The sequence below is a fragment of the Macaca nemestrina genome, chromosome 7 (assembly GCF_043159975.1).
Source record: "Macaca nemestrina isolate mMacNem1 chromosome 7, mMacNem.hap1, whole genome shotgun sequence".
Taxonomy (NCBI): Eukaryota; Metazoa; Chordata; class Mammalia; order Primates; family Cercopithecidae; genus Macaca; species Macaca nemestrina.
In genome coordinates, this window is record NC_092131.1 from 88,299,727 (window position 1) to 88,876,442 (window position 576,716).

A 576,716-nucleotide genomic window follows, 5' to 3' on the forward strand; every position below is an offset into this window, starting at 1 on the left:
CATCGCACCAGGCCTGGGTTATTTATTTATTTATTTAGTTTTTGAGACAGGGCCTCACTCTGTCACTCAGGCTGGAGTGCCGTGGCACAGTCTTGGTTCACTACAACCTCCGCTTCCCAGGTTCAAGTGATCGACCCTCCCACCTCAGCTTCCCGAGTAACTGGGACTACAAGCCCATACCACCATACCCAGCTAATTTTTGTATTTTTAGTAGAGACGGGGTTTTGCCATGCTGGTTAGGCTGTGGGTAATTTATTTTAAAAAAGAAATTTATTTTTTGCAGTTATGGATGCTGTGAAGTCCAAGGTTAAGGGACTGCCTCTGGGTTGCATCTGAACTTCTTGCTGGAGGGGACTCCCTGTGATGTTCCAAGGCATGGCAGGAAATCACATGGCCAGGAGGCTGAGACTGCTAACATGCTATCCTTAAGTCTCTTTTCCTTTTCTTTAAAGCCACTAGTTCCCCTCCCATGATAACCTATTAATCCATGAATAGATTAATTTATTCATGAGGGCAGAGCCCTCATAATCCAGTCACCTCTTGAAGGCCCCGCTTCTAATGAGGATTAAGTTTCAGCCACTTTAGGGATTAAATTTCAACGTGAACTTTGAAGGGGACATTCAAACCATAATAACTGAGATCTGAATCCTGACTTTACCACTTGCTAAACAGACAAACTTCTTAATCTCTATAACTCTGTTTCCTTTTTTTTTTTTTTTTGGTAAAATAGTTATAATGAAAGTGCTTACATTCTTGGGTTAATATGAAGATTAAACAACGTAATGAATATAAAGTGCTTAGCATCATTCCTGGTTTATAGTAAACATTCAAGAAACGTTTTGACTCTAGAGGTTACAATAAATCAATTATGAAACAACAAAGTAGCATTTGATGCTAAATGTTGGGAAATTTGGGGCAGGTAAACTCTAAAGTGGATAGGAATAGGTAATTTCTAGTAAGGTGGAAGCAGGGTGGATAGGATGAAATGATTAAAAAATGAGAACTACTATGAGATAGAGTTGTATCATTTCTTCATATACCTTTAATTTTTATACTTCAAATATTTGCACATTACATGTATATTTGTATATATAACATATATTTGTATATGTATTCCCTATTATATATTATATTAGTATTTATTAAGAATAATGATGAATATTGTGCCAGGGAGTCCTCTAATTATGGCTTAAAAAGACATCTTTCAGCTTGGGGCAACGTGGCGAAACCCCGTCTCTACAAAAAATACAAAAATTAGCTGGGTGTGGTGGTGCATGCCTGTAGTCCCAGCTACTTAGTGGGGTACTGAGGCAGGAGGATCACTTGAACCCGAGAGGTCAAGGCTGCAGTGAGTCGAGATTGCACCACTGCACTCCAGCCTGGGACACAAAGGGAGACCCTGTTTAAAAAAAAAAAAATTTTTTTTTAACAGACTAAGAACCTATACTTTAACTGGAGGGCAATGTGAGGAGTCAAAATAATTGATTAATCAATTATTTTGTCTTTTTATGTCTTCAGCACTGAAAGTCATTGTTTCGGTCTGGAGATGTGTAAAACGTACACTTTGCTCTCTAGTTGTTTATAGCCTACTTGGGAAGATAAACCTAACAAGAAATATGTAATAACAATAATAACAGCTAACATTGTTGAGTACTGTGTACCGGGCATTGTACTGAGTCCATTATATAAATTATTTTACTTAATCCTCACAACAATCAGAGTAGGAAGATTTCATCTTTTTTCCCTCTTTTTATAGTTGAGGGAACTGAGGCTTAGATGTGTGCAAATAAGTGGCAAGTTCAGATTCAAAATCAGCTAAATTTTATTTGAAACCTAAAACACTTAACCATCTACTGTTTTTCTACTAAGCCTGTTAGTTCGAAGATTACCTGAAGGTAAATTTTATCAGGCCAGCTTTGGATCTGGGGGGAAAAATGAAGGTAAATTTTAACTTGAATCATCTAGACTGTTTATAATGGAATCTGTTGCCTAGCATAAATTAACCATGTTGAGGTCACAAAGGATACGAAATTACTCTTAAGGGATGAAAATTCTTTGGAATAGAATACAGTAGGCCCACGCAAACAAGAATGTGTATAAAATTAGCCTGTTTTTGCCTAAGTACATTAACTCAAAAGGAAACTTGGTTTAAGAAGTTCACTCTAAAAATAGTGCAAGAAGCATCACTGGTCCATAGAGAGGGGTGGAGTGGGTTACGTCATTTCAGCACCTTTTAAGGTAAAGGAGGAGGGAATCCTCTTGAACTCATTAGCCAATCAGGTTCTGAAGACATTTCCCAAGGCGACTTCCTGTCTCTTCACTTTCTTTCCCTCTCCGTTTTGGTGGGCTGGTGAGTGTGCACTTAATTTTGCTCTCTAATTGTTTTGAATTTCTCTTCCCTTTGAGTTATATACCCAGGTGGCAGGCCTTTATTTCAAGTCGGCATTGCAGTGTGTGTGAGTCGCAAGGAGGTTAATGTCGGCTGTGTGGAGGTTGGGAGAAGGCAGTGAAATGCTCTGCCTGGCTTGTTTCCACGTGGGCCTCTGCAGTACCGGGTTTGCCTTCCATCTCCGTGTCCTGGTGACCCAGGAACAATAGACTGTGCTTCATGTGCATAGTGCGTCTGTTCTTGGAAAACGCCGACTTCATTTTGCTTTGAGGGAAAGATATTATCATCCCAATGCTGTTTTGATTTATATCTCTCTGGGTGAGGTCAGATCTCGGGAGAAGGCGTTCAGCTCAGTAGATTTTAATTCTCCGGTGAGTGTCTAGAGGGTCCAGGTCCTTACTGGGTTTGTGGAAACTGTAGCGGACCTTGCCTTTACCCTGGCTTTTGCTCAGATCATTTCGGCTTTCTTGGTGAACCTGGACAGCAAACTCTGAAGACAGATAAGCCCTAAGAGGAGCTGCTAATTTTTAATGTTGCCACTGTGGTGAGTGTGTCCTTAAAAGCTATGGAACAAGATCAGGGACCTTAGTTTAGGGCAAGCCTCTAGATTCAAATTCCAGCGCCACAGTTTACAGCTCTGGTGACCTTGGGAGAAGCAGTGAGCCATTCCAAGGCTTAGCTTTCCAAGATCAGATAAAATATATAAAAACTAGGCTCTAGTTGGTATGTAATAAATGTTAGGTACCTTTAGAAGTAAGCAGTACTTATTTATTTACAGTAAGTATTTTGGATATCTGTTTTCTCATAAAAAGTTTTGCCTAGTGACCTTGAATGTAATTTCACTGAATTCCTTTCTTTTGATACATGTTAATTTTTATATGATGTATGTGTGGGAAATCCATACAGGCAGAATGTGTGAGAAAGACAAATAATAAACCAGTTAATCGAATGTAGTAATAGGTATTTCTAGGCCTCCCATAATCTTCATAATTCTCAAGCATTGTTAAAATTTATTTTTTGGGGCGTGGTGGTGCAAGCCTGTAATCCCAGCTACTTGGGAGGCTGAGGCAGGAGAGTCGCTTGAACCCGGGAGGTGGAGGTTGCGGTGAGCCGAGATGGCGCCATTGCACTCCAGCATGGGCAATAATAGCGAAACTCTGTCTCAAAAAAAAAAAAATACTATATATATATATTTTATATATATATAAAATATATATATATATAAAATATCGAATACTATATATATTTTTTGAATACATATATACATATATATATTTTTTGAATAGGTAATACATTCATATGATTCAAAATTCAAAAGATATCAAAGTTTCTTATCCCCTTCCCTAAGCCATCCAATTCCTCTCCCTCATAACAGTGTTACTAAGATATTTTATGCATATAAGCAGATATGTGTGGGTATCCTTCCCTTTTACTGTACCTACTCTACTATGTGTCTTACTTTTTCCACTTAAGTTCCATGAGTAGAGTGTCCACATTCCTTATAATGGTCACATAGTATTCTTTAAAAATTATTTTTTTTAAAAGATATATTTTTTGTTTCAGTAGATTTTCTGAGTAAACTAACTCCATCTCAAAAAAAAAATAAATAAATAAAAAATAAAAGACCCATTATCTTGGAGTTGGAAGGGCCCTTATGAGTACTATATGAGTGATCTTTCTGGCTTCTGGGTTATTGTGAGAAGTGTGACTTCTTGTTGTTAAATTTGTTTTTATTGTAGATTCATGGGGTACATGTGCAGGTTTGTTACAGGGTATATATTGCATGATGCTGAGGTTTGGGCTTCTATTGATTCTGCCATCTAGGTAGTAAACATTGTACCCAATAGGAAGTTTTTCAGTTCTTGCCCCTCTCTCTCCTTTCCTCCTTTTGGAGTACCTAGTGTCTATTGTTCCCAACCTTATGTCCCTGTGAACCCAGTATTTAGCTCCCTACCCAAGATTTAACTCCCACTTATAAGTGAGAACATGCGATACTTGGTTTTCTGTTTCTGCATAAATTTGTTTAGGATAATGGCCTCCAGCAGCATCCAACAGCTCCAGTTGCTGCAAAGGACATGATTTTTTTTTTTTTTTTTATGGCTGTGGAAAAGTGTGAAATTTTTAGGCAGAATATTTGCCTTTCTACTCACTAGCTGGTTGAGCTTGGGCAAGACATAAAAATAACATATTAAACATTTAACACCATGCCAGCTACAGTGCAAAGTGTATTTATTACCTCGGTCTTCACAGAAGTTTTAAGAGGTATGTAGTATTTGTTCTCATTTTAAAGAGGGGACAGTTGAGGTTTAGAGAAGTTCCATAACTTACCCATGGACACAGCAAATACATGAGAGAGCCAGGATTAAAATCTAGTTTTGTATGATTTCAAAATCTATTATTTTAGGGAATATTAATTATTGCAACTATTATGGAAAATAGTATGGAAATTTCTCAAAAAAATTAAAAATAGAGCTACCATATAATCCAGAAATCCCATTTCTGGGTATATTCAAAGGAAATAAAATTAGTGTGTCAGAGATATCTATACTCCCATGTTCATTGCATCATTATTCACAAAAGCCAAGATGTGGAATTGACCTAAGGGTCCATCAACAGATGAATGGACAAAGCAAATATGATACATATGTACAGTGGAATACTATTCTGCCTTAAAAAGGAAGGAAACTCTGATAGTGAGTGGGAATTAAAACTTGGAGTCTGTTCTGATAGCAGTACCTTATATAACTATCTCTAAAGGAAAACTATGCCAAGCTATCAGTTTAGTATTTACTTCGTATGAACAAAATTTTGTGTTTTCATTTTGTTTCAGGTTGAAGATGAAATCCACTGAGGAGGGAAGTCCAGCACCCTGTGTGCCAGTCCAGGACTGGCCCATCTGTAGACCCCCTGAAAATCATGGGCTTGAATTTGGATATTCTCAACAGAAAGGGTTAAAGACTGATGGGACCTAAAGCCTGGTACTTGAATTTTGATCACATAAGCTGCCTTAAGTTCTCTTTATTACACGTATGTGTGCCTTTTCTATCTAAAACGCCTAGCCTAGAGATTCTTTGAGTTACCATTGTATCCTGTAATGCTAGGTGGCACTGAATAAATTGGAATAGAGTCAAATGGAATGGTAATGAAATCTTAACACAAGTATCTGCTGATTTAGTATCAATTTGTAGTTTGTATTAGGCCTTCATGAAGCATCTGTTCACACATATAAAATGTACTTTTTGGCTATGAACACTAGTACTTTGAAGTGATTACTGCCCACAGTCAACAAAATGCTGGGATCATTGATTGTTTATGGAGCATTTCCAAAATACTTAGTAAATACGAAATGTCCTTTGTGTGTTGGAATGACACTTGTTGAAGCATGCATGACTAGAATCCTGCAGGGGGCATCACCCATTGCGAAAGGTATCCCATATTTAACATCAGGATTTATGTGCCAGGCTTTGTGCTATGTGTCAGAACAAAAAGATCAGGCCTCTTGCAATCTGGGTTTTGTTTGTGAGTTGAGATTAATAGAGAAGTTGTTCCTTTCAACCTATAAGTATTATCCTGTAAGAATACTTAGATCAAGTAGTTTTTTTTTTTTTAATTTCCTTTTTAAAAAAACTGATTTTGGGTTTGGAGAGATCAAGGAGTTTTAAGGTAGACATTGTTAAAACTGTAGAAACCTTTCACACCATGTCTTGCTGCTTGTCTTCATTCTCTTAGTTAACCTTGAATCCTGCTGATCTGAAAACATTTTACATAGTTAAAACATTATAGAAATGTAGGGCAAGGAAGGAGTAAAATAACATTTTGATCATATCTGTCTGAGATATTTAAAATGCTTCAGTTTCTTTCCAACCTTCTGAGCTAGCTAGCATATCACTGCTTTACATTTTAAAGCAAACCATCTTTAGCTCTGCTTATTTTCTGTAGGAAGTATCATGGTGAAGTGAAAAGAGTATGGAGTTTTGATGGAATTGAATTTAAATCCTAGCCCTTACTAGTTAGGTGATCTTAGGACATTTAGGTAATTTTTCTGAGCCTCAATTTTCCTTGTAAATAGGGGGTTATAAAATTTAAATGATACAAATTCTATACAGCTTGACAGATAGGATTTCCAAAGAATGATAGCCACTGCTTTCTTTCTGTCAGCTTATTTTAGACCCATTCTTTTTTTTTTTTTTTTTTTTTTTTTTGAGACGGAGTCTCGCTCTGTGGCCCAGGCTGGAGTGCAGTGGCGCGATCTCGGCTCACTGCAAGCTCCGCCTCCCGGGTTCACGCCATTCTCCTTCCTCAGCCTCCCGAGTAGCTGGGACTACAGGCGCCCACAACCGCGCCCGGCTAATTTTTTTGTATTTTTAGTAGAGACGGGGTTTCACCGTGGTCTCGATCTCCTGACCTTGTGATCCGCCCGCCTCGGCCTCCCAAAGCGCTGGGATTACAGGCGTGAGCCACCGCGCCCGGCAGACCCATTCTTAAAGGCATTGATGTCCAGCCTTCTGTTATGATGGGAATGTTCTATGTTTATACTGCCAATATAGCTATTGAGTAAGAAAATGTGAGTAGTGTAATGGAGAAATTTAATTTTTAACTCTAAGTGGTTGCTTATTGGACATGCAACTTCAAGGTCCACTTATGACCCACTGTTTTTGCTTCATGAAGCCTTCCTTGACCAATCCTACTTTTTTTCTTAACCTTACTTGCCTTCTACCACTTATTTGGTGGTATGTTAATTTCTATGAGTCTTGTCTTTCTGGCTAGATTGTGTCTGAGATTATGGATTTTTAAATCTCCACATTGCTGCATGAAAAAGAACACAATGACAAAAGTATAACTAGTTTTTTTAGCTAACAAGTTTTAGATGATCATTACAAGTAAATAAAAAAATTTTCTAGCTAGTAATTAGGTGAAGAGTAGGGAATAGTGTGAAGGTTGCCTGCAAAGACGAACTGCGCATCTAGTATGTATTTGACCCTAAAGTTCAGATTACACTCAAATGCTGGAAGAGGAAATTAAAGCAAGCCTCTTTCTTACGTTGCCATCTTGTGGCAGACTTTGGTTCCAAATGTTACTAATTCAATTTTCCTATGTAAAGGGAAGAGTTTCTTCAGATTATTTTGACAAAGGATTATGAAGAGTAAAGGTTAAATACAATCCTGCATTGGCTCAAATGAAATTGAAACATGCTTTGAAAAAACTGACTATTTTGGATTATTTTCTCAGTTAGCTGAATCTTACAAGTTCTTGACTCCTTTCTCTTGTGTAACTGTTTTCTTACTGTGAGACTGTTGACCTTTATAGCCTTTCAGAAGTTGGTTAGACTATTGTGCAGTTTTATCCAACTTGTAAATTTATACAAAATTAAGCTTGTGTACAAAAAAAGAGAGGTCCTGCTCTTTTTTTTTTTTTTTTTCTTCTTGAGACAGGTCTTACTCTGTTGTCTAGGGCGGAGTACGGTGGCATGATCACAGCTCACTGTAACCTTGAACTCCTGATGCTGCCCTATTTGATAGTGAGCTTGGGCATTTGGTGACATTCTCTGAAAGATGAGTCAATAGTTTATATTAATGAATGGAGAGTTAAATAAAGGATGAACAGTTACTCTAAATTTTCTTGTGACTTGGTGTAGAACATGCTGGTGTGAGTTGTCATGTAATCATAACCTTTGTGAATTAATTTTTTTAAAATTTTCCAGAAATGATCCTAGGTAATTGATAGATCCTGTGGTTCAACTGGATTTCTAGATAGAAGCTGGATTCATGTGATGCCAGAGGTAAGAGTAAGAGCAAAATCTTCATTTTTACCTCATTTGGATTTCTAATCACCTAGCAAGACTTGGGACTCAGTGTTATTAGTGGATGGAATTTGGTAATTGAAAAAAATCCCTAGTTCTAACCTTAAGAGAATTTTCCTGTTTAGGGATAAGGAGCCAGTGCTGGTTTGCCCTTCCCCAGTCATTTACAGTTTGCCATGATGAAATGCATGTTAAGTCCGTGTTTCAGCTGATCAGCCTGATTAAACACATGCTCTGAGCAGACTAAAGCTAGGGGCAAACACCTGCAATTGAATTCTGCTTGTTGGAATTAATACTGGGATTTAGTCTGTAATCCTAAGTGATTCTTAAACCTTAATAAATTATGAATTTATATATAATAAATTTATATAAATAATAAGTTAGGAATTTGAGACTAATTTATTGTGCTTTGATATTTTGTGATATCTCTATAATCCCAAAAAATCACTTTTGTGAGTTAGAACTAGGGTCAGGAATCCTTAATCTAAAAGTTCAAACACTACAGAAAAAGCACTGGCAACTGGTATAATTCTATAGGCAATTTAGCCTGGCAGTTTTAAACCAATCACTATTTTATCAATCTATACATATAGATTAAGGGAAACACGGAGTTGGTTAAATCAATTTTGCGAAGACTATACAATACAACACTATATAGTCACTTAAAAGTTATGATACAGGTTTATGTTTATTGAAATAGAATGATATTCATGACACATGAAAAACATTAGAGAGCAATGTGTTTCTGCTTAAATATTTTTATATGCATATGTTTGCTTAAGAAATCGGAAAGGATATATATACTAAAATACTAGCGGTTATTTTCTCTAGAATTGAGTTCTACAAGTTATCTTGTATTATTATAAACCTATTTTCTAATTTTATTGTATTCATGTATTGTAATATTTTAAAAGTTATTTTAAGTAACTTAGGACAAGCTTATATTCTTTACCCATGCCTGCATTTTCAGCAGAGAATTAGGTAGAAAGAAGGGTGAAATACGGGAAATACAAACAACTCAAAGTAATATCAGGAGTTGAAATAATTTTTTAGCTTTTGTTGTCTTTTGCAGAAGTAAAATTTCGAGAGACTGAAACCAGATCTGAGTCTCACTGTTCCAGTCTGGACCTCTTTGGTGCTGTAAATCCTGGATATACAGTAGATGATTACTACATTTTTCTTTTATGGTAAGGCTTACATTGATATTGAGAAGCTTTGACATATATATGAGTCTTTGAAAATTCAGGTTTGTGACTTCATGGCCAGCTGCTAAGGTGCTATAAGTTTCATTTTTTAAAAGTCAGTTGAGGCCAGGTGTGGTGGCTCATGCCCGTAATCCTAGCACTTTGGGTGGCCAAGGTGGATGGATTGTCTGAGCACAGGAGTTTGAGACCAGACTGGCCAACATGGCAAACCCCATCTCTACTAAAAAAATACAAAAAATTAGCTGGGCGTGGTGGTGGGCGCCTGTAGTCCCAGCTACTCAGGAGGCTGAGGCAGGATAATTGCTTGCACCCAGGAGGCAGAAGTTGCAGTGAGCAGAGATAGTGCAACTGTACTCCAGCCTGGGTGACAGCGAGATTCCATCTCCAAAAAACAAAAACAAAAACAAAAAAGTCAATTAAAGATGTTGAGAAGTAGCATAGTATAGTATATATATGGGTTCTGGAGTCAGACTGGGTTCAAACCCATGCTCTCTATCACTTCACCAGTTATGCAGTATTGGCAAGTTTCCTAATTATCTGTGTCTTAGTTTTATATTTTATATTTATATTTTAGAGAATGGTAATAGTATTTGACTCAGGGTGGTTATTTTGAAGATTAAATTAGTAAGGGTGTGGGTAAAGCATATGATAAATGCTCAGTTTGATGTTAACTATTTTGTCTTCAGAATCCATGTTTATATTTCTCTTAGATTCTGTACTACCTGGCAATTTTTGACATCTGCATAATAGATTGACGAAAATTCTTTGTTTTGGCCTGACGTGATGGCTCACGCCTGTAATCCTAGCACTTTGGGAGGCGAAGTGGGCATATCACCTGAGGTCAGGAGTTCAAGACCAGCCTGGCTAACATGGTGAAACCTTGTTTCTAACTAAAATTCAAAAATTAGCTGGGTGTGGTGGTGTGCACCTGTAATCCCAGCTACTCGGGAGGCTGAGGCAGGAGAATCGCTTGAACTTGGGAGGCAGAGGTTGCAGTGAGCTGAGATCGTACCACTGCACCCTAGCCTAGGTGACAGAGCTAGACTTCATCTCCAAAAAAAAAAAAAAAGACAAGGAAATTCTTTGTTTTTATTGCTTATATATCTTTCTGTTAATTAGACTACCCCTCATTACCTTCACCCTGCCCCTCAAAACTTAATTAAGTTCTAGAATTAGTCACAGGCACTATAGTGTGTATCTTTATATAATTGTTGGAATAACATTTTCTTTAGTTGATTAATCTTGATTTTGGTACTAACTTTTTATCTAGTTTCTCATTTTGCCTTGCCGAATCAATTGATCCTTAATGATCTCTTCTAGTTCTTACTTAGATGTAATGATTCCTATCTTATAAGAGTCTCTTGATGTCTTATTTTTTTTTGAGACAGGGACTCACTTCATTGCCCAGGCTGGACTGCAGTGGCACAATCAGGGCTCACTGAAGCCCCAGCTTCCCAGCCTCAGGTGATTCTCTCACGTCAGGCTCCCAAGTAGCTGGGACCACAGGCCACCATGCCTGGCTAATTTTTTGTATTTTTTGTAGAGATGGGGTTTCGCCATGTTGCCCAGGTTGGGATGTCTTTATTTTTTACAAACGTTTCTTAAATTAATGTGGTTGGAGGTAAACTTTGATGGCTGTTCCTCTCACTGCTTGGAGCCTTAGGCAGTGGGATTTTGATCCATCATATATCAAAAATGGCTTATCTTCACTCAGGGCACCATGAGGATGGGCTGGCTGTCCGTTAGTGCCTTCTGATTTTTGCGGAGTCAAACAATTACTAAACGGGTGGTGATTCTAGATTAAGAAAATATACCTGTGATTAAAAAAATAAAAGCAGCAGCCTAGTTTCAAAACATGAGCATATAGTAATTAGATAGCTCTCATCTAGCGCTATGAAAGAAAGCCAGTTGGTTCTGGGAGTTACTGAAACATTATACTATAAAGTCATTCATGTTCAAATTTTAAATGGTTTACTTGGTTTTCTAGAGTGGTTGCTCACACAAGTCAGGGCAGTTTTAAAAATACACTTTTTGGTTGGGTGCGGTGGGTCACACCTGTAATACCAGCACTTTAGGAAGCTGACGTGGGCGGATCACCTGAGGTCAGGAGTTCAAGACCAGCCTGGCCAACATGGTGAAACCCTGTCTCTACTAAAAATACAAAAATTAGCCGGGCATAGTGGTGCGCACCTGTAGTCCCAGCTACTTGGGAAGCTGAGGCAAGAGAATCGCTTGAACCTGGGAGGTGGAGATTGCAGTAAGCCAAGATTGTGCCACTGCACTCCAACCTGGGTGATAGAGTGAGATACTCCATCTCAAAAAAAAAAAAAAATTATACATACAACTTTTCTTTGCAGTATGAAGATAGATAATTCTTCAAGTTAAAGATGGACTTTTCTCACCAGAAATGGCTTTATGGAATCAATTTGCAAAAATGTAAGAGGTGGCAAAGGAAAGAATAAAATAATATTTTCATTTTCTTCTGTCATTCTTAGATCGTTTGGTAGATTGTAAACTCCATGAAAGCAGGATACCTTCTTTTCCCCTAAGACCTGGCCCAGAAGAGATACCAAAAAAATATTTGCTTATATACTAACCTAGTCTCTGGGTGTGGGAGCCATAGAGGGTTCAGGGTGGGGCGGGGGGAAAGGTGGGGGAAGCCCTGATTGACAAAACACGGCGGTTTCCAAAAGGAATTCTTGGCATGTGTACTCAAGGAGACATGTATAGAACGTTCACTGTGGTATTGTTTTTAATTGTAAAACCTGGAATCAATGCCTATTATAAGAATGACTGCCAAAACCAATCTATTTATGTGAGGAATAGATATATAAAAGCTTACTGGTATTTAAAAATCTTTTATTGTTAATATTTTGTTTACAATCTTACTTGATATTTATCGTTGACTTAAATTGCACATACCACTCAGGTATGGTTAAAAACTCATTTCTGCTTCATGTTGAAATATTCTCAATTGTTTTGGCTAAAGTATACTGTCCTATATGCTGTGTTTACATCCATAATGGTATATTTAAATACAAGTGGTACAAAATAAAAATCCAAATATTGAAAGTCTGTTATACTTCACTGTTTTTGTAATGAGATTTAATACTCATGCTTATACCAGATCTCACAAATGGTATGCAACTGTAATAACTTGTGTTGGCCAGAATATGAAACCTATTTAGATTAAGATTCTTGAAATTGCTTTATCAATAATATACAGTTCATGAATATTCAGTAGTTTGTCTAAAAATAGTAAACAAATGAGTTAAACCATTTCATAAATTACAAGAAATAGGTCTTCAGGTTGTCAGACTTTTCTGTCTGTTGCAAATCTCAACTTTTGGCTATAAAAACAAGGTATCAAAACAAACAGGAAGTTACTTCTATATGTTTAAATATAGCACAACTACTGCTTGAAACTCAATGCCTTTTCTCCTTCATTATAATATCTTCAGATGGCTTTTCTTTATATAGATTCTCATGGAAAGTATTTCTTTTCTTTTTTTTTGAGACGGAGTTTTGCTCTTGTTGCCCAGGCTGGAGTGCAATGGCGTGATCTCGGCTCACCGCAACCTCCACCTTCCAGGTTCAAGCTATTCTCCTGCCTTAGCCTCCTGAGTAGTTGGGACAGGCATGCACCACCACGCCCAGCTAATTTTTGTATTTTTAGTAGAGACGGGGTTTCTCCACGTTGGTCAGGCTGGTCTCGAACTCCCAACCTCAGGTGATCTGCCCATCTTGGCCTCCCAAAGTGCTGGGATTATAGGTGTGAGCCATTGCGCCTGGCCTGATTCTCATGGAAAGTATTTCATATCTATAATTTTTTTTTTGTTTGAGATGGAGTCTGACTTTGTTGCCTAGACTGGAGTGCAGTGGTGCAATCTCGGCTCACCGCAACCTCCGCCTCCCGGGTTCAGGCTATTCTCCTGCCTCAACTTCCCGAGTAGCTGGGATTACAGGTGCCCACCACCACACCCAGCTAATTTTTGTGTTTTTCGTAGAGATGGGGTTTGATCATATTAGCCAGGCTGGACTCAAACTCCTGACCTCAGATGAGCCACCTGCCTTGGCCTCCCAAAGAGCTGGAATATGATTTTGTTATTCTTAGTAGTTTTGTCTTTGTGGTTGGTTGCCTTGTTTTGTATAGTCAATAAATATGATTAAATATCATTCTAAAAGCAGTGAAATACAACATTCCTAATATTTTGATGCATATTGTATCCCTTGCATGGTAAAGATAACCTAGGAATGTTATAGACTAGACTACCACTCCATCAAATAGTGAAGTTGTTGGAATGTTTGCTTTCTTGAATGTTGTGGTCACTCTGGCCTTCACAACTCTTATTGTGAGTTATTCAGACTCTTTATATTGGGAAGAATGAATTAAGTTGTATATATGAAAAGCAAAACTTTAAAACTATTGAAAAGCAAGAGGATGATATTGGAGTAGACATAAGTACAAAAAGGGAAAGTTGATACATTTGTGTACACTAAAATTCAAACTTATGTTTGCATGGCATATTACTGTTAAATGACTCCATATAAATCAAGAAAATCATCAAAGGATGTGAACAGGCAAATCACAGATGAGGATCCCTGAGTAGTCATTCAGATGAAAAAATGCTCACTCTTACGAGTAATGAAAGAGTTGTACAGTAATGAAAGAGTTGTACATTAAAACAACACTGAGATACCATTTCACTGTCATCAGATAGACAACAATGAAATAAAATAAAACAACTTGACATGTCTGCATGTTGCTGAATTTATAGCATTGGGCTCTTGTATACTTTGCTGGTGGCAGTGAAATTTATGCCTTTACTTTGGAGAGTGGTTTGGCAACATTTAGTTGATTTGAAGTTGCTTATATACTAACCCAGCCTCTGGGTGTTATATTCTAGAGGAATTTTTGGCATGTGTACTCAAGGAGACATGTACAGAATGTTCATTGCAGTATTGTTTTTAATTGTAAAAACCCGCAATCAATGTCTATTAGAAGAATGGATAAATTGTAGCATATTTGCAGTACATGGTGTTAAAATGAATTAACGTTAAGTATGTATTAACTTAGATACATCTCCAGGAAGTGATCATGGTGCAGTACAAAGGCTAGGATCACAAAGTTAGGTACTAGTCAAATTAGAATATTTTGCATTTTTCAACTTTAAATGAGTTGTACTTTTTTTTGTATTAATATTTCTACATTTGGCATAGTTAAAACCAGAATTCACACAAAAGCCTCGAACAGCCAAAAACAGATGTTAGGGAGTACATGGTTCACACATGAAGATTTCATTTTTTTGAAACTGGTTTATACTAGAATTAAGTTACCACTTTAAAGTTATCAGAATATATTTTAGGAAATGTACAAAGGCTTAATTACTCTGAACCAGTTGACAAACCAGTTGACAAACAGTTTTTGACAGTTTTTTGTTTGAAGGAAAAAGATTTGATATTATGGTTTTGGCATTACTCAGAAAGGGGTTTGCAGGGTTTGATGTCCACTGTGTGGCTAATTGCATCTGTTACTAATTCATAATAGGGTCACAACATCTGGAAGGATGGCTACAAAAGACGGTATAAGGCTGGGCATGGTGGTGCACGCCTGTAATCCCAGCACGTTGGGAGGCCGAGGTGGGTGGATCACTTGAGGTCAAGAGTTTGAAGCCAGCTTGGCCAACATGGCAAGACCCTGTGTCTACTAAAAATACAAAAATTTGCTGGGTGTGGTGGCAGGCGCCTGTAATCCCAGCTACTCGGGAGGCTGAGGCAGGAGAATCGCTTGAACCTGGAAGGCGGAGGTTGAAGTAAGCCGAGATCATATCACAGCACTCCAGCCTGGGCGACAGAGTGAGACCCTATCTGGAAAAGAAAAAAAAGCTTCATTAAGGTTTATATTCTGAGGACCCTTCTAGCTTTCCTCTTCAGGTTAATTTTTAATCTGAATTCTAACATCCATATAGATTAAGCAGAAAATAATTACCTACAGCAGCTGCTATAGGTAATGCCTATAGGTAATGCCTGGAACTGCCAGCAGTTCCAGGAGAACGCGCAGGTAGGTCACCTCAAAGTTGTGACCCTCAATACTACCGCTTAATTTTTTTTTTTTTTTTTAATGGAGTGTGGCTCTTGTTGCCCTGGCTGGAGTGCAATGGTGCGATCTCGGCTTACTGCAACCTTTGCCTCCCGGGTTCAAGTGATTCTCCTGCCTCAGCCTCCGGAGTAGCTGGGATTACAGGTGTCCGCCACGACGCCCAGCTAATTTTTGTATTTTAGTAGAGACGGGCTTTCATCATGTTGGCCACACTGGTCTTGAACTCCAGACCTCAGGTGATCCGCTCACCTCAGCCTGCCAAAGTGTTGGGATTACAGGCGTGAGCCACCGCGCCCAGCCCACTATCGCTTAATGTAAAGCCCTGTAATGCATGTTTGCAATGCAGACTCAAAGAAAATTATAACTTCCTTAAATGTGTATAGAAGATGTGTGAGAGCTGGAAAGATGTCTAGTCCAAGGTGGATAAAAAATAAAATGGTGGATTACCCCAACTTGGAGGTGCCAGCTGTCCAATTACAGCTGTCACACCGTTTCTGGGAATTTCTCCTGATTCTTAGAAAGCCGGAGCTGCCCGCCGCACCTCCACAGGGCCTGGCAGGTCCCAGGATGCTTCGGGGCAACCCTACGCACGCGCGCTCTGGTGTAGTTCCCTGGAGCACTCGCGCAGAGAATCCTGGAATCTTCGCTTGTGGAGCTGTGGAGGCAACGGAGTTTTTCCGCGCTTTTTCTTTCAGCCTCAGATTAAGTATCATTTGTTATTATTATTTTCTCTACTGAGCGCGGAAAGCTGACTGAAAATTCCAGACTGTAATTTCTGTGGGGCTGTTTCTCTAAAACTTGGCCCTCACGCAGCTTGTACAGCCATTAGATAGGCGCTTACTCCCAACTGGTGGAAGATTCGAATTAGCTGCGCCTCTCTTGCCTGAGCGAGGGCTCAGCTTTAAAGCTTCCCAGCTCCTCTGCTTCGCCTCTGCCCCTAGTCTGCCGGACGTAAAATAGGCCTCTTAACGTGGCTGCCAGGTGACATACCTGAGGAAACTCACTGAGCGGGGCTACTGGGATAAAGGTGTCCAAGTGTTCCTTTCTGTCGACCCGGAGGGCCAAGGCACCTTTTTTTTTTTTTTTTTTTTTTTTTTTTCCTGAGGTGGAGTCTCGCTCTGTCGCCGGCTGGAGTGCAATGGCGCGATCTCGGCTCACTGCAACCTCCGCCTCCCGGGTTCAAACGATTCTCCTGCCTTAGCCTCCTAAATAGTTGGGACTATAGGCGCACGCCACCACGCCAGGCTAATTTTTTGTATTTTTGGTAGAGACGGGGTTTCACCATGTTAGTCAGGCTGGTGTTGAACTCTTGACCTCGTGATCCGTCTGCCTCGGCCTCCCACAGTGCTGGGATTATACAGGGGTGAGCCACTGCGCCCGGCCTATATATTGGTTTTGAGACAGATTCTTGCTCTGTCGCCCAGGCTGGAGTGCAGTGGCGCGATCTCTGTTCACTGCGACCTCTGCCTCCCGGATTCAAGTGATTCTCCTGCCTCAGCCTCCCTAGTAGCTGTGACTACAGGCTTGAGCCACCACGCCTGGCTAATTTTTGTATTTTTAATAGAGACTGGGTTTCCCCATGTTGGTCAGGCTGGTCTCGAACTCCTGACCTGCCTGCCTTGGCCTCCCGAAGTGCTGGGATTACAGGCGTGAGCCACTGCCCATGGCCCACATATATATTATTTTTGACTTGAGCAAGATCTGTAACCACCTTTGTCTTTACCTTTATCCTTAAAGTGTTTTTAGAAAACCGGACAAACAAGGAGCACAATTAATATTATTGAGTAACTGAAATCAATATATCAATTATACTAAATACAAGGAATATAATAAAATGTGCAGTATTTTATAATAAAAACATGCATGTTATATTTATTTTTTACTTATTTATTTTATTTTTATTGCAATTTAACTTACTTGGCCTTTTTATTTACCCCTTATTAGGACTCTCTTCAGCTTCTGGAGACCTCACTATCCTATTATGTCTTTGTGTGAAGACATGCTGCTTTGTAATTATCGAAAGTGTCGCATCAAACTCTCTGGCTATGCATGGGTCACTGCCTGCTCTCACATCTTCTGTGATCAGCATGGCAGTGGTGAGTTTAGTCGCTCACCAGCTATCTGTCCTGCCTGCAACAGTACCCTTTCTGGAAAGCTAGATATTGTCCGCACAGAACTCAGTCCATCAGAGGAATATAAAGCTATGGTATTGGCAGGACTGCGACCAGAGATCGTGTTGGACATTAGCTCCCGAGCACTGGCCTTCTGGACATATCAGGTTAGTGCTTAGTCTAGTTTCTCTTGAACATATAATTTCAGGCATTTGTGGGAGCTTCTAGTGTCTTTTCTTCATTATTTTATATTTATTTTTTATGAGTATATGAGAAACTGTCTTATTAGCTTGTTTTGTTTTCAATAATGTTTATTGTTGAAAATCAAAAGGAAGAAAATTAAAGCACTCATAATTCCATCACTCAGATATAACCATTGTTGATATTTTGGGTACACACACATGCGCGCACACACACACACACACACTCTGTCTTCTGTATAAAAGTAAGATAATAACACACTGTTTTATTGTCAGAGTTGACAACATATATCTGGTATGTATTTTTCTTTCTTTTGAGATGGGGTTTTCTTGTGTTGCCCAGGCTAGTCTCTAACTCCTGGGTTCAAGCCATTCTTCTGCCTCAGCCTCCTGAGTAGCCTATGCTCCACTGGGTGTGAATATCTTGTTAAATATTTTTTAGTTAACTATTCTATAATCATATTTTAATGGTTATATTGTTTTTAGCATAATTTATTTCCAAGTTATTAAAATACTATGATAAGCATTCTTATCAAATAACACATCCTTAACTTCTTCCCTTTATGATTTCTACTTTTAGTATTTCCTTTGAAAGACCTCCCTGTGGATAACTTTAAGCATGTCCTTGAATGTATTGTTGTATCTTACATATACTCTTATACTTATTAAGGATGTTTGTCATCTGTTAAGTAACTTTTTGTTATATTTTTCTGGGTAAGTTGTTTCTCTTACATGCTCCTGTATTTTTCAACTCCTTTGGTTAAATACCAAATAGTGTTTTTGCTGGCTTATGTGGTAAGAGTATGTTTATTTTTGTAAGCAACTGCCAAATTGTCTTCCAAAGTGGCTCTACCGTTTTATATTGCCAGCAGCAATGAGTGAGAACCTGTTGCTCCACATCTTTGCCAGAAGTTGGTATTGTCCATGTTCTGGATCTTGGCCATTTTAATAGGTGTATAGTGGTATCTCATTTTAATTTCCATGTCTCTGATGACATACGATGTGGAGCATCTTTTCATATGCTTTTTTGCCTTTTTTTTTTGGTGAGGTGTATATGAAGTTTTTGGTCTATTTTTAAATTTTTTTAATTGTTGAGTTTTAAGTGTTCTTTGTATCCTTACTGCGTTTGAAGTATTCTTTGATCCTTTCTCAGAGCTATCTTTTGCAAATATACTCTCCTGATCCGTGGCTTGTCATTTCATTTTCTTACAGGGTCTTTCACAGAGCAGAGATTTTTAACTTGAATGAAGTCCTGCTTATCAATTTTCTCTTTCATGGATTATACCTTTGGTATATTTTAAAAGTCACTGCCAAATCCAAGATCATCTAGATTTTATCCTATGTTATCTTCTGGGAGTTTTATAGTTTTGCATTTTACATTTAAGTCTGTAAACCATTTTGAGTTTATTTTTGCAAAAAGCGTAAGATCTGTCTAGATTCATTGGGTCCTCAATTTTTTTCTGGCTATTCACCAGAGACTCTTAGTTACTTGCCTCTTGGGCCTTCCTGACATGGCTGCTTGCCTCCTCAAAGCCAGCAAGGGAGTGTGTCTCGTAGTAAGACAGACCTTATAGTCTTAGGTAATATACTTACGAAGTGACAACCTGTCACATTTTATGTAGTATTGTAGTCACAGGTCCTGCCCACATGCAAGGGGATAGGGAGTTACACAAGGGTGTATGTACCAGGAGACAATGATAATTTGGGGTTGTCTTAAGAGTCTATTCTTCATGCTCTGGATGACTTGAAAAATGGGATTATATTTCTTAAAAACCTTTGGAAAACATGTCACTTGTTAAAGTAAGACAAATACTCAGTTCTTTTGGTGGTATAAAGTTAGTGGTTTGAGAGTATTCTTCCAGACTTTTTTTCTATGCATTTAATAACATAACTTATTGTTTTCTGTGCCTCATTGTGTATCCTGATTGCTTCTTAAACTGGGTTCTAAATGTTAAAATAACATCCCTATATAAGCATCTTTCTTTTCCTTTTGTGTTTGTATAATATTTTACAATGTATAACTTTGTACCCCATACCTTAAAAATCTTTTTTCTTCTGGAACCAGGTACATCAGGAACGTCTTTATCAAGAATACAATTTCAGCAAGGCTGAGGGCCATCTGAAACAGATGGAGAAGATATATACTCAGCAAATACAAAGCAAGGATGTAGAATTGACCTCTATGAAAGGGGAGGTCACCTCCATGAAGAAAGTACTAGAAGAATACAAGAAAAAGTTCAGTGACATCTCTGAGAAACTTATGGAGCGCAATCGTCAGTATCAAAAGCTCCAAGGCCTCTATGATAGCCTTAGGTTACGAAACATCACTATTGCTAACCATGAAGGCACCCTTGAACCATCCATGATTGCACAGTCTGGTGTTCTTGGCTTCCCCTTAGGTAAGAAAGGACATGTGATATCCAGTGTCTATTCTTTAAATCAATGATTTTTTATACTGCTCTGCCCACTTCCAAGCATTCAGTGGAGATGATAAGGGTCTTGAGTTGTGGTAGGCTATGAATTCTTCACCCATGTTTCAACCTGTACATCATTGCTTTTATCTATTGTATTTACTTACATTTAAATTAAATCTTTAATTTGAGCAGAGTTAATCTCTGCAAAATGAAAGTTTGCAAATTGCTGCATTAAATTAAAAGATACGTAGTTGTAGTAATAATAATATTAACTGTCATTTATTGATTCCTAAGTGCTAGGCACTGTTTTAAGTGTTTTACATAAATTCATATAATTTACAAAACTTTATGAAGTATTATTATCCTTTTATACAGATGAGAAAGCTGAGGCACAGAAAGTTAAGTAATTTGGTCAATATCACTAACCTGTTTTCAGAGCCTATACTTTTAACCATTTGTTATCCTCCAAGAAGGCCATGTTTCTATTTTTTTCACCTGCCAATACTGATTGTACAATTCTTAAGTTGTCAGTTTGGTTGTTTTGTTCTTTTGTTTAATCATTTTTCCATTTATCAAATATTTATCTAGTATGTTTTATATACCAGGTTGTTAGGTATGATCCTAACTAATGAAGATATAAAGATTATCCAAATAGGATTCTTTCTTTCTAGAAATCACAATCTAGCATGATTCCATCTCTTGTCTGCTTGTTAGGTGCCTTGCAGATGAAATTAATCTCATATCTTCCTGCGCTCTCTCCTTTATACTACTCTTTATGCAACAAAATCCAATAGGTTTTTGCTATGCTATTAATGGAAATTGTTTTTGGCATACAAAAAAGTGAAGCTTCTTGTGCTGGACTTTCCTAATACTCATTTTTGGATATTTACTATAGGCTGAGGAAGAAGATTTAATAGGGGAGGAGATGATGTCTTAGAAAAATTGTGAGGTGGTCAGGTGCGGCCCAGCACTTTGGGAGGTTGAGGTGGGAGAATCACTTGAGCCCAGGAGTTTGAGACCAGCCTGGGCAATATAGTGAGACCCTGTCTCTACAAAAAAATGGTGGGGAGCAGGTATGAGATGATGAGATGAGGAATATCAGATATAAGAATAAAAACCTAAATATCTGCTTAACTTTCAGTTTTACTTACATAATGTAATTTAGTCAGAGTTACTGTAAATGGCATTATAGATATTTTTTTCTTGTCACTGTCCACTTGTCTTATTTTTTTCATATTCACCAGTTCTTTCCCATTCCTTTTTTTGTACACAGTTAACCTCTTTATCTCCTGCTACCACTGTTAGCTTGAAGGATATATAGTCAGCATTTTCCTTTAGTTATTTGATCCTTTAAAACCTGTAAAAGCCAAGGAAGGGTTCAGTGGAAGTAGTTAAATGTTCATTTAATCAGATCTATTATCTGCTTTGTCTTAATCCCATGCTAATTGATATTGGGTCATGGTATATGCCAATATTTCATCGTTATATTTTTTCTAGAACGTTTATTGCAATGTTTTTTAAAAAGATTATTCTTAACCTGGGGCAAAAGATTTTATATGTCTGTTTTTTTCTAAAACAAATACTGGAGGAAAAAAATATATTCATATATATATATATTTGATGATTCCTCTGAAGTAGATTATGTAGATAACAAATGAATAAAATTATGTTTTTCCCTTTTTTTCCCCACTAGGTAACAACTCCAGGTTTCCTTTGGATAATACACCTGTTCGAAATCGGGGCGATGGAGATGGAGATTTTCAGTTCAAACCATTTTTTGTGGGTTCTCCCACAGCACCTGAACCCAGCAACAGCTTTTTTAGTTTTGCCTCTCCAAGTCGTGAATTAGAGCAGCAGCAAGTTTCTAGCAGGGCCTTCAAAGTAAAAAGAATTTGAGCCACGCATGGTGTCACACACCTGTGATCCCAGCTACTTAGGAGGTTGAGGCTGGAAGGATCCCTTGAGCCCAGGAGTCTGAGGCTATAGTGATCTAAGATCATGCCACTGCACTCCAGCTTGGGCAACAAAGTGAGAGCTTGTTTCTAAAAAAATAAAGATAATTTAGCTAACTTTGCAGAATGTTTCTATGTTCCTCTTTAGTGATTTCATTTAGCAAATCTTTTTCCTAGTTAGGACTCCTCAGCTTCCCTGTGCTTTTAAATCTCTGAAGTTGTCTTCACATTATCGACATAACAAACTCATTGGCAGTGGGGAGTGGTTTAGAGTCTGGTTTCTTTGTTTCTATTATTTAAAGCATAAGCATTTTATTAATCTAAATTCCATTGTGAACTGCTGAATTTTCATCCCTGGTGGGAAGGTCACAATAGTATTTGTTTCAATAGATAACTGTTTCTCCCTGGGCTGTTTCTGACTGAGCTGTGTTGTTTATGCCTTAAGTACCTGTGTTATATGCTACATGTCGCTTTGAATTCTGGTATTTATGCATATCTGTATATGTAAGTATGTTAATGTACACTGATATTTTGCTGTATTTGTATGTTTTATGTGAAAATTTTGGTCTTGGAAAATGGTGGGTGATGTGTGGCTTGTTATTTGGGTATGTGTATTTATTTGTATATATTTATGTATTTACCTTCATATTAACTTGTTTGGAGGTGTGCTTATGTCAGTGAACGAGAGTACAATTTGATGCATGTATGTTCAGTCCCTATTTGTATTTAAAATAACTCACATTGATAGTTATTTTTTAAAGTTAATTTTTTTGGTGTTTACAGTTGGCCCTCTGTATCCACAGGTTCTGCTTCTGCAGATTCAGCAAACCATATATCAAAAATATTTGGGAAAAAATTAATGATATAACAATAAAAAATACAAATTAAAAATACTGTATAATAACTATTTGGATAGCATTTACATTGTAGGTATTATAAATCATTTAGAGGTGATTTGAAGTATTTGGGAGAATCTGTAGGTTATATGCAAATACCATGCCATTTTATAAAAGTGACATGAGCATCCAAGGATTTTGGTATCCATGAGGGTTCCTGGAACCAATCCCCCAAAGATACCAAAGGAAGACTGTATTTTAAAATAAAGCTACTACTTTACCTTTTTGTTAGCTGTTGCCTTGGGTTTATTTATTTAGGAATGCACTTCTGCAGAAAGTTTACCAATGTGTTATTGATCTCAAGAGACTGTATTAAAATAATTTACAAGATTTATTCATTGTTTTCCTTTATTTAGTGAGCATTTCTGACTATTATTATGGAAATTAAATTCTGTTTAATTACGCATATATTTATTTAAAATGTATAGCCATGATAGAAATTTGAAGGACTTCTCAGTAACTTTATGTCTTACTAGAGGAAAGACTTGAAAGCATACTGGCTGGGGAGGCAGAAGATCTGGATTCTGGTTTCTACTTAGTTTAAACTTTCTTGGACTTTGTATCTGTAGAATGAAGGATTGAATTAAGTTATCCTTACAGCCTTTTCTAACTCTTAAATTTTAGGATTGATTCTTAATGGTTTAGGATTTGTTAACAGTGGAATTACCCTAAATGCCAAATCCCATTGTTTTTTAGGTAATAAAAATTATACTGAAATCATTTGAAGATAGTTTATGTTTAGTCATTGTAGAAAGGCAATTAAATACCCCTGCTTTACATAATTGAAGAGCAAGTAGTGTTTCCCTCACTAGGAATGTAGAGTATAAAATCTCTTAAAAATTATTCTTAGTGTGCACCAAAGTTATTTATTACTGTTTTTTTGAGATGGAGTCTTGCTGTGTCGCCCAGGCTGGAGTGCAGTGGCAGCATCTTGGCCCACTGCAACCTCCACCTCCTGGGTTCAAGTGGCTCTGCCTTGGCCTTCCAAATAGCTGGAATTGCAGGTGCACGCCACCACACCTGGCTAATTTTTGTATCTTTAGTAGAGACAGGGTTTCACCACATTGGCCAGCCTGGTCTTGAACTCCTGACCTCAAGTGATCCGCCCGCCTTGGCCTCCCAAAGTGCTGGGATTACAGGTGTGAGCCACTGAGCCCAGCCCCATGTGCACCAAAGTTAAAATGTCTGAGAAAGAGGATGAAAAATTTTACAGTTTTAGGGCTGGGTGTGGTGGCTCACGCCTGTAATCCTAGCACTTCGGGAGGCCGAGGCTGGTGGATCACTTGATCAGGAGATCGAGACCATCCTGGCTAACACGGTGAAACCCCATCTCTACTAAAAATACACACAAAAAATTAGCCAGGCGTGGTGGCATGTGCCTGTAGTCCCACTGTAGTCCCAGCTACTCTGGAGGCTGAGGCAGGAGAATCGCTTGAACTCGGAGGCAGAGGTTGCAGTGAACCGAGATCGTGCCATTGCCCTCCAGCCTGGGCTACACAGTGAGACTTTTTTCTCACTGTGTCTCAAAAAAAAAGTTTTAAAACATCCCTCCCTATTTTATAGCTAATGACATAGATTTTATAGGTTACAATACAAACTATTTCCTTTATGTTGGAAAATGATTTGAGGAAATGATTTTATGTATATTCATGATTTCTGCCTTGAACGTTTTGCTTCTTTGTTAGGTTCACAGAATCAACTTGAAGCTGTAATTAAAACTAAAAAAGTAAAGCAAAACTGTCAGGAATATTACATGACACTTTAAAAGATTTATTCACAAGTTTAATATATTCACAAGGTACAAACTTGAAAGTTACAAAAAAGGTATAGAGTGAAAAGTCTATCCCTAGTCACTCATTTTTGCTCCAGCCGCTCACTTCTGCTCTTTGTAAGCAATAGTGTTGCCAGTGTCTTGTGTCTTTCCAGAGACTATGTAGAAGCAAATAATTTTTTATTTAAAAATTATGTTTATATTTGAATAGGTGATACATATAGATGGCAAGAAAATTCAAAAGCGCAGGCAGTGAAAATTTTCTTCGCTTACCCACAGCTCCCCAGTTTCTGTTTCCCTCTGCAGACATTGTTTCTTATATATCCTTCTGGATGTTGTCTATAAATATGGAGGCATTATTAGTGTACAGCATGGTGGTTTTTATGAGCCATCCCAAGTGTAGTATTTATTAGGATAGTGCATTAAAATGATAAAATTAATCATACATAGAAAGTTATTGCAAAGTTTGGAAAAGATTGAGTAAAGTAGCCATTGTACTACATGCCTTTAAAAATTTCAAACAACACAGGTGTGCACTTCTTAAACTCTCTTCTTCATGGAGTATTATAATCTTAGTATAAATAAGTAGGAAGATATGAAACAAGAATATAGAAATTAAGCTGAGGACATTTTGTTTCCAGGATCTGGGAAAGAAACAAGTTTATGAACTCAAAAGTGATTGCAGAGCATCTATGTGCTGTAGGAAATAGTTAAGTTGGTTTGAAGCAAAGCCCTTCGTGGGCAGAAAAGCCTCCAGAGCGCCAGGTGTCGCTGTGGTTCCGCGATGAGAGAGGGCGTGCGTCTCTGTGGTTATAAAGTTGGGGGTGGAGTGGCCGGGAGATGATGGCTGATGAAGAGGAAGAAGTCAAGCCGATCTTGCAGAAATTGCAGGTGGGGCCTTAGATTAAAATCTGTATGTGTTTTTGTTACTCCGAATGAAGCAGGGAGTCCAGTTTATGTAGTGCCCGCGAATTCCCCGGCACACACGCGAAGCTGCTTGCGTCTGTGCGGTTACTATAACAACCCTCGAGGGTGCAGCCGCAGGCAGCGAGGGAGCCTCCCAGTGTGTTGGAACCTCCTGCTGTCTACCTGACTGCGGTTAATTTCAGTCCTGTATGGAAGAGGATTTGTTGCTCCTAACTATTCATGTACATTTTTAGAGAGGACGTTGTTTTCTCGATTCATCCATAACGAATAGCATATACATGTGTATGGCAGATCTGCATAAACTATTATCACATGTTGTTTTGATCCCTACAAAAGCCATTTAACATCTTTCTGCTTTGAATTTGGCAACAATCACACTGATGACCTGCACTGCAAGTGTCCTGGTTACTCCCCTTAGGATTTCAGTTTTGATTTCTTTCAACATGTGTAGTTCCACTTTGGGGTCTGATGCAGAGGGGTCCAGACTCCACGTAGTCGACAGATGACTGTGCTTCTGAGTAAGACTAGGCTTTTGGGCTTGGTAGGGAGGCGTTAACTAATTGCTTGGCTCTTTGCCTTTAAGGACCCACGATTTTCCTTAAACCTCAGGAACTCAGTTCTTCGTTCTAAGACAGCCTGTAACTTAAATATTAGAACTATGACAGGCTTGTAACTCGCCTAAAGGTGTTTAACGCACAAATTTAAATATTGGTGAAATTTCTTTGTTCTTGAGTAGATTAAAATAGTAACTAACACTTTTTAGTGTTCCAACTGATTTGGATTAACTTCATTTTATTCCCTAATTGTGACTGACTGAAATCAGAGAATCAATTCTGGTTCTATATTAGAAACATTAGTGGTGTATATACGTTTGTATAGGTACAGAAAAGAATCTGAAAAGGTATGCAAATCAGTGGTTATCACTGAGGTTGTTTGGGGGAATTTTTTACTTTCTGTTTTTTACATGTATCTATTTGAATTTTAACAACTTACATGTATTGATTTTGCCATGAGAAAATAAGTTTCTAAAAACGTTCAGTCCAGAGGAAAACAAAACCAAACAATAAAACCAAACAAGTTCTTGAATGTTTGCTTTAACAACTAAAACCAATCATTAAGCCCCCCTCTAAAACTCTTAATTTGCAGCCATGTTGATTTCAGGACAAAAGGAAATTGGTTGTAATTTTTTATGAGAATTGTCTTTTCCTAGGTTCATTTGTGGTAAATGTCCTAAACAGCTTGGGAGAGGATACTTCAGTTATGTTGGGGTGGGGTCGGTGCAGGAATGGAATAAAGGAGTGAAGTAGAGAAGAGGAAAAGGATTAGATAATGGTGTTGCTGTTCATGGAGATGGTGGTAAACTTTGATTTCATTGTTATAGACATTTTAGTGTAAAAGGAATGTATAAAAGGATATTTCTCAAAGTGTGTTTTACAGTTTCATTACAATCATCTGGGGTGCCTGTTAAAAATGTAGAATTTTGAGTTCTGCTAAACTGTTAAAATCAGAGTCTCTGCAGGCTGGGTCTTGGATATAATACAATAAAATTTGAAAAGCATTACTGCAGAGGGTGCTAGTCTGTTCTCTTCATTCTGGATAGGATTTTAAATTAAGTATAGCACATATGTATTTGTTAGAACAGGGGTAGTTAGTTAGTTAATTCAATCAAGTATAGTGAATGAGAGCCTATTATATCCCAAGTCCTGTTCTGGTGCTCAGGTGTAGCTCGAAACAAAACAGAATAAAGTCCTTTCCATCCTGGAGGTTACATTTCAGTGATGGAGGCAGACAATAGACAATTAATGATAGGCCACATGATTTTAAATAAGTATGAAGAAAATAAGAGTATGATTTAACAGTAGACGAGAGAAGGAAGATATTCATTTGGTTTGAGTAATTAGGGAAAACCTCTCTGGAATTGATATTTGATCTAAGATCTAAATGATGATGAGGAATAAGTTATGCAGAGATCTGGAGAAAGTGTCCAGGCATAAGGAAAAGCATGTGTAAGGGCTTCCGGGTGGGCTGAGCTTGATGGGTTTGAGAAACTGCATGAAGGCCACTCTGGCTTGAGTATCGTAGGAGAGAGAGTGCTGAGAAGTGAAGTTTGTGTCAGGATGGGTGGTGGTAGTTCAGCTCATACAGTCTTCTAGGCCATGATAAGGACTTGGATTTTATTCTGTCTGCAATGGGAAACTATTTGAAGGTTTGTGATATGATGTACATTTTTTATAAGATTACTCCCACTACAGTGAGGAGAATGAGAACAGAAACAAGATGACTGGTTAAGAAGCTCTTGCATTCTGGGCAAGTAATGAAGCTGATGTAATCCAGGAGTGGTCATAGTGGGACGGAGTCAGGTGGGTGAATTCAGGATATGTTGTGAAGACCGTTGATTAGACTCGATGGGAAGTGATTATATATTTCTGCTGCTATCTGTTCAGTTTCAGGAAAGAATAGGGTATCTCTTGTCCAAAATACTTAGGACTAGAAGTTTTTTGGATTTCAGATCTTTTTGCATTTTGGAATATCTGCATATACATAATGAGATAACTTGGGGATGGGACCCAAATCTAAATATGAAACTTGGTGACTTATGCCTGTAGTTCTAGCATTTTGGAAGGCTGAGGTGGGGGGATTGCTTGAAATCAGGAGTTTGAGACCAGCCTGGGTAGCCTACGAGGCTGTCTTTCCTTTTTTTTTTTTTTTTTTTTTTTTTTGAGACTCTGTTGCCAGGCTGGAGTGCAGTGGCGCGATCTCGGCTCACTGCAGCCTCTGTCTCCCAGATTCAAGCAATTCTCCTGCCTTAGCCTCCCAAGTAGGTGGGACTACAGGTGTGCACCACCATGCCTGGCTAATTTTTGCATTTTTAGTAGAGACTGGGTTTCACCATGTTGACCAGGATGGTTTCGATCTCTTCGTGATCCGTCCGCCTGGGCCTACCAAAGTGCTGGGATTACAGGCGTGAACCACCGTGCCTGGTGACCCTGTCTTTTAAAAAAGAAAAAAAAAATTGTTTCATTTACACTTTATACACATAGGCTGAAAGTAGTTTGATACAATATTTTTAGTAATTTTGTGCCTGAAACAATGCTTTGACTGCATTTTGACTGTGTGTCAGGTGTGGAATATTCTACTTGTGGTGTCAGCATTTCAAAAGTTTCGGATTTTGGAGGATTTCAGATTTTTGGATTAGGGATGCTTGACCTGTAGTGGAAAAGCTTTGCCTTATCTGACAGGAAGACTCAGAGGCATTTAAGAGGAAAGAGAATATTTACTTGTAAAAAATCCAAGACACCTAGAAGATGACTTGACAAAAAATTGAACTAAACAAAACCACAATAAGCATTTAAAAATAACAAAATGCTGCAAAAATACCAAAGTTACCAAGTTCAAATTGGTATGTTTGTGGTAGAAAACAATGACTCTCTAACATGTTTATTATATTCACAAAGGTTGTATTGTATTTTCAGATATCAGCATATGAAAAATCAGCAATAAAATGGTTTTAGTTGAGAAGTCCAACTTTAAGGGTAAATTTCAAAGTGTTATTCTTTGAGGACCAGGACCATATAGAATGATCTTACTAACTTTTGGTTTATCTTAAGTTGCAGTGTTTCCCTCCTCATGACTGTGGTATGTGAAGTGTTTAGTCATATTAGAAGCCCTGCTGGGGCAGGGAGAGAAAACGGTCATCACAGTACAGACACTGGCATGGGACAACATGGGACCATGAGAGCTGGCCTGGGGTACTGGCTGCTTTTCCTCATGATTTGTGGCATTTTAGTAAACCTGTCCTCTTGCCTATTGTGCCATTCCTAGGTGAGATAAGAGAATTGGTCTTTCTAGAGCAAGAGACGGTATGGCTAGCCAATTTCAAGTTTCCCTGTCCAGTGCTCTCTCCACTTAATGGTTCCATTGTCATACTTTTTAGGAACTAGTGGATCAGCTCTATTCATTTCGAGACTGCTATTTTGAGACACATAGTGTTGAGGATGCTGGGAGGAAGCAACAGGATGTGCGGAAGGAGATGGAGAAGACCCTACAGCAGATGGAAGAAGTAGTGGGTATGAGCCCTAGAGACTGTGCAACCCCCCATCCTTCAGTGAAATGTGATCGACCTTTACTCCTTCCTCGTAGACTCTTTGGTATCCTATCTGTTACTGCTATAGGGTAGTACAATGTAATATTACTTCTCAGGGCCCCTGTGCAACCTTTCATTCCCTAAGCTACTTTTTCTAAAATTTGATTATAGCAAATGGCATGAAATGAAAGAGCATACTTACTGGAACTATTGCAGTAATTTGACTTTCTGCCTCTAATTTCTTTTACTTTCAAATCCACTTATATAACACGATGGCCATGGTCATCTTCCTAAATCATTACTTCATGCATTTAACCTGATCCTCTTGTCTGCCTTTTGACTCGCTGAAGTCTAAACCCCTTAACCTGGTATTTAAGTGTCCATTGTTTTACTCTGTTTTCTAACCTGATCGCTGACTAATTACTTGTAGAGGAACTTTCTGTTTCATCCAGGTTGAACCATTTATTCTCCCTTGAACATGGCCACATGTACTTTTGATTCTGTGTCTTTGTTTATGTCATTTTCTAATCTGGAGGGTCTTTTCTTTCTCTCTGTCTTTTGTTTTAATGATAGCTATTTGTCCTGACTCCTCTTGACTTGTTAAAGCCCATTCACTGGGCTAATGCTGTATGCTCTTTTTCGTGGTTTTAATTTTCCATGTTTATGCTTTGTCTTCACCTAGATTGTAAATCGCTCTAGGAAAATTAGCAACCGAGCTGATCCTTGTAGATAGGGGCCCAAAAAACAGATGGCAGAAGCTCTAGAAATAGTGCTTTCTTTGTTGCCCAATTAGCTAATATAGCACTCTGCTTATGGTGAGCTTTCAATAAATGGTTTGTTGATAAATATTTTCCTCAACTATTTTTATTCCTAAAACTGACATGGAGTTATTTTTTGAGAGAAAGTGCCCTGGTCTTTAACTGTAAGATTGCTTGTTTTTTTCCCACTTTATCTTTTTTTCTTCCTCTTAGGTTCTGTCCAGGGCAAGGCGCAAGTTCTGATGCTAACCGGGAAAGCACTAAATGTGACTCCTGACTATAGCCCTAAGGCTGAGGAGCTTCTGTCAAAGGCTGTGAAGCTGGAGCCCAAGCTGGTGGAAGCCTGGAACCAGCTGGGTGAGGTGTACTGGAAAAAAGGGGATGTTGCAGCTGCCCACACCTGCTTCTCAGGAGCCCTTACCCATGTGAGCTGCCCCCTATCCTTTTGGAAAGCACAGATGGGAAGGATGAATTTCTTTGGTTCTATGAGTTTTCCTAGGACATTAATACCAGAGTAGAACTGAAATTGAACTAGGACGGAATCTGGAGGGAGGAAAGGTCGGAGAGCAGACCTGAATGAGGAAAATAGAGGCAGGGTCCTGGGAAAGGAAGATGATGATGGGATCAGGTTCAGGGGGAGAAAGGAAGTGAAGAAAAGTTAGCAACTAAGCTGATCCTTGTAGATGGGGGTTGAAGATACAGATGGCAGCAAGAATTTAGATGAAAAAATTAAGCCTGGGTGTGGTAGCTTATACTTGTAATCCTAGCACTTTGAGAGGCTGAGGCAGGAGGATCACTGGAGCTCAGGATTTTGAGACCAGCCTAGGCAACATGGTGAGACCTTGTCTCTAAAAAAAAAAAAAAAATAATAATAATAGTAATAATAAAATATATATATACATATATATATATATGCCAGATGTGGTGACCATCATGCCTGTAATCCCAGCACTTTGGGAGGCCGAGGTGGGCAGATCGTTTGAGGTCACGAGTTTGAGACTAGCCTGGCCAACATGATGAAACGCCACCTCTACCAAATACACAAAAATTACCTGGGCATGGTTGCACGTGCCTATAATCCCAGTTACTCAGGAGGCTGAGGCACAGGAATCACTTGAACCCAGGAGGTGGAGGTTGCTGTGAGCCAAGATCGTGCCACTGCACTCCATCCTGGGTGACAGAGTGAGACCCTATCTCAAAAAGAAAAATATGGCCAGGTGCGGTGGCTCACCCGCTTCCGTAATCTTAGCACTTTGGGAGGCTGAGGTGGGCAGATCACTTGGGGTCAGGAGTTCGAGACCAGCCTGGCCAACATGGTGAAACCCTGTCTCTACTAAAAATACCAAAATTAGCCGGGCATGGTGGTAAATACCTGTAGTCCCAGCTACTTGGGAAGCTGAGGCAGGAGAATAACTTGAACTCGGGAGGCAAAGGTTGCAGTGAGCTGAGATTGCGCCATTGCACTTCAGCCTGGGCGACAGAGCAAGACTCTACCTCAAACCAAACCAAACCAAAACAAAACAAAAAATTTGAAAAAGTAAAAAATTAGATTTAGAAGATTGAATTCAGAATACATCTGGGAAGGGGAGGTAGAATCGGGAAGATTGAGTATGTGCCTTTTCTATTTGCAGTGCAGGAACAAAGTCTCCTTGCAAAACCTGTCAATGGTGCTTCGCCAGCTGCGGACTGGCACTGAAGATGAACATTCTCACCATGTCATGGACAGTGTCCGACAGGCTAAGCTGGCTGTTCAGATGGATGTCCATGATGGCCGCTCCTGGTGTGAGTGCTCTCAAAAGATATCCAACAGGGTTCTAGAGCAGATGTTTTCAATCAGAACAACATTTGCAGTCCATCTTTTGAGTCTGCCTCTGAGGTTTAAGCCAGGGCATCTTTGTTTTGAAGACACACGAAAGACATTTTGGTGAACTGCTTTTCTAGGAACTCTTCGACCTTTTGATCCTAGTTTTCACATAAGCAAGGCAGGGCTTTTGTACGGTCTGTTCAAATTTCAGTTTGGGGACCTTGTTGCTCTATTGTAGGGGAATTTTGGGTATACTAAGTATCGTGTCGTTCTTGATTTGGGTTTCATGTGGGACCTCTCAAATATACTTTCAAGAATGATCAAAATAAGTCATATCTTGAACTTGGACTCTGAGATGATTCGTCACTGTGTTTCTCTTTCAGATATCCTTGGGAATTCATATCTTTCCCTTTACTTCTCTACTGGCCAGAACCCAAAGATCTCCCAGCAAGCCCTCAGTGCCTATGCCCAAGCAGTAAGTACTTATGGTCACCAGGCCAGATGAATAGGCAACAACAGAAGCAAAAGCGTTGTTCAGTCTTCTCTGTGGCCCTTTTAGCAAGCATCACAGGCAGTGGCAGTGTTTGCTGGCATCTCATTTGTGTGATTTTGCAAAGATGTGTCTGCAGAGATGACTGACTTCTTATAACGTGAGTGTGAGGAACCACTTGCATTGTGGTGCGTTGATGCTGGATAGCTCCTTAACCTGTCTGGGTTTCTTACACACATACATAACCAAATCACAGAGCTGCCTCAACGTGTTCATCTTTCTTAATGAGAAGAAAGTTATTAAAATAATGCTTATTAATATTTTTGTACATTCTTTTTTTTTTTTTTCTTTTTTGAAACGGAGTCTCACTCTGTCGCCCAGGCTGGAGTGCAGTGGCTGGATCTCAGCTCACTGCAAGCTCCGCTTCCCAGGTTCACGCCATTCTCCTGCCTTAGCCTCCCGAGTAGCTGGGACTACAGGCGCCCGCCACCTCACCCGGCTAGTTTTTTTGTATTTTTTAGTAGAGACGGGGTTTCACCGTGTTAGCCAGGATGGTCTCGATCTCCTGACCGCGTGATCCGCCCGTCTCGGCCTCCCAAAGTGCTGGGATTACAGGCTTGAGCCACCGCGCCTGGTCACATTCATTTTAAAGAACAATGAAAAACTTATACTTCAGTGTAAATTAAGTGCTATTCCCAAATTAACCGTTAGATAATATGGCTCTGGATTTCCCATGGGCTGAAAGAGAAAACAATGTGTAGCTTGTTCTGTGTCATTTCCTAGGAATTAAGTGAATTAGATTATTTAGGTTTTCAAGAAATTTGTTTAGGTTTTCAAGCATTTTTGTATTGATAGGCATTTGCATAGGGCTTTCCCTCAGACTTTGAGTGCCTTTTTTCTCATTATTAGAATTGGCTTCTGACTTCACATTGGTCCTCTGAGCACTTTTTTTTTTTTTTTTTTTTTTTTTTTTTTTTGAGACGGAGTCTCGCTCTGTCGCCCAGGCTGGAGTGCAGTGGCCGGATCTCAGCTCACTGCAAGCTCCGCCTCCCGGGTTCACGCCATTCTCCTGCCTCAGCCTCCCGAGTAGCTGGGACTACAGGTGCCCACAACCGCGCCCGGCTAATTTTTTGTATTTTTAGTAGAGACGGGGTTTCACCGTGGTCTCGATCTCCTGACCTTGTGATCCGCCCGCCTCGGCCTCCCAAAGTGCTGGGATTACAGGCGTGAGCCACCGCGCCCGGCTGAGCACTTTTTATTTAGCTCTCATATTTACCTTTCTTCTTTTGCTTCTCTTGATACAGAGAATTGCTTTTTAACTTATCATTACTTACTCTGCTCCATGTGGTAGAATAAAGAACACAGCTACTGTATGTTCATGTTTGCAATTCAGGGACTGCCCTTTTAAATTTGTTTTTCTCCCACTCCTGCCACTCTCCCCGCAACTCTAACTTTAAACTGCCTTTTTTCAATCATGGAACTTTTAGAGCAATTATATTTTACTCTGATTTCTTAATTCGGTGAATGTTTACATTTTAAAGAGTAGTATGGTGTATTCCTTCAACATTTTATATTTGGCTTCTGCTAAATAGTCGCTTTTTAATCTTTTTTTGTTGTTGTTGAGAAGGAGTCTCACTCTGCCACCCAGGCTGGAGTGCAGTGGCACGATCTTGGCTCACTGCAACCTCTGTCTCCCAGGTTCAAGTGATTCTCCTGCCTCAGCCTCTTGAGTAGCTGGTATTACATGCGTGCGCCACCATGCCCAGCTAATTTTTGTATTTTTAGTAGAGACAGGGTTTCACCATGTTGGCCAGGATGGTCTCAATCTCTTGACCTCGTGATCTACCCACCTCGGCTTTCCAAAGTGCTGGGATTACAGGCGTGAGCCACTGTGCCCGGGCCACATGTTTCATTTATATAAAGATTTATTCTATCTTTGCAATGCTACATGGATAAATTACAATAATATTTTAAAGTCTTACACATACAAAAACACTTATATCCCTAAGGTTTTAGGGACTAAGATACCCACACTTGTTATACAGTAACTGCTTCTGTGGTATAGATTACATTTTGGCAAGGAAGAAACTTCCATTTCTCTAGGAAGAGGAGGTGTAGGACATGTTGGGCATGTTAGTCCTTAACATTGAGACAGGATCCCCTGATAATCTTTTTATCCCATTATAGGAGAAGGTTGACAGAAAAGCTTCTAGCAATCCTGACCTTCATTTGAACAGGGCGACGGTAAGACCTTTGGGGTATAGTCATCTGAGGGTCAAATAAATAAGACACCTAGGTCTTAGCTTGTGAGGATAACGGAGTGTGCATAGGGACACAGACTGGGTACAGACTGCGAGAGGAAAGCCGTGCTGTTCTATAAACAGCTAGCTCGGTTTGGCTTCAGTATCTGGTGTAGTCACTGGAGGGAAAGGAGAAGGGGCTGAGGAGGTAGAAGAATATGTAGACAATGGGGGCATCTTTCAGAAGACTTCTGAAATGTTAAGTAAATATAAAGGTCAAGTGACCCAAGGTATACAACTTAACTATTTTAGAGTTTGGAAATTAGCTTCTTTAAAATGATTCCATCTTTGGGATTGTGATCATCTTGGCTAGGAAGAAGGATATAAGGTGTTACCAGCTCTTGAGGCTGTTTATTATAGTACAGGAAAATAACCAGGAAGGAAAACAGTTTATTTCTCTAGATTCCTAGTCCATGGTGCCATTATTCCCTCGGGATAGTTTGTTTGGATATACTTCTAATTGGGATATACTTCTTGTACAGTTGCATAAATACGAAGAGAGCTATGGGGAGGCCCTGGAGGGCTTCTCTCGGGCTGCTGCCCTGGACCCTGCCTGGCCAGAGCCCCGGCAACGAGAGCAACAACTTCTGGAATTCCTGGATAGATTAACCAGCCTCCTTGAGAGTAAGGTAAACATGTCTAAAGGGCTGAATTCTACTTTTTTTTTTTTTTTTGCTGTGGGTCAATAAAATAAGAATAAATAGGTTTAGGAGGTCGTGACCCTATAGAAGTGGGTGGGAGGGAAGGATTAGAGTCTCAAGGAAGGCGACTAGTTTCCAGCTTCTTACCTATTTCCTCTTCTTTGTAGGGAAAGGTGAAGACCAAAAAGCTGCAGAGCATGCTGGGAAGCTTGCGCCCAGCCCATCTAGGCCCTTGCGGTGATGGGCACTACCAGTCAGCCTCTGGGCAGAAAGTGACCCTGGAGCTCAAGCCACTGAGTACGCTTCAGCCTGGGGTGAACAGTGGTGCCGTCATCCTGGGAAAGGTGGTGTTTAGCCTTACCACAGAAGAGAAAGTCCCCTTGTGAGTTTCTCTTGGATTTCCCCCGTTTTACCCTTTTGAACTAATTGCTGTCACTTCCTGTTCTTTCCCTGGCCGTTGAGGAGATTGTCAGTGGTCACAGATTTGTGACTTCTAATTTCCTTCTGTGACTGTCCCATGGGCAGATATTGCCTAGGTGATGTTTAACAATCTTTTGATCAGAGGCTTTTGTAGATTCTGTCACTGCCCGTTTTTTATCCTTGAGTTTGGTGCTATGTGGGTTCCTATATCCATAGTTGAAATTTGGCAGGACTTTTTTTTTATAAGACAGAAACCTCAAAATTCTTCTGTCCCTTTGCATTTTCATGATCATAGAAGTTGAAGGAGGACAAATTCTTAGTCCTGTTTGTACTTAGGTATACTTAGGCAGTTCTGAAAAGTGAGCTTTGAGTTATAATTTAAAGTCTGGTTGGGAGATTGTCTTAGATGTCATTCAACAAATACTTGTTGAGTGTGTAGTAAATGTGTAATAGGGAGTGAGAAAAAAGAAATGTCAGGCCGGGCGCGGTGGCTCAAGCCTGTAATCCCAGCACTTTGGGAGGCCGAGACAGGCGGATCACGAGGTCAGGAGATCAAGACCATCCTGGCTAACACGGTGAAACCCAGTCTCTACTAAAAAAGACAACTAGCCGGGCGAGGTGGCGGGCGCCTATAGTCCCAGCTACTCGGGAGGCTGAGGCCGGAGAATGGCGTGAACCCGGGAGGCGGAGCTTGCAGTGAGCTGAGATCTGGCCACTGCACTCCAGCCTGGGCGACTGAGCGAGACTCCGTCTCAAAAAAAAAAAAAAAAAAAAAAAAAAAAAAAAGAAATGTCAAGGACCCAGGTGCTGCTAGCAGCGGAGGAAATGAATTAAGAATATTTATTTAGAAAATTTTTGGATCTTGAAAAGTTAGGGTTTAGTGAGTGCCACCACTCCTTGGTCCTTCACTCACTTCCTAATCCCTGGTTGACTGGTTTCCCCTTTCTCTTTTCTACTGAAATTATTATTTTCCTAGGATCACCATTGTCTTTCTAGGCACTGGATTCAGCAACTTCTATTGCGTGGTTCCAAAACATTCTGACTTATCTGTAACTATTGCCTTTCACAGTTGCCTTCTGTTCCATCTAAACGGAAATATTCACAATTCCCATTATATGGCCCAGCTTTCTCCATGGCGTTTTCTAGGGGTTTGTGTGTTTGATGAGTTGAAGGGCAAAAAGGTAGCTGAGAACAGTTTAGTTAACTAGAGCAAATCCTAGAGCTGAGAAGAATTCGAAAGGGATATAGACAAAGGTAGGTTTTAGAAGACCTTGAGAACAAATAGATATTTTGCCACTCCTTGGTTTCTCTTTTTCTGCCCAGCTTTTAAATCTTAGATTCTCAGGACTCTATTTTTGTTTTTTTCCTTTTTTTCTCTTTATACCAGGATGGCCTATAGTTGCCAACTTTGATCACTTGTCAGTGGTTGCCTGACATACTATGTAGAAGGATTCCGAGGCTTTGACTGGATTCATCAGGAGAGTGCTTTGCTTGATTGCAATGTTTCCTGTGAATTCAGGTGTGTCACGTGATGGCATGAGTGTGATTCTTCTCCATCCTGTCTATAGATCATCTTGCCTTGTGATGTCGTATAAACCCAAGGCTTTGGCAGCCTCCTATATGTCACAGATGTATCTCCAGCCCAAGCTTCATTTCCAAGTGTTGGATACCTATAACCAACTGCCTCTGGGTTCCAATAAGAAATCTCTAACTCAGTATTTCAGTATTACTCACCTAAATCTTTCTCTGTAAATCTGTTTCTCCTCCCTGGATTCCTTGTGAATGAATGGTATTACCTCTCAGTCACTTGATTAAGACTTTTGGAAGAATAGGCTTCTCCATTCTCCAAAAAGATTTGCCTTTTTTGTCCTATAGACTTGACTTCTCTGTGTTTACCACCTTAATTCACCCCTTTATCACTTCTCCAAATAGATCTCCCTAATTGTCTGGTTTCCTTCAGTGTTCCACAGTGCTGCCAGAGAAATGTTTCTTAGATGTAAATCTGACCATTGCTACTTCTTATTTAAGATTCCTTGCTGGTACTATATGTAGCTTTTGGGATAAAGTGTGAACTACTTAGCTTAGCATACAAAGTCCTTCATGATTTGCTTCCTACTTCTCTTTCCATTATCTTCTGTCTCTTTCCCACCTGTGCCTTTTGTTTCAACCACGGAACAATTTTGTTGGTTTTAGAACAGCTGTTTTCATGCCTCTGTGTGTTACATACAGTTACTCTGCCTGGATAATCTCTAGCTTCTTCTTGACATGGCTAACATCCTCTTCTGCCTCTAACATTTTGTTTCAAAAATTTTCAAACATACAGCTAAGTTGAAAGAATTTTACATTGAACATTTGTGTTCTCAATCACTTATATTCTTCCATTAACATTTTATTTTACTTAGCTTATTACGTATCGGTCTGTTTATCCTGCTGTCAGAGTAAATTGCAGAGATCAATATACTTTACATACTTTAGCATGCAGTCATTAAGTGAGTTCAGTATTTCAGTTTTTTCTTTTTATGTAAAATTTACATACAATGAAATGTGCAATTTTAAGTGTACATTTCATAGCTTTTAACAAATGGAAAATATCTGTATAACCCAAACAGAGATCATTACCACCATTCTGGGAAGTTCCCTCATGTTCCCTCCAAGGCAATCTCTGTTCCTGTCCCCTCAGAGGTTTTTAAAATTTTTACTGAGGATTAATTTTTCTATTTTAACCCAGCTGGTTTTTTACCCTTTAAGATTCACTTCGAGCATCACCTCTTCCAGGAAATCTTTCCTGCTTTCCAATTTTGATTTAGATAGTTCTCCTCTGGGCTCCCACAGTCCAATCTGTGGCTTCACTGAATTCAGCACAAGGGAAAAGCTATTCTAGCACTCATCACACTTTACTGTAAGTGATGACTTCATTGTTTGACTCCTGCTAGACTATAGGTCATTCATAGCTGGATTGGTATCTTACTGCTAAACACAATGCTTGGCACATATGTAATGTGTGGTGAAAGTTTGTGGAATTAAACTACACAGACAGTGATGGTTAGAGGCTTTGGTTAAGAGCATGATAGTTGGCTGGGCGCGGTGGCTCACGCCTGTAATCCCAGCACTTTGGCAGGCCGAGATGGGCGGATCATGAGGTCAGGAGATTGAGACCATCCTGGCTAACACAGTGAAACCCCGTCTCTACTAAAAATACAAAAAAAAAAAAACCAAAAAACAAAACAAAACTAGCTGGGCGTAGTGGCGGGCGCCTATAGTCCCAGCTACTGGGGAGGCTGAGGCAGGAGAATGGCATGAACCCGGGAGGCGGAGCTTGCAGTGAGCCGAGATCGCGCCACTGCACTCCAGCCTGGGCGACTGAGCAAGACTCCATCTCAAAACAAACAAACAAACAAAAAACCAAAAAAGAGTATGATAGTTAAATTGATAGATCAGGAATAATGTTACAATTGTAACATTTTGGTCTAGTTCTTCATTAATATTTGTTGAATGGCTTCAGTGTGCTTTGTCCTAAGTTCTTAGCAAAGTGACAGATTGATGAGTTTCAGAAAAATGAAGACTCAGATGTACAAAGTGGAGGATGGTACCTCTCATAGGTTTTCTGAGTAACTGAGAAAAAGCATTTGTTTATTTTGTTAGTATTTTATTTTTAAACTTTAATTAAATTAAATTTTATATTTTATTTTAATTACCTGTCACTGACTTTAAGTCCAGTATTTTGCTAGTATTTTTAAACCACTCTTTCTGCTCTTCTTTCCTACCTGCATACCTTTTTGTTGTCCTCTCTCCTAATCTATCTTTACCTGGCAGTACATTTGGCCTGGTAGATTCAGATGGACCTTGCTATGCAGTGATGGTGTACAATATAGTGCAGAGCTGGGGAGTGCTCATTGGAGACTCTGTAGCCATCCCTGAGCCTAACCTGCGTCTTCACCGAATTCAGCACAAGGGAAAGGTGAGTGATGGCGAGGATTCTCTTCCAACTCATAGGCTCTAAAAGTAGAACCAATTATTTCTATATCTTTTATAAAAGATATAGAAATAATTATATGTGAGTATGTGTGTAGGTTATGTGTATATATATTTGTGTGTATATGTTTTATATATAGTTTTTTACTAAAAAGGTAAGCTGGTAAGCAAAAAAATAAAAAAATGGAGTGAAATATTATCACTCAGGTGTTATCACTCAGATGTTACTACTTTTTAACTGTTACTGTTAACAGTTTGGTGTATATACCTGAAGTCTTTTTTCTTTTGATAAATATATACACGTATATTTATATCTATATTTTAAATCATGAGTGGGATATTATATGCAAATGTTTGTGAATGTTTCCTATGTTTTTACATATTTCACACATTGAGTAGACAGGGGATGATGAAGATGGTAATGATAGTTAACATTTATTTAACACTTAATTGAGTGCCAGACACTGTGCTAAGAGTTTTTATTGCCTGCCTTGTCCCATTCAATTCTTACAAAAACCTTATGAATGTAGATATTTAACCACTGTTTAACCATTTAGATCAGGGGTTGGCAAAGCCCATGGACCAAATCTGGCTCACTGCTTGTTTTTATTAAGAATGGTTTTTAGGCTGGGCATGGTGGCTCATGCCTAAAATCCCAGCACTTTTGGAAGGCCAAGGTGGGAGGATCACTTGAGCCCAGGAGTTTAAGACCAACCTGGGCAACACATAGTGAGACCCTGTGTCTACAAAAAGATGTTTAAAAACTTAGCCAGGTATTGCAGCACATGCCTGTAGTCCCAGCTACTGAGGAGGTTGAAGTGAGAGAACCACTTTATCCCAGGAGTTTGAGGCTACAGTAAGCCATCATTGTCTCATTGCATGCCAGCCTGGGTGATAGAGAAAGTCTTTGCCTCAAAAAAAAAAAAAAAAAAAAGAAAAAGAAAAAGAGAATGGTTTCTGTGTTCTTAAATGAAAAAATTGACAGAAGCATAATATTTTGTGATGTGTGAAAATTACAGGAAATTCAGATTTCAGTGTCCACAAATAAAGCTTTATTGGAACACAGCCACAGTCATTTGCTTACTATTGTCTGTGGCTGTTTTTGCACTGTGGTGTCAGAGGTGACTTGTTCCGTAACAGAGACCATTTGACCTACAAAGCCTAAAATATTTACTATCTGGCCCTTTACAGAAAGACTTTGATGACCTCAGATCTAGATTAGTACTTTTATAATAGAAAAAAAATTAGAAACACAGTGAAGATTTTTATATCTTTGCTTGTATCTGTGATTATTTCCTTAAATGAATTTCTAATGCAGAGTCCTGGGTCCAAAGGGTATGCAGAATTCAGATGCTTTTGATACATATTGCCAAATATTTCTTTGGAAAATTGTACTAGTTAGTTGTCACTACCAACAGGGATGTAAATAAGTGTTTCTCTAGTTTTTTTCTCAACTCTGGTTGGAAACCTTTGAAAAGTTGTTTCCTAATTTTACATGAAAAATATAGCATGAATATTATTTTAATTTGTATTTCTTGTTTAAATTGCCATTTTTTGGTGTCACTTATCGATATTTCTGTGAAGACTTAAAAAAATTGGTTTATGAGAACTTTTAAATTTACTTGGACTTAAAAGAGCCTGCCTCTCATTGCCATATTTTTTGGAGGAAGATTATTTAACATGTTTTACAACTTAAAATACACTTGAACTGATAAAGTGAGCTGATATCCTTTTTGTGATTAGGAAAACGGCTACATTCTGTTACATATTCTATTTCCTCCTCTTGATATAAAAAAGAGAAGTAACTTTAATTTGTATTTTGTGGATTAAATTAGGACCTTATAAACAATTTGGACTGAGATTTTCTCAGGATTCCCACTGGCTCTGGCTGGCTGCTGTGTGTATCTAGTTAATTATCAGGAAACACCGTGGGAAAAGGCAGATTCTGTGCGAGCTGGTTGCATTCTTTGTTAGGCAATGCCAGGAACTTGCCTTTTTTGAATCAAAGAGCTGTCTTATTCTTGTAGTGGCACTGCATGACCTTACATGCTCCATGTTTTCCTTCTGAAGACTGAAAACTTTGGGAAAATTTCGTCCCCTTTGTTAGCTCAGTTTTGTCTGATGTGAGATGAAAGTAGAGGGGGTATGCAATGGGGGAGGTGGTGCAGAAAATTGCAAGTGGTGTATCCCCATGCTAGAGCTTTTTCCATCTTGGAATCTGTAATGAACCTTTGTCTGTCTTTTCTAGGACTATTCCTTTTCCAGTGTTCGAGTGGAGACGCCCCTCCTGCTGGTGGTGAATGGGAAGCCTCAGGGATCCAGCAGCCAGGCTGTTGCTACAGTGGCATCGCGACCACAGTGTGAATGACCTTCTTTGACTTGTGTGCTCAACAGGGACTGGAGGAGAGGGGACAAGGCCCTGTGCAGTTGGTCTAGCCACATCCAGTGATTCAGCAGGAATGGGAGGAATGTTTTAAATGAACTTTCCTTTTCCCTGCCTGTATTACACTTCGTATCTCTTCTCTCTCCTCTGTCCTCATCATGTTCCAGCTCTCTCCAGGGCCACATACTCTTCTGGCATATCTCTGCTGTCTCTTCCACTGCTCTCTATGTTTTAAGCAAAGAGCATGGAATTGGTAGAAGTCTTGGGATCTTGCCATGGGACACAGTCCCCAAGGTTCCTGTTGTTGCCTCCTTCCTAAGCCTCATATGTATATATCAGTTCAGTATTTATTGCTAAAGGAGGGGGCTTAATTTTATAATGGCTTTGTTTTTAGCAATTTTTATTGTTATTTTTAAAATTTAGGTCCTTCCTCTTCTTTGGGGCTGGAACAGAATAAATTTGTTTGGAAGAAAAAAATACCATGTAGTTTGGCCTGCTTTATTCTCCCTAGGCTTGTATTCTTGGTTTTAGGATCACTTCAATTTATGGGAGTAATAATCCCGTTTTTTTCTTTATACAAAGTAGTTTATTTCTCTCCCAGTTAAAAGAATTCTGACAATAGACAGCCCAGGGCAGGAATGGCAACTCCACAAAGTTGCTAGAGACCAGCTTTCTTCCATTTTCCCATTCTGTCATTCCCTAGGGATGGTCTTCACTGTGGTCCAAGATGACAGAACAATACTGTTCTAATAGTGTTACTAGGCTGAAGGATCAGAGAGAGTTAGATGGATATTCAGTTTCTTTAGAGTCTAGTGACATGTTTTATAACAGTTTATCGTAATATCCTTGTGGTAAAATGGAGAAATGTGAGTGAGGATTAATAACCAATTGAATTAGCCGGGTACGGTGGCTCACGCCTGTAATCCCAGCACTTTGGGAGTCCGAGGTGGGTGGATCACGAGGTCAGGAGTTCAAGACCAGCCTGGCCAAGATGGTGAAACTCTGTCTCTACTAAAAATACAAAAATTAGCCGGCGTGGTGGCAGGCATCTGTAATCACAGCTACTGGGGAGGCTGGGGCAGAGAATTGCTTGAACCTGGGAGGTGGAGGTTGCAGTGAGCCAAGATCACGCCACTGCACCCCAGCCTGGGCGACAGAGCAAGACTCCGTCTCAAACAACAACAATAAATAACTGAATGGCTATAATACATAAATGTATACAGATGAATTCAGAAGACTTCTAGTGAAATGACTCAGATCTTTGTTCTTGGTCCAGTACTGTTCAGTTCTTTATCAGTACCTTGAATATCATTGATGACTCATTAAATTTATAAAGAATGCAGAGGCCTCCTCAGAGAATGGATGATAGTAACCCATTGATGAGAAAAGTTTATCTATCTATCTATCTATCTATCTATCTATCTATCTATCTAAGAAGTCATAAAGGCTGAGTCTAATGAGATAAAATTTTCAGTCCATTCTTTTGGTTCAAAAAGGCTAACTTTCTCAGGTATAGCTTCAACATCATGTATGAAAATAGTATACTAAGAATTTTAGTAGATAAGCTAAAGTCGGTATGAGTAACCAGTCTGATATAGTTTGTAAAAACACTGAACTGCACCAAAAAAACTTGTAGCAAGAGACAGTTTTTATTACAAGTACTGTCTGTTATACCACATATGGAGTGTTAATTTAGTTTTGGGTGTCATTTTGAGGCCTACAGTCATAGAAGAGTGATTAGGAGCTTGTGGGGCATAAAAATATCTTGAGAAATGACTGAAAGCAACTAGGGAAGATGGGGATAGTAGTGTGTGTAAGCATTTGAGGCAGTAGAGATGTGGGACCCAAGTACTGTTCCCGTTTTACTCAAGTTCTGAGATGAGTTGACATGTTCTGTGTAGGGCTAGAGAGTAGAAAAATGGCCAGTAAGTGGTAGCCAGAGAGAATCAGTGCATACAAACAAGTAAGTATGCAAAATTTGTACATATGGTTTCAGGAATAATTAGAATACCCATAAAATATCCACCTGCCTTAAAAACTAGAACATCATCGATAACTTAGAAGCCCTTGTGTACCTCTCCGTGATCTCATTTGTCTTCACAGCTATATAATATCTCATTGTATGATTATACCATAATTTGTTCATCCTATTGTTAAAGGATATTTGGGTTTCCAGTTTTTCGTTTTTTACTATCAAAGCACTACATTATTAATATTCTTGTAGATGTCTTGATATGTAAGTGCAACAGTTTCTTCTACAGCAATGGTTCTTGAAGAGTGGTTCCCAGAACAGCAGCGTCAGCATCCCTTGGGACTTCTTTGAAATGCAAATTCTCAAGCCCCCTACCCAGACTTACTGAATTCAAAACTCTGGGGGAAGAGCCCAGCAATCTGTATTTAGCGAACCCTCCAGGTGATTCTGATGCACACGAAAATTTGAGAACCACTGTTTAAGAGTATTGACATAGAATGGAATTGCTGGATCATAGAGTATATACATGTTCAGCTTTTTTGAGAAGCACTAAGCAATTCCAAAGTGTTTATATTAGTTTATGTCTCTACTATCAATAGATGAGTCACCCCAATGCTCCCCATCCTCTTCTGTGCTTGGTATTATCTTATGTTTTAGGTATTGCAAATACAGGAGATTTGAGTATTATTTCCTTGTGGCCTTCATTTGCATTTCTCTGATTATTAATGAGCTTGAGCATCTTTTCGTATATTTACAAGCCACTAATATTTTCTCTCGGTATAATGCCTATTTGTGTCTTTGCACACTTCTGTATTGGATGTCAAATTGATTTATATATTCCCTGTACTAATCTTTTGTCATTTTATGTGCTGTATACAGTTTTATCTTGTTTTTTATTCTATTGGGTATTTTGCTGAACAGAAGTTCTTAATTTCAATGTCATTGAATTTATTCATCTTTTATGGTAATACGTTTTATGTTTTAAGAGGTTCTTAGCTCTCCTAAAGTCATAAGGACATTTTCCCTCTATTGTTTTATGAAGTTATATCATTTTGTCCTTTTCTTACAGTATGACTTTATGTTATGATGTACGGATATAATTTTTTTCATAATGAGTAATTAAATAGCCCAGCACTTTTTATTAGAGAATCAATCCTTTCCCTAATGATCTTTAAGGCCCAGTCTGTCTTAAACCAACTTTCTATCTCTCTCTCTCCCTACCTTTCTTTCTGTCCATCCATCCATCCATCCATCCATCCATCCATCCATCCATCCATCCATCCATCCTTCCACCTACCCACAAACACTGATCTTTAAAGCCCAACCTGTCTTAACCAACTTTCTTGAGTTCTCTATTCTTTTTTTTTTTTTTTTTTTTGAGACAGAGTCTCACTGTCACCCAGGCTGGAGTGCAGTGGCGCAATCATAGCTCACTGCGCCTCGACCTCCCAGGCTCAAGCAATCCTCTCACCTCAGCCTCCCAAGTTGTTGGGACTACAGGCATGTGCCACTATCCCTGGCTAATTTTTTTAAAAGATATTTTTTGTAGAGATAGGATCTCACCATGTTGCTCAGGCTAGTCTGGAACTCCTGAACTCAGCTGATCTTCCAGCCTCAGCCTCCCACAGTGTTGGGATTACAGGCATGAACCACCATGCCTGGGCCTCTATTCTGATCTGTTCTGCTCTGTTTATTTTTATGCAAGTACTATATTGCCTTATCGTTTTATAAGAAGTCAGTATCTTTGGGAGGCCGAGGTAGGTGGATCACCTGAGGTCGGAAGTTTGAGAGCAGCCTGACCAACATGGAGAAACCCCGTCTCTACTAAAAACACAAAATTAGCCTGGTGTGGCGGTGCATGCCTGTAATCCCAGCTACTCAGGAGGCTGAGGTAGGAGAATTGCTTGAACCCAGGAGGCGGAGGTTGCAGTGAGCCGAGATCACACCATTGCACTCCAGCGTGGGCAACAAAGAGTGAAACTCTGTCTCAAAAAAAGAAAAAAAAAAGTTAGTATCTAATCAGACAAGTTTTTTTATGTTCTTCACAAGTGTCCCATTTACACTTTAAAATCAGCTTGTAACTTTTCGTGAAAAATTCCTGGGGACTTTAGTTGGGATTGCATTGAATTTATAGATCGGTTTAGGAAGAATAGGCATCCTTCATAATATTGAGTCTTCTTACCATTTTCTTTATGTAAGTAAGTCTTCATTGTCTCTTTTTTTTGTGACTACGTGATTTTACTATTTCTGTAGTAGTTGCCAAATAGTGGTATTCTAATTTCGTTCTAATTTCTACATTTACTAACTGCAATCAGACCCATCAATTTTTTAAATCCCGGTTCTTCCCCTTGAGTTGTACAATCTTAGGGTACAACAGGAAAGAAAAAATGGTCATCCCAGAATTTTGTTTGCAGTGAAAATGTGTATCTTTCCCTTGCTCTTTCTTTTCTCTCTTCCTATGATTTCCTTCCATCTGCTTTTGGCCACAGAAGTTGGCCTTGGTTGCTGGGTTACCTTAGTAGTAGGGTTAGAACAGCCTAGAAGGCAGTGCAGTGAGGGAAAAGGTGAACAGAGAAGATGTGTGTTAGTGGTGTATTAGCCAGCACCTAAGGATTCAAATAGCAAGTGGGGAAGTAGTCACATGGAGGCACGTTGGCAGCTAGCCAGCCAGCTAGCATCTGAGGACATGGAGGCATTAGGAGAATGTGAGATAGAGGCAGGGAACATTGGCGGTGTGGTTATGAGGTTGGATTTTGAAACACATAAGGTATAAAGTATGAACACTCTTGGTGTCTGCATAACATGTTCCATGAGAGGGAATCATATTCCTTGATGAAATTGCCAATATCAGCATGGCATCTGGAGTTGTCTAAGCTGAGCCTAGGACTTCTTGTGTAAAAATACGAGCTTTAGAGGTCTCCCACTGGCCAAATCTGGCACATAAGCATGAAAATAAGTGATTGTAACAAAATGGAGCCCACTGGATAATGTACTAAATGAGGAGTATTTTTGATACGAAGATAAATTTAAAAATGGATAAATGGAGGAGAAGGGAATCCTCCTTCTTAGAGTAGATGTCAACTATAGGATGTCTAGAGCTGCCATTAGGCAATTATCATAGTGTTAGATGGTTCAGATAGGAGTTATATAAAAAAGCTGGTTAGTGGAAATGTGATGAGGAACAGCTTACTGACATTTCCTTAGAATATCTCTTCACAAAATACTATTCAATATAAAGTAAAAAGTGTAAATTAAAGCTGCATAGGGATGGCAGATGCCAACCAGACCAGGTCATTAATGGTTACATCACTGGGGTGGGAGGGATAGCAACTGTGATCCCTGGTGGGAGGCACTAAGGGCACAGCACCATTTCTGTATTCTTCCTGCTAAGGGAACATTGCTGAATCTGGTCATGAGGAATCATCAGAAAGACCCAGTAGAGGATCATTCAATTTCATTTATAGGATATTGAGAGTGAGAAGTGCAAGGAATGATGAAGAACAGTTTGAGATTGGAGAAGAAGAAAATGGTATGACCTCCGAATGCAACACATGTTCCAGGGTGGGGATCCTGTAGCAGAAAGGAAAACAAGACACTATCACATATGAGGGAACCTTTGAAGGGCATTTGTGGCTCGGGCAGCCATGTTTTGACATTGGTTTTTGACTTAAATGGTAGCATGATTGTGTAGAGAAAATTTTGCCTTGGGGAAAACCACAATGGCAAATTTAGGAGTGGACACCATGCCTGCCCCTTTCATATTTCAGAAAAAAATGAATAAAATGCCATAATATATAAAGCAAAAAGTTATAAAGCAAATGAGGTAAAGAGTTTAACAGTTGAGGAATCTGGGTAAAGGATAAATATCCATACATTTGAAATTATTTCAAATTATTTTAAAAATTAAAAATGATTAGTTGGCATTTGCTGTGGTCCAAATGTGTCCACCAAATTTCATATGTTAAAATTTAATTACCCATGTGATAAGAGGTGGGACCTTCAGGAGGTGATTAAGTTATGAAGACAGAGCTGTCAGGGATGAGAGTAGTGTCCTTTTAAAATTCATACCTTTTTTTGCCCTTCTGCCTTCTGCCAAGTGAGGATGCAGCAAGACACCAGACACTGAATCTACCACCTTCATCTTGGACTTCTCAGCCTGCAGAACTGTCAGAAATAAGTTCTTTTTTTTTTTCTTTTTTAATAAATTATCCACTGTCAGGTATTTTGTTAGCAGAACAAACTATGAAAACATTGCATATTTTTGTTTGTCAAAATGAATTTGGATATTGTTAAATATATTTGAATTCCTTGATTTTCCTAAATACAATGGAATGATCTGCATTTTTTTCTCCACCCAGTTTGCTTTTGTTTCCTATTTTTAACATTTGTATAAATGTGAGGAGTACAAGTGCAGTTTTGTTATATGGATGTATTGCTTAGCAATGAAGCCTGGGCTTTCAGTGTAAACATCACACAATTGGGAACATTGTACCCATTAAGTAATTTCTCATTCTTCACCCCCCTCCTACCTTCCCACCCTTCCAAGTCTCCAGTGACTATTATTCCACACTCTGTATCCTTGTGGGTACACATTATTTAACTCCCACATATAAATGAGAACATGCTGTTTTTTACTTTCTGAGTTGTTTCATTTAGGATAATGGTCTCCAGTACCATCTGTGTTGCTGCAAAAGATATGATTTCATTCTTTTTTATGGCCAAACAGTATTCCATTATCTTTCTATCTATCTATCTGGATACATATATACATATGTACATAAACACACATCCCACATTTTCTTTATCTGGTCATCCATTGATAGATATTTAGGTTGATTACATGTCTTTGCTATTGTAAATAGTGCTATGAGAGACATGAGTGCAGGTGTCTTTTTGATATCATGATTTCTGTTCCTTTGGGTAGTTACCCAGTAGTGGGATTGTTGCGTTGAATGGTAGGTCTATTTTTAGTTCTTTGAGAAATCTCCATACTGTTTTCCATAGAGGTTGTACTAATTTCCATTCCCACCAACAGTATGTAGGAGTTGCCTTTTCTCTGTATCTTCTCCAACATGTTATTTATTTATTTTTTAATAATAGCCATTCTGACTGGTATAAGATGATATCCCATTATGGTTTTAATTTGCATTTCTCTGATAATTTGTGAAGTTGGGCATTTTTTCATGTGCTCGTTGGCCATTTGTATGTCTTTTCTGAAAAATGTCCACTCACTTCCCTTGCCCAGTTTTTAATTATATTTTTGATTTCTGTTATTGAATTGTTTGAGTTTCTTGTAAATTCTGGATATTGGTCCCCTGTTGGATCATAGTTTACAAATATTTTCCCCCATTCTGCAGATTGTCTGTTCACTCTGTTGATTATTTCTTTTGTTGTTTAGGAGCTTTTTAGTTTAATTAAGTCCCATTTGTCTATTTTTATTTTTGTTGCTCGTGCTTTTGAGGTCTTGGTTATGAATTCTTGAGACCAATGTCCAGAATAGTTTTCCCTGGATTTTCTTCTAGCATTTTTAGATTTTCAGATCTTACATTTAAGTCTTCAATTCATCCTGAGTTGATTTTTGTGTTTAGTGAGAGATAGAGATCCAGTTTCATTCTTCTGCGTACAGCAATCCAATTTTGCCAGTACTATTTATTAAAATGGGTGTCCTTTTTTTTTCCATGTATATTTTTGTCAACTTTGTCAAAGATCAGTTGGCTGTAGATATGTGGCTTTATTTCTGGGTTCTCTTTTCTATGTCATTGATCTATGTGTCTATTTTCATACTAGTACCATGCTGTTTTGGTTACTATAGCTTTATAATATGATTTGAGGTCAGGTAATGCAATGCCTCCTGCTTTGTTCTCTTTGCTTAGGGTTGCTTTGGCTATTCAAGCTCTTTTTTTTTGGTTCTATATGAATTTTAGGATTGTTTTTTCTGGTTCTGTGAAAATGACATTGGTAATTTGATAGGAATTGCATTGAATCTGTACATTGCTTTGGGCAATGTGCTCATTCTGATGTTATTTATTCTTCTGCTCCCTGAGCATGGGATATTTTCCCATTTGTTTGTGTCATCTACAGTTTTTTCATCAGTGTTTTGTAGTAAAGATCTTTCGCCTCCTTGGTTAAATATATCCCCAGATATTTTATTTCTTTTTTTTTTTTGAGATGGAGTCTTGCTCATCACCCAGGCTGGAGAACAGTGGTGCGATCTCGGCTCACTGCAAGTTCCACCTCCCGGGTTCACGCCATTCTCCTGTCTCAGCCTCCCGAGTAGCTGGGGCTACAGGCGCCCGCCACCACGCCCGACTAATTTTTTGTATTTTTAGCAGAGATGGGGTTTCACTGTGTTAGCCAGGATGCAGATATTTTATTTCTTTGTAGCTATTGTAAATGGGATTGCTTTTTTAGTTTGATTCTCAGCTTGATTGTTATTGGTGTATACAAATGGTACTGATTTTTGTATATTGATTTTGTATCCTGAAACTTTGCTGTATTAGTTTATCAAATCTAAGAGTTTTAAAATAAAAGTATTTAGAGTTTTGTAGGTATAAGATTATATCATCAGTGGACAGAGATATTGGGTTGGTGCAAAAGTAATTGTGGCAAATGGCAAAAACCACAATTACTTTTGCACCAACCCAATAGTTTGACTTCTTGTTTTCCAGTTTGGATGCTGATATAGTTTGAATGTTTGTTCCTTCCAAGTCTCATATTGAAATGTCATCCTCAATGTTAGAGGTGGGGCCTGGTGGGAGGTGCTTTTGTGATGGGGGTGGATCCCTTCTGAATGGCTTGGTGCTGTCCTTGAAATAGTGAGATTTTGTGAAATCTGACTTTTTGAAAGTGTGTGGCACACCTCCCCACCATTCTCTGTTCCTGCTCTTGCCATGTGATGTGACTGCTCCCGCTTCACTTTCTGCCATGATTCTAAGGTTTCTGAAGTCTTCACCAGAAGTAGATGCTGGAGTCATGCTGGTACAGCCTTCAGAACTCTGAGTCAATTATACCTCTTTTCTTTATAAATTACCCAGTTTCAGGTATTTCTTTATAGCAATGCAAGAATGGCCTAACATAAAACTGGTATCAGGAGTGGGACATTGCTATAAAGATACCTGAAAATGTGGTAGCAACTTTCAACTGGATAATGGGCAGAGGTTGGAAGAGTTTAGAGGGCTCAGAAGACAGGAAGATAAGGGAAAGTTTGGAACTTCTCAGAGACTAGTTCAATGGTTGTGACCAAAATACTGGTAATCAAGACTGGGTAATTTGTTAAAAAAAAAAAAAAAAAAAAAGGTTTAATTGACTCAGAGTTCAGCATGGCTGGGGAGGCCTCAGAAACTTACAATCATGGTGGAAGGGGAAACACATCCTTCTTCACATGGTGGCAGGAAGGAGAATGAGAATTCAGCAAAGGGGGAAGCTCCTTATATAACCATGAGACCTTGTGAGAACTCACTCACTATTATGAGAACAGGATGGGAGAAACTGCCCCCATGATTCATTTATCTCCAGGTTCCTCCCATGACACATGGGAACAAAACTTCAAGATGAGAGTTGGGTGAGGACATAGTCAAACCATATTGTTCCACCCCTGGCCCCTCCTAAATCTCATGTCTTCACATTTCAAAACACAATCATGCCCTTCCAATAGTCCCCCAAAGTCTTAACCCATTCCAGATTTAGCTCAAAAGTCTGAGTCCAAAGTCTCATCTGAGACAAGGCAAGTCCCTTTTGCCTATGAGCCTGTAAAATCAAAAGCAAGTTAGTTACTTTCTAGATACAATGTGGGTACAGGTATTGAGTAAATACACCCACTCCAAGTGGGAGAAATTGGCCAAAAGAAAGGGGTTACAGGCCCCATGCAAGTCTGAAATCCAACAGGGCAGTTGTTAAAACTTAAAGTTCCAAAATAATCTCCTTTAACTTCATGTCTCACATTCAGGTCATGGTGATGCAAGAAGTGGGCTCTCACAACCTGAGGAAGGTCTGCCCCTGTGGTTTTGCAGGGTAAATACCCCCTTCTGGCTGCTTTCATGGGCTGACATTGAGTGTGCAAGCTGTTGGTGTATCTACCATTCTGGGTCTGGAGGTCTGTGGCCCTCTTCACACAGCTTCATTAGGCAGTGCCCCAGGGGGGACTCTGTGTGGGGTCTCTGGCCCCACATTTCCCTTCTGCACTGCCCTAGCAGAGGTTGTCCCTGAGGACTCCACCCCTGCAGCAAACTTCTGCCTGGATGTCCAGACATTTCCACACATCTTCTGAAATCTAGGTGGAGGTTCCAAAACTTCTATTCTTGACTTCTGTATACCCACAGGCCCAACACCACATGTATGCCACCAAGGTGTGGGGCTTGCACCCTCTGAAGCACTCACTTGAGCTCCATATTCGCCCCTTGTAGCCATGGCCAAGAAGCAGGGCACCAAGTCCCTAGACTTGCACATAGTGTCAAGGTCCTGGGCCTGGCCCACAAAACCATTTTTTTCTTCTAGTCCTCTGAGCCTGTGATGGCAGGGCCTGCAATGAAGACCTCTTACATGCCCTGGAGACATTTTCCCCATTGCCTTGGTGATTAACATTTGGCTCCTCATTACTTATGCAAATTTCTGTAGCCAGCTTGAATTTCTCCTCAGAAATTGGATTTTTCTTTTCTATGCATTATCAGGCTGCAAATTTTCTGAACTTTTATGCTCTGCTTCCCTTTTAAACATAAGTTCCAATTCCAAACCATATCTTTGTGAATAAATAAAACTGAATGCTTTTAATAGCACCCAAGTTACCTTTTGAATGCTTTGGTTCTTGGAAATTTCTTCCATCAGATACCCTAAATCATCTCTCTTAAGTTCAAAGTTCCACAGATCTCTAGGGCAGGGGCAAAATGCTGCCAGTCTCTTTGCTAAAACATAGCAAGAGTCACTTTTGCTCCAGTTTCCAACAAGTTCCTCATCTCCATCTGAGACCACTTCAGCCTGGACTTCATTGTCCATATCACTATAGCATTTTGATCAAAGCCATTCAACAAGCCTCTGGGCAGATCCAAACTTCCCACATCTTCCTGTCTTCTTCTGAACCCTCCAAACTGTCCCAACTTCTGCCTGTTACCCAGTTCCAAAGTTGCGTCCACACTTTTGGGTATCTTTACAGCAATGTTGCACTCTCTCAGGTACCAATTTACTGTATTAGTCTGTTCTCATGCTGCTAATAAAGACATATCTGAGATTAGATAATTTATAAAGGAAGGGGGTTTAATTGACTCACAGTTCTGTATGGTGAGGGAGGCCTCAGGAAACTTATAATTATGGCAGAAGGGGAAGCAAACATGTCTTTCTTCACATGGCAGCAGGAAGGAGAATGAGAATCCAGCAAAGGGGGAAGCCCCTATTAAAACCATCAGATCTTGTAAAACTTACTATCATGAGAACAGAATGGGGAAAACCATCTCCGTGATTTAATTATCTCCACATGGTCCCTCCCACAATATGTAGGGATTATGGGAACTACAATTCAAGATGAGATTTGGGTGAAGACAGCCAAACCATATCAATCTCAGATGGAAATAAAGAATTTATTGGGAGCTGGAGTAAAGGTCACCCATGTTACACCCTAGCAAAGAACTTGGCTGTATTATGTTCATGTCACAGGGATCTGTGGAAGTTTGAAATTAAGAGTGATAACTTAGGGTATGCAGTGAATGGAATTTCTAAGCAACAATTGTTCGATATATGGCCTGGCTGCTTTTAACAGCCTATGATCAGATGTGGGAGCAAAATTACTTAAAGTTGGAACTTATATTTAAAGGGGAAGCAGAGTGTAAAAGTTTGAAAAATTTGCAGCCTGGCCATATGGCAGAGAAAGAATCCAAGCAGGTTGTGGAGCAAGCCCTTGCTAGAGAGATCAGCATGAATAAAAGGGAGTCAAGTGCTAATATCCAAAACAATGGGAGAAAAAAGGCCTTGAAGGCGTTTCAGAAATCTCTGAGGCAGCCTCTCCTACACAGGTCCAGAGGCCTAGGAAGAAAGAATGGTTTTGTGGGCCAGTCCCAGAGTACTGCTGCCCTGTGCAGCTTTGTGACACTGCTCCCTGCTTCCTGGCCGCTCCGGCTCCAGCTTTGGCTCAAAGGACCTTAAATATTGCTCATGCTGCTGCTCTGGAGAGAGCAAGCTGCCATAAGCCTTGGTGGCTTCCATGTGGTGTTAAGTCTGTGGGCATATGGATTGCAAGAGTGAAGGAGACTTGGCAGCTTCCCCCTAGATTTCAGAGGATATATGAGAGAGTCTGGGTGCCTAGGCAGAAGCCTGCTGCAGAGGTGGAGCCCTCATGGAGAACCTCTACTAGGGTAGTGAGGAGGGTAAATGTAGGGTTGGAACCCCTACACAGAGTCGCCACCAGGGCACTGCCCTCCAGATACCAAAATGATAGATCCATCAGCAGCTTGCACCCTGCTTCTGGAAAAGCCACAAACCCTCAATGGCAACCTGTGGGAGCAGCCGTGAGGGCTGTACCTTGCAAAGCCACAGGGGCAGAGCTACCCAAGACCTTGGGAGCCAACCTTTTGCATATATATGCCCTGGATATGGGACTTGGTATCAAAGGAGATTATTTTGGAGCTTTAAGATTTGATGACTCCTCTGCTGGGTTTCAGACTTGTGTGGGACCTATTACCCCTTTCTTTTGGCCAATTTCTCCCTTTTGGAATGGTAATGTTTACCCAATGCCTGTACTACCATTGTATCTTGGGATTAAATAACCTGCTTTGATTTTATAGGGTCATAGGTGGAAGGAGATGAGTCTCAGGTGAGATTTAGAACTTTGGGTTTGATACTGGAGTGAGTTAAGACTTTTGGGCACTATTGGGAGCAGATGATTATATTTTGAATGTGAGAAGGATATTAGATTTAAGGGGCCAGGGGTGGAAAGATACAGCTTTGATATTTGTCCCACTCACATCTCATGTTGAAATTTCATTGCCAGTGTTGTAGGTAGGGCCTGGTGGGATGTGTTTGGGTCATGAGGGCAGATCTTTCATGAATAACTTGGTGCTTTCATTGAGATAATGAGTTCTCATGAAATCCAGTTGTTTAAAAGAGTGTGACACTTCTCTTTCTTTCTTACTCTCACTCTCACCAATGACATGTCTGCTTCTGCTTTACATTCTGCCATGATTGTAAAGTTTCTGAGGCTTTCACCAGAAGCAGATGCTGGAGCCATGCTGGGGCACTCTGCAGACCTCTGAGCCAAGTAAACCTCTTTTGTTTATAAATTACCTAGTCTCAGGTATTTATTTATAGCAATGTAAGAACAACCTAACACAGATGCCTTTTATTTCATTCTTTTGCCTGGTTGCTCTGGCTATGATGTCTAATACTGTGTTAAATAAAAGTGGTGGAAGTTGGCATCCTTGTCTTATTTAAGTTCTTGGGTGAATTGCTTTCAGCTTTTCCCCATTCAGTATGATGTTGGCTGTGGTTTGGTAAAAATGTCCTTTATTATTTTGAGGTATGTTTCTTCTATGTCTAGTGTGTTGAGGGTTTTTATCATGAAGGGAGGCTGAATTTTATCAAATTATTTTCCGCATTTGTTGAGATGATCATAGGGTTTTTGTTTTTAAATTCTGTCTATGTGATGAATCACATTTATTGATTTACATATGCTGAACCATCCTTGCATTTCTGCAGTAGAACTCACTTGATCATGATGTATCATCTTTTTGATGTACTGTTGGATTTGGTTTGCTAGTATTTTGCTGAGGATTTTTGCATCTATGTTCATCAGAGATATTGGTCTGTAGTTTTCTTTTTTATTTGTGTCCTTACCTGGCTTTAGTATCAAGGAGATACTGACTCCATAGAAAGAATTAGGGAAGATTTTCTCCTTGATATTTTGGAGCAGTTTCAGTAGGAGTGGTACCAGTCATTCTTTGTACATTACATAGAATTCAGCTGTGAATTCATCTAGTCCTGGGATTTTTAGTTGTGCTTGGGAGGCTTTTTATTACTGATTCAATTTTACTACTTTTTATTGATATGTTCAGGATTTCTATTTCTTTCTGGTTCAGTCTTTTGATATAATTGTATACTTTCTCCAGAAAGTTTGTTTTGGCTTTTATTAGATTTATTCCTAGCCACTTTATAGTTTTTGCTACTACTGTAAGTAGTATCATTTTAAAAAATTATTATTATACTTTAAGTTCTAGGGTACATGTGCATAACGTGCAGGTTTGTTACATATGTATACTTGTGCCATGTTGGTGTGCTGCACCCATCAACTTCTCAGCACCCATCAACTCATCATTTACATCAGGTATAACTCCCAATGCAATCCCTCTGCCCCCCCTCCCCATAATAGGCCCCGGTGTGTGATGTTCCCCTTCCCGAGTCCAAGTGATCTCATTGTTCGGTTCCCACCTATGAGTGAGAACATGCGGTGTTTGGTTTTCTGTTCTTGTGATAGTTTGCTGAGAATGATGGTTTCCAGCAGGAAACAACAGGTGCTGGAGAGGATGTGGAGAAATAGGAACACTTTTACACTGTTGGTGGGATTGTAAACTAGTTCAACCATTATGGAAAACATTATGGTGATTCCTCAAGGATCTAGAACTAGAAGTACCATATGACCCAGCCATCCCATTACTGGGTATATACCCAAAGGATTGTAAATCATGCTGCTATAAAGACACATGCACACGTATGTTCATTGTGGCACTATTCACAATAGCAAAGACTTGGAATCAACCCAAATGTCCATCAGTGACAGACTGCATTAAGAAAATGTGGCACATATACACCATGGAATACTATGCAGCCATACAAAAGGATGAGTTTGTGTCCTTTGTAGTAGTATCATTTTTAAGAATTAAATTTTCTAACTGTGCTTCAGAATAGAAACATAGTTAGTATTTTATTTTTTTTGTAGCTACAGCCTTTTTAGAACTCTTTAATTCTAATAATTTGATGATTCATTTGGATTTTCTGTATATAAATAATGACCACTTGGGGTCTTCTGCAATCCTTTTAGCTTTTGTTTAGTTTTTTTTTCCCTGTACTAATTAGGACCTCTAGTATGCTGAATAGAAATGGTGATAGCAAGCATCTTTGTCTTGTTTCTGTACTTAAAGAAAATACTTTCAACATTTTCTTGTCAAATAAGATGTTTGTTATGTGGCTTTACATACAATTGCTCTTAGACACTAAGTTTGTTATGAGCTTTTATCAAAAATTTTAAATTTTTTCTAATTTATCTTTTTTTACTAATGCTTTTTCGTATTTATTGAAATGGCAAATAATTGTTTTCTGTTCTTTAACCTGTCGATGCAGTGAATTAGAGTACTCAACTTTCAATCAATAAATCAAATTTGTGTTCTTGTTATCAACCTTACTTGGTCAAGATATATTTATTCTTTTTTTTTTTTTTTTCTGAGACAGGATCTCTCTCTGTTGCAGGCTGGAATGCAGTGGCACAATTTTGTCTCTCTGCAACCTCCACCTCCCAGGTTCAAGTGATTTATTTTCTTGCCTCAGTCTCTCAAGTAGCTGGGATTACAGGCATGCACCACCATGCCTGGCTAATTTTTTTATTTCATTAGAGATAGGGTTTCACACCATGTTGCCCAGGCTGGTCTTGAACTCTTGACCACAAGTGATTCACCCACCTCAGCTGCCCAAAGTGCTGGAATTACAGGTGTGAGCCACTGCACTCGGCCTAGGACATATATATTCTTATACATTGCTGTATTCATTTAATCAGGTTTATGTGTCTGTGGGTGACAAGTGACTTTAGTTTAGTTTTTATTGTTTAGTGTATTCTACTTTGGTTTTGGTATCAAATTTAAGCTCACCTCATACAATGAGTAAAGAGTGTTTCCTCTGTGTGATTATTTGAAGAGTTTATATAAAATTGGTTTCTTTTTTTTTGGTAGAATTTACCTGTAAAGTCATCAGTATTGCACATTTTTTAAATAGAAAGGTTAACTACTGATTTAAATTCTTTGATGTTTATTGATTTGAATTATTCAATTTTTTCTCGAGTCAATTTTAATATTTTGTATTTTTTTTTTTTTTGAGACGGAATCTCACTCTGTCACCCAGGCTGGAGTGCACTGGCCGGATCTCAGCTCACTGCAAGCTCCACCTCCCGGGTTTATGCCATTCTCCTGCCTCAGCCTCCCGAGTAGCTGGGATTACAGGCACCCGCCACCTCGCCCGGCTAGCTTTTTGTATTTTTTTTTTAGTAGAGACGGGGTTTCACCGTGTTAGCCAGGATGGTCTCAATCTCCTGAGCTCATGATCCACCTGTCTCGACCTCCCAAAGTGCTGGGATTACAGGCTTGAGCCACCGCGCCTGGCCAATATTTTGTATTTTTATAGTAATTTATCCATTTCATTTACATTTTCAAATTTGCTCCTCTAAACTGTTTGTAATATATTCCCATGACATCCTCTCATTTTTCTTTTTGTGGGAGCCTGTCTCTCCATCAAGCCAATAATCTCCTTTAACGATATCTAGGACAGGTCATCTGTCAGCGACCTGTCAGCCTGTTGAGTACTGGGGAACCACAGTGCCTCGTACTGGCAGGTTTGTTGACTTCATTCTTTCTAATCTTGATCTTTTATGCTGAAGTGTTAGTTTATTTATCTATTCTCAGAAGATATTTGGACGAAGATGCTATTTTTAATTTCAAAATGAAAATTGTGTTGTTAGATTAGTCTCTGTAGAAGTCAGAGTCACCTTCTAAATTTTCCTAGGACTTGGTTGATTTTCTCAGCACACTCTCAGCTCCTGGCAGGTTTGCATAGAGCGGGCAACAATGGGAAAGTTCTCATAGAAAATTTTACACGTCTGTGTGGATAGGGAGGTGATGGAATGGGGCATATGTGGGAAGATACGGGAAAAAGCAAACCGTTCTTACTCCTTACCCCCCATAGGAGATGGTGCTGTACAGTGGGAAAGAGAACTGGATTACAGTTTTCTGCTCCCTAATTGTAACTTTCTTTTTCGGTTATTTCAGGAAGTTACATGTACAATGGTGTAAAATCGAAAAGTTATTAAAAACTATACAGAGAAAAAGCTTCCTTTTCACCCCTGACCTCTACTTCCCTTACTGGAGTAACTACTCCATTTTATTGTTTTCTTCCAGAGATATTCTATCTAGATAAGCATAGTGGTATATTGCTTAAAAATATACAAATAGGCCGGGCGCGGTGGCTCAAGCCTGTAATCCCAGCACTTTGGGAGGCCGAGTCGGGCGGATCACAAGGTCAGGAGATCGAGACAATCCTGGCTAACACAGTGAAACCCCGTCTCTACTAAAAAATGCAAAAAAAACTAGCCGGGCGAGTTGGCGGGCGCCTGTAATCCCAGCTACTCGGGAGGCTGAGGTAGGAGAATGGCGTAAACCCGGGAGGCAGAGCTTGCAGTGAGCTGAGATCTGGCCACTGCACTCCAGCCTGGGTGACAGAGCCAGACTCCGTCTCAAAAAAAAAAAAAAAAAAAAAAAAAAAAATGCAAATAACACTGCCTGTGTGATTTTAGGAAAATCTCTTGAACTTCATTATTAACTTCTTTAAATTGCTAGATAAAAATACTTATACAAACCTGGAAAAACTCAGTGATTTTGTAGAAATCGATGAAGTAGTGTTTGTGAACGTGTTTTGAAAATCATCAGTTATTTTATAAGTGTGAGATGGAGGGGAGGGTAGTCATGGAAGTTTTATTGTTCTACACAAAAGACAATGAGTCACATGGGATCTGACTTGACAAGAGTGATTCTGAATTGGTAGTCCGGCTGTGTGCCAGCAGCCCCCTGGCTAATTCCTCTCATAGTGTGTTGGGGTTTTCTTCACGGCTAATGAAGAGATCTATTCACTTGAGATAGGAAGTGGAAGCTTGCCAGAGTGTGAGACACCTCACCTTCCTCCTTCACTCCTTCCCTTTGCCCTTCCTCGCGTTCAGGGAGTTAGTATTGGAACTTTGGCTGATGAAACAGTTTGAGTCACTGTCCCTCTGTGCTGTGGGATCCACTCACTTTTAATTGGGAGTTGACAGAATCACTTCTCCCTCCCTCACCCTGTCTTCCTCCTCTAATTGGCTCTCAGGGGACTCCAACTCCTGCTAATCAACCAAGGCAGAGCTGCTGCAGAGAGCCCTAAACTGGCTCTCAGGGACCCTAGGTTCTATTGTGACTCTGCTTCTTCAACTTTCTTTTCTAATCTGTTAAAAAAACTTTGCCTTTGGATTAGGCCTGGGAGAATGGGGTTCCTTTGGGCATTGCCTTTGCAGAGACAGCTTTAATAATGCCAACATCTTCTAGACTTTGCCAACTATTGTGTTCAGCTTGAAACTTTTTGTTCATGCTGGCAGAGAGGGGAGAAGATTAGGTATCTGGTTCATGTGTCCACAGCGGGGGAGGCGAATGATAGGAGAAAAGAGTAGATGAAAAAGCTTATCATTTGAGGAAGGTGAGCCTCAACGTATTGGTCTACATACTGCTTCTCTATTAGCAAAAGGCCTTGTGGAAAACTTACCTTGTCTGCTTCTGTTTGTCACTGCCCAAAGGAAAGTAAATCTAGTTGTGCAGCTTTGGCCAATATTATTATTCGGTTACGTTTTTAAAAATTATTTTAAAAATAGACTTTGTATTTTAAAGCAGTTTCAGGTTCACAGCAATATTGAATGGAAAGTACAGAGGGTTTCTATATACCTCTTCACCCACCTTAGGCCCAACCTTCCCCATTATCAATGTCCCATCCCAGAGTGGCACACTTCCTATAATAATTCATGAGCCTACATTGACACATCATTATCACTCCAAGTCCATGGTTTATATTGGAGTTCACTCTTGGTGGTGTACATTTTATACGTTTTGACAAATGTATCCTGACATGTGTTTATTAAACTATCATATAGAATAGTTTCATTGCTGTAAAATCCTGTGTGTTCTACCTGTCTGTCCTTATCTCCTCTCCTCCGTCACCCCTGGAAACCACTATCTTTTTTCATTTTTTAATTAAAATTTTTTTTTTCTTATGCCTCCCAGGGCTTCCTTGCCAGAAACCTCTATCTTTTTACTGTTTCTATACTTTTGCCTTTTTCAGAATGTCATAAAGTTGGAATCAGAGTATGTAGCCTTTTCAGGTTGACTCCTTACTCCATGGACTACCTTTCAAAATGGATATTTAAAAATAATTTTAGAATGATACTAAAAATAATTTTAGAATGAAATAGAGGGTAAATATATCTATGGCATACCAAAGCATATTCGTGTAACCTCTTTTTGGGTGGTTGGGGGAACAGGGTCTTGCTCTGTTACTCAGGTTAGAGTTCAGTGGAATGATCATAGTTCGCTGCACCCATAAGCTCCTGGTCTCAAGCAATCCTCCTACCTCAGCCTCCCACATAGCTGGGACTACAGTCATGTGCCACCATGCCTAGCTAATTTTTAAAACATTCTTAGTAGAGATGAGGTCTCACTATGTTAACCAGGCTGGCCTCAAACTCTTGGGCTCAAGTGATCCTCCTGCCTCGATCTCCCAAAGTGCTGTGATTATAAGTGTGAGCCACTGTCCTTGGCCTGTAACCTTTGTTTTGACAAATGGATAGTATTAAAGGAATATTCTTGGTACCCAGTTTAGTCTGTTCTTGGACAAGCAATGCAGTAGGTTTGACTTTGAGTGCTTTATTACCAACACTTTCTGGCCATGCCACAGTTAAGGTCTGGTTGGAAAACACTTGTTGAGAGTTGAATGGTAATCTTTTTACTGGATGATAGGGTAGTTTTTAGCCCATAGATAAACTTGCTTAAAAAAACCAAGAAAGACACGGAAATCTCAGTCTATACATAGTTTCATCAGTATTTATTGGGAACTGTGTTCTGGATAAAGCAATCATATGTATACATTTTTATTATGTAATGTATAAGTAATTTGTAAACTATAAAGATCTCCTATGATACTGCGGTGTCTTCTAGATAGAAAATATATCTTTCTAAAATGTGTGTCTAATTCTAGAGTAATGTCAATTTATAGTACACAATAAATGTTTAATGAATAAACATTATTCTGTTGTTGATTGCAATTCTCTGAATGCATATTTTTCTATACCTGCTTACTTTAGATTTATGAGATTAGATTCTCACATTTTTTCATGCATTTACATATTTATATTGATAGAGAGGATAAACAAACAAACAAACAAACAAACAGAAAAGGCTTCATGGCCCTGTTTATCTTTGCTCAGGGCAGGATGGCTGTAGAGGAGTTACACCAGAATCTCAGCAGATAAATGTAGAAATAGATCCAGGGTGTTAAGATTTTAGAGTATGGTCCCACTGAATGGGAGAGTACATAGTTGATGACCAGTGTGGATAAGGACAAAGCAATGCTTCCCAGGATATATGGAATCCCAGTGAGGGGGTAAACCCACTATCCTTTTCACTTTCTCTAGTTTTGCTTCTTTTTGTACTCCTTTTCTGATGTGGTCATTTTCTGTTTCTGGTCAACCATCTGCCCTGCCAGATGGTTGAACTATTGGGAGGGAGAACTATACCCTTCCTTTTCCTTATTTGCCTGTTGCTGTAGCACCACTCATAAGTTGGTGAGCAAAGAGGAGAACTTTACTTCCTAGGTAAAGTCATAAGTGTTTATGGAATACCTTCTCTAGTATTTGATATAGCCGTACAACGGTTTGAAGAGAAATAAGGTCATAGAGCTGGTAAATGGTAAGCCCAGGCTTAAGTCTGGGTCTCTTGCCATCAAGTCAGTACTCTTGCCACCAAGTCAGTACTTTTATGCCAGGCTGTTTTGTGGGGTTATTATGTCAAAGTAAGAAAGTGAAAATAATTGCTTTCTTATTTAAACCCATGAAAATATAATGCAAGAAAGATTAAATTCTATTTAGATTAGTGAATACAGTGCCTAATTCTCCTTAAGTGTTTATATTTAATTTTTAAATGCAGTTTTTCACATATTTGATGTTTATACTTTCCTGTTTTATAGAAAAATATATAATTGAGGATAAAACTGTGTTAATTCAGCCTTTTAGTAAACCACTTATTTATTTGGATTTCTAGTTATTCATACTGTTAGAACATAACCAGTGTGGTAGTTTCCTTAATAGTATCTTTCAAGACCCTAGGAAAAAGTAAGCAGCCAAAGTCAAACCTCAAAATGATGGCAAATTTTATTCTAAAAAATATGAGAAAATCTTATTAAACCAAGGGGTGCATTGAGTTGGTGGTTGTAGTAAATACTGTTATGAGAAAATAGAAGACTGGACATGGTGGCTCACACCTGTGATCCCAGCACTTTGGGAGGCTGAGGTGGGAGGATTACTTGAGCTCAGGAGTTTAAGACAAGCCTGGGCAACATAAGGAGACCCTGTCCCTATGAAAAAATAGAAAAAAAAATTAGCTGGGCATTGCGGTGTGTGCTTGAAATCCCAGTAACTTGGGAAGCTAAAGTGGAAGGATTGCATGAGCCTAAGAGTTGGAGGCTGTAGTGAGCAATGATCACACCACTGCACTCCAGCCTGGGTGACAGAAGGAAACCCTGTCTAAAAAAGAAAAAAAAGGAAAAAAAAAAAAGCTTGCCCAGGGATAGTATGTTTAGAGAACTGAGGAGAGCACAGAATCAGAATAATACAGTCAAATTGTATTGGATAGGATCAACCTTCCAAGAGTGTTCATAAAGTTTTCTTTTATTTATTTATTTTTTTAAGACAGAGTCTCACTGTGTCACCCAGACTGGAGTGCAGTGGCACAATCTTGGCTCCCTGCAACCTCCACCTCCTGGGTTCAAGTTATTCTCCTACCTCAGCCTCCTGAATAGCTGGGATTACAGGCATGCACCACCATGCCTTGCTAACTTTTGCATTTTTAGTAGAGGTGGGGGTCTCACCATGTTGGCCAAGCTGGTCTTGAACTCCTGACCTCAAATCATCCACCTACCTTGGCCTCCCAAAGTACTGGGATTACAGGCATGAGCCACTGTGCCCAGCCGAGTTCATAAAGTTTTAAAGCTATAAATATATTCATCTTTAAGAACAATTCTTGGAGGAGAAACTGAATTAGAGTAACTTAATTTCACCAGGATATTATAGAGACTCATTAACTGAACGGACTTGCTGTTCCTTAAGGCAGTGCTTAGAAAATAGTGCATTAAGAAAATGATGTTTGACATGGTGGAGTAAACTAGAAGGGGTTTGGAGGCATCTCTATAGAGATGTTGAAAAATGTCTTCTTTTTATATTAGAAGAAAAATATAACAATATGATTAAATTCATAACAAAAATTAAGATGTATTAAATTTTAAATTTCTATAAAATTTGTAAATAAAATAATTTCCATTTTTTTTCTTTTCACTGACCACATCTACTTGGACCACATTTTCAATAAAAACTGAGCTTGTTTATATGTATGTAAGTTTATTTATTTATTTATTTATTTAGATGGAGTCTTGCTCTGTGGCCCAGGCTGGACTACAGTGATGTGATCTTGGCTCACTGCAACCTCTGCCTCCCGGGTTCAAGCGATTCTCCTGCCTCAGCCTCCCGAGTACCTGGGACTATAGGTGCACGCCACTATGCCTGGCTAATGTTTGTATTATTAGTAGAGACGGGGTTTCACTATATTGCCAGGCTGCTCTTGAACTTGCTATCTCAAGTGATTTGCCCACCTTGCCCTCCAAAACTACTGGGATTACAGGCATGAGCCACCGTGCCTGGGCATAAGTTTTAAATATGTGACTTTTAATATTAGTTTTTATGCTTGGTTTGGTTCATATAATTCCTGATAGAAACTTCAAGTAATGATCTCTTCAACTTCTAGATAATCACCAGTGATTAGAAGTTTTCTTAAAGTACACGGTAGCAAGTGGTAGAAGGTATATATTGCCTTCTCTAGATTTTTATATTTTACTATAATAATAGTTGGACATCTTTCTGTTAATGAGAACTTGGATAAATCAGTTTTTATGGATTGTGCTTAGGGTGTGATTATGCCTTATGTCTCATAGCTCTTCTTTTCCTGTCATTGACAAATGTAATGTTAAAGACTCTTGTGAGGAAACTTTTAACATTACATTAATAGTGAATCAGACTTTCTTATATCAAGTATAAAAAAAAAGGCTAAGATTTCCCTCAAGCATACATCAGTATTGCTCTACTAGTCTTAATAAATCTTCAGGATTCAAATAATAAAAGTGACTAAACATTACTAGTGAACCACTGTTTTTTTTTTTTTTGTTTGTTTTTTTGAAACAGAGTCTCGGTCTATCGCCCAGGTTGGAGTGCAGTGGCATGATCTCTACTCACTGTGACCTCTGGCTCCTGGGTTCAAGCCACTTTTGTGCCTCTCGAGTAGCTGGGACTGCAGATGTGTGCCACCATGCCCAGGTAATTTTTTTTTTTTTTGTAGAGATGGGTTTTTTTTTGTAGAGATGGCCACCCATCTGACCAGGGTGGTTTTGAACTCTTGAGCTCAAATGATCCGTATACCTTGGCCTCCCAAAGTGTCGGGATTACAGGTGTGAGCTACCACACCCGGCCTAGTAAACCACTTTAAGCTTACTTTTTAAAAGTTGTCTTTTGTTTTGAATTTATATACATTTTCAGTACATTAATATAATTAATGTTGGCCTTGGTATTTTTGAATGAGATCATTCACGTGATCAGAAATATCAGGTAAGTCATTTTTTTTAAAAAATAAACTTTTTATTTTGGAATAATTTTGTATTTACAGAAAAATTTCAAAGATAATATAGAGAATCCCCACATATTCCTTACCAGTTTCCCCCACTGTTAATAACTTCCATTTCCATCTCTATGGTGCATTAAGAAGTTAACTACTTAACTGGCATGTTGATAGTAACTAAATTCCAGAATTTTATTTGGACTTCACCAATTTTCCATTAATGCCCTTTCTTTCTTTCAGGCTCTGATCCAGTGTACAACATTTCATTTAGATGTCATGTCTCTCCACCTGAGTCTGTGAAAGTTTCTGTGTTTTCTTGTTTTTTTATGACCTTGACAGTCCAGAGAAGTATTGTGTAGAATGATCCCCATTCAGGGTTTGATGGTTTTCTCCATGATTAGACTGTAGTTATGGATTCTGGGGAAAGAGACCCTGCAGACGAAGTGCCTTTCTCAATACATCTGTATTAGTTTTCACACTGCTATAAAGAAATACCTGAGACTGCATAATTTATGAATAAAAGAGGTTTAATTGGCTCATGGTCTTGCAGGCTTCACAGGAAGCACAGTGGCTTCTGGGGAGGCTTCAGGAAACTTTCAATCATGGCGGAAAGCGAAGGAGAAGCAGACATGTTTTAGATGGTTGGAACAGAAGGAAGAAAGAGAGAGAGGGCGGAGGTGCTACACACTTCAACAACCAGATCTCATAAAAACTCTGTCATGAGAACAGCAACAAAGGGGTAATTCTGCCTGCATGATCTTATCAACTCCCACCAGGCTCCACCTCCAACATTGGGGATTACAATATGACATGAGATTTGGGTGGGGACACAAATCCAAACCATATCAGCACCATGTCAGAGGTAAACACTATCACATGACATCACTGGTGATGTTAGTGTTCATCACTTGGTCAATGTAGTGTTTGCCATGTGTCTTCACTGTAAAGTTACTATTTCCCCTTTTCCCTAATATTCTTAGGAAGTAAGTCGCTAAGTCTAGGCCACCTTTGAGGAAAGGGGATTAAGCTCCATCTCCTGGGGGAGAATATACATACATTATTTGGAAGTCATCTGTAAGGAAAACTTGTCTCCCTTTTTCTGTTTATTTATTCAGTCATTTATTAACACCAGTGTATACTTACATATATTTATTTCATACTTTGGGTTATAATCCAATACTACATTATTATTTTCTTGCTCAAATTGTTCCAGCTTTGATCTTGAGAGCTCTTTTAGATTGGCTCTTGTATCACCTTCATGTGTTTCTATCCTTTTGAGTTTTGAGTGCTTTTTGGTACTACAAAATTCTCTGGGTTCATTCTGTATTTCCCTTGTCCCAGCCCTAGAAACAGTCATTTCTTGAAGGAGCCCTGCTACCTTTTATTGAAGAATGGTATTTAAAAACCAAGATCAGGGTGCTGAGTGTGCTTATTGCTTCTAGGCACTTTCGGCAGACAGAACTACATGATATATGTCTTTATACATATATTATGCATGTATATACACATGTCTATAGTTATTTCTATATTTATCTGTATATATATTACACTAAATATGAATTTATAAGGGTGTCTCTGACTCTAACTGGTAGCACAGAGTTTATTCTTGCTTTGTTTTCTTGCTTTACTGTAATGTCTCTCTTTGGTGGGCTGGTAGGCTGCTGAAAGATGGCCATCCCAAGATGTCTGCATTATAATTTCTGTAACTTTTAGATGTGTTACTTCATATGGCAAAAGAGACTTCATGTATATTATTAGGCTAAAGATATTGTAATGTGGGAGTTTATCCTGAATTATCTGGGTGGGTCAGTGTATTTACAGGAGTCCTTATTAGAGGGAGGCAGGGGGGTTGAAGACAAAGAAGGCAATGTGATAACTAAAGGGGGGAGAGGGGAGGGATGGAAGGAGGGAGAGAGAGAAAGAGAGAGAGAGAGAGAGAGAGAAGAGAGATACTAAGATTAAAAGATCCTATGTTGCTAGATTTGAAGATGGAGGAACAGGCCATTAGCTAAAGAATGTAGGTAGGCTCTAGAAGCTGGCAAAGTCAAAGAAAACAGATTCTCCAGAGCCTCAAGTGGCAACCTGGACATTCTTACTTTAGTGAGGCTGATTCTGGACTTCTGACTTCCAGAACAACAGGATAATAAATAAGTGTTTGTTGTTTTAAGCCACTAAATTGGCGGTAATTTGTTGCAGCATGTATTAGTTCATTCTCACACTGCTATAAAGAACTACCTGGACAGGTACAGTGGCTCATGCCTGTAATCCCAGGACTTTGGGAGGCCGAGGTGGGCAGATCATGAGGTCAGGAGATCGTGTCCATTCTGGTTAACATGGTGAAACCCCGTCTTTACTAAAAATACAAAAAATTATCTGGGCATGGTGGCACGTGCCTGTAGTCCCAGCTATTTGGGAGGTTGAGGCAGGAGAATGGTGTGAACTCAGGAGGTGGAGCTTGCAGTGCGCCGAGATCGCACCACTGCACTCCAGTCTGGGCAACAGAGCAAGACTCCAAAAAAAAAAAAAAAAAAAAAAAGAACTACCTGAGACTGGGTAACTTATAAAGAAAAGAGATTTAACTGACTCACAGTTCCACAGGCTGTATAGGAGGTATGGCTGGGAAGGCCTTAGGAAACTTACAATCATGATGAAAGGGTGAAGGGTAAGCAAGCACATCTTCACGTGGCAGAAGAGAGAGACAGCAAAGGGGGAAGTGCTACACACTTTCAAACAATCAGATCTAGTGAGAACTCACTATTACGAGAACAGTAAGGGGGAATATACCGCCCCCCCCCCCCGTGATCCAATCACCTCCTACCAGGTCCCTCCCCCAACACTAGGAATTACAATTCGACATGTGAGATTTGGGTGGGGACACAGCCAAATGGTATCACAGCAGCAATCAGAAACTGAGGAACCTGGATTCTACCATCTACCAATCATTTACTTACTTGTTTAACCATAGTATACTTTTGAAGCTGTTTCAGATGCAGTTTCAGATGCAGTTTCAGAATTGCTAACCACACCACTATAAAGAAATCAACCAAAGCACAGTATTTATGTACAATTGCTTTTATCTTTAACCTTACAATTTCCAATCAAAGCACCCTTTTTTGAAGTTACTTAGCTTAGTGCCTCTTTTCCCTACCCCGTCAGTGTAGATATGTCACTTATTTGTGATATGATTAGATTCATTTGTCACAGTCTTTATCCCATCTTTGGATTCCCCTACATCCTGCTTTATTCTTTTCTAGAAGCAAAAATTAAAGTTCACTTTTTGTGATATACAGTTCCACAGGTTTTGACACATGCATGGAGTTATGTATCTACTACCCACCCCAGTACCATAAAAAATAATTCCTTCACTCTAAAAGTTTTCCTGTGCATTTTCTTTGTCATCAACCACTCCCTTCTTTTTTTTCCTTTTTTTTTTCTTTTTTGTGGAGATAGAGTCTCAGTCTGTCATCAAGCTGAAGTGCAGTGGCATGATCTTGGCTCACTGCAACCTCCGCCTCCTGGGTTCAAGTGATTCTTCTGCCTCAGCCTCCTGAGTAGCTGGGACTACAGGCATGTGCCACCACGCCCAGCTAATTTTTGTATTTTTAGTAGAGACGAGGTTTCACCACGTTGGCCAGTATGGTCTCGATCTCTTGACCTCATGATCCACCCACCTCAGCTTCCCAAAGTGCTGGGATTACAGGCGTGAGCCACTGCACCCGGCCTCCTTTCTTATCCCTTGGCAACTACTATTATGTTTTCCATCCCTGTATCTTTGCTATTTCCAGAATATTATTGTATGAATGGACTCATACAATATGTAGTCTTTTGCATTATTCTTTCACTTTCTAAAATGCATTTAAGGTCATCTATGGCTGTATTGTTACATGATTCAGTGACTCATTCCTTTTTGTTGCTGAGTAATATTCCATTGTATGGATATACTACAGCTTATCCATTTCCTTGTTGAAGACATTTTAGTTCCTTCCAGTTTTCAGTAACTATGAATAAAAATGGTATAGATGTTTGTATATAGATTTTTCTGTGGACATGTTTTAAAATCACTTGGGTAAATACTTAGAAATATGATTGCTGGCCATATGGTTAGGTGTATACTTAGTTTTGTAAGAAACTGCCACACCGTCTTCCAGAGTGGCTGTATCATTTTGCATTCCCACCAACAATGATTGAGAATTTGCTAATTTACATCCTTGTCAGCATTTATTATTGTCAGGCTTTTGGATTTTAGCCATTGTAATGGGTGTGTAGTGGCAATTCATTGTAGTTTTAATTTGCATTTCTTTAATGACATGATGTTGAGCATCTTTTCATATTTTTTTTTGCCATTTGTATATTACAGTATATACACCAAACTCCCATGACATGCAATTTACCTATATAACAAACCTGTACATGTACCCCTGAACCTAAAATAAAATTAAAAAATAAAATAAAGCAGGTTGCATATATACAAAAATAATTGCTATTTTAGCAGTAGTTGTGTATTCGTCAAGTTGATGGAATATAATTTGCTAATTTTATTCTGTGGTCTAGTTTTTTTTTCATTTGTTAAGTTGTAAAATACATATAGCAGAAAATTTACCAACTTAACCACCTTTAAGTGTACAATTCAGTGGTGTTAAGCAAATTCATACTGTTGTACAAGCATCATATGGTCTAGTTATTTAACACATTGAGCTATGGAGTCATTAAAAAGTAGTAGTTGAGCTATCTTCATTGCCACTGATTCATCCAAGATTTGCTGGGAGTCATCTTTGATAGAGTCTTTAATGACTAAGAATTGTATATGCATTCTTAGGTTTAGCAACTCGAATGCCTTTATATAAGACCTCAAAGCATTAAGAGATAATGCTCTTATGGAGCATATTTGAGCATTATTAAGAGATATTGCTCAAATATGTTCCATAAGAACATATTCCATATGAACAATGAGCCTTTACTTTAAAATTTTTTTTAATTCAGTAATGTTTGCTTAAAAAATTCTTTGGTTTTGAACTTAGTTCTATGTTTTATATGCAAAAGATGCTTAATTTTTGATGGTTTCTTGCATCATTAGCCAATATATCTCTGCCAAGTAACACACTGTGGTTTTAGTACTTCACACTCAACTATAGCTATGTAATTAAAAATACATGATGGTTCACACTTTTGAGTAAAACTAGTATGGACTAGTCTTCATTTCTTGGGAACCATTTCATTGTTATCATTTGGTTTTTTACAATGACTACATTCAGAAAGGATGTATCTTTTCTAGAAAAAGAGTCCAGTAAAGTTTATTTTGTCATAAATAAATTAGGATTAAGAATAAATAACATAAATTTTATTTCCAAAATTTATACTACTAATTAAAACTTTAAAAGGATTATGAAAATAAACTATAAAAATAAAATATATGTTTTCTCAATTTTTATTTATGTTTGGATTATAATTTACAAGCCAACTTTAAAATATTATGTTTTAATGCAGTTCAACTGTGCATGACTAGTATAAATGGATAGTACTACAATACCCAAACTTATTTATGTCTTGTTCAAGGAGAAGAGACCACTGATCGTATGCTTAGATGTTACCATAATGTTGAATTGCTATGAAAGTTTCTAAAGCTTTCTCTCAATTTCTGTTCTTTTCTCATTGCAGACCATACTTTGAGAAACACTGTCTGAGATTAGGTCACCGTCCTATCCTCTTTTGTCTGCTGCAATACTCTTATAACCTGTCCCCTCCATTTACTCTTGACCTTTCTTCTCCAGTGTGTTCTTTGGCCAGTCATGGTGGCTCATGCCTATAATCCCAGCACTTTGGTAGGCCGAGGCAGGAGGATTGCTCGAGCCCAAAAGTTCAAGACCAGCCTCGGCAACAAAGTGAGACTTCATCTCTACAAAAAATACAAAAGATTAGCTGGATGTGGTGGTGTGTGCCTGTAGCACTGTCTACTCGGGAGGCTGAGGTGGGAGGATCACTTGAGCGAGCCCTGGAGGTCAAGGCTGCAGTGAGCTATGATGATTCCACTGTCCTCCAGCCTGGGCTACAAAATGAGACCCTGTCTGAAAAAACAACAACAAAAGAAACCTTGACCTTTATTCTCCAGTGTGTTCTTTATCCTGTAGTCATATTAATCTTTCAAAAATGTAAATGATTGTATAATTCCTGAGTCAAACCTTTCAAACATTTCTCGTCGGTCTTAGGATAAAGTCCAAAGTTCTCATTTTGATGTATATTACCTTCAGTGAGCTGGCCCATGCTTACCCCTGTTTTCTTATGTTTTGACATTTCTTCCTTACACTGCATATTCCAGCCAAAACGAACTAATTTTAGTTTCCTGAATGCTTACTCACTTTCATTTCTGATCTTTTGTAAATATTGTTCCTTCTCTTCCATCTCAGTTCATCAGATAATTCCTTTTCACCCAGTAGGTGTCAGCAGCTTAGAAGTTACTTCTCCTTAACAATTTCCCCATCACCTCCCCATACACTCTTAGATCTTGACTGCGTTATGTGCTCCTCTCATGTGCTCTGACAGCATTCTATATTTACTCTGTTATAGCATTTCCCACACTAAATTAATATTGGTTTTTCACTTATCTGTTTTCCCTCCCTTACACTGTATGTACCATAAGACATACTGCATTTTTGAGGAAACATGAGTGTAGGCAACCATGGAAAATTCACTTTGTTCAACTTTCTTATCTTACAGATAAGGGAGCTGAGACCAGAGAGGTCAGGCGTCCTGTGTAAGGACACATAGCTAGTTGGTGTTGAGCTGGGATTGGACACCCCCATCATTTGATTGCCTGTTCACTGCTTGTCCGGATATGTTGCACTTCCTGAGTTCTTGTGGGGTAAAAGATTAAATTATTTTCAACATAATAAGGTATAAAGGTGGGAAAATAGACTTTAGATTTTTTTTTTGAGACAAGGTCTCCTTGGCTAGAGTACGGTGGTATAAACACAACTCACTGAAGCCTCAATCTCCCAGGGTTAAGCGATCCTCCCACCTCAGCCTCCCAAGTTGCTGGAACGATAGCACACGCCACCATGCCTGGCTAATTTTTTTTTTAAAGATGGGGGTCTCGCTATGTTGCCCAGGCTGGTCTCCAATTCCTAGTCTCAAGTGATTTTCCCTTTTCAGATTACAGGGAAAAGCCACTGCACCTAGCCTGGAATGCTTTAACACTTAGTATCAAAGTTGTTTTGTTGTTGCTTTTTTTTTTTCTGGCCAGCAATTAACTAGAAAATTCTATTAACCAATATACCCCTTTCCTTTCTTTCTTTTCTTTCTCTCTCTTTTTTTTCTTGAGACAGGGTCTTGCTCTGTTGCCCAGATTGAAGTGCAGTGGTGCGACCACAGCTTACTGCAAGCCTCAAACTTGTGGGCTGAAGAGATCCTCCCACTTCAGCCTCTTAAATAGCTGGGACTACAGGTGTGTGTATCATGCCCAGTTAATTTTTATTTTTATTTTTTTTCAGAGATAGGGTCTCACTATATTGCTTAGGCTGGTCTCAACTCCTGGGCTCAAGTAATCTTCCTGCCTCAGCTTCCCAAAGTGCTGGAATTACAGGCATGAGCTGCCGTACCTGGCTTATCCTCCTTTTCATATTACTTTTGGGTGGGTTGAGGTTTTTTCCTGTGCATTCTTAGGCATATCATGGAAGCATAATGGCCATTAGAGGTTAGTAGAGCACAGGTAGACAGTTAAGACCAGGTTCTGTCATACAGTAGAAAATTTGCGGACCTGAGTTTTTTTTTCAGATTTATTTGGAGAACAAACTTAGGTGAACAAAAAATACTTTATTGAGATGTGATTGACATCCAAACATTTGTATGTATATAATATACACAACTTGATGAGTTTGGAGAGAAGTATACATCTGTGAAATCATTGCTACATTCTAGTCCATAAACATATCCATCAACTTCAAAAGTTTCTTCCCATCCACTTATTGATCATTATTATTATTTTGTGATAAGAACATTTAACATAAGATCTACCCTCTTAGCAAAATTTTAAATATACAAAGCAGTATCGTTAACTATAAGCACTGTGCCATATAGTAGATTTCTAGGACTTATCTTGCATAACAGAAACTTTGTACCCTTTGACTAATACCTCCCTATTTTACTCTCCCATTAATCCAGACAAGCACCATTTCACTCTCTGCTTCTGTGAATTTAACTATTTTGCATTCATCATTCATGTGGTATTTGTCCTGTATCTGGCTTATTTCACTTAGCATAATGTCCTTCGGATTCATTCCTGTTGTTGCAAATGGCGGAATTTCTTTCCTTTATAATGCTGAATACTATTCCATTGTGTGTTTATACCACATTAAAAAAATCCGTTCATTCATCGATGAACATTTGGGTTGCTTCCATGTTTTGGCCATTGTGAATAATGCTGAAATGAACATGGAAGTGCAGATATCTCTTTGAGATCCTGATTTCAATTCCTTTGGATACATACAAAGAAGTGGAATTGCTGGATTATATGGTAGTTTTATTTTCAATTTATTGAGGTACTTCCATGTTTTCTATAGTGGCTGTGCTAATTTACATTCCCACTGACAGTATAGAGTATTCCCTTTACTCCCATCCTTGTCAACATTGGTTATCTTTGGTCTTTTTGGTAGTAGCCATGCTAACATATGTGAGGTTGATATCTTAATATGAATTTGATCTGCAGTTTCCTGATGAAAAATTTACTCATGTATTTCAGTAATTTTTAGTATATTCACAAGGTTGTACAACTATCAACACTATCTGTTTCCAGAAAATTTTTATCACCCCCAAAGAAACTGAGTACCCATTAGCAGTTGTTATTTCTCATCCTCTCCTTCTAGCCCTTGGCCACTACTAGTGTACTTTTGGTCTCTAAATGTTAGGGGCTAAAAATTTTGTCTTAGTTTGTTCAGTTTGCTATAAGAAAATACCATAAACTAGGTAATTTATAAAAAACATAAATTTGTTTTTGACAGTTCTGGAGATGGGGAAGTCAAAGATCAATGCACCAACAGATTTGGTGTCTGATGAAGGTCCATTTCTTAGTTCATAAATTGTGCCTTCTTGCTGTGTCTGTACGTGGTTGAAGGGGCGAATGAGCTCCTTTGGCCTATTTTATAAAGGCACTAATTCCATTCAGAAGGGGTCCACTCTCATGACTTAATGAAATTCAAGGGCCCCACCTCCCAGCACTATTGTTCTGGGGGTTAGGATTTCAACATATGAATTTGGGAGGGGACACAGACCTTCAAGCCATAGCAGTTGTCATTTCACTTTCTTTTGAGACGGAGTCTCGCTCTGTCGCCCAGGCTGGAGTGCAGTGGCGCGATCTCGGCTCACTGCAAGCTCCACCTCCCAGGTTCAGGCCATTCTCCTGCCTCAGCCTCCCGAGTAGCTAGGACTACAGGCGCCTGCCACCACGCCCGGCTAATTTTTTGTATTTTTAGTAGAGACGGGGTTTCATCATGTTAGCCAGGATGGTCTCGATCTTCTGACCTCGTGATCCGCCTGCCTTGGCCTCCCAAAGTCTTGGGATTACAGGCGTAAGCCACAGCGCCCGGCCCGTTTCACTTTCTTGATAGTATCCTTTGAAGCACAAAAATTGTTATTTTGATAAGGTCTAACTTACTGATTTTTTTCCTTAGTTTTTTGTGCCTTATGTGTCATATCTAAGAAACCACTGCCTAATCCTAGGTTGTGAAGGGTTTTGTAATTTTAGTTTTTGCATTTAGGTCTTTGATCCATTTTGAATTAATTTTTGTAAATGGTGTAAGATAGGTCTCCAACTTCTTTATTTTGCCTATGGATATCTACTTGCCCCAGCACCATTTGTCCCACACTATTTAGGGCATCTAATTTGCCAGTATTTAGCATAATTAAAAATGCACATTTCCAGTGTTCCATAAACTCTTCCTCTAACTTATGGAATATCAATGTGGCTCTAAGAGGCCATATTCAAGAATATTAATTACAGCATTGTTTTAATTATAAAATATAAGATATATTATCATTGAGTAATGAATAAATGATGAAACATTCATATAATGGAACATAATGTATCTGTTAAATGGAAAAATTATATGAGCTGATTTTGAAAGCTACCATGATCTTTTACAGTTGAATAATTTTTTTAAAGCTGATATTTATTGAACTTTACTGTTTGCCAGGCGTAGTTCTAAGTGCTTTATAAGTATTAAGTCATAACAAACCAACAATTCTAAGGTGTTATTATTACCCTATCTTACAGATGAAGTTCATAGCATTTAAGCAACTTGCTTGTGAAGGTCACACAACTAGTAAGCAGATAAGCCAGGACACAACAAGTCTGACTCAAAGTTGGCTGTCTAATCAATCCCTTTATGGTTGCCAAATCTATATCTAATCTTTATCTATATCTATCTCTCTATATATACATATATCTATATACATACATATTATATATACATATATACATATATGAGATTTTACATATTTATATAAACTTCATATATAAAATATACAACTATGTATAAGATATATAATTACATATAAATTTATATAAAATATATATCTATCCCAATTGGCTTTTAAATAAGCCATCTTTAAGTATATAGGTTTCCATGAGGATTACAAAACATCTAAAAGATAGTCAGAAAGGTATCCATAGTCAGGTTTGAAAGACAAGAAGGAGAAGAGAACAATGTGTACTCAGAACCTCCTATATGTCTCTTTCTGTGCTATGGCTCTTACAGAAATGATCAGATTTAATTCTTATGACATTGTTACAAGGCATGAATTATACACATTTTATAAAATAAGAACTTAAGAATTTAAGTGTTAAATATCTTTCTCAAGTTGCATGGCAGAAGATGTGGTGAGGCTCTCTAGGTTGAAAGAACAGCCTAGGCTGGGCCTGGTGGCTCACGCCTTTAATCCCAGCATTTTGGGAGGCCAAAGCAGGTGGATCACCTGAGGTCAGGAATTCAAGACCACCCTGGCCAGCTTGGTGAAACAGTCTCTACTAAAAATACAAAAATTATCAAGGCGTGGTGGGTCACACCTGTAATCCCAGCACTTTGGGAGGCTAAGGTGGGTGAATCATGAGGTCAAGAGATGGAAACTATCCTGGCCAACATGGTGAAACCCCATCTCTACTAAAAATAGAAAAATTACCTGGGAGTGGTGGCGTGCCCCTGTAGTCCCAGCTACTTGGGAGGCTGAGGCAGGAGAATCACCTGAACCCTGGAGGCGGAGGTTGCAGTGAGGTGAGATCACACCACTGTACTCCAGCCTGGCAACAGAGTGAGACTTTGTCTCAAAAAAAAAAAAAAAAAAAAAAAAAAAAAAAAAAAAAAAAGAAAGAAAGAAAGAAAGAAAGAACAGCCTAAGAAAAGGTGAAAAGATGATAGAGTGGCATAAATAAAGTAACTGGCCTGAATAGAACTGAGGGCTCATGTTGGGAAGAAATGGAAAACAAATGAAATAGGTTTAGTGGGGATGTATTATGAAGGGTGTTGAGGACCAGAGAGAGGGATTTAGATGTATTGACTCTGAGGAGCAGAGAGGAAAATTGGTGAATATGGGAGTGAAGATGGAAATTCTTCTGAATTGCTTGAGTTTGTTACAACAATCACATATTATTGTTGTAAGTAAAAAAATTGAGATAGAGATATTTAAAAAACATGTTTGAGGCCTTACTGTTTGCTTGGTATTGTTCTACTATTGATTCCCATCAGACAAAGACTCCTAGGAACATACCTGCAGTTGAACAAAGTTGGGTTTATTGTCTTGTTGCTATGAGTAAGAAATTATACAATGGTGAACCATGGGGCATGACAGCAGGAGGGCATCTCACATAGCAATTCCATTTTATCATTCTAATAAAGACAGGCTTTGAAAACATTTTAGTGGATGTCGATGACCAGTTAATTAAGGTTTAAAGAGTCAGTGTTGAAAACGTATTTCAGCTGGGCACACTTCCAGGTAAAATATACAACCTCTAACTACTCAGACTGAGGACTAAAAGACTGCTAAAGAACTGACAACATCTCGACCTTGTTCTTCGTTAGAACTTATAAATATGGCATATCTTTGGCTCACGAATTTTGATGAACTCTCATTCCAAACAGGACATTTCTCAGAGCGAGTTTCATGTCCTTATTACGAAGACTATAGATCAGAGGATTAAAAAGAGGAGTCATTACTGAATATACCAGTGTGAGGATCTTCTGCCATAGAGTTGGGATGCCATATGTAGGACTTACGTACATTACCATGACTGTCCCATAGAAAAGATATACCACAACTAAATGAGAACCACAGGTAGAGAAGGCTTTTATCTGACCAGCTGCAGAAGGGACCTGAAAAACAGCTCTTAGCAACAGGATATAGGATCGAAGAATGTATATACTAGTGAAAAAGAGGACAAGGGAGCTCTGAGTATAGAAAATACATTCAGTTATGGGAGCTGGAGCACAGGATAGAGCCATCAATGGGTCCATGTCACACAGGAAGTGATCAATGATATTAGGACCACAGAAGGGGAGTTGGGAGATGAAGAAAATGGGAATTGGGTATCCAAGGAATCCAGCGAGCCAACAGAAAGACACCAGCTTACCACAGAACCTTCCGGTCATGATGGCGGGGTACTGCAGTGGGTGGCAGATGGCCAGGTATCGATCATAAGCCATTACTGCCAGAAAGAGACATTCAGTTGTTCCCAGTGAAAAGAAGAAATAGAACTGGAGGAAGCACCCAGAAAATGAGATGGCCTTGGTCTTGGAGAGAATGTTGGCTAGCATGTTAGGAACAGTGGAGGACACATACCAGATCTCAAGGAAGGCAAAGTTGCCCAGCAGAAAGTACATGGGGGTGTGTAGTCGTGGGTTGCATCTCACTGCATAGATGATGGCTCCATTTCCCAGCAAGGTCAAGACATAAATCACCAAAAACAATGAGAAGAGGAAAATCTGAATCTTCCAGCAACCAGGGAATCCCAGGAGAATAAACTCTGTCACGACGTGTGTTGCTGACCTGTTCATGGGTCTTAAATCTACGAAGAAGAAAGACATGAGTGTAATCCAAGTCTCTTGGAGTATAATCCAATTGCTTGCTACATATCTCAAGGACTTTATCAAGACGAGAACTTGAGCTATACAGGAAAATACCCAAGACAATCTGAGATCAGGTGGGAATACGTCCTACCATATTTTGAACTGATTGTGGTTCTAAGTTTCAGTGTTATTTTTCTAGGATCCAATACCATCCAATGCAGCTAGAATTTCGACACTAGTGGCGGAACCAGACAAATGTATTTTCTTTCTTTTCCTTGGATGCTTGAGAAGACCTTTTCAGCTTTTGATTTGTTTTTCCAATGTTGATTATGGATTTTCTAGCATGAGCTCATCAATTTTCTCTTACTTAGCCCAACTTGTTAGAAAAGACATTTTGAGGATAACTGATGTAAAATTGGGTTAGATCTTTGACAACAAAACAAAATAGATTGACTGCTGCATGGAGATACGACTTCATGATAATATTTTAAAAACATCTGCAGTGTTTATTTTTATGTTTTTTACAGATATTATACAAAAAGGAACTATCTTACTTTTTGTAGTCAGATACCGTATAGATGAAATAAAGCAAATGATGTTTTCAATACAAAAATTTAGTTTATTTAGTGAGCTTTTTCGGTCGTGAAAACAAAGGGATTCTCTAAAAGAATCTGAGGTCAAATGGGGTTTTATCTGCAATCTTATTTATTAGAATATTGGTTACTGAAAGGAAGGTAAGGACGCTTTCAAATATTTGACTACATATGTACTTTTCAGTAGCAACAAGTTGATGTATATAAGAATTAAATAAAATATACAAATGTGTTTAAACAACAGTAATCTTATACTGGATTAATACTTAAAATTTGCTGATTAAGCCAAAATGATAGTTATGGCTGGGCATAACGTCTTATGCCTGTAATTCCAGCAATTTGAGAGGCCAAGGTGAGCAGATTGCCAAGGTCAGGAGTTCGAGACCAGCTTGGCCAACATGGCAAAACCCCATCTCTACTAAAAATACAAAAATTAGCTGGATGTGGTGGCGTGTGCCTGTAATCCCAGCTACTTGGGAGGCCAAGCGGAAAAACTGCTTGAACTCATGAGGTGGAGGTTGCAGTGAGCCGAGATGGCATCACTGCACTCCAGCCTGGGTGACAGAGCAAGACACCACCTCAAAAAAAATAAAAAAATAAAAAAAATATATAGTTTCAATATTGAGTTTCTTGTTAAGTTCAGATCTCTTGTCTTGTGTATTGCGGGTCACCAGCCATAACTTTGTCAGAAATGTAAAAAGACAAATCTGAAAGGCAACAAAGAACACAGAATTTGAAGGAAGGATCAGGTAGTCTTGGGAAGAAAGATTTGAACTTCAACATCACTAGTTCTTTGCTAGTCTTTAAGGATGCATAAAAAGGGAAATTTGGAGCATCTGAGTTCTAAAGTTTTTCAGCTTTGCAATCAACAGTGAATGTAAAATACATGTGTTTATAGTCTTCCTTGAATAAGGTGCTCAATAGGTGATTTCCAGATTATTTATGAAGCATAAATAAATCCCTTTCTCTGCTATACGCTGGTCAGAGAACAAGTCCAGGCTCAGATTTAAATTGGGAACCAGAATTGTGAGATTTGAGTCTTCTGCCCTTTGTTCTGAATGCCTGCTTGATGAGAGTAACAGTTTAGGACATTCTCCATTATACACTGACAGCTTCACACTACATTTCATCTTTTCTACTACCCTTCTCTGTAAGTGCTTTATTAGCAGCAACATTGTTTTTCCTGAAGCCTTGGAGAAATATAGATAAGTAATGGAGTGATCAGATGGTGGAGAGCTTAATAGAAATACCCAAGTAATCAATTTCAGAATTTTTGCATTGATGGAACAAACTGATTCCACAAAGTTCTGTATACCACCACCCTCCAAAGTCTCCAAAATGCTATCTGGGAATAGTTAGGTAATTAGAATGGAATATTCATTATTTTATGCCACAAACATACTGTTTCTCCTGTTTTTTGAGATATATCATTGTTTGAGCTACAATCCTGGGAGACTAGCCCCTCCCTCCCTCCCTCCCTCCCTCCCTCCCTCCCTTCCTTCCTTCCTTCCTTCCTTCCTTCCTTCCTTCCTTCCTTCCTTCCTTCCTTCCTTCCTTCCTTCCTTCCTTCCTTCCTTCCTTCCTTCCTTCCTTCTTTCCTTCCTTCCTTCCTTCCTTCCCTCCCTCCCTTGACGGAGTCTCACTCTGTCGCCCAGGCTGGAGTGCAGTGGCGTGGTCTCGGCTCCCTGCAAGCTCTGCATCCCGGGTTCACGCCATTCTCCTACCTCAGCCTCGCGAGTAGCTGGGACTACAGGCACTCGCCACCACACCTGGATAATTTTTTGTATTTTTAGTAGAGACGGGGTTTCACCATGTTAGCCAGGATGGTCTCGATCTCCTGACCTGGTGATCCACCTGCCTCAGCCTCCCAAAGTCTTGGGATTACAGGCATGAGCCACTGCGCCCAGCTGAGACCAGCTCTTTCATGTACTGTATTCCTTTCCAGTACAAGAAGCTACCGACCAACTAATCAACCCACCAATCCACCCACCCAAAGTGTGATAGCTTGATTTGATAGCCTTCTTTCGAATGCCCCTCACTTAGTGTATTGTCTTCCTAGGTATCCTGAGAGAAGGAACATACCACCTGATAACTGCTGGAAAGTAAGATTGTTTTCAGAAAGATGGTTGTTAATAACCATAAAATCATAGAATTAGAAGAAATGGTATAATAATCTAACTTCATTTTATAAATGAGGCTCAGAGAGGGGCATGACTTTTTACGCAATGAATGTCCTGGATTCACATATGGAACTTTTATACTATACTATTATACTGCCTCCTTTGAGTCTTTGCAGAGAAACAGTGCCTAATCAGGTTTATAAAGTCAAAGGGACTCTGTAGTAGATCATAGCAGTGGTTTCTTACCCACAATGATGGCTTTTCTGGCTCAGCTTGGAGTGAGTGGTGGGCATAGCAGAGCTGAGCATAACCTCAGCATCAAGCATCTCCTCTTCACTGGCTCTGATGAGGAAAAGTTCAGCTGAGGGCATTTTATGCGGTTTATCGCCCTTCCTTCATTCCCGGAGACCCTAGAGGCTTTTGTCAGAATTTGCTGAGAGGTTTAACATGCGAATCAGTGTTAAATCTGTTTTCTCTCAGGGATTACTGTAAAGCCCTGTGTTTCTCCCCATGTGGTCTCAGTGGCTTACCCAAGTTTCCCTGGAGTGCATTCTCTTTCCAGCACTGGGGGCTCACCTAGAATTCAGTATATTAGCTTGTATATATATATATATTATTAATTCTAGTATATTGGCTAGAATTAGGGAAGCAGAGGAGCCGGTGGAATTACAGGAATTACAGACACATCGCAGGAGGCTTTCTATTGCAAAGAGATTGCATTCCATTAAGGAATCATCCTCCATGGGAATCAGTGAAATAAATGGTAGTTTTGCCTATGACTCTAATTCTGAAACTGAGACATATTGATGAACACATCTTTTCTCTGTAGCTTAAATGAAGTGCTTTAACATAGAGGAACAGAACACTATATTCTATTGGTCACTTAAAAATTAAATTCACTAAATTTTCTTGAAGTCTTTCACTGTAAAGACCACAAGGTTGGTATTGGGAAAGAGCTGCCTTGAGTGACCTTGAGGATGTGTAATTAATGTGCAAGGAATTCCAAAATTGTTTATGTAGAGAAGTCATTTAATCGACAAATTTAGTCAAATTGTCAGTTTCCACTCATTTCACTTTCTAACAGTGGAGAATTTGAAACTAGTGCAAATTAGAAATAGATTTAGCTTCAGTTTAAAAAAAAATAATTGGCCTTTTGTTTTTCTCCTGAAAAATTGGGATTTCTTCCTTGGATCCTCTTAATCTACTTCTTCAAAGATGCCTCCTAGGGAAAGTTGACAATGATGAGCAAGGAGAATATCTTCATTGACGGCTACTGGGGCAGTTTGTAAGTGAAATTGAGATTCAGTGAAAGTCTGTTCTAGGAGTTCTCAAATTTTAATGTGCATATGAATCACCTGGACATCTTGTTAAATTGCAGCGTCTGATTCAGCAGGTTGGGACCTGAGAGAGTGATTTTCTAACAAGCACTTAGGTAATGCTGACCTTGCTGGTTCACAGGACACGTGAATAGCAATGGTGTAGGCCAGTCATTAGAAACACCTGGGGGGCTGTTTAACACTTTCTTTGGCTAGAGTCACACAGTAAAAAAGAAAAAAACCTCCTGATATCCAGATATTATGGCAGACAAATTAAATAAAAATCTTTGGATCGAGCTCAGTATTTTCTATATTTAGTGCTATGGTTTGGAGTTTTGTCCCCTCCAAATCATATGCTGAAATATGTTTAAGGTGGGGCGTAGTGGGAGTTGTTTGGATCATCAGGGTGGATCCCTCATGAATGACTTGGTGTCCTCCCTGCAGTAATGAGTGAGTTCTCACTCTATTAGTTCATGGAAGAGCTGGTGATTTAAAGGAACCTGGCACCTCCTCTCTTGTTCTCTCTGTCACCACCATGTGACACACCTGCTGTACTTTCACTTTTGCTGTAAAAGCTTCCTCAGAAGAAGCTGAATAGATGCTGGTGCCATGCTTGTATAGCCTGCTTAATCATGAGTCAAACAAACTTTTTTTATAAACAAAACTTTTCTTTATAAATTACCCAGCCTCAGGTACTTTTTTGGTTTGTGAGAGGGTCTTGCTCTGTTGCCCAGGCTGAAATGGTACAATACTTGGCTCACTGCAGTCTCGACTTCCTAGCCTCAATAGATCTTCCCACTTCAGCCTCTCAAGTAACTGAGACTGCAGGTGTGTGACACCATGCCTGGCTAATATTTTTCATTTTTTGTAGAGACAGACTCTCAGTATGTTGCCAAGGCTGATCTCAAACTCTTGGGCTCAAGTGATCCTCCCACCTCAGCCTACCAAAGTGTTGGGATTACAGAAATGAGCCACCACACCTGGCCTCAGGGTAGTTCTTTTATCAGTTCTGGGAGCCTTATGGAGGAGTCTTTAGTGTTTTCTAGGTAAACAATCATATTATCAGCAAACAGTGACAGTTTGACCTCCTCTTTACTGATTTGGATGCTCTTTATTTTTTTCTCTTGTCTGATTGCTCTGGCTAAGACTTCCAGTACTATGTTGAAGAGGAGTGGTGAGAGTGGCCATCCTTATCTTGGTCCAGTTCTCAGAGGGAATGCTTTCACCTTTTCCCCACTCAGTTATATTGGCTGTGGGTTTGTCATAGATGGATTTTATTATAATGAAGTATGTCCCCTGTATGCCAATTTTGCTGAGAGTTTTAATTATGAAGCGATGCTGGATTTTGTCAAATGCTTTTTCTGCATCTATTGAGATGATCATGTGATTTTTGTTTTTAATTTTGTTTATGTGATGTATCACTTTTATTGACTTGCATATGTTAAACCATCCCTGCATCCCTGGTATGAAACCCACTTGTCATGGTGGATTACCTTTTTGATATGTTGTTGGATTTGGTTAGCTAGTATTTTGTTAGGTATTTTTGCATCTATGTTTATCAGGGATATTGGTCTGTAATTTGCTTTTTTTTGTTATTTTCTTTCCTGGTTTTGGTATTAGGGCGATACTGTCTTCATAGAATGACATAGGGAGGATTCCCTCTTTATCTTGTGGAATGGTATCAATAGGATTGGTACCTGTTCTTTGAATGTCTGGTAGAACTCAGCTGTGAGTCCCTCTCATCCTGGACTTTCATTTGTTTGTAATTTTTTGTTACTGTTTAAATCTTGCCGATTGTTATTGGTCTGTTCAAGGTATCTAATCCTTCCTGATTCTAGGTATTCTAGAATTCAACGTATTCTAATTCTTCCTAAGCTGGGAGGGTTGTATCTTTCCAGAAATTTACCATCTCCCCTAGCTTTTCTAGTTTATGCACATAAAGGTGTTTGTAGTAGCCTTAAATGGTCTTTTGTATTTCTGTGACATCAGTTGTAATATCTCCCATTTCATTTCTAATCAAGCTTATTTGGATTTTCTCTCTTCTTTCCTTGGTTAATCTTGCTAATGGTGTATCAAATTTTATTTACCTTTTCAAACAACCAGCTTTTTGTTTAATTTATCTTTTCTATTTTTTTTTTTCTGTTTCAAATTCATTTAGTTCTGATCTTGGTTATTTCCTTTCTTCTGCTGGATTTGGGTTTGGTTTGTTCTTGTTTCTCTAGTTCCTTGAGGTGTGACCTTAGATTGTCTGTGTTCTTTCAGACTTTTTGATGTAGGCATTTAGGGCTATGAGTTTTCCTCTTATCACCACCTTTGCTGTATCCAAGATGTTTTGATAGATTGTGTCACTATTGTTGTTCAGTTCTAAGAATTTTAAAATTTGCATCTTGATTTCATTTTGACCCAGTGATCATTCAGGAGCAGCTTATTTAATTTCCATTATTTGTATGGTTTTGAAGGTTCCTTTTGGTGTTGGTTGCCAGTTTTATTTCACTGTGGTCTTAGAGAGTGCTTGATATAATTTCAATTTTCTTAAATTTACTGAGGCTTGTTCTGTGGCCTATCATATGGTCTATCTTGGAGAAAGTTTGATGCACTGATGAATAGAATGTATATTCTACAGTTGTTGGGTAGAATGTTCTGTTAATAATTGTTAGGTCCATTTGTTCCAGAGAATAGTTTAAATCTCTTGTTTCTTTGTTGACTTTCCGTCTTGATGACCTGTGTAGTGCTGTCAGTGGAGTATTGATGTCCCCTACTATTATTGTGTTGCTGTCTATCTCATTTCTTAGGTCTGTTAGTAAATGTCTCATAAATTTGTGAACCCCAGTGTTAGGTGCATATATATTTAGGATTGTGATATTTTCCTGTTAGACAAGGCCTTTTATCATTATATAATGTCTCTCTTTGTCTTGTTTAACTGCTGTTGCTTTAAAGTTTGTTTTGTCTGATACAAGAATAGCTACCCCTGCTTGCTTTTTGTGTCCATTTGCATGAAATGTCTTTTTCTACCTCTTTAGCTTCAGTTTAGGTTAGTCACTTGGAGGCAGCAAACAGTTGGTTGATGAATTCTTATCCATTCTGCAGTTGTGTGTCTTTTAAGTGGAGCATTTACATCATTGACATTAACGTTAATATTGAGATGTGAGACGCTATTCCATTCATCTTGCTATGTGTTGCCAATACCTTGTTTTTTGTCGTTGTTGTTTTCTAATTGTGTTTTCTTTCCATATACTTTGTGTTCTAAGATACATGTGCGGAATGTGCAGGTTTGTTACATAGGTATACACGTGCCATGGTGGTTTGCTGTACCCATCAACCCATCATCTACATTATGTATTTCTCCTAATGCTATCTCTCCCTTAGCCCCCACCCTCAACAGTCCCCAGTTTGTGATGTTAACTCCCTGGGTCTATGTGTTCTCATTGTTCAGCTCCCACTTATGAATGGGAACATATGGTGTTTGGTTTTCTGTTCCTGTGTTAGTTTGCTGAGAATGATGGTTTCTCAGCTTCATCCATGTCCCTGGGAATGACACAAAGTAATACTTTTTTGGCTGCATAGTATTCCGTGAGGTATATGTGCCACATTTTCTTTATCCAGTCTATCATTCATGGGCATTTGGGTTGGTTCCAATTCTTTGCTATTGTGAACAGTGCTACAATAAACATATGTGTGCATGTGTCTTTATAGTAGAATGATTTATAATCCTTTGGGTGTATACCCAGTAATGGGATCGCTGGGTCAAATGGTATTTCTGGTTCTAGATCCTTGAGGAATTGCCACACTGTCTTCCACAATGGTTGAACTAATTTACATTTCCATCAACAGCATAAAAGCATTCCTATTTCTCCACATCCTCTCCAGCATCTGTTGTTTCCTGACTTTATAATGATCACCATTCTAATTGGCATGAGATGGTATCTCATTGTGGTTTTGATTTGCATTTCTCTTATGACCAGTAATGATGAGCTTTTTTTCACATTTTTTTGGCTGCATAAATGTCTTCTTTTGACAAGTGTCTGTTCATATCCTTCACCCACTTTTTGATGGGGTTGTTTGTTTTTCTTCTTGTAAATTAATTAAGTTTCTTGTAGATTGTGGATTTTAGCTCTTTGTCAGATGGATATATTGCAAAAATTTTCTCCCATTCCATAGGTTGCCTGTTCACTCTGATGATAGTTTCTTTTGCATCCCAGGTCAACTTTAGACTGCTGTGCTGGCAGTGAGAATTTCAAGCCAGTGGATCTTAGCTTGCTGGGCTTTGTGGGGTTGGGATCTGCTAAGCTAGACCACTTGGCTCCCTGGTTTCAGCCCCCTTTCCAGGTGAGTGAAGAGTTCTTCTGACTCGCTGGTGTTACAGGTGTCACTGGGGTATGAAAAACAAAACAAAACAAAACAAAACTCCTGCAGCTAGTTCGGTGTCTTCTCAAATGGGCACCTAGTTTTGTGCTTGAAACCCAGGGCTGTGGTGGTATAGGGAATCTCCTGGTCTGCAGGTTGTGAAAACCATGGGCAAAATGTAGTATCTGGGTCAGAATACTCCATTCCTCACTGCACAGCCCTCACGGCTTCCCTTGGCTAGGGGAGGGAGTTCCCTGACCCCTTACACTTCCCAAGTGAGGCAACACCGCACCCTGCTTCATCTCGCCCTCTGTGGGCTGTACCCACTGTCTAACCAGTCCCAATGAGATGAGCTGGGCACCTCAGTTGGAAATGCAGAAATTGCCCACCTTCTGTGTTGATCTTGCTGGGAGCTGTAGACTGGAGCTGTTCCTATTTGGCCATCTTGCTAGCCCTCTTTTTTTTTGTTTTGTTTTGTTTTGTTTTATAGCTTTTGTTTTGAGGTGTTTCCAGGATTTGTTTCAAGATTTAGAACTCCTTTTCACAGTTCTTGTAGCCTTGGCGTGGTAGTGGCAAATTCTCTCAGCATTTGTTTGTCTGAAAAAGACTGCATCTTTCCTTCATTTTAGAAGTTGATTTTTGCTGGATACAAAGTTCTTGGTTGATAATTGTTTTAAGGAGGCTGAAGACAGCACAAAACTGGGTGCCCATCCCTTCTAGCTTATAGGATTTCTGCTGATAAATCTGCTGTTAATCTGATAGCTTTTCCTTTATAGGTTACCTGGTGCTGTTGTTTCACAGCTCTTAAGATTCTTTCCTTCATCTTAACTTTAGATAACCTGATGACAATGTGTGTAGGCGATGATCTCTTTGTGATGAATTTCCCAGGCATTCTTTGAGCTTCTTATATTTGGATGTCTAGGTCTCTGGCATGGCCAGGGAAATTTTCCTTCATTATTCCCCAAATATATTTTCCAAACGTTTAGATTTCTCTTCTTCAGGAATGCCGATTATTCTTAGGTTTGGTCATTTAACATAATTCCAGACTTCTTGGAGGCTTTGTTCATATTCTTTTTTCTTTCTTTCTTTTTTTTTTTTACTTTTTGAGACAAAGTTTAACTCTTGTTGCCCAGGCTGGAGTGCAATGGCATGATCTTGGCTCACCACCACCTCTGCCTCCTGGGTTGAAGCAATTCTCCTGCCTCAGTCTCCCAAGTAGCTGGAATTACAGGCATGTGACACCACACCCGGCTAATTTTGTGTTTTTAGTAGAGATGGGGTTTCTCCATGTTGGTCAGGCTGGTCTTGAACTTCTGATCTCAGGTAATTCACCCGCCTTGGCCTCCCAAAGTGCTGGGATTACAGGCATAAGCCACCATGCCCAGCCCATATTTTCTTATTCTTTGTCTTTGTTACATTAGGTTAATTCAGAAACCTTGTCTTTGAGCTCTGAAGTCCTTTCTTCTGCTTGTTCAATTCTATTGGTGAGATTTTCCAGTGCATTTTGCATTTATATAAGTGTGTCCATTGTTTCCTGAAGTTTTGATTGTTTTTTATTTATGCTATCTATTTCATTGAAAATTTCTCCCCTCATTTCTTGCATCCTTTTTTTTTGACTTTCTTAAATTGGGCTTCACCTTTCTTTGGTGCCTCCTTGATTAGCTTAATAACTACTTCTGAATTCTTTTTCAGGTAAATCAGGGATTTCTTCTTGTTTGGATCCATTGATGGTGAGCTGGTATATGTTGGGGGTGTTAAAAAACCTTGTTGAGTCATATTAACAGAGTTGGCTTTCTGGGTTCCCTCTCATTTGGGTAGGCTCTGTCAAGAAAAGGTCTAGGGCTCCAGGCTGTTGTTCAGATTCTTTTGTCCCATGGATGTTTCCTTGACGTAGTACTCTCCTTCTTTTCCTAGGGATGTGACTTCCTGAGATGTGAGCTGTAGTGATCCTTATCTCTCTTCTGGATCTAGCCACCTAGCATGTCTAGCATGCTCTGGGCTGGTACTGGGGGTTGTCTGCACAGAGTCCTGTGATGTGAACCATCTGTGGGTCTCTCAGCCATAGATACCAGCACCTGCTCTGGTGGAAGTGGCAGGGGTGGGGGTAAAATGGATGCTGAGGGTCCTTAGCTTTGGCTGTTTAATGCACTATTTTTGTGCTGATTGGCCTCTTGCCGGGAGGTGGTGCTTTCAAAGAGCATCAGCTGTGGTAGTACGGGGAGGGAACAGGTGGTGGGTGGGGCCCCAGAACTCCCAAGAGTATATGCCCTTTGTCTTCAGCTACCAGGGTGGGTAGGGAAAGACCATTAGGTGGGGACAGGGCTAGGCGTATCTGAGCTCAGACTCTCCTCAGGCGGGTCTTGATGCAGCTGCTGTGGGGGTTGGTGGTGTGGTTCCCAGGTCAATGGAGTTATGTTCTTAGGACGATTATGGCTGCCTCTACTGTGTCATCCAGGTGTCAGCGAAGTGGGGGAAAGCCGGTAGTCACAGGCCTCACCCAGCTCCCATGCAATTGAAAAGGTTGGCCTTACTCCCACCATGCTCCTTCCCCCAATAACACCGAGTCTGTTTCCAGGCAGTGGGCAAGCAGGGCTGAGAGCTTACCTCAGCCTACCTGCCTTCCAGCTGAGAAAGCAAGTAGAGCTGTGGAGTCTGCACACCGGATTCACACCCTCCCTTGAGTTCTGGGCAGGAGACTTCTTAATTAGTTTAAATTGTTACAAAGTTCATCTGGAGGTTTCCTTATGTGGCCCTTCCCTAGTGCATGCGCAGCCCTCTCTGAGGACCCCTGTGAAACAAGGCAGAAATGGCTTGCTAGGGGACCCAGTAAGCACACAGGGCTTTTCCTGCATCTTCCTCTACTGCTGTATTTCACTCGGCTCTCTAAATTGACTCAGCTGCAGGTAAGGTCAGTATCTTCTCCCATGATCTAGACCTTCAGGTTCCACAGTGAGCGTTTGTTTTCAGGAGTGGACAATTCCCCTTTCCCACTTCCACAGCTTGGGCACTCACAATGTTTGGGGTGTCTCCTGGACCCTGCAGGAGCAATCCACTTCTTTCAGAGTGTCTGTGGATTCTCTTAGCTTTCCTGATTTATTCCTGCAGTTGTTCTGAAGCAAAAGTTCATGATTAGAGCCTCCATACGCTGCTCTGTCTGTCCGAGTGGGAGCTGCAATCTAGTCCTGCTTCCTGTCCGCCATGATCTCTCCAGCATAATGCTTTTGAAGTTTATCTGTGTTGTATTGTGTATCAATACTTAATTCCTTTTCTGTGACTGAATAATATTACATCATTTGGATATATCACATTTTACAATACGTCCATCAGTTGATGGATGTTTGTGTTCTTTTGGCTATTGTGAATAGTACTGCTATGAACATTCATGTATAGGTTTTTATTCGAACATCTGTTTTTAATTATGTGGGGTATATATTTAGGAGTGGAATTGCTGAGTCTTAGGGTAATTCTATTTTTAACTTATTTAGAAACTGACAAACTATTTTTTAAAGTGGCTGCATCATTTTACATTCCCTCCAATAATACATGAGAGTTCTAATTTTTCATATTCTCATCGACACTTGTTATTTTCAGCTTTTTAGAAAAATTATAACTATTCTAGTGGATATGAAGTGGTACCTCATTGTGGTTTTGATTTGCATTTCCCTAATAACTAATGTTATTGAGCGTCTATGTACTTTTTGACCATCTGTATGGCTTCTATGGACAAATGTCTACATAAGTCCTTTGCCTATTTTAAAATTGGGTTATCTTTTTGTTGTTGAGTTGTAAGAATGCTTTATATATTCTGGACATCAGACACTTATCAGATATATGACTTGCAAGTATGTTTTCCCATTCCATAGGTTGCCTTTTCACTCTGTTGATAGTGTCTTTTGATGCACAAAATTTTTAAAATGTTGATGAAGTCTATTTATTGATTGACTGATTGAGACAGGGTCTTGCTCTGTCACCCAGGCTGGAGTTGGCACCATCATAGCTCACTGAAGCCTGGAACTCCTGAGCTCAAGGGATCCTCCTACCTTAGTCTCCTGAGAAGCTGGGACTACAGGCACATGTGCTTGGCTAATTTTTAAATTTTCTTGTAGAGACAGGGTCCTGCTTTGCTTCTCAGGCTGGTCTTGAGCACCTGTCTTCAAGTGATCCTCATGCCTCAGCATCCCAAAGTGCTGGGATTAAAGGCATGAGCCTGGCTCACTTATCTATTTTTGAATTTGATTTCTTGCACTTTTCATCTTATACCTAAAGAACCATTGACTAATTCAAGGATACAAAGGTTTAAATGTATGTTTTCTTCTAAGAGTTTTATAACTTTAGCACTTATATTTAGGTATTTGATTAATGTTGAGTTATTTTTTATATGGGATGAAATAAGAGTCCAATTTCATTCTTTTGCACATGATATCCAGTTGTCCCAGCACCATTTGTTAAAGAGACTATTCTTTCTTCATTGAATGATCTTGGCGCCTTTGTTAAAAGTTAATTGACCACAGATATACAGGTTTATTTCTAAACTTCCAATTATATTCTGTTGATCTATATGTCTATTTTATGCCAATACCACACTGCCTTGATTCCTATAGCTTTGTAGTAAGTCTTGAAATCAGAAAGTATGAGTCCTTTCACTCTGTTCTTTTTCCAGATTGTTTTGGCTATTTTGGGTCTTTTGAGATTCCCCGTAAGTTTTAGTATTGACTTTTGCATTTCTGTGAAAAAGCCCATTGGAATTTTGATATAGATTGTATGGAATTTGTAAATAACTTTGAGAAGTATTGTCATCTTAATGATGTTATGCATTCCAATCCATGAACATGAGATGTTTATGCATTTACTTGTCTTAAATCTATTTCACAATGTTTTGTAGTTTTTAATGTATAAGTCTGATACCACTTTAATTAAATTAATTCCTAAGCATTTAGCTATTTTTGATGCTATTAGAAATGCATTTGGCTTTTATTTTTTTTAGATGGAATCTCACTCTTTTACCCAGGCTGGATTGTAGTGGCATGATCATGGCTCACTGCAACATCTGCCTCCTGGGTTCAAGTAATTCTCCTGCCTCAGCCTCCTGAGTAGCTGGGACTATGGGTTCTTGCCACCACACCCAGCTAAGTTTGTTTGTTTTTTTTTAGTAGAGACAGGGTTTCACTATGTTGGCCAGGCTGGTCTTGAACTCCTGACATCAAGTGACCCACCTGCTTAAGTTTACCAAAGTGCTGGGATTACAGGTGTGAGCCACTGTGTGCAGCCATGAATTTGGCTTCTTAATTTCCTCTTCTGATTATTGACTTAGTGTAATTAATGTGGTATATTGATGAATTATTTTCTTATATTGAGCTACCCTTTCATTCTTAGGATAAATCTTCATTAGTCATGGTATTTCATTCTTTAAATATACTGCTGGGTTTGACTTGCTAGTATTTTGTTGAGGAATTTTGCACCTATATTTACTGGAGATATGGATTTGCAGTTTCCTTTTCTTGTTATGGCTTTGGTTTATAATGCTGTCTTATAAAATGAGTTAGAATGTGTTCCTTTTTTTTTGTTTTTGTTTTTGGAAGAGTTTGAGAAGAACTGATGTTAGTTCTTTTTAAATATTTGGTAGAATATGCCAGTGAAGTAGTATGGTCCTGTTTTTTTTTGTTGTTGTTGTTGGGTAGTTTTTGATTATTGATTACAATTTTTCACTTGTTACAGATCTATTCAGATTTCCTATGTATTTTTTGAGTCAGTTTTGGTAGTGCCCTTATGCATCTTATTTTAGGTTATCTAATTTGTTGACATATAATTGCTCATAGTATTCTCTTATAATCCCATTTATATGTAAGAACAGTATTAATGTCCCTAGTGTCATTTCTGGCTTGCTAGAATTCTTGGTTGACATTTTTGTTTTCTTTTAGCACTCTAATATGTCATTCCACTGCCTTCTGGTCTCCATGGTTTCTGATGAGAAATTGGCTGTTAATCTTATCTAGAATCCCTTGTTGATAGTCACTTCTTTTGCTACTTTCTAAATCTCTTAAGCTTATTTATGTGATGCTTATTGAGCTTCTTGGATATATAGTTTCATGTCTTTCATCAACCTTAGGAAGTTTTTTTTTTTGTTTTCTGTTTTGTTTTGTTTTGCCAGGGTCTTGCTCCATTGCCAGACAGGAGTGCAGTGGCACAATCAGGGCTGACTGCAACCTCCACCTCCAGGGTTCAAGTGATTCTTCTGCCTCAGCCTCCCAAGTTGCTGGGACTACAGGCATGTGCCACCACACCTGACTAATTTTTGTATTTTTAGTAGAGACTAGGTTTCACTAAGTTGGCCAGGATGGTGTTGATCTCTTGACCTCATGATCCACCCACCTCGGCCTCACAAAGTACTGGGATTACAGGCGTGAGCCACTGCACCCAGCCAACCTTGGGAAGTTTTAAGGTTTTGTTGTTGTTGTTTTTGAGACAGTGTCTCCCTCCATCACCCAGGCTGGAGTACAGTGTTGCAATCTCAGTTCACTGCAACCTCCACCTCCCAGGTTCAAATGATTCTCATGCCTCAACCTCCCAAGTAGCTGGGACTACAGGCATGTGTGCCACCATGTCTGGCTAATATTTTTTGTACTTTTAGTAGAGACAAAGTTTCACAGTTTTGACCAGGCTGGTCTCAAACTCCTGGCCTGAAGTGATCTGCCCACCTCAGCTTCCCAAAGTATTGGGATTACAGGCATGAGCCACTGCACCTGGCCAACTTAGGGACATTTTTGACCATTATTTCTTCAAATATTCTTTCTGTCTCTTTTCTCTCTCCCCTTCTTCTAGGATTCCTATTATGTGTACAGGGTACAACTGATAGTGTTCCACAGGTTTCCTTAGTTTTACTAAATATGTTTTTCTTTCTGTTCATCAGACTAGATAATCTCAAATAACTTATATTCAAGTTCACTGATTGTTATTTCTCCCTGCTCAAATCTACTGTAGAACCCCTCTAATAAATTTTTCACTTCAGTTATTGTATTGTTTTGTTTCATAATTTCTATTTGATGTCTTCTTATATATATATTTTTTTGAGTAGAGGTCTTGCTCTGTTGCCCAGGCTGGAGTGCAGTGGCACAGTCACAGCTCACTGAAACCTCAATCTTCCAGGCTCAAGTGAATCTCCCACCTCAGCCTCCCAGTGAGTAGCTAGGACCACAGTCATATGCCACCATACTTGGCCAATTTTTTAATTTGCAGAGACAAGGTCTCACCATGTTTCCCAGGTTGATCTCAAATTCCTGGGCTCAAGCAGTCCTCCTACCTTGGCCTCCCAAAGTGTTAGGATTATAGGCATGAACCACTACCTGTACTATAATTTTTATTTTCTTCCTGATATTTTCTATTTGGTGAGATTCCCAGAGATAATGTGAAAGCTCTTCACAGTCCTTATTTCTCAAAATAACTCACTCCCCAGGTTTTCCTCTAGGCTTTTAAGTGAATCTATTGTTTATATCAATTGATATCTTTGCTTCCAGGAAGCAGTGGGTAGTTTATTTGCCTTTTAATGTTTTTGAGGAATGCTCTCCTTCTAGCTCTTTCTTTGCCATGAGAGAGTTCCAACTTAGGTGAAATAAAGGCAAGCCCTCTGTAGTAATTTTTCAGGGAGCTCCTAGACAAGTCAAAAGAGACAAACAACTTCTGAGAACAAGGAACCCATACTGAAAACATGGACTGCCATCTTCAAGATGACTGCTGAGCTGAGGAGGAGGGGATATGGCAAGGGTAAATTAAAATGCCACAGAGCTCTACCATGTTTTAGTCACCTTTTACTTGATGAAGGATTCACTTGATTTCTGTACATCTTTGACTATTTTCTAGAGTTCTGATAAAGCGGATTTGGACAGTTTTTGACATTTTTCTCCATGTTTCTGTAGAGGAATGGGTCTTTGGAATTTCCTACTGTACTATTTTCAGTTATATACATACATAAGTGGCAAAGATAAAGAAAAGCAGGAGATAATTGAGACAAATACTTTGGTACATAGCAAGATGGATATAGTTGGGGAGCTATTCAAAGGGGGTGTCTAAAGTGCTGGTAATATTCCTTTTTTTTTTTTACTTGGGTAAAGAAGGGCATAGGCATTTCTAAATTTTATATTCTTTAAACTTGCATGTATATATTATATGGACTTCTGTATGCATGGTATATTACATAATTTTTAAAAAGGATTTATTATAAATTTAGTGTGTCTTTAACAAGACCCTTCATAGAACTTTTTAAAAAATACCTTGAACTTACGTTAAAAAAAACTGCTCTAAAATGTGTGTCTAGTAATAGGGGAATAATTAAATAAGTTACATTTTATTCATACATCGGGGCAATATTCAACTATGCATATCTATTTGACCTTATAAAAGGTTGCAATATTTTAAGAGAAGAAAAATGCAGCCATGGAATACTTTCTATATTATAATCTGTTAAAGAAAAAGAAAACAATTACATATGCGTGCATTTGCATGCTTGTCTATGCATAGAAATTTAGATTAGTAGTAAACTGTTATCTGCAGGAAGTGGGATAATGAAAAGAGAGAGGGTGGACACTTTTACCTTTAACTTTATACGTTGTGTCTTTGTTCTCATTGGTTTCAAAGAACATCTTTATTTCTGCCTTCATTTTGTTATTTCCCAGTAGTCATTCAGGAGCAGGTTGTTCATTTTCCATGTAGTTGTGCAATTTTGAGTGAGTTTCTTAATCCTGAGTTCTAATTTGATTGCACTGTGGTCTGAGAGACAGTTTGTTGTAATTTCTGTTCTTTTACATTTGCCGAGGAGTGCTTTACTTCCAACTATATGGTCAATTTTGGAATAAGTGCAGTGTGGTGCTGAGAAGAATGTATATTCTGTTGATTTGGTGTGGAGAGTTCTGTAGATGTCTATTAGGTCCGCCTGATGCAGAGCTGAGTTCAAGTCCTGGATATCTTTGTTAACGTTCTGTCTTGTTGATCTGTCTAATATTGACAGTGGGGTGTTAAAGTCTTTCATTATTATTGTGTGGGAGTCTAAGTCTCTTTGTATGTCTCTAAGGACTTGCTTTATGAACCTGGGTGCTCCTGTATTGGGTGTATATATATTTAGGATAGTTAGCTCTTCTTGTTGAACTGATCCCTTTACCATTATGTAATGGCCTTCTTTGTCTCTTTTGATCTTTGTTGGTTTAAAGTCTGTTTTATCAGAGACTAGGATTGCAATGCCTGCTTTTTTTTGTTTTCCATTTGCTTGGCAGATCTTCCTCCATCCCTTTCTTTTGAGCCTATGTGTGTCTCTGCACGTGAGATGGGGGTCTCCTGAATACAGCACACTGATGGGTCTTGACTCTTTATCCAATTTTCCAGTCTGTGTCTTTAAATTGGGGCATTTAGCCCATTTACATTTAAGGTTAATATTGTTATGTGTGAATTTGATCCTGTCATTATGATGTTAGTTGGTCATTTTGCCTGTCAGTTGATGTAGTTTATTCCTAGCATTGATGATCTTCACAATTTAGCATGTTTCTACGGTGGCTGGTACCAGTTGTTCCTTACCATGTTTAGTGTTTCCTTCAGGAGCTCTTGAACAAAGACACAATGTACCAGAACCTCTGGGACACATTTAAGGCAGTGTATAGAGGGAAATTTGTAGCACTAAATGCCCACAAGAGAAAGCAGGAAAGATCTAAAATCAACACCCTGACATCACAATTAAAAGAACTAGAGAAGCAAGAGCAAGCAAATTCAAAAGCTAGTAGAAGGGAAGAAATAACTAAGATCAGAGCAGAACTGAAGGAGAGAGAGACACAAAAAACCCTTCAAAAAATCAATGAATCCAGGAGCTGGTTTTTGAAAAGATCAACAGAATTGATAGATCGCTAGCAAGACTAATAAAGAAGAAAAGAGAGAAGAATCAAATAGATGCAATAAAAAAGGTAAAAGGGATAACACTACTGATCCCACAGAAATACAAACTACCATCAGAGAATACTATAAATACCTCTACGCAAATAAACTAGAAAATCCAGAAGAAATGGATAAATTCCTGGACACATACACCCTCCAAAGACGAAACCAGGAAGAAGTCGAATCTCTGAATAGACCAACATCAGGCTCTGAAATTGAGGCAATAATTAATAGCCTACCAACCAAAGAAAGTCCTGGACCAGACGGATTCACAGCTGAATTCTACCAGAGGTACAAAGAGGAGCTGGTACCATTCCTTCTGAAACTATTCCAATCAATAGAAAAAGAGGGAATCCTCCCTAACTCATTTTACGAGGCCAGCATCATCCTGATACCAAAACCTGGCAGAGACAGGTTTTTTTCAAAAAAAGAATTTTAGATCAATATCCCTGATGAACATCAATGTGAAAATCCTCAATAAAATACTGGCAAATCAAATCCAGAAGCACATCAAAAAACTTATCCACCATGATCAAGTCGGCTTCATCCTTGGGATGCAAGGCTGGTTCACCATACACAAGTCAATAAACATAATCCATCATATAAACAGAACCAATGACAAAAACCACACGATTATCTCAATAGATGCAGAAACGGACTTCAACAAAATTCAACTCCCCTTCATGCTAAAAACTCTCAATAAACTAGGTATTGATGTAACATATCCAAAAATAATAAGACCTATTTATGACAAGCCCACAGCCAATATCATACTGAATGGGCAAAAACTGGAAGCATTCCCTTTGAAAAGTGGCACAAGGCAGGGATACCCTCTCTCATCAATCCTATTCAACATAGTATTGGAAGTTCTGGCCAGGGAAATCAGGCAAGAGAAAGAAATAAAGGGCATTCAGTTAGGAAAAGAGGAAGTCAAACTGTCCCTGTTTGCAGATGACATGATTGTATATTTAGAAAACCCCGTCATCTCAGCCCAAAATCTCCTTAAGCTGATAAACAACTTCGGCAAAGTCTCAGGAAACAAAATCAATGTGCAAAAATGACAAGCATTCCTATACACCAATAACAGACAAACAGAGAGCCAAATCATGAGTGAACTCCCATTCACAATTGCTACAAAGAGAATAAAATACCTAGGAATCCAACTTACAAGGGATGTGAAGGACCACTTCAAAGAGAGCTAAGAACCACTGCTCAGTGAAGTAAAAGAGAACACAAACAAATGGAAGAACATTCCATGCTCATGGATAGGAAGAATCAATATCGTGAAGATGGCCATACTGCCCAAGGTAATTTATAGATGCAATGCCATCACTATCAAGCTACCAATGACTTTCTTCACAGAATTGGAAAAAAACTACTTTAAAGTTTATATGGAACCAAAAAAGAGCCCACATTGCCAAGACAATCCCAAGCAAAAAGAACAAAGCTGGAGACATCACCCTATCTGACTTCAAACTATACTACAAGGCTACAGTCACCAAAACAGCATGGTACTGGTACCAAAACAGAGATATAGACTAATGGAACAGAACAGAGGCCTCAGAAATAATACCACACATCTACAACCATCTGATCTTTGACAAACCTGACAAAAACAAGAAATGGGGAAAGGATTCCCTATTTAATAAATGGTGCTGGGGAAACTGGCTAGCCATAAGTAGAAAGCTGAAACTGGATCCTTTCCTCACTCCTTATACGAAAATTAATTCAAGATGGATTAGAGACTTAAATGTTAGACCTAAAACCATAAAAACCCTAGAAGAAAACCTAGTTAATACCATTCAGGACATAGGCATGGGCAAGGACTTCATGTCTAAAACACCAAAAGCAATGGCAACAAAAGCCAAAATAGACAAATGAGATCTAAGTAAACTAAAGAGCTTCTGCATAGCAAAAGAAACTACCATCAGAGTGAATAGGCAACCTACAGAATGGGAGAGAATTTTTGCAATATACCCATCTGATAAAGGACTAATATCCAGAATCTACAAAGAACTTAAACAAATTTACAAGAAAAAAACAACCCCATCAGAAAGTGGGTAAAGGATATGAACAGACACTTCTTGAAAGAAGACATTTATGCAGCCAACAGACACACGAAAAAATGCTCACCATCACTGGTCATCAGAAAAATGCAAATCAAAACCACAACGAGATACCATCTCATACCAGTTAGAATGGTGATCATCAACAAGTCGGGAAACAACAGATGCTGGAGAGGATGTGGAGAAATAGGAACGCTTTTACACTGTTGGTGGGAGTGCAAACTAGTTCAACCTTTGTGGAAGACAGTGTGACGATTCCTCAAGGATCTAGAACTAGAAATATCATTTGACCCAGCCATCCCATTACTGAGGATATACCCAAAGGATTATAAATCATGCTACTATAAAGACACATGCACATGTATGTTTATTGCAGCACTATTCACAATAGCAAAGACTTGGAACCAACCCAAACGACCATCAATGATAGACTGGATTAAGAAAATGTGGCACATATACACCATGGAGTACTATGCAGCCATAAAGAAGGATGAGTTCATGTCCTTTGCAGGGACATAGATGAAGCTGGAAACCATCAATTTCAACAAAGTATCACAAGGACAGAAAATCAAACACCACATGTTCTCACTCATAGGGGGGAATTGAACAATGAGCTTGGATAAAGGGGAACATCACATACTGGGGTCTGTCATGGGGTCATGGTCAGGGGGAGGGATAGCATTAGAAGAAATACCTAATATAAATGACGAGTTGATGGGTGCAGCAAACCAACATGGCACATGTATACCTATGTGATAAACCTGCACGTTGTGCACATGTACCCTAGAACTTAAAGTAAAAAAACCCACAACTTTATACTCATCTTTATTGTTTGAAAATTGTATGAGAAGCTTGTATTATTTTATAATAGAAATAAATATCAAAATATAGGTTTGAAAACAGAAAAGTTCTATAAATATTAAAAAATCTAATCAATTAATGGTTTTGTGACTAAAATATGTTTAATTCTAAAGAGAATTGATTAAAGAACTAGCTCATTATCCAATTCCACAAGCTGTTTCCTTCCCTGCATGCTTACTCTTACTATGAATCGGGTTTATGCTAGTTGCTGGGGATAAAAAGATAAGACACTGTTCTTATCTTCAAAAGCCTAATTGCTTAGGGGAAGAGACCCTGACACAAAACAGAGCTCATAGTCTTTAGGTACAATAATTGGAATATGAGCTTGTATATTCTAGATATATCAAGAAGAGAAATGCAGTCTAGCTTTGGGATGTGAGAATAGTCTTCAGATAGAAGTCATGTCCGAGCTGAATATTAACAAAAGAATAGGTGTTTGACAGGTGACGCTACATATTTGACATCTAATAAGTTGCAGTAGGAGGATACTTTGAGTTATTGAGAGTAATACAGAGTATTTTCTGCCCCTTTTCAACTAATGAGTTCAGCTGAGCCACTGAAATATTAGGGCTGACTTAAGGCAAAACTGTGATTGGTAGTTCAAGCTTATCTTTAATACCATCCTAAGCAGATTTTCTAATTCGTTTTCCCATTCTTTTTAGGCCCTTCTACCAACCTTGAAGCATAGTGTTTTTCAGTTGCCCAAGGAGGCTTTCCAGGAGAGTTCCTTGGTCTTTCAGGTAGAAACTTTCTTCCTCTCTTAGGCTACCACAACATTTAAGCCTTTGTAGCTACAACTATTTTATTGAATGATTTGTACTTGGTAGGACATAAATATAAAGGAACTTAATTTTTCCCCACCACGTCTATTGTAAACACTTTCTGATGTCTGATTTATTTCCACCTATGGATACTGTCTTGGGTGTATGATAGCTTTTATAACTACTTTTAGTTTTAACATATGACCTCTTATCCCGGCATTAGAGAGTCTAGCACATTTGTTTCTCAGTATACATGAGGGATTGGTTCCAGGACCTCCTGTGGATACCGTAATCCACAAACTCAAGTTCCTTATATAGAATGGTAGAGTATTTGCAAGAACACTTTATTGCACATCCTCCCTTATACTTTTTTTATTTTTTATTTTTTTTTAGAGACAGGGTCTGTTGCCAGGGCTGGAGTGCAGTAGCACAATCATAGCTCACTGTAACCTCCTCCCATATACTTTAAATCATCTCTAAGTTACTTAAAATTCCAATGCAATGTAAATCACTGTTATACTGTATTATTTAGGGAACAATGACAAGAAAAAAAGTCTGTATATCCTCAGTAAAGATGCATTTTTACCCAAATATTTTCAATCTGAGGTTGGTTGAATCCATGGATATGGAATCCATAGATGACTGAAGGCAGATTGTATAGTCTAAAACTAAACTTTTATTTTTTTATCCAAATTAAAGCTCATTCCTCTAAACTGGATCTGATTTAGGCTTGATCTGCTTGTTTCCCTCTGACTTTCATTTCTCTTTTTCTACATTACTCTGCTGACTCCAGTTAGTCTACGTTTGGGGTGGGAAAGAAGTAAAGGCAGAAAGTTTTTTTCCTGACTTATTGTTGCCTCATAGGTTTAACAATTGTCTAAATGTTGTTTTTCTTTTTCATGAAACATTTTCTTTTTCTGCGGTGGTCTGTCTAAACTGCAGGTTCTCTGATGTGGGCAATGCTTCAACTGGCTGGCTCCATATGACTTCTTTTAACCCTGGATTTGGGCGACCTACTCTGTATAGACTTTTGAAATGGCCTTACTTTTCCAAGTAGCACTTTTGGGTAGGGTTCCTTTTAAGACAGCAAGAAGGTTACTTTCCATAGGGTCTAACTAGGTCAAATATGGGTATTCTATATTTGTTCTGTTATGAGTGGGAGTTTAGTTTGTTCTTGCTACAGCCCATCTCCTTTTACTCTCTCTGAGTCATCGCTTTCACAGTCTTTACATTTTTTCCAGGTTCAAATCAAGGACAGTCAAGATGCCCCTCAAATTTCAGGGGACAAGGTCAAGCCTTCTAAGTGGCTTTTTTGATGTGACCCTCACTTCACTTAGCTGGATTTCACACTAACGACTCTTTCTAAATCTAACTTCCAGCCTCCCCTTGTACACTGTTGATGAGGATGATGAACTAAGAATTGTGAAACTGAATTTACAATCTCTAAGTGTATCTTAGTTTATATAATGATGTGTTACCAAAAATCCAGGTCAACAGGAATATTGTGTTTTTTAAAAGAAGTGATAGACAACTATGTAAGCAAACCATCAATTGGATTCATATGTCTTAATAAAATTGTGTGGATGGAGACTGCACACCAAAGTAAAAACCTTTCTGGAAATAGATATTAAGATTTTTAAGTGTTATTTTTACCATATGTTGGGGCCAACCTCCCATGGAACACATTTCTGAAATCAGAAGCTCATCAAAATATGATCAGATACATAGTTTTGCTTGTACAAAAGGATTGTGATGACCATGAATAAAATCAAGTCAGTTTGTGTTAAAAGAAGAGGATTATTCTTCCAATCGCATAAAGAGTCGTTGGGTTATAAAAAACCCTATTCATGAGCTCTGGATAATTCTCTTCCACAGAAGACATGATGGAGGGCGTATTTCATGTCCTTGTTGCGTAGGCTGTAGATGAGGGGGTTTAAGACAGGTGTTACCACTGAATATATCAGTGTGATGATCTTATGCATAGCAACTGAGTTGCCAGGTGTGGGACTCACATACATCACCATTATGGTTCCATAGAATAGAGACACCACAACCAAGTGTGATCCACAGGTAGAGAAGGCCTTTTGCCATCCAGCTGAAGAAGGAACCTGAAGCACAGTTCTGAGCACCAAGGTATAGGACCCAAGGATATACACCATGGTGAGGATGATGAAAAGAGAACTCAGAGAATGGAACACATGCCCTATGGTGTGAGTAGGGGCACAGGACAATGCCATCAGTGGGTCCACATCACACAGAAAATGATCAATGATGTTGGGACCACAGAAAGGTAGTTGAGAAATGAAGAAAATGGAAATTGAATGTCCAAGGAAACCAATGAGCCAACAAAGAGACACCAAGATGCCGCAGAGCTGGTCAGTCATAATGGAGGGATAGTGCAGTGGGTGGCAGATGGCCAGGTACCGATCATAAGCCATGACACAGAGGAAGAAGCATTCAGTTGTGCCCAGGGAAAAGAAGAAGTAGAACTGAGTGAAGCATCCAGAGAAGGATATGGTCTTAGTTTTGGAAAAAAAATTTACCAGCATGTTGGGGACTGTGCAGGTCACATACCAGATCTCTAGGAAGGAGAAGTTGGCTAGGAGCATGTACATAGGGGTATGGAGTCGATGGTCCCACCTCACTGCACAGATGATGGCCATATTCCCAGTCAGAGTCAAGATGTAGACCAACAAAATCATTGAGAAAAAGATGATCCGAATTTTCCAGGGACCAGGAAAGCCCAGCAAGACAAACTGTGTCACAGTAGATATCTGTGAGTTATTCATGCTTCCCAGACTGTGGAGAGAACACAGATAGGCAATGACAATTTACTTTGCTGATGAAGCATCTTGAAGCTTTTTTTGGGATAAGGAGTTTGACTCTTGCAGGTGAATATATTGGATATTCTAAAAGAATTCTTAAGCAAACCCTGATTTATCTTTCTTGAATGAGTCCTTTGGGTCTGATTCTTTGAATCAGGTTGTTTGAATTTTCTGTGGCATTGGACAAAAATCAACATTTCATCTTCTTTTGATATATAAAGAAATTCTTGAAATAGAGGAAAAATGGTTTGTTTTATATCTAATTTGTTTCTCAGTGAAAGATGTTCATATATAGCAATACTTTAGTGTTCTTCACTTCAAAATATGAAGACATATGCCATCATTTTTAATCTATTCAAATCTGAGACTTTTTACAGCTTTGAGTGGTTTGTGCTTTGACATTATTTCAGATTCTTTCTTTCTGGAGCTATTTCTATTAGGAGAATTTATTTTCTTCCAATTTTTTTTTGTGATACCAGGAGAAAGTCAACAAGGATATTTAGATGATAAAATTCTTTATATATTTTGCTTTTTCCTATTTACAGACATTTATATTGTACTACAGTTTATTTACAATTTGGTATTTAACCATTTCCTTTCAGCACAAAATGTCATAATTATTCATTTCCTGGTGATTAATTTCACATTATAATTTATCATGCTCCATATACATTTAAAAATAAATATTTCATTAAAGATGACATATAAGATATATTACAGAAGAAAACTACAGTTACTGGGGTATTTTCTTCTAAAGCTCCTTTTATTACTTTTGCCAGAATTTTCTCTAAAATTCGCTGTAAGATCTTTCTTTAGTCCATGTAAAAGAATAGCCCCCAAAGATTCAAAAAACAAGATACAAGAGAATCAAAGGTGTTATTTCAAACATAATTATTTACCCATTTTCCAAAATTTGGTTTGTTTTCTTTAGAACACCATCACCAAAGAAGATATATTTTCAAGAATCAGATACAACTCCAAGAAAAGAATAAATGATAGCTTTAACAAATGGGACTCTTCAGAAAAATTTTAACAAGTTACCTTTAACTTTTTTGACTGATAAGAGGATAATTTGCCTTATATTTTTTTCAATTAAAAGTAGCACATATATAGTATTTGATTGAACTGGTGTGTGTGTGTGTGTATATATATATACACACACACATATATAGTGTGTGTGTGTGTCCGTGTGTGTGTGTATGCATATATATAGTATTTATATACTCATTGAACATAATCAAATAGAAAAAAACCCTCCTATTCAGTGAGGCGCATATATATGGTATTTACAGTACTCACTGAACATAATCAAATAGAAAAAACCCTCCTATTCAGTGAGGTTATATTAAATAAGAAATATATTTATGATCATGAAGCTGTTGCAGTTAGTAATGCACAAGGTGAACTATGAATCTACCCATCTAGAAGGAAATGTAAACTTTTTCATAGAGCTGGTTTTGCAAAAGATTGTAGTCTGGTGGACAAGAAGCCAAAAAGAGAAAGAAACTGCAAGATGGGGATCAGTAATTTTTAATTTTTTAAACTAGGATGATTATGAAGAGCTCAGTTAAACCTGCATCAATGGTCATTTTCGTAAGACATCATAAAAGAATGGTTCCCCACTATGGGTGTTCTATACATTCTCCTTCTTTCCGAGCAAGAAACCTCTCTCCTCAACAAGATGAGAAAGCAGCGATGCAGGGAGCAGCCACTTGTGCTTGGAACAGAGAAGGAGCAACAACGATTTTGAACTCAGATTCACAGACTTTGACCCAAAATCAAAATGCACAAGACTGAGCTGCTTCTTTGAGCTCAGACTACATTCATTGACATTAAAAACAACAAACAAAAACCTTGCAGAAAAACAATTTGCCAGAGGGAAAGCATGGTAAATAAATATCACAGATAATTTCCAACATAATTTTAAGAAATGGTTCCTAATATATTCACCACTAAATCTATGTGAGATCTTAGTCCTCAAAAACCTTGATTTTATCTTTTCTTTTTTTTTTAAATGTCACTTCTCCTGAAGGTGCAGAATGAGTAATGAAAGGGACAGGGAGAGGAAAACTGAGAGAGAAGATTAAAAAAAATTTCCAATTTTCTGTTGGTTTTAGTCCCAGTGGATAAAGCTAATTCCATACTATTAAGCTCAAAATCTCTACAAATGTCATAGCATTCCTGGTGCCTCGGCTCTTCCTGAGAAGGAGAAGACCTGTGGATGACTAGTGCACTTATTTTGGAAAGTGTGAATTGCATGGTGATCTAAACACTCTGAGGGATTTTTTTTTTCTTTTGGTTTTTGAGCTGAAAGATAAACCAATATTCTTTGATACTCAACCTCTGAAGCATGTTGAATGAAGAAATGTATAGGTGAGTAGTTCCTCTGTGGTGTATAACAGCAGCAACACCCAACAAAGAATACGTGTCCTACATACCGGGAAGCTTTCCTAGGTCATCCCGGAGAGAGCCTGCAGGGAGGCCTCATGGATTCTCTCCTTCACTGGCTCTAATATGGAAGTCCTGTGTGAGAGCTTCACCAGTGGCTCATTTCACTTCTCTTGTACCCTAAGATTCTAGTGGCTTGTTTCTCACTGAGAATGTTGAACCATGTGTTGGTCTTAATTTATGCCTCATTTGAGCCTCTGTTGAGAATTCTCTGGTCTCCTTTCATGTTCATGTGATTCTGTAACTTTCTGTGCTGTCCCTAAGGACCTTCATACATCTTACCTGGGGGTTTAATTGATATTTTTGTTAACATTTCCTATAGGGATTATTTAAAATAACATGTTACATTAACTCTGAGGAAACCCCACGGTCTCCTTGAGTTGTGCTCAAACAGCATGTGCTATGGGATATGTAAGGCCCCAGACTAAATGTCTTCCTGAGGGGCCAATTTTACCTAGAAAGGTAATTTTATATCACACTAAATATGTATGTACTATGAATTAGGAAGTATAATTTATGATAATTTTTGAGATAAAACTTTGAATTTAAAGAAATATTATCCCCCAATGCCCCGTGTTCTCTGACCACTGTTGCTAAACATGCTTTGGTGGAAAGATTTGAGAAACACGGTATGAGAGCATTACATCACTTAGCACCGGCAGGCCCATCTTCCTTGCACGCCTGATTTCATTGTGGGGTGGCCATAACTAAAAGGTGTGTTTTCATTTTAAGTAGATTCGACTCTCAGTTGATGGCCTTTTTGTTTCAGCATAGAGAAACATTTTATTTCAACAAATGAAATTTGTTCTTGGCATAATTTTCTCTGAATATTTTTCTAACTTAGACTTTGCCCTACAGCCTCTGAGAGGCACCTGATGCTTTGTGGTTAACATGAAAACTGCTAGGTACAAATAATGTTTAGGGCATTGTTCCGTAGTATAAGTAATATTGGGGTTGTCACAACTCATTTAGAGAGGAAGTACTATGAGTAAAGATATCCAGTTGGGAATAAATATGTTTGAGGACTGATCATGAAGTACAAGACTTGTACAGTGGATCACTAGGAGAGAAAACTGAATGGAGCAGTCTATTGAGTGAAGGCTTTGAATGGCAAAGAGTTTGGTTTTCATCTCTAAGGGATAGAGGTATGAAGCATAGAGGTTTAAAGCGTACTCTGTTCTTGGTGTGAAAGACAGCCTCAAACAATGGAAGATGTCTATTACTACTTTTTTTTTCTGGTGGCCTCTTGACACACAAATATTCTTTAAGAATATGTATTTTCTGGCTGTGTGGTGACTCACGCCTGTAATCCCAGCACTTTGGGAGGCCAAGGGAGGGTGGATCACCTGAGGTCAGGAGTTCGAGACCAGCTTGGCCAACATGGTGAAACCCCATCTCTACTAAAAATACAAAAATGACCCCGTCTCTAGTAAAAATACAATTAGTCAGGTGTGGTGGTGGGTGCCTGTAATCCCAGCTACTTGGGAAGCTGAGGCAGGAGGATCACTTGAACCTGGGAGGTGGAGGTTGCAGTGAGCCAAGACTGTGCCATTGCACTCCAGCTTGGGCAACAAGAGCAAAACTTTGTCTCAGAAACAAACAAACGAACAAACAAACAAACAAATATATATATTTTTTCTGAATTGAAAAGATCTCATTTTTTTTTTTTTTTTTTTAGATGCAGTCTTGCTCTATCATGCAGGCTGCGGGGCAGTGGCGTGATATCAGCTCACTGCAACCTTTGCCTCCCAGGTTCAAGCAATTCTCATTCCTCAGCCTCCTGAGTAGCTGGGATTACAGGTGTGTGCCATCATGCCCAGCTAATTTTTGTATTTTTAGTAGAGACAGGGTTTCATCATGTTGCCCAGGCTGGCGTTGAACTCCTGATCTCAGGTGATCCTCCCTCTTTGGCCACCCAAAGTGCTGGGATTACAGTCATGAGTCACCGTGCCCAGCCAGATCTCACACTTTTGAAAGGCTTCAGTACACATGCAATTGATTTCTTCCGTCAGCTAAGATTAAAACTAGCAAAGATACATCACAGAAAAATAATATACATATATATATACCCGCCCACCACGTAACTACTCAGTGAGGCCACATATGTTTAAAATGTTTTATTTAGCATTGGCATTTATCATTAATGAGCTGAACTTAACTGCTAAGGAACTGTGAAAGATAAGTCTCTCTACCTGAGTGTGAGCCAGAACATATTACTGAAGCTACTTTCTATAGTTATAAAAAATTAGCGTCAGAAGTGGCCAATTTGGCTTCTTTTTCAAAGATATCTCAGTTTCGACTAACTGTTAACCCCAGGACTCTCTTTAGAGCATCTTTCATGTCTTTGTTTCGAAGACTGTAGATAAGGGGATTTAAGAGTGGAGTCATTGCTGAGTATACCAGAGTGATGATCTTCTGCATTGCTGCTGGGTTCCCTGATGTTGGGCTCACATACATCACCATAAGGGTTCCATAGAATAGACACGCCACCATTAGGTGGGACCCACATGTGGAGAAAGCTTTAGTTCGACCAGCACCAGAGGAAATACGAAGCACAGCTCTGATGACCAGAGTGTAAGATCCCAGGATGGAGAAGCAGGGCCCAAAGATAATCATCGAGCTGAAGGTGTAACAGATAAGCTCAGTGGAAGGAGCAGAGATGCAGGCCAGTGCAAACAATGGGCCTGGGTCACACACAACGTGGTCAATGATGTTAGGCCCACAGAAGGGAAGCTGGGAGATAAGAACAATAGGGACTGGATAGCAGAGAAATCCACCTACCCAACATACACAGACCAGAATTACACAGAACTTCCCAGTCATGATGGAGGGGTAGTGTAATGGACGACAGATGGCCAGGTACCGATCACAAGCCATAACTGATAAGAAGAAACACTCTGTTGTACCCAGTGAAAAAAAGAAATAGAATTGCAGGAAGCAGCCAGAGAAGGAGATGGTTTTAGTCTCTGAGAGGATATTGACTAGCATGTTTGGGACAGTGGAGGAAGTGTACCAGATCTCTAGAAAGGCAAAGTTTCCCAAAAGGATGTACATGGGTGTGTGGAGCCGCCTGTCCCATTTCACTGCACAGACAATAGCTCCATTCCCTAGCAGTGTCATGAGATAGAGAACAAGGATGAATGAGAAGAAGCAGCTCTGCATCTCTCTTTGACCATGGAAACCCAGGAGGACAAACTCAGTCACAAAATGCGTTGTTCTGTTCTGGGGTCCCAAAGCTGTTAGAAAAACAGAAGTAATCAAAGAATGAATAATAAAGAACATTTGGAGATTTTGCTAACTCATGCTGGATGATGTACTGTTTTTACACACGTTATCTCATTTGGTCTTCCTAATGACTCTTTGAGCTGCGAGGAGGTATTCTTTACCCTTCTCTTTCACAGACAGGGTAATTGAAGTTCAAAGAGATTTGAAGGGTTCACTTAAACATATGTACAAAGCCAGTAATGCCCAGATACACTGGCCTATTTGGAGATTGGTTTGGAACAAATCCCAATTCACTTCAAATGTTTCTATAACCCTGAGTCTCAGTAATGTTTCATCTTTAATGGTAAAATAAAATACCTTAGATACTCTACCTATAAATATAAACTTTGGACACATCCTTTTACCTTAAAGCAAAATTGAGTATAAATCTGAAGCAAAAATAGCTGCTATATTAAATTGCCTTCTTACAGCCTCATATGTAGAAGTCCAGTAACAAGCAGATAGGAATAAAACTTTTGGGAGTCTTCAGCTCCCTTCCTTTTGCTACTCTTAGGGAGGTGCTGCAGAACCCTCAGGAATCTGTAAAATGGTTTGAAAGCTACAAATCTAGTTCCCCCTAGATCATATTCTCCCTGGTGGCATCTGGATTTGCTGAAAAATCAAGCCCCTTTTTCTCCTGAGGAGCTCGAGTTCTCCCAAAGCCCTTCTTTACGAAATGGTGAGCAGAATTTGTCTCCTTTATTACTTTTACCCATTGATCTTGGTACTCCCCAAGTCAGCAGGTAAACTTCAATTTTGTTGAAACTATACAAAAGAAGTCTAATTCCTCTCCCATGATGGTGGTAGTGAGGTCTTAAATAACTGAAGGCAACTGTTATGTCCCTTACCTATGACTTCTTTGGCAGGCCACCATTTTCCCTGCTTGTCAACCTCCTTCTCCACCAAATTGCACTATTCTACATCATGCCTCCGCTCTTGAGGGACCTTGCTATTGGGTAAATCAATTTCTCTAGTAATAAAACCACGTGCCTTTATTTTTGCTAGAAATTAAGCCCTAAGCTTTACAATTTGTCCCTTCATTATCTTGCTTTTCACTAAATTAAATAATGAACAAAAGGGACTACAAAGATCTTTCTGATATTTGCTAAATCAGGAGTTGAGACAAGACAAATAACTTAGATATTTTGCTAACAATTTTCTAGAAACTATTGGTCCAGCAGGCTTATTTCTATGTCCTCAAATATCCTTGTTAAAGTTCAGAATATTTGGCTGGGTAAGCCACTATCAATATTTTAAATTTAGCAATATAATGACTTTAAGAGTAGGATAATTTACTGTATTGTTAGTGTCACTGTTAAGATACTCACAGAATTCCATCTTTACATCATTTATATGATCCACAGAGAGCAAGGGGCCTGCCTTTCAGTACTTGATCAAACCTGGAGCAAACCCAAAAGCATAAATGTTTTATTGCCGAGGTAACTTTGGATATTCATGTTAACAATATTTTAAGAATAATACAACAATTTCTCTAATAAACATGATTTTGATAAAAATGTAAATTTTGTCCAAGCAGTTCAGTTTAATGAATGATAATTATGATCACATGTATCAAAATTTTTAGGACAGTTGTAATTTCAAATATACTTTCCATAACTGCTTGTATTTGCCAGGCTACATGCTGTGTCATTCTTGGAAAATATAATTACTGGGCTTGCAATTTTAAAAAAAGGTTGGATGCTAAATTTAAATCATAGCATTTCGTATATTTGTTTGTTTATTCAAAAATTTAACACATGTTTATTCACCATTTATTATATTGCTAGAAGTGTGTTGAGTTCTGGGGGTATAATGGTGAATATAAAAAATAAAATTCCTCCCCTTTTGGAACTTAGGTTTTATGAAAGCAATCAGGATTACAGCCTACATCTGCCCAGTCATGTGCATAGACTGGGGATTCCTTGAGTCGTGTATTTTTGCAGCATGTCCAACTGCATGCTGTGGGTCTGAAAAAATATATTTATTCCAGTTAGAAATAACTTGAATACATCTTTATAGTACAGGGGACATGATAACAAATTTTATTTGGCATAAATTAGATAGTTTGGGCCTTTCGAGGAAGTAGGCAGAGAATGAAACATTAATTAGTTTATCCTACTCACAGGCCAGCAAATTTTTGGTACTGAGAAAAGAAATGTAATTCCAACTGATGATTGATCTGGAACCAGACCTCATAGGTCTTGACTCCCACCTGCTTATTATTAATTATTTTTGAGATAGAGTCTTGCTATGTGGCCCAGGCTGGAGTGCAGTGGCATGATCTCCCTGCACTGCATGGTCACTGCAACTTCCGCCTCCTGGGTTCAAGGGATTCTCATGCCTTAGCCCCCTCAGTAGCTGGGATTACAGGCTTGGGCCACCACACCTGGCTAATTTTTTTTTTTTTTTTTGAGAAAGAGTCTCACTCTATCCCCCAGGCTGGAGTGCAGTGGCATGATCTTAGCTCACTGCAACCTCCACCTCCCAGGTTCAAGTGATTCTCATGCCTCAGCCTGCCTCAGCCTGCCAAGTAGCTGGGATTACATGTGACTGCCACCATGCTCAACTGATTTTTGTATTTTTAGTAGAGACGGGGTTTTGCCATGTTGGTCAGGCTGGTCTTGAACTCCCGACCTCATATGATCTGCCTGCTTTGGCCTCCCATAGTGCTGAGATTTCAGGCGTGAGCCACTGCACCCGGTCCCCACCAGCTCATTATTTGGCTTCATAATGTTCAAGACCTTGGTGACATTATTTCAAAAGCAGTGAAATTTTAGTTATCTATGGAATACAGGGTCAGAGAAAGATGGATAAATAAATTTCACAGATAATTAAAAAATCTCACTGAATTCATTTCTACTGCCTCCATCACCAAAGTACATTCATTTGTAGCTCAAATTCACCTCTTTTGTCTTTCTATTCACCTCAAGTGAGAGTACACATGGGCAATTGGAGAGGAGGAACAAAGCGCTTGGGCAATGCATTCTATGTGAACTGACAAGGGAGTCACATCCTCCTCCAGTCCCATCCACTTGCTGGGAATTTAAGACACTTGCCCACGGAAGAGCACTTTTAGAATTATAAGTGCTGGGGCTCTTCTCTTAAGTATTTACGTTTTAAAAGTTAATCTGTAGGTAAATCCAAAGGAAAGGAGTCTGCTGTTCTACTTCTTTCTCGAGAGGTTTTCACTTGCCACTTGTCACTTGCCAACAACTGAAAAAAATAACAGCTTGCTTTAATTACTGCAGCTGAAGAACAGTCTGTCAATAAAAACATCACTGACTAATTTACAAAGAGGTGTAAGACTCAGGATACATTCTAAGGGAATTTAATGGTCGCCCCAAATAAGCAAGACATTTGACCATTATTGTCCCTAACTGAGTTGTATAGTGGGAACTCTGAGATACCTGAGTGAGCCCTTAATGTGAATATATCACCTGGGCATTCATAGGAGTATGTTGGAAGAAGAGAAGTGAGGGGCCAATGTTCCTGCAAAGAACAAAGGAACAAAGAATTCACAAATTTGCAGAAGAACCATATATTCTTAGCATCTGGCAGCGCTGAAAGCACGGGAACGGTGGGGTACTGCTGCAGGGAGACTTTCCTTACATACCTAATGGCATTTTTGGCTCCAAGAGGAAGATGTGAGACAAACTCCAGTCACAGGAATCTCGTCCTTTACGCAACCAACAAGCTGAGTCATGGTTGGAGAGTGTTATGTGTGGTTCCAGAAACTTGCTTCCTTTAGTATTCCGAACCAAATGAACTGTGTTTTTCACATCAGCAATTATTAAGAGTTTACAAGTCTCTTCTGAATAGGATCATAGTTCCCCAGTATTCACTGGCAGGCACCTACTTCCTTTGCTTGTGAGCATGTATAGAATTCCATCTATATCTGTGTATAATTTATGTTTTCCCCAGTGGTTTGACTAGTGAGACACAGAAGTCAGGATAACTATCCAAGAAATACCATAAATACTTTCCCCTTTGTGGAGATATCCTCCTTCTAAGGAACTGATCTACCTGGGGATGGGGGGTGGGAGGTTAATGGAGGAGGAGAAGAGAGAAAGAATATGGGTGTACATGTGTGTATCTGAGTGTATGTATTTGTGTGTGATTTTCTCTCCAAAATAAACTTCATTCTTTTTAAAAAATTCCATATAATTAGCAAACATTTGTCAGTTATACATCAACTGTGCACCTACTATGTGTCAGACTCTGGGTTAAACATTGAGTATACACAGATAGGAGCCAACAAGGTCAAGACTTCACAGAGATTACATGTTTGTTTTGGGCTCAAATAAAAAGATATGAAGCAAATCTTTATTATATAATTTGAACTAGACTTGCTTCATACTTGGTGCCTAACCTGCAAACACTTAAATTTTTTTTATCTATATATTGTTTGCTTAATTTTGTTATAATCAACATAAGATAAAGAATCTCCTGGCCGGGCGTGGTGGCTCATGCCTGTAATCCCAGCACTTTGGGAGGCCGAAGTAGGTGAATCACTAGGTAAGGAGATCGAGACCGTCCTGGCCAACATGGTGAAACCCTGTCTCTACTAAAATACAAAAAATTAGCCTGGCGTGGTAGTGCATGCCTGTAGTCCCAGCTATTTGGGCGGCTGAGACAGGAGAATTGCTTGAGCCCGGGAGGCGGAGGTTACAGTGAGCTGAGATTGCGCCCCTGCACTCCAGCCTGGCGACAAAGAAAGTCTCCATCCCCCCACCAAAAAAAAAAAAAAAAAAAAAAAAAAAAAAAATCTCCCTTATTAATTTTAAGTATAGCTTGAACATAGATATTTGAAAAATTCAGTTATCTGTAAAGGCAGATTTGTAATTCTAATTCTGTTGACTGACATGATTCAATATTAGTGAAAATGAAAGTTCGGCACTGTAAATGGTTATGAATTCTTTCAATGATATAAGGTGAAAGAGAACAAACTGAGATGAGAACCTGAGATTAATATAAACATAGCAAGAGCTCAAATGGAGAACATGACTGAGCTTAAGGGTAAGGCTGTTTAAGTGTAGAGTGGATTCTTGAAAATTTAATCCCTGTACCAGCAGTATTAGTATCACTTGAGACCTGTTAGAAATACATGTTCTCAGTACTTACCTAGATCTAGTGAGCCAAAAACTTGGAATGTGGAGCCCAGTTGTCTGTCTTAACAAACTTTCTAGGTGTTTCTTTTATTTTGCTTTCTTCCTTTTTTTTTTTTTTTTTTAATGGAGTTTGTTGCCTTGGCTGGTATGTAATGGTGTGGTCTCGGCTAACTGCAACCTCCACCCTCTCAGGTTCAAGTGATTCTCCTCCCTCAGCCTCCTGAGTAGCTGGGATTACAGGCATGAGCCCCCATGTCAGACTAATTTTTTTTGCATTTTTAATAGAGATGGGGTTTCACCATGTTGGCCAGGCTGGTCTTGAACTCCTGACCTCAGGTGATTTACCTGCGTCAGCCTCCCAAAGTGCTGGGATTACAGGTATGAGCCACCGTGCCCGCCCTCTAGGTGTTTCTAATGCACGTGGAAGCTTGAAAGCCACTATGGATGATCATAAAATGTTAGAGTCTGGGTTAGGGATGTTTGAAAACACTTCTAAGTTTGGGAGGGATTTCAGTAGAACTGGGAATTAATTAAACATGTTTGGGATACAAGGTTAAGACTGATATTTGAAGGGATAATTGGCCCATGGAACTAAGTTACAGGTGATTTGTATGTCAGGCTAAGAGTTAGGTATCTGGAAAAGCATTAGTAGATTAAACATCTAGAGGAGCTTTTGAGAGAGGTCTGGGATAGGCAGAAAATGGTGGAGAAGATTATCCAGGCATTGTATGAAATGAGGTGACCTGGGTTAAAAAAAGGGAGCACTTGGGTAGGAACAGAGTTGAACTTAAACAGAAGGTGGTGAGAAAATATAAAGAAAATCATGACATAGAAAGTATGAGTCTTAGTTTGAATATTTTCACTTATTAGCTGTAAGAGCTTGGTGTGCTCTAATTTCCTCAATTATTAAAGCCATGTTTATCCTCCGTGTGTAACTCATAGGGCTAATATGAAGATTAAATGAGATAATAGACTTGCAAATGTTTTATAAATGTCTATATAATTATAATTATGATTAAGTGTCATTAAAGAGCCTCAGAAGCATTGTCTCTTAATTAATGTCATGGAACTACTCCAGAATTAGAATTTCTTAGGGTCCAGAGGACTTCCTATTCCTCTGGGGAAACTAGAGGATTCTTTTCCCCTCCCCATATATATATTCTCAAATAGGTTACAGATACAAATTCCTTTAAAAAGAAATGAGTGGGGAGCAGTGGTGCGCATCTGTAATCCCAGCCTTTGGGAAGCTGAGGCAGGAGGATCACTTGAGTCCAGGAGTTCGAGAAGAGCCTAACATGGTGAAGCTCTGTCTCTCCAAAAAAAAAAAAAATACAAAAATTTATTGGGCATGGAGGAACATGCCTGTAGTCCCAGTTACTCGGACAGCTGAGTTGGATCATGTGAGCCTGGGGAGGTTGAGGCTATAGTTAGCTGTGACTGCATCACTGCGTTCCAGCCTGGGTGTCAGAATGAGACCCTGTCTCGAAAAAAATAAAAAAATAAAAAACAAAAAATTTCTAAATTTGACAATTAGAAAGAAGAGTTTTAAAATGTCCATTTCTCTTTCTAGTGTATTGCCAACAAAACAGTCAGGGGGATAATTCTTTTATAATGTAAATAAGAGTAAGTTACTTCCCTGCTCAAAACCTCTCAAATGCTTCTCATCTCATGCAAAATTACATATAAAACATGAATAAAATAAATTGAAGAAGACACAAATAAATAGAAATATATCTTGTGTTCATGAATTAAAAGCATTAATATTGTTAAAATGTCCAGACTACCCAATGTGATTTCCAGAGTCAATGTAATCCCTATTAATTCCTGTCATACCAATGACAGCCTTCAGAGAAATAGAAAACACAGCCCTAAAATCCATGTGGAATCACAAAATCCCTCAAATAGCCAAGGCAGTTATGAACAGAAAGAACAAAGCTGAGGCATCACACTGATTTCAAACTATACTACAAACTAATAGTAATTAAAACAGCATGTCAATTAAAATTAGTGTAAAAAAATGACTCATCAACCAATGGAAAAGAATAGAGCTCAGAAGTGAACCTATGCATAGTCAATTGATTTCTGACAAAGGTGTCAAAAATACACATTGGGAAGAGGACAGTCTCTTTAATAATGATATTGGGAAAACTGTACATTCATATGTATAAGAATGAAATTGGATCCTTATTTCACTCTATATACAAAAATCAACTCAAAATGGATTAAAGACTTGGACATAAGACCGGAAACTCTAAGCAATGAGAAGGAAACATAGGGGAAACACTACCCAATATTGGTTTGGGCAATGATTGTATAGATTTGACCTCAAAACACAGACAACAAAAGCAAAAATAGACAAATAGGATCATGTCAGTATAGCTCTAATCTGCAAAGGAAACAATTGATAGAATGAAGAGATAACTACAGACTGGGAGAAAGTATTTGAGGCCATACATCTGATAGGGGTTAATATCCAAATCCATAAGGAACTCAAGCAACTCTATAGAAAGAAAACAAATAATCAGATTAAAAAATGGGCAGTGGCCCTGAATAGACATTTCTCAAAAAAAAAAAAAAAAAAAAAAAAAGACATGCAAATGGCCAACAGGTATATGAAAATTGCTCAACATCACTAATAACTAGGAAAATGCAAAGTGAAACCACAATGAGATTTCACCTCACAGCTATCAGAATGACTGTTATAATAAAAGACAAAAGATAACAGGTGTTGATGAGAATGTGAAGAAAAGAGAGCCCTTGCACACAGTTGGTGAGAATGTCAGTTAGTACTGTCATTATGAAAAACTGTCTGGAGCTTCCTCAAAAAACTAAAATAGAATTACTATATGATCCAGCAATCCCAGTTTGGGTATTTACCTAAAAGATTTGAAAGCAATATGTCAAAGAGATGTCTGCTCTCCTATGTCCCTTGCAGCCTTATTCACAATAGCTGAGTTACGGAATCAACCTAAATGTCCATCAATAGATAAATGGATAAAGAAGATGTGGTGTATGTACCCAATGGAATACGATTCAGCCTTAAAAAGAGGGGAATTTTGTCATTTGTGACAACATGGATGGAACTGGAGGACATTACGCTAAGTGAAATAGGGCAAGCCTAGAAAGACAAATATACCACATGTTCTCACTTATTTGTGGAATCCCCAAATTTAAAACTCAAGGAAGCAGGACAGTAGAATGGTGGTTACCAAAAGCTGTGGGAAGTGGGGTGTGGGTAATGGTGAGGCAATGATGGGCAAAGGGTGCAAAACCTCTGGTAGGAGGAATTGTGGTGTTTTTTTTTGGCAATATATTGCCCAGGGTGGTAAACATTGTAAATGATAATGTGTTATACATTTTTAAATTGCTAAGATAATAAATTTGAAATATTCTTTATTTATTTATTTATTTTTTGAGACACAGTTTTACTCTGTCACCCAGGCTGGAGTACAGTGGCACAATCTTGGCTCACTGCAACCTCTGCCTCCCAAGTTCAACTGATCCTTGTGCCTCAGCTTCCTGTGTAGCTGGGATTACAGGTGCGTACCACCATGCCCAACTAATATTTGTATTTTTAGTAGGGAGGGGGTTGCACCATGTTGGCCAGGCTAGTCTTGAACTTCTGGCCTCAGGTAATCTGCCTGCCTTGACCTCCCAAAGTGCTGGGATTACAGGCATGAACCACTGTGCCCGGCCGTAGATTTCAAATATTCTTACTACAGAAAATATTTGAGGTTATGGATATGATAGCTGATTCAATTTTTCTGCATTATATTCATAAATCATAATATCGCTTTGTTCCCCATACATATACACTACTCTAATTTGTCAATTTATAATTTTTTTAAAAAGTTATTACTATAGTTTACAAGGTCCCACAGAATTTGGAACGCTGTTCACTCCCTGACTTCATCTCTAATACTCTTCCCCTTAAATTTTTTCTTTTTTTTTTTTGAGATGGAGTCCCGCTCTGTCGTCCAGGCTGGAGTGTGGTGGTGCTATCTCGGCTCACTGCAAACTCTACCTCCTGGGTTCACACCATTTGCCTCAGCCGCCTGAGTAGCTGGGATTACAGGCTCATGCCACCACACCCAGCTAATTTTTGTATCTTTAGTAGGGACGAGGTTGCACCATATTGGCCAGGCTGGTCTCGAATTCCTGACCTCATGATCTAGCCTCCTCGGCCTCCCAAAGTGCTGGGATTGCAGGCGTGAGCCGCTGTTCCCCACCTTAAATTCTTTACTCCAGTCAAACCAACCTCCTTGCTGCTACTTGGATACAATCCTGCCTCCAGATCTTAAAGATAATTTGCTTCCCTCTCTTTGGAATGCTCTTCTCTCACTGTCTACATGGCTCATTCCCTCATCTACTTCAAGCATTTGCTTAAATGTTGCCTTCTCAGTGTAGCCTCCCTGATCATCCTGTTTAACAATGGCAGCTCTTTTCTTTCTTCCACATTTCCTGCCCTCTTTGCCCTTTTTGCATAGCACTTATTACTCTCTGATATGCTATATATTTTACTTATTTTTTTATCGTCTGTCTCTCCCTTACGAGAGTGTAAATGCCAGTTGGATAGTGGTTTTGATTCTTTTGGTCATAGTATATATCTAGTGCCTGGAACATAAGAGGTATTCAATTAATATTTGTTGAATGAAAGAATGACCACTATTTTACTATTTTTTTTTTTTTTTTGAGACGGAGTCTCGCTCTGTCCCCCAGGCTGGAGTGCAGTGGCCAGATCTCAGCTCACTGCAAGCTCCGCCTCCCCAGTTTACGCCATTCTCCTGCCTCAGCCTCCCAAGTAGCTGGGACTACAGGCGCCCGCCACCTCGCCTGGCTAGTTTTTTGTATTTTTTAGTAGAGACGGGGTTTCACCGTGTTAGCCAGGATGGTCTCGATCTCCTGACCTCGTGATCCACCCGTCTCGGCCTCCCAATATTTTACTATTTTATGTGATGCTAAAACATATGCTGCTTACATAAGCATTAAACTTTCAGTCTGTCCCTTGCCTGTAAGACTCTCAACCATCAAGAGCCAAGGGGGCAAGAAAATTGTTCTGTTACTAAATCCTTTAGTTCTGTATTCATTAGGCATTTAAATTTGATTCTTTATTCACTTTAAAAATATTGCACAGTCTTAGGAAATACCTTAAGTATAACTGCTCTTCTGTCTTCCACCCCATCTCCAATAATCAAAACTATACAGTATGAAATAGGACATATAAAATACCCTCAAATATCATCTATTGGAGTCACCCATGTTGAAAATATGATTGTTTCATTTGGAATGTAATATGAATCAAGTATGATTTAGCTCTGCCAGGTTAGTTAAGAAACAAAACAATGAGAGACCTCACTGAGAAAATATCTTCTTTAAAGTGTGTATTGGAGAAGTAGAATCAGAAAATCAGGTCTTTCTTAGTTAATGTTTTATGTCTGAACAATGGTTTGCTTGGTCTCAGGTAGATGACCTTGTTCTCATTCTATCCTCAGGACTTTCTTCAATGCAGCCTTCATCTCCTTGTTTCGTAAGCTGTAAATCAGGGGGTTTAAGAAGGGGGTCACCACAGAATAGAACAAAGTTATAATCTTCTGAATTGCAGCTGGGTTATCAGTTGTGGGGCTCACATACATTGCCAATAGAGCCCCAAAGAATAAACACACTACTGTCAGATGAGATCCGCAGGTGGAAAAGGCCTTCTGCCGGCCAGCTGCTGAAGGGACTTTTAATACAGCTATCAGTAAAAGCATATAGGAGCCACAGATGTACAGAAGAGTGAGAATGATAATGAGGGAGCTCAGGATATAGAAGACGATCTCAGTGATAGGAGCTGGGGCACAGGACAGAGCCATCAATGGGTCCATGTCACACAAAAAGTGATTGATGATGTTGGGCCCACAGAAAGGCAATTGAGACAGTTGCACAGTGGAGACAGAGTAACTGAGGAATCCAAACACCCAGCAAAAAGACATCAATATGTAACAGAGTTGTGGGGTCATGATGGTTGGGTAGTGCAATGGGCGGCAGATAGCAAGGTACCGATCATATGCCATGATGCAGAGGAAGTATGCTTCTGTTGTACCAAGGGAAGTAAAAAAGTAGAATTGGAGGAAACAGCCAACAAAAGAGATGGTTTTTCTCTCTGAGAGGAAGTTGACTAGCATGTTGGGTACAGTGGAGGTAACGTACAAGATTTCAAGGAAAGCAAACTTCCCTAGGAGAATATACATTGGGGTATGAAGCCGTTTGTCCAATCTCACAGCAAAGACAATGGTCCCGTTTCCTATTATGGTAAATACATAGATCACAAAGAACAGTGAGAAGAGGAAACTTTGCATCTCCTGACAACCAGGAAAGCCAAGGAGAACAAATTCCGTCACAGTGCTTGTCTCTGAATTGTTTATGAATTCCAGGGCTGTAGAGACGACAGAAAACACCATTTATACAAATAGTTTTGTTTTCTGAAAAACTCGTAGGGAATCTATGCTAGCTATATATGTTGGCTATTTGGCAATTAGTTTGCAACAACCCATCCACTGACTCCTAACTTTTATTCAGAAGCTACAAATCAACAATGCTAATGATCCCAAATTTCTTTCTTTTTTTTTTTTTGAGATGGAGTTTCGCTCTTGCTGCCCATGCTGGAGTGCAATGGCATGATCTCAGCTCACCACAACCTCCGCCTCCTGGGTTCAAGCGATTCTCCTGCCTCAGCCTCCCGAGTAGGTGGGATTACAAGCATGCACCACCATGCCCGACTACTTTTGTATTTTTAGTAGAGATGCGGTTTCTCCATGTTGGTCAAGCTTGTCTCGAACTCCTGACCTCAGGTGATCCACCCACCTCGGCCTCCCAAAGTGCTGGGACTACAGGAGTGAGCCATTGTGCCTGGCCCCAAGTTTCTTTAAAATTAGGCTTATAACAATAGAATATACATTATTTGGATATTTTTCATCAGTGGGTGATTTTTGAGAAATCTCCCTTCCCTTTGAAATTGTGAAAGCTCAGAACCATTATCCTCTATGAAAGCCAGCAAAGTGGCCATTTGTATTTCTTTTTCCCACCCATAGTTAATTATTTCTAATAGAACAGCTGTTAGTTTGACTTAATTTTTAAACCAAGAATTAGGAGTAAAATAACTGCTTTTTCTGACATCTTTCCCAAGGTGGAAAATACTTGACATACTTCTCAGATACTTGAGAGCTATAAGTGACCATTATTCACTCTGTATTAGTGAATTTTAAGTCTAAGCATAGAATCCAAGAGAAAATATCATGGCAATATTTTTCTGGAGAGTAGAGAATTAATAGTTACCTGAGATTGTTCCTTGAGTTTACTTCACACTTTTAAACTTCCCTGTAAATAGAATTTCTACTACTGTAAACAAATGCAGTGTTTTGAATCATTTAAACATAAATCTCTCATTAAAATAAACAATTTGTTACAATATATTGTTCTGCTACAAGAATTCATTCTTGTACTTGTTATAGATTGTAGGTTTCAACATCTCAACTGTAATCTCTACTGTCCACCTACAAGAAACTCAGAATCTAGATAAGTTTGGAAGGTCAGTGATCAAAAGTCAAACAGAATGAATAGGTAAAGAAAGTGTGGCATATACACACAATGGAATACTCTTCAGATTTTAAAAAAGAAGGATATCCTGTCATTTGTGGCAACATGGATGAACCCAGGGACATGGTACTAAGTGAAAAAAGCCAGCCTCAGGAAGACAAATACTGCATGATTTCACTTATATGTATATGTGGACTCCAGAAAAGTTGAATTTATAGCAGCAGAGAGTAAAATGGCAGTTACAGGGACTGGGAGGTTGGGGAGATGTTGGTCAAAGGATACAAAACTTCAGTTAGATAGAAGAAATAAGTTCAAGAGCTCTATTGTATAACATGGATAACTATAGTTAATAATTATTTTTTTCTTGAAAATTGCTAAGAGAGTAGATTTTAAATGTTCTCACCACAAAAAAGTGGTAAATATATGAGAAAATGCATATGTTCATTAGCTGGAGGTAGCCATTATACAATGTATATATATTTCAAAACAACATGTTACACATAATAAATATATACAATTTTTATTTGTTAATTTAAAAAGTCAAACATAAATAAACATAGCTCTAAATGTTGCTAATGGCAAATTCTTGCTGAAGACAAATGATATTTTCTTTCATTTGGTGATGAAAGAAAATATATATGTAAAAAATATTCAATAAGCCTTCTCCAAATGTGAGGATATTTATTAACGTTAAGTTTTTCAATGCATTTCAAATGATCTAAAATGCTTATGTCTTGTTGTTTAAATTTATTAATGCTACACTGTTCAAAATTTACCAAAATACTGTAATTGTTTTTTATAATTATAAACATAAAAGATATAGAAAAAGATAAAAAAAAATTCTACCTCCCAGAGAAAACAAATTTTAACTCTTTGGAGGAGTGTGCTCTTCTCTTCTTTATAATTAAAATGGAATTTTTCAAAATTAACTGTTTTACAATTTGTTTTTAAACTTAATATATTTGTCTTTTTTCCGTGTCAAAAATAGAGCTCTGAATCATCAACTCAATGGCTTCATTGTTCTTCTTGTCTATAGATTCAATCAACCCTCTAATGATAGATTTAGATTGTTATCAATGTTTTCTATTATAATCACCACTGTGACGAATACTCTTGGACATATATCTCAGTATCGTTTGACCCATAAAGCCTGAGCTTATCAAGATTTAAAAAATTAATAATTACACTTGTCAATATCGGATGTCTTAGATTTTGATGATGATTTTAGATATCCTTTTGATACCTATCGTATGTTAAAGTCAGCAAGACAAAACTCTGTAACATATAAGATAAATTTCCTGTTTAATATTTACATAGCATGTTATATATTTTTCTACTACAGCGTGCACCATAACGACCAAATCATATGGTTTCATGTTACCCTACAGACTGAAAATGTCTATAATTCACAAATGATGTTTAATTTATCTTTCATTTCTCAGATAACTCAGCTTCTGGTACACAGTAGGCACTTGTTGAATAAATTAATGGTTGGGTGACTTTCAGACTTGCCAAGCCTGTCACCGAAAAAGCTAATCTGAGTTTATGAACGTCACCATCACTGAGTCCTCAGTCCGTACATCACTGGGCAGTCTTGTGTAACATGTCAGTTTGGTCACATTTAGCAAAATCACATTTAAACCTTGTGATCCACTAATTCTACCTTGCCTCATGACCCTGTCATTTGTGAGCATCCACTCTAAATATTGGTCTCTCTAGTCATTTATATTTTCAAACATGTCATCACCATTTTGCTCAGTATTATCTTTATTCCATTTTTTTTTCTTTGTAAGGGCTCCCACTTTGTACTTGCTTCTTGGCGAATGGCTCCACTCTTCATTCACCAATCCAGTTAGCATTTGCTAAAGCCAGAAACTTGAGAAACACTGAAGGAACCTTTTAATTCCATCACCTCCCATATGCGGTCAATCTCCAAATCCTGTAGATTTTCCTTCTCAAAGTATATATATATATATATATATCTCCACACACCCACACACATATTTTTTTTGAGACAGAGTCTCACTCCCTCACCCAGGCTGTAGTGCGGTGGCGCAGTCTTGGTTTACTGCAAACTCTGTCTCCTGGGTTCAAGCAATTCTCCTGCCTCAGCCTTCTGAGTAGCTGGAATTACAGGAATGTACCACTACGCCTGGCTAGTTCTGTATTTTTAGTAGAGGTGAGGTTTTGCCATGTTGGCCAGGCTGGTCTCAAACCCCTGACCTCAAGTGATCCACCCACCTCAGCCTCCCAAAGTGCTGAGATTACAGGCATGAACCACCACCCCGGCCAATTTTCCTTCTCAAAGTTTTTCAACACTGTCTCGTGCACATGGTAGATCACTGTAAATGCTGGATGTTACCACATAAAGTTGGATAGTCCAGTGGTGGGATGCGGCAGCTACACATGTGAACTAGAAAGAAAAATGGGCTGCTCCTTAAGAAGAATTGGGAGCATAGTTTTAGGAGGCAAGCACATAGTTTGGTGAGGAAGGAAGAGAACACTCACTGTAGCAGTCTATGTGGTGACATACCACAGTTGGATTAGGTTCACAACTGACTGACTCACTCCAGTAATACTTAACAAAGTAATCCTGTTATATAAGTGGCTTAAAAGAAAATAAATGATAAAGTCAGATTGACTTGGGTTCAAATACTGTACAGCATACTATGTGCCTGTAGGCAAGTTACCTTCTGTTTTGCTGAGCTTTTGGGAAAACATAGTTGAAGTACAGTTTCCTAGTACATGTTGTAGTGCCTAGTGCAGTTCCTGGAATATATTAGGACCTGCAACACTCATAGCTGTTAGTGTTCATAATAATACTACCAATAAATATAATTACAAAGTAACTAGGATAATTTTTTAGCAGAATCATTTAAAAACCTAAATGAAAAACAATAAATTAATTTTAAATTTTTATTTATTTATTTTTGAGACAGGGCCTTACTCTCTCACCCATGCTGGAGTGCAGTGGTGGGATCATAGTTCATTGCAGCCTTGACCTCCCAAGCTCAAGCGATCCTACTGCCTTAACCTTCTGAGTAGCTGGGACGATAGACGTACGCCACCATGCCAGGTTAATTGTTAAATGTTTTGTAGAGACATGTTCTCATCATGTATCTAGCCTACGGAACATGATAAGAACCTTTCTCTACAAACCCTTGGCCCCTCGAAGTACTGGGATTATAGGCGTGAGCCACTGTGCCCATCCAATGAATTTAAGTGAACCTAAATGACTAGATTAAAAAGTCACTCAATTCCCATATATCTCATAGTGAAGCTATGGACAGTTCCTTTTAGTTGCTCAGATTTATTTTTTCGACCTTCTTGTATATTCTGGCACAATATTCTGGTATATTCTGGTTGGTCTGACATAAAGAAAGAAGACATAAAAGCACAGTAGTGTTAATAATTCAAAATGCAGAAGATAAAGTATTAAAGGAAGGACATTACATTTCCTGGGATGTGCATAAAAGTAATGGGAATAAGTTATATTTAATCAGGGGCATTGTAGAAAGTGAATTATTGAGCATGACTTCTAATACCAAATTATGTAATTTATCAAATTTCCAAATAATGAGGCATTCCTTTGCAAAGAATTAGGCAAGAACATTGAAGGAAGTGTTCAGCTGAGGAAGAGCTGGGTAGCTGGGCACAGGTGTCAACAGTTCATTATAACACTATACTGGAGATGCTGTGCATGAAATCACATGTCTAGAAACTAAAAAAATTTTGCAAAAATATGCTCATATTATAAAGGCATTTCACTGGAGCTAGCATCCATGTGTAGATGTCTTAGAAAAAGTCAAGTGAATCCTAGACAGGGGAAGAAGTTACTTACCCTTCATGATAGAGCTATGTGCGGACAGTCCTAGGAATACAAACCGAGCCTGTGCCTTCTCATTGATACCTCTGTTTGCCTTATGCGGACTCAAAACTTGGGGCCTGATCCAAAGAATCCTAGGATATATAAAGATAACTGTTGAAACTCCCTTTTCTCCTTTCCTGAAGCGCTCAAAAGAAACGTTTATAGGTAATTCTGTTGGGCAATAGTTATAGCCAGAGGAAAGAAGCACACTCCTCCTATGGTTAGCCCTTGAGCTGTGGGCCTTGATTGACAGGGTGGTTATTTTCATCAAGGACCTCAGTCACCTCCAGGCACCCAGACCTTCCAATTATCTCGTCCAGCAGAGAAAGGTCAACAGGTGAGTTTTGTATATGAATTACTTTTGTGGCAGAGTAGTGCCACAAAAGCAGCGGTATATGAACCTCATGAAGAGATTTCAGAAAGAGGGTGCAGGTGAATGAAGAAGTAAGTGTCACTGCGATTCAGGGGTGCAATTAAAGTTTTATCTTGGAGATTATGTGATGATTTCAGTCTTCCCTTGGGCTGGTTTATGACTCCCTCAGGAGTCCTTGGCATAGCATCCTTTCTTCCATCATAGTTTTCATGTAGTTTAGGGCAAATTGGACCCCAGAGCAAAGGCAAGAAGAATGTTTTGAAAGGCGATGATGAGATGTCTGTGTGGAATTCAAAATAACTTCTTTTTGTTCTTAGGAAAAGTTATAAAAACCTCATTTCTAGAAAATCAGTTGTAATGTCCTCACTTTATTTCTAATTTGTGTTGAGTCTTCTTTTTTTCTTATTCTAGCTAAAGTCTTGCCCACTTCGTTTATCTTTTTGAATAGCAAACTTTTGATTTTGTTCATTTTCTCTACTGCTTTATATTTTCTACTTCATTTATCCCTGCTGTAATCTTCATTATTTCCTACCATTTGCTAGCTTTGCATTTAGTTTGCTCTTCTTTTTCTAGTTTCTTATGGTATAAAGTTAGGTTTTTGAGTGGAGATTTTTCTTCTTTTATAATGTAATCCTTTATAGCTATAAACTTCTCTCTTAGCACTGCTTTCTTTTCATCTTGTAAATTTCGGTATGTTGTGTTTTCATTTTTATTTGTCTCAAGATACTTTATAATTTCCCTTGTGACTTCCTCTCTGACTCATGGCTTGGTTTAGAGTGTGTTGTTGAACATCTACATATTTGTGAAGATTTTAGTTTTCTTTTTGCTGTTGATTTACAGTTTTATTCCATTGTGATTTGAGAAAGATAGGTATGATTTTAATCTTTCAAAATCATTAAGGCTGTTTTGTGACTTAACGTATGGTCTAGGCTGGAGGATTAAAATATTTTGAGTTGTGTCCATTCATAAAATGAAATAAAGGAAAGAGGATGGCAGAGTCTTTAATAGAAAACCTACAGCCTGGGCGACATAGAGAGACCCAATTTCTTAAAAAAAAAAAAAATTAGCCAGGCATGGTGGCATGTGCCTGTGGTCCCAGCTACTTGAGAGGCTAAGGTGAAAGGATTGCTTGAGCCCAAGAGGTTAAGGCTGCAATTAGCTGTGATCATACCACTGTACTCTAGCATGGGTGACAGGGTGAGACACTGTTTAAAAAAAACACCCCCAAACCCCAAACAACAACAGCAAAAAGAAAGCCTAACACCTTTGAACCAAAAAAAAAAAAAAAAAAAAAAAAAAGAATAGATTGCAGCCAGTGTAATGGGGAAACTGAAGAAAACGGCATGTATAAAATCAAACAAGAGCTAACCCATGGCCACAAACTTCCAGGGATGACTGATTCCCTTCTGAGTGGCATCGGGTCTAGCTCTGGTTCATCCTTACCTGAGGATGAAGACCATTAGGGCACCAGCTTTGTGTGACTTTCCCCCTCTCCAGCACCAGGTTCCTGTTTCCATCTCCTTAGCTAGGCATTGTCCTGAAGCATAAGGATTTGAACTACAGTCAAGTACTCTCTGAGCATGAATGGCCTTAGTGCTCACCTCTCAGGCTTTCATAAAAAAAAAGACTTAGCTATTTTCTATTCTCTCTTCAGATTGGCAATGTTTTTAAGTTTTTTTTTAAATTTAGTATTTTTATTTGATCACAGCAAGATGGTAGATCAAAGCAATGCAACATTCCATTACTAAAATCTATATTTACTTAACATTTTAAATAATATCTCTCTTTGGTATTCAATTTATTTTATTACTATTATTATTGTTATTTTTTGAGATGAAGTTTCACTCTTGTCGCCCAGGCTGGAGCGCAATGGCACGCTCTCGGCTCACTGGAACATCCACCTCCTGGGTTCAAGCGATTCTCCTGCCTCAGCCTCCCAAGTAGCTGGGATTACAGGCATATACCGCCATGCCCGGCTACTTTTTTTTTGCATTTTTAGTAGAGACGGGGTTTCACCATGTTGGCCAGGGTAGGCACAAACTCCTGATCTTGGGTGATCCACCACCTCGGCCTCCCAAAGTGCTGGGATTATAGGCATGAGCCACCACGCCCAGCCTATGTTATATTTTATAGTCATACTTGCTTTGTCTCTGGGACCTTAGTAGTAACCACTAGCGTGGTTGATTATATGATAGTGTAAGATAATTTCTAGAAGCACTTCTATTCTGTAACCTGAGGTGCACTTGCAAAGAGACAATGCCTATGCTGTGCTTACAGCCTCTTTCACACAAGTTCCATACTTACACACGTGCAGCTTCCCGTGAGCTTCCACGGTAATTAGGCCGTCCCCTCTCAGTGAACTTTTGCTACTTAACAAAAAGAAAACCTTCCAATTTTCTCTATCACAAGACTGTGAATCCTATGAGGGAAGAAAATGTGTCTTATATACCTTTGTCTCAAATTTATTTTCTGGCTCAATGTTTGGTACATTGTAGGTGCTGAACAAGGGCAATAAAAATCAATAATTGAAAAATAAGGGAGATGATGTCTAAATATAAAACTGTGATAAACTCGTTAAAGTTTTATAACAGTATATTTGTACAAGCCCTAAGATAAGGAAGATGTTATCTCAGGTTTTTTCTAAAGTACAAAACTGTCCGAGTGAGATGATGTTAAGGGGCTCTGAAGACCCCGCTTCAACATTTCTGTCAATAAACAGGCTCCTAAGGAACCCTAGCATTGTGGGAAAAAATGATTTTCCAAATCTAATGATCAGAAATTTCCCCTAGAAAATTGTTCTTTGTTGGCCGGGCGCAGTGGCTCAGGCCTGTAATCCCAGCACTTTGGGAAGCCGAGGTGGGTGGATCACCTGAGATCAGAAGTTCGAGACCAACCTGGCCAACGTGGTGAAACCCCGTCTCTACTAAAAATACCAAAAATTAGCTGGGCATAGTGGCGGGTGCCTGTAATCCCAGCTACTCAGGAGGCTGAGACAGGAGACTCATTTGAACACGGGAGGCGGAGGTTGCAGTGAGCCGAGATGGTGCCATTGCACTCCAGCCTGGGCAACAAGAGTGAAACTCTGTCTCAAAAACAAAAAAAGAATTGTTCTTTGTTTAACTAAAGAACTTACTCATATAGCCAAACACCACCTGTTCCCCAATAACCTATGGAAATAAAAAAATTTGACAAAATATGTTTTATTATTTATTTTTGCAATAAATAATACAGGCACATGATAAAGAATTTGAAAGCACAAAAGGAGTTATGAAAAAAAAGTCTCCTTTACTCTCTTGTTCCTTAGACACCAAATTCTTCCCGCCTGAAACAACCGTTGTTATCAGTTTCTTGGAGCTCTTTCAGGAAATATACACATTTCCCTGGAAGGCAACTATAATATGCTCTGCTACTCACTTTGCTTTTTTCATTTAACAGTATGTCTTGGACATGTATATCATTGCATATGGAACTGCTTCATAGTTTATAAATTGAAGACATAATATTCCATGGTATAACTCACCATAGCTCATTTTACTAGTCTTCTATTAATGGGAACTGATGTTTTTCTCAATATTTTCCTATTACAACAATGCTGCAGTAAACATTTCCCATGTGTGTAAAAATATCTGTAGGCTAAACATCTTAAAAGTTGGGTTGCTGTTTTAATGGGTATGTGCCTTCTAAATTTTGATAGAGGTTGCCTTGTCACCCTATATAGTGTTTGTAAAACTTATATGCCCACCAGCTAAGTGTGAGAGAACCCATTTCACAATCCTCAGACTTAAAATGTGTTATCAAACTTTTTGATCTTTGTCAATTTAATAGATAAAATGTGAGATATGTTTATAGGCTTATTCTACTTTTGCCTTTTTATGAATTAGTTAGTGCCCTTTCTATGTTTAAGAATCTTTTTCTGGATGTTATTCATTTATATCGTTTTGCTCATTTTCTTACTGGGATGCTGTTCTGTTCTCTTACTATTTTACAGAGTTTCATTTATATTAAGGAAACAAACTTATTGTGATATGACTGGCAAATAAGGGAGAAGTCCTAAAGGGAAATTCAGGGTTACTTTTCAAAGAAAAGGGAACTTGGGCTAGTTAAAAGGGAGGTGAACAGGAACTTTTCTTTTTCTTTTTTTTTTTTTGTAATTGTTAAAGTCATTATCCTCAGCAAATTGCTCCCTGATTCCCAATTCCTATTTATTTAACCTGAAAAACAGGTATTTGGATTAGTGGAGACACTTCAATCACAGCATGACCTTTCACTCCAGGCCTAGGGGAAAGTTCAAGGAGAACTAGCCCAAACTTCTAATACAAATTCTGGGTAACTATTTTCCTGACCTACAATTGCTGGATGCCTTCCATTAAAAGAAGGCCTAAATCTGTGGTCCCGATTTTATCATTTATTTTACCATAGGTAACCTTTCCCCTGCTTCTTGCAGGTGAAGAGTCCTCAGGGATTGTTTGCTGGTTGCAATGAAAAGAAAAGCAGGTGTGCATCCCAGATTTGTGTTTATGCCAGCCTCTATATCCACCTGTCCCTCTGATTTGAGGGCTTTTGAACACACATGCTACATGATCATCTTCTGAAAGTGAAGGAAGAAGTGAGAATGTATGGAATCTAGCTAGAGTAGAAAAAACTTTCTGTTCATGACTGAAAAACTTGTACTAAACCCAAAGTAATTTCTATCAAAAGTAAAATCTGGACAAAATACATAAAACAACCATTTGAAGGCACTCGGAGCAATTGGCTTAGGCAAGCCTTCATGGGCTACAGTCCAAGATGAAGGGAAGAAAAGGGAGGTGAGTTTCACATTCACCATGTGTTTTTCCCTGAGGATATTTGACCATTTACTGGGTTGGGAGAGTATGAAGAAAGGAGGAATAAAGCCTGAGCAGAAAGCAGTAGTTTCACTGAACTGAGAAGGTAGAGAATTTGGTGTTTTCAGTTGCCAAAGCTGCTAGTGTTTGCGAAACAATTCCTGGAGAGGGGAGGACCACAGAAGCTAGGCTAAAAATATGATGCAATTCCCCTTCAAGGCATTTTTGGATTTCTAAGCTGTGTGTACATGGCGAGACCTCAAAATAGCTAGCAGAAACTAAAGCTGAGCGTCTAGAGAGCAAAGCAGAAGTTTCAGGAGTCATGGGGTTCAAGAAGCATTGAAATAGGAGGCTAGGATCAGCTGAAGTGAAGGGGCCTTCTAAACAGTCCAGATTTGCCCCGAGGTCTCAGAAAGGCTATGTTCCTGCAGTAAAAGCCACACCATAGGCGTAAAACTAAAACAAGCACAGAACATTTTAAGAACACATACAAGTAGCACTTGAATAGAATCAATGTGATCTGCCTCTCCTCCATCTACTTGCTAGAACAACACTTAACCTTCATTAATGCACATATTGTCTTTATAGTTTTTTAAAAAAAATGCCCACCAGTCAATTAAAAAACACTGAGGCATGCTACACAACTGGGCAAATAATCATGATCTGAAAGGAGAAATAACAGAAACATGCTCACAGGTGTTTTAGCTTTGGCCAATAGTAAGATGAAAAATTAACTGTATAAGACCAGTTTTTTTTAGTCCCCCCAAATTAAAGACAAGATTAATTACGCAAGGATCTTTTTGATTAACATTTTATGTTCCCCATAATTTCTTCAGAGATTTTTTCATATCTTTGTTCCTAAGACTATATATCACAGGGTTAACGAGTGGGGTAACAACAGAATAAAACAGAGTCACAATCTTCTGCTTTCCAGCTTCATTCTTAGATGGTGGGCTCCCATACATGACTATCACTGAGCCGTAGAACATTGAAACCACAGTCAGGTGAGACCCACAGGTGGAGAAAGCCTTTCTTCTCCCAGCTGCTGAAGGGACTGTCAACACAGCTCTCAGGACCAGAGCATAGGACCCCACGATGAACAGAAAGAGCACAAAGACAGGCAGAGGACATAAGGCAGAAAAGATAAGTTCTATCACAGGGTCTTTTTTGCAAGTGAGTGTTAGAAGAGGAGCTGGGTCACATAGGAAGTGGTCAATAATCCTAGGTCCACAGAAGGACATTTGGGAGATGATGACAATAGGAATCAAGAACCAGATGAAACCAAGTACCCAGCAATTGATCACAAGATTGGTGCAGAGACGTCTGGTCATAATGGTTGGATAGCGTAGAGGCCAGCAGATGGCAAGGTATCGATCAAATGCCATAACTGCCAGGAAAAAGCATTCTGTAGAACCCAAGGAGAAGAAAAAGTAGAACTGGAGGAAGCACCCAGAGAAGGAGATGACCTTGGTGTCAGAGAGGAAGTTGGCCAGCATGTTGGGGACTGTGGAGGTGACATACCAGATCTCCAGGAAGGAGAAGTTGGCGAGCAGGATGTACATGGGGATGTGGAGTCTCTGATCCCAGTGCACAGCACAGATGATGGAACCATTGCCCGTGAGGGTCAGGAGGTATACAACAGTGAAGAGCACAAAGAGGAGGATCTGCCCCTCCCTGGGGCAAGGGAAGCCCAGGAGGATGAAGCCAGTGAAGGTGCTGGAATTGCTGGGGATGTTGAAGATTTTCATGTGTCTGTGAATTGTAAAAGCACCAGCAATTACTGGATGACAGTGCAAACATAGATGGGGAATCAGGTTTATATTTAAATCATTTTGGGAAAGAAATGCATATTATGAGCTATTGAAATAAAAAAAAAGAATACAGATATGTCAATAGTCACTTTTTTTCTTTTAAACCGACATATTGATATGGATTGATTCTTTGCTCGCATTCACATTTTTACCATAGGCTCAAGAAAACTTTTGACCAATATTGATAAGCTGTTATATATATTTTATCAGGTGTAAAGCCTTTGCAGTTTTCACATTTACAACAATCCCCTTCAAGAGCCTTTGTATAAATATATAACAGAATACGTATTTATGTATATTCTTACAGAAATGGAATTTCATTTTCAGAAGGTGAAATCATTGCAGCTTTTTGTGGCAGAGACTGAGTGAAACTGTAGCCAGGCAATATGGGCCTATAAAACTGAATTACTTCTTTTATATAACTTTTGACACTGGTCTTAGTCTAAACTAAATGGCTAACTTATTAACGTTATAATATTATTCACTTGTTTCATGAGTAACACAGTCAAATCAGTCAGAGGAAATTAGCTGTTGTTAGTTTCTTTTCTGTTAGGACAGCAGTCCTAGCCATCCTCAGTAGACCAGGCTGAAAGAATTATTAACTGGCCATGCTGAAACATGTCTGTGCTTGCCTTGAAGAATATACAAATTTGCCTAGACTATAAAGATATAATTAATTCTATTCCAATAATACAAATTATGGATATAATTGATAACATGGAATTCTAAATAACAGTTCATTTGTAGCTGATATTAGACTAAAGCTTTGGTCCATCTCCCAGTAACCACTTAGGAACATCTCAAGGGAGAGTGGCTTTTGAAGGCTGAATATCTGCATGATGCCTTTAATTTGTTTTAAATGAATTAGAATATCTTTGTTAAACATTAATGTACTCAGGCCTTGGAAATAGTTAGAGCCCTTTCTAAATAAGTGCATAAATGAGCATACTAAAGAAACTCTGTGTCCCTCTTTCTATGTTAGATCCACATTTTACTTTTTGAAGTTGGCACAGGGACCCAGGAAGTTTTAAGGTAGCAGAATCTGCTGCCCCCAAATATGCCACTTTGGCATGAGATTATTTTCAGCTGAGGGTAATTGAGAATACAAGAAAACTTCTCTGTCTATTATTTGCATAGAGGCAGGACATAACTTTGCAAGGGTGGCCTTCCTCCCCTCGCTACCAGGAAGGACAAGGTAAAGTTACCAGAGACAACTCTAAACGCTTTCAGTCTGGAGATGGCACCAGAGGAATCTATATAACAATTTTACCAACTTTAGCCTGTATCTTTCATTAGTTTGCCCATAATATTTATTTTCCCCAGTTTCCCACCCTAGAAATGCAGAGTTCTATTTCTTTGTCTTGTCACTTCCCTAAAAAATTATTATTCTTTAGTTGAGATGCTATGTAAGCCTAACGTCTAATCACACCTTTGAGTTACTCATCTCCCAGCGCTCCAGTGTGTATTTAAGATGCATATGCTCATAAACTTATGTTTGTTTTTCTCTTGTTGATTTGTGTTTTGTCAGTCTTACTTAAAAGGCCCCAGCTGAAGAACCTAGAAGGACAGGAGAAAAAATTTTTTTCCTCCCCTGCAGAGTCTACTAATTTCTTACTAGAATATTTAAGTTCTGTAAAACTTACAAGACCAAAACCAAAAGATGTCGGCAGCAAGTTGATATCCTTCTCAATCATAGATGTGGGTACTTAGAGGTTTATGTTGGAAGAATACAATTTCATTGTTGGTGGTATGAACTGAGGGAGTAATTTTAACACAATCCATAATGATTGCTTGATTTGTTTATTTATTTTTTGAGAGGAAGTCTTGCGCTGTTACCCAGTCTAGATTGCAGTGGCATGATCTTGGCTCAACCTTTCACTCCAGGGTTCAAGTGCCTCAGCCTCCTTAGTAGCTGGGATTACAGGGGCACACCACCATGTCTGGCTAATTTTTGTGTTTTTAGTAGAGACAGGCTTCATGCCATGTTGGCCAGGCTGGTCTCGAACTCCCAACCTCAAGTGATCTGCCCCAGCTTGGCTTCCCAAAGGGTTGGGATTACACACGTGAGCCGCCACGCTTGGCCCCATAAGGTTTTAAAACACCCTGTAGGTCATTTGTAACTCAGGATTCCCTAATTCCCATGACATGGAGGATGCTTGGAGACAAAAGAGTCTCCACAGGTTCTGCCAGACTCTGTTTTAATATATATAATCGAAATAAGAATTTAATGTATTTGGCTCTTGGTGGGAGTAGGGTGGAATAGGTTCTGGTAACTGCACCATAGACATTCATTTTCTGTAAGTTCTTTTCTTCTCTGCTTCTCTGCTTTTAAAGTCATTTGTTTAGGGGCCCAATAAACTTCTAAGACTGCATATTTATCTTTTATAAAGAGAATTGAAAGCCGATGGTGGACAGGTTGAATGATTTTCTAAAATAAAGTCACTCTGCACCACTTTCACCCATGATCAAGGACATTAAGCATTTAGTCATTTCTATGCCACACCTTTGCCTTTGTAGGGTGTTTTAAAAGTTATTAGCTTCACTTGAGCCATCCATGGCTAATGAATAAAACTAATGAATTACTAATGAATCAAAACACACAAAAAAGAATTCTGCTGTGATGTGTGAAGGTCCTTTATGTTTTCTAAAAAAGATTAAATGTATATGACTAGTACTAATTCAGAGGAATATAATTTTATTATGATCAATTAAGAATAACACTTACTAATAATGCTTAGGTATTTTTGACCAGGATATTTTGCTAGTGTTCCTGAAATTTTATTTTAGGACTAAGCATCTGCTCAACAGTCTAATAATTTGACTTCTTGGATTAAATGTTTAATCACTTTTTTTTTTTCTGATGGAATTTATTTCAGTGTAGTATCTCCTTTTCCTCACATCTTGTTCACAAATAATTTCTCACATCTCGTTCAGAAATAATTCCTTTTAGTTTTGTCTCAAAAATAAGTGTCATGTCTGCTCACTTCTCCCCATCTCCACTGCCAACATCCTAGTTCAAGCCATCATCTTTTCCCCTGGACCACGTGATGCTGTTCTAACTGGCTTCCTGTTTCCACTCTTGCTCGTCTGCCACTTGTTTTCCAGGCCACAGCCAGAGTGACTCCTTAAAAGCAGAAAATCAGACCAGTTTCTTTCCTTGCACATAGATTCAATTAGTTTCCCAATGCTCTTGGAATAAAATCAAACTTTCAAACTGTGATCTTTGATTTGACCCTTCTTAACATTTCCAACATCATCTCATGATTCTCTTACTCAAACTTTCTCATACACACCAACGCACACTCTGTTGTTCAAAGGGGGCGCAAATATGCTCCACTAACACAAGCACTGCAAATATAAAATAAGGATTCACTGGAGTAAACACTAGCAAGCAGAGGGTAACAGAGTGTACATCATTCCCTGGGCTTTCCTGGTCCCACTGAGGGGTGTACATATTTGGACTACACACACGCTAGCCAACATTTCCGTACCAAGGGATTCTATCTCTGTGATACTTATACCAGGGTTGGCAAACATTTTCTTAAATAGTTTAGTCTTGTGGGCTGTATAGCTTCTGTCAAAACTGCTCAGCTCTGCTGTTGTACTGCAAATGCAACCATAGATAGTACGTAAGTGAATGTATGTGCCTATGTTGCAATAAAACTATTATGTCCACTGAAATGTGAATTTCATATAATTTTCATGTGTCACAAAATCTTACCTTCCATCAATTTTAAAACTTATATTAAAAATGTAAAATCAATTGTTAACTTGCTGGCCCTACAAAAATAGGCAGCAGGCCAGATTTGGCACACTGGCTATAGTTGGCTAACTCCTACTGTACACATTTATAGGGAAAACAGAGCAAGGAACATCCATTTGACTGTGGAACAATGGAAGCTCCTTGGTGAGGCAAATGCCTTTGTTAGAAACAGAGGGGAGACTGTAATCCCAGTGTTTTGGGAGGCTGAGGTGGGCGGATCACTTGAGCTCAGCAGTTCAAGACCAGTCTGACCAACATGGTTAAACCTCTGTCTCTACTAAAAAGACACAAATCATCCAGGTTTGGTGGCACACACCTGTAATCCCAGTTACTTGGGAGGCTGAGGGACAAGAATTGCTTGAACCCAGGAAACAGAGGCAGCAGTGAAATGAGATTGCACCAGTGCACTCTAGCCTTGTCAATGAAGGGAGAGTCTGCCTCAAAAAGAAACTCCAAAACAAAAAAAACAGAACAACAAGAAACAAAACAAAAAATAAACAGAGGGGACTTCTAAAGGTCAACAGCTGGAATCGGTCTGTTCTGCTGAGCTAACTCCGACCTCTGGGCCAACTTTCAGCTAAATTATATTTCCAAAACCATTGGAATTTGCCTCTCTGACTTGTCTCCTTTCTATACACAGGTATGCACACACTTAACATGTACACCCTTCCTCCTCAATACTTCAGCAATATAATACTGGCCTTCTTTCAGTTTCTACGAACAGCTGGGTACTTTCAGGACTCAGGTTTTTTGCTCTTGTCCTTCAAGTTCACTCTTTATTGCCAGTGCCCCGCACAGTCTGTGGAAGATAGTAGGTATTTCTCAAATATTTGTTACAAATGATTGTCTATATATAGAGAATATAGATAGATGACACATTGATAGATATTTACCAATTACTTCATTGAACTGCAAAATGAAGGAGAGATGAAATTTGAGGAAATGAAATATATAAGAAAGGCTTCAGATTACCCTGGGCTACTAGAGTGTTGTCCTAGACTTGAGAGGAATTCCAGTCAAAGGAAGCCATGGGAAATTGAATGTTCTGGGCGACAGAACATGTCCCATCCCAGAGAGTTTCCTCCTGACTGCTAAAGATAATTACGGTCCCACAGCTTTGGATGTAGAATTAGGACAGAGCTAGAGGGAAATTCTAACTTCAATATTGCAACAAAGTTGCAGAAGAGTTCTAGTGGTCTTTTAACTTCTATAAACTTCACTTTCTTTATATGAAATGGGAGTTGGATTATATGATTTTGATTCCTTTTCATTATGAAATACTTCTATTCCAAGTATCCCACAAATATACATGATATCAAGACTTATGGATCTAGAGGTGATTTATTTCTCAGATGAAAATGCCAGTTGGGGGCTGGGCATGGTAGCTGACACCTGTAATCCCCGCTATTTGGGAGGCCAAGGCGGGCAGATCACGTAAGGCTGAGAGTTTGAGACCAACCTGGTCAACATGTTGAAACCTCATCTCTACTAACTACAAAAATTAGCCGGGTGGGGTCGTGTGTGCCAGTAATCCCAGCTACTTGGGAGGCTGAAGCAGGAGAATCACTTGAACCTGGGAGGCAGAGGTTGTGGTGAGCCGAGATCATGCCACTGCACTCCAGCTTGGGATCTCAAAAAATAAATAAATAAATAAATAAATAAAATAAAATGCCAGTTGGGTAGTTTGACATTTATACATGAAGCCAAAAGTTCCAGGCAAGCTCCCCCTCAGGGCAATGTTTCAACTTTGAGAGTCTAACAAAGCTGTCCTAGTAAACAAGAAGGGTGTGAAAATGATTCTCTCTGTGCCATCACCATTTGATGCTTGACCTAACTAGATTAGCAGCGTGTGACAGCAAAAAGATATTTCTAACAAGAGTGTAATGTTACTCACCTTTTATTACCTAGCTCCTCTGCACAGAGAGCAGCAGTGGTGTTCACCTGGCACAAGGCTAAGCTGGAGCTGTCCAAAGTGGCAGGCGGATTCCGCTGAGTTGGTTACAGAAGCAAGTGTGAATACAGGTACAGTGGTGTTAAAGCTGTGCTTATGTATATGGGATGCTTGGATTGAGTCAGTTAACTTTCCAAACAAGAAAACAACAGCTTCACCCTCATTATGTGTCAGAAATGTTGGGTTAGACACACTTTAAGTTAGCCAGCTCCTGTACTATAATACATAATATGAGAGAAAGGCATTTCTCTGATGTTTTCCTTTTTTCCCAAGGCTAGCTCAAAAAGGCATTGTGGATCGGAAGCATTATTGTTCTGATCTCAACAGCACATCCATCTGCTTCACTTGGTTTGGACTGGAGATTGTCACACCTATTTAATTTCTGCAAAGCGCTTGAAAATTAGAACAACTTTCCCTTTTAGGAGAAGTGGTAGGCAGCTAAGGCATAATAGAAAACCAGTAGATTTGGAGTAAGGAGCCTAGGGCTTGAATTACAACTCATGCTTTGCCAATCCTGGAAACTTTGTCCATTGCATCATCTCCTTTCATGGACAAGAGGGGATCGCAAACCTGAAGTTTCTCTGAGAGTGTCTGATTGTCCTGGAGAGGAGAGATGGTCCTTCTATGATAACCGTTAAGGAATGAAGGAGCGGAAATAGGGAGACAATCTCTTGGTGTTTGCTGGAGGATGGAGGCATTATGAACAAGCCCTCAGGGAGTGAGCCCTGTTCCTGTGCTCAATGAGGATCAATTTATTAGCTAGAGGAACAGTGTCAGGAGACTGTTCTGTGTTGGTTCTTTCCTTCCTCTGGGGCCTCTCTTCTCTGGAGATCCTTGGTGCCTTCTGCTTTGTTTTCCAGTAGAGAAGAAAATATTTTTTCCAGCCTCCGAATTGTCAGGGATGGTATGAGATGTCATCAGTCTTCGAGCTCACTCAGAGCAACTACCAGATATCCAAGGGAAAGTCTACCAGAGTAACATAGAGCGTCGTGACTGTGATGCAGAAAACTGTTCGCTGGGCCTCCAGTGAGTGGTGTCAGTTATGGGTTTTGGAGACAGAGTTACCTCTGATTTTTTGACGAAAAAGAGATTTGTGATATCTCAGGTATAGAGGGCAGTGTAGTGACAGCAGGAATCAATCTCCTCTCAGGACCACCATGATTTTCTTATAGACCTTTTCCTTTCTTGCTTGGGGTTGGGGCCTGTGACTCTCAAGCAGTTGCTTCTCAGGGCACACTTGCCAGGCCCAAGAGAGGCCAGAGCAGGACACTAGCTCTTCTCCAGCAGTTGCATCTGAAGTTGGGCTCTAAGCCTTTCTCATCCCTGATACAGGGGCAGGTCTTTCAATACAACTCATTTTCTTTTTCTTTCTTTCTTTCTTTTTTTTTTGAGATGGAGTCTTGCTCTCTTGCCCAGGCTGGAGTGCAGTGGCGCCATCTCGGCTCACTGCAACCTCCACCTCCTGGGTTCACGCCATTCTCCTGCCTGTACAACTCATTTCCTGTCCCTCTATCTCCAACTGTGGAAAAAGTTGTATCTCAAAGACTGAGTTAATTTTACTTCATCCTTTAAGCAGCTTTTTTTTTCTATGTTGACAGCATTAGATCTAAAATTGGCAAATAAAACCCCCTATGATTCAGCTCTAACATATTATTATTTTTAATAATTTTAACTTTTATTTTAGATTCAGGAAGTATATGTGCAGGTTTGTTACATGCTTATATTGTGTGATGCTGAGGTTTGGGATGTAATTGATCCTGTAACTCAGGTAGTAGGTACCTAGTAGTACCTACTAAGCATAGTACTTAGTAGGTAGTTTTTTAGCCCTTCCTCCCTTCCCTCCTCCTCTGGTAGTTTCCAGTGTCTATTGTTGCCATCTTTATGTCCATGTGTACCCTGTGTTTAGATCCCACTTGTAGGTGAGAATATGTGATATTTGGTTTTCTGTTCCTGTGTTAATCTGCTTAGGATAATGATCTTCAGCTGCATCCATGTTGCTGAACAGGACATGATTTCATTGTTTCTCATGGTTGCATATTATTCCATGGTGTATATGTACCACATTTTCTTTGTACAACCCGGTGCTAATGGACGCCTAGGATGATTCCATGTCTTTGCTATTGTGAATAGTTCTGTGATGAACATATGAGTGCATGTGTCTTTTAGTAGAATGATTTATTTTCCTTTGGATATATATCCAATAATGGGACTGTTGGGTAGAATGGTAGTTCTAAGTTTTTTGAGAAATCTCCAAGCTCCTGTCCATAGGGTCTGAACTAATTTACATTTCCACAAACAGTGTATAAGCATTCCCTTTTTCTCTGCAGTCTCACCAGTACCTACTGTTTTTTGACTTCTTTCCAATAGCCATTCTGACTGGCTTGAGAGGATATCTCATTGTGGTTTCGATTTGCATTTCTCTGATCATTAGTGATGTTGAGAGCATTTTTAAAACTATGTTTGCTCACGCCTGTAATCCCAGCACTTTGGGAGGCTGAGGTGGGTGGATCACAAGGTCAGGAGATCGAGACCATCCTGGCTAACATGGTGAAACCCCGTCTCTACTAAAAAAACCCAAAAACTTAGCTGGGCGTGGTGGCGGACACCTGTAGTCCCAACTACTAGGGAAGCTGAGGCAGGAGAATGGCGTGAAGCTGGGAGGCGGAGCTTGCAGTGAGCCGAGATCGCGCCACTGCACTCCAGCCTGGGCGACAGAGCGAGACTCTGTCTCAAAAACAAAAACAAATCTATGTTTGTTGGCCACTTGTATATCTTCTTCTTCTTCTTCTTTTTTTTTTTTCTTTTGAGATGGAGTATCACTCTGTTGCCCAGGCGGGAGTGCAGTGGCATGATTTTAGCTCACTGCAACCTCTGCCTCCCAGGTTCACGTGATTCTCGCGCCCTAGCCTCCCGAGTAGTTGGGATTACAGGCATGCACTGCCACGCCTGGATAATTTTTGTAATTTTACTAGAGGCGGGGTTCCACCATGTTGGCCAGGCTGGTCTTGAACTCCTGACCTCAGATGATGCACCTACCTTGGCCTCCCAAAGTGCTGGGATTACAGGCATGAGCCACCATGCCCAGCCTATCTTCTTTTGAGAAGAGTTTGTTCATGTCTTCTGACCCCTTTCTTATAGTGTTATTTGTTTTTCTCTTGTTGAATTAAGTTCCTTATAGATTCTGGATAGGATACCTTTGTCGGATGCATAATTTGTGAATATTTTCTCTCATTCTGTATGTTGTCTGTGTACTCTGTTGATAGTTACTTTTGTGATGCAGAAGCTCCTTAGTTTAATTAGGTCCCACTTGTCAACTTTTGTTTTTGCTGCAATTCTTTTGAGGACTTAGTCATAAATTCTTTCCTAAGGTCCATGACCAGAATGGTATTTCGGAGGGTTTCTTCTAGGATTCTTATAGTTTGAGGTCTTACATTTAAATCTTTGATCTACTTTGAGTTAACTTTTGTATATGGTGAAAGATAGGGTCCAGTTTCAATCTTTTGCACATGGTTAGCTTGCTATTGCAGTATTGAATTGAATAGAGAGTCATTTCCCCGTTGAATAGGAAATCCTTTCCCCATTGCTTATTTTTGTTGACTTTATTGAAGATCAGATGGCTATAGGTGTGTGGCTTTATTTCTGGGTTATCTATTCTGTTCAGTTGGCCTATATGTCTGTTTTCATATCAGTATCATGATGTTTCGATTAGTGTAGCTTTACAGTATAGTTTGAAGTCCATCAAAATGATGTCACCAGTTTTATTCTGTTTGCTTAGGATTGCCCTGGTTATTTGAGCTCTTTGGGGTCTATATAAACTTGGAATAGTTGTTTTAATTCTATGGAAAATGACATTGGTAATGTATTAGGAATAGCATTGAATCTGTATGTTGCTTTGGGCAGTATGGCCATTTTAGTGGAAGGATATTGATTCTTCCACTCCATGATCATGGAATGTTTTTTCCATTTGTTTATGTAAAACTGTAGCAGAGTTAACAGAAGAATTTTTTTTTTCCAGAGGTGTAGATTCTCCAGCTGTATTTTAATATGTCCTCTCATCTAAGCACTACATTACCTTCTTTTCTGAAAGCAGGAAAGGGAATTTCCATGGGGGCTTCTAAGTCAGCTTTTTGTGGGCTTTCCTGAGAACAGAGGCAGTTGTCTTTGTAATACTGGCTGGGAGAGTAGGTGTGAAAATATGTTGGGATGGAGATGAGCAAATGTATTTGCTGTAGAATTCAAGTACTGTAAGCTGAGCCTGTCCTTTGCTCCTTGAAGATTCATTTACTGCCTGTAGAAGAACAGTGTTAGGAGACAGCTCTCTACTGGGTATTCCCTTGCTCACCCCCACTCTTGTCTGGAGACCTAGGGTAAGAAATCTGTATTGCTGGAGTTTAATTTTTCCTTCTGATAAGTTGATGTGAGTTGTGGGTTCTAAGGACAGATTACCTGTTCCCACGAGAAAGGGTAGACTGGCTGGGGGAGTAATGGATCTTAGGCAAGGGGGCTGTGGAATTTCAGCAGGCATCACTCTCTACTCAGGACGACCATGGCCTCCTTAGTGATTTCTCTCTCTTCTTTCAATTAGAGCTTCTGGATCACAAGAGTTTCACTGAAGAACCCTGTCTCTCACAGGACACTTACCAGGCCTGAAGCTGCTCTTGATCAGGGACCGGTAGCAGGACCATTCTGTAGCAGTGTGCAGAGAAGCTGCAATTGGGGTTTGGGCTTCAAGGTTTCTTCATCCCCAACAAAAGATCATGTCTTTTAGTACGACTCATCATATGTCCTTTCCTACACCTTGAAGGATTTCTTTTTCTTTTCTTTTCTTTTCTTTCTTTTTTTTTTTTTTGAGACAGAGTCTCACCCTATCTCCCAGGCTGGAGTGCAGTGGTGGGATCTTGGCTTACTGCAACCTCCGACTCCTAGGTTCAAGTGATTCTTTTGCCTCAGGCTCCTGAGTAGCTGAGAGTACAGGCGTGCGCCACCATGCCTGGCTGATTTTTGTATTTTGAGTGGAGACAGCGTTTCACCATGTTGCCTTAAATTCCTGGCCTCGAGTGATATACCCGCCTCAGTCTCCCAAAGTGCTGGGATTACAGGTGTAAGCCACCACACCCAGCCGATAATTTTTTTTTTTTTTTTTTTGGCATTCCTGAGTTTATTTGGGGCACACCCAGGCGAAGGCCCTGCACCTAAAAGAAGGTGTTGGACCTCTTGGTGGTGAAGCGTGGCTTGTGCTGACGGCGCAGGACCCGTTGGGGCAGCGGGAACTTGATCTTGGAGTTGTGGAACTGCTTGACAACCGGCCGACGGCACTTGCTAGCTGCAATCTCCTCCACCTTCATGATCTGAATGGAGTGGGCCCGGGCGCGGTGCCGGGCGCCCATGTCTCGGTAGCACTGGGTGACAGCGCCCGCAGTGGTCAGGTCCCGGTATTCCCGGTACATGTTGTGGGTGCCGCTCCGGGGGTCATAGCGCAGCCAGATTCTGAAGTTCTTCACCCGCAGTGGGGACTTCTCAAACACCTGCCCGCAGTAAACAATCTCCCCTGAAGACTTCTTCATCTTCTTTAACTGAGATACGAAGTACCAGAAGCGGGACTTGGCGACGACATGATTAGGCGCAAAGATTCGCATGCGGTAGAGGGGTGGTGTGTGGCATTTGGGGGTGGGCAGGCAGCGACCCACCGCCTTGTACTCTCGTAGCCACTCCATGGGAGTCCGGGTTCTCCTATCTCTGTGCCATAGCGCCGTTTGGTTCTATCCAGTGTGTGTCACGGCGTTAAGCCTCACGCTCCGCGTTTCGGCTCATTGTCAGCAATTTTCATCTGCTTCTCACAGCCGTTTGTGCCAGAAGCCTTCATGGCGTCCTCTCCGCTCTCGCAGCCACCAGCAAAAGGAAGTGCCCTCTCCAGCTGATAAATTTTTATCTTAAACATCTCACTTCCAGTTTAAGCACCTTCAGTGTTTCCCAAGGCCAGTGAAAAAAACTCAAAATCCATATCCTGCTTAGTAAGGCCCTGCAATGTAGCACTGCCCTATCTTTCAAGTCTTGCGTCTAGAAAAGAGACACCAGAAACCCTTTAGGGTAAAGGGCAAGATATCTGTAATGTGCTCTCAAAACGTATATATGTAGAGAAAGAGCCACGGAAGGGCAGAAAGGAAAAAATAAAACAATTGTGGTAAAATTTTAACAGTTTGGGATGTGGATAAAGGGAATATGGAAGTTCTTGCAACTTTTCTGCAAGAAATTATTTCAAAATAAAAAATTACAAAAAATTATTAGATTACCCGTACTTATCAAGAATGCTTGTTTTTTGGTTCTCCAGGTCATGTTTGAAAGAACATTCTCTCTTTAAACATTTGCAAAGAAAATTCAGTTTTCCTTATGATTTAACTGGGTCCTAGTGAAGATGTCAAGAAGGAAAAATGCAAAATGTGTGCAAAAGCTGTATGGAATGATTTTAGTTGTAGTGACCTGTAAGTAGGTAGAGAGAATTCTGCTTTCTGCCGAAGATATTTTATGCCTGGCTAAGCATACAGTTTCCAGAAATCGGTCATCAGTTAGTTAACATTTACTATGTATATACCAGTTTTCTGGGTTGAGAATGAATATGAGGATTGGACAAGTAAAGACATTCAAATATCTGTAAAAGATTGTCCTCATATACAAGGCATTTATTTATCATGGGAAAATTAACACTAATATTCCAGAAAAAAATAAAAAAGATGCCATGAGAAAAACAATGCTTATACACTGCTGGTAGGAGAGAAAATTGGTTCAACCATTGTGCAAGATAGTGTGGTGATTCCACAAAGACCTAAAGACACAAATACCACTCAACACAGTCATTTTATTACTGCATATATGCCCAAAGGAATATAAATCATTCTATTATAAAGACATATCCACGGGTATGTTGATTGCGGCACTATTCACAATAGCAAAGACATAGAATCAATCTAAATGCCCATTAATGATAGACTTGATAAAGAAAATGTCACACATATACACCATGGAATACTATGCAGCCATAAAAAGAGCGAGATCATGTCCTTTGCAGGGACTTTCATAAATCTGGAGGCCATTATCTTAGTAAACTAACACAGGAACAGAAAACCAAATACTGCATGGTCTCACTTGTAAGTGGGAGCTAAATAATGAGGACACATGGACACATGCATGGGAGAGGGAACAATGCACACTGGGGCCTGTTAAAGGGTGGAGGGTGGGAGGAGGGAGAGGATCAGGAAAAACAGCGAATGGGTACTAGGCTTAATACCTGCGTGATGTACAAGAAACCCCTATGACACAAGTTTACATATGTAATAAATCTGCATGTAACCCTGAACTTAAAATAAAAATTTAAAACATGCCACAGGTAATTTATAAAATTAGTTAACAAACAAGAATTTTGGATCTCTAAAGGGCATTTACCTTGAGATAGAAATAGATGCATATTGTAAATATAAAGGTCTTTTCATAACCCAAAACATATTTCATGAGGCTCTATCACTGAAGTAAAATGAGAGCTTCTCCCATGATATATTTATAGTTTGTGACATCTCTCGAGAAATATTTTTCATATTTTCTCAAGTATATATACTTGTATATATCAAATCTCTATCTCAACTATCTATCTAATCATCTATCTATATTTAAATTAGTAGACTGGATTATCAATTGTTATTTGTGTTATATTTTACAGCCTACTCACTTCATTCTAGCAGTTCATTTCTACTTGTAAGAAAATCAATTTAAATAGTAATGAAATAGGAACAATCTGACAACATTTTAGGGATACATCTACTCAGGAGTATGTGGCAGGAGAAACTGTACAGTATGATTGATAACGATCTTCAGTTTGAAATATTGCTAGCGTGGCTTCATCACAATTCACTCTGTCATGGACAGTGGTCAGCACTTGGCCATCTGCTACCCACTGCACTGTCTTATCCTTGTGACTGATGAAAATAGAGATTGAATGTTTAAGGAAATTGACCAGCCAAGAGAGACACACCATGATGTGCTTTTTTTTTTTCTTTTTAAATTTTCTTTCTAAGTGGCATGGTGTTGTAGGGAGGGTTCCCTGGAAACAGATCGTATCATTTGTTTGCAGAAGATTTCTTGTGGAGTTCTCTTGGGAAGAATGTGATGAAAGTAGGATTGGGCAGAAGCTAAATTGTGATGGAGTTGCAACAAACGTCTCAGCTGATGCCATGTGGAGCTCTGGAACTGGGATGGCCATTTATAGTTGTCACCAAGTGTCAGGCCTTTGTATGCCAGCATTGACCAACTGTTGGATTTGAGCTGTCCCTGGGAGGAGGGAAAATAAAATGACAAGTTCCTTTGGCTTAGGGCAACTTCTGGCAAGGGATTTAGCTATGATCTAGTCATCAGCATACTACACTTATGACAGCTGGGGGAATGCATGCCTCAGGCCTGAAGGAAAGATCTGGGCAGCACATTATAACATCCACTACACAACACATGGGCCCACTGACAGCCTTGCCCTATGCTGTTGCCACATCTTAGAACATGCACTATGTAAATTTTCTTATTATTCTCAGTATTTTGTGCATCCCCGGACCATATACATTGATCCTAAGAGCTATGCTTCAGCTGCTTTCAGCAGCTAGCCAACAAAATGTCTTTTCTATCCGTGGGTCTCACTTAATGGTGGTGTCTCTGTCCTGTGAAACCATATGATGATGTGTGTGAATCTCATATCTGACCATTTAGTATAAATGAAGATGATAAATCACAGTATCATAATGATATCCTCCATAAAGACTCTAGTTTTAAACTTCCTCAATTACACCTTACTCAATATGAACCTGAAACCTACCTTCAGTTATTTTGTTTATGGAATGAGTATAAGCCAAAGCTCAGGAACAGGTCTTCCTGCCCTGTCAAAGGACCCTGCTTTTCTTAATTATCTATTTCTGGCCTACTATATGAAGTAAAAATATTTGATATACCTAATCTTACTTTGGAGGGATTCGCATATTGTAAGGTTAAATGCATAAGCAAGGTACAGAGAAGACTATGATTTATAATTTGATTTTTTAAAGATAAACAATGAAAAAACCTGATAGATGATAATAAATATTTATATAGAATTAGAAGCATGGAGAATAGTATGAAAGAAGATACTGGGTTGTTAATGTTGCTTGTCTAGCATAGATGGAAGGTGGTAGAATGAAAAGTAGATTGGGAAAGAAGTGGTGGTGGGGGCGGGGAGTAGTAAGGAAAAAACAGAGGAGTCTATAAAAAAATCAGCATATACAACACTTCCAGTTGCACTTGTGAGTATGTGTGTGTGCATGTGTGTATGAAAGCATACATGGAAGATGTTCACTAAAATTAATGGTGACTACTCTGAGTGGTGGGATTTTAGATGATTTCTAAATATTTTTTATATTATACTGTTTGATAATTATTACAGTGAGTATTATTTATGTATTGATAAAAGAGCAAGCTATTTTTTCTTATTGTGAACAAAAAGATCCATTGCATTAAATAAGTCTTTCTTGAATAGAAATAAATGTCACTGTGTCCCTTGGAGTTAAAAAGAAAGCTAAATACTGAATTCATAAAAGAAGGTCAGATACACAGGTACATTCCAGATAATGTGATTCTGTCTCAAAGGAAAACAAGTTCTGAGCGTAATATTTTAAATATCAGTATAATATTTGAACTTTAATGCACGTTGAATATTGATTTTCGTATTTCAGTACCCAAATGACATATTTATTGCCTTTTTCTTTTCGTCTATCTATATGTCTCTATTTAATTGTTAGTTGAATTGTAAATTATATTACATCTTTGAGCCATACTCATTTGATTAAGGATGCCCATTAATAAGTCAATTGGTGTAGCTAATTATAAATTATGATAGATAGTAAACGCTGTATGGATACTTATTCCATGTATCCGTAGAACACTTTGATTCTGTATATTGTGATATGCTTCTAAATAGACGGTGACCTGAGGATGGCTATATGCAGTTTTCAGAACTTGCCCGGCTCCTTCATCCCTTAATACTCCTGGCTTTTATCTGTGCTGTTCTTCTACTTGCTCCCATGGCAATTTATAATGGCCCTGGTTTATAGCACATCTTGCTGCATCTGCCACTGGCCTACCACTGGCTTATGGGCCCTACAAGGGAAGGAACTGTGTTTTGTTCACTTATGTGTATGATTCACCCTCTAGCTCAGGGCCTAGAATACTGAATGAGTCTGATTTTTAAAATAAATTAGTGGCCATGAAGAAGATGATACACAATGATAATAAAATGATCAACTTCAGTTTTTCATGGTTTATTTAGTCTCACAGGTCCTCAGGGAAGGAGGACATTTCCTGCTTCTTCCGAACAAAGCCAAAGCATTTGAGTGAGATGACACGAAGAGTGTGTCAATTGCCTTCTTTTTTCATTTTTCATCAATAATCAGTTCTCTTCCTAGTTTCCTAAAGGATCAAATAGTTATGAAGAAATGTTTCCCTGCTTCTAATTTAGTAGTGAGATAGTTTTAAAATTTATTTTTTAATGTTAACATTAGATGTTGTTTAAACACAATACAGGCACATGGAGAACATTTTAAAAATACAAAGACATGTCAAGGGGAATATCTCCTCTCTCTGTCCCCAGAAACCCAATTCTCCTTACTAACAGCAATCACTGTTACTAGCTGCTTCTTCAAGAAACATATTATGTATTTATGGACATAAATATATACATATCTGTACAGTCTTTCTTCTTCATATGAAAGAGAGGCAGATAGAGCGCTCCTCCACCTTGCTTTTTAACAATATAGCATAAGGATACATTCTTATTAAAAGATACATACAGATCCTCATTTTAAAAAGTTACATAGTATTCCACCCTATGATTATACACTAATTTACCTGATCAGTTCTTAGTGGGAATTTAGATTGATCCAATCTTTTGCTATTAGAAACAGTAGTCAATATTCTTGTACATGTGCCATTTTTCTGGTGTGAGTATACCAGTAAGATAGGCATCTAGGATTTTGGAGTTGTTGAGTCAGAGGAAATGACTTTTAAATTTTGATAATTATTGGCATGATATCTTCCATAGATGTTGTATGAATTTATGCTGTACTAGCAAAAACTGCCATTTTTTTCCAACTTCATCTTTGATCTTTGTTAATTTTGGGGAAAACCGCATATATTTATTATGGTTTTATTTGCTTTCTCACCTTATGATAAAAGAGTGCCTTTTTACTTGCTTAAAAGTTTTTTACTGTTGGCTTTTTTCAGATATTTGACATTGTTCCTATTGTGCTAATGGTCATGAAGTCTTTGCCTAAGCCAATGTCTAGAAGGGGTTTCGATGCTATCTTCTAGAATTTTTATGGTTGTGCTAATGGCATTTTTCTTATTGATCTGAAGATATATTGATATATCAAAGATATTAGTATTTTGTCTCTAATATTACCATGAAGAATATTCTGGAAGACAGAAATATAAGCTCAATTCAAGAAATAGAGTCAACTTATTGTTGCTGAAAGGGAAATAGAAAACTTTAGATTTTGCCCTAAGGTTATGACCTTGTATAACTTGTAAAGGCAAATACAAATAAAAAAAAAATAAAAGGCTTAATTATCCCTGTTGAAAATGAGGGAAGAGACTTTCTTCTCTCCCTTTGCATAGAGCATTTACTTTAGAAAACCTGTAATTTTTTGGTGAAGATGTATGTAAATTTTTTTTCCTTATCTTAGGGATGGGGTCTCACTCTTGCTCAGGCTGGAGTGCAATGGTGCAGTCATAGCTCGTTGCAGCCTTGAACTTTTGGTCTCAAGCGATTTTCCCACCTTAGCCTTCTGAGTAGCTAAGGCTACAAATATGGGCTACACCCAGCTAATTTTAAAATTATTTGTTTTGTAGAGGTGGATCTCACTATGTTGCCCAGGCTGGTTTGAGCCCAAGCTGGTCTTGAACTCCTAGTCTCAAGTGAGCCTCTTGCCTCGGGCTCCCAAAGTGCTGGCATCAGAGGTATGAACAATTGCACCTGGCTTGTAAATTTTTGCAAAAGCTAAACAAGCCTCTGGTTAGCTTTATGACCCAGGAACGTCTTTCTCAAGAACCTCAAAAAAGGAAGTTAGTGCTCCCATCTCCCTGTTTCTGTGAAAGGGTAGAAGCCTAATTTTGGCAGTCTAATTTTTAAATTGCAAAATGATTTCCTGTCATAAAGATACGAATTTATTTTTCCTTTGTATAAAGTCAATGAGCAAATACCAATGGTCACTCCAATTACCAGGTGAACCCAGGGTGAACTATGTGTGACAAATTGCGCTGTCAAGTCCTCTTGAGGACTAGTTATTGTTTATTTTGAGAACATACACGTATTGGGTTGTATTTACTTTGCTATATAAAAGGGAGAGATGTCTTTCTGTCCTTGCAGTCTCTCAGTGGATTGTTTGTGATATGTATCACATTCTGGTTTAACACTTACTCAATAACAAAACTACTTTCTTTCTCTGACAGCTTTGTGGAGAAGTTTTCTGGGTTGGTAAGAGATTTGTTTTTAGTTATATTTCCCCAACAAACTCAACCCAATTTTTTCAACTTACAGGCCTATCATTTGTAAAATTAAAGAGATAGAATACATATTTGACATTTCTTGTAGCCCTATGAGTTCTAGAAAATAAAACACTACAGTATATAAAGTTCAAAAACAATATAAACAATTTTCTGAGTGCTATGTTTTTTTAAATAAAGAAGATTCTGTCTCTCAAAATCTTGTAAACTAAGACTCTTAATTTTGTGTTCTCAGTATTTTCCTCATTGCATGTTTCATTTCCTTGTTCCTCAGGCTGTATATGACAGGATTAATAAGGGGAGTAACCACAGAATAGAACAGAGTCACAATCTTCTGCATTCCAGCTTCATGCCCAGATGTTGGGCTCACATACATGACCATCACTGAGCCACAGAACAGTGAAACCACAGCCAGGTGGGAGCCACAGGTAGAGAAAGCCTTTCTTCTTCCAGATGCTGAAGGAACCCTCAACACAGCTCTCAGAACCAGAGCATAGGACCCCATGATGAAGACAAAGGGAATAAATAGAAGTAGAGAACTTAAGGTGGAGCTAGTCAACTCTAGTAGAGGGGCTCTGGTACAGGTGAGGGCTAACAGAGGACCTGGGTCACATAGGAAGTGGTCAATAATCCTAGATCCACAGAAGGTCATTTGAGAAATGACACTGATAGGAATCAGGAACCACAAGAAACCAAGTACCCAGCAGCTGCCCACAAGAATGTTGCAGAGATGTTTGGTCATAATAGTCAAATAGCGTAGAGGCCAGCAGATGGCAAGGTATCGGTCAAATGCCATAGCTCCCAGGAAACAGCATTCTGTAGAGCCCAAGGAGAAAAAAAAGTAGAACTGGAGGAAGCACCCAGAGAAGGAGATGATCTTGGTGTCAGAGAGAAAGTTGGCCAGCATGCTGGGGACTGTAGAGGTGACATAACAGATCTCTAGGAAAGAGAAGTTGGCGAGCAGGATGTACATAGGGGTGTGGAGTCTCTGATCCCAGTGCACAGCACAGATGATGGAACCATTGCCCGTGAGGGTCAGGAGGTATACAACAGTGAAGAGCACAAAGAGGAGGATCTGCCCCTGCCTGGGGCAAGGGAAGCCCAAGAGGAGGAAGCCAGTGAAGGTGCTGGAGTTGCTGGGGGTGTTGAAGATTTTCATGTGCCTGTGACCTGTAAAATCACTAGCAGTTACTGGATGACAGTGAAAGGATAGATGGGAACTCAGATTTATATTTAAGCTATCTCTGGGAATGCAATAAGCACATCTATCAATAGTGACTCTCTCTCTCTCTCTCTACACACACACACACACACACACACACACACACACACACACACACATTTGATTCAGGGTCTTGCTCTGTTGCCCAGGCTAGAATGCAGTGACGCAATCATGACTCACTGCAGCATTGACCTCCCTAGCTCAAGCAATCCTGCCTCAGCCTCCTGGGTAGCTGGGACCACCATGTGGTATGTGCCACCATACCAAGAAAATTTCAAAAGTATTTGTAGAGAAGGAGTCTTCCCATATTGCTCAGGCTGGTCTTGTCAATTAATCCTCGTGCCTTGGCCTCCCAAAATGCTGAGATTACCATCCTGAGCCACCTGTGCCTGGCCAGTAGTGACTATTTTTGTCTAATCCTGAGATATTGTCCACTTGGACAATAGTTGTTGGTCTATAAAATATACTACAAGTCAGTATCATGAATAAACACAGAAGTTTCCTTATTGTGAAATGTATGGAAACATGCATAATACATAAATATTCATCTTAATAAAAGATCATAATGGAAACATCATTGTAACTACCACTGAGGTCAAGATATAAAATATTGTGTCCTAGAATCTCCTCACATGCCCCATCCCCATCACTCTCTGCTCTTCCCTCCTTCTAATCATAACACTCTTTCTTCTTTATGATCATCACTTCCTTGTTTTTCTTTACAATTTAGTAACTAAGCATGCACCTCTAAATAATAGTACAGTATTATGTTTTGCTTGCTTTTGTTCTTTGCATAAATGAGATCATACTTTTATACGTTTGGATGGTTTCTTTGTTCAACAGTAAGTTTTTGAAAGTCATGTTGTTGCATATATCTGTATTCTGACAATTTTTTACTGCTCTATACTGTTACATTGCAAGAATGAACCATTACTTTTTAAAAAGATTGAGATAGGGTCGCTCTCTGTCACTCAGGCTGGACTGCAGTGCACCATCTTGGCTCACTGCAGCCTCTGCCACCCGGGCTCAAGAAATCTTCCCGCCTCAGCCTCCTGAGTAGCTAGGACCACAGGATCGTGCCACCATGCCCCGCTAATTTTATTGATTTTTTTTTTTTTTTGTATTTGTTTTTTGGTGGAGACAGGGTTTTGCCATGTTGCCCAGGCTGGTCTGGAACTCCTGAGCTCAAGTGATACTGCCTGCCTCGGGCTCCCACAGTGTTGGGATTACAGTCCTGAGCCACTGCGCCTGACCGGAACCATCACTTACTTAAACATTCTACAACAGATAAATATTTTGGTTTACTTCCAGTTTGGGGCTGTTAGGGGGTAATGTTACTATTAAAGTGGAAATATTAAGAGAAATTAAATTTACAGTGTAAGGTTAAGCTAGAATGGGCATGAAGTAGCCCCCCTCCCCTGAAGTAAGAGTTAAGAAAGAATATTAACTGCTCCTCTGTAAGGTCTGTGAAGCATTAACCATATCTCTCCTCCACGTATTTTCTAAGTTCTGTAAGCTCCTGTTTTTCTTGCTGTGCAGCTGCAAGGTCACAAGATAGATAAGCATGAGTTGCAAGACATGTTTTCCCAAGATATAAGCTGAGTCCTAAGAATGTCACCTGATAATTAATTGTTTTGTTCTCGCTTTTGTAAGCCAGCTTCCTGTATCATGTAATTTCCGCCTCAAGGTGCATAAAAGTCGTTTGTTTTCTTTTTCTTTCTTTCTTTTTCTTTCTTTTTTTTTTTTGAGACGGAGTCTTGCTCTGTCGCCCAGGCTGGAGTGCAGTGGCGCGATCTCGGCTCACTGCAAACTCCGCCTCCCGGATTCACACTATTCTCTTGCCTGAGCCTCCCGAGTAGCTGGGACTACAGGCGCCCACCACCACGCCTGGCTAATTTTTTGTATTTTCAGTAGAGACAGGGTTTCACCGTGTTAGCCAGGATGGTCTCGATCTCCGGACCTTGTGATCTGCCCGCCTCCGCCTCCCAAAGTGCTGAGATTACAGGCTTGAGCCACCGCACCCGGCCCAAGGCGTTCCTTTTCTTTCTTTGCTGCTCACACTTTCAGAATGCATGTCTGCTGAGCCGATGTACACCTAAAATATACCCCCTTGAACTGCAGTTGGTCTCTCCAGTCCTGATTTCCCACTACACTATGACCATATAGTTTATCTCTCCTGGTTCACATGTACATGCATTTCTATTAGCTGGATCATAGGAGGTGTATATCTTCAACTGTAGAAAATTAAGCTAAAGTTTTCTATAATTATTGGACTATTTTTCACTACCATTGGCAGTATATTAGAGTTCTCATTATCAATATCCTTCTCTAACATTAAAGTCTGTATTTACTAGAGTCTTCAGAATGATATATAGATTACATTTTAACAATTTCTTTTTTTTTCTTTTGGTAATATTACCGTGGATAGTTATCTTCTTGGTAGTACTTTTATTTAAAGTAGGTGGTTATATCAAAATCATTTTGCTTTCAAGATAAAATATTGCAGAAGTGATAAAGAAAACTGTCCTCAAGCGTGGCTGAGGAGAATATTTCAAGGCATGATGTAATTTATAGCCTCTCTGGGAAGTTCATTGACTGTTGAGATGAGTTCTGTTATCAATCTTACTATTTAAACCAGGCATTCTTTACTGTATCTTTTACTTTTCCTATATGCCCCTACCCAGGGAGAATTCTTTGAACTGACTCACTCAACAGCATCTTCCTGAGCATCAAGTTTCAAATAGAATTTTGTCATGGGCTTGAAATCAATTTGAGAAGTTACTTTACCAGAGATGATTAGGCATTAGCACAGTGCTTTGTACTTAGAAAGCTTTCAATAAATATCCATAAAATGAATGAATACATAAATACACTTTCTTATTTCCCAGAAAGGGATCACATCCACACAATACTTTTGGGCAAGGATGACTCAGATTGTGTGTCTGTGGAACAAAAGACCCTTGGAACTATTTGAAATCACTTTTCCCTTTTGAGATAGTGAACTAAGTCATTGATTCATGCTATTTGGTAACACAGTTTACCAATTTTAGGAGTAAAATGTTCAAATTAATAGTAGGTAGCTGCTTCTCACTTCTGTTAAAATAGTTCCCCATCCATCAAGGTAGATAGAGCTGAGGAATAGAATCAGGTTTAATTTTGTCTTGTTGAAACAGGTCTTTGATTGTCTGGTTGGGAATATGAGTCTGCAAAGTCCATTGGTTCCTATTCTAGTTATATAAACAGTAGAACCTGATATCAGTGATCCAATGTTAAGATAGGTTTAACAGGAAACTTGAAAATAAGAAAAAGACTTTACATATTTTTGCTTCCTTTTCCAATCACTGTTTGGGAACACCTCAAGGCAGAATGACTTTGGGTGGTTATACTTTTGCATAATGACTTTATGTTCTTTTGAGTTAACAGTCTTAACCAGACTGTATTGTTACTCACCTTTTATTACTTATCTCTTCGGTGCAGAAGAAACTATGATGTTTACCTGCCACAAATCCCAGCTGGATTGAAAAAAAAAGAAAAGAAAGTAAAAAAACAAAACAAAAGAGAAAGAAAAAATCTAGTGGATTCACCCTGCATTGACTGTAGAGGGCACTGTGAACACGGGCACAACATTGTGTTTTTGTACCCAGGCTGCTTGGACCAAGTTAATTAACAACAAAAACTACTTAAAAAATCTGTTTACTCATTAAATTAGTCAACCCCAGAAAGCAGGGTGAAGAAAGACTATGATTGAATGAGCCAAGCTGTGTCACATGCAGCGTGATATGAAGGCATTTCCCTGATACTTTAGTGTTCCCCCAAAGTTCAATATGGTAGAAGTCTGGACATCTAACTTGGCTGACCCCTCCTCCTCAGCCAGCCCAGAGACGTCTCATGACAGCACACTTGCCTCCTCTTGTTTGTTTGCGCAGGTTCAGTGAGGGGGCTGCCATGTCTGTAATGTTGGGCAATCTGTTTCTAGAAAGTTCTTTAAAAAGTAAGGATAAGATAATTTTCCAGATTGGGACAAGTGGTAGGCAGCTGTACAAGATAGAAAAAGTCCTGGATTTAGAGTCAAGAGTTTTCTTTACTAGTCGTAGGAAGTTAATACTTTCTTAGTTTCCTTAACTATAAAATGGTTATAATTATGCCTTCTTTAAGGGCTGTTGCAAAGATTACTGTATGAAATGGAGTGCCTTGACCAGTGCCTGATTAGTAAGAGCTTAAGAAATATTGGTTGTATGTGTGTGGTTGTGGTGAATTCAAAGAGAGGTGTGGGTAGAGCCTATTAGATTCTGCAACTATACTATATGACTTTTCTATTCTTGTAACAATAGAAATTGATTTCTCAGTTCTCAAGGCTGGAAAGTCTACCATCTTTTTACCTGTATCAGCAATGAAAGTCCCAAACGAAGATTCTCAGATATTTCTTTTATATTTTCTTAGAGTAAAGTGGTAGTCTTTTTGGTAATAATTAGAGAGGAGAAAAAGGGTGGAAATTCTGATAAGGATTCTTGACTTTGTTTGCTGAAGGATGGAGGGGTGTAAATAGATCCTCCCAGAAGTAAGTTAGCCTGTATATTCTGATCTTTGAGGACACATTTTCTGCTTTTAAAAGGAGAACAGTGTCAAGAGACAGTTCTGTGCTTGTTATTTACATCCCTTGGGGCATTCCTTAATTTCTGTTTATTTTTTCTAAGAAAATTGAAATAGTGCCTTTGCCTTTCTTCAAACCTCTCACAGGTGGAACACAATATTAATAAATCAATTGACTGATTAACCAATCAACCAATAACATATCTCTAACTCCCTAACTGTGACTACCATGTGGCCAATGAAAAAATCTTACAAGCTCGAAGTTAGAAAAACAGCCCCAGACATCTATAACTTATTTGATATTACAGCAAATCTCCAAGATATTCAAGCTGGTTTGACACTCATAGCTATTTTTTCGTTGGACGTAATCTCACAGAATACACCCTCAGTCAAGTTCTCTCTGAGACAGTAACAAAATGAGACAAAACAAGACCACTTCATTATCTTGTCTAATAGACAAAAACAAGATTACTGCTATCCGTAAAATATCAAACATTCTAAAATAAGTGACTGCTATCTTTCAGAAAAAAGCCAATTACAGCTTTATTCTCTTTCTTCTCTGCTTTCTGTGTAGATTAGATTTGTTAAAATACCTAGTCATACAAATACCTAATGCATGTGGGGCTTAAAACAGATGACGGGTTGATAGGTGCAGCAAACCACCATGGCACATGTATACCTATGTAACAAACCTGCACGTTCTGCACATGTATCCCAGAACTTAAAGTAAAAAACAAAAAACAACAAACAAACAAACAAACAAAAACCTTACTCATAGAACTGCCCTTGCTTTCTGACAGTATCCAACTGGAGCAAACTACCACTTCCTTAGACCCTCCCCGAAATCACCTAACCATAGCACAAATCCTGTAAAAGGTTCTTTCTAACATCTTCATACTGAGACATTCCAGGATTCCCCTTTGAAATATGTTATCCCTTGCTATGCTGAGTGATAAGCACAACTTGTTCATCAGGTATTCCTGAGATCTTTGACTAAATGGCACTGACAAACCTAACATAGAATAAGGTGGCCGTGAAGCAGAAAGTTTCTCCATGAGACTTCATTTACATCTCTCTAAGAAGACAGCTACATCTAGGGACACTTTCCAAGTCAAAGGATGTTCCTAGCTGTAGTCAGTTAAACCAGAGCCCTCTTTGACCAGATATAACTGGAGCAGGGTGCTGAGGTTTCCTATCCTTATCAGAGGGGCAGATCATTAAACACAACTGATGTCTTTTTTTTTTTTTTTTTTTTTTTTTTAAGACGGAGTCTCGCTCTGTAGCCCAGACTGGAGTGCAGTGGCCGGATCTCAGCTCACTGCAAGCTCCGCCTCCCGGGTTCACGCCATTCTCCGGCCTCAGCCTCCCGAGTAGCTGGGACTACAGGCGCTGCCACCTCGCCCGGCTATTTTTTGTATTTCTTAGTAGAGACGGGGTTTCACCGTGTTAGCCAGGATGGTCTCGATCTCCTGACCTCGTGATCCGCCCATCTCGGCCTCCCAAAGTGCTGGGATTACAGGCTTGAGCCACCGCGCCACAACTGATGTCTTATCTCTTCATTCTCCCGACTGTGTCATAAGTTTTCATTTAAAACACTGATGAATTCAGCTCACTTCCTTGTTTCTATTTGTGTTTCAAAATATTTCAAAGTCCTCAGCCTGGTAAATATGGCAGTTTGCAGTGAAGCCTACTTAATTTTTCTATCCCACTTCCCAGATTTCTTGCAGGTGTCTCTACATCTTGATAAAACCAAACCACCCAAGCACACAGTGGCAGCTCCAACAACATGTGTAGGAGTAATTTTACCCTCCAGAAAATGTCAAAGCATATTTAGTCCATTTGGGCTTCTATAAGAAACTGGTCAGCTTGTAACAATAGAAATTGATTTCTCAGTTTTCGAGGCTGGAAAGTCTAAGATCAAGGTGCCAGCAAATTCACTCTGGGGAGGGCCTACTTCCTGGTTCATAAATGGTGCCATCTTGCTGTGTCCTTCCACATGTGGTGGAAGGGCAACGGGTTCCTTGGGTTTCTTTTATGAGGACATTAATGCCACATCTGAAGGGGCTGCCTTCATGACTTAATCACCTCCCAAATACTCCACCTCCTAACACCATCATCTTAGGGGTTACAATTTCAGCGTATAATTTTTTTTTTTTTGAGACGGAGTCTCGCTCTGTCGCCCAGACTGGAGTGCAGTGGCGCTATCTCGGCTCACGGCAAGCTCCGCCTCCCGGGTTCACGCCATTCTCCTGCCTCAGCCTCCCGAGTAGCTGGGACTACAGGCACCCGCCACCACGCCCGGCTAATTTTTTGTATTTTTAGTAGAGACGGGGTTGTGTTAGTCAGGATGGTCTCGATCTCCTGACCTCCTGATCCACCCGCCTCGGCCTTCTGAAGTGCTGGGATTACAGGCGTGAGCCACCATGCCCGGCGTATGAATTTTAGAGGAACATAAACATTCAGTACATTGCAAACACCACTATGAATGACTTGCAGTGGGAGGGTCAAGCCCTGTGGAGAAAGTGAACTGGAAAAGTAGATGAGGAGGCTCATCAGTTTAATAGTGTTCAGGAGTATCTGTATTACTCTTTGTCTCTTTTATGTTCTTTCTATATCTCTTTTCCATTTCTGGGATTGATCTGAGAATATATGTGTCTTTATTTTTATTTTAAAAAATGTTCTAATTCCATAGGTTTTGGGGGGAACAGGTGGTATTTGGTTACATGAGTAAATTCTTTAGTGGTGATTTGTGAGATTTTGGTGCACCCATCTCTCGAGAAGTATACACAGAATCCAATTTATAGTATTTTATCCCTCACCCCCTTCCCACTCTTTCCCTCTGAGTCCTCAAAGTCCATTGATCATTCTTATGCCTTTGCTTCCTCATAGCTTAGCTCCCACTTACGAGTGAGAACATACGATGTTTGGTTTTCCATTCCTGAATTACTTCACTTAGGATGATAGTCGCTAATCCCATCCAGGTTGCTGCGAATGCCATTAATTCATTCCTTTTTATGGCTGAGTAGTATTCCATGATATACATACACCACAGTTTCTTTATCCACTCGTTGATTGATGGGCATTTGGGCTGGTTCCACATTTTTGAAATTGCGAATTGTGCGGCTATAAATATGCATGTGCAAGTATCTTTTCTGTATAATGACTTCTTTTCCTCTGGGTAGATACCCAGTAGTGGGATTGGTGGATCAAATGGTAGTTCTATTTTTGGTTCTTTAAGTAATCTCCACACTGTTTTCTTTGTGGTTGTACTAGTTTACATTCCCACCAGCAGTGTAGACATGTTCCCTTTTTACTGCATGTATGCCAACATCTGTTATTTTTTGATTTTTTGATTATGACCATTCTTGTGGGAGTCAGGTGGTATTGCATTGTGGTTTTGATTTGCATTTCCTGACCATTAATGATGTTGAGCATTTTCTCATATGTTTGTTTGCCATTTGGATATCTTCTTTTGAGAATTGTCTATTCGTGGTCTTAGCCTACTTTTTGATGGGATTATTTTTTTTCTTGCTGATTTGTTTGAGTTTGTTTTAGATTCTGGATATTAGTCCTTTGTTGGATGTATAGATTGTGAAGATTTTCTTCCACTCTGTGGATTGTCTGTTTACTCTGCTGACTTTTCCTTTTGCTGTACAAAAGCTCTTTAGTTTAATTAAGTGCCGTCTGTTTATCTTTGTTTGTATTACATTTGCTTTTGGGTTCCTGGTCATGAAATCCTTGCCTAAGCCAATGTCTAGAAGGGCTTTTCTGATGTTATTTCCTAGAATTTTTATTTTTTTAGGTCTTAGATTTAAGTCCTTGATCCATCTTGAGTTGATTTTTGTAGAAGGTGAGAGATAAGGATCCAGTTTTATTCTCCTAAGTGTGGTTAGCCAATTATACCAGCACCATTTGTTGAATAGGGAATCCTTTCCCCACTTTATGTTTTTGTTTGCTTTGTAGTAGATCAGTTGGCTGTAAATGTTTGGGTTTATTTCTGGGTTCTCTATTCTGTCCCATTGGTCTATGTGCCTATTTTTATACCAATGCCATGCTGTTTTGGTGACTATGGCCTTATAGTGTAGTTTGAAATCAGGTAATGTGATGCCTCCAGATTTATTCTTTTTTCTTAGTCTTGCTTTGGTTATGCAGGCTCTTTTTTGGTTTCATATGAATTTTAGGATTGTTTTTTCTAGTTCTGTGAAGAATGAAGGTGGTATTTTGGTGGGAATTGCATTGACTTTGTAGAATACTTTCGGCAGTATGATCATTTTCACAATATTGATTCTACCCACTTATTAGCATGGAATGTGTTTCCATTTGTTTATGTTGTCTATGATTTCTTTCAGCAGTGTTTTGTAGTTTTTCTTGTAGAGGAATACTCCTTTGTTTTCTACCTCTTTGGTTAGGTATATTCCTAAGTTGTGTGTGTGTGTGTGTGTGTGTGTGTGTGTGTGTTTGTGCATGCACACAGCTATTGTAAAAGGGGTTGAGTTCTTGATTTGATTCTCGGCTTGGTCACGGTTGGTGTATAGCAGGGCTATTGATCTGTGTAGATTGATTTTGTATCCTGAAACTTTGCTGAATTCATTGATCAGTTCTAGGAGCTTTTTGGAGGAGTGTTTAGGGTTTTCCACGTATACAATCATATCATCAGCAAAGAGTGCTTAACTTCCTCTTTACTGATTTGGATGCCCTTTATTTCTTTCTCTTGTCTGATTGCTCTGGCTAGGACTTCCAGTACTATGTTCAATAAAGTGGTGACAATGGGCATCCTTGTCTTGTTCTAGTTCTCAGAGGGAATGCTTTCAACTTTTCCCCATTCAGTATTATGTTGGCTGTGGGTTTGTCATAAACGGGTTTTATTACACTGAATTATGTCCCTTATATGCCAATTTTGCTAAGAGTTTTGATCATAAAGGGATGCTGGATTTTCGTCGAATGCTTTTTCTGAGTCTATTGAGATGATCATGTGATGTTTGTTTTTAATTCTGTTTATGTGGTGTATCACATTTATTAAGTTGCATATGCGAAATCATCCCTGCATCCCTGGTATGAAATCCACTTGATCGTGGTGGAATATCTTTTCGATATGCTGTTGGATTCAGTCAGCTAGTTTTTTGTTAAGGATTTTTGCATCTATCTTCATCAGGGATGTTGGTCTGCAGTTCTATTTTTTGTTAGGTCCTTTCCTGGTTTTGGTATTAGGACAATACCCAGAATAGGTGAATCCATAGAGACAGAAAATAAATTAGTGGTTTCCAGGGAGTGACTGCTAATGGGTTTGGAATTGTTTTTTGGGGGGCAGGGAAGTGGGTGGTGACCTTATCCTAAAGTTTATTGTGCTAGTAGTTGCACAACTATGTAAATGAACTAAAAAACACTGAATTGTGCACTTTAAAAGGGTGAAGTGTATGGTATATGAATTATATTTGAATCAAACTGTTACTGAACAAGAAAGGTTAAAAAAGTTTATTTCCATTATAGAGTTGTGACCTCCCTGAGGGAAGGAAGGAAATTTTGATAATCTGGGATAATCCAAAAGCTAGTACAATGCTGAGATAGTTTTTCTCAGAAATATTTTAAATGAATGATTGCATAAGTTGCCACACAAACTTTTCTTCATATTCTCAATCCTTTTTACTATGTGTAATCTTCCAAATACAAGCATATAAAGAACATTCAAAAGAGACACCTATTTTGGACACAACATTTTTTAAAATTATACTTTAAGTTCTGGGGTACATGTGCACAACGTGCAGGTTTGATACATAGGTATACATGTGCCATGTTGGTTTGCTGTACCCATCAACTCATCATTTACATTAGGTATTTCTCCTAATCCTATCCCTCTCCCAACCCCCCCACTCCCCGAGAGGCCCCCGTGTGTGATGTTCCCTGCCCTGTATCCAAGTGATCTCATTTTTCAATTCCCACCTATGAGTGAGAACATGCAGTGTTTGGTTTTCTGTCCTTGTGATAGTTTGCTGAGAATGATGGTTTCAAGCTTTATCCATGTCCTGGCAAAGGAAATGAACTCATCCTTTTTTATGGCTGCATAGTACTCCATGGTGTATATGTGACACATTTTCTTAATCCAGTCTATCATTGATGGACATTTGGGTTGGTTCCAAGTCTATGGTATTGTGAATAGTGTCACAATAAACATATGGGTGCATGTTTCTTTATAGTAGCATGATTTATAATCCTTTGGGTATATACGCAGTAATGGGATTGCTGGGTCAAATGGTATTTCTAGTTCTAGATCCTTGAGGGATCACCACACTGTCTTCCACAATGGTTGAATTAATTTACACTCCCACCAACAGTGTAAAAGTGTTCCTATTCCTCCACGTTGGATACAACATTTTTTAGCAAAGTGACGAACACTATAGTTGGGTTATAACACATCTTATTGTGGCAGGCCAGGTTTCACTGACACAGGCCTCCATCACAACTGTTTCCATACTGACTGAGTGGTAAAGTTAAATATTTGAAGCTAAAAAAGCCAATGCCCTTAAACAAAGGCTGGAATGTAACAAAAACCCATCAAGAGTTTTGCCTAGGCCTTTCCTGGGCCTTAAAGCATGACAAAATAATGAAGGAATTCTTAACGGGACATACTCAGCATTAAACAAGTTTCATTGGGGGTCTGAAGAAACTCCCCAGTCCTCCACAAACAAGTTTATTGGAGGTCTGAAGAAACTCCCCAAACCTCTGTGATTTAGCAAGAGACAAGATAAGGGTAACCACCCCAGCACCTAAACCCATTTAGATTAAGTAAACTTACTGAGGCTCTAGCAGAAGGTCTTCAGGACGCAGACCTTAGTTACAGATTAAAAGAAGTTAATCACTATGTCTTTAGATGAATGCCCACTTACATGTAGACATATAGCTTAGAAGGTATATAAGCTCTGAAAAACTTTGTAATTTTGAGTTGGTCTGGCGATAATTTCCAGGCCTTCTCCCTGTACCTAGTTACAGAAATAAAAACTCTCTTCCTTCCCAGTTTATCTGCATCTCATTATTGGGCCATGAGAAATAGCAGCCCAACCCTTAGTTGGGTCCAGAAACATTGTTTAAATCTAATTTGGTTGATTGGTACCAGGGTGGGTTTTGAAAAGAAAAGAAATGTAGATATGGTCTTATCTTGTGTTATTGTAGAGTGTGGAAATTCCTAAATTCCAATGCAGTGGTTCTTAACCCTCTCTGTTTATTACAATCTTCTGAGGGAACTTTTCAAAATGCTTGTACTTTGGCTCCAACTCCCAATTCTGAGTCAGTAGGTTGAGAACTATTGTTCAAATAAAGGTAGGTGTCAATAGGAAGTCCTACATGTGGTTGTGATTACTGTGACTCTTTCAGAGAATTTCTTGTAGATAAATGCTTCTTAAACTTTAATGTGCAAATAAATCCACTAAGGATGTCCTTAAAACACAGATTCTGATTCAATAGGCCTAGGACAGAGTCCTTAGATCCTGCCTTCTAAAAAGCTCTCCAGTGATGCCCAGCTGATGATCAAAGACCACACTTTCATTAGCAAGGATTGTGGGACATATTTTAAAATATACAGGAGTGGAAGCATGGTTAGTAAGAAGAAAATGAAATAATGCAACTGACATCAGACAAAGGGATTGACAAGGGGAAGGAAGGAGATGATTTCTTAGACATTCACTTTCATCTGGTAAAACTTTTCCATTGATTTGATTATCAGGTAATGGCTCGTCCTACCAGTCAAGGTTGACCTCATGTTCTTGTATGAAAGTTCTTTTCATTTCATGTATAAAACATATAAAATTTAGATTGTTACAGAGTTTGTATGGTTTTTTTAGATATTGTCCTGACCATGAAAAATGATAGAAACTAATAAGGAAATATGAAGAAATATATTTGTTTTATTTAAATTGATATTATTGACATATACACTAGGTACTGTGTTAGGTTCTGGACTTACAGAAATTAATAAAGCATAGTTCCTGCTCTCAAGGAACTTAAAATCTAATAAGGATGGGAGGCATGTGAAGACACATTTGTAAATTGTAAAAAAAGAGACAATAGTAAATACACATGTGAAGACACAAGTGTAATACAAGAAAGAATGAAAGACATTTTAAATAGAAGTGCAGGTAATGTGCTGTAGAAGAGGCAATTAATTCTGCCTGGAGAAAGGCTTCATTGATAACATGGCATTGAGGATTTTTACATGGGTCCTTTGAAAAGTTCACACCTACTTGCCAGTTTCTCAGCTCTTCACCGCTAGGGGGCTCACAGTCTGAACTTACTTGGGAATAACTCACTAACATCACAGACCAATTTTAGGAGCCTCCTAGAACTTTCTTCAAGGCATCCTTCATTTCTTTATTCCGGAGGCTGTAGATCATGGGATTGAACAAAGGGGTCAAAACTGAGTAGAACAAAGTTGTGAACTTCTGCATGCTTTCTGCTTGTCCTGACCCTGGGCTCACATATGTCATCATGACTGAGCCATAAAATAAAAACACGACAGCCAGGTGTGAGGAGCAGGTGGAGAAGGCTTTCTTCCGGCCAGCAGCAGAGGGTACCTGCATCACAGACCTCAGTACCAGGGTATAGGAGCCAATAATGTAGAAAAAGGTGGCAAAGATGAGGAGGGAACTCATGGTACCGCATATGAGAACAGTCCCTGGGATTGGGACACAGGCTGATGCCAGGGCCAGCAGGGGACTGAGGTCACATAGAAAGTCATCAATCACGTTTGGGCCACAAAATGGCAGCTGGGTAATGCGTATAACTGGGACTAGAAACCAGAGGAAACCGCAGACCCAGCAAAAGATGATCAGGCTGCTACAAAACTTTATAGTCATGACAGTAGGATAGTGTAGGGGGCGACAGATTGCCAGGAACCGGTCATAGGCCATGATGGAGAGAAATAAGCATTCAGTTGTGCCCAGTGAGAAGAAGAAGTACAACTGGAGGAGGCATCGAGCAAAGGAAATGGTTTTGTTTTTGGAAAGGAAGTTGGCTAGCATGTTGGGCACATCAGAGTTGACATAGCATATCTCCAGGAAGGAGAAGTTGGCCAGCAGAATGTACATGGGGGTGTGGAGCCGGTGGTCCCAGCTCACTGCACACATGATAGCCAGGTTTCCAAGGAGAGTCAGTATGTAAGTCACAAAGAATGTGAAAAAGAGGAAGATCCGTATTTCCCAGCGGCAAGAGAAGCCCAGGAGGATGAAGTCACTCACAGTGTCGGAGATATTTCTGGCCTCTGAGGTCATTTTCTGCCATCCTGTGAGGATTAGCACAAATTACATATCCAGAGGGAATTATTCTTCCCAATTCCTCCGCAGGAGAGCAAGCACACTTTCCTGGTCATAGGGAAGCAGGTATAGACTAGGCCAGTGGTTTCTACTTCTGTTTTAATCAGACACCACAACAATACAGTTATTGAGTATAGCCTTCTGTATAAGACTATTCACTTACAAATTATCTATAAACTACCGTCCATCAACATAATAAAAATTGGTAAAGTTTTGAAAAAGTTTTATTGGAATTAAAATAAAAATAAAAATTCAAAATTTCCTTTCTGCATTCTCACTCGGCTGCCTGGTGAGCTTTGGAGAACATGATAGACGATACATATAGGTGGCTGGCTAAAGCTAAACTGAGATGTCAGTGTTGATTTATTGTTTTGGTCTCACTTCTGCCTCAGAAAGGGGAAACTAACACTTATAACATGCCCATCCTATGCACATACTCTGTTAGGATTTTAAACATGCATTACCCTTCTTACTCTTCCAATAATTATAGAAGTAATAATTGAGCCACAGGAGGGTTGAGTAACCAGCCCAGATGCACAGTAAGTGGCAACACTGGGCATAATTTGTTCTTTTTGCTATATTGTGCTCAGAATAAGTCTATACAGCAGCATTGAAAAATATTTGAGGAAGGCAACCATGTCCTCTTTGAGTCTTTTCTATTTAGACTGAGCACTCTTGGTTTCTTCAATTGAATATGGTGTGATTTCAAGATGCTCATCATCCTGGTAGCCTTCCTTTGATTGATCATGTTTTTCTGAAAATATGATGTACTAAAACTGAACATAATACCCCTTATACTGTGTGATTGACACAGAGCAGAGGTGCTATAACCTTTTTTGCTTTAGAAACTCATGCAGACTTAAGTGAACATTAGTTTTTGTGGTCAATTACTTTATGCTTTTGACTTTTATTGAGGTTTTGCATTTTACTAAAGCACTGAGAGTTGCCCACAAGACAAATAGATTGATTTAAAATCAGATTGGCCCTATCTGATACTCGTGTTGTTGAGTTTTTGAAGAGAGGGAGGTTAATGATTGATTTGTACCAATGGTTTCAGTCTATTGAGATCTTTTTTGCTTTGCATTGTCTTTCAAAGCATTAGCTTTCCTTTCTATTTTATTTTATTTGAGAAACATTTCTTGTATGTTTCATATAAGTCTGATTAAAATATGTAGGACATGAAAAAATGCCTTTTCATGTTAACATTTCTTGTTAGCAACACTTGTATACAGATAGCTAAGCTAAAAATAGATAAATGGTACAAAGGTGTTGAAAATGACATTGCAGCCTTTCGGCCGGAACCACCATCTTCCAGTACTTCACCAAAATGATGAACACAAAGAGAAAGAGGAGTGGCACCAGATATATGTTCTCTAGGCCTTTTAGAAAACATGGGGTTGTTCCTTTGGCCACGCATATGTGAATCTATAAGAAAGGTGATATTGTAGACATCAAGGGAAGGGGTGCTATTCAAAAAGGAATGCCCCACAAGTGTCACCATGGCGAAACTGGAAGAGTCTACAGTGTGACCCAGTATGCTGTTGGCATTGTTGTAAACAAACGAAGGGCAAGATTCTTGCCAAGAGAATTAACATGCGTTTTGAACACATTCAGCACTCTAAGAGCCAAGATAGCTTCCTGAAACGCGAAAATGATCAGAAAAAGAAAGAAGCCAAAGAAAAAGGTACCTGGGTTCAGCTTGCCACCATGTGCCACCCGGAGAAACACACTTTGTGAGAACCAGTAGAAAGGAGCCTGAGCTGCTGGAACCTATTCCCTATGAATTCATAGCATAATAGGTGTTAAAAAAAAAAAAAAAAAAAAGACCTCTGGACTGTAAGAAAAAAAATGAGATTGTATCTCTGGAAAACATTCTGTCATACATTATTAAATAGAAGCAACTTTTGTACTTTATGGCATTAAAATACTTTGGCTCAGTTTAAGTTTTTAAAAATTTTCTTCCATTCTCCAGGTTTCTTTAAGAAAATCAATAATGGTTTTGAAATCACATCTGTAAATTCTCTCAGCACCCTTTGATTCAATTTGCCTGTGTTTGGGGGAACTTACACTATTTAAAGCAATTGAGATTTGCTGGATTTTCATGTCAATTGTCTTTTACACTTTTGTTCTTTTTTCTCTGGTATGGAGATAATCCTTTGGAACTGCTCGTATTCTAGTTTATGATGGGTCCATTGCCTGTCTCTTCTGAGGGCAGGAGATGGCCCAGTCTTTTTTGTTCTCCTTTGTATATCTCATAAACCTTGCAAGCAGGAAGACCCTCTCACCACAATGCAATCAGCTGAAGTTTGAAAGACCTTTTTGTTTAGGTTTTGGTCCAGGGACAAGATCACCAAATTTCGTAGAGAAAGCTATTCTTTCTTTCTTTTTTTTTTTCATTAGATGGAGTCTCGCTTGTCACCCAGGCTGGAGTGCAGTGGCGCGATCTCGGCTCACTGCAAGCTCCGCCTCCCAGGTTCACGCCATTCTTCTGCCTCAGCCTCCCGAGTAGCTGGGACTACAGGCGCCCGCCACCATGCCCGGCTAATTTTTTTTTTTTTTAAGTAGACACGGGGTTTCACCGTGTTAGCCAGGATGGTCTCAATCTCCTGACCTCGTGATCCGCCCGCCTCAGCCTCCCAAAGTGCTGGGATTACAGGCGTGAGCCGCGCCCGGCCCATTCTTTCTTTATAACCACTTTATTTCACCATTCTCTCTCTGTCTGTCTCTGTTTCTATCTCTGTCTCTCTCCAGTTTTTTTTCCCCTTAGGGCTACTTCTAAGATGACATGATGACTTGAGATTTTTGATATTGGGTAATTTAAGAACTGGCTACAGTATCATTCATCTGATACAATTTCAGCACTTGTATAATTAAAGAGCAATATTTCTTAACATATTTTCAGCAAAATTGCTTTAAATAACAGCATTAACTTTTTGATTACTATTTCATCATGAATGTTAGCTCATTTTATATAAAATGTCACCTTGTTACCATTTATTGAGCAGACATGTGATAGATACAATCTTTTCAGGCTTTTTAAAATTTTATTCTACTTTATAGCTGATTACTGGCCTAAACCACTTCAAAAATCCAACAAAAATTTACTAAATGAGTACTATGTTTGTATATGCTTTTCAATGCAATGTATATTTTGGAACATATATTTATATACCTGCATGCTAAAATGCTTTTAAAATTGGAAATATTATTCTTTTCAATAAAATTAAGGGGCATTTAAAAAAGTGAATATAAAAAATTTCAGTGTATATTTTGAGAGTTAAGTCAATAACTTTCACATTTCTAGATGAAAGTTGTTAATTTAGATATGAGATATGTAATTTCTCTTTTGCAAAGATGAATAATTATGACACCACTTTTGGTGGAGGTGCAATAAAACGATGCTCAGAAAAACTACTGGAGGGAATATAAACTTGTCAAAAATTTTCTTTTGGGACACTTAAAAATACTCAGAGCTTTTAAACATTTATACCCATTAAATAGAAATTGGAGATGTGGAAAAAATTAATAATAAAGAAGTTAATTATAGAAGTGCAGAAACATTTCCTGAGGAGCTTGTTAAAATGTAGATTCTGACTCAAAAGAAATGAATGGGGTTTGGGATTCTACATTTCTAATAAGCCATAAGGTAACGCTGACTTTGCGTAGCTAAGGTTTATATAGTTTCTTATGTAATCTTTGTACAGAGTTCTTTGCATAGTGAGTTTATATAGTCTTTATATACTTTGTTGTAGAAAAAGTAGATAACACAAAGGAACAGAAAAATTCCTGTAAAGAAATAAAACTTAAAATTAACAGGGGCAAGTATTACAAGGTCAGATGACAGGTTCTGTAATTTTCTTCTTTATGCATACAGGTCTATGTTTCTCAAAATTCCTATAAGCAACATATATTACTTTTATAAGCTGAGAAAAACAATCACTATAAAATATTGTTTTTGAAGATACTCACTTTTCTGGATCTTCTACCTTCCCTAGGCACTTTTTGTGACCTTTGCTATTCCTAGAATGTTCCCAGGTGCTAGTAAGCACCCTGTTGTGCCATTTGAGTTACCATGTAGGTTGTCGGATATCATCTTTCCTTCGTTTGCTACTTGCATTTAAAGCCAATGAAGTCAGCCTCTGTGTCAGCCAGGGTTGAGGAGAAAGAAAATTCCCAACAGGGCATCCTAAAAGCTGTATTTTGCTTTTAGATGAATGATACCATTTCATAAACTTAGGCAGGGATTAGAAGTTGTTTAAAAAATGAATGCAGTGTTATGAAGAATAACTGTCAGCTTCTGAAAAAAACCTATACTGTTATTCTTCTCTCATTGGAAGAAGTCATATCCTCAGTCTTAGTTTTCTTTCTTAAAAGAAACAATAAAAAATGGCATTAGTTTGTATTTTGGGTTTTACTTTAGTAAGTTTTATTTAAAGGAGAATGCTGCAGTTTTGAATAAAGATAAAAAATTATGACAATAGTAGAAAGGATTAAATGATGGCAATATAATTATCTTTCAATTTTTCTTTTGCTTTTTCAGTTGATACCATCTGAAAGTAATGTTTGTGTGCTTTTTTTTTTAAAGCTAAAAATGGTAAGGTAGAAAGGTACTTTCTTAAACTTACATTTCCATACTCAAAATTCATGTTTCTGTGTCCATATTAATGAAATATGAGCACCTGCCTTTGTTAAAAGAGTGAATTCAGGCACTGATTTGGAATAGGGAACAATGCAGATAAGCCTTTTCCCTGCTCTTCACTTCCCCTGGAGCTCAGAGTTCTGTCCCTTGTGCTTGCACTTTGAGTGCATTTGGGGATTTTTGTTTTTTAAGTTAGAGAAAACATGACGTATTGCTTCTCAGCCTTTTGGCTAAGATCAAATGTGGAGAAAACAAAACTTCCTCCCCACTCCACCCCTTTGCACCCCCAGGAGTAATAAGAATGAAAGCTGAATTCTCTACTTGCTCCTGGTGAAACTATTTTGATGCTAAAGACAGCTCCCCTAAAGGGGAATCTTTTTGCTGAGATTCCTCAGCTAGCTTAACATTACCCCAAAGACCCATCCTTTGATGAGTTTATTTCAAACATCAGATACTCTTTTTCTGTTTGACACTTCGCCCATTTGGCATGTAATTCGGAGACCCCTTCTCTGTTTAAAGGGAAATCTATTTTGTTTACTCGTTTTTGAATTCATTACATGGACCCATCTGGCTATCAGGGACTCCGACTCCTAGTGTGAGCGGCAGTGCACTACATCAAGGGAGCACCCTGTGGGACAAAATAATTCAGATGGCAAGCCTTGAGTCCAAGAACCTTCCATCTGTGGGCAGTTTCTTTCAGCAGAGGCACAGGTGCAGTGCTGGGCTCAGTGGGGGAAAGTCTGTGTGGGCTCTACCACAATAGTCAGGCAGCCCTGGTGCTAGTGATGGTTCTTAAAGAATGGGGCTTCTCCCCATCACCCACCACTGCAGACAGAGTTGAGGCTTCTCCCACAGGAGCTCAGTGCGAGTGCACTTGTAGACAGCCTTTCTGGAACTCTTCAGGGTGACTGCATCTCCACTGGAGGAGTGCCCTTCAGGTTCAGGCTTGCATGAAGGGTAGAGTCACAATCCTTCTCTACATGGAACATCAACATTCCTGCAGATGAAAAGAGGTGCCTGCCTGATCTGAGTGGCTGGAACACTAGGTCAAGAGTGTGGCTGGGAGGCAGATTGCTTTCTGCTGGCATGGTAGGGGAACCAAGGTGGATCCCTCCTTTTTCCCTGAAGGGGTATCAACATGTTTCACTGAGAGCTCCCCCAGCTGCCTCTGTCAAGGTGGGGATCTCTACTCACCATTGGGTATTGCATTTACCAACCTGCTTTAGCTACAGCCAGTTTTCAGCCATAGACACCTCCTATACTGGCCTGAAGCCTGAAATGTTCAACCCAGTAAATAAAATACTGGAAAAGAATATAAATAAGTGAATAAATGCATACCACTGGGGAATGAGATAAGCTTCAAGAGACCTCTGCCATTCCAACCCCACAGGAGACAGTAAACTTGCTCACACACTGAGTGTACTGTTACTACAACCACCATCTGAGAAAGCCATTATACAAAGACTCTCTATAACCAAGGAACTCATACAGAGTCTTCACCCCTGAAAACACCTAGAGTCAACTTAGGTTACAATAAATTATAATCATTAAAGTCACCCTCAAGGAGAAACAATGAAAAAATAAACACAGTTGAATAAAAAATAAATTAAAAGATAATTAGAAGAAACAATCTACCCAAATAAGAAGGAACCAGAAAAGTAAGTCTGGCAATATGACAAAGCATGGTTCTATAACACCTCCAATGATCACACTGGCTCTCCAGCAATGTATCCAAACCAGATAAAAATCTTTGAAATGTCAGATAAAGAATTCAAAAGGCACATGGAATATTATGCAGCCATAAAAAGGAATGAGATGATGTCCTTTGCAGCAACATGGATGTAGCTGGAAGCCATTATCCTCAGTGAATTAATGCAGGTACAAAAAAAACTGAACACATATTCCCACATATAAGTGGGAGCTAAATATTTAGAACACATGAGCACGAAGAAAGGACACAGATAAGGGAACAAAGATGAGACATTGGAGTCTAGTTCAGTGGGGGGTGTGTTAGGGGTGTGAGAATTGAAAAACTACCTCTCAGATATTATGTTGATTACCTGGGTGACAAAATTATCTGTACACAAAACTCCTGTGACACACAATTTACCCATGTAATGAAGCTGCATATGTACCCTTTGAACATAAAAGTTGGAAAGAAAAAGAATTCAAAAGGTTGATTATTAAGTTACTCAAGGAGGTGAAAGAGAAAGATGAAAATCAACATAAAGAAATGTAAAAAACAATTCAAGATACGAATGAAAAATTTTCTAAAATGATAGATATTTGAAAGCAAAACCAATCAGAACTTTGGGAAGTACAAAACACATTTAGGGAATTTCAAAATGCCGTGGAAAGTTTTAACAATAGGCTAGACCAAGTAGAAGAAAGAATTTCAGGGATTGAAGATAAAGCTTTCAAATTAACCCAACCACACACACAAAAAGAAAAGAATAGAGGTCCGTTCGAAGGTGGCTGAATAGGAACAGCTCCAGTCTGCAGCTCCCAGCGTGATCTATGCACAAGACAGGTGATTTTTGCATTTCCAACTGAGGTATCTGGTTCATCTCACTGGAACTGGTTGGACAGTGGGTACACCCACCTTTGGAGGGTGAGCCGAAGCAGGATGGGACATTGCCTCACCCAGGAAGTGCAAGGGGTTGGGGGATTTCCCTTTCCTAGCCAAGGGAAGCCTGTGACAGACTGTAACTGGAAAAACGGGGCATTGCAGCCCAAATACTGCAGTTTTCCTAAAGTCTTAGCAACTGGTAGACAAGAAGATTCTCTCCTGTGCCTGGCTTGGAGGGTCCCACACCCACGGAGCTTTGCACACTGCTAGCACAGCAGTCTGAGATCAAACTGCAAGGTGGCAGCCTGGCTGGGGGAGGGGCATCTGCCATTGCTGAGGCTTGAGTAGGTAAACAAAGTGGCCAGGAAGCGTGAACTGGGTAGAGCCCACTACAGCTCAGCAAGGCCTACTGCCTCTATAGACTCCACCTCTGTGGGCAGGGCATAGCTGAACAAAAAACAGCAGACAACTTCTGCAGACTTAAATGTCCCTGTCTGACAGCTCTGAAGACAGCAGCTCCCAGCATGGTGTTTGAGCTCTGAGAATGGACAGACTGCCTCCTCAAGTGGGTCCCTGACCCCTGTGTAGCCTAACCGGGAGACACCTCCCAGTAGGGGCTGACAGATACCTCATATAGGCAGGTGCCCCTCTGGGATGAAGCTTCCAGAGGAAGGATCAGGCAGCAATATATACTGTTCTGCAATATTTGCTGTTCTGCAGCCTCTGCTGGTGATACCCAGGCAAAAAGGGTCTGGAGTGGACCTCCTGCAAACTCCAACAGACCTGCAGCTGAAGGACCTCACTGTTAGAAGGAAAACTAACAAACAGAAAGGAATAGCATTAACATCAACAAAAAGAACATCTACACCAAAACCTCATCTGCAGGTCACCAACATCAAAGACCAAAAGTAGAGAAAACCACAAAGATGGGGAGAAACCAGAGCAGGAAAGCTGAAAATTCTAAAAACCAGGGTGCCTCTTCTCTTTCAAAGGATCACAGCTCCTCACCAGGAACAGATCAAAGCTGGACAGAGAATGACTTCGACAAGTTGACAGAAGTAGGCTTCAGAAGGTCAGTAATAACAAACTTCTTTGAGCTAAAGGACCATGTTCAAACCCATCGCAAGGAAGCTAAAAACCTTGAAAAAAGGTTTTTTTTCAAACGAATGGCTAACTAGAATAAACAGTGTAGAGAAGAACTTAAATGACCTGTTGGAGCTGAAAACCATGGCACGAGAACTTCGTGACGCATGCACAAGCTTCAATAGCTGATTCGATCAAGTGGAAGAAAAGGTATCAGTAATTGAAGATCAAATTAATGAAATAAAGTGAAAAGACAAGGTTAGAGAAAAAAGAGTAAAAGGAAACAAAGCCTCCAAGAAATATGGGACTCTGTAAAAAGACCAAATCTATGTTCTATTGGTGTACCTGAAAGTGATGGAGAGAATGGAACCAAGTTGGAAAACACTCTTCAGGATATTATCCAGGAGAAATTCCCTGACCTAGGCCAACATTGAAACTCAGGAAATACAGAGAACACCACAAAGATACTCCTCAAGAAAAGCAACCCCAAGGCACATAATTGTCAGATTCACCAAGGTTGAAATGAAGGAAAAAATGTTAAGAGCAGCCAGAGAGAAAGGTCAGGTTGCCCACAAAGGGAAGCCCATCAGACTAACAGTGGATCTCTTGGCAGAAACCCTACAAGCCAGAAGAGAATGGGGGCCAATATTCAACATTCTTAAAGAAAAGACTTTTCAACCCAGAATTTCATATCCAGCCAAACAAAGCTTCATAAGTGAAGGAGAAATAAAATCTTTTACAAACGAGCAAATGCTGAGAGATTTTGTCACCACCAGGCCTGCCTTAAAAGAGCTCCTGAAGGAAGTACTGAACATGGAAAGGAACAACTGGCACCAGCCACCACAAAAACATTCCAAATTGTAAAGACCACTGATGCTATGAAGAAACTGCATCAATTAATGGGCAAAATAAGTAACTAACATCATGATGACAGGATCAAATTCACATATAACAATATTAACCTTAAATGTAAATGGGCTAAATGTCCCAATTAAAAGACAGACTTGCAACCTGGATAAAGAGTCAGGACCCATTGATGTGCTGTATTCAGGAGACCCATCTCACATGCAGAGACACACATAGGCTCAAAATAAAGGGATGGAGGAAGATCTACCAAGCAAATGGAAAGAAAAAAAAAAAAAAGAAGCAGGGGTTGCAATTCTATTCTCTGGAGGCTGAGGCAGGAGAATGGCGTGAACCCAGGAGGCGGAGCTTGCAGTGAGCTGAGATCCGGCCACTGCACTCCAGCCCGGGTGACAGAGCGAGACTCCGTCTCAAAAAAAAAAACCAAAAAAACAAAAAAACAAAAAACAAAACAAAACAAAAAAAACAGAATTTAAACCAACAAAGATCAAAGGAGACAAAGAAGGCCATTACATAATGGTAAAGGGATCAGTTCAACAAGAAGAGCTAACTATCCTAAATTTATATGCACTCAATACAGGAGCACCCAGATTCATAAAGCAAGTCCTTAGAGATATACAAAGAGACTTAGACTCCCACACAATAATAATGGGAGACTTTAACACCCCACTATCAATATTAAACAGATCAATGAGACAGAAAGTTAACAAGGATATCCAGGACTTGAACTCATCTCTGCACCAAGCCGACCTAATAGACATCTACAGAACTCTCCACCCCAAATCAACAGAATATACATTCTTCTCAGCACCACATCACACTTATTCTAAAATTGATCACATAATTAGAAGTTAAGCACTCCTCAGCAAATGTAATTGAACAGAAATCACAACAAACTGTCTCTCAGACCACAGTGCAATCAAATTAGAATTCAGGATTAAGAAACTCATTCAAAACCGCACATCTACATGGAAACTGAATAACCTGCTCCTGAATGACTACTGGGTAAATAACTAAATGAAGGCAGAAATAAAGATGTTCTTTGACTAAAATAATGGCAACAGCCCCAGTGCCATCATGTTTATTTTGCACTGACAATCAACAACCACATGACTGCCACCAAAAAAACTGGGAAAAAGAAGAAAGAAGGAGGGGCACCAGTTATAGAATATGTGAACCTTTTCTTTGTTTTTATCTTTATTACTTATCTGCAGTGGTAATTTAAAAGGCAGTTACTTTGAAGTTTGTGATACAAAGAGGGAAACTGATCCGGCCAAATTACATCTGTTCTCATCTGAAAAAGTAGTTCTCAAAGAAGCATTCACAATGGACCCAGAAACTGTGCATCCAAGCTGCCTCTTTCTCACAACTAATTAAAAAAAAAATCTGTGTGCCCTAGAGGGCAACCAGAATATCTCCCAGTGTTCCTTTTACTGGAACCTTGGGAGAAAGCACACACATTAAAGGAAAGGGAGTAACTGTGACAAAGAAGATGTATTTTTCCTAAATAATAAATACATCAAAGCCAGAAGTGAGTGAATGCTAGAAATTTATGACTCTTTCCTGCAGACAGGATCCTTGGGTTCCACTGGAGGTTGGCTATATCTCAGCAGGGTTAGTGTGATTGATAGATTATATGGTAGTTTTATTTTTAATTAAACACATTTTTTGAGGAACTTCTTTTCTGTTTTTCATAGTGGCTTCACAGTTTTACGTTCCTACCAACAGTGTATAAACATTTCAGTTTCTCTATATTCTTGCCAGCACTTGTTAACTTTTTTTTTTGATTCTAGCCATCCTAACAGCTGTTAGATAATGTCTCACTGTGGTTCTAATTTGCATTTTTCCAGAAGATTAGTGAGATTGAACATCTTTTCATACACTTTTGACAATTTGTATATATTTTTTGGTGAAATGCCTCAGTCCTCTGCCTGTCTTTAAACTGGGCCTTTTGCCTTTCTTTTTTTTTTTTTTTTTGCTATTGAGTTGTCATGACTCTTCATTCTTAAAAACTCACTTTGACTTTCCACTCAGAAATCATTAAGATGTCAAGACCTCTGTTTTTTCACTAAGCTCTATATGTTTAATTAATAAAAATTGAGGGGTATTTAAAATAATGTAAAATATTTAGGAAAAAATAGATGAGTGAAGAACCTGTTCTAACTAACAAATAAAGTAGGTGATATCATACTAAAAATAGTAAACTGGCAAATTTTGCAGATAGGGCTAGAAGGCTGTAGGGAATGTGAACAAAGAAATTTCTAAACATATTTCTAATGCACATGCTACATTTCTCAAATTAGGCTGTGAATTGATGAATTGATGTCTAGTTGTTTATTAGCTGTCTTTTATTTTATAGACTTATGCTTCTAATTCAATAATATAGCCTGCATATTTCAATAATGAATAAACATTATTGTTGATTTAAAGCTTCTGAAACAATCTTCTCCGTGTTCAAACTTCTCTGTCATCCATACAGCATAACAGTAATTCTCTAATGCCAGGAGTTGTCTTTCTTACCAGAATCATCTGGGGGTGTGAGTTTTAAATGGAGATTGACTAATTTATGGATTAACTGATATAATTAGAAATGTGCATTATTATTGTGACTGACCTAGTAATTGTCTATACTGATGTAGCTAAATAGGGAGAAGTTATAGACCTTGTGATTCAGACTGAAATGATAATGTAGGTAATGAAACATTTCAAGCCCACCTCAAGGTCAGAAATACCTTTCTCAAGCTTATTAGCTGTATTTAAGTTAAATAAAGATGGTCAGTTAAGGTGTGATAATGATTTAGCTCTCTTTTATTTTTCAGGCTAAAACAGGAAAACAAATTACTCAGGAGGAAACGTTTAAAATAAAATGCCCAACACCAATGATGTTTTCCTGTTTGCCTTCGAATTGTGCTATTTTGATAAATATTTTCTATGTTGGCTAAGTATTAACATTCAATTTTATTTTCTACTTACAATACCACCTACTTCCAATTAAAATAGGAGACTTAATATGTAGTTCTGATTATGTCTATACATATCACAGGTTAGAGAGAAATGCATATTTCACATATTAGTAATGTCACTGCTACTATTCATGAATTCATCCTCCTGGGCTTCCTGTATAGCCAAGAAGTAGAAATTCTCCTTTGTGTTTTGTTCTCCATCATCTACAACTTGGCTGTTTTTGGGCAATGATACTATTATCTGTGCTGTGTGGTGGGACCAGAATCTCCAGATCCCCATGTATACCTTATGAGCTAACTTCTCTTTCCTGGAGATCTGCTCCATCAATTCCAATGTGCCAAACATGTTCAATTTCCTCTGCAAGATCAAGACCATCTCCTATAAGGGTTGCATCTTACAGTTCTACATCTTCCTCTCCATTTGTGCCACAGATTTCTTTTTCCTAGTCCTCGTGGCATTTGATAGATATATTGCCATCTGTCATCCACTACACTATCCCACTATAATGACTAGGAAAGTCTGCAGAACTCTTGTGTCTGCCTGCTGGGTGGGGGGTTTCTTCTGGCTACCCTTGTCTCCCAAGTTCCATTTTGTGGTTGAAATGTCATTGATCATTACCTGTGTGAACTAGGGGCAATGCTGGCCATATCATGTGTCTGTGTCCCCAAGACAACTCTTGACTTGTAGCACTTTCAGTGCTGTGATACTCCTCATCACTTTGTTCTAAATCCTTGCATCCTACACTCTGGTTCTTCGAGCTGTGGTTCATGCTCCCAAAGGTTCAGGTAGGAAAAAAGTCTTCTCCACATTTGCCTCCTACCTGGTGGTGGTGGTGTCCCTATTCTATGGCTCAGTTATGAATGTAAGCCCAGGGGCAGCCAATCAGCCTGGGCTACAGAAATTTGTGACCATGTTCCACTCAATTGTGACACCACTTTTAAACCCTCTGATTTATAGCCTCAGAAATAAGGAGATGAAAGTTGACCTGAGGAAAGTTATGTATACAGTTTAACATTTATACATGAATGGGAGACACCTTGGTGGGATAAAATTTCTTTTAAGTCCTATTGTAAAGAATAAATAAAAAAATATGCTAAAGGAAAAGATACACCTGAAATGGGTCTCTTGCAGATAGCAGAAGGATGAGTCTTGTTTATTTATTTTTAAGTGCAAAGTAATCACAGAAAGGAGAATTTAATTTTCCCGGGAATCAGAGCAAAGTAATTGTAACTAACATTTGTACTGGGCTCTCAAATTTATGAAAACTGGTATTACACAAGGAGGAGCATATAGAACCATCCTAATGTATGATGGAGTATAGAGTGAATGTGAGAGACCTGAAAGGAGATGCAGTTAGAAATGCAGGAATTTAAATAAGCTAAATAGGATGAGCTTGACCTCATAGGTGAGAAGTAGTATTTAAAGACTGAATCCATGGAAGTGACATGATAAGATTTTCATTTTTGAAAATTTGCCATTTTTCACACGTATGTTCATCGCAGCACTCTTCATAATAGCAAAGACGTGGAATCAACCTAAATGTCCATCAGTGATAGATTGTATAAAGAAAATGTGGCACACATATACCATGGAACACTATGTAGCCATACAAAAAGAATGAGATCTTGTCCTTTGCAGGGACATGGATGAAGCTGGAGGCCCTCATCCTTAGCAAACTAACAAAGGAATAGAAACCCAAATACCGCATGTTCTCACCTATACGTGGGAGCTAAATGATGAGACATGGACACAGAGATGGGAACAACACACACTGGGGTCTTTCAGAGGGTGAAGAATGGGAGGAGGGAGAGGATCAGGAAAATTAACTAATGGGTACTAGGCTTAATACCGGGGTGATGAAATAATATGCACAACAGACCCTCATGACACAATTTTACCTATGTAACAAATCTCACTTGTACCCTTGAACTTCAAATAAAAGTTAAAAAAAAGAAAATTTGGCATTTTAAAGTTGAGATTCTGTGTTGTTTCATTGTTGATATCATAATTTAGCTCCTTCTCAACTGTGTTGTAAGCTATCCAATTAACTTTAAGGAGAAGCTGAATTCAAATTAATCCCCTTGTTGAAATCTTTTGAGAATTTCACAACTCCCCTTGAAAACATTGCCAACATCTCAAAGTATGAAAAAATCATGGTGAGAAATCTGTTTACATTAATGTGGTCAGAATTTAAATTGATTAATAGCTTGGTATTTCAGCTGGGTAGGCATTCAATTAAAATCATATCTATTTCTAATTGTGCATGCTCAAACTAACATTTTAGAACCTTAATTCACCTTAGAACCAAAGAGAAGAATAATCCCTGAGGTCTCTGTCATATATTTGGATTCTGAACATTAGGGGTACTATAGTTAACAATAATGTACTAAATATTTCAAAATAGCTAGGAGAGAGGATTTTGAATGTTCTCACAGCAAAAATTATAAATGTTTGAGGTGATGGATATGCTAATTACCCTGATTTGATCATTGCACAATGTATACATGTACTGAAGCATCACATTTTATCCCATAAATATGTATAATTAGTATGTCAATTAAAATTAAAAAGTAATAATAATAATGATCGCAATAACTATAACTCCCTTATATTACACTACTGCAAGACCTTTGTTTATAGCATATATCCTTGGGAGCCTTTTTTCTGTGTCATATAGTATGTATGATACAGTCTGTGCTAAATGTCATAGAGCTTCTACAAGCCAGATAAAACTTGAGTGTATAGTTAAGAGGTCAAAAAGCCATCTGCCACAACATAGAGCCCATCTCAAGAAATTGGGATATAAAAGTTCTGCAGCAAATGATTTGTATGAAGTCATGAGTTATATGGGGAATAACTGGTTGACCTGGTAACAGATCTAGTGAGTTCTGAAGAATCATGTATCCATCTATGCCCATATTGAAATAGTGGCAGTGCTAGGTTTGTTCTGTAATGGATTGTGGGTAGTTGGTGCAGCCTTCTCCTACTCCATATCTTTATTTCATGTGGTCATTAACCTTTTATTATTAAGTGTGTACAATATAGATTTAAAGGGTAGACAATGGGTCACCTTTGATGAAAGAGTCTTACTTCGGATATGTACCATATTATCTCAACTGACAGTAATTAATGTCACTGATATGGACAGTATTCATATCACCATAATGAAGCCATAAAACATTGTGGCTAAAATAATTTGTGAAGTTCATTTTGAAGAACTAGTGAAAAGTTAGGCCTTGTTGCCAAGAATAGAGAGAAAAGCAACAGTAATGAGGAAAGCACTGATACCTCTTTGGAGGGAAATGTGGCCATATAGACCAAAATTTAAAGTGTGCATACTTAGGCCAGGTGCGGTGGCTCATGCCTATAATCCCAGCACTTTGGGAGGCTGAGGTGGGCGGATCACTTGAGGTCAGGAGTTTGAGACCAGCCTGGCCAACATGGTGAAATCCCCTTTCTACTAAAAACACAAAAATGAGCCGGGCGTGATGGCAGGTACCTGTTGTCCCAGCTATTCAGAAGGCTGAGGCAGGAGAATCACTTGAACCTGGGAGGCAGAGGTTGCAGTGAGCCGAGATCGCACCACTATACTCCAGCCCCGGTGACAGAGCGAGACTCCGTCTCAAAAAAAAAAAAAAAAAAAAGTGCACACTTTATGACTCAGCATTTTCACTTTCCAGAATATTTCTTTCAGATATTGTATATTTTGCAAATTTCTATGTATATTAATAAGCTTTCAGCATTGTTTTTCATAGCTGAATCCTGGAAACAAATACGTGTCTATTAATAGGTGACTGAATCAATAAATCATGTTACATTCAGAGAATAAAAAACTTCACAGCCATTAAGCATTAAGATAGATGTATACATTTTGATAAGAAGCAATATGTCCAAGAAGTGGTTCTAAGTGAAATAATTAAAGTACAGAAAAGTGTGATTAGTATGCTATAATTTATTTAAAAACATGTGCTTACAAAGTAATGATAAATGTTTGAGATGAAAGATATCCCAATTACCCAGATTTGGGCATTACATACTATATACCTGTGTCAAAATAACACATGTACCTTATAAATATGTAAAACTATTATGTGTTAATGTTATGCATTATGTAAATTAAAAATTAAGTGCCAAAATCCTGTGTTTATACATATATTTTTAAATGCACTGATTATCTGTATGTGACTTAGGAACAGCAGTTTTCTTTCAGAAGAACTGAGGGTCTTGGGTGGGAGAGCTATCTTATTGTGTAAAAATACTATTCAATATTTATTTATTTATTTTTTCTATGTGGGTGGATTACTTAAGTGAAAGAAAGCTTTGGAGGCAGAACTAGTGTACTGTGTGTTTCACTTAGGACATCACTTAAGACAAACCAATAGTTTGACACAGGAAGATTGTTATTGATGATTGGGACACACTAAAGTAAAATAATCTGTCCTCGTATTCTTTTCATTTCTTCCTATAAAAATAAAAGAGATTCTTACCCTTTTGTTTAAATTTAAATCTCCCCTTCACGTTCTGTATTTCATCCTCTACAAAGTTACAGGGAGCAAGTACCTTTGCTTCCACCTTTTTCTCTTTTCCCTGCTCAACCTTACCTTACAAAAACAAAAATATAATTCTTCCTTGATCTAACATCCCCCTTCAGTTTTAACATCTCTCTCCTCTCCTTTAGCCAAGACCCATGTCTATACCGGTTCTCTCTATCTCTCAGTGTCACTTCACTCCTCAGCCTACAGCAATCTGGCTTCTTTCTCCACAACATCGCTGAAATTTTGCCAAAGTCATCAGTGATTTCTATGTACCTAAATCAAATGGTCACTTGTAAGTTTGTGAATTATTTGACTTCTTAGCAGCATTTGACTAGACGGACTACTCTCTCATAGAGAGTAGTCAATCAGACTACTCTCAAAATTGAATTGAAAAATTCAATTTTCTTTGCTTATTTTCTTCTGTTTTTTTCCCCCTCTCTACTTAATTTTCCTATTTCTATTTTGGTATTTTGCTACTCCACCTATCCACTATATATTTATTTGTGCTTATTATGGCATTACTGGTGGCTTGACATTAGACTCTCTTCTCTTTTCTCATACGTATTTCTTAGGCAGTATTACCCACTTCAGGTCCAAATGCCCTTTCTGTGCTAACAGCTTCTAATATCTAATATATCTATTACCCACTCCTGAGCTTGAGACTTTTATGTCCAATTGCTGACCGGTTGTCTTTACTTGGATATCTCAGTGACACATAGTTCACCATGTGTACAAGTGAACTCATCATGTTACCTCAAATTTTCCCTTCTGAGGTTTGCTATGTCACAAATTAATTACTTTTTGGAGGAAGATTTCCTTACTGTGATATCAAGAGTGAGTGAAAAAAGTGTCTGGTGAATAGCAGTTATTCCACAAATATTTATTGACTCAAGGATTGAATGAATTAATGATACCATCTATGATAAATATAGTCAAATGTGTAGTACAGAACATTTTGAAACATTAAGATATTGAAAGACAAGATACCAAAAGTGCAGATTATCCTAATGTGGTAAAATTATGCTACTCTCTAAGGATGAATATGTATAACAAGGAAAAAGGGTGAATCAAGCATTAATTCCCTGTTAAATTTCTTTCTGCTTAAAATATTTGGAGTTGTTTTTCTATCCTGTACTGAACTCTGATATGTATAGCAATGTGTATGTGAAATGCTGTGATTCAAGGGTAGAAACTAAATAGAAAAAGAGAAGAACCAAAGTTTAACAAAGTAGCTAATAAATCTTTCTGAGAGTAAGTTGTCAACATTTTGGCAATGGTGTTGAGTATATGCATGACCAACATCCATAAAGGAGTATCCTGGAAGAGGTTGTACATAGTACACATCTTCACTCAGTGAATTTTTGACTAAAGGAAATTTAAAAAAAAATTTATTAGATACAAAGTAAGAACCCATGGTCCTGAGGGCTTTCTAAGGTAAAAAGACAACAGGCAAGAAAGGACCTTTGCATCAAAGAGCTTAAAGTATTACAGTCAATTTAAACATGTAATTGTTTTACATTCTTTTAATGAATATTTAATTATGTGCTTACATGAAGAACAAAGGAAGCTTAAAGGTTGTGGTAGTTGTTACTCTGTTCACCAATATTTTGTTTTATTCTCCTGAGTGCATGATAGAATTGTACCTCCCTGACACTTGGAAATTAGGTGTGACCAAAAGACTACACTGAATTGCCTATCGATTTCTGAATAGATGTAATGGCATGTAATTTTCAGATGGAAGTTTTAAGAGCTAGTGTGTGGTTTGCCTAAGAAGGATGGTGACATTTTATTGCAGAGATAGAAAGTGAGGGCATTATGGGCACAAAGACCAGCATTAGCAAACCCATGGGAGACAGGAATTGAATTGATAGACGTAGAGATACCTGAAACAGGCAGTAAAATAATATTTTCAAGAACGTGTTTTCCATCAATATTTCTAATTTAATTTTATAGCATCTAAGAAAGTGATATATACCACTCACAAAAAGTCTTAAACACTCTACATTTTAATTAAACTTTAATTATAACTTTTAATTTTCATGGCCGGCTTTAAAAAAATTTAATTCTACTTACCAGGATTTTAAGAGCTTCTGAATTTGTCCTATCCTCAACGTTCTGCAGCTGGGTTTACAACTGTATTTTCTCACTACTCTTAATTGAATGCTGATGGTATGGCTAGTTCTTACTCTTTTTTCCCCCTGTAACTATGTTCACTTAATTCAAGGTCCTCAGGTCTCTGTAAACCTTTGCATTCAAAAAACTAAAAAACTCCACACTGCTTCCTACTGCTTAAGGTGTTTCTTATTTCTGCAACACAGGTTTTGGCTCAAGCTAAAAGAAGGATTATGCTTGCTGTGAATGTAGATAGGCACAAGATCATGTATTTCAAAGGAAATCATATTCAAATTCAAATACAACATAATGGTGATCTTGTGGTAAATGTATTCACTAACATTCACTTTCTATTCCTTCCTAGTAACTGTTCAGTCTCCAAAAATTATTTCCTTAATTTATTCCAGTTATTTTAGAATTGAATCTTTGAAGGGAATAAGCCACTGAATTATATGTTGATACAGCCATTCACAAATTGTTTTTTTAATACGGTCTTCAAAATGTAAAACTATTGAGTTCAATTGGTCACGTTCTTCTCCAAACAATTTTTTTTTTAAGTGGATCAAACATGAAATAAGTTTCTTTCTTTATTTTTTTGAGACGGAGTCTCGCTCTGTCACCCAGGCTGGACTGCAGTGGCGTGATCTTGGCTCACTGCAACCTCTGCCTCCCGGGTTCAAGTGATTCTCCTGCCTCCTGAGTAGCTGGGATTACAGGCACGTGCCACCACACCCAGCTAATTTTTGTATTTTTTAGTAGAGACGGGGTTTTGCCATGTTGGCCAGGCTGGTCTCGACCTCATGACCTTGGGTGATCCACCCACCTCTGTCTCCCAGAGTGCTGGGATTACAGGCGTGAACCACCATGCTGGGCTGAAAGAAGTTTACTGCTCACTTAAAATCCAAATGGGTGCTTCTGATTGGCAGGTTCTTCAAGTGCTGATTCTGGAATTCAGGACTTCTCTTTGACTTCACCATCTTCAAAAGTGTCTTTCAATGTCATTGTGCTCAACAGTATCAAAAATCATCAAGGCCCTTGTCTGGGTAGGGCCTGAAGTGTTGCACTGAAGTTTTAATTGTTTTCTATGAACTAGAACTCAGTCACATGACCACACCTAACTCCAAAGGGGACTTAGAAATGTGATCTACACTTGAATACGAGGAAATGGATTTGTGTGTCTCACACAATTGATGTCTAACTTCCGGGTTGACTAACATCCATCTTGTTTGATCTATATGTGGAGAAAAAGAGTTTATAAGAAATAAAGATGGGTAGCTCTGTGGATTTCTAGGAATAGGATCCTTCTGGATTTAGTGGGCAAGATCTTCAAACTGCCAATCGGGCAACATGGATGAAAAATTCTGGGTTTAGGTTTCAGAGATTAACAAAGTTGGAAGGTAATTGTGCCTCTCATGGGAGAAAAAGTTTGTTAGCACAAAGATAATTTATTAAGATTAGGAGAGGAAACTCTGGAAGGAATACTACTATGTTAACAGCCTGATCTGTGTGTATGTGTGTGAGTGCACATGAGTGTGTATGCATTTTCATGTAGTTTTTGTCTCCAATATTATTATCTCTGAAGATGAAACATACTCAAGGCTGTATAATGCACGTTAATTGCCCCCACTAGTCCCAGAATTGAGATCTCCAGAGACAGAGCCTCAGAGTCTGGAAGGGATAAGTAATGAGGAATGGGGAGATCTGTGGCATGTCCTATATCTGAGTAAAACCTGAAAGGGGCCTTTGTGGCGAAAAGAACAAAAAGGTGCTTTACTTAGAGGCTGATGATTTTACTCCTGGGCCACACTTAGGATATGGAATTATGGGCAGGTGGAGCAGTAACTTTTCTGTATCTTGAAGTCCACTTTGTTTTAGATGTTGGTATAAAAAGGAGCATAAATTTTCATGACTATTTTCTTTTACAAACAGCTTTCTTATTATTAGGCTTATTAGACGTGGAATTAAGAATTTTTTGTCAAATTGTAATTTTGTCTTTGCAGATTATCTTCAAAAGGATTATATTCTTAGAAGACAAGAAAATGGGAGTCATTGCCACCCGTCTAACTAGTTCAGGCTTAATTTGCTAGTCAATGAAAAACAAGATGTACTAGAAGAATGAAATGATCAAAGCTTTATGGAAACAGCATTTTGCAAGACCATTTGGTGCAGGTTTGGGCAATAATTTGGACTAACTCTCTTGTTTATTGTTCTCTTTCACACAGGTGCAGCATAGCGCATCTTCACTCATTGTGTGTGACTTGGAGAGAAAACTTTGTAAGTAGTAGCTAATTTATTTCGTGAAATAAAACACCCTGATTCAAAAGAGTCAAAAGAAAAAAGGACTGGAGGATCTAAGAGATATCCAACATGACCCTTCAGTAGGTTAATCTTTTTTTTTTTTTTTTCAGTAGGCTAATCTTTAGGAAGAGAAAGGTCCTCAGTGCCTCAGTGCACAACTACTGTGCTGGGAGTGGCTCTTGCCTGTGAGATACCCCATGCAGAGGACTATCTGTGGCAAATGGAAAGTGAAACCTTGCTTTTTTTTTCTTTTTTTTTCTTGTTCTCATCCTCTACCTCTTGGGCAGAATGTAATTACCACTGTCCCTTCCCTGGTATTTGTTTGTATATACATTGCCCCAGGTCAAGTTTTTTATACTTTTTCCTTGGGCTATTGAAATAATTTCCAAAATTTTTTGCTAATTTTATTAACCTGCACCAAATGGTCTTGCAAAATGCTGTTTTCATAAAGCTTCAATTATTTCATTCTTCTGCTAGTACGTCTTGTTTACCTTTGACTAGCAAATTAAACTTGAACTAGTTAGACTGGCAGCAAGTCCTCTGCCATGTGATTACTGTATATTTACACCTTATATCTCACAACTTTTTTGAAAGTACACTTGTACTATTTTAGACTCTTCTCTGGGTATAAATTTTTGTATCCAAATCTTTCTACATTATTTTTATATGCAAATAATATTCTCCCTCCATCACTATGGAAAATTCTATATTTTGTCAAGGTTCATTTTCTTCTCAAAAGCCTTTTGTTATTATTTCCAAATGAATAATTTCTGTGTGTCTCAGACAACCACAAAAAGTTTTGTTTTTGTCACATTCTATTGCTACTGTGTCAATGGCAGCATTATGATATAGGTGGAGGGATGCTTACATGAACCCCATAATCTGTATCAGCTTCTCGTGAAGTTATCACAAGCATACAATTTAAGTAAAAACAGTATCTTTGCTATGCAAATGATGTTTCAAGGTAAATCTCCTCAGATCTCTTCCAGTAAATGTATGCTCCAAGGCCTCCTCTATATAAAACTTTTGGAGCAGTCAACGTACTGCTTGAAGTTGCTTTGAACAAAAGGCATTTGACATAAGCTCTATAAGATCAGGGACTCTTTTTATTTTACTCATTGTTCTTTATCTTCTAGAACAATAATTTGCAAAATGACTATTTATTGAATAAACTAGGAAGGGAGATGAAAAGGAAAGAACAGCTCATCCTTCCAAGGGGAAGATAGCAGTATCACAAACCCAAATTGAAGGAAATCAACATGTATCTATTCACCAGAAGAAGAGATAGAAGAGAGACAGTGCAGAATTTCTGTGGTTCTTACTATCTCGGTCACCTCTACAGGCCAGACCAATGAGGACCTTGGAGACTACTAATATCTCTGGATTTGTGAATGAGTTTATCCTCTTGGGCTTCCCCTGCCGCAGGGAGATTCAGATCCTCCTTTTTGTGGTCTTCTCCTTCATCTACCTCCTGACCCTCATGGATAACACATCCATCATCTGTGCTGTGTGGTCAAGCCAGAAACTCCACACACCTAGGTACATCCTCTGGCCAATTTCTCCGTCCTGGAGATCTGTTACGTCAGTTCTGATGTGCCCATAATGTTGGCCAATCTCATCTCCCAGACAAAGAGCATCTCCTATGCCGGCTGCCTGCTCCAGTTCTACTTCTTTTCCTCCATGTGTGCTGCAGAGTGCTTATTTCTGTCAGTGATGTCTTTTGATAGGTTTATTGCCATTTGTAGACCTTTGCACTATCCCACCCTGATGACCCATCATGTTTGTGCTCAATTTGTGATCTTCTGCTGGGTGGGTGGCTGTCTCTGGTTACTGACCCCTTTGACACTCATATCTCAGGTGCCCTTCTGTGGTCCAAACACTATTGACCACTTTTTTTCTGTGATCTGGCACCTTTGCTGGCACTGTCTTGTGCTCCAATACCTGGAATTACTCTGACTTGTGGTATCATTAGCTCTCTAATCATCTTTCTTACCTTCTTGTATATCCTTGGGACTTATTTCTGTGTCCTAAGCACAGTGCTACAGGTGCCCTCAAGCTTAGGAAGGCATAAGGCTTTCTCAACTTGTGGCTCTCACCTTGCTGTAGTGTCTGTCTTCTATGGTTCCCTTATGGTGATGTATGTTAGCCCAGGTTCTGGGGACTATCGTGGGATACAGAAATTTGTGACCTTGTTCTATGCTTTGGCAACTCCATTCTTTAATCCCCGATCTACAGTTTCCAGAACAAGGATATGAAAGAGGCACTAAAGAAATTTCTGTATGTGTTACAGTAGGAAATTTCTAAAGGATCCAAGAGTCAAATTTAATATAATGCATCATTAATGTTTAGGAGGATGAAAGCTCATGAGACCAATGAAATCATGCTTTTTTTCATTTTATTCTACTTTTATATATTGGGAAGATAATTTGAAAGAATTAATTGGACCCATGGTTTCAGTCTTAGGAAGTTATTACTATTATGTTCCAGATATGTTTGTACCTTAAATAGATTTTTAAAATTTTGCAATTCTACTTAATATTTTCATCTGTTTCTCTAAAACTGAGCTTCTGCTTACTCTTTTGGTTTTCAATACATGCTGCTTGGTATGTTTCAACATCCTCAGATTCTGCCTTCATTGAAGCAAGTTTTTTTTTTTTTTTTTGAGAGCATAGCAATTGTTGAATGTATTGGAACTGTACAAATAGTTTTCCACCGATCCTTCAAATTACCAGATTAACACACACACACACACACACACACACACACACACACACACACACCCACAAAAACCCTCAACAATTCAGGGACAATTTTAAGGCTCTACCTTTGTATTGTTTATAATTTGAAGTATAACTTCCGGGACTAACAAGGGACTTCAATAATATTATGTTGACTTCATTGACACCTCACATTTTGCCAATGCTAACACTTTAGCATAAGTGGACACAAGAAGGTCAGTTGATGCCCACAGCAAACTAAAGAGCTACAGAATCTGTGAGATCACTGACAATCTAGGCCTATTGTGCACTTATTTTTTTCTGTGTAGTTCTTAGTAAAACTCTGGAAAAGTGTTCCTTAGGGGTAATTTCTACCCTTTAATTTCTTGTGTGTGTGTGTTTTTTTTTCCTGAATAGCAATTTATTATTAATAATAATAATTATTATTACTGCACTCCATGAGGAAATCTTGGCTAAATCTTGATTCTAGGGTAACTCCAGCACTGACTTTACTACCAAAGTGTAGTTAAATATCTGCAGCATCCTGCTGGATATTTTTACATGAAGATGTATTTCAAATTCAAACGTTTAATCCTAAATTTGTTAATCTCCTTTTAAATTAGCTCTAGCCACCCTTATTCTCTAATGGATCTATTGATTTATAGCATGAACTTGAAATCTTGACAATAGAATTCCTTACCATCTCATTCCCACTCCTAATCTGTCATTAAACAGATTAAGCATCTTCCCTGAGATCATTTGTCATCTTTACGCCCATCTTTTTTTGTGCAGGTTTCTAGCATGCCGTATCTGTGATGGCATAATCACTTCATAAATGGTCTGTTTCTGTCATCTCCCATGTCAAATTCCAGAATTCTATTCTTAAACCTCCTTTCCGTCAGTCACTTATTTTCTCTCTACTTAAACACAGGAAAAATCCCAAATTCCTTAGCTTGTATATGATTTAAGGTTCTTCCCAATTTCTTCTTAAACTTTATTTTTACTTTAATGCATGTCTCATCACTCCCATTTGACTCACTCTCTCTAATTCACAGAGTATAATCTTAGTTTTGCAACCTGAGCTCAAAATTGTTCTATTCATACCTTGTCCATTTTTATATACCACTTATAAAACTTTTCTTGCCCACTACAGTATATCATAATGTTATTTTCTAAATTCATTGCCTTTTGATTTTTGCCAAATATTTACTCAAAATTGGTCTGCCTTTTGGGTATCTATTGCAGCCTTGTTTGTGCTATTTTTGACTTTCCTACCAGTTAGAAAATAAGTTTCTTTAGGGCAGGAAGTATGAGCTATACTATCTTTTTACTGCTCCTGAATGGCTTCTGCAATAGTAATAACTCAATTATTGAGTTAACAAGGTCATTCAACAAACATTTATTGAGCTCCTATTACGTATTAGGCATTATCTGGACACTGAAGCTATAGCAGTGATATCTATTCTCATGCAGTTTATATTACAGTATGGGAAAGCAGGGTTCAAGAAATAGAGAAATAGGCCGGGCGCGGTGGCTCAAGCCTGTAATCCCAGCACTTTGGGAGGCCGAGACGGGTGGATCACGAGGTCAGGAGATCGAGACCATCCTGGCTAACACCGTGAAACCCCGTCTCTACTAAAAATACAAAAAAAACTAGCCGGGCGAGGTGGCGGGCGCCTGTAGTCCCAGCTACTCCGGAGGCTGAGGCAGGAGAATGGCATAAACCCGGGAGGCGGAGCTTGCAGTGAGCTGAGATCCGGCCACTGTACTCCAGCCCGGGCTACAGAGCAAGACTCCGTCTCAAAAAAAAAAAAAAAAAAAAAAAAAAAAAAAAAAAAAAAAAGAGAAATAAATTTATAGCATACAATATTTCCTGTGGTGATACATTCCTTGAAGAAGGGCAAAGCAGGTGATGGGAATAGATGCTAGTGAGAGTGGGGATGCTCTTTTAAATAGGATAGTCTGGGAAGGCTTCATTTAAGCTAAATTTTAAGGAGACCTACAGGAAGTGAGGGAGTTCTGTCCTGCCTATTTCAAGTTTAAGGTGAGCAAGAAAGCAAGGCAGTCATCAAAATGAGTGTGGAAATGCTCTAACAAGTACACTTAGAGATCCAAATCCAAATAGTGGCTATTAAGGCAAGAAGTTTGGTTTAAAAATGTGCCTGAAGATGCACCACTGAAAAATGCGGCAGATTCAAGACTGGTTTGAATCTCTGTGGGCTGTTTGGGTTGAAGATGTCTGAGATCCCAGAATTCTTTTTTTTTTTTTTTTTTTTTTTGAGACAGAGTCTCGCTCTGTCGCCCAGGCTGGAGTGCAGTGGCCGGATCTCAGCTCACTGCACGCTCCGCCTCCCGGGTTTACGCCATTCTCCTGCCTCAGCCTCCCAAGTGGCTGGGACTACAGGCGCCCGCCACCTCGCCCGGCTAATTTTGTGTATTTTTTTAGTAGAGACGGGGTTTCACCGTGTTAGCCAAGATGGTCTCGATCTCCTGGCCTCGCGATCCGCCCGTCTCGGCCTCGCAAAGTGCTGGTATTACAGGCTTGAGCCACTGCGCCCGGCCGATCCCAGAATTCTTATACATGAATGTTGACAGGAATAAAGACATAACCTGGGGAAGGACAACCCCGGGGAGCACTTTGGTAATCTCAGGAAGTGTATCCTTGGAACAAAAATTATCTTTCTTGGCATTAAGAAGAAGGTAAAAAGGATAAATTTAATATCTCAAAAAATAACTAACCTTAAGTAATCATTGCCTACTGACTTTTTGTTAAAATATGGAAATGTTTATTTTAATTTTAAAATTATATGTACTATATTTAAATTTATCTTATACACAAAGTTAGATTTGGTTAGCAGTATCCAGGTTTTCAATTAAGGTGGTTATTTCCACTTGGAAAAGGGAAAGGAATGACAATGTAAGTACTTATATATGTAGTTATATAAATATTACCAGGTTACATAAATATACTAGGGAAATCTACTTTGTCTCATGACAGAACAAGACTAACCCACACTTCAAGTATGTACATTAGCCAGAGTTTCTCATCCTATGTCAAGATCATGGCTGAAGCAGGTACACTGAAATAAAGGATAGGAAGTACATTTAGAAACTAATAAACATCAAAGTGGAAATTTAAGTAGGCAATTGGATATGCAACTTTTGAGGTATGAGACAAGATTGGGAGTGGAGATAAAAACTTGAGACTTGTCAACGTAGTAATGGTATTTAGAGCTATTGAAATCTTTGACATCAGTCTAAATCAGCGCTGTTCAATAAAAATATAATGTGACCCACATAAATCATTTTAAATATTCTAAAAGCCACATTAATAAAGGTAAAGAAAACCTGGTTAAAATTATTTTATTATTAATTAATTAATTAATTTGAGATGGAGTCTCACTCTGTCACCCAGTGGCGCGATCTCGGCTCACTGCAACCTCCGCCTCCCGCGTTCAAGTGATGCCTCATCCTCCTGAGTAGCTGGGACTTCAGGTGCCCACCACAATGCCCAGCTAATTTTTGTACTTTTAGTAGAGACAGGGTTTCACCACATTGGCCAGCTGATCTCGAACTCCTGACGTTGTGATCCTCCCGCCTTGGCCTCCCAAAGTGCTGGGATTACAGGCGTGAGCCACCGTGCCCGGTCGTAATTTATTTTTTATTTTTTAGCAGGAAATGTCTTTATTATCGGCCTTGATTGAGTCATCACGTATTGTCTGAGGTAGATTACGTGTCCAGAGGATCTGCCTGGCATATGTTAGCTACTCCTGCTCGCTGCAGCGGCCCTCCGGTCCAGACACCAGGCCTTTGTCCATCATGCCAGGGAAGCCAACCCCACCGTCCCAGAAGTTCATGCCTGAGGTGCTGAGGGACAAGACTGTCCCAGGATTGGACCCTCCACCCCTTACCTCCATCCTGGCCAGGAGTCCTGGGGAGGAGGAGGCTGAGGTCTGGATGATCAGTCTTTTTTTGGTTTCATGATCATTTAAAAAACTGAAAAGACAAACATTTCACAGTCATTAAAAAATGTAAGTCTGAGGAGAGAAGCCAGGGTCCTGAGTCCCGGGAGGCCCCTGGAGGTCTCAGCATTCCCTGTCCCTTGAGGTCCGTCTGCAGGCTTGGCCACAGCGCACGCGGCCCCGTCGTGGTCACTGGCCAGAGCTGTGGGCCAGTTGAAGGTACTCCCTGACAGCAGCGTGTCTAGCATCTGGATGGGCGTCTTCCCCACCAGGCCTATGAAAAACAGCTGGGAGACGAGGGAGGCAGGGACCGCGCGTAGGGCGGGGAGCCGCAGCAGCTGGCGCCCGAAGCGCTGGAGCTGGGACAGGTACTGCGCCCGCACGTACTCGGTGAGAGCCACCTGCGCCTTCTCCTGCAGGCTCTCCACGTGGGCCACAGGCGTCGCGTGTGAAGAGCGCGATGGCCTTGAGGCAGCCGCACTAGGCGGAGTCGACCTGCAGAGGCCCAGCTTGTCCACCTGCTCCTGGAAGGCGCACACCTGGTCCATGAAGGCCACGGCGCACTCGGGAGCAGTGGGCTCTGCTTGGAGGCTGTGGCAGCCAGCAGCGGCTCCGTGTGCAGGGGCAGCGCCACCTGAGCCGCGTTCAGCGCGAAGAGCTCGTTCCAGTTCAGGCGCAGCAGCGCCACCTGCTCGGCCACTGGCAGCTCGGGGAAGAAGGGCGCGTGGCGCGCCCACTCCACCTTGCTAAAGGGCAGCCGTGAAATTTTTAATAGTATTTTTATTTAACCCAATTCACCCAAAATAGTATATCAACATGTAATTAGTATAAACACTATTAATGAGATGTTTACATTCTTTCATCCCACCAAGTGTTCAAAGCTGGTATTTGATTTTAAACTTGGAGCACATCTTAATTAGGGCTAGTCACATTACACGTGCTCAGTAACCGCATGTGAGTCGTGGCTATTGTATTGGACAGTACAGGTTAAAAAGAGGTCTAAGGACTAAATATAGACCTCAGATAATATTGAGGTTAAACAAATAGTGAATCGACTTTATTTTTCAGAATAAAGTTTCTTTGCCTGGAGAGAACAAGCATGCTCTTATTTCACAGATTTTCCTAATTCAAATCCTGATTTTGGTAGGAGAAAGAACCCACTGAGTGTGCTACGTGGTGGAAGTAGTGACCTTACACATCCATGCTTCTGGGAAAGTCTTTCCCGAAGAATTGTATCTTCAGCTTCTTTGTTCTGATTTGTCCCAGACTGACAGAAGTACCTGCAGAGCTGGATGAAATTTCCCTTTCAGACATTGCTGTTTAGGTGAGAGTACAGAGTGGGTGGGAGGGTCAATCCGTTGTAGAACGATACTTAGGTATAATCCAATTTATATACCCACTGAGGTATATAAAACCCTGAGATTTTGCTTTTATATGTAAGTGTACAGAAATAGGACTTAGAAATACATCCACCAAACTAAACACATTGCTGAGGAGGCAAGTGTGTGTGTAGAGGTGTGGAGATATGATAATTTTCATTATTTTGTGGTTTTTTTCTTTACAATGACTACTGTAAAATATATAATTTGTATAATTAAAAAATGACAAAGTAGAATATAATTCATTTCAGTGTAGCTAAGCAAGCCCCGGTTATTAAAACTTTTATGCTTTTATGTACACAACATTTAGACTAAAACAAAACATACTTTAAAATATTTCAGTTTTATATATGAACATCTTTTTCAAGCACAATGAAAGCTTAGATACGAGTGAGGGTTTCAGTTATTCAGTTAATTATGGTTCATTGGCCCCCCTCCCCCCAGTCTAAGAATTTTTGGCTTAAAGTGAAGGAGTAAGTGAAGAATCCTCTCTATCTTCTTCACTAGTTCTAAGAAGGATGAAAGGCAAGTGCACAACATTCAATTTTTTACTGCAGCTTACAGAGATTTTCCAGATGATAATTCATTACCTTTAGTTTAACTTTTTCTCTCGGAACTCCAGGTAATGCAGTAGTAACTTACAATCAGCACAGTATCTTCTAACAGCATTCATCATGAGATAGACAAGTCCTCAACTACCCAAGAGGCAGTGTTTTACCCCTTACTCATTCTGCTCCCCTTTCACTGCTGTTGCATAGGTGGATAATTTAATTTCCACCCTGTGTGATCTCTAGAGGGAACATAGCTCAGAGATATAGGATATTCAAAATAAATGGCTTGAGTTGATATTTTCTCTCTGTCTCTCTTTCTCTCTCTCTGTGTGTGTATGTGTGTGTGTGTTTGCTGCCCAGTATCTCCATCCCTTTTTATGTTTGAGGTAATCCCAATATTATCAGGCTTGGAGCTTCTATTTATGTAATTGTTATTTATATTGCCAGATATTAGCTCTCCCAGCTTCCCTTGCACATAAAGGTGTAGAAATGTACTCTTGGCTCCACCAGATACAGCTATACCAGGCTTTGAATCAAGAAGCAGAAGTAGGAAGAGGAACAATGTTGAAATATTGGCATAAAAAATGACAATAAAGAGACCAGGTGCAGTGGCTCCTGCCTGAAATCCCAGCACTTTGGGAGGCCGAGGCGGGCGGATCACGAAGTCAGGAGATCAAGATCATCCTGGCTAACATGGTGAAACCCCGTCTCTACTAAAAATACAAAAAAATTAGCCGGGCATGGTGGCGGGTGCCTGTAGTCCCCGCTACTCAGGAGGCTGAGGCAGGAGAATGGCGTGAACTGGGAGGCGGAGCTTGCAGTGAGCCGAGATGGTGCTACTGTACTCCAGCCTGGGTGACAGAGCAAGACTCAGTCTCAAAAAAACAAAACAAAACAAAACAAAACAAAACAAAACAAAAAAAGACAATGAAGAAGGTAAGCACACTTATTGCAGAAAAGACAAGTTCCTAGAACAGAATGACAGTGGTGCTCATGTAGCAGCTTAGTGGCCCATAGCACAGTCATGGCTGCAGTCATGTCGATTTTTCATCACCAGTTCTGCATGGTGGTTTGCATATGTATCTTTGAATTTAAGCCTCAATTATGGTTCTTCAGCTTTCATTGGTTCTGTGAGATTCCTGCTACTCCATCAACAAATCCTTTTCATTGACATAATCAGCTAGAGTCAGCTTTTATTGGATATAAGTAAGAACACTGGCAGAATTATACTCTGATAGAGTTATCTCAGGTGGGTATAGTCTCTACACTCCGCAGAGGACAAGAAGAACTAGTGCTTTGGGATTGCAGGTTGCTCTGAATTCTCCCTTAGCTCCACAGTGGTCTATGAAGCTTTATCCCTTAACATATTTTATTATAGAAAATATTCCAAAAGTCAAAATAACTTGGAAGAGGATTTTGAGATGTCTGTGTGTGTCTGGCTTTTTTTTCACTTAGCATAATGTTCTACAGATTCATCCACATTGTCACTAATGGCAGAATTTCTCTATTTTTAAGGGCCAAATAGTATTCCACTGTGTGTATGTATCACATTTTGTGTATCTACTCATCTGATGACAAATACCTAGGTTGCTTCCATGTCTTGGTTACTGTGAATAATGCTGCAATGAATTTGGGAGTGCAGATATCTCTTTGACATACTGATTTCAGTTTCTTTGGATATATGCCCAGAAGTGAAATTGCTTAATCATATGGTAATTCTATTTTTAGTGTTTTGTGGAACTTCTATATTGTTTTCCATGGTTATATTAATTTACATTTCCGCCAACAGTGCACGAATGTTTACTTTTCTCTGCACCTTCAGCAATACTTATCTTTCATCTTTTTGATGATAGCCATTCTAACAGATATGAGGTGATAGCTCATTCAGTTGAACTCTTAAAAAAAAAAAGAGAGTAGAATGGTGGTTAACTAAGGCTGGAGGGGAGAGGCGGCTGAGGGGAGGAGAGATGTTGATCAAAGGATACAACAATTCAGTTAGATGGAAAGAATAAGATTTAGCAATCTCTTTCATAGAATGGTGACTATAATAAGTAATAATGCACTGTATATTTAGAAACTACTAAAAGAGTGGATTTCAAATGTTTTAACCACAAAAAATAAGTATAGGAGATGATGAATTTGATGAATTTATTAATTAGCTTGATTTAATCATTTCACAATGTGAATGGTTATCAAAACATCACATTGCATCCCATAAATACATAATTATCATGTGTTCATTGGAAATAAAATTTAACAAATAAAATAATAAAAGAGGTATATGTTCATAGAAAAAACCTGAATATGAAGTCTAATGTAGACTGGATGTTTTTAGTCAAATCATTAACTTTCTCTTCAGCGTATAGGAGACAACATCACAAACACCTCTCTTTCCTTTCCCCCTAATATTTGTGCCTTAGTTAAAAACATGAAAGTTCAGAGTGTTGGCAGGTGATCAGATTAAGTAAAGAAGTTTATGTTAAGTGGTGACTGCTTTAAGGTTGCTTATATTTTGGTTGATAGAGTCGATTCCCTGGTATCCCATGTTTATTTTCTGTAACAGTAAATGTTCCTTCACTATAAGCTTAGAAAGTATAGAAGCCCAGGTTTGAGTAAGAAATATTTAATGATTTGGCATATGTGAATGTATGCATGCCTTTCTATGTATTCTCTTCAGAGCTGGGCCAGGAATTTCCCTTAAGAAACTATACCATTTCTAGTTTTTACTTGCTGCGCACCATGAACATCTTACCAATACTTAGTAATAAGGAAAATACACATTAAAAAAATTCCTATTTCAGTGACAGATTCTTGGTCATTGATATTATAGATAAAGCAATTTAATTTTTGTGAGTACAGTGAGTAGTGCTGTTTTTCATTATAGGAAAACCTAGAGTTGGCAAGGAAAGAATAGTTGATAAATTTGAAACACATTTAAAATATATAAAGTTGCATTAGGATAAGGCCAAAATACAAATTAGAAACATGGGTCTTAGCTTTGTATATCCAACTGAATTACATATAGTTTTAGGACTTAAAAAAATCTCCAAAAGGGAAAAATGATACATAGATGAATAAAAATTGTACAGAGCTTATCTACAATGAACCTTAGGGCTGCATTTACTTTTTGCTTTGAGATAGGATCAGGGCTCTTTGTGTGTAATGAGTCATGCTTTTATAAGAGTAAGAAGTCAAATGCTCAGACATCACCAGAAAATAGTTTTTTTTTTAATGAGAGAAATTTTGCATTTCTTATGGAATAATGGTAGAAGAATGTATATCATTTCTGTGTGTTTCAAGATATTTCTTTTGATGGCACTCCAAGCACTTTTTGAAGTGCATCTTTCATATCTTTGTTCCAGAGGCTGTAGATCAGGGTATTAAAGAATGGGGTTGCCATGCAGTAAAACAATGTCACAAATTTCTGTGTCCCAGGGTGGCTCCTGGAGCCTAGACTCACATACATCACCATGACTGAGCCGTAGAACAGAGAAACAACCAAGAAATGGGAAGCACATGTAGAGAAAGCTTTGTTCCTGCCTGAGCCAGCTGGGACCTGCAGAACAGCTCACAAAACTAAGATATAGGATCCAAGAATGTAGAGGAAGGTGATGAAGATGATGAGAGAGCTTACTGTAGCACGAGTCAGAGCAGTTTTGGGAAGTGGGGCACAGGACAGTACCAGCAATGGCCCCAGGTCACAGAAAAAATGGTCAATGATGTTAGGACCACACAAAGGCACTCGGGACATAAGCACTGCAGGCATCAGTATAGATAGAAAACCACCTGCCCAGCAGAAGACCACTAATCGGGCACACGGGTGGTAAGTCATGATGGTGGGGTAATGCAAAGGTCTACAGATGGCAAGGAACCGATCAAAGGACATCACAGACAGAAAGTAGCCCTCTGCAGCACACATGGAGAAGAAGTAGAACTGGAGCAGGCTGCGAGCATAGCAGATGCTCTTGATCTGGGAGATGAGATTGGCCAACATTTTGGGCACATCAGAACTAATGTAGCAGATCTCCAGGAAAGAGAAGTTGGCCAAGAGGATGTACATAGGTGTTGGAGTTTCTGGCTTGACCACACAGCACAGATGATGGATGTGTTACGCATGAGGGTCAGAAGGTAGATGAGGGAGAAGACCACAAAAAGGAGGATCTATATCTCCCTGCTGCAGGGGAAGCCCAGGAGGATACATTCACTCACAGGCCCAGAAATATTATTGGCTTCTACAACACTCATTCTTCTAATCTATGAAGGAAATGAACGATAGGGACCACTACAATAGTCGTTTTCTCTGTCTTAGAAGGTTATATTTATTTCTTTTGACTCCAAGACACTCTTTTAATGCACTTTTGTGAAAAAGTTCCATATAGTTCTTAATTCAATAACTCACCTCCCATCTTTGTCTTAGTTCAGTGAAATCAGGGTTATGGGAGAATGTGGCTAACATGTTACTATGTGATCCCACAGCCCCCACAGCCCCCACTATATCATATCTCTATTTTTCAGACTATAGGTTTCATTGACATCACATAACATAGGGTCCAAATGGCTTTCTATATTTTCATTTAAATTCTGCTTTGATGTAATGTTTTGTGATACACATATTCAAGTATTTATACATATAATTTCTCCCTATTACAAAGAAAATTTTGTATGGTATTTTGAAAAATTCTAAGAAAAATCAGTTTAAACATAATCTAAAATTGAATTAGGTCAGTACAAAAAGAGAATCTCATTATAGTGTCAATAACTTATGTTTTTAGGAGATCTGTCCTGGATAGTTCTGTTGACTGAAGTAGGGTACTGAGGATGCTGCCACAGATTTCATGCTAGCACGTGTTTATTTGCTTCGTATAGCAGCATTTAACTTCTATTTGCTGAGCAACAGCTAATTTGACACAGAGAAAAGTTGCCTTCACCCCTTTACTAGGAAGATCTTGCTCTATAATAGAAAGACAACAAGAGGCGGATGGAAAAACATCTATTTCCTTAGCTCAGATGCCTTCTCATCTTGTTACTATACTGGTGATGAATTATCTTATATTAAAAAATAAAAAATAAACCATAAATTTAACTTTAAAAGTGTGATAGGAATACACCAGTGTAGAATGTTAGTGTCAGAAAGGACCTCTAGTTTTATTAAGCTCAATTTCCTCATATCACAGAAATAGAGACCAGAGACGTTAGAATGATACAAAGTTATCTTGGCTGTTAGAAGAAGGAGGCCTAAAACTTAGGTGTTTATATATTCAGTTCAGACCTTTTCTCATAAGCCTCTGCTATCGTGGGACCCTGCTTTTTTTGTCAGCTCAGATGGTTGCAAGGGTATATTGTGTAGTATTAGACCTTTCCTTCCTTTGAATTAGATCCCTATTTATAATAGAGAAGGACATTAACCAGGTTACTAACCAAAGCTGACAACTGCTACATTATACCCCCTATTCCTCTTTGACCTGCCCTTTGCCCTAATTCTTGGCACCATTTATGATGCAAATCTACTTTTGGACACTTTCTTTAAAGAACATTTGACTTCTAAGATAGTAAGCATAACAACCACCATTGCCATGTATTAAACATTTATTGTGACAGTTATATAATGTTCATTATCTCATTAAATCCTACTCCCCTCTCCTTTCCAGTTTTAGAGTAGAAAAGCACTCTCACATGTTTAAATGTACCATTGGAATTCCACTGTGCTTCCAAATATATTGATTCTAAAATCCAAGTTTTTATTCTGCACAGCTTTCAGCGATGTATATTATATGCTAGCTGTTTTCTCTCATTGCATCTGATTGAATTGGTTCACATGTAACTTACTTATATCAAATTTTTGCCTGTGAATTTGGAAGATTTGCCTCAGGACATCTGTGTTAGGAACCGAGGTTATATATCATAGGAAAATATTATTTACATATTTCTCATAGATTCTATAGTTTACATTAGATACATCACCTGAGGCAGCGAGGCAGGTATCTGCCAGGCTAACAGTGATCATCGAATGCTGAAGGGAGATCCAAATATAAAAATAATTTTGTGTTCTTTCAGAGAGACCAACCATGGCATACAAATAGACTGATGAGTTAAAATGGGAAGCTATAAAACATATTTCTAAGGTTATGGGCTCAATAAAGAAGGCTTCGGACTGGAAATTCAATCATTGGAAGGGATAGTAGGATGTGTTAAACCAGAACGAGACAACCTAAATTTTCTATATTTGAGACTTAACTGAAGCATGTGCAGAAAGGGTTCCCACATTCTTTTGTGTAACCATAACTTATACACTTGAACCAACTGGTAAGGTTGCATGTAAATAGGGCAAAGAGATGTAATCTTGAAAGGACAAGTCTGTTTCAGGGGTGTTTTCTTTGAATGAGAAGCCCTGTTTCATTCTTGGTTAGAGTCAGTGTAAACTCACCTCAAAATTACGGGAAGAATAAGGAGTTTTTGAGAAGAAGCCTCTCGTGTGTCTAGGGTGGCTCTGGAATGAGTGGTTGTTAATTAAACATTGAAGAAGGGGAAGAGAAAATGTGAGAGAAAGGAGAAGTAGCTTTTCTTCCAAATTCTTAGCTAGAATACTTGGAGCTATTCTTGCTGCTCTTCCATCCGGATTTTCCTGATTCAGTAGCAGGCTTTTTGCTCTTTGAGAACATCTCTGTTCCTGCCACACTGTTCAGAGTTTTACACACTGAGGGTCATTCTCCTGCCTTGAGTCATTGTGGATTGTACAATTTTTTTTCTTTCACTGTAAATACAAGAATTAAAAAATCTTAATTATACTTAATAAAAATAACCACCCATTACTTACAAATGTTGTCTCTCCTCTGTAGTGATACGAAGTCCACTGGCTTCTGTCATCTTTTTATCTGGAAGAAGAGGGAAAACAGAGGTGTCAACTCAGATTTTTCTGGTAGTATTTTCAAGCAGATATTTCCTCGATAGACATTTCAGATGCCTGCAAGGAGGAAGGGAAACCTTATGAAACCATTATATATTATTTTATATACTACATTGTAATAAATATATATTGATAAATAAATATAAAGAAAAGTTCGTATCCCAGTGTTTTAGCAAGATTACACACTCAGTGGAAATATCAGCCAGCAATCACTGGGCTCCCACCTACACCCTCTTAACTGTGCAGCATTTTGGATTCTTGGGGATACCTGTCACAGTTTGAGCTTCACGAACAATTCTCTTTAGCTGTTGTACAAAAAGGAGTAGAATGTCAGGAAATGTTCCTTTCCTTTTACTCTGCATTCCTTTTTGGGCACAGATTGTCCCTTGAGGGCATCCCTTAGGAGCAGTGGGGACAATCACAGTGCATCACTCAGTCCCCCAGTGTGTTTTACTTCCAGTGATAAACTCAGAGGTGAAAGGGCCTTCTTGAATCCGTTGGTGATACTGTTACCTAGTCATGGCCCTACTGGCTTGCTGCCTACCTGGCACCTCCAGGGTGGCTCTGGATTAAGAAAAAACAGGCCCATTTTGGATGGCATCAAGTGCTTCAGGCTCTTGGAGTTCCCATTCCATCATATATACTTCATGAAGTGACAGTTAAAATCCACTAACAAATCCCTATATCCTGCGTACCTTCCCAGTCACCCACTGAGAGTTACCTCCCTGCCAGCTTTGTCACTCAGTGTAGTAGTATTAAAATTTGGTCTCCTGTACTCCTGCTGTAGACTTCTGGAGCAGGAACTGATGCCCGCTGGTACCGCCCAGTTGCTTCCAGTGTGAGTGTGAGTATAAGAACACCTGGGGTCTAATATCACATTCAGAGCCTTCTCTCATACCTTGTCCCAAGGAGTCCATGTTCTTTTTTTTTTTTTTTTTTTTAGACAGAGTCTCGCTCTGTCACCCAGGCTGGAGTGCAGTGACGCGATCTCGGCTCACTGCAAGCTCCGCCTCCCGGGTTCACGCCATTCTCCTGCCTCAGCCTCCCGAGTAGCTGGGACTACAGGCGCCCGCCACCGCGCCCGGCTCATTTTTTGTATTTTTAGTAGAGACGGGGTTTCACCGTGGTCTCGATCTCCTGACCTTGTGATCCGCCCGCCTCGGCCTCCCAAAGTGCTGGGATTACAGGCGTGAGCCACCGCGCCCGGCCATGTTCTTTTTAAAAATTATATTTTCTCTGACCCAATGGGTGTAAACACTCTGTCCAGGTTTTTTCATGTTGAAATGATTGTATTTAGTTTCTATTATGTGCTAATTACCGTACCAGTAGATTCCACATGCATAATCTAATAGTCACAAAATTCTTTTGAAGACAGCTGTATCATTTAAAAATGATTAAACAGAAGCTTACAGACAGTAAGAGTTTAGATATGGCTATAATTTAATTTGGTTTATTTTCTTTTCACAAATAGGATATCTGGAGTCTAATATATTTAATCTTCTGATGTCTTCCACTTGTTATGTTTTTCTGGTCATTATTATGCCTTTTGGACACTGTGGAAAACTTCTATTAATACAATTTTGGCTTCTTTTCTTTAAATATATATCATTTTAAACACTGATAAATTTGTTCAATAGCCCATGACTATGGCTTAAATTCCTGCTTATTTAGGTGCAACAAATTTTACTGAAAAATGAGTCCTCATTTTGACAAAGATTTATTCAAAATGACGATTGTCCACAAGAAGCTTTCAGGGTAATGAGCTACTTTGGCAACAGTTTCAGCAGTTTCAGCAACAGCCTGTGAGAGGGAAAGCCTTAGATCATTGTTCTTCTTTGCTGCTTATGTAGACCCATGGTAGTATCCTGCATTGAAAATGTTGTGCATTTGAACTTTTGGGCATAGTTCATAGAAAGGTGGAAGTCATACCAGTTTCAGATGTTATATTCTGTTAGACTCTCTATAACTTGCTTTATGTTCTGTCTCTCTTTTCTTTGGTTATTTAAGCAGAGCTAAGAAGTGAAGCGGTAGGATGCAGCCAGAATGTATCTAATCCAAGCTGACAAAGGCAGTGATACTGGAAGCAGTCTAGTCATTCACCAGTTGCTGCTGGGTGTAACTTTGGATGAATACGTCTCTGAGTAGCATTAGCCAGGTCCTTTTACTGCTGTCTCCACATCCTGTGTTTTCTCCAAGTAGAAACTTAAAGATACTCTAATCTTCCATCTTGGAAACACCTCTGGTGAATTTAGACTTTGTGGCTTGCTAATGCTTTCATATTGCAGTTGGAGAATCTTCTTTAACCTCCTTCCCCAATGACCTGCTTATGGAAAACTTCTATTGATTCTTTGTCACTTTGATGATGACCACCTGACCTCTTTGGTGCAATTCCTTATGCACACACATGCACAGGCATATATGTAAAATTAATAATATTTATGTTGGGATTCCGTTAGTCATGACCCCCCAAATCAGATATTACTATTTGTAATTTCAGAAAAAAGTAACAATCTTCTCTGACATATCATCTGCCTCAAGAAGATAGTCATTCCGGAAAAAAATATAATTTTCTTATTTTTCTCTACTCCATCTGGAACTTTTGTGATTGGTATATTATTTCACTTTATGATGTCCCTTAAGTCCATAGGTTCATTTGCTCTTTTTATTCTTTTTTCTTTTGTTCCTTTGTCTATATAATTTCAAATGACTAGTGTCTGGATGAGCTGATTCCTTCTTCTGTTTGCTCTAGTCTACTTTTGAACCCCCTGAGTGAATTTTTTATTTCGGTCATAGAATTCTTAGCTCCAGAATTTCTAATTGTTTCTTTTTGTAAAATTTCTATATCTTTATTTCAATATTTTTTTATCTTGCTCATCTATCATTGTTGTGATTTCATTTAATTGTCTCTGCGTGTTCTCTTGTGGCATGCTGAATTATCATGGAGCCCTGGAGCTCTCCTTTCCTCATGTGTGCTTCTTCTTTCATTTGTGATAACTAAAATGAACTTTAACAAATCTCAAATTTGAGTACTTTCCCAATCACCAGCTAAAAGTAACCTTCCAACCTCCTCTTATTCCTCAGATGTGGTAGTTTGAAAGTTGTTCCCCTACATTACACCTACGGGCCAACCAGAGGGGACCCATGGTCACTAGAATGGTCCAGTGACCTTTATACTTCAGTGTGTGTAAGAATCACCTGGGATTCTATTTAGCATTCAAGTTTCTGAGCCTTCCCCTAGCCAGGCTCTGTGCCAGTAGATTTTATATACAAAATGTGAGGGAACCATTACCCTTTTCAAGTGATTAAAAAAATAATTCAGAGGTGAAGCAATTAGATTTGGCTACATTTGGTTTGGTGTTTTATCTTTCAAGAGATTGGCATGGTTCTAGTGAAAATTATAGCTAATCTGAATATGGCTTATAACTGTTACTGAATGTTTATGCCTTTTCTTTACTCTGGTCAACAATATTGGGAAGGTGTAGTGGCTCATGCCCACAATCTCAGCACTTTGAGAAGCCAAGGCGGGAGGTTCACTTGCGCCCAGGAGTTCGAAACCAGACTGGACAACCTAGGGAGACCTCCAACTCTGCAAAATAAAACAAACAAACGAACATAAAAACACTTAGCTGGGCGTGGTGGTGTACACCTGTGGTCCCAGCTACTTGGGAAGCTGAGGTAGGAGGATCACTTGAGCCACAGGGTCAATGCTCCAGTGAGCCGTGATTGTGTCACCGCACTCTAGCCTGGATAACAGAGCAAGACCCTGTCTCAAAAAAACATACAGCATACGTCTTATTGTTTTGTTTGCTTATTTCTGAAATAATCTCATTAGTAAAGCACTGTACTTGATAAACAGCCTGATTTAATGAATAAGGATTTAAACTTTAGACTTTGGAGAGACAAGATTAATTAACCTTTGATCACAAGGAGCACAGCGTGCAATAAGCTACTCTGACAGGACAAAAGTCCTAGGAGGGCTATATAAGCAAAATCTCATTCAAGGACTGAACTTTAAGCCCCATTCACTTTTAGCTAATCAAGTGATGGGCAAGTTGACTTCTGTAGGGAAGAGAGAACAGGATGTGTTTCTGAACTTTCTTTCTTCAGTCAGGCAACTCTGTGATTCATTAATTTCTTCCTTTCCTTCTCCAAGCCCTGGCATGTTGGCCCATAGCCACAAGGGGGCAGGATAACCCTCATCATTTTATTCAAACCAACTGAAGCCCTGCAGGGGCTCTGAAGTTCACACACTCTGCCCACCTTCCACATACTGATGCTGGGAGCAATTTAGAGCAAACATCATCCAGAGTCATATTACTAGATGACTAGATTCCTTCTTTCTTCCCTCAATCCTGCTGTCCTTTCAGTGCTAATTCAAGGCAACGCTAAGTTTACACTTTGCAGGAGCCCCTGGAGTATTTAAAGCTTTAAACCATTTCACATCCAACTCAATGATCTGTTACAGAAAATACCTGTTGATTTTCTGCCATTTTAATGGATACCTAGTTTCCTTTTATAAATTGGTATTACAATAGTCTGGTATTGGTATTGATATTGCAATAGTCTATGTGCTTCCAAATCAGTCCCATTCCTTTTACCTTTAGAATAAGACAAAATGTAGCTCAGACACCATTCTTCCATGAAACCACATCTCTCCAAGAAAATGCTGGAAAGCCAGTCTCTCTCAAAAAGTGATTTTCCCCTCAAGTTTCAACACATTACTGTACTGTAAGTTTAGCCAGTATATATATATATAATATAAGATGTATACTATAATACATACATAAAGTCTAAAGTTTAAATACTTATATATAATATATTATATATATATATTTTACTATAATATTATGCTTCAGCTTTTCCTGCAAGTTTTTCTCTCCTTTCTCTTACACCCTTCTCTGTGCTCTCATCTGACAATCGCTGCCATGGCAACCAAGCCTCTGTGACATTTCCAGCAAGCTCAGAAGCTCATTGTCTTCTCTTCACTAAACTTTGGTTAGTAGCTAATCTCAGTCAGTAACACTCTGGGAGGGTTCAAGCCACGTCACCAAACGTGCCAGGATAGCCTTGAACTCATCAATTGCTGGGTAAGACAAAGAACTTTAATGCAATGGCAAACAGCCAATCAAACACGCCAACAAAAACAACAAACCCTTCCTTGAGGACCAAGATGCCATTAATTAGCTAACCTAAGAGCTCCAGATGGAGACCTAGGTCCTGATTGGGTTTCTGAATTTGACCACTGGGCAGAAAACTAGCACCCAAAACCAGTTGGAATAAAATTGCCCACCTACAGTGGAGCCAAGTCCCCCAGATCCTTTTTGTCAGGTAAGAATAGATTGAAATAGCCCGGCTGGTTGTGGGACAGGCCCCCTCCGTGAGCGGTGCAGTTCAGGACACCCGGACTGCCCTTTCACTCTGCCTTCCCTGGGGTAATGTGTGTGGCTCCTAGTCTTTCATGTTCTCTTCTGTATTTGGGAAGAGGAAGAGAAGAGACTCACTGTACATATTGTGTTAGTTAATAGTAATCTGAGAGCAATAATTTATAATCTTTTGAAGTGAGGTTTGATTTTTACCATTCTCCTGTTCTTGTCTCCTAATATGTTGTATCAGATTGTAACTAATTTCAGATAAGAATGAATTGAGGACTATATATTTGAGCCTCCTTAGAGTCTCACCCACCTTTGAGGTAGCTTCGTATTTTAGGTTTTATCAAGTCAGAGTGTTGAGTCCTTAAATCAGTATATGCTGGGCCGTGAAAAGATTTTGGTACACTAAGGTAATTGCCTAAGCTTAGTGAACAGCAGAGGCGGTGGGGGGCAGGCCTTTTTAACAATTGTCTTTGCTGAGTTTCATGCTGAAAAAGCCTTGAGACTCTGACTCAGCTCACAGCTCTCTGCCCTCCTTCCACCTCCCTTCTGCCCTTTCCATGCGTAGCCTTCACAGCAATTATCTGTGAATTATTTATTTTTTCAAGCTCTCTCTTAAGGTTAATTTTTCTTAAGAAATATTTACTCTCAATATTATACAAATGTAGAAGTTTATTGTAGAGAAATGTGAGAAAACATATAAACAAAAAAAAATAAGCATAAAACCATTTAAGGTTTCCCCTTCCATCTATACTTATATTTATAGTCGGGCTCATAATGGCATTTAAATGCAAAATTTAATAGGTGTTTATATTATTTATATTTTTAAAATATTAATAATTGATCAGTTAATTCAACAATAATAATTGTTAACATTCCAGACACTACTCTAAATACTCATGAATACAGCAGTGAACAAAATGGATAAAAATTCCTGACTTGTTCATATTATATTCAAATGGGGGAAGACAGGGGGTAAATAAACTATATGGCATGCTGGGGGGGTGATGAGTAAAGATGGAGAAAAATTAGAAGGGTCAGGTCAATAGGAAGTGTGTGTTGGAGGTGGCAAGGGTACATTTTTCCCTCAGTTTAATTAAGGTATAATTGCAAAACATAGTATACCTTTACGGTATACAAGGTGCTTTTTAGATATATGTATACACTGCAAAATGGTTAAATCAAACTAATTAACATATCTGTCACCTCACATGCTTGCCATTTTATTGTTGTGAGAATATTTAAGATCAACTCTCTTTGCAATTTTCAAGTATGCTGTTGGCCCTTAGTATTTGTGGCTCTGCATCTGCATATTCAATCAATCACGGATGGAAAATATTTAGAAAAAAATAAAAATAACAACATAAAAAAATAATTCAAATTTAAAAATATAGTATAACAACTTTTTGTAGCATTTACATTGTCTTAGCTAGTATATGTAATGTAGAGATTATTTAAACTACATGGAAGGATGTGTGTGGGTTATGTGCAAATACTGTGCCATTTTATACGAGGCGGTTGAGCATCTGCTGATTTTGTGGTCTCCAGGGTGTCCTGGAACTAGTCTCCTCTAGATATCAAGAGACAACTGAACAATATGTAATTATTAACTACAGTCACTATGCTATACAGCAGATCTCCAGAACTCATTGATCTTGTTTAGCTGAGACTTTGAACTCTTTAACAAATATCTCCCCATGCCCACTGGGTATAATTTTCAAAAGCTAGTCAGGGAAGGCCTCACTGAAAAGGTGACATTTGGGAAAAGACTTGAAGGAAGTGTTGGGGCAAGAAATATAAATATCTAGCGAAAGAGTATTCCAGGCAGAGGAGATGGTATGTATAGGTGCCACGAGGCAGGGGTATGGCTGGCATACTTAACAGACAGCAAGAAAAGCTCATCTCTTCCTCATGTCCACCTCCTGTTCAATATATTTAAATATGGTTCCCTCCCCATCATACCCCTGCAATGGCCAGTGCAGAAATCACCAATAACGTTCACGTCTCTAAGTCTTACGTACATTTTTTTTTCAAGACACATTTCTTCTCAGCAGAATTCAGCACTGCTGTTCCAACACTTTTTTTCCTTTGGCTTCAGTGACAACTCTACTCTACTTTCCCTCCTGATTTCCCAGAAAATTTCCACCTTTCTGGCTACAACTCCTCTATTTAATTTGTGGGCTTGTTTTCCTCTAATTGGCCATTAAACTCTGAAGCTCTGCAAGGCTGAGTTCCAGGCCTTCACATCTTTCAATGCTATACCATCCTCTAGGTCATTTTCTTCTCCAAAGCTTTGGTTATTTTTACTTATTTGCCAATGAGTATATCAAATTATTAATACAAATTGCATCCTAGGAATTCCAGATGACAACTGCTACATGGTATTAATATTTGACTGCTGGATGATAGTTTTACTTGAATGTTTCACAGGCACCTCAAACTCAACTCCAAAACTGATCTAATGAACTTTCCCAAACCACATGCTCTTCTTGCATTTCTAAGAGAATGGATTCCCATTCATCTGACTACAGTGCTATCCTGAAAGCAGATCCAGAGACTAGGATTCACCTGCAGGTGATTCATTTGGTAGGAATCAGAATCTCTGGTAGGAGAACTGGGAAGTGGGGCAAAGACCCTTATAAAGAGTGAACTATGAAGCAGTTACCAGAATGGATAACTGGAGATTAACCTTGGAATAACTCTGAGAGCCAGTGTAGAAAACTCATCTCAGAAGCGTGCTGAGAAGTAAAGGGTATTTGTACACCAGTTTCTGATAGTCATTAGTTATGGACTGTCTCCTAGTGGCATTGATTCCTCAGCATGCCCAACCTGCAGCAGGGACAGCAAAAGCAGCTTCCGTGATCAGAGAAAGCCCTCAGGTAAGGAAACGCGAGGGTGAGTGCTGGAAGTCAGGCTGGCATGCCCTGAAGTATTAGGGTGAGGCGCCATGGCAAGGTATCTGTGACCATCTTCCTAACCTTCCACTTCCATTTCCAATCTTTACATACATTTTACTTCCCGAATATGTAGTAATATGCATTTCCTTCCATTTCCACCACCACCTCTACCTGCAGAGGTTGACCGCCACCCTCTTTTTCAAATATACTTGCCTCGTTTAGCACATTCACAGTGTTGTGCCACCACCACCTCTGTCAAGCTCCAAAACACTGTCATCACCCCATAGAAAACCCCAGTCCTCTTCCTCTTCACCCATGGCCACCACCCGGAGTGTGTTTGGCCATTGGAGGACACTGCACATTTTTGCTGGGCATGATTAAATAGTTGCTGCTTTTCTGCACTTATCACTGTATCTTGAGCAAAAGTTTCATAATTTTCAGTGTTTTATCTGGGTTGATTGGATCCAATTTTAGTTTTTGAGTTTCTTTTTTGAGCAACAATAACAATTTTGAGGATTAATATGTCATGACTTTTATTCTTTACTAGAAGTCTTCCAAAGAAAAAGATAAATTTGTTTCTTTTAAAAATAGAATAAAATTCATCCTGTCTTGCAAAAATACACAAAAAACAAAAACAAATATACTTGCCTCATAATTAGTTTCACATTTGCCCTTGTCCTTCTCTAAACTCTTCGCTACCATGGCCAGAGTTACTGTTTCAAGAAGGAGATGAAATCATGTCATAGTCTATTCTCTGTGCCTGAAATCCACTTTTCACCCTCATCTCCCTTTATCTAAACTATGTTATTCATTTTTGGGGGGTCTTAACTCAAGCATTCCTTTCTCAAGACGACTTTTATGCTATGAAGAGTGAGACAAAGTTCCCTGCACCACCTCCATTGAATCATGTTAGGCCTTAACGTACCTTTCCTTTATAACACTTACTGAACGATTAATTTGGCATTTATTTACCTGGCTATTTTATTCAGGGTTTAGGATTTGTAGTGGATCATAAGCTCCACAAGAGTGTTCCAGGTCTAGTTTAGGTCACCATGTATCCCTGATTAGTACCACACATCCCAGTGCACAGTGTATAGGTAAGGTATAGTGTAAGGTATAAATGGATAAGTGACAGGAATAAAGATGGTTTTCAATTTGTATTACAATGTTTTCTACTATCTGGCAGAATCTTAGTAGGATTTAATAGAAATCAGGCAATGTCTACTCCTTAACTTGACTTTGAGAGAGAAGCATTTGATTTTTAAGAATCACTCCCAATTCTTATTTTTTTCTGTCATTATGTCGGTGAGGTAGAGATATTCCCGAGGCTTTCTTGTTTAGGAACTTGTCTCCTTGGACATTTTAACTAGGTCATGACTAGACCATTGCTACATGAAGTATGGTCTATTGACCAGCAACATCAGTATCAGCTGGAGACTTTTAGAAATGCAGAATCTCCAGTCTGGCATGAGACGGTATCTCTTTGTGGTTTTGATTTGCATTTCTCTAATGACCAGTGATGATGAGCTTTTCTCTCATGTGTTTGTTGGCTGCATAAATGTCTTCTTTTGAGAAGCGTCTGTTCTTATCCTTTGCCCGCTTTTCGATGGTTTTCTTTTTTTTTTTCCTTGTAAATCTGTTTAAGTTCTTTGTAGATTCTAGATATTAGCCCTTTGTCAGATGGATAGATTGCAAAAATTTTCTCCCAGTGTGTAGGTTGTCTGTTCACTCTGATGATAGTTTCTTTTGCTGTGCAGAAGTTCGTTAGTTTAATAAGATCCCATTTGTCTATTTTGACTTTTGTTGCCATTGCTATTTTAGTCATGAAGTCTTTGCCCATGCCAGTGTCCTGAATGGTATTGCCTAAGTTTTCTTCTAGGGTTTTTATGGGCTTAGGTCTTACACTTAAGTCTTTAATCTATCTTGAGTTAACTTTTGTATAAGGATCCAGTTTCAGCTTTCTGCATATGTTATCGTTAAAAAGTCAGGAAACAACAGATGCTGGAGAGGATGTGGAGAAATAGGAATGCTTTTTCACTGTTGGTGGGAGTGTAAATTAGTTCCACCATTGTGGAAGACAGTGTGGCAATTCCTCAAGGATCTAGAACTAGAAATACCATTTGACCCAACCATCTCATTACTGGGTATATACCCAAAGGATTATAAATCATTCTACTATAAAGACACATGCACAAGTATGTTTATTGCAGCACTGTTCAAAATAGCAAAGACTTGGAACCAGACCAAATGCCCATCAATGATAGGCTGGATAAAGAAAATGTGGCATATATACACCATGGAATACTATGCAGCCATAAAAAAGGATGAGCTTGTGTCCTTTTCAGGGACATGGATGAGACTGGAAACCATCATTCTCAGCAAACTATCACAAGGACAGAAAAGTTGAACAATGAGAACACATGGATATGGGAGGGGAACATCGGACACTGGGGGCTTTTCGGGGGTGGGGGACTAGGGGATTAATCTTTTACCTTAATTTCATAAACTGATATAGTGATTATTATATTGATAAAATCAATATCATATTGATTCAGTCATTATGTACAAAAGTGTGCAAAGATCTAGACATTAAACTTTATTTTTGAAGGTATTTCGTAAAATTTTGAGATTGATTTTCCTTATATGCTTTTTGTAAAACTGAAAATTTTTACTAAATGACAGAAATCAAGCACTTTTTTTGTTGTAGGTAAACTTCCTTCCTCCTACCTTATTATAAAAATGCTTTAGGGATTTGAGTTACCTGAGAAAAACTTTTTTTTCCTCAGGAATATGGAGGGATGTGAGTCCTAGATGTCAAGAGGGCTTACATTTTGAGCAGAAACACAAATTTTCAAAAGTTTTTCTTTCAACTTGCTCTCTATACCAGTGTTCTGGGAAGTCTTTTGGTATGACTAGCTAGAAGCTATGTTTGTGCTTCTTTTAGTAATATATGTCTCTTTAATAGGCTTCCAACCAGAATCATTAATAAACCAACATTGAGAAATTATGGAATGAAAAGGGATTGACACAGGAGTGTCATGATTCTTAGCAGTGCTCAAAAGGTGAAGCCATCACATGAACCAAATCTCTAAATAATTTATTTTATAAACCATATTCTGCCTCCAGCTGGACAGAGTTTTACTGTGGCCCCAAAATTAAAAATGCACTTTATAAAACTCACATTCTCCTGGGATGTAGCCTCTATAGCATTAGGAAGGTTATCTTTCAAGCCAATGAATCTTTAAAAGTTAATGATTACATATTCTCTGAAGAATCAGTAAAGAGTAATGACAACTATTCTAAGGCATCATTATTTACAAAGAGCTTGCCCACCAGACAGATTCCAAAAAATCTTCTGGAAGACACAGTCTAAGGAGAAATAAGATACAAAATATGTCACCCAAAGTTCTGACATAATGTTTAGGAACAATTTAGGTGTTACTGTGCATATATTGGAGGATATAGAGCCCAGTGAGGAAAATACTGAGGTTCCAACATTGTAGCATATTGAATAAAAACTTACAGAATTTAGAAATAACTTTTAGAAGGATGGCACTTTTTTGGCAGAATTCTTTCTTTTTTTTTTTTGAGACGGAGTCTCGCTCTGTCGCCCAGGCTGGAGTACAGTGGCCAGATCTCAGCTCACTGCAAGCTCCGCCTCCCATTCTCCTGCCTCAGCCTCCCGAGTAGCTGGGAATACAGGCACCCGCCACCACGCCCGGCTAGTTTTTTGTATTTTTTTAGTAGAGACGGGGTTTCACCGTGTTAGCCAGAATGGTCTCGATCTCCTGACCTCGTGATCCGCCCGTCTCGGCCTCCCAAAGTGCTGGGATTACAGGCCTGAGCCACGGCGCCCGGCCCAGAATTCTTTAGATATGAGAAGACAGTATAAGAAGTAGCAACATTTAAGTTAATTGACAGAGATACTTCAGAGGAACATGTGACTTCCCACTTAATATGAGAGAAGTATTTACTTTTATTGATTAGTGTCCCTTCTCTTTTTACTTCATGGCATTTAGGTGCCGACACAGTGTAATTGAACACTCGTGTGTGAGTGAATGCTCCTACCAAGTGCTGTGAAGTAGTTGAGGACATCAGGGATGTATGCCCTAGGACCACACACATCTGTCTAAAAGCAAACTTCCACTTGGAGAGACTAAGGAGGAAAATGTTTATTCAGACCTTTATTATCACTTAGTCATAACACTTAGAAACTCCTAAAACATAGCTTTGATCTTGTTGTCTGCTCAAAAGCCGTCAATGATTTCAAGTTCCCAAGTTCTCCACAAATTGACTTCAAATTATTTTCCTGGTGTTATCTTTCCCTACTCTCTTTTACAGATAAACTAGACAGTCGACAACATTTCATTCTCTGAATAGCTTCAGTTTCCTATGTTCTCTTCTTTGTGACCATTTTCTGTATTTGGAATTCTATTTATCTCCATCTACACCTGTAAAAACCCTCCTTCAAGGTCCAGTTCAAAAGACATTTTTTTTTCCCCTGGAATGTTTTCCCCTTTTCCCCTAACCAAAGCACCTTTTCCATCCTTGCATTTTTGTTGTTGTTGTTGTTGAGATGGAGTTTCGCTCTGTCCCCAGGCTGGAGTGCAGTGGCGTGATCTCAGCTCACGGCAACCTCCACCTCCCAGGTTCAAACAATTCTCCTGCTTCAGCCTCTTGAGTAGCTGGGACTACAGGCATGTGCCACCCCGCCCAGCTAATTTTTGTATTTTTAGTAGAGACAGGATTTTACCATGTTGGCCAGGATGATCTCTATCTCTTGACCTCGTGATCTGCCTGCCTCGGCCTCCCAAAGTTCTGGGATTACAGGCGTGAGCCACCGCGCCCGGCCCCATCCTTGCATTTTTATTTTACCATCTTTGTGTCTTTGTCATGATACTAATCACAAGCTGCCTTACATCAATGTTTATCCATGATACTGGCTTGACGTTTTTTCTTGTTGTTGTGTCTCTACTGGGTTTTGGTATCAGGATGATGCTGGCCTCATAGAATGAGTTGCACAGGGGTCCTTCCTCCTCAGTTTTGTGGAATCATTTCAGCAGAAATGGTACTGGCTCTTCTTTGCATATCTGGTAGAATTTGGCTGTGAATCCATCTAACGCTGAGCTTTTAAAAATATATATATTTTTTGGTTGGTAGGCTATTTATTACGGATGCAATTTTGGAGCACGTTATTGGTGTGTCCAGGAAGTGACCCATCTCTCACAGGTTTTCTAGTTTGTGTGCGCAGAGGTGTTTCTAGTAGTTTCTGATGGTTATTTTTTATTTCTGTGGGGTCAGTGGTAACATGGCCTTTTTCATTTCTAATTGTGATGTTTCTTTCAAAAGATTAGAATAACTAGTAAAAATTATATCTATTCTGAATATGGCTTCTAGGTATTATTAAATGTTTATGCCTTTAATTTACTCTGATCAACAATGTAAGTTATCTTTGGGGCTTTTTTTCTTAAATAATCTTGTCACTAAACCACCACACGTAATAAACAGCCTGGTTAAATGAACATGCATTGGAACATTAGACTCTGGAGAGACGAGATTCATTAACCTTTGACACGAGAAGCTCACAGTGCAACAGGCCACTCCGATAGAACAAAAGTCCTAGGAAGTCTATGTCAGCAAAATCCTACCTAAGGACTAAACTTTAAGCTCTATTCACTTTTAGCTAATTAAGTAAATACACTGCCATCCCATGCTGAGAGTGATGGGCAGTCTGGGGGGAGGTTGACTGCTATAGGGAGGAGGGAGGAGGATGTGTTTCTGCACTTTGCTTCTTCAGTCAGGCACTCTGTGACTTCTTCATTTCCTTCCTCTCCTCTTCAAGCCCTGGCATATTGGCTCAGAAGCACAAGGGGGGCAGGATAATCCTCATTGTCTCATTCACACGGACTGAAGCCCCGGGCTTTGAAACACACACTCACTCCTCCCAAGCTCTACCCACTGATGCTGGGAGCAATTTAGAGCAAATGTTGTCCAAAGTGACATTACCTAGATCACTAGGTTCTTTCTTTCACCCACCTCCAATCCTGCTGTTCTTTCAGTTCTAAGTCAAGGATACTCCAAGTTTACACTTTGCAGGAGCCCCTGGAATATTTGGGGTTTCATACTGCACATCAAAACTATTTCTCACTAACTCCATCATCTATTAAAAATTCGGTTGATCCAGCCACTGCACTCCAGCCTGGGTGACAGAGCGAGACTCCGTCTCAAAAAAAAAAAAAAAAAAAAAAAAAAAAAAAAAAAAAAAAAAATTCGGTTGAATTTCTGCCATTTTAATGGCTATCAGCCTTCATATGAACTTCTTGGTATTATAATAGTCAGTGTGCTTCCAAATTAATCCAATTTGTTTACTTTTATTTTAAAATGAAATGTAGGCCAAGCATGGTGGCTCACGCCTGTAATCCCAGCACTTTGGGAGGCCGAGGCTGGTGGATCATGAGGTCAGGAGTTCGAGACCAGCCTGGCCAACATAGTGAAACCCTGTCTACTAAAAATACAAAAAACTAGCCAGGCATGGTGGTGGGCACCTGTAATCCCAGCTACTTGGGAGGCTGAGGCAAGGAGAATCGTTTGAACCTGGGAGGTGGAGATTGCAGTGAGCAGAAGTCATGCCACTGCACTCTAGCCTGGGTGACAGGGCGAGACTCCGCCTTAAAAAAAAAAAAAATTGAAGTGTAGCTTAGAAACCATTCTTCCATAAAACCATATCTCTTTAAGATGATGTTGGAAAATTAGCCTTTCTCATAAAGTAGTTTTTCCCACAAGTTTAAACACATTACTCCATTATAATTTTAGAGACTATTTAAAAAAAATCTATTATGCTTCAGCTTTTCCTGCAATTTTCTCTTTCTTATCTCTTACATTCTTCTCTGTGTTCTGGTCCAACAATTATTGCCATGGCAACAAAGGCTCTGTGACATCTCTAGCAAGCTCATTGTCTTCCACCTTATTAAACTTTAATGGGTAGCTAGTAGACAGTAACACTCTGGGAGGACTCAAACCACATAACCAAATGTGCCAAGATAATCCTGAGCTCACTCATTGTCAGGTAAGACAACGTATTTTAGTGCAATAGCAAACAATTAATTAAACAAACAAAAACAAGAAACCTTTCTTGGGCCAGGAAGCCATTAATTAGCTAAGCTCAGAGCCACTCATTGAAACTAGGTCCTGACCGGGTTTCTGGATTTGACCACTGGGCAGAAACTAGGACCCAAAACCAATTGGAATGAAATGGTCCCCAGATATTGTTTCCATGTAAGAATAGGTTTGGAAGTATCCAGACTTACTGGTGGGCCAGGCCTCCCCTGTGAGCAGTACAGGTCAGGACACTTGGACTGCCCTTTCCCTCTACCTTCCCTCGGGTAATGTGAATGGCTTAGTCTTTCGTGTTTCTGTCTGTAACTTGGAGGAGGAAGAGAAGAGCCTCATTGCACATATTGGGTCGTTAAGAATGATCTTAGAGCCATAATTTACAATATTTTGAAGTTAGGTTTGACTTTTACCATTCTACTACTCCTCTCTCCCAATATGTTTTGCCAGATTGTAAGTAACTTGCAATTAGAACACATTGAAGACATATATTTGAGCTCCTTAGAGATTCTCATCCACCTTTGAGGTAACTTTTTGTACTTTAGGTTTTCTCAAGTCAGAGTGTTGAGTCCTTAAATCAGGGTTGGGCAGTAATAAAATTTTGATACATAAAGTTAATTGCCTAAGCTTAGTAAATGGGGGACAGGCTTGCTTATCAACAGTCTTTGTAGTATTTTATGCTGAAACAGCCTTGAGGCTCAGACTCAGCCCACAGCTCTCTGCACTCCCTCCACCTCCCTTCTGCCCCTTTCATGTATAGCCTTTACAGCAATTTTTCTGTGAGTTCTTTTCCTTTTTGAGATCTTTCTTAAGGTTAATGGTGTACAGTAGAACTTATTCATCCTTTTTAGCTGAAACATTTTACCCTTTGACAAATGCCTCCCCATGTCCCCTGGGTGGAATTTTCTTTTTTTTTTTTTTTTAAATTTATTTATTATTATTATACTTTAAGTTGTAGGGTACATGTGCATAACGTGCAGGTTTGTTACATATGTATACTTGTGCCATGTTGGAATTTTCAATAGGTAGTTAGGGAGAGCCTCACTGAAAAGGTTGGGATTTTGGGATGCTGATAACATTCAGTTTCTTGAACTGGGTACCTTTACACAGGAGTTATCAGTTGCTAACAACTCATTGAGCAATATACTTATGATTTGTACAATGTACTTTTTGTATGTTATAGATGAATAAAAAATTCAGAAATCTCATAAAGGTGATATTTGGATAAAGACTTGAAGGAAGTGTGGAGGCAAGAAACATAAACGTCTGGGGAAAGAGGGTTCCAGGCAGAGGAGACGGCATGTATAGGTGCCACAAAGCAGGAGCACGCCTGGCATGATTGAGACAGCAGGAAGTCCTCATCTCTTCCTCACCTCCCCGCCACCTCTGAAATGGCCATTTCAGAAATTATGAAATTTATTTACGTACATTTATCTTAACAAATACTCACTTTCGATATTTTACAAGTGTAACTACAAGTTTATTATAGGAAAATTTGAGAAAACATACGTATCCACAAGAATACAATATAACCACTTAACATTTAAAATTTTTCCTTTCATCATACTTATATTCATAGAGTAGTATTGGCATTTAAGTATAAAATTTACTATACATGTTTATATTATTCATATTTATATTTTAATGTTCAGAACTGATTAGTTAATCCATCAATAACAATTGATTGTGAATGTTCCAGGGACTACTGTAAATGCTCATGCACATAGCAGTGAAGAAAATGTACAAAAATTCCTATGTGGAACTTACATTCCAAAGGGAGAAGACAGGTGGTAAATAAATAAGTAAACTATATAGTATGTTAGGGAGTGATGAGTAAACGTGGTGAAAAATTAGAAATGTCAGGTCAATAGGAGTGTGTGTGGGAGCTGGCAGAGGTGCATTCCCCCCTCCCCCCGCCTTATTAAGATGTAATTGACAAAAACAGTATATAGATTCACATGAGAAGAAAAAACAATTCACAAAACTAGCATTGTTTTACTTCTGTCCTTACAGAGATATGTTTGACTGTTTGGTGAGACATTCTGGAGTTTAAGCTGTCATTTAAACCAGTTACAATTTTCCACAGGGAGCTACTCTGTCACTTGGGTCTTTTCCCATTTAAGCAAGGCTCAAGGCTACTTTCCATGGACTCATTATCCAGTATGTGAGGTTAGCTTGGCACTTGTTCAATACGTGCTTGCTTTATAATAGGTGATTATTTTTTATTTTATATTAAAAAACTATGTATTTGTGGCATACAAGAGGATTTTTTGATATGTATACGTGGTGAAATGATTAATTCAAACTAATTAACATATTTATCACTTCCACATACTTTCATTTTACTGTGAGAGAACATTTAAAATCTCTTTTAACAATTTCAAGTATACTTTTGGCCTTATGTTTCCATGAGTTCCACATTCAGGCATTCAACCAACTGGATAGAAAGCATTAGGAAAAAAACCCACAAAAAATACAATAAAAGCAATAAAAAAAAAGTATAACAACTATGTATAAAACATTTATATTTTATTTGTATTATAAATAATCTATAGATGATTTAAAGTATATGGAAGAATATGCATAGGTTACATGCAAATATAAAATGATATCATTTTATATAAGGGACTTGAACATCCCAGAATTTTGGTGTCCTTGGGGAGTCCTGGAACCAATTGCCCCCAGATATTGCAGATATTTAGGGACAATGGTATAACATATGACTATTAACTACAGTCACCATGCTGTACAATAGATCTCCAAATGTATTTATCCTGTTTAGCTGAAACGTTGTATCTTTCAACCAATATCTTTCAATTCCCCTGGGTGGAATTTTCAATAGCTAGTCAGGAAAGGCCTCACTGAAAAGGTGATATTTGGTCAAAGATTTGAAGGGAGTGTGGGGGAAAGAAATATAAATATCTGGGAAAAGAGCATTCCAGGTAGAGGAGATGGCATGTATAGGGGCCACGAGGCAGGAGCGTGCCTGCCATACTTAAAAGACATTAAGGAATCTTCATCTTTTCCTCATGTCTTCCTCACCTCCAATATATTTAAATATGGCTTCCCCCCACCACACCCTTAAAATGGCCATTGCATAAATCACCAATAACATTTGTGTTAGTGCATTTTACATTGATATAAAGGAATACCTGAGATTGAGTAATTTATAAAGAAAAGAGGTTTATTTGGCTCATGGTCCTGCAGGCAGTACAAGCATGGCATCAGCATCTGCTTAGCTTCTGAAGCCTAAGGAAGCTTTTACTCATAGAAGAAAGCAACGGAGAAGCAGGTGTGTCACATAGCAAGAGAGGGAGCAAGGTTGTGTGTGTGGGGGGGTGTTGTTCCATACTCTTTTTAACCATCAGATCTAATGGTAACTCTACTATAGGTAAAATACAAACCTGTTCATGAGGGTTGGGTTGGATACCATCACCATCCAATGAGGGATTCACCCCCATAACACAGACACCTCCCACCAGGCACCCCATCTGACATTGGGGATCACAATTAAACCTGAGATTTGGAGGGTACGTTGAGTATAATGTGAGCTGTAGGCTTGTAATATATGGTCTTTATTGTGTTGAAGTATATTTCTTCTAAACCAACTCTGTTGAGAATCTTTTCATGAAACAATGTTGAATTTTTCCAATGCTATTTCTGCATCTAATTAGATGATTATATAATTTTGGGGCTTCATTTTGTTAATGTTGTATATCACATTTATAGATTTATGTATGTTGATCCATCTTGCATCCTTGGGGTAAATCCACTTGAGCATGGTAAGTTATCTTTTTAATGTGCTATTGAATTCAGTGTGCTAGTATTTGATTGAGGATTCATGCATCTACGTTCATCAGGGATATTGATCTGTCATTTTTCTTTTCTTTTTCTTGTTCTTGTCTGTCTTTGGTATCAGAGTAATGTTGGCCATTTAAAAAAATTTGGGAAGTATTCCTTCCTCTTAGATTTTTTTGGGAAGAGTTTGAGGATTGCTAATTATTTAAATGTTTGGTAGAATACAACAGTAAAGCTATTCTGGGCTTTTCTTTGATGGGAGACTTTATTACAATTCAATCTTATTACTCATTTTTGATCTGTTCATACTTACTATTTCTTCTTGATTCAGTCTTGGTATCTTTCATGTATCTTGGAATTTATTTATTTCTTCTACTTTATTCAATTTGTTAGTGTACAACTGTTCATAATACTTTCTTATAAGCTTTTTTTTCTTATGAGCTTTTATGTTTCTATGGTATCAGTTGTAATGTCTCCCTTTTCACTTTTGATTGTATTAATATTTGAGTCCTTTCTCTTTTTTTCTTGGTCTGGCTAAAGGTTTGTTGATTTGTTTATCCTTCTGAAAAAATACTCTTTATTACATTGAGTTCTTTTCTATTATAGTTTTAGTCTCTATTTTGTTTATTTGCATTCTGATCCTTGTTATTTCTTTCCTTCTGCTGACTTTGGGTTTAGTTTGCTTTCCTTTTATTAGTCACTTGAGTTGTAATATCAGGTTGTTTATTTTATATTTTCCTTTTTTAATTTTTATGGGTACACAGTGACTGTATATGTTTATGGGGTACATGAGATATTTTGCTACAGGCATACAGTGTATAATAATTACATCATAGTAAATGGGATATCCATCACTTCAAACATTTACCCTTTCTTTGTGTTACGAGCAATGCAATTATGCTCTTTTAGTTATTTTTAAATGTACTATGAATTATGTTTGGCTAAATTCACCTTGTTGTGCTATCAAATACTAGATCTTATTTATCCCATTTAACTGTATTTTTATACCCATTATCCATGAATCCAGTTATTTTAAGTTTTAGCTCCCACAGATAAGTGAGAACATGGAAAATTTGTCTTTCTGTCCCTGGCTTATTTTGTTTAACATAATAACCTCCAGTTCTATCTATGTTGTTGCAAATAACAGGATCTCATTCTTTTTCATGACTGTGTATTACTCCATTGTATATATTAACCACATTTTCTTTATTTATTCATCTATTCATGGGCACACAGGTTGCTTCCAAATCATGGCTATTGTGAATAGTGCTTCAGTATGCTTGGGAATGCAGGTATCTCTCAGATATCCTGATTTCCTTTCTTTTATGTATATACCTACCAATGGCATTGCTGGGTCATATGGTAGCTCTATTTTTGTTTTCTTTGAGAAATCTCCAAACTGTTCTCCATAGTGATTGTACTTATTTATATTCCCACCAACAGTGGGTTCCCCTTTCTCCATATGCTAGCCAGAATTTCTTTTTTTTTGAGACAGAGTCTTGCTCTGTTGCCCAGGTCCTGGAGTGCAGTGGTATGATCTCCGCCCACTGCAAGCTCCGCCTCCCAGGTTCATGCTATTCTCCTGCCTCAGCCTCCCGAGTAGCTGGGACTACAGGCGCACGCCACCACGCCCGGCTAATTTTTTTTTTTTCTTTTTTCTTTTTTTTGTATTTTTAGTAGAGGCAGGGTTTCACTGTGTTAGCCAGGATGATCTCGATCTCCTGACCTTGTGATCTGCCCGCCCCGGACTCCCAAAGTGCTGGGATTACAGGAGTGAGCCACCGCGCCCTGCCCCTAGCCAGCATTTCTTACTGCCTGTCTTTTGGATATAAGCCATTTTAACTGGGGTTAGATTATTCATCTTGTAGTTTTGGTTTGCATTTCTCTGATGATCAATGATGTTGAGCACTTTTTCACATGCCTGTTTGCTATTTATATGTCTTCCTTTGAGCAAGATCTTTTGCCCATTTTAAAATTAGATGATCAGATTTTTCCTATTGAGTTGTTTGAGCTCCTTATAAATTCTGGTTGTTAATCCCTTGTCAGATGGATAGTTTACAAATATTTTCTCCTATTTTATGGTTGTCTTTTTCAACATCATTGAAATGATCCTATGGTTTCTGTTTTTAACTTTATGTGATGAATTACATTTATTGATTTGCGTATGTTGAATCATCCTAGCATTTCTGGAATAAAACTCGCTTGATCATGGTGAATTAATTTTTTAATGTGATGTTGGATTTAGTTTGCTAGTATTTTCTTGAGGATTTTTGCACCAGTGTTCATCAGGGATATTGGTCTGTAGTTTTCTTTTGTTGATATGTCTCTTTCTGGTTTTGTATCAGAGTAATAATGTCCTAATAGAATGAATTTAGATGTATTCTGTGTTCCTATATTTTTTGGAATAGTTTGAGTAGGACTGGTATTAATTCTTCTATGGGTATCTGGTAAAATTCAACAGAGAAGCCATCATGTCCTGGGCTTTTCTTTGCGGACAGACTTTTTATTAGGGCTTTGATCTCATTACTTGTTATTGGTTTGTTCAGGTTTTGGATTTCTTCATGGCTCAAACTTGGTAGGTTGTATGTGTCTAAGAATTTATCTATTTTTCTCTGGATTTTCCAGTTTATTGGCATATGGTTGCAAGTGATCCTTTTAATTTCTGCAGTATTGGTTTTATGTCTTAATTTTATTTATTTGGGTCTTTTCCCTTTTTCTCTTAGGTAAAGTTTTGTTGATTTTGTTTATCTTTTCAAAAAACAAACTTTTCTCTCTGTTGATCTTCTGTATTGTATGTTTTGTTTCCATTTCATTTATTACTACTCTGACCTTTATTATTTATTTTCTTCTAATAATTTGGATTTGTTTGCTTTTGCTTTTTTAGTTTTTAAAGATACATCACTAGGTTATTTGAAATTTTTCTACTTCTTTGGTGTAGGCACTTGTAGCTATAAACTTTTACTTGCCAGGTTTTGGTATCAAAGAGATGTGCCTTCATAGAATGAGTTAGGGAGGAGTCCATTCTCATCATTTTTGGGAATAGTTTCAGTAGAATTGGTTCTAGCTCTTCTTTGTGTATCTGGTAGAATTTGGCTGTGAAACCATCTGGTCTAGGACTTTTTTGGTTGGTAGATTTTTATTGTTGCTTCTATTTTGGACCTTAATATTTGTCTTTTAGGGTTTTAATCTCTCCCAGATTCAATCTTGGGAGGTTATTTCCAGAAATTTATCCATTTCCTCTAGATTTAGTAGTTTGTATTCATAGAGGTGTGTTCCTAATAGTATTGGAGGATATTCTGTATTCTGGGATCATTTGTAATGTTACCTTTGTCATTTCTTAATGTGGTTATTTGAATCTTCTCTCTCTCTCTCTCTCTGTTACTATAGCTGGCAGCCCATCGATCTTGTTTATCCTTTTAAGGAATCAACTTTTGGTTTCATTGATTCTTGGCATTAATTTTCTGGTCTATTTCATTCAGATCTGCTCTGGTTTTAGTTATTTTTTTTCCTGCTAGCTTTGTTTTAATTTTTCTAGCTCTTCTGTTTGATGCTAGGTCATTAATTTGAGATATATCTAACTTTTTGAGGTAATTGTTTAGTGCTATAAACTTTTCTTTTAACACTGCTTTTGCTGCATCCCAGAGATCTTGGCATATTTTGTCTCTGTTTTCACTTATTTCAAAGACTTTTTTTATTTCTGCCTTAATTTCATTGTTCACCCAGAAGTTATCCAGGAGCAAGTCACTTAATTTCCATGTACTTATGTAGTGCTGGGTGATGTTTGTAGTCTTTATTTTTATGTGATATACTATTCTAAGCTGACAGCAACAACAACTGTACACTATTTGCCAACAACATCTGTACACTTTATTTCTCCTCTCCCACATTTCATGTTTTTGATGTCAAAATTTACATCATTTTCTAATGGGTATCCATTGACTATTTTTGCTCTATGTGTTTTAATAGGTTTGTCTTTTAACCATTGTACTATAGGAAAAAAATTGCTTTACACATTGTCATTACAGTCTTAGAATATTCTGGTTATGACTTTGTATTTCTTATACCAATGCGTTTGCATTCTCATATGTTTTATGTTTTTAATTAGCAGCCTTTTAATTTAGCTCAAATAACTCCCTTTAGTGGTTCTCTTAAGATATATTTAGTGGTAATGAACTCCCATAGCTTTTGTTTGTCTGGAAAAGTTTTTTTTTTCTCTCATTTGCCAAGGACAACTTTGCTGGGTTAAGTAGTCTTGTTGGCCTTCAGCACTTTGAATACATTATCCTACTCTCTCCTCGTCTCCTGGGTTTTTGCTGAGAAATCCAGTGACAGCTATTTTGGTATTCCCTTGTATGTGATGTGCTTCTCATTACTTGCTGTTTTCAGAATGTTTTCTTTTTCTTTAATTTTTGTTATTTTGATTACTATACATCTTGGATAATTCCTATTTGGCTTAAACTTGTTTGCATACCTCTGCATTTGTTGTATTTAGATGTTAGCAACTTTCTCCAGATTTGGTAATTTTTTAGAATTTCTTCTTCAAATATGCTTTCTGGTCTCTTTTCTATTTCTTTTCTTTCTGAAAACTCCTATTAGATGAATATTAGGTCTTAATAGTTTTCCTTCATATCCAGAGTCTTTCTTTATTCTTTTACATTCTTTTTATTTTTTTCTGACTGAATTATTATTATTATTATTATTGTTATTATTATTATTTTGAGATGGAGTCTCGCTCTGTCGCCCAGGCTGGAGTGCAGTGGCGCGATCTCAGCTCACTGCAAGCTCCGCCTCCCGGGTTCACGCCATTCTCCTGCCTCAGCCTCCCGAGTACCTGGGACTACAGGCGCCGCCACCTCGCCCAGCTAGTTTTTTGTATTTTTTAGTAGAGACGGGATTTCACCGTGTTAGCCAGGATGGTCTCGATCTCCTGACCTCGTGATCCATCTGCCTCAGCCTCCCAAAGTGCTGGGATTACAGGCTTGAGCCACTGCGCCTGGTCTCTGACTGAATTATTTTAAATGTTTTGTCTCTAGCTTACTGATTGTTTCCCTTCTGCTTGATTGAGCCTGTTGTTAGAGCTATCTATTGCACTTTCATTTCAGTGATTTTATTCTTTAAGATTTCTATATTTTTATTATTTATATTTCTTTGTCAAAAAGCTTATATTGTTTGTGTATTATTTTCCAAATTTTATTTAATTATCTATTGTTATATTCTTGTAGTTCACTACATTTTTAAAGAGGACTTTTCTGAATTCTTTGTCAGTCATTTTGCAAATCTCCATTTCTTTAGGGTTCATTGTTGGAGTTTTATTAGTTTATTTTGGAGGTGTCATCATTCCCCAATTCTTCACAATCCTTGTATTCTTGCACTGGCGTCTGTTCATTTGAGGAGGTATTAGTTGGCAGGGATAGACTTTCAGTATTTAGTCTAGACTTTGATTCTAGATTGGTCAGCTGGTACTAACCCTGGGAAAGTAGAGCTTGCTTTCTGCTTTCAGGTTCTCCTGATGGCTCAGCTTTTGTCTTTGCTCTGAGTTCAGCTGGGACTACTGGCTGGGCTCTGATTTTTGGTAAGACCACTAAATGAGCTCTGCAAGCAGACAAAATTGCTTGCTTGGATGGTGATTGCCTCTGACTGGGCCAGGCCACAGGATGTATTTCCTGGCTAAATGATACCACTATTTGAGTTCTGCAGTTGTTTGGGGTTGCAGGCTTACTCACAAAATTAGGTGGAGACACTGCTCAAGATGGAGAGTAAAACTACTATACTTGGTGGGAATGCACATTTGATGTTTGCCTTCCTGCCTGGGTGGGACATTGGGGTGGGCTTTGAGATTGAGCCAAACCACCATTTAGATTCCTTGTTGGGGTATATATAGCCCTTTCACTTTGCCAAAATGCACTGTGGCAGGTATCTCTCTCTGTGAGTGGGCTTTGGGGATGATTTTGAGGCGAGTTGAACCACTGTTCGAGTCCCCAGGTAAGGCAGTTCTAGACCCTACACTGTGCTAAAAATGGGCTGTGATATGCATCTCCCTGCCTGGCTGGGCCCTGTTGTGGGTTTTGAGACTAAGCCAAACTACTGTCTGGGCTTCTGAGTGGGGCAGGTCTAGCCCTTGTACTTTATCAAAATGTGCTGTGGTCATCTCCCCTCCCTGGGCTTTGTGATGGGATCTGGGGCTGGCATGGAGGCTGATTGTTTAGGGATTCAAGCCAGGTAGAACTTCCTATTTCCAGGGGCAACCAGCCTGACTTTGTTGGTTTGTTACACTGTTGGCTAATACCCCTAATCACATACCACTGATGGCCGTTACATAGAGCTACCACCAAGATCTGCATGTTTGTCACTATGAGCTCTGCCTTCCTGCTCTGTTTCTACCTGACCATAGTAGTCTAGCCATTTTATTACCCCATGCTCCTTCCAAGGTGAGACCAGAGTAGGCTTCCTGGGAAGTATCTTGGAATGCAGGGAACATGAATGTCCACCTCTAGTTCTCTTTTCCTACTGTAGAAACTGTGGGCCTAGAAAAATTCTAAGTGGTGTGCTGACTTGGGAGAGAGGGAGAGGTGATGTGGTCAAAGTGAGACTATTCTTTTTGCCCTTCTCATGTGGCATTTTGTTTGGTTCTTTAGTTCACACAGGTTTCTCAGGCTTAATCATGAGTTTTGAAGTGTTCATGTAGGAGTTTTTGTCTGTGTACAGTTGCTAATTGAACATTCTATGAAGGGGAGGGAAAACTGGGACCTCCTATTCTTCAATCTTCCTGATGTCACAGAGAATCTGCGTTTTGAAAAGATCCATAGGTGATTGATATGGATATTAAAGTTGAGAACTACTAGGTTAAACATCTATTTCATGTGAAACATGAAAAATAAGCTAGATTTCGGGTTGCAATTATAGGGTAATACACATTTTTCAACTTTTTCATCTTTACTCTTGTTCATAAGAGGCTGCAACTGATCCAAGACAACTTATTCCTAGGTTATAGCAAAGGTTTTCAAACCCAAACAACACAGAATTACAAAATGTAGAGTTCACATCTTCACTGGCTAAGATAATGTTGACTAATGAAAACAATGGTAGATTGAAAAACCTATTTGAGTTACTATACTTTCTTATACCTAAGATAAAATATCCATATGATGATTATTGTTAATCCTCTACAGAAACATGATGAAAAGAAGTTTTAGTCAAACAGAGGAGATAGAAAGCAAGATCATAGGGGGTTGGGGAGTGAATAAGAAATGAAGAAGTAGGGCCGGGCGCGGTGGCTCACGCCTGTAATCCCAGCACTTTGGGAGGCCGAGGCGGGAGGATCACAAGGTCAGGAGATCGAGACCATCCTGGCTAACACGGTGAAACCCCGTCTCTACTAAAAATACAAAAAAAATTAGCCAGGCGTGGTGGTGGGTGCCTGTAGTCCAAGCTACTCGGGTGGCTGAGGCAGGAGAATGGCGTGAACCCGGGAGGCAGAGCTTGCAGTGAGCCGAGATTGCGCCACTGCACTCCAGTCTGGGCAACAGAGTGAGACTCCGTGTCAAAAAAAAAAAAAAAAAAAAAAAAAAAGAAATGAAGAAGTAGAGGTTGACTATGCTCTTTCATGTCACTTTGCACCCCCCAAAGTAAAAGAAATTTGATGTAATCAATTTGCCACCCATTGCTGGCTGGTTTTCTCAAAGATTGATGCCATATTGAGGGCTTAGTGTTGGTTTCTCATCAAGGCTGCATCTTCAGTGGCTCATCAGTGGCTCAGTGACTTGTCACCAACCTTGGTAAGAGAATGCCCATATTTTCTGGCTCGTGCATATTTTCCATGTATAAAACTTTCTTTATATTCCCTTTTATAAGCACTGAGGTGAATGAAATCAGAGTTGACTGACATTTTTAGATGACTCATTCTTTTCACCTAGCTATTGAGTGCCTCCACTCTGGAGGATACTTTCTAATGGCACAGAGTTGAGAAACAAAGATCTGCATACTTTGTGCTTATTCTCATAGGCCCATACATAGGCCTCCACCTCAAGTTTCCTTAAATCTGATTTTTCTGTATTTTTGGGGGGCTTTGCTTAGTGAAGCTTTTTTACAACAATCATTATTCTACTTGCCTAGCAAGCTATTTCTCCCAACATTCAAAGTGGACAACTAAGTATATTGCTCCCAAATCATGGGTTTGTGAGGATTTCCTCCATCACTACATTCTATGATTACCCTTGAGAGGCGTTAAGCTGCAGCATTAGTCAATATTTTCCTTGTCCAAGTGTATATTCAGACAATCCATTTGTGAGCGAAGCCTGAGGCTCTTTCCTCCTTTATTAGCTGGTTGTATGAAATCTATCTATTTCCCACCATGAAGCCATAGGTATGACTGCATGCTGCAGTTTAACACCTCTCAAGGGTAGCCATAGAATGTAGTGATGGAGGAAATCCTCATAAACCGATGATCTGGGAGCAATATACTTAGTTGTCCACTTTGAATGTTGGGAGAACTAGCTTGCTAGGCAAGATAAGGATATGTGTAGAATAAAGATTGTTGTAAAAAAACTTCACTAAGAAAAGCTCCCCCAAAATACAGGAAAATCAGATTTAAGGAAATTTGAGGTGGAGGCCTATGTATGGGCCTATGAGAATAAGCACAAAGTATGCAGATGTTTGTTTCTCAACTCTGTGCCCATCAGGGACCTGGCCCAGTCAGAGGACAAACTGAGGAAGAGATACTGTCACAGTGAAGGCATGTTTGTATCTTATGGAAATGCTTTTTACTGTATCAAATAGTTTGCCATTTTTTCTATCAGGTGCTAGCAAGCTCAATATGAGATAGAATTTAATATTGGTAAGATAAGATTAGTTAATGATTAACTTGAAGATAATTGCAAATATGGGCATGGTGCATGCTCATAACAATTGACATTATATTTTATTAAGAATTTCTATCCCTTTTTTTCTCATATAATTAAGAAAGATAAACAAAACTGGCATGGAAAGGTGAAACTCAGTGTTAAATTTGTCAGCACTTTAAAGAGAGGCCACCATTTAAGTCAGTTTGAATGAAGTTCTAAATTGTTTCTATTTTCTTCCTATATAAAAGAGTTTTTCAGGCAAGTATTTAGCTATTTAATTTACATTTCACATGTGAAGTATAATAAAACAACCACCCATTTCCCCAGGACTCACATAAATCCTGCCTTTCAAACCCAGAAAATATTCTCAACACAGGTTCTTTATGACACAAAAACTAATTGCAGCTGCACCTCATTTTGCGGAGCAAATAACTCTGAGGGCTTACAAATTAAAATTCTGTAAATTACATTTCATATTGTGATTCCTTTTCATCATGTTTTTGAGAGTTGTATTTGGAAAAAATGGCCATAGAACAAAGCAAAGATCAAAATCAAAGCAATATGTTAGTCAAATATTTATAAAATGGATTTTAAGAATTTTATTTTAGTACTGCCTAGCAGTACACAAGTCACAAAGTATTAATACTAAATTAATTATGATATCAAAACCTGTGTTTAAACTGGGTTTACGGCAAAGCAAGCTATAGCCTGAGTAGTGCTCACCTTTTTGTTTAGGTCTTACCTGCACTATATTCCAGGTAACTAAACTGCTTTAAATTCCTAATTCTTGTTTTGTGTACTCTCTGAAAAAACACTGAATATCAAACTAAGGCTATTAATCTATTTCCATAATGTAAAGCCCACTTGCTACATTTTGACAAGATGAACATCTAAAAACTTGACTCTTTTTCAGCCAGTATGTCCTGGTGGACAATTATGGAATTACAGTGTTAATTGTGGGAGCAGTCTACGATATCTGTTACATGTGTTATCAATTGCTTTAGCTCAGTAATACAAAATGGACATCTGTATTTTTTTTAAAAAGTTGAATTACATATAGAGGTTCTGATTAGCTTAGACACAGAATTTTACATGCTTTTTATTCACTTCAACACAAAATCTAATTCACCGTTGAAGCTTTCTTCTTAAGACCATAGTATTGCAAATTATGGTTAGTGGTGTTTAAGATGTTAATGGGTCATTATTATAGCAGTTCTTAAATAAAACAATGATTCTGTAGACAAATATTCATGTCTAATTAAGTTCCATTTGATAAATGGAAATTATCTCTTATTTATAAACACCCTTTCCAGTCCTGAAGACTTTCCTCAGAGAATCTTTCATCTCTTTGTTCCTGAGACTATATATTAGAGGATTGCAGAGAGGTGTAATCACAGAATAGAATGAGGTAATGATTTTTTGCATTTTTACTGTGTGTCCTGATCCAGGACTAACATACATCACCACGATAGAGCCATAAAACAAGGTGACAACCGCCAAATGAGAAGCACAAGTGGAGAAAGCCTTTTGTTTGCCAGCCTCTGAGGACATCCGTATTACAGCCAGAATCACCAGAACATAGGAACAAAGGATAAAGAGAAAGGTGCCAATCATGAAGACAGAATTGAATGTGGCGTAAATGAGCTGGGTGATGATGTCTTCAGAACAGGACGACATCATCAATGGGACAGGATCTCAAACAAAATGGTTGATAATATTTGGGCCACAGTATGATAGCTGTGAAATGAGAATAACTGGAGTCAGGAAGATTACAAACCCACATGACCAGGCAAAGATAATAAGGCCAGTGCATACTTGTTTAGTCATGATGCGTGGATAATGTAGAGGGCGGCAGATGGCAAGATACCTGTCAAAGGCCATGATGCAAAGGAAGAAGCCCTCATCACACCCAAAAGAGAAGAAGAAGTAGAACTGTGCAAAACAACTCATGAATGAGATGGACTTGCTCGTGGAGAGGAAGTTGGCCAGCATTTCAGGAACAGTTGTAGTAACATAACATATTTCCAGGAGAGAGAAATTTCCCAGGAGGATATACATGGGAGTGTGAAGGTGCCGGTCCCACCACACAGCACAGACAATGGCTGCATTTCCCATCAGGGTGAGAGTATAGGCTACTGAGAAGAGACCGAAGTAGAGGAGCTGCATTTCTGGGCTTGAGGGAAAGCCCATGAGGATAAAGGAGCTAACAAAGTTGATAGTTTCTATGCTGGACACATTCATTAGTCTGGAAGACATGGAGATGGCAGAGGTAATTGAAACATGAAATGGAACATGCTGGTTCTTCTTGGAAACAACCAAAATTCTTTATCATGTATATTATAAAGTAGTAAACAATTGGACTTTTGTTTAAACAACAAAAGTGTGACTTTCACGACTCAACTCCTACACATATTTATTTTAATAAATCACAACAATAAAAAGCAGGGAAAATATGAATTGTGGAGAGTTTTGTTTTTTTTTTTCTTGCTAAGACCACTAGACTTGAAACCGGGAATGCAAATTTTTGTGATTCCAATAAATTACCTATATACAATGAGTCTACCCTTTCTTCTGTCTACCTGCATTATTGATACTATATTTATCTGGGTATGAAGTTCTTTCAACAGGACTATGAATACCTGATTCATTATGATTCATTAGTGATATAAAAATAAAATACAAAACAAGATATTTAAAAATATTCTTTCTCAATATAGTGCCATGCCAGGGCACAAATTAATATTTACTTTCAATTTCAGCTACTCCAGGTTACTTGTAGTGTTTTAAAGTGGTAATAAGAAAGAACTAGGTCATTAGAAGATATATGGTCTTTTATGCTGTTTCATGTATCTCTCCCAATGTTTAGCATACAAAATACATTGTTTTCTTTTTAGGCAGCTGGATACACTATATGCTGTGAAGAAGTGTGCCACACTTTGGCCCTTAAATTGCTCTAAATATTTTTATATGCTTCCAGGTGAATATATGAACTTCATATGCCCATTATGACATTGAGGTTAGGGAGAGCAGCTGGTCTGAGTGAATGTGGCCAAGTTCAATGTGCTTGTTATTTGTTAACCATGACCAAGTCAGCTGCAGGAAAATAAGAAAGGCAGATAAGGTTTATATTGTGAATGTTCCATGTTTTTTATTCACTGCTTTCTTCCACATGTTCCTTTTTCTTTCTTTGACCTTTGGTGCTATTTTGCATCTCACTGTGGTGGTTCTCTGAGGCCTTTCCTATCTAGGCAAACCTGAAACATGAAACGTTTCCCCTGATCACTCTCTGGTTAACTTCTAGCCCAAATAACAACAAAAATAAGAAAAAAATCATACAAGCTGAAGATTTTTGTTGCTTAAATAATAAGTAATTTGTATAATACCAAGTCTTATTAATGTAATGGAACTGAAAATCAGTATTTGGGCTTGAGAAAGAAAATATTGCTGGAAAGAGAAATATGCCATATTTCTTCTACTTACCAAGTAACAAAAATTATCAAAATATATCCTTCTCCATCAATTCATCAGTTAATATACATCTTCATTTGAAATCCTCTTCTTTTTGTATATGTGGCTATTCATATTTTAAAGGGATATGAACCATAATTGAAAAATATCCTCCAGAATTCAGGGAAACAAGAAGAAGAACTTGTATTTTTCAGCTTCATTCTTTGCCAGCATTTCACTCTAAGATATGTTTTTAGTTTTCTCAAAGACAAGAAGAAAACATTTTCTATTATTTTTGAAAAAAAAACTGGGTGACTCACGTGTTATATACTTCCCACTCACTCTTTGAATGAATGCTGAGAAGGTCAGGGACAGGAGACAAAATATTATTCCACAGAGCCAAAGACACGTGAAGAACTTCCAAGGAATTGCATGATCCTGTTTGTAATCTCTCATGGGTTGCAAAAAGTAAACCCTAAAAGATTTTCCCCACCTTCAAAGCATATATTAATGGTCAAAATGCAAGCTCAAGTGAGTGTATTATATATGTCTATTTACTTGCATCATAGCCTGTTGGGACCTGGAGCTCTGTCTCTCTTGTGATGTTTTGATAGTGTTTGTTTAAAAGAGGATATCATTTTGAATTTTCACAGTAAAAGCCAGTTCTTACTATCCCCTAAAGAATAGTGAAAATGTGGAAGCAGATCTTATCTTTTCTTTTTTCTTTTGTGTCCATGTATTGTCAAAGCTTCCTGAGGAATAATTAAGTAGTAAAAGGGATTGTCATTATAGCTACAGTGGTAAGCTTTACCATAATACTCTCTATATCTATTTTGAAGAAAAATCATTCTCTTCTCATCAAATATTTATACCTGCAGAGTTATTAGAGATATTTGAGTTGAATTTTATGTAGCTCACAAGAAATTTAATTGGCATTTAGTTATTCCACAAATATTTACTGAATGCCTACTGTATACTTAACCATATACTATATATATTTTTATTTTTTTATTTTTATTTTTTAAATTTATTTATTATTATTATACTTTAAGTTGTAGGGTACATGTGCATAACGTGCAGGTTTGTTACATATGTATACTTGTGCCATGTTGGTGTGCTGCACCCATCCACTCGTCATTTACATCAGGTATAACTCCCAATGCAATCCCTCCCCCCTCCCCCCTCCCCATGATAGGCCCCTGTGTGTGATGTTCCCCTTCCTGAGTCCAAGTGATCTCATTGTTCAGTTCCCACCTATGAGTGAGAACATGCGGTGTTTGGTTTTCTGTTCTTGTGATAGTTTGCTAAGAATGATGGTTTCCAGCTGCCTCCATGTCCCTACAAAGGACACAAACTCATCCTTTTTGATGGCTGCATAGTATTCCATGGTGTATATGTGCCACATTTTCTTAATCCAATCTGTCACTGATGGACATTTGGGTTGATTCCAAGTCTTTGCTATTGTGAATAGTGCTGCAATAAACATACGTGTGCATGTGTCTTTATAGCAGCATAATTTATAATCCTTTGGGTATATACCCAGTAATGGGATGGCTGGGTCATATGGTACATCTAGTTCTAGATCTTTGAGGAATCGCCATACTGTTTTCCATAATGGTTGAACTAGTTTACAATCCCACCAACAGTGTAAAAGTGTTCCTGTTTCTCCACATCCTCTCCAGCACCTGTTGTTTCCTGACTTTTTAATGATTGCCATTTTAACTGGTGTGAGATGGTATCTCATTGTGGTTTTGATTTGCATTTCTCTGATGGCCAGTGATGATGAGCATTTTTTCATGTGTCTGTTGGCTGTATGAATGTCTTCTTTTGAGAAGTGTCTGTTCATATCCTTTGCCCACTTTTTGATGGGGTTGTTTGTTTTTTTCTTGTAAATTTGTTTGAGTTCTTTGTAGGTTCTGGATATATATTTTTAATTTTTTGAGGAACCTCATATCGTTTTTCATAATGACTGTACTAATTTGCATTACCACCGACAGTGTATAAACATTCCCTTTTCTCAGCATTCTCACCAACTATTGCCATCTTTTGTCTGTTTGATCATGATTGGGCTGAGGTGTTATCTCATTGTGATTTTGATTTGCATTTACCTGATGATCAGTGATGCTGAGGATTTTTTCATATGCTTTTTGGTCATTTGCATGTCATATTTTTAAAAATGTCTAGTCAGGTTTTTTGCCTACTTTTAAAGTGAATTATTTGATGATGTTACTGATTTTTGCTATTGAGTTGCTTGAGTTCCTCATATATTTTGAATATTAACCCCTTATCAGATACATAGTTTGCAAAAATTTTCTCCAATTCTGTAGGTCATTTTTTGGTTCTGTGATTTCTTTTAAGCAGAAGCTTTTTATTTTGATGTAACCTCCTTTGTCTATTTTTGTTTTTCTTGCCTTAGCTTTTGCCTACATCAGTGTTGTATAGTTGTTCTCTTATGTTTTCCCTTCTACTAGTTTTACAGCTTTAGGTCTTATGTTTCAGTGTTTAAACTATTTTTAGTTGATTTTTTTGTATGGTATGAAATAAGGGTTTATAAGTTCATTTTTCTGCATATAGATACAAAGTTTTCCCAATACCATTTATTGAAAATACTGACCTTTCCCCATTGTGTGTTCTTGGCAGCCTTGTCAAAATATTATTAGGTGACTGTATCACCTGTGGATTTATTTCTGGGCTCTGTATTCTATTCCATTGGTTTTTGCATCTGTTTTTATGCCAGTATCATGCTGTTTTGGTTACTATAGCTTTATAGTATACTTTCAGGTCAGGTAGTGTGATGCCTCCAACTTTGTTCTTTTGGGTCAAAACTGCTTTGGCTATTCCAGGTCTTTTGTAAGTTCCATACAAATTTTAGGATTGTTGTTTCTATTTCTGTGAAGAATGTCATTGGTATTTCGATAAATCCATAGATTGTTTTGGGTAGTGTGAACATTTTAACAATATTAATTATTTGAATCCATGAATGCAGGATTATCTTTCCATTTATTTCTGTCTTCAAATTTTTTCATAAACATTTTATGGCTTCATTGTAGATATCTTTCACATCCTTGGTTAAATTAATTCCTAAGAGATATATTTTTTTATTTCGTAGATATTATAAATAAGATTGTTATCTTGAATTCTTTTCAGACAATTATTACCACATAAAAGTGCTACTTATTTTTGTATGTTGATTTGGTATTCTGCAACCTTACTGAATTCATTTATCACTTCTAAGAGTTGTCTTGATAACGTTTTTATGTTTTTGTCTATATAAGATCATGTCATCTGCAATGAGAAACAATTTAACTTCTTCTTTTCCAATTCGAATGCCTTTTATTTCTTTCTCTTGCTGATTCTCTGGCCAAAACTTCCAGTACTACATTCAATAGGTGTGGTGAAAGTGAGCATCCTTGTCTTTTTTCTGTTCTTAGAAGAAGGACTTTCTGTTTTTCCTATGTCAGTATGATTTTCACTGTGAGTTTCTGATATATGGCCTTTATTATGTTGAAGTATGCTCCTTCTATGCCTAAATTTGTTGAATTTTTATCATGAAGCAAGGATAAATTTTATCAGATGCTTTTTTTTGCATCTATTGAAATGATTGTATAGTTTTTGTCTTTTATTCTATTAGTGTAATGTATCAAACTTTTTGATTCACTTGTACTGACTCACTCTTGCATTCCTGGAATAAAACCCACTTGGTTGTGGTGAACTGTCTTTTTAATGTGTTGTTGGATTCAGTTTGCTGGTATTTTGTTGAGAATTTTTGCATCTATGGTCAAGTTATTGCCTTGTAGTTTCTCCTTCCTTCCTTCCTTCCTTCCTTCCTTCCTTCCTTCCTTCCTTCCTTCCTTCCTTCCTTCCTTCCTTCCTTCTTTCTTTCTTGACAGAGTTTTGCTGTTGTTGCTCAGGCTAGAGTGCAGTGGCACCATCTGGGCTCACTGCAACCTGCGCCTCCTGGGTTCAAGTAATTCTTCTGCCTTAGCCTCCTGAGTAGCTGGGATTACAAGTGCCCACTACCACGGCCCAGCTAATTTTTTTTTTTTTTGTATTTTTTATTAGAGACGGGGTTTCATCATGTTGGCCAGGCTGGTCTTGAACTCCTGACCTCAGTTGATCCACCTGCCTTGGCCTCCCAAAGTGCTGGGATTACAGGTGTGAGCCACTGTGCCTGGCCTTTTCTTTTCTTTTTTAAAATTTATTTTAAACTTTGGTATGTACGTGGGAGGTGCATATATTTATTGAGTACATGAGATACTTAGATACAGGCATGCAATGCATAATAATCACATAATGGTAAATGGGGTATCCATCCCCCTCAAGCATTTTTATCCTTTGGGTTACAAACAATTCAATTACACTCTTTTAGTTACTTTGAAATGTACAATTAAATTATGATTGATGATAGTCACCCTCTTGTGCTATTAAATACTAGATTTTATTCGTTCTTTCTAACTACCTTTTGTGCCCATTAACTATCCCTACCTGCCTTCCCATCCCCCCAGCCACTATCTTTCTCAGTTTCTGGTAACCTTCCACTTTATATCTCCATGAGTTCAATTGTTTTAATTTTTAGCTTCCACAAGTAAATGACAACATACAAAGTAGGATTGATCCCAGGGATGCAAGAATGGTTCAGTAGGTGAAAATCAATCAATATGATACACAATCAACAGTGTGAAGGAGAATAACCATCTCATCATTTCAACTGATGCTGAAAAATTTGATAAAGTTCAACATCCATTCATCATAAAAATCCAAAAAACTTGGTATAGAAGGAACAAACTGCAACATAATAAAAGCCATATATGACAGACCCACAGACAGAATTATGCTGAATGGAGAGAAACTGAAAGCCTTTAATATCTGGAACACAACAAGAATGCCAACTTTTACCACTTTATTTACTATAGTACTAGAAGTCCTAGCTAAAGCAGTCAGACAAGAGAAAGAAATAAAAGGCATCCAAATTGGAAAGGAAGAAGTCAAATTATCCTTGTTTGCAGATGATGTGGTCTTATATTTGAAAAGACCTAAAAACTCAACAAAAACACTATTAGAACTGATAAATTTAGTAAAGTTGCAGGATACAAAATCAACATATAATAGTCAGTAGCATTTCTATATGTCAACAGTGAACTGAAAAACAAACCAAGAAAGTAATCCCATTTGCAATAGCTACAAATAAAATTAAATACCTAGGAATTAACCAAAAAAGTAAAAATCTCTACAATGAAACTATAAAACATTGATGAAAGAAACTAAAGAAGACACAAAGAAATGGAAAGATATTCCTTGTTCACGAATTGAAACAGTTATTGTCAAAATGTTATACTACAAAAAGCAATCTACAGATTGAATCTCTATCAAAATACCAATGCCACTATCACAGAAATAGAAAAAACAATCCTAAAATTGATATGGAAGCCCAAATGATCCAGAATACCCAGAGCTATCCTGAACAAATAAACCAAAACTGGATGAATCACATTACCTGACTTTAAACTACACTATAGAGCTATGGTAACCAAAACACCATGGTACTGGCATAAAAAACAGACCCATAGGTCAATGGAACAGAATAGAGAACCCAGAAGCAAATCTGTACATCAACAGTGAACTCATTTTCTACAAAAGTGCCAAGAACATACATTGGGGAAAGAACAGTCTTTTCAATAAATGGTGCTGGGAAAACTGGATATCCATATGCAGAAGAATGAAACAAGACCCCTATCTCTTGGCATATACAAAAATCAAATTAAAATGGATTAAAGGCTTAAATCTAAGACCTTAAAAAATTAAACTACTAAAAGAAAACATTGGGGGAAACTCTCTTAGATATTGGTCTGGACAAAGATTTCTTGAGAAATAGTCCATGAACACGGGCCACCAAAGCAAAAATGGACAAGTGGGATCACATCCAGTTAAAAAGCTTCTGCACATCCAAGGAAAAACAATCAACAATGTGGAGAGTCAACCCACAGAATGGGAGAAAATATTTGCAAACTACCCATCTGACAAGGGATTAATAACCAGGAAACAACTTTATAGGAAAAAAACCTAATAATCTAATTTAAAACTAGGCAAAGGATCTGAATAGAGATTTCTCAAAAGACAATACAAATAGCAAACAGATATATAAAAAGGTGCTCAACACCATTGATCATCAGAGAAATGAACCTCAAAGCTACAATGAGATACCATCTCACCCCATTTAAAATGGCTTTTATCCAAAGACAGGCAATAACAAATGCTGATGAGGATGAGGAGAAAAGGGAACTGTCATACTCCGTCGGTAGGAATGTGCATTAGTACAACCACTATGGAAAACAGTTTGGAGATTCTCCCCAAAATATAGAGCTACTTTATGATCTTGCAACCTCATTGCTAGATGTAGACCCAAAAGAAAAAATAACAGTATATCAAAGAGTTATCTGCATTCTCATGTTTGTTTTAGCTTTGTTCACAATAGCCAAGATGTGGAAGCAACCTAAATTTCCATCAATAGATGAATGAAGAAAGAAAATGTGGTACATATATATACAATAGAGTACTATTCAGCCATAAAAAGAATGAGATCATTTGCAACAACACAGATGGAAATGGGGATTATTGTGTTAAGTGAAATAAGCCAGGCACAGATAGACAAACTTCCCATATTCTCACTTATCTGTGGGAACTAAAAATTAAAACGATTGAATCATGCAGATAAAGAGTAGAATGATGATTACCAAAAACTGAGACGGATGGTGGAAGTGTGGGATGGGGAAAAATGGGAATAGTTAGGGATAAAAAATATAAAGAACAAATAGTATCTAGTATTTGATAGCACAACAGGGTGAATATAGTAAATAATGATTTAATTGTACATTTTAAAATAACGAAAATAATATAATTGGATTGTTTGTAACACGAAGGATAAATGCTTGAGTGGATAAATACCCCATTTACCACGATGTGATTATTATGTATTATTTGCCTGTACCCAAATATCTCATACTCCATAAATATATACACCTACTATGTACCAACAGAAATAAAAAATAACAAAACAAAAATCATTGTTTAGCAAGCCCAGCTAAGAGTCATCTGACTCTCTAGCAAATGTGATTTTGTTTAACTTATTATATATGAATTATGGAATCTCAGACATTGTATAATTACATGTAGCTAGATGTTATAGAAAACTGCTAAATTGTATCTTTTTAGTGTGGTAGAAAAGATAATCCCAAAGATTAAGGTCTTATTACCCCTTTTTAGAGCTGTATGAAATAAAATGAATATTTTTGTCATGTTGATATTTTTTAACTTTTAAGTTCAGAGCTACACGTGCAGGTTTGTTATATAGGTAAATCTGTGTCATGAGACATTAACTGGATTACGTCTAATTTAACAATTTTATTTTAGTGTTCATTTTTTGCTCTGATTATGTAAAATCACACTTTTCATATTCTTTTTTGAACAGGTTTTGTTATCCTGCTATCCTTCATTAATTAGTTAAATACAGGTTTTGATGTGTTCATTATGTATTTGTTTGAGAATTATGTTTTATGATATTTAAAAAATTAGATTTGACAGTCAGTCTATAAAAAATTAAATTATTAATGACAACAGCTGTGTTTTCTGGATACACTCCATGAATAAATGCCAGTAGGTAAGCTGCTCGAGGTTTCAAGAGATCAGGTGTTGTATCAAGACTCTATATTACCTTAAAGGATAAATACTAAGCTATCCCTGGAATTATCCCAGAGATAAATACCTTAGCATGGTATTTATCCTTTAGCTTCTGCTACTTCAAGGAGCATGGTTGAGAGAAAAACCAGTGAGAATCTTCTTCAGATACAGACTGAGGCATGGAAAATGGATGGCATATACAAATAAATCAATGACAAATTACAAATTAATCAATCCAAAGTAAGTAAAATAAGTGGGTTCCGTTATGAAGCAGTTCTAATTGCTTCAGAGCCTGCAGGTCCCAAGGTCAGCTTCCTGGCAAGAACTAAATTTAATACAACTCAAACAGCAGCAGCCTAGGGAATCCCAGGGCTCATTAAGCTAAGCAGTGTTGTAAGAACCATAAAAACCTCAGATACAGCTAGAGTCCTAGGGATAGGAGATATTTCCAGTTCATACAGCCAGCCCTCAACTAGGGCTTGGCTTATAAGGAAGCAGTTAAGACATGCACTGGGCAGCTGCGATGGTCATCTGAAGATTGCCCATTTTGCTGGCCTGAAGCTGAAGACAGGGTTGGTAGGATGAATGGCAGGAAAACATCTTCCTTCCTTGAAACCACATAGCTTCTGACAAGCAAAGATGTAGGTTTCTCAGATATATTTATTCAAAGCTCCCCTCCCCTTCCTGCTCCTCTGTCTGACTCTGATGCTATTTTTATGTTTACTGTTGTCCTCACTCTTTTTCTCTATATACTCTGGCATTGATCAGTTTTACATTTAAGAGATCATTTGAGTTTTGTTGTTTTAAATTTACTCTTAGAAACATTCACGGAACAGTGAAATTCCTATAGCATCAAGGAATTCTAGGGCTAGTGGCATCTTAGAAGGTAGTTGCAAGATTTGGATAAGATAGGACCAAATTCACATAACTGAAGGCACGGGTTTCATGGCAATATTGTCTTAAGACTACCTAATTCTGCTATAGTCCCTTCTAGATTCCGTTTTCCATTTCTTTAATTATTAAAGTTTCTTTTTACTAAAATCTTCTTTACTTTCCACAGGTGCAATATAGAATGCAATGGTTCAAACAAGGCCAAAGAAGTTTAGAAAGATTGTTTCTTTCTCAATAGAGAATACCACTGTAGGTACCATCTTCAACTAATGGTGTCCACTTCTTGGTTTTCAGGAGAAATTTAAAAATGCATCAAATGCCTCCAGAAGGAATTCATATGGAATTGAAACTCCAGCTAGCAAATCATTTTCTATTGTTGAGCTAGTCAAATTTCCTCCTCTAATAATGCATTTAGTTCCACACAGACCAAAATAAATACAAGACAAACATAATAGCAAAATATAGTATGCTATTATGCTTAAAGCACACACATGCACAAGTACCAGGAGAAAAATTTTACTCCTTTTCTTCATATTTTCCTCATAAACATCTCTGGTTCCCTGTTTAGAAAGACGAGCGACCAGCTGCTCAGCTGCACACAAGTAGCCTTTGATTATTTAAGGAGCTTTAGTTTGTCCTCTTCTCTCAAAGCAGGGTCCTTCCATAAAGACTTTCATTTTGCATTAAGCATTCTCAATTATTTTGGCTCATTTTGTGTACTTAAAATTTTTATTGACTTTTTCACATTCTTAGGTTATTTTTAGGCTCTGAAACATGAAATGCTTGATAGGGCCTGATCTTACTGCTAATGGGGTAATGGAGCTTGTATTTTTGAATGTGGCTTTCCATGCTCTGCAGGGCTTTGGCAAGGGAAATTATGTTGTGATTGGGGGTAGTTTTGGGGTGTAGACATTCCTTCATGTTGATAGGTGTCGTGTTCTTTTCATTCTTCACAGAACAGTCACAGGCTTAGTTTCTTACTGTGATCAGACTTCAGAAACACAGAAGCTGGGAGGTGACTACCAAATGTGGAAATGTTATTCAACCTAAAAGGAAGCTTTCTGTGTTGTTTAGTGTTATGTTTCATATGGGCTGAAGATTGCAAATTTATTGTCAGTAAAAAAAATCCAAGAATAACCAGAATCCAGCCCTTACCTTGATTAAAACTCAAATAACTACCGTACAGAGTTGCCTATTTTTATCTTAAGTAATTGTAAAGATTTTGATGTTATTAATCAAAATCTTATCAGAATAATCACCTAGGGACTGTCCAGAATATTTATAGTACTGAAATTTCCTAATATTAAATCTTACTTTAAACAAGTAGGCCGTAAACTCAGGTTTATAAATGTACTGTAGTAATTTGGGTTAAAACATGTTTTACATATTCTTCTCTTATTTAATCTATCCTTCTGATGTATTTAGTTTTAATATTGTCTGTTTTAATATAATCGTTTCTTTCTCAACATGTTTGGTGGAAATAACAAGTGTACCATACGCCCTGGGTATACTATGCCTTTACATTAGGAAATAATGACATTGTTTCTCAGCCGTATTCTGAGACTAAATTATAACAGTACTTTAGAGTATGTGTTCCCATTGTTTTCTGGCTTCTAGAAACCTTTTTTAATTAAAAAAAAACTTTGGTTTCTCTTTCTCAGACTTTTCCAGTTTTCCCAAGATTATTTTTTAAAATTAGACCCATAATTTTAATGAGACTTGACCCCTGTTAATTATGCATTTTAGATAACTGAAAAGAACATCAAAATGATGTTTTCTTACGGAAATTTGCAATCCTTGGTGCATGCAAAAAAGATTGGAGAATTTTCAATATAGCAGAGCTCAAGTAGGGCTGTACGTATAACAGCAAATCGTTCCCTAACTTGTATTTCTTGCTTTGTTTTATTTTCCAATTGATTATAGAAAGTGAGGTGATTCCTTCTATTAGTTATGAGATTATAGATTTAGATGCACCTGTGCACCTGGTTATATAGGCAGTTGGAGGATGGTCACAAACATAGTGTGACAGAGGCATCCAAAGGTGGCTTGAGCCCTGAATCTCTCTCTTACTGGCTTATCTTGGAACAATATCCTAGAGAAAGTTTTCTTGTCATTAGGGGCTTTTATTTTTAGAATTTAAGTACTTTTCTGCATTGTCTTTGTAAATACCTGATATCTAGTATGAAGGATTTTATTGGGTAACATTCTCTGAATGACTCGATAGAACCAAGTGCAACATGGATTACGAAGCTTGGGACACAAAATAAAATCTTGTCTTACTTCATATTTTGCTTATAGCTGGTTCTAGATAAAAAATATTCTAGACAGAGAAGCATCTACTACTTCAATGGAAGAAATGTATCAACGTTCTCTGATTTTCTGTTTGTAATCCAAGGTACTCTCACCAAACGTTGGGGATGAGTATGAGTGTAGAGCAGGGGAAAATGGATCTAACAATATCTTAGCAAATCCTTTATTTTCTTATGGATCTATGGTTGTTGAAAAGTCCAGAAGCAATACAACTCTGATTTCTCTTGTTACTCTGTTTTATAAAAGGGTCATGGTAGGCTTTTGTGCATGCCCCCATGATGTGGGTCATGGCCCCTGGTCTCTTCTCTTGGTGATTAGTGTCTTTTAATCATTGTCCTACTCATTCTGAGTCTGATGCTTTCCTATATCTTAAAGACTGAGACTATTTCTTCTTACCTCATTTTTACAAACTTCCCAATATCTGTGACCTGGGATAGTAAAGACAAAAAAATATGAGCTCTTTTTCAATCCTTCCTAAATGGTTTGTTTCCTAATACGTTTATTCGTAGTAACTACTAACCTTTGAACAACATAGCAATTTGTTGTTTACAAAACATTCTTCCTTTGATTTGATAAACTGTTGAGCTTCTGCTATGCAGTAAGTATTGTGCTGTGGTTACAAAGATGAGTAAGAGATATTTCCTCATCTTGAGAGATCTAGTTATTTTTTTATGGTGCTCAAAGGCATTACATTTGGTTCTCAAAACAATCTTGGGAGATATTACTAACTCTGCATTAAACTGAATGACCAAATAATAAAACTCAGAGAGGTTTATTTCCTTGCCTGAGAGTACTCCATTGGTAATGGTGGAGCTGGGCATTGGATCTAGATATTCCATTCCAGAACTTTTGTCCTTAGAGGACATTATTCTGTCTATTAAAAGAAATGGGAAGATTAACATGTACTTATCACCTCATGTCCAGGTCATTGTGTTTCTTTCTAGTTTACTGTTAATGCAATTTAAAAGTATTACAGAAATAAAGAGTTGGAAGAAACGAACAAAATTCCTTGTTCTATCAATGTAAGAGTGTACTGCCTATACTACCTCATAGATCTTGCGTAAATAATTTTTATATAATTTATATACTATCCATCTATCTATCTATCTATCTATCTATCTATCTATCTATCTATCTATCTATCTATATCTACCTTAAATCTCCCTTGTTCTGATTTAATTCTTCTTTCTCTAGGTCACTTGATATTCTTGGCTTGATGAAAAAAGAACAAGATTCCAACGTGACAGAATTTGTTCTTCTGGGCCTATCATCTTCTTGGGAGCTGCAGCTATTTCTCTTCTTACTATTTTTGTTTTTTTACATTGCTATTGTCCTGGGAAACCTCTTGATAGTGGTAACAGTGCAAGTCCATGCTCACCTGCTCCAATCTCCTATGTATTATTTTTTAGGTCATCTGTCTTTCATTGACCTATGCCTGAGCTGTGTTACTGTGCCAAAGATGTTAGGGGATTTCCTACAGCAGAGCAAGAGCATCTCTTTTTCAGGATGTCTGACCCAGATCTACTTCCTCCACTTTCTAGGAGCCAGTGAGATGTTTCTGCTGACAGTCATGGCCTATGACAGGTATGTTGCCATCTGTAATCCTTTGCACTACCTTACAATCATGAATCCCCAGGTATGCCTTTGGTTGGTTCTTGCCTGCTGGTGTGGGGGTTTTATCCACTCTATCATGCAGATCATACTAGTCATCCAGCTGCCTTTCTGTGGCCCCAATGAACTGGACAACTTCTACTGTGATGTCCCACAGGTCATCAAGCTGGCCTGCATGGACACCTATGTGGTAGAGGTGCTCATGATAGCCAATAGTGGTCTGCTGTCTCTTGTCTGCTTCTTGGTCTTACTATTCTCTTATGCTATCATCCTGATCACCCTGAGAACACACTTCCGCCAGGGCCAGAACAAGGTCCTCTCTACCTGTGCCTCTCACCTGACAGTGGTCAGCCTGATCTTCATGCCATGTATATTCATCTATTTGAGGCCTTTCTGCAGCTTCTCTGTGGATAAGATATTCTCCGTGTTTTACACAGTGATTACACCTATGTTGAACCCCCTCATCTACACACTCAGAAATGCTGATATGAAGACAGCTATGAAGAAGCTGAGAATAAAACCATGTGGCATTCCATTGCTTTGTTAAAGAATGAGCAGAAGAGGTGATTTGAAAAACATACTCTTTCTTGGAAGACTCTTAACTCATCTTGTACATGTGTAAAAACCATTTTGATGACTTTGGTATAAAAGAGAAGACAGTATACAGATTATAATGGATCACTCTTGATTACGATTTAAAAGCACAGGTGGCACTCTAGGACGCCACCTATGCCTTTTGACCATAATCAAGAGAACTCGGGAACTCAGGAGAATTTACTGGCCACAAATGATAACAAGCATTAATTGAGTCCTAGGATTAGAGGACACCTTGAAAGATCAACTTTTCTATCTTTATGTCTCTAAATACTCTTCATTTATTCAATTTGTTCCACTTTTTAAATCTATTCAAATGAAAGAAGATATATCTCTTTTTGTGTTCCGTTCCTCCAGCGTTTAATGATTCCTAGTGTTAGGAAGTTCCTTCTGAGGTCTCATCAGATCCTCTTCTGAAGTAGTGTGAATTTCTTTATTCTGTTATTAACAAAGCTTGAGAACAGTAACAACCACCCTATGTAGTAGTATTTACCTTGGAACTATGTTCCATAGTGTCCCAAATTTTAGAAATGCAGTCAGGCATCACTCTAATGAACATAGGCTCTTAACAAAGTTTATGTGTGAGAGAAAGGAAGTCCAGGAGTGCTGGGGTGATGGAAGCTGTCAGTATTCTGTTGTAGAGGCTTCTCAAGAAGAGGTACCCAATTTCACATTGAGTTTCTCTTTGAGTGGAATTGCAGTGGGGATGAATAGGTAAGCTGGCTCTTCAACTGACCGTAATGTTTAAGAATTTTAACCTCTAAAGGCAAGGAGGAAGAAATGAACTGTGGTTGAAAGCACTTATTCTTGAGATGCTCACAGTTATTACCTCTGAGTCTCAAACATGCTTTGAGGAATAAATAATGTTACCTAACTTCATTTTTGAGAATGAACTCAGAGTTAAGTGACTTGCCAACGACCACCTAGAAAAAACGTAATCAATCAATAAAGCTGCTTGTAATCCCAGCACTTTGGGTGGCCGAGGTGGGCAGATCGTCTAAAGTCGGGAGTTCGAGACCAGCTTGACCAACATGGAGAAACTCCATCTCTACTAAAAATACAAAATTAACTGGGTATGGTGGCACGTGCCTGTAATCCCAGCTACTCAGGAAGGCTGAGGCAGGAGAATCACTTGAACCCGGGAGGCAGAAGTTGTAGTGAGCTGAGATCACACCACTGCACTCCAGCCTGGGCAACAAGAGCAAAACTCTGTCTCAAAGAAAAAGAAAAAGAAAGGTTATAATTACATAATGAAGTTAATATTTTATTTCTCCTCAGAAAGAGTATTTATCCCAATTATACAGATTTCTCTTTTTCTTTCTTTCTTTATTTCTATCTTTCTTTCTTTCTTTCTTTTTTCTTTCTCTTCTTTTCTTTCTTTCTTTCTCTCATGTCTTTTTTTTTTTTTTTTCTTTTTTTAAGACAGAATCTCACTCTTGTCTCCCAGGTTGGAGTGCAGTGGCACGATCTTGGCTCACTACAACCTCCGCCTCCCAGGTTCAACTGATCCTCCTACTTCAGCCTCCCAAGTAGCTGAGATTACAGGCACCGGCCACCATGCCTGGCTGATTTTTGTGTTTTTAGTAGAGACGGGGTTTCTCCATGTTGGTCAGGCTGGTCTTGAACTCCTGACCTCAGGTGATCTGCCTGCCTCGGCCTCCCAAAATGCTGGGATTACAGGCGTGAGCCACCACACCCGGCCAGATTACTTAATTTCTATAATACCTGTGTAGGAGCTTCAGAGCTGGAAGATCCCTAAAAAGGTTAACTTAAACATTTATGTTTAAGATTATCTATCTCTGATGTAGGATCCTTGCAATATTTTATGGCTGTGAAAATGTCTTTATTCTATTTACTGTATAAGATAATAACAAACTTTTAACAATGTTTTTACATTTTGTCACTTTATCTCCTAATTAATTGACATAGAGAGGCTTTTATGATTACTTAGCTGAAAAATACACCTCTGAAAAAAATGTCTGAAACTCCATCTAATCCTAGGATATACTGGAAAATTGCGATACCCCTAGCCTTGTAAGAGCTTTCTTGATATAGGGACAAAAAATGTATTTTTATTTTTGTGTTGGGAGTTAATGACTTTATATTTAAGAAGCCATATGTATGTATGTGTATATGTATATATTGCTCCAGAAGGACTCCTCACAGACTAGGAACTAGGCTGCCATTTGGGTGATTTCTAAATAGCATGGGTGAGGGTGAGAATGAAACACCTGGAACATCATGTTCTCCTCTTTCGCTTCACTCAACATTTTCAGAGTTTTTTGCATACAATGAATATCCCGAAAAGCAGTATGATATCCCAAAGATAGTATTTTGAACATCCTGAAGAGCTGGAAACTGCCCGAGAGTAGCGTGTGAGTTAACAGAAAGGTTTGAGTGGTGCTAGGGATTACCAGGCATGTTTCAAGGACATAGAGCTCCAGGCGTTCTCTTAGTATAAGCCGGCTGCAACATCCCCTTTTTCTGATGTTCTTCTTTCATAGCAAAATGTATAGTCTTGGCAAATCATTTTAAATGTCCTGTTGATAGCTGGAATTGGTAGCATTATTTTAAGAAAAGCAAGAGCTTTTTGTATTCCCTTCTGCATTTTCAAGTCTCTCTTTGTTTAACCAATTATATATATTAAAATTCTTTTTATTAATAATGATAAAATTTCTCTTTCTTGAGACTGCACATGACTGTTATTATCTAGGTACCTAGTCTTCCAGAATTTCCTGTTCAGATACCATGAGCCCACTTTCACAGCTTGCCTGAGCCTCTTCTCTGGGTCTTTCCTCCTAAGAGTGGACCATATCATGTGTGCATCCCTAGACTGCAGAGGTATTGAGGGGCCCTGTATGCAAAACGTGTGGACAAAGCCTCCACATGTGGGCAGCAGGGTCCACATTCATACATGAGAGACCCCTTATGGTGGGGTTTGGAACTAGAGAAGAGGTGGACTGAAGGTCTCACAGTCAAAGGCCTGCTCTGTTCATGCTGACATTCTGGTGCAGAAATTTAAGGAGCCTGGGGATTTTGGATTGGAAACTGGCCTTCTAGTAGTTATGAGGCTATGAGAAGATATTTTATTTACATTTTGTTAGCTTGCTGTGTAGCTTTTAGTCATATGTTACATGGGCTTCATTTGTACTCTTGCCTTGGGTCTCATAGACATTTGGGATGGATTTTCTTGTTCTGTACAGCTCTTATGGCCCTCTCAGGTACTGAAATAACTCATAGGAGACAAAGACAAGACTGATTCATGAAATCATGGGAGAATTATTTACTTCATGTTTCCAAGACACATCATGGGAACTAAAGATAAGCACATTTATAGCCTAACTCTAAAGTAGACACTGTAACTGGGCCAATATAAACCAGGAAACCCTACCCACCCATTGCCAAATTTCTGCCTCTAAAAGCCCTAGAAACTAGAAGGTATTATTAGAGAGACACCAACATGCCATCATAATATTTACACCAGATTTAGAGAAAACATCTCCTGCAAGATGTTCCTCTAATAAAAAACTGCTAGTGATTTTTGGATCTTTTAGTATTTCTTCATTTATTGTTATTATCCACTTATTAATTCAACAATTATTTGCTGTGTGCTATTATGTGCCTGGAAATGTAGATATCTTCCCATTTGGGCCTTCCACTAAGCATCAATAGATCACCCAAATATCTAATTGAGACTCTACGTCTCTCAATGTCTACTAGTGGGAGGTGAATAGCATTTTAAGGCAATGTGTGAGCCCAGACGATTGAGGAGAGTAGAATGGAGAGGTCCAAACTGTGGACTCTGTAGTCAAATGGTCTTATCATGGCTCAGCTCCACCATATACTAGAGGGCAAATGACAACCTCTCAATACCTCTTTGTCTGTACAATGAGGACAATAAAGGAACCCAACTCACAGGGTTTTTGGAAAAGCTAAACAAAATAATACTTACAAAGCTCTAGTAAGAATGTCTACATATGGTCAGAACTCATTATATATTGATTGATTATGTTATTATTATTACTAGTTGTTCTCGTAAATTGAAAGGGGAACAAGACTGAAAGAATATTGTACAATTGTTTAATCTTAGAGAATCAAAGAACAGAAAGATGAACCTGACTCCAGACCATTATCAGGTGACAGCAAAATTCCTAATAACTGCCTTATTCATATTGAAACTGGCCTTGGCATAATAACTTTTATGTTAGGTGATGTATATGCCCTCAAAATTATGTAAAATATTTATATTTTAGGTCTTTTTTTTTCTATTTATGGCTAGCTGGTTATCTGAGCACTCTTCATTGAATTAGGGGGCTATCCAATTCAATGAAGATTGCCTGTTTTTGTCTACTTTGTTGAGGATTATAGGGCTGTAAGTGTGTGGCTTTGTCCCACACACCTATTCTCTATTCTGTTTCATTGGCCTATGTGTCTTTTTATTGTGCCAGTACCATGCTGTTTTGGTTACTGTAGACTTATAGTTTGAAGTCAGGTAATGTAATACCTCTGACTTTGTTGTTTTTGCTTAGGATTGCTTTCGCTATTTGAGCTCTTTTTTTGGTTCCATATGAATTTTAGAAGAGGTTTTTCTAATTCTGTGAAGAATGACGTTGATAGTTTGATAGGAATAGCATTGAATTTGTATATTGCTTTGGGCAATATGGCCATTGTAATGACATTAAGTCTTTCAATTCATGAGCACAAAATGTTTTTCCGTTAATTTGTGTTGTCTCTGATTTCTCTGATCAGTGTTTTGTAGTTATGCTTGTTGAGATCTTTCATCTTGCTGAAATGTTTTCCTAGGTATTTCATTTTCTTTGTGGCTATCGTATATGCAATTATGCTCTTGATTGGACTCTCAGCCTGGGCATTATTCGCATATAGAAATGTTTACTGGTTTTTGTACATTGATTTTGTATCCTGAAACCTTGCTAAAATTGTTTATCAGTTCTAGTGGCCTTTTGGTAAAGTCTTTTGAGTTTTTAAACTATAGAATCATTATCAGTGAAAATACATAGTTTGACTTCTTCCTTTCCTATTTATATGACTTTTCTTTTTTCTTTTTTTCCCGATTGCTGTAAATAGGACTTCCAGTACTATATTGAATAGGAGTTGTGAGAGTGGACATCCTTGTCTTGTTCCAGGTCCCAAGAGGAATGGTCTCAGCTTTTGCCCATTCAATATCATGTTAGCTATGGGTTTGTCATAGATGGCTATTATTTTGAGGTATGGTCTTTTGATACCAAGTCTGTTCAGGATTTTTATCATGAAGGGATGTTGAGTGTTATCAAAAGCTTTTCCTGCATCCATTAAGGTGATCATATCGTTTTTATTTTTTATTCAGTTTATGTAGTGAATCAAATTGATTTGTATATGTCAAGTCAACCTTGCATCCCAGGAACAAAGCCTACTTGATCATAGTGACTTAACTTACTGATGTGCTGCTGAATTCGGTTTGCTAGTATTTGTTGAGGATTTTTGCATCCATGTCCATCAGGATATTGGCCTGATGTTTTCTTTCTTTGTTTAGTCTCTGCCAGATTTTGGCAATAGGCTGATGTTAGCTTTATAGAATGAGTTAGGGAGGAACCCTTCCTTTTTGATTTTTTTTTGGGAATAGTTTCAGTAGGATTGGTACCATTTCTTCTTTATATGTCTGGTAGAATTTAACTGCGAATCCCTCTGGTCCTGGGCTTCTTTTGGTTAGTAGAGTTTCTTTTTTTAATTACTGATTCAATTTCAGAGCTTGATATTTGTCTATTAAGGATTACAATCTCTTCCTAATTCAATCTTAGGAGATTGTGAGGTTTCAGGAATTTATCAGTTTCTTCCAGATTTTCTAATTTATGTGCATGGAGTTGTTCACAGTATTCTCTGAGGATCTTTTTTATTTCTGTGGGATCAGTTGTAATGTCATTTTTGTCCTTTTTGACTATAATCATTTGGATCTTCTTTTTTATTATTTTTAATCTAACTAGCAGTCTATCAGTCTTATTTTTTCAAAAGACTAACTCTTGGTTTCATTGACCTTTTGTATAGATTTTTGCACCTCAATTTCATTAGGCTGTTCTCTAATTTTAGTTATTTCTTTTCTTCTGCTAGCTAGGGAGTTGGTTTGTCCTTTATTTTCTAATTCCTTGAGGTGAAAAGTGCAAGAAGATGAAGCTAGACCCTTGCTTTTCACCATATAAGAAAACTAACAGGATGGCTTAAAGATTTAAATGTAAGACCACAAACTATAAAAATCCTAGACCAAAACCTAGGAGATATTCTTCTTGACATTGACCTTGGGAAAAAAATTAGCTAAGTCCCCCAAAGAAATTGCAACAAAACCAAAAATTGACAAGTGGGACTTAGGTGAACTAAAGTGCTTCTATACAGAAAGAGAAAATATCAAGAAGGGAAACAGACAACTTACAGAATGGGAGAAAATATTTGCAAACTATGCATCTGACAAAGGTCTAATATCCCAAATGTAAATAGAACTTAAACAATACAATGGACAAAAAACAAATAGCCCTATTAATAATGGGAAAAAGACATGAATAGATCATTCTCAATAAAAAGACATACAAGCAGCCAACACACATATGAAAAAATGCTTATCATCACTAATTGTCAGAGAAATTCATATCAAAAACACAATGAGATACCATCTCATGCCAATCAGAATGGCCATTATTAAAAAGTCAAAAACAACAGATGCTTGTGAGCCTATAGAAAAAAAAGGAGTGCTTATACAGTGTTGTTGGGAATGTAAATTAGTTCGCCCCGTGGGCAGAATTTTGGAGACTTCTCAAATCACTTAGAACAAAGCTACTATTTGATCCAGCAATCCTATTTCTCTCTCTCTCTCTATTACATATATACATATATATATATATAAAAATAGATTATGACAAATAGATTATGCCAAAAAGACCAAAAAGACACATACACTTGTATGTTCTTCTCAGCACTATTCAGTAAAGACAGAATCAACCTAGGTGCCCATAAATGGTAGACTAGATAAAGAAAATATGGTTTATACATTATTAGATACTATGCAACCACAAAAAAGAATGGAATCATGTCTTTTGCAGCAACATGAATGGAGCTACAGGCAATAATCCTAAGCAAATTAATTCGGGAACAGAAAGTCAAATACTACATGTTCTCACTTACCAGTGGGAGCTAAACATTAAGCACACATGGACATATACATGGGAACAATAGACACTGCGGACTACAAGAGGTGTGAGGAAGGGTGGGGGATGGGTTGGGAAAATACCTGTTGAATACTATACTTACTACCTTGGTGCAACAAATCCACATAACAAACCTGCACATGTACCCTCTGTATCTAAAATAAAAGTTGAAATTAAAAAGGGAATGAAAGGGAATGAATAAAGCAGATGTTTATAGGCCCTCCCAAATTTCTGGCTTACAACATGCTTTCGAAGATTTTATAAAATCATTTTTAAATTTAATAATTTTTAAAATTTGGAATAGTTACAGATTTACATAAATGTTGGATATCACAGAATATAATTACACCTCATGCTATTTTTCTTATTGTTATATTACTATGGTACATTTGTCAGACAAATAAACCAATATTGATGCATTATTATTAATTACATTGTACCTTTTATTCAGATTTCTTTTGTTCTTCCTTAAGGAAATGGCTTACTCATGTTGTCCACTTTTTATTTATCATGGCAGTTATTTAATTTATTGTCCTTATGTTCTTTATGTTCCCAAAAAGCTTTTTGAAATTATTCTGTAAATAAATACTTGAAAATACTTGATGAGCTTCCATTACTTAGAGGAAATGGTGAAATCTATAACATAAATACAGTGCAGTTCTAGTTTTTATCTCTTTAAGTGAACATTTGACTCCCCCTCCACTCTGCCCACATCTGTGCATGGTTTCTTATTTATTTACTTGACATGTAAAACATGTATATATTTGTCATGTACAACATGATGTTTTGAAATATGTCTACATAGTAAAATGGCTCAGTTGAGTCAATTAACATATACATCCTAGCCCTACCAGTTTCTCCCTCTTATTTCATCAAACCTATACTTTCTTGTTTCCGTGTTCTATCCTACCTCAGATTCTGGTACACATATTATGAGATTCTATCGGGGTATAGGTTCTGCATGGTGATAAGAAAATCTAGGATAATAATATTTCTCATACTACACCACCACTCTACACCTTAGGCCTTGTTCTAGTAGAAAAACTTGTTCCAAGATCAATTATCAATCCTAATTCAAATTTTTGCCCAGTCCTGTTCCACTGTTTGAACCTCTGAACTATGTGCAGTTTCCTCATATTTCTATGCCTCTGAACATGCTGCTGCTTCTGCTGGAAATATTGACCAACTCTTCATCTTCAATACCCTAATTAAAAGCCTTATTTTCAGCCAGCTTTCAGCATGGTTTTACAAGGAGTTATTTAGTAGAGACTACACTTGCACTTTCTCTGCCTAATCATATTCTCCAGCTGCTTACCCAATCACTTGTCCATCATTTCCCTCAGGGTTTTGATGATGCATAAAGATTCCTGAGAGTTTCTTCCCTTTGGCATCCAGGAACGTAGAAATCTTTTGCATACCAAGATCAGAAGCTATGGCATGGCTGTAAACTCACAAAATACTATCTTTCTGAGGGAGAGACAGCGAGAGAAAGAAGAGAAAGAAAGAGAAAACAAACTCAAGACCGCTTTTTAGGCTGTACAAGAGGAAATGTGGCACGTATATAAGAGAAGCATCATTATATAAATCTCAGTCTTTTAGTGTGCGTATCTTGGTATCGATCACATTTTTATTTCAAAGGCTTTTCTGATCCAAGATCTTGGATTGTTCAAATCCATGCGGTGGGACCACACTCAAGAAAAAGTCCAGGGTAAGCTTTCCATCTAGAATGATACCTTAACCACCAGTGAAAGAGGCAAGGTCAGTTGTCATTGATTCAAATTACATTCGAAGATAAATTCTTTACTTCTATAAATTCTTCACCTGCTTTATAACGTCTGTTCTAGTAATTAATTTAAGAAATAGTATATTACAATTTAAAGTGTGTGTCAATATAATTTCAATTGGAATTCAGTCCTAGGTTTACTAGGTTTATCATCATCAGTAAACTTAGATAATTTAATTCCCCTCTCTGTACCTTATTTTTTTCCCAATGGTTAGATGAGTGTGATAAAATCAAACAATCTCTAAAATCCTTTATACATAGATAAGTATAGGACTTAACATAAATTATGCTTCAGTCTCAGATGATTTAGGGAGGTCATTTAAAACTGCTGCTCTAATATAAATGGTTTTATGTCAGGAATTGGGTCGCATTAAGTTTAGTAAATATTTATTAAGTGAAAGGATGCATTAATATTGGTACTTATGAAATATAAATCAAATCGATGATACCTTAAACAATCTATACATTGTGCTATGCTAACTCATTTGCAGATTTTTTCAATATTTTTCCTTATCTTTCAGCTCCACAAAGATTAGTAAATTGTTTCCTCAATTGGGGCCGATTAGAGGAACAGGATAGGATTAATAAGTAATAAAATAATGTCAGGTAACAAGAGACATAAAAGCATGCACATGTGTCATAATGTCTCTATGAGGGATATTGAAGTCAAGAACACTATTGTACGAAAAGTTTTCCATGAGATAGAACTTGCTGTTAGGAAAGAGATCCAGAATAGTATATGGCTGCCCTTTGTAAATCTCTCAGGAGAGGGACTAAGACAATCTCTTTCCCAGAAGATTCCAAGAGTTGCATTCTTTGAAGTTGTTCTATTGGAAATAATTTGTATAGGCTCATGGAGTTAAATAAACGAGGAAACTTTTTTCTTTAATTACACAAATCCCATTTTAACTAATATATATTCTTTAGCATTGTCTTAGAGAGATCAAGTTTAACCTAAGAACCTGGGTAGACCAGTAGAAACAATCCATCCCATAGAGGCTCTGGTTCATAGAGTTCAGATGTCTGATACCAGTGTTCCTGAAATTCTACCACAAAAATGATCAAGAGTTAGTCTGGCAGATTGTTTATAGATTTTTTTGTCCATTGTCTAATTTGAGTCTTACCATGGGTAGCATTATGTCACAGGGGAGGTTAATAGATGTTAGAAAAATTATGTTAATGTTACATAGCCTGAAGAAGCAGAGCTGTGAGTTATTCTATCTTTAAATCCTGTGCTGTTTCTCCCAGCAAAGATAGCAAAAAGATCTTAAGTCCTAGACTTTGATTAATTTGATAAACTCCTCAGGAGGAGTCTAGATAAAGTTGAGTTGTCACCACTCAGGGTGAATACAGCAGCGGTCCAAACATCTTTGGGCATCCATGCTTGAACTCTTGAATACATCTGTGCAAGGATATAGAATGTACTCCGTTGCTGCTCCAGTGAAAGGAATATATTTGAGAGGGTGAGTGTGAGCAGTAGATACACAGTCTAAGATTTGGACAAGCATGAGCATGCATATAGATGAGAATCAAGAGGCTAATATAGTAAGGAGGTTAGTGTTCTAAGATGACTCCTATCTAGGTGTCTGTCTCTCCTTCCAATCAGCATTTTCTCTGATAGCTAAGATGGATAATGATAATTATATATTCACTTAAAGTATGTTATGCACATAAGTGCTTTATATGTAATATCTATTTAATATGTACAACACTCTATATAAATGTACTATTCTTATCCACATTTTACACTTGAGAATACTGAGGCAAAGGGAAGTGAAGTAACTTGCCTAAAGTCATAAAGTTAGTAAATGGTGAAGCAGAAATTTGAACCTAGACAAGTTGGGGTTCCAGGCATCTTCTTTTTTACAACTTCTCTTCCCCAGCTTCCATCGCAGCTACTTTCCTCCTGTGGCCATGATCTTTCTTTATGGCACCCCAATTAATTCAAGATCAATTGCTAACTTTTAAGCTTAACGCACAAGACTCTGTAATCTAGGCTTGCCTTCTTTTCAGCCTCATCTTCTGCCACTTTTCTATGTGGATTCTGTGCTGAATCATACTCAACTTGCTGGCACTCCCCAAAGAGGATGGTGTGATGATTTTTACCTTCACATATTCTATTTGCTAGGCCTGCAAAGTTCTTCCTGCCCTGTCTACTCTTTTGTGCCCACACCCTGCAATCCTCCTCCTCATCAGGTTAACTCTAACTCATCTATCAGAATTCCACCCAGTGACAGCATTTGAAAAGGCAATCCTATCTCTCCTGGGCTTCCTTCTTGAGCCCTTTCCCAGAGAACTGTCACAGTTTACATGTGGACCTCCTCCACTTGATTGACAATACTTGCCAAATCAAATAATGACTGAATTAATGATCAGTATCCCATCACTTGTTATTACATCCCCACTGTAAATTTAATGTGAGAAGAGTTGGGCACAGACTCTATGCTGTGATGATCTTGCCAGTTGTAGCTATAGTCTTTGTCTCTAAATAGCATATATAATTAAAAAAAAAACTTTTCATGATTAGAAGAAAAAGAGTCTTTTGATTATTGTAGAAGGTTGAAGGCTTTCAAATGAGAAACATATTTGGTGGCTTTGATGCCATCAGACCTAGGATATGCGTAGTAGTTAGGAAAATAAATCATGAACTCCCATTGCCTAGGTTCAAATACCAACTCTGCCAGTCACTAGCTCTATGACCTTGGGCAAGTTAGTTACTCTTTCTGTACTTCAGTTTCCTCATTTCTGAAGTGGGAATAGGAGTGAGATACTACTTTATAAGATCATTATGGGCATTAAATGAGCTATAATATGTAAAACATCTAGAATCAAAGTTGGTATATAGTAAGTACATTATAAGTGTTTTCTATTTACCTAAGCATTTTTTCAACCCTAATGATTTTGCCAACTGGTGATGACTGAGCACAATTTGGCTTTGTTGGTAAGGGGCACAAACTATTCAATGATTTTAGGAATGTGAAACATATTCTACAATTGAAGGACTTTGCACGATAAGAAAGCAATTGTTTAAATTCAGTTCTTTTTGTGGTGGCAAGTGCCTGTAATCCCAGCTACTCGGGAGGCGGAGGCAGAAGAATCACTTGAACCTGGGAGGTGGAGCTTGTAGTGGGCCAAGATTGCACCACTGCACTCCAGCCTGGGAGACAGAGTGAGACTTCCTCTCCAAAAAATAATAATAACAATAAAATAAAATAAATAATAAATTCAGTTCTTTTATGAGAAATTTATCTATGTATCTATGTTTCTATGTATCTATCTACGTATCTATGTATGTATGTATGTATGTATGTATGTATGTATGTATGTATCTATCTATGTGTCTGTCTGTCTATCTAATCTTTCTATCTACCTATCATTTATTTAAGGATTTGTAAGTTAGGTGTGTTCTGGAATAAGAATACTACAATTATACCAGCCCTTTCACTAAAAATTATATTGGGCAATTTGCTTCTTTAATCTTTAGTGCTCTGCTCTGTAAAATGGAGATAATAAAAATTATGATATTATTGTGAGGATGGAATGAAGTAACATACGCAAAGAGTTTAGCACACGATTCTGCACATGGTAAAATGCTCAGTAAATGTTAGCAACTATTAATGATATTTCTTTAATGGATATGGGCAGATATTATAGCTATTATCTCAGAAATAAAATCATATATGTTTTTAATATTTTCTAGTAGTTACATTATATAGCTTTTAAATAATAACAAAATAGACCAAATTATAAATTGTGCTTACTGGAGAGATTCCACTTGATAGATTCAAATTAAAAGGAAACACCTCATAAATTCAAAACGTGTTCTATAGATCTCATTTGAATTCTGAAACAGTTTTGTGAGGTAAAAAATTTTATCATTCATCTTCTATAGATGAGAAAGCTGAGATTCAGGGAAGATAAATAGATTTATCCAAAGTTATAAAGCTGATGAGGGCACTCAAACTTACACCATTCAGCTTCTGGGCAGTGCTCTTTCTGCTGTCCATGCAGAAAAGAGGTATTCTGAGTAAAGATGGAAAATAGCTTGTAATTTTCATATTTCATAAAAGCCATTTTTTTTTTGTTTGTTTGTTTTTTTTGAGACGGAGTCTCGCTCTGTTGCCCGGGCTGGAGTACAGTGGCCGGATCTCAGCTCACTGCAAGCTCCGCCTCCTGGGTTCACGCCATTCTCCTGCCTCAGCCTACCGAGTAGCTGGGACTACAGGCGCCCGCCACCTCGCCCGGCTAGTTTTTTGTATTTTTTAGTAGAGACGGGGTTTCACCATGTTAGCCAGGATGGTCTCCATCTCCTGACCTCGTGATCCGCCCGTCTCAGCCTCCCAAAGTGCTGGGATTACAGGCTTGAGCCACCGCGCCCGGCCATAAAAGCCATTTTTATTTCAAGAAACTTTAGATCTTGTCTAATATTAATCTCCTTTAAGAATTTTTTCCTGATTATTTTTAACCATTATTTTCTCTGTGTGATGTAAGCATTCCTATTATAGTTTATAAAATGGCTTCAGACACTTATTTTTAAACTATCATTTATAACATTATCTGTATAATAAATTTCATTCCTAATTTTTATCTATGATCACAAGGACAGAGAGTTATCTGGGTCTTTTTCAAGGCAAAGGGATTGAGCATGACAAGGACCTGCAAAGGGATTGAGGATGATAGGGAACTCAATAACTTTTAAATGTTTCAACTCTTCAGAGCAACATAGAAAAAAGTATTTCTCTGTATAAGTTGATCACTTCTCATGTATTCCTTATTGGCAAGCAAAATGGAATTTTCAACCTGCAGATCAAGGTTTATGATTCAGACTTCCTCAATGTTGATTTATAAGCACCAAAAATGACTTAATTTTTAATTGAATGGAGACTTTCAATCTAATTGAGAAATTGGAATCTGAGTCTTCCTCTCTTGATTAAATAAAATGTTACTTTTCTATGGGTGAGTAGTATATATTATCTTTGAAGGATTCTGAAATTTTATACATCAGATCTTATACTCTGACTTCATGCTTTTATTTTGCCTCAAAAAATTAATTACTTAATTAAATAAAGTTTTCACTCCAAAGCAAATTTCTGACAAGAGAAGTTGGAGGTGGGGAGAGAGAGCACTGATTAGGGAAAAACATTAAATTCAACAAAAAAGTCTCAGATTCTCTAGGTTCTTGTATGGAGAAAAGGAACTATAAGACTAATTATGGAAGAAATTCAAATGTGAGTCAGTAATGTGGAAATAAAGCTAATAACAAGAAAAATATTCATGAACTATGCTCAAGAAATATGAAGAACTTTCTCTACCATATTTAACATCGTGTAGGTATTTTCACAAGACTCTTACTGTTAGGCTTTACCACGCTTACAATGGTTTATAACATATATTTATTTTTGCAGAGAACCAGAGTCACTCTACCAGTCCTGCCTGGGGCCCCATGAAAGTGGCCAACAATGTCACTGAGTTTATATTCCTGGGACTTTCCCAAGATTTTGGAATGCAATTGATGTTCTTTGTTTTATTTCTCCTCTTCTACGTTGTGATCGTGGTGGGAAATTTGCTCATTTTGCTTATGGTCTTTTCTGACTCCCGACTACACACACCCATGTATTTCTTCCTCAGTAACCTGTCTTTTGTGGATATTGCCTATTCCTCAGCCACAGCACCCAAGATGATTGCAGACTTTGTTTCTGAGAAAAAGACTATTTCTTACTGGGGCTGTATAACTCAGATGTTTACCTTCCACTTTTTTGGTTGTGCTGAGATTTTTGTTTTGACCGTCATGGCTTTTGATCGTTATGCTGCTATCTGCCAACCCCTCCGTTACACTGTCATCATGAGTGCTAATGCTTGTACTGTGCTGGCATCACTGTCCTGGTTGGGGGCCTTGGGTCATTCCTTTGTTCAGACCCTCCTGACCTTCCAGCTGCCCTTCTGTAATGCTCAGGTTATAGACCATTACTTTTGTGATGTCCACCCAGTCCTAAAACTTGCCTGTGCTGATACAACTCTGGTAAATATGTTGGTAGTTGCCAACAGTGGTCTCATCTCCCTGGGGTGTTTCCTCATTCTTTTGGCCTCCTACACAGTCATTCTGTTTAGTCTTCGAAAACAGTCTGCAGAGAGCCGACGTAAAGCTCTCTCTACCTGTGGATCTCATCTGACTGTAGTAACTTTCTTCTTTGTTCCATGTATCTTTATTTATCTCCGTCCATCCACTACTTTCCCATTGGATAAAGCTGTGTCTGTGTTCTATACTACCATCACCCCAATGCTGAACCCACTCATCTATACGCTGCGGAATGAGGATGTAAAGAATGCCATGAGGCGCCTATGGAGTAGCAAGATCTCCTTGAAGGAAAAGCAGAGAGGATAGTTTGTCAGAATTGCAAAATCAGAGAATTAGTGGATACCTTCAATGATCCCTAATTTATTAATAATTAAAAAAATTGTTCCTAAATGCAGCTTTTATGTTTTGTCTAACAGGAAACAATTTGAGGCTATTTTAGACAGGCTAAACTTAAACCTTTCCATGCTTGGCAAGGTTTATCCTCTCTTACTTCTAGAGTAAAAGAGTTAACGCTGCTACTCAATAGCTCATTTAACCTCGTTAGATCCCTTCTATCCACATCAAACTCTCTTAAGCTACAAATCAATAATTTAGAACGGGGTTATAAGAGAAAGATATTCCTGGTCATATCTTCACACCAGATCATGTCTCTTCGAAAAAGAAGTCTAATTTACCAGAAGCTACACTGTTGTTCCCTCCTTCTTTCCTTCCTTACTTCATTTTCTTTTTCTTCCTTTTCTAATATTTTCCTATAAATATTGCAAAATCTAGTTGGGGAAACAGATTTGCAAGGAGATAATTATAATGCAATACAACAAATGCAGACATAGAAATATATACTTCCTACAATCAATAAATTGCCTGAAGGATGGTTTCTGTACAGGAAAGAAAATATAACTTTACATATTTTGAGGTGGACAGCAATTTCTTTAAAGACCCTCTTGGAAAATCTGAATACTCTTCTACTACATTACTATAATACTATTTTTACTGAAAGAAATCTTACTCTTTTTTGGCAATAAATACACAGACTAGATTAAAGCAACTAAAATGAGTTGATATTTGTACTATTGAAATGACTAAGGAGATGTAATTCTGTTATAAATTTTTAGTTGAACTTGTCTTCAGTTCTTTAAAAGAACAAAATGGAATAAACACATTTTCTTTTTTGTGGTATTCTTAGTAAAGTTGAAAAACAGATAAGTATTCTCAGTATTCCGGGAAAGGCATTTTTCTCCTGAGAAATTTTCTTAGTTCTTATCTCATGAATCATATTGTTCAAGAATTCTGCCCTGATTATTTTTATTCAACATTTATTTTCTATATGCCTTAAGCAATCCTGTATATAATTTATAAAATATCACTTACTTTTTTCTCTTTTTTAATGGATTTTTAGCTGGTATCCACCACTTATGAAGAATATAAGTGATGTATATTCTTTTCTACTCTCCATGTATGGAACAGAGGGGCTTGCACAGTAGGTACTTGTCAGAATCTGTTGATTATAACTCTAATTTCTAATTTTTTTCCTTAGTAATGGGGACCTGACATTATTTATGGTGGTCCAATTAAAATATTGCATTGACTTGCCTCAGATTCTTTTAAACTTCAATTCAATAATTTAGAATGACCTTATAAGAAAAAGATATTCCTTTTGAAGCCCAGTGTGGACAATCTGATATTAATAGTAGTTGGTTGGTGGCACTTTTGAAAAGTCTTTAAAATGGTTTGTCTACTCCAGCCGTCTCATACATGATCACCATGAACATTTTGATGATTAAAATTTCCTTATAGTTACTGCATTGCCTTATAGTTATTTTCATATTACTTTCCCTTTGCAAAAGGGTAATTCTATCCTTTTTTTAACTCCTGATTTTTTAAGATAAACAACAAACACACAAATTATATTTAAAATGATAGAATACATTAGGTTTCCTTTTTCCTCCTAAGAGCGAAGTATTATAATAACAATAACAATGACAACAACAACACTTGCAGTGAGAAAAAAATGGCTTAGACCCACAGGAACAAAACAGGACAGGAGTTAGATGCCAAGACATTTCAACAAAAGTTTGGAAAATGTAAGACAAAAAAGTAGTAACTGATTTGACAGCATCAGGAAGGCTAAGTCTAAATTACCAACAGAGGAATAGTGAGGAAAAGGGCAGAGATTCTCTTCCTGGAATCCCTATGATGATTGGGATGCCAGGATGCCAGGTCGGGGGAGATGAGGTTCAGGGCTGCTAATGAAGGTTAAGAGAAAGGAACAGTTCAATCTTCCATCCTCTCTTTCTGCTCCCAGATGCCATCGGTGGCATATGAGTCACAGACAGAATATTGGCACCTTTGCTTAAGAAAATGAATGTTAATGTCACATCTGCCTTTGGAGATTGCAAAAGAAATGGCTACCTTTCTACTGGAACCCTAACCAGAAGCCTACCAATAAATTAAACATTTACATAAGGGTTTTGAAAAAAGAAAAAAGTCAGTCTTAAAAAAAACCAAAAGGAAACTGGTAGAATTAGAGGTAATTCAGGGAAAAAAAAACTTTAAAAAGCTGTATCTTCTCATCAATGAAAGAAAATATTTGTAATCTTTAAATAAGAATACGATGCATTGAAAAAATATTGAAAAACTTATTTTTGGAAAGTAAATAAAATCAAAAAGAACAATAAACAAAATTAAATTAGTATGGCATTATAAGAAAACAAGTAGTCAAAGAAGTCATAAAAGTACAGTCTCTATGAAAGTAGAGTAAAAATGTCAAAGAAATAGAAAATAGGAAAGATAAAAACAAGAAACATAAGAAGGCAAGTTGTGGGCAAACCATTCAACTCACACATATTCCAGGAGGACAAACAGAAGGATGGATTTAAAAGAAACAATGAAAATGAATTTCTGAGAACAGAAAAGCTTAATTTTCTCAATACGAAAGATTTACTGAATGCCCAGCACAAGATTTAAAAAAATCCCAAGGCACATTACTATGAAATTTTATCATCTTAATGATTGAAAATACTGTAAAATTATTAAGAAAAAACCACATAGCTCACAAATGAGCAGAAATTAAAATGGCATGAGTATGCTCTGTAGCAAACTCATCCTTAGGATACAGTGGAAAAGTTCGTCAAACTGATTTTCATCCTAGAATTCTATATAGAATAAATCTATCAGGAAGATAGAATAAAGCTTTAGTCACGCAAAAATTTATAAAGTTTACTTCACAAGTATTCTTTGTTTCTGAAAGTGTGGGATAATGTGTCCCAGCAAAACAAGAGGAAGAAATGAGATCAATAAATTAATATATGCAATGCAGGGTGGCTAAAGCTATTTTTAAAAAGATCCCAATCTCTTTTCTTTTTCCTTTATCTTTCTTCATGTGAGTCAGGTAATGTGCACGTCATAAGGTTTGAGGGAGATACATCTCATGCAGGAGTGCAAAAACTCAGTCATCATGCTTATGAACCACAAAGGGATCAAAGGCACTCTTAAGATGACAGCTGTACAGTAGGCATAGGAGGCAACATAAATGGATGAAAGCAGAAGATGGAAGCCCCCCAGGTTCTTAAAACAGAAAGGAGAGGGTGAAAATTTATATTATCTAATATATTGAAGCATCTTAGTTGTAAAGGTACAGTCAGTAGTTTGAAACAAGTTTATACACTCAAGGAAGGATACATTTGTGGAAAATTGTATCATTTAGAGTTCCATCAGGAAGTTAATGACACACTTAATATAGGATAATAAAGATTTATTTAAAGAGATGCTGTCTGTGAGTTTATAGGCATAGAGTACCACACAGGCCAGTGCTATAATCAGAGGTAAGATGCGATGGAGCTGTTTAAACCATTGTGCCTGAAGGGACTGAGAGAGGGAGGAAATACAGAAACCCCCAGAAGAGAGATTTATGATAGCCATTTGAAAGGAGGAATGACCTTTAGTGGGAGGTCAACCAGCATGTGGCCACATGGTCTAGCTTATTCTCCTTCATACCCCTTTCCCAGTTTTATTGAAGTATAATTGACAAATAAGAATTGTACATATTTAAGTGTGCAACTTGATGTTTTGAAATATGTATACACTGTGAAGTGATGATCACATTTAAGATAGTTAACACATCCCTTACCTCACAGGGTTACCTTTTTGTGTGTATGGTGTGAACCCTTAAGATCTATTCCCTTAGTACATTTCAGTTGTCCAATACAGTATTGCATTGTAATACAGACACCATGTTGTGCATTAACTCTCCATTAAAAGAAACAATGAAATTCATTTTGCATAACTGAGACTTTGTAAACTTTAATCAATATTTCCTCATTTCTCCCTTTCCTTTCCACCCCATGGCAACCACCATTCCACCTCCAGTTTGAGTATTTTAGATTCCACATATAAGTGAGATCATGCAGTATTTGTCCTTCTGTATCTTGCTTTTTAAAGGCTGAATAATATCCATTGCATATATATACTACAATTTTTTCAGGCTTCATTGAGGTATGATTTACAAATAAAATTTGCATGTATTTAGGGCATATGCATACTTATGAAATGATTACCACAACCAAATTAATTAACATATTCATCATGTTACATGATTATCATTTGTGTATAATGTGTGTATGTATGTGTGTTAACACTTGAAATCTACTTTTTTTTTTTTTTTGAGACGGAGTCTCGCTCTGTCGCCCAGGCTGGAGGGCAGTGGCACCATCTCGGCTCACTGCAAGCTCCGCCTCCCGGGTTCACATCATTCTCCTGCCTCAGCCTCCCGAGTAGCTGGGACTACAGGCGCCCACCACCATGCCCGGCTAATTTTTTTTTGTATTTTTAGTAGAGACGGGGTTTCACCATGTTAGCCAGGATGGTCTCGATTTCCTGACCTTGTGATCCACCCGCCTCGGCCTCCCAAAGTGCTGGGATTACATGTGTGAACCACCGTGCTCGGCGGAGATCTACTTTCTTAGCAAATTTGAAGCTACTGTACACTGGGTCTCCAGTACTTACTCATCTTGCAGCTGAAGGTGTGTACCCTTTGACCAACATCTTCTTTTTCCTGGCATTTCCTAGCCCCTGCTAACCACCACTCTACTCTTCATTGCTATGAGTTTGATTTTTTTAAAGATTCCACCTATATGCGATATCATATAGTAGTATTTGTCGTTATGCGTCTGGCTTATTGCACTTAGCATAATGTCCTCCAGGTTTATCCATGTTGTAGCAAATGGCAGGATTTCCTTCTTTTTAAGGCTGAATAATCCATTATGTGTATTTGTACCACATTTAAAAAATCTATGCATCTGTAGATGAACACTTAAGTTGTTTTTATATCTTGGCTAGTGTTATAATACTGCAGAGAATTTGAGAGTGCAGATATGTATTTAAGATAGTGGTTTTATTTCTTTTGCATACACACCCAGAAGTGGGATTGCTGTATCATATGGGAGGTTTATTATTTTTTTTGGGGGGAGCCTAACATACTGCCTTCAATAATGGTTGTACTAATTTATATCTCCACCAAAAGTTTACAAGGGCTTTGTATTAGTCTGTTCTCACAGTGCTAATAAAGACATATCTGAGACTGGGAAATTTATAAAGGAAAGAGGTTTAATTGACCTACATTTCAGCATGGCTGGGAAGGCCTCAGGAAACTTACAGTCACAGTCATGGTGGAAGAGGAAGCAAACATGTCTTTCTTTACGTGGTGGCAAGAGAGAGAAGATTGAGAACTGAGTGAAGGATAAAGCCCCATATAAAGTCATCAGATCTTGTGAGAACTTACTCACCATCAGAAGAATAGCACGAGAAAACTGCCCCCATGATTCAATTACCTTTCAGTGGGTCTCTCCCATGACATGTGAGGACTACGGTAACTACAATTCAAGATGGGATTTGGGTGGGGACACAGCCAAACCATATCAGGTTTCCGTTACATCCTTGCCAACACATGTTATCACTGGATTTTTTGATAAAAGGCAATCTAACAGGTGGTAGGTGATATCTCAGTGAGGTTTTGATTTGCCTTGATTATTTCTGATTTTGAGCATTTTTTTCCATATACCTGTTGGCCATTTGTGTATCTTCTTGGGAAAAATGTCTATTCAGATCCTTTGCCCATTTTATGAAATCATTTTTAAAATATCTTTTGCCTATTTAGAAGCTTGTTTATTTGCTATTTGGTTGTATAAGTTCTTTATATATTTTTGGTATTAACTCCTTATTGGATGTATAGTATACAAATATTTTCTCCCATTCTGTAGATTTCCCTTTCATCGAACAAATAAAGATGAGACCAATGTCCAGGAACTTTTCCCCATGCTTCCTCCTAGGAGTTTATGGGGCCAGGTCCTATGTTAAGTCTACAATCCACTTTGAATTAACTTTTGTGATTGGAATAAGAGAGGCATGGATTCTTTGCATATGGATATCAAATTTCCCAACATCATTTATAGAAGTCTGTCATTTACATTGTATATTCTTGGTGCCTTTGTTGAAATAATTAGTTGACTGTATGTATGTGAGTTTATTTCCACGCTTTCTATTCTGTTTTATTGGTCTGTGTGTTTTTATGCCAGCAACATCTGTTTTGATTATTACAGTTTTGTAATGGAGTTGAAATCAGGACATTTAATACCTTTAGCTTTGTAGTTACACTCAAGATTGCTTTAGCTTTTCATGCTCTTTTGTGGTTGCATATGAATATCAGAATTATTTTTTCTATTGCTGTGAAAAATGTTCATTCCATTTTGATAGGGATTGCATTGAATCTACAGATCATTTTGAGTAGTATGGATTTTTTAACAATACTAATTCTTTCAGTTCATGAATATGGGATATGTTTCACTTATTTGTGTCTTCCACAATTTATTTCATTAATGTTTTATACTTTACAGTGTACAGATATTCTACCTCTTTAGTTAAATTTATTCCTAAGTATTTTATTGTTTTTGATGTGCTCATAACTTTTTCTTGATTTTTTCTATAGATCATTATTAGTGTAAAGAAATGCAACTGAATTTTTCTGTTGATTTTGTTAGTTTGCAAAATTTCTGAATTTGCTTATTAGTTCTAACTGTTTTTTAGTAGAGTCTTCAGGATTCTTTCCACACAGGATCATGTCATCTAACAGAGACACTAACTTTTTTATTTGGATGCATTTTCTTTCTTTTCCTAATTACTTTGGTTATGACTCCCAGTACTATGTCGAATGGAAGTAGGGAGAGTGGTCTTGTTCTTGATCTTAGAGATAAACATTTCAATTTTTCATCATTGAGTTTAATGTTTATCATAGGCTTGTGATATACAGGCTTTATTGTGTTGAGGTACATTCCTATAATTTATTTGTTGAAAATTTTGTATTGTGAAAGAATGTTGAATTTTGTCAAATGCTTTTTCTGCATTTGTTTAGATGATCTCATGGTTTTTATTTCTTATTCTGTTAATGTGGTGTAGCACATTTGTTGATTGTGTATGTTGGATAATTCTTACATCCCAGGAATAAATCCTACTTTGTCATGATGCAATATCTTTTTAATGTCCTGGCATATTTGGTTTGCCAGTAGTTTGTTGAAGATTTTTGGACCTTTGTTAATAAGGGATATTGGCCTATAATTTATTTTTCTTGTTGGTGTCCTTATCTGGCTTTGGTATGAGGGCAATGATGGCATTGTAAAATGAGTTTAAAATATCCCCTCCTCTTCAATTTTTTTGAAGGATTTTAGAAGGATTGGTATTAGTTCTTTTCAAAATATTTGGTGGAATTCAATTATGAAGCCATCAGGTCCTAGGATTTTCTTTGATAGGAGATTTTATTATTGATTCAATCTCCTTACTCATTACTGTTAAGATTTTCTATTTCTTCATGATTCAGTCTTGTAGGCTGTATGTGTCTAGGAATTTATCCATTTCTTTTAGGTTATCCAATCTTTTGACTAGTAATGGTTCATAGCATTATCTTATGATTCTTAATATTTTTTGTAGCATTAGTTGTAATGTCTCCTTTTTCATTTTGGCTTTTATTTATTTAAATCTCCTATTTTATTTTTTCTCAGTGTAGATCAAGTATTACTGATTTTATTTATATTTCCAAAAATCAATCTTAGTTTCATGATCTTTTCTACTGTTTCTCTAGTCTCAATTTCATTGATTTCTTTTCTAATCTTTGTTATTTCCTTTTTTTTCTACTAACTTTGGCTTTGTTCTTTTTTTAGTTCATTGAGCTGTAATGTTTGGTTGTTAATTTGAGGACTTTCCTCTTTTATTTTTGTAAACATTTATTACTATACATTTCTCCCTTAAAACTACTTTTGCTGCATCCCAAACCTTTTTGTATGTCATGTCCATTTGGCCCATTGATGGTTGTTTAATTTCTATATGTACATGAATTTTCCAGTTTTCCTCTTATTAATGATTTTAGTCTCATACCACTATGGTCAGAAAATATATTTGATATGATTTTAGTCTTCTGAAATTTGTTAAGACTTGTTTGTGGCTTAACATACAATCTGTCCTGGAGAATATTCTATGTGAGCTTGAGAAGAATGTGTGTTCTGCTGTTGGATTGAATATTCTGTGAATGTCTGTTAGATTCATTTAGGCTGAAGTTGTTCAAGACAGTGTTTTCTTAATAACATTCTTTCTGGATGATTTATCCATTGTTGAAAATAGGATATTAAAGCTCTCCATTATTGTTGCCTTGCTGTTTATCTCTTGCTTTAGATTTGTTAGTATTTGATTTATATATTTAGGTGCTCTGATGTTGGATGTATTTGTATTTATAACTGTTATATTATTTTGAGGAACTGACTTTCTTATCAATATCTAATGACCTTCTTTGTCTCTTGTGACAGTGTTTAAAGTCTATTTTGTCTGATATACATGTAACTGCTACTGCTCCTTTTTGGTTTTCATTTTCATGGAATATTTTTGTTTTTTGTCCCTTTACTTTTAGTCTATGTGTGTTATTAAAGGTGAAGTGAGTTTCTTGTAGGCAGCATTTAGTTGGATCTTATTTTTATAAATCAATTCAGCCACTCTTTGTCTTTTGATTGGCAAAATTTGTTTATTTATAGTTGGTAAGTAAAGATTTACTATTGTCAATTTATTGTTTTCTGGTTGTTTTGTAGATCCTTTATTCCTTTATTACTCCTTTGTTGTTTTCCTTTTTGATTTGATCCTTTTTTTTTTCCAGTGGTGTGCTTTGATTCCTTTCTGTTTATCTTTTGTGTATTTACTATAGGTTTTTAATATGTGGTTGCCATGAGGCTTACATAAGTATTCGTCTTGTTTTACCATTCATTTAAAGATGATAACATCTTAACTTTGATTGCTAAAGAAGCTCTGTACTTTTACTTCCCTTCTCTTACATTTTGCTTTTGATGTTACAGTTTACATTTTTTATATGTCTTAAGAATTTGTTATAGCTATAGTCATTTTTCATACTTTCACCTTATAACTTTATAATGATGGTGTGATTTACACCACCACCATTATAGTATTTGAATATTCTAAATTTAACCATATATATACTTTCCCAGTTAGTTTTATATTTAAAGTTACTAATTATCTGCCTTTTATTTAATCTTAAAAATCCCCCTTTAGAATTTCTTGTAAGGCAGGCAATAGTGAAGATTCACTCAACTTTTATTTTTTTTTCCTAAAGAAGTATTTATCTTCTTCATTTCTGAAGGACAGCTTTGCTGGAAAAATATTGCCGGATGGCAGTTTTATTTTTCTTCCATCACTTTGAATATATTATTTCATTCTCTCCTGATCCTCAAGGTTCTTGCTGATAAATCCACTGATAGCTTTATTTAGGTCCTTTTGTATATGACATGCTTCTTTTCTCTTGCTGCTTACAAGCTTCTCTCTTTGTTTTTAATTTTTGCCAGTTTGATGATAATGTATGTTTGTGGATTCTTTTTTTTTTTTTTTTTTTTGTTTTTGGTTGAATTGACTGGAGAACTTTAGGCTTCATGCAACTGGATGATCATTTCTTTCCTGATACTTGCTAAGTTTCCCATGATTATTCCCTTAAATAAGCTTTCTATCTAATGCTCTCTCTATTTTTCTTCTGAACCTACTATAATTCTAATGTTAGCTCTCTTGATGGTATTCCATGGCTTTTGTAGGTTTTATTCATTTTTTAAAATTTTATCTCCACTTACTGGATGATTTAAAATACTCTGTCTTGAGTTCACTTATTTTTTTATTCTGCTTCATTTAGTCTGATGTTCAAGCCTCTATTACATTTTTTTTTTTAGTTTAGCTGTTGTATTTTTCAGCTCCAACATTTCTGTTTGGTTCTTTAAAAATATTTTCTGTCTCTTTATTGAGCTTCTCATTTTGTTCTTGGATTGTCTTCCTGATTTCATTAAACTATTTATTTGTGTTCTCTTGTAGTTCCCCAAGATTCCTTAGGTAATTATTTTGATTTTTTCCAGGCAATTTATAGATCTCCAATTCTTTGGGGTTGGTGACTAGAAATTAATTTTGTTCCTTTGGCGATGTCATGTTTTCCTGCTTCTTTGTGATCTTTGGATGTTGATTTTGTCAGTGACTAAACCTGCTGGAGTCCTCTGTGGAGTTAAGTACTGTAGTTTGTGCAATTATCATTGTGGGTTCCCTGGTAGTGAAAGCAGTGTAGTATGTGCAGCTGATAAAGGCAGGAGACAGACAGATTCTAGGCAGACAGGGATGAGTCCGTGGTGAATCCCAACCTTCAAGCCAAAGACAACCTGAAGCCTGAAAACCGAGCTGCCAGTTGCAGGTGGAGTCCACAACCGAACTGAGAACTTCCTCAATGCCTTTTACTGAATCGAATGGTGTTTTTTCCAGGCCTGCCCATGGACAGCACAGATTCCTCCATTCTGAGCCCATAAAAACCCCAGACTCGGCCTCACAGATGGCTCTCTGCTTTCAGCCCCACTCTCACACAGAGGGCTACCCACTTTGGCTACTCCCTTGTTGTTACGAGTTTTTCTGCCGCTCAATAAAAACCTCATCAGCCTTGCTCACTCTGTGGTGTCTGCATGCTTCATTCCTCTTGGTTGTGGGACAAGAATCCACAACCCGCTGAACAGTGGGTGTGAAAAGAGCTGTAACACACGCTCCTGTTCACTAAGCTACAGGAGTGAAAAAAAATTGCTGGGTGCCACACACCCCCAGTTGTTGAGCTGTGGGCAGTAGGACTGAATGAGCTGTGACACACCCCCATTTGCTGAAGCTGCTGGTAGTGAGAACGAACAAGAACTGTAACACTTCCTGGGGGCTCAGACCTTGACTCCCAGAGCAAAAGCTGTAACATCTCTTTGGGCTCCATGGTTGCTGGCATCTCTTGAGTTTTTGGGCACTGCTGCATCCCCCTCATCCAGATACCAGTACTCAAGGTGGAAGTCAGTCACAGCACACCCAGACCAGCCATGGGCTGAGCACTGAGCTATGGTGGGTGTCATGGGATCTCGGTGAGTAAGCATAAGTGGAGCATAGCCTGCCAGGCCAAGTGAGTGGAACGAGTTCAGGGGGCCTCAGTGAAGCCTCAGCAGAGGCTCTGCTGGCCACGGAGATTTCCACTTGGCAAAGTGTCACTGAAAGAATCCTGTGTCACATCCATGAGGACTGTTGAGGTTCTCAGTATAGAAGGCTACCAGAATTCTGCTCAGATCAGGCTATTGGGGACTGCATTGATTCCTACCACATGACTGATACTGATAGACCTCATCATTTCTCTTTGTTACCAGCAGTCTACAGATTTCTCAGCTATGTTGGTCTCCCTAGCAATCTGGGATGGGTGAAACTTAAGCTGGTTGTTTGGGCAATGCTCCAGTAGGCTGTGTAAGATGGTTCACCCCACTCTCCTTTTCTCTGCAAGGGGAACTTGCAAGCTGAGCAGTGCCCTCTCCATGCTGAGCACTGCCAGCCTGAAGGAGATGATGCAGGCAAAATGAAACAGTTTTTTTCTACCATTTTTTTTTTGTGGTTATTCTTGTGGTTTTTTTGGTCTGCTCTATTGTTTAAACTTCTTAAGTGGATTCCTGATCTCTTCTAGTTATTTTCATTTGTGGATATTTGCCCAATTGTTGTTCCTTGTAGGAGGAATAAAGACTGAGATCACCTACTCTGCCATTCTAGCTGATGTCTAACACATTTTCTTTGTTCATCTGACTATGGACATTTAGGCTGTTTCCATATCTTGGCTTTTGTGAATAATGCTGCAGTAAACATGGGTGTGAAGGTAACTCTTTGAGGTTCTGATTTCATTTCTTTTGGACATATTCCTAAAAGTGGGACTGCTGAATCATATAATAACTCTGTTTTTAATGTTTTGAGGAACTGACATATTATTTTTCATAGTGACTGCACCATTTTCTGTTTCCACTAACAGTGTACAGGAGTTTCAATTCCCTAAATTCTAGCCAACGCTTCTTTTGTTTTTTGATAATAGGCATGCTAATAGGCATGAGGCAATATCTCATTGGTGTTTGGATATGCATTTCCTTGATGACTAGTGATGCTGAACATATTTGCATATACCTGTTGGCCATTTGTATATTTTCTTTAGAGAAATGTCTTCAAGTTTTTCGCCCACTGGGAAACTGCATATTATCATTATTATTTTTGCCATAGTAGGACTGATTTTTAAGTGCTTCTTATAAATTGGAGTTATTTAAATTTACTTTTTTCTATTTATTATTTTCCTGTTAAACTTGTCTTTATTTTCTAATAATTTTAAATTGTTTTAATTTCTAACATTTTCCCCTATATTTGTGTCTGCCATTGATAAGTTTTAAATTTCATTATCAAATATGCTATAACTCTTTTCCTATTGTTTTTCCTTCATAGGGGCAGGATATACTTAGAAGTTTTTATTCATTCCAAAATAATTTAAATAGTCTATATTTATAGTAATTAAAAAATTCCTCCTTTGCAATTTATGTTAAGTATAAGTTATAAAATATAAATCTTTTAAAAAATCTGGTTAACTAGCTGTTCCAACACAACTTATTGTGTCCTCTGGGACAACAGAATTGAAAATGCACATCATACTCTAGAGAACACATATTGTACATCGTAGCATTTTCCACCCCTAATCCTGTAAGGATTCGCCATTTTTCTTCTGTGAAACTTAAAAGTTGTGTTTCTATGCTCTTTGGATGAAGCACAGATCAACTTTTAAATTATTCCCTCAGGGCTTATGTTCCTACCTGGCTTCCCCTGGCCTCCAGAGGATTGATATTTTGTAGTTACACCCCATGCTGCTAGTTAGTCTACTGTTACATCAGGGCAGAAACTGATACATACCAACATATAGAGGATAAAGTCCTCCACAGTGGATGGTGGAAGACGCTTCTTCTACCTCCTCCCCATAGTTCCTGAATGCACCAAGACTGTCACAGTAATTGGTAGGTGGAATGTTGTTATAAAGTTTACATAAACCATCCTATTTTTGAGACAGTAGGATAGATATAATTATGGGAATAACTATGTAAAATGCGCAGAGATCAGTAGTAAGAAACAGAAAGCAGCATGTAAGGAAATGTCTTAGGGAACTGTGGGTCTTAGCTGTGCAGTGGATGGACAAATTGTTTCTTCTGTGCCTTGATCTCAATAATTAAAGCATTTTAAAGTCAGGGTTGAACAGGGCATTGAGGAGACAGCTTGGTCATTTTATACTCATAGGATGAACCATTTGTAAACAAGCTCAGAGAAGGCTGTTTTGATTTATGGGTCTTCAGAGAGTGACAAATTATTAAAATAAACTTCCAAAATTTTGAATCCCTTTACTCCTGAAAGAAAGTCAGGAAAACCAGTTACTTCTTATTATAGTTCTTCAGGATGATCTCTGTGAAGGGGATGGGAAAGGTGAGGCTTCAAATGTTTCATTTCAAACGGATTAGTGTTAGTAGTAGTAAAAACTTTGAAAATAAATAGAAAAGCAAAAAAGAAACTTAAAAGCAACGAGACTCTTACTTGAAATAAATGTGGGTGAAATATGTATTTTAAATAAAAGGATTCTATAAAGCAAAATTAGGAATTATATAGCAGAGTAGGGAAAGACTAAATGAATTAATAAAAACAATTAGATGTTGTGGTATTTAATTTTTTTCAAAGTCTAATGATTTATTTATTCAATAAAAATCCATATAATCATCCCATCCATCCATCCATCCATCCATCCATCCATCCATCCATCCATCCATTTAACAAACACATATTGAAGACCATAGCGTGCTAGGAACTACCTTAGGCACTAGATATGTAAATAAGACATACTTCATGACCTCAAGAAGCTCAGAGTTTCTGTTATATTTTGCAAAATACAAACTGAAAAATTACAATGTAATGAGTTAAAATTTTTATGGAGATGTAAACAGAGTACTATTATGGGAGCCATAGAAATAGGGCATTACTATGGAACTTATGTATACAAAATTCATTCAAAATTTCAGGCATTTTAGAAAACAGCCTTCTGAGAATAGCTGAAGGATTTAAAAATAGTGATACATCAACAATGTAACAGGACTGTGGGTCTGGGAAAAATACGGGGAGCATTATATGCATTAATCACTACAATACCTATGAAGTAGGTACTGTCATTATTTCCATTGCACTAATCAGGCACATTGAGGCAGAGAGAGGTAAGTGAGTTGCCCAGGTTTACACAGCTAGTAAGTGGTTCAGCTATGGTTAGAACGAAGGCACTGAGAAATAAAAATGAAACCCTTAGCTCCCCAAGCTACTGAATGGACCCTCTCTTGGCCAAGGGTACACTAGAATAACCTTAAAAGCTGAGTTTTCAGCCATGACAAGATGGGCAGTCAGACGTGCCTTCTTACATCCCCGCCCTCACTGACCTGCCATTAGACTTTCCTACCTAAGTGCTAAATACAAACCTGCTCTTTTGAAAGACTCCACTGCTGATATCAACCAACCACTGAAGCTGTCCCTCTTTTTTGTGGTTTTAACACAACAATTAACCAGCATTCCTTCCTGACAAGAGACCAACTTTGTGTTACTCATGAAGGGGCATGAAGCACAATTGTGCATGTACATGGTTCTCCTTTCATAAATATTCATGACTCCTCCTATAGCTTATTGAGCCTATATATTTGGCCATCTCACTCAGTACATACTCCTTTTGACATTCCCTCGAAATATTTGTTTCTGGCTCCTGGCCAGAGGCTATATTTCCCAGCCTGTCATAATAGCCACCCTGCAGGCTGCAACTCTAAGAGAAATAAAGGTCCTCCTTTCCAAATTTATGAACCTCATCATTCTTCAGTTGACACCACTAACACCCCATATCTAAGTATATTAAAAGAGAAATAAGCAGCAAATATATATAATATATATTATAACATAAATGTGTAATACATGTGAATATATAATTATAATATATATTTATATGTAATTTATATTATATATAAAATATATTTTAATATACTTTAATATATTAAAGTAAATTAAAAGAATATATTAAAATATATATTAGTTGTATATAAAAATATTTTTAATATACTTTAATAATATATTAATGTATATTACTATATATTAATTTTAACATATGTTAATAACATTAAAGTATATTATTAAATATAATAATAATATATTAAAGTATATTAAGACAGAAATAGGTAGCAAATGATCTTCAAAATATTCTAATATTGAGATCAGCCCTCCTCTGATCCTAATGGTTTCTTCTTGCCTAGTTTACTGTGCACAACAATGCATACAGAAAATCAATGTAATTACTACATATTGATATTTTCTGCTACTGATTTATTTATGATATTCGAGGTCCTTGGGCGTCCATATGCCTATCTATATGGTGAAGATGCTTCTGTATACTCCTTCCTCGCCATCCCACAGAATAAGTGAGCTCAATATCCTAAAAATAGGAAAATTAATTCACATTATTTCTAAGTGTTGTATATACCCACAATGGTGATTACATCACTGTTTCTCCCTATTGCTACCCAAATCATTCTTAATTTACCTTTCTTATTTACCTAGTAAAATAATTTTACTCTCAACCTACTTTTACTTTAATGGAATCATAGGATTTTAGAGGTAGAGCATTTCTTAAAATTCTAGTTAAAATCCCTTCTGTTGCTACGAAGAAACTGTCATAGAGGAAGATTTCATGACCTCAGCATCACCCAGATTCTTGTTTTCCCCCAAAGCATTGGTTCTCTTGAGGAGATTTCACAGTTTACTCACCTACAGGGAATGCGCCTGTACTCCCTGGTATTTTCATAGTCATCCTCTAGGTACTATGTCCCTGCAGATTAAGAATGGGAATTTTCTAGATGTTGTTAAAAGAGGAGCAGAAGCTTAGGAGGAGTAGGTGGGTGGATGTAAGATGAAGTAAATCTTCTTAAGCAACTTATGCAACCACTGCTCTAAGAATAAGCACTAATTTGGAATAGACATCCCCTCCTAAATGGCAACCTTGGAAAAAAATGCCCTAAGTCAGTCTTCATGAGTGGCTTATCTCCCCCAAGAATTTCCCACAAACATAATCGCTTGCTTTGGATTTTCTTGGCACAATTCCCAGCCTTTCTTGGGGTGTTGCCGTGCATACCCAAGTATGTATAGTTTATTTAGCCCAATTTTATTAAGGACCTGGAGTGTGCTAGATGAGACTCATTTTAGACACAGAAGATAGAAAGACAATATTTTTAAATTGCCATTGTGGAGTTTAAATTCCAGCTGCCTTTGGTAGTATGACAATAGCAACATATGATCCACTGATAAATCCTGCCTGTTGCATCTCCTAAATATTTTCTAAACAAATTATTCCTTTCTCCAAATAGTTATTGCTGTATTGTTAGTTTAAGCCATGTATTTTTTTCCTGCAATGTTGTCTTACTCCAATTTATTCACATAGCAGCCAGGGTGATATTTCTAAATTGCAAATTGTATTAAGCTATTCTCCCAAGTTTTATTGTAAAACATATTGAAAGAAAATTGGAAATCCAATTTTATTATTGTGGGTTACATTACTTGGTCTTTAACTAACTCTTTATTCTGTTCTTCTTCTACCAGTTGCGGGTCTTCTACAGTTCTTAGAAACTCTTTCATGCCACAAGGCCTTTTCAATTACTATTCTCTCTTCTTAAAATGCTTTTCTTCAAACTTTCAAAGCTAGCAAAAGGTCACCAACTCAGAACCTTTTCTAAAATACTCCATCACACACACCATCGTCATTTACTCTACCGTCACCCCCTTTTTATTTCCTGCTTGTCTTTTAGCACTAGTAGCAATTATTTTATTTTACTTATTTATATTTTATTTTTATTTGTTTACTTATTTATTGTCTGTCTATATTTTCAGAATGGAAGTTTGATGAGGCAGATATTGAATCTTCCTTGTTCATTGTTGTGTCTCAGCAGGTAGCATATAGTAGATCCTCTCTAAATGTTTGTGGAATAAACAAATGAATAGTTTATAGAAGTGACACAGAGGCTCTATATTTAGGAATATACTTTTTACTATCACGTGTAGATAGCTTTGTTTTGACATGCGTTAAATGACAAGTGCTGGACAGAATAAGAATTGTTGCGTCTTTTATGGTATTTTAGGTCATGGTTATGTTAATGTAGGGAAACTAGGTGTTTGTTCTTCCTTGAGGAAGTGAAATGGTGTAGTGGTGTGTGTGTGTGTGTGTGTGTGTGTGTGTGTGTTATGAGTAGTGGCTGAGCATTACTAGCTTTGGGAGTAGGGGATTTGACTGGCTGCCTGACTATCGGATTGAGATGCTCCAGCAAAATATTTCTTTTCCACTTCACACTTGTGAAGGGTAGAGGAGAGAGACATTCATCAAGGAGTGTGGAGGGATGAATCCTTTGTATTTTTGTCCTAAGGAATAAATGTGGTTGATTTTGGTTCTTAATGCAAAGTATACATCATTGGTTTCTAATTTTATGTCATATCTTGAACACTGAGGTACAAAAGAAAATCTTTGACACTTTTTCTGGTAAATCACCCTTTCTATTCCATAATACCTGATGTATGTTTGTCTTTTCAAGACATCAACACTCATTCATCTCAATTCTTTCTAGATCAGTGCCATTTTCTACTTGTGTTTTGGTGGAATGGGTACGGAGCAGAGCAGAGGAGGAAGGGGTGATTTGTATGACGACACTCAGAATCACTGTATCATGTCCCCATAATAATAAAAAAAAGCATATGGTCTTGTAATGGTATTTACTGCTTTAAAATATTCATCTCCTTTCAATAATAAAGGGACAATTATTTACTTAAGAACAAATAATCACTTCCATCTGGTCAAAAACTACATAGCATAATAGCAAAATATGTAAATGAGCTGAGTAATTGTATTATTTCAGATGCCTTTGGTAGAAATTTATTTGATTGTTGGAACCTCATAGTTGACTTATCAGTGAATGTAAATGAGTTAGTATATAACTAGCTCATAACCCTCATAACTAATAACACAACAAGTATATAATTATAAGCTATACCTGTTGTGTTATTAGTTATGGGGGCTATGAGCTGCCTCTTCCAGGTAAGTACAGTAAAATCATTGTTTTGTGGAATCTCAGGAAATATGTCATTCTGGATAAACTTATTATCTTTCTTTTGATTAAAATCTTCCTAAGTCAAATTTAAAATGTTTCTATCTTACTAAATATGCTTAATTAACTCAGTGAGGTCCACTCTGGGCAATTTATGGACATGGGGAAATTGATCCCTTTTCTAAATAGTCCCACACTACTCACTTTCTGAATATTTTTACCTTTCTTCCTCTTGCTACCAGATTCCTGGAAAACACTGGTCTTTTTTTCTTTGTGTCTGCTTGTAGTAAGCCATCCCTTCTTCAAAATGCAATGCTTCTATAAGATACTGAAGGTCATTTATCTATGTTAAAATTATGTACAAATTGAGTCAGTAGGTTCTGAAAATGGCACACTTAATTTCTTTACTCAGTAGTATACATAGTGCCAATAAGTGTTTGGACACAGCCACATTGTTTGGTATTACAGAACCTTAACTTTTTAAATATTCTTTTTTATGTTTAACTTTTTAAGTAATAAGAGAGGTTAGGCTGGGTGTAGTGGCTCATGCCTGTAATCCCAGCACTTTGGGAGGCCGAGGCAGGTGGATCACGAGGTCAGGAGATAGAGACCATCCTGGCTAACACAGTGAAACACCATCTCTACTAAAAATACAAAAAATTAGCTGGGTGTGGTAGTGGGCACCTGTAGTCCCAGCTACTCGGGAGGCTGAGGCAGGAGAATGGCGTGAACCTGGGAGGCGGAGCTTGTAGTGAGCCAAGATTGCGCCATTGCACTCCAGCCTGGGCCACAGAGTGAGACTCCATCTCAAAAAAAAAAAAAAAAAAACCAACAAAGCAAAAAAAACTAATAAGAGAGGCAATACCAAAAAATATCACATCAGCAGAAAAGCAGAAAAGAAACAACTCTCTTATATTGGCTGTTGGTTACAACAAAACTTACTTTGGTGGGGCAGTTTGTAACCTTACTTAAAGAAAAGCATGTTTGGTAATGTGAATTGTTATTTCATTTTTATTTGACAAGTTTTGTTCTACTTAGTGGTGTCAGGTTCAATACAGGGCAGTAAGCAAAATTTTAAAAATAATATTATTCCCATTGTCACCTTGAAACAGCAGAGCAGATCAGCTCAGTATCAAATTGGGTAGCAAGCATACCCATTTCTCAGATCACTACACCCACTTACATTCCTGCAATGTTGAGAAAATTTTATAGTCAGTGTAGTATCCAGTATTGATAAATCTGGTCACAGCTAGAAGAATTTTTATATAGGGCTTTGCATAGCTGTAGATTGTGGCTGGTTGCCTGTTACCAAGGATCGAGCTGTACAGGTTTCGGTTATGGAAAAATATGTCCATTCACTACTCATGAAGCCTTGGGACCTCTTTTCTGTATTACAACTAAAATACTGCTAGATCTATATGTGTACTATTAGAATGCAAGCCTAAGTGTGCAGGTTGGCAAGATTTCACAATAAAAAAAGATCTAGAAAAAAGAGGCCACATCTCTGATTGCCAGTCTAAAATTTGGCTACACTCAGAAGTAGCTTCACATATTTCTTACTAACGCAGATGTTTGGGGGAAGAAGTAGTGCATTGCCGAATTTCACAAAAAGTAAGATTGTTAACATTAACAAGCTGAGATTTGAATTTCAAATACATGCCACACTTCATATAGTTTTAATGTTTCCAATTTATAAGTTCATCATATACTCTCTCCCTCTTGGTTTATCAAATATAAAATGGGAAACCAAATGTATCCTCATGTAATCTGTTAATGACAGGGAACATATGACAATTTTGAAAGCGGTGATATAACTCTAGTTAAATACTATGTGGACTAATTATAGTTTCTTTAATTTTCATAGCTATATTATGAAAAAAGTAAGTTGAAGAAATGGAAACTGCAAATTACACCAAGGTGACAGAATTTGTTCTCACTGGCCTATCCCAGACTCGGGAGGTCCAACTAGTCCTATTTGTTATATTTCTATCCTTCTATTTGTTCATCCTACCGGGAAATATCCTTATCATTTGCACCATCAGGCTTGACCCTCATCTGACTTCTCCTATGTATTTCCTGTTGGCTAATCTGGCCTTCCTTGATATTTGGTACTCTTCCATTACAGCCCCTAAAATGCTCATAGACTTCTTTGTGGAGAGGAAGATAATTTCCTTTGGTGGATGCATTGCACAGCTGTTCTTCTTACACTTTGTTGGGGCTTCGGAGATGTTCTTGCTCACAGTGATGGCCTTTGACCGCTATGCTGCTATCTGCCGACCCCTCCACCATGCTACCATCATGAATCGACGTCTCTGCTGTATCCTGGTGGCTCTCTCCTGGATGGGGGGCTTCATTCATTCTATAATACAGGTGGCTCTCATTGTTCGACTTCCTTTCTGTGGGCCCAATGAGTTAGACAGTTACTTCTGTGACATCACACAGGTTGTCCGGATCGCCTGTGCCAACACCTTCCCAGAGGAGTTAGTGATGATCTGTAGCAGTGGTCTGATCTCTGTGGTGTGTTTCATTGCTCTGTTAATGTCCTATGCCTTCCTTCTGGCCATGCTCAAGAAACATTCAGGCTCAGGTGAGAATACCAACAGGGCCATGTCCACCTGCTATTCCCACATTACCATTGTGGTGCTAATGTTTGGGCCATCCATCTACATTTATGCTCGCCCATTTGACTCTTTTTCCCTAGATAAAGTGATATCTGTGTTTCATACTGTAATATTCCCTTTACTTAATCCCATTATTTACACACTGAGAAACAAGGAAGTAAAGGTAGCCATGAGGAAGTTGGTCACCAAATATATCTTGTGTAAAGAGAAGTGAAAGATAAATTATACATTTTATAGTCCTCCTGAGGATCGTTGTCCTAAAGCAGGAAGTATTTGCAGTAATAATGCTGCATTCACTTCCTCCTTTCATTTGTGTTCTTTAAATTTTACTATAATTTTTCTCTATTAATTCCTCTTTATATTGAAAAAATAGAGGAATTAAGATGAACATAAATTTACTCACACCCACCCTGAAATTCCTGGCAGATCATTATTAGAATTTTGAGATATAATAATAATCTGCTAAAGTACATTTTAACTAATTGTTAATTGAGTAACTATTCTGCAGAGGCTCTGACTTTGAGGAGAACGTGTTGAGAAAAATAAATAAGACATGGAGACGTGTCCATTAAAAATATGAAGTAAACGGCAAGCATATGAATGTAGCTAACTTCAAGTTAGCAAATAAATATTGTTTTCATGTTTCAGTGTTGGCTCAGTGGAATGGTATCTGGTAAACATCTTGCTGGGTCTGGAAAAACAGATTATTTGTCCTTTATCTCCTCTTGTTTCCAGAGTTGATGGAAAATGAGGATTCATTTATACAAGGTATTTCAGTTTACATTTCAGGTGGTGTCCACTCAACAGTTTGGAGACACAACTCAAAATTTTATCACATTATGAAAACATTTTTTATGAATTCGAAGCAGAGTGTAATTTGGCTGATACATGAGATTCATGTCATTCCAGATGAAGCCTCCAGGCAACTAGCAATTTTTATAGCCAGTCCCTACTTACATCCTTCAGAGTGAAAGTAGGCTTGGGGAGAAAGCTTCCAGGTTGACTGGGATTGGTAGACATCTAGCTGTGTAACTTTCTTTTCTAAACTATCATCTCATCTGCCACTTTTGTATGTTTTCCATGATTGCTAATTCTGCCTCCCATGTTAAATTGGTAGGGTGCTGCTTTTGTTAGCACTTAATTCAGAGTTCTTTCCCATTGAGAGACCTAGATGTATTGGTTCCCATGATCCCTTAGAAAATTGTTAGGGATTGATTTCCTATTCTCAGGCACTAAAAACTCAGTTACTCTCCAAGTTTCAGAATGTAAAAGGTAGATTAGAACATTTGATTTTATAGGTTATGTTGCTTTACTTAAATTTATTAGTTTTTAATTTCAAAGCTAGGGAATCTTTTCATTGAAGGGCAAGAATGCATTGGGTGTATTAAGCTTTAGTCTTCTTTTTTGAATTTGATAATGTAATATGGACTAAACTTTAAGTGAATTAGATCCTTGTCAACATTAGGAATGAATATATAAAAATAAATAACTATTCCTAGACTTACTATTTAGAGATTTTATTTATTAATTGAGGAGGTAATTTGTGCCAGACCCAGTGTACCTCGGATGCATAGGATGGAATGGTGGTACACAAAGCTTGTTTCCTGCTTTGGGAATTTTTCCTTATGGTGACCTTCTTCCATCTTCAATGCTACCTTACTTCTCTTCTAGGAACGGAAAGGCACGGACTGACATTATGAGTCCTGATTTTGAGTTGACTTCTCATCACCTGGAAGTGAATAAAACAGTAGACTTCTCTAATGTTTTGTAACATAGCACGAAAAAATATGAAGTACAAAAGATATATATACACACACACAATAAAATGATGTTATGTTTCTAAATCTTGTATCATCTTATTATATCCTTATATCCTTTCTCTGTATTTGATCTAGCCAGACTTCTATTCCTTTTGTCACTTATCTTCCATCAAATTAGGACTGATGTTCTTGGGAAAGGTGAGAGGTGACAACGTGCTGGCAGCCCTCACTCGCTCTCAGCACCTCCTCGGCCTGGGCACCCACTCTAGCCGCACTTGAGGAGCCCTTCAGCCCGCAGCTGAACTGTGGGAGCCCCTCTCTGGGCTGACGGAGGCCAGAGCCTGCTCCCTCTGCTTGTGAGGAGGTGTAGAGGGAGAGGCACCCGCGGGAACCAAGGCTGCAAGGTGCTCGCCAGCCAGTGTGAGTTCCGGGCAGGCACGGGCTCCGCGGCCCCTGCACTTGGAGCGGCTGGGCCGGGCCCTAGGCAGTGAGAGGCTTAGCACCTGGGCCAGCAGCTACAGAGGGTGTGCCGGGTACCCCAGCAGTGCCGGCCAGCCAGCGCTGGGCTCGAATTCTTGCTGGGCCTCAGCTGCCTCCCAGGGCTCAGGACCCACAGACCGCCATGCCCGAGCCTCCCCTCTGCCATGGGCTCCTGCAGAGCTGGAGCCTCCCTGACAGGTGCTACCCCCTGCCCGGCAGCACCCGGTGCCATCAATCACCCAAGGGCTGAGGAGTGCCGGCTGAGGGCACACAGTGAGGGACTGGCGGGCAGGCAGCTCTGCCTGTGGCCCTGGGGCGGTATCCACTAGGGGAAGCCAGCTGGGCTCCTGGGTCTAGTGGGGACTTGGAGAGCCTTTATGTCTACCTGAGGGATTGTGAACGCACCAATCGGCACTCTGTGTCTAGCAAAAGGATTGTAAACACACCAATCAGTACTCTGTGTCTAGCTCAGGTTTGTAAATACACCAATCACTACTCTGTATCTAACTAACCTAGTGGGGACTTGGAGAACTTTTCTATCTAGCACTCTGCGTCTAGCTCAGGGATTGTAAATGTACCAATCAACACTCTGTCAAAATGGACCAATCAGCTCTCTGTAAAACGGACCAATCAGCTCTCTGTAAAATGGACCAATCATCAGGATGTGGGTGGAGTTAGCTAAGGGAACAAAAGCAGGCTGCCAAGCTAGCCTCCGCCACCCACTAAGATTCCCTTCTACGGTGTGGCAACTTTGTTCTTTTGCTCTTTAGGATCAATCTTGCTGCTGTTCACTTTTTGGGTCCACGTGCCCTTAATGAGCTGTAATATTCACCTTGAAGGTCTGCAACTTCACTCCTGAAGTCAGCAAGACCACGAACCCACCAGAAGGAAGACACTGTGGACGCATCTGAACATCTGAAGGAACAAACTCGGGACACACCATCTCTAAGAACTGTAACCCTCACTGCTAGAGTCCGCGGCTTTATTCTTGAAGTCAGCGAGACCAAGAACTCACACATTCCAGACACGAAGGACCACTGATTTGCTATGCTCTTCGAACACCAGCACACTGTACTATAGGAGGATATTTACTGAAAACATTGAAGCTGGTAATACAAAGGAAAAAGGCATACAAATAGTGTGATAACTAATTGCTTACTTAGGAATATTATCTGAAATTAGAAACTAATGTCAATGAAGAAAAGGGGAACATTTGGCAAACTCTAATAACTGAGCCTGATTCATGGAGGATATAATTATCAGAGAACAAATTTCAGTCAAACATGTGACTAGGACAAAAGGTTGGGTATACACACACACACACACACACATATATATAATTATACAGTAGTCTTCTTTTATCCATAGGAGATATGTTCCGAGACACCTGTGGATGCCTGAGACAGTGGATAGTACCAAACCCTATATATATTATTTTTTTCCTATACATACATGTCTATGATAAAATTTATAAATTAGGCACAGTAACAGATTTATAACAACTAATAAAATAGAACAATTATAACAATATGCCGGCATTACTACTTTTGCACTTTGGAGCCATTATTAAATAGGAAAAGGATTACTTGAACAGAAGCACTGTGATGCTGTGTCTAACTGATAACCAAGGTGGCTACTAAGTGACTAAAGTGCAGGTGGCATGTACAACATGGATACACTGGACAAAGGGATGACTCATGTCCCTGGAAGGATGGAGAAGGACAGCTTGAGATTTCATCATACTACTTAGAATGGGGCATAATTTAAAACTTATGAATTGTTTGTTGCTGGAATTTTCCATTTAACATTTTTTGGACGGAAGTTGACCATGGACAACAGAAACTACAGAAAGCAACACTATGATAAGAGGGGGCTACTGTATTTAATCTAATATTAGGCTTATTAAACTGTAAACCTAAGACTAAAACTAAGGTAAGCAAGGTAGAACTATATGAAATGCTATCTGCTATCTGTGTGTATACCAACCTTTTGTCCTAGTCACATGTTTGACTGAAATTTGTTCTGATAATTTCATCAAAAGAGGTCATAACTGTATAAATGCTATCTATTCTGCTGTGACAATGCAGAAATCATAGAACTGTACTCCATTTCCAACGTGTGGATCTCTCACTAAAAAAAGAAAAAAATACATGTTTTGGATAAACATCTTTTTAAATGTTATAAAATTAGGAAGCCAGAGAAATACATGAACAGAAATCAGCTTTTACTGGGAAGACTTACGTTCTGTTTTCAAGCCTGGTGGTGGGGCTGCAGATGGATAGCAGACAGAGCCCAGAGTTCACACGTATATTCACCAATGATATATTCAAAAACTACCTAACGTCCCAAAGGATATATTGTTAGGGTAGTATAAAATAACTTTTAAAAAATTTCACTACCTCAAAAATGCAAAAGAGAAAAAAGAAAAATTAATGAAACACAAGTGGGATCACATATATTTTCTGAGTTTGAAATTCATTGCAAGTTGATAATTTTGTTCACTGCATACTAAATAATTTTGTTAAACGTTTCTGGTTTCAGACTTGTAATGCCTCTTTACAGAAGGAAACACCAATATCTTCTGGAGGTTCTTATGTTTATTCCAGGACTCAAAATATTCTATAAATAGACTTTCAAGAAGTAAGAGCTGGCCGGGCGCAGTGGCTCACGCCTGTAATCCAAGCACTTTGGGAGGCCGAGGCCGGCGGATCAGGAGGTCAGGAGATCGAGACAATCCTGGCTAACACGGTGAAACCGTGTCTCCACTAAAAAATAAAAAAAATTTAGCCGGTCGTGGTGGCAGGCGCCTGCAGTCCCAACTACTCAGGAGGCTGAGGCAGGACAATGGTGTGAACCCAGGTGGCGGAGCTTGCAATAAGCAGAGATAGTGCCTCTGCCCTCCAGCCTGGGCGACAGAGCGAGACTCCGTCTCAAAAAAAAAAAAAAAGAAAGAAGAGCTTATAGTCAGACATGAGTGAATATGCAGTAAAGCAAGCCTCTTTGAGGGAGAATCAGAAGAACAACACAGTGAAAGATCAAAACCACAAAAAAGATACAGAATGTAAAGTAAGTAGATTTGGTATGTTTAAAAAAACAAAAGAATGAAAATATGAAGAGGGATAAAGATGCTGTAAAAATAAACAGAAAATCTTAAGAAAAAGAGAAATTCAGATTCAGATTAAAAATTCAACAAATGTATGTAGTCGTAAATTAGAATCAGTAACTTAGCACACACAGCTAAGGAACTGAATTACGCATGGAGGAGACATACTGGTATGAAGAGACTAGGAGACATTGAAAACAGAACAAAATGATCTAAATATATCTCATCAATTTCAAAGGAAAGAATAGATAAAATGTAGTGGAGGCTGTATTGAAGAAATACTGCTGACATTTTCCTAAACCTAATAAAAGACACCAAACTTCAAAATCAGGAATCCCACCAAAATATTAACAGGATACATGTTTTAAAATACACATTTAGGGAGCAGTTGTGGTGACTCATACCTGTAATCCCAGCACTTTGGGAGGCCAAGGCGGGCAGATCGCTTGAACCCAGGAGTTTGAGAGCAACCGAACAACACGACAAAACTCAGTCTCTACAAAAAAATGAAAAAAATTAGCTGGGGTGTTGAAGGCTAATTGTAGTCCCAGCTACTCTGGAGGCTGAGGTGAGAGAGCAACGGAGCCTGAGAGTTTGAGGCTGCTGTGAGCTATGATCGCAACAATGCACTGCGTGTCAGCCTAAGCGACAGAGTCAGACCTGGCAACAACAACAACAACAACAACAGAATAAAGAAAAAAACAAAAAGATGCACATTTGGGCACATCATAGTAGAACTGCAGATCAATAAAGACAACTAAGCAGATGTGGAAAGCAGAGCTCATCTTCAAGGGAAAGGCAGTCAGGATAATATTTCACTGGTTTCCTTCCTTCCTTATTTTCTTTTCTTTTCTTCTTCTTTTCCTTCCTTCCTCCCTCCCTTCTCTCTCTCTCCTTCCTTCCTTCCTTCCTTCCTTCCTTCCTTCCTTCCTTCCTTCCTTCCTTCCTTCCTTCCTCCTTCCTTCCTTCCTTCCTTCCTTCCTTCCTTCCTTCCTTTCTTCTTCCTTCCTTCCTTCCTTCCTTCCTTCCTTCCTTCCTTCCTTCCTTCCTTCCTTCCTTCCTTCCTTCCTTCCTTCTTTCCTTCCTTCCTTTCTTCTCTTTCTTTCTGATTCCTCCTCCTTCTCCTCCTCCTCCTCCTCCTCCTTCTTCTACTTCCTCTTCTTCTTCCCCTTCCTTCCTTCTTTCATTTTCTTTCTTCTTCTTCCTTTTTTTTTTTTTTTGAAACAGAGTCTTACTCTGTAGCCCAGGCTCCGGGGCAGTGGCTTGATCTTGGTTCGCTAAAGCCTACGCCTCCCAGGTTCAAGCAGTTCTCCTGCCTCAGCCTCCTGAGTAGCTGGGATTACAGGCCCGTGCCAACATACTCGAGTAATTTTTGTATTTTTAGTAGAGAAGGGGTTTCACTATGTTGGCCAGGCTGGTCTTGAATGATTGGCCTCAAATGATCCACCTCCCTTGGTCTCCCAAAGTGCTGGGATTACAGGCATGAGCCACTGCGCCCGGCTGATCACACTTCTTTAACAACAAAAATTTAAACCAGTGAAGAGTTATATTATGACAAGAGAAAATAGTTTTCATCTCTGTGAAAATATAATCAAATAAAAGCATCTTCGGAAAAACAGGAACAGAGAATTTGCCACAGGCACACAATCACTGAAAGAAATTTAAAGTGATGTGGTTGAAAAAAGAACATGATTGCAGATAGGAGATCAGAGACGTCAGAAAATGATTGGCAAGTATGTGAATAAATCTAAACAAACATCTACTGTATAAGATAGCAGCAACAACAAACAAACATGTTTAGAAAAAGAAAGAACTGAAGTATATGAAAATAACATTTATATAAACTAAGATTTGGGAGAGTTGGAGTTAAATGTACTAGTCTTTATGTTTTTCTAGAAGATGGTGAGGACACAGATTTACTTTTATTCTTATTATAAAATGATGTGTTTATTACAACTAATTCAGGAAATGAAAAAATATGAAATTCACCCAGAAACAATGATAGCTATCTTTTTGATGTAATATTCTATACATATAGATATATATATTTACACACAGATGTTTATTTTTTTCTCTCACGTTTGTAATAGATATTCTGTGAAATAAGGTAAAAATTTACCTTGTGCTTTGGTTAGTTTTTAGTTTTCATAGGTTATGCCACAGAAACAACACCACAGTCTCATTAATTTTATCCATCAAAGTTTATTTTGTTAGGTTTGTCAAAGATCAGATAGTTATAGGTGTGTGGTCTTATTTCTGGGTTCTCTGTTCTGTTCCATTGGTCTGTGTGTGTGTTTTTGTATCAGTACCATGGTGTTTTGGGATCAGGAAAGATAACTAATGGATATGAAGCTTAATACCTTGGTGATGAAATAATCTATGCAACAAACCCTCACGACACAAGTTTACCTATGTAACAAACCTGCACTTGTACCCCTGAACTTAAAATAAAAGTTGAAAAAAAGTATTTTTCTCTTATGCAAAGCCTGAGTAAATCTCTAGACCACTTAAAAAAAAAAAAAACCCAAGAGAAAAAATAAGAAATAAATGAGAAAGAATATTATGAAAGTTAATGGATTAAGGTCCTTGTATTATGCTAGACCTGTCCTATATATTTATACTATGTAGGGGTCCCCAACCCCCAGACCATGGACAGCTCTGTGGCTTCTTAGGAACCAGGCAGCACAGTAGGAGGTGAGCAGCGGGTGAGCAAACATTACCACCTGTCAGCTCCACTTCCTGTCAGATCAGCCGCAGCATTGGATTCTCGTAGGAGAGCAAACCCTAATGTGAACAGTGCATGCAAAGGATCTAGGTTGCATGCTCCTTATGAGAATATAATGCCTAATGATCTGAGGTGGAACAGTTTCATCCTGAAAACACCCCCAGACCCCGTCCACAGAAAAATGGTCTTCCACAAAACTGTTCCCTGGTGCCAAAAAGGTTGGGGACCACTGGTATATAATATAGCTACATATGGCTATGTTAGTTTAAATTAACCAATATACAATCTTTCAAACTCAGTTCCTCAGTTGTACCAGTCCCATTTCAAGTGTGCAAATAGTCACATGTGGCTAATGGCTACCAAGTGGGCAGCACATTTCTAGGGTTTACATTTGTGCCTCATATTATAAAATAATTTCTGGAATATTGAGATAATATCTACTAGGTTTATACTATGAGCAATGATAAAATTAGTATATACTTCCTTTCCTCCAACTCAGATTATCATCATTAAAAATTATCTTTGTTAATTTTACCTTTCCATTATGTTAAACATGTTTATACATAAATTTTTATAATAATATGCTCTGACTTCTAGAAATGAAGTTGAAGCAAATACTATGCACTTTCTCCCACCTGTTTCCCACCTAAAGTTTGTTAATTATAATACTACTTTTCTTATTTGTACAGACTTTTCTATTAAGGAGATACAATAGGCATATAAATTATAAACCCAGGCATCCTATCACATTTATTAAAAAGGAATGTTATCATTAACTCTGGAGCATGCTTTGTGCCCCTTCATCCCATTTTTTTTCTTTCCCACTCAAAGAGATCCTGCTTTTATCCTTTCCTCAAGTCTTCTCTTGGTTGAAGGAAATCTAATGTTAACTTATAAGGGAGAAATCTTTTTTTAGGTCATTTTTTTCTTTTTTTTTTTTGCATAGAGGCCCATAGGATTTTTTCTTTATATTTTAAGTCCTGTAGTTTTACTATAACATGTCTCAGAGTTGATTCTAAGTCAATTTTTCTCATGTATTCATTTTACTTAAAAAAATCAATATTTATGTTTTAAAGTATTTATTTTTTGATAACAATAAGACTGCTTTTATCTGATATTGGTTAGCAAAAAGAAAAAAAGAGAACTTCTACTACCTGATTTTAAGGCTTGCTGTGAAGCTACAGTAACCAAGATTATGTAGCGCTGGTGCAATGATGGAACAAAAATAGAATGTACAAAAACAGACACACAGAAGTAGTAAATTGATTTTTGATGAAGATCGATGTAACAAAAGTAGAATGTACAAAAACAGATTCACAGAAGTAGTAAATTGATTTTTGATGAAGACACTGATGCCATTACTTAAGAAAGAGAAGTTTTAAATAAATGAGGCTAGAATAACTGAATTCATGTATGGAAAGTAATGAACTTGGACCTCTACTTCACTGCCTACACAAAAACTGATTTAAGCTAAATGTAGTAACTAGAAATATAAAGTATCTAGAAGAAAACATAGAAGAATATATTTGCTTACAAAATTAGAATAAGTAATGATTTCATAAGCAGCATAACAGCAGCTGTAATCATAAAGAGTGATCAAATGAACCTCAAAAAATTAAAAATCACTGCTCATCAAAATACACTATCATCAAATTAATAAGCAAATCATACACTGGGAAGAAAATTTGGTCTCTCTTAATCTCCCTGTTTCTCTCTCTCTTCAAGTAAAGAAAAATCAGCAAAAAATTTGAACAGACACTCCAGAAAAGAAGATATACAAGTGATTAGCAAGTTCACGAAAAGATGCACATCATTACTCAGCAGGGAATGGTCCAGAACACAGGATCAAGTGTTCAGGCAGAGCACGCTCCCACTACTCTGAGGAACAGGACAAAATAGCTTAGAAAGAAAAGAGGAAGAGGTTTATGAAGTGCCTAAGGAACATATAACATGTTGGAGATGAGACACTTTCTTTTTTTTTTTTTTTTTTTTTTTTTTTTTTTTGAGACGGAGTCTCGCTCTGTTGCCCAGGCTGGAGTGCAGTGGCCGGATCTCAGCTCACTGCAAGCTCCGCCTCCCGGGTTCACGCCATTCTCCTGCCTCAGCCTCCCGAGTAGCTGGGATTACAGGCGCCCACCACCTCGCCCGGCTAGTTTTTTGTATTTTTTTAGTAGAGACGGGGTTTCACCGTGTTAGCCAGGATGGTCTCGATCTCCCGACCTCGTGATCCGCCCGTCTCGGCCTCCCAAAGTGCTGGGATTATAAAAATGACTCAGTTTCCCCATTGCTTGTTAGTGCTGCCTGGTCAGCGGACCAGATTCATCCCATGGCACTAGCAAGGCCATCAGTTCTCATCCTCTTTGGAGGAATCTTTCTAGAAGCTGATATAGCCAATTACCAATACACCCTCACCCTCACTTGCTCTCTCCTGGACCCCGATGCTGTACCAACCTGGAGAAATATGTTGAGTGCCTCTAGGTGCTCTGTCCCAGGCACTTGACACTCTAGACTATGCAGCAGTGCTGGGAGAACTCAGCTTTCCGAACTCCACAGTTTTATGTCGGGAACCTGTGTCAACTACTGACAAAAACAATGCAGCCACCATCAAGGCGTAGGCCTTGTCTGCTGCACCAATTGTTTTAAAGGTGCCCGGTATTTATTTTAATCAGGAATGGTAAGACACACAGTCATGGAAATGACTGTCATGAAGGAAGAAGTTTTTAGACTCACAAATTCCTAGAAACAGGAGGCTGGTTAGGTGAGTGGGGAAATGGGAAAAACTTGGGTAAGAGCCTTTATCATGGTTTCTGTGGAAAGAAATAGATGGGACAGGATAAGCGGGTTTAGGATTGGCTAAATTGAATAATTCCAGTGGGCTCTGGAGGATAGGCACTGTCTCTAAGTGTGTTACTTGGCCCTGGGGTGATTAGGGAAGGGAAATAGTGGCCTGGAGTGTAATAGCTCTATGGGCACCTGATAAAAGAAGTAGCTGGAGTATGGGTTCTGGATTGGTTGCAAGTGAGGCTTTTACCATCTCTAGGAATTGGCTAGCCATAGGAGGGACAGTTCCTTCAGTGTTAGGAAGGCACAAGGTATTAGAAATGCAGGAAATATAATGGCATAAGTAAAACACAACACCAAATATTGATGAATTAATTGGTGGAGTAACTCGAACTCTCATACATTGATGTTGGGAATTTACAATGACTAACCACTCTGAAAAACTGAATAGAAACTTCAGGTAATTTCAGGTAGATGTAAACAAACAGCTACCTTATGACTGGACAATCCCATTTGTGTTTAGCCAAGACATGTCTATGAAATGATTTAAATTGGCATGTTAATGAAAACCTTATTGATGGCCTAAGATTTGAAACAACCCAAATGTCGATAAAAGGATAAAATGATAATAAACAAACTTAGGGTTAAGTATATAGTGAAACATTAGTCAGCAGTAAAAAGGAACAACTACAGAAAATGCAACAATACACATGCATCTCTAAATCATAATGCTGGGTTTAAAAGCCAGATACAAAATAGCACAGGTCATATACTTCTGTTTTTATGAAATCCTAGAAAAGGCAAAACTAATCTATGCTATTAGGAATTAGAAGATGAAAGCTCATTATGATGATAGATGGGTGGGGTGGATGTCAAAGATCACAAGAAACCTTTCTGGAGTGTTGGAAATATTCTTTATCTTGTTTGGAATAGTAGTTTCTAAAGTGCATATATTTAACAGAAAAGTTACCAAGTTGAACACTTAGATATGTGTATTTTAATGTATGTAAATTATATTCTAAGAAATACAACCAAGAATTTATTTTCATGCTTGCTTGTAAATACACGTCAATTTCTTGAAGGACACAAAAATTAATATTAGCTTCCAATTTTGAGGTATGGGGTGAAATGGGCATATAGGGGACAGATATAAGAAGGAAATTTCTCACCATATGTATTATTTTTTGTTTAAAAATGTGAATATATTACCTATTCAAAAATTAAATACATTTTTAAAGTCAAGTATGTTTAAAGCACACCTCCTGATTTCCAACCTTATGGTAATGCCATTAAAAATTCTGAGTTATGGCCGGGCGCGGTGGCTCAAGCCTGTAATCCCAGCACTTTGGGAGGCCGAGACGGGCGGATCACGAGGTCAGGAGATCGAGACCATCCTGGCTAACACGGTGAAACCCCGTCTCTACTAAAAATACAAAAAACTAGCCGGGCGAGGTGGCGGGTGCCTGTAGTCCCAGCTACTTGGGAGGCTGAGGAAGGAGAATGGCATAAACCTGGGAGACGGAGCTTGCAGTGAGCTGAGATCCGGCCACTGTACTCCAGCCTGGGTGACAGAGCGAGCCTCCGTCTCAAAAAAAAAAAAAAAAAATTCTGAGTTATTCTTGCTTCCATACCTCTCATATGCAGTCCTTCAATAAGTCCCATTGATTATCTCTCCAAAGTTTATCTTTGGTATAAATTCTTTCTTCTGTCTTCTTTTTTACCTCTTAACCTAACCTACCATCATCTCTTATTTATATTAATAGTACTTCAGATGCTCCTCCTGTTCCCCTTGCCTCCACCTCTTGCATTCTGTAGCCCGTTTTTCACTCAGTAGCCGGCATAACGTTTTAAACATGTAAATCAGATAGGAACACTCCTCTGCCTGTTACATCTCACACATAGTATTTTAACTGATTGCCACTTGGCCTATATCGGCTCTACCTCTCTCTCTTCCCTTACACTTTTTTCCATTTGCTCACTACTGTCTTGCCACACTAGCCTCCTTTCTGCTTCTCAATGCACCAGTCTCTCCCTTCATGAGCTTTCAACAAGTCTATCTTCTTCACAGAGATGGTGTAGTTTTGTCATTCAGATCTTAGTTGAAATGTTGTCACCTTGTCAGAAAGGCCCTCCCTGGCTAGCTCACTTGGAATAGTAGTCTCTTCCCCCATCTCTTGTATTTTTAGCATAGCACTCATTACAATCAGTTGTTTTCTCTCTGGTATGTTTGTTTATTGTCTGTTTCCATGCATTAGGATGTAAAATCCCCAGGAACAGGGACACTTTCTGTCTTGTTTGGTGCTGCATTGCAGACAGTACGATACAACCTGGTTCATGGTTTTAGCTTCTAAGATAGTCTAAAGAGACAGATCTTTCCTGGTAGGAATAACAAGCCTTCATTCTAAGGATTAATTTAGATCATCGGGCTACCTTCATTTTAAGTATTGTGGAAAACACTAGGAAGCAAAGTCCCTAATTATGTCTATAATTATGAAAAAATCATATTTTAAAAAGTCTTTGGCTCAAGAAAGACTGTAATATACTCTAAAATGGGAATGTTTTCCCACGTTTCTTTACTTATATCACTTGTTTTCTGTTTCTTTTAAGAAAGTAAACACTGTGTTTTTTAGTTTATTTGGTACATATAATTTTGCAAAATATGCATTTCTGTGCCTCTCTGTCTTTTTAGTTCCTATTATTCCATTACTCTCTTTGCATTTATTCCTGTTGTTGCATTTCTCCCCACCCTTTTTTGACCTTTATGATTTTGTGTATCTCTTTCTCCCTTTTTCTCTTTTTCCCATTTTCCATTTTTCCCACTTTTTTTTTCTGAATTGGACATAAATTAGGACAAAACATTTTTGATTATGCATTATATTTGTTGAAAAATTGTTTAGTGTTTTAATTTTTAAAATAAGAAAATCTTTTTAAATAAAAATAAATCTACTGAAATTTAATTATATTGTGTTCTACTATATGATTCTTAAGTACTTTTCTTCTGTTTAGTAATATTTAATTAAAAAAATAGTTGTCGGCCGGGCGTGGTGGCTCAAGCCTGTAATCCTAGCACTTTGGGAGGCCGAGACGGGCGGATCACGAGGTCAGGAGATCGAGACCATCCTGGCGAACACCGTGAAACCCGGTCTCTACTAAAAAATACAAAAAACTAGCCGGGCGAGGTGGCGGGCGCCTGTAGTCCCAGCTACTCGGGAGGCTGAGGCAGGAGAATGGCGTAAACCTGGGAGACGGAGCTTGCAGTGAGCTGAGATCCGGCCACTGCACTCCAGCCCGGGCTACAGAGCGAGACTCCGTCTGAAAAAAAAAAAAAAAAAAAAAAATAGTTGTCAATGCTTAGTGGAACATAGGAGACACTTATTCCTAAAATGAAAACAACAAATGCCAAGACCACAACAGGGTGTATTTAAGAGTACCTCTCTTTGTGAAGAATTAGTCCTTCAAAGTGCAGTTCTCTTCTCCAAGAAGGATTATTCCCAAGAGTCTTTGTGAACATCATTTAGTTTTCTTTGCCTGTTTCTTTGTCACCACAAATATATTGAATTTAATATACTACCTACCTGACCACATTACTTCCTTTCTTGATATAGCAATGATTTCCTATTATATACTTTTAAAAAAATAGTAATATAAGAAATAAAATAACCTCTTTTGGCTTTCTGCCCACATGGACCTAATAAACATGCTGGCTATTCTGTAATCTCTGTCACTGATAGAATGTTGATTTTGAAACTTAGCAGTGACATAGTGACTTTTAAATCATATTACTTGACTGTTTATATATAACATGTTTCTAGTCTCATTCTTTGACTATATTTTGTTGGCATTTCAACAATTCCCATCGAAAGTGTTTTGCAGCTTTCTTAGCCTTCAAATTCCCAAAGTACATTCTCCATTGCATCACAGATTGGTTGCATATTTCAAAGTGTAAGAGATTCCCCAGTGAGAAGAGATATTTAAGAATGAAGTCAGGAAAAATCGATTATTGTTCCTTCTATTATAAGGAGGTGATATCTGCTGTCTGAGAAGAACATTAGATTACTAGAGAGGTAAATGTTTTTGCCATTCTCCATGTTTATAAGGAACATAAAGAAGGAAGAAATGGAAACGGATATTGTAACACCTCAGGTGGGACATCTGCTGCCTTGAAATGCAAAGATCAGAATTATAACAGAAATAGATTAATATGTTGAATCTGAATTCAATAATACAGTAGCACCTTTTACCTGTTCTTAATAATATAAGATATTATATAAGAACAAGATATATAATAACCTGTTCTCCTAATATTTAGAATTAATTTATTGGGAATATACAAAGCCTTTATTAACATTGCCTTGGGAATGTTTATACTTGGTCCTGAACCTATATCTATTAACTGAAAGACGTGAGGGAACAGAAATCGTAACCAATGCAGAAATGCTAGACTGCAGAGAAAATCTTCACCAACTTCACGATTTTGGAGGACACTTGCTCTGACTAGCTCCCACACCTGCTGGGATGAGAGGTTCTTTCATAAATAGTCTTACCATATACCAATCGGGGCTTTGACAGCTGGCTGAAGTGGGGCCTCCATAAATTCTTTTCTTGTAAGCTCTTAAATTTACACCTTTACCCCAGCGACTCATTTCAAAGGCAGGGACAGAAGATCTATATAATATATTTACTTCTTAGAAACTAAAGCTCCTCTTGATATGTACATTTTTTCCTGGTTTAGTTTTGGTTTAGTCAGACTTCAATACGCTACTTATTGCTATCATTCTCATGATATTCATAAATCAACACAGTGAGATAAAATAACTCAGGCTAAGGAAGATGACCTTCCCAAGATCTCAGGGTTAAAAAAATTGCAGGACGAAGAACTTAAACCCAGATAGGCAGATGCCCAAATTAGGGCTTTTAAAATGACATCCATTACTTTGCCTAGAAATCATGGCCTTATAAACATTGGTATCAGTTAATGATTTGATGATACTCTTTAACTTTATTCACATTTCTCAGAACACACAAAAAATTAGTAATTAAATAGGTTATGGGTTACAAACTAGATAGCACATATTAATAGACATCACATTCTTATTTTGGGGACATTTATTAAATGTATTTTTGCTGGTAGGGTGGATTAATGAGCAATTTCTTTCAAGTATAAAGGTGAGTAGTGCCACTTTTATTAAGATCAGTTACAAACAAATAAAATATTTGAGGTAATGGGAAATAATTTAAAAGTGTTCACACAGTGTATTTTAAGGAGGATACTATTCAAGGAAAGTAATTTAGTACAAAAGGGGGGTTAGGTATTTTTAACCCTTAGAAAAATTGGAGTGAAGGAACTTCATGTGCTGTCCTTACTATTGTTTCAAAAGAAAACAATAGTGATGCTTCTCAGAATTAATGGGAAGGCAAACAGATCTAATAAAGGAGAAATGAATAGAGAAGACAAGAAGAGAGTGGAAAAATACTGGAAACTGCAAGAACATTGAGAAATAAAAGCAACAAAGGAGAAAAAATAAAAGACAGAGATAAAAGCAAGGGGAATCATTAGAGAACAAATATGAGAGAGAAAAAGAGAGAAGATAAAATAGAGAAAGAGAAACCAACTTAAGGAAAAGTATAACTTAAAAAATGAAGTGTAGAAATATTTGACAAGATGGGAGTGGAAGATAATAAAAGAAATATTTTAAAAGGAGGCATGAGGAAATATAAAGAAAAATGAATGAATGAATTAGTGCCTGAGGATGGGAATCAAGTCTCGAAACACCTGCTCCATGAACTTTCTAACAAGATCCTGGACTCTAAACATGAACAGTGCATAGGGAAGCCTTTAGCTGGAACGTGTGTGTGCCCCCAGCCATCACTGTTTCCTCTTCTGTGCTGCTCCAGCATTGTCAGAAACAGATGAAATTTTGTTTCTGTTGAAACTGAAATAGAGGATAGAGGGAGTGGCAGTCATTCAGATTTCTATATCAGCTTCCACTGAGGATCCTTCTAATATAGTTATGTTTTTCTAATATAGTTAGACAAGACCAAGCTTGTCTTTGCAGGGATTTCTGTACTTTTATTTTGCTAGGACTTAATTCATTTTACCTAGAGGAATGTCCTTATGAATATATATATTTGCTCTCTGGATCCATAATGAGCATAATGTGAGCACTATCGGTATAACAAAAGAGCTTAGAGGGAAGTACACAAAGGGAACACAGTGAATAACAGATATTTGATGGTAGTGGGTTCCAGATATTACAGAGTCAACAGGAGAACAGAAGTGGATGATAGGGAATAAAATGCAAGGTATAGTGCAAGAACCTATAACTCCCAATCTGAGAGATACTTAAAAGTTGCTCCTGTGACTCAAATATATCCTCAAATTTTGTAAGTGTGAAATAACAAACTGCATAATAATGTGCAAGATGCACACAACTTAAGAGTAAGCAGAGAGGGATTCCTGACTTTTCTATTAGCAGGTTTTATATGCACAGAAAGACTGATAAATATTAAGGTCAATAAATGGCCAAGTACCAAAAAAAAAAAAAAAAAAAAAAAAGGAAATAAGAAAAGAAGAAGGGTACCATATGTAAAAGTCTATGCTTCTGTTTTGGTTAGGATACAATACATGTGTATGTGTGTCTGTGTGATGTACATACATGTGATGTAAGATACATTTTTTTTTGGAGAGAGAGTCTTGCTCTGTCACCCAGGCTGGAGTGCAGTGGTGCATATGGACTCACTGCAACTGCCACCTCCCATGTTCAAGCGACTCTCATACTTCAGCCTCTGAAGTAGATTTGACTACAGGCTCCTGTCACCACGTCCAGCTAATTTTTATATTTTTAGTAGAGACAGGGTTTCGCAGGCTGGTCTCGAACTCTTGACCTCAAGTGATCCACGTAGCTTGGCCTCCCAAAAGGGTGGGATTGCAGGTGTGAGCCACAGTGCCTGGCCTAGGTACTTCTTTCATAATTCCCAATTTTGACCATAACCGAAAACCTCTGCTATTAATTAATGTATCAGGGTTAGATACATTTTAGAAAGCATGTCTTTTGATGTTTCAAATAGATGTGCCATTATAAATGTTTTCTTTGATTTCTTAATTTGGAACTTTATTGTTTTTGTTTCTTTCCCTCTCCTTTTACATGCTGTCTCCTCATTCAGTTAGTTAATGAACCTCTTTCCCTCTACTCTACACTTCATATTCCACATTATTTTAAAACAAATGTGCCATGTAACAGAAGCATATGAAATATTTTTCCGTATCACATTGTAGTGTTTTGTTCTAGCTCAAGATCTTTAGCTTTTATTTTTTTTTATTTCAACCACAAACCATTTTTCAGCATGTACCAAAAACATACGTATCTTCTTTATGCATTTCATATTCAATTATACCATGATTCTATATAAACTGTAAAATGTTCAAAAATAAAACTTCAAACCATAGGATATAATAATGTAAGTGTAGAAATTCTCCTATTATTGCTTTCATACCAATAAATTATCACACACATCCCCAAACGGGAGCACAGTCTCAATTTGGAGGCCACTGTACAGAGAAGTCTCAGATCTTGTTTGCTCCAGAGTGACCAAGAGTCTTTATATTTAGACCAGTTTGTTCGGTTGATGTTCTATAGAGAAAAGGGAATTATTTCTGGTAAGTACAGTTGCTTTTATAAAAGTTTTTAGATTAACATTCCTAAGGTATCATTTATATAAAATAAATTGTACTAATTGCTATATAGTGCAATACTCAATAAGTTTTGACAAAAATAGATACATATAACCATTATAATTAAAAATGAAACATTTCTGTCCCCTTGAAAAGCTCTGTCATTCTTCTTTGCTGTCAATCCCAGCTCATCTTCCATTCAAAGCAAAACATGAAGACCTCGATAACTGGGGTTAAATTTTTTCTCAGTAAGAAAAATTTTCCTGTGCCTCATACAAATCAGGAACACATTCAGAGCAGTAGCATCCAAGTCGCACATGAGTGAACACTTAAACAGAAGCTCAGGACTGAAACAGAAGGAAGAATGTGGCTTCAGGACCAGGGTGTTAGCCATCATGACACGAGGAAGCATAAACAGTAGAAGTGATTTCTTGGGTTGTTACGACAGATAGAATAATATAAATGTGGCATACCTTGTGTTTAGTTCAAGAACTATAATCTAGATGTAACACATGAAAATAAACTCTTTGATATTCCATAGGCAGAAGAAATGAAGATAGCAAACAATACAGTAGTGACAGAATTTATCCTCCTTGGTCTGACTCAGTCTCAAGATGTTCAGCTCTTGGTCTTTGTGCTGATCTTAATTTTCTACCTTATCATTCTCCCTGGAAATTTCCTCATCATTTTCACCATAAAGTCAGATCCTGGTCTCACAGCCCCCCTCTATTTCTTTCTGGGCAACTTGGCCTTCCTGGATGCATCCTACTCCTTCACTGTGGCTCCCAGGATGTTGGTGGACTTCCTCTCTGAGAAGAAGGTAATCTCCTACAGAGGCTGCATCACTCAGCTCTTTTTCTTACACTTCCTTGGAGGAGGGGAGGGATTACTCCTTGTTGTGATGGCCTTTGACCGCTACATCGCCATCTGCCAGCCTCTGCACTATTTAACTATCATGAACCCTAGAGCCTGCTATGCAATGTTGTTGGCTCTGTGGCTTGGGGGTTTTGTTCACTCCATTATCCAGGTGGTCCTCATCCTCCGCTTGCCTTTTTGTGGCCCAAACCAGCTGGACAACTTCTTCTGTGATGTCCCACAGGTCATCAAGCTGGCCTGCACCAACACGTTTGTGGTAGAGCTTCTGATGGTCTTCAACAGTGGCCTGATGACACTTCTGTGCTTTCTGGGGCTTCTGGCTTCCTATGCAGTCATCCTCTGCCATGTTCGTAGGACAGCTGCTGAAGGGAAGAACAAGGCCATGTCCACATGCATCACTCATGTCATTATTATACTTCTTATGTTTGGACCTGCTATCTTCATCTACACTCGCCCCTTCAGGGCCTTACCAGCTGACAAGGTGGTTTCTTTCTTTCACACAGTGATCTTTCCATTGATGAATCCTATGATTTATACCCTTCGCAACCAGGAAGTGAAAACTTCCATGAAGAGGTTATTGAGTCGGCATGTAGTCTGTCAAGTGGACTTTATAATAAGAAACTGAGAAGGAGGACTTCTGGCTGGAATTCATATCACTCATTTAACAAGTCCTGTTTTTCACTGAGTACCTCCCATTTGCCAGGTACTATTGTAGGCAATGGGGGAGAGTTATGCATAATGAGAGAATAAACTTATTATGTTTAAAGAATATAAAGGAAACCCCAGAGTTGTTGAAGTATAATGAGTAAGTGTGAGAAATTGAGGGGTTAAGTTTTATGTGACTGCAAGGGTCTTTTAGTCTGAGGTAAGAAATTTTTCGTATTTTAATTGTGGTAAGAATCCATTTTAATGTTTTAAGCAAAGGAGCAGCTCATCTACAATGCTTTCCTCTATTGGTTAGAGCAACATCAGCAAGATTTTAGGCCGAGATTAATAAGCTGTAAAATATCAAAAACCAAATGTATGTTGCAAGTATGTTGTGCAAAAGACTATATATGTAGTCTTATATATATATAATATAATTAAAAATTATATAATTTTAATGTTTATATATATTTTATAAATATCTATATTTACATGTGTGGGAAGTCAGGGACCCTGAACGGAGGGACCGGCTGAAGCCGTGGCAGAACATAAATTGTGAAGATTTCGTGGACATTTATTAGTTCCCCAGATTAATACTTTTATAATTTCTTATGCCTGTATTTACTGCAATCTCTGAACATAAATTGTGAAGATTTCATGGATCTATTAGTTCCCCAAATTAATACTCGTATAATATCCTATGCCCGTCTTTACTTTAATCTCTTAATCCCATCATCTTCTTCATAAACTGAGGAGGATGAATGTCACCTCAGGACCCTGTGATGATTGTGTCAACTGCACAAATTGTTTGTAGAGGATGTGTGTTTGAACAATATGAAATCTGGGCATCTAAAAAAAGAACAGGATAATAGCGATGTTCAGGGAACGAGAGCCATAACTTTGAACTGGCTGCCGGTGAGCCGCTCGGAACAGAGCTGTATTTCTCCTCTTTCAAAAGCAAATAGGAGAAATATCACTGAATTCTTTTTCTCAGCAAGGAACATCCCGGAGAAAGAGAATGCGCCCTGAAGGTAGGCTTATACACAGCCCCTTTAAGGCGTGCTGTCTTATATGGTCGAAGCTGATGGGATGAAATAAGCCCCCGTCTCCTGTAGTGCTCCCAGGCTTATTAGAGGGGGGAAAATTCCTGCCTAATAAATTTTGGTCAGACAGGTTGTCTGCTCTCAAACCGTGTTTCCTGATAAGATGTTATCAATGACAATGTGTGCCCGAAACTTCATTAACAATTTTAATTTCACCTCATCCGGTGGTCCTGTGATCTCGACCTGCCTCCATTTGCTTTGTGATATTTTATTACCTTGTGAAGCATGTTATCTCTGTGACCCACACCCTATTCATGCACTCCCTCCCCTTTTGAAAATTGCTAATAAAAACTTGCTGGTTTTACTCAGGGAACATCACAGATCCTGCCGACATGTGATGTCTCCCCCAGACACCCAGCTTTAAATTTCTCTCTCTTGTGCTCTTTCCCTTAATTTCTCAAACCAGGTAAGACACTTAGGAAATAGAAGAGAACCCACGTAACCATCGGGAGTGGGTTCTCCCGATATTTACATATACATATATAAAATATGTAATATATTTTTATATATTTATAAATATATATTTTTATATATTTATAAATATATATTTTATATATATTTAATCAATATATAAATAAATATATATTTGCCCCCCAAATTTGGTAGAGAGAGAAGAAAGGAAGCCAATTTGTTTCATGGTAAAATGTCATGAAATTATTTCACTTATTTTTTCTTTAGAGCTTCACAATGATTATTAGACATTATTAGATACTTAGTACTACAGATTATATTGTAGATTACATAAATCACTCCAGGTATTTCCAACATAGTGAAGCAGCTTCGTTGTCTGGGGAAATACCTGCAGTTCTTTGTCTTGTGCTGTGCAGATTAACGACACGGACTCACACACGGAGTGGGTTATGGAGCAGAAAGTTTAATAGGCAAGAAAGAAGAGAAGAGCTCCCCCATACAGAGGGAGAAGGGCTTTGAATGGAATAGCCCCACTTGTGGGGAAAGCGGTCAGTTATATTGGGAGGCTCAGAGAGGTGGTGTCTGATTTGCATAGGGCCCAGGGGATTCATTTGACCAGGTGTGTCTGTCATTCACACAACCCATGAAAAGACTGGCCCTCCCACCCTAATCTTTTATTCTGCAAATGCGGCCTCTACCTGGCTGTCGCCATGATGCCTGTACATGTGGCTTTACTGGGTTGGTGCCATGACACCGGCACATGTGGCAACAAAGGAAAGCGAGCGGGAACAGTCATATTGAGTGGACCTGGCTCTTAGCCACCTGCATTTACTTCTGCAAGCCTGCAATTTACATATCTATGCTTGTAGCATGGCTTTTCAGGCCGCTTTCTGTTAGAAAAATGGTTTGGAGGCTGCTTTTTTATTAAAAGGAAAAGCCTTTCTGAGGACTCTTTTACCCTTTCTAGCTGCCTAAAAGTAATTTCTTAATAAGTCCTGTATTAATAGTGGGGTCTAATGTGAGAAATTAGGTACTTATAAAATTGTTCAAGTGTAGAAGACCATTATTTATGCTGGGCATCTATTATAGAAATTGTTGCCAGAAAAACACCGTAGAACTAACCTGCTAAGTGATCTATCCCTGCAATAACCAGGAGACCAAGAGGACAAGAAGCCACTTTCCCAGCTCTTGGCTCAAGGAACACATCAATCAGCCATGGTCTGGCACGAAGAGAATTGTAGAGAGCACCTCTCATGGTATTGTCTCTCTCTCTCTAATTATTTTTTCTAAATTAAATTTCGTATATTTGATAGAATCTGTAATGCTAGTGGCAAAAGTTTTCGACAAACCTGTCTATATGTTGACAGCTTCTTCAGAAAACAAACAAAAATGGTGGTAAAATATAGGATAAAAAGTTTGCAGTCTTGGAGGTGAGAAAGGCCATTGCAGTTTGACAAAGAAAATGAAAATAAAAAGATATATTAAATCTTGATATCTTCTACATATTTTGATACGTAAAAATGAAAAAGTTTATATGGGCAAAAGGCAGAAAAATGCTGAAAATATTTCTATCACATATAGATGTGAAGATTATTTTCTGCACGATTATAGGGTTTGCATGTAAATTGAATATTTTCTCCCTACTCCAAGATTGTATAAGAGAGCATCCATGCATACAAATTAAAATAAAAATTATTAAAAATTGATATAAATGATAAAAATTGATCTAATACATAATTTGCTTAAATGAATATGAAATAGGTACATAGAAGGAAATGTGGGCAATGAACAAAGGAAAAAACGAAAAGGCTTATAAACATGAAAGTAAGCTTACCGTTAAAAATCAACCACAGAAATAAAAACCACTGATTTTGATTGCCATTAGAATGTTGCTCATGTATTATCAATCAAAAAGTACAGAATAGGGAGAGGTGCAGAAGGAGCTATCATGTGCCACTCATGGAGAGGGAGACAAGGTGGTGAGTAAACACTAGCTCTTCAAGTGGCTCCTCCATGAGGCCATGTTAGGATTCATCAAGGAAGCAACTGCAATCCACCGACAGCAGAAAGGGGCCAGGCAGGAAAGCAGGCCACCCAGGATTGGCATAGAGCCAGGGGAGGCTCCCTACCATGGGGAAAGTGTGAATAAGAACCTCCTGGGACCCACACTTCTGCCATGGGCCATTGCAGTCCTGGCACAGGAGATCTCCGGTGACCCCGGGGGGCCTCTAGACCAACACAGAGAGATTACTGGAGTCTGGGCAGAGCTGCAGCTAAGCTCACCCGGAGCCCCATGAGCCCTGGGGCCCTGAGCACCCTGGTGCCAGCTGCCATAGCCCCACCAACGAGGGAGGCCAGCTCTCTTGCATGCCCCTAGAATAGGGACTGCATCCATGGTGCTGAAGAGCAGACTGACTGCGGGCCCCACTTGCTTCATCATGCCAGGCAAAGCCCACCGCCCTGGGTCGCCCACGCAGCCACCCGAGTCCCACCTGAGCACTCAGGCCAGTCAGGGCTCTCCATTTCTTTGGGAAGGAACTCCCAGAGGTAACCAATAGGCCTGAGATGTCTGGTACTGTGGTCTGCCACGTGCTGCCCTCAGGCTGGGGAGGGATCAAGAGCACAGGAGCTATCCTAAACCTTCAGCAAGGCAGCTGTCAAACAAACAGCTGTCATACGGAAAAGCGGCCAGATTATTTTCCACGTGGTTCCCCGTCCCAGCTACTCCTCACTGGGCAAGGCCTTCTGCCTGGGGTCCCAGCACAACTGCCCCACCCCCACCCGATCTTTCATTTGGCGGTGGCCCTGAGTTTCTCTGGGGTGGAGCTTCCAGAGACAACCGGCAGGCTCTGTGCCATCACCAGCAGAGCGTAAGGCCCTTCCTTGCTCCTCGCAGGCTAGGTAGGGAACAAAGAGCCTGACTGCAGCTGTCCTAGGGAGAGAAGGCCAGATTGTCTTCCTTGCGGGCCCCTGACCCCCGCTGCTCTTCACCAGACAGGGCCCGCCTTGGGCCCACACAACAACCGCGTCGCCCCTGGATCCTTCCCCTGGGCAGTAGCTCTGCGTTTCTCTGGGTGGAGTTGCCAGAGGCAGCTGGCAGGCCCTCTGCCACTGCTGCCACCCTCAGGCTAGGAAGGGAACAAACAGCCTGCTTGCTCAGCTTGCATATCCGGCACGCCACAGCTGCCCTATGGAGAGGAGGCCCGACAGTCCCCCCCAACAAGCCCCCCGATCCCTCTGCTCTTCACCAGGGATGGCCCCCGGCTTGGGCCCACAGCACAAACGTCCCATCCCGGGCTGATCATTCTGCCTGGCAGCGGCTCTGAATTTCTTTGGGGTGGAGTTCCCAAAGACGACTGACAAGTCCTCTGCCATTGCCACCGCCAAGGTCCCAACCCCTACTCCCCTAAGCTGGGGAGGGAATACAAAGCCCGAGTTCGCCCCAGGTCCAACACCAGAGCGAGAAGAGAAACCCACACTCTCAGAGCACTGAGAGGGGTAACCGCGTGGGTTCCCGGGCTGCTGTGGGAGCAGGGTAGGCCTCCCTCGGCAGGACGAGCCTCGAAGAGGTGTGGCCTCTCTCCCTGCGGTGGCCTCTGCCTGAGCGAGTCCCGCAGCCTGGAACACCTAGCAAAAGAAATGAGGGTGCAGTGCTAGTGACCAGAGGGGGTTCCCCCAAGGCTCAGGAGCGGACCTGGTGAGGGAGTCACTTCTTTCCCCACTGTCCCGGATACCAGGCTGTAGATGTGAGGAAGCACAAAGGAACCACAGGCCTGAGCAAGAGCTTATCTACAGTCCATTACTCTTAAGCGACATCTACTGGATTGAAGCCAAAGCTGCTACAACACCAAAAATAGTTTGCTAATATCCCTCAGTGAAATCAAAGGCAAGAATCCAGCCACAAATAAAGACCCTGCACCAAGCCTTGGCTATCTGAAAACATTCAGAAACCAAGCCAACTGACTATACTCAAATTATACCACAGGTAAAGGAACGCAGGTGTTTCCAGATGAGAAAGAATCAGTGCAAGAACTCTGACAATTCAAAAAGCCAGTGTCCCCTTACTTTCAAATGAGTCCACCAGACCCCAAGCAATGATTTTTTGTTTGTTTGTTTTTTGTTGCTTTCCTTATTTATTTGCTTGTTTTGGGATAACTCTTACTTTTTGTATTTTAATTTTTTAACTTTTATTTTAGGTTCAGGTATACATGTGCGGATTTGTTATATAGGTAAATTGCTTGTCATGGGGGTTTAGTGAACGGATTTATCACCCAGGTAATACGCATAGTGCCTGATAGGCAGTTTTCTGATCCTCACCCTTTTCCCACCATCCATTCTCAACAATGCCCAAGTATTTGTTGTTCCCTTCTTCGTGTTCATGTGTATTCAACGTTTATCTCCAATTTATAAGAACATGTAGTATTTAGTTTTTGTTCCTATGTTAGTTCACTCAGGAAAATGGCCTCCAGCTCCATGTATGTTGCTGCAAAGGATATGTTCTCATTCTTTTTTATGACTGCATAGTATTCCATAGTATATTTGTACCACATCTTCTTTATCATGTTCACCATTGTTGGGCATCCAGGTTGATTCCATGACACTGCTATTGTGAATATTGCTACGATGAACATACGTGTGCCTGTGTCTTTGTGGTAGAATGATTTATATTTCTTTGAGTATATTCCCAACAATGGGATTGCTGGGTTGAATGCTACTTGGTTTTAAGTACTTTGTGAAATCGCCACACTGTTTCCCATAATGGCTGAACTAATTTATATTCCCACCAGCAATGCATAAGCATTCCCTTTTCTCTGCAACCTCACCAGCATGATCTATTATTTTTTGATTTCTCAATAATAGCCCATCTAACTTGTGTGAGATGGTATCTCATTGTGGTTTTGATGTGCATTTCTCTAATGATTAGTGATGTTGAGCATTTTTTTCATATGCTTCTTGGCCATGTGTATGTCTTCTTTTTCTTTTTTGAGATGGAGTTTCACTCTTGTCACCCAGGCTGGAGTGCAGTGGTGCGATCTCGGCTCACTGCAACCTCCACCTCCTGGGTTCAAGAGATTCTCCTGCCTCAGTCTCCCCAGTAGCTGGGATTACAGGCACCCACCACCATGCCTGGCTAATTTTTGTATTTTTAGTAGAGACGGGGTTTCCCAATGTTGGCCAAGGTGGTCTCGAACTCCTGACCTTAGGTGATCCACCCGCCTCGGCTTCCCAAAGTGCTGGGATTACAGGCATGAGCGGCTGTGCCCAGCCTTGACTACTTTTTTTTTTTTTTTTTTTTTTTTGACGGAGTCTCACTCTGTCACCAGGCTGGAGGGCAGTGGTGTGGGCTCGGCTCACTGCAAACTTTGCCTCCCAGGTTCAAGCAATTCTCCTGCCTCAGTGTCCTGAGTAGCTGGGACTACAGGCGTGCATTTGCAAATATTTTATCCTATTCTATAGGTTGTCTGTTTACTGTATTGATAGTTTATTTTGCTGTGCAGAAGCTTTTTAGGTTAATTAGGTCACATTTATTAATTTTTGCTTTTGTCACCTTTGTCATGAAATCTTTGTCAGGGGCTATGCTGAGAATGGAATTTCCTAGGTTATCTTCCAGGGTTTTTATAGTTTTGGGTTTCATATTTAAGTCTTTAATCCACGTTGGATTGATTTTCATATGTGGTATAAGGGAGGGGTTCAGTTTCAATTTTTTGCATATGGCTACCTAGTTATCTCAGCACCATTTATTGAATAGGGAATGCTTTTCCCATTGCTTGTTTTTGTCAGCCTTGTTGAAGATTAGATGGTTTTTGTTTTTAGTTCTGCTTATGTAGTGAATCACATTTACTAATTTGCATATGTTGAACCAACCTTGTGTTCCAGGGATAAAGCCTACTTGATTGTTGTGGATTAGAGTTTTAATGTGCTGTTGGATTCAATTTGCTAGTATTTTCTTTTTTTGCTAGTTTTCTTTTTTTGTTGTGTCTCTGCCAGGTTTTGGTATCAGAATGATGTTGACCTCATAGAATAAATTAGGGAGGAGTCCTTCCTCCTTAAATTTTCAGAATAGTTTCTGTAGGAAAGGTACCAGCTCTTCTTTATGCATCTGGTAGAACTCAGCTGTGAATCCTTCTGGTCCTGGACTTTTTCTGGTTGGTAGGCTTTTTATTACTAACACAATCTTGAAACTTGTTATTAGTCTGTTCAGGGTTTCAATTTCTTCCTAGTTCAATCTTAGGAGGTTGTATGTTTCCAATAATTTATTCATTTCTTCTAGTTTGTGTGCATAGAGTTGTTCGTAGTAGTCTCTGAGGGTTTTTTTTTTAAATTTATTTGGGATTGGAGGTAATGTTCCCTTTGTCATTTCTGACTGTATTTATTTTTATCTCCTCTCTTTTTTGCTTTATTAGTCTAGCTAGTGCTCAATCAATCTGGTTTGTTATTTTGAAGAAACAAAACCCGGATTTGTTAATCTTTTGTATGGGTTTTTGCATCTCAATTTCTCTCAGTTCAGCTCTGATTTCAGTTATTTCCTTTCTCTTGCTAGCTTTGGGACTGATTTGCTCTTGTTTCTCTAGTTCCTCTTGGTGTGAAGTTAGGATGTTAATTTGAAAACTTTCTAACCTTTGATGTAGATTTTTTTTTTTAGTGATATAAACTTTTCTCTTAATACTACTTTACCTGTGTGCCAGAGATTTTGATATGTAGTATGTTTGTTCTCATTAGTTTCAAAGATTTTATTGACTTCTGCCTGAATTTCGTTGTTCACCCAAAAGTCATTCAGGAGAAGGTTGGTTCATTTTCACATATGCTTTTGATGTATTTTATTATATTGATTTCAATGTTTATTGCATTGTGATCTGAGAAAGTGTAGTTTGTATGATTTTGGATTTTTTGAATTTGCTGAAAATTGTTTTATGATCGATAGTGTGGTTGACTTTAGAGTACATGCCATATGCAGATAAGAAGAACGTATATTCTAATGTTTTTGGGTGGAGAGTACTGTAGATGTTTGTTAGGACTGTTTTGTCAAATGTTGAGCTCAGTCCTGAATCTCTTTGTTCATTTTCTGTCTCAGCACTCTAATACTGTCAGTGGGGTGTTGAAGTCTCCCAGTAGTATTGTGTCGTTATCACAGTCTCTTCAAAGGTCTCTAAGAACTTCCTTTATAAGTCTGGGCACTTCTGTGTTGTATGTATGTATTCTTAGGATTGTTAGGTCTTCTTGTTGAGTTTAACTCTTTGTCCTTTCCTTGTCTTTTTCGATTGTTAATGGTTTACACTCTTTTGTCTGAAATTAGAATCAGATCACTTGCTTCTTTTTGCTTGGTCTATTTTTCTCCATCCCTTTATTTTGAACCCCTGGATGTCACTGCATGTGAGATGGGTCTCTTGTAGAGAGAATACAGTTGGGTCTTGCTTCTTTATCCAACTTGCCACTTTATGCCTTTTAATTGAGGCATTTAACCCATTTACATTCAAGGTCACTCAAGGTTTGATTGTGTATTTCCCAGCAATGATTCCTAACCCATAGGAAATTACTGAAATGACAGACATAGAACTCAGGATCTGGATGTCATGGAAGCTCACAGATTCAGGACATATTTGAAATCCAATTATGGAATCCAGTAAAATGATAGAAGGGTTGAAAGACAAATTAGCCACCTTAAGAAAGAATCAAACTGAAACTCTAGAGTTAAAAATTCACTAGAAGAACTTCATAATACAGTTGGAAGTATTAACAGCAGAATAGACCAAGCTAAGGAAGATATGTCTGAGCTCAAAGACTGGTTCTTTTAATTAACACTGTGTGACAAAAATAAAGAAAAAACAATTTTAAAAAGTGAACAAAACTTCTGAGAAAGATTACATAAAGGGACAAAATCTACAACTTATTGCCATTACTGAGAGAGGACAGAGAATAAACTTGGAAAAGTGGTAATATTTTTTGAGAAAAAAATGAATAAATTCAGAGACAAACTCTTTTGTTAGATAAAAATGTTATTGAATATATACATATCAATGCATAAATTGAATGCAATTTAATAAAGTACCAGTAATACTTTTCATTGTAAAATTAATTCAAGATTATCTGAAAGAAAAAATCTATCCAAGGTGATAAAACTTTCCTAGAAGGGTTAAAAAGTCTCCATTTTGAGGACTATTTTAGGTCTTCAGGTTAATTTTATCTTATGTATTAGAGTGAATAATAGGTGAGTAAGATCCTGGGTTATATTCACAATTATGAGAAAAATCATTTTTTTAAAAGTTTTGGTGGCAGGACTAAACCACTCCAAGAAGGGGTTGTTATTCCACTTAAAAACGTATCTAACCTCATGCATTTTTTCTTTCTCTATTTTCCTCTATGTAACTCTCTTTATCATTGTTTTCTTTTTGTGGTTATATGGATTCATAGACTGTGCCATTTATATGGACTGCCATGTGAGCTGTCAGAGCCCAGATAGTGGAGTGTGATTGGCTTATGGATATTAAGAAGAATTTACCAACAACTGTATAGATTTGAAAAAGAAAGTTGTATTAGATGGAAAGAATGCTGCAGAGGAGTGCAGCAGGGTGCCTCAGCAAGAGAGGACTGAGTACACCACTGCAGATTTTTCCTTAGAGTACTTATGGACCTTAAAGTGGGAGCTTAAGGGTAATTTGAGCCATATTGGCCACATAGTTCATGGTAAACGATTACATTTACAGACATTTTGGTGCCTTGATGTCAGCAAGGGTTGCACAATGAGTTGAGAATACATGCATTCCGGCGATGTATAGAAATTCTACTTATTCACAAGTATTTTTGGAAAAGAAATCTGATACCAGATGCTGGCTTTACACAATAGGGATGTCTAATAAATTCTGAATTCATCTGATAAGGAGTTTTGCCTCTGAACGGTCTTGCTCTCCTCATGGGCTAGTATCTCTGTCTCTTCACCTTTTTTTTTTTTTTTTTCCAATCATACTGTGTCCAGAATTAGTAGGTTCTTGGTCTCACTGACTTCAAGAATGAATCTGCGGACCCTCGCGGTGAGTGTTACAGTTCTTAAAGATGATGTGTGCGGAGTTTGTTCCTTCAGATGTTCAGATGTGTCTGGAGTTTCTTCCTTCTAGTGGGTTCATGGTCTCGCTGACAGGAGTGAAGCTGCAGACCTTCGGGTGAGTGTTAGAGCTCTTAAAGGCAGTGCATCTGAAGTTGTTCATTCTTCCCGGTGGCTTTGTGGTCTTGCTGGCGTCATGAGTGAAGCTGCAGACCTTCGCGAGTGAGTGTTACAGCTTATAAAGGCAGTGTGGACCCAAAGAGTGAGCAGCAGCAAAATTCATCGCAAAGATAGAAAGAATAACACTTCCACAGTGTTGAAAGGGAACCCACCAGGTTGCTACTGCTAACTAGGGCAGCCTGCTTTTATTCCCTTATCTGATCCCACCCACATCCTGCTGATTAGTCCATTTTACAGAGAGCTGATTGGTCCATTTTACAGAGAGCTGATTGGGCCATTTTACAGAGCACTTATTGGTCCATTTTACAGAGAGCTGATTGGTCCATTTTGACAGGGTGCTGATGGGTGCATTTACAATCCTTTAGCTAGACACAAATGTTCTCCAAGTCCCCGCTAGATTAGCTAGACACAGAGCACTGATTGGTGCGTTTACAAACCCTGAGCTACACACAGAGTGCTGATTGGTGCATTTACAATCCTTTAGCTAGACACAGAGTGCTAGACAGAAAAGTTCTACAAGTCCCCACTAGATTAGCTAGACACAGAGTGCCCACTGGTGCCTTTACAAACCCTGAGCTAGACACAGAATGCTGATTGGTGCATTCACAGTCCTCCAGTTAGACATAAAAGTTCTCCAAATCCCCACCGGACTCAGTATTGCATCTGGCTTTGCCTAGTGGATGCCATGCTGGGGCTGGGGAAGAGCTGCCCATCAGTCCCACGCCACATGCCCACACGCCTCAGCCCTCGGGCATTGGATAGGACCGTGCCTGGTGGAGCAGGGGGCAGCACCTGTAGGGGAAGCTTGGGCTGCGTGGGAGCCCATGGGTGGGTGGGGCTTGGGCATGGCAGGCTGCAGGTCCCAAGCCCTGTCCCGCAGAGAGGTGGCTGAGACCTGGTGAGAATTGGAGCATGCGACTGGCAGGCCGGCAGTGCTGGGGGATCTGGCACACCCTTGGCATCTGCTGGCCTGGGTGCTAAGCTCCTCACTGCCCAGGGCCGGCAGAGCCTGCCAGCCACTCCGAGTGTGGGGCGTGCCAAGCCCGCACCCACCCAGAACTGGCCCTGGCCCGTGAGCACAGCGTGCAATCCCGGTTCCCGCCCACACCTCTCCCTCCACACCTCCCCGCAAGCAGAGGGAGCCAGCTCCGGCCTTGGCTAGCCCAGAGAGGGGCTCCCACAGTGCAGTGGCGGACTGAAGGGCTCCTCAAGTGCTGCCAGAGTGGACGGAGGTGGAGGAGGTGCCGAAATGGAGGGCTGCTAGTATGTTGTCACCTGTCAATACGACTGTCTTTTCATTTATGTCTTTGCTAGTCTTTCTTTTCCCTTTTCTCTTGATCTTTGTTTTGATTATTGTAACTTTTTCTGTACTTCTCTCTCTCCTTTCTTCTTTCTTTCCTTTTTATACTCTCACACTTTGTTTTTGAACTGTGAAATAAATTAGAACAAATATATTTGGTGATAAATTATGTTTATTACCCCCAAATCTGTGTTATTTCGCTTGTAAAGTGAACATAAACTCAGTGTTTTCTTTAAAGCAAAATAAAAGATTAAAATATTTTAAAAATAAAATTAATAAAATTAACTTGCATTTAATTTTTCTGACTCAATTAATTTTTAAAATTAATAATCCTTAATGGAAAAATGTTTTTCATCCTTGTTTTAGTTGAGCATAGTGAAAGGGAACAAATGACAAATACAAAGATCATGACACATCTTTTCATCCTTTTTTAGGAGGTCACCTTCCCTTTAGCAATTGTTCTATCCTATCCAAGAAACTATTTTCTCTAAGAAGAATTATGTAACAGTATTCATGAGTTTTTTAATATTTCCTTTGCTAATATCCTTATCACTGGCAACATCCTACAACTGAGTAAGGTGCTTATCTTGCATGCAAAATTTAAAGGCATGCCCAAAAACTCAGTAGTAGAAATCAATATTTTGAGAAATCAAAATTAATTTTAAAATTTGTGATAAACAAAATACCAAATTTTAAGCAAAGGCAGGATCAGCAACTGCCATGTTGAGCTATGTTGGTACCTGAGGCAACAGGAAAAATAAATAATATTGGTGAAGCCTTTTTTAAAAATTATACTTTCAATTCTGGGATACATGTGTAGAATGTGCAGGTTTGTTACATAGGTATACATGTGGCATGGTGGTTTGCTGCACCCATCAACCTGTCACCTACATTAGGTATTTCTCCTAATGCTATCCTCCCCCTAGCCCTCCACTCCGTGACAGGCCCCTGTATGGGGTGTTCCCCTCCCTGTGTCCCTGTGTTCTCATTGTTCAGCTCCCACTTATGAGTGAGAACATGTGGTGTTTGGTTTTCAGTTCCTGTGTTAGTTTGCTGAGAATTATGGTTTCCAGTTTCATACATGTCCCTGCAAATGACATGCACTCATCCTTTTTTATGGCTGCATAGTATTCCATAATGTATATGTGACACATTTTCTTTATCCAGTTCTATGATTGGTGGGCATTTGGGTTGGTTCCAAGTCTTTGCTATTGTCAACAGTGCCACAATAAAAATACATGTGCATGTGTCTTTATAGTAGAATGATTTATGATTCTTTGGGTATATACCCAGTAATGGGATCGCTGGGTCAAATGGTATTTCTGGTTCTACATCCTTGAGGAATCGCCACACTGTCTTCCACAATGGTTGAACTGATTTACACTCCCACCAAAAGTGTAAAAGCATTCCTATTTCTCTACATCATCTCCAGCATCTGTTGTTTCCTTACCTTTTAATGATCACCATTCTAACTGGCAAGAGATGGTATCTCATTGTGGTTTTGATTTGCATTTCTCTAATGACCAGTGATGAGGAGCTCTTTTTTCATATGTTTGTTGGCCACATAAATGTCTTCTTTTGAGAAGTGTCTGTTCATGTCCTTTGTTCACTTTTTGATGGGGTTGTTTGTTATTTTTTCTTGAAAATTTGTTTAAGTTCCTTGTAGAAGCTAGATATTAGCCCTTTGTCACCCTTTGTCAGATGGATAGATTGCAAAAATTTCCTCTCATTCTGTAGATTGACTGTTCACTCTGATGAGAGGTTTTCTTTTCTTTTCTTTTCTTTCTGTGCAGAAGCTCTTTAGTTTAATTAGATCCCATTTGTCAATTTTGGCTTTTGTTGCCATTGCTTTTGGTGTTTTAGTCATGAAGTCTTTTCCTATGCCTATGTCCTGAATGGTATTGCCTAGGTTTTCTTCTAGGGTTTTTATGGTTCTAGGTTTCATGTTTAAGCCTTTAATCCATCTTGAGTTAATTTTTCTGTAAGGTGTAAGAAAGGGTTTCAGTTTCAGTTTTCTACATATGTTTAGCCAGTTTTCACAACACCATTTATTAAATAGGGAATCCTTTTACCATTCCTTGTTTTTGTCAGGCTTGTTAAAGTTCAGATGGTTGTAGATGTGTGGCATTATTTCTAAGGCCTCTTTTCTGTTTCATTCGTCTATATATCTGTTTTGGTACCAGTGCCATGCTGTTTTGGTTACTGTGGCCTTGTAGTATAGTTTGAAGTCAGATAATGTGATGCCTCCAGCTTTGTTCTTTTTGCTTAGGATTGTCTTGGCTATACAGGCTCTGTTTTGGTTCCATATGAAATTTAAAGTAGTTTTCTCTAATTCTGTGAAGAAAGTCAATGGTAGCTTGATGGGGATAGCATTGAATCTATAAATTACTTTGGGCAGTATGGCCATTTTCATGATATTGATTCTTCCTGTCCATGAGCACGGAATGTTTTTCCATTTGTTTGTGTTCTCTCTTTTTTCCTTGAGCAGTGGTTTGTAATTCTCCTTGAAGAGGTCATTCATATCCCTCGTTAGTTGTATTCCTAGGTATTTTATTCTCTTTAAAGCAATTGTGAATGGGAGTTCACTCATGATTTGGCTGTTTGTCTATTAATGGTGTATAGGAATGTTTGTAATTTTTGCACATTGATTTTGTATCCCAAGACTTTGCTGAAGTTGCTTATCAGCTTAAGGAGATTTTGGGCTAAGATGATGGGGTTTTCTAAATAATAATCATGTCATCTGTAAACTTTGACAATTTACCTCCCTCTCTTCCTATTTTAATACCTTTATTTTTTTCCCTTCCCTGATTGCCCTGGCCAGAACTTCCATTACTGTGTTGAATAAGAGTGGTAAGAAAGCGAATCATTGTCTTGTGCTGGTTTTCAAAGAGAATGCTTCCAGCTTTCACCCATTCGATATGATATTGGCTGTGGGTGTGTCATAAATAGCTCTTATTATTTTGAGATAAATTCCATCAATACCTAGTTTATTGAGAGTTTTTAGCATGAAGGAGTGAATTTTATTGAAGGCCTTTCTTCATCTATTGAGATAATCATGTGGTGTTTGTCATTGGTTCTGTTTATGTGATGGATTGGGTGTGTTGAACCAGCCTTGCATCCCAGGGATGAAGCCAGCTTGATTGTGGTGGATAAGCTTTCTGATGTGCTGCTGGATTCGGTTTGCCAGTATTTTATTGAGGATTTTTGCATCGATGTTCATCAGGGATATTGGCCTGAAATTTTCCTTTTTGTGTGTGTGTCTCTGCCAGTTTTGGTATCAGGATGTGCTGGTCTAGTAAAATGAGTTAGGAAGGAGTTCCTCTTTCTCTATTGTTGGGAATAGTTTCAGAAGGAATGGTACCAGCTCCTCTTTGTACCTCTGGTAGAATTTGACTGTGAATCTGTCTGGTCCTGGACTGGTTTTGGTTGGTAGGCTATTAATTACTGCCTCAATTTCAGAACTTGTTATTTGTCTATTCAGGGATTCAACTTCTTCTTGGTTCAGTCTTGGGAGGGTATATGTACCCAGGGATTTGTCCATTTCTTGTAGATTTTCTAGATTTGTGTAGAGGTGTTTGTAGTATTCTCTGATGGTAGTTTGTATTTCTGTAGGATCAGTGGTGATATCCCCTTTATCATTTTTTATTGTGTCTATTCAATTCTTCTCTCTTTTCTTCTTTATTAGTCTGGCTAGTGGTCTATTTATTTGTTAATGTTTTCAAAAACCCACCTCCTGGATTCATTGATTTTTTGAAGGGTTTTTTTTGTGTTGCTATCTCCTTCAGTTCTGCTCTGATCTTAGTTATTTCTTATCTTCTGCTAGTTTTTGAATTTATCTGCTCTTCCTTCTCTAGTTTTTTTTAATTGTAATGTCAGGGTGTCGATTTTAGATCTTTCCTGCTTTAAGCTGTTGGCATTTAGTGCTATAAATTTTCCTCTAAACACTGCATTAGCTGTGTCCCAGAGATTCTGGTACATTGTATCTTTGTTGTCATTGGTTTCAAAGAACTTATTTATTTCTGCCTAAATTTTGTTATTTAACCTGTAGTCATTCAGGAGCAGGTTGTTCAGTTTCCATGTAGTTTTGTGGTTTTGAGTGAGTTTCTTAATCCTGAGTTCTAATTTGATTGCACTGTGGTCTGAGAGACTATCTGTTATGATTTCTGTTCTTTTGCATTTGCTGAGGACTGTTTTACTTTCAATTATGTGGTCAATTTTATAATAAGTGTGATGTGGTGCTGAGAAGAATGTATATTCTGTTGATTTGGGGTGGGGAGTTTTGTAGAAGTCTATTAGGTTCACTTTGTCCAGAGCTGAGTTCAAGTCCTGAATATCCTTGTTAATTTTCTGTCTCATTGATCTGTCTAATATTGACAGTGAGGTGTTAAAGTCTCCCACTATTATTGTGTGGGAATGTAAGTCTCTTTGCATGTCTCTAAGGACTTGCTTTATGAATATAGATGCTTCTGTAGTAGGTGCACATGTATTTTGGATAGTTAGCTTATCTCGTTGCATTGAACCCTTTACCATTATGTAATGCCCTTCTTTGTCTTTTTTAATCTTTGTTGGTTTAAAGCCTGTTTTATCAGAGACTAGGATTGCAACCCCTGCTTTTTTTTGGCTTTCAATTTGCTTGGTAAATCTTCTGCCATCCCTTCATTTTGAGCCTATGTGTGTCTTTGCATGTGAGATGGGTCTCCTGAATACAGCACACCAATGGGTCTTGAGTCACTATCCAATTTGCCAGTCTGTGTATTCTAATTGGGGACTTAACCCATTTACATTTAAGGTTAACATTGTTATGTGTGAATTTGATCCTGTCATTATGATGTTAGCTGGTTATTTTGCCCGTTAGTTGACGCAGTTTCTTCATAGTGTCGATGGTGTTTACAATATGGTATGTTTTTGCAGTGGCTGGTACCGGTTTTTCTTTCCATATTTAGTGCTTCCTTCTAGAGCTCTTGTAAGGCAGGCCTGGTGGTGACAAAAATCTCTTAGCATTTTCTTATCTGTAAAGGATTTTATTTCTCCTTCGCTTATGAAGCTTAGTTTGGCTGGATATTAAATTCTCGTTTGAAAATTCTTTTCTTTAAGAATGTTGAATATTGGCCCCCACTTCTTTCTGGTTTGTAGGGTTTCTGCAGAGAGATCCAGTGTTAGTCTGATGGGCTTCCCTTTGTGGGTAATTACTTGACCTTTCTTTCTGGCTGTTCTTAACATTTTTTCCTTCATTTCAACCTTGGTGAATCTGATGATTATGTGTCTTGAGGTTGTTCTTTCGAGGAGTATCTTTGTGGTGGTCTCTGTATTTCCTGAATTTGAATGTTGGCCTGTCTTACTAGGGTGGGGAAGTTCCCCTGGATAATATCCTGAAGAGTGTTTTTTTTGACTTGGTTCCATTCTTCCTGTCACTTTCAGGTACATCAATCAAATGTAGGTTTGGTCTTTTCACATAGTCCCATATTTCTTGGAGGATTTGTTCATTCCTTTTCAATCTTTTTTCTCCAATCTTGTCTTCATGCTTTATTTCATTAAGTTGATCTTCAATCTCTAATATCCTTTCTTCTGCTCAATCGATTTGGCTATTAATACTTGTGTATGCTTCATGAAGTTCTCGTGCTGTGTTTTTCAGCTCCATCAGGTTATTTATGTTCTTTTCTAAAGTGGTTATTCTAGTTATCAATTCCTCTAACCTTTTTCAAGGTTCTTAGCTTCCCTGTGTTGTGTTAGAACATGCTCCTTTAGCTCAGAGGTGTTTGTTACTACCCATCTTTGGAAGCCTACTTCTGTCAACTCATCAAACTCATTCTCCATCTGGTTTTGTTCCCTTGCTGGCAGGGAGTTGTAATCCTTTGGAGGAGAAGAAATGTTCTGGTTTTTGGAATTTTCAGCCTTTTTGCTCTGGTTTTTCCTCACCTTTGTGGACCTATCTAATTTTGTTCTTTGATGTTGGTGACCTTCAGATGGGGTTTTTGAGTGGATGTCCTTTTTGTTGATGTTGATGCTACTTCTTTCTGTTTGTTAGTTTTCCTTCTAACAGTCAGGACCCTCAGCTGCAGATGTGCTGGAGTTTGCTGGAGGTCCACTCCAGACCCTGTTTGCCTGAGTATCATCAGTAGATGCTGCAGAACAGCAAAGATTACTGCCTGTTCTTTCTTCTGGAAGCTTTGTCCCAGAGGGGCAACAGCCAGGTGCCAGCTGGAGCTCTCCTGTATGAGGTATCTGTCGACCCCTGCTGGGAGGTGTCTCCCAGTCAGGAGGCACAGACATCAGGGAGCCACTTTAGGAGGCAGTCTGTCCCTTAGCAGAATTCAAGTGCTTTGCTGGGAGATCTGCTGCTCTCTTCAGAGCCAGCAGGCAGGAACATTTAAGCCTGCTGAAGCTGTGCCCACAACCGCCCTTTCCCCCAGGTGCTCTGTCCCAGGGAGATGGGAGTTTTATCTAAAAGCACCTGACTGGGGATGCTGCCATTCTTTCAGAGATGCCCTGCCCAGCGAGGAGGAATCTAGAGAAGCAGTCTGGCTATAGCTGCTTTGCTGGGTTGTGATGGGCTCTGCCCAGTTCAAACTTCCTGGTGGCTTTATTTGCACTGTGAAGGGAAAAGTGCCTACTCAAGCCTCAATAGTGGCAGATTCCCCTACCCCCACCAAGCTCGAGTGTCCCAGGTCGACTTCAGAGTGCTGTGCTGACAGTGAGAATTTCAAGCCAGTGGATCTTAGCTTCCTGGGCTCCATGGGGGTGGGATCCCCTGAGATAGACCACTTGACACCCTGGCTTCAGCCCCGTTTCCAGGGGAGTGAATATTTCTGTCTTGCTGGCATTCCAGGTGCCGCTGGGGTATGAAAAAAAAAAAAAAAAAAAACAACTCCTGCATCTACCTCAGTGTCTGCCCAAATGGCTGCCTAGTTTTGTGCTTGATACCCAGGGCCCTGGTGGTGTAGGCACCCGAGGGAATCTCCTGGTCTGCAGGTTGGAAAACCTTGGGAAAAGCCTAGTATTTGGGTTGGAATGCACTGTTCTTCTCGGCACAGTCTCTCATGGCTTCCCTTGGCTAGGGGAGGGAGTTCCCTGAACCCTTCCACTTCCCGGGTGAGGTGATGCCCCCAACCCTGCTTTGGCTCACCCTCAGTGGGCTGCAGTCACTGTCTAACCAGTCCCAATGAGATGAGCTGGGTGCCTCAGTTGGAAATGCAGAGGTCACCCACCTTCTGCGCTGGTCTTGCTGGGAGCTGCAGACTAGAGTTGCTCTGATTTGGCCATCTTGCCGGCCACCCTCTACAGTTTGGTGAAGACTTTAATTGAAAAATTTGAGTCTGGAGTCTGTATACACACACACACACACACACACACACACACACACACGTATTTTTTGTCTCATCCTACCTCTGCTTGTTTTTGTGGTACAAAGCAATAATCTCTCATCATTTATTTAATATTTTTCTCCTTTTGAATTTTAATTATAATGTGTAAATTTACTTCTCTCAAACTTCTATTTACTTCTGGACTAATAAACATGCTTCTGAATAGGGTTCTGTCTTTTTCACAATAGGATTTTTGTTTTAGAACTAGAAAGTAAGTCAGCTTGGCATTATGCAGCACATTTAAAAAAATTTAGTTCTTGCAAAGCTCTGGTATTTTTCTTTGCCTTATTTAGTTGATAACTAATATAGTTTGCCTAATAACTCCCTTTGGAAGCATTCAGTGGGTCATGGTAGTCTCAAATCTCAAAAGCACTTTCTCCATTACAATAGAGAGATTTTAAAATCTAAGGTTCCTCATGTGGCAACCAACATTTATGAACAATGGCAGAATTGCTTAGTCTTACTTGGAGGGGGAGGATGGCTACTTTGTGAGAGTAACATAGGATCCCTGAAGGCTTAAATTTCTGGAGCTCTTCATATATATATAAGAAACAAGAAGAAAGGGACAATAGAAAAAATATTGCAACTATTTTACTTGTTTACCTGGTATCTTAGATTGCAGTTGAATAGACAGGTCAGAGTAATAGCAGGAATAGCCACAGGCTAAGGTCTAAATTCAGCAGTGGGGCACTATGTATTCTCTCTCCTAATAGATCTCCATCTGCATTTAATGCTTGGGATTGCTTTACTGGTAGCAAAACTTTTAATTCTATTATAATTTTCCATAGACTCGAGAGAATTGACATCTGGTGTTAAAAACCAAAGATCATACAAGTGACTGATATGTATCATTTTCCTTATTGAATATGGAAGAAAAGGGAGGAGGATGCAGAAATGGTAGGCTAAAAGCTCCAGAGAAAAACTTAACAGATTTTATGATTTTGCAGGAGGTAAGTCCTTGACCTCTTCATTTTCACATTCAGCAGGTACGAAAGTTTCTTCTATTGCATATGGTTCTATCATTCATTCACAGAATTTTGACAGAAAGTTGTAGAACTGAAAAAAGCTTGATATACAAACCACTAGCTGCACTGGCAATTTTACGTTACTGATCCTCCACAATTTGTCTCTATTAACTATTCAGATTTATGCAACTACCATTATCCCAGGGGTTACTCAAAGACATTGACAGGAGATCTAGCAGCATTCTGTCCATTCAATATAACTACTTTTAACATCTAAATATTTTCAGGATTAACTTTGGTTGAAGCATACTTGAATGAATTCCTCATTTGATCCTCATCATCACCTCATTTGGTCATCATGTTACCCACATCAGACCCAAAGAGTCAATATATTAATCTATTTGCTAGATGAAAACTCAGGCTTCTGAAAGCTAAGTAACTTTCCAAGAATCACACAATAAGTTAATTGCTAAGTCAAGGCATGAGAGTCAGATATTTGATTCCCAAACCAGGGATCCTTTTATGTTATTATATTGCCTAAAAAGCTGGCATTCAAATGGAATTTAGAGGTCATTTAATCTGGCCATCTCATTTGATTGATGAATAAATTTTCTGGCTAAGAATCTATACATTTGTTTAGTGCTTTATATACTCATCATCAGCATCAGTATAAATTAAATTTTCTGTTATATCCTCAGCCTGATTCACACTTTTTAGAAAATGCAAAACTTATTATTTCATACTTAAATAATTTACTAACCTTGTGTAGTTAGTAAGTTATTACTAACTACTAATATTACATCCCTAGTTTTGAAATTTTTATTCAATATATTTATTTCATTAGGATGCTACTCATGAAATTAACTTCTTTTTTTTAAAAAAGAATTATCTCATTTTTATCAGTTTCATTTACAAGCAATATATATGTGTGTGTGTATATATCAACATATATATGTGTGTGTGTATATATACATATATATGAAGTAATTGATAAGTGACTCAGAGTTGGCCAATTGCAAGAATACCACTTAAAAGTAAATGGTTATTACTGAAGAGTGAATTATACATTTTCATTTTGTAGACTTAATATTTAAAATGGAAGATGGTAGGAAGCACACACATTTCTCAGTCTTGTTGGGAAAGAAAATGACAATGAGATTTTCTGTTTTGTTTTGTTTTGTTTTTAGATGTATTAGCAAGACAGGCGTGGGGTAGAATGGAGTAGCCATGAACATAGAGGAAAAGTGGAGAGAGTGAAAACATTTTGGAGTGAAAAAACATAGATACATTTAAGGGAGAAGAAAGAAAAAATAATAAAGCACAATATTTAAAGAGAATAAAATAAATAAAACCAGAAAGATACAGAGAGGGGAAAAAGAGCAGGCAACAAATTAACAGGGAAAAGAAACCACAACCAGAAAAAAAAAATGAAAATGAATTGCTTATTGATGAATAAAGAAAGAGAGAAAAAGAAAAATAAGAAAGGAGATGGAGTAAGCACATAGGATCTCTAAACACCTGGCTCCAGGAGCCCATCTGACCACAGTTCGGACTCCAGCCATGCACACATAGAGTTGCCTGGAGATGTTTCTCTGTCTCTACCCTGCAAATGTGGTGAACCCTTCTCCTTCATCTTCCTATTTCTGTAGTGTGTCATCATGGCCAGAAACTGATGAATCTGTGAATTAGCTGAAATGGCAAGAAGGATTAGAGATACAGTGAGGAGGGTATGGTACAGACTTTTGACAGAACTTTCTCTACTAATTTGGCTAAAATAAAATACTTTACTCTGATGATGCCGTCATTTATGGATTTTTTTTGGTAGACACTTATTTTATTTTGCTTAGAGGAATGCTCATCTGATTAGTCTCTGTGTCTATTCCAACCACCATTTAGAGAAGGTAGAGCTGATTCAAAGATGGAAATGGGACAGGGCAGAAAGTTGATCAAGATGTCAAGTAGTACAGAATCCCATCTGTTAAGAAACGGTAGAAAAATAACAGTGAGGCTGGGACACACACAGAATGGAAGAGTTTATAACCTTCAATTTCAAAGTCCTTCAGAAATCCTCAAAAGTCTCAGGGATATTGTTAAATGCTAACACATCAAGAAATACCCCACTCTATGTGAGCATGTGGGATGCATAAAACATAAGAGTAAGTACAGTTGACCCCAGAAAAACATGGGTTTGAACCACATGGGTCCACTTTCATGTGAATTTTCTTCTACCTCTGCCACCCCTGAGACAACAAAACGAACCCTTCCTCTTCCTTCCCCTCCTCAGTCTGCTCAGTGGGAAGATGACAAGGATAAGAACTTTATGATGATCCACTTCCACTTAGTGAACAGTATTTATATCTTCCTTTCCTTATGATTTTGTTATATTTTATTTTCTGTAGCTTATTTTATTGTAGGAATATAGTATATAATACATAAAACATAAAAATATTTGTTATTCAACTGTTTATGTTACCAGCAAAGCTTCTGATCAACAGGAATCATTAGAAGCTAAGTATTTAGGGAGTCAAGGTATATGTTAATTTTTTATTGCACAGGGGTTCTGCCCCCTTAACTCCTGCATTGTTCAAGGGTCGACTGTAGAAGGGGCTCTTGATTTAAGGAAATATTTATATAGGCAGATAGTAGAATAAATGTTGAGACAAATGGCTGGCAAAGGGGGGAAAGGTTAAGACAGGAGAAGAAAAGCTCATTTGAAGGACCCACAAAATATTTTTTCCTATTACAATTAGTGTGTGTTTGTACGTATTTGTGTGCATATGTGTGTATTCATGTGGTATTTGCATATGTATATATGATGATGTATTAAAGGATGACTTTCATAAATTCCACCTGTGGCTGTCAGTAACACCCAGAAATTTCTGTATTAACCACTCTATTCTGCTCTAGGGATACATAAAGCAGATAGTTTTAATGCTTCTTAAAATATGTACCTTAAGATGACACTATATAGATGCACTGTCTTTTGGTGTTTGCTTGCTTGTTTGTTTTGATTTTCTATTTCTTTCTTCTTTCTTCCCTCATACTCTATCTTCCAGTCTTTCTTTTCTAGGTACTGTCACAGTAGCATTTTCCGTCAAAGATTTTCCCTCCCTTCTGCACCCCATGTGCTAAAGCATTTATTTATTTATTTATTTATTTATTTATTTATTTATTTAATTTGAGATGGAGTCTCGCTCTGTCTCCCAGGCTAGAGTGCAGTGGCTCGATCTCAGCTCACTGCAAGCTCTGCCTCCCGGGTTCACGCCATTCTCCTGCCTCAGACTCCTGAGTAGCTGGGACTACAGGCGCCCACCACCATGCCCGGCTAATTTTTTTGTATTTTTTTAGAGAGAGGGGGTTTCACCGTGTTAGCCAGGATGGTCTCAATATCCTGACCTTGTGATCTACCTGCCTCGGCCTCCCAAAGTACTGGGATTACAGGCATGAGCCACCGTGCCCTGCCGCTGAAGCACTTATTTAAAACAATACACTGCTTAGTTAAATCATGTGAAGAATATCCTTTCATATTATAGTTTGTATTTTGTGGTAGGCCAGCAATTTTCAAACTTAAAAAATTTATTCCCATAAGACATTTTTTGACTATATAACCTTAAATGTATGCATATTTATTTATAAAGTATATATCAACCTTTGTACTAATATGTTATCCATTATAAATGTTAAAAAGTGAATCTAGAAAAGAATAAAATATTGTGATATGTATAAAATATTATACATCTACTAAATATAGATAAATTACTATGCTCTTCCCGTACTTCAGTGGATTATTATGTGCACCTTCTGGAATGAGTATACACCATGAAACAATCTGAATTTTAAATATGAATTTTATTCACAAGGCACATTGTTTTCTTTTTATTTAAACAAGGTTGAACTTACAAATCAAAGCAATATGGGAGTGATTTTCGACTAGCAATATTATTTTTAGTTATTCAAATGCAAAAAAAGAACATTCATTCATGAAAGCTGTGATTAAAAAATTCTTTATCTATTTAAACTGAATAGTATACACTTGCCTTATCCTATTACTTATCAAGCAGAGCAAAAAATAAAACTCACTCTAAACTTAAGTAATATAACCACAGGAGCTTTTGTTTTCTCATCTTTGAAATGGAAGAATGAGACTACAGTATCTTTATGGGTACTTACAGTGTATCTATGCTATGATTTTATGAGTTGAGATAATGACATTTTGAAGTTTTATATTTGCAAATTTTATATTGTAGCATATTGTTTGTTAAAAGACTCTGTCTTGGGTGTCATACTGGGAACAGAGAAAGAAATGTGTTGAGTTTATTAGTATTTGAAACTCAAAAAGTGCTAAATTAGCTGCATGCAGGTGTGGTGTGGCCACAAGAGTGGTGCTCAGAGTTATGGCTGCAGCACTATGTCTGTGTTAGGTCAAAAGTGGAGCTACAGCTTGGGATTCTGGTGAACAGTCTGGGAAAAGAGTATACAAGGATATCAGACCAGAAGGAGTATAATAAGAAGTACATTAGATGATTAGTCAGAGGGCAAGGAAGAGAGTTACAAGCTAGGAACTGGAAATTACACAGGAATTGAGGGAAGAAAATGTCTAGGAAAATTTTGGGGTGGTGTGGACAAGGAGAAAAAGGGTCTAATCCCAAGAAAAGAGCGAAGCCTCAAGCACAGTATATCCACAACAACTCAAAGACCTTCAGATTTGAAGTTAGGTTGTGTTTCCATTAGGAAACTTGAATGATTTAAGAATGTAGGAATCCCAGCGTGGAGGATGCAGGAATCCCAGCGTGGAGGATGCAGGAATCCCAGCGTGGAGGATGCCAGACTCCTGACATGGAAAATGATTCTGTAGAAGCACGTGGTTGAATGGGAATAAAACTGTAGCTTTGAGAACTGTATTTTGTTTTCATTTTAAATTTGGAGAAATTAAGGTAATTACCCAGAATAGGAGAGGGATGGGAAGTGTTGTTTTTAGCTGAAGTACTGTATGTGCCAAATATTTTTTAGCAGTAGAACTAGTATCTAGTTGGAAGACACAGAGACATAGTAATAACAATTAATTCTGCTTGTTAATGTACTGCAGGCCAGGGAAATGGAAAGCGAGAACGGAACAGTGATAACAGAATTCATCCTCCTTGGTCTGACCCAGTCTCGAGATATTCAGCTCCTGGTCTTTGTGCTAGTTTTAATTTTCTACTTCATCATCCTCCCTGGAAATTTTCTCATTATTTTCACCATAAGGTCAGACCCTGGACTCACAGCCCCCCTCTATTTCTTTCTGGGCAACTTGGCCTTCCTGGATGCATCCTACTCCTTCATTGTGGCTCCCAGGATGTTGGTGGACTTCCTCTCTGAGAAGAAGGTAATCTCCTACAGAGGCTGCATCACTCAGCTCTTTTTCTTACACTTCCTTGGAGGAGGGGAGGGATTACTCCTTGTTGTGATGGCCTTTGACCGCTACATCGCCATCTGCCGGCCTCTGCACTATTCAGCTGTCATGAACCCTAGAGCCTGCTATGCAATGTTGTTGGCTCTGTGGCTTGGGGGTTTTGTTCACTCCATTATCCAGGTGGTCTTCATCCTCCGCTTGCCTTTTTGTGGCCCAAATCAACTGGATAACTTCTTCTGTGATGTCCCACAGGTCATCAAGCTGGCCTGCACCAACACGTTTGTGATAGAGCTTCTGATGGTCTTCAACAGCGGCCTGATGACACTTCTGTGCTTTCTGGGGCTTCTGGCCTCCTATGCAGTCATTCTTTGTCGCATACGAGGGTCTTCTTCTGAGGCGAAAAACAAGGCCATGTCCACATGCACCACCCATATCATTGTTATATTCTTCATGTTTGGACCTGGCATCTTCATCTACACGCGCCCCTTCAGGGCTTTCCCAGCTGACAAGGTGGTTTCTCTCTTCCATACAGTGATTTTTCCTTTGTTGAATCCTGTCATTTACACTCTTCGCAACCAGGAAGTGAAAGCTTCCATGAAAAAGGTGTTTAATAAGCACATAGCCTGAAAAAGGGGGGGAAAAATAGAGTGTAGAATTGTATCTGAAATTGATTTGTTTATTTCCAAGCACTGCAATCATTGAATACCTCCCATTTGTCAGGACTATTCTAGGATCTGAAGAAAGAAATTAATGAGGCAGATAAGGTCTATCTGCTCTCTAAGAGATATAACAAGAGATATAACCTAGTAAAAATAGACCACCATTAAGGTAGAAAATAAACAGCATAGTTTCAGGAAGAGATATTGCTCTGTAAAAACTAAAAAGAAAAGTGAAATGATAAATTGTGACTCTGGATTGGGAGTAACCAATTTGTGTTTAATAATCAAAAAAGGCCTTGAGGAGCTGACGTTTTGGATCATATCTAGATAAACTGAAGAAGTCAAACATGCAAACATTTGGGGCTATAGTATTCTAGACAGAGGGCACAGGTAGTGCAAAAACTCAAAGATGATGATGAACTTGGTATATTTGAGGAATATGATTAAGTCCATGTTACCCAGAATATAGTAATTTAACGTGAAAATGATTAGATTTAAAGTTGGAGATACTGGTAGTGTCAAAAACATATGGTCTACATAGTAAATATGAGTTTTAATTTTATTACAATAAGAAGCCATTCTGTGGCTTTAAGCAAAAGAGTGATTCCTCTACTGAAGGTTCATAAATGACTTAGGGCTGTAAACTCAAGATTCTATGCAGATATCAAAGAGTTTAAAAATATCATTAAGAGGAAAATATTATATTTGTAAGTGCACTTTGAAAGATATTAAACTACCAATTTTTCTTCCATAAATAAGCAGAGAGTGGCAAAAGAAAGCTGGTTACTTTTATTGAAAAAGGTCACAAAAACATTTTACTTTTTTTTTTCTAGAGCTTCATTATTAATCCTAGCAAATTTTTATGATTTTAGCTGTATGTTTGACCTTATTGCCAATGGATTTCACTCTAAGTTTAATAATGATAGTCCTTTGGTAGACCAATCAGGATTTTGTGTCAGAGAGAAGAAACCATTCTAGCTATTTTAAACAAAACATCATTTAATATCGAGAGTTAGGTGTTCACAAAATCTCTGGAAAGTCTAAAAGAGTAGACTATAGGCTGGACATCCAGAGAAGCCTTACAGACTAACACGGGTGACCTATGTCGTCAGGGAAGTTGTTCTTGCTACAATCTTAGCCATCTGTTGTCTGTAAAACATTACCACTTTAGCCATGTGCCTGGGATCAAGTTAATGATCCAGAATCACTCTGGACCTATCAAATCACCCCTAGTACAACAGAAGACTCTCCTACTACCTCCCTGCCTAACTAGCTTACTACAAATTCAAATCTCATATGAGTACATTAAATGGGCAGTATCAGAAAAATCTGGAACCCCAAGTGCAAGGAGGTCTAAAACTGAGTTTTAAAATATTTTATTTTTGATAATAACCAAAGTTTATACTTATGAATATAAATTATGTACATGGTAAAAATATTCATAGAATATAGAAAAAGTGGTCTGAATCTTCAAATAATCCTTCTCCATTCTCACTCTGTTTATTGTGTTGCTTCCTGTTTTACTGAGAAAGGTAGCAGGTGAGAATTCCTTAATCTCCCATCACTACCACTATATGACCTGCATCTGTGATTAAGTTTCCTTTAACTTCTCCTGAGACTGGGTGACCTGCTCCTGCTCCTACAGAAGTAAACTCTTCCACTTGTGCCCCAGATTCCATCCCCTCCTCTCTACTAAAGGCAATTACTCTGGTAACTCTCCTTTCATCTATAACATGAACTTTGTCCTCCCTATTGGGTGTAACCTTTAGCATGTAACCACATTTCTTCGCTCCTAAATAAAACCTTCTTGCCACCTTTTTCCCTCTCCATGTCACTTCATGAATTTTAGGATTTTTGAAAATTTCTTTAAAAAATGATGTTGGGATTTTCACAGAGATTGCATTGAATCTATAGATTGCTTCAGGTAGTGTGGATATTTAAACAATATTAATTGTTCTATTCCATTAACATAGAAAGTCTTTCCATTTATTTGCATCTGCTTTAATTTCTTCCATCAATGTTTTATAGTTTAAGTGTACAAGTCTTTCATCTCCTTGGTTAAGTTTACTCCTAAATATTTTATATTTTGGTTCTAATGGAAATGAGATAAATTTCTTAATTTCCATTTTAGATAGTTCTTTGTTATTGTACAGAAATTGAAATGATTTATTTCTTTGGTAGATTTTTAAATTTATAAATATTTAATTGACAAAGATCAAATATATTCAAAGCATATGAAATGATAATTTGATACACATATACATTTTATAATGATTACCACAATCAAATTAACACATTAATCACCATTCATGTTGTACATTAGTTACCCAGAATGTGTTCATCTTATGGATGAAAATTTGTACCCTTTGATGAACATATTCCCCTTTTCTCTCACTTCAAAACCTCTGACAACCACTGTTCTACTCTCTCCTTGTATGAGCTTTTTTTTTTTTTTTTCAGATTCTACATGTAAGTGAGATTATATAGTATCTCTTTCTGTGTCTGGCTTATTTCACCTACCATAATGTCTATTAGGTTTATCTATATTGCTGCAAATGAACAAAACTTCCTTCTTTCTGTGGCTGAATGACAGTCTATCACATATATGTACCACAATTTTTATACTCATTCATCAATTGATGTACACTTGGGCTGTTTCCATATTTTGGCTATTGTGAATAACGCAGCAGTGAACATAGCAGTAGAGTTATCTTTTAGAGATACTGATTTCATTTCCTTTGGGTATATATCTAGATGTGAGATTGCTGGAACATATGGAAGTTTTAATTTTTATTTTTTTGAGGAACTTCTATATTGTTTTCCATAATGCCTGTGCCAATTTACATTCCCATCAATAGTGTAAAAAGGTTCCCTTTTCTCCACATCCTCACCAACACTTGTTATCATGTGTCTTCTCATAGTAGCCATTTCAGTAGGTATGAGGTGATGTCTCATTGTGGTTTTAATTTGCATTTTCCCAGTGGTTAATGATGTTGAGCACCTTTTCATATACATGTTGGCTATTTCTATGTCTGTTTTGGGAATATGTCTGTTAAAATCTTTTCCAGTTGTAAAAATTAGGTTGTTTGTTGTTTTGCTGTTGACTTGTGTACTTCCTATTATGAATATTAACCCCTTATCATACATATGGTTTACTAACATTTTCTCCCATTCGGTAGGTTGCCTTTTAATTTGGTCAATTGTTTCTTTTGTGGTGCAGTGGAATTTTTAGTTTGATATAGTCCCACTTGTTTATTTTTTTGTTGCCAGTGCTTTTGTGGTCATATCCGAAAAGTGATAGCCAAGACTATTGTCAGGGAGTTTTTGCCTGATGTTTTCTTCTGGTAGTTTCAGTTTCAGGTTTTACATTTAAATCTTTAATTCATTTCCAGTTAGTTTTAGCATATGTTATAAGACAAGACTTCAGTTTCTTTGTTTTGCATGTGGATATTTAGCTTTTCCAACACCATTTATTAAATAGACTTTCCTTTTTCCATTGCGTATTATTGGCACCCTTGTCAAATCTTAGTTGGCCGTATATGTGTGAATTTATTTTTTGGGCTCCCTACTCTGTTCCATTGGTATGTGTCATGTTTTTATGGCACCACACTGTTTTAATTAATATGGCTTTGTAATAGAGTTTGAAACAGTGAGTGTGATGCTTCCAGGTTTGTTCCTTTTTCTTAAAATTACTTTGGCTATTTGGAGTCTTTTATGAATACATACAAATTTGGTTTTGTTTTTCCATTTCTGTGATGAATGCCATTGAAATTTTGATAGGGACTGCATTGAATCTGTAGGTAATCTAATTATTTTGGGTATTTTAACGATATTAATTTTTTAAATTCATGTACATATATATTTACTTTTAATTCTCTTTTTCCATTTATTTTGTCAATGTATTATAGTTTTCAGTGTACAGAGCTTTCACCTCCTTGGTTAAATTTATTCCTAAGTATTTTGTTTTAATTTTTGTAGTTATAAATGGGATGGTTTTCTTGACTTCCTTTTCAGATAATTCATTGTTAGTGTATAGAGATACCACTAGTTTTTGTATGTTCATTTTTTAATCTGCAGCTTTACTGAAATCATTCATTCTAAATTTTTTTTGATGACGTCTTTAGGATTTTCTCTATATAAGATCACGTCATCTGCAAACAGACAATTTTACTTCTTCTTTTCCAATTTGGTTGCCTTTTACTTCTTACCTACTTACTCTACTAGTCCTTTCAGTAATATATTGAGTAGATGTAGTAAGAGTGAGCATCCTTATTTTCTTTCTGATCTTAGAAGGAAAGTTTTCAGTTTTTCACCATTGAATGTAATGTTAGCTGTGGGCTTGTCATATGTGACATTTATCGCTAAGGTAAGTTCCTTCTAAGTGTAATTTATTGGAAGTTTTTATCATGAAGGATGTTGAATTTTGTCAGTGCCTTTTCTGCTTCTATTGAGGTGATCATACGGTTTTTGCCTTTCATTTTGCCAATGTGGGTATATCACATTTATTGATTTGCATATGTTCAAATACCATTGTGCTTGATAACAGTGAATGATCCTTTTAATATGCTGTCAGATTTAGTGTGTTGGTATTTTGGCATTTATGTTCATCAGAGATACTGGATTGAACCTTTCTTTTAGTATCCATCTGTGGCTTAGATATCAGAGTAATACAGGCCTTATAAAATGAGTATGGAAGTGTTCCCACCTCTTCAATTTTTGGAAGAGTTTGGAGTAAATTGATATTAGCTCTTTTTCACATGTTTGGTAAAATTTAAAAAAGAATCCATTAGGTCCTGGGCTTTTCTTTGCTGGATTCAATTTTATTCCTTACTGATCTGTTAAGATTTTTTATTTTTTCTTCATTTAATTTTGATAAGTTGTGTCCAGAAATTTATCTATTTCTTCAAGATTATTCAATTTATTATAGCATAGTTGTTAAAACTTACACGAAGTAAGTTTTTTATATAGTTTTTGACATATTTATAATGTCATGTATTAATTTCTACAGTATTACAAAGAATAATTTCTCCACCTTAAATTGTTCTTCAACTTAAATTATTCTATTCTTCTTTCTTCTCCTTTTACTCTTGGTAACCACCAGTCTTTTACTGTCTCTATAGTTTTAATTTTTCCAAAATGTCATATATTTGGAGTCATACAGTATATAACCTTTCAAAACTGGCTTCTTTCAGCTGGCATTATGCATGTAAGATTCATTCATGCCTTTATATGGCTTGGTAGTTAATGCCCTTTTTATTGCTGAATAACATTCTATTGTAAATATAGCACAGTTAGTTTATTCATACACTCGTTGAATAACATTGTGGTTTTCTCCAATTTTTGTCTGTTAGGGAATGAAGTTGCTGTAAACATTCATGACTGAGTTTTTGTGTACACATGTTTCAAATCAGTTGGGTAAATGCCTAGGAGTATGATCATATGGTAAGGCTATGCTTAGCTTTGTAAGAAACTTCCAATTTGGTCAAGATGTCTGACTAGATGCAGCCAGGTAGAATAGCTGTCACTGTGGGACTAGGATGACTGGCACACTCCTAATAGGTCCTAAAGACACAAAAACTGGGCAGAAGAGAGAGGAAGCTGGGAACTCTGGGTGGGGCTACTGTGCAATGGGACTCATTCCTGGCCCCCAAGAACTTTGGGGGAATGGATGAGTTGAACTGGCAAGGAGCAACCCACTCTTGCCACAAGCCTCTGGAAACCCACCAGGAGGAGACCCCTCAACCATCAGAGACACAGAGTTGGCAGGGAGAGCTGCTTAGAGGAGTGGTAGGAGCAGCATGCTAGCCGATATGGAGCCCAGAGGGTTTGTTGCAGCAATATCTATAGCAGAGCACAGCCAGGGATGCCCATCCCTCCAGGCTTGACTTGCTTCCATAGGAGACTTTAGCCCTAGCCCTAGGGGACTGTTGGACATGAATTCTGCAGGGCAGTCTTGCTTATCAGATGGGGCAGATCCAACCTTAGTACCCGCTAATCTGCTGACCCCTCCCAGTGCTCCAGCCAGGCTTTTTTCTGCTTGCAGTGCAGACTCAGCTTCCCTGGGGACCCACATCTTAGTTTCTGCACTGGCAGACCATATCTGATTGGTGGAGAGCTCTGGTGGGGTGGCCCCTAGGGCCATGTACCTGCTTGCCTGCTCCCTCCCTCTGTGTGGCTTCTTCCAAGCCCATGGCTAACCGCCCCTGCCCACTGATATCATTTGGCTGGCTTGTATGTGTGCAGGTGGATTTTCTCTTCCCTGCCTCACCAGCTTGTGTGAGCACATGCACCTGTCCTGCCTCTGCTGCCAGCAGGAGTGCACTCTGCTCTCCTTCCCCTGCCATACTGCCGTTACAGTCAAAGCTGTACTGGGCACAGAGCCCACCAGTCCTGCCTCTGTCAGTGACCTGCCCCTGTGCCAACACTGCCACCAGAATGAAACTAGGCACTGAAAACAATGAACCCTCCCCTGCCCTGAGCAGCCACAGAGGGTGCACACACACCTGCACCCACCAGTGTCCTGCCCCCATACTAGCACCACCATCAGTGCAACAATGCACACAGTCACCAATGGGGCCTGCTGACCTCCCGAGTTATGCTGACTCTACTCCTGCTGTCAATGCTTTCATGGAGCCAGGCATCTCAGCACCTGCTAGCAGTCTACTGCAGCTGACAAGCATGCATGCTGATTTAATACTGCTGGTGCTGCTGAGGGCACCTGTGAACAAGGACAGATCCCACTACCACTACCCTACAAAACACTTTGGCACCATCCATCAATGTGTAGTGACCAGCAGTCCAGGAGCACCTTAGCCACCCCCCATCAGAGTCTGTTCATAACCTTGAGAAGTCAGAGAACAAAGTAGGGTAGGATACAAGTCCACCAGAATTAAAACATGCAGTTGGGGAGATGACAGCTGAACCTTGGTCCCCAAAAATCTTCCAGAAATGAAGCCAGTTGACTGACTCCACCTTATAACACAATCAAACTCTCAAAGTCATCCAACAGGATAAAAGAAAAAACATCCAAAGGACAGGAACTTCAAAGATTGAAAAAACATTAGCCCACAAAAATGAGGAAAAAACCAGTGCAAGAACTCTGATAAGTCAAAAAGCCAGCGTGCTTTCTTTCCTTCAAATGCCTCCACCAGCTCTCCAACAAAAGTTTTTAACTGAGCTGGGATGGCTGAGATGACACAAATAGAATTTAGAGTATGGATAGAAATTACGAGCATCAAGGTGCAGGAGTACGTTGAAACCCAATCCAAGGAAGCTAAGAACCACAATAGAACAATGCAGGAGCTGACAGACAAAATAGACGGTATAGAAAAGAACATAACTGACCTGATAGAACTGAAAAACACGCTACAAAAATTTCATAATGCAATCACAACTATTAACAGCAGAATAGACCAAGCAGAAGAAATGATATTAGTGCTTTAAGACTGGCTTTCTGAAACAACACAGGCAGACAAGAATAGAGAAAAAAGAATGAAAAGGAAGAAATGAAACCTCTGAGAAATACGAGTTTATGTAAAGAGAATAGATCTGTGATTCATTGGTGTCCCTGAAAGACATGGGGAGAATGGCAGCAACTTGGAAAACATATTTCAGGATATCATCAATGAGAACTTTCTCAACCTAGCTAGAGAGGCTAATATTCAAATTCAGAAAATACAGAAAACCCATGTAAGACACTTCACAGGAAGATCATCTCCAGGACACATAATTATCAGATTTTCCAAGGTTGAAACGAAAGAAAAAAATACAAAAGGCAGCTAGAGAGAAAGGTCAGGTCACCTACAAAGGGAAGCCCATCAGACTAACAGCAGACCTCTCAACAAAAACTCTACGAACCAGAAGAGGTTGGGGGCCAATATTCAAGATTCTTAAAGAAAAGAAATTCCAACCCAGAATTTTACATCTGGCCAAACTATGCTTCATAAGTGGAGGAGAAATAAGATCCTTTTCAGACAGGCAAATTCTGAGAGAATTTGTTACTACCAGACTGACCTGCCTTGCAAGAGCTCCTGAAGGAAGCACTAAATAAGAAAAGGAAAGATCATTACCAACCACTTCAAAAATATGCTGAAGTACACAGACCAATGACACTATGAAGCAACCACACAAACAAGTATGTATGGTAACTAACTAACAGCATGATGACAGGATCAAATCCACATGTATCAATACTAACCTTGAATGTAAATGGGCTAAATGCCCCAATTAAAAGGCACAGAGTGATAAGCTGGAAAAAAAAGCAAGACCCAATGGTATGCTGTCTTCAAGAGACATTCAATGACACCCATATGCTCACATGCAATGACACCCATAGGCTCAAAATAAAAGGAGGGAGGAAAATCCACTAAGTAAATAGAAAACATAAAAAATACAGAGATTGTAATCCTAATTTCAGACAAAACAGACTTTAGACCAACAAAAATAAAAAAAGACAAAAAAGGGGATTACATAACGGCAAAGGGTTCAATTCAACGAGTAGTGCTAACTATCCTAAATATATGTGCACCCAACACAGGAGCACCCTGATTCAAACAAGTTCTTAGAAACCTACAAAGAAACTTAGACTCACACACAATAATAATGAGAGACTTCAATACCCTACTGACAGTATTAGACAGATCACTGAGGCAGAAAATTAATAAAGATATTTAGGACCTTAACTCAGCACTGGATCAAATGGACCTGATAGATGTTTACAGAACTCTCCACCAAAAAGCAACATAATATACATTCTTCTCATCATCACATGGCACATATTCTGAAGTCAGCCGTGTAATTGAACATAAAACATTCCTTGGCAAATGCAAAAGAACTGAAATTATAACTACCATTCTCTTGGACCACAGCACAATAAAATTAGAAATTAAGACTAAGAAAATTGCTCATAACCATAAAATTATATGGAAATCAAATAACCTGCTCCTGGATGACTTTTGGGTAAATAATGAAATTAAAACAGAAATCAAGAAGTTCTTTGAAACTAATGAGAAAGATACAACATACCAGAATCTCTGGGCCACAGGTAAGGCAATGTTAAGAGGGAAATTTATAGCACTAACCACCCACATCAAGAAGTTAGAAAGATCTCAAGCTAACAACTAAGTATCACAGCTTAAAGAACTAAAGAACCAAGGGCAAACCAACCTAAAAGCTAGCAGAAGACAAAAACTCACCAAAATCAGAGTTGAACTAAAGGAGACTGAGACACATAAAGAACATTCCAAATATCAACCTATCCAGGAATTGTTTGAAAAAATTAATAAAATAGACCACTAGCTAGACTAATAAAAAAGAAAAGAGAGAATATCCAAATAAACACAATTAGAAATGACAAAGGGGATATCACTGACCCCACAGAAATACAAATAACTATTGGAGAATATTTTGAACATTTCTATGCACACAAACAAGAAAATCTAGAAGAAATGGATAAATTCCTGGAAACATACACCCTCCCAAGACTGAACCAGGAAGAAATTGAATCTCTGAAGAGACCAATAATGAACTCTGAAATTGAATCAGTAATAAATAGCCTACTGACCTAAAAAATCCTAGAGCCAGACAGATTCACCTCTAAATTCTACCAGATGTACAAACAAGAGTTGATACCATTCCTACTGAAACTGTTTTATGAAACTGAGGTTTCATGGATAGGAAGAATCAATATTAGTAAAATGGCCATGCTGTCCAAAGCAATTTATAGATTCAGTCCAAAGCAATTTATAGATTCAGTGCTATTCCTATCAAACAAACAATGACATTCTTCACAGAACTAGGAAAAACTATTTTAAAAGTCATATAGAACCAAAAAAGAGTCCAAGCTGCCAACTCCTAAGCAAAGGAACAAAGCTGGAAGCAACATGTTACTCAACTTCAAACTATATTACAGGGCTACAGTAACCAAGACAGACACATATAACAATGGAATAGAATAAGTCTATGATTCATTTGTTCCCAAACTATCTTTTCTCTATTAAATTGCCCTTTCTCCTTTGTTGAAAATAATTGACCCTATTTCTGTGGGTCTATTTTTAGGCTCTGTTTCTGTTCCACTGATCTACATGTCTATTCTTTCACCAATACAGTGCTGCTATTTTATTTTATTTTATTTTTCTTTTAAATTTTTTGAGACAGTGTTTCTCTGTCTCTTTGGCAGGGTGCAGTGGTGTGATCATGGCTCACTGCAATCTCAACCTCCTTTCTCAAGTGATCCTCCTGCTTCAGCTTCCTAAGTAGTTAGTACTACAAGTGTGCACCACCATGCCCAAGTAATTTTTATTTTTTTTATAGAGATTGGGTATCCCACTATGTTTCCCAGGCTGGTCTTGAACTCCTGGGCTCATGTGATCCTCCTGCCTTGTCCTTCTAAAGTTCTGGAATTACAGGCATCAGCCACCATGTCTGGTCCATGATGTCTTAATTAGAGTAATTTTATAGTAAGTCTTGACGTCAGGCAGTGTGAATCCTCAAAATTTGTTCTTTTTCTTTGGTATTGTATTATCTATTTTAAGTCTTGTGCCTTTCCATGAAACTTTTGAGTTAGTTGGTATCTACAAAACCTCTTTTCTACTTTTAATGACTTCTGTGATTTTATTGAGCTCATTCTGCTAATACTGGGTAATCTCTCTATTGTAAGGCAAGCTGATTGGCAACCTTAAACCCATCTACAAAGTCCCTTTTGGCAATTCGGGTAACATATTCACATTATAGTATTGTAAGGTCTTGTATATACTTGGTCTATATATAATTTGTTGTTCTCAATTCCCTTATATTAGTTGTCAGTTGTTTTCTGTGTTTCTCCAATATTACTTAGATATTACGGTTTTATAATTTTTTGCAGATTTGATCTTCGACAAAGCTGACACTGGGGAAAGGATACACTCTTCAATAAATGGTGCTGGGAAAAATGGATAGCCACATCGAGAAGAATGAAACTGGACCACTATCTCACTATATACAAGAATCAACTCAAAATAGATTAAAGGCTTAAACATAAGACCTGGAACTATAAAGATACTTGAAGAAAACCTAGGGAAAAAATTCCTGGACTTTGGTCTAGGGAAAGAATTTATGACTAACACCTCAAAAGCCACAAGCACCACAAATTAAAATAGACAAATGGAACTTAATTAAATTAGAAAGCTTCTGAGCAGCAGACGAAATAATCAGTAGAGTGAAGAGACAACCTCCTGAATGGAAGAAAATATTTGCAAACTATTTATCTGATAGTGGGCTAATAACTAAAATATGCAAAAAAACAAACAAACAAACAAAAAACAAAAAAAAACCCCAAACAACAGGAAAAAAAACAATACCACCGGAAAGTGGCCAAAGGATATAAATAGACATTTCTCAAAAGAAGACGTACAAAAGGCCAAAAGATATACGAAAAAATGCTCAACATCGCTAATCATTATAGAAATGCAAATCAAAACCAAAATGAGATATTATTTTCCCCTAGTCATAATGACTATTATTAAAAACAAAAACAAAACAAAACAAAATATAACAGATTGAAAAGGGAACTCTTCTACACTGTTGGTGGGAATGTAAACCAGTACAGCGACTGCAGAAAACAGTATAGAGATTTCTCACAAAACTAAAAATAGAATTACCATTGGATCCAGCAATTTTACCACTGGGTATTTACTCAAAGGGGGAAAAAAATCAATATATCAAGGGGATACCTGAACTTTTCACATGTTTATTGCAGTACTATTCACAATGCAAATATATGAAACCAACCTAAGTGGGGTTTTGGGCTTATGATAGTAAAAACTCAGGGTTTGTGAAGTTGGTGAGGGATTTGGCAAAACTCTTCAAACTGCATGCAAAGCTGTTGACGAGTGAGGATGGCAAGGTGGACAGCTCAGCAGCCAGGGATGTGCTGGTGGGCAGGGGCAGTGGCATGATGTGCACGTGTTCCCAAAAATGTTTGGGGTACTCAGTTCCCAAGTGGTGCTTGGAAAAGGTGATGAAGCTCTGAAATAATTTCCGAGCATGATCTATTATCATGCCAGTCACATACAAAATACAGAATATTTCATGATGATATCCTGCAATAAAAATCATGAAAAAATAAACCAAAAACAAAACAAAACAACAAAAATTGTGGTGTATATACACCACGGAATATTATTCAGCCAAAAAAAAGGATGAAATAATGTCATTTGCAGCAACATGGATAAAACTGGTGTGAAATAAACCAGGCACAAAATGATAAATATCCCATGTTCTCACTTACATGCAGGAGCTAAAATTTTGATCACGAGGAGGTAGAGAGTGGAAAAATAGATAACAGACACTGGGAAAAGTGAGTGGAAAGGGCAGGGGAAAGTATAAAGAGAAGTGCATTAAAGTATAAGATAGGAGGAATAAACTCAATGTTTGATAGCAGAGGAGGATAATTATACTTTAAAAAGTATTGTACTGGAATGACGAGCACCCTAAATATCCTGACTTAATCAATATGCATTACATACATGTAACAAAATTTCACACGTATCCCATAAATTTGTATGAATAAAAAATTGTTTAAGTTAGCTAAAAAAGAAAACATAAAGCAAACAAACAAAATGAAATAATATTTCTAATTATTGACTACTTTAATCTGATTGCTTCAGACAAATTTTGAAAATTATTTTGTGAACTCAAAAATATCTCATGGTTTATTGAATTTTGTTTTATAGGAGGGAAAATGTATGCATTGAACAATGTTGTGTTTTTCTCCGATACCACAGTAAGTATTTAAATTTATTTGTCAACTTTTTTCTTTTTTAGAATAGTATAGCTTTTGTCATTTATGAACAACACGTTTCTGTTTAAGATTATTTCTATTTACTTTATATAGTCTATCGTTCATCTGAATAGGTTATTTTTGGTTACATTTTAACATATTATATTTTAATATAATACATATATAATATAATGTTAAATACATTTATTCAACAATTATATTTAAATTAAACAAGTTAAATATATTTAATACAAATTTAATATAATGTTAAATATATTTATTTAACAATATATTTCAATTAAATAAGTTAAATATATTTAATTGTTGAATAATTTATAAGAAGGTTACTGAATTTATTTGCTCATTTTGAAATTTGCCCTTGTACTGAATGATCTGGGTTTACTTTTTAAAATTCTACTTTATAAATGATCTTAAAGTTAAATGGACTTTTTCTTTGTTTTGGTATACAATCCATTGATTTTAGCACATATATAGATTATGTAATCAGCACCACAACCAAGATAGAGAACAGGTTACTAATACCAAAAAACTCCTTCATGCTCTCTCTTTCTGAATTATTTTTTATTTCTATTCTTTTCCTGTTTATTCTCTTGTCTTTTCCAGTATTACTCTAATAATAATTATACCTGTTTTCCAGGATTTATACAGTTTTCCAGGATTACTCTAATAATTATTATATATCCTTATTTTTGTTTTACAATAGGACAAATATTTTAGATTTACAGCTAGCCCTCTCTTTCTGTGGGTTTCATGTTCTTGGATTCAATAGTGGATCCAAAATATTAATAAAAAACAATAAAATAATACAAATTTAGAAAGCAATACCGTATAGCAACTAGTTACATAGCATTTATATTGTATTAGGCATCATAAGTGATCTAAGATGATTTAAAGTATATGGGAGGATGTGTTTAGATTGTATACAAATATCATGCCATTTTAACCCAGGGATTTGAGCATCCATGGGTTTTGGTATCAGTAGGGGTCCTGGAACTAATCTTCTGTGGATACCAAGGGACAACTAGACAACTATTAAATCTTTATACCAGTTTTGTTAATTTTTTTTCAAAAGTTGTTTCCTTTTTCTTCATAGAAGGATAAACATCTTAAAACTAAACTTGTTTCCTTATTTCAAAGAGTGCTGAAATGTGGTCAGCTAAGGAAGATTTTCTTGGGCTCTATTGCCAGACCTGTGGGGAATGTAGGATATATTGATGGGGAATGTAGGACTGTTGTGCAGAGTTCAGTCTTTGAGGTATTTGGGAAAAAAGTTGTGCTTAGAGAGCAAGCCACAGATAAATGATTGACCTGCAGGCAAATATGGCAAGACCCTTGGCTTATGGTTTTAGGTTGTGAATCCACATCTACTGTCTTCCTGGATGATCTATTATGAACACTTCAAAAGTAATGATAATTATTATAAACATCCCTGCTATTATTTCTACTACATTTTATTAAGTACTTTCCTTGTAGTAAGCATTGAACTGAATGTTTAAAATTTATTTCTATAATTTAATTTTTACACTATTCCTCTAAGGTACTCCATAGTACCTCTCTTCACTTCCCCTGGTTATGTTGGACTTTCCATTATCCCCCTTTCTAGGATTCACCTATCCCTCGAAATAGCTATCAGTATTAGTTTGTGCTAATTTTTTAATGTATTGTCAGAAACTTTAATGCAAGATTCTTCCTTTAATATGCAACTTCCAGTAAGCAAGAATTTGTTGGAGACAAATTGCCTTAGCCTAAAAGAATAATTTTCCAATTATGGGATTTTGAACATTGGGGCATAAATATGGGAATATTTCCATAACTAAAGGAGTAATTTTTTGTTCCCCATATGCTCTGTAAATGACTGCTTAGATGTTTTCTTCTCCCAGGCCGGTTCCAGTTGTGCTTTTCTCCAGTGAACATTGCTACATCACAGGTGTGCATTCCCACTTTAAATAGCAAAGACACACTTCACAGTTCTTGTTGCAACTCTGTGAAAAGTTGGGTCAACATTTTAATGACTCCCTCTGCAAGTAGATTATAGTGTTTAATCCCTGATCTAGTAAACATCACTGCTTTCTAAGGGGTTTTATATAAAGACAGGAGAAAATATGCATCCATACTCCAGGCTTCTGATGCTTACTAAAGAACTATGGTGATTTCAGTAGGCTTGTGAATCTCGGAGCAAATGGTGTTTTTGATGCTAGGTGCATAACTGGTAGGTTAAAAGCTAGATATGATAGTAAGGATCTTCAGAAGCAGTTGTGGTTTGCATTCTTCAGGTAGCAAAACAATTAACGTTTATTTAATAATTATATAAAACAGAAATAATGGAGGAATAGTAAAGAAAAAGTATATATGACTTAAAGACTTAAAAATGGATGGTTCCATTAAATAGGGCTTAAAGCATTCTTTCTGGTGATGAAAAGGAGAAAAAATATAAATATAAATTTATGTATATGTTTAATCAATATAAGAATAGTTCCCATTAGTAAATAAATTGTCAATAAAATAGAAATATTCAAATGTGTGAAGCTGAGGATTTTCAATGCATTTAATGTAAAAGGAACTTGTGCCATTTTCATATGAAAAATGCAATTTCAAACATATGAAATTATTTTGGTAGCATATGGTCTTTTTCTAAATCCCTGAACTTAGATTAGAATTTTTATTGCATATGTTATTAATAATAACACAAGCGGATTATTTCCAAACAGCAATATTAAATCTGGATTTTGAAACCTAGAAAATTCCTTAAATTTTGCCCAGAAAATATGCTTCAAGCTTTACATAGACCATGTAATATAATTCTCACAAGTTGAGGTCAAATCTTAGGCTACTGAGACATAAGTGAAGTCAAGAATACCGTAACTACTCTTAAGCACTGGGCAATAGACTCCTTTTAAGAATTCTAGAATATCATTCTGTGACAAAATTTAAAAATAATTTTTCTTTTTCTTCTTTTTGAGATGGAGTCTAGCTCTGCCATCCAGGCTGGAGTGCAATGGCGCCATCTTGGCTCACTGTAACCTCTGCCTCCCAGGTTCAGACAACTCTCCTGCCTCAGCCTCCCGAGTAGCTGGGAATACAGGCACACACCACCACGCCCAGCTAATTTTTAAATTTTTAGTAGAGATGGGATTTCACCATATTGGCCAGGCTGGTCTTGAACTCCTGACCTCATGATCCACCCACTTTGGCCTCTCAAAGTGCTGGGATTATAGGCATGAGCCACCGCACCTGGCCAAAATAATTTTTCAATATTGACAAAACAATTTAAATATGTGCAAATAAATGGAGATGTAACCAGATTTTTCTCCACATGGGAAAACGTGAGGTCATCTAAAGGAAAAATATTGCTGAAGGTGACATTTATTTGTATTTTTATTTTCGGGATGGAGTCTCCCAGGTTGGAGTGAGTGGTATGATCTCGGCTCACTGCAATCTCCGTCTCCTGGGTTCAAGCAATTCTCCTGCCTCAGCCTCCCGAGTAGCTGGGATTACAGGTGCCCATCACCACACATGGCTAATTTTTGTATTTTTAGTAGAGACAGCGTTTCACATTGTTGGCCAGGCATCGTGGTCTCCCAAAGTGCTGGGATTACAGGCATGAGCGATTGCACCTGGCCGTGAAGGTAATATTTAAAATTTTGATATTTAGTGTTCAATCGCAGAATGAGTTAAGGATGGAATAATAAGGTAAATTGTAATTAACAAAGTACAATTCATTTCCAGTACATTTGCTTCTGCACAGCAACAATTAAAAACAAATTAAAAATTTTTAAAATGAATCAGATTTTTTCCCATTATTATTTTTCCACTTCTAACTGGACTCTGAAAGTTGCTGCAACAGAACAATCGCTATAATCCTTCTACTCTAAAGTCAGAATATGTAGTCAATGTAAAATTTCTGATAGTTATCCAAAAAAGAAGCCAAAATTGTTTTGGAACATTTGTTTCAGTTTTTACTACAAATCAGGTAAGACTTTTTCTTTAGACTAGAAACCATGCCACTACTTTTAACTGAAAACAACCAGCTAATATCTGCAAATGTAATCAGCCAATCAGTTAATTCAGAAAAAAGGTGGCACATAATCATAAAACTTATTTTTTCACTGAATTGATACATTGGCGCTGTCAGACAGTTAAATCTATATGTGTATTGATCTACAATCTAAAATTTCAAGTCAGTAGTCTCACGCTTTCATAATACAAGATTTTCCTTTTTATTATTTATTTTCAAGAATTTTTGGAAGGATCATTGGGAATAAATTAATGGAAGAGATTGAAGAAAATAAAAGTCAAATAGTTCTTCTTCTTCTTCTTCTTTTTTTTTTTTTTTTGAGACAGATTCTCACTTAGTGCTCAGGCTGGAGTGCAGTGGCATGTTCTCGGCTCACTGGAGCCTCTGCCTCCACCTCCCAGGTTCAAAGGATTCTCCTGCCTTAACCACCCGAGAAGCTGGGATTACAGGTGTGTGCCACTATGCTTGGCAAATTTTTGTATTTTCAGTAGAGACAGGGTTTCGCCATGGTGGCCAGGCTGGTCTCAAACTCCTGAGCTCAAGCCACCCATCCGCCTGCCTCAGCCTCCCAAAGTGCTAGCATTACAGGCATGAGCCACTGTGCCCGGCCCATTGATTGACTCTTTTTCCATTTTTTCATTCTTCAAATTCATAACAATGATTTTATTCTTTTCTAAGCATATTAATATTGACTATAACTTAAATATTAGTATGTTGATATTTTAAGTTTTTGACATTGGTCCACCATGTTTCACTGACATAATGAAATCTTTTTTAGTGTACCTTGAAAACTTTTATTGAAGAAGGAATGAAATATTGCATTTTCAAAGATGGATAAGTTATAATACAGGATTAGATAAAACTGCATTATCTATTATCATTAAATTATCATCAAAACTAGATAAATATTCAAATGTGTAAAGTGAAATATTCAAATGTGTAATATAACAAGGGAATTCATATAGTTTTACATGTGGAAAAAGCAATTTAAAGAAAGATGATTTAGATGCATATAGACTTATAAATGCCTGATCTAACACTATATTTTTTTACATAATTAATTTCAGTCTCATCAAATTTTCTAGTAACCTAGACAACTTTACAGTTACCCAGCTAAAATTTCTATAGTCAAAGGCTTAAATTTCATTAGGTGGTTGGCAAAGTAAACCCTACCTGGTCACAAAATTAGCTTTCATTTACTAGGACTAAGTTTCATTTGCTTTGTACCACACATTTGACTCTTTGGTAAAGACATTGATATTCCATAGGAAATAAAATTTCTAGAACTTGGGAAGCACTGTAAATGAAAACATTAATTCTGAAAAAATTCTGAGTTCTTAATGTATCTGTTTTGTTTGTTTTTGTAGTTTAAAATATAGCTTTGGGCAGAATGAAGAGAATTAAAGGAAGGAGATTCTCTTTTTAAAACATGTTTTTATGAAATAATTAATTACCCAAAGTGGAGAATAACTCTTGCAGGTTACAAGTATCCCTTTTGATTATCAGTTGTCTTATGGAATTAATTAATTAAAAATTAAATAATTTATCACCCTCATAAGATATTAAATGGATCTTCTGAAATCATTATAGTAAAGTCTTAGTTAAGTCTACTGTTTAACAATAGTTGATTCAAAATATTCACATTTTTGTGTGTAAGAGAAACCTTTAAGAATTCAACACTCATTTTATTTTTAGTTTTATTTATATGCCTTATTTAGTAAAGCACACAAATGTAATGTAATCTGCCTCAGTAAATGTGTATTATGTAATTCGTTAAGTTGTATTCAGATAGGTATATAATTTTGTGGGCATGTGATGACTACAACTCAATGTGTACTGATGCTGGTCAAAACCAAGGGGTTAAACTTTTCAGATTATATCTGGTAGCAATTGTTAAGTGGTTCCCCCCAAATATCTTCACCCTGAGGATTTTTAGTTGGATTTTAGGTAATCAATCTTTTAGCGAATGATAAGTTAATATGTGGTTGTAGAAATATCACATTTTCAAACTCTGTAATTTTGTCTGCAGCCGAGTCTGCAGATGAATAGAGGGGTTCAACTATTCCAGAGTATCTGAATTCGTGTTACTTGGACTTACTGATTCACCTGAACTCCAGATACTCTTCTTTGTGTTTTCTGTCTTCTATTTAATGACCATGTTGGGCAACTGCCTGATTTTGCTCACTGTCCTATCCACCTCACACCTTCACTCTCCCATGTACTTCCTGCTCAGCAACCTGTCTCTCATTGACATGTGCCTGTCCTCCTTTGCCACACCAAAGATGATTATGGACTTTTTTTGCTCAGCGTAAGACCATCTCTTTCGAAGGCTGCATTTCTCAGATCTTTTTTTTTTGCACCTCTTCACCGGGACTGAGATTGTGCTGCTGATCTCCATGTCTTTTGACAGGTACATTGCCATATGTAAACCTCTCCATTATTCAACAATTATGAGCCGAAGAGTATGTGTTGAGCTTGTGCTAGTTTCTTGGACAGTGGGCTTTCTGCATACAATGAGCCAATTAGCTTTTACCCTCTATTTGCCCTTCTGTGGTCCCAATGTTGTAGACAGTTTTTTCTGTGATCTTCCTTTGGTCATCCAGCTAGCTTGTATAGATATTTATGTTCTTGGGATCTTCATGATTTCAACCAGTGGTGTGATCGCTCTTGTAAGTTTTCTGCTTTTGCTCACCTCCTACGTCGTTGTTCTTATTACTGTCAGGGACTACTCGTCCACAGGATCCTCCAAGGCTCTTTCTACTTGTACAGCACATTTTATTGTTGTGTTAATGTTCTTTGGGCCCTGTATTTTCATTTACGTGTGGCCTTCCACAAACTTCCTGGTAGACAAAATTCTCTCTGTTTTCTATACCATCTTCACTCCCTTTCTGAATCCACTTATCTATACTTTGAGAAACCAGGAAGTGAAGACAGCGATGAAGAAGAAACTGAATACCCAATATTTCAGTCTTGGGAAAACTGTTCCATGATACTACGTACAGTGAATAGAGATCTCCTTTGTGAGATATATTAACAGTTATGTTCTTAGAGCAATCAAAAAATTAAAGTTAGAATTTACCTTTCAAATCATTTGGTTTAAATTTATGAAAAGAAGTCAGGGATAAGAAATGTGTGACATCTTGATGAAAAGTTAGCGCAGTGTTTACAAGGCTTTTGAGTTATGGGTCTACTTGGTAATCTGGTGAAATGTAAAGGTTATCTTCATAGAAAAATGAACATATCATCAAAATTGTGAATATAAATTCAGGACTTCATAGACCTCTGGATCCTACAAACATACCTCAGATTAAGACAACTTAGAGAAGCATGAGATAAAATATGATTCTCCTGTTTTCTAATCCAGAACATTCGTATTCTGCACAGCCTTGTGGTACTCTGATGGTGTTTAGATTAATTTAGAACTATAATTAGCAGTGTAGGACAAAACAGGTTTTTAAAAAAATAACACTGGGAATAGTTTTATGGGAAAATTTATACTGTGAAGAGATTCTTTTAGGTAATGTTCAACAATCTCGATTTAAGGGGTTCAGTTATTTGAGTTCTGTGTCAACTTTGAAAATAAGAGAACAGTTCGAAGAATCAGAAATTTAGCAATACAGTTTCTTAACAGGTGTTTGTATCACTATCACACTTCATAATTAATATAGCAAATAATCAAATAATAATTTGTAAAGTTTAAATCATAGCAAACTACCCAAATCTGACTGGTTTTCAAAACCTGGCTGAAAATTATAGATATGATGAATTTATTTACAATGTTTGGGAAAAATATTAGCTATTAAATTAATGATAACTTTTTCATTTCCAAAATAAAATTTTGCAGCATATTATTAGTCTTAGAAGAAGCTTTGTGTCTAATTTTCAACATAATATAACCTGTGGAAAGAAAGGAAAAAAGAATTTAAGAAATATAGAGCATGATTCTCCCTAATTTGGTATATTATTGATCATGTTAAATCGATTTTTTTTTATGACAAGAGAGTCTTTGAAATCAGTCAGCCAGTCCAATTTTCTAACAGCTGAAGTACTGAAGTTCCAGAGAATTCACAGAGCTGGTTGAAGGCTGAATCACTGTAAGGGGCAAAGACATTTCTCTAGACACACATGGACCCTGGAATTAAATCTTGATTCTGTCATTTCCTAGTTGTATTATCCTTGGGGATTCACTTTACTTCTGTCTCTTTTTCATCTCTAAAAAGACTGTAAAAGGTAAATTAAATATTTATCATAACTTTTTTTATGGGAAGTATACAGAATGGATTCTAAAAATGTCATTTCTATTTCCCTATGACTTCTACACAAAATACATCTTATATTAAAGTAGTATGCCTTTGAAGAATAACTTCTTTCAAAAAAAGTCACTAGCAGGTTAAATTAGATATTCTAGTTTTAGGATGTCTTTAAGACTGCAGCTTGTTAAAGACATATGACGGAAAAACTAATAGAACATTTTCCAGTTTTTCATTAGTAGTATGGTTGGGTGGGGTGACAAAACTAGGTTAGATTGCATGATATCTTGATATACGGATAAAAATGTGTCTACTTAAAATAACTGACGTATATAAAAAGAGTTCTGGAAGCAATCAGTTATCGTAGATTTGAACAGTGAGTAGCATGAGCAAAACACAAGACTTTGCCTTGCAAAGAAAGAAATGGCATTAACAGTTTTGCCACTTAAAAGTCCAAGATAATTGTAAAACATGCTTCAACACAATCTCCAAGCCAAATATTTAACATTAAATAATGTGCAGAAGCTTATGAAGAAACGTAGTGTTGGAGCTAGATATAAAACCACATTTTAAATTTGAAACACCAGTTCATTTTAACCAAATCATGAACTCTTCCTTCTTGCCTTGAGTCAGTTAGGCATATGAAAAAAAAAAAAGGTTAAAATGGAAATGTACTTTTGCCTCATTCCCACTTTCCTGCCCAAATTCTCATCTTTGTTTTTGAATATAAATCTCTGCTCCTGAAATGTCAATCTTTAGTTCAATAAGTATTTGTTGAACATCTACTCTGTTTCAGGTCCTTGCTGGATGCCGGAGATCCACTAAAATACAAGATCTGTTTCTCTTGTCGTTGAGGGACATGTATCCAGCAATTAGTTAGATCAATGTGTTGTAGGTATCAATTCCAGGGTCACAGATTTCTTGTTTTGCAACGTTGAGCAAGTTTTTTTCAATGTTTCTAAGCCTCAGTTTTTTTACCTACAAAATGTGGTAGTAATATTTAACCATTAGTAATGTGAAAATTAAGCAAAAATATCTGTAATATATTTAACGATGCTTGGTGTTCATTAATGCTTTAATAAATACTAACTAATAATATTATTGTTATTGTTGCTGTTGCTTTAAACATGCGTAAAATAGCAGGTACTGGAATGGAAATAAGGGTTCTTACTTGAAATTCAATGGCAGAATTTCATACTGTAATAGGATGTATCAATTTACCTAGTATTAATTATTGTTAAAATACTGGATTTTTATCAATTATTATTAGTCTTTGATGCACTTCTGTAGTTAGCATTGTCCTTTGTATGCATTGGCCTTTGTATACGTTTCCAAAGAAGCACTATACTTTTAGGGTTTCTTATTTTGAATTGAAGTATATTCCAAGATTGCATAAAAGGGAAAAATAATAAATACACTATGTTTTATAGGTCAATGTCTTGTTTTTTTCTACAACAATGATTTTAAATAAAATAAACATGGTTAAAAAAACCTGCAGTATTTTGTCCCTCATCTTTTACCCATTCAAAAAATAGTCATGCAAATGCTTTAAGTTCTTATATATACCAATTGAGAAATAAATGACTTAATAGTTATCTATTGAATTTTTAAAAAACACATTAATGTACAAGGCAGACTTTGTCCAGATTTATAAAAATATAAGAAATTGCTTATTTTGAGACATGGTAGAATGTACTGTTCAGGAAATTGTTAAAAATAGAACCATAAAATTAAAGCATGAAGTAAGACATTTCATCTGACTAGTGAAGCCCTAAAGCTGGAGAATAAATACCTAATCTCTACTAGAGAATTTATGGTATTAGAACACATTCTGGGGAAACAGTTAAGCCCTGAACTGTGACTGTGCCCTCAAAGCCTTACTCATGGATCCTAGTTAACATTTCTGCATAAATACAGGATGTCAGATTAGCCATTCTTCGACATGTTACACATGCCAGTATCTGAATATGGCTCTCACATTTGCAGTACCCTTGACTCCTCAGACTGCACTTTAGGTGACTCACTCGAGAGCTCTTGTCTTCAAAGAAGGAAGATGAGTCAGAGGTACAAAGAGAATAAACTGGAGAGTAGAAGGAAAGGGAAAATGGATGTAGTCAAATAAATAATTAGCCATTAATATATTCACAATTTTGATTCCCTTTTTTCTCATCTACTACCCTATACAATCCACTAAATAGTCCTCCTATTTTAATAATATATATTGACTTCATTTATGTCTCTTCATCTCTGCTGCCATCTCCCTAGATAAGGCAGTCTCTACTGCACAGTAGTACCACCTCACAGTATACTATTATAGGGTAGTACATAGAGCACTGCTTAGTCAATACTATTGCAACGAACTGCGAGTTGGCCTCTCCACCTTTCTCCTCATGGTTTCCCATCTTCACTCTCCACAGAAGAGCAAGAAGTATTTCCAAAACATAAATGTGAGCAGGAGGAATAGTGGAGCACAAGTTGGGTTCTTCATCTGTATATCATATACCCTCAAGAGGTCTATGAATAGAATCCAGGAGGTCTGGGAACCTAGGTGAAAAAAATTACACATTTATTTTTTACTAATATCTAATTGACATGTAACATTTCTTTCAATTACGAATGTAATCAGTATTATCAGTACTTGTGATAATGTCATCACAAATATATTTATGTCATAAAAAACTGTTGCAGAAATCTCACAATATTATGAAAGATCACTATTTCATTTTATTTTTTAACTTTTATTTTAAGTTCAGGGGTACAAGTGCAGGTTTGTTACACAGGTAAACTTCAATCATGGGGGTTTGCCGCACAGATTATTTCATCACCCAGGTATTAAGCCTAGTAATCATTAGTTATTTTTCCTGATCCTCTCCCTCCTCCTACCCTTCTGCCTCTGAAAGGCCCCAGTGTCTATTGTTCTCTTCTTTGTGTCCATGTGTACTTAATATTTAGCTCCTACTTATACATGAAAACATGCAGTATTTGGTCTTCTGTTCCTGTGTTAGTTTGCTAAGGATAATGACTTCCACCTCCATCCATGTCCTGGCAAAGGACGTGATCTCATTCTTTTTATGGTTGCACAGTATTCCATGGTGTATATGTACTACATTTCCTTTATCCAGACTATCAGTGATGGGCATTTAGGTTGATTCCATGTCTTTGTTATTGTGAATAGTGCTGCAATGAACATATACATGCATAGGTCTTCATAATAGAATAATTTATATTCCTTTAGGTATACACCCAGTAATGGGATTGCTGGGTTAAATGGCATTTCTGTCTTTAGGTCTTTTTGAGGAATTGCCACACTGTCTTCCACAATGGCTGAACTAATTTACACCCCCTCCAACAGTGTGTAAGCATTCCCTTTTCTCTATAACCTCACCAACATCTGTTATTTTTTGACTCTTTAGTAACAGCCATTCTAACTGGTGTGAGATGGTATCTCATTGTGGTTTTTACTTGCATTTCTCTAATAATTAGTGATGTTGAGTTTTTAAAATATGATTATTGGCTGCACGTATGTCTACTTTTGAAAACTGTTCATGTCTTTGCTCACTTTTTAATAGGTTGTTTTTCTCTTGTAAATTTGTCTGAGTTCCTTATAAATGATGGATATTAGACCTTTGTGAGATGTATTATTTGAAGAAATTTTCTCCTATTCTGTAGGTTGTGTGTTTACTCTGTTGATAGTTTCTTTTGCGTGCAGAAGATCTTTGGTTTAATTAGATCTAATTTGTCAATTTTTGCTTTTGTTGCAATTTCTTTTGGCATTTTCATCATGAAATCTTTTCCCGTGCCTATGCCTTGAATGGTATTGCCTAGGTTGTCTACCAGGGATTTTATAGTTTTGGATTTTACATTTAAGTCGTTTAGCCATCTTGAGTTAATTTTTGTATATGGTGTATGGAAACAGTTCAGTTTCAATCCACTGCATATGGCTGGTCAGTTATCCCAACACCATTTATTGAATAGAGAATTCATTTTCCATTGCTTGTTTTTGCCAGGTTTGTCAAAGATCAGATAGTTGCAGGTGTGTGGTCTTATTTCTGGGTTCTCCATTCTGTTTCATTAGCCTATGTGTCTATTTTTGTATCAGTACCAAACTGTTTTGGTTACTGTAGCCCTGCAATATAGTTTGAATTCAGGGAGTGTGATGCCTTCACCTTTATTAGTTTTGCTTAGGATTGCTTTGACTATTCAGGCTCTTTTTTTTTTAGTTCTATATGAATTTTAAAATAGTTTTCTCTAGTTCTGTGAAGAATGTCAATGGTAGTTTGATGGAAATAGCACTGTGTCTATAAATTGCGTTGGGCAGTATGGCACTTTTAACGATATTGATTCTTCCTATCCATGAGCGTGGAATATTTTTCCATTTGTTTGTGACATCTCTGGTTTCTTTGAGCAGTGGTTTGTACTTCTCCTTATAGAAATCTTTCACTTCCCTATTTAGCTTTATTCCTAGGTATTTGATTCTTTTTGTGGCAATTGTGAATGGAATTTCATTCCTGATTTGGTTCTCAGCTTGACTGTTGTTCATGTATAGGAATACTAGTGATTTTTGAACATTGATTTTGTATCTCAAGACTTTGCTGAAGTTGTTTATCAGCTTAAGAAGCTTTTGGGCTGAGACTATGGGGTTTTCCAGATACAGGATCATGTCGTCTGCAAATAGGGATCGTGTGACTTCCTCTTTTCCTATTTGAATGCCCTGTATTTCTTTCTCTTGCCTGATTGCCCTCGCCAGAACTTCCAATACTATGATGAATAGGAGTGGTAAGAGAGGGCATGGTTATCTTGTGCCAGTTTTCAAGTGGAATGCTTCCAGCTTTTGCCCACTCAGTATGATGTTGGCTATAGGTTTGTCATATATGGCTCTTAATATTTTGAGGTAGGTTCCTTCAAAGTCTAGTCTGTTGAGTGTTTTTTATCATGAGGGAATGCTGACTTTTATTGAAATCCTGTTCTGCATCTATTGAGATAATCATGTGGTTTTTGTTTTTAGTTCTGTTTATGGATCATCACTATTTTAAAATTGGTTTAGCTGTTAGATTCTCACTAGATCTTTTATTCAGTGTGTTCAGAAAGCACTTGTATTACTATATCACAATTGAAAAAATATTTGAAAACTACAGTTTAGTATAATTGACTTTCTTTGTGTTCTTATATTCTTAAATTTATTTTAAATTGACAATAATTATACATATTTATGGGGTACATAGTGATGAGATACATACAACATGTAGAGATCAGATCAGGGTAGTTGGCATACTCATCATTTCAAACAAGTATCATTTTTTTTTTTTTGTTGGGAATATTTGATATCTTCTCTTCTAGCTATTTGAAAATATAAAAAATATCATTTTTGGCTATAGTCATCCTATAGTGCTATAAAACATAAGAACTTGTGTCTCCTATCTAGCTGTAATTTTGTATCCTTTAACAAATATCTCCCTTTCTCCTTTTTTCTTACATTTTTCAGCCTCTAGTAACCTCTATTCTGCTTTTTCCTTCCTGAAGATTAACTTTTTTTTTGAGACAGAGTCTAGCTATGTTGCCTAGGCTGGAGTGCAATGGTAATATCTCTGCTCACTGCAACCTCTGCCTCCCGGGTTCAAGCGATTCTCCTGCCTCAGCTCCCCGAGTAGCTGGGAATACAGGGGCCTGCAACCATGCTCGGCTAATTTTTGTATTTTTAGTAGAAGCAGGGTTTCGCCATCTTGGCCAGGCTGGTCTCAAACTCCTGACAGGTGATCTGCCCTCTTCGGCTTCCCAAAGTGCTGGGATTACAGGCGTGAGCCACCGTGCCTGGCCATGATTAACTTTTTAAAATTTCCACATAAGAATAAGAACATGTGATAAACAGCTTTTTGTTCCTACTTTATTTCACTTAACATAATGTACCCCAGTCCCACACATGTTGTTGCAAATAACATGATTTCGTTATTTTTATAGCCGAGTAATATTCCATTGTATATATGTACTGCATTAAAAAAATCTCTTCATCTGCTGCGAGACACAGGAAGATTCCATGTCTTGGTTATTGTGAATAGTGCTGCAATAAATATGAGGGTACAGCTGTCTCTTTGATATATTGATTTTCTTTCATTTGGATAAATGCCCAGTAGTGGGAAGGACGGATCATATGGTAGTTCTATTTATATATATATATATATATTTTTTTTTTTTTTTTTTTAAGGAAACTTGTGTTGTTCTTCACAGTGGTTGTGCTAGTTTATATTCCCACCAATAGTGTATAAGAGTTCTCTTTTCTCCACATCCTCACTGGAATTTATTATTTTGTCTTTTTGATAATAGTCATCCTAACTGGGGTGAGACGATCTATCATTGTGGTTTTGATTTGCACTTTCCTGATGATAAGTGATGTTGAGCATTTTTTCTATATATTTATTGGCCATTTTAAATTCCCTGTATATTTTATGTGTGCAAGATATTATTCTGAGAAGGGTTCAGATTTCACTAGACTTCCAAAGGAGTCTATGATGCATTTGTATATGCACACAAACACACAAACACACACACACAGTTAAGAACCCCTGGAGTAGGGATCGAGAGCATCATAATTGAAACTGGATTGCCTGATTTCAATCCAGCTTTTCACCATTCACCAGGTTCGTGGCTTGGGGAATGTTAATTAGTTTCTCTATTCTAATTTTCTCATCCTCTTCTAAGCAGACTTTGTAAATTAGCAGGCTGCAAGCTACGACTATCCTCTATTCCCAACATGTTTTGTGTTCCCTCAAATATTTCTAAAGAAATCAAGTTAATTACCAAAATTAGATAGTGGAAAGTTTCATAAACAAATACAGACTTATTTATTTTCATGAAAAAATGAAACAAATGTAAGCCTGCTAATATTTGACCAGAATTCCAAGTTGGAGCTGAGCTTTTAGATAGAATTACAACCAGAGACCTCATCTCTCTGTTTTGTTTTCCATCAGGCCACTCCATTCATATATATTATACCAGCAGTTCTGCCTACATGAATAGAGCAGCCTGGTGCAAAACAGAGCATGCCCTTTCTACCACCATGCCTACAGCTTTTTTTGCATCTCTAACTCTCACTTTACTGTAATCCATCCTTGTTCCTAGCCTTTCATGCCTTACTCCCAACAAACATAGCATTTGTTGAATCACCAGGAATATAATGTTCTTACATATTATTCCTATATGAGACTTTAGGTCAAGTAGGGTTATAGAATCTGTTATAGTTCTATCCTCTTCTTGTTTTATACCTGTCTCCCCTTGTGTCCTGATTCGTTTTCTGTTTGTACTCTAGCAGAAATCTGTTTTCAGTCACTGACATTTCATTATGCACTGAAGAGCTATGCTAGCTCTTCCAAAGATATGTCTAATTATAAGAGGATAGGATTTTTCTCTACATGAAGTATCTCAGAATTAGTTAGTAGGGAGGAGATGACTGTCATAAGTTGGGTTTTCTGCCTTTTAGGCTCCTTTCAGTAAAGATAATCCAAGAAATGTTTTTTGGCCCTTTTTACATATCAGAATCTGTGAGATGTACTGAGGAAACCGAAATGATAATACAACTTTCCTATCCTTGAAGAGATTATATTCTAATAAGGGGAAAGATAATTGCCATGGTGTAAATTTGCATGTAGTGATACGGGAAGCTAGGAAAAGGCAAGTCTAAATGTCCCTGGCAAAGTCAGTGTAAGCTTGGAGATCAGAGGTAGTGCTGAATTTGATGGATGACAGGTTGGAGTAAAATAAGCCAGGCAGGGAAGAGCATGGACAAAGGCAGAGGAGCATGAAATGCCCAATGAATTGAGGAGCTACGTTTGGTTTACTTTTCTGGAGCACAAGGTATTAAGTTAGTAGTAGTGGAAAGGGAATCTGTGCTGATAGGAGGTGGTCAGAGCCTTGGATGCTACTATAATAAAGACACTAGGCATATTGTAAGTGTAATGGGGAAGCATTGATTAAGTGGGGGCAGACTACCAGCAGCTGCTCAACTTTTATCCAGTTTCTGCTGTGAGAACTTTTTACAGACTTCTCAGGTGATTTGCTGAGGAAGTTTTATCTTATTTTTCTCGGTAGTGGGTAAAAGGGTGCTAAACATATAGTCTGCACTTGAAGACTATGTTGGAGCTACAGAAGAAAAGTTATCCTTGTTCTTCTTGTCTCTTTCCACCCCTCCTGTAAAACTTTGAATTTGCTTGTTTGACCAACATACTGAGATTTGGGTTATGTGGAGTTGGGTGGACTATTAGCCTTGTAATTTCCAGACCGAAGTCTCTCTTTTCCCTCTTATTACCTTCTTTCCTCATCGCCTTCCATCTTGAAGCGACTTCTCAGAGTCTCTCTACCTCCCATACTCTGAAATGACTTTATTGGTTTATAGAAATCTGTTCCTCTGCATTGCAATTTTTGCATTTTCACTGATGTGGTAGTTGGTGGAAGCCTAGACGATAGAACACCCGGAGGGGAGCAGGAAGGATCGCCGAAGAGATCTAGATATCCCTCATGAGGGATGCACTGCTCAGCACTTGTTTTTCTAGGCATGAAGTAATCTGACTTGATACTAGTTTTCACAATTTTCATCTACTATGGAATATCATATATTTATTTATTCTCAAATATTTATTACTAAAAGTTTATAATGTGATGGGCATTATTTTATGGATTAAAGAAAAAATGGCAGTGAGGCTGGGAAATAGAAAGCAACAAATTCCTACAATGCAGGATTCTGCCTACCTCCTCAGTCCTATTTTGTATTTTTCTCTCCCTTGAACACTAACTTCCCTTGTCTTCTAGTGTGCCAGGCTCCATGCTGTTGGGGCCTTTTCCAAATGCTATTATATCTATGTAATGACGTCTTCCTTCTCCACTTGTTCACCCTGCCCTTGTCCTGTACATGTACCCTCAGGACTAAACCTTGATGGAATTTCTCCAAGAAGTCTTCCGATGACCACAGCAACTGGAGAAGGTTCCAGCATTACATGTTCTTTCTCTATTCTATACATGTTCCTAATAGTGCACAGCATAATTATAGAAATGATTATGCTATTATTTATTGAATACCTTTATTTCCCCCCTCTAGACTGGAATTCCTTGAGGGTAGAGCAAAATACATCATATTTACTCTCTATTGCCAACAAGTAACAGAATGCCTGGCACACGCAGATACTCCTGCACTTACTGAAATATTAAATGAGCTGCAATGATAGAAGTATCTGCAGGTTAGTTTTGGAGGATAGAGGAGGGATTGGCCAATTATGACAGGTATAAAGGAAGGTTAATTGATGTAATAGAATGTGGTGATAGTCTAGTAGAATCTTAAAATAGGGTCTTAGGACAGCAGGGTTGAGGGGAGAGCCTTCTAGGCAAAAGGAAGAGCATATGCAAAATGTGGAGGGTGAAACAACATGTGTTCTGAGAAGTGGAACTCGTCCATCAATTTAGAAGAAAAAAGATGCTGGTTAGGAGACTGGTAAGATATGAAGCTAAAGATTTAGGCATTTGGATAGACATTAAACTACTTACAAAGGCAATTTTCTATTTACAAATGTGTATACCTTTTGATATAAAATCTTATTACTGAGGATTTATTCTATGAATACATCTGGATACTTAAGAAATGGTATATGTTCACTATTACTTAATGTGGCACTATAATAAAATAAATAGGAGAAAACTTCATTACCTATCAATAAGATACAAATTAAATAAATTATCCATTGAGTGAAATAATATGAAATGATAAAAATAATTATATGAAATGAAAAAATATGAAATGATAAAAACAAAAAAATAAGTTCAGATATGTAAAACAAATACTCATTTTAAATGATAAGAGGCAAAAAGTATTAATCTCCTAAGACATAGCATCTTGAAATTAGACTCAATAGTCCCTTAGAGTGTTTGCTAGGTACATCTTTAACAATAAACTGTGGGCATTCAGTGTTAGGCTTTTCTGTGACTACGATGATGAAAGACTAAAGAACATGCTCAGATAATCGATTGTCAATAGATTATATGAGGCAGGGAAAGAGAGGACTCCATCAATGGATGGATTAGAATGGGGACTGGAATATTCCTTTACTCAAATTTTCTTAAGTTGGTGATTATATCACCTATCTGTATTTTTTCTTTAGGGTTAATTTCCTATGTTGCTTTCCTAAGGCTTAGAACTGATGGCTTTATTTTAGAGCACATGCAAACTTTAATATAATGGAACCCCTGGCATTTATTTGGTTAGAATTCTGGTCGTGTATATGTTAAGATGCTGAACAGGCACACAAAATTCATAGCCTGATATAGAAACAACTATACTATATTCTCGACCTCAATCAGCTGACCATTAACTATTGACTAAAACAAAATATGAACAACCCAACTTAAGAAATTCGGTCTTATTACAAGGACTGAGAAGGTGGGAGGACGGGTTTATAATGTTCTGAGAGCCATATAAATAAAGAACATTATTACTATTTTTTGTTTAACCTTTATTCATTATTAGATCTCTCCAGTAATCATTAAACACATTCGTAAATTGAATTGGCTGTACTTCATCACAAGAAACACATTTAATATTACGTCTTTTTAACTATGCCAATTTCATTAACTTTTACAGCAATTTTAAACAAGTAAGGCAATTTACAGTTGGTACAGGCTCAACATAAACCCATAGAAACCACTGAGTAAGTATAGTAAGCTGTATATTCATTTCTTTATCATGGATAAATTATCTATCCACCTATATTGCCATATGTATATGTATGTATCCACCCATCCATCAACTTATTAATATATCTGCCCACATACTTACCTGTTGGCTATTTTATCTATTTGACTCCTTAAAATCTATCCATTAGTCATCTAAATATCTTTTTGTATTTATTTATACTCAGGCTAAGGAAATATTACTCAGAATATTATGTAAACTTTGACAATGCCACTAATTAGCCATTATTAGTGATTACAATAGTTCAGTTTTATACATTAAATATTTCTTCTACATGTAGCTCTCAGAATGACAATGACCAAAATGCTCTTGCAGATAATCTGGCCCTAGTTCAATATAGAGAGAAAGACGGAGAGGGAGAGAAGGGGCGGGGGGTGGGGGGAGAGAGAGAGAGAGAGAGAGAGAGCATCTTTTATGCTAGATTATTTCATTGAATAGCTTACTTGGGAAAGTAACATTATTCCCTGGTTCTCAATTTCATCATCTGTAAAATAAATAGATTTGACTAGATAATTTATATTTTCTAAAATCTCCACTTTTTAGATATATTATATATGTTGAAGAACCTCTGTTTAATGAAGTCCTTATGTCAAATACTGTGTTTAACCATAGGGAGAATGGCTCAGATCCTTTGAACCCCACTATTTACAATGTGGCTTTGGATTAAAAAATGGTACAGTATACATCATGATACCAAAACAATTTGTTACTGCTTAGGAAATAAACAAATATCTGTATTTGTAGGCGAATGATGTAGATTTTGTCCCTAATTAGCATGATTTTGAAAAACCTAGTGTATCATTGGGTCTTAATTTTATCTTTTGTAGAACAGGGCTGTGGATGAGATTTGTTGCACAGTACTCTAGGTTCCTTTCAATCTTTTAGATAGATAGATAGATATGATAGATAGAGATACAGATATGACTATGAGAATTTGCATGGAGTTTCCTATACTGTTTTAAAACTATGAAGTCCACTCTAGGGAACGTAGGGACTAAAGAAAAGTAAGATACATTCCTATTGTTATCCACAATGGGTTGCAAACGTATTAAATGGCAAATATTTTTACTTACCAAAAACCCTCTATTGCCTTCTGAATTTTGAGCTACAAAAACCCCACATGCATTAGCATCTCATCAGCAATAAACATTCTATTGCTACTTTAGTGTATAGGGTACTATACTAGGTGCTGGTACTTTTATACTTGTCTTTTTTCTTAGAGACTATTGCTAGAGATGGAGAGGAAATCTCCTCTTTCTTAAAACATGTGAAAGTCTGAAAGGAAATTATATTCAAATAGATCTGAAAGAAAAATTCGATATTGTGCGTCCTTTCACACTAAAACGTTAAGTATACATTTTGTAATGCTCGTTAGTAAATGTTATGTTGTGTAAGAAATAATTAATATGACCAGAACTTCATGACAGCTGAGGTTGATTACAGACAGTTCTACCATGAAGTAATCGATTTCTTGCGATAGCATCAATATGTTGACCAATTAAATGAGGGAGATAAATGCTGAGAAAGTATTTAACTTTCCTCTGAGGAAAATTAAGGAGTATGATCGGTCTTCCTAGATTTAAAGATATGGCTGCTTAGTTTCCTCATGGAATACTTGACATCTTTATTCCTAAGGGTATAGATCACTGGATTCAAGAGGGGAGTGAATATGGTATAAAACACTGAGAGTACTTTGTCTATTGGGAAATTTGTGAAAGGCCACACGTAGGTGAAAATGCATGGACCAAAGAAAAGGGTCACAACAGTAAAGTGGGCACTGCAAGTGGAGAGCGCTTTGGAGGATCCACCAGAGGAATACTGCCGAACAGTGACCAGGATGATAGTGTAGGAGATCACCAAGAGGATGAAGCACACCAGGGCAATCATGCCACTGGTTGAGATCATGAACACCCCCAGAATATATGTGTCAACACAAGCGAGTTTAATCACCAAAGGGAGGTCACAAAAGAAACTGTCTACTTCATTGGGTCCACAGAAGGGCAGATTCACTGTAAATGCTAACTGACTCAGAGCATGGAAGATGCCGACGATCCAGGAAAGTATCACAAGCCCAACACACATTCTCCGGCTCATGATAGATAGGTAACGTAGAGGCTTACAGATAGCCACATACCTATCAAAGGCCATGGAGATCAGCAGTACAATCTCAGCACCTCCTAAGAGATGTAGGAAGAATATCTGGGTCATGCAGCCTTCAAAAGAGATGCCTTTGTGTTCACTGAGGAAGTCTGCAATCATTTTGGGGGTGGCAAATGAGGCCAGGGACATGTCAATGAAGGAGAGATTGCCCAGCAGAAAGTACATGGGGGAATGAAGGTGTGGCTCTGATGCAATGGTGACCGCAATAAGAAGGTTCCCCAGCACAGTGGCTGCATAGACTATGGAGAAAAACAGGAAGTAGAAAATCTGGAGTTCTAAAGAACTGGACAGACCCCGTAGTATGAATTCGGTTACCACAGACTGATTACTCCAGGCCATTTGCTCTGATTTCTGGAAGGACTCTAGCATTTCCAGTTGGGAGGAGAACTAGGAAAAAATACAGCAATCAAACTCAAAGTGGGATTTTTGTGTAGACTAATTTAGTGGCAGCCCACCATCGGATAGTTCCCTATTGTCTCTTTTCTGGACTCACAGTGACCACATATTTTTCCCAGTAGCTTTTCCAGATATTTCAAGTGATTCAGTTAAATATTATTTTTTATGACTTAGCAATTTGTTTTACAAGTAAAATACAAATATTCATAAAAGAAATAAAAATTAACGGTTTCAAATATTTACTCCTCAGTTGTGAAATACTTTTTAAATTTCACAGCTTGCTGACAGCAGATTTTTGTAAGAAAAGGGAGTGAAGACCTTTTTCAAACCTCATGAAGGGTGAAAGACTGACGAGGAATATTTGAGGATCAAAGCTTACTATTAGTGGGAACACAATAGTGGGAAGGGTGTGGGCACTGGTCTCTTGCAGTGGCTAGGAAACAGGAATCAAACATGAGGGGAGGAAAATGGCTACAGAGAAACATCATCTGTTTCAATTTTCTAATGGAGATTGTCTAGAATAAAAGTGAAATGTCCGGGTGCAGTGGCTCACACCTGTAATCCCAGGGCTTTGGGAGGCGGAGGCGCGCAGATCACGAGGTCAGTTGTTCCAGACAAGTCTGACCAACATGGTGAAACCCTGTCTCTACTAAAAATACAAAAATTAGCCGGGCATGGTGGCAGGCGCCTGTAATCCCAGATACTCAGGAGGCTGAGGCAGGAGAATCGCTTGAACCTGGGAGGCAGGGGTTGCAGTGAGCCAAGATCGTGCCACTGCACTCCAGCCTGGTGACAGAGTGAGACTCCGCCTCCAAAAAAAAAAAAAAAAAAAGTGAAATCGCCTCTATTTATTACTTCTTTATTTCAGTTATACAGCTATTATGAATGACACTTGATGTATGTCACCAATGCCATACATTTTTCAGAGGCTAATGAACATGTTCTGGTTAAAGCCTGAAGTACTCATACATTTCTAAGTATATTTTAAATAGAAAGACTGTTAAATACCATGCTGCCAGAAGCCAGACATTTTTTAAATGCTAGAAATTATCGATTTCACAGAAGCTGTTTGAAACAAAAATAAACTCTTCCTGTTTCCAGAGTTTACATGGTGCAAATGTTGAGACAAATTTACATCAGACAGAAGATAGTAATGAATTTAGAAGTTATGCAATATAACATACCTCAAAAGTTGTAACTTGACTGATTAAGGAAATCTCTCTCACACTGAGATCTGAGATTTACAAAATGCACTGAAAGCCAATTGAAATGATGTGTACTCAAAATTCATGACAAAACCTTTTCATCTTTCTACTAATCCAAGCATTTGTTTTTCTTTTCTTCTCAAACCTCTGTTGTAACTGTATAGTCTAAACAAATTGTTCTAAGACCAAATCCAATTTACTCATTCAACTACCTACTGTTCTTTGGCTTTCTATTAAAAATTTTGTGGCCTTTGGAAAACAAATAAACAAAAAAACCTTCACATTGTTCTTCTAGCTTTACCCATCCCAGAAACTTTTAAATTTCTTTCGCACTCACCTACCTGATATTTAAACAGATGTCTGTAGCACAGCGCTCATTTAAATTGGTGTACCACAAATAACAGTGACCTGAGAGTCAGAAAATGGGAATTGAAATCTTGTCTTTCGAGTGTGGGATCGAGTAATTTACTGAGTCAACCGCTGCTTCCAAGTCTTCATATGTAAAATCGGGGCGTTGATCTAGATAATTTTAAGATCCTTTCCACACACGTAATGTAATACTCAACCAACTCCTGAAAGCAGGGACAACTGCTTCACAGTGAAGTTAGGTGAATCCCTTGCCTAATTTCTGGGGAAAGGAGGCTCACAGTCATTGAGACCTTTGTATTTATGACAGCTGTATTGATATGAAATAATTTTGTGAATTACATGGCAAGAAAAAGACCAGCTGCTCCTTGGGGAATATACAAATGTTCAAGTTGCAGTGGGAGTTATTAAAACTTTCAAGTTCGTTTGGCCATATTTAAAGGTGAATTACAGAATGCATGATTGCTGGTAAATGTTTAATGTACAGGTTATGGATGTGATTGGCTGGGAAAATATAAAGAATAACGTGTATCTTGGACCACGGCAAAGACAAGACAAATAGTATCTATTATTTGACTTATGAGACTACAAGTGTTATTGAGGAAAGAGAGAGACCCTCTCATATTGTTTTATATTGTTTTATACTCAGTACCTGTTTTAAGAAAAAACAAAGAAGTAAAACCAAAGACAGGTAGCCCGGCGCCAGGCCCAAAACCAGGCGTGGGCCTGCCTGGCCTAAACCCAATAGTTAAAAATCAACTCATAACTTAGAAACTGATGTTATTCATAGATTCCAGACATTGTATAGAAGAACATTGTGAAACTCCCTGCCTTGTTCTGTTTCTCTCTGACCACTGGTGCATGCAGCCCCTGTCCTGTACCCCTTGCTTGCTCAAATCAATCACGACCCTTTCATGTGAAATCTTTAGGGTCGTGAGCCCTTAAAAGGACCAGAAACTGTGCACTTGGGGAGCTCGAACTTTAAGGCAGTAGTTTGCCGATGCTCCCAGCTGAATAAAGCCCTTCCTTCTACAACTTGGTGTCTGAGAGGTTTTGTCTGTGGCTGGTCCTGCTACATTATCTCTCAGTTCCTCCATTAATAAATGAGTATAAGGCCTCTGTCTCCCCATCTGGAAAAAAACTGATACAGAAAATAATAAAATGAATGTTCAAGAATTTCAAATTTGTACTATTCACTTGAGTCATTATGGAGTAATGGAAGAAAAAATTGAAAAGTGAAAAAATTCTGGTTTATAAATTCTAACTATGTAAAGAATGTCAAGTAATCATCAAAATTTTAATATCTCTTAAAAATCAGAATAAAAATAAAATTTAAATGCCATCCATACTTAAATATTTCTCTATTAACAAAATAGTTTTGAATATTTACATTTCACAGAGCTTGTATTCATAAGGTGAAAAGAAATAGCTTGATGAAACTGCATTATATGCCTCTAGTGTAATAAAAAGAACATTGAATCTCAGATTTGGAGGCCTGAGTTTACATCACAGTAAAATACTTTATTATATTATACTGAGTACATCACCACATTATCATAAATCTCAATTTCCTCATTTGCACTGAGAGATAAAAAACAAAGCATTGGTATATCAACACATAAAAAACTACTAAATTAGAGAATTAAAAAGACCAAGAACCCTGCATAAAATGGGAAAAAAGTACAAATAGCTATTATCTGTATAAAAGATGCTCAAACTCTTTTTATATGAACACATGTTGAAATTCATTGAGATACCACTTATCAACTATCATATGGTAAATATTTCTTTTTTTTTCTTTTTTGAATTTATTATTATTATTTTTTTATTATTATTATACTTTAAGTTCTAGGGTACATGTGCATAACGTGCAGGTTTGTTACGTATGTATACTTGTGCCATGTTGGTGTGCTGCACTCATGAACTCGTTGGCACCCATCAACTCGTTGTTTACATCAGGTATAACTCCCAGTGCAATCCCTTCCCCCTCCCCCATCCCCATAATAGGCCCCGGTGTGTGATGTTCCCCTTCCCGAGTCCAAGTGATCTCATTGTTCAGTTCCCACCTATGAGTGAGAACATGCGGTGTTTGGTTTTCTGTTCTTGTGATAGTTTGCTGAGAATGATGATTTCCAGCTGCATCCATGTCCCTACAAAGGACACAAACTCATCCTTTTTTATGGCTGCATAGTATTCCATGGTGTATATGTGCCACATTTTCTTAATCCAGTCTGTCACTGATGGACATTTGGGTTGATTCCAAGTCTTTGCTATTGTGAATAGTGCCACAATAAACATATGTGTGCATGTGTCTTTATAGCAGTATGATTTATAATCCTTTGGGTATATACCCAGTAATGGGATGGCTGGGTCATATGGTACTTCTAGCTCTAGATCCTTGAGGAATCGCCATACTGTTTTCCATAATGGTTGAACTAGTTTACAATCCCACCAACAGTGTAAAAGTGTTCCTATTTCTCCACATCCTCTCCAGCACCTGTTGTTTCCTGACTTTTTAATGATCGCCATTCTAACTGGTGTGAGATGGTATCTCATTGTGGTTTTGATTTGCATTTCTCTGATGGTGAGTGATGATGAGCATTCTTTCATGTGTCTGTTGGCTGTATGAATGTCTTCTATTGAGAAATGTCTGTTCATATCCTTTGCCCACTTTTTGATGGGGTTGTTTGTTTTTTTCTTGTAAATTTGTTTGAGTTCTTTGTAGGTTCTGGATATTAGCCCTTTGTCTGATGAGTAGATTGCAAAAATGTTCTCCCATTCTGTAGGTTGCCTGTTCACTCTGATGGTAGTTTCTTTAGAAAACCCCATTGTCTCAGCCCAAAATCTCCTGAAGCTGATAAGCAACTTCAGCAAAGTCTCAGGATACAAAATTAATATGCAAAAATCACAAGCATTCTTATACACCAGTAACAGACAAACAGAGAGCCAAATCATGAATGAACTTCCATTCACAATTGCTTCAAAGAGAATAAAATACCTAGGAATCCAACTTACAAGGGATGTAAAGGACCTCTTCAAGGAGAACTACAAACCACTGCTCAGTGAAATCAAAGAGGACACAAACAAATGGAAGAACATACCATGCTCATGGATAGGAAGAATCAATATCGTGAAAATGGCCATAATGCCCAAGGTAATTTATAGATTCAATGCCATCCCCATCAAGCTACCAATGAATTTCTTCACAGATTTGGAAAAAACTGCTTTAAAGTTCATATGGAACCAAAAAAGAGCCTGCATTGCCAAGACAATCCTAAGTCAAAAGAACAAAGCTAGAGGCATCATGCTACCTGACTTCAAACTATACTACAAGGCTACAGTAACCAAAACAGCATGGTACTGGTACCAAAACAGAGATATAGACCAATGGAAGAGAACAGAGTCCTCAGAAATAATACCACACATCTACAGCCATCTGATCTTTGACAAACCTGAGAGAAACAAGCAATGGGGAAAGGATTCCCTATTTAATAAATGGTGCTGGGAAAATTGGCTAGCCATAAGTAGAAAGCTGAAACTGGATCCTTTCCTTACTCCTTATACGAAAATTAATTCAAGATGGATTAGAGACTTAAATGTTAGACCTAAAACCGTAAAAACCCTAGAAGAAAACCTAGGTAATACCATTCAGGACATAGGCATGGGCAAGGACTTCATGTCTAAAACACCAAAAGCAATGGCAACAAAAGCCAAAATTGACAAAGGATCTAATTAAACATATGGTAAACATTTCTGTCAGGCAGCAAAATTCTAGCAGATTGAACACTCTGCTCTAGATGATGCTACAGTGAGGTAATGCCAGAAGGAATATAAAATAATAAAATTCCATGGAGGAATATTTAAATATATTAAATATATACATATATATTTAACTAGGCATATGTATATATCTATATATCTATATAAATTTACCTCTAAGGAGAGGGATATGATAGGGGACAATAGAATTGACGTGTTGAAATGTCAGGGATAAAATCAAAACATCTCTGATTTTATCTACTTTGTTAGTTTTGACTTAGGTTAAGAAATAGAGTTCAACTTAGAAAGCAGAGCTACCATGCATTGTGGGATAAGGCATTTACCATAGGAATTAGACCTTAAACAATGTGGAAGGACTTAGGAAAGCAAAGATGTGAAACAGGGAGATGCAGAATTAGAGGCAGCAATAGCCAGTCAATCAAGAAACCAAGCCCATCTAGCCAACGAAGTAGAGGTCATGAAAGGAGCAAAATTTAGAAAATTTTGCTGATAGAAAAATTTTTGTGAAGTTGTTACTTCTGAGGATCTGCAGGCAGGCAGCCTGAGGCTACTGTTGATCCTCAAATTCAGAAGTTGGGAAAAAGGTGGACATAGAGTGAAGTCGCTGAGAGCAAAACAAGCTAGAAGCTGTTGGCACCTCTGCATTTGTATAGCCACAAAGATCAGAGAGTAATGGCTGGTGCTTTAGGCTGTTTTCAAATTCCAAACGAATTTATTTTTAGACAACTCCAATACAGAAAGACGTGGAGGAAAGAATTCTGGGAAATGTAGTTCTCAGCTTAACCACTTTGACAATAGAAAGATGTAACGTGCCACTCTCTGGTCTATAGGAAAGACTCATGCACTTGCATTATGTACCTGGGAGCTCAGCTGGTACTGGAACTTCCAGAATGGCTTTCCTGACATATCTTGTGCCTCACCTGGAGTGTATAAAATGGCTGGGGTCTGGCTGGTGCTCTATGTTTACATATAATACTTCATCATTCTGTATTCCTCCCGTGTGTGTGTGTGTGTGTGTGTGTGTACACATGTGTGTCTGTCTCTTAATATTTCTTTGTATTTCTTCTATTTATCCTAGGACCCTGATGAGTTAAAAATTAAAATATATTAACAGTGCTGGAGTCACACACTGACTTTTAAAACTTCTGCTCATGTGTGGCATATGATACTTCTAGTCACGTTACATTGCACAAAGTAAGTCACGTATCCAAGGTTCTGGTAAATAAAGGGAGGGTTACACTCCTTCCATAGCATGTGAAGGTTCCTGAAGGGATGAGCCATATACAAAAAGGTAACCAATTTTGATTTTCTAAAATTCAGTCAGCCAGGCGCGGTGGCTCACACCTGTTCATCCCAGCACTTTGTGAGGTGGAGGCGGGCTGATTACTTGAGGTCAGGAATTCAAAACCAATCTGGACAACACGGTGAAACCCCGCCTCTACTGAAAATATAATTAGCAGGGCGTGGTGGCACATGCCTGTAATCTCAGCTACTCTGGAGGCTGAGACATGAGAGTCACCTGAACTGGGTGGTGGAGGTTGCAGTGAGCCAAGATTGAGCCATTGCACTCCAGGCTGAGTGACAAGAGTGAAACTCTGTCTCAAAAAAAAAAAAAATTTTATTCTACTACATAGACTGCACAGGAGAATAATCACATTATTAGTATCCAATAAATAAAAATATTCATAATGACAGTTACTTGGACATCTCATTTAATTAGTTACAATCACATTCACATTGCTGGTAACTTAGTCAAAATTATCTCCTTATATCCATTTCTTTTAATGATCTGTATTAAATTTCTCCCTTCTCCAAACTATCTAAGTAAATCCTTACACAATACTGCTTTCAAATAATTATAATTCTGCCCATGATATTAAAAAGAAAAATGACCCCTTATCTTTTATATCAAGTTAAATTTTTAGAAAGGTATTCATATTCTTCTAAACTGCTAACTAAATCTCCTGTTTCATGGCAAATAAGTTGCACTGTTTTCCCTCCACATCCATTTTTTTTCTTCTGTCAGTCAATATTTTAGTTTTCATTCTAAGTTCATGACATGTCTCCTGCAAGAACACTTGCTTGATTGATTCTGTACATTACCAGTTTTGTTTGCTTGTTTGTTTGTTTTTTGTTGCTGTTTTTTAACTAAGATCTAGTTCATCCTTGGTCTCTGAGAATTGACTGAACACTAGGTTTATTTGGTGGTATTTTTCACCAATTGTTTTATTTATAGGTGCTTAATATTGCCAAATAACTCTAAATTACTTGAAGCAGAGGCAAATGTTTAGATTTTGTTCTCCATTGCTTCTAATATAGCATTAGAGAACCAAGAGTCCTTATCAGAATTAGTTGACTTGATATTTCCTGTTGCTTTTTGAAATTAGGACTTTCCCAACGTCTAGTCCCTGAATCTCTCAGGTCCAGGTGAAAACAATCATTGTAAATTCCCACAAGATTCTTGAAATGTCTTTCCTTTGTGAACTCGATAATGCCATCTTTGTTGTTTAATAAATCCCATTGCAAGATGATTTCTTGTTCAGTTCCTGAGTCCCTACAACATCCATTTTATCCACAGCTGGTACACAACTAATGATTCAACTAGGTCATTTATTTATATTTAAAATTGCCTTCTATGCTCTATCAGAAGCCTACTTAACACTGAGTAATCTAAAGCTCTGGTTCTGCTATAGATCCGGTAAGAAAAAGTGTTTTAAAAATGAGTTCTGCTGAAATATTTTAAACGTTTGCCCTTCCCATTCCCATTTCCTAATCCCTATTCCGTGAAGCTTAGATCAATACAACAGTTTATGTATGCTGACATTTACAGAAGAAGAATTCATACAGAGGTGAAATGAAAGAAATTGATCTTTGAGTACTTTCCCATGAAAATGTTGTTATATATCCTTTAGGATATGAACTTTTAAATAATAGAATTATAAATATTTGTAAGGAACACATTCATATTTTAATTAAAAAGAAAAGACCAGAAGAAGTTAATGCCTTTCCTTTGTCTATATGACTGTATTGTAATGAATTAATCTTCTTTCTCAGATGAATATCAGCAAAACTAACTTTCAATGTATTTCTTTTGAGTTTCAAACAGGAAACTTTATCTGGGAATTCTTTAATAGTTAATCTCTGGAAATTTACAAAAGCTCTACAACTGTCCGTTGAAACTTCACTATAATGTGCTTAGGAGCCCTTATATGTGATATAATTATTATATGTTTTTGTCAGTAAGGATGTCTTTATGGACAAATTTCAAATGACTAAACATATGTGTGTATGTGTGTTTCACACATTATCAGCATAAAGTAAATGCTTACTGTTATCGTTAGGATTACATAGATGAATAGATGGACAAATAGGTAGGAAGTCTGTTCAGAATGATATTATCTTGGTTGGATTGCCATTTAGTATCAGAAAAGAAAGTGTTCTTTTCAATTCCTATGAATTAAGGAATATTTTGCTATAAGCTCTAATATTCTATAATTTCCATTCAAAACAATATACCAAATGAGAGGGATGGATAGAATAGTCAAGTTTTTTAGAGAAGATAAAATTTCTGAAAGTATTGGAAATGAATCTTTTGCTTCCATTGAATCTGACTTTTCTCTCTCTCTTTCTTTTTTTTTTGTTACAGGCTTCTACCTATGAATCAAGGCAATGGATGTGGCCAATAAGTCTACCATGTTTGAATTTGTTTTGCTGGGGCTCTCTAATTCCTGGGAACTACAGATGGTTTTCTTTATGGTGTTTTCATTGCTTTATGTGGCAACAATGGTGGGTAACAGCCTCATAGTCATCACAGTTATAGTGGACCCTCACCTACACTCCCCTATGTATTTCCTGCTTACCAATCTTTCAATCATTGATATGTCTCTTGCTTCTTTTGCCACCCCAAAGATGATTACAGATTACCTAACAAGTCACAAAACCATCTCTTTTGATGGCTGCCTTACCCAGATATTCTTTCTCCACCTTTTCACTGGCACCGAGATCATCTTACTCATGGCCATGTCCTTTGATAGGTATATTGCAATATGCAAGCCCCTGCACTATGCTTCAATCATTAGTCCTCAGGTGTGTGTTGCTCTCGTGGTGGCTTCCTGGATTGTGGGAATCATGCATTCAATGAGTCAGGTCATATTTGCCCTCACGTTACCATTCTGTGGTCCCAATGAGGTAGATAGCTTTTTCTGTGACCTTCCTGTGGTGTTCCAATTGGCTTGTGTGGATACTTATGTTCTGGGCCTCTTTATGATCTCAACAAGTGGCATAATTGCGTTGTCCTGCTTTATTGTTTTATTTAATTCATATATTATTGTCCTGGTTACTGTGAAGCATCATTCTTCCCGAGGATCATCTAAGGCCCTTTCTACTTGTACAGCTCATTTCATCGTTGTCTTCTTGTTCTTTGGGCCATGCATCTTCATCTACATGTGGCCACTAAGCAGCTTTCTCACAGACAAGATCCTGTCTGTGTTTTATACCATCTTTACTCCCATTCTGAACCCAATAATCTATACTTTGAGGAGTCAAGATGTAAAGATAGCCATAAGGAAACTAAAAAATAGGCTTCTAAATTTTAATAAGGCAATGCCATCATAGTTTTCTGACACAGAACATTAGTCACAATGTTAGGCTCTTCTTTCTAGAGGGTTCTTATCAAATTGTAATTGCCAAGAATTTGTGAGGGCTCAAGTTCAGTGCATTTTGAAACTATTCTCATGAATGTGAATGTGTTCAAAACACATTTGGAATTTCAGAAAAGCAAGTTAATGAAAACAATTTATTCTAGAAACAAGGACTATAAAAATGTCAGGAGCGATAGCTCCAGTTAGGACATTCAATATCAATAATCAATTAACTGGAAAAGAAGACCAAGGAATGAGGAGAAGAAATACAGATTAAAGCAGAACTAGGAGATTATGACAATTACACACAGTTAGCAACTGAGTCACTCAGTGAGATGCTCCTAAAGTATGACAAGTAGCAAGATTCCTATAATCCTTAGGAACTCCATACTGCTATAGGATCTTAGCCTCTGACAGAGAAGCAATGATTTTCCACATACTTTCCCAAGCCACTCCTACTTAACATTTAAACAACTTGTGATATCTTCTATTAAAGAAAACTCTAGATATATTTTATTACGAATGTTAATGATGTCCATAAAAATGCTGTAAGTGTAGCAATCTTTACCAACCACTTTTAGTTCATCATCAAAGCAATACAGTCATATATTTCTTTCCGATAATGCAGAATGAGTAGAGAGGCTGGAGAATTCTGCAAATCAGAAAATATGAAATGAGTTGCAGATCAGTACACTTTGTTTTGTACAGACACTATGGTTGCTTAATTCCTAAGGAGTTAAAACTACAATTAAGTTAAGAGACACAGCTTATAATAGTTGAATTTATGGAGGGTTCACGCTTTCATTTTAAAGTGTGATATTACTTTGCATTTTGGTTGTTTTTTTTCTTGAAATATGTGGATGTAAAAATAATGAATCTGCATTTAGTAATACATTGTCAATGTAATAAGTAAGTTTTAGTACACAAATAGGTTTTGTTACTATTTTAAATAAGCCTGGTAGGGTTAATATTAGCTTTAATGCATACAAAGTATTACTGTCACCTGCTGGTACTTACTGGAATCGCAAGTATTGACAGAGTAATAATAATTCTGTATACTCTGCTTTGCAAATCATCTTTAAATGATGGCAAACATTCATGAGTTAACTGTTATTTAGAATTTTCTAAATGATATTGATATAATATAGTGTCTTATATATGATCCAACATGTATCCACAAAGGGAAAGATATATTGCAACCACAGTATTTGATAATATCAAGTTGTTATTTTCTGGTATGATTAATGGAGAAAACAAATGAAATGCATTTATTATCATTTACGAAAGATAATTAAAACAGAAAATTCTTAGATGTTCATTTTAAGCCAAGTTATAAAAGGAATGTATTTTTTCTTCATCAGTTTGTGTTTTATTTCTTTGTTAACGTACTAACCAAATAAGGAACAAACTAACAGCTTGAAGGTCTGTGATATTGTGTTTAAAGCCTGAGCAGTTTTGAAATTATTAAATAATAATGTCTACAGTATTAACATAAGATAAAACATGCTTATGTAAGTGCAAAATTAGCATAATTCTATTTTAAATAGGGATACAAATAGGCCAGATTAGGTTTGGAGTGTGCACTTTCTCTTGGTTGCAGTTATATGTACAGATATGTTCAGATTCAAGGACTTTGTTCATGTAGAATGTTTTAGCTGGTGTTTAAAAATGCTATAAATAATTCTTTTATTTGATATATTTATTTGTCCAGGGAGTATTTTCAAAGCTGTGTTGCTTTTTGCAATATAAAACTGTGGAATCTTTTGGAAGAGATGCTATTGATTTTCAGTGCTTTTGTGGAGAATTCTAAAACTCAAGAACATTTGCCAAAATACCCTCCAACGTGTAGCTGATCAGCAGACAACTGTATAAGGCAAGTCAATAATGAGATTAAGAAGTTGGAGTGATAGTAAAGTTCTGTAGCTGATAATAAAAAGGATTACAGAAAGCCGTTGGGGGACTTCCATATGTACATGGAACTATCTACCACATTTCTTGGTGGCTTAGTGTGAGGAGTCAATATTCATGGTACCTCTGCATGTTATACAAACACTTAAAAATCTTAGGACTTTAGGACTCATGGTGGATGGTTTTATCAACATATCTCTTAGACAAGATGCTGACACTCTTTTTTTTTTTTTTTTCCGGAGTCTCGCTCTGTCACCCAGGCTGGGGTGCAGTGGCAAGATCTAGACTCACTGCAAGCTCTGTCTCCCAGGTTCAGGCCAGTCTCCTGTCTCAGCCTCCCAAGTAGCTGGGACTACAGGCCCCCACCACCACGTCCAGTTAATTTTTGTATTTTTGGTAGAGACAGGGTTTCACCATGTTAGCCAGGATGGTCTCGATCTCCTGACCTCGTGATCCGCCTGCCTCGGCCTCCCAAAGTGCTGGGATTACAGGCGTGAGCCCCCGCGCCCGGCCGATACTGACACTCTTTTACCAAGGATAACTGTAGTGACATGGCCATGGACTCGTTAAGCAATAATAAGGATGGTGCCAGCTGCCACCAGAGTTTCCAGAGACAGAGGTGATGTTCTGCAGAGAATACAAGATAAGCTGACAAGTATAATTTTAAGTGATCTGCACCATCTACAATAACACAACGGAGGGCGTTCTGGAGCATTTATAATAAGACTATGTTGACAAGCAACTTCATCTTCCTCTATGTGTTTAGGAAGCCATGAAGCTTGACAATAATTGAATGAGGATGGAAAAACTGTTAAAAATCAGGTATAGATAAAAACAGATAAAGTGTAAATTTTAATTTGTGAAGGAACGGGATATATGTAATAGCAATAAAAACTACAAATTATATTTGTTTCTAAAAATGCTTAAGGAAACTTTAGAATACTATATGGTATAATGACGGTGGATTTACCATAAAGCTAGTAAAGCTTAAGTTTTAGAACTCCTCCTTTGCATGGATTTCCTCCAAGGCCCTAGAATGGAACCTAACAACCTTTTATTAGTTATTTTGATTTTTTTTTTTCCCTGAAACAGGTGTCCTCGAACTGTATAAGGTTTAGGCCTAGCTTGTCCAACCCCATGGCCTGCAGGTTGCATGTGGCCCCGGAGATGGCTTTAAATTCAGCCCAACATAAATTTGTAACCTTTCTTAAAACATTATGAGATTTTCTTGTGATTTTTTTTTTTAAAGTTCATCAGCTATCCTTAGTGTCAGTGTATTTTATGTATGGTCCAAGACAATTCTTCCAATGTGGCCCAGAGAAGCCAAAAGATTGGACACCCCTGCTTTAAAAGGCTCTGAAGTATCTAATGTGTAGTTTTAAAAGTCTTAGACTCTGGTTTCTTTCTTTCTTTCTTTTTTTTTTTTAAAACCAGTGTTTAATACTACTTCTACTGCTAGTGGTGTAAACTTAAGCTAAATACTTAATGCCTCTTAGCTTCAGTTTCTACATCCGTTAAAGGAGGTAATAGTGGTCTCTACACCACAGAGTTATTTGAGGCATAAAAGAAGTAAATAATATAAAGCATATAGTTGTCAAAAAATGTTAGTTATTATAACATTCTGTGTGATAACCTCTGGATATCTTTGTTTATGGGATGTGATAGTCTCTTGAGCTAACAATTGACTTGTTTAATTTAAAAGGTAAATTTTTATTTATATGTTTTAAATATTCATGTCTGTATATGTGTGTGTAAATGTTCATGTCTGTATATGTGTGTCAGTATTAATTTCAAAAATTGAAAGTAACTTCCACTAGAAAATTACATTGGTTCGTACGTTAGTTAAAGCTTCTGGAAACTTGTTTTTCTGTCAATTCACAATTGTCATTAATCAAGAGAAGTATCAAGTTGTTGTTTAATCATTATGCTATTGCTTCCTTACAATGAATAAATATTAAATTGGTTTATTGATTTTAGGATGAATTTACATTACAATTGTTGTCAGAATAAGAATGATGTTTGACTCATATTATTAAAGTGAAGAGATAGGCAGATGGATAGATTAGTAGATAGATAAAGTTTCATATTATATGAATTGTCTTATGTGAAGTATTTTTCTGCATTGATAAGGGCTTAGGATAATGTGATCACTGGATTATGTTACTATATAGAAGTTCTTGGTAAAATTCTATTATTTGTGCATATCCAGACTCTTTAGGAAAGTATTTTCAAATTTAAAAAACTACCAGTGAATCTCTTCTCTACACGTGAGTTTTTAAACAACTCAGTTAAAGTGAATTGTTGAGAGAGTTGGAGTAATCCTCTTATCCCCCTATTATTTCCCTGATATTATTTTCCATGATTTTCGGATGTGTGTGCCAATTGAAAAACGGTGAGAAGAAAACAGCCAGGGAAATCTAATTCATGTGAACTTCATGCATGTGCTCTCAGATGCCAATGAAATCCACTAAGCAACTTGATAGTTTTTCAGTTTATAAGTTTCTGTTACGCTTTGTTGTTTGGAATTATTTTTAGTGCTCTTGGTTACACCTATGAGGTAAATATGCACAAATTATTCCGGAGTATGTAGGACCAACACTCAAATGAGATTGAAAATGTGACTGGGATCATTGATTGATGTATTCTGTCTGTATTGTTGCTAATATAACTCAATTGACATGTTTATTTTTTCTGTCTGATTTTTGTAAAACAAACAAATAAATTCCAATATCTGGTATGCACTAAGATATTAGCCTTTCATTTTTATTTTTTACTCTGATAATTTACACTGCCAATATAAGGAGATTTATACCTATTTTTTAAATTAAAAAATGTTCTCGGACTGGAGGCTCCAGGTTTTTTTCCTCGTTCGCTTTTTTATGACTACTCAATGCAAGACCATTGTTAATTTGCCTATCTATTTTTCTTTACGTTTTAACTGTACTAGGAATCTGAAGCCGTCAACAAAAGCTAGATTTTTCTCCTTTTGCTCACTCCCCACCTGTTAAAGAAAATTTAAAGGAGGGTTTTTTTTTTTTAGTTTGAGACTAGAAATAGAAATTTAATTAGTAATTTGATTTTATATGATAATATATTTATATCTAAATTTTTTCTTCTTGTTTGAGTATACTTATATTGATTGTCCTACAGTTAAGAAAATAGAAACTATTGGGTAAATTAAGCAGAATTAATACAATGTATTAAATGCTTCTGAATAATTCAAAGACTTACAGGAACATGCATTGGAGGCTGCTACTGGAGCTATTGTGTTCCAGAGCACATTACCCCAGTAATGTGACGTAAGGGCAAAAGGCAAAAAGCCTTGGTGTCATTGCCACTCCATCACCCTCAACACTCTTGAAGGTGGTGAATAGTCACTGGACACAGTTATGGCTGCCACAGTTGCTTTCCCTCACATCTCATCATCATCTTGCTCACCAGCAGCAATTATATCAGTAGATGTCTCTGCCTCACTTGCGCTTTCTAAAGCTCATTTGGTGCATCTAATTGGTGGAATCTACTTTGCATAGAGAAACTTGGCTTAAAAATCAATTTATAGATTTCAAGATTCTTATGCAACAGAAAACATGCTAATAAAGGGTGGATTGGAGGGAGACTCCATCAATCAATCAATACACATTACTTCAATTGTTTTAAATTATAACCCTTTTATTGTAGTGTAAAAGCAAGGTAAAGAAAAATACACAAACATGTTTAGCTTAATGAAATATTATAAGGCAAACACCATTATAATCACATCTCAAGTCACAAAATAGAACTTTGTCAGCCACTCCTGAAGTCCTCATATTTGTTCATCTCCATGACAACTCTCTCCTTCCAAAATTAACCATTACCCTGACTTAATACATTCTTTGCATTTCTTTTCAGTTTCATGAAAAAAAAAAAATATATATATATATATACACACACTCAAATATACATCCATACACACTCAAACTTAGCCTCTTCAACTTTGTTTCCTTTTCTTGTAGCCCACAAGTCTCACTATCACTCTCTCTTCCATTTGTGTATAATTTATCTTTTGAAAAGCCTGAGTTATTTACCATGTAGGGTCTCCCAGAGTCTCAAATATGCTGATTGCATGCTCATGGTACCGTTCAACATGTACTTCTGTCCCTGTATTTTCTGCAAAATGCCTATCCAGTGGCATAATCATATGTAGTTTGATACTTTTTGCAAGACAAATGACAGATGATGTTATATTTTTTCATCCAAAATATCTTGATATCTTGCTGTATCTCTTTTGGGAATGACAGTACTGCTGTTGCTCAAGGCTGCAGCCTATAGTTGATATCTGTAACCATTTTTGTTGGCTGAAGCTTGTTCTCTACTATATTCCTCAGGAAGTCTTGAAGACCCTATTCTCTGAATTTCAGCATGTTAGCAAGTTTCTTTGAAACATAAATGTTTCAAAGTCAATTTTGCTGTAAATTCATTGGCTATTCCTTTATTTTCTTGACTATCTTAAATTGAAATAATGACTGTATTTTTCTTCGCTCACCCTAGCATACCATACAATTAGAAGTTTGGAACTGATGTTTTAATTTTTGGAGGGAGGTATTAATAACCCTTCTGATATTTATATTAGTAGTCTCTCTAAAGTAATTAAATAGGATTCCATTGCACTCAAGAGATTTTTAAAACATTAAAATTTCTAAATTTCCTTTAAGTATATTAAAATGTACCTAAATAAAATTGTTCTTCAAGAGTAACATGTAATTGAATCATCAACATATTTATTTAACTTTTCCAATTTTTAAAAGAAAGATACCTCTCTTGCAGCTCAATTGCTTTTTTAATAAAATAAATTTGAATCCCTATTTGTATCCTGGATACCTTTTGGATCGGCCCTCCTCACCTCACATTTCACACATGGAGAAAAAATTCTGCACTCATAAAGCAATTATGCTACAAAAAATGAAATGACTTCTTATCTTAAAGGAAAAGAACAAATTATGAATATATTGTGAAGTAGCTCAAATAAGGTTGAGATTAGTCTTTGTGTGTGTCTGTTTCACTTAAAACTCATGTAACATTTACAAAAACACATTAACATGTAGGCCATAATGTCTTGATAAATACCAGAAAATCGATAATTACAGAAGACATCGAATCACAATGCGATAAAAATAATAAAATGATAAATAGTCCTTCCTTACCCACCCACTGTCCCCCAAAATAAACCCTATACCTTTGGAAAATAAAAAAAAATGCTTTATGCATTAGTCAAAAAGATAATTCAAAAAAATATGTCACTCCTGTAATCTCAGCACTTTGGGAGGCCGAGGTGGGCAGACCACGAAGTCAGGAGATCGAGATCATCCTAGCCAACATTGTGAAACCCCGTCTCTACTAAAAATACAAAAGTTAGTTGGGCATGGTGGTGTGTGCCTGTAATCCCAGCTACTCAGGAGGCTGAGGCAGGAGAATCGCTTGAACCAGGGAGTTAGAGGTTGCAGTGAGCCGAGATCATGCCACTGTACTCCAGCCTGGCGGCGGAGTGAGACTCCGTCTCAAAAAAACAAAGAAAAAAAGTTATGGGGCAGTGCATGTTGCTCAGGTGATAGGTGCATCAGGCTTTCAAAAATCTCTACTGAATAACTTAGTCATGTAACCAAATACCACCTGCGCCCCAATAACTTATGGAAAAATAAAATTTAAAACTAACATTTTGAACTGAGTAATACAAATAGACTTAATATCAACACTTGTGAAGAAAATGTCTATTCATAAATGTGCAAGTTAAAACATAAGAGAAAACACAGTAAACTTAGTGTTCTATATATGAAATTAGAAAAAAAAATAACTAAACAGGAATAAAGGAAGAGAATGAGAAAAATCATAAATGTAACAGCAGAATATAACGACATTTTCTCCAGCTGTCTTCATGGACGTAGCTTAAGCTTAATACAAAACCCTGTGAAGATGCTAGAAGGAGAGTTTTTAGACAATTTTGTTTTTTAATGTAGTACACATATCTGTTAAGATTTGATTAGGAAAGCTGAATCACTAAGAGTGACATGTAATAAGGAATTGATTATAAGGATTAGACATTACACAATAATAAGAATCACTGGAGAACCTTATGGAAGGCGGCTGCTTCTGAAGCTGGTGGTGCACCTGAAATTGCTTATAGGTTAGAAAGGTAGTGGCTGAAAGAAAAACTAGATATGAAATCTAAAGTCTATCTAGTTGATATTTTCTAATGAACAATCTAGCTGATATTTTCTAGTGACAATTCTAATTTCTTTCTTGGTTTTTAACCATAATTTTTTGAGTTGTTTTGTGGTGGCTCTAGGGATCACAATCTGCATGCTGATTTATCACAATTTACTTCAGATTAATACTAATTTAGTTCCAGTAAAATATAGAAACTTTGCTTCAGTATATCTTCATTTCCTCCCACTTCTTTGTGCTGATATTGTCACATACATTACATTTCATATTTATAAGTAGAAAATAAAGCTTTGTAATTATTTTATGCAATTGATTTTCAAATCAGGTTATAGAAGAAAAGAAAAAAGCCTGTTTATATAGGATTTAATATTTACCTACATAGTTAGCTTTACTCGTGTTCTTTAATTATTTATGTCGAATGAGGTTACTCCCTGGTGTCTTTTTATTTCAGCTTGAAGAATTTCCTTTAGTATTCCTTGTAGAGAAGATCTAGTAATTGATTATCATTCTCTTTGTTTGATTCCAGGACTATCTTTATTTCACCTTTATTTTTGAAGGATTTTTTTCATTGCTAATATTTTTCTTTCAGTAATTTCAATATGCTATCTTACTGTTTTTGTTTTGTTTTGTTTTGTTTTGTTTTGAGACGGAGTCTGGCTCTGTCGCCCAGGCTGGAGTGCAGTGGCCGAATCTCAGCTGACTGCAAGCTCCGCCCCCCGAATTTACGCCATTCTCCTGCGTCAGCCTCCCGAGTAGCTGGGACTATAGGCGCCCGCCACCTCGCCCGGCTAGTTTTGTTTTGTTTTGTTTTTTGTATTTTTTAGTAGAGACGGGGTTTCACTGTGTTAGCCAGGGTGGTCTCGATCTCCTGACCTAGTGATCCGCCCGTCTCGGCCTCCCAAAGGGCTGGGATTACAGGCTTGAGCCACTGCGCCCGGCCTATCTTACTGTTTTTTAACCTCCATTATTTTCCAGTGAAAAGTCACTTGTTAATTTTAATGAGATTTCTTTATCCTGATGTGTTGCCTTTCTGTTACTGACTTCACAGTTTTCTCTTTGTCTTTCAACAGTTTGAGGATGATAGTCTATAATAGGTATGGATCTTTTTGTGTTTATCTTCTTTAAAGTTTGTTAAGGTTTTGGGATCTGTAAATTAATGTTCATCAATTTTGGGAGGTCTTGAGGTATGTTTTTCAGGTATCACATGTTTTTCTGTGCCTTTCTCTTTGGTCCTTCTGGGACTTCCATTTTGGTCATTTTGCTATAATTTTACTGTGTCCTGCCAGTCTGTGAAGCTCTGTTTATTATTCTTCATACTTTTTTTCTTTTTTTTTTTTTCCAGATTTGATAATTTCTATTGATCCATCTTCAGATTTGCTGATTCTTATGGCACCTAAAATTTGGTATCAAATTCCTCTAGTGAATTTTCATTTCACATATTTTATTTTTTCTCTTTAGAATCTCTATTGTTTATTTATGAATTATATTTCTTTATTTTCATTCTCTATTTGGTGAATTATTGTTATTATTATTTCCTTTAATTATTGTTTTCTGATCCAGTCATATCTCTCTTCTTTTTATTTTTTTTTCTAATTTTAAAAATATTTTTATTATAGATTCAGGTACCTGTGCTTGTTTGTTACATAGGTATTACATGTGTAATGGTGGGGTTTGGGCTTCTAGTGTACCCATCACCTGAATATTGGATATTGTACCCAGTGAGTAATTTTCAAACCTACCCCCTGCTGAGTCTGTTTTCCCCATCTTTATGTCCATGTGTACCCCTTCTTTAGCGCTAACTTAAAAGTGAGAACATGCAATATTTTTCATGCTTCTGTGTTAATTTACTTAGGATAATGGCCTCCAGCTTCATCCATGTTACTGCAAATGACATTTTATTCTTTTTTTATGGCTATGTAGTAATCCATGGTGTATATATATCACATTTTCTTTATCCCATCAGCTGTTGGTAGACACTTAGGCTGGTTCTATGACTTTGTTGTTGTAAACAGTGCTTCGGTAAACATATGAATGCAAATATATTTTTGATATAATGATTTCTTTTCTTTTGGGTAGACAGCTGGTAGTTGGATTGCGGTGTTGAATGGTAGTTTTATTTTTATTTCTTTGAGATATCTCCATATTGTGCTCCACAGAGATTGAAATTACATTCACACCAACAGTGTATGAGCATTCCCTTTTCTCTGCATCCACACCAGCATCTGTTTTATGACTTTTAATGAAAGCCATTCTGACTAGTGTAAGACGGTATCTCTAGTGGCTTTAATTTGCATTTCTCTGATAATTAGTCATGTTGGGCATTTTTTCATGTGTTTGTTGGCTACTTGTGTTTCTTCTTTGAGAATTGTTTATTCCTGTCTTTTGCCCAGTTTTTGATAAGGTTGTTTGCTTTTTTCTTGTTGAGGTGCTTGAGTTCCTGGTAGATTCTAGATATAAATCTCTGGTTAGAGGCATAATTTGTAAATATCTTTTTCCCATTCTGTAGGTTGTCTGTCTATTCTGTTGATTATTTGTTTTGCTGTGCAGAAGCTTTCTAGTTTGTTTAAGTCCCATTTTCCTATTTTTGTCTTTATTGCAATTGCTTTTGGGGTCTTCATCACAAACTCTTTGCTTAGACCAATGTCCAAAAGAGTTTTTCCAGGTTTTCTTCTAATAATTTTATAGTTTCAGGTCTTACATTTAGGTCTTTAACCCATCTTGGGGTAATTTTTGTATATGGTGAGAGGTAGGGGTCTAGTTTTGTTCTTTCACATATGGCTAGCCAGTTTTCCAAGCACCATTTATTGAATATTTATTGAATAGAGTGTCCTTTCTCCATTGCTTGTTTTTGTTGACTTTACTAAAGAACAACTGGTTACAGGTATGTGACTTTGTTTTTGGGTTCTCTATTCTGTTCTATTGCCTATTTTTGTATCAGTACCATCCTTCTGTAGTTATTACAGTCTCATAGTACAATCTGAAGTCAGACAATGTAATACCTCCATATTAGAGCTTTTTGCTTAGGATTGCTTTGGCTCTTTGGGATTTTTTTTTTTTTGTGGTTCCATATGAACTTTAGGACTTTTTTTTCTGATTCTGTGAAGAATGACATTGTAGTTTGATAGGAATTGCATTGAATATGTAGATTGCTTTGGGTAATGAGGTCATTTTAATGATAGTTATTCTTCTAATTCATGAGCATGGAATGTTTTTTCATTTTTTTGTGTCATCTTCAATTTCTTTCATCAGTGTTTTGTAGTTCTCTTTGTAGAGATATTTCACCACCTTGATTAAGTATATTTCTAGGCATTTTATTTTTGCATGTGGCCATTGTAAATGTAATTGAGTTGTTAATTTGGTTCTCAGCTTGAAGATTATAGGTGTATAGAAATGGTACTAGTTTTTGTACATTGATTTTGTATCCTGAGACTCTACTGAAGTTGCTTATCAAGTCTAGGAATCTTCTAGAGGAGTCTTTAGGGTTTTCTAAGTATACAATCATGTCGTCAGCAAACAGAGATAATTTAACTTCCTCTTTTCCAATTTGAATGCCTTTATTTCTTTTTCTTCCCTGATAGCTCTTGAGAGGACTGCCAGTGCTATGTGGAATAAGAGTGTATGTTTATATGCATTAATTCCTTTCTTCTAGGTTTCTAGTTTGTGTGCATGGAGGTGTTCATAGTAGTCTCTTATTATTTTTTGTATGTCTTTGGTGTCAGTTGTAATGTCATTTTTATCATTTCTGATTGTACTATTTGAATTTTCTCTTTTTTTGCTTAGTCTAGTTAGTGGTCTGTCAATTTTGTTTATTCTTTCAAATAAACAATTTTTTATTTTACATTGTAATCATTGATTACATTGTATTGTGTTTTGTCTCAATTTCACTTATTTCTGCTTGGATTTCAGGTATATCTTTTCTTCTACTAACTTTGGGTTTGGTTTGTTCTTGTTTTTCTATTTCCTTGAGGTGCAACATTGTATTGTTAACTTGAGATCTTTCCATCTTTTTGATGTAAGCATTTAACACTGTAAAATTTCCTTCTAGTGCTGCCTTTGCTGTATCCCGGAGACTTTAGTATATTGTGTTTGTATTTCATTTATTTTAAAGAATTTTTATAATTTCTGTCATAATTTCATTGTTTACCCAAAAGTTGTTCATGAGCACGTTTTTAGTTTCCATGTACCGGCGTAGTTTTGGAGTACTTTTGGTATTAATTTCTAATTTTATTCCAGTGTGGTCCAGAAGGTACTGGATATAATCTCAATTTTTAAAAATTTATTGAGACTTGCATTATGCCTGAGTATATGGTTGATTTTGAAGGGTATTCTGTGTGCAGATAAGAGAAATGTATATTCTGCAGTTGTTGAGTAAAATGTTCTGTAGATATCTATTAGGTCCATTTGGTGTATTGTTCAGTTTAAGGCTAGAGTTTCTATGTTGATTCTCTGCTTCAATGATCTATTTAGTGATTTCAGTGGGGTATTAAAGTCCCCCACTATTATTATTGTTCTTCTTCTTATTATTATTTTGAGACAGAGTCTCCCTCTGTCACCCAGGCTGAGTGCAGTGGTGGGATCTTGGCTCACTGCAACTTTCGCCTCCTGGGTTCAAGTGATTTGTATGCCTTAGCCTACTGAGTAGCTGGGATTACAGGTGCACACCACCATGCCCAGCTAGTTTTTTGTATTCTTAGTAGAGATGGGGTTCACCATGTTGGTCAGGCTGGTATCGAACTCCTGGCCTCAAGTGATCCACCCTCCTCAGCTTCCCAAACTTCTGGGATTACAGGCATGAGCCACTGCACCTAGCCCCCCACTATTATTTTATTTTATTTTTGAGACAGAGTCTTACTTTGTTGCTCAGACTGGAGTGTAGTGGAATGATCATGGCTCATTGCAGCCTTACCTCCTGGGCTCAAACAATCCTCCCATCTGAAGGAGTGGCCTGCCCCTCCACAGCTGTGGGCGTTTCTCATTAGGTGGAATGAGAGACTTGAGAAAAGAAATGAGACACAGAGACAAAGTATAGAGAAAGAAAGAGTGGGCCCAGGGGACCAGCGCTCAGCATACAGAGGACCCACGCCAGCACTGGTCTCTGAGTTCCCTCAGTATTTATTGATCATTATCTTTACCATCTTAGAAAAAGGGAAGTGGCAGGATAATAGGATCATCTTAGGGAGAAGGTCAGCAGTAAGACATATGAATAAAGATCTCTGTGACATGAATAAGTTTAAGGAAAAGTGCTGTGCCTTGATATGCATATGCAAACATCTCCATAAACCTTTCTAGTGCATAAAGAGCAGCATTGCCGCTAGCACGTCCCACCTTCAGCCCTAAGGCGGTTTTCTCCTTTCTCAGTAAACAGAACATACAATTGGGTTTTACACCGAGATGTTCCATTTCCCAGGGACGGGCAGGAGACAGATGCTTTTCTCTATCTCAGCTGCCAACAACCGCCAAGAGACCTTCTTTCCTCTTATGCTAGTCCTCCTCAGCACAGACCCTTCATGGATATCAGGCTGGGGGACGATCAGGTCTTTCCCTTCCCATGAGGCCATATTTCAGACTATCACATGGGGAGAAACCTTGGACAATACCTAGCTTTCCTAGGCAGAGGTCCCTGCAGCCTTTGGCAGTGTGCGTGTCCCTGGGTACTTGAGATTAAGAGAATGGTGATGACTTTTCACAAGCATACTGCCTTCAGGTACTTGTTTAACAAAGCACATCCTGCACAGCCCAAAATCCATTAAACCTTGAGTCACCACAGCACATGTCTCTTGCAAGGGCAAGGTTGGGGGTAGGGTCACAGATTAACAACATCTCAAATACAGAACAAAATGGAGTCTCTTATGTCTACTTCTTTCTATATAGACACAGTAACAGTCTGATCTCTCTTTCTTTTCCCCACACCACCTCAGTCTCCCAAGTAGCCAGAACTGTAGGCATACACCACCATGCCCAGCTAATTTCTTTTTTTATGTGTAGAGGTGATGTATTAGTTCGTTCTTGCATTGCTATAAAGAAATACCTGATACTGTGTAATTTATAAAGAAAAGAGGTTTAATTGTCTCAAGATTCTGCAGGCTGTACAGACAGCATGATGCTAGAATCTGCCAAGCTTCCTGAGAGGCCTCAGGAAACTTACAATCATGGCAGAAGGCTGAAAGGGAGCTTGCATGTCACATGGCAAAAGCAGGAGCAAGAGAGAAAGAAGGGAGGTGCCACACATTTTTAAATAACCAGATCTTATGAAAACTCACTCACTATTATGAGGACAGTACCAAGAGGAATGGTGCTAAGCCATTAATGAGAAATTCACCTCCATGATCGAATCACCTCCCGCCACGCCTCACCTCTAACACTGAGGATTACATTTCAATATGAGATTTGGGTGGAGACATACATCCAAAGTGTGCCAGTTTCCTGCTTGTTTTATCCAATATATCAATATTAGACTAACTCCAATGCTGAATTTCATGACATTTTGACACCAAGGTCATTATTATTTTAGGCATGTGATTTTCTGTTTCCAGCTCTAAATTGTATCAGCCACCTCTGGCAGAAAAGCGGCTGACTTCCACCACTTCCCCCACTCTGCTGGAACTATTATGCTGAAGGAGTTTGTTGGGGTAGTGATAATGCAAGAAGCTGTAGGCTAAAATACCATATACTTCTACTGTTCTTATGTGATATTCATTAGGTTTTCACAAATACAGGTTTCTCTTTCTTTTTGTCTTAATGTCAGTTTGGGCAGCCATCACAAAGTACCATAGACTAGGTGGTTTATAAGCAACAGAAATTTGTTTCTCATAGTTTTGCAGGCTGGAAGCCTGAGATCAGACTGCCAGTCTGGTTGGGTTCTGGTGAGTGTCCTCTTTCAGGCTGCAGGCCATCAACTTCTCCTTATACCCTTACATGGCAGAAAGAGAACTACAAATCTCTCTAAAGTATTTTTTACAAAGGCACTGATCCCATCCATGAGGGGTCCACCCTCATGACCTGATTTATCTCCAAAAGTCTGCCCTTCCTAATACCATCTCATTGGAGGTTAGGATTTCAACATATGGATTGTTAGCGGGGGTTGGGGGACATAAACATTCAGTTCTTAACCGTCAATATCCAGGATTCTGAAATAGTTGTTTCCAATCACTTTTTTTCCAGTTTATCATTACTTTTGTTAGGAAAGACTTGATTGAATTCCTTACTCTTTCATTTCAAAATTAGGTCTTGCCTTTCTGTAAATTATGCACACCCCTGATGGAGACAACTCCAAACGGGCTGCCTTAAGAGCTGTAACACTCACCCTGAAGGTCTGCAGCTTCACTCCTGAAGCCAGCGAGACCACGAACCCACCAGAAGGAAGAAACTCCAAATACGTCCGAACATCAGAAGGAACAAACTCCAGACACAGCATCTTTAAGAACTGTAACACTCACCACAAGGGTACGCAGCTTCATTCTTGAAGTCAGTGGGACCAAGAACCCACCAATTCCGGACACAATACCACTCTTTGCTTCCCCTATGAAAAAAACAAATATAATTTTACTTTAATTACTTGTCAAGGTATGTGCTTTCTGCCTTAGAATATAAGTTTTATAAAGTTAGGACCTGCTATCTTGTACCTCAATGAATTTAGAGCTCCTAGTTTAGTATATGTAAACTAGAGTTCCATGACCATTCAATGAAGAAATGCAGTTATGTGCTGTTATAAAGTGATTTCAAATTAACCAGGCATTGAACACAAGAAGCTTGTAAAAGGACAAGTAAGCCATGATGGAAGGCATAATTATAGTTAAGAATAAAAGTTATTTTTTAAACTTCCTAATTTGGACGTTTAAAAATTATACAGAAGATGAGAATGTACTCACATGCTCCCATCTGTGCATTTATACCTAGCTTTTATAGTTATCAACATATGTCTAGTCTTTTCTTTTTTCCTATTGTTTCAAGTAAAATTGCTAAGTACAAGGGTCAGTTGCACATGTATTTTCTACACATTGCTAAATACACTTCCTTTTTTTGTTTTGCATTCTCACTTGCAATATATGAGAGTACCTCATAGCATTCTCAAGAGAGTACATTGAAATTTTAGATTTTTGTCAATGTAATAGATGAGAAATTATATTTCATTGTAGTTCTACTTTTAAAACAGAAGTTCTTAAAATTCTATGACATTTTGCACAGAAATAGAAAAAAATCATAAAATTTGTATGGAACCACAAAAACCCCTGAAAATCCAAATAAATCTTGAGAAAACAGAACAAAACTGGAAGCATCACACTACCTTATGTAAAAATCTACTACAAAGTTATAGTAACCAAAAAAGCACGGTATTGGTATAGAAACAGACATATAGGCCAACAAAACTGAATGGAAAGCTCTGAAATGAATCCACGCATTTATGGTCAATTCATTTTTGACAAAGGTGCCCAGAGCACATAATGTTGAAAGTACAGTCTCTTCAATAAATGGTTTTGGGAAACTGGAAATCCACAGGCAGAAGAATAAAATTAGACCCTTATCTCACCCCATATTTAAAAACTCAACTGAAAATCACTGAACACTTATACATGAGACTTAATTGTAAAATTACTAGATGAAAACATAGGAACAATTTTCTATGCTGTTAGTTGGGCCAATGATTTTTTGGATACTAAAGCACAGACCAAAAAAAGATAAAAAGCATAAATAGACAAATTGGATGACATAAGACTAAAAGGCTTCTACAGAATCTTTTCCTTGTATAAAGAAACAACCAATAAAATGAAAATCAACCTATGGAATGGGAGAACATATTTGCAAACCACACATGGGATACAATGTTTATATCCAATACATACAAAGAACTCAAACAACTCAATACCACTAAAATGAATAACTCAGTTATACAGTGGGCAAAGGACCTTAATATACATTTCTCCAAAAGAAAAAAAAAAAGACATACAACTGGTCAACAGATATGTGAAAAAATACTCAACATCACTAATTATCAAGGAAATGCAAATAACTGTAATGAGATATTAACTCACAACTCTTGGAAGAGGTATATCGAAATGATGAAAGATAACAAGTGTTGGCAAGAAAGTAAAGGGAACTCTTGTACCCTGTTAGTGGGAATGTAAATTAGGACATTCATTATGGAAAACAGTATAGAGGTTCCTAAAGAATTAAAAACAGGACTGCCATATGACCCAGTAATTCCATTACTGGGTATATATCCAAAGGAATTGAAATCAGTACGTTGAAGAGATATCTGTACTTCCGTGTTTACTGCATCATTATTCACAACAGCCAAGAGATGGAATCAATCAAATGTTCATGAATGGATGAAGGGGAAAGAAAATGTGGCATATATATGAGGGTACTTCAAAAAGTTTATGAAAAAAATGGAGTTAAAAGATAAAAATTTTTTAAAAATAACTTTATTTCTCAAGATAAGCTCCATCAAGTTCAAGACAGTTTTGTAAGCAGTGATACCAGCCATTCAGTTTTTCCCTAAATAACTGAATGTCCTGGGAATTTAACAATGCCATTGCAGTCTTTCTTCATTAGCTCAAGAAAAATAGGTACCCTTTACAGAATTTTTTTTTTAAGATTGGAAAACAAAAAATAGTCAGAAGGAGCCAAATCAGGACTGTAAGGTGTATGTCTAATAATTTCCCATCAAAACCCTCACAAAATTGCTCTTGTTTCATGAGAAGAATGAGCAAGAGGATTGGCATGGTGAAGAAAGACTCTCTGTTGAGGCTTTCCTGTGCATTTTACTGCCAAAGTTTGGCTTTCTCAAAACAATCTTATAAAAAACAGATGCTACCATTCTTTGGCCCCCCAGAAAGTAAACAAACAAAATGCCTTGAGAATCCCAAAATACTGTTGCCATGAACTTTGTTTTTGACTGCTCAACTTTGTACCAATCCTATCACTTGGTAGTTACTCCTTTGATTGAGCTGTGTCTTCAGGATCATACTGGTAAAGCCATGTTTCATGTTCTGTTACAATTCTTCAAAGAAATACTTCAGATATTGATCCCACTTGATATAGTTTGGATGTTTGTCCCCTCCAAATCTCATGTCTAAATGTGATTTCCAGTGTTGGAGGTAGGGCTTGGCTGGAGGTGATTGAATCAGGGGGTTCGTCCTTCATGAATGTCTAAGCAGCATCCCCTTGATGATAAGTGAGTTTTAGCTCAGTTAGTTCATGTGAGATCTGGATGTTTAAGGGTCTGGGACTCCTCTTTCTCTTTCTTGCTCCTGTTTTTATCATGTGATGCACTTTCTCCCCACTTGTCCTCTGTCATGATTGTAAGCTTCCTGAGGCCCTCATCAGAAGCAGATGCTGGCACCATTCTTCCTGCCAGTTAAGGAACTGTGATCAATTAAGCCCCTTTTCTTTATAAATTACCCAGTCTCAGGTATTTCTTTATAGCAATTCAAGAATGACATAACACAAAATTGATAATGAGGAGTGGGATGTTGCTATAAGGATACTTGAAAATGTGGAAGTAGCTTTGGAACTGGAAATGGGCAAAGGTTGAAAAAGTTTGGAGGGCTCTGAAGAAGATAGGAAGATGAGGGAAAGTTTGGAACTTCTTAGAGACTGGTTAAATGGTTGTGACCAAGATACTAATAGAAATACGGACAGTGAAGACCACACTGATCAGGTCTCAGATAGAAATGAGAGTTTTTGGGAACTGGAGTAAAGGTCACTCATGTTACACCATAGCAAAGAACTTGTCTGCATTGTGTTCATGTTCTAGGTATCTGTGGAAGTTTTAACTTAAGAGTGATTATTTAGGGTATCTAATGGAAGAAATTTCTAAGCAGCGAAACATTCAAGATGTGGCCTGGTTGCTTATAATAGCCTATGGTCAGATATGAGAAAAAAGAAATAACTTAAATTTAGATGTATTTAAAAGGGAAGTAGAGTGTAAAACTCAGAGATATTTTGAGCCTGGACATGTGGCAGAGAAAGAATCCAATCCAAGCAGGCTGTGGAGCAATCACTTGCTAGAGAGACTAGCAAGACTGAAAGGCAGCCAAGTGCCAATACTCAAGACAATGGGAAAAAGGCCCCAAATGTATTTATTTCAGAGATCTTGGAGACAGCCCCTCCTATCATAGGGCCAGAGGCTTAGGAGGAAAGAACGATTTCAGGGACCAGGCCCAAGATGGCGCTGCTCTGCTCAGCCTCAAGACACTGCTCCCACATTCTGGCTGCTTCAGCTCCAACCACAGTTAAATGGGCCCCAGGTTCAGCTTAGGCTGCTGCTTCATAGGGTGCAAGCCATAATCCTTGGTGGCTTCCATGTGGTGTCAATCCTGCATGTACACAGAAGGGTACTGTGGCAAGGGTGAAAAAGGCTTGGCAGCTTCTACCTGTGTTTCATGGAATATATAAGGAAGCCTCTATACCCAGCCTTCCTCATATACTTGCCACAAGGAAGGAGAATTCACAGGGAACCTCTACTGGGGAAATGATGAGGGACACTGTGGGGTTGGAGTCCCCACACAGAGTCCCCACTGGGACACTGCCTAGTGGAGCTGTGGGAGGGGGGGACACTGCCCTCTAGACCCCAGAATGGTTGATTCACCTGCAGCTTGCACACTGTGCCTGGAAAAGCCACAGGCACTTAACTCCAACTTGTGAGAGCAGCCATGGGGTCTGCACCCTGCAAAGCTATATAGGCAGAGTTTCTCAAGGCCTTAAAAGTCCACCCTTTGCATCAATATGTTCTGGATGTGGGAAATAGAGTCAAAGGAGATTATTTTGGAGCTTTCATATTTAATGACTGTCCTGCTGGTTTTCAGATTTGTATGGGACCTATTACCCTTTCCTTTTGGCCAATTTTTATCTCTCAGAATAGCAATGTTTACCTAATGCTTGTACTATTATTAGAGCTTGGGAGTAAATAACTTGTTTTGATTTTAGAGGCTCATAGGTGAAAGGAGATGAGTCTCAGATGATACTTAAGACTTTGGATTTGATGTTTGAACGAGTTAAGACTTTGGGGGACTGTTAGTAGGAGATGATTATTTTGTGATGTGAAAAAGACATGAGATTTGGAGGGCCAGGGGTAGAATGATATGGTTTACATATTTTTTCCCTCCACATCTCATGTTGAAATGTAATCCCCAGTGTTGGAGGTGGTCTTGGTGGGAGGTGTTTAGATCATGGGGGCAGATCCCTTATGCATGGCTTTAGCACCATCCCTTTGGTAATTAGTTGGTTCCCATGAGAACTGGTTGTTTAAAAACGTGTGGCATCCTCCTGCTCCCCTTGCTTCTGCTCTCACAGTGTGATGTGCCTGCTTCCCCTTTACCTTTTGCCATGATTGTAAGCTTCCTGAAGTTCTTACTAGAAGCTGAGCAGTTGCTTATGCTATGTTTGTACAGCCTGTAGAACTATGAGCCAATTAAACCTCTTTTAAAATTAATTACCCAGTCTCAGGTATTGCTTTACAGTAATGCAAGAACCTACTGATATATACTAGTTTAAAATTACCATTGAAAGCTCTGCTCTCATCTGCAGTTGATCTGGGCACAGTGGTTTTGACACCCATTGGACAATACGATTGCTCAACTTTAATTTTTCAATCGGAATTGTGTAAGCTGAACTAGTTGAGATGTCTACAAGTGTTGACTATTGTTAGTTCTCATCAGTCCTCTTCAATTGGGGCATGAGCAAGATGAATTTTTTGCTCACAAATTGATGTGGATGGTCTGCCATTGTGTGCATCATCTTCAGCACCATCTAATTCCTTCTTAAAACAAGTTATCCATTTGTAAATGATTTCTTTGGGATGTTGTACCTATAAGTTTTTAGTAAAGTTTCAATTATTTCACCATTCTTCCATTTCACCTTCACTATAAATTTGATGTGTGTTCTTGCTTCAGTTTTAGCAGAATTCTTGTTGCTCTCATATGACTTCTTTTCAAATTGATATCTTATCCTTCTTAGTGCCTCAAACTAGATCCTGTTCAGATATGTTATAAAAAGTTATTCTGAATTTATTTTAGTGCAAATTTTGAAATACATCCATAGTCATTTTATATTTATTTTCCATGAAACTTTTGAAGACCCTTCACATACAATGAAATACTATTCATCCTTAAAAAAGAAGAAAATATTGTCTTTTGAAAAAACATGGATGAAACTGGAGGGCATTATGTTAAGTAAAATAAAGCAGGCACAAAATGACAAACATTGCATGATTTCACTTATATATGAACTGTAAAATTTGAACTCAGAGTAGCATGAAGTAAAATGGTAGTCACCAGAGGATTGGGGGTGGGACAATTGGGGAGATGTTGGTCAAAGAACATAAAATTTTATCTAGACAGAAGGACTATGTTCAAGAGATCCATTATACTTCATGGTGACTACAGTTAATGACAGTATGTTGTATATTTGAAAATTTCTAAGAAAGTAGATTTTAAGTGGTACTCATCAAAAAAAACAAATGCTAAAGTATGTGAGGTAATGCCCATGATAAATAGCTTGATTTAGTCATTATGCAGTGTACACAAACATTAAAACATCAAAAACATCACGTTGTAAAATAAAAATATATAGATTTTTACTTGTCAATTAAAGAATAACGGACGTTCTTGAAATAAAAAAACAAATAATCTAGTGCAGTTCCTTGTGAAACCAAATATATGGCTCTTGGAAAAGCAAAAATAAAAGAACAACAAGAAAAAAAGAGAAAAGATCCGTACTGATGAAAATTAAAGTTAAAAAGAGACTGTACAATTAATCATTATAGATTAGGAAAATGCTCCTAAATTTATATGTTTAGGAAATTAAGCAACTTAAATAATGTAAAAGCAGAAGACAACATTCATTGACATGAATTTTTAATTTTTTCAGAAATCGTATGTTGTCAAATTTTCTGAGGAGGAGAAAATTAAAGCTCTAATCATCATGGAATACATTAAAAGAAGTCAAAAGTATCATCCTATAAAACTCACAAGCTACATTCATGTTTATGTACAACCTTTCCCAAACCTGTCAAAGGACAGATAATGCTAGGATATAGAAACACTTTTCTGAGCAACCCCACTAATTTTGTGAGCCTATCATTGTCTTACTACCAAAATAGGAAGTGGATCGCCCAACAACTTAAAACTACTGTAATTGGAAACCTATATGAAAAAATCCTCAGTAAAGTGTTAGCACATCAGACCAAAGTTATAATATTCCCATATAACACACCATAATTAAGTGGAGTGTATGCTAAGAATACAAATATGTTTGTATGGGATATCCTATCAATAATTTTTAACGTTTAAAATTACAACAGGAATTCATTTAACATTCATATTGTAGTGCATCAGCTGTTCTTTGCTGAGTTTCTTCCCACTGATGTGTGGAATATCACTGAAGATTCAATTCAACTCAATTCTTCCTGTAGTGTTACAGAAATTTCTCCACGTAAAACTCTTCCTAAATCTATTAGAGACATAGTGCATGTAATTGGTAGTGAGACAAGGGAAAGAGCTCTGGGAGTTGAAAGAAAGCTGAAAGTGGTTTGGCTGTCTGGACTTGAGCCTTTTTCTCTATTCAATAAGCCAACAAATATTTAATGGTAAGGAATCATCATGGGACACATTCATACTCCCATGGTCCTTGTTCAATCCCAAGTCCTAAATGAAATACGTAAATGATAAAACGGGAAACGGGTGAAATAGAGTGTTGAGAAGAGGAGGTTTACCTAAGTCAATATTTATTATAGTTATAACACCTTAACTCAAAAGTATGTGCACATTTGGTGCGGCTCCCCTACAAGAACATTTGATCTGAAAGAAGCCAAAACCTGTTTCAACTTTCTCAAAATCTGTAGATAATTGAATGAGGTATGCGTTTATTAAAAAAAAAATTTATGTCAACAACTTGCTTGATCCAATTGCTTGAGATTTTCTTTTTGGAAAATAGCAATAAGACCTTTAACTGGAGAATGAAAGGTGGAGCAATGGCTTATGATACTTGGACTTAGAGTTTTGTGCAAAGTCCTTTGACTCTACCACAAAATAATTATATCAATTTTAGTCTAGAGCATAAAATTTGACTTTGGGTATGATAGAAAATGACTTAAAGATCCGTGTCTGTAATATTTGAGGTTTCTTTTAGTTCTGTGGGTTCTTTTTCTGAAATATTGAATAGAGGAGACTCTACAGAAGCATACTAATATCATTCTATACTTACCTCAGTTCAACCCTGCCCAGTGCAACATCTAGACAAAAATGGCATTCAGTAGAGGATATGGTGCCATTCTCTATGAGGATTTCTGGCATTTTTCAAATCTTCATTTTATGGCTATTATCACCTTATCTACTGATATTCTGTACTGACATATGTACATTTCAGTTTACATATTCTCATACAGTATAAGGTTAACTGCAAGGGAATTTACCTCAAACCCAAACAGTTCACATAACTTCAGAGATAATATGGATTAAGCAATTTTCATGGTTTAATCCATAAAATCACTGCAGGTTGCAGGTGTTGCTTATAGAGTAAAGACAGAGGCAACAGGAGAGAAAACCAGAGTAAAAAATATGGGGGAAAAGATAGGTATTTTCCTTGTAAATGTGGCCTTGTGGGGATTCTCTATGAATTGAAGCTGCTTGTAGATAATTCTGAGTGGATATAAAAAGAAGCAGGGCAAAGGAAGGTGGAACAAATAATCTGGATATATTAGCATCTCTTCTTAATTGAGGTTTTTGTGGTATATATATGTTATTTGCTTAGCCTCAGATTTAACGCACAAATTTATAAAATGGAGTTGTTGACTTACTATGGTTGTACCTCATAGCCATTCTTCATTAATTAGGATAATTGAGAGAAGAATATATATACGTCAAAATTACAGATAAGACATTTCCTAGTGGGATAACTCTAGAGCATTTTAAATTAATGTGGAGAAGAACACTTTTGGATTGTAGTCTACTTTTCTAGATCTTGATAATAACCCATTGATGTTTCTCTTTGTAGGTACTTCTCTTGTAGGCTGAGACCATGGACAAGGGAAATTATTCTAGGGTGCCGGAGTTTGTTTTGCTGGGACTCTGCAGTTCCTGGGAGCTCCAGTATCTCTTCTTTGTGTTTTTTAACTTGTTGTACATTGCCATTATACTGGGCAATCTTCTCATTGTTTTTACAGTGATTTCGGAACCTGCCCTGCATACACCCATGTACATCATGCTCAGTAACCTTTCTGTTTTTGATATTTTTCTTGCCTCTTATGCAACCCCTAAGATGATCCATGATTTCCTTCATGAACCCAAGACTATCTCCTTTGAGGGCTGCATGGCCCAGATATTCTTGCTCCATGTCTTTGCTGGTGGTGAGATGGTGCTCCTTGTAGCCATGGCCTATGACAGGTATGTAGCCATTTGCAAACCTCTCCATTATGCAACCATCATGAACTTGTGCACATGTACAGGCCTAGTGGTAGGATCTTGGGTCATTGGGGTTATGCACTCCCTGAGCCAGTTAGCTTTCACTGTAAATTTGCCCTTCTGTGGCCCAAACATAGTGGACAGTTATTATTGCGACCTTACTTTGGTCATCAAACTTGCCTGTACAGATACTTATATCCCTGAAGTGTTGATGCTTTTGGACAGTGGTCTTATGGGGGCAACGTCATTTTTTCTTTTGCTGATCTCCTACACGGTCATTCTGATTACTGTGCGGCGACATTCCTCAGCAGGTATGGCCAAGGCTCGCAGCACTCTGACTGCCCACATTACTGTGGTGACCCTGTTCTTTGGGCCCTGTATCTTCATCTATGCCTGGCCTTTCAGCAACTTACCAGTGGATAACATTCTGTCTGTATTCTCTACAGTTTTCACACCTATATTAAACCCCCTTATTTACACATTGAGAAACAAAGAGGTAAAATCAGCAATTCATAAACTGAAGACCCAGTATGTAACTTCCAGGCTGTCTTCCCAGCTCTCTCTCATAAGACTAGATTTGTTGAATTGAGTAGACAAGTGGGAACTTGAGACACAGACTTTGTCTTTTTCTTCTAACCGTCAATGTTTTTAACAGTTAATTTGTTTGCTTGAAATTATAAATGCATGTTCTTTGTTAAATACTTGTAAAGAAGCCTATACACAATTATGCATTCTTCAGTCATACTTGCTATAGTTTTGTAGTTAATTTTCTTATATTTGCTAACTAAAATCAATACAGAGTGTTTCACAAATGATTGCACAATTTAAAATATTTTGATAAAATAGGAAATTGTTTGATAAAAATTTACGTGCATATTCATACTTGCTAAACTAAAACTGCTGTTTCTTTTATGGTTAAGATATACAAAGTAATTTGTGAGATTTACCTTTAGCAGTAAAAACATTCCATTAACATTCTTTTCTTCATACATTTTACATCAAAAAGTTTATGCTCTGTATTAAAAAGATCCATAGACTAATTAAGCATGTAAAATTAACTTTATAAGAATTTAAGATAACACTTTTCAAATCTACTTTTATTTTATTTTTTCCTCCTCACATACAAAACTTGAGAGATGCAAGAGATCACCTTTTATGAAGCTGTATAAAATCACTTGATGTTGCCAAGGTACCATTTATTCTTATCATTTTGTCACCAAAATGGTGTTAACATAGAAATATGACAGTTAACTAGTTTTAAGTCCATAAAACAGTTACATAACATAGCATATAAAGCTTTAGACACTTGGCAATAAAACCACATAAAAATAGAACAAGAAGCAAAAGCAGTTACTTCAGAACAATGAACACTGTAATCTAAAAGTACATTATGATGCTGCCCCAGAGATGTGGGCTGAATTTTTATGTCCCCCACCCCCTGTAGTGCTATAGTCTGAACATTTTATGTCCTATTCATGTATTGAAATTCTTACCACCAAGTTAATGGTATGAGGAAGTAAAACCTTTGGTAAGTCATTAGGTCTTTTGGATGGAGCTCTCATGAACGTCATTAGTGGCCTCAGAGAATTCCTTCTTTTTGACACGTGAAGTTAGAGCAACTGCTGTCTATGATCTAGGAAGTCGGTACAGGCCACTTAATTTACCAATTTCTTTATCTTGAACTTCTTAGCCTCTAGAACTGAATTCCTATTGTTTATAAGCCACTCAGTTTGTGGCATTTTGTTATAACAGCCAGTATGAACTAAGACATCCAGTGTTAGGTACCACCCCAACTTCCTTCAAGGTGATTTCACTCTATTATATACTGTCCAGTCCATTTGGCACAAAATAAAAACAAACAACACAACATTTATCCTGTGGAGCTATCCTATTCATGTTATGCATTCACTATGCTTTTAAACACCTTGGTTTTATACGTTGGGTGATTCATCAATCCTGCACTGTAGTGTTGCTTCTTTCCTAGTATCAGCCATTATGATCAAAGATTACTTAGACAGAACAACTGCTATAGATATGACACATGCATATTTTTTTCCACAATGTGCTAAATATTCTAAGTCTATAAATCCATGGTGAGAGGTTATCAGACTTGTCTGGTGTTCTTCTTTTAAACTCATTAGCCTTGGTTCCACTTGAGGATTTAATCTAATTACTCTGCTAATTTTTACAAGAATACAAGGGTTTCCTTTGAAAGCACAAATATCAGGATGCTCCATACCACTGCATGCTTAAACTAAGGTAGCAGGAAATTTACATGCATTATAAACTAGTCTCTTCTTTCAAAAAGAACTTCATCAGGATGGATTGTGAGATTCTTCTGTTCATCTAATACAGCTTTAGAAAAGTATTAAATCTACCAAATACCTATTCTAGGAAGCTGAATCAGACATACTGAATGCATATTTTAATGCCGTCACTGGTTCTGGAGAAAATTTAAGTCCTGAACTAGGAAGCTGGTATTTTGGAACCTTATCTTTCAGCGTCTGAAGCATAGCCCACATTGTGAACAAAAAGAATACAGCTAGGAACCCACACAAGACTAGGTAGAAGAGCAGGAGTAAACCTCCTTTCCTCTCTCTCACTAGTGGTCCAGGAAGCAGTCTCCTGCTGGGTGACAGGTCAGTGTGCCTCTGCTGCTGCCACCAACACACGTGTCACTAACATTCATCTGTAGCCTTCTCTTCTATGGACAATCACTGTGAGATGGAAAGTCTCATTTCCCAGAACATTTACTAAGCCATGACCCAGAATGGGAACAGGCGATTCTAAGAAAACGCCACCTCAGGGCCCCTCTGGCACTTGGTGATTTGCCCCAAATATTCTTCACTGGTCAGGATGTAGAGGAACTTCCACTCAGCCTGATTTGGGTTGAAGAATTTCTCCTTCTTTGTTATAGTGGGTGTGGGGAAAATGAGATGACTGGTGGCAGCAGCAGCTCACAGGCAGTGACCCAGGGGGGTGGGGTTTCAAGGACTGTGGAGGCCATGGCCCTGCTCAGGCAACAGCAGCTGAGAGTGGGAAACAGGTCAAGGATGCCTGATCTCTCCAGCACACACTCAGTCAACTGTAGTTGCTTGCATATCATATTGTAAATATACTCATGTATTTTATATGTCATATCATATTTTCTTAAATACTAAAAATTCCTAATGAATTTAATGAAGACATATTTCATATAATTCATCATATTTTGTATCATTGAGCATAAAATTTTAATCTGCTAATTTAATGAGAAAATAAATGTAAATAAAACCATTGTTTTATTTTGTGTTACCTTAGTTTCTAATGAAGCTTTAAAAATATATTTTGTCAATTGCCCTAACACTTCATTCTCAGTTACAGGCTTAGTTATTATTTTAATTACCGTTTGTACTTTTGCCGGGTTGAAGAAGAGTACAGCTGTTTCTACATTTGTGATTACCTGTAAAAAACTTTTAGGGTTAAATTCACTTTTAGTTTTGTGTATTTCTATGCATTTTGACAAATGCATAGAGTTCTACGTCCACCACTACAGCTCCACACAGAATAGTTCCATCACCAAAATTTTCCCATTGCTATTCCCATATAGACAACTTCTCACCACCTCCTACACCCCTGGAAACCACGGATTTCTTTTTTTCTCTGTAGTTTTGCTTTTTTTCAGATATTCATATAATCCTGTAGTGTGTAGCTTTTTGGAATCTGGTTTCCTGCTGGCGCTTTAGCAAAATGTATGTGAAATTTATCAATGTTGCTTTGAGGGTTATGGTTTATTGATGAAGAATGTATGGGTGGTTTGGAAATTAATAATGAAGTTGCTACAGACATCTCTATATAAGGTTTTGTGTGAACCTACGTTTTCATTTCTTGTGAGTAGATAGCTAGGAATAAGATGATTGAGTCACATGTAGTCATGTTTTTTTAAGACGGCTTTACTAAGGTATAATTGATAGGCAATAAATTGAATGTAGTAAAGTGCACAATTTGATGTTTTGACGTATGCCCATAAAACTGTCTCTACAATCAAAATAATGAATGTATCCATGGTCCCAAAAGTTTTCTGCCACCCCTCCCCAATCCACTACTTGTTCTACTGTTTTTCCTACTTTAACTCAGTATATTTATTTGAATTTATCTATTTTTATACATGTATCAATATTATGTTCCCTTTTTATTGCTTAGAAGTAGTTCATTGTATGGGAATACCACAGTTTATTGATTAATTCATTGTCGATAGACATTTGTATTGTGCCTCAGTTTTGCCTATTACCAACATGGTTGCTTATTTGTATATAAGTCTTTGTATGGATATATATTTTATTTTTCCATTTTTAGGCAAATAATAAATTGGAATGTCTGAATCATGTTGTAGGTGTATGTTTAACTTTTTAAAAGAAACTGATAGACCCTTTTTTAAGTGCTTACATTATTTTATGTTCCTATATTCCCATGAAAATTTCACTTCCTCTACATGTTCGCTAAACTTGTTATTTTTCATTTTAATTTTAGCTTCCTCACAAGTGTGGAGTTGCAGCTAATTGTATTTTAAATTTACATTTCCCTAATGACTAATTATATTGAACATATCAGACATAATTTAAGTGAGACTATATTGCTAAAGGAAATGTTTTCCAGGATTATACTATCTTCCTAAACTTGCATAATCCTAATGTCAGCCTCAAAATGTATAAGGTGCAGAATTACAAGGAACAAGAGAGAAACTTCATGACCATCATTAAAGATTTCATTAAAATCTTCATTCACTGTTTGTAGAAATACGTAGCAGTCTGTGTACAGTCAGGAGACAGAAACCATACAACAGATTAAGTAGTTTGGTATAAAGAATGAACTATAATGGAAAAGTAACTGTAAGATATAAGGAAACTCTAGGTGGTGCCCTATAGCAAAGAGAAAGTACCCAACGAACCACAATCTTAACAGAGGTTAAGTTTCATTGGGAAATGAATGGTTCATCTCATTGGTGAGTAAAAAAGCTCACTGATTTGGCTAGGTCAGAGCTGGTCTCCCAACTGCTGGGCAACTAATAGCCCACCTCTTATGCAAGCTGGGGAGGAGGTGATCAGAAACCAGTGGACTGGATGCACAAAGGAAATCTAGGTGCTGGTATGGGTAGGAACTCTTCCAAATTGTTGGGGGGGGGACCCTGGTTTCTGTGTGAAAAGTCTCGTGAAAGGTTATCACAAGACCATGGCTGTGAGGTTGTGGAGAGATCAAGTTTCGGGCCTGTGACTGGGGCAGTATCCATTGGTTTTCCTCACACCTGTGTTGCTGACCCCAGCAGAGGCCTGAACTGGTAAGAGGGTTTCTTCCTCCTGCAATGTGCTTCTAGCATCTTTCTCTGAGAAAGCTAAACATTGTTCTCACTTTAAAGGGAGAAATACTTAAAGAAATTCCATTGTTCAACACCTAGCCCATATTGAAGGCTACATTCAAACCTGAGAGACAATAAACTGATAACTGAAAAGAAGCACAAATTTGTAGCTTTGTAGAATAATTTGGAAATATCTAATAGCAATGCTGAAGATTTGAATTTTGTACAATTTAGCAATTACTCTCCAAGTGTACATTCTGGAGAACCTCTAGCACATATTTATTTATGCAAGTGCTCATTTTAATGTTGTTCATAATAGCAAGAACTAGAAACTATCCAGATGTCTATTCACCAAAAATGACAAACATGCAGTATACTGTATTTAATGGAGATCCTACAGAAGTAAAATGTATAAACTGAAACTATGTGTGTCACTATTGATAACTGTTAAATATCAATTATTGAATGGAAAAATATTAAATTGTCAAATAATACATGAAGGATGATACTGCTTGTATGAAATTAAATAAATATGCCAATAAATCATTTAATAGTTCTCTTTACTTTTAGTGTCCTTGAAATATTACAAATCATTTTGTAGAAGGGTAAACTAAGGCTAAGAGATTTACAGTGATTTGTCCAATAACATATTCTTTGTTATTGTTAGAATTGAGAATAGGAACCCATATCCTTTAAGTTCTAATTAATTACCCTTTGTTCCATATTACACATGCAAGGACCCAGTATGCTCTTCCATTCCTAAGTCAAAGTATTTCTCACTTAGGCAAAAGAATGTACTTTCCCACACATTTTCTCTGGAGTAGCAGGTTCATTTGTATAGAATTAGCAGAAGATACTTCACTCCACATAGTGCCCAAGGGCTGAATGACTCTCACTTTTTCTCCTATGGACTTATCGTCCTCATTGTAGTTTTCAGCAATGTGGGATGTTATTTGCCTTGTTCAATTGAGAATATCTGTTGAAACATATTAATTCCCATTGGAAGATGAACCTTGGCTAATTTAATACTGAATCTTAAAAGCTGCAATTGGTCACTTAGATAAATTCATGGTACTCTTACAATTTGACAAAAGAAAAAGGCACTAACCACCCGCACCCCGATAACTTATGGAAAAAATAAATGATTAATTTAAAAAAGATGAGGATGTCCATGTGTCTGTATCTTAGTGTGCCAGGGATGACTTGTGAGAAATTATGTAAATAGATGAAGTATACTTGGGGAGACACTTGAGAAAATTATGAAAAACTCTGACTGCACCTAGGAAAATTCATCATGACACTCTTACCTATTACCTAAAGAAATTAAATAGGCATGAAAATCAAGGCTATATATTGCTTTATAGAGTAAAACTACACAAAAATATCATGAGAATGTTAAATACTAAACTCATGTTATAGGTCTGTAGTTATAGCATAATCAATAATTTATTTTTATTTGCACTTAAGGTATATAACACGATTTATTTAACCCTACAGAAGTAAAATGCAAATTTATTTTTCTTAAAGCATCTCATTATTTCTATAACTTAAAAAAAATTGGTAATGTATGGTTTACTTCCAATGTAACAGACAAACTATTTTCTCTATGCTTCAACTCAAACCAGTTGTGTCATTATTTTTGCATTAGCTTGTTGATTGTTGGTACTGTTTTTTATTACTTAATTAGGATATTGTATTACCAAGTAGATGAAATGTTTTTGCTCCACGTAAAGATGGAGTTTATGTGGGTGGTTTATGGTTTGCAGAGTTCTAGGCCATTTACTGGGAAGGATTCTATGCACGGGAAAGTAAGAAGGTAAAACTATTCAGTGAATGACAAATATAGGGTGAAATATATTGGCATTAATACTATAACATGTTTATCGACAATGTACTTTTGGCACATCTCTCTACCAAATCCTGCGAATGATTCATAAGAAGCACAAGAATTCAAGAAGTTTCAGTGTGGAAGAGAAATAATAGAGTTAGCCATCATAATAATATTTCTCTTCCACACTGGGAGTCTTACCTTATGTTTTGAGAGTCCCCAGCTAAACAGGGGCTCCATACCAGAGTGGCTAGCAATCCTGTCCCAATGAGAAATGAAAATGAACTTGTTGTGGGTGTTTCTAGTGTGTGTTTATCAGACATTTCTTTTACCTGGTGAAAGGCTTAATGCCTAATTGTCAGCACCAGGGAGTTCCTCACACAGGAAACTTTATATTGGCAGATGCACCTGCAGCTTTTGTCTGACCTATGTCTAGTTGATGTCTACCAGACCAGCACTCTGGAGGCTGGGTGCCTGATCTTGTGTTCTCGCAAGCATTCCAGGGAAAACCCAGCCTGGACCAGCCCCTGGTTCTTCAGGTGGATGGTGCAAATTCAATACATCACTAAAATAGCAAAAACATTCAAGGATTTTTATTTAGTGATCAGGCAGGGAGAGTGCAATAAGTTGGGAGGGCAGTCCTTCATCCCAGGGTCATGTGGGGCAGGAATGAAGAGTCAGGCAGAGGGAGGGTGAGAAAGTCTGTCATCTAGCAGTATACCTGAGGGAAAAGGGTATGGGTTACTTTAAGTTCACCGGAAAATGACTGAATGGTCCATTTAAAGAAAGTGACAGGAAAGCAGGAAGCCCAGTCTGCCAGGTGGGAAAGATGCCTCTAGTTTTTAATCTCTGGCCACCAGTTTGAACCATTTGAATATAGTGTAGAACTGGAAACTGTGTCAAGGGTAACTGAGCCCTGCTTCTGGTATGAGAAAGTGGAATTTGTATTCAAAATGTATGCCAAGCCAACATAATTCAGTACACCTTGGGAGAAGATATAACGCATACGCAATCAAAGTGCTACAGAAACATTAGAACATAGACATTTTGACTTAAGCCTCTAGGAAGGCTTTTAGAGGTGGTAACATCTGTGTTGGAATAGACATCTGTGAAGGACATGAAAAAATGGATAAGGAATTGTTTATCAGCTTAATAAATATTGAGTAGCCTGTTTTTAAAAATTATTTATTTATTTATTTTTGCTAAAGAGCAGGGTATGGCATAGGTAAAAACAGGTTATATATTCTTTGCTCTCATGCTAAGGACATTAGATTTATATATAAGCTTAAGGAATGATGAGATGTTTCAAGTGAAAGAGTGAGGTCCAGGAGAAAGGTAGGTTTTCCTTTACAGTTAATTCAGAAAAGTTTGAAGGAAAAGAGTTGAGTTGGGAAATTGTGAGAGCCAAGGTTTGAGATGGCTGTGTACAGTCACATTCAAAAAGTATCAGAAACAGATTGGAATATTGGAATGTGGGGGGCAGGGGGAAACAGTACCGCAAAATTAGCGGTCATAATACAGAGGTGATGACTGATGCTAGGGAGATGAATGGAATGCTGAAGAAAGGGAGATAACAAGGAAGAGAAAGAGATTAATAAGGACATAAAGAGACAAGAGTTCAAGAAATATAGAAGGAAAAAAGAAAAAAAATTAGAATGCCAGAGGCTAGGACCTCTTGGAATCTACTTTTAAGGGGCAGTAGCATGAATAAAGAAAGCTAATATTAAAAATTCTGAAAGGAAAATGAAGAGGCGTTCTGTTTAAGAGTTAGCTATCATTACCAGGTCTTTGCGGCCATTTGATAAACTAGTTTTCCTGACCATGGCAACAAAAGGTATAGTTAAGCATGTTAAAAGTCTGAGTAGTAAAAAAGATTTGGACGGAAACGTAGACACTCCTACACAAAATTTCTTTTCTTAAAAAAACAAAAATTAAGGAAAAAACAAAGAGAATAGAAGAGTTTAGGACAGTTTTTTTTTCTTATTTCTTTGATAAGTGAATCTGAACAGTTGTCAGTAGATGAAAAGATTAAATGAAAAGTGAAATGAAACAGGAAGAGACTAAAAATGCAAGCCAAAGACAGCTTAACCCAGTGGCACAGTGGTTCTCAACTGGGAGTCATTTTTCACCTCCTCAGCTGGACATTTTGTAATGTTTGGAGACATTTTTGGTTGTCATAACTGGGGGGAAAGTGTAACTGGCATCTGATGGGTGATGGCAGAGATGCTCCTGAATACCCTACAATAGTCACATGACAGTCTGTTTCAACACAGTAATTCAACCCCAAATGTCAATAATGCCAAAGTTGGGAAACTCTAGCTCAACCGACTAACCAATGGCTCATAGTAGGTGAAAAGATTAAAATCATGAACATATATTCAGGGAATTCCCAGTTGTAGCACAGTGTCAATGGCATCGGTTTTGTATTCAGATCTGAAACAGTATGTCGTAGTGTGGCAAGAGCTGGCCTTGGAGTCAAATACTAGGGTTCAAATTCTAGTTTAATGACTCTCCAGCTATGGAACTTCAGGGAAACTGCTTATCATCTTTGTATCTCTGACTTCTTATTGTAAGACAGAATTAGTAAGTGCATTTACCATGTAGCATTATGGGAAGATTCAATTACTATATATTAAGAGCGCAGAACAGTGCCTGACACTTTGGTGCATAGTAAATATTAAATATTATTTATATTATCTGATTTCAAATCCTCACTGAGATGTTCTGACCCTTACTAGCTGTCTGACCCCAGATTACTAAACATGTATAATCTTTGTTTTTCTCTTCTGCAGTTTAATAACCCCTTTTCCAAAGGTCTATTGTAAAGATCACTTGATAAAACATGTATACACAGTAGATGTTATCTAGCAGCGTCGGAACAAATGCAAGCTCTCTTTGTCCTTCATTTGTAAATTTTAAAATTATGATTCGTCATTCACTATATTTAAATCTGCCTCAATTTTTAGCTTAATACATTACATTCATACAATTAACTTTTTCATTAAGTAGAGTTGATCATTTTATGTAATAAATACATGAACTTGAGCAAGGACACGTTTATTTCACAAATGGAGGAACAAAATGAGTCACACATGGGATAAAGTGATTACATTATGTTTCAGAATCCTCTTAATTATTGCCTTTTTTTATATTTTAGACACTGATTTGTTGCTACTAAAGCTTTAAACAATTATAATGAGTCTTTTTTTTGTCATAGTTTCAGAGTTTAAAATAACGTATATCCAAAATGTGGCCCAGTGGAATGCTTCTCTGAACATTCTTCCAATAGAGGACACAATATGATTGTTTACTGTGGGGCTTCCCTGTGTGGACTGCAACTGCATTCATCTAAATGAGAGGCTAGGTCTGTAGCCTAGAGACAAAGTAAAGACTCTGGCTTCTTGTCTGAAATAAATTAGCAGAAAAAGATGCTCATGTTCTCACATGGGACCAGAATTAGATCATCACTCTCTCAGGTCTCTTACTATGACTGTTGTCAACAGTTAATTGTCAGAACTAATATGGTTTCCTAAAACAGCACTTCTTTAAAGCTTTTCCAGTTCAACTGGACTAGATTTATATAGTAGGGTTTTACAGGGTGAAAAACATAAGATGCAAATTTTTAGATATTTTCAAGAGCATGAGAGGTTTATAATCATTTTTACTTCTCTAACCAATTTTTTTTTTAAAAAAACACTTCATTTTCTGGCATTAATTATAAAGATATTTTAAGAAGATCATGGAGAACTCTAGCAGGGAGAACGTAAGTGGGCTGAAATCAAATTCTGATAGGCAAAGAAAATGAAAAATTTAGGTTCTGCTCTTGGATAATCAACAGAAAATGGGATTTAGATAATTCAGGTCAGTCATAATATGTGTTTTAAGAAATTATTGGATGACTAATGGATAAACTCAGTTGGAACTATAGGCCAGTATAATATACATTCAATAGGATCTGTTTAGTAGGAATTGCCTAAATTGGAAACGACTCCTGCAGCAGCACGAAGGTAAATTTCTATTAATATGGGGTGTTTAACGTATTAAGATTCTATGTTGCAATGCAATTACTTTGATAGTAGAATGTCATGACTTATCCTGCTTAAACTCTAAAGTTTTCTATAAAGTAGGTATTTTTACACCTCCCATTTTTTTAAGGTGTGGAATTAAAGTCCAGACAAAATAATTAGCCAAAAGTTAATCTGTGTGACTTTACATCATGTAATAATAATCAAGTTATGAATATCTCTTCAAAGGTTAAGAAGAATGCCATATAATTGATGATGTAAGATGACCACAAGACAAGTAGATGCAAACACTTTTTGTCAACCTATAAGGCCTGTGGAGCTGGACTCTAGGTCACTCCTCTAGTCTTGTTGTCATGAGTCAGCTTCTGGGTAAGCTCATTTCCTACTATATAATAGACAAGGACTATCCAAAAACTCAAGGGGTTCTAATTATATTGATTAAATTATTAAGCATTATTTAGACATTTACATAAGTTCTTTCCTATTATCCACCTATCCAGACATACTGCTATGGCCTCTTCAAAATTTTTGCATTCAGCAAATGCACATTATATCTGAGATCTCAGAATCCTTCACCTTAAAAGTATTCTTAATTCAAATTCTGATTCCTTTCTATTTATCCTCCTTTAGAGTTGTTTCAGAACAAGTCTGCAGCCTGGAACCATGGATAAGGCCAATTCTTCAGTGGTGCCTGAGTTTGTACTGTTGGGACTCTGTAGTTCTCAAAAACTCCAGCTTTTCTATTTTTTTTTCTTCTCTATGTTGTATATGGTCATTGTGCTGGGAAATCTTCTCATTATCCTCACAGTGACTTTTGATACCAGCTTGCACTCCCCTATGTACTTTCTCTTGGGAAACCTTTCCTTTATTGACATTTGTCAGGCTTCTTTTGCTACCCCTAAGATGATTGCAGATTTTCTGAGTGAACACAAGACCATATCTTTCAGTGGCTGCATAGCCCAAATTTTCTTCATTCACCTTTTTACTGGAGGGGAGATGGTGCTACTTGTTTCGATGGCCTATGACAGGTATGTAGCAATATGCAAACCCTTATACTATGTGATCATCATGAGCCGAAGGACATGCACTGCCTTGGTAACGATATCCTGGGCTGTGGGCTTGGTGCACACATTAAGCCAGTTATCATTTACTGCGAACTTGCCTTTTTGTGGACCTAATGTAGTAGACAGCTTTTTTTGTGATCTTCCTCGGGTGACCAAACTTGCCTGCTTGGACTCTAACATCATTGAAATACTAATTGTGGTCAATAGTGGAGTTCTTTCTCTAAGCACTTTCTCTCTCTTGGTCAGCTCCTACATCATTATTCTTGTCACGGTTTTGCTCAAGTCTTCAGCTGCAACGGCAAAGGCATTTTCTACGCTGGCTTCCCATATTGCAGTAGTAACATTATTCTTTGGACCTTGCATCTTCATCTATGTATGGCCCTTTACCATCTATCCTGTGGATAAATTACTTGGCATATTTTACACTGTTTTCACCCCCATATTAAACCCCATTATTTATACACTAAGGAATAGGGACATGAAGGCTGCCATAAGGAAAATTGTGAACTATTACCTGAGGCCAAGGATAATTTCTGAAATGTCACTAGTAGTGAGAACTTCCCTTCATTAAGACAAAATTCCTTCAAATTCCTCAGGTCAATACTCTGTTTAATATTTTAAGCCTTTTTTGTGGTGTACCTCAATTGTGGGGAAAGTTGTGAAGAAGATACTATAGAGAATATTCAATGAATATTAACAAGTCTTTTTCTAGGTATCAAGTGAAAGTTAAATATCAAAAACATGGAAAAATCACTGTTTAGATTACTAGTTCCAGAAATAAAATATGGGTACTAGATGGATAATATGTATGCATTTACTGCTTTTGTTACAGGTAAATGTAAATATGATGAAAAAAAGCAACGAGAACCTAATTCTTTGGTGGACATACATTCAAACATTTGTCAGGTTTTATGAGTTTTCTTAATGACATGCCTAAAACGTCTATATGGATGAATAGCATTTAAGAATCTGAAACTGAATTTTGCCAGCTTCAGGGAATAGCCAATCTGTGATTTAATACAAGTGCTTAAGTTTAAGTGGAGATTATTAGGTTGTGAGACGCCTCTCCCCACATCAATTATACCTATCCCATATGGTTTTCAAATAGCTAGCAATGCTTTAAAATATGGAATGAAATATACGCAGAAGCTTCCATTTTAAACCTTTCATTTAAAGGGCTTTCTCTGATTGGCTAGATAATTCCAATTTCCTTTTAGATTATGATTGTAGAAAAGAGAGGAGAATCTAGAAAGCTGAACTATTTTCACACCAAGATTTTCATTTGTGCCACTTCTCTTGTTCCTATAGTGCAGCTGCCAGTGGCTTATGTTCAGGCACCCAGTGGTGCTCATCCTCCAGCAAGTTTTAAGCAAGTTTTATTGCCAGCCTTGGCCTTAAATTCTCTGAGCCCCATTTTCATTTCACCCTCTGTGAACTAGCTCTGGTCCAGCGCAACCCAGAGAACCTCTCTCCATCCAGCGGGCCTCACTCATATTCTCTCCAAAGCGTTCTGAAACTCATCCTTGGGCAGGGCATCACCCTTCCACATTTATTTCTTCCTTGGTTTCTCTCCTTTAGGCCTAGGTTTTTTTTTTTTTTTTTTCAAAGTAAACTAAAGACTCTTCAGATTCAGATTTAGATTTAATCAGTTTTTACATGTACTCTTTTTTATTTTATTTTTTTACCATTGCTCTATAGTATTATGAAATATCACATAAATAGATTCATGTAGCCACGACTACCACAATAAGGACATAGCCCTCTTCCATCACTTCCAAGAAACTTTCCTGTGCTGTCTCCCCTGTGATCTTAACCCCTGGCAACCAATGATCTGGTCCCCATCACTCTATTTTATTTTTTCATTTCAAGAGTGTTGTAAAATGTATCAGCTATTCAAATGGCCTTTTGTAATAATTTTTTAAAAATTAAATGTGATTGTATTTGTGAAACATTTTTGATATCTTTTTTTGTGTGTCTGTGTCTGATTTAAAAAATCCTTCTCTCTGTCAAGATCATAAAGACATTATTTAGATTTTCTTCTGTAAATTAAAACGTATTTTGCTTTTTATACTTAAGAATTTCATCCCTTTGTAATTCATTTTGTAAATGTTGGGAGATTGGAATCTATTTTTATATATTTGTAAATATGTAGAAATCAGACTTGGTATCATTTATTTAATAGTTCATCATTTCCCTCCATTTGCAATACTACCTCTCTTATATTTTCAGCTTCAGTGTACGTATGGATTTGTTACTAGACTCTGTTCTGTTTCGTTAACGTATGTGCTTAACCCTGCACCCATGTTATACTGTTTTAATTTACTATAGCTTTAAAATAAATCTTGATGTCTGATAGATTAAGTTCTCTCATTTTTCACAGTGTCTTTGTTAGTTTTATCCCCTTCATGTTCTGTAAACATTTTACAATCAGCTTGTCAGATTTCTTAAAATATTATTTCGGGATTTTGTTGTAATTGCATTGGATTCACGTGTTAATTAACATACAAAGGTATTTATTATATTCATTGTATATCAACACATATATTAACTTGTAGAGAATTGACATCTTTTACAAATAAATGTTGAAAAAGAAAAAACATGTCAACAAAAAATTACAAATATTTACGTAAAAACCATAACTTGCAAAACAACAAATACTCTAAGCTTATGTACAAATTTAAAGATGTGCATTTAGAGAAAATTATAAAACTTAACAAAAGGTGGTAATGAAGCATGTATTAGTAAATAAAACTTAAGTGAAGATAGACACTATATTAATAAATAGAAAAACAGTATTGTAAAAGATGTCAATTCTCCCTTAGGGTATTTTTTTAGAGTTATTTTTTATTCTCCTTGTAGCAGCTAATTCCTTTTACCAGTTGCTGGTTCTTTATATTAAATATTCTTTGTTCAAATTACTCATGTCGGTTCTGTCTCCTGACTAGACTTGGCCAGACACAGATATTTTAAAGTATTTTGAAGATATCAAAAAATCAGAAGCATTCAAAAGCATCTGGTCAAATATGATAATGAGAGAAATCAGGAACTAGTTGAATAAAAAATGTCAGTAGCTTCATCCATTTATGCACTAAAGTGAAATTCATCTATGACATGCTTCAAAATATAAAAAAAATGATGGGGTTGGGCATGGTGGCTCACGCCTGTAATCCCAGGACTTTGGGAGGCCGAGGTGGGCGGATAACCTGAGGTCGGGAGATTGAGACCAGCCTGACTAACATAGACAAACTCCGTCTCTACTACAAATACAAAATTAGCTGGGCGTGGTGGCGCATGCCGATAGTCCCAGCTACTGGGGAGGCTGAGGCAGGAGAATCGCTTGAACCTGGGAGGCAGACTTTGCAGTGAGCTGAGATCGTACCATTGCACTCCATCCTGGGCAACAAGAGCAAAACTCCGTATAAAAAAAAAAAAAAAAGATAGCATTTATAAAGTGAATGCTATCATTTGGTAAACTCACTGTTTAAAATTTATTTCTCGTCTTTTTAATAATCGCCATCCTGACTGGTGTGACATGGTATCTCATTGTGGTTTTGATTTGCATGGTGAAACTGTGGAGAAATAGGAATGCTTTTATGCTGTTGGCAGGAGTGTAAATTAGTTCAACCATCCTGGAGGACAGTGTGGCTATTCCTCAGGGATCTAGAACCAGAAATGCCATTTGACCCAGCAAACCCATTCCTGGTTACATACCCAAAGGAATGTAAATCATTCTATTCTAAAGACACATGTACATGTATGTTTATTGCAGCATATTTCCACAAAATTTTCAAATTACTCTAGTTCCAATAAAAACAGAGACATTCCTAATGCTAATAGCAATGAATTTCTAATTTAATTAATTCCTATTTAAGGGAAACTATTAAAGGCACATAGCATTACATTTCAGTTAGGATTGTGATATTATGTGCTGTAGAATCCCACCTTAAATTTTGTTTAAAATATAAAAAATAAAGCAACTATTAATATAACTTGGTAATCAACTATTTAATACACACATTTCAAAGTAACAGAATAGTATTAAAAATTCTTTGTTTTTTCTTTCTGGTTTACAGATCCTATAGACTTTCCCTGCACTGCTGTACAAATTGACAGAGAAATACCTTTAACTGTATAAAATGGCAGAAGTGAACATTTCAGTAAATGTGGAAATAACGCTAGTCAATTGAAAAAGTGTAAAGTATCTTGAGTTGGCTGTCAAAAACTGGGATTTGAACATTGATTATATGACTATTTTGTGACCTTGAACAGATTACTTAGCTTTTGATCAAGTCACCAATCTCTTCAGTCTTTTAATTTTTAGGTATTTCTCTTAGAATAAAGAAAAGAAAAGAAAAAAAAAAACTTTTTAGTCTGCACAGGCTCTGTATTATATGGATCCCTCTTCACGATAACTCACACCATGAGTTAATTAACATATTTCTCCCTGGCTAAGCCAAACTCTACCATATTAGGGGATTTGTCTATGGTAGATGAATATATTCCTAAATTGCTTTTGATAATCTGGATATTTTAAAAAGTAAGAAGGGATGCTACCAAACCCAAGGCAGACTTTTATTTGTTTCCTGAGATCTCACAATTTGAGCTACTTCTGCTATGCTTATGAACTAAGTTGATGAGCAGTCCTTCTGACGAGGAACAGTCCTTCAGACAATGCCCAGCTCAGAAGTGTTCGAAGGAGCTGATGTGATACTCCAGACTTTACAGAGAGAGGGTGCCATGGCTAGTGGAGAGAGTACCTCAAAATGCCAACAGGATAAAAGATGAAGAAGCTTTAGTTCCATTGACTAAGTCTAGACAACTGGCGATAGTATAAGTCAAGTTAATCACAGGACAAGGAGGAAAGTATCAGAGGTACGCTTTCCAGGAACACAGAGTAACAGAGCCCTCCAGGAAAAAACAGAGTAGGTGATTGCAAAGGCACTTCAGGGTGGTCTTTAGAGGAACATAAAGGTGGGGTGTGGGTGGAATGGATCTGCCAGCAGAGCCACGATCCAGTATTTCACCATAGGTGTTTTACATTTTAAACTAATTTATGTTTCATCATAAATACTTTTCCATGGAGAAGATCCTTGCCACATTATATGTTGTATTTGCAATATATTGAAATTCCAACAGATTTAACTTCATACTGAGTACATGAAGGATATCATAAAACTACTAACATGTTAACAACAAGTTGCAGAAAACCACTCAACTTCATCTTGTGATGGAGTTCTCACCCTTAAAAATTCACGTTTGTTACTCCATAACTTTCTGAACATTTAGAGTTTGTTCAGCTTTTTAAAACTCGTTTACTCTCTGTCATAATATAGTCCTTAGGGAACTTAATGGTCATGATAATCTATAGAACATCGTATTAGTCACACATTGAAGGCATGCTCTGATTAGACCTGCGGGTAGGAAGTGACATACAAGAAGGTTAGCAATACCCTTAGATATTTTCAGAATTCTGCCAAATCATTTAGGTTTTGAGTTCAATACACTAGGGAAGGCTAGAGTATCTTCCCATTACGTAAAATACACGTTATTTTGCTTTATATTCTTTACCACTGAGAAAGAGGCACAGTTCTTGCAAGATCATTGAATGTTATAGGCAGCATAAAAACTGCTTCATAAATACTACTTTATATCAATTTTAGGTTGATTCATAGCATTTCCAGTTTTCAGTGAGTCCCTGTACTAATTCTGGTCTTCAGTGCAAACTGCCCTGCCATTCAGGCTATGTCAACCAGGAATCTAATGAAATGGAGATATCCATGATAAATAAGGAGATTGTGTAGATTATTTACAAAAGTCAATTAGATAAACAGCAATTACTAACTTTTAGGATTCCAGAAAAAAATCTCTGCAGAAGACAACTGCTTATTGTTTAAAACATAGATCTTAGTATGCTATTGGGTCTTATTAGGGACTAAGTACCTGACCATTGATTTCCAAGTGACTGCCTATGTGAGCACTGCTCATCATGAACTGTTATCAGGTTTATTAAGTCATAATTTCTAGCTGCCACAGCAGCAAGCCATCACACATTGGAAATGGCATGTGTAGGACCATGCTGAAGGTATAAAGGCACTAGTAATTGGTATGAACAGGTAGTCTAAATCCTTTATCAAGTATTTCTCTGGCATTAATATATTTTCTTAAGCTCAATGTTATGGCCTCATGGGAGAGTTTCTATGGATGACTTCATTCTATGTCTTGGTGCAAGCCAAAAAATGGACTGCTGCTGCATTACAATTCACTCAGATGACCTTCACAGACACTTATGAGGAAGAATTCTCTCATTGGCCAGAGCCATAAACATCACACTTAGTTATCAGCTTTAGATGGATAATTGGTCATAAGTAAAAATAAACATGAATTCGTGGGCTTTGAAAAATGGCTTTGCTAGCTTCTTAGGGGTCTTGAAGATCAAAATTGAAAATTGGAGGAAAGTAGTCTGGGAGGGAAGAATGAGGATGAACCTATGTGAGTGGGCTCTAAGTGTGTAGATTTTTGTACTTCACAGCAATGCCCATCAGGGACCAAAAACATGGACTCTCTTTTATCAAGGTTAGTCTCATACCACTACTACAGCTCCTGAATGCTTGGTCTGTTGGCAGAAGGGAGTCATGCTGCAGCCTTGTTATGGTGCCATTCCTCAGAGAGACCACATGCATTTGGTGTCAAATCAACTGTGTCACACCCCTTCCTCTGAAGGGCGGGTAGTGACTTGTCTTTGTTGGAATTCATTCCTACTCCTGATATGAATTTTCCTTCCTTACCTGTATTCCTTCTCCCCAGACACAATTCCAGGGCACACAGAGTGTTCGATATATGGATATAGGATTCCACAAAGATTGTCTCTGGAATTAGAGACAAAAGTATTTACAGTGAAGAAGGTGGAATTTATTGAACTTACAGTGAAGAGGTGTGACAGTAGAGACATATCATGAGATCTGTTTTTCTGAGAAGCTTCCAGGCATAAACAACATTGGAATGGCATATATAAGCCTCAGATAAGAGACTGTTGTTGAGATTACACTCAAATTTGTTGAGATGGTGAACTCCAAAATGTAAAACATTCATTGAAACGACAGTGAATTTGTAATTTTGCATTACCAGTAGCTAAAATACTCACATATAGATAACAAAGAAGAGGCGAGGAATAGATTGGACTTTCTCCCCAACATTCCCATTGATTCACTTATGGATTTTGTGCTTCCTGCCCCAGCAATTCTAGGATTTACTATGATCTTGCTTGCTTATTATTTATTTATTTATTTATTTATTTATTACTAGTGGTTTATTGAACATCTTGGTTCTATGGCTAGAAGTATACTTCAGTTATGGAAAGCTGTTAGCCAGAATCTCTTTAGCTATTGCTCTAGCTTTGTGCTCTCTTCTTCTGTGACTTCAATTATGCTTGTCTTTTTCCTGTGTGTATCTAATGCGTGTCTTTTCTTTGTCATCTTTGCCAATTTAACTGACAACGAAAAGCTTGTTTTTTTCAAAATTCCTATTTGTTTATTTTAAATTCCTATTTGTTTATTTCTCTAAATAAGAAATAGGGTTTTTATTTTTAATTGGGCATTTTTTGTCTCTTAATTGAAAATGTGACTTGTTTTCTGCTTTAAATATATTCACTAAGTATAAAATGTATGTTTCTAATGAAACTTTCATTGACAAAGATTTAACATATTTTTCCCCCAAATTACTTCAAATTATGTTGACATTTTTTTCAATCTATAAGGTAAAGAGGTCTTATTATTGTCATAGAGTTGTAAAGTATGTCTGTTCTTTTGAACTCCCTGTGTATGTGCTCATTTTTCTACTTAGTTGTTGATATTTCTTTATTTTCATTTCTAATAGTATTTTGATTTACAAGGAATTAGTCTCGGTCATACGTGTTGCACATATTTTATAGTTTGCGATTTTTATTAATGTTCATTGTGGGGTTTTTGATATATCAAATCTAAAAATGATTAAGTCAGTCAATTCTATCCATTACATATCCATATATTTATGGCTTCTTTAATGTCATGATTTAGAGGCCTTACCAACTCCAAGATTATTAAAAAATCTTCACGTGCTTTTTTTCTAATGTTTCAAACTTAATCTTTGATCCAATTAAAATTTATTTTGCTTTTATAACTATATCTATGCAGATAGAAATTTACCTTTTCCTATGAATTTCATTTATATAGTAATCTATATTTCTTTAAATTATTATAAATAACTATTATTACAAATTATAATTTATATATATTTGGTTAATTTCTGGATACTATTCTGTTCCATTTATTCTTTATATATAAATATTTATAATTTAATATATACATTTTATACATATTGCACATTTTGTGTGTGTGTGTGTATATGGGGAGAGAGAGAGAGAGACAGAGAGCATGGACCAAAATATTTCACCTTGGAGCTTTTGTTATTTTTTTTAGTAAAGTTATTTCTGGTTATTTTTCTCTTGCAAATATTTCCTGTCTACTCTTACACAATTTATCTCCTAGTAACCTTTGTAGATTATTTTAATAATGATTATTTTATGCAATCAAAAGAAACTATTTCTAATCATCCTGAGCAAAACACAATTATTAGGAGGATTTGGCATTATCTGCATGTTTGGTAGTACATTTAGAGAAGCAGCTTCAGAAAATGAGCATTAGAAGCCAGACAGCATGAAAAACAGTCAAGATTATGCTTGTCTGGTAAAAACAGATGCTTGTTGACACTGAGTCTTCCCTGAATCATTGCTGCTGAAATCCACCATTATTTTACTATTGTGGTAGTCTCTTAACTGTTTGTCATTGTATTTCTCGCTTAAGATGTTAAATTAGACTTTATGCATTTTAGAATTTTTCTTTGTAGTCTGGATATTTTTAAAATTTAATTCATAAGTGTGTCCATTTTTTTGGTTTATAAAAATTTGAACATAATTTTACAATCTTTAATTTTTTTTCCCTCAACATTATGTTTTTAACCTTATATATATATGTACAAAATATTATTTAACAATTTAAATCATTGAATGTATTTCATCACACTAAAATATTATAATTCTCCACTCTCTCTCTATATATAAGTACTTAGGTTTTTTCCAGTATCTCTCTCCTTCAGTCAGTGCTGCAATATGTGTCATTTTGCACAGATGCTTATATATGTGAACATTTTACTAAGGGGTATACACACAGAGGATACATAGGAAGATAGAGAGAAACACTAAGTAATAGGGACTCTCACCTTTAATTTCTATACTTAAAGATCACCACTTGAAACTTACATCAGAACCTGTGGATATCTATAAAACTTATTCTATAAAATATAGTTGAAAAAGACTGTTGATGTATTTTGGGAAACAAATAAATTTATATAGGGAATAAATGAGAGCCTCTTTAAATATTTGAAGAAACATAATATTGAAGTGCTAATAGATTTACTCTTTAAATTACAGATGGTAGAAACAGTGGAGCATAGATTGAACTGTCTTATGAAGCAGTGGGCTCCTTGTGATTGGAGGAAACACTCTGAGGCAAGGTGATCATTTTTAAGATTGTGTGATTGTTTTATTAACAGAAAGTCAGGAGTTGAATACTTAAATACTTCCTTTGCTGACTGATACTCAGTTAAAATCAAGTAATCTTTTGCTTCGTATGTATCCACTAGCTGGCAAAACAAACAATTTTTTTTTCTTTTCCATTTCTGGAAAATTATTTTGTGAAAAATAATTACTCCCACTGGAAAGTGACCTAAGAGGTCTAAAGGGTGATTTCTTGCTTCACCAATGAAATCAATTTTCTAGAATGAGGTTAAAAGGCTTTATATTGTATTGCCTAAAGATATTGTCATTGCTCGGTTGAGTGCAAGACGATCAGAGCCCTCACCACCTCAGGACAGGACTTGAGAGGCTCGCTTCCATATGGCATAGTGTAAGGAACCAAGTTAAAATGCGTCCAGTTAACACTATATTATAAATATTTTCAGTATGAAGACTCATAGGAAAAAGTGGGAAACAGAAACAAACTAGAGGACACCAAACTGGAGAAAATAAGGAAGAAGTCAAAGACTTGGACAACTTTTCCAAAGTGTAAGTATTATACATTCATTGTGAACATATTGCTGCACTAGAGAAATAATGAACAAGATCTCTTATAGATGCAAAATCAGCAACTAGAAGATAGCAAAGTGGAAGTTATTGTTGTCTCAAATTGAAAACTCCCTCTGGAAGAACATTCCTGTTCTCCACTTCTCTGTCTATATCATTCTTCCACTGTACTGCTTTTGGGCAACCCTGGTAAGAAGAGGATCAAAATCTCATAGTCAGAGGAACATATGTTACAACCATTATCTTTCCCTTCCCTGACCCGTTTATGCTTTCTGTTCAGTGACTCTGTAGCCATTAGTTTAACAAATATTTATTGGCTATCAAAATTTGCCTCAAATGAAGAAAGGTGTAGCTATACACAGTAGAGTAATGGTCAGTAGGATATCCTTTATTGTTTGCTTCTAGGCTTATAGGTAATCAAGTATTATACATGAAAATAAAGACAAGAAAAAGTATCATGCTTATGATTTCAGAGTTCTATTGACACGTTGTATAGATAGATATTAATCTAACAGCAACCCTTTCATACCCAACTTGGTTTTACATGAAGAAGAGGGAAATCTTCTTATGGTGTATTTTGGGATCTGAAAACATTCCTGTCTCTGAGGTATAGTGGCAATGACAAAATGATTGATTCAATAATGAAGAAGCTTCTGGGTGCTCTGCAGACTGCCCAAGGAATTCAGACTTTTATAAACTCCATGTGTTTCCATAACCGCCTCTGCACTTAGAATTTTAGAAATGAAACTAGCTTTAGAGATAATCCAGTTCTATGTTTTAGGTTCAGTCACACAGCTAGAAAGTAGCAAATGTTACTTGTCTATACTATTGGGTAACTACCTTAATTATTAAGAAGAAAAAGAGATATAATGTTGAATCTGATCTGTTCTACTTGCATTAAAAAAATCGTAGGAAGTTAGTTTGGAGAGGAATTTCTAGTTGTTTCTTACATTTTGAAAAATAAGACTAAAAACCTTATCATTTGTTAGATATTGAAAAGATATAATTTGTGGGAAATTTGGATATTTTCAAAAGATATATTTTTCAAAGATAAGATGATTTTTGAAAAAGGAATAATACCACTAACATTATTTAACAATTTTTTGTTAATCATGTTTTCTTCTCTTTCTTCTTCCTTCTCCTTTTCCTTCTTTTTTTTCCTCCTCCTCCTCTTCCTTCTCTTGTTCCGTCTCTTCTCCCTCTTTCTCCCCCTTTGTCCTCTTGAGCACCCTCTTTCGTCTCTTTCAATCCCCACTCCCGTGTAAATGCCTGTTATGTTCCACTCTGAAATGTAACAAGTGACATCGCCATTTCACATGTTAGAAAAGGAGTTGATGGGTGCTGACGAGTTGATGGGTGCAGCACACCAACATGGCACAAGTATACATATGTAACAAACCTGCACGTTATGCTCATGTACCCTAGAACTTAAAGTATAATAACAAAAAAAAAAGAAAAAAGAAAAGGAGTTGAGAAAAGTCAAGGAACTGTTCATTCCATTAGAAATTTTAGGAGCTGAGATTGAATCCAAGCCTGTCCCACTTTAGAGCCCCACCACTCTGTTCTATCACTCATAAGATTTAGCTTTGTGCAGAAGCATCTCCCAGTCTACTATAGGAGTCATTACTACAAGTATACAACTTACTAGTAGTATAAACTTGGGCAATTTACTTAGCCTAAGCTTCTCTGTGCCTTAGTTCCCTCAATTTTAAAATGCATATTTGAACAGTAGCCACTCTGTAGGGTTATTTTGAGCATTAAAGGAGTACAAATGCATGCCACATGCTTAGGAGACTGCTTAGAACATAGAAAGTGCTATAAATGTTATTATTATTATTTTTTATATAAAGCACATTTTCTAGTATTTGCTGTGATAGATGTATGTACAAAATACTGTGCGGTTCATTTAAGTGGTAAATCTTATCACAAATGACATTTCAATTATGGAGTATTTTTTTACTGTAATTATAATGGTTCATTATTATTATTGTATAATGAGCTGGCATATATTCCATACCCATAGTAGTAGAATCTAAATTTATTTGCATGCTCTGTGTCAAGGAAAACTTTTGCTTAATAACCTATGAAAATAAATAATGTTTTATTCTATTAAATAATCATATTTAATAGGCTTTCCACAATGAATAGAATGCTATAAGCAGTCCCTCATGGTGTCAAATTTTATCTTTTTAAATTCATAACTATAGCTCTTTAGGAATTTTTTTACTCTTAGGAATGGGAATATCTTTCTTTTTCAATGTTTCTTTGCTACTTTGTTTCCCCTGCTCATGTATACACATGATTAGACATGCCAGCATTGCCCCAAATCTTCCACATGGAAACGAGATCCCATATGGAAACTTGTAGTTAGGTCAGTTCATGACTCATTGATCCATTTACATTCTTGAGTAACTTAGGTTTCTGCATTCTTCTTAAAATTACATATTTTAACCATATGTAAACATGGAAGCCCCTGAAAGTGTAGGATATAGTTCTTCAACATCCAGGTTAAAATGACATAATGAAAGCTTAGACACAGTTTAAATACTTTTTAAATTGGTTTATGGTTACCTATACAATTTTAACTTTTAAAATATATAATATTTATTATTTTGGTCATATCTAATTAACCTGGTTCTAACAAACCACTGAAGAATATGGAGGAGTGCAGAGCTTCAATTAGTATAAGGACAAATAAGTATCTGCTGTTTAATGTTGGATACACAGAGCTAAGTTAAAAAATGTTTACTGAACCACTTCAGGAAGGTTGTGTAGGGTTTTCTCTGGGACCAAGTGGCCACATGTGTTAAGAAAATGTCAAAAAATGTTTAATGGCTCATGTCTGTAATTCTAGCACTTTGGGAGGCCGAGGCGGAAGGATCACCTGAGGTCGGGAGTTCGAGACCAGCCTGATCAACATGGAGAAAACCTGTCTCTACTGAAAATACAAAATTAGCCGGGCGCGGTGGCAGGTGCCTGTAATACCAGCTACTCAGGAGGCTGAGGCAGGAGAATTGCTTGAACCCAGGAGGTGGAGGTTGTGGTGAGCCAAGATGGCGCCACTGCACTCCAGCCTGGGCAACAAGAGCCAAACTCTGTCTCAAACAAACAAACACATTTAAGAGGCAATTTATGTGCTAGTTAGCTTTTTTTTTTCTGAGAACTTCTTATGCATTTGAAATGAACCATATGAGATATTTCCTAAAGGACCATTCCTGAAATGTGTTACAGATTTTGACAAATTCAAGTTTGTCAGGCATGTGTAGAAAGAGATAAAAGACAGAAGAAAGAGACTGAAAACACATTCTTAGTTATTGTTTCATTTATCGTTGACTGGTCTTTATGTGACAGAAGGTGAACTTTGATTAACTGTTTGTTAAAAGGTTGAAAGGGAATGTTTTTGACCTTCAGAGAAACTTTCAGAGGGTCACCATTGGCTTTTCCTTCTCTATTATGGCAAATTGTTTCTATTGTTTCCCTTCCTTCCTTCCTTCCTTCCTTCCTTCCTTCCTTCCTTCCTTCCTTCCTTCCTTCCTTCCTTCCTTCCTTCCTTCCTTCCTTCCATTTTTCTTTCTTTCTTTCTTTTTTTTTTTTTTTCAGAGTTTCTCTCTTGTTGCCCAGACTGGAGTGCAGAGTCACAACCTCTGCCTCCCAGGTTCAAGAAATTCTCCTGCCTTAGCCTCCCAACTAGCTGGGATTACAGGCACCCACTACCACACCCAGCTTTTTTTTTTTTTTTTTTTTTTTTTTTTTGTATTTTTAGTAGAGACGGGGTTTCACCTTGTTGGCCAGGGTGGTCTCAAACTCCTGACCTCAGGTGATCCACCCGACTCAGCCTTCCAAAATGCTGGGAGGATAGGCGTGAGCCACCGTGCCCAACCGCTTTTATTGTTTCTTAAAGTAGTTTCAAGAACATTATGATTCTCAGTTCCACTTAGTCTTGTGTTTAAGGCTAATTGCATTAACGATTTGCTCCCGACCTACCATTGGTAATTTAATAATTATTGTTTCTTAGCACGCCCTCTCCTCCAGTCAGGCCGCTCAACTCACAGGTTCCTGAATAAAGTACATCTTTATATTTTTACCTTTGTATCTTTATTCCTGTTATTCCTTTTGCCTGAAATAACAGACTTTTCCTTCATTTTTGGCTAGCAAATTTCAAGCTTTTAAGAAGTTTTAGCACAAAAATAAAAGTTATTCGAGCTAAAACTTATTTTACCACTTTGGCATAATCTCTTTAATCTTATTAATACTTACGCTATTAAAGTATTGTCACTTATACTTTCCTGTTTCTGGTTTTATATTTTAGTTTTTTTTAGTGTGTGTATTTTTTTTCTAATTATGACAGGGACAGGGATTCATATCTAATCCTCTTTTTCATACTCTTTCAACTTTCATAGGAGTCATGGGTGTTAAATACTGGTCAATTGAGTATATATATAAATATAAATAACTTAATTAAATTGACTATATTTCTTTTGTTTATAAACTAGAGGTATTGTAATGCCAATCGTTGTGATATTTTACTGATTTCTTTTTTTAGGTAACCGCATATTGGATACATGGCTCGCACAAATGAATCGGTGGTGTCTGAGTTTGTACTGTTGGGACTCTCTAATTCCCGGGAACTTCAAATTTTCTTTTTTGCCATCTTTTCTGTAGTCTATGTGACATCGGTGCTAGGCAATGTCTTAATTATTATCATTATTTCTTTTGACTCCCGTTTGAACTCTCCTATGTACTTCTTGCTCAGTAACCTTTCTTTCATTGATATCTGTCAGTCTAACTTTGCCACCCCCAAGATGCTTGTAGACTTTTTTGTTGAGCACAAGACTATCTCCTTTGAGGGTTGCATGGCCCAGATATTCCTCCTTCACAGTTTTGTTGGGAGTGAGATGATGTTGCTCGTAGCTATGGCATATGACAGATTTATAGCCGTATGTAAGCCCCTGCACTACGGTACAATTATGAACCAGAGGCTATGTATAATTTTTGTGTCTATTTCCTGGGCGGTGGGTATTCTTCATTCTGTGAGCCACTTGGCTTTTACAGTGGACCTGCCATTCTGTGGTCCCAATGAGGTGGATAGCTTCTTTTGTGACCTTCCCTTGGTGATAGAGCTAGCTTGCATGGATACATATGAAATGGAAATTATGACCCTAACAAATAGTGGACTGATATCATTGAGCTGTTTTCTGGCTTTAATTATTTCCTACATGATCATTTTGATCAGTGTCCGACGCATGTCCTCCAGTGGGTCATCCAAGGCTCTTTCTACATTAACTGCCCACATCACAGTGGTGATTCTTTTCTTTGGACCTTGCATTTATTTCTATATATGGCCTTTTAGCAGACTTTCTGTAGACAAATTTCTTTCTGTCTTCTACACTGTTTGTACTCCCTTGTTGAACCCCATTATCTACTCTCTGAGGAATGAAGATGTTAAATCAGCCATGTGGAAGCTGAGAAACCGTCATGTGAACTCCTGGAAAAACTAAGATTGCTATGAAGAAGCATAATCCTGAATTAGAATGAAGATCCTCCAGTGTATCACAGTGTCATGCCAACCATCTTTGCCAGCGATATGGGTTGTTGAGTTACAGAATTGGCTTTTTGTTTTAAATCAAGGGAATTGCATCAAGTCAGTCTCTGATTCTATTTATATATAATGTTAACTATTTTTTTCATTGTTTATAATTCTAAAGTATAAATTGTCTTGAAAATATTTAGTAATACTTAAAATATTTTATAAAGAATTTAGAGATTCCAATGTGCATAAAATGTTATTGATGTTACTAAGCTTGTGATTCTCTTCAACTGAATACATGATACATTTAGACCTGACAATCAAAATGTACAGGCATACTGAATTTCTGATATCTTTACCCAATTTATTTATAACATTACAACATACACTGACATAGTAGAAAAAGTATTACATTTTACAACATGGATTTCACCTTGTTGTTATACATTTTTAGCTTTTCTTTATCTTATGTATTAAGTATTTTAGCAATTTATCATTTGGTTATATTTGTGTATTTATAGTTTTCCCTATTTACTGTTTTGTTCCTATATTTTTTCTGTTTTCCTTTAGATTATTTGACACAAATTTTTGCTTTCTACAAAATTTTCTAGGTATTTGGTGCCATCAACAACATATATATATATAAATAAATATACATGTGTATATATGTGTGTGTGTATATATATACACATATATATGTGTGTGTGTATATATATACATTTTTCACAAGCCTACTTATTTTTAAAGTAGAATAAATTGGCTATAATGAATTCCACATTATTCACAGAAAATTTTAAATATCTTTGAAACTGTTTGCAAATATGGCAGATGTTGAATATTTAAGTTCAAAGAAAAAGTTAAGTATCTAAAAAATATAAATGTACAGAATGATACAAATCATTTGCTACTGAAGACCCAAACTGAAATCTATTATTTCATATTTGTTTGAAAACAGAAGAGCGAAAAGTAAAATGTATGTACCTCTAATACTAGTGATTAAAAGCGTCTGTTAAGTATAGTTTCATTTCCCAGCTAAAAGTTTTCTTATGTACTTCTCCCTGAGATTTGCATTATCAAAAGTTCTTGGAATAGAAAGACTAATTGTATTCTATAATAACAATGAAAAAAAGAACTACTTTATGGAAAATATAAAGCCTGTGATTGTCACCACTCTAGATTTGTATTTTAATTACAAGAGTTATGTTAGTGGCTATGTGTACAGATATTAACTCTGCATGCTAAGTCCTAGTGGAAGCAAAATATTAGATATAGATACACAGTCCTGTTAAATCATCATACTGTTTATGTTTAGCTGGTTTTTTTTTTTTTTTGAGCTTCAGATTATTTTTGGTCAACTTCATTTGTACACTCTCAAACATAATGACCTGTTAAACTTGACTACCTGTTATATTTTTCATATGGTGCCAAAAACATTTTGGACACACAATAAACATGAAACTAGTGATGATATTTTTGGTAGTATTATTTTCTCCTGACCACTAGTGAAAGTGAAAAGGTGTTGACTATATACTTCAAAAATGAGGTCATTTCACTGCTCTCATTCTCAGTATTCTCATATGTAAAATAAAGTTGTTAAAAATAGCTATTTTGCAGCAACTATGTGACACAAGAGGATATAATGGAAATAAAGTCACCTTGTGAAGCATAAAACATACAAATAGCTTTAGTGCTATTACTTTTGAAAAGGTAATTCTGCAGGCACCTGGATGGGTATGAATTCTGTGCAGGTAGACTTTTGCTCCTTCTGCCTGTCAAGTAAACAAAACTGATGATGTATGGGAGCACTCTCTCTGTTTTCCCTTATTAAAATGTACAACTCTAAATTTAGAATTTTGCAGTGATCATTTATTAGCACCAACTTAGAAACCAAATTAAATATATTCAATAAGAAATAAATTTACACTGTGTATAAAATATATTATCAGAATTATACAAATGTGAATTAACCCTTTCCATCAAAATCTTAGTATCAAATATGGCAGAAATTAAATACAAATAATTAAAATACAATCTAGGTTTTGAAGAATGTCATAGTGGAGAAATGTACTACAGAAATGAGAAAGAAAACTGATTTCTTACTCCTGAAGTAAAAAAGACATGGAAAGAATAGATTTGGATTTCAATGTTTGGATGTTGTATTAGTTTACTAGGGCAACCATAACAAATTTCTACAAAATGGGTGGCTAAAGAAAAAGAAATTTATTATGTCACAATTCTGGAGACTACATATTACAATTAAAATATGTTTCCTTTAAGATTAAGAATGAGACATAAAATATTATTATCACGATTTCTATTCAATGTGCTGAAGATTCCAGACGGTATGAGACAAAATAGCAATAAAATATACACTTAGAAAAAAAATATTTTTAGAAAAACTTTTTCTCTGTATATATGCATCTATATATGCATTTCTGTATATATGTAGAAAATATTTTAAGCTATTAAAATTAGTGCATTTAGCAATGTTGTTTGATAACGGTTAATTTTTCCCAAATTGATCCATATATTTAATGTAATCTCAGTCAAATTTCTAATAATACATTTGAGCAAATTGACATGCTGATTCTAAAATTTATATGGAAATACAGAGGCAAGAATATCCAAAGAAATTTAGATCTTTAGAACTATAAGATTTGTTATGAAAGACCCAGAGTAACAACAAAGAAAAAAAGTTACAGCATATACGCAAATGAAAAAGAGAATGGAATAAACCATGAAACCACAAGAGTAAACACAAGAGAGGAAGAAAGAAACAAAGACCTATAAAATAACTAGAAAACAATCAACAAAATGGCAATAGTAAATCCGTGCCTATCAATAATAACCATCAATATAAATGTATTAAATTCTGTAATTAAAAGACAACAAAATGTATTTTAAAAACATACAACTATATATTGCTTACAGGAGACTCGCTTCACCTGTAAGGACACATATTGACTAAAAATAAAGAAAAGAAAATTATATGCCATGCAAATGGAAATCAAAAGAGAGCAAGAGTAGCTATACTTAGATCAGATAAAATAGACTTTAATTCAAAAACTGTAAAAAGAGACAAAGATGGTCATGATATAATAATGATGAAGGGGTTGATTCAGTAAGAGGATATAACAGCTACAAATATATATAAATCTCAAACCAGAATACCCAGATGTATAAAGCAAATATTATTAAATGTAAAGAGAGAGATAGACCCCAATGCAATAATAATAGAGGACTTCAACATCTCACTTTTGGCAAAGGACAAATCATCCAGACAAAAATTCAGCAAAAAACAACAAATATAAAGCGCACTCTAGATCATGTGGACATAACAGATATTCACAGAACATCCCACTCAACAGCTGAAGAGGATGCATTCTTCTCATCAGCACATGGGAGTGTCTTCAGGGTAGATCAGATATTAGGCCACAAAACAAATCTCAGCAAATCTATAAAAACCAAAATCAAGTATCTCTTTTGACCACAATGGAATAAAACTAGAAATCACTAACAGGAAAACCTTTAGAAACCATTTAAATACATGTAAATTTAACGACATACTCCTGTATAACAAATGGATTGATGAATTAGTTAAAAAGAAAATTCGAACACTTCATGAGACAAATGAAATTGGAAACACAATATATGAAAACCTATGGAATACAGCAAAAGCAGTTCCAAGAGGGAAGTTTATAGCAATAAACACCTGTACCATAAGAGACAAAAAAACTCAAATAAACAGTCTAACATCATACCTCAAGGAACTAGAACAAAAAGAACAAACACAAAATTAGTAGAAAAAAGAAATAGATGAGAGCAGATATAAGTGGAATAGTTACTAAAACAATACAGAAATCCATAGTGAGTCTTTTGAACAGAAACAAACCTTTAGTTAGATTAATTTAGAAAAATAGAGGGAAGGTTCAAATAAAATCAGAGATAAAAAAGTATACATTACAACTGATGTAACAGCAATACAAAGGATTCTAAGAGACTACTATGAACAACTACATGCCAACATATACATATACAACCTGCCAAAATTGAATTATGAAAAAGTAGAAACTCTGAAGAAACCAATAGTGAGCAACAAGATAGAATTTATAATAAAAAGTCTCTCATCAAAGAAAAGTTCCAGATCTGATGGCTTCACTGCTGAAAATCTACCAAACATTTTAAAGGACGTTATCAATACTTTTCAAACTATTTCAAAATAATTGAAGATGAGAGAATTCATCCAAACTCATTCTACAATGCGGGCATAACTCTGATGCAAAAACCAGTCAAAGACACAACAAAAAAATGAAACTACAGGACAATATCTCTGATAAAAATAGATGCAAAAATCCTTAAGAAAATACTAGCAAACCAAATTCAACAGCTCATTAAAAAGATCATTCACCATGATCAAATGAGATTCATTTTAGATAATACAAGCTACATAATGCAATAAATGTGATACATCACATTAACCAGGATCAAGGATAAAAACTAATTTATCACTTTGATAAACAGAAAAAGTATTTGACAATATTCAACAATGCTCTTTGATAAAAACTCTCAACAAAATGTACCTCAACACAATAAAGGTCAAAAATGACAAACCACAGCTAACCAGGGAAAAGTTGAAAACTTTTCCTCTAAGATCTGAAACAAGACACAGAGGTCAATTTTCATCAATTTTATTTAACATAGTACTGAAGTCCTAGCCAGAGAAATTAGGCAAGAGAAATAAATAAAAGGGATCTAAATTGGAAAGAAGGAAGTCAAATTGTTTCTATTTGCAGATGACATGATTTTATACATAGATTTTATATAACGGTTCAACCAAAAAGCTCTAAGAAGTGATAAACAAATTCAGTAAAGTTGCAGGATACAGTATCAACCTAAAAAAATCAGTAGCATTTCTTTTACTTAAAACTTTTATTTTAAGTTCAGAGGTACATGTGCAGGTTTGTTACATAGGTAAACTTGTATCATGGGAGTTGGTTGCACAAATTATTTCATCACCCAAGTGCTTATTGGTTCTATTGGCTGCAGGGTGACTATAGTTAATATTGCATACTTCAAAATAATTAGAGGAGAGGATTTTAAAAGTCCGTACCACAAACGAATGATCAATGTTTTAGATAATGAATATGCTAAATACCCTGATTCTATCATTACTGAATGTATGCCTGTATTGAAACATCACACTGTGCCCCATAAATATGTAAAATTATTATGAGACAAATAAAACCAAAATAAAACTTTTCAAAAATAGAGATGGAAGAAACCTGGGTTGCTCAATCACTGACAGGTGACCAGTCACCAACCATAACACTACTGAGCACAGTTACATGAGCAGATATATCATTTCATGTGGCTAAGTACCTAAAATTTTATGATACTTTGTTACATTAGCTAGAATTACTCAAACTAATAACAAAGAGAGTGGGAAATAAGCCTGGGTAGAGAAATTAATTTTAGAATGATGTTGTAAGTCTTACTAAGAAATCTCAACTTTGCTAAAAGTACAATGGAAAGATTGAGGTATTGTAGGAGGTTTAATGTTATCTATTTAGAATAAGCAATTTGATTGATCACAGAAAATGTATTAGAAATAAAAAATCATAAAGAAAATGAGATAAGTTGATGACACCTATTGCATCAATCCAGTGTGTAATGAAGTTGGGCTAGTTGAGGATCACAGTAAAATAGAATTGAACAGACTCAGAAATATTTAAAGTTTGTATAGATAATTCCTATTAATTGACTACATTTGAAGGTAAGGGAGAAACAAAATTGGTGCAAAATTTTCTTGCTTGAGGAGCTAGCAAGACAATACACAACTCCAGGAGTTCATTCATTTAAAAAAATATCTTTATTATTTGTCATATATGGGAAAGATAAGTTGAATATTCCCCATAATGAATTTGAAGTGTGCATATAAAAACAAGTGGAGATACTCAGTAGGTAATTGAATATATAGAAAAATATAAAGAAAAAAACATGTTATTAAAAAAAATACTTTTAGCACCTTCTCACAGGAGAATGACAAAATTTCCCCTAAAACCAGAGGCCATTTATTTAGTGAAATAGCTTGGTGGGTCACATTTTTGTAAGTGTTGAGCAGGAAGCGGACCCATTAAAATGGGTCAAGAAGTGTATTAGTCAAGGTCACAGAAGGAAACATCAAACATATTTGGCATATATATATTTGAATATATATTTGAATATATATTTGAATATATATATATTTGAATATATATTTTCAATATAATACGAGGATCAGCTATCTATAAAAATATTGGCAGGATTAAATGAGGCATCCTATCACCAGAACCAGCAGGAAACTTCATTACTCTTTGCCTGAAGAGACAAGAAGAGGGTTAGAAACTGATGAGAGCTAGAGCCATAAAGGGACCTACAAGATATAAATACTCAAGGGTAGATTACTAGAAGAATTCTAGTGAAGTGGCAGGGAGGAGAAACAGAAGTAAAATCTAGACCTTTTTCTCCTTCCCTCTAATCTCCTGCCAGTTCCTTTCATTCTCCAATCTCAGTAAAGGCGAGAGGCAGAAAAGCCCAGATAATGCAGCCATGATAGTGAGCCAACAGGGGCCCAGAATGGAAAAGGGTGGAGAATGAAACAAACAACGAAACAAAACTTCAAGAGAAATGAATGGGAGATGATGACCTCGGGACAAATGACATGATGTAATAATTGATCTCAAGAATTTAGGGTATAAATGAGAAGAGATGCATTTATATAATTTTCTTAACACATAACTTTCTTAATGATGTGTTAAGAAAGTTATATAAAGTTGAATATTGTATCTCTTAAGTTAGACACTTAAGAGAGAAAGTTAGATACTTAAGAGAGAAAGTTGAGGGAATTCAGACTTATGGTAATGGGTTTCGTTTTACAAAGTAGGAAATGAGTTTATACAGTACATATATACATATCCTAAGAGTCCATGTAAAGAAGAAAATCCAAATATCTTGTTTTAGGGCATGAGAATGACGATCAAGGCTGTTTTCTGTGCTTTCTTCCCCTTATTGTTACATAGGTCCATAATGGTTAAATCTCTTTACTGTCCAACTGTACAAGAAGGGACCTAATTCTGAGTGGTTTATTTTGGTTCATTTCTATGCAAATTATCTGGCATTAAAATTCAATTTAAAATATTAGCTCAGTTCCTATTGTACCACCAGGATGATATGAATTCTGTCTTTTCTTAAAAGAAGAGGAGCAGAACATCTCTAAATCTTTGTGTTTCAAATATTTGGTTTCAGCTTTGGGTCTGGTTCTCGACATTGACCACTAGTATTAACGTACAGTTTATTACAGGAAACTTGTGTGAAATGTTCTATAACAATTGTCACAACAACGTATAATGAAAAGAAAAAAAATGTAACATCAACTAGGATGGGATGCTAGCGTCAACAGCTCATTTTTACTCCTGGTATTACAACCCGTATTTTCACTGTTTAAAAAAAAATAATTCAAGTTCCACATGAACCTAGAAGTACACTAGCAATATGACAACAACATAGCCACTTATCTCAGTAAAACAAACATTTTACTACTTTTCATGGTGTCTTGCAGACTCATTTTTTTTCAGAAACTGCTTATCATTTGTTTATTTATAATATTCAAGATACCTATAGGTGATATGGAATGACATGATAGCCAATTGTATTCATTCGATTTTGCTCCATATTAAGCCACCTCAAAATTTATTGAATTAAACTAGGAACCATTTTATATCTGTTCACAAACCAGGTTGAGAACCTTTTCTGGTCTGGGCCAATATGTCTGATCTCTACTAGGATGTCTGGTGAGTCTGGGTGAGCTGGACAATCTATCCTGACCACACTCATATGTCTGGTAGTTGCCAGGTTAGCAACACGAGCTAGTTTACTGTCAGCCAGGCCCCCAAATTCTCTCCACGTGGCATCTCATCTGTCATCAGCTGGAGCTGACTTATACCTGAATGAGAGCTTATTTTATATTATCAGGGGTTTTGTGAGGTAGTTATTATATACTTAGTGGCTTGAAATCTGCCATAGTGGGAGTATTTGTACCACAGACACAGGAAAATACTACAAATCAGAGCCTTCTCTGCCCACTTTACCCCAAGAACCAGCTCTTAAACATTTACCAGGACATCATCGCTTCTTATCTTCCAGAAGACTGGCTTAGGCTCAATTACATGGTGGCTTCAGTATTCCAATAGTAACACTAGATGGCAGTCCCAATGTAAAACTCTCTTGCGCTATTATTCCTTTTGGTAGAACAAGACACATGGCCAAGTCCAGAGTCAGTGCAGAATACCACTCATCAATATAAAGGAACCAACTATTGATTCACAGAGTAACTTGGGTGAATCTCAAAGGCATTATGTTGAGTAAAACAAGCTGGTGTCAATAAAAACATACGTATGACCCCATTATAACATTCTCATTTTTTTAAAAAAGAGTTTTATGGTATTTTTGAAAGGTAAAAAGTAACCACCTCAAGGCCACTTGTACATTCATTTATTCAGTGAATCAATAATATTCTGTGGGCATCTACTATTTGCTAGGTTCTGGGCCAGGTGTTGGGGAGACGATAGTGATCCTAAGAGACTCAGTTTTTCCCCACACGGGCCCTACAGTCTTGGAGTGGAGATGCAGGAAGGAGAGAGAAACAAAAACATGTAAGAAAATCAAAAGAACAAATTAAAAGTTTAATGAGCGTTAGGAAGGTAGTAAATAATGTTGTGAGATGAAAAAAGAAATAGGAGTGAAGAGCGGGGAATGGCGCTTAGAAAAAGCCCCTCTGTGCTCTGTGTGATGAATAACCTTTTGTTTAGTTCCTGTGAGAAGGATATACATGAGAAGAGCCAAAGGAAACAATATTCAGGCAGACAAAAGAGAAATGGAAACTCCCTGAAGTGGAAAGGGATGTGTGTTCCAGAAAATGAAAGCAGGAATTTAGTGAATGACCAATGAGTGAGAAGAGATGAAGCTGAAGATTAATATGTAAAATACAGGATAGCAAGGGCTCATTATGGAGATTGGATTACATTCCTAGAGCAATGGGGACTATGATGGTCCCTTGGTGTCTATGGGGAATTGGTTCCAAGACCCCTGCAGATACCAAAACCCATGGATGCTTCAGTCCCTGGTATAAAGTGGTGTAGCATTTGCATATAACCTATGTACATTCTCCTGTATACTTTTAAATCATCTCTAAATTACTTATAATATCTAATACAATGTCTACATATCACTTAATTTAAGTGAATTCAATGTAGTACTTGGTGTGTTGCAAATTTCAGTTGTGATTTTGAAGATCTGTGGAATTGTTTTTTTCTGAATACTTTTGATCTGTGATTGATTGAATCCATAGACACAGAACCCATGTATACAGAGGAATGACTGCATGTTTATCATTTTAAAGTTGTTTGACTTATTTATCTTATTTTTAAAGATTTATCTTATTTTTAAAGACTGCTCTGAGCATTCAGGATAAATTGACTGGAAAAAAATCAGTGTAGAGAGTTGGAGATTATTAGAAGGCCTTTGAAACATTGAAGCATAAAGATAGGGAAGGTTTAGACAAGGGAAATTTTAATAGAAAGCTTTAATGGATTGGGAATATTTTAGAGAAAGGCACAACAGGACTGGATGTGGGAGTGAGAAAACAGAAGGAGTGAAGTTTCTGGCTGAAAACAGTGGGGCAATAGAAATGCCATTACCTGGGAAAAGGGAGACTAAAGGAGGATTAGATTTGGAAACAGAAGAATTGAAATGCCTGTGAAAATTAAAGAGAAGATGTGAAGAAGAAACGTGGTCTATCCATCTGGGCTGACGACTGGGCTCCTCTCCTCCATTAGGCTGATCAAATTTCCTGGGCACTCACTCTGTGTCACAACATTTACTTTTGTCTTTGTCGCTTGCTCCTCTCTGTAGATTTCCTAAGTCCTTCTACAGCTCTGATGGGATATGTTTCCACAATATCCCAAAGCAAGCTATTTTTATATCTGGGCAGTTTTACCCACTTATGTCTAAGATTCTTTTCTGATTCTCTTGTATGGTCAAGTACTGTGTAGTGACAATTACAATATTGGATAATCTTGGCAAAATATTGTGTTGTATGGAATTTGAAAACCTTTGGCATAAAAATTTTCAAGAGAAGGAAGAAGTACAAGATTAGAGAAAACAAAATTCTAATTTTCTTAGACCCATTGCTGGATTTATATTTCTTTGGATCTAATTTTCTTCAGGCCCTGTGCATGTGTACTAGTGCGTACTGGCACAGTCACTTTACACAAGGACAAAGAAAGCACATGGATAGAGGCAGAACGTTAAATGAGGGCAAATGTAGCTGTTGCAAACTTTGAGGTCACTACATTTCTCTCTCAATGACATATGTTCTCATTTGCAATTATGGGCAAACAATTTAAAAGTTCTTACCATCTTGATATGGGGAGAAGCAACCAAAATAGTGTTAATAACTCCCATAGCCAAAAGATGAATTCATTTAACAAAGTTCGTTTTTTAATTGGCTTTCGCAATTCATGGGATTGGCTATCTGAGACTTTGGGGAGTGTCATGATCTTTAAATAGTTCCTTATAGGCTCCTGTGATCCCCTTTTTAAAATTATTTTAAAAAAAGTCTTGGAAGCTTCTCTTCTTCACCCTGTTGTTACTTTCCTGAGATTTATCTCAAAATTGGTATGTGGAATTTAATCACATCAAGCTTAAGAGCAACTCTACATGTTGCCATTCAGAGAGATAAAGGGATTCTGGGCTACAGTTATTCCTACAGTCAAGGCAACCTGGGTTTTTGAGCATGAGGACTTGGGGTTTGGGTGTGAAAGCCTAATATAAAACAAAATAGTGAATTATTGCTATTATTGGCACTGCTAACACAAGCATGGGACTGAAGTAGCAAGATAAAAGTGAGCATGTTGATGTATAGTTCAGAAAGAGCAGAGAATATAATTGGGCACAACTTTGTTATTTTAGAGTTGGGAGGATCACTTGGGGTCCAGGCTGCAGTGAGCCATGATCACATAGTTGCCCTACAGCCTGAGTGATAGAGCAAGACTCTGTCTCTTAAAATAATAATAAGTTATTTTAATGACCAGGTAGACATCCTTAGATAGAGGCTTTCAGTAATAAGATCCTTAATTAAGCAATATATAGCAGTTAAGCATATGTTCTTTGCGTATTCAAACCTTCAGACTACCAGTGTGTCCTGTGATGCTAACTTTAGCACTAAAAGGTAGCTGCTTCTAACACAAAGTGAGGATTGTAATAGTATCTACTTTATAGCTTTGTAAGGATAATAAAGTAATTATTGGTCACATATCACTGCAAGATAACTAAATCAATCTCGTCATACCCAAAAGCCTTTATCCAACTTAATTATCTACATAGTAAGAAGGCAATTTCTTCCCATAAATATGGTTATCTTCATTACCAAACTATCTTTTCTCTTCTACAACTTTGATTGGCTCTTTTCATGTCTGACATCTGTACCACTCTCACTAAGACCTTTAAATGTATCTATTTGTTAATCTGAGCTGTGCAATCTAGAGTTTGAGCCACAGAAGATTCTACAGTTTGATCTCTTGCCTTATAATCTTTGCTTCTTCCTTCCTGTTTGACCAGAATGCTTTTAGTTAAAGTTCCTTGCTCAGTCAAATTAATTTCTGAGTCCAGAAAGTAATTCACACAAATTTCACATTTCTCCTTTAAATGGAAGTTTTATTTCACGTTTGATTTATCATTACCTTAGGCAGAGACCTGCAATTAATTTCCAAATCAGGTACTCAAGATTATTTCCAGTATAAACTGATGCCCAAGACAGGGCATTATTTAACTTTGTATTTCAAATCTGAAGTAGAGTTAGTAATGAAACATCAAAGAATGTCTTCCCCTATTTCACAATGGTATCCATTTGTAACATAATTCTAGTTCTACTTTACTGAATTCCTTTTTTTAAAAAAATAAGTTAGAGGTGAAGAATGCTAAAGGTTAGAAGTAGCTATGGGTGAATAGAGAATTGTAAAGAACTCTATGTGGTTTTTCTTCAGTGTTTACTTTCCTTTTCGTCAGATTTATATTCCAATGTTTTAATAAATTATAGGTTTATTCTAGAAAATAATGACTTAATTCTAATATTTCATTTTAATCTTATTTGGTCTTTAAAAGTCTCTTAGATTGTTAATATTCTCAGAAGCAAATATTTTTCCATTCAGATTGGCTTTACTTGTAAGAAAGTAAAACTATATTATATAATTTTCAATTAGAATATCACTTTATAGTTTACACAGCTCTTTGAAACGTACACTATCACGAATAAGTACTCAAAAGTCTAGAGAATTCCAGTAAATTGCACAAGGACATTAATCCTATCTGTTTGGATCATCATTATCTCTCTGGGCCTGCAGAGTTTTTGGTACATAATCACCAAAGGTACTCAAGAAGTTGGAATGAATGAACAAACATTATCACAGTGTTTGTTCTACGCTATCACTACTTACTAGTAGTGAAGCCAGAAATTAAACCCACATCTGATCTCAAACTGTGTGTCCTTATATTAAGGCATCTTGAGGAAATTCACACTCTGCCTTTCCAAGAAGACTGACGAGTCACACAACTGTTAATATGGAATATGATCATCTCTTACTACGGAAAAATATTTTTAGAATGATTTTAGAGAAATTCTGCCTGTACTTGTAGAACCAAGTTGCAGACAAACTGAAATGGTTTTAGACTAGACAATTTTGACTAACTATACTTACCAGTTTCCACATTTTTGTCAGGCTTTGTATACATATAGCTACAGTATCAGATACTTCAAAAGGCATCTGATTCTGTGAAGTAATGCCAAAAAATCAATTACTAATTTTTATGTTTTTAATGACCTCAATATTTGAAAGTCGTGCCATGAGTGTCTGTCTCAACTATTGACTATTATTGTAGACACACAGGGAACTCCACATAGCTTCTGGGATCTGGCTAGGCTCTTCTTTGAGAAAACAGATTGTTTCCATTTTATTTTGAATAAAATTAGATAAAATTACCATCATGCACTTATATCAAAATTATAAAATCATTTTCAAATTCTGTACATGGACATATATACATATGCATACATATGTCAATAGATAATTTCAAAAACAATTTTATATCCATAATTATTCTAGAAAATAAAAAGGCTAGTTGTTAGTGTGTATCTATATTTTAAGACTAAACTTATAGTTCCCTAAAATTATAAACATGCTTAAGCCTATGAGGAGAATATTATTCAAAAAAGTCAATTTTGCATGTCAAGTCCATAATAAGGTTAAAAACTAAATTTTCATTTAATTAATTTCTAATAAACTTGCAAAATTACACTGATGTTTCCCAAGGGAATGCTTATTTTTCACAAATAAGTATTGCATATACTTGCTATTTTCTTGGTCTGAAGTGGATTTCCTCAAGGCTTGCTCCTCATTTTTCTTTAGTCTTTCTGAAATGTAACATGCCTAGTGAGACTTTTACTGATCACCTGGTTATAGTCCATATTCCTTTGTTCTGCTTTATTTGCTCCATGGCACTATTCAATAAATATATTCCTTTGACAAAGGTGGTTATCTTCATTATCAAACTATCTTTTTTTCTCTTTTTGCTGTCTCTCAACTTCTCCCCTCTTAATTCATAAATATGTATATCATGTCAGATGTCATTAACTACATATTTTGCTTGTTTATTTTTAATTGCCTATGCCAACATCACCCACCCCCACACCTTTAGGATGTAAGTTACATGAGGATGGGACAGTTTTTATTATTTTTTTTCTCCCATTGCTTTGCCCCCAGAGTCTATAAAAGTGAGTGGTACAGAAAAGACAATCTGTAATTATTTGTTGAACGAATTAATTACATCAGAGATGCTATTCAATAGGCTTTGGAAAACTCTTCTGTTATTGTGATATTAGCTCAAATACAGTAAGAAGGGGCTGTAAAATCATCAGCAAAGGTAAGTAGTTCAAATATAAATTTAATTAGAAAATCTACTAGGCTATCTGAAATTGCATTTAGTCCCGTCTTTGAAGAGCAGGTAGCCAATCATTTTAAATAATATTAAACTTAACTTCTGTAAAAGAGGAATCATATTGAAAAGGTAAAGAGTACAACTGTGATACTAAAAGAATCACTTTTGATTAAAAAGGATGTATGTTTCTGAGATTCTAGGAAGATACATCTGTCATTGATAATTATTTAACTCACTGTTGTATACTTTACATTTTTTTGATACAGATAAGCAAATGCAGTATCTCGCTCACACTAGTTTGTTACAAATTAATTTCAATCTATTCTTATTGCTGCAGATACCTCAAATATATGGCCTCATGCCATTCCTTTATTTGATGTCATTTATCAAAGTAACTGGGCTGATTTCCATATCTTTACACCTGGCCAAATTGCCTGTCCCTTCAAGATTCTGTAAATGGTGCTAGACTCCTCATTTTCAACTATTAATAATCTGAATGTGTAAGTACAGTATGTATGATTCTCAAAGTTCTATTAAGGTATTGCATATTTCTACAAAAACATTTTAGAATACAATGGCAAGTCTCTCGACTTCTCTCTTTCTATCTCTCGACTTCTCTCTTTCTATCTCTCGACTTCTCTCTTTCTATATAGGTTTATCTGTTAGATAAATTTCTCTCTCTCTGTATCCATCTATCTATCTTGGCAAAGCATAAAGGCAAAAGTAAATAATAATTCAGATAATTATCTAAGTGAGCCCAGGGAAAATATTAATTATTAACAATCATGTGAATACTCATTGTCTTATAGCCTCACCTTTTCATTTTTATATTGATTAGAATCAAAGCATCTATTTGATTTGCAAAATGGTAAAAAGCTTATTCTTAATCTATCTCAATTATCTTTTTTTCCCTCTAGATAACTTCAGCAGCCCAGATTCAGTTAATGGATGGAGTAATAAGTCAGTGGTTACTGAATTCATTTTGTTGGGACTGTCTAGCTCTTGGCGACTCCAAGTCTTCCTTTTCTTTATCTTCTCTGTGTTTTATGGAGCTGCTGTGTTGGGAAACATCCTTATCATCATCACAGTAATTATAGACTCTCATTTACATTCCCCAATGTACTTTCTTCTTAGCAATCTCTCTTTCATTGATGTGTGTCAGGCTACATTTGCCACTCCCAAGATGATTGCAGACTTCCTCAATGAACACAAGACCATCACTTTCCAGGGATGCATGTCACAGATCTTTTTCTTGCATGTTTTTGGGGGTAGTGAGATGGTGCTTCTTGTTGCCATGACCTATGATAGATACATTGCTATATGCAAACCTCTGCACTACATGACCATAATGAACCGAGGGTGTGCACTGTTCTGGTGGGGTTTTCCTGGGCCATTGGCATCTCACACTCAGCCAGCCACCTGGCATTCACAGTCAATCTGCCTTTCTGTGGACCCAACACAACTTTTTCTGTGACCTCCCCCTAGTGATCAAGCTTGCCTGCTTAGACACCTATGTTTTTGAGATCCTGGTGCTCACCAACAGTGGTCTGCTCTCACTTATGTGTTTCCTCCTTTTGCTCGTTTCTTACACTATCATCCTTGCTACTGTGCATCACCAAGCCTCTGATGGGACGTCCAAGGCCCTTTCCACTCTGTCTGCCCACATTACTGTTGTGCTTCTATTCTTTGGCCCATTAATATTCATCTATATTTGGCCCTTTGAAAGTTTCCCAGTTGACAAATTTATCTCTGTGTTTTTTACTGTCTTCACTCCTCTCCTTAACCCCATGATTTATACTCTGAGGAATAAAGATATAAAGGAAGCCATGAGGAAGCTAAGGAGACGACATGTGGGTTCCAAGCAGGGTTTTTAGACAATTACAAAGAAGTAATACAAATTTCTACTTTTGGGCTTTGAAATTAACATATTTGATTATTGTTACTGTGTTTATATCACAAATAGTTTTTTACTAGACTGAATTAGAGGGCCTGAATATGGTGATCTGGAGTTGGCAAACACAGTGCAGAATCTTATGATGCCAGTTCCTATATTCTGTGTCTCACATCATCCTCCCTAAAGCTGCAACTACAGGCATTAAAACTCATAAGCAGTTTTTCCCCTTATACAGGCACCATTAAAAAATATCTCTTTGAGAGGCAGAGGTAAGAGGATCACTCAAACCCAGGAGGTCGAGGCTGCAGTGAGCCAAGATCGCGCCACTGAACAGAATTTGCTTTGACATAAAGGCGATATGAAGACTCTAAAAAGTGCTGCTTTACCTCATCAGTTACAGTTCATAATTATTCTGGCTAACAACTTAATGTTATAAAGGTAAAATTTTATATTCACAAATAAGGCATTAATGCTTATCAAATCTGTCTTTTGTCATACTTATTATTTGTGCTAAAATTTAAACATATGAAATACTATAGTATCAATTATAGGATAATAAATATAACCAAGTCCATAGTTAAAATTAGAAGACTACTCTTACACTCTCTGGAAGAAATGTCATAGCACTTACAAACTCTCATTACGCCACTAATAATAAACCTGTCATCAACTGACAATGACTGCAAGGTATCTGAATAGCCAGTGATTTTGTTTACTTAATTTCATTTAGGAGTGTAATTTTCAAAGTAGTTGCAGAAAATATATACATTGGTAATTAGAAAATATACCACATGCTTCTCTTTTTCTCAAACTTTAATTGAAACTTCAGAAATAGCTCATCAAACATTAGAAAGAATAAGAGAAAGAGGGTCATCACATGATTGATTCAGTCTTTGATCAGCCACAGCATCTGGCACTGTCATCACTGCATCATAAAATTCGAGCTTGAAGAGTTTATTCTGTTTATGATAGCTTCCAATTCAAACTTGTAATTTTTGAACTAAAGATATGATTATGTGTTTTGTTTTTATTACTTAAAATAGATCATGAGTCCCTAGGGCAAATATTGTCCTATTTTTTTTTTTTTACCATAGTTGTTAATGTATCAAAAGTTTAACATGCAAGCACATGTAGCAAGTGCCATAAAAAAGATACGCTTCCCAGAGCAACTGATATTCAGGTGATTTCTACCCTTGTTTTTCACAAATGTGGCATTTTGAATGATGGGATTGGAAGCCAGTGAAAAACTAGATTGTCCATCTCTAAGTCTTAGCTTATGTGACTCATTCATTGCACTCTGTAACAATCTGATCTTCTTTTCACATTTACTTTTCCAAGTGTGGAATTACTTCATTGGGTGCTACTTTACTAAACTGACATTGATTAAAGGTTTCTATCAATAGAATTATAATGGGCAATGACAGTTATCTAAGTAAAGAGGTAAAAGTCATAGGCCCTTGTTCCATAAAAGCTTTTAAGCTTATCAGGATAGCAATAAAATGTTTATTAACAGATAATAAGGGCAAGTAGAATATATAATAAAACACACGTTGAATTTGTAGGTTAGTGCAAAAGTAATTGCAGTTTTCATAACTAAAAGTAATTGCAAAAACCACAATTATGTTTGCACCAACCTAATAATAATCCCATTGTGTTAATGTTCAGTTTTGTCTAAAGCAACTCAATGCATTTTAGCAATTCTTAAAACTTAACTTATTTCAGAATATGTGTACACACAAAAGAGATGAAGAAAGGCCTTTGACCTTGTAGAAATAATTGCATATTAAAGAAGCAAAGAATCACAGAAATGTATAATGAAAAAGGACTTAATCTTTATAAAGGTTGCAGAATTACATGGCCAGGAGAGGACATTTAGCTGGCAAACCACCAGAAAATCAGATAAGTGATATTAACTTAATGAATTGTGCCAGTTTAAGTTTTGACCCCATACTCATAGACCTAGAAACCCCAAATTGTTAATTGCAAGAAATTTGAAGAAATTTGTCAAATTACAATAAAAAATAAAATTGTGAAGTTAATTAACCACAGCATCATGATTAGAACTGAAGTCAAATTACTTGGGAGTGGTTTGATAAATCTGTGTTAAATTGAAAAGTTTTGGTTATTTGCTTGGCATGTGTGAGGTTACCAGACTCTGAAAGACTGATAGAAAAAGATCTACCTGAACAATGTTGAGATAGTCACTGCTATCCGTTATCTTAATTACTTCCTCTGTTATTTATCCACACAATTGGTGCTGGATATAGTCTTTCTTTACGTGTGTTAACATCTCTTAGCAGGTTAAAATCAAGACACAGCCAAGACTCATGCCAAGAGAACATTGGCATATGTTCGCTTACCCATTATATATGTTTTTAGAACTTAACGCTCTCTCTCGAACTTATTTTATTACTTATAAAGTTTTGTGAGTCAAACATTATGAGTAGAATATTTTTAAATATATATAAATAGAAAACAAAAGTAGCAAAAAAAAAATCTAATAGATAATAAAAATGAACTCCTATTAGATTAATAAAGAGTAAAACAAAAGGATATTACTAAATAAGACTGAAAATTTGAAAACATGGAAGCTCTATTTGGTCAAAAATTACTGAACAACTTTTATAAAGCAATTTGCTGTATTTATCAAATTATGTCCATATTCATGAGCTGATAATTGTATTTCTAGGAGTCTATCTTGAATACTTTCTTTCTTGATTTTGTAACATAAAACTAAATGCATATATATATATATATTGCATATATATATATGTATTTTGAACATGATGAACTCTGGAAAATATAAATGGGCAAAGCGAATCATAAGGAGAAAAGAAACTGTTGATTTTCTCAGTGCAAGAGTATCATCTGAACACCTACTATCTACCCACAAAATTGAAAATTAAAATTAAAAAATTAATAAAGTATCATCTGAAACAGACTGACATTGTTTCCTCTTTCTGAGAGAACGTTGCTCCACTCACATAATGAGCTAGAATAATTCTGACTTCAAAATTTGAAAAGGGTCATCTAAGAAGGAAAAATTACAGGCCAATCTCACTCAAAAACAAAAATACAAAATTCCTTTAAAAACAGAGCAGTACAAATTCAGGAAAATATAATAAAATATTATCCATTTGAGATTACACAGCAATGCAATGTTGATGATGAACTGAATGAACATTTGATTATAATTTAATATAATTCACTGTATTAACAGAATAAAAAAACTACATATAGTATGTATATAGTTTTATGTATGTATATATGTATATATGGTATGTAGATATAGTATGTATATGTATATAGTATGTATATATACATACTATATATAGTTACTTCAATAGGTGGAAAAAACTGTTTAAAAATAGTTATTGTTGTAAAGAAAACTTTCATAAATAAGGAATATAAAAAGTGTATATGACTGCAAAGTTTAAATCAGCCATAAACCCACAATGCTATCTAGGAATGACACTGTTATCTGCTCAACTTATTTGAAATACCAATTCAGAAGGCAAAAATAATTTTAACAAAAAAGCCAAAAATGTAAACCTAAAGTAGAAGGAGGTGAGGTTCACAGCACATGAGGTGAGGAGGTGAGGTTCTCAGCACATCTAATTCGAAAGGACTTTAGAGGTCAACCAGTTGAGGGGTTGTCAAATTTATCTGATCATGAAAATCCCTGGAGACTTTTTTTTCTTTTCAATTTTAATTTTAGATACAGGGGATATATGTGTAGATTTGTTACAGGGGAATCTTGTGTGATGCTCACACATGTGATGAGATCCATACTCCAAAACTTAAATACTGAGTATGGATCTCACAGGTAGTAAGCATACTACCTGATAGGCGGTTTTTAAACCAAGCTCCCTTTTCACCCTCTTATAGTCCACAGCGTCTATTGTTACCATATTTATATTTATATGAGCTCAATGTTTAACTCCTACTTCTAAGTAAGAACGTGTTATACTTGGTTTTCTGTTTCTGAGTTAATTTGCTTAGGATTATGGCCTCCAGCTCTATCCACGTTGCTGCAAATAACGATTTCACACTTTTTTATAGTTGTGTAGTATTCCATGGTATATATTTACCATTTAAAAAATCCAATCTGTTATACCGTTGATGGGCACCTGGGTTGATTCCATGTCTTTGCTATTGTGAATAGTGCAGTGATGAACATACAAGTGCATGTGCATTTTTGGTAGAATGATTTATTTTCTACCGAATATCTATCCAGTAAAAATGGTAAAAGAAAAAACACCCTACAAAATAGAGTGTTATGCCACCAAAAATGATAAAGCAAGGAGCTAAACAAAAATCCCTCTTCGATAAAGAAATGAAAAATTGACAAAAATTTACAGAGCCACAGTTTCCAAACCCTGGAGATTAAAGAAAGGCTTACAGCAACCCAGGGAACATTTATTAAAGAAAAGTAGTCTGGTTCTTAACAGTAAATACTAAAAAGAGCCCGTTAGGTTGAAATAAAAGTCCTAGACAGTAACTTGAATACTTATGAAGAAATAAAGAGGACTAATAAAGGTAAAGGCATATGTCAATGTAAAATACATAAATATATATTTTATTTGTAATACTTTTTTCTCTTATCTGATTTAGAAGATAACTTCACAAAGAAACACCTACAAACCCACTTGTTGTTCAGCTCAAAATACATAAAGATGTAATTTGCATGACAATAACAGCCGGGAGAAGAGGAAAAAACAGAGCTATATATCAGAAGCAAAGTTTTAAAAATATTTTTGAAATTAAATAGATATTAATCCAAATTTGATTGTTGTAAGTTAAGGTGATAATTGTAAGCTCCATGGAAACCACTAATAAAAGAGAATCAAACCAATATGCTAGCAAATATATGTTTAACATGAAGGAAGAATTAATAAGAAATAGAGAAACATAAAAGATATGAGACATACAGAAACAAATAACAGAGTAGAAGATGCCCTACCTTATTATTAATGACTAAATATAAATAGATTAAATACTTCAATTAAAAGGCAGATATAAGCAGCATTGATTGAAAACACAACTTATCTATGTGATGCCTATAAAAAAACTCACTTTTGATTCAAACATACAAATAGGTTGACAGAAGATTCATGAAAAAAGAGAAACTATGCCAACTGTAAGCAAAAGAGAGTTGGAGTGGATATGTCAATATCAGATAAAATGGACTTTATAACAAAAAGTCTTAATAGAGAAAGAGAAAGAACATTGTGTAATGATACAAGCATAAACCCATCAAGAAGATTAAACAATTTGGTACACATGTGTGTATGTTATTATTTCATTAAATGCCAACAGAGTCCTGAAATACATAAAGAAAAAACTTACATAATTCAAGGGAGAAATAGACTGACAATAATGGACAAAAATGTTAATACTTTTAATTTTAAGTAGAGCACTAAGATAGAAAATCAGCAAGGAAATAAAAGACTTGAAAAACTCTGTAAGCCAAATAGACAATGTGTTTATAGAATACTCCACCAAACAACAGTAGAATACATAGTTTCCTCAAGTGCACATAGAACATTCTCCAGGATAGACCATATATTAGGCCCTAAACGAAGTCTCACTAAATTTAAAAGGATTAAAATCATGCCAACTATGTTTTCTGATTACAATGGAATGAAATTAGAGATCAGTAACACAGTAAAACTTGAAAAATTAACAAATAGTGGAAGTTCAACAACATATTTCTAATATCCATTGGACCAAAGAAAGAATTACAAGGGAAATTATAAAATGCTTTAAGATGAAAATGAAAACACAACATACTAAAACATATGTAAATCTTTGTGACTTTGGATTAGGCAATAATTCTCTGATTTGACACCTAAAACACAATTAACCGAAGAAAAATAGATAATTAACTTTATCAAAATTAAAAACTGTTGAGGTTTAAATGACACAATCTAGAAAGTTCAAAGAAAACTCACCAAATGAAAAAAAGATTGTGAACTTATGTCTGACATGGGTCTTGTATCCAGAATATATAAAGAACTCTAAAAAATAACAACTAAAGACAAATAACTCACTTAAAAATAGGCAATGAATTTGAATAGACTTTTCTCCAAACAAGATATGCACATAAACTTAACCACATAATATTGCTCAACACCATTAGTTGTTAATAAAATGGAAATTTAAACTACAATGATATACCAATTCACAACCATTAGGATAGCTGTAAGTAATTTAAAGAATGGAAGATAACAAATGCTGTCAAAATTGTCAAGAAATTAAATTCCTCATCTGTTGCCTGTAAGAATGTAAATTGGTGTAGTCACTCTGGAAATCTGCTGGGTAGTTCCCTAAAAAGTGAAACATATGCCCCAGAAATTCCAATTCTAGTCAGAGTTCATAGGTTTCTATTTCATTTTATTTCATTTCAGAGAAAGAAGATGTTTATCCAAAAACTTGTACACAAGTATTCATAGCAGCAGTACTATCAACAATCAAAACTGGAAACAACCCAAATTCCCATCAACTGATGAATGAATAAACAAAATTTCTATATCCTTACAATGGAATATTACATAGCTATAAGAGGGAATACGGTATTGATACATGCCATAACATGGATGAAACTTAAAAACAATATGCCAAGTTAAGGAAGCCAGACACATTATTATTATGTCATATCACTTATTAAAATGTCCAGAATAGACAATCCCAAAGAGTCAGAAAATAGTTTAATGGTATCCAAGGGCTGCATTTAGGGAAAATGGGAAGTAAATGCTAGTGGTTACAGGGTTTCTTTTGGGGTTGTGGAAAATGTTTTAGAGTTAGACAGTAGTGATAGCTGCATAACCTTGTTAATATGATAAAATTTACTGAACTGTACACTTTAAAAGGGTAAATTTCATGGTAAATGAATTATAAATCATTTTAAAAGAGAAGTAAACAGTATTCATGATTTTTTTTATTTAAAAAAAAAGACAGTATGAATTTCCACTTCCAGCCATGAGGTACTACTGGATTTAATTTCCCTTCATAATTATGCAACAAGAAAACTGGATAAAATATATCACTACATTGTGTTTAATCACTGGTCTACATGCAACACAAGACTAAGATCCTTGAGAGAATAAAACATAAGGTTAATGTTATGATCAACCCAGTTTCCTCCACGGAGGTACTTTCTGCATTTCAGGGCAGCACAGGTAATTCAAAGCAGGGCACAACTGACTGATGAGTGAGAATACAGAAAATGGAGCTCAGAAGGTTGATGATGGCCAAAATCTACATCCAGGACAACAACAACAACCACCACAAAACAGAAAAATTACACAGAAAAAACTCTCCAGACATTTCTATGGGGCCCACTTGAGTTATTGAATAGTAAGATGAGTAAACAAAGGCTAAAGCTCCTAAAATCTAGGAAAAATTTTGTAGAGCTATAAGCTGAACTGCGAGAGTTAAAAATTCTATATCCTTACAATGGGATATAGGAACTCTATAACTTCGTGAGTTTAAAGAATTCCCAAGACTGGCCAGGCGCGGTGGCTCATGTCTGTAATCCCAGGACTTTGGGAGGCCAAGGCGGGTAGATCACCTCAGGTTGGGAGTTCGAGACCAGCGTGACCAACATGGAGAAACTCTGTCTCTACTGAAAATACAATTAGCCGGGCTTGGTGGCGGATGCCTGTAATCCCAGCTACTTGGGAGGCTGAGGCAGGAGAATGAGTTGAACCCAGGAGGCAGAGGTTGCGGTGAGTCGAGATAGCACCATTGCACTCCAGCCTGGGCAACAAGAGTGAAAATTCCATCTAAATAAATAAATAACATAACATAAAAATACCTAAGACCTTAGTCGATCCTGGGCAATTCCTTAAATATCAGATAATTCCTTAATACCAAGGCTAAAGTAGCTTAGAGAAGTCTACTCTAAACTCATCCTAAAATATTTTAAAATAAAATGACATAATTAGCCTAGCCCATAAGTAACTTTGCTGACTGAACAAAGACTACTACTTTTGAATAAAAAAAGAAAGAATCCAGCACTCAGAAATATTTTTAGTTTCCACCATCAATAAATGTGATGAAGCATAAAAATATACATCATAATGAGTAGAATTGGAAACTGATTCAGATAAGCTCAGAAATTATCAAGATGTGGAAATTAGAATAAAATAACTTTAAGAGAGCTCTCATAAATATGCTCAAATATATAAATAAAAATATAAACAGAATGAAGAGAGGAATGGAATATATTAACAACATCAAAATTTCATGAGGTGAAAAATGTTAGACACCACAAAGGAAATTATCAGTAAACTAGAAGACACAGCAATAGAAAATCTCTAAACCAAAGTACAGAGACAAAGATATGAAAGAAAAAATTGAACAGAGTCACAGTAATATGTAAGAGAATGCCAATTGGCCTAACACATATGTAATTGGAGTTCCAGAGGAAAGGATAAAAGGAACATATAGGAAAATATATATTTAAAAATGGGGACCAAAATGTTCTGAATTTGATTGAAAGTTATAATTAAAAAAGTCAAGAAGTTCTACCAACCTCAAGCAAGATAAATCAAAAGAAAATCACAAGAAGACATATCACAATTCATACGGGAAACTTGTCATACAGAAAATATCTTACAGTAGCTATGGATAAAAGAACAACCACATGCTGAAAAACCAGAATTCAAATAACTGAATACTTACTAGTATAAAACGGGATTACAATTGTTAAAAAACAGAACGAAAACAACACAGTCAACACAATCATTTAAGTATGAAAAATATCCTTCAAAATGAAAGAGAAGTGAAAACTTTTCAAGTCAAACAAAAGCAAGGCATATCATGGTTGACAGAATTCTACTACAAAAATGGAAAGTTAAGGAAGTCCCAAATTAAAAAAACAATAGCAACGTAGTAGATATAAACTGAACATATCATTCACATTATATGTAAACAGTATTAGAAGTCTACTAAAAGGCAGACATTGCTAGAATGAACAATACAAGCAAGAGCCAACTATTTGCTGCCTACCTTGAATCCATTTTAAATATAAAGACACAGACTACTTAAACATAAAAAGATGAACAAAGATGTACAATACAATGCAAATAGTAATTATAAAGGAGCTAAAGCAGTCATATCAATATCTGACTCTGTAGATTTCAGAAGAAAAAATACAATCAAAAGTAAAGAGAAGCATGTCATGTGATAAAGTACTTAATCAGTCATGAAGACATACCAATCCTTATCAGTTTGCACCTAATTTCAGAGTTTAAAATAGATAGAATCAAACATATCTTCTTATCTAATCGTATCTTCCACCTGACCTGAAAAATAACATAAACATAGAAACCTACAAACAAATGTTTATAGCAGTTTTATTCATAATCACCAAAAACAGAGAGAAAGCAACCAAGAAGTCCTTCAATATAAAAATGGATACTCAAACTGTGGTAGATAATACAATGGGATACTATTCCATGATAAAAAAGAATGAGCTATTAATCCATGCAACAAGAAGAATGAATCTTAAATGTGTATTGCTAAATGAAAGAAGACAGTTGAAAAGGCTATACATTGTACAATTTCATTTGTATCATGTTCTGGAAAAGGCAAATATGTAGGCACAGAAAACAGATTAATGGTTTCTAGGTGTTTGAGGAAGGGGAAGTGGCTATCTGTAAAGGGGGTGCACAGAGGACCTTTTATCATGACACATCTAGATTGCATGGTACCAGAGTTTTGAGTTTTGTGTTATGAATCTAGAGTCCCATTAATGCTCAGATTCTTTATTTGAACTCAGAAATATAAATTTTTGCAAAATTATTTGGAGTTTCTTTACTAGAATCTACTCTGTAGGATACAGCATTTCTATTGTATTAATAAAGCAGCTTTCACTTTTTTACTCTAGAATCCTTGCCCTAGAAACCAAGCATATGGCTCTTGTGAAGCTATCAAAATGCCAAGGTGTTTGCCATGTAATATGCACAGTCACATGATGAATCCCCATCATTTTTTGACACTCCCAATAGTGCTTTTCTAAACCTCTTCAAAAGCATAAAGAATTAGCTAACAAAATTACTCATTGCTTTAAAAAAAAAGTGTTACATCTCTTACAGAACAAAGCATTTCCATTAGGCCTGCTGCTTCTTCCGTTTGCGAAATCCTCAAGGTGATGCACTTAATTCTTGTGGGCAAACAAATTGTCTCACATAATTATCCCTGATTAAGGTGATTTCTGCCATCACAACTCTCCTCTGGGTCTTTTGGTCACTACAGCCCAGTGATGTCAAATTCCTAATTAGCTTGTAATAATTGTGATGGCTTTCCTTATATCAGTGTGCTGAGTATACTGATACTTGAGTGTAAAGGGTGAGGACTGAAGTCTGGAAAGACATGGGTTCTCTATCTTTGTCCCTTATCCAGTGGCTCCCGGTAAATTTTGTTTTCCTGGGTAGGTGCTGATATTTTAAGGCCAAGGACAGGGATTGAGTCAGAACAGAGAACAGACACCAGAGACAGTCAATTTTACTCCATATTGTTTTAAATTAGTTTGAATATTCTGTGCCCATTTTACCTACTGTTATCCCAATACTTAACTCCGAAGAGTGATTGCTGCATGACTTTACTAAAACCAGTTTTAATTGGATATACATTAATTTCAATATAATCTTTTATAATTATTCTTATCTTTGAATTGACTTACTCATTTTGGATCATGTTTTTCAAAAACTGGACAATGCGTTTGGGAGAGGGAATTCTACTCTTTTTTGAGGAAACACAGAGCACCTGGGAGGGCATGTAATTTACTTACAATTATAAAGTTATTTAGTGAAAGATAGAATTGGAAAATATATTTTCTATATCCTAGGCTAATATATGTATTTCATTTTTAAAAATTAATATATTCTTTTATTTCAATAGCTTTTAGGATACAAGTGGTTTTTGGTTACACTTGGATAAATTATATAGTAGTGAAGTATAAGATTTTTAGCGCACCTATCATCCACAAACACAAGTAGTGTACATTGTACTCAATATGGCTAATACATTTTTAATAGTCCATAATGTCGTTGGACAGCATCCATTGATTTGAACTTCAGGTTTTTAAAGCTTATAGTTTAGAATGGTCCTTCTTAATCGATGACTAGAAAGTAGTAATATAAACCACTAATGAAATTCAACATTTCTTGCTGGATATATATTCTATTTGTGAACAAAAGCTATCCCATGTATAATTCCTTAAAATATATTGTAAAATATTACTACTATTATGGCAAATTCATTATATCACTACTGTACAAGATGTTTGATTTAGTTATGTAATGATTTTATATATATATATATATATATATATATAAAACACATCTGTGAGAAGCAAGTAAAAAGTCACGTACACTTTGAATCAAGGGAAAGTCAGATGAAAGGAAGAAAACCCTAAATCTTCCCTGATGAAATTTTGGATAAAATGATGCAATATTCCTACTACTTCAGAGTCTTTACAGGTCCCAAATCACACAAAAATCACTATTATTGGTGGTACTTCCTAAAACATTCTCCAGTTCATAGCTCCAGTGAGGCTGAATCCTTTGCAAAACTGTGAAGCAGAAGATTTTGTTTTCAGCATTTCTTTTCAGTCTACTCTTTTTCTCCTTTCAGATTCCCGACTGCTCCAAATGCTCCTCTAGTTGCCTAAGACTTAGATGAAGATACAGCATTCAGACCCGTCTCACCTCCTTGAAGACAACTCAGCTACAGACACCCTGAATCCACTTCTGTCTTATTTAGAAGTAAATTCTTTATGACTTACCTCCTCAGGGATTGTTCTGTTTTCTTAGGAGATGTGGAATAACAATGAAATTCTTCCCAAGCATTAATGACTATAGATTATAGGATAGCTCCACACTTTCCATTTCATCTTAGGTAAGTGAAAGTGTTTTGTCAGCATCCTTCTGAAGACCATGCACCAGCGTTTGTCTCTAATATAGTCTATAACAGAGACTGCTATTTCTCTGATCTGCATTTGGAGTGAGAGGGTCAGGGGAACAGCAATATTGGGAAGTTTGTGAAAGATACCTCTTTGAACTGGTAGAGTTTGGTGACCCCTGCATATGATACCTATTTATTTCACTTCATCTGTCAGTCATAATATCTGAGATAGAAATATTGAGGCAAGATTCACTTGACAGAATTTAAAATAGGAGGGAACTGAGGTTTGCCTAGCACAGCCCTTTATACATGCATTAATCCATCTTCAAATTTTCAAGAACTTCTTTTTAAAAAAGGTCTTTACATAAGCACATCTACTTATTGGAAACTCATTCTTGTGTGAGTCAGACCACATAATGTAAAATTATGGGAAAATATTTTCTTCTTCTGATCTAAAATAATACATTACTAAGAATGCATACATATACTTAGTCACTACAGTTGGTTAAATAATTTTCATCTACATAATCTTTTAAGAAATATGTTTAGTGTCTCTTTGAGGTTAATAGCCTCAAGATTTAATATTTGATCATAATAGTCTTGAAAGGCTAAAGGAACTGCTCAGCATCACACAGTTACCCAATGATACAACATAGAACATTTTAAAATAATAGCTTTGTTTTCACTGAAGTACAGTGATTTTATTGGGAAAAAAAGACAGTCAATTTTATCTAATAGGGAATGTACTGGGGGTAAAGGGAAGTGAATTCATCAGCTTGTCTAAATAAACAAAGAGTTATTAATATTAGCAAATAATTTTTAGGGAGGCAAGTTATAATCCTAACTGCTTTATCACCAGTGCATAGCACAGTGCCTGGGGAAAAGCAGGCATTTAAATTTATATAAAGCAAGTGAACTAAACAAGAATGGATTTAGGTAAGAAACAAGTTTAGAGTTCATGTGTTCCACCACTTTCATCTTATGTACTAAGAAAGTTCTTGGTTGAATCAATTTGCCCAATGTTTTTCTCCGTGAAAAACAGAGTCTTTTTCTGAGCACCTGAAGAAGCCGATGAAAATGGAACAATAGAGCTCTGCAGAAGAGTCAGAAAAGCTACTGGGAGGATGATTCTTATGACTGTCTTTCACACAGTTGGATTAGGTGTTTTAGCCTAAAGACGCCAGGAAGTTTCTGTGCTCAGAAATGCCTCCTGATGCCCTTATCTGCTGTAGCACCGGAGGGTCTCCCTAGGACACTCATTCCCTGTGCTTATGGCTTTGCTCTTTCTGATGGAGTACCTATGAACTCTTATTCACTGATTTTGTTAGATTTTACTTCTATTCATGCCTTAGGGATTCAATGCAGTATTTATGTCACAGGATTGAAGGGCCAGGGCTTCTGGGAAGTGAGAAGAAAGCGAGATTGGTGTATTGTTTTCTGTAGCCTGCTTTACCTACAAGTTCCACCTGTTAAACTCTTCTAAAAAGCCTAGAGCCATAGTTTTGATACAATCTGTGATAATACAAGAGTCCCCCCTATCCATGGTTTTATTTTCAGCAGTTTCAGTTACCTGAGGTCCACTGTGGTCCAAAAACATTAACCTATTTTGAGAGAGAGAGAGAAAAAAAAGAAACACATTCACATAAACATTATTACAGTATATTGTTGTAATTTTTTTATTTTATTGTTAGTTATTACTGTTCATCGCTCACTGAGCCTAATTTATAAATTAAACTTTATCTTAGGTATGCATGTATAGGAAAAATATAGTTTATATAGGGTTCAGTACTATCAGTGGTTTCAAGCATCCACTAGGGGTCTTGGAACACATCACCTGCAAATAATGGAGAAAATTTGTATTTTTGGGGGGAGAATTGGAGATTTGAAATACAGAGGTGAGTCTACATTTGGTTTCTGGGAGTTAAAACTATTTATCACATGTTCTGTTCTTACACATAAACCCTCCATTCTAACCCAAGGAGAGACTAAGCAATTTGCAGTTACAATCTAAGAAGACATTAGTATCAAAAATTGCAAGTGGTTAGAAATGAGTAAAATATAAGAGATCCTCTCCCAAGAGCTGATTAAGATGTAGAGAAAGATTCTTCAAAATCAGATAATATAATGCTCCTTTACAATGCACATTTTATTTTTTTTATTTACCATAAACCTTTCTAAGTTCTAAATAGCTTCTACAAACAAAAATAACATAAAAGGAAGAAAGTTCTGATAACATAGAATATAGAGTAACTGAGTAGAAAAGAAAAATCAGATTTTTCCTGGTCTGAATTCGTAATAACATACCTTATTAGTTATATTAGTATTTATAGCAAGCAATATAACTTATAAATTGTTAAGCCACATCACATCAAATCAAATGTCAATCATAGCTTAATAAAATGTCTATGGTTAATAACACCAATGTGTAAGTTTAAAGAAGCTTCATAGCTTCAGGGATTAATTGAAAGGAACCAGTGTGCTAGGTTTCACGATAAAGTAGAACTCCATGAAGAGCTGAATCATAAAAGAGTTTCAATAATATTTGGGGCCTTCAATTTTGCCAGGGTTTTGTACTGTAGTTTATATAATTTTTAACTGTAGAGAAGAAATAAGATATAATCACTTAAGGCAATGATTCCTCCTGTGAGCTCTCTTACACAAATCTAATGCTGCCTCTCTTTCTCTCTTGTTTTAATTTTCATAATTATGCAACTTATGTAGACAAAAGTGAAAAAAGCAAAAGTTCATATTTCAGTAAGTTTTCATAAAGTAAACACTCCCATGTAACTATCAACCGCATCAAGAAAGAATATTACCAACCCTTCAGAAGCCCCTCTCGTTTCCACTTCCCGTCCCTTAAGGATAACTGCTATGTGGTTTTTCTACACCTTAGTTTTGCCATTTTTGAACTTCATTGAAATAGACCAACACAGTGTATACTCTTCTGTGTCTAACTTTTTTAGTCATCATTAAGTTTGTGAAATTATCTTCCTCTGTGGCAGATGTTTAAAAAATTTTTACATCATTTACTTTAGAAAAATTGGTTTAGATTTTGTCTCTATAGATTTTTAGACTGGATTTCTGTAGTGTCACAAAAACTTCAGAGGCTCAAATTCATTTTTAAATTGTCGATTTATTTCTTAAATTCACGTATTTAGATATCCAAGTTGGTTGAACATCTCCTTGACAATGCTCCCTTTTAACTCAACCTTCCATACTTAGCTGCATTAGCTGTATAATTTGTAATAACTCATGAAAACCCAGACACATAAATAGGAATAGGAATTGCAATTCTGAAAAGTTTAAGTGTGATTGGAACATCAAACCCATGCTCACTTCATTAACTGACCTCTGTTTCTCTCCTATTCAGGCAACTGAAACTAAGTCCCTTCCAAAATCAATGAATGAGACAAATCATTCTCGGGTGACAGAATTTGTATTGCTGGGACTGTCTAGTTCAAGAGAGCTCCAACCTTTCTTGTTTCTTATATTTTCACTATTTTATCTAGCAATTCTGTTGGGCAACTTTCTCATCATCCTCACTGTGACCTCAGATTCCCGCCTTCACACCCCTATGTACTTTCTGCTTGCAAACCTGTCATTTATAGACGTATGTGTTGCCTCTTTTGCTACCCCTAAAATGATTGCAGACTCCCTGGTTGAGCACAAGACTATTTCTTTTGATGCCTGCCTGGCCCAGATTTTCTTTGTTCATCTCTTCACTGGCAGTGAAATGGTGCTCCTAGTTTCCATGGCCTATGACCGTTATGTTGCTATATGCAAACCTCTCCACTACATGACGATCATGAGCCGCCGCGTATGTGTTGTGCTCGTCCTCATTTCCTGGTTTGTGGGCTTCATCCATACTACCAGCCAGTTAGCATTCACTGTTAACCTGCCATTTTGTGGTCCTAATAAGGTAGATAGTTTTTTCTGTGACCTTCCTCTAGTGACCAAGTTAGCCTGCACAGACACTTATGTTGTCAGCCTACTAATAGTTGCAGATAGTGGCTTTCTCTCTCTGAGTTCCTTTCTCCTCTTGGTTGTCTCCTACACTGTAATACTTGTTACAGTTAGGAATCGCTCCTCTGCGAGCATGGCGAAGGCCCGCTCCACATTGACTGCTCACATCACTGTGGTCACTTTATTCTTTGGACCGTGCATTTTCATCTACGTGTGGCCCTTCAGCAGTTACTCAGTTGACAAAGTCCTTGCTGTATTCTACACCATCTTCACGCCTATTTTAAACCCTGTAATCTACACGCTAAGAAACAAAGAAGTGAAGGCAGCTATGTCAAAACTGAAGAGTCGGTATCTGAAGCCTGGTCAGGTTTCTGTAGTCATAAGAAATGCTCTTTCCTAGAAACAGAGTAAACTTATGACACTGTTACCACTTTAGCCCTGTCTCTATACACTTACAAGTGGATTCACTGTAATCTTAAAGCAAATCAACTTGACCTATGGGAAAGGTCAGTTGATTGATGTGAAGTAAACTGTAATGATAATAAAAACTCATGAAATAAACTTTATTGATTTTAAATATTCTTTCTCCATTGTATTTTTTTTTAAATTTCCTACTTTGTATTCTTTATTTTAAAACTTCTTAAGATATAGAATTTGATGATATTGAGAAAATGATATTGCCTTGTAAGTGGTTAATTTACTGTTATCTCTCTGAAAACAGTACTGCTCACACCAACACTGGAGTAATGATAGGTGCATATCTCTAAGCCACAGAGATAATAGATCTATTTATAAGTATATGATATGTGATATACAATATATGATCGATCTAGATAAGAATGCATTTTCTACTGCACTATATATCTGACAGCACATGAAGACACATCTATGAATGGTGTGAAAGATACAGTAAAATGTAAAAGGGCATTACCCAGCAGAAGGCATTTACGTTCAACACTTTCACAAATCCTTCTTCACAGTGGCTGCTTAATATATGTTCTTCATGAAAAACAACCACCTGAGCAAATTTATTTACTGGTGTGTTTTGTATTTGCCTATGTTAATTTATGTTCAATACTGATAAAATAATCTGGGGAACCAGAGATGAGTTATAATTCTCTACCACTTATCTTCGTGATAGTAGGAGTCTGAATCTTAGTATAAAACATTCTCCCCCTAGATTTTCATGATCTTATCTTCTTAGAGTATTTTTATATTAGTACTTGGAAGATATTATAATTTTTCTATGTGGACTTTTAAATTCAGTTGACATTTCATTTTTAAATTGCCCAATGTAGGCCCTGAAAATGACAGAACCCTATTTCAAGACGTTAGAGTTCATCATACATTTACCCCTCCTTGATCACTTACAAGACCAAGATTTTTGGGGATTCACCACTACAGGCTATTTTAGGCTTTTCCTCTTTTATAGCATTCAAGGCTATTCCTGTATTTTTTTAATGGGTTCTAGTCACAATCTGGTATAATGTTAACTGATTGTTTTCCAGACTTCAGTCTTTAGAGTCTCCTAAAGGGATTCAATAATGCCTATTAGTGAAAGGAAAAAAATGTTTCTGAGCCAAAGGGTTCCAAGTTATTTAAGAAATAACAAAATGAAAATAAAACAAGTATGCATTAACATTTAAGTATAAGAAAAAATTAAATATAAAGAAGTATAAGTAAAAAATATAAATATAAAAATGTAGTGAAACTTTTTACAATAATATGCTTCCAAAATTTTACAATATTTTTGCATATTCTAATTTTATGCATAAAACACATGATATATTGTGGTACTAGTACTAATTACAACTGAGTTAACATTGTACAACAAGAAATGTGGTAATAGTTTTACATCTTTTTAAGCTTTAAAATATCTGTAGGATATATTTATTCCTTTCATTTAACATATGATAAAAATAAGGTAAAGAAATATTAAGAATATGGTGCAAGATTATAAAGCTAGAAAATAGCAGAATGGATTCCCTATACAGGTTTTGTGGTGTTTTGTTTTTTGTTTTCTTTGACCCAGATGGCACACTTTTTAAATATATTACTGCTTATAGTAATACATTTACTGTGTATTACAGTGTGCAGTACAGTGTGCCCTGTCCAGAAAACATGATTCTCTGGTTATCCTCTCACACACTTTTTCCTATTCCTAGTATGCAAAAAAGCCTCCGAATATTATGATTTTCACTAAAGAGGGTACCCAAGTTCCTTGCGAAGTTACTCAAATAACAAGAGCTCAGGCTGACTGGTACAGTTTTTCTGTAACCTGGACATTAAAATAAAAGCACAATGGGTTTTTCTTAAAGCACTAAACTGTTCTTTAACAAAAATTATAAAGGCTTAAAAGGAGTCTATAAAAATTTTTACCTTATGGTCAGACATTAAAATTGGATAAATATGCCTACAAGGTTTTATAAAAATTGATTTTAACATTAATGGCACACTAATATAAAGGTGAAATTTAGCTTATCTGGTATAAAATCATACAGGAAGCATTGTCAAATATAAAATGGCGTTTGGCTTTCTTTGGTCTAAAAACTAATAAAAATAGGTGCTAAAGAGAATTTAGAAGGAAAATGGACATTGCTAGATGAGAGAGAAATGTTATCCAAGCCTCTTATAAGGGAAATCTTGCTCCAGCTGCATCAAGGGACCCACTGTGGGCCCCAAGCCATGTGTGACGCAGTCCTCAGAGTTTATGAGTGCATAGGAATTTATAGGAATTTATACCCTGGCCAAATGGGTTACAGACAGTTGCTTAGTAAAAGATTACACCTTGGGGGAAGGAGTCCAGGCTTAAGGCCATTCCAAACTATCCAGATTGATCACACAGAGATGCCTCCAATTGGTCGTCTAAAGTATTTATTATTAGTAGTAGATCACCGTACTCATTGGGTAGAAGCTATTCCCTTTTCAAGTACAACTGCTAATAATGTAGCCAAGGCATTAGTTGAAAATATTATACCCAGGTTTAGATTAATAGAAAACATTAATTCAGATAATAGGACTCATTTCACTGCACATGTCATTAAGAAATTATCCCAGGTACTGGATGTAATGTGGGAATATCATACGCCCTGGCACCCATCTTCATTAGGGAAAGTAGAAAGGCCTATTACCATGTTAAGAGTCTGAACTGCTCCCCGAAAAGACATAGGCCTAGCCCCTTAAGAGATGCTTTATGGATCGCCTTATCTACATTCTACTACTGATCTTCCTACATTGGAAACAAAAGATCAGTTTCTCAGAAATTATATACTTGGTTTATCTTCCATTTTATCTTTCCTCAGAACTAAAGGTCTTTTAGCACAGGTGCCACCTCTAGAGTTTCCAGTACACCAACATCAGCCTGGGGACCACATCCCCATCAAAAGTTGGAGAGAAGGAAAAACTGGAACCGGCCTGGGAAGGACCTTACCTAATGCTTCTAACTACTGAAACCACAGTCCGAATAGCAGAAAATGGATGGACCCATTACACCCAAGTCAAGAAAGCACCACCCCCTCCAGAGTCATGGGCCATAGTCCCAGGGGAAAACCCTACCACACTAAAGCTAAGAAAAATTTAGCTTTCTTTCATCCATTCTATTACTTCTTTCTTCGCTCTATTGCTGACCACCTAGTTATTAATGTAACCAAGTCAATTTCACCTCAAATGATTACATTTGATGCTTGCTGTGTTACATCCTGTGGAGACATTTTAAGTCAAAGACAGCTCTCCACTTCAGAAAAGCACCTCTGTCCTTCCTGGTTCTCCTCAGACTGGACATTAGTGAATTGGGATCATTTAGTCTGGGAAGATTTCAATGAGGACCCCAGCGTCAACTGCGAGTCTTGCCCCCCATAGACAGAGCTTTTATGCCGCAGTTGGTCCAACGTTCTGTGGACCACTAAAGAGCAAGGATGGGCTGCCTCAACCAGTAGTTGTAATTTCCTAAAGTCATACATTCATTTTACTAAAGGAACAGCTTCACCTAGCTGTCAGCTAAAGCAGTGCAATCCAATACAAGTTATTATCCCAAACCCTCAAAGCTTTTCCCCTTCTCTAAGCTGGTTCCCTTCTTTAAGCCGGCTTTATGGTATGGGGGATGAGGTTTCAGGAACAGACTCTATCAGATCCTTTGAAATATATTTCATTGATCCCCCACTGCCTACACTTTCCCCTAAGCCTTCTTCCAAAACCTCTCACAATGAAACGGTTGTTCCTCCTCCATCTAATGATAGGACCAAAGTAGACGTTGTAGAAGTAAATGATTTAAAACAAATTTTAGCAATAGAGACAGGATATCAAAATGTAAATGCCTGGTTGGAATAGATCAAATATTCCATCCACACATTAAACAAAAGCAATTGTTATGCTTGAGCAGACGGCAGACCAGAGGCCCAGATTGACCCCTTTCCACTAGGGAGGTCCTCCAGTCAACCAGGCATGGGCTGCATGGTAGCTCTTTTCCAGGATTACACAGCCTGGGGTAACAAGTCATGCCAAGCTCTCTCTCTCTGCTATATCCCGAAGTTCAACACTCTGCAGGTCAGCCCCCGAAGGCCATCCAGCTTCCATCTCACAACACTAAGTTCACTTCTTGTCTCTCACGACAGGGAGGAAACTTAGTGTTTCTTGGAGACCTGAAAGAATGCAGTGAGCTTAAGACTTTCCAAGACCTTACCAATCAGTCAGCCCTTGTTCATCCCTGAGCAGATGTATGGTGGTATTGTGGTGGGCCTTTACTGGATTCTCTGCCAAGTAACTGGAGCAGCATGTGTGCTCTAGTTTAATTGGCTATCACTTTCACCCTGGCATTTCATCAACCAGAGAGAGGAAAAATACAGTATCGTAAAACAAGGGAAGCCCTTTATGGGTCTTGTGACTCTCACATTTATTTAGATGTAACTGGAGTCCCATGAGGAGTACCAGATAAATTTAAAGCCAGAGATCAAATAGCTGCAGGATTTGAGTCAATATTTTGGTGGGTGACAATGAATAAAAACATAGATTGGATAAATTACATTTATTACAACCAACAGCAGTTTATTAACTACACTAGAGATACTGTTAAAGGAATAGCTGAGCAATTAGGGCCTACTAGCCAGATGGCTTGGGAAAATAGAATAGCCTTAGACATAATATTAGCAGAAAGAGGAGGAGTTTGCGTCATGATTAAAACTCAATGTTGTACCTTCATCCCAAACAATAACGCCCGTGATGAAGTATAACAAAGGCATTGCAAAGTCTAACTGCCCTGTCCAATGAGTTAGCCAAAAACTCAGGAGTAAATGAACCCCTCACACAGTGGCTAGAAAAATGGTTCAATAAATGGAAAGGAATCATAGCCTCAATTCTTACGTCTCTTGCAGCTGTAGTAGTTCTGCAAGAGAATGTAGTAGTTCTGCAAGAGAATTCATTCTGTAGAATCAATGTACTCATTCTTGTTGGGTGTTGCGTCATACCATGCATCCGTGGGCAAGTGCAAAGACTTATAGAAGCAGGATTTACTAAAACCTCCCTTAGCTCTCCTTCACCCTATTCAGATCAGCTTTTTCTTTTAGAGGATTAAGTCGAGCAGCAAAGACAAGATATGTTAAAAAAGTTTGAAGAGGAAGTACTACGAAAATTGAAAGGGGGAATATTGTAGGATATCATAAATTCCTCCTCAAAGGTTTTAGCCTGTAAGTCGTTAAGTACAATGAGTTCCAAGATCCTCTCCAAAGAACCAATGTATCAGTATGTTCAGCTCCCCGTTCTTTGTTCTTCATTTTAAAGTTGAATTTCCTTGTTCTTTATGTCTCCTTGCCCCTAGTTTCAGTAAACAACCTCCTCCTACCCTCTATCACCTGCTCTGACCTTAGTCACCCTTGTTCACCTGCTCTGACCTTCATCCTTGGTCACCTGCTCTGTTCTTAGTCATTCTGAGTCACCTGTTCTGTAACCATCCTTCCCACCAAATTACTCATCCTGCCACTCTGGCTCATGCCTCTGTTCTCTTTAAAATAGCCAATCCGAATTAGCCTAGATGTGCAGTCCGACCCTAGCCAATAGGGAATGACACAGCAGTAGGGAATACCTGTGTCAGGGATAAGAACCCCTTCCCTTCCCTTGTTCAGGTATGCTGTCACCATTGCTCCATCCATGAGACACACTGTTCTATAGAAGTAAAATTGCCTTGCTGAGAAAATTCATGTTCAAGTGCTATTTCTTTTGTGGCACCAAAAATTTATTTCCAACACTCTCTTCTAGCTATTTTGTAATACACAGGCTGAATAGAAGATAATTGATCATATAGAGATTGGCAAATTTCTTCTGTAACAGGCCAGATATTAAATATTTAGACTTTATGAGGTGCATATAGTCTCTGTTGCATATTGTTCCTCACTGTTGCACTTTTTTATTTTTTACATCCCTTTAAAAATATAAAAACTCTTCTTATCTTGTGCGCCATACATAAGCAGATTATAAGTGAGATTTGGCCCATGGGGCCATAGTTTGCCAACTCTTGCTATAGATAATCAATTCTAGTAGGGGACACAGAAAACAAGTAAACAAGCAAACAAACAATAAGTAAGTGTTAAACTAATAAGAAAACATCACTACTTATAATACATAAATCACTCCCAAGGGATCCCTTGTAATGCTGTGGTGATCCTGTCTACTCTCCTCCTTGCAGAGAACCACTGGCCTACTTTTTGTCATTTTAGATTAGTTGAATTTTGTAGAGTTTTAGAAAATTGCAGTCATACACTAAGTACTAATTTTTTATCTGTTTTTCACTCTGTCTAATCATTTCTTCAATTCATACATGGTTGTTACAGGAAAGGTGTCTGGATCCAGACTCTAAGAGAGGGTTCTTGGATCTCATGCAAGAGGAAATTCAGACTGAGCACATACAGTAAAGGGAAAGCAAGTTTACTAAGAAAGTAGAGGAATGAAAGAATGGCTACTTTATAGACAGAGCGGCCCTGAGGGCTGCTGGTTGCCCATTTTTACGGTTATTTCTTGAGTAGATGCTAAACAAGGGGTGGATTATTCATGCCTCCCCTTTTTAGACCATATAGGTAACCTCCTGATGTTGCCATGGCATTTGTAAGGTGTCATGGTGCTGGCAGACGTGTAGTAGTGAGGACAACCAGAGGTCACTCTTGTCACCATCTTGATTTTGGTGGGTTTTAACTGACTTCTTTACTGCAACCTGTTTTATCAGCAAGGTCTTTATGACTTGTATCTTATGCCGACCTAGCTCATCCTGTGACTTAGAATGCCTTAACCCTCTGGAAATGCAGTCCAGTAGATCTCAGCCTTATTTTACCTAGCTCCTATTTAAGATGGAGTCACTGTGGTTCAAACACCTCTGACATTCCCCCTTCACTTTTATAAGAGAATCCTTAATCCTAAGGGTTGCGAAGGGATGAAGATCCATCTTCTGAAACTTCTTCAGGCTGAATAGGGGCGATGATATTCCTGCCTAATTATTAGCATCCCCTGTATTTGGGATAGAGAGGAGCTCAGTCAGAAAGCAACAGTATGGTGAGGGCCATTCCTAACTCTGAGTTCTGACAAATGGTGATATCTGGAAGATTAATAAGTGTTTAATTTAAGGAAACGTTGAATAAGTTTATACTACATTCCTACGCAGAGAGTACAACAGCAATATATTCCACAAGAGTAAAGCAAAATAATTAAAAATATCCGAAGTAAACTAAATTAGAAGGCTTTCCATGAACTGGGCAATTGTTGGAACCAAGCTAACATGGGATTACTAGTCAATTCCAATATGTGCCCAGAATTAGAAATATTGATTCGGATTTTTACATTATCCATCCCTCTTGTTTCTTCTGAACATCAGTCAGAGATCACTGGTTGGCTTAGGAGGATTCTTGTTAAAGGCTGGCCAAGAACTTAGATATCAAACATTGGTGGTAAAAAAACAAATTTGATTTCAAGTTTGCAGGGATTCTTACCAAACTGACTTAACAGGATTTTTCACTAAAACCTGGCTAGGAAAGTCAAGAGAGTAGGGTGTTGTGTCAAAAGGGAACAGGGGTGGCTATATTAATATCAGACAAATTTGGATTTAAATAAATATGTTTACAAGAGACATAGGAGGACGTTATATATTGATGAAAGGTTAAATATGGTAAGAAGATATAACAATCATAAATTCTTAGAAACCATCAAATATTTGAAGCAAAAACTGACATAATAGAAGGGAGAAATAAGCAATTCTACAATAACAGTTTAAGACTTCAATACCCTACTTTCCATATGGATAAAACACCCAGATAGAAGATAGCTAAGGAAAATAGAGGACTTAGAATAAACTAAATAGTTCTAACATATATAGAATATTTACCCAACAACAGCATACACATTATTCTCAAGTGTATATGGGATATTTTCCAAGATAGAAAATATATTAGGCCCAAATTAGGTCTCTGTAGATTTAAAAGATAGCTATCATACAAAATATCTTTTCTGAACACAACGAATTGAAGTTAGAAATCAATAACAGAAGTAAAACTGGAAAATTGACAAAATTGTGGAAAATAACTATGCTTTTAAACCATCAATTGATTAAAGGAGAAACCACAGTGGAAATTAGGAAATATTTAGAGACTAATGAAAACGACAACACAACATACCAAAACTGATGGGATACAGCAAAAGCAGTACTAAGGAGAAAATTTATAGTGATAACTGTGTACATTCTAAAAACAAAAAGTTATTTTTGTTTTGAAGCTGACAAGGGAAATTACCAGCTCTTCTCAGAAAGATCAAAGTTACCAGTGAATGAGCAAGTTTTGAATGAAAAGTGTAGAGAAGAGAGGACCTGTTGGAGTGCCCACGGGAAGAAGCTGTGGCACAGAAGAAGAATGCAGCAAGACTCTGGCTGATATCAACCTCTGAGCAACTCAGAGCTCAGCCAAAAGGGTAGGTGGAAGTTGCTTCTTTCTACACCCCTCTGACGACCTGCCGAGTGCTAAATGGTTGGGGAGCCCCTTTGCTCTCACTAGCCAGGGCAACACAATCAGTGATGATTAGACAATTTCCTGAGAACACAGAACCAGTTTCCAGCTCACACAGCCATACCCACTCTCCCCTTGGACCTGAACTGAGTATGGTGGGCACCATACTAGTTGTGCACCAGTGTGTCACTTTCCTTCCCAAAGATCCTCTGCCCTTAAGTCACCACCAGACCACCTGCAAATATACTCCACAACCTGCTCTGACTTTGGCAAACACAGGGGACCAATGGGTGTCTGGGGGATTGTAGGTTCTCTGAAAATCTTACTCTCAGCCCGGAGCCACCCTTTAAGGAGCTGGGGAGCACAGCCTGCCGAAGTACTCCCTGGGACAAAGGAAATATAGATGTGGTAGCAACCAAGGAACGAGACAGCATCAATATCCAGGAATAATTATGAAGAAGAGGATTGTCTCCCACCTTTAATCCACTGTACACTGTTATGAACGCAGCAGCAGTTCTTCCTGCCAGTCCTGGTGAGTGGACACTGAAAGAAAGTGACCCTTTGTGCTTTCAGCAGGTGTGGTGGGTCCACCCCTGCTGAAAATGAGACTGTGCCTGCTCTGGCTTTCACAAGGGGTGGGGTCCAACTCCCCCTTCCAACACAGAGTGGCAGCACCCTGACAACAGAGGATATACTACAAAGTTGTGTGTCCTGTACTGGAGGAAGAGGTTCTACCCTGACCCTCGTTACGGTGGTAGCCATCAGAGGCAGATCCATGGCCCACAAAGGCACTGTGCTGGGAACTGAAGGATGAAGATTTTACAAACAAGGTCATGAGACCTGTGACAGGGATATGATAGGGAAGTAGACTACATTTCTGCTAGTTCAGGATGAAGAGCTGGTGCACCGCCCCCGTCTCTTTCCTGGAATCTTCAGAGCACTGCATCATGATCTCTTCCTGCCACCCTCATCAGTGCAAATTCATCCAGTGGGCAGTAGCTTACCTGCCATATCACACTCCTAAGTGCTATATATGGACTACAGCCTGAACTGCACCATCAAATAAACAATACATGGCTATACCAAACAATATCTGATAAAGCCACCACGCAAAACGTATCCACAACCAACATATAGAGCCTTGTCTGCCACCAAACACATTCAGAAACTAAGCCAAAAGATAATACATAGCATCCACCACAGTTACACCCTCAAGGGAAAAAAAAATAAAGAGCCCCATCCAAACAATACAAATTCAAAAAAAGAAACAAAACTTTCCTCAGATGAGAAAAGTCATCAGAAGAACTGCAGCAGTACAAAAAAATCACCGTGTTTCAACATCTCCAAAGGATTGCACTAGCTCCTTAGCCCTGAAACCTAACCAGACTGAAATGTCTGAAATGACAGATTAAAAAATCCTAAGTATGGTTTGTAAGGAAACTTGAGATTCAAGAGGATGTTGAAATCCAATAGGAAAAAAAACAAAACAAAACAAAAAAAAACCAGTAAAATAATTCAGGATATGAAAGATGACATAGGTATATTAACAAAAACCCAAGCAGAACTTCTGAAATTGAAAAATTTACTACAGGAATTTCAAAATACAATCAGAAGACTTAATTGCAGACTAGACAAGCAGAATAGAGAATGCCAGAGCTCAAAAGCCATGTTTCAAATTAACTCAATCAGACAAAAATAGAGGGAAAGAATTTAAAAGATGAACAAAGTCTTCAGGAAATATTATACGATGTTAAACAACAAAATCCTATGACTTACTGGCATTCCTGAGAAAGAAGAAAAAGTGAGCAAATTGGAAAACATATTTGAGGAAATAATTAAATAAAATTTCCCCAACCTTGCTAGAGACATTGCCATCCAGATATAAGAAATTAAGAAAACTACTGAGAGATACTAAACAATATGACCATCCCCAAGGCAAACAGTCATCAGATTATTCATGATTAATGTTAAATAAAAACATTCTCAAAGGAAGCTAGAGAAAAGGGTCAAATTACCCATAAAGGGAATACTATCAGACTAATGGTGGACATCTCAGCAGAAACCTTATAAGCCAGAAGAGATTGGGGGTCTATTTTTAGTATTTTGAAAGAAAACATAAATGCCAACCAAGAATTAAACATCCCACCAAACTAAGCTTTATAAACAAAGAAGAACTAACATTTTTCCAGATAGGCAAATGCTAACAGAATTTGTTACCAAATTCAGTCCAACAAAAATTTTTAAAAGAGGTCTAAAAATGGAAATGAAAGAATGATACTTGTTATCATTAAAGCACACATAAGTATAAAGCCAACAGACCCTATAAAGCAACTACACAATCAAGATTACAAAGTAACTACCTAACGACACTACAATAGAACAAACCCTTACATATAAATACTAACCTGGAATGTAAACAGCTTAATTGCTCCATTTAAAAGATAGAGTGGCAAATTAGATAATAAAACAAGACACAACCTTCTGTTGCCTTCAAAAGACCCATCACACATGCAACGACACCAATAGGCTCAAAGTAAAGTGATGAAGAAAGGTTTATCACACAAATGGAAAAAGAGCAGGTGTCACTATTCTTTTTTTTTTTTTCTGAGACAGAGTTTCACTTTTGTTGTGTAGGCTGGAGTACAATGATGCGATCTCAGCTCACTGCAACCTCTGCCTCCCAGGTTCAAGTGATTCTCCTGCTTCAGGCTCCTGAGTGGCTGGGATTACAGGTGCCCACCACCACACCCGGCTAATTTTTTTGTGTGTTTTTAGTAGAGATGGGGTTTCACCATGTTGGACAGGCTGGTCTCGAACTCCCGACTTCAGGTGATCCACTCACCTCGGCCTCGCAAAGTGCTGAGATTACAGGCATGAGCCACCACACTCAGCCACGTCACTATTCTTGTATCACATAAAACAGACTTTAAACTAATAACATAACAAAGACAAAGAAGGGGCATTATATAATAATAAAGGATTCAATTCAACTAGAAGATTTAACTATCCGGCATACATATGCATCCAACATCAGAGCACCCAGATTTATTTTAAAACTACTACTAGATGTAAGAAAAGATACAGATAGCCATGCAATAATGGTGGAGGACTTCCACACACTACTGAAAATATTAGACATACCATCAAGGCAGAAAACTCACAAAGAAATTCTTGACTTAAACTGTACACTTGACCAAATGGACTGAATAGACATCTACAGAATACTTCACCCCAAAACCACAGAGTATGCATTCATCTCATCTATGCAGGGAACATTCTCTAAGATTGACCACATGCTCAATTACAAAGTAAGTCTTAATAAATTCAAAAAAATCAAAATCATATAAAGCATCTTCTCAGACAATAGTGGAATAAAAATCGAAATCAATACCAAGAGAAAAATCTCAAAACCACACAAATACATGGAAACTAAACAACTTGCTCCTGAATGACTGTCAGATAAACAAGGAAATTAAGGTAGAAATCAAAAAGTTATTTGAAATAAATCAGAGACACAACATACTAAAACCTCTAAGGAGTAGTGAAAGCAGTGTTACGAGGAAAGTTTATAGTGGTAAATTTCTAGCATCAAGAAGATAGAGGTCGGGCGTGGTGGCTCATGCCTGTAATCCTAGCACTTTGGGAGACTGAGGCAGGCAGATCACTGAAGTTAGGAGTTCCAGAGCGACTTGGCCAACAGGGTGAAATCTCATCTTTACTAAAAAAAAATACACAAAGTAGCCTGGCGTGGTGGCGGGCGCCTGTAATCCCAGCTACTTGGGAGGCTAAAGCTGGAGAATCGCTTGAACCCAAAAGGTGGAGGTTGCAGTGAGCAGAGATTGCACCATTGCATTCCAGCCTGGGTGAGAAGGGTAAAACTCCATCTAAAAAAAAATAGAAGATAGAAAGATCACAAATTAATAACTTTTCCTTGCCTCTAAAGGGACTAGAAAAATATGAACAAACTAAACAAAGTTAGCAGAAAAAAATAACTAAGATCAGATCAGAATTCAATAAAATTCAGACCACAAAAAAATATAAAGAATCAATAAAACAAAAAGTTGGTTATTTGAAAGGCTAAACAAGAATGATAAAGGATTAGCTAGGTTAATAAAGAAAAGAGAGAGAAGATCCAAATAAGCAAAATCAGAAATGACAAAGATGACATTACAACTGATACTACAGAAATACAAAGAATCTCCAGAGATTACTATGAACATCTTTATGTGCACAGATTAGAAAATGTAGAGGAAATTGATATGTTCCTGGAAATACACAATGTTCTAAGATTGAACCAGGAAGAAATGGAAACCCATAACAGACCAATAATGAGTTACAAAATTGAATCAGAAAAATAAAAAAACTCTACCAACTAAAAAAATCTCTGGACCAGATGAATTCACAGCCGAATTCTACCAGACATAAAAGAAGAGATGGTACTAATCCCAATAAAACTACTCCCCCAAATTGAGGAGGAGATATTCCTCCTTAACTCAGTCTATGAAACCAATATTATTCTGATACCCAAATCTGGCAAGGACACAACAAAAAAAGGAAAAGAAAACTATAGACCAATATCCCTGATGAACATAGATGCAAAAATCCTCAACAAAATGCTAGCAAACCAAATATAGCAGCACATCAAAAAGATAATTTATCATGATCAACTGGGCTTTATTCCTGGAATATGATAGTTCAACATCTGAAAATCAATAAAGGTGATTTACCATATAAACAGAATTAAAAACAAAAAACATATGACCATCCTAATAGACATAAATGAAGCACTTAATAAAATTCAACATCCTTTCATGCTAAAAATTCTCAACAAACTAGGCATCAAAGAAATGTGATAAGAGCTACGTATCACAAAAGGAGAGCCAACATTATACTGAACAGGCAAAAGTTGGAAGAATACCTGACTTCAAACTATACTACAAGGCTACAGTAACCAAAAAAGCATGGTACTAGTACCAAAACAGAGATACAGACCAATGGAACAGAACAGAGCCCTCAGAAATAATACCACACATCTACAGCCATCTGATCTTTGACAAACCTGAGAGAAACAAGAAATGGGGAAAGGATTCCCTATTTAATAAATGGTGCTGGGAAAATTGGCTAGCCATAAGTAGAAAGCTGAAACTGGATCCTTTCCTTACTCCTTACATAAAAATTAATTCAAGATGAATTAGAGACTTAAACGTTAGACCTAAAACCATAAAAACCCTAGAAGAAAACCTAGGTAATACCATTCAGGACATAGGCATGGGTAAGGACTTCATATCTAAAACACCAAAAGCAACGGGAACAAAAGCCAAAATTGACAAATGGGATCTAATTATACCAAAGAGCTTCTGCACAGAAAAAGAAACTACCATCAGAGTGAACAGGCAACCTACAGAATGGGAGAACATTTTTGCAATCTACTCATCCGACAAAGGGCTAATATCCAGCACCTACACAGAACTCAAACAAATTTACAAGAAAAAAACAAACAACCCCATCAAAAAGTGGGCAAAGGATATGAACAGACACTTCTCAAAAGAAGACATTCATACAGCCAACAGACACATAAAAAAATGCTCATCATCACTGGCCATCAGAGAAATGCAAATCAAAACCACAATGAGATACCATCTCACACCAGTTAGAATGGCGATCATTAAAAAGTCAGGAAACAACAGGTGCTGGAGAGGATGTGGAGAAATAGGAACACTTTTACACTGTTGATGGGACTGTAAACTAGTTCAATCATTGTGGAAAACAGTGTGGCGATTCCTCAAGGATCTAGAACTAGAAATACCATTTGACCCAGTCATCCCGTTACTGGGGATATACCCAAAGGATTCTAAATCATGCTGCTATAAAGACACATGCACACATATGTTTATTGTGGCACTATTCACAATAGCAAAGACTTGGAATCAACCCAAATGTCCATCAGTGACAGACTGGATTAAGAAAATGTGGCACATATACACCATGGAATACTATGCAGCCATCAAAAAGGATGAGTTTGTGTCCTTTGTAGGGACATGGACACAGCTGGAAACCATCATTCTCAGCAAACTATTGCAAGAACAGAAAACCAAACACCGCGTGTTCTCACTCATAGGTGAGAATTGAATAATGAGATCACTTGGACACAGGAAGGGGAACATCACACACCAGGTCCTATTGTGGGGAGGGGATGGGGGTAGGGATAGCATTAGGAGACATACCTAATGTAAATGATGAGTTAATGGGTACAGTACACCAACATGGCACATGTATGCATAGGTAACAAAACTGCACGTTGTGCACATGTACCCTAGAACTTAAAGTATAATAATAAAAAAAATTAAAAAAAAAAAGAATTTTCCCAAAGCATTGAAATAAGACAAGGATTTCCAATCTGATGATTTCTATTTAGTAGAGTACTAAAAGTCCTAGCCAGAACAAACAGGAAAGAGAAAGAAATAAAAGGCATCCAAATTAGAAAAAAAAGTCAAATTATCTTTGTTCACTGATTACAATTCTATACCTAGAAAACACTGAATATTTCTCCAAAATAATCCTAGATCTGATAAACAAAGTTTATCAGTAAAGTAAAGTTCAGTCAACGTACAAAAATAAGTAGCATTTATAAACACCAATAACATTCAAGCTGAGAAGCAAAGCAAGAACATAATTTCATTTACAATAAGAAAAAATAAAATAAAATACCTAGGAATATATCTAATCAAGGAGGTGAAAGATTTTTACAAAGAGAACTTCCAAACACTGAGGAAAGAAATTATAGTTGACACAAATAAATGGAAAAGCATTGCATGCTCATAAATTGGAAGAATCAATATAATTTAAATAGCCATACTGCCCAAAGCAATCAACAGATTTAACACAATTCCTATCAAATTACTAACATAATTTTTTTTCAGAATTAGAAAAAACAATCTTAAAATTCATACACAATCAAAAAGAGCCCAAATAGCCAATGCAATTCTAAGTAAAAATACAAGGCTGAAGGCATCACATTACCTGACTTTAAACTGTAATACAAGGCTCTAGTAAATAATACAGCCTGGTATTGGTACAAAAATAGACACGTAGATCATGAGAATAGAAGAGAGAACCCAGAAATAAAGCCTCACACCTACAACCAACTGATATTCATCAAACTCGACAAAAATTAACAATGAGGAAAGGACACCCTATTCAATAAATTGTGCTGAAATAACAGGCTAACCATATGCAGAAGAATGAAACTGGACGATTACCTCTAACAATATACAAAAATCAACTCAATGTGGATTAAATGCTTAAATGTAAGACTCAAAGTATAAAAATCATAGGAGAAAGCCTAGGAAAATATCTTCAGAATACTGACCTAGGCAAATAATTTATAACTCAGACCTCAAAAGCATATGCAACAAAAATAAAAATTGGCATCCCAGCACTTTGGGAGGCCGAGGCAAGTGGATCATCTGAGGTCAGGACTTCAAGACCAACCTGGCCAACATAGTGAAACCCCATCTCTACTAAAAATACAAAAATTAGCCAGGTGTGGTGGTGGCCACCTGTAGTCCCAGCTACTCAGGAGGCTGAGGCAGGAGAATCGCTTGAACTCGGGTTCGAAGTTTGCAGTGGTCTGAGATCGGGCCACTGCACTCCAGCCTGGGCAACAAGAGCAAAACTCTGTCTCTAAATAAATAAATAAATAAATAAATAAATAAATGGCAATTGGGACTTAATTATACTAAAGAGCTTCTGTACAGCAAAATAAACTATCAAGAATAAAAAGAAAATATACAAAGTTGGATAAAATATGTGCAAACTATTCATCCAACAAAGGACTAATATCTAGAATCTATAAGGAAATTAAACAAATCAACAAGAAAAAAACAAAATCCATTAAAAACTGGGCAAATAAACAGACATTTCTCAAAAAGAGAAATATAATTAGTCAACAAACATAAAAAGATGCTGAACACCATGAAGCATCAGAGAAATACAGTGCAAAACCACAATGAGATTTCCTCTCACACCAGCCACAATTGCTATTATTAAAAAGTCAAGAAACAATAGGTGTTGACGAGAATGCAATGGAAAGGAAACACTTATACAATGTAGGTGGGAATGTAAATTAGTTCAGCCACTGTGAAAAGCAGTATATAGATTTCTTAAAGAACTAAAAGCAGAACTATCATTTGACTCAGCAATAGATACCATTATTGGGTATCTACTCAAAAGAAAAGATATTGTTCTACCAAAAAGACACCTGCATTCCTATGTTTATCACAGCACTAGTCACAATAGTAAAGTCAGAAAAGTCATAGTATCACCCTAGGTGCCCATCAATGGTAGATTGGAGAAAGAAAATGCACACATACACCACTGAATATTATGTAACCATAAAAAAGGATAAAATCCTGCTGTTTGCTGCAACATGTGTATTAGTCCATTTTCACACTGCTATAATGAAATACCTGAGATTCGGTAATTTATAAACAAGAAAGGTTTAACTGACTCACAGTTTCGCATGGCCTCAGGGAATTTACAATTATGGTGAAAGGTGAAGGGGAAGTAAGCCACATTTTACACGGCATCAGGAGAGAGAAAGAGGGAGACGGGAACTACCAAACACTTATAAACCATCAGATCTCATGAGAACAACATGGGGGAAACTGCCCCCATGAATGCATCATCTCCCACCAGGTCCCTCTCTTGACATGTGGGGATAAAAAATGGCCACACACAGACATAAAGGTGGAAATAATAGACACTGTATTCTCCAAAATGGAGAAAGGAGGGAGAGGAGCAGGATTGAAAAACAAACTGTTGAATATTCAGCAATCTCATTACTGCGTGTTTACCCTGTATTAATCCATTCTCATGCTGCTATGGAAGAAATACTTGAGAAATGCCCGGGTAATTCATAAAGAAAAGAGATTTAATTGACTCACAGTTCTACATGGGGAGGCTTTAGAAAACTTACAAACATAATGGAAGGTGCTTCTTCACAGGGTGGAAGGAGAGAGAATGAGTGCCAGCAGGGCAAATGGCAGATGCTTAGAAACTATCAGATATCATGAGAACTCACTCATTATCATGAGAATAGTAGGGGAAAAACCACTCCCATGATTAAATTGCTTCCCACCAGGTCCCTTCTATGACATGGGGATTAGGGGAACTATAATTCAAGATGAGATAAGGGTAGGGACACAGCCAAACCACATCATTCTGACCCTAGCCCCTCCCAAATCTCAGGTCCTTTTTACATTTCAAAATCAGTCATGACTTTCTAACAGTCTCCCAAAGTCTTAGCTCATTCCAGTATTAACTCAAAAGGCCAAGTCCAAAGTCTCATCTGAGACAAAGCAAATTCCTTTTACCTATGAGCCTGTAAAATCAAAAGCAAGTTAGTTACTTTCTAGATAAAATGGGGGTACAGGCATTGGATAAATAAACCCATTCAAAATGGAAGAAATTGGCCAAAACAAAGGGACTACAGGCCCCATGCAGGTCCAAAATCTAATAGTGCAGTCATTAAACTTTAAAGTTTCAAAATGATCTCGTTTGACTCCATGTCTCACATCCAGGTCACACTGATGCAATAGGTGTGCTTCCATGGTCTTGGGCAGCTCTGCCCCTGTGGCTTTGCAGGGTACAGCCTTCCTTCCAGTTGCTTTCATGGGCTGGCATTGAGTGTCTGCAATTTTTAGGTGCATGGTGCAAACTGTAGGTGGTGCTACCATCCTGGGGTCTGGAGGATAGTGGCCCTCTTCTCACAGCTCCATTAGGTAGTGCCTCCGTGAGAACTCTGTGTGGGTGCTCCTACCTCACATTTCCCTTCTGCATTGTTCTAGCAAAGTTCTTCATGAGGGCCCCACCCCTGCAGCAAACTTATGCCTGGATATTCAGGTATTTCCATATATCCTCTGAAATCTAGGAGGAGATGCCCAAACCTTAGTGCACTTCTGTGCACCCACAGGCTCAACACCACGTGGAAGCCTCCAAGGCTTGGGGCTTATAGCCTCTGAAGCAATAGCCTGAGCTGTGCCTTGGACCCTTTTAGACACAGCTGGAGCTGAAGCAGCTGGAATGCAGGGCACCATGGCCTGAGGCTGCACAGAGCAGGGGGGCCCTAGGCCCAGCTCACAAAACAATTTTTCCCTGGTAGGCCTCTGGGCCTGTGGTGGGAGGGTCTTCTGGGAAGGTCTCTGACATGCCCTGGAGACATTTTCCCCATTGTCTTGGTGATTAACATTCAGCTTATCATAACTTATGCAAAATGCAGCTGGGTTGAATTTCTCTTCTATCAGGTCATCAGGTTGCAAATTCTCCTTGAACACTTGCTGCTTAGAAATTTCTTCAGCCAGATACCTTAAATAATCTCTCTCAAGTTCAATGTTTCACAGATCTCTAGGGTAGGGAGGAATTGCCACCAGTCTCTTTGCTAAAGCATAGCAAGAGTCACCTTTATTCCAGCTCACAACAAGTTCCTAATCTCTATCTGAGACCACCTCAGCCTGGCTTTCATTTTCCATATCACTATCAGCATTTTGGTCAAAGCCATTCAATATGTCTCTAGTATGAAAGGAAAATAAATCTCGGAACCCCCAAATCACTAAGCTAAAAGTCAAGCTGGGAACTGCTTAGGGACAACCTACCTCCCATTCTATTTAAAGTCACCCCTCTGCTCACTGAAATAAATGCATATCTGATTGCCTCCTTTGGAGAGGCTAATCAGAAATTCAGAAGAATGCAACTATTTGTCTCTTATCTACCTATGACTTGGAAGCCCCCTCCCCATTTCCAGTCTTCTTGCTCTTGCTTCGAGTTGTCCCACCTTTCCAGAACAAACCGATGTTCATTTTGCATATTTTGATTGATGTCTCATGTCTCCCTAAAATGTATAAAATCAAACTGTGCCCTGACCATCTTGGCACATGTTGTTAGGACCTACTGACGCATGGGCACACATCCTCAACTTTGGCAAAGTAAACTTTCTAAATTAACTGGGACCTGTCTCAGACTTTTGGGGTTCATACTAGGAAGTTCCAAACTTTACCACATCTTCCTGTCTTCTGAGCCCTCCAAGGCTCTAGAAAGTTCCATACTTTCCCATATTTTTCTCTCTTCTTCTGAGCCCTCCAAACTCTTCCAACCTCTGCCTGTTACCCAGTTCCAAAGTTGCTTCCACATTTTTGGGTATTTTTATAGCAGCACTCCACGCCTGGTACCAATTTACTGTATTAGTTCATTTTCTATGAAGAAATACCAAAGACTGGATAATTTATAAAGAAAAGAGGTTTAATTGACTCACAGTTCCACATGGCTGGAGAGACCTCAGGAAAACAATAATGGTGGAAGGCACCTCTTCACAGGGCAGCAGGAGAGAGAATGAGTACCAGTAAGGGAGATGCCAGATGCTTAGAAAACCATCAGATCTCAGGAGAACTCACTCACAATCACAAGAACAGCATGGGGAAAACTGTTCCCATGATTCAGTCACTCCCCCCTGGGTCCCTTCCATGACATATGGGGGTTATGGGAACTCTAATTCAAGATGAGATTTGTTTGAGAACACAGCCAAACCATATCATACCCAAAAGAATATAAATCATTCTACCATAAAGGCACATGCAAACATACATTTATCACAGCATTATTCACAACAGCAAGGACATGGAATCAACCTAGATGTCCATCAATGGTGTATTGAAAGAAGGAAATGGAGTATATATACATCATTGAAAACTACAAAGCCATCAGAAAGAATGAACTCATGTCCTTTGCAGCAACATAGATGGAGCTTGAAGCCATTATCCTAAATGAATTAATGTAGAAACAGAAAGCCAAAATCTGCACTTTCTCACCTATAAGGGGGAGCTAAATGTTGAGTACACATGGACACACAGAAGGGAAATGTAGACACTGGGGTTTACTTGAGGGTGGAGGGTGGGAGGAGAATGAGGATTAAAAAACTACCTATATGGTTCTATACTCATTACCTGGGTGATAAAATAATCAGTCTACTAAACCCCTGTGACACCCAATTTACCACATGTAATAAAGATGCACATATACTCCCAAACCTAAAATAAATCTTGGAAGGAAAAAAAAACTACCTATTGGATATTATGTTTACTATTGGGTAGTGGTTTTTATAGAAGCCCAAACCCCAGCATTACACAATATATCCATGTAACAAACCTGGATATGTACTCCCTGAATCTAAAATTTAAAAATATTACATTGAAAAAATATAACCCAGAAAGTTTTCAAATCAACAACTTAACTTTACAACTTAAGGAACTTGGAAAAAATAAAACAAACTATACCTGACCCTAGCAGGAAGCAGGAAATAATAAAAAGTAGAGATAATTGAAATAGAGAACATAAAACCATAGAAAAATTCAATGGAATAAAAAATTGGTTGTTTGAAAAGACAACAAAATTGGCAAACTTTAGCTAGCTGAACTAACAAAAACAGAGAGAAGACTCAAATTACTAAAATCAGAAATAAAGGAGGGGGCGGAGCAAGATGGCCGAATAGGAACAGCTCCAGTCTCCAACTCCCAGCGCGAGCGACACAGAAGACCGGTGATTTCTGCATTTTCAACTGAGGTACTGGGTTCATCTCACTGGGGAGTGCCGGACGATCGGTGCTGGTCAGCTGCTGCAGCCCGACCAGCGAGAGCTGAAGCAGGGCGAGGCATTGCCTCACCTGGGAAGCGCAAGGGGGAAGGGAATCCCTTTTCCTAGCCAGGGGAACTGAGACACACAACACCTGGAAAATCGGGTAACTCCCACCCCAATACTGCGCTTTAAGCAAACAGGCACACCAGGAGATCATATCCCACGCCTGGCCGGGAGGGTCCCACACCCACGGAGCCTCCCTCATTGCTAGCACAGCAGTCTGTGATCTACCGGCAAGGCAGCAGCGAGGCTGGGGGAGGGGCGCCCGCCATTGCCGAGGCTTAAGTAGGTAAACATAGCCGCTGGGAAGCTCGAACAGGGTGGAGCTCACAGCAGCTCAAGGAAACCTGCCTGTCTCTGTAGACTCCACCTCTGGGGACAGGGCACAACTATACAACAACAAAAGCAGCAGAAAACTCTGCAGACGCAAACGACTCTGTCTGACAGCTTTGAAGAGAGCAGTGGATCTCCCAACACGGAGGCTGAGATCTGAGAAGGGACAGACTCCCTGCTCAAGTGGGTCCCTGACCCCTGAGCAGCCTAACTGGGAGACATCCCCCACTAGGGGCAGTCTGATACCCCACACCTCACAGGGTGGAGTACACCCCTGAGAGGAAGCTTCCAAAGCAAGAATCAGACAGGTACACTCGCTGTTCAGAAATATTCTATCTTCTGCAGCCTCTGCTGCTGATACCCAGGCAAACAGGGTCTGGAGTGGACCTCAAGCAATCTCCAACAGACCTACAGCTGAGGGTCCTGACTGTTAGAAGGAAAACTATCAAACAGGAAGGACACCTACACCAAAACCCCATCAGTACATCACCATCATCAAAGACCAGAGGCAGATAAAACCACAAAGATGGGGAAAAAGCAGGGCAGAAAAGCTGGAAATTCAAAAAATAAGAGCGCATCTCCCCCGGCAAAGGAGCGCAGCTCATCGCCAGCAACGGATCAAAGCTGGACGGAGAATGACTTTGACGAGATGAGAGAAGAAGGCTTCAGTCCATCAAATTTCTCAGAGCTAAAGGAGGAATTACGTACCCAGCGCAAAGAAACTAAAAATCTTGAAAAAAAAGTGGAAGAATTGATGGCTAGAGTAATTAATGCAGAGAAGGTCCTAAACGAAATGAAAGAGATGAAAACCATGACACGAGAAATACGTGACAAATGCACAAGCTTCAGTAACCGACTCGATCAACTGGAAGAAAGAGTATCAGCGATTGAGGATCAAATGAATGAAATGAAGCGAGAAGAGAAACCAAAAGAAAAAAGAAGAAAAAGAAATGAACAAAGCCTGCAAGAAGTATGGGATTATGTAAAAAGACCAAATCTACGTCTGATTGGGGTGCCTGAAAGTGAGGGGGAAAATGGAACCAAGTTGGAAAACACTCTTCAGGATATCATCCAGGAGAACTTCCCCAACCTAGTAGGGCAGGCCAACATTCAAATCCAGGAAATACAGAGAACGCCACAAAGATACTCCTCGAGAAGAGCAACTCCAAGACACATAATTGCCAGATTCACCAAAGTTGAAATGAAGGAAAAAATCTTAAGGGCAGCCAGAGAGAAAGGTCAGGTTACCCACAAAGGGAAGCCCATCAGACTAACAGCAGATCTCTCGGCAGAAACTCTACAAGCCAGAAGAGAGTGGGGGCCAATATTCAACATTCTTAAAGAAAAGAATTTTAAACCCAGAATTTCATATCCAGCCAAACTAAGTTTCATAAGTGAAGGAGAAATAAAATCCTTTACAGATAAGCAAATGCTTAGAGATTTTGTCACCACTAGGCCTGCCTTACAAGAGATCCTGAAGGAAGCACTAAACATGGAAAGGAACAACCGGTACCAGCCATTGCAAAAACATGCCAAAATGTAAAGACCATCGAGGCTAGGAAGAAACTGCATCAACTAACGAGCAAAATAACCAGTTAATATCATAATGGCAGGATCAAGTTCACACATAACAATCTTAACCTTAAATGTAAATGGACTAAATGCTCCAATTAAAAGACACAGACTGGCAAACTGGATAAAGAGTCAAGACCCATCAGTCTGCTGTATTCAGGAGACCCATCTCACACGCAGAGACATACATAGGCTCAAAATAAAGGGATGGAGGAAGATTTACTAAGCAAATGGAGAACAAAAAAAAGCGGGGGCTGCAATACTAGTCTCTGATAAAACAGACTTTAAACCATCAAAGATCAAAAGAGACAAAGAAGGCCATTACATAATGGTAAAGGGATCAATTCAACAGGAAGAGCTAACTATCCTAAATATATATGCACCCAATACAGGAGCACCCAGATTCATAAAGCAAGTCCTTAGAGACTTACAAAGAGACTTAGACTCCCATACAATAATAATGGGAGACTTCAACACTCCACTGTCAACATTAGACAGATCAACGAGACAGAAAGTTAACAAGGATATCCAGGAATTGAACTCATCTCTACAGCAAGCAGACCTAATAGACATCTACAGAACTCTCCACCCCAAATCAACAGAATATACATTCTTCTCAGCACCACATCGTACTTACTCCAAAATTGACCACGTAATTGGAAGTAAAGCACTCCTCAGCAAATGTACAAGAACAGAAATTATAACAAACTGTCTCTCAGACCACAGTGCAATCAAACTAGAACTCAGGACTAAGAAACTCAATCAAAACTGCTCAACTACATGGAAACTGAACAACCTGCTCCTGAATGACTACTGGGTACATAACGAAATGAAGGCAGAAATAAAGATGTTCTTTGAAACCAATGAGAACAAAGATACAACATACCAGAATCTCTGGGACACATTTAAAGCAGTGTGTAGAGGGAAATTTATAGCACTAAATGCCCACAAGAGAAAGCAGGAAAGATCTAAAATTGACACTCTAACATCACAATTAAAAGAGTTAGAGAAGCAAGAGCAAACACATTCGAAAGCTAGCAGAAGGCAAGAAATAACTAAGATCAGAGCAGAACTGAAGGAGATAGAGACACAAAAGACTCTCCAAAAAATCAATGAATCTAGGAGTTGGTTTTTTGAAAAGATCAACAAAATTGACAGACCACTAGCAAGACTAATAAAGAAGAAAAGAGAGAAGAATCAAATCGACGCAATTAAAAATGATAAAGGGGATATCACCACCGACCCCACAGAAATACAAACTACCATCAGAGAATACTATAAACACCTCTACGCAAATAAACTGGAAAACCTAGAAGAAATGCATAATTTCCTGGACACTTACACTCTTCCAAGACTAAACCAGGAAGAAGTTGAATCCCTGAATAGACCAATAGTAGGCTCTGAAATTGAGGCAATAATTAATAGCCTACCAACCAAAAAAAGTCCAGGACCAGATGGATTCACAGCTGAATTCTACCAGAGGTACAAGGAGGAGTTGGTACCATTCCTTCTGAAACTATTCCAATCAATAGAAAAAGAGGGAATCCTCCCTAACTCATTTTATGAGGCCAACATCATTCTGATACCAAAGCCTGGCAGAGACACAACAAAAAAAGAGAATTTTAGACCAATATCCCTGATGAACATCGATGCAAAAATCCTCAATAAAATACTGGCAAACCGGGTTCAGCAACACATCAAAAAGCTTATCCACCATGATCAAGTGGGCTTCATCCCTGGGATGCAAGGCTGGTTCAACATTCGCAAATCAATAAACATAATCCAGCATATAAACAGAACCAAAGACAAGAACCACATGATTATCTCAATAGATGCAGAAAAGGCTTTTGACAAAATTCAACAGCCCTTCATGCTAAAAACGCTCAATAAATTCGGTATTGATGGAACGTACCTCAAAATAATAAGAGCTATCTATGACAAACCCACAGCCAATATCATACTGAATGGGCAAAAACTGGAAAAATTCCCTTTGAAAACTGGCACAAGACAGGGATGCCCTCTCTCACCACTCCTATTCAACATAGTGTTGGAAGTTCTGGCTAGGGCAATTAGGCAAGAGAAAGAAATCAAGGGTATTCAGTTAGGAAAAGAAGTCAAATTGTCCCTGTTTGCAGATGACATGATTGTATATTTAGAAAACCCCATTGTCTCAGCCCAAAATCTCCTTAAGCTGATAAGCAATTTCAGCAAAGTGTCAGGATACAAAATTAATGTGCAAAAATCACAAGCATTCTTATACACCAGTAACAGACAAACAGAGAGCCAAATCAGGAATGAACTTCCATTCACAATTGCTTCAAAGAGAATAAAATACCTAGGAATCCAACTTACAAGGGATGTAAAGGACCTCTTCAAGGAGAACTACAAACCACTGCTCAGTGAAATCAAAGAGGACACAAACAAATGGAAGAACATACCATGCTCATGGATAGGAAGAATCAATATCGTGAAAATGGCCATACTGCCCAAGGTTATTTATAGATTCAATGCCATCCCCATCAAGCTACCAACGAGTTTCTTCACAGAATTGGAAAAAACTGCTTTAAAGTTCATATGGAACCAAAAAAGAGCCCGCATCTCCAAGACAATCCTAAGTCAAAAGAACAAAGCTGGAGGCATCATGCTACCTGACTTCAAACTATACTACAAGGCTACAGTAACCAAAACAGCATGGTACTGCTACCAAAACAGAGATATAGACCAATGGAACAGAACAGAGTCCTCAGAAATAATACCACACATCTACAGCCATCTGATCTTTGACAAACCTGAGAGAAACAAGAAATGGGGAAAGGATTCCCTATTTAATAAATGGTGCTGGGAAAATTGGCTAGCCGTAAGTAGAAAGCTGAAACTGGATCCTTTCCTTACTCCTTATACGAAAATTAATTCAAGACGGATTAGAGACTTAAATGTTAGACCTAATACCATAAAAATCCTAGAGGAAAACCTAGGTAGTACCATTCAGGACATAGGCATGGGCAAAGACTTCATGTCTAAAACACCAAAAGCAACGGCAGCAAAAGCCAAAATTGACAAATGGGATCTCATTAAACTAAAGAGCTTCTGCACAGCAAAAGAAACTACCATCAGAGTGAACAGGCAACCTACAGAATGGGAGAAAATTTTTGCAATCTACTCATCTGACAAAGGGCTAATATCCAGAACCTACAAAGAACTCAAACAAATTTACAAGAAAAAAACAAACAACCCCATCAAAAAGTGGGCAAAGGATATGAACAGACATTTCTCAAAAGAAGACATTCATACAGCCAACAGACACATGAAAAAATGCTCCTCATCACTGGCCATCAGAGAAATGCAAATCAAAACCACAATGAGATACCATCTCACACCAGTTAGAATGGCGATCATTAAAAAGTCAGGAAACAACAGGTGCTGGAGAGGATGTGGAGAAATAGGAACACTTTTACACTGTTGGTGGGATTGTAAACTAGTTCAACCATTATGGAAAACAGTATGGCGATTCCTCAAGGATCTAGAACTAGATGTACCATATGACCCAGCCATCCCATTACTGGGTATATACCCAAAGGATTATAAATTATGCTGCTATAAAGACACATGCACACGTATGTTTATTGCGGCACTATTCACAATAGCAAAGACTTGGAATCAACCCAAATGTCCATCAGTGACAGATTGGATTAAGAAAATGTGGCACATATACACCATGGAATACTATGCAGCCATTAAAAAGGATGAGTTTGTGTCCTTTGTAGGGACATGGATGCAGCTGGAAACCATCATTCTTAGCAAACTATCACAAGAACAGAAAACCAAACACCGCATGTTCTCACTCATAGGTGGGAACTGAACAATGAGATCACTTGGACTCAGGAAGGGGAACATCACACACCGGGGCCTATCATGGGGAGGGGGGAGGGGGGAGGGGGGAGGGGGGAGGGATTGCATTGGGAGTTATACCTGATGTAAATGACGAGTTGATGGGTGCAGCACACCAACAAGGCACAAGTATACATATGTAACAAACCGGCACGTTATGCACATGTACCCTACAACTTAAAGTATAATAATAATAATTAAAAAAAAAAATAAAAAATAAAAAAAAAAAAAAAAAAAGAAATAAAAATGAGAACAGTACATTACTACCAACTCCAGGGAAACAAAAAGAAATATAAAAGAGTACTATGAATAATTGCATACCAATAAAATGAATAACCTGGATGAAATGTACAAATTTCTAGTACGAGACCCAGGAAGACTTAATAATGAAGAAATAAAAAGTATGAAAATATCTATAACTAGTAAGGAGATTGAATTAGTGATCAAAGTCTCCCAACAAAGAGAAGCCTGGACATGATGGCTTCACTAGTGAATTTTACTAACATTTATGGAAGAATTATTTTGCATCCATTCTCCTCAAAATTTTTTCAAAAAATTTAAGGGGAGGGAATACTTCCTAATTTATTCTTTGAGACCAGTATCACCTAGATACCAAAGCCGGACCAAAAAAAAAAAAAAAAAAAAAAAAAAGAAAAAAAACCTACAGGAAAAGAAAACGATAGGCCAACGTCACTTCTTAACATTGTTGCAAAATCCTCAACAAAATACTAGTAAATTGAATTCAATAGCACATTAAAAAGATTATATACTGTGACCAAGTGGTATTTCTTCCTAGGATACAAAGATGTTTTAGCACAAAAAATCAATATAATATATCACATTGCATTAACAGATGAAGGGAGAAAACGATACAGAAAATCATCTGAAAAAATGCAACATCTTTTTATCACAAAAGCACTTAACACTAGGAATAGAAGGAAACTACCTCAATACAAATTAACAGGATACACAAGTTATCACATAACAATTGTATTTCTATACACTACTTATGAACAGTCAATAAAGAAAATTAAGAATATATATTATATATCTCTTTATACATATATAGAGAGAGAAAGAGAGAGGGAGATGAGAAAGATGAGAGAGAGAGATAGAGAGAGAGAGAGAGAGGAGATTTATTAGGGGAAATTGGCTCACTGATTACGAAAGCTGAGAATTCCTCCACCAGGACCCTCAGCTTCTTGGAAGGTACCTGTTCACATTGAGGGAGGATATTCCCTACTCAGTTCCCCGACTCTCACAGCAATCTCCTACATAAACTCCTTTACAGACACACCTTGGGCAGCCCAGTCATTCTAATCAAGTGCCAAACCACCTGGATTTCCATTCCAGAAGAAGGAGGACAGGTTCAGTGCCTACTGAAGCATTGAGAATAACTAATACAATGATTGAGACTAAATAATGCTTTATCAGCTATCTGGGTATCCACTAATGCAATCCATTTGTAACTAAAAATCAACTACCACACTAGGCTTCATGAAAATTAAGAACTTCTGTTTACTAAATGATACCACTAAGAAAGGTAAGCCACAGATAACATTAGATAATTATAATACATATATCAACAAAGGAGTTGTTTATATCATATATAACGGATTCCTACAAGTCAGGAAGAAAATGCAAGTGACTCAACAATTGAGCAAACAAATTGAATGAACATTTCATAAAAAAAAGATTTTCAAATAGAAAATAAACATATGAGATGTTCAGCATCATTACTTATCAAGGATATGCAAATTAACCACAATTAGTACCCAGCAGAGTGACTAAATTATTTTTCTTTTTAAAGGTAGATGTTGAGGAGAATGTGGAGCAATGTAAACTCTGTTACATCAGTGGTGGTATTGTAAATTTATACAACTGTATCTGAAGAATGTTTTATAGTTTCTTATCAAATTAGATATACATCTACTTTAGGATTGAAAAGTTACACTCCTAGTGTCCATCCATCAAAAATGAATGTAACGTCTGTCAAAATATGTACAGGAATGTTCATAAAAGCTTTTTTTCTATAAGCCAAAAATGAGAAACTACCCAAATGTCCAGCAACAGTATAATGCATAAATTGTAGTATGCTTAAATAATGGAAGAAATAACAAAGATTTTCAGTAATAAAAACATACAATGTCACATGCAATAACTAGAGTAAATTTCAGTCATAATGTCAAATCAAAGTAATCAACACACATAGAAAGGGTATATATTTTACAATCCCATTTATACAAAGTTCAAACACAGGCAAAATTAATCAAAGGCGATAGAGGTTATAAAAGAGGTTAGCTTTAGACGTTTTGTTGGGAGGAGGAGTGAGGAAGTCATTTGAGGCATTGTTAATGTTCTGTCTCCATCTGGTTGGAAGTTTACATAAGCAAAAATTCAATCAGCTGTAAATTTAGGTTTGCAGTAAATGTTTCAAACATTTGCATTGTTTAATATCCTTGAAGTCTAGAGAACTTTCATACATTAATAAAGAAAATATGATAAACAGGAATCAAAGAGACAAACGAACATGCAATTTTTAGAATTAAAGGTGTGTGACTAATAAAAATCTGAAAAGATGTTCATTCATAGTGCTGCTGAGGCAAATGCAAACTAAAATGTACTATCTTTATTACACATCACATTTGAAAAATTATCATTAAAATTGAAGAATGATGTTATCTAGTGTAGGAAAGAATATGAAAATAGCATTGCATACACGGCTCATGGAAGTATGCATTACTACAGTTTTTTGGGGAAGAAATACCTGTCCACATTTGTCTCAGAAATTTTACTTTCAGCCTCTGTCTGTTACAAATACTGAATAGCAGTCTGAAGAAATATGAACAAATTGTTCACTGTAGAACCTTTTATTATAATGATAAAATAATAGATGATCTACATGCCCATTGATAGAATATTTTATTATAATATACCATATTTGATGGTTTTAATATCACATATCAGTTAAAAAATAATTAGAGCTATAGCTGGGAGTGGTGGCATGGGTCTGTAATCCAGCTACTCAGGAGGCTGAGGCAGGAGAATTGCTTGAACCCAGGAGGTGGAGGTTGCGGTACGCCAAGATGGGGCCACTGCACTCCAGCCTGGGGGACAGAGCAAGACTCTATCTCAAAAAAAAATTGGTAATAATAATTAGTGCCAAATATGGCACATGAAATCACATGCACAATGTATTACTGTATTGAAGAAAGCCTTTCTCTCTCCTTCTCTTCCCTCTCTCTCTTCTCCTCTCAGTGCTGTAGAGGCAGAAGTAGAAGAAAGGGGAAACTTTTATATTTACTTAAGACATTTTTGTAATATTAAACAGAATTAAATTAAATCTAAAGTCAATAATTCTGACTAGAAAAGGTACTCCAGATAAAGCACTACAAGCAAAGGTGTACTGGTAGAAGAAATGCAAGGCCCCTGAAGCCAAATTTTCCTTAATGTTTCATCATCCTTTCCATTAACCACAGCCGTGTGGACCAGGGGGACCCTTATCTCTCTATAAAATCCAGCTGACATTATTACAACTCTCATATCTTCTTTTCCCCTTCTATTAATTGCTTTCTACCCTCACATCCCAGTATCACTCAACACCTATATTTTTATGTTTCATAATTTCTGAAAAAGTATTGATTAAACATTTTTAATGATTTCTTTTGTGATTTGACTGTGAGTAGCTGAATCTTGAAATCCCTAAACATCAAAATTTCCTAATGGTGGCCAGTGTAACCAGGGGTTTTCATCTAAATTCATTAATTTTCTTGGTCGATAATATCTAGGATGGTTGTATATTGTTAATGTGCCAGGAGTCCATGACTGCAGGACCTAAGAATTTACAGACAAGAAGGTATGTAATTTGACTTAAAATCTATTGTACTGACAGCCTTTTTTCATGCTCCTGTCATCAGGACCCACCTGCAGAATCAGTATTCAATAATGTGCTCTTTTTCAATATAATATTGTCTATGCAATGTTATACTGTATAAATCAAACAATGCATTTTTAAAAGGTTTTCAGAATATACGGCTAGCAAAATTAACAATCTTTGCCTCTGGGAATTGGGAATATAATTATTTTCTTCATGTTTTTCATGATTCTGAAACTGAGATTATTTGATGTTATTTCTAGACAACAACTTTTACTCTCAAAACAAGTTAAATGGGTTATAATTAAGAGAAATTGTTACCTGAAAATTAAGTAAAATGTTAAGTAATAATTAAGTTGCAGAAAGATAAAAAATCCATTTTTTTATTTTTGTGTATAAAAATAAAATGTCATAAACCCTACAGATATGCATAGGAACTCTCAGTAGGTAAGAAAAAAGTCTCAATTGTTAAAGTGAATTTTTATAAATATTTTATTGCCTTTACATGTAGTCTAGTGTCTTACATAATTTAACTTTTCTGTGTATATAGATTGTATCATATTTTAAATATAGTTTTGTGTCCTGTGTTTTCTCTTATTATGTGACCATTTTCTAAAGTAAATAAATATGTTTTAAGCTTCAGTTCAACAAAATAGTATTTAAATTTGGAAATTTTACCTCATAGTGTCTTGATATTTTTAACCTTTAGCACATAATTGGATGTAATCTTTATAGTTACATAATTGCCTTAAATAAGGAATATGTAAATTTTAATATTTTTAAGCTTTTATTTAGTTTAAAATTAATTTTTTTAACATTTTTATTCTTGTTGATTTGCCTAAATGAAAGTATACAGTTTATAGATTTAGAAGTGGCACAAATTATAATAAGATGAAGAAAATTCAATATTTAATATTTAATTAAAATTAATATTTAATAAAATTAATATTTAAAATAAACTTTAAATTGCTATCTAATTATTACATCTTAAGTCTTCAAAATGTTGCTCTGTGTATGGCAGAACTGAGCTGTAGAATCTGAGTGAATAATGGCTATCACGAAACACCAAAAACACCCCTCCCTGCAGTTCTCAGTGGACCGTCACCCATTTCATCTCATACAGTAGCATGTTCCAGCTATTGCTCGTGTAAACGGATAAAATATACACAACATACGAATTGCTATTTTTGTCTCAGAGAAATAGTTGGTTTTTATTTGATTTGATAGACTAGTCGAAGGAGAGTCATTTCAATGCATGAATAACCATTTTATAATTATATTTAGATCATTATAAGCATAATGTATGCCTACACGCCCACAGCTATGATTTAAGATAAAAAATATATCATTGACAATAATAAACTAGAAATAAGTGTATTATAGAATATGGTAAGCTGGAGAGGCATATCAAAGAAAATATAGTAAGAGGTCATTGAACTAGCAATAATCCCAAGTGGAATGTGATCTTTCCTGTAGCTATTTGCACAGGTTAGAGTCCTACAAGAGTTTTCTTGATGGCAAAGGGTACAGGGATTCCCTTTTCTCAAATAAAAGCTCTACAGATCTAATGTCCATTTACTGGAATCTGAAATTCTACCTTTGATTTTATTTTTTCCCAAATATTTTTATTAAAAATAATATTTCAGAAAAATAAAACATTTCTTGAGACTGAATGTGGAAAAGGAGAGAGAAGTAATGTGTTGAATGATGGAAAGGAGAAATGCATCATGTGGAAGTTAGCGGCTTGGAGCCAGGTAACTTCATGTTCTAATTAACATTGACCATGTCGTTAGTGTCACAAGGTTGCAGTTGGTGAAATAATATACATTTATATTAGGTAAGGAGAAAATAATTTCTTTCAGCTAATTAATCAGGATGTATCTTAGAGGATGAAAAATCTCTCTTTTGAAATGAGCAGAGTCTTGTATTTGATATGAATTACCTCATTCATTTTAAATATCACTAATGCCCTATTGTTTAATCTCTTTGATCTAGGTAGAACCAGGTCAAATGGATAAAAACCAAATAGAAGTGCTGAGAGAATTTTTCTTGTCAGGCTTCTCACAGACATCATCTATTGAAGCAGGGCTATTTGTTCTATTTCTTTTCTTCTATGTGTCCACTTGGGTGGGCAATGTCCTCATCATGGTCACAGTGGCATCTGATAAATACCTGAACTCATCACCCATGTATTTCCTTCTTGGCAACCTCTCATTTCTGGACCTATGTTATTCAACAGTAACGACCCCTAAGCTTCTGGCTGACTTTCTTAATCATGAGAAACTCATTTCCTATGACCAATGCATTGTGCAACTCTTCTTCCTCCATTTAGTAGGGGCAGCTGAGATGTTCCTGCTCACAGTGATGGCCTACGATCGCTATGTTGCAATCTGTCGCCCCCTGCACTACACCACTGTCATGAGTCGGGGGTTATGCTGTGTGTTGGTTGCTGCCTCCTGGATGGGAGGAATTGTGCACTCCACTGTCCAGACCATTCTCACTATCCGTCTACCCTTTTGTGGGCCAAACCAGGTAGACAACTTTTTTTGTGATGTTCCCCCTGTCATCAAACTTGCCTGTGCTGACACTTTTGTCATTGAATTGCTCATGGTATCTAACAGTGGGTTGATCTCCACCAGCTCCTTTGTGGTGTTAATTTCCTCCTACACCACTATCCTAGTCAAGATTCGCTCCAAGGAAGGAAGGCGAAAGGCACTTTCCACGTGTGCCTCTCACCTCATGGTGGTAACACTGTTTTTTGGACCCTGTATTTTCATCTACGCTCGTCCTTTCTCTACATTTTCTATGGACAAGATGGTGTCTGTACTCTACAATGTTATTACACCAATGCTAAACCCCCTCATCTACACATTTCGGAACAAGGAGGTAAAGTCAGCTATGCAGAAGCTCTGGGTCAGAACTGGACTTATGTGGAGAGACCAGGAGACATGAGACATTGATGTGAATTTTTCAAAGTAGAAAATCTGAGGTTAAAATAATTACTTTTTGAATAATGAGTTAGAAGGTAATTGCCTAGTTTTTAAATTTATTTCATTAAATCCAAATAGTCCTATTACTGACTTTATCATTCAACTGTACACTATAACTAATCTGTTTACTTTTTTATTGAATCAAATCTGTTTTTCTATCAGATTTTCTTTTTTCATCTCATCTATTCATCTCATCAAATTTTATTTCATCCACTGTTTCCATTTAGTTTGTCATTTAGAACTGGTACAAACCACTTTTTCTAAGCCTTCACTGCCTTCTCTACCTTGCTTTATTTTTTTCCTTCAATTTTAAGTTATTCTAACTACAGATGGTCCCTGAGTTATGATGATTCACCTTATAATTTTTTTGTCTTTAAGATGGTGCACAAACCATACTTTGAGTATTCATATAACCATTTCATTTTTCACTTTCAGCACAGCATTCCATAAATTACATTCAACACTTTATTATTATAAAATATGCTTTGTGTTAGATGATTTTGTCTAACTATAGACCAGTGTCAATGTTCTGGGCATGTTTGAGGGAGGTTAGGCTAAGCTATCATGTTCAGTAGGTTAGTTTTATTAAATACATTTTTGACTTACAGTATTTTCAACATACTATGGGTTTATTCAGACATAAACCCATCATAAGTGAGGAGCATCTGTAGATATCTGCAGTCAATTTAAATGTATTTATTTCTGTACATATTTAAGAGAATATCAGTTAGATATATTAGAGTGAATTCAATTATGACTATATAACAACAAGCTAATGAAATACATTAGCTTCATCACCTTATCACATGTAATGGAGAGAGCAGCTGCTCAATATTGTGGGTTCAAATATCCCTCTTTGAATTACAATTCATGTAAACCTGAAAAACTGAAGCCCTAATTTCCTCATATGTAGCATGCATAAAATGATGTGTACTTCTCAGTGCTGGTGAGAAGATGAAAAATGAAAACAGACATGAATGTGTCTACTATGGTGCCTGCCTCATAACACAGTTCAAAAATAATTTATTCATTAAAGTTGATTTTTTCAATGATATAGGGTATAGAAGGTAAAGTTCTACATTGGCCGACTTACCATATTGCAACAACAGTTTGATCTGCCAGTTTGTGCAGGATACTTGAAAGTATATAGAAATGAGTTCATGACATTTTCACATTTGTCAATTTTTGGGAAGTTTATTTTATATTACTGTCGTCATTGTCGTCAAAAAAACCCTCATTGACATTGGTTGTATCCTTAAGTTACATGAAGACATATTCATAGGCCTGTTTACTGTTTACCAAATCTTTATAATTAAAGATAAAAAATTAAATCTACATTCAAGTTTACAAGAAACTGAATGAAAATTAAAATATAAAATACAAAAGAACTGTGAAGTACATTGAAGTACTTACAGCTTTTTTAGTCTTTGGATTTTAAAGCAATCGTAGCAACAAATCTGCATGACAAAGACAGAAGCTAAAGAGGTTTGGTAAATTTATTAATGACTGAGTTTATATCTTTATTATCTTTATACTCCCAAACTAACTTAAATACCTAAAACAAAATAAATAAAATGGGATGAAAATGTGTTAAATAAACGCGGGAAGCTTTTATATCTTCTCTCATCAATGTGGCATTGACAACAGAAGAAATATTTTAGAGAGGTTTTCTTTTCTCATATTTAGTAAAAATAACTTGTAAAAATTTCATTGAGACATAGAAACGCTTTCAGAGATGTTAAAGATGCAAGAATTCACCAGACTTGTATTTTATTTTATTTTAAGTTCTTGGATATACGTGCAGAAGGTGCAGGTACGTTACACAGTTATACATGTGCCATGGTGGTTTGCTGCACCTATCAACCCATCATCTAGGTTGTAAGCCCCGCAGGCATTAGGTATTTGTCCTAATGCTCTCCCTCCTCCTTCTCCCCACTCCCCCACAGGCCTGGGTGTGTGGTTTTCTCTTCCCTGTGTCCATGTGTTCTCATTGTTCAGCTGTAAGTGGGAACATGTGGTGTTTGGTTTTCTGTTCCTGACTTAGTTAGCTGAGGATAATGGCTTCTGGCTCCATCCATGTCCCTGCAAAGGACATGATCTCCTTTTTATGGTTGCATAGTATTCCATAGTGTATATGCAAACATTTTCTTTATCCAATCTATCATTGATTGGCATTTGGGTTGATTCCATGTCTTTGCTATTGTGAATAGTGCTGCAATGAATATATGTGTGGATGTATCTTTATAATAGACTGATTTGTATTTTGGGGGGTATATACCCAGTAATGGGATTGCTGGGTCAAATGGTATTTCTGGTTCTAGGTCTTTGAGGAATCACCACACTATCTTCCACAATGGTTGAATTAAACAAATTTTAAAATTTTATAGCAATACATCTAATGATTGATACATTTACATCTAAAATCCAACATACAATGTTCCTGTTCAAATAAAATATGAAGCTCAGAATTTTTTAAAAAATTACTGATTTTGACAGTGTGGGTCAGCTTACAATGAAATAACAATCCCTAAAATATTATTCACTTAACAAATGTTTATTTTATATTAATGCCACAATAATAATATGGGATGCATGTCAGCCGTTGATCTCTGCTTCTTGTAGTCACCAATAGATTCATGCTGATGAATTATTTACTTCCACATGTAATTTCATTATTGCTTGGGTAGGAAAACAGCCACGTGGTGAATCTCACCCTGGCTCTTGAATCTTCTCATATTGCGTTGACCAAATGAATTATACCAATAAGTTCAATAATTGGAAAAACTTCTTTAAAATATGATTATTCAAGGCACTCTGCAGAAGACTTGGAAAATCTGTAATAGACTGGGATTCATTAAATATATTAAATCTATTCTTAAATTTCTTCCCACAAAGAAAACCTACATTAGCGAATTCTTTAAACATACAAGAAAAACATAGCACCAACGTTATACAAACTCTTCCTGTGAGTAAAAAAATAGAGAATACTTTTTATTTCTTTTTGTTACCAGCATGTTTTAAATTTCAAAATCTGACCATGTTATAATAATAATAAATTAATTATAAATTAATCTCACCTATGAACATAAATATAATGATCACTTAAATAATTAGCAAATTATATCTATTGATACATAAAAAGATAATACAATATGAACCACTTGTCTTACTCCAGATTTGTAAGACTAGTTGAAAATTCAAAAATCAATCCATGTAATTAACTATGTTTACAAATTGATAGATGTAAATTATTGCAAAATTCAATACCAATTTATTAAAAAAAGATATCAAATTTGTAAACTACGAATCCCAAGTAACCTTATGCTAGGGAATCCTTAATCTGATAAAGAGTATCCACAAAAACATTCTAAAATAAATATTATGCTCACTGTTGAAATATTAAGGACTTTCACGCTGAAACTAAGAAACAAATAATACTTGATATTGCCACCATAATTCAACATTATTCTGGAGACTTAGGCAGTGTAATGAGACAAGAAAAAATAAAACGGTGTAAGAAATGGAGAGGAAGCAATCAAATATTCATTATTAACAAATGTCACAGTATACATATATAGATAACTCAAGAAAATGTACAGAAAATCGAATTAATAAATTAAGTTAGCATAATCACAGAATATGAGAAAGTCAATAGTCTGAAAATAAATTGTAGACTCCCAGTTCTGGAGTAAAATGGAGTAGATACACTTTCCCCTACGCATGCTACTAGGCACAACTAAAAACTCTGGATATTATAAAATGCAAACATTAAAAAAAAAAGAAACTCTGAAAGATAGAAGCAGCAAATCAGGTAGAAACTTCAAGACCCAATACATGGCATGGTAATTTCCCTGTTTGCATTTTTTATTTCTTTTAATTTGCCTCATATAAGTCCAATTGGGTGTTGGAGAAACCAGCAGCCCAAAAACACACCAACAGACGCAGACATAAATAGTACCCCCACTCCCCCTCGCCAAAAAAAAAAAAAAAAAAAAAAAAAGAAGAAGAAGCCTGCTATCTCTAACCAGAGGACAAGAAAAAAAGAAGCCTGGAAAGATAGAAAACTTCAAGACAATAACTGTTCACCATCCACAAAAGGCCACAAATAAGCGATGGCCTATCTTCCCCCAAAATAAAGTAAGGAGTCCAGATTTCTAACCTTTCTGGTAGTAACAACCCTCTTCCCATTGGTGTCATTAGAGGCTATGTGAAGAGCTGGCAATTCTACTCCATCCAGTGAGGTAAATTTCTCCTCACCGCCAAGGTGATATCAAAGAAGGTTGAGTTGGAAGCCAGTTCATCAACACTTTCCAGCAGTAAAGAGTACCCCCGTCACCATAGTGTCAGTGGAGGTCATATAGGGAGTAATAAGAAGATGACCTTTTCCTTCCCAGCCAGCAGAGACATAGTAAGGAGCTTGGACCCTCACCTCTGCCCAGCAGTAATGAGGCACCCTGCTGGGCCTTCTCTATAGAATCAACAGAGGCCAAGAGGGGAATCTAATTTCTACTTCCATTTTGCAGATGGCATAGTGCCAGATGAAGCCTGATAAAACAAAAGATTTTAATAGTATCCAGAGTCTCATTACATTGAAAAATTTAGGATTTAATTTAAAAAACAAAAACAAAAACTCCCACCATACAAACCAGAAAAATCTCAGCTAGAATGAAAAAACAGTGAATAGATGCCAATTCTAAGATAAAACAGATACTAAAATTATCATAAAATTCTTCATTGAGAAATTACAAGCATATTTGAAGGAAATACAAAATAAAAAGTCTCAGCAAATAAATAGAAGACATAAAAAAACAAATGGAAGTGGAGGTTTTATTATAGAACTGAAAAATATAACAGAAAGAAAGAAAAAGAGAGAGAGACAGAAGGAAGGGAGGTAGGGAGGGAGGAAAAGAAGGAGGGAAGGAGGAAGGGAAGGAGGGAAAGAGGGAAGGAGGGAAGGAAGGAGAAGGAAGGAAGGAAGGAAGGGAGGGAGGGAGGGAAGGAGGGAAGAAAAAAGGAAGAAGAAATACAGAAAAGCAAGCAAGAAGGACACCTCAGTGAATGGAATTAAAAGCATACTTGGGAGGACAGAGGGAAGAATCAGCAAACTTCAAGACAAAACAATAAACATTGAAAATGTGAGAATCCTAGAACACCAAAAGATAAAACAATAAAAAGAAACATATGTATAGATACAATAGCCTTTACTTCTCTTGAGTTTTCCAAATTGAATTTGACAGTTAAAGCAAAACTTATTGCATTATTTATTGTTGTACCCAATGTATATAAATAGGAAAATTTTGTATTTAAAGTATGGGAGGATAAAGAGACTGAAAGAATGAGATTTCTATACTGTATTTGAACTGGTAAATTGGTTACATAATGTAATAGCTAGAATGACCACTAAGAAACCTGTAGAAAGAGATACACCAAAAACTCTATAGATAGATCAAAATAAAATTCTAAAAAAACATTACAGTCACCCACAGGATAGTAGGGAAAATAGAACAAATTAAAAATGAGGGAAGAAACCAAAATCAAAAATAAAATAGGTGACTTAATCCTAACATATCGACATTACTTTAGATATAAATGGTTTAAATTCACCAATTTAAAGACAGAGATTGGCAAAGTAGAAAAAAATGACCTTTTACATGCCATCTAGAAGAAACTCAATTCAAATATAATGACACAGGTGTGTGAAAAATAAAAAGATGAAATAAGATGCACCATGCAAAAAAAGACGCTAGAGTAACTGTGTGCTAGTATCAGCTTTATTCAGAGCAAAGAAAATTACCAGGGACAGAGTAAGATATAACACAATGATAAAAGCGACAAGCCATAGCAATTCTAAATATGTATGTACCATACAAGTTAGCGACAAATTATGTTAAACAAAAACTGATAAGACTGAAAGAACAAATAGACAAATCTACAATTATAATTAGATACTTCAACATGCCTCTTTACACAATTAATAGAGATAGTTCATTAAGTATATAGAAGAATTCAACAACACTAACAACCAACATGACCTAATTGACATTTTTAGGACACTCCATCAATGACATCAGAACGCACATCCTTTTCAAACACCCACAGAACATTTACCAAGATAGGTTATATCCTGAAACGTAACACAACAACCTAAATGTCCATCAATGATAGACTGGATAAAGAAACTTGGTACATATACACCATGGAATACTATGTAGCCATAAAAAGAATGAGATCATGTCCTTTGCAGAGACATGGATGGAGCTGGAGGCGATTATCCTTGGCAAACACAGTTACAGAAAACCAAATACCACATATTCTCACTTATAAGTGGAAGCTAAATGATGAGAACAAGTGGACACATAGAGAGGAACAGACATTGGGGCTTATTGGAGGATGAAGGGTAGGAAGAGTGAGGGGATCAGGAAAAATAACTAATGGGTACTAGGATTAATACCTATGTGATGAAATAATCTATACAACAAACCCCCTTGACACGAGTTTACTTGTGTAACAAACCTGCACATGGACCCCTGAACTTAAAATAAAAGTAAAAAACAATATTAAAATTGCATGACATTTGCCAGAAGCCATCAAAATAAAAGTATACAGCTTTGAAAACAAACTAAAAAAACGTAAAATAATTGAAATCATATGGAAGATGCTCTCTAGCTGTGATTCATTCAGACTATAAAGTAAGAATAGAAAGATGAGACAATCTCCAAACACTTGGAAACAAGCCAAATCATTTATAAATAAGACATGGTCATAGAAACAAAATTGAAATGAAATAAAAAATACATTAAACTGAATTAAAATGAAAATATAATATACCAAAATTCAGAGGACAAAACAAAAGGAATACTGAGACGAAAATCTATACCACTAAGTGCTGATATTATTAATCTTTTTTGATATTGTTCCATGTATCATTGTTTTAGTGCTCTTCTTTTGGTTACATTTCATTTTTGCATTTCCAGTATATAGAAATACAATTGACTTTTAAAAGCTTTTTATTTTAAACACAGAGCCACCAAATGTTGCAAAATATAATGCAAGCATACCATTCCTAGATAGAACATCAGATTCTAGATATTGGATACTGGGGAGAAAAGGTTGCTTAAATGAAATCTTAGAGTTGCAGAAGTTAGTCACTACCCTGTGCATGATCCACAGGTCACTCATGATGGAGGGAGCCACAAAAGCCAATGTTTGGGGATACATTTTCTTAAAAGTCTTTCTGACCTCATCCTCTTCAAACTGCTTCTGAGTTCAAATAGGAAGAAATTAAGTGAAAAAAATAGTTTGCGCATTTATAGGAAAGACATTTTACTTCATATGAAAACCCTTAGGCCGGGCGTGGTGGCTCACACCTGTAATCCCAGTACCTGGGGAGACCGAGGAGGGCGGATCATGAGGTCAGGAGATCGAGACCATCCTGGCTAACACGGTAAAACCCCCCTCTACTAAAAATACAAAATATTAGCCAGGCGTGGTGGTGGGCGCCTGTAGTCCCAGCTACTTGGGAGGCTGAGGCAGGAGAATGGCATGAACCTGGGAGGTGGAGCTTGCAGGGATCCAAGATCATGCCACTACACTCCAACCTGGGTGACAGAGCAAGACTCTGCCTCAAAAAAAAAAAAAAAAAAAAAAAAAAAAAAAAAAAAAAAAAAAAAAAGAAAAGAAAAAAGAAAAAAAAAGAAAACCCTTAAATTTGAAACTCTCTTATGAAAATTTAGCATTTAAAATGACTTACATTAATAAAAGTCTTCAGACAAAATAATTTGATTTTAACATTGTTTTAATATTCATGTTGAAGAAAAGCATGAATATATCAAAGAGAATTAGGAGAGGAAGCAGTAGATATCTTAATGATTGCAGTTAGAGACATGGAGGGATATTTAAGATTCCTTCAATTTCACAGAAACTTATCATTGACCTGGTCTTATAACCATCAATAATGTACCTTAGGAGGTTGTGTTTTTAAAAAATTAGTATATCCTAATGATGGATTTCTAGGATATTTAATTATGAAAATGCATCCTGGTCCATTAATAGAGACTTATATGTTAAGAAAACCCTTCCAACCATTCCTTAATAGCATTTACTCCTGCAGATAACATCAGCAATTATTCAGTGGTTCTCAGTCATAACAGTGAATGAGAATCACCTGAGGCAATTTATAGTAAAAAGCAGATTTCTGGCATTGGTTCCTAACGTTCAAATTCAGCTGGCCAATTATGGAACCATATTATTTGCACTTTGAAACATTCACTGTAATATGTATTTAACTTACCTCATTTCAAAATCAGAAAATGAGCTTTGTAAATGCTTCCTCACAATTCAGGAAGCTTCCTCTAATTTGAAATCTGTGGCTTCTTATGAACTGACGGTGACAAGTTCTCTGCAAATGCACATTGTTTGTGAAAAACAAAAACTGGTGATTTCTCTCAAGTTTCACTAACCTATCAATAGCCAGGTTTACTCAGTCCAAACTACTAGATAAACCCCAGGAATGTCTGTGCCTAGAGAGTGCAATGATCCACATTTATCTTTATGGATCTGGACAAAGCAATGTGGAGAGTTGAGCAGAGATTAGGAATGGAGCATGAGCCATTGGATAGTTCTGAGAACTCAGAAACACCTCATGGGATCTCGTATATATTTGGGCATTTACTACATGACTATTCCTATGCTAAACACAACACACACCAACTATATATATATATTTATATACACATACACACATTATATATACATACATCATATGTATTTATAGTGCATAAAGCATATACACACTATATATTATATATAAATATATTTTAAATATATAATTATATATATAAAATTTAATAAGAAAGAATCCTAGAAAATCAGAGAAAAGTTGAAGGAATAAAGTCTTCCTAAAAATCAGCATTGGATTAGGTTTCTCTTTGATGGGCCTTCAGAGGATATCCTGTTTATTTCTATCATAGTTTTCATTTTGCCTCATATTTTGTGATTGTCTGTATACTTGTCTTTATTTCACTAATTGAAAAGATCCAAGTGTCTGGTAATGTATGTTCTTAAATACTCTATCTTCACTCCTAGATCATTGCCTGGAATCTGAAATGTTGTAGGTACTTGAAAAGCATATAATAATTGAATAAATAAATATATAGATAGTATTTATTATATTTTGATTAAAAAATTATGTCCAAAGTCTGCAGCAAGTCAGTGATCAGTATTACATCAATAACAACAAAGAAAATTACTTTTAAGGCAGATCTTGATTTCTCTTTAAGTTTTTGTTAATGTTCACATATATAGGTGTAATTGATTGTAAAACTTGACTATGTTCAAAGTCTATAAAATAAAAAAAAAGAGTATTATAATAGGCAAGGGGACTTTATCTTAAGGCAGAAATTGTTTTCCTTCTGTGTTCTTTTATATTTATGCATATGTTTGGATTGCAATTATAGGGCAAGTTGTAAGTACCCAGAAGCATGCCTTCCTGGATTGAATACAATATCCAAAGTCATTGGTCGTTCCATTCAATTGCTTAAGTAACTCAATCATTACTCAATTTTCTCCTTTGGTTTAATATCTCACAGTCAACCCAGGAGAAAATTGCTTGAGTTCCCTGCACGTTAATTTAGTAAAAATGAAATTTAACTCTTGTTTATAATTGTCTTCTTAAGATCCATGGACACGTAAAAATTCAGCACATCTGCATCTGTGGCATTCAAACATACGCTTCCTGATAAATGACTCCCCAGGAGACAGAATCAAATCAGAAAGAGATGCAGTGTTTATTGAAAATCTACTTTGGGTGAAAATGTGTTAATTTAATAATTGAATATGTATTAAATGTAACACTATCATTTATGTTTACATTATAAAATATTTAGCTGTAAAATATGGATTTTTCAATGTTAAAATGGATTTCTGTAATGAAAATCACTGGAATGTATTCATTTTTTAAATAAAAGTGTTCAGTATAACACACATCTACTAGGAAAAGTATATTTTTAAAATAAATAAGATCTTGAAATGGTGCTGTCTTTTTTCTCCTTTCAAGCTTCCAAAATTAGGACAAATATTTGCTGGGCATTACTTAATCCCAGGCATGCCTCCCTGTGCCTAATGTCTCGTGTTTTGAATAATGCACTTTGCAGTACTGAGCTATGATTAGGAAATAAAAATGTCTTTTCATATTAACTTTTGGGGCAGAATAAACTAGTAAGATAAATCTGGTTTTAGAAAATGCAGAGTTCATTCCAAAATATATGTGTGGAGTTGAAGATATATATACATATGTGTTATGTGTGTGTGTATATACACACACAGATATATTTTCACAGATATATATATCATTTTATCTTATTTTACTAATATATACACATACATAGATACATTACATATATACATATACATGCATGCATGTATATGTATATTTCTGTGTATGTAAAATACATATATGCATACATACATGTAAGTATATATTTGTAATATAAAATAAAATATATTTTTGTTGAAATCAACTGTTTCTCTGAATAAATGATGTATATATCATTTCTCTGAATATATAGTAATATATATAGCTTCTCTGAATAAATGACATATTTTATATTACATATATACACGTATGTATGTATATATATTTTAAGCTTTGTATATATATACAAAAAAATATAAATACGTGTATATATTTGTTATATAAATACATACATTATGTATATATGTAATACATTATATTTACAAATTTGTAATATAAAATAAAATGATTTTTTTTGTTGAAATCAACTCTTTCCCTGTAATATAACACATTACAAATTATATCAATGTAGTGTCAGAATGAAATCTTTGAGCAGAGTTATATTAAAGAAATTATATCCCCTGTATGAGTAGAAACATGTCACACTATGGAAGGCTGGAATTCATTGAAAAGTCATGAGTCGGTTTTGCAGTTTCTTCATAGCTGCTTTCATCTCCTCATTTCTCAGTGTGTAGATAATGGGGTTCAGGAGTGGAGTAAAAATGGTATAAAACACAGACAGCAGCTTGTCAACAGAAAACCTACTGAAAGGCCACACATAAATAAAAATGCAAGGGCCAAAGAACAGCGTCACTACCATGATATGTGCAGAGCAAGTGGAGAGTGCTTTGGATGTGCTACCGGCAGCACGCTGTCTGACAGTGAGGAGGATCACAGCGTAGGAGATCAGGAGGAGCAGAAAACAGCTCAAGGAAAGCAACCCACTGTCTGAGATCATAATTATACCCAAGACATAGGTGTCCATGCAGGCAAGTTTGATCACCAGAGGGAGGTCACAGAAGAAGCTGTCTACCTCACTGGGGCCACAGTAAGGTAAATTTGCAGTGAAAGCCACTTGACTGATGGAGTGCACAAATCCAATGACCCATGAAGCCAGCACCAGCTTGATGCAAGTCTGCCAACTCATCAAAGTCATGTAATGCAAGGGTTTGCATATGGCTACATATCTGTCATAGGCCATGGAAACCAGGAGCACCATCTCAGCCCCACCAGTAAAGTGCAAGAAGAAGATTTGAGCCATACATCCTCCAAAGGAGATGAGTTTTCGATCACTAAGGAAATCCCTGATCATCTTGGGAGTGGCAAATGAAGCCAACCACATGTCCAGGAAAGATAGGTTCCCCAGCAGGAAGTACATAGGGGAGGAATGCAGGCGGGGATCAGAAATTACAGTGACCAAAATGAGAAGGTTACCCAGCATAATGGCCACATAGATCCCGAAGAAAAATATAAAGAACAAATTTTGAAGATGTCGTGAAGTGCAGAGTCCATGCAACGCAAATTCTGACACCAAGGAATAGTTCTGCATGTGCATTGCCTCGAGTTTCAGACTTTGTTTGTAATCTAAATAAAGAAAAAAATCCTGTCATTTGCAACAACACCTCAAGGACATTGTGTTAAGTGAAGTAAGCCAGGCACAGAAAGACAAATATCAAATGATGTCACTTAATATGTGGAATATAAAAAAGTCAAATTTACATAAATAGAAAGTAAAATGGTGGTTACCAGAGACTGGGAAGGAGGAGGGTGAGGGATAAGTTTGTCAAAGAACAAAGTTTCAATTAGACAGAAGGAAAAATTCAAGTGATCTCATCATTGTGATTATAGATAATAGCAATATATTATACACTTGAAAATCACTGAGAGAATAGATTTTGCATTCTCATCACAGAAAATAAGTATGTGATTTAGCCATTCCATAATGTTTACATTTATGAAAACATCATGTTGTACATTATAAAGGTATATAGTTTTTATTTGTCAATTAGAAAGAAAGAGAGAGGGAGAGGAAGGAAGAAAAGAAGTAAGCAAAAGTGCCTGTCAATTGCTTGGCACATGAAAGTGATCAACTGAGTGCTATCTCTGTATAATTTTTAACTTGCAAGAGATACTGTAAAATATAGAATGTCATATACTACCAAGCATGTATATTTGCCTTTTTCACACTTCAGTGATTCCTGAGGGGCAATTAGACATTCTGGAAGACTTCTGCATAGGTGAGAGTTGTAGGAACTTTTTTTTCCCCCTTCTTTCCGTGGCCCTTGTCCATATAAAAACATGGATCAATCAAGTGCAGTAGGTGAACCAAAATTCCTTAAGAGGACTGAGAAGGTGAAGATTTTTTCAGGGGTACTATCTTCTCACTATCTGTGTCGATATCACTGCCCAGTGGGTAATTAATTATTCTTAAGCACTAAATATTGAAGTTAAAGCTTCACTTAAAAATAATGTCAACACGTAAAACATGGGCAACTGAATGTACATTATTGTCTCTTCCTCTTCCTCTCTCTCATTTACACACACAAACACAAAACAAAACCTAGCAAAGGCATGTTGATAGGTAGATGTATCTACGTATCTAAATATGATTAACATGTCTTTCTCCTGAATCCAAGAGAAGCAAATTTTGTTTCTCAATGACAAAATTTAAAGGAGAAAAATTACTTTAAGCTAAAACGCATGTTTTGGATATAACAACTATGGGCGGGGGATGATGTATAAATACAGACGAGCTCCCAAATCGTGTACCCAAGTTATGTATGTTGCTTAGTAATGCTATAAAAGCCTCATTTATTGTGTTATATGTGAGTTGTAGAATGGCTCTTCTTATATTCTCACATGACATCTTTGAGGAAAATTTGATCTAAATAATAGCTCAGTTTCATAAAGTTTTAATCTAAAGTGTTAATCATTGCTATCAGGGAGGACAGCCTATAATTGCAGGCCACAGGACTCTTTCCTCTTCCTTGCCCTTCATCAACAACCTGGATATGACATAATTTGCAAGTTTGCAGATAGCACAAATCTGAGATGATTTACTTACAGACTTATAGAATATTTCAATATTCTGGAAATATGGGCTGTAACCAGCAAACAAGAGATAAAAGGTGAAAGGAGGAAGAGAGAAGAGTGTAGACTGATAATTATCAGTCTAACAGAGACATACAGTATTATATTATTAACACATTTCTTTATAATCATGCTTTTAATGTGTTATAATTTTTTTCTCAAAAATGAATAAAAATATTTATGGTAAAATGTGTTGCAGTGCTTTTAATTGAGTGAAAAAGGATCCAGATCTGGTTCAGGGCATTCATATCTTATTCTCCAGTTAAATTTCAGCTCAAGAAATGGCTTCCTATAGAGCCATAATGTTGAGATTTCTCCCATATTAAATCTGCTTGGAATATTTCTTTTTTTTTTCCGACCACTATAAAATCACCTATTCGAAATGTTTGCTCAATTATTTTTAAATTATTTTACAAACTTGGTTATCTCCGTAATACTTCCTTTGGAATTCTGAAAATCTCAGTCCCTTCCAGGACCTCTCCTGGCAGTAGTCAAGCTATCTACTTCCTTATTCATTTACTCACTTACACACTCATTCATTCAGACTGTATCTACAAGACACTAACACGTTGTTTTCATCTCACTTTATTTGGCATAAAAACCAATCAATACAAGAAGAAATAAATCACTTAACCTAGGTTTTATTTAGTTTCTTCACCTCACAGATTTTTATTTTTGCTCTTATCATTTTTAAATTAATTGCATTTGGGATAAAAAACCATTGATTTAATTGATTTATAGATAGATTTATTATTTATAAACTTTCTCTGAAATGATTTAGAATGACTTTCTTTTAAAAAATACTTTAAAGTATTATGTGGAAGCTAAACAAAATAAACTGATGGATATAGAGAGTATAAAAATGGTTACTAGACAATGGGAAGGGTAGTGGGGAGGGTTGGAGGATAAAGGGAGGATGATTAATGCGTATAAAAATGTAGTTAGGATGACTTTCAACGAAAAAGATATTTCCAAGACCTCTCAACAAGGATCAGAGCATAAAACCAATGAAATAATTTTTTTTGGGGGGGTTTCACTATTACACATGATTGACTAATAAGTTCATCATGTTATTTTAAAATGTAGCTCTGAGTTTGCAGATGAAATGGAACAGAATTCACAGGTTCCATTATTAGTTATTTTTTATGAGCAATAAACTGGAGTCTCACTCTTCTCACTGAGAAGAAAATACTGTATAAACCTTTTTATAAGGGGTATCACATAGAATCCTTCATGATAAATTATAAAAAAGATGCAGGACTCTCCTTCATATGAGCTTTTTAATGTTGCTCCTTTATAAAACTGAAGAATATACCATAAAAGAAAAGTCTTGTAAGGCTTCTACAGGGAAATAAGGTAACTTATTCTAGTTGTGAAATAGCGTAACAGTGAGAATTTGATACAGTAATAGATTTTTAGAATCTAAAGGGATTAATGATTATCATATCTTCTTTAGTCCACTCAAATAGCACCCATCTCACCCAGACTGTTGTCAAGATAACGAAAATTCAAAGTTCCTTTGATTCTCCCTGAATTTTTATAAAAGCATTACATTAAATCATTTAATTGCAACACTTTTTTTTGACAATTAGATGCTACCCATCTTTAGTCTGAAATTTTAAATCTGAAGCCAAAATCCCCAGTGGGCACAAGGGACATAATCACAAAGCAAGCATTCTTAGGAATTTTACTTAGATTCTTCTGATACCCATTCTAGCACACCCATCACAGGTCATAGAGCTACACTTTTTCCTTTTTATGCCCCTGAAAAATTTCACTTGTAAATCTAAAATATAATTGTATTTAATATATTGTTTTATGAAGATTAAGTGAACAGAATGTTGAAATAATCAAATGGAAAACTCGGGAAACAAACATAAAGGAACTCAATTTGCTACTGAATCAAAGATGTTCTACAGTTAGATACTGGTGATGGTTGTACAACTCTGTAAATACATGAAAAATCACTGAATTGTACATGTAAAAATAAGTGAACTTTATGATATATAAATTATACCTCAATAATGCTTTTAAAATGGATATTAAAAGAAATGTAATAAAAGTCTCAATTATAGTTCTAATTTCTGAGAACTCTTTATGATGTGTAAATCATCTAAAAGCAAATAAACATTAAGTTTGTAATCAGAAAATGACATTGATTTTGTATACAAACCAATGGTATTTTTAAATTAAAATATAAATTCAACTGATAATGAAAAACATTAATTTTAACTTGCAAGTTATTATGATGTAATCCAATGATTTAATATATAAGATAATATAATAGTCTCTATTCAACTTATATCTCATGCATGTTCATATTTATTACAAAAGTTCTTTACTAACCTGGAGTTAAGATGCTCAGTGCTGACACTGTAGCTCACCCAATTTATATTTTACATCTACTATACTTAAATGGAGCTATTGAAAATACACATATTTTATCCCAGAGATGATTTAATCATCTTTCTTCTTCCCCTTAAAAATAATTCGGGAAAAGCATTATCTTAAAGTTAGAGAACTTCAGATTTGAGTCTTCCTTGGAGTTAAGATATAAATATACCCTGTCTCCCACCAATTAAGAATGCTTTAACTACGGGCCATTTGTGACCAATGACCATAACAAAGGCTGGGGAATAAATCATCTGAGGATGGAAATTTGCAGTAATGAATCATGTTCATTTCTCCAGGTGACAAAAGGAAAATAATTACAGATCTGCCAGATTATATAAGCTGGATTTATATTAGTATATATAGCTGCATTTATTTTAGTAATTCAAGCAGAATTATATATACCATTATCCAGTTAATCAAGTATAAAATGACAAATTTATCTTTAAGTAATCAAATTAACAAGTTACACTCTAAAAATATGCTGAAAATTTGCCAACTCTGCACATTATATAACTTTGATCAAGCATTACACTTTGAAAAAGATTTACTCATACAAGGAGAATCAGATTTATATGTGCCAAAATATTTGCCTTCTCTAGATTTGTATGGTCAGGCATGATGAAATCTCCAGGTGTGTGGGTTACTTTGTTCATCATTTATTATTGATAGCCTACTTACTTCCCCAAATCATTCAAGGTTAATGCAGGATTCTTCTACTAATGGGTCCATGCTGAAGATAAATATTTCAAAACATTCTGATAAATGATCATCACATTTACAACTATTCACATGACATTTACAACTATTCACATGACATTTACTTCCATATTAGGTATGTAGGTTCTACTAAATGTATAAGACATTTGACTACCAAGACAGCATCTGAGTAGAGTAAAATGTCTCAAGTGGCACATTGGCATTAGATAATTGTGTTTCACTTAAAATGAGTTGCAAAATCTAAGTTCTGTTTCTGTCTTTTAAACACACAGATAACGATTACTAAAGGAAGTCTGCAGAAGCAATCTATCAGTTTCAGTGTGATTTGTTTCTGAAATGCAGTCATTAGGTGGTACAGATATATTGTGTAAAATAAAGAATTATAGAGAAGTTTTTGACAAACAGATTAAGTGAATACGGGATTTGGAGATAAGGAAAGATTTACTGAATGTGGTGGATTTATTTATGATTCAACATAGAGGGCATTTTTGGGTAACATTAACATTTAAAAGGGTGAGACTTGAGTAGAGTGGACTGCTCTCCATAATGCGGGTGGAGCTCATCCAGTAAGTTGAAGGCCTGCATAGAACAAAAGGACCAGACTTTCAAGGGAAGAGAGAATTCCCCATCAGACCATCAGACTGCCTCAGACCTTCATCTGTGTCATCAGGTCTCCTGGGTCTCTAGCCGGCAGGCCCACACTGTAGATTTGGGACAACTTTTTGATAGACACTTTGGAAACATAGAACAGACCCACTAAAAAATGCTAGTAGATCTTGACCTAGTCATTTCTATGTTACAATATGTCCATAATATCATTACTGATTAATAGATCAAGAATTATTAAGCAAATTACTGATTTATAGACCAAGAATTATTAAGCAATTTACTAATTTATAGATCAAGAATTATTAAGCAATTTAAATTTGCCAGAATAATTAAAATCAATTAAAGTATATGTATGTGATAGAAGAGAACAACACATGAAAAAATATGTTTTCAACAAACATTTTAATATATGAAGAAGGATTCATGGTGTTTTGTTAAGGCCAAAAAAAGAGGACGGCTAACTATATATACAGTATAAATCCTTAGGTTGCATCAATGAATAAAACAGGTAAGAATTACTTTCCTCTTGACGCTTACAATCTAGCAGAAAACACAAACACATAAATAAAAATAAATGAGTCATCTGTGATAAGCACTAAGGAAAAAATTAAGCAGAGTAAGGAATATTGAGAATGCCAGAAGAAGGATTGCTTCAATTGCCTACAGTGGCAAATAGTTTGGTAATGTGCTGTTTATTGGTTCTCTTCTCCCTTCTCCCATTTCCTCACTTTACCAGAAAACTACCAGATTTTCTTAGGATCACTTTTGGCCAGTAAAAGTATTTGTACTCCAATCTTGATCTCAGAGACTTCTGGATGAGTACAAGGTAGGACAGTTAATACTAGACCTGCTTCTACAGAACAGATTCTCAGAATGAGATTTTGAAATTAAATTGCTCACAAGCCCAATGCAACAGTCCCTCATTGTTGATGGTAAGTAAGATCACGAGAATCTCTGGCACACTGTATATCACAACTACCAGACTCTCACTTGCGATGATTTAAGTTGGGTTAGAGACCTAGAATTTGAGAGCAGGACAATGCTAGTTTATAAAAATAAGGAATTGGCTGGTTATTTCTAGTTGGCATCGAAGTGCTTGCAGAAGAAAATAACAGGCTCAAGTCAGTCAACTATCAACTCAGGCCACAGTATAAAAAATAGAAGACCCCATGACAGTATACAAAGCAATCTCTGTTGTCTAGAGTCTAGGGACAGCCAGTGCTATAAATCAGGACAGATACTAATTGTGAGAATAGTGAAGTTACAGAGAAAGCTGAATTCACAAATCTGGAAACTCTTTTATGCTAAGGTCTAATAAGAGAAATATTAGAATCTAATATCTGATATAAGAATATCCTCCTTTGAACATGTCGGGCCAGCAGAAGTGGCTTCCTCCTTCTTACTGGAAAGTAGCACTTTCACTTTCCCTGGAAAAAAAGCTGAAGGCTCTAACTAAGATATATGCATTGCAAAATAATACACATTCATCTTAAGATCAGTCCCATCTATCCTCACTGCTTCTAGGTAAATAACTAGAGTATAGGTACATAATATGAGACCGGGGAAATACTAACCCTACTCTCAAATAAAAGAGAAATAACCAACAGAACTTCGTGAACTGGTTAATATGCACTGGAAAATGAATGAATGTTGGAGGCTGGAACAATGCGTGGGGGCAGAGTGTGGGATGATCCATTCTGTCCAAGGTAGAAATGCTGGAACTGCCTTGGCATATCTTAAACGAAAGGCTCAAAAGTCTAAGTAAGCTTGGAAAAATCAAATGGATTTAGCTTATAATACTAGTGCACCGACCAACTGACAAGGTTACAAGCGAAGGTCTAGAGGGTCTTTCACTAAAGCTTAAAGAATGGACTCCTTATTGTCAGTCACAACAATAGGAACCTGGACTATAAGAGGATGGGTAGCAGTCATTAGCCATCAGAGGCAACTATAATAATTTTGACAGTGTGCAATGAGTCTGTAACAAAAAGCTTAGATCTTGACCTGCAGGTGTCTGTTATGATAACTAGATGGAGCAAGAGCTATAGGCAGCCAACAGAAGTATTGCTTGACTTACATATTCCAAGGAGGAAAAAGGAAATCAAGAAGTGGTAAGCAAAATGTTGGTAAAGCCACCATAATGGAATAAAAACAATATATTACCCAGTTTCTAAAAATGAGTGAGTCATGAGATCTAGCACCCATCAATTCAAGAGGCCAGGTCCATTTGAAGAAGAGCTCCGCACTACAGTAAGTATATACAAAAACAACTCCCCCAATCATTTCCCAGAATTAATTATGCCCATTTACTAGAGTAACCGAACAGTGAATAAAGGGAAATATTCAGATATTTGAGGTCTAGACTCTGAGACAGTACTCATATCTGGGAAACAAAAATCCCATTATGGTTCCTGTTACAGTAAATCCTTTCCAGTGGGTCTATTGGTGTCATTTTCCTGGCTCCTGATGCATAATTAGAATGAATATACTAAGTGGCCGACAGAATTTTCAGATTGGTTCCTTGGCACATAGAATATGAGTATTGAAATAGAAAACACCAAGCGGAAGTCCCTGAAACTGCAACACCGACAACAATATGGCTAACTAGAAGCAACGTGACATCCCAGATAGAAAGGCAGATTGTTGTCATTTTAGAAAGCTTTAGTTTACCAGTCTGATATCGCAAAAAGGAAAGCAAGCAACCAAACAAGAAAGAAGAAAAAATAGAGGTGAGAGAAAGGGGGGAATGAAGGAAGGAAAGAAAGGAAAAATTTAAAAAATTATGACAAAATACAGTGGAGTGAGGTAAATATAACCAATTGGTAGGTCCAAATGCAACGATTGTGCTGAATATAGTGTATTTACTAGAATTCACTGATACAGGTTCTAGTAATTATGTAGCCATCAATCTGACAAACGTGTTCTCAATTCTTAACAGGGAAAACAGTCGTTTGTAATTTGAACTCACTTTGAAATGACGGCACTGTGCATGCATGATCTTATTCCAGTAGAATGTTATTTCTCCTGTCATAATATTGTCTGAAGAGATTTTGACTATCTGGACATCTCGCCAAACACCAAACTTCTCTACTGTATTGATGACTTATGAATGGTACCTGGGGAGTAGTAACTGGATGTTACTACTGATTACTAGTCACTAGTGTTTCCTGATAAGACACCTGCATACCAGGGAAGATATTCAGGTACCTGCCACATTAATAACATTTTTAGGCATCCAGTTGTCTGATTACTACAAAACATAGCCTTGGGAATTCTCCTCCAACCAATTTATCAGGTAACAGAGAAGGTTGCCTTTTTTTTCCTTTTTAAAACAACTTTGTTGAGATATATTTAACCTGTCACAAAATCATTCATTTCAAGTATACAATTCAATGATTATTAGTAACTGTACTGAGTGATGCCACCATCTCCAAACCTCAGTTTTAGAATATTTTCATCTCTCCAGTAAGATCCTTCAAGCTCATAATAGTTAATGCCTACTCCCTACCTGGCTCAAAACAACCACCAGTTTACATTCTGTCTCTATAAATTTGCAATTTTTAGATATTTAATATAATATAAATTACATAATGTCAGATCTCTTGGCTTTCTTCACTTAGAATAGTGTATCAGAGGCTCATCCATGATGTAGCATGTGTCAGTGTCAATACTTTCTTTCTTTGTGTTGCTGAATATCACATTTTATCTATCCATTAAGCAAATGATGGACATTTAGGTTGTTTCCAGGTTGGGGCTATTATGAATAATGATGCTATGAGCATATGTGTCCAAGTATTTATGTTGAAATATATTTTCATTTATCTTCTGTGAATATTGCTTGTTCATATGACAGTTTTAGGTTTAACTTTTTGAGAAAGTGACAAATTGTTTTCCAAAGTGACTGTATCATTTTACATTCCCAGCAGCAATTTATGAGAATTGCAACTTCCCTATATTCTCACCAGCATTTGTTATTGTCTATCTTATTTTGAACAGTCATTGTAGAAAGTATGAAATGGTATCTTATTGTGGTTTTAATTTGTTTTTTTCCTAATAAATAATGATGTTGAAAATCTTTTCATGTGCTAACTTATGTGTTTTCTTTGGTGAAATGTTTGTTCAATACATTTTTTAAAATTTTATTTTTAATTGACAAATAATTATGTCTATTTATGAGACTTAATCTATACATTGTGTGAAGAGCCAATCAAGTTAATTAATATATGTACCACCTCACAGACTTATCCTTTTTTTTGTGATGAGACATTAAAAATCTATTCTTTTAGCAATTTAAAACATAGAAAACAGAGCCAGATGTGGTGGCTTATACCCGTAATCAGCTACCTGGGAGACTGAGGCAGGAGGATAGCTTAATGTCAGGAGCTTGAGGCCAGCCTGGACAAGGAGTCTCTAAAATGTTTTTTCTAATCAAGCAGTTGCAGTGGTGCACACCTATAGTCCCAGCTACTCAGGAGACTGAAGTAGGAGAATTGCTTAGGACCAAGAGTTCCAGGATGCCTGGGCAACAGAGCAAGATCCCATCTCTTCCTTTCTCTCTCTCTCTCCTCTCTCTCTAGATACATATATCTAGAGATGTGTATATATCTTCAGAACATTATTATTAAATGTGGTCATCATGCAGTGCAATAGATCATTAAAAGTTGTTCCTCCAGTCTGAGATTTTGTACCCTTTCCTCTTCATTATTGCTTCGCTATTCCCTTCTCAGCCTTTAAAAAAATGTTATTTATTTATTTATTTAAATTATAATTTAAGTTCTAGGGTACACGTGCACAACGTGCAGGTTTGTGACATAGGTATACAAGTGCCATGTTGGCTTGCTGCACCTATCAACTCATCATTTACATTAGGTATCTCTCCTAACGCTATCCCTCCCCTAGACCCCCACCCCCTGATAGGCCGCGGTGTGATGTTCCCCGCCCTGTGTCCATGTGTTCTCATTGTTCAGTTCCCACCTATGAGTGAGAACATGCAGTGTTTGGTTTTCTGTCCTTGTGATAGTTTGCTGAGAATGATGGTTTCCAACTTTATCCATGTCCCTGCAAAGGACATGAACTTATCCTTTTTTATGACTGCATAGTATTCCATGGTGTATATGTGCCACATTTTCTTAATCCAGTCTATCACTGATGGGCATTTGGGTTGGTTCAAAGTCTTTGCTATTGTAAATAGTGCAATAAACATATGTGTGTATGTTTTTTATAGTAGAATGATTTATAGTAGAATGATTTATAATCCTTTGGGTGTATACCCTGTAATGGGATTGCTGGGTCAAATGGTATTCTAGTTCTAGATCCTTGAGGAATCCCCACACTGTCTTCCACAATGGTTGAACTAATGTACACTTCCACCAACAGTGTAAAAGCATTCCTATGGAGAGGATATTTCTCCATATCCTCTCCAGCATCTGTTGTTTCCTGACTTTTTAATGATCACCATTCTATCTGGCATGAGATGGTATCTCATTGTGTTTTTGACGACCAGTGATGATGAGCATTTTTTCCTGTGTCTGTTAGCTGCATAAATGTCTTCTTCTGAGAAGTATCTGTTCATATCCTTTGCCCACTTTTTGACGGGGTTGTCTGTTCTTTTCTTGTGAATTTGTTTAAGTTCTTTGTAGATTCCGGATATTAGCCCTTTGTCAGATGGGTAGATTGCAAAAATTTTCTCCCATTCTGTAGGTTGCCTGTTCACTCTGATGATAGTTTCTTTTGCTGTGCAGAAGCTCTTTAGTTTAATTAGATCCCATTTGTCAATTTTGGCTTTTGTTGCCATTACTTTTGGTGTTTTAGACATGAAGTCTTTGCCCATGCCTATGTCCTGAATGGTACTGCCTAGGTTTTCTCCTAGGGTTTTTATGGTTCTAGGTTTTACACTTAAGTCTTCAATCCATCTTGAGTTAATTTTTGTATAAACTGTAAGGAAGGCATCCAGTTTCAGCTTTCTACATATGGCTAGCCAGTTTTCTCAGCACCATTTATTAAATACGGAATCTTTTCCCAATTTCTTGTTTTTGTCAGGTTTGTCAAAGATCAGATGGCTGTAGATGTGTTTTTTCTGAGGGCTCTGTTCTGTTCCATTGGTCTATACATATCTGTTTTCGTACCAGTACCATGCTGTTTTGGTTACTGTAGCCTTGTAGTATAGTTTGAAGTCAGGTAGCATGATGCCTCCAGCTTTGTTGTTTTTGCTTAGGAATTTCTTGGCTATGTGGGCTCTTTTTTGGTTCCATACGAACTTTAGAGTAGTTTTCTTCCAATTCTGTGAAGAAAGTCATTGGTAGCTTGATGGGGATGGCATTGAATCTATAAATTACCTTGGGCAGTATGGCCATTTTCGCAATATTGATTCTTTCTATCCATGAGCGTGGAATGTTCTTCCATTCATTTGTGTCCTCTTTTATTTCGTTGAGCAGTTGTTTGTAGTTCTCCTTGAAGAGGTCCTTCACTTCCCTTGTAAGTTGGATTCCTAGGTATTTTATTCTCTTTGCATTTAAATATATATCTGACACATAATAATTGTACATGTTAATGAGGTATAATATAATGTTTCAATGTATGTATGTGTAGTATAATAATCAATTTTGGGTAATTACTATATCCATTAATTTAAACATTTATCATTTCTTCGTGATGACAACATTCATAATCGTCTCTTCTAGCTACCTTGAAATATATACTACATTGTCATAATCATCCTACTGCTTAACAGAACACCAAGCCTTATTGTTTCTGACTAAATGTAACTTTGTACCTATTGACCAACCTCTCCCAGTACTCTTCCTCTCCTTGACTTTCCCAGGCTCTGGTTACCAGTTTCTACTCCCTGTGTCTATAAAATCAGCTTTTTTGGGTTCCAGATATGAGAGATTATAGAGCATTTATCCTTCTGTGCCTAGTTTATGTCACTTAACATGTCTTTTGGGCTCATTCATGTTGTTGCAAATGACAGGATTTGATTCTGTTTTATAGCTGAGTAGTATTTCACTGTATGTGTGTGTATGTATGCATGTGTGTTTATACATATATATGTACTTATATATGCTGCATTTCTTTATCCATTCATCTGTAGATGGATATCTAATTTAATTCCATATCTTGGCCTTTGTGAATGGCACTGCAATAAATATAGGGGTGCAGATGAACTGTTTTCATTTCCTTTGGGTATATGTGAAGAAATGGGATTGCTGGATCATATAGTAGTTCTAGTTTTATTTTTTTTGAGGAACTTCTGTACTGTTTTTCATAATTGCTTTACTAATTTACACTCCCACCAAAAGTGTATAAAAGCTCCCTTTTCTCTGTATCTTTACTAGCGTTTATTTTGTTTGTTTGTTTTTTGATACTAGCCATTTTAACTGGGTCAACAGGATACCTGATGTGTTCTTGCATTTCTCTGATGATTAGTGATGTTGAACATTTTTTCATATATCTGTTGTATCATTCATAACTCCTCTTTTGAGAAATGTCTTTTTAGATCTTTTTGCCCATTTTAAATTGTTTGTTTTTGAGTTCCTTACATGTTTTGGATATTAGCCCTTTATTATATATATGGTTTGCAAATATATATATATTTCAATATGTGAGTTGTCTCTTCTCTGTGTTAGTTGTTTACTCTGTTGTGCAGAAGCTTTTCAGTTTGATGCAATCCGATTGTCTATTTTTGCTTTTGTTGTCTGTGCTTTTGGAGTTCTATATAAGAAAACATTGCCAAGATCAATATTGTGGAGATTTTCCCTGTTTTCTTCTCTTAGCTTTACAGTTTCAGGTTTTATATTTAAGTATTTTATCCATTTTGAGTTTATTCTTGTGTATAATATAAGATAATGGTCAATTTTATTCTTCTGCATATGGATATACAGTTTTTCCAACATCATTTATTAAGAGATTGTCTTGGCCGGGTGTGGTGGCTTATGCCTATATCCCAGAACTTTGGGAGACCAAGGTGGACAGATCTAATATAACCAGCTTAAAATACAACCAGCTTAAGTATCTCCCCTCCCCGCTGCCCACCGAGCCCCCAACACACCCATCCATGTCTACCACCCCGCTCAGAGGCTGAAAACAAGTGAAGCCAGGAGTAGTAAAAGACAAACAATTTTATTCGAATGTGAGCAGATGGGAAATGGCCAGGCTCATGCCTTTAACAGATCATTCCCCGTTTGGGGGCTGAGTAAAGGAGTTTAAGACGGAAAAGATATGGGAAATATGTGAGAATAGTGCAGGAAGGTGCAGGTCTGCGTGTCTTGTTCTGAAGGTTATCTTGAGTAATGGCCTGTCCTGAGGTCTGATTTGCCTTTTCCTGACTGTGGCCTGGTAGCGGTGGTTTAACTGTAAGTAATTCCCCTCTCAAGGGAGGATTCTGCAGCCAGGTTTCCCTGCCTTGTTTGTTTCAAAATCGGCCCCTAAGATTTCTAAGCAAGCACTTAACTAGATAAGAAACACTGTGTATGAATGTACCTGGTGGGAAAGGGAGATAAAGTCTTACAACACAAGACTACATTCTGAGATTCAGAAAGAAAGAAAAAAAAAGTTTGAAAATGCATTTTGAGGCTGGGATCCTTGGCTACAATAATTCAACTTGTATATAAAATGTTTTCTCCATAAAATTGGTTGTTCAGTATAAAACAACTAAGGCTGATGTTAGATGCCCTTTATGTAACAAATGATCTAATGGCATGTTAGAGACCTAATATTCAATGTTTTATCTGCAGTCTCTGGAATGGCTTTTCTGGATACTAGGTATCCAATAAAAGGCATAAAGTTCTTTTTGGATTTATGCTGAAGTTGAAAGACAGTAGCCATCTCCCATACCAGTTGCCTTAAATTTGCTTTTGCCTTCTATTGAGTTACAGGCCTAGTTGCCTAGATTGCAAAGAGAAATATGAACAGAGCTAAGAAGGAGGAGGTAAACTTGGAACAGAAGCAGTACAATGTACAAGTATGGACAGGAATGGTCTATACTTACTTTTTTTCCCTTCCTGTCTGTCTTTTAAATTTCAGCATGACATGGCTTTGAATTCCAGAGTGTCCTATATTTTCTATTATATGATCAGACTACATTTGACATACCTCTCTATCTCATCTCTTGACATCATAGCCCATGACCCAGCTCAATGAAATTATGTGTAGGTTCTCCTCTGTGTCATGCTTCTACACATTTTCAACATACTATTTCTTTCTTGTGGAATGTCTTTCTTCTCCATCTAGCTGATGCTAACTATGAGTGGAAACCTTCCTGCCCTGCCCTGATTGAGACGTCATTCCTCTGCACTCTCAAAGCACCCTGTGCATCATGTAACAGTGCTGTTCGTGCCACAGAACAATTACTAATTTAGTTCTCTCTATCCATCCATAGGTATAAGTTTCTTGAAGCCCTGGCTATATCTTCTGGCATTCTGTAGGCTCACAAAATATGTGAAGAATGGTTGAACACACTGTGCTTACGGCAAGCAAGTTAGTATAATTTAATACACACTAATCATGGATTACCCAGAACATGCAGTTTTCTAGTCTGTAAGGCACTTGGATAAATTACTGTGATGAGATGTCATCTGTGTGCTTTCTCTAAACATAGATTACCACCACCACCAACAAAAATCGTAACAATAATAATGTGTTTTCTGAGGTTTAAGAGTATGCTAAAATAATAACGAAAGATGCATATAAACAAAGTTGTATAGACGAAAAAACTAAATCACAGGTAACTTATTTATTTTGTTCAAATTTGCATCAGAGAAACAGACAAAGGTGGGAGTTAAATGTATACAAGCCAAACTGTAGATGTTATGTGTTTGACCATAAAAGATCACGAAAAGGTGTTTGCTTTTTAACAATTACATCTACTGTTTCCTCATACAGACTTGAACTATTAGCTGGTACACAAGTTATAGCGGTTTTTGCCAGCACTTTAATTTTGTCATTTACTTTAATGGCAAAAACCACAATTACTTTTGCACGAACCTGATACATTAAAAATCAGTTTCTTAAATGTTCAAACAAACAAGACAGTGTCTCTTCAAAAGTGTCAACTAAAAAGTATGTTTTACATTTATATGCAGAGTATTTTTTTAATGGCTGCTTTTACCTCTTGATTTCTTAATGTATAAATAATAGGATTTAAGAGAGGTGTGAAAATTGTGTAAAACACAGAAAGAATTTTATCTACAGAGTATCTGCTGAAAGGCCATACATAGATAAAGACACATGGAGCAAAGAACAGAGTCACAACTGTGATGTGAGCTGAGAGAGTGGAGAAAGCCTTAGAGGATCGACTAGCAGCACGGTGCCTAACTGAGAATATTATGACTCCATAGGAGAGAAGCAAGAGGAGGAAGCAGACCAGTGACAGGAGCCCACTGTCAGCAATGACCAGGAGCTGTAGGATGTAGGTGTCCTTGCAGGCAAGTTTAATCACGAGGGGAAGGTCACAGAAAAAGCTGTCTATAACACTGGGACCACAGAAGGGCAAATTCAACATGAAAGCCATTTGACTAGATGAGTGCACAAATCCAACTGCATAGGAGGATAACAATAGCCCAGTGAGCACCCGTGGGCTCATGATGGTCATGTAATGGAGGGGTTTGCATATGGCAACATACCTGTCTATTGCCATGGCTACAAGCAACATCATCTCACTCCCACCCAGGAGGTGCATAAAAAACATCTGAGAATAACATCCCCACCATGAGATGGTCTTACGTTCTCGGAGGAAATCTACGATCATCTTAGGGGTAGCAAAAGAAGCCAGGATCATATCAATGCAGGAGAGGTTGATAAGCAGAAAATACATTGGTGTGTGAAGGCGTGCATCAAAGGTCACAGTCACCAAGATGAGAAGGTTTCCTAAGACAATCCCCACGAAGACCACAGAGAATCCCAAGAAGAATAAAATCTGAAGATTTTGAGATTTGCAAAGTCCCAACAAAATAAATTCAAATACCACTGAATGGTTTGCTCTTTCCATATTGTCAACTTTATCCCATAATGATCAAAATAAGTGAGAATAAGGGGTAGGGAAATGATGCATATTGGAAAGAAATGTTCATGTTGGTGTCCACATTTGGCACTCAGTCAAGGCACTTGAACTTACAAGGACCCTTACTTTTGTGGAATTTTGTCGGTCAGTGATTTTACTAATGGCCCAGAGAAGTATACCAAATAGTTAGTAGAAATCAGAATATAAGTTTCTGGAAGACAAAAATGAAAACATTAATAGTACATGAAACCACAAATATATAGGTCGTGAATTAGAATCAGAAGACCTCTACAGGACACCTGGGTAAGCTGCCCACTGGGTGACATAGGACAAGTAACTCTCCTTTTGAGGGTTTTCTTCTCAGTAAAAAAAAATTGGACTCTATGGTATCTAATGCCTCTTTGTGCTATAAAAATCTCTATGAATAAGATAATGATTCTGGTGAGTTTTATAGTCACATAATAATATTGAGTTTTATTAACATGAAAATGATATAGAAAATACATCCAGCATTCTCAAGAACCATGTTTTGAAATGGACTCTGGTAAAGACACATGAATTAGGTCCTGAGAAACTTACCTTATTTCCTCCATGCTCCATTCTTGCATGAATCCCTCACAGATCAGTATTAATAATAGCCACTACATACTTTTGAAGTGTCAAATATATGTATAGTATATATATTATTTATAACATGTATATTATATACATTTCACATATTTGTATATAATTATTTACATAATTTGTTCATTCAACATTTCATATTTTTCACATAAAATACATCCTCTATATGGTTAGACAATGTGTACAAACAGCCCACAGTCAAATGTAACAACTAATTTCATTTTCAGCTTATATTTATTCATTCATTTACCTGGTTATTGCTATGTAGTAGTTAGCTGGTTGGCCTGTGCATGGTTATTTGTCATAGGTTTCAGAATGACTTAGCTTGACATAACATTTATGTTGGTAAAACAAATACAGTTCTTTCAGTATAATCATCTAAATTTATGACAAAATTTGTCATCAACCCGCGCTTATTACAAACTGGTTGTATTGGTTCAGCTTTTTAAAAAATTACCTTAATTGTTAATAGTTTTAAATTAATCTAGGTTTTTACAAAACATCTTCGGTAAATAAAGTATGTGTAGTCATCTTTTTGTGCCATTATTACTTACAAGACAGGGGAAGAATACTTTCGTGATAGTGCCTTATGTGAATGCCAGGAATGGCCTTTTATCTCCTTTTCCTGTATCCCCAACAGTTACCTGCAATTACTCTTCCAATCATCAGAAACAGAAAAAAGAGAGACCACAGTGCTATATGTTTCCTTGAGATAATCCCATAGGAACATTTATCCAACTAGGGATGTATTTTTTTCCCTATGTAATCATATCTGTTGGCCAATTTCTCGCTCTGAGAAAAGGATGCAAAATGTTAAATTGCATCAAATATGTAATTAGAGCCATTCATTTATATGTCTAAAAAGGTTATAGCTCTCTTCAGTTTTATGTCTCATATTTAAGAATTCCTACTAATGCTCCTTTTTGAAATCTATTTTTTGAAGCTGCATTTAAACAGAACAGAACAATTTTCAAATACATACAAAGCAGTTTATAAATGCTCCAGCATCTGGAATAGTACACATCAAAAGCACTAAGTGGGCCGGGCGCGGTGGCTCAAGCCTGTAATCCCAGTACTTTGGGAGGCCGAGACAGGCGGATCACAAGGTCAGGAGATCGAGACCATCCTGGCTAACACAGTGAAACCCAGTCTCTACTAAAAGATGCAAAAAAAGTAGCCGGGCGGGTTGGCGGGCGCCTGTAGTCCCAGCTACTCGGGAGGCTGAGGTAGGAGAATGGCGTAAACCCAGGAGGCGGAACTTGCAGTGAGCTGAGATCCAGCCACTGCACTCCAGCCTGGGCGACAGAGCAAGACTCCGTCTCAAAAAAAAAAAAAAAAAGGCACTAAGTGAATATCTGTTGAATGAATAAACTATGTAGTACATATTCATCATCTAGATTAAGTCAGTTGACTCAATCCACAGAAAAATCCACAAAATCAGGGATTTTAACAACATTTATTTTTAAATGTCAAATTGAATGCTGAAGTATTTTAAAATCAGAAATATGTCAGCCATTTTAAAAAAGCTGGTTAAAATACATTTTTTTCTTTTAATTATCTTTAAAAAAAGTAGTTTATGCTATTATGAAAAAGCACATCACAAATAACAGAAAGATAACTGACTGTGAACATTTTAAGAGTTTCTTAGATAGCTTTCCAGAAAAACAATACACATTTCAGTACAGTGTGTGTGTTAGTGTTACAGGTATTAATATTTACATTTATATCATTTTTATTAAGAGTGCAAATTTTATATTATATGTATAGTTATTTTTCTTGAGTTTTTAACTTATTACATTAAAATATGTTTATATTAATATATAGAAACATAACTTTTTAATAGGTATATAGAATTCCATTTTATAGATGTTGCATAATGTAATCTCCCCACAAATATAGTTTATTCTTAGGAATTTCACATTACTTATAAAAATTCTTTTTCATCATATCACTTTCTTCTTTATAAACCTGTGGTAACTGCCTTATCAATCCCAAAATTCTGCTGGATAGTCACAATCAACTCCTCACTCATCCTAAAAATCCAATTTTGTTTTCTAATATTTCAGTAAAAACAGCCTCATGGTTTTCTGCATTATTGATACTTTTTTTGTCCTATTCCTGCTTGTTTTATTCTTTTTAGCTAAACAAGTTCCTCTGTCTATATGTAACCACATTATTCAGTATATCTCAAGCCTTCTCTCCTAAGTAGTAAAACCTTTCCTAGACATGGAACTCATATCAATCTCCACTATATCTGTGGTTCATTTCACTTACTCTGCCACTTAATTACTTTCCAGTTATATCATTTGTATTGATATTCTGAAACAGAAGGAACACTTGAACAAGTTATACAAATTTGTTCTAAGCCTAGATCCCTTTCATTTTTCATTCTTCTTTCCTCAAGTTAATTTTAAGTTCCTTGAATACAGACAAATTACTCTTATCTTCCCCATAATACATGTTATGTAGGTTGTCAATAGATTTGTCAATAGAGTGTCTGACTAGAAGCAGACATATATCTAAAAAGAAAACCTTTGAAACTATTTTGCTAGGCATTATGCAACTAATGATATTTAACTATGGAATAGACGGATTGCATGCCAAATAATTTTTCAACTTTTCAATCTTTTCTGCAACTTAAACTAATCAATAATTTTCCTTTACAGAAGAGTTTGTAATTATAAACCCTACACACACACATATGCATGCACACTTTCTTTCTTTCTTTTTTTTTTTTTTTTGAGACAGAGTCTCGCTCTGTCGCCCAGGCTGGAGTGCAGTGGCGGGATCTCAGCTCATTGCAAGCTCTGCCTCCCGGGTTTACGCCATTCTCCTGCCTCAGCCTCCCAAGTAGCTGGGACTACAGGCGCCCGCCATCTCGTCCGGCTAGGTTTTTGTATTTTTTAGTAGAGACAGGGTTTCACCATATTAGCCAGAATGGTCTCGATCTCCTGACCTCGTGATCCGCCCCTCTCGGCCTCCCAAAGTGCTGGGATTACAGGCTTGAGCCACCGCGCCTGGCCTGCATGCACACTTTCAAATGGTGTTGAGGAGGCAGGGGGAGACAGAGAGAGAAAAGAGAAAATGTTTGCTTTCAAAAGGATCATTTTAATCTTTCTGGCATCCCTCCTTCCTGCAGAAACAAAGATCCTTAGCTTTCTTTTTACTGTGAAACACTTAAAGTATATTCTAAAATGATTCACGCTACCTAACTTCAAACAATACTACAAGGCTACAGTAACCAAAACAGCATGGTAGTGGTACCAAAACAGACATATAGACCAATGGAATAGAACAGAGGCCTCAGAAATAACACCGCACATCTACAACCATCTGATCTTTGACAACCCTGACAAAAACAAGCAATGGGGAAAGGATTCCCTTTTTAATAAATGGTGCTGGGAACGGAAAACTGAAACTGGACCTCTTCTTTACCCTTTATACAACAATTAATGCACGATGGAATAAAGACTTAAATGTAAGATCTAAAACCATAAAAACCCTAGAAGAAAACCTAGGCAATACCATTCAGGACTTAGGCATCGGCAAAGACTTCATGACAAAAACACCAAAGGCCATGGCAACAGAAGCCAATATTGACAAATGGGATCTAATTAAACTAAAGAGCTTCTGCACAGCAAAAAACTATCATCAGAGTGAACAGGCAACCTACAGAATGGGAGAAAAATTTTGCAATCTATCCATCTGACAAAGGGCTGATATCCGGAATCTACAAAGGAACTTAAACAAATTTACAAGAAAAGTAACAAACAACTCAATCAAAAAGCAGGTAAAAGACATGAACAGCCACTTCTCAAAAGAAGACATTTATGAAGCCAACAAACATATGAAAAAAAGCTCATTATCACTGGTCATTAGAGAAATGAAAATCAAAACCACAATGAGATACCATTTCATACCAGTTAGAATGGCGATCATTAAAAAGTCAGGAAACAACAGATGCTGGTGAGGCTATGGAGAAATATGAACGATTTTACACTGTTGGTGGGAGTGTACATTAGTGCAACCATTGTGGAAGACAGTGTGGTGATTCCTCAAGGATCTAGAACTAGAAACACCATTTGACCCAGCAATCTCATTACTGGGTATATACCCAAAGGATTATAAATCGTTCTACTATAAAGACACATGCACACATATATTTATTGCAGCACTATTCACAATAGCAAAGACTTGGAACCAACCCAAATGCCCATCAATGATAGACTGGATAAAGAAAATGTGGCACATATACACCATCAAATACTATGCAGCCACAAAAAAGAATGAGTTCATGTCCTTTGTAGGGACATGGATGAAGCTGGAAATCATCATTCTCAGAAAACTAACACAGGAAGAGAAAACCAAACACTGCATGTTCTCATGTTCTCACTCATAAGTAGGAGTTGAACAATGAGAACACATGAACACAAGGAGGGGAACATCACACACTGGGGCCTGTCACAGGTTGGGGATCTAGGGGGAATAGCATTAGGAGAAATACCTAATGTAGATGGCGGGTTGATGGGTGCAGCAAACCACCATGTCTTGTGTATACCTATGTAACAAACCTGCACGTTCTGCACATGTATCCCAGAACTTAAAGTATAACAAAAAAACTGGGGATAAAGATACATGAATTTGGAAATCAATATTTTAATTCCAATGCATGGACTCATGAGCAATAACTATAATCCAATGAGTATTAGAAGCTAAAATTTAATTACAGGAGACTATATTCATCAAAATATGAAGAGAAAAAGACAAATTATAATTGAACACCTACTTGTTGTTTGTACTGCTTAAGGAATAAAAAATATGAAGATAATTCATTATGTTCATGACATTGTAATATGTTGTTATTTTATTTCCTGTAATTAGACATATATTCCATCTCATATTAATATTTTGTGTATGATATGAGGTAAGGAAAAGGAACATTTATTTTTCTAAGTGAATATCTAATTGCTCCCACACAATTTATTTAAAAGGCTATATTTTTCCCCGCTGAATTACAGCAGCGTTTTGTTCTGTATCAAATGGTTGTATGTATGCTAGTCAACTTCTGGCTCATGAACGCTATTTCATTAATCTTACTTGTATATCCTTACACCATAACCACAATGTCTAAGTTACTATAAGGTCTTAAAAAGCATTCAAATCTAGTAGCATAAACCTTCCAGCTTTGTTCTTCTTCTTCAGTGTTGGCTATTTAAAGCCTTTTGCATTTTCACATATATATTTTTATTGTTGTGTTTTTGAGACTTTACTGTTTTTAGAGCAGCTTTAGATTCATGGCAAAACTGAGAAGGTACAGAGATTTCCCAAATAACCCCTGCCCCTCACATGCATAGATTCCCCCGTTATCAACATCACACATCACAGTGGTACAGTTGTTACAATTGATGAGCCCACATTGACATGTCATAATCACCCAGAGTCCATAGTTTACATTCTAGTTCACTCTTGGTGTTGCACATTCTGTGGGTTTGGATAAATGTATAATGACATGTATACATCATTATAGTATCACACAGAGTATTTTCTTTTTTTAAATTTTCTTTATTATTATTATTATTATTATTATACTTTAAGTTCTAGGGTACGTGTGCACAATGTGCAGGTTTGTTACATATGTATACACGTGCCATGTTGGTGTGCTGCACCCATTAACTCATCATTTACAGTAGGTATATCTCCTAATGCTATCCCTCCCCCTCCCCCAACCCCACAACAAGCCACTGTGTGTGATGTTCCCCTTCCTGTGTCCAAGTGTTCTCATTGTTCATTTCCCACCTATGAGTGAGAACATGTGGCGTTTGGCTTTCTGTCCTTGAGATAGTTTGCTGAGAATGACGGTTTCCAGCTGCATCCATGTCCCTACAAAGGACACATACTCATCCTTTTTTATGGCTGCATAGTATTCCATGGTGTATATGTGCCACATTTTCTTAATCCAGTCTATCACTGATGGATATTTGGGTTGGTTCCAAGTCTTTGCTATTGTGAATAGTGCTGCAATAAACATACATGTGCATGTGTCTTTATGGCAGCATGATTTATAATCCTTTGGGTATATCCCCAGTAATGGGATGGCTGGGTCAAATGGTATTTTTAGTTCTAGATCCTTGAGGAACCGCCACACTGTCTTCCATAATGGTTGAACTAGTTTACAGTCCCACCAACAGTGTAAAAGTTTCACATATATATTTTTAAAATTTCTTGTGCATTTTCACGAAAAAGCTTGCTAAGATCTTTAAGGGAATTGTACTAAATATATAGAGGAATGGTGGGAGGGGATTGGATGTCTGAATAATAATGAGTCTTCTACTTCTTAAATGTAATATATTTCTTATTTTTCTTAAGTTTAAAAATTTTATTCAGCAGTATTTTGTAATTTTCAGTGGAGATGTCTTGCATACTGTTACAATTAATTTTAGTATATTGATCTTAAATTCAGAAACCTTCTTGACTTCATTTATTTATTGAGACAGAGTCTCATTCTGTCTCCCAGGGTGGAATGCAGTGGCCCCCTCTTGGCTCACTGCAACTTCTGCTACCCAGGTTCAAAGGATTCTCCTGCCTCAACCTCTGGAGTAGCTGGGACTGCAGGAACGCCACTGCGCCCAGCTAGTTTTTGTATTTTTTGGTGGAGACGGGGTTTCAGCATGTTGTCCAGGTTGGTCTGGAACTCCTGACCTCAGGTGATCCACCCGCTTTGGCCTCCCAGAGTGCTGGGATTACAGGCATGAGCCACCGCACTCGGCTACTTACTAATTTTAATAGAGATTACTTTATTCTTTTGGAATTTTTATTAGATAATCATGTTGTTTCTGCATGAAAATAGTCCTGTTTATTCTTTTCCAGTATTTATGCTTATTATTTCTCATTTTTGTATTATACATTTGCTAGGACCTCTAATAAAATATGCATAGAAGTAGTAATAGTGAAGACTGTTTTTCTGGTCTTTATGTTTTTCAATCCTGAATATAACTGACCGACAACTATTGCTACTATCTTTAATCAAATTGTTGAGGTTTTCTTCTATTTCTACGTTACTGATAATTTTATTTTTTAAATTATAAATGAGTGGCTGAATTTTATCAAATTGTTTTGGGGCATCAATTGTTATGACCATATGCAGTTATCCTTTATTCTGTTAATGTGATGAATTATATTGATTAATTTTTCAGACGCTGTCAACTTGGTTATCATACATTTTATGTATTTGATTTTTAAAGATTTTCTTTATATTTTGCTCTATAGTTTTGTATTTTTTGTATCTTGTTAGGTTTCATATCTTTAGTAAACTTGATATCAATTTTATTCTAGACTAATACAAATATTTGTGAAGTGTTCCTTCTTTCTCTGGATTTGCATTATCTCATTCTTAAATGTTTGGAAAAGATCATCAATGAAGACAACTGGTTCTTCTGTTTTTTAGAAAGACTATTTAATTTTAATTTTTAACTCTTACTTTAAGTTCTGGGGTGCCTGTGTAGGTTTGTTACATAGGTAAACTTGTGTCATGGGGGTTTGTTGTACAGATTATTTCATCACCCAGGTATTAAGCCTAGTACCCACTAGTTATTTTTCCTGATCCTCTCCCTCCTCCCAGCCTCCACCCTCTGAGAGTCCCCAGTGTGTGATGTTCCCTTCTATGTATCCATATGTTCTCATAATTTAGCATTATGGTTTTCAGTTCTTTAATAAATATGTAATAGCCAACTTTTTCTTCTTTCGTTGGTCATGTAATTGTGCTTTCAAGGAATTTGCTTATTATATCCAAGTTGTCAGCCATTCATGAAAATGGGGCAAAAAGCTAAATAGGTACTTCACAAAGGGGAATATTCAAATGGTTAGTAACAATATGAAAAGATGTTCTACATCATTAAAAATCAGGAAAATGCAAATTATAACCATAATTACTATTGGTAGGTACGCACAAAAAATAGCTAAAATTAAAAAGTCTTGAGAATACCAAAGTCTGTAAGCATGTGGAACAACTAAAATTCTCCTGCATTGCTAGTGGGAGTGTAAAGTGGTGCAATCACATTGGAAACCCATTGGCAGTTTCTAATAGACATGGCTGTCCCATGGTTCAGTAATTCCACTCCGAGTTACATAATAAGAGAAATGAGTGATTATATTCATAACAAATATCCAACTTTTATAGAAACAAAGTAACTGTTTCTATAAGAGGTAAGTGGATAAGAGTAAGAGGTAAGTGGATAAAAACATTGGAAGATCACACACTGGCATATCACTCCACATTTAAAAAGAAGAAACTTCTGATATGACATGGATGAATCTCACAGATATTACAATGAGTGAAAATTACAGTCACAAAGTAGTACATACTATTTAATTTGATTTATATAAAGTTCAGGCAAAGAAAAGGCAAAACTAATAAATGACGATAGAACAGTTACAGCTACCCATAAAGTTGTGCTGTGCTTCTTTCCTGGTTCTACTCCCTTGCAACCTATGTAAAGTTAGTCTGACTTCTGTGTCTTGATCTGAGCTGTGTTTACACTGGAAGATACATACATAAAAATAAATTATTTAACTGTAAACATGAATTTTTGAATCTTTGCATACTTTATGTAAAACCATTTTGCACAATTTGTCATATATGTGTTACACCTCTTAAGAAATAAACACACAAATGTTTAAGATAGGAATAAATTAAGTACATTCTTTCATATAGTATTTTTAATAATCTGTTATCAAGATTATAATGTCTGAAAAGACAAGGTATTTTATTTGTGTCTGGAATAGTGAAGCAGAATGAAAGCCTTGGGTAATAAGTATATTGCAGTTGCCTAAAGGATCTTTCAGAAGGAATTTTATTTGGGGACACAAAAAGAGATTGAAGCTTTAACTGGCTATATTAAAAAGAGCAAAATTTGTGAAGAAATGTAAACACAACCATATTGATACAGCAGTTTGTAGGAAATCTTTCAAATAAGCACACATTTGAATTATGTAACAAACTCAATAGTTTATTTTGAAAAAGAAAAAATAAATCAAACAAAGAGAAGAAAGAAATGAAATAATCTTTTCCTTTATATGAGTGGTGGGTTAATGTATACTGATACTGTCATTTTTGGAATCTCTCAATAGTGTGTGGCTTTTCACCATAAAGAAGACACAAAAATAAGACATTACTAACCAAAAAATATAGCCATTATTCCATGCACAGACATAGATATAAAAGGTATCTATTTAGAAAATAGATAAAAATGAATTTTCAAGGCTCCAAAGTAAGAAGAATTTAGGAACACAATATAGAGAAGATTAATAATATTATATTTCACTTTATTATGGAAAATTTCTTAGACAACTTTGGTGGCCATAAATTTCTTTCTTTACTCATATTATCTAAATGAAGATCAAGTGTACCAATTTAATTGGAAATATTGGAAATAACTATTTCCTAAGAGTCACATCTCTCTGATACCTTTGTTTACCTTTGTAATTTTCCATTATAATTAATTCCTCTTGGATTTGGGAGCTGTGTTGGAACTGCATTGTGCCAAAACAGTTAACAGTTAAAATAAAAGAAATTCACTATTTTTAATTGTTTGATCTCTCCCATCACAAATAATAGCTGACTAATTTCTTGTCTCTTGCATTTGATGACCTGCATTTATCATGTCAGCAAACGGACTATACAGCCAACTGCTTTGTCAAATTACACTGTGATTTCAGTGAAAAGCCTGGTCAACAGGGTTCAAAATAATTTTATTGTTGTTGTCTCTGAATTAGTAACTTCATTTATTGATTACTTACACACTCACAGCTTAGATCCTTTTAAGGAAATAGCATGGCTATTAAAGGTGTTGATGAAATGGATTCATTTTTCATTTCCTAGTTCTGTTTTTCTCCTATAGCGACTGGATATAAATATGTGTTTTCATTTTCTCTCCCTGTATCAGGAGATAAAAACCATCTCAATTCCAAATACAAATTTGTCTTTATTACGTATTAAAAATATACAAAACAATTCCAAACAGTCTAACTTCCCAATTCCATGGCCTTTAATTGCTGGGGGAATTAATTTATAAGACGCAAGGTTTTCTCAGGGTCATTAATCGACACATTGTTCATGCTGTCTTATACAACTTTAAAATAAAAGGAATTTCTACTTTATGAGAATTGGAACATGAGAAAGAAGACTAAACAAAGTGGGGACAAGCGAAAAAATCCTAAAAGTTGCAGTAACTTCCGGTCACAACTTCCAAAGCTAGCAAGAGGTATGCTGGAAAAGTAACGTTGAAGACATTTTTATGTTAGTATTTTATTAATTTTTTTTCAAATTTTAAAAGTAAACCATGTTCATTACAGACTATTTGTGAAATATCAAGAGATATAAGAAAAATATAATGAGATGTAATTTTACCTCCAAAGCAAATCACTAAAGCACTTTGATGTGCATGATCTCAATCTATTTTTCTACTGAAATTAAACTATTTTTTTCAGTTGTTTAAACATCATTTATATATTTTCTTAAATATTTTTTATATTTCCTCAGTTGATAATATATTTCAAAGATATACCTGTACTCTCATGTTTATTGAAGCATTATTTACAATAGCCAAGAAATGGAATCAATCTGTGTCCATCAACAAGTGAATGGATAAATAAAATGTAGTATATATACAAAATGGAATGCTATTCAGCTGTAAAAAAGAATGAGATTCTATTATTTTCAGCAACATAGATGAACCTGGTGGACATAAGGTTATGTGAAATAAGCTAGGCTCAGAAAAACAAATACCACACAATCTCATTTATATGTGGAATCCATAAAGTAGAGCTCATAGAACTAGCAAGTAGAATAGTGGTTGCCAGAGGCTGGGGTGGGAAGTAGGAGACAGAGGGAGAAGTTGGTCAATGGGTACAAAATTATAGTTAGAAAGAACAAGTTCTGGTGCCCTATTATGGAGTAGGGTGACTATAGCTAATAGCAATGTATTTTATATTTCAGGATAGCTAGAATAAAGGATCTCAAAATTATCTACTCACTCTATGTTACAGAGTTACCACATTGCAAGAATAAGGGTTCAGAATAGGAAGAGTGAGACAGTGAACTACAACAGAAAATTATTATCCAGATATAGATACAAATATTTTTATAAAAGTGACATATGATAGGAACAGATTTTTTTATCAACAGGGAAAATATTGAGTATATGATGACACCACAAAGAAGTAATAAATTAATCTACTAATTCTACTTCTTTATCACCACAAAGAAGTAATAAAGGTATGAAGTGATGGACATGGTAACTACTGTGATTGATCACAATACAATGTACACATAATCAAAATATCACACTGCATTCCATAAACTTGTACAATTATTATAGGTCAGTAGTAAATACACAAAAATTTTAAGATGATAAATGATTTAGAATATATTTCCAATCTATACTATCTGTAGTAGGTTGCCTAATCAATAGTCGTCAACCTCAATTTTCAGTGCTGCGGCAACTCTCCATGTTTTAGATAGTAGATGGTGAATCAGCACAGCCAGTTACCATCACAAACCTCAAATTATTTACAGGTTATTTTTTATAGTTCTATATAAAATAAGTGCATCTCTGATTTGAAATCTTCGGTAGTGAAATGCCAACTACATTTTTAGAGACAGGGCTAGAGTCTAATTGTACCTTATAAAATTTCATAGATTTTGAACTCGTAAAAACTAGAATCTGAGTTAAATCCTATAAGCCAATATATCAGAGATAAGCACTGTTGCTAGTGTGATGAATTTATGGTTCACCTAGATTTTTATGATGCTAATATGCATATATGCATAATTTTTCATTAATATACTATCACAATGTAAAGCATGACATTTAAAATTTTAGTAATATACATTTTTCATATCAACACATAGAGATTTCTATTTTTAAATCACTCTATTAAGGATGGGTTTCTCGGGTGCTAATATTTTCTTATTAAAGACAATGCTACAATAAGCATTATTGATTATATTTATTTGAAAACTTAGGTATAAATTTTATAAACTATAAATCCTAGAAGTAAAGGTTCTCTGTTCAATTGTTGAAAAACTTTTACGTATAAGAAAAAGTGTCGTTTCCTCCAAAAATATTGTGTTGATATATAAAAAAGTAGTATATGAGACTTTTTATAGCATCATCACACATCTTGACCAAAATTGAATTTATATTTTAATATGATAGATAAAAAATGTGCATTTTGTTATTTTAACTTGAATGTCTTTAATTATAGATAAGGTTGAATACTTTTTTTTTTTTTTTTTTTTTTGAGGGAGTCTCGCTCTGTCGCCCAGGCTGGAGTGCAATGGCGCAATCTTGGCTCACTGCAAGCTGCACCTTCCGGGTTCACGCCATTCTCCTGCCTCAGCCTCCCGAGTAGCTGGGACTACAGGCACCCGCCACCATGCCCAGCTAATTTTTTGTATTTTTTTTTTTTTTGCAATTTAAAAAATATTTATTGACAATTTTTATTTCTTCCTCTGAGGATTTTTCTAGTCTGATGGTCATTTGCCCATTGCAGTGTTTGTGTGTTTTTCTTGCTAATTTCAAAGAGTTGGTCTTAATCTTTTAAAGATATTGACCCTTTATTGCATATATGTAATACATATTTTCAAATGTTTTAACATTTGTATGCTATGTGTTTATTTTTATTTTTATATACAACATGTTTGGGATACTAAGGTTTTTCTGTGTGTAGTAAAATCTGCCAATATTTTGCTTCATGATTTCTGCTTTGGTTGGCAGTACCTCCAAATTACAAAAAATTGCTAAATTACATTTTTATTATTATTATTATACTTTAAGTTCTAGTAGAGATGGGGTTTCACCGCGTTAGCCAGGATGGTCTCGAGAATACTTTTGTTTTTAAAGATATTTGTACTTCTTCTGTGGACTGACAATCCATATAATCTCTTCACTTTTCATTGCTTCTTTAATCTTTCCTTTCTAAATGCTACAAGTTATTCATAAATCAGCGATAACAGCTCTTTATTTTGTGTTTCGAAAATATATTATCATCTCTTTTCTTGTGTTTACTCTTTTTTTACTTTTTCACTTTCATTGTCAAATGTATATCTTTGTTTTCATGGATTCAAATTTTATGTCTAGAATGTTTTTATCCATTCCATTATGTTAAAATAATATTCACCCATTTTTCTTTCACTAATATTATAATTTTATTTTTACAGATGTAAATATTTTACTTCTCTGAAATTTGTTTTCATATGAGATTAGAATCTGATACCGCTCTCCAGGCATTAGCAAATTACCCTGTCATCATATACTCAATATTTTCCTTATTGATAAAAAATCTATTCCTATCATATGTTACATGTATATAAATATTTGTGTCTAGATCTGGATAATAGTTTTCTGTTGTATTTCACTGTCTCACTCTTCCTATTCTAGACCCTTATTCTTGAAATGTTGTAACTCTATAATGTAGAGTGAGTAGAGCATGAAGGAACATGCTGCTATGTCATATAGCATAGTCACGCGTAAGAAAGGCAGGATTTATTAGGGAAGCTTATAAGTAAACATTTAGAAAAGCATCTCCTTATCCTGTCATCTCATGGAGAAGCATGCAGGGGCCAAGTTACTGCTGTGTGCAGCATTGTAATGTGTCCTAGGAAAGCCATCTCATCCGCTAATGACTACTTTTTTAATTAGGAAAACTTGAAAGCAAACTTAGAAGAAAGGATTAAATTACCAAGCCGTAGAAGCTAAGCAATATGAATTTTGAAGTCAGCTTCATTAAGAGAACATAACAAAGCCAACTGCTGGTGTTTATTGATACTGTGGACATCTGACATCAGGAAGAGCCCCCTTTCCTAAGGAAGAGCCATGAGCAGCAGCTAAAACATCATACTGCAACCTTCCTGGAGACTAGTGAACCGTGCTGTTAGTGTCTCCCAAATGTTGTAGAATGTTTTTGTTCTTATCATGTAGAAAATTTAGAACTTTGCTTACGTTTTCAGTTTCATTTGGTTTACTTTTGTATCCTTGAGTCAACACCAAATTGTTTTATTATGTAGTTCAATAGTAGGTCTTGCTACACAATAGCATAAATTCTCCATCTTTGTTCTGTTGGATTGCCTTTGTTTACTTTGCCTTTTGCATCTCCATATACATGTTAGAATTAACTTGTCAATTTTCAGAAAAAAACTTCTTCTGGAATTCAGGTTGAGATTGTGTTGAATATACAGATGAATTTAAAGATACTTGACATATTTAGATTCCCTAATATTGAGGCATTCTTGCATTCCTACAATGAATGAGAGCTAATAAAATACCCAGATATGCAGGGAATCAGCAGGATAATTATGTATAACCCCTTGTTGAGAATTTTGACAATATTTGATTAGTTGAAAATGGCCTACTAATCTACTTCTTGTAATCTAAGCTTGAAAAAGTCTTTGACATGTAAATATATATATTGCCTAATTTTTATAATAGCAATTAGTTAATAAAACTAAAATTTTTATTTGTAGAATGGTATGACAGGATACCACTTATTCAATTTTTAATAAATCACACACAAAATACTAAGATGAAAAACTGTTCTTTTGCCAGTATTCGTTATTTTATTGAAAAACTGTGAAGCAATGTGATAAAAATATGTTTATTAATTCCGAATAGTAGTATGTAGATCTTTATTATATTTTTCTTTTATTATATTTTCTGACTCCTTAAAACATTTAAAAATATTTAAAAACTACATTATGTCTTTTCTATTAGTAAGGTCTCTTTGGCAGAGCACCGTGGCTCACACCTGTAATCCCAACACTTTCGGAGGCCAAGTTGGGAGGCTCTCTTGAAGTTGGAAGTTCAAAACAAGCCTTGGCAACAAAATGAGACCCCCTGTCTCTATTAAAAAAAAAACGTTAGCCAAAAGTGGTGGCGTGCACCTTAGTCCCAGCTACTCTGGAGGCTGAGGTGGGAGAATTTCTTGAGCCCACCATTCCAAGGCTGTAGTGAGCTATGATCACACCACTGCACTTCAGTCTGGGTGACAGAGCGAGACTGTGTCTCAAATAAATAAATAAATAAATAAATAAATAAATAAATAAATAAAAGATTTCCAGTTATATATAAACTATTTCATCGTTTTCTGTTTATTTTAGCTCTCATTTAAAAAATACTGTGTTATTATGTCTTAGCTAGCTTGTTTCAAAAATTTTGGTTACCGTTATTTATATTTAAATGGGTGTCGTTTCACATGGGTCTGCTTTACCTATCTAGAACAATATGGAGGTGTTCCCTGTCAATCCCCCCACTTTTTATTTTAACCAGAGTTCTGCACTTTATAATAGCATTATAAATAGCATGGATAGATAAGAAATCTGTTTGGACTTTCAGAGAAAGTAAGTTAAGTGAAGCAGGGAAGCCAGTAATAAATGCTCATTATGCTATCTCGGCGCGCTATACTTCCCAATATACTAAATTCATATGCCCATAGGAGGAAACTCAAATATTGGACCTTTCTTTCAATCTCAGGAAAAAGGTGAGAGGCTACTTCAATTTGCACAACCATAGACTGATGTGTATCAAAGATTCATTCTGTTTATCATCTCTGCTTATCTTACTTTCAGCAGCAACTACAGAAGTGACTCATAGTATGTTAATGTTCTATATTCCATCTTATCAATTTCATTTTTCTTGATCCTTCTCAATTAAAAAACCATTTGCTTCCTCCTTCACTTGCATGTTCCTCATTATTTTTGAGTGTAGAAAGAGATTTGGAGATGGACAGGCCCTCTTCTTTGCCTATGGAGGATCAATAAATCTGTTCCTCAAATTCTAAAGAGGTGGCAGGAAACTTTCATACTTCCTTCCCAACTGGGTTATTCATTTTTCTCAAGACTGATGTAGATATGAGTTACATATTGACGGCTTCAAATTTATTCAAACATATTGGCAGTTATTCATAATCTTTGCTGAGAAATTATGTCTACTCTTTAAAAGATATTGGATTTATTGTTGTTCAATACTTTTGAATCTTTTTGCACATTTCAGTGAATTTTAGAAAGCCGTGTTAAGTGCATATGTATTTCATTTCTCATATCTCTCAGAATTTAATCTGTTTTTATTTTGTTTTAGGTCATATATGCCAACAGACAAACAAATGGAAAAACAAAATCAGTCCATGATGGCTGAGTTTATTTTGCTGGGATTCAAAAATCTCATGAGCTACAGATTTTCTTTTTCTTATTTTTTTCCATTATCTATATATCCATAATTAGGTAACCTAATCATTATCTTTGTAGTGAAACTGGATCCTCAATTGCATTCTCCCATGTACTTCCTACTGGCCAACCTGTCTTTTATTGATATACCCCTGGCCTCCTTTGCTACTCCTAAGATAATCTATAATATAATTAGTGAACAGAGGACCATCTCCTATGAAGGCTGCATGACCTAGAGGTTTTCCCTTCACTTTTTAGGTGGAAGTGAGATGATGTTACTTTTAGCCATGGCAATCGATAGATACTTTGCCGTATGCAAACTCCTCCATTACAAGTCCATTGCATCAGACTTGCTCCTCGCTCCTGGACCACGGATTTCATGCACAACATGAGTCAAAATGTTTTCACAGTGACTTTGCCATTCTGTGGTCTCAGTATTGTGGATATTTTTTGTGTGTGTGATCTGCCTTGTGATCAAACTTGCCTGTGCAGACCCTTACATCTTGGAGCTATGAGTCATTGCAGACAGTGGACTACTTTCTTTGCTGTGTTTCATCTTTCTGTTAATCTCCTAAAGCATTGTCCTGATTACTATTTGACATCATTCCTCCAGGGGGGTCTTCCAAAACTTTGTCCACTCTTTCAGCCCACATTACAGTGGTGGTACAGTTCTTCAGAGCTTGCGTCTTTATCTATGAAAGGCCATTCAGCACTGTCTCCATTGATGTCTGTGTTTTAAACAATTTTTGCTCCCCTTTTAAATCCAATCATCTACACATTCAGGAATAACGACATGAAGAAAGCATTAAGAAAAATAAAGATTAACTTTGTGAGTTCTAGATCCACTTTATAACTAAAATATTATAATCACTAAAAGCATCACCAGTATTGCTGTCATCATGATGATCCAAAGACACTGAAGTGGATGATTTTTGTACCAAACATAAGCCATATTTTGGGATACAATAATCGATCCCTATGTAAGTGTATATGCAATAAAACATTATGGTTTTCCTCCAAGTACAAACTATTCCAATATGTTATTTGCTTATGTTGTAATTTTATGTTGCTTATTGATTAAATGATATTTTTAAATGTAATTTATTGAGTGCTATTCATGTATGAGGCACTTTCCATAAATTTTCTCCTATTTCACAACAAGGAAAATAGAGAATATTATTTACATATTGTCAATAGGTAACAAAACTGAGCATTATAAAATGTAATGAACTTGCCACAGAAATGTAAGTACTAGATCCAGTATCAGATCCTATACCTAACTACAAAATCTATGTTTTTCTAACTAAAAATATTTTCCTATCTACATTTTAATAACATAAATTTTTTGTGTTCTGTACCCTTCTTTACAGATCATAGTCCTCAATAAATAAGTCTTTGCAAAAAGAAAATAAGTAGTATTTTATTAACCTGAAAGTAAAAACTGTCACCAAGACCAAGACATTTGAATCTTCTTCCCCTCCACGTTTTTTTTCTCTTTGTTTGTGTGTGTTTGGTAATTTGTTTTGAGACAGGGTCTCGCTCTGTCACCCAGGCTAGAGTGCAGTGCCCCTATATCAGCTCACTGCAGCCTCTGCCTCCCAGGTTTAAGCACTTCTCCAGCTTCAGCCTCCCAAGTAGCTGGGACTACAGGCACAAGCCACCAATGCCCAGCTAATTTTTGTATTTCTTGTAGAGATGAGGTTTCACCATGCTGCCCAGGCTGGTCCTGAACTCCTGAGCTCAAGCAATCGATCTCGCTTTGGCATCCCAAAGTGCTGGGATTACAGGCGTGACTCACCACACCCATCTCAGACGTTTCAGTCATCTTTCATCTCTAATTAAAATGAGAAGAGCTTATTAAACCAGCTAAGTTGATTCACTCCAATTATCAATGCATACTAGAATTGCTGTTGTATGGTGGGGTAGGGAAGACCATGTCTGAAACCCAAGTGATTTGCTGTGGTACTTCATATTATTTGCATATCAAGTAATAAAAATAAGTGAAAATTACATCGCCTAGGAAAAATAAAATTTTTATTCATTCCACCATGTAAAGAATCACCGTCATTGGAGATCTGAATGCATACAAAGAGGAATAAAATAGGCAATAAAAGAAGGCAGCCATGAATATTGTCTCACAACTTGTTAGTAAAATGATGATTCTAGAAGCTACAATATTTTTTATATATAAATTGCATTTGTTCATAAATTCCTGATTCCTTTTTTCCTTTTAATTTTTCCTTATCAAGGAGACTAATTTACAATTTAGTCTCTAGTTTACAGAATATTAATGTGGGATTATGACTGAATTTGAAAAGATGGCATCACCATACAGAAATGGATATAGTAACCAATGAGGATTTTTGGTTTTCAGTTAGAGAAAGGAGGCCAGAGTGTCTTAATTTGTTTGCAGGATAGATGCATCTTTAGACTGAAGCTATTGTCATTCTTTGGAAGTTTAAATAAATGTAGAATGATGTGTATTGATACTGAGTAACCAAAGTGGAGCATTCTGAATGTTTGTCTGTTGACTTTCAGCCCCATGTCAGCCCTATAGTCTTCTCTCTACAGTAGGGAGTTACAAGCCTGAGAATTGCATTTCCTAGACTCTCTTGTAAATGTATTCCTGTGAGTTTCTGCCAGTGGAAGACATTCATGACAATAAAAGGTGAAAAAAAAAAAAAAGGAAAAAATGGAGAAGCCTTCGATCTCTCTTCTGTCTTTCTCAGTAGCAGTAGCAGGCAACTGTGGGCTGTAGAAGTCTTGCTGGGACCAGCAGCATCAGCAAGATTGAAGGCTCTTGAAGCTTCCTTAAGTATGTGAGCTCTTAATTTTTAATACAGGATAGAGGTTCCAACAGCAGCAACGATAGCACTCTGCCATCAGGAATTGTGGGCTCTGTATAATATTGCTTCCTCTTTTTTTTCTAATCTAGCCTTTAGAGTGGTAGTTGCTTTCTGCAGGTACCTAAATGTTGATAATATCATCTAACCTTTTTTGTTCCTCATTTCTGAGCTACTCACACATTTTTATTTTCGACTTCCTACTTACTCTTCCCCAGCTATCTTGAAGGTATCTGTAGGCCGAAATGCAAAAAAATTAAATTACCTAACTTCCAAAGACTGTTATTTTTTCTGTACTCCCTATTTGAAGTAATATGATCATTATCAGGCTAATGTCCAATCCAGAAGCCAAAGCTGACATTTCATAACACATAGATGGGTGCTCTCACTAGTGCTCCACATTCTCTGAGGCTCTATTTATTTTTCCTTATTTTTATCCCTCTCTGTTGAGATGGCATAATTGCTATAGATATGTTTCCAGGTCCACTGGTGCCAGCTCAGATCTACTGGTGAGCTCCTCTATTGATTTCTTCATTTGAGTTATTATATTTTTCAACTTCTGAATTTCCATTTGGTCCTTTTTTATAATTTCTATCTCTTTATTGATATTTTTTATTTGCTAAGACATGGACTTTAATTCATTCCTTTAATTCTTTAGACATGGTTTTCTTTAGTTCTCAAGATATATTTATAATAACTGTTTTGAAGTTGTTCTCTACTAAGTGTAATATCTTGGTTCCCATAAAAGCAGTTTCTATTGCCTTTTTTCATGTATACATCACACTTTTGTGTTTCTTTGCATTTCTCATCATTTTTCACTTGAACATTGGACATTTTATTGTAGTAACTGATTACTGACCACCACTCCCATCCACTGATGATTTTCTTGTTATTGCTTGTTTAATTGTTTATTTAATGACTTGGCTTAATCCTGTGAAGTCGATTTCCCCTGCAGTGTGTACTGTCTGATGTCTTTACTCCAAATATATCCCTTTTTAAAATTCTCCTAGCCTGCTATTTGTGGATTATCTCAAAGACAGCACAAGCAACTTATGGAACAAAGATTTTGCTTAAGTATCCTTCTTGACAAATTAGATTTTTATCCTTTATCACTAGATGTGGGTGTGGCTAGGAGGCTTCTATCACAATTCAGGAAGTTTACGCTTTTGCCCCACATTTGTTTAGGGACTAGAATGTTCCCCCTCCAATCACTCCTGAAAAGCACACACATGTGGACATTCACTCAGTCCTCCAGGCTGCCAGGAATTTGTGTAATTGTATTTGTAAGCCCGATTTCCTAAGAAGTTGCTCTTGGTTCAATGTTGTTTGTTTTTTAGCTAGCGTTTGCTTAGAGGTTTTGCTTAAGCTTCTTGTGCCAGTAAGGCTTCAACCCTTTGTCAGTGGAACTGTGTGTGGCTTGAAGAATGTTTTCATTTCTGCCACATACCTTTCTCTGATTTTCTTCTAAGTGGATGTAGCTGGTACATATCCACAGTGTCTCTTATTCCCAGGATTATCTGTGATTCCAGTAGGGTTTCTCTTAGCAGTTTCTATTGCCTTTAAAGTCTCTACTTATTAAAGGCACAACTGTTTCTTTTGAAAGAGGTGATCTCTTTTATGAGAAAATTTGCAAACTCCACAAAACAGTTTGACTCATGCCATATCTATATTATTACTCTCAGCATTTTATCATTTGGGGTCAGTCTCCAATGATAAAGCTTCCTGAGGACAAGTTCCTGACACCCAGTTTAGGCTCAATAAAGCTTTCAGTTTTGCTGAGTTCAGTACTTAACTTCAAGGCCTTATTTTAGTCCCTTGTGAACTACTTGTGGATTAATTTCCTTATTTCTTGGAACAAGAGCTACACTATAAGTATATATGCTGCCAGAAAACAAATTTGAAGTTAGAACAGCTTAATTTGTCACCCAGTAAAATGTTCAAAGAAAATCAAAAGAGAATATATACAACATCAGAGAGTTGAAGGACATCAGGGAAGAAGAAGCAAATTTATTAAATCTACCAAAAGTAAGACATTAAACTAGGGGTAGAGATGTTTGATAGATACAATCCCTGCTACCACTGAATATATGATAAAGGGAATATAAATTTAAAATATTAAGTACTTGAGATGGGGAAGGAATAATTTAAGAATCTCAGAGTTTTATTCTAGCCAATAAGTTAGGATAAAGATTTAATCAACCAATAAAAAAAAAAAAAGAAAAGAAAACTATTAGTCTGGGAAGTACAGAAACTGGAGGAATATTTAATTGGGTCAGAATCCATATTTGATCCAAAAATGAAGGTTGAGTTAGCCAGTTACTTAAACCCATTTTTTTTCCCAAGGCACAGTGAATACTTTAAAGCCAGCTGCAGACAAGCAGGTAACAAAAGAAAAATAACAACATCTGTTGTTATCTCTATTTCAATTTGAAGAGATAAATTTTTAGAAAGCTTTATTAATATTTAATAGACAGATAATTTTTGGTGCCCTAGTTGAATCTGTATGTTATCTGGTCATATGTTATACATGATGTTTAAAGTTTTCTGAGGAAAGTGTGAGTTAACCAAAAGAGCAGTTGAAAGCAGTTTGCTTCTTAATCATTTGCTTTGAACATATTGTTATGTCTTTCAACTTTGGTGTGCCCAATTAAGGGGAAGAGAGAGATTAAAGATGTCATTATATTATTTTAGCTCCATTTTGTTCTCCAAAATTTATAAGGGGCTTATAAAATATTTTTCCACTTTAACTTTGGATTGAAGATGATTCTAATTATTAAAACTCACATGAACAATTATAAAATGGCCGTAAGAATTCTACATATAGTAGGAATTCACTCTGTCAGCTACATTACAAAGTAAAAGAACAATTAACTATCTGAACTGATAGTAAGCAAGCTAAAACATTCTAAGTCATTAAGAAATATTATCTTACAATATGGATTTACTTTTGTTGTTAATATTGAACTTGACAATCTGTACTGTGCCTTGATTTATTATCTAGTGAAGTCATCATGACCAACAAAACATTTAAAAAGTAAATATGTACAACAAAATAAATTTATATAATTTTCTTTGTAATATCTCTAGTTATGGAGGGCTTTACATTTTTAGCTATTTGTAATAAACAGTGTTTAAATTTTTCTTACCAAATAGCAAAATAACCAAAGTAATATTTCACTGAGAAAATACTTACACTCTCTGCCATGGTATAAATGGTTATAATGAGCAACATGATATAAATAAATGCACTCCTTGTTAGCAAATGCTATCAAACACAGTAAAAGTATGGGTGGCCGGGTGCGGTGGCTCACGCCTGTAATCCCAGCACTTTAGGAGGCCAAGGTAGGTGGATCACCCGAGGTCACAAGTTCGAGACCAGCCTGGCCAACGTGGTGAAACCCCATCTCTACTAAAAATAAAAATTAGCCAGGTGTGGTGGCATGTGCCTGTAATCCCAGCTACTTGGGAGGCTGAAGCAGGAGAATTGCTTGAACGCGGGAGGCAGAGGTTGCTTTGAGCTGAGATCATGCAACTGCACCCCAGTGTGGGCGATAAGAGCAAAACTCCATCTCAAAAAAAAAAAAAAAAAAAAAGTATGGATGATTCCAACATTCATAATAAAAAAAAATTTAATCAACTGTTATGACTCCTTCAATAAAAGTCTATGAGAAAAGTCTAGATTAAGCTATGGGTTAAGTGGTGAATTTAATAGGGACTAAGCAAAGACTTCAAAATAGTGACAAATGTCAATTAATTTGAATTTATTCACAACATCCTTTGTTAGCAAGTCATTCAAATAAACTATGAAGCCTGAGATTTATGGAATACCAGAATCATCAATACGATTAATTTTGTAAAAGCAATACCTTGTAAAATAAATATTTATTGTCATGTTTTATAGTAAAATGGCAATAATTATGAAACTCTTTTTTGCTACAGATATTCTCTGAATATCTCAAAGCAAGGTACCTAAATCAAAAAATAACTGTTTATATTTTAGTGAACACAAAACGATTGTATCATTTCTAATGTCAAACTTTAAATTTTTCAACACAACTGACTTAAAAAATTTCTACTTCTTTAGTATGTTTTCTTTATACATATTGTTCACTTTTAATAGTACATTTATAACATATACATGTAAACTATTTATATGGAAGAACTACATGCAGACAAGTTTGAAGATTATTCTTCTTAAGAATTACTCACAAAGTTGCTAGAGGGAAGATAAGAGGAGAGCTTGAGAGTAATGTGAGGGAAAGGAAGCTCCATTAAATCAAAGCTATCTACTCTACACTTACTGTATCACAGCCAATCAACCAACACTCCTATGGCTATTTTAGTCAAGCTACCATTCAGAGAGAGCCACAGCATATTACAGGGCCAGAAATTAGACGTAAACATCTCTCCTGGTCATACTAGGGCAGAAGCCTCAGTGGTTTCACAAGTCCCACTGAAATTTGGATTCCCAGAACTCCAGCAAATCTGCCCCCAAAGTGGTTCACATCTTTTCTAAAAAGACAGAAAGCAGAATGCAGAATCATATATGGGGCATCATAGAGAATAAAAAGATTTTTAATTTTGAATAACCTCTTGAACAACTTGTTCAACTCATACTGTGCCTTTAGAACAGGTAAGTAAAAATATTGTAGCAAGCTGACTTATTAGAACTTCAATATACTGAGGATGATATTTTAATTTGTTTTGGCTGGAAGGAAAAGCCTTTGGCATGTAAGGTATTAGATCCTCTTTAATTAGGAGATCACGTAATAGTATCTCGCAAAGCTGAAATCAACAATTTATATGAAAATTGAAAGAAAATATGCCATCAAAATTATATTGGAGAGTAAAATTCGCTCGTAGATGGTAAGTGATTAAGTATGATGAATAAACAAAAAAAAGGGTAAATTCTGATCATTATGAAAAACTCGTACTATCATTGAAAATAATAGAAAAGCTAGCAACTCTTTTTGGCAAATAGGGAATATTATTTCTTTTCGTAAACTTTCAGGTGTTGACAGAACATGTAAATAAACATACCATCTTGACAGTTGAAGAAGGAACTGGAGAGAGATAGAATTAGTGACCATAATTAGATATTTGGAAAATCTCCAAGTAAAACTTACCATTAAACAATAAATACAAAGGAGATCTTACAGAAATAATGAGGAAGAAGTCCTTAGAAGATGTCCATAGTCAAGGGAATAAAGAAAATGTAAATAATTTAGAAATCTCAATATGAGTATTCTAAATAGTAGAGAAAGCAGAATAGCAAGTTTCCAAATCCAGATGGCAGCTAAAAATACAAATTCAAATATAGGAGTTTAAGAAATTTTAAAACTAGATTAAATTGGATTTGCTGTATGTCCTTGATTATTTCAGAGTGAAATATATTTGAGTTCAAGAAGCTGGATAGTAATAGAAAACTATTTAAAAATACTAAATTAAATTATTTAAGATAATTTTAACTGTAGAGAGAAAACAAAAAAATGTAAAACAGTTGAAATTTTATTGCATGTAATTCATATACTAAAAATTCACTCATTTTAAGTACACATTTCAATTATTATTATTATATTTGCATAGTTGTGCAACCATCACTACAATCTTATCAATCCATTTTCATTACCACAAAAAGAAACATCACGCCCATTTACAGCAAGCTTTGGCCAAAAGCAAGCACTAATATCCTTTCTGTCTCTATAGAGTTGCCTTTACTGGACATTTTCTGTAAGTAGAATTATATAGCCTGTGGTCTTTTGTGTCAGACTTATTTTACTAAGCATAATGTTTTTGAGATTCATCTCTGTTTTAGCCTAATTAGGTATAACTTTTTTTGAAAATCATAAAATCAGTCAAAATTGAAATTATTTTCTTCAAATGGCTAAAAGAAAAAGAAAAGCAAATATTTAGTTTAACAAATTATTTTAATATTAAGTAATATGTATTATATATGCATGGACAAGAGCAGAAATGTTTATATTCAACTACTTAATAAAATGAGTCTCGGTCAATTCCTTTCATAAGAGGGATTTATACAAAAAATTCCCAGGATTGTAATCTTGGATTTACACAAATGACATAGATTAAACACATACCCCCTCAGTGCCCATCCTCTGCCTTGCCAGGAGCTTATACCCACATCATCTCACCTAATACTCATGACATCTTTGGGGGTGGTTCTGCCTCTATGACCTGGGAAGATTTATTTAATTATGTGGATCTTGATTTTTCATTTACTAAACAAGATGTGTAGAATAATACATTACAAACTTCTCTCTTAACCCTAATATATTGTCCTACTTTCAATTTCCTTCAGAGAATATAATAAATTATTTAGTAAAAGTAATTATTATAAACTGTATAATTGATTATCAATGGAAAGCAAATTGTTCTCATTAATAGAATTATGTAAGCTTTATGATAATTTATTTTCATTAATCTATGTAGCTTTTGTACACTCAATTATAAGAATAGGCATACTGTATTAAGTGTAGACTAGAGAAATAGTTTTAGAAAGCTTGCTTAGAAAGGGAGAAGAGTAAAAAGAGAAGCAAATGCTGCGAAAGCCATCAACATAAATAAATGCCAGCTTTTCCTCTGAAATAAAAGGCAAAATAAAGCTTTCTTAATCAACTTATGCTAAATTGTATTGATTTCTTACCTAAGTTTTTCTGTTGTCACTGTATCTCAGGGCATAAAATCCCAGGTAGCAAAGCTATTTACCTTCAGATTACAGCTGGTATCTTCATTCTGTCTAGCAATTGTCAACACTTGCTGCTTTCCCAAATGTATCTAGTTATTGTTACTGCTGTTACAGGAGTCGCAAAAGCAAAATTATTGCTCCTTTACATGACAAGCATTCAACACAACCCTGTAACGAAGATGTGGCCACCGATGCAGTGTCCTCCAGGGCCACAGCCTGTCATTGAGTACCCATTCAGTGTGTTCCTACAGGTTGACCTACAGGAACTACATTACATCATCTTTATCTTTATTTTCTCTAATTTGTAACCATTATCCATTTCTTAAAAATCTCTAAGATAGGAAAACAATAGAGGTAGTTACACTTGGATGATGATAATACAATATTTTGGCAGAAAACTGAGGAAGAATGCAAACAAGGAGAGAATTACAGGTCATTGGAGAAAAGAAACCAGGCATTTCCTATTCATCTAAATATCTTAATCTAGTCTCCTTTCTAAGTATATCACTCTTTCTTTGCACTGCTCTTCAATCTTTTCATTTTATAGATGCTCACACATTTTCTACTCCTCATCCTTTTTTGTTTACTTACCATAAAAAATTGGTTTTTAAAAGTGTTTTGAAGATAATACGACCAAGCCTGAAGTCATACCTAAAAGTGTCACTTGAAATTGATCTCCACTTTTCTAAACCTCTTATGACATTTTGCATATACCTTGTACCAAATTACATGTTTTCTCACAGGGCTCATTTGCTATTTTTTGTTTGATAATCATGTCTCTCTAGATTGTAAAATCTCTAGATATGGGGGATTGATTCATTCTGTATGAGAAAATAATACAGTTAATTGTAGAACAGATGGATCCCAAAATACTTGTTGAATCATATCCCCAAACCCACTCATATGGAACATACATATTCAATCAATAATTAAAACTTTGGCTGTAATGTACAGCAATTTAATTTTTGAGACAATATGGTGTTTTGGTATAAGCCCAGATTCTGGTGTCAAACTAACTCAGCTTGAATACTAGCTCTCATCCATGTTAGCTGTGTAACCATGAATAAGTCATTAACTATTTGAATGCCACAGTTTCCTTACATGCAGCATGAAGACAAAAATAGTACTTACATCATGGTATTGTTATGAGCATTAAACAAATTAACGTATATGAAACAATTAGGATGGAGCCTGGCACATACTAATCACTTAATTGTGGTTGACCACTTTCGATCACTCTAGATCCTATGAACACTGTCTAAAAAACTGAGTAACGATGATTTAGTGTTAAACTTTACACCCAAATAGAAGCAATACATTAGGACTAAATCACTTTAGTATTTACTTCTAAACCACCACATCTGTACACATATACACAATGCACAAGCTCCTCACCGTGAACAACGGTAACACAGGATTTGAAAAAACAAGCTCAAAAAGATTTGAAGCTGAGTCCATGTTTCCTGTTATTCTCAGTACAGGGATACCTGAGAGATATTGCTGGTTTGGTTCCAGACCACTACAATAAAGTGAATTTCACAATAAAGTGAGTCACAATTTTTTCGGTTTCCTAGTACATATAAAAGTTATGTTTACACTTTACTGTGGTCTATTAAGTATGTAATAGCATTATGGCTAAACATATATACTCTAGTTTTAAAAAGTGTTAATGATTATCTGAGCCTTTAATAAGATACAATCTTTTTGCCAGTGGACAGTCTTGCCTCAATGTTGATGAGTGCTGACTGATCAGGGAATTAATTGCCGACAGTTGCAATGGATGTGTCAATTTCTTAAAATAAGACAATAATAAAATTTGCCACATCAATTGACTCTTCATTTCACAAACTATTTATTTGTAGTATATGATGCTATTTGATAGCATTTAACCCAAATTAGAACTTATTTCAAAATGGATCAATCCTCTTAAACCTTACTGCTACTTTATCACCGACATTTATGGAATATTCTAAATCTTTTGTTGTCATTTTAACAATGTTCACAGCATCTTCACCAGGAGTAGGTTCCATTCCCCCCATCTCCCCCGCAAAAAAACACTATTTGCCCATTCACAAGAAGCAACTTCTTATGTTTTAAAGTTTTGTCATGATATTGCAGCAATTCAGTCACATCTTCAGGACTCTCTTCTAACTCTAGATCTCTTGCTACTTCTACTACATTTGCAATTACTTTCTCCGTGGAAAGTCTTCTTCATGGAAAGTCTTCTCCATGGAAGTCTTGAACTCTTCAAAGTAATTCATGAGGATTGGAATCAGCTTCTTCCAAGCTCCTGTTAATGTTGATATTTTGATCTCCTTCCATGAATCATAAATGTTCTTAACGGCATCTAAAATGGCGAATTATTTCCTGAAAGTTTTAAGTTTACTTTGCCCAAATCCGTCAGAGAAGTCATTGTCTATGGCAGCTATAGCCTTACAAAATTTCTTAAATAATAAGAATGAAAATGAAAATTACTCCTTGCTCCATGGGCTGCAGAATGGATGTTAAATCAGCAGGCACAAAAACAACATTAATCTGCTTGCACATCTCCGGCAGAGCTCTTGAATAACTTGGTGCACTGTCAATGAGCAGTAATCTTTTCAAAGGAATCTTTTTTTTCTGAGCAGTTCTCAGCAGTGCTCTTCAAATATCAAGTAAACCATGCTGTAAACAAATGTGCTATCATTCAGGCTTTGCTGTTCCATTTACAGAGCACAGGCAGGGTAGATTTATCATAATTCACAAAGGCCTTGGATTTTTGGAATGGTAAATGAGCATTAGCCTCAACTTAAAATCACCAGCTACATTAGCTTTTAACAGAAGAATCAGCCTGTTTTTTGAAGTTTTGAAATCAGGCATTGGTTTCTCCTCTCTAGCTATGAAAACCCTAGACAGCATCTTCTTCCAATAGAAAGCTGTTTCATCTATATTGACAATCTGTTGTTTAACACAGCCATCTTTATCAATGATCTTAGCCAGATATTCTGGATAACTTCCTGCAGCTTTTATATCAGCACTTGCTCATTCACCTTGTAGTTTTATGTAATAAGAATGGCTTCTTTCTTTAAACCTCATGAACTAACCTCTGCTAGCTTCAAACTGTTATTCTGCAACTTCCTCTACTCTCCCAGATGTCATAGAATTGAAGAGAGTTAGGGTCTTGTTCTGGATTAGGCTTTGGCTTAAGGGAATGTTGTAGTTGATTTGAACTTTTATCCAGATCACTAAAACTTTCTCCATAACAGCAATAAAGATGGTTCACTTTCTTATTATTCATGAGGTCACTGGAGTAGCACTTTGAATTTCGTTTCAGAACTTTTTCTTTGCATTTACAATTGACTAATTGTTTGGTGCAAGAGGCCTAGCTTTCAGCCTGTCTCAGCTTTAGACATACTTTCCTCACAAAGCTTAATCACTTCTGGCTTAAAAAACTTTTTTACAGACTTTGTTGTTTGGAGCAGTTTTAAGTTCACAGCAAAATTGAGCAGGAAGTACAAGAGTTCCCATATTCCCTCTGATGCCACATACAGTCTCCCCCACCATTAACAGCCTGAACCAGAGTGGTACATTCGTTACCACTGGTGAACCTACATTGCACATCACTATCTCCCCATATTTGCAGTTTACGTTAGGACTTACTCTTGATGTTATACATGCTATGGGTTTTGACAAATGTGTTACGTATTTCCAAGTATAGTAGATACAGAATTGTTTCACTATCCTACAAATCCTCTGTACTTCTCCTATTTCTTCATTTCTCCCTTCTTCATTCTAACCCCTGGAAACCACTGATCCTTTTACTGTCTCCAGTTTTTTTTCTTAGTTTATTTCAAGTAAAAGACACGCAACTCTTCCTTTTACTTGAACACTTAGAGGCTATTGCAAAGCTACTAATTGGCCTAAATCCAATATTGCTGTGCCTCAAAGACTAGCCAGGCCTGAAGACAAGGAGACAGATGAGGGAAGAGTAGGTTGGTGGAGAAGTTAGAAACAACATTTATCAATTGTCTGCCATTCTACATGGGCACGGCTTGTGGTGCCCCAAAATAATTAAAATAGTAACATAAAAGATTACTGGTCACAGATCAAATAACATACATAATAATAATAATACAGTTTGAAATAAATATTTTGGGAATTAGCAAAATGTGACACAAGACATAAAGTGAGCACAAGTTGTTGGAAAAACGGTGCCAATAGACTTGCTGGACCCAGGGTTGTCACAAACCCTCAGTTTATAAAACATTAAATAACTGCAAAACACAATAAAGTGAAACACAGTAAAAGAGGTATACCTGTATATTAAAAAGAAAACTTATTTTTAATAAATTTATATACTTTCTTCCATGTATAATTAGCTCCTGATTTGTGTGTGTGCTTTTTTGTTTGTATGCTTATTTGGTTTAGAACCACAGAAAAACTTTCACAAATTACTTCAGAGATGTAGAACAATGTAATTCTTCAGTTTCTAAATCTTGTATTCCTTATATACTTGGATAACATAATCTCAATATGTGTAGGTACCAAATACTATAATAATAAAAGGCAAAATAAAAAGGAATTAATTAGTATCTAATCTTTATATGTGAACAAATGAGTAAGAAAGTCAAGATCCATTGATAAGAGTATCATTTTATGGAATAAACAATAGAAAATGGAACTTCCAATTCTTCAAATGATTTGTAATTACTGCATATCTATAAGAATATTGTTTCAAAGTGATATAATATATAATCTAATCTCAAAGTATAAACATTGCTGTGTTGATATATTTAAAATTATATGATCTCATATCATCAACTATTATCACCAACTAATAGAAACAGAAAATTATTGGTGTTAACTGTGACTTATTTTTTAATTCTCTTTGTATATAAAGAACTTCCGGAAACTTTCTGAGTTGAGTAAATGGATCTTAAAAATGGATCTCTGGTGACCGAGTTTATTTTACAAGGATTTTCTGGACAATGGGAACTACAAATTTTCTTCTTTGTGACATTTTCCTTAATCTACGGTGCTACTGTGGCGGGAAACATTCTCATTATGGTCACAGTGACATGTAGTTCGACCCTTCATTCTCCCATGTACTTTCTCCTTGGAAATCTCTCTTTTTTGGACATGTGTCTTTCCACTGCCACGACACCCAAGATGATCATAGATTTGCTCACTGAACACAAGACCATCTCTGTGTGGGGCTGCATGACCCAAATGTTCTTTATGCACTTCTTTGGGGGTACTGAGATGACTCTTCTGATAATCATGGCCTTTGACAGGTATGTAGCCATATGTAAACCCCTGCACTATAGGACACTCATGAGACACAGGCTGCTACATGGGTTTGTGACACTTTCATGGATAATTGGTTTCATGCATACCATGAGCCAGATAGTTTTAACAGTGAACTTGCCTTTCTGTGGTCACAATGTCATAAACAACATATTTTGTGATCTTCCCCTTGTGATCAAGCTTGCTTGCATTGAAACATATACCCTGGAATTATTTGTCATTGCTGACAGTGGGCTGCTCTCTTTTACTTGTTTCATCCTCTTGCTTGTTTCTTACATTGTCATCCTGGTCAGTGTATCAAAAAAATCATCAGTTGGGCTCTCCAAGGCACTGTCCACATTGTCTGCCCACATCATTGTGGTCACTCTGTTCTTTGGACCTTGTATTTTTATCTATGCTTGGCCATTCAGTAGTTTGGCAAGCAATAAAACTCTAGCTGTATTTTATACAGTTATCACACCCTTACTGAATCCGATTATTTACACCCTGAGAAATAAGAAAATGCAAGAGGCCATGAGAAAATTGCGGTTCCAATATGTTAGTTCTGCATAGAATTTCTAGATGTTAGCACTATATAACTAACTTTTAAATACTATGATAAGATAGTTTGACTAGATTATATATAATGCATCATTTCACTTTTCTTATGTTATAATAATAATTCATGCATAAAAACAATACTATATTACTTTAAATTTTACATTTAAGACTTTTATAAACATAAGGATAATTAGAGATCTGCAGGAAAATAGACATAAAAATAGACATAAATAGACATAAAAAGGTTATTGAGGATTTTTATCATATACATTCAATATATTCATTAATAAACAACTGTAAATGAATAAATGAATATATGAATATTATTAGAGATTATTTTAATATATATTGATAATTAATGTTATTCATAACTTTATACTATTATCAAATGAGGTATCATGAACAAGTCATGAATTAAATAATGTAATGGGAAAAACAGAATTCTAATTTCTTGAATCAATGGAAGCAAAAAGTAAGAATGAGTCCACAAATTCAACAGCACAGTGACTATAAGATGCCAGAGAAAAAAGCCAATGGAAGAACAATTTCAGTAGAACTACAAAGAACAGCCCTTGAAACAAAATGCTCTGAGGAATATAAGTAAACACGGCTGACTTTCAAACTTCAATAAATAAAAACAAAAACAAAATCCTTTTAATTTTGTGTAATATACCACGTAGCTTTACCTTTTTAAGGGCTATTCATAAAATTACAGCTAAATTTTCCCCTGGTAGGATTCTAACCCTTATTGCAATTATAAGCCAAATCTGATGTTTGTGCATGTTGGAGAGGGAAGTGAGAAGTGCATTCAAAATTTGAAATAGTATGCATTGATAGTTAAGCTTACATATTTTCTCTTAATTAAAGACATCATCATTTCTTGCTTGTGCTAGGTGAGAGAACTTTGTAATTAATCCTAAATCAGTTACATAAATCCTTTCTTCCATTCAATGCATTCTCTACAAGCAGCCAGAGTTAGGTCATAAAAATGCAATTCTCAATGTCATTTTCTGGATTAAAACTCTTTTACGGCATGAAGACTTAGATTCAAATTCTCCACTGGCCTTCATAATATGGCTTGCCTCTGGAATTTTGCTCCAATCTATTCTTTTCCATAATAGTAGAGTTACATTGGCCTTCTTTCAAGTTCTCCAAAACACCAGACATCTTGTTAACTGACTTTTTCTAAACTCTTCCCTTTGCCTAAAAGAATCTTTCATCTCCTCTTCACCTTACTTACTTCACCTCCTCTTACCATCTGAGAGGTAACAACTTCTCAGAAGACCTAGATGAAATATTATATTTTAGATTACTTTTCCTGCATGTTCTTGGCCAATTTAGATTTCTTTATTTTACTCATTTATGGTATGCTACAATTTCCAACCTTCTCATATATTATGGTAATAATTGCTTGTGTAATTATACATTAATATCTGCTTTGTCTTAGCCTATGAATTCTTTAGATCTCTAGTATCTAGCACAGATATTAATATATAGTAGTTCATACATATTGAATAAAGAAAAGATGAAATAACCATATTCTAGAATAATAGTATTCAATTTAATCTACTACTATGGAGAACATGTATTCTTACTGTGAGATGTGATGTGTTAAAAAGATTAGAAGTACACAAGGCAACGGTGCTCGTATACTTCAATAATGGAACTACAGGGATTAGAGCTCTGCAACTAAATCCAAAGAGAATTAAATACATAATAAATTTAAAGCAAGTGGGAGAAGAAATACTGCAATTTAGAATACTTGCTATTACAAATTATACTGGACTCTTTGTTGCATAGTAAAAGCAACAACAAGAAACTTCACAGTCATACATTATAGAGCACCCCATATTAAGGAAATTTCAATAATTTAAAAGGTAAAATATGCATCCACTGGTAGATAAGATTATATTCTAGTTGATAAAATACTGCGTAAGATTTTTGTATCTGTCAATATAGCACGCTCAGGATCCTAAAACTTTTTAGTTACAAAACATATATGTTTGCTAAAATTATTTAAAACATCTTTTAAATCACTTAAAGCTATTGAAAAAAATTAAAGTAAATCATACCTGAGGCCCAGTATAAAACTTGAATTTCATTCCAGGAAGGTAAAGCAGCACTGAACCATTGCCTTCTCTGAGGACATCTACAGATCCATTGCCTAGAGCTTCTACAAATAGAAGTTTGAAATTGGGAAAGCACTGTGCATTGGACTTTGGGCTGAACAGGGAGGAAAATAGATTGGAGGCAATGCTGAGGGCTCAGACTCTGAAAAAAAACTGTAAGAAAGCCACCCTACCAAAAGCAGACTTCAAGAAAAAAAGTCTGTCTCAAGCCTTGATTCATGAAGATTAAAGTAAATGCTTTTCTAAGAAGGGTATGGCAGAAGTAAAGACAAATCCTCACGAAAATAAAGTACCTTCATAGAGATTGATCTTTGAGCCTCAGTCACATAACTCAAGAATCTAACTTGGAGTGACCTTAGCCAGATAACAGAATGGCAACCCACTCATATCCTCCCATAATAAGAATTCTGAACCCATTCACAGAAAAAAAGTCTCTTAGAAGGAACTTTTGGATTCAGGCAGAAGGTTGTGTAACACCAATAGATCCCAAAACCTAGGATGGCCATTTTGAGGGAGTAGACCCACATCCAGGTGGCAGACCTGCTAATCATTTTCCTGGGTTTAAACCTGGAAATGGTCACATTTTCTGAAGGGATTGGCTACAGCCCCAAATGACTTTAAGCCCACAACCAAAACTATCTGCCAAAGGGGCCAGAAGGAATCACAAGCACTAGTGTGCCTCAGTGGATAGGCTCTTATCACTGAAATCAGTGTCAGCAGTAGACCTGAAGGTTAATCTGTAACTCAGTTCTAGTCCCATTAGTGCTGGTCCTAGCATAGTGCAATTCACACAAAGACCCAGAGGGAGGCACACTATATTGAACCACTGGGATAGACAAGCTTGCTGGCTTCTGTCCCACAGCAAACACTAAAGGGGATGTAGGATTCCGGTACCTCTCTGCTACAGCCTGGGAATGCCCTCCCACAGACATACACTCTGGACCACCAGGGTGGGTTTGCTTGCCTCTGTCCAACAGTGGATTCTTCAGGAGCCTTGGCTTGTCTTCAGCCTTTCTCTGTGGCAGCCAAAGAGCTGCCCCACCTGTGACACAGTCATCTGAGCTATTGGTACAGATAGCTTTTAACCCACAACAGGTCCTGAAGGGGCCCTGTCCCAGCTTCACTTTTGTTTTTTTTTTTTTTTTTTTTTTTTTGCCATAGTCAGACAACTATGCTACCTGTGCAGGGAATTACTGCGAGACACACCTATCTCAGCCATTTGGACAGGTTTACTGGCTTCCCATCCACAGAAGATCCTGAAGGGGCCTTTTCTTGGCCTTGGGCCTTTTCTTGGCCTTAGCCCTTTTCTGCTGCAGCACCAGAATTATTCTGCTTGTGCAGATAACTCGTGGGAGACATACCTGGGCAGGTTTGCCAGCCTCCATGCCACAGAAGCTTCAGAAAGAACCATGAATGCCAGTTCCAGCCCCTCTCAACTGTACTATGCAAGCAATACTGCCCACATAGGGCACTTCTGAGAATCTTGCCCATTGCTTTTACTGGATTGGGTTTGCCAACAACAGTCTCACAGCAGATTCTGAATTACCCTGAAGGTTAGTTTTAGCCCCTCCCAGCTGTGGTCTGTGAGTTCTACTCAGTCAAGGTCCTGCCAAGAGATACACCAAGCTGAGACCCTGAGCTTGCCAGCCTCTTCCTTCAATGGGTCCTCAAACATCCCTAGATCTTAGTCCCGGTTCCTCTTGTCTGTAGACGAATAACACCTCTGCCTGCCTGGAGACTTGGAGAGAGGAAAGTTCAATAGTGTTTTGCAGTTTTATGCCCTGACTTTGATCACACTGTGAATCTTCAAAGAGCGCTATAAATTGATTTCATTTATTCTTAACTTCAGTCTGAGAGCAGGCCTGTAACTCCCGGGGAGACATGGCTGTCTGTAACTATAAAGAAAGGTTTAAAGATCTCAGTCTCAACTCTAGGCTTGAAACAATCCTGTGTTTATTTACAGCTCATTGTAGCCATGGTTCTGAGTAGTATGGCCAACCCAGAGACTCATCAAATGATATAGTGAAAGGCCTCTCAGAAACTTGGAGAAGGCCAAACCTGTCAGCATTCCAGGTAACAGGCCTACTGTTTGAGAATCAAGAAGGAAATCCTCACCTTAGCTCTGACTCTTCATGGGATTCCAGCCTGGGCAACACCAGCCACTATGACCTTGTGGTTTCTAAGCCTGAAACAGCTGAAGTCATTGCAGTGCTGACAATGACTTCAACAGTCACAGGCTTAGGAACCACAGCAGTCTTCTCAATATTCCTGAACATGCCTACTGTAGAAAGGCAATCACAGAAAAGTAAGACTGCAAAGACTGCAATACATTCCTATGTCATCCAATGCACAGACATTGAAACATGACCACAAGGACAAAGAACAACCAGGGAAACTGACATCACTGGCATAAAATAAGATGCAAACTGCTGACCCTAAAGAGATGGAGGTCTATAATCTGCCTGACAAATAACTCAAACTACCTGTTTTTAAGGAAACTCAGTTAAAGAAAATTCAGAGACAGATTTAAAATTTTTCAGAGAAATTTAACATGGAGATTAAAATGATAATAAAAAAATCAGACAGTAACTTTGGAGCTGAGAAATACAAGGAATGAAATAAAAAATGCAATTGAAAGCATCAGTAGCAAAAATAGGTCAAGCAGAAAAAAGAATCAGTGAGTTAGGAAGACAGGCTATTTTAAAATATACAATCTGAGAAGAAAAAACAAAACAGAATTAAAAGGAAAAAAGAAAGATTGTAGGATTTATGGGACAACAGTAAAAGAGCAGATATTTGGGTTATTGGGTTTTAGAAGGGAGTAGAAAAAGACAAAGCGTTAGAAAACTTATTTAAAAAATAACAGAAAACTTACCAAACCTAGAGAAAGATGTAAATACTCAGGCACAAAAGACACCAAGTCAGATGCAATCCCAATAATAGTATCAAAAGATATAGTATAATTAAACTGTATAAGATGAAAGATAAAGAGGGGATCCTGAAAGAAACAAGAGAAAAGAAGCAAATAACATACAAGAAAGTTCCAATATGCCTGAAAGCACGCTTCTCAAAACAAAAACAAAAAAAGTCCTATAGGCAAAGAGGAGTTGGGATGATATATATAAATACTAAAGAAAAAAGTCTAGCAGCCAAGAATACTGTAACTTGCAAAGCAATACTTGAGTGTTGAAGGCTACCTAAAGATTTTCCCAGACAAATGAAAGCTGAAAGAGTTTATTACTACCAGACCTATCTTACAAATGCTAAAAGGAACTCTTCAAAATGAAAGACAAGGAAACTACTAAGTAATATAAAAAAACCTGAAGGTATAAAACTCACTGATAAAAATAAATATACAGTTAAACTCAATATATTTGAATAATCTAATCAAGCTGTATAAATTACCTATATATTTAGCACGACCATTAAAAAATAGAACTCTCAGGAGGCTGAATGCAAGGGTTGCTTGAACTCAGGATTTTGAGGCTTTGACAAGCTATCATTATGCCACTGCACTCCATCCTGGACAACAGAATAAGACCTCATCTTATGAAAAAGTAATTCACAAGTTCTGAAATTGAATCAGTAATAAAAAAATCTACCAATCAGAAAAAGCCCTGGAACAGATGGTTTCGCAGCCAAATTCTACCAGTTTTAAAAAGAATAGCTAGTGCCATTCCTACTGAAATTATTCCAAAATATCAAAAAGAAGAGACTCCTCCCTAACTTAATCTATGAGGCCAGCATTATTACAAATCCTGGCAGAGACACAACAAAGAAAGAAAATTTCAGGCCAACATCCTTGATGAACATAGATACACAAATCGTCAACAAAATATGAGGAAATCAAATCTAGTGGAATATCTAAAAGCTAATACACCACAATCAAGTAGGTTTCATTCCTGCAATGCAAGGCTGGCTCAACATATGCAGATCAATAAATGTGATTCATCACATAAACAGAACTAAAAACAAAACCCACATGATCATATCAACAGACATGGGAAAAGATTTTGATAAAATTCAACATCCTTTCATGTTGAAAAAAAAATGCAACAAAAAAGCCATCAAAGAAACATACCTCAAAATAATAAGAGCCATATATGCAAACTGACAGTCAACACCATATTTAATGGGAAAAAGCTGGAAGCATTCTTTCTGAGAAATGGAACAAGATAAGAATGCTCACTCTCACCACTTATATTCAACATAGTACTCGAAGTCCTAGTCAGAGTAATCAGGCAAGAGAGAGAGAAATAAATATAGCAAAAAAGAAAGTCAAATTATTTCTCCTCATAAATAATATGATTCTATATCTAGAAAACCTGCAGAATCTCTGCCTAAAGACTTCTAGATCTCAAAATCAGCTTCAGTAAAGTTTCAGGATACAAAATTAATGTACAAAAATTATTAGTATTTCTATACACCAATAATGTCCAAACTGAGACCCCAATCAAGAATGCAGTTTCATTCACAGCAGCCACAAAAATAATAAAATACCTAGAAATATGGCTAACCAGGGAGGTGAAAGATCTCTGCAATGAGAATTACAAAATATTGCTGAAATATATCAGAGATGACACAAATGGAAAGAAATTCTATGCTCATAGATTAGAAGAATCAATATCATTAAAATAGCCATTAAATAGCTGCCCAAAGCAATTTACAGATTATTTATTATTTCTATCAAACTATCAATTTTGTGTTTCACAGAATTAGAAAAAAAAAAGTATTCTACAATTCAAATGAAACCCCAAAAGAAGCCCAAATAGCTAAATCAATTCTGATCAAAAAGAACAAAGCAAGAGGCATCACACTACCCAACTACAAGCTATATATGAGGCTGCAGTAAACAAAACAGCATGGTACTTTTACAAAAACAGACACATGGGTCAATGAAAGATAATAGAGACCCCGAAAATAAAGCCACACTCTTACAACCATCTGATCATCGACAAAGTTGACAATAACATGCAATGGAAAAAAGACTATGTATTCAATAAATGGTGTTGTAATAATTGGCTAGCCATATGCAGTAGAATGAAACTGGATCTCTTCCTTTCATCTTATATAAAAAATCAACTCAATGTGGATTAAAGACTTAAATGTAAGACCAAAAACTATGAAAACCCTAGAAACAAACATAGGACATACCATTCAGGACTTAGGCATTGGCAAAAATTTTATGAATAGGTCTCTGAAATTAATGGTAACAAAAACAAATCAGACCTAATTACTTCTGGACAGCAAAAGAAACAATTGACAGCATAAACAGACATCCTACAGAATGGGAGAAAATATTTGTAAACTATGCATCTGATAAAATTCTTATATCCAGAATCCATAATGAACTTAAACAAGTAAACAAGAAAAAAACCAACCTTATTAAAAAGTGTCCAAAAGACAAGAACAGATACTTCTCAAAACAAGACACATATGTGGCCAACAAACATATGAAAAAATGTTCCACATCACTAGTCATTAGAGAAATAAAAATCAAAACCATAATGAAATACCATATCTCACAAAAGTCAGAATGGCTATTACAAAAAAAAAATAAATTTAAAATAGCAGATATTGGTGAGGTTGCAGAGAAAAGGGAACTCTTATACACTGCTGGTGAGAATATAAATTATTTCAGCCACTGTGGAATGCAGTTTAAAGATTTCTCAAAGAACTTAAAACAAAAGTACCATTTGACCCAGCAATCTCATTACTAGGGTATACCATCCAAATGAATATAGAGAATTCTACCAAAAAGACACGCCAGTTTGTATATTCATTGAAGCACTGTTCACAATAGCAAAGACATGGAATCAACCTAGATGCCCATTAGCAGTGGACTGAATTAAAAAAGAAAAAGTGGTACATATACACTATGGAATATAATGCAGCCATAAAAAGAATGAAATCTTGTCCTTTGCAGCAACATGGATGTAGCTGGAGGCCATTACCTAAGTGAACTAATACAGAAAGAGAAAACCAAATACTGCACATTCTCATTTATAAGTGGAAGATAAACAGTGAGTACACATGGACATAAAGAGGGAAACTATAAATACTGGAGCCTACTTGATAGTGTAAGGTGGGAAGAGAATGAGGGTCAAAAAACTACCTATTGGATACTCCACTCACTACCTGCGTGATGAAATCATTTGTACACCAAATCCCAGTGACAAGCAATTCACTTATGTTACAAATCTGCACATGTACCCACTAAGCCTAAAATAAAAGTTGAAAAAAATAAAAATATACAGGTATTTTTCTCTAATTACAAGTATATTAGATTAGAAAAATAGAAATAATAATATCTGCAATAATCTGTTAGGGATATGCAATGTATAAAGGTGTAAATTTTGACATCAAAAATTTTTAATATGGAAGGAAGAGGAATTAGCACATACAGTTTTTTTTTAATGTGATCAAAGTTATCTGTTTAAAATAACCTGTAAATGATAGGTCCAATAGAGCCATGATTATTGGTCAACACTTACAACTTGGATTCAGATATGTTATACCTTCAGATAGCACCTTCAGATAGCACCTGCATATACCTTCAGATAGCACCCTGTAAATGTAGAATGCAAGCCTATGCCCACTGTATATATCTTCCCATGAAGACAAGTCATTATCTCATCTAGAAAAAAATGGGTAATATCATCAACTTGTCCCAGTGCCTGGTTATTCTGTTTACAAGATGGTACCAGATTAGGGGGTTCAGGTTGGTTTTGTTGATGACATTTATTGCACCATAGCAAGCGTCACCTTGGTGACTAAGAAGCCAGGCAGTGGGTCCATACACAACCTCCTTTTCTACTATTATGACTACTTCAATATTAGTGAGTAGTTTAAATCAACTGGATGAGCCATTATGTCATCTTATTTCATGCCTTTTTTGATGCTCTCTAGTGAATATATAATATCAAATAATCAAGTTTTTTTGTAGATAGCTGTGTTTCTATAGTCAACGTAAGTTCCATAATCAGATGTTTCATCCTTATTAGAACAGAGTGAAATCTAGGAACTGATTTAAAATTCATATATTTCCAGTTATGCTACAGATGCTATGGTTCAAGCTACATGACCTTAGGAATCTATATTGTTATTCTTCTATTATGGTTTGCCAAAACCTACAAATGCTGTATTTTTCCAGCACAGACAATTGTAGTGCCATAGACTTTACCTGGATATGTGGTTCAAGTAGTATGACTACTTGATACTAGATGTAGTATACACACTGTATACTAGATGTGCTAATATTCCTTTCTTATGTTGGACTCCACCAAAAACTAGAAGTCTGTATGTCAATAAAAAATGAGTCAAAGCAATCACCCCAAGTGTAGCCTAGAACTTAAAGTATAATAATAATAATAAAAAAAGAATCCTGTAAGTGTTGGAATATAGTGCCTCCAGAACTGAAATAGGATCACCAGACAATATGCAATCTCCTTAAAAGTTTAGTGATTAAAGTACAAGGTGCAATATTTGTCCTTTACTTTTAAGGTGCTCTTTCTTCATGACAATAACAAATAAAAACCCTAAAATCTTCACTGAAATATTAGAATTGCCTTCTTAAATAATGAGTATTTGTCCTCACACTTGATCTTCACGGTGAACAAATGTTCGAAGAGAAAATATTTTTCTAATGTTCCATCTTAGGAATATTGAAAGTTTCACTTGCATGCTCTTTGGGTAACTCTACCTCGCAGATGTCTGGTCAGAATTATATTTGTTTCTGTCAGTCTGATGGTGATCAACTAGACTATAGTGTTATAAATAAATTAGACGAAGGTTTGTTTTCCTTGTGAAACCAATTGATAGAACATTACTTCGCTGTTGGTATGGCAGCTTTACAAAATCAGGAAGCACAAACCTTCCTGTTTATTTATTGCTTTAGATTAATATTCTGACCTCAATGTCACAAACTATCTGTAGAAGCTCTACATGTCACATTTACATTCTAGACATAAAGAAAAACTAAAAGGATGTGTACCATCGTGAGCTCATTTTTCTTCCAATGCATTGTTTTCATTTTTTTAGCTTTGCTCTGTGTTATACAGAGGGCTATTAAGAATGCATTTCCAAGTTTCTATGTCACCTATATTCCTGATAGTCACAAATAGAAGTGATAGGTAGATTAATGGAGAGTCATTGGTAAATTAATAGGAAGGGATACAGACGCCTACTTCACCCCTCAACCTCTCACTGCACCCAGCACATTGCCAAGTTCATGGCTCCTGCTCTCCTAGTAGAAAAAGCAGTCATATTTCTATCTTTTTCTTTCAGTCTGTTACCCAGGCTAGAGTGCAATGCAATAATAATAGGGAAGTTTAGTACCCCACTTTGGACAATGGCTAAATCATTCAGACAGAAAATCAATAAGAAAACATTAGGGTTGAGCTATACCTTAAAGAAAATATAGAATAGTCTATGTGTCTCAGAGACTCGTCAGAAATGCCCAGCATGTGCTCAGTCATACCCTAAATGGAGGCCGCTGCCCACTGTTACACAAGTGACAATAGGGCAAGTGACCTCCACCGGCTGGTAAGTGGACTACATCGGGCTGCTGCCAAAGTTGCAAGGGTATATAACAACAACAGAATATACAGCAACAGAATATTCATTTTTCTCAAGCATGCCCAGAACATTATCCAAGATAGATGATATGTTAGGCCACAAAATAAGTCTGAAAAAAATCTTTAAATTTTGAAATCATATTAAGTATCTTTTTCTAACACAATATTATAAATCTAGAAATCAATAATAGGATGAATTTCAGAAAATTCACAAATATATGGAATATAAACCACAAGCTTATAAACAGACAAAAGGTCAAAGAAGTAATAAAATGGAAATTTTAAAGAAATCTTGAAACAAATAAAAATTGAAAAATATAAAATGTACAGGAAAAGCAGTTCTAAGAGGGAAGAATGTAGCAATAAACACATCAAAAAAGAAAAAAGATCGCAAATAAACAACGTAATGTTACATCTTGAGGAACTAGAGTAAGAACAACAAACTAAGCCAAAATTTACTGGAAGGAAGGAAATAACAAATAACAGACTAGCTATAAATAAACCAGAGACTAGAAAACAATAGAAAAGTTCAACAGAATGAAAGGCGGGTTTTTTTTGAAAATACAAACAAATCTGGCAAATCTTTTCACTTAGCTAAATGAGAACAATGAAGGACAGAGTCAAATAAATAAAAAGGAGAATGAACATCACATCTGGTACCACGGAAGTACAAAAGATTATGAGACCATTACGGACAATTACTTGCCATCAAATTGGAAAACCCAGAAAAATAGATAAATTCCAAGATGCACACCACCTATCAACATTGAATCATGAAAAAACAGAAAACGTGAAAAAATCAGTAAAGAATAAGGGGATTGAGTCAGTAATAAAAAGTTTCTGATCAGAGAAAAGTCCAGAACTTGATTGTTTAATTGCTAAGTTTTATCAAATACTTACAGAACTAATATCAATCCCTTTCAAACACATCCAAAAATTAAAGAAAAAGGAATACTTCCAAACTATTTTTCTGTTTGTTTGCTTGTTTAGACAGAGTTTCGCTCTTGTTGCCCAGGCTGACTGGAGTGCAACGGCGCGATCTCGGCTCACTGCAACCTCCGCCTCCCGGGTTCAAGAGATTCTTCCCCATCAGCCTCCCGAGTAGCTGGGATTACAGGCGCCTGCCACCACGCCCAGGTAATTTTTGTGTTTTTAGTAGCGACGGGTTTCACCATACTGGCCAGGCTGAACTTGAATTCGTGACTTCAGGTGATCTGCCCACCTTAGCTTCCCAAAGTGCTGGGATTACAGGTGTGAGCCACTGTGCGCGGTCCCAAATTCTTTTTTTTTTTTTTTTTTTGAGACAGAGTTTCGCTCTTGTCGCCCAGGCTGGAGTGCAATGGTGTGATCTCGGCTCACTGCAACCTCCGCCTCCCCAGTTCAAGAGATTCTCCTGCCTCAGCCTCTTGAGTAGCTGGAACTACAGGCCATGCCACCATGCCCAGCTAATTTTTGTATTTTTAGTAGAGATAGGGTTTCACTATATTGGCCAGAATGGTCTTGATCTCTTGACCTCATGATCCGCCTACCTCAGCCTCACGAAGTGCTGAGATGACAGGTGTCAGCCACCGTGCCCCAGCCCGCAAACTCATTTTATAAGGCCACCATTACTCTGACACCAAAGCTAGATAGGGATACTGAAATAAAATTATAGGCCAATATTCCTTGGAAGGATCAATATCGTTAATATTGCCATACTGCGCAAAGAAATCTACAGATTTAAAACTATTCCTATCAAACTAGCAATGTCGTTTTTCACAGAATTAGAAAAAAAACTATTTTAAAATCCATAAGAGATTTTAATAGAGGCCAAGTAGCCAAACCAATCATCAGTAAAAGGAATAAAATCCTAGGCATCACATTACCTGAATTCACACTACACTATAAGTCTACAGTAACAAGGACATCATGATAATGGTACATAAACAGACACATAGACCAATGAAACAGAATAGAGAACCCAGAAATAAAGTTGCACACCTACAACCATCTGATCGTTGACAAAGTCAACAAAAATAAGCCATGATGTAAGAATTCCCTATTCAAAAAATGGTGCTTGGATTACTGGCTGGGCATATGCAGAAGAATGAAACTGAACCCCTATCTTTCACTATATACAAAATGTAACTCAAAAAGATGTAAAATAAGACCTCAAACTTTAAGAATCATAGAAGAAAACCTGGGAAACAGCATTCTGGACATTGGCCTTGGAAAAGAATTTATGGCTAAGTCCTCAAAATCAATTGCAACAAACACAAAAATTGGCAAGTAGAACTTCATTGAAGTAAACAGCCCTGCACAGCAAAAGAAACTATCAATGTAAACAGACAACCTACAGAATGGGAGAAAATAATTTCAAACTATGCATCCAAAAAGTGTAATATCCAGAATCTGTAAGAAACAACGCAACAAACAAAAAACAAATAATTCCATTAAAAAGTAAACAAAAAACACGAATAGACACTTCTCAAAAGAAGACATAAAGTGGCCAAGAAACAAATGAAACAGTGTTCAACAGCGGTAATCATCAGAGAAATGTAAATCAAAACTGCAATGAGATGCCATCTCACACCAGCCAGAATGACTCTTACATTAAAAAGTCACAAAATAAAAGATGCTGGTGAGGCTGCAGAGAAAAGAGAAAGCTTGTAAGCTGTTGGTGAGAATGTAAATTAGTGCAACCACTGTGAAAACCAGTTTGGAGATTTCTCAAAGAACTTAAAGCAGAACTACCATTTGACTCATTACTGGGTATCTCATTACTGGGTATATATCTAATCTCATTACTGGGTATATATCTAAAAGAAAATAAATCATTCTGCTAAGAAGACACATACACGTGCACGTTCATTGCAGCACCATTCACAATAGCAAAGACATGGAACCAACCTAGGCACCCATTAATGGTGGACTGAATAAAGAAAATGTGGTACATATACATCATGGAATACTAGACAGCCATAAAAAGAATGAAATTATGTAATTTGCAACAACATGAATGTAGGTGAAGGCCATTATCCTAAGCAAAGCAATTCAGGAACAGAAAACTAAACACCATATGTTTTCACTTGTAAGTGAGAGTTAACCTTTGGTTACTCATTGACATAAAGATGGGACCAATAGACAATGCAGACTACTAGAGGTGGAAAGGAGAGAGAAAGGAAGATAAGAATTGAAAAACTGTGAGGTATCATACTCACTACCTGGGTGATGGGATCAATTGTACCCCAAATCTCAACATTACATAATATACTCACGTAACAAACCTGCACATTTGTAACAAATCTGTACCTCATGAATCTAAATAAAAATTGAAAAATACGAAAAGTAAAATACAGGCCAATATTCCTGATAAACATTGATGCACACATTCTTAATAAAATATTTGCAAATCAAATTCAATAACATATTAAAAAGATCATTCACCGTGATCACATGGAATATATCCCAGTGATGCAAGGATGATTCAACATATGCAAATAAATAAATAAATATGGTACCCCACATTAAGAATGAAGGACAAAAACCATATGATCATCTTAATAGATGCAGAAAAGGTATTTGACAAAATGTATCATCTTTGTATGCTAAAAAATTCTCTCAACATCTTTCCAACTATAATAACACTGCATTGTATGTTTCAAAATTGCTAAGAGTAGATTTTAAATGTTTTCATCACAAAAAATAAGTATACTAGGTGACAGATTTGGTAATTATCCTGATTTAATCAATTTACATTGTAAACATGCATTAAAATACTCCCGCCCCATAAATATACACATTTATTGGTTGTCAACTATCAATAATTTTTAAAATGTTTAAAATCTCTCCATGAATTAAATAAAAAAGGAATGTATATTAACATAATAGAGGCCATATGTGACAAACTCACAGCTAACATTATAATCAATGATGAAAGTTGAAAATTTTTCCTCTAAGATTGGGAACAAGACAAGGATGCCCATTCTAGCCATTTAGGACTGAAAATCTGAGCCTGAGCAACTGGCAAGGAAAAAAAATATAAAAGGTATCTTAATCAGAAAAACAAGTTAAATTGTCTCTGTTTGTAGATGACATAATCTTGTATGTGCCCTAAAGGGAGCAATAAGATAGATAGATAGATAGATAGATAGATAGATAGATAGATAGATAGATAGATAGACATCTGTATGTGTTGTGTGTGTGTGTGTTTCTCATATATAACTGTAAAGATTCAATGACAAAACTATTAGAGCTAATAAACAAATTCATTAATCTTGCAGGATACAAAATTGACACACAAGAATCAGTGGCTTTTCTATACACTAATAATGTAATACACTAATAATGTAAAAATATATCAAGAGAATAGTTCTATTTACAATAGCTACAAAAATACTTAGGAATGAATTTAATCAGAGGTAATATATCTGCACAGTGAACATTATAAACATTGATAAAAGAAATTGAAGAAGACAGATAAATGAAAAGATATCTTGTGTTAAAGGATTGGAAAAATTAATATGTTAGAACATTTTACAATCCAAAGGGATGTATAGATTCAATGTAATCACCATCAAATTTGAAATAAACACTTTTCACAGAAATAGAAAAAACACTATAAAATTTATATGAATCCGGAAAGAACCTGAATAGCCAAAGCAATCTTGAACAAATGGAACAACACTGGAAGTATTAGCATACTTGATTTTAAAATATATTACAAAGCTATAGTTATCAAAACAGCATGGTACTGGCATGAAAACAAACACATAGACAAATGGAATAGAATAAAGAGCCAGAAATAAATCCACACATTTCTGGTAAATTGATTTTTGACAAAGGTTTCAAGAACACACAACAGGGGAAGGAAAACCTCTTCAGTAAATGCTGCTGGAATGACAGGACATCCAAATGCAGAAAAAATGAAATTCTACACTCATTTCATACTGTATGCAAAAATCAACTCAATTTAAAAACTTAAACATAAGAGCTGAAGTTATAAAATATCTTGAAGAAAATGCAGGAGAAAATCTTCATGATATTGATCTGGGCAACAATTTCTTGGATATGACCCTAAACACACATGCAACAAAAGCAAAAATACATAAATGGATTGCATCAAAATAAGAAGCTTCCACACAGCCAAGGAAACAAGTAACACAATAAAAAGACAACCTACAAAATGGGAGAAAATATTTGCAAAGTATATACCTAATAAGGATTTAACATCCAAAATATGTAAGAATCTCACATAGCTCAATAGCAAGAAAACACATAATTGTTTAAAAAATTAGCAGAGGTCTTGAATAAGCATTTTTCAAAAGAACACATATAAATGGTCAAAAGGAATATGAAAAATGCTCCACATAACTCATCAATCATCCAGGAAATTCAAATTAAAATCACAAGATACCACCTCATGCTTGATGGAATGCCTATTATCAAAAAGATGAAAGTTAACAAGTATTAGCCAGGTTGTGAAGAAAAGGGAACCCTTATATGCTGTTGGGGATTTAAGTTGTTTCAGTCATATGGAAAACACTATGGAGGTTCCACAAATGTTAAAACTAGAACTACCATATGATCCAGCAATCTTATTACTGGGCATACATCCAAAGGATATGAAATAAGTATGTCAAAGACATGTATGCACTCCCATGTTTATTGCAGAATTATTTGCAGCATCAGAGATACAGAAACAACCTAAATGTCTATCAAGTGATGAATGGATAAAGAAAATGTGGTATATATGCACAGCAAAACAATATTCAGGCTTAGAAAAGAAGGAAATCCTGTAATTTGTAACAACATCTATGACCCTGAAAGACATTAAGTTAAGTGAAACAAGCCAGGCACAGAAAGACAAATATCACATGATCTCATTTATATGTGGAATTTAAAATTTTAACTCATAGAAACAGAAAGTAGAATGGTGGTTACCAGAGACTGGGTTGTGGGATCATTTGGGAGATTTTGGTCAAAGAGCACAAAGTTTCAGTTACATAGAAGGAATAAGTTCAAGAGCTCCACTGTACATTATGGTGACTATAGTTAACAACAATATATTGTATTCTTGAAAATTTATAAGTGAGTAAATTTTATGTGTTCTCACCACACCCCAAACATGATAATTATATGAGGTAATAAATATGTTGATTAGCTTGATTTAGCCATTCCACAGTGTATACATACATCAAAATATATGCACATAATAAATGCATATATTTTATTTGTTGATATAAAATAAGATTACTAATCCAGAATACATATTAATATTTTGCATGAATAGAACAGTTATCAATGTTTATTGTGGAAAATAATTTCAGCAATAGTATGCATGACCATCACACAAAAATCTCATAATTCATCTCTAATTCTCTTTCTATACCCTCCTGAGTACTGATGGTTGCCTTTAAAATGTCACCAATTTGAGAGGTAAAATACAGTGTTACATTTTCCATAATGGCATAAGGGATGTTTTAATAATCCCCATTGATTGTGTACTGCCAGTCTCTGAGGAATGTAATACCAATCAAATTAGTTTTCTCCTTTATGCCTTTTTGCAAAGAGTACATTTAAATACTCTGTCTTTCAAACCCAGAGCAGAAAATAAAATCACTAGATGGTGAAGATTAAGTATCCAGGATTTCATAATGGTGTTACTTCTTAAATGCAAGTGTAAACTGGTGGGTTACATAATCTTGATATATTGATTACTCTACATACATAATATGCCTATAACACTATTTGCATTTACAGTATTATATAGGACCATAAGTAATAAAACACAAATTCCAAAATCATAACTAAAGAAAGGGCTAAAAAGGGAAAATTTAACTGGAAAGAATTATATTTTATTGCAGTTTATAAAAAGGAAAACTTGTAATTTTGTTTTTGGAGTTAAGAAAATAATCTAGCAATCCAGGCCAAATAAGACATTCTTAGAGAACGAGGGTCTTAGTATGATTAAATTTTTTGGCTTCACTGATCATATTGAATTTTATTCTTTCAATTATTGCATAATACGAAGAAATTCACATAGTTGCTTAGGGGTGGAAATATTTTTAAAGAGGGATAAATAACAGGACTGCAAGGATAAAATGCCTCATCCTTAGTATCATTCCATCTATGATAGAAGATCATAGGATGTTACCATTCATGTTATATTGATGCTATAATTAGACTTGTTAAACTTTTGAGGAGGAACATCTGAGGAAATTTAATATTCCTAGGAAGACAGTCTAAAAATAGCCATATATTTAAGCACTCATTAGCTAAAAATTCATGGAGAAATTGAGTAGTTTGAGACTGTCTTTGCAGGTCCATGTGCTCCTGCAAATCTACAGATTTGAATACTCTGAAGAAACAGAAGAGATTTAGAGGCCGCAGCTGAACATGATTTCAGACTACAAGCATGATGACGAACAAATCAAGAACTTCATTATGGTTAGTTGGATACACTGTATTTTTTAAAATTTTAGCTATGTGATTTAAAGGTTAAAATATATTTTAAATAACCACATATATCTAATTTTATTCCTTCATAAGGTCTGCATATAGCACTCTGTCGACGAGAAAAATTATCCAAAAGAATTGGATAATACAGCTACAGCAAGCCTAAAGTGAAGCTCTAAACTAAATGGGTTAACATAGATTATATGCTGACCTGTTTAAATGTAAGTATTTATTTTTTTTAAATTCAATTAGCTTAGCGGAGTCAACCTCAGTCAGTGACTCTATATCTATGGCTTATATCCATCCTGAAAAAAGTGAAGGTTAAATGAACCTTAGAAAAAATCACTGGTAGGAAACAAAGATCCAAAGAGAATAGTTACTTTCTAAATATACTGTTCAAGTAATATGTCTATATTTTCTTGTTGGTGTCGTTTGCTTTAACAGATGTTAAGGATTCCCCTCACTCTTTACTCCTCTTTGAGGGAGTAAAGCTGAACAAGACTAAAGGGGTCAACTTCACTACATCCTACCCTTAATGACAGTGATCTTGGAATTTCTATGTACCCATTGCATGTGAAAATATGTATATTAAACAGGAATATCAGATGTAAATGGTCTTTTGGTTCAATTTTGTGACAATTACATAAGAACAGACAGATGGAATATACTTATCTTGTCAGCTACTTAAAATGAAGAATTAGGCAATATGCAGAATGATCCTCTATAGTTTTGAGAGACAATCTGGGTTGTACAAGTCTAAAAGCTTCATTTGCCCTTGACATTTGAGTTTAATCTCAATTAACAATATAACTGTCTCAACATTCGAGTTTATATCAACAATATGGACATGGTAATTAACTAGTGTTTTGTAATTTCCTTAAGGGAAGCATAATGTACATTTTGTTATACAAGCAATATTTTTTAATGTGACATAGTACTCAGACTTTTTAATGCATACTGAGAAGGTGACAAGTGTGTCTGCGTGTTTCCTGAGAGCTACAATAAGATAAAATTCTACTCCCATGATGCCTTTCAAAAGTCTTTCTCATAACTCTAACAAACTGTGTTCATTCATAGTCTAATCTGGAGCAGAAAGTGAAGGGGCACTAAGTTTACACAAATCTCCTGCTGACCTTGCCTTACATTAACTGAGAGAAATTTGATCTGATCAGCTCCATATCCACCACAGTTTCCACTGGCTTTGTGGCCCTGTGAAGTATCTCAAACTAAAAAATATCAAGGAATGTATATGAAACAGTCACATTGCCAAAAGGATTGACTCTCTGAGTAAATAACAATAAAATGCATAAAATGATTAGGTTCACTGTCTGGTTAGTCTCTGTGATTTTATGTTTTCCTTTCTTTTAGACAACTGTGACAAACTTGTGCAAATGAATAAATGGATACCCTCAATAACAGCTCAAGTGTTTCTGAGTTCATCCTGCTGGGGCTTTCTAGTTCTCAAGAAATCCAAATACTCTTCTTTGCAATATTCCTTCATATGTATGTAGCCATCGTAGTGGGAAACCTCCTCATTGTGATCACTGTGATATTTGATAGCCATCTTCACTCCCCCATGTATTTCCTTCTGGCAAATTTATCATTTTTTGACTTATGTTTTTCCTCTGTGGTGACTCCCAAAGTGATTGCAGACTTCCTTAGAAAACGTAAGGCCATCTCCTTGTGGGGTTGCATGACCCAAATGTTTTTTATGCACTTCTTTGGGGGTGGAGAAATGTCTCTCCTGATAGCTATGGCCATCGACAGGTATGTTGCCATATGCAAACCCTTGCACTACAAGACCATCATGAACCGCAGAGTGCTCACTGTGTTTCTGTTATTCTCATGGACAACTGGCTTCATACATACCACAAGCCAAATGGCTTTTACTGTGGGTTTACCTTTCTGTGGTCCCAATGTTGTGGACAGCATTTTCTGTGACCTCCCCCTGGTCATCAAGCTTGCCTGCACTGAGACCTATACTCTGGAGCTCTTGGTGATTGCAGACAGTGGGTTGCTGTCCGTGTTCTGCTTTATTCTGCTGCTCATTTCCTACATCATCATGTTGGTCACCATCTGGCAGCACTCCTCCAGTGCATCCTCCAAGGCTGTGTCCACACTATCTGCTCACATCACTGTAGTAACTCTGTTTTTTGGTCCAGCTATCTTCATCTATGCTTTTCCATTCAATAGTTTTTCTGTAGATAAGTTTCTTTCTGTGTTTTATTCCATAATCACCCCATTCCTTAATCCAATTATTTATACTCTGAGGAATCAGGAAATGAAGGCAGCCATTAAGAGACTAAACAAACAACATATTGGTTCTTGGCTGAATCCTTAAGTATTGTTTGTTAATATCTGATTTTGTGTGTGTGTGTTTTCTGCTATCTGGGAGTGTAAGTCCTAAATATCTATTCAAATAATTTAAAGAAAAATATTAAATAATATCAATTTTATCCCTTCCAAAATCCTGGAATTATTAAGACTTTTTAAATTTAAGATTTCTAATGGAAAATGTTTGTAACGCATATATAATGCCTAAAGCAACATGCATTTGTTATACTCCTCCTTGTCTTCGAATCTTCAAAATATATAAACATAATGTCTTCTTGTAAAAATGTTATAATGTTCCAGTGAATTAAGATGTAAAATAAGAAACTAGTAAGAAAACACACAAGATGGTATTTAATATAAATTTTTAGTTGTTAAGTTTTTTTAACCTAAAGTATGTGAAAAATGTCTATAAATATGTGTCTGTCTTATGAAGGCTTCTCCATGGAGTCAGAAATTGAATTAGGATTTTCAGAATATTCTTTTTACTCTGTGTTCGCAATAGGCTAATAATCCTTACTAGACTATAAACATTTGTTCAGAAATAAAAAATTCAAACATTTCTTTGGGTACCCAAATAGTTTTGTAAGAATTGGACATCAATTGAAATATTCAAACCGGCTGGGCACGGTGGCTCACGGCTATAATCCCAGAACTTTGGGAGGCTGAGGTGGGCGGATCACGAGGTCAGGCGATCCAGACCATCCTGGCTAACATGGTGAAACCTCATCTCTACTAAAAACACAAAAAAATTAGCCAGGCGTGGTGTCGAGCGCCTGTAGTCCCAGCTACTCAGGAGGCTGAGGCAGGAGAATGGCATGAACCAGGGAGGCGGAGCTTGCAGTGAGCTGAGATCCCTGGGCAACAGAGCAAAGAGCAAGACTCTGTCTCAAAAGAAAAAACCAAAAAAAAAAAAAAAAAAAAAAAAAAAAAAGAAAAAGAAATATTAAAACCATGTGCGTGTTATTATAGTTTCCTATACCAAACAACATGGATTTATCAGTGTTTTTTAGACGGAGTTTTGCTCTGTTGCCCAGGTTGGAGTGCAGTGGCACGATCTAAGCTCAGTACAACCTCTGCCTCCCAGGTTCAAGAAACTCTCCTGCCTCAGCCTCCCAAGTAGCTGGGACTACAGGCACGCTGACCACCATGCCCGGCTAATTTCTGTAGTTTTAGTAGAGCCGGGGTTTCACTATGTTAGCCAGGCTGGTCTCAAACTCCCGACCTCATGATCTGCCTGCCTCAGCCTCCCAAAGTGCTGGGATTACAGGTGTGAACCACCATGCCCAGCCTGTGAAACAATCTTTTTTACATTTACTAAGTACCATACTCTTTTCCAAGCATTACATTCTACATTGTTAATGATATATATTTGGTCCCTGCCTTAGAGAGAAATAACAAGGTTGTGGGGAGGTATTTATGTTAGGCATGGTGGTCTTAGAAAACCCCTCTAAGGAGGGGACAGTTAAGCCAAGGCATTAAGAAAGCTTCAGAAATAGTCATTTGTGAAGGGAAAGAGCATTCCAGCAGAAGAACCAGTCTAGATAGGTATTGTGGAGAGACAAAGGCTTATACAAGGTAGGCTTCATGAAAGAGGTTGATAAATTAAAGGGAGCAAGGTCGAGGCTGAGATTTTATAGAAGGGATGACAACAGAACACACAAGCCCAGTGTCTTTTTAAAAAACAAGACCATGTGTTTTAAAAATTACAGTTTTATTCTGGAAAATTCTATGTACTCCAAGTTCACCAATTGGCTTAGATAATCAACTCTGGGCATACAATTTGTATGCATGCTGTCTTTATAACTTTTGTATTTAAAAATCCTTTCTTTTTCTAAAAACACCTCCTCAAATAGTAATGCAATGCTAAACTGTAGCATATATAACCTTGCACAGGATTTTTAAAAAGATTTTATTTTTTATGCAATTCTCATTGGCTGCTAATGGCTTGGTGGGGTACTAAATTTAAAAAAAAAAAAAGAATATACAGGCTTAGTCAAAATGAGTCAGAAATCCACCAGCAATGTCTGCTGTGAATTTTGGAAATGAATGTAGCACCACCTTTATCATATGTTTACTGTCCTCTCTATATAATCTTTTCAAGAAAGTTATAATTGTGGAAAATCATGGAGGGGTTACATATAAAACCGATACAGAAAACATTTATTCTAGCAATAAGCTTATCTCTAATCATGTATTGTTAGTTAACCTTTATAATTTTGCTACTCAATTACATTGTTGTACCATAAAGTTATACTAGAGTCACCTTCCATGATCTTTCTCTAATACTGTTGGGTTATTATGAAGTTCTACATAATTATAAAGGATTTAATGAAATTCTAAAATTTCTTAATGGTAGATTGCTAAACTCTTCTGATTTATTGACTACATTAACCAATAAAGGTCATTAAGAATAGTGAAAGTCTTACCACCACTCTTTCTCTCTCTATAGTCCAATATTTAGAAAAGGAGATTATCTATGTTAAGAATTAGTCAATGTTCTATGAATTTCTCCATGAACCTTGCTCAGTGTAGACTTTGTTTATTTTGATTTACTTTAGTAAAAACATT

The 576,716-nt window shown here is 37.0% G+C and overlaps 23 protein-coding genes, 2 long non-coding RNA genes, 3 other non-coding genes and 3 pseudogenes across 40 annotated transcripts; 17 read left to right on the plus strand and 14 right to left on the minus strand.

Annotated features, from left to right (window-relative positions):
- Positions 1–2,116: 2,116 nt before the first annotated feature.
- Positions 2,117–23,401, plus strand: LOC105499200 (cyclin B1 interacting protein 1). Of its 4 annotated transcripts, none has more exons than XM_011771705.3 (8): positions 2,117–2,350; positions 5,220–5,416; positions 8,091–8,168; positions 9,262–9,376; positions 11,752–11,830; positions 17,439–17,772; positions 19,871–20,204; positions 21,913–23,401. In XM_011771705.3, exons 5-8 carry the CDS (start codon positions 11,802–11,804, stop codon positions 22,113–22,115), a joined length of 900 nt encoding a protein of 299 aa, XP_011770007.2. In that variant the 5' UTR covers positions 2,117–2,350; positions 5,220–5,416; positions 8,091–8,168; positions 9,262–9,376; positions 11,752–11,801; the 3' UTR covers positions 22,116–23,401. The 4 variants fall into 4 exon arrangements, with proteins under 4 accessions (XP_011770007.2, XP_011770008.2, XP_011770009.2 ...); XM_011771706.3 differs by having other exon boundaries at positions 5,220–5,367; XM_011771707.3 differs by lacking the exon at positions 11,752–11,830 and having other exon boundaries at positions 2,118–2,350.
- LOC112423165 (small nucleolar RNA SNORD126) lies at positions 8,358–8,434 on the plus strand. The gene has a single exon (XR_003013634.1). It is a non-coding gene; the product is annotated as a small nucleolar RNA SNORD126 (small nucleolar RNA).
- LOC112423171 (small nucleolar RNA SNORA79) lies at positions 11,024–11,171 on the plus strand. The gene has a single exon (XR_003013640.1). It is a non-coding gene; the product is annotated as a small nucleolar RNA SNORA79 (small nucleolar RNA).
- A 2,019-nt stretch (positions 23,402–25,420) lies between the features above and the next one.
- LOC105499201 (tetratricopeptide repeat domain 5) lies at positions 25,421–45,780 on the plus strand. Its single transcript, XM_011771712.3, has 10 exons — positions 25,421–25,729; positions 29,700–29,832; positions 30,821–31,032; positions 32,239–32,389; positions 32,795–32,886; positions 35,089–35,145; positions 35,684–35,830; positions 36,010–36,224; positions 40,076–40,220; positions 42,483–45,780. The coding sequence occupies exons 1-10, from the start codon at positions 25,679–25,681 to the stop codon at positions 42,600–42,602; spliced, it is 1,323 nt and encodes a 440-aa protein (XP_011770014.1). The 5' UTR covers positions 25,421–25,678; the 3' UTR covers positions 42,603–45,780.
- Positions 45,781–77,960: 32,180 nt separating this feature from the next.
- LOC105499203 (olfactory receptor 11H4) lies at positions 77,961–111,205 on the minus strand. The gene is made up of 2 exons (XM_011771714.3): positions 111,154–111,205; positions 77,961–79,317 (listed from the first exon to the last, which is right to left on the minus strand). The coding sequence occupies exons 1-2, from the start codon at positions 111,161–111,163 to the stop codon at positions 78,362–78,364; spliced, it is 966 nt and encodes a 321-aa protein (XP_011770016.1). The 5' UTR covers positions 111,164–111,205; the 3' UTR covers positions 77,961–78,361.
- On the minus strand, positions 103,130–104,280 carry LOC112423161 (olfactory receptor 11H7). The gene has a single exon (XM_024786915.2). The coding sequence runs from the start codon at positions 104,075–104,077 to the stop codon at positions 103,130–103,132; it is 948 nt and encodes a 315-aa protein (XP_024642683.2). The 5' UTR covers positions 104,078–104,280.
- On the minus strand, positions 108,714–109,843 carry LOC105499202 (olfactory receptor 11H6). The gene has a single exon (XM_011771713.2). It carries the CDS (start codon positions 109,841–109,843, stop codon positions 108,851–108,853), a length of 993 nt encoding a protein of 330 aa, XP_011770015.2. The 3' UTR covers positions 108,714–108,850.
- Positions 111,206–120,317: 9,112 nt separating the features above from the next.
- LOC105499271 (olfactory receptor 11H4-like) lies at positions 120,318–121,373 on the minus strand. Its single transcript, XM_011771788.3, has one exon. It carries the CDS (start codon positions 121,371–121,373, stop codon positions 120,411–120,413), a length of 963 nt encoding a protein of 320 aa, XP_011770090.1. The 3' UTR covers positions 120,318–120,410.
- An 11,011-nt stretch (positions 121,374–132,384) lies between these two features.
- Positions 132,385–133,370, minus strand: LOC105499204 (olfactory receptor 11G2). The gene has a single exon (XM_011771715.2). It carries the CDS (start codon positions 133,318–133,320, stop codon positions 132,385–132,387), a length of 936 nt encoding a protein of 311 aa, XP_011770017.2. The 5' UTR covers positions 133,321–133,370.
- A 10,868-nt stretch (positions 133,371–144,238) lies between these two features.
- Positions 144,239–144,942, minus strand: LOC105499272 (large ribosomal subunit protein eL20 pseudogene; annotated as a pseudogene).
- A 2,205-nt stretch (positions 144,943–147,147) lies between these two features.
- On the minus strand, positions 147,148–208,177 carry LOC105499206 (uncharacterized). Of its 3 annotated transcripts, XR_011625390.1 has the most exons (4): positions 207,948–208,177; positions 203,260–203,317; positions 202,870–203,196; positions 199,423–201,396 (listed from the first exon to the last, which is right to left on the minus strand). It is a non-coding gene; the product is annotated as an uncharacterized lncRNA (long non-coding RNA). The 3 variants fall into 3 exon arrangements; XR_011625389.1 differs by lacking the exons at positions 199,423–201,396; positions 202,870–203,196 and adding an exon at positions 147,148–147,413; XR_011625388.1 differs by having other exon boundaries at positions 199,423–203,196.
- Positions 151,572–152,820, minus strand: LOC105499273 (olfactory receptor 11G2-like). The gene is made up of 2 exons (XM_011771790.3): positions 151,896–152,820; positions 151,572–151,621 (listed from the first exon to the last, which is right to left on the minus strand). The coding sequence occupies exons 1-2, from the start codon at positions 152,818–152,820 to the stop codon at positions 151,572–151,574; spliced, it is 975 nt and encodes a 324-aa protein (XP_011770092.2).
- LOC139364114 (olfactory receptor 11H12-like) lies at positions 165,789–166,850 on the minus strand. Its single transcript, XM_071099432.1, has one exon. It carries the CDS (start codon positions 166,728–166,730, stop codon positions 165,789–165,791), a length of 942 nt encoding a protein of 313 aa, XP_070955533.1. The 5' UTR covers positions 166,731–166,850.
- Positions 208,178–208,298: 121 nt separating the features above from the next.
- Positions 208,299–247,843, plus strand: LOC112423157 (olfactory receptor family 4 subfamily Q member 3). Of its 5 annotated transcripts, XM_071100537.1 has the most exons (3): positions 208,380–208,436; positions 243,545–243,624; positions 246,880–247,843. In XM_071100537.1, exon 3 carries the CDS (start codon positions 246,902–246,904, stop codon positions 247,841–247,843), a length of 942 nt encoding a protein of 313 aa, XP_070956638.1. In that variant the 5' UTR covers positions 208,380–208,436; positions 243,545–243,624; positions 246,880–246,901. The 5 variants fall into 5 exon arrangements, with proteins under 5 accessions (XP_024642660.2, XP_070956638.1, XP_070956639.1 ...); XM_024786892.2 differs by lacking the exon at positions 243,545–243,624 and having other exon boundaries at positions 208,299–208,436; XM_071100538.1 differs by lacking the exons at positions 208,380–208,436; positions 243,545–243,624 and adding an exon at positions 208,579–208,677.
- On the plus strand, positions 208,309–306,902 carry LOC105499212 (olfactory receptor 4N4C). 3 transcript variants are annotated; one of them, XR_011626045.1, is made up of 3 exons: positions 208,309–208,436; positions 303,153–304,190; positions 306,800–306,902. XR_011626045.1 is itself a non-coding variant. In XM_071100535.1 (2 exons), the coding sequence occupies exons 1-2, from the start codon at positions 218,646–218,648 to the stop codon at positions 304,110–304,112; spliced, it is 996 nt and encodes a 331-aa protein (XP_070956636.1). In that variant the 5' UTR covers positions 218,582–218,645; the 3' UTR covers positions 304,113–304,502. The 3 variants fall into 3 exon arrangements, 1 of the variants encoding a protein (XP_070956636.1); XR_011626044.1 differs by lacking the exon at positions 208,309–208,436 and adding an exon at positions 218,582–218,681; XM_071100535.1 differs by lacking the exons at positions 208,309–208,436; positions 306,800–306,902 and adding an exon at positions 218,582–218,681 and having other exon boundaries at positions 303,153–304,502.
- On the minus strand, positions 266,315–266,413 carry LOC112423167 (small nucleolar RNA U13). Its single transcript, XR_003013636.1, has one exon. It is a non-coding gene; the product is annotated as a small nucleolar RNA U13 (small nucleolar RNA).
- Positions 278,668–290,319, minus strand: LOC105499216 (uncharacterized). Its single transcript, XR_011626046.1, has 5 exons — positions 289,838–290,319; positions 288,572–288,667; positions 285,652–285,819; positions 281,691–281,812; positions 278,668–278,816 (listed from the first exon to the last, which is right to left on the minus strand). It is a non-coding gene; the product is annotated as an uncharacterized lncRNA (long non-coding RNA).
- Positions 283,363–284,697, plus strand: LOC112423158 (olfactory receptor 4M1). Its single transcript, XM_024786893.2, has one exon. The coding sequence runs from the start codon at positions 283,363–283,365 to the stop codon at positions 284,302–284,304; it is 942 nt and encodes a 313-aa protein (XP_024642661.2). The 3' UTR covers positions 284,305–284,697.
- Positions 306,903–311,717: 4,815 nt separating the features above from the next.
- On the plus strand, positions 311,718–332,382 carry LOC105499215 (olfactory receptor 4N2). The gene is made up of 2 exons (XM_011771726.2): positions 311,718–311,792; positions 329,576–332,382. Exon 2 carries the CDS (start codon positions 329,585–329,587, stop codon positions 330,506–330,508), a length of 924 nt encoding a protein of 307 aa, XP_011770028.2. The 5' UTR covers positions 311,718–311,792; positions 329,576–329,584; the 3' UTR covers positions 330,509–332,382.
- On the plus strand, positions 324,363–374,830 carry LOC112422913 (olfactory receptor family 4 subfamily K member 2). Of its 2 annotated transcripts, none has more exons than XM_071100540.1 (2): positions 324,363–324,474; positions 373,863–374,830. In XM_071100540.1, exon 2 carries the CDS (start codon positions 373,886–373,888, stop codon positions 374,828–374,830), a length of 945 nt encoding a protein of 314 aa, XP_070956641.1. In that variant the 5' UTR covers positions 324,363–324,474; positions 373,863–373,885. The 2 variants fall into 2 exon arrangements, with proteins under 2 accessions (XP_070956641.1, XP_011770024.1); XM_011771722.1 differs by lacking the exon at positions 324,363–324,474 and adding an exon at positions 360,682–360,804.
- Positions 349,163–350,442, plus strand: LOC105499214 (olfactory receptor 4K2-like; annotated as a pseudogene).
- On the minus strand, positions 363,648–364,974 carry LOC105499211 (olfactory receptor 4K3). Its single transcript, XM_011771719.3, has one exon. The coding sequence runs from the start codon at positions 364,836–364,838 to the stop codon at positions 363,861–363,863; it is 978 nt and encodes a 325-aa protein (XP_011770021.3). The 5' UTR covers positions 364,839–364,974; the 3' UTR covers positions 363,648–363,860.
- Positions 374,831–383,815: 8,985 nt separating the features above from the next.
- Positions 383,816–427,376, plus strand: LOC105499210 (olfactory receptor 4K1). The gene is made up of 5 exons (XM_024786895.2): positions 383,816–384,056; positions 399,220–399,344; positions 421,075–421,157; positions 421,605–421,707; positions 426,269–427,376. Exon 5 carries the CDS (start codon positions 426,288–426,290, stop codon positions 427,221–427,223), a length of 936 nt encoding a protein of 311 aa, XP_024642663.2. The 5' UTR covers positions 383,816–384,056; positions 399,220–399,344; positions 421,075–421,157; positions 421,605–421,707; positions 426,269–426,287; the 3' UTR covers positions 427,224–427,376.
- Positions 411,211–412,182, plus strand: LOC105499209 (olfactory receptor family 4 subfamily K member 5). The gene has a single exon (XM_011771716.2). It carries the CDS (start codon positions 411,211–411,213, stop codon positions 412,180–412,182), a length of 972 nt encoding a protein of 323 aa, XP_011770018.1.
- A 14,032-nt stretch (positions 427,377–441,408) lies between the features above and the next one.
- LOC105499208 (olfactory receptor 4K1-like) lies at positions 441,409–454,950 on the plus strand (annotated as a pseudogene).
- A 3,423-nt stretch (positions 454,951–458,373) lies between these two features.
- On the plus strand, positions 458,374–459,508 carry LOC105499217 (olfactory receptor family 4 subfamily K member 15). Its single transcript, XM_011771727.2, has one exon. The coding sequence runs from the start codon at positions 458,416–458,418 to the stop codon at positions 459,448–459,450; it is 1,035 nt and encodes a 344-aa protein (XP_011770029.2). The 5' UTR covers positions 458,374–458,415; the 3' UTR covers positions 459,451–459,508.
- A 32,872-nt stretch (positions 459,509–492,380) lies between these two features.
- LOC105493243 (olfactory receptor 4Q2) lies at positions 492,381–493,322 on the plus strand. The gene has a single exon (XM_011760764.3). The coding sequence runs from the start codon at positions 492,381–492,383 to the stop codon at positions 493,320–493,322; it is 942 nt and encodes a 313-aa protein (XP_011759066.2).
- A 10,833-nt stretch (positions 493,323–504,155) lies between these two features.
- Positions 504,156–509,255, minus strand: LOC105499218 (olfactory receptor family 4 subfamily K member 14). The gene is made up of 2 exons (XM_011771728.2): positions 509,088–509,255; positions 504,156–505,235 (listed from the first exon to the last, which is right to left on the minus strand). Exon 2 carries the CDS (start codon positions 505,204–505,206, stop codon positions 504,274–504,276), a length of 933 nt encoding a protein of 310 aa, XP_011770030.2. The 5' UTR covers positions 505,207–505,235; positions 509,088–509,255; the 3' UTR covers positions 504,156–504,273.
- Positions 509,256–520,530: 11,275 nt separating this feature from the next.
- Positions 520,531–521,445, minus strand: LOC112423162 (olfactory receptor family 4 subfamily K member 13). Its single transcript, XM_024786918.2, has one exon. It carries the CDS (start codon positions 521,443–521,445, stop codon positions 520,531–520,533), a length of 915 nt encoding a protein of 304 aa, XP_024642686.2.
- A 31,309-nt stretch (positions 521,446–552,754) lies between these two features.
- Positions 552,755–553,684, plus strand: LOC105499220 (olfactory receptor 4L1). Its single transcript, XM_011771729.2, has one exon. The coding sequence runs from the start codon at positions 552,755–552,757 to the stop codon at positions 553,682–553,684; it is 930 nt and encodes a 309-aa protein (XP_011770031.1).
- A 19,529-nt stretch (positions 553,685–573,213) lies between these two features.
- LOC139364141 (olfactory receptor 4K13-like) lies at positions 573,214–574,155 on the plus strand. Its single transcript, XM_071099445.1, has one exon. It carries the CDS (start codon positions 573,214–573,216, stop codon positions 574,153–574,155), a length of 942 nt encoding a protein of 313 aa, XP_070955546.1.
- Positions 574,156–576,716: the final 2,561 nt, after the last annotated feature.

What these genes read in the sequence shown, in the direction of transcription:
- LOC105499200 (XM_011771705.3), top strand. Translation starts at nt 11,802, where the DNA reads ATGGCTTTATGGAATCAATTTGCAAAAAT. An exon ending in TGGCCTTCTGGACATATCAG is followed by an intron (nt 17,773 to 19,870) that starts GTTAGTGCTTAG and finishes TTCTGGAACCAG; the next exon opens with GTACATCAGGAACGTCTTTA. An exon ending in TGTTCTTGGCTTCCCCTTAG is followed by an intron (nt 20,205 to 21,912) that starts GTAAGAAAGGAC and finishes TTTCCCCACTAG; the next exon opens with GTAACAACTCCAGGTTTCCT.
- LOC105499201 (XM_011771712.3), top strand. Translation starts at nt 25,679, where the DNA reads ATGATGGCTGATGAAGAGGAAGAAGTCAAGCCGATCTTGCAGAAATTG. An exon ending in TCTCAGGAGCCCTTACCCAT is followed by an intron (nt 31,033 to 32,238) that starts GTGAGCTGCCCC and finishes TTCTATTTGCAG; the next exon opens with TGCAGGAACAAAGTCTCCTT. An exon ending in TTCATTTGAACAGGGCGACG is followed by an intron (nt 35,146 to 35,683) that starts GTAAGACCTTTG and finishes CTTCTTGTACAG; the next exon opens with TTGCATAAATACGAAGAGAG.
- LOC112423161 (XM_024786915.2), bottom strand. Translation starts at nt 104,077, where the DNA reads ATGAATAACTCACAGATATCTACTGTGACACAGTTTGTCTTGCTGGGC.
- LOC105499202 (XM_011771713.2), bottom strand. Translation starts at nt 109,843, where the DNA reads ATGTTCTTTATTATTCATTCTTTGATTACTTCTGTTTTTCTAACAGCT.
- LOC105499271 (XM_011771788.3), bottom strand. Translation starts at nt 121,373, where the DNA reads ATGGTGTTTTCTGTCGTCTCTACAGCCCTGGAATTCATAAACAATTCA.
- LOC105499204 (XM_011771715.2), bottom strand. Translation starts at nt 133,320, where the DNA reads ATGAAAATCTTCAACATCCCCAGCAATTCCAGCACCTTCACTGGCTTC.
- LOC105499273 (XM_011771790.3), bottom strand. Translation starts at nt 152,820, where the DNA reads ATGAAAATCTTCAACACCCCCAGCAACTCCAGCACCTTCACTGGCTTC. An exon ending in ACATGCAATGAGGAAAATAC is followed by an intron (nt 151,622 to 151,895) that starts TGAGAACACAAA and finishes CCAACCCAGAAA; the next exon opens with ACTTCTCCACAAAGCTGTCA.
- LOC139364114 (XM_071099432.1), bottom strand. Translation starts at nt 166,730, where the DNA reads ATGACCTCAGAGGCCAGAAATATCTCCGACACTGTGAGTGACTTCATC.
- LOC105499212 (XM_071100535.1), top strand. Translation starts at nt 218,646, where the DNA reads ATGTGCCAAGATAATCCTGAGCTCACTCATTGTCAG. An exon ending in CTGAGCTCACTCATTGTCAG is followed by an intron (nt 218,682 to 303,152) that starts GTAAGACAACGT and finishes GATATTCCATAG; the next exon opens with GCAGAAGAAATGAAGATAGC.
- LOC112423158 (XM_024786893.2), top strand. Translation starts at nt 283,363, where the DNA reads ATGGAAACTGCAAATTACACCAAGGTGACAGAATTTGTTCTCACTGGC.
- LOC105499215 (XM_011771726.2), top strand. Translation starts at nt 329,585, where the DNA reads ATGGAAAGCGAGAACGGAACAGTGATAACAGAATTCATCCTCCTTGGT.
- LOC105499211 (XM_011771719.3), bottom strand. Translation starts at nt 364,838, where the DNA reads ATGCTAGAGTCCTTCCAGAAATCAGAGCAAATGGCCTGGAGTAATCAG.
- LOC112422913 (XM_071100540.1), top strand. Translation starts at nt 373,886, where the DNA reads ATGGATGTGGCCAATAAGTCTACCATGTTTGAATTTGTTTTGCTGGGG.
- LOC105499209 (XM_011771716.2), top strand. Translation starts at nt 411,211, where the DNA reads ATGGATAAGGCCAATTCTTCAGTGGTGCCTGAGTTTGTACTGTTGGGA.
- LOC105499210 (XM_024786895.2), top strand. Translation starts at nt 426,288, where the DNA reads ATGGCTCGCACAAATGAATCGGTGGTGTCTGAGTTTGTACTGTTGGGA.
- LOC105499217 (XM_011771727.2), top strand. Translation starts at nt 458,416, where the DNA reads ATGCTCACTTCATTAACTGACCTCTGTTTCTCTCCTATTCAGGCAACT.
- LOC105493243 (XM_011760764.3), top strand. Translation starts at nt 492,381, where the DNA reads ATGGATAAAAACCAAATAGAAGTGCTGAGAGAATTTTTCTTGTCAGGC.
- LOC105499218 (XM_011771728.2), bottom strand. Translation starts at nt 505,206, where the DNA reads ATGCACATGCAGAACTATTCCTTGGTGTCAGAATTTGCGTTGCATGGA.
- LOC112423162 (XM_024786918.2), bottom strand. Translation starts at nt 521,445, where the DNA reads ATGGAAAGAGCAAACCATTCAGTGGTATTTGAATTTATTTTGTTGGGA.
- LOC105499220 (XM_011771729.2), top strand. Translation starts at nt 552,755, where the DNA reads ATGGATCTTAAAAATGGATCTCTGGTGACCGAGTTTATTTTACAAGGA.
- LOC139364141 (XM_071099445.1), top strand. Translation starts at nt 573,214, where the DNA reads ATGGATACCCTCAATAACAGCTCAAGTGTTTCTGAGTTCATCCTGCTG.